The 539,047-nt window shown below is 45.9% G+C and overlaps 8 protein-coding genes, 1 non-coding gene and 1 pseudogene across 28 annotated transcripts in view; all 10 read right to left on the bottom strand.

Annotated features, from left to right (window-relative positions):
- LOC122937814 (oocyte zinc finger protein XlCOF7.1-like) overlaps positions 1–65,013 on the bottom strand; it is a 151,784-nt gene extending 86,771 nt beyond the window's left edge. The window contains exon 1 of the mRNA XM_044292912.1: positions 64,907–65,013. The gene's annotated coding sequence lies outside the window, so the exon portion shown is untranslated. The remainder of the gene's footprint in view (positions 1–64,906) is intronic.
- Positions 22,468–27,288, bottom strand: LOC122939540 (gastrula zinc finger protein XlCGF26.1-like). Its single transcript, XM_044295606.1, has 3 exons — positions 26,941–27,288; positions 24,055–24,534; positions 22,468–23,580 (listed from the first exon to the last, which is right to left on the bottom strand). The coding sequence occupies exons 1-3, from the start codon at positions 27,286–27,288 to the stop codon at positions 23,023–23,025; spliced, it is 1,386 nt and encodes a 461-aa protein (XP_044151541.1). The 3' UTR covers positions 22,468–23,022.
- LOC122939713 lies at positions 37,610–37,695 on the bottom strand. The gene has a single exon (XR_006390151.1). It is a non-coding gene; the product is annotated as a small nucleolar RNA SNORD71 (small nucleolar RNA).
- On the bottom strand, positions 38,183–46,036 carry LOC122937815 (annotated as a pseudogene).
- A 27,892-nt stretch (positions 65,014–92,905) lies between the features above and the next one.
- On the bottom strand, positions 92,906–100,124 carry LOC122939539 (zinc finger protein 345-like). The gene is made up of 4 exons (XM_044295605.1): positions 100,087–100,124; positions 99,655–99,662; positions 99,171–99,227; positions 92,906–95,357 (listed from the first exon to the last, which is right to left on the bottom strand). The coding sequence occupies exons 1-4, from the start codon at positions 100,122–100,124 to the stop codon at positions 93,340–93,342; spliced, it is 2,121 nt and encodes a 706-aa protein (XP_044151540.1). The 3' UTR covers positions 92,906–93,339.
- Positions 100,125–125,666: 25,542 nt separating this feature from the next.
- LOC122937811 (zinc finger protein 569-like) lies at positions 125,667–475,882 on the bottom strand. Of its 20 annotated transcripts, none has more exons than XM_044292901.1 (38): positions 475,780–475,882; positions 465,094–465,217; positions 464,795–464,899; positions 464,588–464,711; positions 464,444–464,508; positions 456,728–456,832; positions 453,137–453,241; positions 452,930–453,053; positions 452,789–452,853; positions 401,190–401,294; positions 400,983–401,106; positions 400,839–400,903; positions 394,613–394,717; positions 390,891–390,995; positions 390,684–390,807; positions 390,543–390,607; positions 334,083–334,187; positions 333,876–333,999; positions 333,732–333,796; positions 327,569–327,673; positions 323,847–323,951; positions 323,640–323,763; positions 323,496–323,560; positions 270,104–270,208; positions 269,897–270,020; positions 269,753–269,817; positions 263,228–263,332; positions 258,923–259,027; positions 258,716–258,839; positions 258,572–258,636; positions 206,574–206,678; positions 206,370–206,490; positions 206,226–206,290; positions 163,309–163,413; positions 133,845–133,968; positions 133,701–133,765; positions 132,996–133,386; positions 125,667–129,657 (listed from the first exon to the last, which is right to left on the bottom strand). In XM_044292901.1, the coding sequence occupies exons 4-38, from the start codon at positions 464,616–464,618 to the stop codon at positions 128,633–128,635; spliced, it is 4,575 nt and encodes a 1,524-aa protein (XP_044148836.1). In that variant the 5' UTR covers positions 464,619–464,711; positions 464,795–464,899; positions 465,094–465,217; positions 475,780–475,882; the 3' UTR covers positions 125,667–128,632. The 20 variants fall into 20 exon arrangements, with proteins under 20 accessions (XP_044148836.1, XP_044148822.1, XP_044148827.1 ...); XM_044292887.1 differs by lacking the exons at positions 125,667–129,657; positions 132,996–133,386; positions 133,701–133,765; positions 133,845–133,968 and adding exons at positions 157,299–159,752; positions 162,446–162,644; positions 162,958–163,022; positions 163,102–163,225; XM_044292892.1 differs by lacking the exons at positions 125,667–129,657; positions 132,996–133,386; positions 133,701–133,765; positions 133,845–133,968; positions 258,923–259,027 and adding exons at positions 157,299–159,752; positions 162,446–162,644; positions 162,958–163,022; positions 163,102–163,225.
- Positions 317,083–333,663, bottom strand: LOC122937816 (gastrula zinc finger protein XlCGF8.2DB-like). Its single transcript, XM_044292913.1, has 2 exons — positions 333,085–333,663; positions 317,083–318,512 (listed from the first exon to the last, which is right to left on the bottom strand). Exon 2 carries the CDS (start codon positions 318,388–318,390, stop codon positions 317,299–317,301), a length of 1,092 nt encoding a protein of 363 aa, XP_044148848.1. The 5' UTR covers positions 318,391–318,512; positions 333,085–333,663; the 3' UTR covers positions 317,083–317,298.
- Positions 383,582–400,771, bottom strand: LOC122937817 (gastrula zinc finger protein XlCGF8.2DB-like). Its single transcript, XM_044292914.1, has 2 exons — positions 400,193–400,771; positions 383,582–385,562 (listed from the first exon to the last, which is right to left on the bottom strand). Exon 2 carries the CDS (start codon positions 385,438–385,440, stop codon positions 384,349–384,351), a length of 1,092 nt encoding a protein of 363 aa, XP_044148849.1. The 5' UTR covers positions 385,441–385,562; positions 400,193–400,771; the 3' UTR covers positions 383,582–384,348.
- Positions 475,883–512,030: 36,148 nt separating the features above from the next.
- On the bottom strand, positions 512,031–518,724 carry LOC122937819 (gastrula zinc finger protein XlCGF8.2DB-like). The gene is made up of 2 exons (XM_044292915.1): positions 518,619–518,724; positions 512,031–513,956 (listed from the first exon to the last, which is right to left on the bottom strand). Exon 2 carries the CDS (start codon positions 513,832–513,834, stop codon positions 512,743–512,745), a length of 1,092 nt encoding a protein of 363 aa, XP_044148850.1. The 5' UTR covers positions 513,835–513,956; positions 518,619–518,724; the 3' UTR covers positions 512,031–512,742.
- Positions 518,725–525,144: 6,420 nt separating this feature from the next.
- Positions 525,145–536,611, bottom strand: LOC122939538 (ALS2 C-terminal-like protein; the record flags this gene model as incomplete). Its single annotated transcript, XM_044295604.1, has 6 exons — positions 525,145–526,805; positions 526,947–527,043; positions 530,482–530,631; positions 531,059–531,120; positions 531,849–531,902; positions 536,567–536,611. Coding segments are annotated over 6 exons (456 nt in total), but the record flags the coding sequence as incomplete, so codon positions are not given.
- Between the last annotated feature and the right edge of the window lie 2,436 nt (positions 536,612–539,047).

Raw genomic sequence — 539,047 nt, 5'->3', positions numbered from 1 at the left:
CCAGACACGGAGGGAGTCAGGGTCACCTGGGATCCAGCAAACAGAAAATAACAGATAAATGTTCAGCACTTAACTTTGTAGCAGACAGGAAGACAAGATCAGCATGCACACACACTCCAGGAGGTAGTATAAGCCGCCCAGTAATTCATTATGGGGCGGAATTTAAAGGGATGCAATCAGTCCAACTCCATGACAGCTGAGAGAGGCCAACGAGATGAGGAACTGAACAGCACAACAAAGAGAACTCAAGGAGGAGGTTCTGAAAGGCCTCTGTCAGAGCTTCTCAGCTGCCTGGTTGTGACAGTACCCCTCCCTCTACGAGTGGACTCCGGACACTCAGAGCCCACCTTCTCAGGATGGGACCTATGGAAAGCCCTGATGAGACGAGAGGCCTTAATGTCCGTCACTGGGACCCACATCCTCTCCTCAGGACCATAACCCTCCCAATGAACAAGGTACTGAAGAGAACCGCGGACAAGACGAGAATCCACAATGCTAGAGACCTGAAATTCAAGATTCCCATCAACCATAATCGGAGGAGGAGGCAAAGGCGAGGGTACAATGGGTTGAACACAGTGGCGTCTCTAGCTTTCAAATTTTGGGGGGCACACTGGGGGCCAGGACAAAAGTAGGGGGGGGCAGCTATAACAACGATACATTTACACAAGTATGCTTAGAAATGCTGCGATACTTTACCCAATACCTAAAACCGCAATAGGGAAGAAAAACCCCAATCACTCAGATTTCAACATGTCCTAGCTGCCTGGGCATGCTGGAATTACTCCAGATACAGCATCTACCAGCTGTGTCAAGTCCCCTTCTCTTTGTCACATGGCATGAACCGATAGTATCGCTATCGGCGAGCACCTGAAGTACTTGTAATCAGTATTATTATAGGAGCGGATCCGTCTGTGCAGACACCAGACGGATCCGCTCAGAACGCAAGTGAAAGTAGCCTTATGGAGGGGGATCTGTGGATGACCCTTATGGAGGGGGATCTGTGCATTACCCTTATGGAGGGGGATCTGTGGATGACCCTTATGGAGGGGGATCTGTGGATGACCCTTATGGAGGGGGATCTGTGGATGACCCTTATGGAGGGGGATCTGTGGATGACCCTTATGGAGGGGGATCTGTGGATGACCCTTATGGAGGGGGATCTGTGGATGACATACCGTTTATAGCATCTTATGCTATATGTGTCATCCACAGATCCACCCCATATCCGTGTCATACCGGGATCCCTCTCCCTATAAGGCCCCATTCACACATCCGAAATTTGCATAACGGAATTGCGGACCCATTCATTTCTATAGGGCAGCACGACGTGCTGGCTGATACGGAAATGCGGACCCGCACTTCCGGGTCCGCAATTCCGTTCCCGAAAAAAAAAATGCCGACCCGTACATTGCCGCTGTTATGGATGTCTGAATGGAGCCTAACAGTGTCATCCACAGAGTGGCACAGATTCCCCCCCCCCCCCCCAATAACCGTGTCATCTACAGATCCTCGTCCCTATAACAGTGTCATCTACAGATTCCCCGCCCCCCCTATAAGAGTATCATCCACAGATCCTTCCCCCCTATAACAGTGTAATGACTCATGACATCCACAGATCCCCCTCCCACCACTCACATTTGAACATGATTTCTCTAAACGGTAAAGTAGTAAACACTGTAATCATCCAGGCTGCACTGACAGTAACTTTAAAGGGGTTCTGCACTTTCATTTAACTGATGATCTATCCTCTGGATAGATCATCAGCATCTGAATGGCGGGGGTCCGACACCCAGGACCCCCGCCGATCAGCTGTTTGAGAAGGCACCAGTGCTCCAGCAGCGCCGCGGCCTTCTCACTGTTTACCGCCAGCCCAGTGACTGACATCACGACTAGTATCAACTAGCCTGAGCACGGCTAAGCTCCGTTCACTTGAATGGAGCTTAGCTGCGCCCACGCTAGTTGATACTAGTCGTAACTCGTGACATCACTGGGCTGGCGGTAAACAGTGAGAAGGCCGCGGCGCTACTGGAGAGCCGCTGCCTTCTCAAGCAGCTGATCGGCGGGGGTCCTGGGTGTCGGACCCCCACCGATCAGAAGCCGATGATCTATCCAGAGTATAGATCATCAGTTAAATGAAAGTGCAGAACCCCATTAACTTTTAAATCAGGAAGATTCAGGGGCAGCCGCCAGCCAGCTCTCCTCTCAGTCTTAGGGCTCTTTCATACTTGCGCTGTCCGGATCCGGCGTGTACTCCACTTGCCGGAATTACACGCCGGATCCGGAAAAACGCAAGTGAACTGAAAGCATTTGAAGACGGATCCGTCTTCAAAATACTTTCAGTGTTACTATGGCAGCCAGGACGCTATTAAAGTCCTGGTTGCCATAGTAGTAGTGGGGAGCGGGGGAGCAGTATACTTACCGTCCGTGCGGCTCCCGGGGCGCTCCAGAATGACGTCAGAGCGCCCCATGCGCATGGATGATGTGTCCATGCGATCATGTCATCCATGCGCTTGGGGCGCCCTGACGTCACTCTGGAGCCCCCCGGGAGCCGCACGGATGGTAAGTATACTGCTCCCCTGCTCCGCGCTACACTTTACCATGGCTGCCAGGACTTTAGCGTCCCGGCAGCCATGGTAACCATTGAGAAAAAGCTAAACGTCGGATCCGGCAATGCGCCGAAACGACGTTTAGCTTAAGGCCGGATCCGGATTAATGCCTTTCAATGGGCATTAATTTCCGGATCCGGCCTTGCGGCAAGTCTTCAGGATTTTTGGCCGGAGCAAAAAGCGCAGCATGCTGCGGTATTTTCTCCGGCCAAAAAACGTTCCAGTCCGGAACTGAAGACATCCTGATGCATCCTGAACGGATTTCTCTCCATTCAGAATGCATTAGGATAAAACTGATCAGGATTCTTCCGGCATAGAGCCCCGACGACGGAACTCTATGCCGGAAGACAAGAACGCAAGTGTGAAAAAGCCCTTAGTCACAGTCAGATCTAATCTCTCTAGTTAGGGTACTTTCACATTAGCGTTTTTCTTTTCCGGCGCTGAGTTCCGTCACAGGGGTTACCGGAAAAGAACTGATCAGTTTTATCCCCATGCATTCTGAATGGAGAGTAATCCATTCAGGATGTCTTCAGTTCAGTCGTTTTGACTGATCAGGCAAAAGATAAAACCGCAGCATGCTACGGTTTTCTCTCCGGCGAAAGAAACTGAAGACTTGCCTGAATGCCGGATCCGGCATTTTTTCCCATTCAAAATACCGGATCCGTCCTTCCGGCCTGCGAAGACCGGTAAAAATGTGAAAAAATGTACAAGACGGATCCGTCTGTCTGCGTGACAAGCGGAGAGACTGATCCGTCCTTGCAATGCATTTGTGAGACGGATCCGCATCCGGATCCGTCTCACAAAGGCTTTCAGTCAGCAGCAGATTGGCGGATCCGGCGGGCAGTTCCGACGACGGAACTGCCCGCCGGATCACACTGCCGCAAGTGTGAAAGTACCCTTAGAATAGAAAGAGCCTTAGTCAGTCCACTCACTCACTACTTGTAAGTTGTAGTACCTTATATTATTAAGTTAACCTGAGTGTCCTGCTTGCTACACACCGTCACCACTAGGTCAGTCTCAGTCCAGTCTGTCTGTCTGTCTGGTATCGGTAGGGCCACACCAGGCCAGACTACAGGCAGTGGGCGGGCTGCTCACGGTGACGTCACACGCCTAGGAGGAGGAGCAGGAGCGCCTCCCTCACTGCTGCCAGTAGTTGAATGAATTCAGATCAGCTGAGCTAGTCTCGACTAGGTGATACACAGCACTGCCACTGAGTCTGACTCAACTGGTATGGGGCTGGGGCGGGGCTTATGACGTAGCGGGGGTGCGGCTTATGACGTAGCGGGGGCGGAGCTTATGACGTAGCGGGGGCGGGGCTTATGAAGTGGCGCGGCGGCAGTGGGTGGAGAGTGAGACTAGAAGAGAGTGAGAGAGACCGCAACGGCAGTACGGCACCCGGGCACCAAGACTCAGTCAGATCATCAGACTGAGATGTGTAAACTTAGATGTCCGGTAGGAGTGCCTACACAGTGCGCAGCAGGCAGCACAGACCAACACTAGTATCAAAATGAATGGGGGACATTTTAGTTGGGGGGGCACAGCTTGATGTAGGGGGGGGGCATGGCCCCCTCTGGCCCCCCCCTGGCGACGCCACTGGTTGAACATAAGGTTTCAATAAGGACTTATGAAAAACATTATGGATCTTCCGAGTCTGAGGAAGATCAAGACGGTAGGCAACAGGATTGATGACAGACAGGATTTTGTAAGGCCCAATAAACCTAGGACCCAACTTCCAGGAGGGAACCTTCAATTTGATATTCTTGGTAGACAACCACACCAGATCACCAACATTCAGGTCCGGACCAAGAACACGTCTCTTATCTGCCACACGCTTATATCTCTCACTCATGCTCTTTAGATTATCCTGAATCTTTTGCCAAATAGATGACAAAGACAAGGAGAATCTGTCCTCATCAGGTAAACCAGAAGACCCCTCTCCCGAGAAAGTCCCAAACTGCGGATAAAACCCATATGCATAAAAAAATGGTGACTTATCAGAGGACTCCTGACGACGGTTATTTAAAGCAAACTCAGCAAGGGACAAAAAAGAACACCAATCCCCTTGATTCTCTGCCACAAAACAGCGCAGATATGTCTCCAGATTCTGATTGATGCGCTCTGTCTGGCCATTCGACTGCGGGTGGAAAGCAGAAGAGAATGACAACCGAACCCCCAGGCGAGAACAGAAAGCCTTCCAGAATCTGGAAACAAACTGCGTGCCCCTATCAGAGACTATGTCTGAAGGAATACCGTGCAATTTGACAATGTGATCAATAAATGCCAGCGTCTTAGCATTGGGCAAACCAGGAAAAGGGATGAAATGCACCATTTTGCTAAAACGGTCCACCACCACCAGAATCACAGTCTTCCCGAGGAACGAGGCAGGTCCGTAATAAAGTCCATGAACAGATGTGTCCAAGGACGGGAAGGAATGGGTAACGGAAGAAGAGGACCTGATGGCCGTGAATGAGGGACTTTGGCACGAGCGCAAGTCTCGCAGGCTGCCACAAAACCCTCAACCGACTTACGAAGCGCAGGCCACCAGAATCCAGTGTGGCTCTTGCCCCCGGGTGCCCAGCAAGGACCGTATCGTGGTGTTCCTTAAAAATCTTGCGTCTTAAAGCGAGAGGCACAAACAACCTCCCAGGAGGACAAAGATCAGGAGCCTCTGACTGGGCTGCCTGCACCTCTGCCTCCAATTCAGAAAAGAGAGCAAAGACCACCAGACCTTCAGCCAAAATGGGACCCGGGTCTTCAAAATTCCCGCCTCCCGGAAAACAACGTGACAGGGCATCTGCCTTCACATTCTTAACTCCAGGGCGGAACGTGACCACAAAATTAAACCTAGAAAAGAACAAAGACCATCTGGCCTGTCTCGGGTTCAGACGCTTGGCTGACTCCAAGTAGGCCAGATTTTTATGGTCAGTAAATACGGTAATAGGGTGTCTGGCTCCCTCTAGCCAATGGCGCCATTCCTCAAAAGCCAACTTGATGGCCAACAATTCCCTATCTCCCACATCGTAATTTCTCTCTGCGGAGGAGAGTTTTTTCGAGAAAAAGGCACACGGTCGCCATTTGGCAGGAGAGGAACCCTGAGACAAGACCGCCCCCACACCCACCTCAGAAGCATCAACCTCGACTATGAAGGGTAAAGAAATATCAGGTTGCACCAAGATGGGAGCGGAAGCAAAACTCTCCTTGATATTAGAAAAAGCCTTACGCGCCTCCACTGACCAAGAAGAAAAATCTACCCCCTTTCTTTCCCATATCAGTGAGTGGTTTAACAATAGAGGAATAATTCAAAATAAACTTCCTGTAATAATTGGCAAAGCCCAAAAACCGCATCAGCGCCTTCTGATTCTCAGGAAGCTCCCACTCAAGCACAGCGCGGACCTTCTCGGGGTCCATGCGAAAACCAGAAGCGGAGAGAAGAAACCCCGGAAATTTAATTTCCGGAACCGCAAACACACATTTTTCCAGTTTCGCATATAATTTATTCTCCCGCAGGATGAGCAAGACTTGACATAAATGTTCCTTATGAGTTTTGAAATCAGGAGAAAAAATCAAAATGTCATCCAAATACACTAATACAAATTTTCCCATCAAATGATAAAAAATGCTGTTCACGAAATGCTGAAAAACGGCTGGGGCATTCATCAAACCAAAAGGCATAACCAAATTTTCAAAATGGCCCTCAGGGGTATTGAAGGCCGTCTTCCATTCGTCTCCTTCTCTGACCCTGACCAGGTTGTATGCCCCTCTTAGATCTAATTTAGAAAATACTTTAGCCCCAACAACCTGGTTAAACAGGTCCGGGATCAGAGGAAGCGGATAAGGGTAACGAATGGTGATACTGTTCAGCTCCCTGAAATCCAGACAAGGTCTTAAAGAACCATCTTTTTTCTTAACAAAGAAAAAACCAGCGGCAACAGGTGACTTCGAGGGTCGTATGTGTCCTTTTCTCAGACTCTCAGAGATATAAGCACGCATAGCGACCCTTTCAGGTTGGGAGAGGTTGTATAAACGAGATTTGGGCAGCTTGGCGCCTGGGATGAGATTAATAGGGCAATCGTACTCCCTGTGCGGGGGCAAATCCTGAACTCCACTCTCAGAGAAGACATCCGAAAATTCAGAGAGAAAAGGTGGTACAGTCTTAGTAGCAACCTCAGAAACAGATGTCGTGAGGCAATTCTCTCTGCAAAAGTCACTCCAACCATTTATTTGCCTCGCTTGCCAATCAATGGTGGGGTTATGCTTAGTGAGCCAGGGTAGCCCCAACACAAGAGGAGTAGGTAATCCGCTACGGACGAAACACGACACATCCTCAACATGAGCATCACTCACAATTAAACGGATATTGTGAACTATGCCCTTTAATGATTTCTGAGAAAGTGGAGCGGAATCAATAGCAAAAACAGGAATATCCTTTCCCAAAGTGCATACCTGGAAATCATGAGTTATCGCAAATTGATTATCAATGAGATTGAAAGCTGCTCCACTATCTACAAAAATCTCACAAAAAATGTTCTTGCTCTCTAGCGCCACCCTGGCAGGCAGGACAAAACGGGAACTACAAGCAAACTGAAAACCTTCAATTTCCGCCTCAACCCTGCCAATAGTAACAGATGGAACATTTTTAAAAGATTTTTTCCTTTTTGTTTCTTTATTACTCCCAAAAAACTGCCTGAATCTCCTAGAGGGACAAACATTTGCCAAATGATTTATACCTCCACAACAAAAACAAACCTTCCCATGCGGGCTGAATCTTCTATTGTCAGAGGCAATCAACCCCAGCTGCATGGGCTCCTGCTCAGAAGGGGTTGACAGCGACTGAGACCCCTGCACACAGAATGAGACCGCTGCATTGTCCTGGGATTGAGTATGACAGGAAGGGGACATCTCTCCTCTCTCTCTAAGACGCCTGTCAATACGAACGGCCTGAGACATAGCAGAGTCCAAGGAGATAGGCCTCTCATGAAAGGCAAATGCATCTTTCAATCCCTCTGAAAGACCATGGCAAAATTGACTTCGGAGTGCAGCGTCATTCCAAACAGTATCAGCTGCCCATCTCCGAAATTCTGAGCAGTATATCTCTGCGGATTGTTTACCCTGGCATAACAGACGTAGCAACACGATCCGGATCATCATATATCTGACCCAGGGCTAAAAAGAATTCATCCACTGAACGGAGGGCCCGTGCCCCCACCGGCAGCGAAAAGGCCCACGACTGAGAGTTACCCCTGAGCAGCGATATAATGATCCCCACCCTCCGTTCCTCATCACCAGAAGAATGGGGAAGAAGTTGAAAATGGAGTTTGCAAGCCTCTCTGAAACGCACAAAATTCTCACTACCCCCGGAGAACGTATCTGGGAGCGAGCTCTTAGGCTCAGAACAAACTCCATGAACGCAAGCTGAACCGGTCACTAGAAACTGAGAAAGAGTCTTACGGAGATCAGCTACCTCCAATGAAAGACCCTGGAAGCGTTCAGTCAAAAGTGAAACCGGATCCATGCTTGAGACGGTTTTGGCGGTTTATAATGTCACGGAAGGTGTACAGGAAACAAGACAATACAAAATGAATATATGACTCACTGGATCCAAAACTAAGGAACAAAAAGGGAGACCCCTGCATAAGACCTGGCACTCTCCCTGACTGCTCAGCCTATGCGAACATCCCAATGGTGGATGATGGCATATCCTCGTACCTCGACTGTATAACACCTGAACACCCTACAATAGTGAGGGGACACGACCACCGGCTCCCTACACTAGACACGGAGGGAGTCAGGGTCACCTGGGATCCAGCAACCAGAAAATCACAAAAGAATGTACAACACTTATCTTGTAGAAGATTGGGAAATAGGATCAGCATGCACACACACTCCAGGAAGTTGTATAAACCGCACACTAATGCATTATGGGGAGGAATTTAAAGGGATGCAATCAGTCCAACTACATGACAGCTGAGAGAGGCTAACGAGATGAACTGAAAACCAAAACAAAGAAAGCTCGAGGAGGAGGTTCTGAAAGGCATCTGTCAGAGCTTCTCAGATGTCTGGTTGTGACAATACCAGGGAAACTGTCTGAGCCTCAAGTTATGCAGCAGTCTCTTATGCTGTTTGAAGACTCTGCTGGCAGGGTTTCCCAAGGGCATCCACCTAGCCCTTCCCCAGCGGTGGAAGACATAGAATGCACTGACGCACAACCACTTATGTTTCCTGATGATGAGGACATGGGAATACCACCTCAGCACGTCTCTGATGATGACGAAACACAGGTGCCAACTGCTGCGTCTTTCTGCAGTGTGCAGACTGAACAGGAGGTCAGGGATCAAGACCGGGCGGAAGACGATGCAGGGGACGATGAGGTCCTAGACCCCACATGGAATGAAGTTCGTGCCACTGACTTTCACAGTTCTGAGGAAGAGGCAGTGGTGAGACCGAGCCAACAGCGTAGCAAAAGACAAAGAGGGAGCAGTGGGAAAAAGCAGAACACCCGCCGCCAAGAGACTCCGCCTGCTACTGACTGCCGCCATCTGGGACCGAGCACCCCAAAGGCAGCTTCAAGGAGTTCCCTGGCATGGCACTTCTTCAAACAATGTGCTGACGACAAGACCCGAGTGGTTTGCACGCTGTGCCATCAGAGCCTGAAGTGAGGCATTAACTTTCTGAACCTTAGCACAACCTGCATGACCAGGCACCTGCATGCAAAGCATGAACTGCAGTGGAGTAAACACCTTAAAAACAAGGAAGTCACTCAGGCTCCCCCTGCTACCTCTTCTGCTGCTGCCGCCTCTGCCTCCGCCTCTGGAGGAACGTTGGCACCTGCCACCCAGCAAACAGAGGATGTACCACCAACACCACCACCTCCGTCACCAAGCATCTCAACCATGTCACACGGCAGCGTTCAGCTCTCCATCTCACAAACATTTGAGAGAAAGTGTAAATTCCCACCTAGCCACCCTCGATCCCTGGCCCTGAATGCCAGCATTTCTAAACTACTGGCCTATGAAATGCTGTCATTTAGGCTGGTGGACACAGACAGGTTCAAACAGCTCATGTCGCTTGCTGTCCCACAGTATGTTGTTCCCAGCCGGCACTACTTCTCCAAGAGAGCCGTGCCTTCCCTGCACAACCAGGTATCCGATAAAATCAAGTGTGCACTGCGCAACGCTATCTGTGGCAAGGTCCACCTAACCACAGATACGTGGACCAGTAAGCACGGCCAGGGACGCTATATCTCCCTAACTGCACACTGGGTAAATGTAGTGGCGGCTGGGCCCCAGGCGGAGAGCTGTTTGGCGCACGTCCTTCCGCCGCCAAGGATCGCAGGACAACATTCTTTGCCTCCTGTTGCCACCTCCTCCTAATCGGCTTCCTCCTCCTCTTCTTCCACCTGCTCATCCAGTCAGCCACAACTTCAGCACAGCCCGGGGTAAACGTCAGCAGGCCATTCTGAAACTCATATGTTTGGGGGACAGGCCCCACACCGCACAGGAGTTGTGGCGGGGTATAGAACAACAGACCGACGAGTGGTTGCTGCCGGTGAGCCTCAAGCCCGGCCTGGTGGTGTGCGATAATGGGCAAAATCTCGTTGCAGCTCTGGGACTAGCCGGTTTGACGCACATCCCTTACCTGGCGCATGTGCTGAATTTGGTGGTGCAGAAGTTTATTCACAACTACCCCGACATGTAAGAGCTGCTGCATAAAGTGCGGGCCGTCTGTGCGCGCTTCCGGTGTTCACATCCTGCCGCTGCTCGCCTGTCTGCGCTACAGCGTAACTTCGGCCTTCCCGCTCACCGCCTCATATGCGACGTGCCCACCAGGTGGAACTCCACCTTGCACATGCTGGACAGACTGTGCGAGCAGCAGCAGGCCATAGTGGAGTTTCAGCTGCAGCACGCGCGGGTCAGTCGCACTACTGGAACAGCACCACTTCACCACCAATGACTGGGCCTCCATGCGAGACCTGTGTGCCCTGTTGCGCTGTTTCGAGTACTCCACCAACATGGCCAGTGGCGATGACGCCGTTATCAGCATTACAATACCACTTCTATGTCTCCTTGAGAAAACACTTAGGGCGATGATGGAAGAGGAGGTGGCCCAGGAGGAGGAGGAAGAGGGGTCATTTTTAGCACTTTCAGGCCAGTCTCTTCGAAGTGACTCAGAGGGAGGTTTTTTGCAACAGCAGAGGCCAGGTACAAATGTGGCCAGCCAGGGCCCACTACTGGAGGACGAGGAGGAGGAGGTGGAGGAGGATGAGGATGAAGCATGGTCACAGCGGGGTGGCACCCAACGCAGCTCGGGCCCATCACTGGTGCGTGGCTGGGGGGAAACGCAGGACGATGACGATATGCCTCCCACAGAGGACAGCTTGTCCTTACCTCTGGGCAGCCTGGCACACATGAAGCGACTACATGCTGCAGTGCCTGCGCAACGACAGCAGAGTTGCCCACATTTTAACGTGTGTGGACTACTGGGTTGCCACCCTGCTGGATCCACGGTACAAAGACAATGTGCCCACCTTACTTCCTGCACTGGAGCGTGATAGGAAGATGCGCGAGTACAAGCGCACGTTGGTAGACGCGCTACTGAGAGCATTCCCAAATGTCACATGGGAACAAGTGGAAGCCCAAGGCAGAGGAGGAGCAAGAGGTCGCCAAGGCAGCTGTTTCACGGCCAGCTCCTCTGAGGGCAGGGTTAGCATGGCAGAGATGTGGAAAAGTTTTGTCAACACGCCACAGCTAACTGCACCACCACCTGATACGCAACGTGTTAGCAGGATGCAACATTTCACTAACATGGTGGAATAGTACGTGTGCACACCCCTCCAAGTACTGACTGATGGTTCGGCCCCATTCAACTTCTGGGTCTCTAAATTGTCCACGTGGCCAGAGCTAGCCTTTTATGCTTTGGAGGCGGCCAGCGTTTGGTCTGAACGTGTATTCAGCACGGCAGGGGGCGTCATTACAGACAAACGCAGCCGCCTGTCTACAGCCAATGTGGACAAGCTGACGTTCATAAAAATGAACCAGGCATGGATCCCACAAGACCTGTCCATCCCTTGTGCAGATTAGACATTAACTACCTCCCCTTAACCATATATTATTGTACTCCAGGGCACTTCCTCATTCAATCCTATTTTTATTTTCATTTTACCTTTATATTGCGGGGCAACCCAAAGTTGAATGAACCTCTACTCTGTCTGGGTGTCGGGGCCTAAATATATGACAACGGACTGTTCCAGTGTTGGGTGACGTGAAGCCTGATTCTCTGCCTATGACATGAAGACTGATTCTCTGCTGACATGAAGCCAGATTCTCTGTTACGGGACCTCTCTCCTCTGCCTGGGCCTAAATATCTGACAATGGACTGTTCCAGTGTTGGGTGACGTGAAGCCAGATTCTCTGCTATGGGACCTCTCTCCAATTGATATTAATTAATTTTTATTTATTTTATTTAATTTTAATTAATTTCCCTATCCACATTTGTTTGCAGGGGATTTACCTACATTGTTGCTGCCTTTTGCAGCCCTCTAGCCCTTTCCTGGGCTGTTTTACAGCCTTTTTAGTGCCGAAAAGTTCGGGTCCCCATTGACTTCAATGGGGTTCGGGTTCGGGACGAAGTTCGGGTCGGGTTCGGATCCCGAACCCGAACATTTCCGGGAAGTTCGGCCGAACTTCTCGAACCCGAACATCCAGGTGTTCGCTCAACTCTATTTATGAGGTATCACTTTCAATTTTAAAAGCAGAGAAATAGAAATTTAGAAAATTGGGAACTTTTCCAAATAGTTTTATATGTCTTAGTTATCTGCTTATTTTTTTGTTCATCTTCATTTTCTCTTATGTTGGGTGACATTTTCGGGCATCGGAACCGATTACTCAGCTTACAATGGTTGTCCTGGAACCAATTATTTTTGTAACTTGAGGGACCACTGTGTATATACAGTACAGACCAAAAGTTTGGACACACCTTCTCATTCAAAGAGTTTGAAGGCATCAAAACTATGAATTAACACATGTGGAATTATATACATAACAAACAAGTGTGAAACAACTGAAAATATGTCATATTCTAGGTTCTTCAAAGTAGCCACCTTTTGCTTTGATTACTGCTTTGCACACTCTTGGCATTCTCTTGATGAGCTTCAAGAGGTAGTCCCCTGAAATGGTCTTCCAACAGTCTTGAAGGAGTTCCCAGAGATGCTTAGCACTTATTGGCCCTTTTGCCTTCACTCTGCGGTCCAGCTCACCCCAAACCATCTCGATTGGGTTCAGGTCCGGTGACTGTGGAGGCCAGGTCATCTGGCGCAGCACCCCATCACTCTCCTTCATGGTCAAATAGCCCTTACTTTCAAAGTTTTCCCAATTTTTCGGACTGACTGACCTTCATTTCTTAAAGTAATGATGGCCACTCGTTTTTCTTTACTTAGCTGCTTTTTTCTTGCCATAATACAAATTCTAACAGTCTATTCAGTAGGACTATTAGCTGTGTATCCACCTGACTTCTCCTCAACGCAACTGATGGTCCCAACCCCATTTATAAATCCCAACCCCATTTATAGAAATCCCACTTATTACACCTGACAGGGCACACCTGTGAAGTGAAGACCATTTCAGGTGACTACCTCTTGAAGCTCATCAAGAGAATGCCAAGAGTGTGCAAAGCAAAAGGTGGCTACTTTGAAGAACCTAGAATATGATATATTTTCAGTTGTTTCAAAATTTTTTGTTATGTATATAATTCCACATGTGTTAATTCATAGTTTTGATGCCTTCAGTGTGAATCTACAATTTTCATTGTCATGAAAATAAAGAAAACTCTTTGAATGAGAAGGTGTGTCCAAACTTTTGGTCTGTTTTGTATATATGTTAGTATGGCCAGGGCATGTTTAGTGTTAAATAAAATTTTAATTCCGGAAAACCCCTTTAAGTACCTGATGCTCCTAGCATTAATTGCTACTGAGAGCAAGAGATCATTATGTATCCAGCCAGCAGTGATGAGAAGGGCTCAGGAGTCCCCCTCGGCCAGTTCGCCCCTGCTTTTACATAATTATAAAGTGGATCATATACAGTCAGGGCCATAAATATTGTGACATCAACACAATTAAAAAAAAATTTTTTTTTGGCTCTATTCACCATTTGAAATGAAACGACCACGATGTGCTTTAACTGTAGACTGTCAGCTTTAATTTGAGGGTATTTACATCCAAATCATGTGAACGGTGCAAAAATTAAACACAGTTTACATATTGTTAAGGGAGCAAAAGTAATGGGACAGAATAATAATCATAAATCAAACTTTCACTTTTTAATACTTGGTTGCAAATCCATAGCACTCAATTACAGCCTGAAGTCTGGAACGCATAGACATCTCCAGACGCTGGTCTCATCCCTGGTGATGCTCTGCCAGGCCTCTACTGCAACTGTCTTGCAGTTCCTGCTTGTTCTTGGGGCATTTTCTCTTCAGTTTTGTCTTCAGCAAGTGAAATGCATGTTTAATCGGATTCAGGTCAGGTGATTGACTTGGCCATTGCAGAACATTCCACTTCTTTCCATTAAAAAACTCTTTGGTTGCTTTTGCAGTATGCTTTGGGTCATTGTCCATCTGCACTGTGAAGCGCCGTCCAATGAGTTCTGAAGCATTTGGCTGAATAGGAGCAGATAATATTGCCCGAAACTCTTCAGGATTCATCCTGCTGCTTTTGTCAGCAGTCACATCATCAATAAATACAAGAGAAGCAGTTCCATTGGCAGCCATACATGCCCACGCCATGACACTTCCACCACCATGCTTCACTGATGAGATGGTATGCTTATGATCATGAGTAGTTCATTTCCTTCTCCATACTCTTCTCTTCCCATCACTCTGGTACAAGTTGATCTTGGTCTCATCTGTCTATAGGATGTTGTTCCAGAACTGTGAAGGCTTGTTTAGATGTCGTTGTTGCTGAGCTCACCGATGCATTCCTTCATTTTAAGAATGTTCCAAACAGTTGTTTTGGCCGCGCCTAATGTTTTTGCTATCTCTCTCTGATGGGTTTGTTGTGTTTTTTTCAGCCTAATGATGGCTTCACTGATAGTGACAGCTCTTTGGATCTCATCTTGAGAGTTGACAGCAACAGATTCCAAATGCAGATAGCAGAAATGACCTCTGGACCTTTTATCTGCTCATTGTAATTGGGATAATGAGGGAATAACACACACCCGGCCATGGAACAGCTGAGAAGCCAAGTGTCCCATTACTTTTGGTCCCTTAACAAGTGGGAGGCACATATGCAAACTGTTGTAATTCCTACACCGTTCACCTGATTTGGATGTAGATACCTTCAAAATTAAAGCTCTCAGTCTGCAGGTCAAGCACGTCTTGTTCGTTTCATTTCAAATCTATTGTGGTGGTGTATAGAGCCAAAAATGTTAGAATTGTGTCGATGTCCCAATATTTATGGACCTGACTGTAAAGTGCTCATGACACATCAGCATCGTCCCTTCTGATTGGCTGAGGCTGACTGCAAGTCATTATAGGCAAGCCAGGGCCCCGCCAGGGTCATGTGATCTTACCTGCTTCATCCTCCCCGCTGTCAGAGTAGTTCAATTTTCAGGTACAAAGTAATTAAATAATTACGTCAGACGACACAAAGACACAGTTGCTGTATCTAAGGAGATCTGAGAGACCACCCCAAAAATCTTTATTATTATACCTTTATGATAATGGGAGTAACTGGGTGTTTCAAGGCGGTTCCAATACTTAAAAATAAAACGTGGCACATTACATTATTGCATGTGACAACATATTGGCAATACCTTGTAGTTTCAAAACTAGGAAAAAGTTCAATTGGCTGATACAGGACCCAATTTGGACATGTATACCGACCATCTGGATCCATTATTCGTGAAAAAGTAACAAACATTTCCTAGAATGTCTGAGAATCTCATTGATACATATCTGCTCAAACTACATATTTCTCAAACTTCTTCATTGTATTCCAAATTTGGTGAAATACTTCCTTTATCTCACAGAGATTCATGTTACAGCATGATTACAGATGGCCTTCGGAATATGTTCTAAGGGCAAGATATTATGAAACAGTGGAATAAATGATAAACTTCACAGAGGATATAGATTATAGAAATAAGGTTAATTTCTATAAATCTATGTATGACACAATCATTCATGTTATATGTATTATACGAATATAAGGTTGACATTGACCCCATTACTCTCACATTACTCCCCTCTTTTTATCATTATTTCACAGGCTGTATGGATCACCCTACCTCCCTTCTGGAGGAAGAGAACCTTCCTACTTACACAAAGTGAAAGAATACTAATTCTTGCAAATTGTGGGATGACCAGCATCCATCCAGAAGATCCTACTTTTTAAACCATCCCCACTATCTATCTTGCCTAATTAAACCTATACAACCAGTGGAATCCATATTCGGGAAGCATACTATGAGAACGCAGGTCAACCAGTTAATCATTAGTTCTTTGGTTTTACAATGGAGTCCCGCAATAAATGCAATTAGTCAGATTCTACACCGCCTTCTGTCCGCAGCAGGTACAACGGTATTTTGGTGAAGCCAAGTCTAAAATAGGAGTCACAATTGTAGTTGTGGCAGCGGCAGACGTTGAGGTGGAGTCCTCATGACCATCACTTGCATAGGAGTGTCCTTGTTCTTAATCACAGTAGTTACTTTAGATTTTCCTGTAAAACATGCCGTCTTCCCTTACGTCCTAACCAGTGGCACAGATGGGGTATTCTGCCCCCATGGACTGGTTAGGACAGGTGGAAATTTTATTGACAAGAGAAAGTAATTAAGCAATTAACAGGACTCTCCCACCCCAATAAAGAGGGGGATCAACCCCCAGTCCTCGTGTTTTTTTCTGTCCTGCGGACAGGTCTGGATGGGTTATTATTATTTTTTTGCCGCATTAGGTGCTGCTATACGGTACCTTTCTCGGCGGATTGTCCGTTCGGGGGGCGGGGATCCCTCATGTGTATGTGCGCTGCCGGTCCTCTGGCAGTGTGCTTGTGTCGGGGTTCGGCAGCCGGAGTTGTTCCGGTGGGCGCCGCCATATTGGGAAGGGACATCAGTGGACGTCACTTCCTCCCTTTCCCTTTCTCTTCCTCCCGGCCGAGCTTGTCCTTATATTATATTACTTTATAATATAGGTTTTCCGCCTATCGCCCCCTGTGGCGAGCTACTGCCCATAAAATAATTACATTTTTAAAAGGCATTAGAAGGTTTTAGCACTAGCTCCGCCCCATGTGGGTGGAGCCTATTCTTGGCGCCAGGCAGGCTATTTAAAGCTGGTTTAAAGGGTCAGTCAGCCTCCTGGAGCGCAGTTGTATTATTAATCTGCTTATCTTGCTTAACCCCTTAAGGACTCAGCCCTATTTCACCTTAAGGACTTGGCCATTTTTTGCAAATCTGACCAGTGTCACTTTAAGTGCTGATAACTTTAAAACGCTTTGACTTACCCAGGCCGTTCTGAGATTGTTTTTTCGTCACATATTGTACTTCATGACACTGCTAAAATTGGGTCAAAAAAGTGAATTTTTTTGCATAAAAAAATACCATATTTACCAAAAATTTAGAAAAATTTGCAAATTTCAAAGTTTCAGTTTCTCTACTTCTGTAATACATAGTAATACCCCCAAAAATTGTGATGACTTTACATTCCCCATATGTCTACTTCATGTTTGTAGCATTTTGGGAATGATATTTTATTTTTTGGGGCTGTTACAAGGCTTAGAAGTTTAGAAGCAAATCTTGAAATTTTTCTGAAATTTACAAAAACCCAATTTTTAGGGACCACTACAGCTCTGAAGTCACTTTGCAAGGCTTATATAATAGAAACCGCCCAAAAATGACCCCATTCTATAAACTACACCCCTCAAGGTATTCAAAACTGATTTTACAAACTTTGTTAACCCTTTAGGTGTTGCACAAGAGTTATTGGCAAATGGGGATGAAATTTGAGAATTTCATTTTTTTGCCTAATTTTCCATTTTAACCCATTTTTTCCACTAACAAAGCAAGGGTTAACAGCCAAACAAGACTGTATCTTTATTGCCCTGACTCTGCCGTTTACAGAAACACCCCATATGTGGCCGTAAACTACTGTACGGCCACACAGCGGGGCGTAGAGTTTTTTGACCCAGACCCACTTGGTTCTTGAAGATCCAGTGGGTCTGATGTCTGTATAATACAGTACAGTACAATATATATTGTACAGTACTGTATTTTACTTACACTTTGTCTGAACAGATCTCTGCCTTCAGCACAGATCTGTTCAGCACCATGGACAGCAGGATGCCTGAGACGGCGTCCTGTTGCCATGGGAACCTTCCCCGTCTGCTCAGTAGTGGTCAGAACTGCGCAGACGGGGAAGGGGAAGGACGGGGCTCTGGGGGGGCTGTCTGGGAGCTCCCTCCCTCTCCATTCGGGGGGCTGCAAAGGCACTGCAGCCCCCCGATGGGAGAGGGAGGGAGCTACTTCTTACTGTTAACTTTTTTCATACAGCGGTGCGTACGGACCGCTGTATGGAAAGGGTTAAACGGCTGACATCGCATCACCGATGTCAGCCGTTTATACCAGGGTGCCAGCAATGTGCTGGCACCCTGGTATACCCACTCTACACCAACGAATTTTCAAGGGGAGGCGGGCGGGGGATCGCGATCCCGCCTGCCGCACCGCCCGCCTCCCGCACCGCCCCCACCGCCCACAACTCCCCCCCCCTGCACCACCCGCCGGCAAAAAATCATGCAGGGGTGCAGGGGGGATGTAAAATCTATATTTGAGGTACACTAAAGTTTCTGATCCCCGCGGTCAGGGACCGCGGGGATCAGAAACTGCAAAAAGCGCAGCAAACCGCAGGTCTGAATTGACCTGCGGTTTGCGGCGATTGCCGATAGGGGGGGGTCACATGACCCCCCCTGGCGTTGTCACAGGATGCCGGCTGAATGATTTCAGCCGGCATCCCATTACCATTAACCCCCGCGGCGCCGGAATCTGCATTTAAAGTTAGGACGTACCGGTACGCCCTGAGTCCTTAAGGACTCGGGAAATAGGGCGTACCGATACGCCCTGCGTCCTTAAGGGGTTAAGCTGTATTGGATTTCGACTTTCAGTGGGTTCCTCTGTTCAGCTTGTGCTTATAATTACCCTTGCGGGTTTCTTTTGATTCTAGCATTTCGTGTTTTTTTCTGGGTAGAAGACCTTCTTGTTTGAAATTTCCTTTCCTCCTCCTAACGCAACAATTAATTCAGTTTCTCTTTTGGCAGCCATGTCGTCTACAGGGGACGGTGATCGGGATCCTGGCAGGAAGAATCCTGGCAAGAGACGTCATCTCCAGTGCCATGACTGCCAGATTGTCCTGGAGGACAACTATGCGTATTCCCGATGTCCACCCTGTAGAGCGAAGCTTCTTCCCCAGCAGGAAACTACGGTTCATGATGTGGTAGACTGGGTGAAGGGTTATATGGAGTCTAGCATGAGTCAAGTGGGAAACTATCCAGTCAGTGACCAATCTTCTCTTGCCAGGGGATTTCCTGGCAACCTTGGACCTTAAGGATGCCTACCTCCATATTCCCATCCATCCTGGGTCCAGAAGATTCTTAAGGATCGCTGTGCAGATCAGGGGAGTCCTAAAACACTCAGTTTGTGGCCCTCCCGTTTGGAATTTCTTCGGCCCAACACACATTTACCAAGGTGGTGGTTTCCATGGTGTCAGCTCTAAGACTTCAGGGTCTGAGCAATATTCCATACTTGGATGACTGGCTCTTCAGAGCCCCTTCCCAAGTTCCAACACATTCAGTGGGCTGTAGCCTTCCTCCACCTGCTAGGATGGATAATCAACTGGGACAAGTCCCAGCTCTACCAGCTACCTCAGTGAAGTTCCTAGGATTTCTGGTGGATTCAGTGGAAATGACTATTCATCTTACTTCTGAAAGAAGGCTATCTGTTCAAAATTCAGCCCGCTCTCTCTCAGTACCTCGGAAGGTAACCATTCGTACTTTGATGAGAATGTTGGGACTAATGTCATCAACCGCAGAGGAGGTTCTTCGGGCATTATGGCACCTACGTCCGCTACAATTGGAGGTACTAGCCAAGTGGAAAACACAGTCCGTTGAGACTAAATTCCATGCACTTCCTGTCTTATTGGGCCCGGTCCTCCCTAAGATGGTGGACCCATCTCGAGGGAGGCAAGTCCCTGATCCAACCCTCTTGGATCATAATTACCACAGATGCATCCCTAGTAGGCTGGGGAGCACATCTTCTAGACAAGACAGTCCAAGGAATCTAGACACCTCAGGAGAAGTTCTTATCATCAAATCTCCTAGAAATCAGGGCGATCAAGCTAGCCCTTTTTAATTTCGCTCCCTGCATTCAAGGCAAAGCGGTGAGAGTACAGTCAGACAGCATGACCGCTGTAATGTACATCAACAAGCAGGGAGGCACGAAGTCACAAAGTCTCCTGAGAGAGATAGGTGTGATATTGGATTGGGCAGAATTGAACCTCACCCACTTATCAGCCATCCACATTCGTGGAGTTCACAATATGATAGCAGATCGCCTGAGTCGAGGTCTTCCAACCGGGGAGCGGTCTCTCCATCCAGACATCTTCAAGGAGATAACGCTAATGTGGGGAATGCCAGAGATCGATCTCATGGCAACGAGGTTCAATACCAAGGTGGAGAGGTATTGCTCCCTTTACAGGGAGGACAACCCGGTGGCAATAGATGCACTGTCAATCCCATGGAGGTTCGGGCTGGCCTACATCTTCCCTCCAATTTCCTTGATTCCGAGGGTATTGATGAAAATTAGGCAGGACCAAGCATCAGTCATCGCCATCATTCCATACTGGCCGAAAAAAGCTTGGTTTACGCAACTCATTCAAATGAGTCGGGGGCAATTTTGGAGGCTTCCCACCGAGAGAGAGTACTGGTGTCGGGGGACACTCGGACCTCCTTGAATCTTCAAATGTTCATCCTGACAGCCTGGAGGTTGATCAGTCCCTTCCAAGAATAGAAGAGCTATGGGGGTCTGTCTTGAGAACCCTAGAGCACTCCAGATCTGAGGCTACCAACAGATCTTATTCAAGAATTTGGAAGATCTTCTCAACTTGGTGTTCCAGTCGTCAAATGTCATCCACTGATGTGTCCATACCTATCATCCTACAGTTCCTGCAGGATGGTCTGGATAAAGGGTTGTCACCTTCGACCCTCAGAGTGCAAGCGTCTGCGATCTCGGCCTGTCTCAACAGGTCCATTTCTCAAGAACCCCTTATCAAGAGGTTCCTTAGGGGAGCTTCAAGGTTAAAACCTATGATAATTAAACCTATCCCGTTATGGGATTTAACGGTCATGCTCAGGGGGTTATCTCCCCCCTTTGAGCTCTTAGAGGAGGTGGTGCTCAGGTTTCTAACCTGGAAAATTACCTTTTTATTAGCCATCACTTCTGCAAAACTCCAAGCTTTTTCTGCTTTTGAGCCATACACCAAGTTCCTGCAAGACCGGGTGCTGCTCAAGTTTGTACCGACCTTTATTCCAAAGGTGCCTTCATTCAGCAACATCAACCAGGTGATTTCTCTTCCAGTTTTGGCTCCTTTCCCCTCCTCAGAGGAAAGGGGGCTCCATACCCTTGACAATTCTAGATGTCTCCGGATTTACCTGGAGTGGTCCAAGGTATTTAGGAAGGATGAAAACCTCCTTATCCTTTTTTCCGGTACCCACAAGGGTAGGAAAGCCTCTAAACCCTCCATCAGTCGATGGATCAAAGAGGCACTTCAGGAGTCTTATGTGTCTCAAAGTTCGGAGCCACCTGAGTTTGTGAAGCCCCACTCTACTCGAGCGGTGGCTACTTCCTTTGCAGAAAGAAGCTCGATTCCGCTGGATGTCATCTGTAAGTCAGCTTCTTGGAGTTCTCACTCTACTTTTATCTCACACTATAGAGTGGATTCTAGGATAGATAGCTATTCCTCATTTGGCCGTATTATCTTTCACCAGGCATGAGAGCCCTCCCATGGGGGTTTCTACTTGCTAATCCCCATCTGTGCCACTGGTTAGGACGTAAGGGAATCGTTAATTTCTCACGATAAGTTTTCCCTTAGTCCTAACAGTGGCATACAAATATCCCCCCCCCCACTTAGTTGCTTTAGTGTTGCCTTTTTTTCTGCTTGTAACTACACAAGGGGACTAGGGGTTGATCCCCCTCTTTATTAGAGTGGGAGGGTCCTGTTAATTGCTTAATTACTTTCTCTTGTCAATAAAATTTCCACCTATCCAAACCAGTTCACGGGGGCAGAATACCCGATATGTGCCACTGTTAGGAATAAGGGAAAACTAATTATCATTAGAAATTAACGATTCAGACCCTCAGATTGAGGACACCATTTTAAGAGATTTGGAAGATTAATTTCTGGAAAATGCTAAACAAATTCTCTCATCTCTAAGCAGAAAGCATCCTATAAGGGAGCTCCACACCCGCCACATTTCCTTTAATTTATAACCCCTTCCCACTGCAACCATTTTCTGTTTTTTGCACTTTTATTTTTCTTCCCCTCCATCCAAATGCCTTACCTTTTCTATTTTTCCAGTCACACAGCTGTAGCAGGGCTGTTTTTTGTGGGACAAACTTTCTATTGTTTCCATTTATTATTCCACATGGTTTATTGGGAAGCTGGAAAAAATTACTTATAGGGTAGAAATAATTAAAAATGCAGTTGCGCCATTGTTCAATGGATTCTGTTTCTACAGCGTTCACTGTGCAGTGACCTTTATTCTATGGTTTAGTAAGATTACAGCAATCACAGATTTACATTATTGTGCTAGGTTTTAATACTCCCCAAAAATTTCCACAGGGCTGGGTGAAGATTCTTTATTTGCGGTGCGAGCTTCAATTTCTATTGATAACATTTTATGGTATAGGTGACTTTTTGATGTTTTTTATTCAGTTTTCAATCACTTTATCTTTAAGGCAGAAGTCGTTAAATACCCAAAACCTGCCGTACATGTATGGCAAGTGTCATGAAGGGGTTAAAACTGCATTCTCTGACGTTTAACACAATCCGATTGGTAAGTAAAACATTTCCCACCGTCCGTACATAATTATGGCTTCTCCCCTGTATGATGACTTTAATGGTGAAGATTGGGTTTCAGAGCCCACCATTTCCCACATTCTGAACAGGAATACAGCTTCTCCCCTGTGTGTATTCTTGATCTCTCTCAAAACTTAATTTATGAGTAAAATATTTCCCTGCATGAAAGTGGCTTTTCCTGTGGGAATTTTTTAATGCCCAACAATATATTTTTGAGTTAAACATTCTTAACACGACTACAGCTTTTATTTCCCATGTGACATCTTTGATGTTGAAGATCTAATTTTCAAACGAAATATCAATCACATCCTTAACATGAATACAGCTTCTCCTTTGTGTGAAATGTCTGATGTTTCTGAAGATTTGATTTATGAGTAAAACATTTCCCACATTCTGAACATGAATATGGCTTCTCCCCTGTGTGAATTCTCTGATGTTTAATAAGATATGATTTTTGAGTAAACCATTTCCCACATTCCGAACATGAATACGGCTTCTCCCCTGTGTGACATCTTTGATGTAAAATAAGAGCGGATTTTCTAGCAAAACACTCTTCACATTCTGAACATGAATACAGCTCCCCTGTGTAAATTCTCTCATGGGTCTCAAGAGATGATTTCTGAGTAAAACATTTCTCACATTCCGAACTTGAATATGGCTTCAGCCCTGTGTGACTTCTCTGATGGCTCTCAAGGGATGATTTCCTTGTAAAACATTTACCACATTCTAAACATGAATACAGCTCCCCTGTGTGAATTCTGTGATGGGTCTCAAGAGATAATTTATGAGTAAAACATTTTCCACATTCCGAACATGAATATGGCTTCACCCCTGTGTGACTTCTCTGATGGCTCTCAAGAGATGATTTCTTAGGCTGCGTTCACACGGGCGAGATTTCCGCGCGGGTGCAATGCAGTAGGTGAACGCATTGCACCTGCACTGAATCCTGACCCATTCATTTCAATGGGGCTGTGCACATGAGCATTTTTTTCATGCATCACTTCTGCAATGCTTTAAAATCGCAGCATGTTCTATATTCTGCGTTTTTCACGCAGCCCTGGCTCCATAGAAGTGAATGGGGCTGCGTTAATAACGCATTGCATCTGCAAGCAAGTGCGGATGCAATGCGTTTTTCACTGATGGTTGCTAGGAGATGTTGTTTGTAAACCTTCAGTTTTTTATCACGCGCGTGAAAAACGCATCAAAACGCATTGCACCCGCGCGGAAAAAACTGAACAACTAAACGCAATTGCAGCCAAAACTGACTGAACTTGCTTGCAAAATGGTGCGAGTTTAACTGAACGCATCTGGACCAAATCTGTCACGCTCGTGTGAACTCAGCCTTAGTAAAACATTTTCCACATTCTGAACATGAATACAGCTTCTCATCTGTGTGAAGTCTTTGATGTGAAAGAAGAAACGATTTTCTTGTAAAACATTTCTCACATTCTGAACATGAATATGGCTTCTCTCCCGTGTGAACTCTCTGATGTCTCTCAAGTTCTGATTTCTGAGTAAAACATTTCCCAAAATCTGAGCATGAATACGGTTGATCCCCTGTGTGAATTCTCTGATGGACGACAAGAGAATATTTCTGAGTAAAACATTTCCCACATTCTGAACATGAATACGGCTTTTCTCCCGTGTGAACTATATGATGCCTCTCAAGTTCTGCTTTGTGAGTAAAACCTTTCCCACACTCTGAACAAGAATACGTCGTCTCTCCCGTGTGAACTCTCTGATGCCTTTTAAGTTCGGATTTGTGAGTAAAACAATGCCCACAGTCTGAACCTAGATACGGCTTTTTCCCTGTGTGAATTCTCTGATGGTTTATAAAACGTGAAGGGTGGATGGTACATCTGGGATAATGGCACAATCTTCATACGTATCTGATATGACACCCGGATCATCTGCATTATAATGTGTAGATATCGATTGTCCCTCCGAGCTCCCAGTACAGTAATCTGAAAAGAAACGTGCGTCTACCGTCCTCCAGCAGATAGACGGACCTCTCCTAGCAACCCAGTTTTAGGATAAGGTGAAAATAGGCGCTATGGGGGACAAATTGAATGATTTTATTGGTTTAGGAAGAATTAATATAAAATTTAAGGATAGCCACTAAGGTGATACTAATCACCTTTATCAAAATATGGAAAAAAAAAACCTTTCAAAACTGCGTTAACATTTTCCAGAATTTTTGTCTGGACAACTACTAAAAATATGAACTCCTATGTCTCCAGTTTTGTTTGTTTTTATCAGTGCTGCCTCTTCTCTTTCTTTATTTTTTGTTGAAGTTAGAATGATTTTTGACAGTGCTTGCATCACATCCAGAAAACGGAAACGTAAGGCAAGCAAGGATTCACAGCGTGAGGACCAGCGAGTAGGGCACAGCTTCTTCAATGTCACGCTGGATTCCGTTGTGAACGAGCAAAGTACATCCCACCGTTTAATACTGTCTGTAAAAAAATGTATATATGATCTGCACTACATCATAGAAATGTGCAATTTTTTTTATGTTTGCCATTGCATCTTGCAATACAAGATTGAGGTTGTGCGCTGCACAGTGCACATAAAGAGCATTTGGTTCTTTATCTAAAATTCTGGCCTGTACTCCTAAGTATATGCCACTCATTTTTGCTGCCCCATCGTACCCCTGGCCACGACACTTGTGTAATGTTAGACCTTTGCTCTCTATGCAGGCTATGATATCATTTGCTATGCCTGCGGCACTCTGATCTTTCACAGCATGAAATCCCAAAAATACTTCATGAATTTTCACACTGGTTGCTCTGGTGTTCTCATCTCTAGCAACAGAGACATACCGGAAAACCTGGCTTAGTTGATCAACTTCTGCGATGTCTTGTGTAGTGTCCACGATGAGAGTAGAATTGTGCCTGTTGAATGTCTGACACTATTTCCTTTTGTACTTGTTGAGATACAATTTGGATTATCTCATTTTGGATTATGGGGCTGAGATATTTTATTGTCCTTTGTGGCATTTGAATTAGTTCTTTTAGAATGGGATCGTACTCTGCTAAAAGTTGAACTATGCACAGAGAATTCCCATTATTAAGCTCACCTAACTGCTCTCGATGCCCACGGAACGGTAGATTGGCCATTGGCGTGGTTAATGTCACGTTTACAATTCTTTGTAGAATTTGCCTCCAAAAGTTTTTTTGCTGAATTATTTGGCGTTTGTGCTCCTCATCCGCAGTGCCCTTTTATCTCCGCTGTCATACACCATACAGGCTTCAATGTGGGAATTGGAGCTCTCATGAGTTAGAATTTTTCTAGTTAAGTTTTTCCACTTACTAATACCCTTGGCCCACGCTGGTTCAAAACCCTGCTTTTTCCAATCGCCAAACAACCAGCTTGGCTCACAATACACAGCATTGAGCTTCGGGGAATAACATAACCATGTGACAGGTAGTTTAAGTCCTGGTTGGGTAATCCGGTTATATTTGACAGAAAAACTTCTTCTGTCACTGTCGTTATCTCTAGGAAAAGGACCGGGAGGTCTGCAAGGGCCAAGTGAGATAATGAAACTCTTGACTTTAGGGTCAGAAATTTGTCACAGGATAATTAGCCCCATGAGTGACTTCTCAGAAACAGCTGCATCTAGAATGTTGCTGGCAGAAGAGCTTGCAGCGTCGCTGGTAATAACGGTATGAACTGGCTGATCTTCGGTAGGGTCTTGTACTAAGGTGATATCACTAACACATTCAATGTCTCCAGCTTCTTCTATTACATTACATTCTTCAAAAGAAGACAGGCTGGACTGGACACCCTCCTCTACCTGGGCTCCTGCAACATTCACATCAGCGGGTTCTAAAGTTGTCTTCTCTGCAGCTGGTGCTATGTCAGTATGGGCAGAAGATGTGCTGGACTGGACACCCTCCTCTACCTGGGCTCCTGCGACATTCACATCAGCGGGTTCTATAGTCGTCTTCTCTGCAGCTGGTGCTATGTCAGTATGGGCAGAAGATGTGCTGGACTGGGCAGCCTCCTCTACCTGGGCTCCTGCGACATTCACATCAGCGGGTTCTATAGTCGTCTTCTCTGCAGCTGGTGCTATGTCAGTATGGGCAGAAGATGTGCTGGACTGGACACCCTCCTCTACCTGGGCTCCTGCGACATTCACATCAGCGGGTTCTAAAGTTGTCTTCTCTGCAGCTGGTGCTATGTCAGTATGGGCAGAAGATGTGCTGGACTGGACAACCTCATCTACCTGGGCTCCTGCGACATTCACATCAGCAGGTTCTAAAGTTGTCTTCTCTGCAGCTGGTGCTATGTCAGTATGGGCAGAAGATGTGCTGGACTGGACACCTTCCTCTACCTGGGCTCCTGCGACATTCACATCAGCAGGTTCTAAAGTTGTCTTCTCTGCAGCTGGTGCTATGTCAGTATGGGCAGAAGATGTGCTGGACTGGACACCTTCCTCTACCTGGGCTCCTGCGACATTCACATCAGCGGGTTCTATAGTTGTCTTCTCTGCCGCTGGTGCTATGTCAGTAGGGGCACTAGAGCTTTCACCCATACATTTCGAAGCAGAAAAGTAGCTACTAGTTTTAGCCATATTTTTACTCTTCAGTTCCTCTTCTTACACTTCTGATCACCGCTCAGATGCTGATGGGTTGACATATCGAGGGATTTATGTGGCTTTTGTAACCTGTCTGTAAAAATCTTATGTGAGATTTGTATGCAAAATGCCACCAACACAACTTACTTTGCACTCCTAACATTCTCACATGTACATTTAAACTCTACGTTAGTAATCAGATACCGTATTTTTCGCCCTATAAGACGCACCGGCCCATAAGACGCACCTAGGTTTTTGAGGAGAAAATAAGAAAAAAAAATTTTTTGACCAAAAGGTGTGCTTTTGGTGGGTTTGAACTAATGGCGGTCTGTGCATGACACTATTATGGGGGATCTGTGGATGGCACTGTTATCGGGTGGGGGATCTGTGGATGGCACTGTTATGGGGGGAGCTGTGGATGGCACTGTTATGGCGGGAGCTGTGGATGGCATTATGATGGGGGGATCTGTGGATGGCACTGTTATGGGGGGGAGCTGTGGATGGCACTGTTATGGGGGGGAGCTGTCGTGCCTTTTCATAGGTAAATACATTGATATCCAATTCATTTTTAGTCAAGATGGATGTTCATTACCTTTAAGAGCCATGCTCCACTATAGTTACAATTTTGTAGGTCTTGAGAAGGCCAAAGTAAGGTCACACGAAGGTTTCTACTTTTTAGTGTTATTCTTCTCATGAATGTACCAGTCTGAGAAGAGGCCTTCTTATCTACTGATAAATTTATGACGGGAGGTAAAGGTAAGCTCTATGCAGCTGGTGATAATTACCTATACAATTAGGCATTTATTAATGAAGCAAAATATATAATATTCATGTATTCATTTAATGAGCCTTAGTCCTTAGCATAAGACAATCAGTAGGACATAACATATATATTATACTGTTATATGTGATGAAGACAACATGTATCCAGTATATTATATATATTTCTCATTAGGAGAATCTTTGTCTCTAAAAGAGTGTCTGTGAAGATGTGTGTTTTGTAACAATTATTCACCTCTTTGGTATGAGAGGAGGTACTGATATCCCTGAGTAGACAAAGCCAGTGAAGTTATTTACGATAAACAAATAAACAGTGTGAGAAACAGTCAGAAGAGACGCCTAGAGGTCTGTCTCTAATTGCTACAAGTGTCAAATCTAATCCCTATAGCCTTGAATTAAAGCTTTTAAGGTCAATTGTATATTATACCTTTATTCAGACTTACAGAAGTTAACCCTTTATACTAGGATGCAAATAGCTTACACAGCAGTGCCACCTAGGTATGAGTAGGTGACATTACAACAGTAGCAAAAGTGCATTCTGGGTAAGGTTATGATGTCATTTCTTATCAATAGTCACGCCCATCCGATTATGATTGGAAACTTCCAAACTAGGAAGGTGTGTCTAACTGATAAGTTTGTGTTCATAAACCATACACAGAGAGGAGAAAAAGGGGGGAACAGACAAGAAAGAGAGGAAAGAGAAGTTAAGCTCTTCAGAGGGGTCTATCGAGATGAAAGCCATGATTACATGCGCCATGATGGACCACCCAGCTTTCCTAGGAGCAGAAGTGAGATTTCTACTATGAATTGGTAAGAGACACAGAAAATGATATTTCATTTTATTAAGACTAATTTGATAGTGTGGGTGAAATTATACCATCTAGATTGGCGAATAAATAAATAATTAAATTAATTGATCATCTCCATATTGAGATGTAGTCTTAGGATATTGTGAGGCTTCATTCTACCGGCAGAAGAATCAAGACTCATAATCTAGCAAAGCATTAAATAATTGCTTAGATATATATATATATTGATAGAACATTCTTCGCCAAGCTAAGTGATGGTTTCCCACAGGAAAGACTTATTTCAAGTCCTTTCCATTTAAGATATGGTCTAGCAAAGATCCTATATCCCTGTCATTTGTCTTAATAGTCTTACCAAAGTTATATGTGTGAAAATAGTCCAGGATGGGGCGGAAGGATACAGTTATCTCTTCTAAGCTATATCCTTGAATGGATTTGCCCATGCCTGAAGTCATGTGACGTGTAGTTGGTTAGAGGGGGGTGGAATGTATTTAGCATTCCATATTGATGTCTAGGATTAGACATGCCTGTCCTGATATCATGAGACTTTCTCTGAACAGAGGTAATATATATATATAAATTATGTTCCTATTTGATATCCTAACCTAATAATAGCTTGGTTATAATGTGACAAGTTATTTCCACTCACATGTATTGTTAAGCTTGTAATGCTTTATATTAACGCTATATATATTCATTTGCATGTATCATTGTGTTTATTTACTTCTATATGTTTATAACCTTGTAACCAATAAATCTGCATATTTTTTATAACACCTGTGTATTATTGTATGATGCAGAACTACATGTTTATCATTAACGTCATCTCACGTCAAAAGGAACTTATTTATCTGAGGAAATAGTCGGCCTCAGATGTGAATTGTATCAATTAGGTTGTCTACGATTCACCAGGTCATGATTTTAAGAATTTATGACAAATTTTAAAAATTTAATTTTTTTATGATTAATAATTTTTATGACCATAATTAATAATTCTTAATTGAATTATTTCACCCGACAGAGCGGTGGATGGCATTATGATGGTGGGGGAGATCTGTGGATGGCATTATGATGGTGGGGGAATCTGTGGATGGCATTATGATGGTGGGGGGTATCTGTGGATGGCACTGTTATGGGGTAGTGGATCTGTGGATGACACTGCTATATGTGTCATCCACTGATCCCCCCATAACAGTCCCATCCACAGATACCCCCCACCATCATAATGCCATCCACAGATTCCCCCATCATAATGCCGTCCACAGATCCCCCCAACATCATAATGATATCCACAGACCTCCCCCCTACCCATCATTATCCCATCCATAGATCCCTATGGTGGGACTGTAGTAGGCGGGGAGAGCGGCGGGCAGTGCAGGCAGTGTACTGTGGCCCGCCGCTCAGTATGTACTGTATTATACCTAGTGTTAATCATAATATCTAAACTGCGCTCCCCCTCTGTACCGTACTTACCGCTACATGTCACCCTCCGTCTCCTGTAGTAAGCGCTAGCAGGCAGGCAGCCGTAACTCACTGAGGTCACGTGCCTGCTCCGCCTGCTTCATTAATAAAGTGAGTTACGGCCGCCTGCAGCCCGGCCTGCCTGCTAGCGCTTACTACAGGAGACGGAGGGTGACATGTAGCGGTAAGTACGGTACAGATGGGGAGCAGGGGGACTAACACTAGGTATAATACAGTACATACTGAGCGGCGGGCCAGAGTACACTGCCTGCACTGCCCGCCGCTCTCCCCACCTACTACAGCCCCTCCTCACTAATACATTGCAGACTGCGATGTAAATTGCCAGCATTCGCCCCATAAGACACAGGGGCACACATGTACATTTAAACTCTACGTTAGTAATCAGATAACTTTCTAGAACAAGAATCAGCAACATTCGACACCACCGCTGCTGTGAAACTACAACTCCCAGCATGCAAGCTTACTTGGCTGTTCTTGAAACTCCCACAGAAGTGAAAGGAGGATTTTGGGAGTTGTGGTTTCAGAACAGCTGGAGGGCCGAAGGTTGCTGATCCCTGTCCTAAAATATGCTATTATTTGCCATGTTTAAGACCATTGTCCTAATCATGTCCTGTATCACCAGTTATCTCTCTGCACTACACTACATCTCCCACTCTTCTCCCTGATCAAATAAGAGTAGGACTCCCGCCATCCCCTCCATAGACCTGCTATCTGTCATCTGACCTCAATGTCTATTGTGTTTACAACAGAGAGAAAAGCAGATTTCTATCATAAATCCTTTTTAGGGGAGAAGGTAACAGCAAAGTCTCTGATAACAGGAGAGCATTGTTCTCAGATAAGATATAAGGAAAAGTCACCGACCATAAAATGCTGTATTTACACAGCCCGATACAGGACGTGATTATGGAGAAATAACAATTCCAACACTGCCCGTTAATGGGGATGAAGCGCAGCCCTCACAGACAGCGATCCCCTGCACGGTATGGCGAGGAGCGATCGCCATTTCTATTGCTCCTCCTCATACAGAACCATTATGGGGAGCAGGGGCTGATAACACTGCGCAATCAGGTGACAGGAAAGGAGGATTCTGATGTCCACACGTACAAGTCTCTCTGCTGGATGACATGGTGATCTGCAGCTACTTTAGGGCTTTTTCACACGAGCGGATCCTGAGTGGGTAATCTGCTGCGTGAAAGAGTCAAGCCCCGCTCCGGACAGCGGAGACACGGAGCAGTAACATGACTGATGACGCTCCGCGCCTCTCTGTGACCTTTTTACTACAAAATCACAGTGAGATAAAGTTGTCATCGTGATTTTGTAGTAAAAAGATCACAGAGAGGCGCGGAGCGTTATCAGTCATGTTACTGCTCCGTGTCTCCGCTGTCCGGAGCGGGGCTTGACTCTTTCACGCAGCAGATTCCACACACAGGATCCACTCGTGTGACAGAGCCCTTACATGCTCAGATTATCAGTAAGAAGCATCCTCACTAGGGTTGAGCCTACTGATCTTCGAAGCCAAGATCCTTGTCAGCCCGGGCCCCGAAGCAGCCGCTTCCCCTGCTTCCCCGGTGCATCAGGGGGCTTCGAATGGGATATGGTGTCTAAAAAAAAAAAATGTGTAACAGAATCTGCGTTCCAAAAACCATATGGTGCTCCTGTAAACTGCAGAATTAGGGTAATAGATATTGAGTTTTGTTTGGTTGTTAACCCTTGTGTTATCGAAAATAATGATTAAGATGTAAAATCTGCCAAAGAGGGGCGTGGCTTAGCAGCTCATGGATAAGGAAGTGAAACGGCCGAGCTCCGCCACCAAGCCACAACATTAAGGGCCTTGAGTCCACAGCACAAACCCCCACATGGGCAAGAAGCTGCCCAAGAAGTCCCAACAGGGGGCCATACCTCCTCCGGACTCCCTCAACCAAGGCACGCTTCGGGACTTCGTCCTGTGCTCAGGACAGAGCACGCCACCATCTTTCCCGCCCGACCTGGCTGCCCCCGCAGAAGCGCTCCCTCTGTAGTGAAAGACGGGACCGCGAGACACCAGGCATTCCGGCTGCGCAGGAGCCACCGACCAACGTGGCCACAGAGACCAGCCAGCCTTTCCACCGTCACCCTGGATGTGGGTCCAGCTGGATACCCTTGATCCCAAGATAGCCCCCGCCTGTGCCAAAACACAGACAGCGGGGAAGCCCTCTCTCAGGTCAGTGCCCAGTGGCGTTCCTCAGACCCTCTTTAGCCATCCTCCCTCCCGGCTCTCTCTCCCTGCAAAAAGGGACCCCCAGATGTGCCCGATGCAGTGGCAGTGCCCTCTCCCCCATCTCCTCTCTGGAACCTGAGGATGACATCGGGGCTACCTCCTCCATGCAGCGGTACGCTGCCCCTACCCATGCACACTCCCCATACTCTGATCACGGCACCTATAGTGGTCCCCCTCCCATGGACTGGGCTTCCATACTCTCCCAGCTGCCCACTAAAGGGGACTTTCAGGCTCTGGTTACAGAGGTCACCACAACATGCCGCTCTGAAATCTCTGCGGTTAGACGCGACCTACACTCTATTGCCACCTGGGTGGAGACCCTACAGAAAGATCCCAAAGTTACGCGGTCCTGTGTCTCTCAACTCCATACCTCAGTGTCCTCACAAGTCGCGGGGCTCCGTGTGTTGCAGCGTCATATAGAGGACTTAGATAATCATGGGAGGAGGAATGATATCAGAATTCGTGGCCTCCTGGAGCCCCCAGGGAGGGAGGACATACAGTGAATCCTAAACGCCCTCTTCAACAAAATTATGGGGGACCCCCCGTCTCACACCACTAAGCTGGACAGGGCTCACAGAGCTCTCCGATACAAAGGATCCATCCCCCCCAACCCAGGGAGATTATTTGCTGCGTTCACGACTTCACCCGAAAAGAGGCGATCATGATAAAAGCCAGGGACTCCTGACTTGTGGACTTCCGGGGGGCCCGGGTCCAGCTTTTCCAGGACTTGTCGTGGATCACGCTGCAGAAACGTTGCCACCTTTGCCCTCTGCTAGACACCTTGAGGGACCATCAGATCCCATACCGCTGGGGGTTCCCCTTTTTCCTGAACGCCCGGATAAATGGCCGCACTGTGGCCTCACGCTCCTACACTGACCTCGTCCCATTCTGTTTCGCTCTGGACTTGCCAGTACCTGACCTCTCTGACTGGGAGATTGCCGCGACATCCCTGCCCACCCCACTTGCTTGGCAGACGACGGGAGGTCACAAGAGACGTCTACTGACCCTGGAGGAGCGTCCCTCTCACCTAGACTGGGTTTCCCTGCACCCGGAGGATCCACTCCCCATCGCTGATGGACCCGTCGGTGTGACCGGACGTTCTCTTTTTGGGGACTTTGCTGTTTTTTGCCCACTCAAGGCCTACGAAGATATGATGGTGGTGGTTTAGTCGCCGCCTGTTGGTTACAATTGTTTTTCCTTTTATTGTCCCTGACCTATTGGTTTTGCTCAGGTTCTCTCACCCCTCCCCCACTCAGGCGTGACTGGTTGGGTCCCCAGACAGTGGGGCTCAGTGAGTCTGCCTTGCCGACTATAGGTCCGGTGGGGTCGGTCCCCTCTCATACTTTTTTTTAGTCTGTTTATTCTACAGATATAGTTTACGGTTAGTTTTTTGTGAAGTCTTGTGGTGTTCGTGTCTTCCGCTACTCCCTATCGTTTCACATCCTCCCCCTCCTGTGTCTCTCTCTTGCTCCCATTCTCTATTACCCCACAGAGAGCAGTCTGGAAGAGGCTCCCCCCCCCCCCCCCCCGGAGTGGACACCTGTGTTTCTGCTACTACCTTCATAGCTGGTAAGACACTCTGCTACTCACTCCACCTCAATGGTTAGGTGTGTCACCTTGAACATCAAGGGGCTGGGCTCTAAACCCAAGAGGCGTTTGGTGTTCCAGGAGCTTCGCAACCTATGGGCAGATGTGGTCTTTCTTCAGGAGACCCAATTCGACCAGACAGGATCCTTTGGCTTTGCCAAGCACTACCATCTGCACGCCTTCTTAGCTAATCATAGCCGTCGAAAGGCAGATGTTGCCATACTGTTGTCAGCCTCCTGTCCCATTTCGGTATCCTCCTCCCACATAGACCCTGCTGGCCGCTACGTCATTCTAGAAGGGATTTATCAGGGTCGCCCCATCGTACTCTGTAATGTGTATGCCCCCAACACTTCCCAGCTTCCGTTTGTGCTTAGGGTCCTACGCAAACTCCAAGGTCTGCCCTGGCTGTGTGGATCCTGAGCTTTTCTCTGAGAATACGGACCGGTTGTCTCCCCCCCCCCCCCCGTTTTTAACTCATTGGTGGCCAGTGCGGCCGCCCCTCCCTCCCTCCCCTGTAGTTAACTCATTGGTGGATCCTGTCTGGCCGATCAGAGTCCCAGTGTTATCGCTGGGGCTCCGATCGGTAACCATGGCAACCGGGATGCTACTGCAGTCTGTGCGGCGCATTGCCTATAGCACAGACCTGTCACTTACCAGTAGGAGGAGCTCCCGGCCGGTCACAGACATCGTTGTTCGCAGGTAAGTATGAAGCTTCTACAAATTGCTAAGTAACCATGGCAACCGGGACTGCAGTAGCGTCCCGGTTGCCATGGTTACCGATCGGAGCCCCTGCGATTACACTGGGACTCCGATCGGTATTCTCCACTGCCACCAATGATAGGGGGGGCGATTTTAATTAGGAGGGGGAGGGAGGGGAGAGGGCTCACTGGCCACCAACGAGTTATCTACAGCAGAGGGAGGGGGGCCCACTGGACACCAATGAGTTAACTACAGGGGAGGGAGGGGGGGCCCACTGGACACCAATGAGTTAACTACAGGGGAGGGAGGGGGGCCCACTGGACACCAATGAGTTAACTACAGGGGAGGCCCACTGGACACCAATGAGTTAACTACAGGGGAGGTCCACTGGACACCAATGAGTTAACTACAGGGGAGGGAGGGGGGGGCGGCCGCACTGGCCACCAATGAGTTAAAAACAGGGGGGGGGGGGGGGTCTGCCCCCTGCTGCCTGGCAGTCATGTACACAGTTTTTCAGTATATTCTAAACTGAAGCGTCCCCATCACCATGGGAACGCCTCTGTGTTAGAATATACTGTCGGATCTGAGTTTTCACGAAGTGAAAACTCACCTCTGAAAAAGCTTTTATGCAGACGGATCTTCGGATCCGTCTGTATGAAAGTAACCTACGGACACGGATGCCGTTCTTTCACGGACCCATTGACTTGAATGGGTCCGTGAACCGTTGTCCGTCCCAAAAATAGGACAGGTCTTATTTTTTTGACGGACAGGGAAACACGGATCACGGTCTCGGCTGCAAAACGGTGCATTTTCCGATTTTTCCACGGACCCATTGAAAGTCAATGGGTCCGCGAAAAAAACCCGAAAAACGGCACAACGGCCACGGATGCACACAACGGTCGTGTGCATGAGGCCTAAATGGTATAAAAGACCTGAAACCGCGCTGGCCACAAAGGAGGAACACCACTGATTGCCCCTGTATCGTTGGAGGGAAAGGGTTAATAAGTACTACTGGGTGAATTAGCAAAGCTCTGCCCAGATAGGATTCTGTCCGTGTGTAGAAGGACCGCACTGGCTATAGAGTAACACTGGGGTGGTCTCTCTTGCGTAGGAAACCAGACGACCCGGCTGACCTTACCTAATTATAAACCTTACCACTAAAGGACCTGTATGTTAACCCTTTCAGGACCAAGGGTCATTGATGCCCCAGTGTCTAGGTCAAAATTTACAAATCTGACATGCGTCACTTTATGTGGTAATTGCTTTGGAACACTTATTTATATAAGCCATTCTGAGATTGTTTTCTCGTGACATATTGTACTTCATGATAGTCATAAATTTGAGTCAATATATTTCACCTTTATTTATGAAAAAATCGTGAATTTTTCAAAATGTTAGAAAAATTCACAATTTTCAAAATTTCAATTTCTCTGCTTCTAAAACAGAAAGTCATACCTAATATAATATTTATTACTTAACATTTCCCATATGTCTACCTTATGTTGGCATCATTTTGGAAATGTAATTTTATTTTTTTAGGACGTTAGAAGGCTTAGAAGTTTAGAAACAATTCTTAAAATTTTTAAGAAAATTTCCAAAACCCACTTTTTAAGGACCAGTTCACGTTTGAAGTCACTTTGTGGGGCCTACATAGTGGAAACCCCCCATAAATGACCCCATTGTAGAAACTACACCCCTCAAGTTACTCAAAACTGATTTTACAAACTTTGTTAACCCTTTAGGTGTTCCACAAGAATTAGAGGAAAATGGAGATGAAATTTCAAAATTCCACTTTTTGGGCAGATTTTCCATGTTATTACATTTTTTTCTTTAACACATTGAGGGTTAAAAGCCAAACAAAACAACATTTATTACCCTGATTTTGCAGTTCACAGAAACACCCCACATGTGGTCGTAAACTGCTGTACGGGCACACGGCAGGGCGCAGAAGCCTGGCTATGAGCTGTGCGCTGCGATTGGCCAGCAGTGCAGCAAGGGACACGCCTCCTACAAGAAATCAGTCAGAAGGAGCGCAGACACCGGAGCCTATACCGGGCGAACGGAGCGGCGCCCAGACTTACTAGTAAGTGCAGGGGGACCCCTGGGCGCCGCTCTGCCCACAGGTATAGTTAGTTTTTAGTTTGTAGAGTAGTGAAAGGTCCTCTTTAAATAGGGTATCTTTTTTGCGGGATGAGATGACAGTTTTATTGGTACTATTTTGGGGGTCATAAGCATTTTTGATCGCTTGCTGTTGCAGTTTTTGTGATGTAAGGTGACAAAAATGGCATTATTTTTTTTTATGGTGTTTATCGGACAGGGTCTATCATGTGATATATTTATAGAGACAGTCGTTACGGACACGGTGATACCTAATATGTGTAGTTTTTTTTATAGGAAAAGGCAATTCAAATTTTTTTATTTCAAATTTTTAATTACTTTTACTATTTTCACTTTATTTTTTATTTTTATCAAGACCCTCTTAGATCTTAAAGATCTAGTGGGGCTGATGGCTGTACTATACTTTGCAATGCTCTTGAATTGCAAAGCATAATACAATCAGATGCCCTGTAGGTGGCAACAGCGGACGCTTTTGCAAAGTGTCCGGTTGCCATGGCAACCATCAAGCGCTGCCATCGCAGCGCGGCAGCCCCGATGGTGGAGAGAGGGAGCCCCCTCCCTTTATTAACCCCATGGATGCCGCTGCATCTATGGGGTTACAGCAGAGTGTCAGCATAGAGCTGACACTCTCTGCTGATGGCGGCGGCTCCATTCCTGAGCCGCCGCCATCACACACAGCAGGGGGACTGAACAGCATGGGGGCAGCCTTGAAAAGGGGGGCGGGGGGGTTGGGGGGTGTACGGCCAGCATTGAGGGGCAGCGCAAATGGGGGCAGTTGGTGGACCGCATCAGGGCACTGGGCAGGCTGCAGGAATGTGGATGGGAGTGGGGGGACTTCATAAGGGGCAGAAGGGGACAAGGGGGGACTTGGCACACAGATCGGGGAGGGCACGAGGACACTATCTGATTTCAGGCTCTGGTCTGCAGAGCGCAGATCAGAGCCTGAAAACGGCATTTTTTCACTGCCGCAATCCGATTGGTTAGTCTGCACAGACTAACCAATCGGATCAATTGCCGGCAAGGGGCCACTCTGATTGGTCCCCTGCCGGCATTACTGAACTGTATGCTGTCCGTGACAGCACCAGGGCAGGGGCAGAAGCTTTAATCCAAGCGCTTTGCAGCACTTGGATTAAAGAGCTGCCATGACGTCTATACACGGGGTATGTGCAGCTATCACGTATATATACGGATTGTGGTCATGAAGGGGTTAAGTATATGAATCCTAGTACCTGAAACGTTTATGCCCGGAGACTGTGGCACATACGATCGTGTAACTATATAACTTACTTCAAATGTTCTGTGCCGAGAGTCTCTAGGACGCAGCAGTCAATGAAGAATCCGATAGTTCAATGAGTAGAAGAGATATTCTGTTTCCTCTACCAGCGCGTATGGTCCCGGCCGGTGACGCGCGCACGCGCGAGGGAAACTACGCTGATAGCTTTGAAAAACGAAAGTTCCGTGTGACGTCACACCTTGGACGGATGCCTGCTTGGATCACAATACCTCCGACGCATTTTGGAATTCACGAATATATAAATATATGTATGACAATCATTCATGTTATATGTCTTATATTACTATAAGGTTGACATTGACCCCATTACTCTCACATTACTCACCTCTTTTTATCATTACTTTGCAGGCTGTATAGATCACCCTACCTCCCTTCTGGAGGAAGAGAACCTTCCTACTTACACAAAGTGAAAGAATACTAATTCTTGCAAATTGTGGAATGACCAGCATCCATCCAGAAGATCCTACTTTTTAAACCATCCCCGCTATCTATCTTGCCTAATTAAACCTTTACAACCAGTGGAATCCATATTCGGGAAGCATACTATGAGAACGCAGGTCAACCAGTTAATCATTAGTCCTTTGGTTTTACAATGGAGTCCTGCAATAAATGCAATTAGTCCGATTCTACACCGCCTTCTGTCCGCAGCAGGTACAACGGTATTTTGGTGAAGCCAAGTCTAAAATAGGAGTCACAATTGTAGTTGTGGCAGCGGCAGACGTTGAGGTGGAGTCCTCATGACCATCACTTGCATAGGAGTGTCCTTGTTCTTAATCACAGTAGTTACTTTAGATTGTCCTGTAAAACATGCCGTCTTCAGACCCTCAGATTGAGGACACCATTTTAAGAGATTTGGAAGATGAATTTTTGGGAAATGCTAAACAAATTCTCTCATCTCTAAGCAGAAAGCATCCTATAAGGGAGCTCCACACCCGCCACATTTCCTTCAATTATAACCCTTTCCCACTGCAACCATTTTCAGTTTTTTGCACTTTTATTTTAATTCCCCTCCATCCAAATGCCATACCTTTCCTATTTCTCCAGTCGCACGGCTGTAGCAGGGCTGTTTTTTGTGGGACAAACTTTCTAATGTTTCCATTTATTATTCCACATGGTTTATTGGGAAAAAGGAAAAAAAATTACTGATAGGGTAGAAATAATTTAAAATGCAGTTGCGCCATTGTTCTATGGATTCTGTTTTTACAGCATTCACTGCGCAGTGACCTTTTTTCTATGGTTTAGTAAGATTACAGCAATCACAGATTTACATTATTGTGCTAGGATTTAATACTCCTCAAAGAATTTCCACAGGGCTGTGTGAAGGTTCTTTAGTTGCGGCGCGTGCTACAATTTCTATTGATAACATTTTATGGTATATGTGACTTTTTGATGTTTTTTATTCAGTTTTCAATCACTTTATCTTTAAGGCAGAAGTCGTTAAATACCCAAAACCTGCCGTACATGTATGGCAAGTGTTATGAAGGGGTTAAAACTGCTTTTCTCTGATGTTTAACACAATCCGATTGGTAAGTAAAACATTTCCCACAGGCCGTACATAATTATGGCTTCTCCCCTGTATGATGGCTTTCATGGTGAAGATTGGGTTTCAGAGCCCACCATTTCCCACATTCTGGACAGGAATACGGCTTCTCCCCTGTGTGTATTCTTGATCTCTCTCAAAACTTAATTTGTGAGTAAAATATTTCCCTGCATGAAAGTGGCTTTTCCTGTGGGAATTTTTTAATGCCCAACAATATATTTCTGAGTTAAACATTCTTAACACGACTACAGATTTTTTTCCCATGTGACATCTTTGATGTTGAAGATCTGATTTTCTAACGAAATATCAGTCACATCCTTAACATTAATACGGCTTCTTCTTTGTGCAAATTTGCTGATGTCTCTCAAGATGTGATTTCTGAGTAAAACATTTCCCACATTCTGAACATGAATACGGCTTCTCCTTTGTGTGAACTTTCTGATGTTTCGGAAGATTTGATTTATGAGTAAAACATTTCCCACATTCTAAACATGAATACGGCTTCTCTCCTGTGTGAATTCTCTGATGACTCTGAAGATATGATTTCTTAGTAAAACATTTCCCACATTCTGAACATGAATACGGCTTCTCCTTTGTGTGAACTATCCGATGTTTCTGAAGATTTGATTTATGAGTAAAACATTTCCCACATTCTGAACATGAATACGGCTTCTACTTTGTGTGAATTGTCTGATGTTTCTGAAGATTTGATTTCTTAGTAAAACATTTCCCACATTCTGAACATGAATACGGCTTCTCCTTTGTGTGAACTGTCTGATGTTTCTGAAGATTTGATTTATGAGTAAAACATTTCCCACATTTTGAACATGGATATGACTTCTTCCCTTGCTGAGCTCTTAGGGCTCCCTCACCCATTTTGTGGCTTACATTCTGGTTAATGGTCGGTGATGAATCAGAAGATCGGATTTGTTTTAAAGGGTCAGATGACAGAGTTTTGCTGTGAAGGGTGGATGGTACATCTGGGATAATGGCACAATCTTCATACGTATCTGATGTGACACCCGGATCATCTGCATTATAATTTGTAGATATCAATTGTCCCTCCAAGCTCCCAGTACAGTCATCTGACAAGAACAAAATTTAGGTAAAATTATTTTTAATAATATACATTTTTTACATAATACTTATATTTTTTAACATATAAAAATGCACTTTAGTGCAGGGCAGTGGAGAGGAACAGTGCGGTGATGTATGAGGAAGCCATGGCTATGGAGTCAGCGTAAGGCCGGATTACTATTCTCTATTAAAAGTCTTTGTATAAAATAATCTGCATTAAAGGGAACCTGTCACCTGTAGTACGTGGCCCTCACAGGGGGCAGCATAGTGTAGTCACAGGCCCGGTGATGTCAGCGGTCTGTCACATCTGTGCTGGCAGTCAGTACTGACAAGCCGAACCCCACAGTGTGCACCAGGGCTGCGAGGGAGACAAGTCTGATAAGTGACTACCTCTACCCTCCCCTGCCTCCGGACCAAGACTGACTGGTTTTCCTATGCACAACTGGAAAGAATCCTGCCAGTGAATGTCGGGAGGAGGCGGACGGTGGAGGTAGTGAGCCTCATCGGACTCATCTCCCTCCCAGAGCTGGCATGTGCTGTGGGGTTTGGACTATCTGTAATCTAAAAGTATTGACTGCCAGCACAGAAGTGATAGGTCCCCTCTAAAGAGCATCTGTCAGCAGGATCAACCCTATTAAACCAGGTTACTGCTTGTTAGAGTTAATCATACTGAGTGAAACGACCCCTCCGTTCTTTAACAAGAGCTCGAAAAACTGCATGTGAGGATCAGGGATTATAAGTAAATAATTGTGGCAGAGTCACTAATAAGAGGGCACTGGGAGATCTGTAAAGGGGCAAGCGATAGAATTGTCACCGGTGCCCTCCACAAAACAGTCCCGCTTCCCCGATGCATTCTATATGCTACATGTCAGACCCCGACTATGCCCCTGCTAATGTGCTCCCTAAGAAGTCAGCAAGGGGACCATTAGAGGATGGTTGGGGGGTGCTGGAGTCTTAAGTAGGAGCAGAATGGTAGTCGGAAATTGTGGCAGGTTGTCACGGACAGCTGGGAAGCCGAGCAGAGTGGGGGCGATTGCTTACTTATCCGGAATCTCTTAGTATATAGGACCGGCCAGAGGCAACCAGTATTTAGGGTTGGTGACCTGCTTTTATTAGACTGTGGAAATGCTGTTAGACTCTGCCCTGAAAGTCCAGTCCTGCTGAATGGGTTCACAAAGGGAAGAACAGGTGACAACTCCAGCCTTCTGATCAGCGCTGTGGGATATCAGGTGGTCAAACAACTGAAGGGGTTGTTCAGTTAGTGACCTTTTCTACAGACCCCACATCGAGGACCCCACATATAAGACGTACTTTTTCCCCCAAAAGTGTGTGTGTGTGGGGGGGGGGGGGGGGGAATGTCAGTGCATCTTATAAAGCGAATACTAGTGAGTGCTTCCATTATTCAGTTTTACCGTGTAGGGAACGCAGTAAAAATAAAACCCATTGCACTGTGGTGGAACTGCACTTTAAGTCATAATGACTCAGAGAAAGTCGGGAGTAAAAAATGGAAATGAAAGACCAAAAATTACCCAGGGCTGAAAGGGTTAAGAAAGTAGCGCTGTCCTATCTAGTTATTACTGGATCCTAAGTGACAATCACGGCCAAGTCAGTCTATAAGACGCAGTTTCTCTCCTTGTTATGTGAAGTGTTACCTGAATTCATCTCAAGGGGCTAAGGCAGATCAGGCCTTCCCACCGATGAAGAGATTGTTGGTCTCTCCCGCGTTCTGGTCTATGTTGACCACACCAAGCCTTTTACCCTGTATACTGAGGGAAGCTTGGAGAGGCTGGGGGCAATCCTGACCCATATTCAAGATAGCAGGGAGCGAGTAATGGCCTATACTAGCAGAGCACCGAGAGGTGGAGGGAAGAACCCGGAGAGAACTATTAGGCCACAGCTGCTGGGGGTAGTGCAGGATTTTACTGATAGGTTTAATGGCATCTTGTTGGCAGCAGAATTTTGTGTAGTGGACAGACAGACATCGCCTAGTGCCTTGGGACACCGCCGTCTCGGGGTGGGGGGTGCAGAGCAGCAGTAAATGGCCAGGAGGACAAAGATCAAATACAAGGTACGGTACTGACATAGCAGTGGGAATACTGCTGTTCTGTGACCCAGTAGAAACAGCCAGTGGTCCCAGTAATACAATGTTAGAAGATATAACATTCCTCTTCCATGGCTGAGATCTATGACTAAGCCCCCATACTCTTAGGGCTGTTTCACACGAGCGGATGCCGTGCGTGACATCCGCTCTGTGAATGACAGCCAAGACCCGATGCAGACAGAAGAAGCACGGAGCATTAACATGACTGATAACGCTCCGTGCCTCTCTGTGATCTCTTTACTACGAAATCACAGTGACAACTTTATCTCACTCTGATTTCGTAGTAAAGAGATCACAGAGAGGCACGGAGCAGTTATCAATCATGTTAATGCTCCGTGCTTCTTCTGTCTGCATCGGGTCTTGGCTGTCATTCACGGAGCGGATGTCACGCACGGCATCCGCTCGTGTGAAACAGCCCTTACAGCCAACTGAACAGTCCAATATAATGGTGAAGTAATCGGCTGGCGCTCTATCTGGCTCTGTATGGACCAAGCACAGAACCATGTGGGTTAACCTACTAACACGGATACTTCCATAATCAGAACATTAGGACGATTGTGGACGTCCAGATGTATACTTACCTAGAAGTGGAATGCTATGTGCGTTATTTCATTTTAGGTTTAATGTTCCTGTGCACTGACAGTATATATTGTTAGTGTGATATTTTAATAAAATGTTTTTTATATATACCACATGGTTCTGTGATTGATCCACACAGATCCAGATAGAGAGCGCCAGCCGATTCCTTTACCATTACATTTTCCTCTTTTGACAGTGGTTTGTCTTACGGTGTGTGCACCGCTCCATACTGAGGTGTAGTATAAGCCACTGGACGTTTACTCCTTTTTTGAACATTCAAATAATTGCTCCTAGAAGGAGTCATTGCACTGAGGTGTCAGGAGGAAGAGGAACCTGCAGTGGAGGTGGGAGCCGAAATCCTATGAAGTGGTATAGCAGAAGATTACGGAAGGTACCCGCGGCCTGTATGGACGACACATATGGTGACACCTTGCACATTCATAATTTGGACACCAGAATCCAGTGCAGTCCAAAGTGTGACATGAGGCCTGTGAAATGCTGCACAGAGGGACACCAGGACACGTCCAGGAGATTCATGGAAGAGACCTGTCACCCCTGATATTACTGAGCACGTCCTGGAGAGTCACAGCGCAGACCTGAGGGAGTCGTTACCACCTTGGTGTAATGGGCTAGGATCAGCGGGAACACTCCTACTGCTTCCTCTTCTCCTGTCTACTAGTATGTTGGGGCAGTTGCTATGTATTATACAGTAGCTGATCTCTTGCTCAGCCGACCTCTCTTCTGTAGCTCACCTTGTTTGGAGAGGAGCTCCTGACTGGTTAGCCTCGCTGTAAATATTCCTAGTTTCTGCAGGGGCTGCTGGTTATAGTGTAAGCTCTGTGCCTTTCAGTCCAGTAATCCTTTTATTTTCTAGTATCTCTCCTAGTTTTCTTCGTCAGTGAACCTTTGTTCTTATGGTTATGGTGGATTTACATGAGCCAATTATTGGGCACGACCGTACCTGCGAACTGCTCGTTCACGACAATCTGCCCGTGTAAATGTGCCGCCGATGACCTTATGAATGAGCGAAAAAGGCCTTAGTGTCGTCCTATTTGTTTTAGGGTCAATCTTACAGATTCGTTTTTTCCATAAGAATGTCTGTAGGGACAGTGAGGGTCAGTGATGGTATTGGGGTCAGGGTCTAAGGACAGATCTAGGGAAGGCTCCATTCAGGGTCACTTATTGTATGTTCAATCATCCACTCACCATATAACCCCCATCGTCCGTTTGTTCCACCATGTGATTACTATCCCCATCTTGGTCCAGTCATCTACTGATCAGTTCTATATCTGATATGTGATTTGTATTATTCTTCATGGGACGGTCCGGCTGTTAAACAGTTTGGTCCTACTATAAGTCCTGGGGGTATCTGAGTACTGGGGGACACTGTAAGGACCTGGGGAAGGCGCCTGCTATAGGGGAAGTCCAGTACAGGGTCATTACAGTTACAGATTCGTCTCTGCTTCATTTAGTGGTCACTACTCACCTGGGCTCTTATCTGTAGGACTGTCCTCCTCACACTGGTCATCGCCCCTCACATCTGTCTCTGTAGGGATCTCCTCCTTGTATTCCTCATCGCCCCTCACATCTGTCTCTGTAGGAACCTCCTCCTTGTATTCCTCATCGCCCCTCACATCTGTCTCTGTAGGAGTCTCCTCCTTGTATTCCTCATCGCCCCTCACATCTGTCTCTGTAGCATTAATATTGCGCAGATCTTCATCCTGATATAAAATCTGTGAAGCAAATGTTGTAAGTTACAGGTCAGTCGGACAAGTTGCAAGAAATATTTTCCATGACCACAAAAGATCGTTAAAGGGGTCATCATCCAACTTTTACCTTTTTTAACAGATCCCTTCAGAGTGACCGGACTTGTGGTGGGTTCATACTTACCTGATCCCCACCGCTGGTTGCCGGCTTCATCACTCCACGACCGCCTCCGCAGGTACTGGGACTCTGGGAATCAACATCCCATTGATGGGGGCATGTGACCACTGCAGCCAATCACTGGACGCAGCAGATGACCAGCGATAGGGAAAATCTCGGTTACCTGACCGTCCTGTGGAAGGAGAGGACGCGGACATCTCTCTGGTGTTGTCCTCTGACTGGATCTCTCTGCAGGAGACACAGAGACTGGACTCAGACTTTACAGAAAGAGAATTCCAGGACATTTGTATTTAGTCCTGTCTGTTACCTGGAGATGTGAGGGGCTGGTCCTCCTCCATCTTGACCTCCTTGTGTAGACCCTTGTGTCCTTCTAAATACTCCCACTCCTCCATGGAGAAATAGACAGCGACATCCTGACACCTTAGAGGAACCTGACAACACAATGACACCGTCATCACCCAGACCCCTCCAGTGCTGTGACTGTATAATGTCCCCGCATTCCCGGCGGTGTCACCTCTCCAGTCAGCAGCTCCATCATCTTGTGGACTGACTTCTAGGATCTTCTCATTGTTCTTCTCATGTATCAGATTACTAGACGTCTTCTTCACCGTGGAGTAATCCTGTTCATTGAAGACATAATAAATGTCAGTAGTAAAAGGGTATATGTTTCGTCAAAGTGACAGGTACCACGCCCCTTTTACACTGCCCTCTTTTATATCGCTTGATATTAATTTTATATCGCTTGATGTTAATTTTATATCGCTTGATAGTTAAGGTTTATATTAGTTATCACTTCTCAGATTCCTGTTAATATCAGTCAGTTCACAAATGCCTGTAAGGCATATTGCTGAAAATCAAGATTTTCTCAGACCTGTCACAGGCTGTATTCTTGTAATCGAGACGTTTCTAATGCATAGGTCATGACCTCTTACTACAAAAGCTTTGGTCTACAAGGTAGTGACAGCTGTTTAGAATTTCTACGGCCATGCTCATTAAAACGTCTGGACATTCCACAGGCTATATTCATGTCATTGATTTTATTCTACTTATAAAAATCTTGCAGGTCTATAATAAACATATAAATCGTACAGTAATGCCCGATGTCGTGTATTTGTATGCTTTGATAACTTATAGTCTTAGAAGTTTATATAAACTTCATAAAGTCGCCAGGAAATATTTCATTGCAGCTTTATAAATACATTTTGTAATTTTATAACATTTTGATATAAAAGCGAACCACTTTGATATGAATTTATACAGTTGATAAATTTCATTTCATAAAATCTTATTAACCCCATTTAGAACATTGATAAGCTTTTGATATAAAAGCTACCCACTATAAACATATAAATTCTTATAAAACATAATCTAACTAAGCGAGCTACATCAACTAATGAATATGCTAATCGCTACCACCTGGTATAGTTTACAACATGAACAGCCTATATAAACAGGTCCCAGTCTTTGCATTGCTAGCACCGAGATACTTAGGCTCAGAGAGGCATAGGCCCCCAGGACATAAAGACACTTAAAAAGGTAAGCACCATTTGTCTGTTATGCTTTTAAATCTTTCACCATTTTTGAATATGACTCATGAATATGACTTATGTTATCTGTATCTATGTAACGGTGCTTATTTATAGGGTGTAATGCTGTTATAACTAAATGTCTTTTACCGCCTACAAATGTTGCTATATTTTAACTAACAATATCTTTCACTATTTACTGAATATGACTTATGTTATCTGTATCTATGTAACTGTGCTTATTTATAGGGCTTAAAAGCGGTCCTACAAATGTTGCTATATTTTAACTAACAATATACATTTCGTTTAGATGGATTCTTACCAAAATTTATGGGGAGATGACATTATACCCGATGCGCAGCTGCTTATCGTGGCCGATGATTTCTATGAGTCGTACATTAGCGGCGGTGGGGCGCAATTGCTTTCAGACGAGTCGCCCAGTATGGCGCTATCTCATACTGACATTTCAAGCGAACCCGATTACAATCCAACATCTCCTTGCCTGGTCGGTAAGTATAACCATCTTATGCTTTTATTACGTATATTATTTTAGAGCTAGTTATATTTCATGCACGTTTATTACAGACGATCAAATACGAGACATTTTAAGAATTGCGAACAGAGCCGTTGATACTGAAAATACAGAACATTCAAGCATTGAAGTTACTAGCAACAGCAATTCTGACGAGCTAAAGGAGAACGATCCGTCGCGAGTAGTGTTGAGCGAACTTCTGTTTTAAGTTCGGCGTCTAAAGTTCGGCTTCCAGTTAGCGGAGAATCCCGATATGGATTCCGAATTCCGTTGTGGTCCGTGGTAGCGGAATCAATAATGGCCGATTATTGATTCCGCTACCACGGACCACAACGGTATTCGGAATCCATATCGGGATTCTCCGCTAACCGGAAGCCGAACTTTAGACGCCGAACTTAAAACAGAAGTTCGCTCAACACTAGTCGCGAGTTATCGATCTCACAACCCCAGGGCGAAATGAAATGAAACACAGAACGCGTAAGGCTCGATCAACTTCTTTGATGTTGACTGTTTTAAACATTATCTATATTTCTAATACACTTTTAAAAAGCAGCGCTGGAAAGAAAAGTGTATACAATTGATGACATCGCGACACTCTCCGATGATGCCCTACAAAAGCGTCGCAAGCGGGGCAAAGAGAGTAAGGACCAAAACGCATTGCTGCTGTAATATATTTTAAACAATGTCTATAAGTCTAATACTTTTTTTAAATGCAGCTCTGAAAATAAAAATGGCCACGACCGGGGTCTCCAAAGCAGTATCAAAGAAATCTAACACAACGGGTAAGGCTCCCTCTACAGCCGCTCAAAAACAATGTCTATAACTTTTAAGCGGGTATAAACAATGGTGTTTAATCAAACCTTGTAATTTAAAGTTTTTCAGCTGCCGGGTAGTAGCGCAAGTGTCAACAGAACAGTTTCATTCCCCGAACCATTAGAGTTGGTCACCAACGCCCGCGACAGTTGGCTGTCTGAGAATCCCGCAATGCCGATTATCCGCTGTCCTGATGCCCGTAAGTTAATATTACACGGCGCTCTGTTTTAATTAGACCCGCTTGATGTTCTTAATACTTACAGCGGGGCTGCTTGTCTTTAAATTTTTAATAAAAAAGTCATAATGACATATCTATCTATCCATTTATCTATCTATGTATCCATACAGCCAAATACCCCAACTATCTAAATGCTATCAATTTATCCATCTATATATCGATGTATCAATTACCTATCTAATTAGACAGAAAATGAAAAACAAAAAAAATTAGTGGCAATTCTGGAGGAGCTGCTCAGCCCATGACACTGTAGCGTGTCTTTAGTTAGGGGAGCAGCCCGACCGCATGTGGACCGCAGTAATCGACTAACCCCAGCAAAATATGCATACAATGGAGGATATCGACGCGGTCCACATGCACCACAAGAGCAAACTACACAGAATGTAGCAATCATAGAGAACACACAGAGAGAATGCACCAAACAGAGAATGCACCAATGTTTGGTGCATTCTCTCTGTGTGTTCTCTATGATTGCTACATTCTGTGTAGTTTGCTCTTGTGGTGCATGTGGACCGCGTCGATATCCTCCATTGTATGCATATTTTGCTGGGGTTAGTCGATTACTGCGGTCCACATGCGGTCGGGCTGCTCCCCCAATAGAAGACACGCCACAGTGTCAGGGGCTGAGCAGCTCCTCCAGAATTGCCACTAATTTTTTTTTTTTTTTTTTTTTTTTTCATTTTCTGTCTTGTTAGATTTGAGTGTGTTTGCCTTTACTTGGCACTCCAGCACTTTTTTGCACCTGGTAACCTCCCTCACATGGTCTGGTGTGGGTGTGGCTCACGGCCTGGCTTCATCCACATTGTACAACCACAGCATTTATGCTGGGCAATTGTGGGGAGCTTGGCTGTGAGCTGAATTATATCATCCCCAGACCGTGTTCACACCATAGTCAGAGCAGTGGTTAGGACCCCTTGCCATGCTGAGAGCCGTGACGTGGTGCATGATGGGCTCCGATATCTCCATGACTGGAACATATTGGCGAAAGTCTCAGCTTTTAATACCTTTACTTATGTCTTGCCAGCATAGTCAGTTATATCTGTTTGGTGCATTCTCTCTGTGTGTTACCTATCTAATTAGCGAGCTTGAAATTCTTAATACTTATATCTTAATGTTTGTCTTTAAATTTCAGCCAAAAGAAAAGAAAGCAACAAAGCCCGAATCGTTAAAGAGAGACGACGATCGACCACAAAACAGCATCAGGAACAGTTTACACCGATAGCTGGAGTTCTAACAACGCCGCGGCCGGTTCTGCAGAGTGGTGAGCCAACTAGCGTAATAAATGATATTACAGCTTTATGCGACATAACACCAATACCAATACGCAGGATGTAATACCTTGTAAAAAGCGCATCACATTTGACACATGTAGCAACGTACAACAGATAAGCGAACCCCAACTGCGATATGCGCCTCTTGTCCATTCCTGTTATTGTCGGAGTGGAGAGACGTACGACGCGCTGAGGGATATCGCGAAATGTAATGACAAAATGGCACGCGTAGCGTTGCATTTAAAATGTTACGTTAAAGACTCTACGTCTCTAGCGTTTAACAGTCCCAACAAAAATACTGAGGGACAAATACACGCTACGCGTGACAAATGCATACGACTGATTACGCATCTTGACGCTCTTGAAAAAAATCTGCTAGGCAGAGACTGACTAGTGATGACTGGTGGAGGTGGACGCCCTTTTACAAGCGCAAAAACAACTGTAAGTGCTAGGGTTAGAAAGTTAAAACAGGCTATAAAAATCTGTTTTTCAGTTAAACGTTCTAAAATAGCTAGAGAAAAAAAAGGCGTCGCCGGCGTAACAATGGGCCGCCGACGCGTCCGAACAAAATAGCTAGCAAAAAAAAAGACAGGAGTGTCGTAACAAGACTGGTGCGTCGGCTCGTCTGAATGCTGGACAAACACATCAGCAACCGCAGACCGCGCAAGCGGGGCACAGTCGTCCAAACAGCTCGCACACTAATAGACCTTCAAATACGCAATCAAAGCGTATTCAGTCAGGCGACCCACAAAATGACGACAGGCCCTATAACACGGCTATTACAGACGAACCCCCTGAACCACAAAATGTTACATCCGTTTATCTAGAACGTGTCTACCATCAACAGCGTGACTTAGCGAATTTTAATAGTACCATGTACACGGAACACCTCGAAGCCATTCGCTCATTTGTTGACGCTCTTGATGCAATACACGCTTCTATACAGACATTGTTAGATAGGGTTTTACGGGACGCCGATCCGGGTAATTTCATACGTCGGCGAAACGTTTGATTCGATTCTTTCTAATAGGTATTCTAGAGATGGATTTAGAGCCGAAACATTTTTGGACAATATCGCTAACGCTTTACAGAGTAACGCGGAGTGCATAGCCGGTAATACACTTAAACTAGTTGTCACCATTGTTAGGTGCTGCCGTGGTGGGGCCAGAAGACGTTTGGGCGGTGTCGCGTATAGTCGGATTATTGATCGTAAAAAACAACATTTATACGATTTTAATAATTACGATAATAACGTCTGTCTGGCCGCTAGTGTTTACGCTATTTTGGAGGGGGCTGCTTTGAGCGACGTCGCCTTGTTAGAGAAAGCTCGACAACTGCATAGAGACTTACAAATACCTGAGGGGTATTTGGTGTCTTTTACTGACGTTGCTGTATTTGAAAAAAAATTTAACATCACAATTAAAATTTTGTACCACAATAGGGGGCAGTGGCGTTATTATCACACAGCTAAAGAAAAGACCGTCTATATATTGCACCATGAAAAGCATTATTACTAAAAGCTTTTATCAGTTTCGATTATTTTTGCGACGTTTGTTGCACTGTATACAAACATAAATATCGACACGGGTGCATGCAGTTTTGTAAAGCGTGCCAGAGCCCGAATTGTGCGGAGCAGTCTAATGATACACGGTGCCCGATATGTAGGACGTACTGCAGTTCAGAGGCTTGTTTTGAAACACATAGAAACCTGTCACTTAGTGATAAAGCTCTTTGTAAGAAAAAAACTTTTTGCGGATTTTGTTACAAATATATAGACTGCGGCGATGAGCACAAATGTAACGGTTTAAAATGCACCATCTGCGGAGGGCAGGTTGACAAATTTGACGACCATGTTTGTTACATACAGCCAAACAACCCCAAAAAAATGACTGACAAGTACATCTTTTACGATTTTGAATGCATGCAAGAACTAGGCTTGCATATACCCAATTTCATTTACGCAAACACACTATACGGCCCCAACTCCGATTGTCCCTGCAGATAATTACCACAAGACCCAAAAACGCTTTTCAACACCCGCTATTCAGTGGCTCATGTACCTTGAACATGCTGAAGGCATTTCTATACAACACGCGTTAAAAGGGCGGTGAAAAAAAGGGTCGGTAAATATTTTTGGGACGGGTATGCTTTTGTTAACGGTAAACACACCGCTTTTGAATTTCAGGGCTGTTTTTATCACGGGTGTCCTGTGTGCTATAACGAGCAGGACCGCAACGAGCTTACTAAATCGTCCTACGGGCAGCTGTACCAATCTTTCCTAGTCAGGAAAAGCCGACTACAGAGACAAGGCTTTACGGTCCGCGTCCTGTAGGAACACGAGTGGCGGGAAATGATTGCAAACGATTTGGGGGGTCAAAGACTTTCTGATTAAAATGAAATTCCCGACTCCTTTGGATCCTCGTGACGCGCTTTACGGCGGTCGCACTAACGCCATTAAACTTTATCACAAGGTGCAGTCCGATGAAACAGTGCATTATTACCATTTCACCAGTCTGTACCCTTTTGTTAATAAAACTAAGACTTACCCTGTAGGACACCCAAAAATCATTTATGATCATTTTGGCTACATCAAAAAATACTTTGGCATTGCACGCGTTAAAGTGTACTCGCCCAGAGATTTATTTTTTCCGGTCCTGCCTATAAAGCTAAAAAAAACTAATGTTTCCGCTATGTTACACATGCGCCTTGAGCTGTCAGAAAGACATTTGCAGTCACACAGACGATGAGCGTTCCCTAACCGGTACATGGTGCACCATAGAAATAGTTTTAGCTGTTGAAAAAGGTTACAGGATTGCCGAGATCTACGAGATCTGGCATTTTCCGAACACAACAGATGATTTGTTCGCCCCGTACATCAAATTACACCTCAGAGATAAACAGGAGGCTTCCGGTTATCCCAGTTGGTGTAAAACGGATTCTGAAAAAACTGCTTACATCGCGGCATTTTTAAAAAAAGCAGATGTCTGCTTGCGCTCTGATAAGATAGCTGTAAACCCCGCAAAAAGACAAATTTCAAAACTGTTCCTAAACTCTTTGTGGGGTAAGTTTGGCCAGCGTTCTAACTTGTCACGTACCAGCATAGTCACGGACCCTGACAAACTTTTCAAATTAGCTTTTGTGCCGTACTACGACCTCTCCGAGGTTAATTTCATCGATGACGATACGGCAGTAGTCAATTGGCGCTATGTAAAAGAGCGCTACACCCACAACAAAAACACAAAAAATTTTATAGCCCGTTTTACAACCGCCTATGCCAGACTCGAATTATACAAGCTCCTAGACAGGCTACAGGAACGTTGCCTTTATCACGACACAGACTCAGTCATATTCGTGAGTAAGGGGTCTGAATGGAAGCCACCCTTGGGTGATTTTCTCGGTGAACTAACTAGTGAAATACCCGACGATGCCCACATTACCGGATTTGTATCCACTGGCCCAAAGACTTACGGCTACAAACTTAACAACGGGAAAACCGTATTGAAGGTTAAGGGTATAACACTCAATGTCGCTAACACACGGCTTGTTAATTTTGACAGTTTAAAGACCTTGTGTTGGATTACTCACACAACACAGACCCCGAGACGCAGAAAACAATAGGTATCGAGCAAGACGGCATTTACAGCAATAGGAAGCGCTTGACCATAGAGACAAGACAAAGAGACAGCTGACATTACAACGTTGCCTTTTGGCTATTAAACATGACTGCGCAATTTCAACACCCTTTTTCGTGTATTCTAGCAGGACCCTCAAATTCTGGAAAGAGTTTTTTTGTTAAAAATTTATTACTGCACAAGGATACGTTAATGTCGCACAAACCTGATAATGTCATTAGGTTTTACGCCTGTTGGCAGAAATTGTATGATGAACTAACCCGTTTGTTTACAAATATCAGGTTTATCGAGGGGGTCCCGCAAAATTTTACAGACGCTGATCTATTTCCAACGGACAAGGTAAATTTGGCGGTTGTTGATGATCTTATGGAGGCGGCTTGTGAAAATCTTGAAATACAAAACGCATTCACCAAATACGTACACCACAGATATTTGAGCATTATGTATCTCGTTCAAAACGTTTTTTGGTCAGGCCAAGAAAAGCCGAACCATAAATTTAAACACTAAATACATGGTCCTTTTTAAGAACCCTCGTGATAAATTACAGGTTATTACGTTGGCTCGGCAGATGTACCCCGGTAAAACACGTTTCTTTTTAGAAGCTTTTGAAGATGCTACACACAAGCCTTACGGCTATTTACTTGTAGATTTAATATCTGACACGCCTGAGGACCTGCGACTCAGAACCGGTCTGTTCCCACCAGATCTGCCGGTGGCTTATGTGTGCAAAAAGAAGCTCTAAAATGAGGTAGCGCACATCTTTACGGTTATTAATTATAGCGATGCTGGTGCTGTAAGGATGTCGAACAGGATCCGGCGTAATTGGGATCTTTTAAAGGCATTAGTCAAAACAAATCTGAAGGCCCGAAAATCAATATTACGTAACGCCAGTAATGATTTGATATCGGCTATTGGCGAGATTGCGCTCAATATCCTTAAAGGAAAGATCCCTCTTTAAGAGCGACAAAAAAATATTGAAAAAATGGCGTAGGGCTATAAAAGAAATTAAGCGATAAAAAGTACTCCATAAAGGCCTCATGCACACGACCGTTGTGTGCATCCGTGGCCGTTGTGCCGTTTTCCGTTTTTTTTCGCGGACCCATTGACTTTCAATGGGTCCGTGGAAAAATCGGAAAATGCACCGTTTTGCAGCCGAGGCCGTGATCCATGTATCCTGTCCGTCAAAAAAATATGACCTGTCCTATTTTTTTGACGGACAACGGTTCACGGACCCATTCAAGTCAATGGGTCCGTGAAAGAACACGGATGCACACAAGATTGGCATCCATGTCCGTGATCCGTGGCCGTAGGTTGCTTTCATACAGACGGATCCGAAGATCCGTCTGCATAAAAGCTTTTTCTGATCTAAGTTTTCACTCCGTGAAAAAACTCATTTCCGACAGTATATTCTAACACAGAAGCGTTCCCATGGTGATGGGGACGCTTCTAGTTAGAATACACTGCAAACTTGGTACAAGACTGCCCCCTGCTGCCTGGCAGCACCCGATCTCTTACAGGCGGATATGATAGCACAATTAACCCCTTCAGGTGCGGCATCATATCCCCCTGTAAGAGATCAGGGCTGCCAGGCAGCAGGGGGCAGAGCCCCCCCCCCCTCCCCAGTTTGAATATCGTTGGTGGCATAGTGTGCCCCCACCATCGCCCCCCCTCCCTCCCTCTATTGTATTAAATCGTTGGTGGCACAGTGTGCCAACCACCATCGCACCCCCCCCCCCCTCTATAGCAGTAACATTGGTGGCAGTGTGCGGTCTCAACAGTAGAAGATTCATACTTACCTGCTTCTTGCTGCTGCGATGTCTGTGTCCGGCCGGGAGCTCCTCCTACTGGTAAGTGACAGTTCTTTAGCAATGCGCCGCACAGACCTTTCACTTACCAGTAGGAGGAGCTCCCGGCCGGACACAGACGTCGCAGCAGCAAGAAGCAGGTAAGTATGAATCTTCTACTGTTGAGACTGCGCACTGCCACCAATGTTACTGCTATAGAGGGAGGGAGGGGGGGGCGATGGTGGTTGGCACACTGTGCCACCAACGATTTAATACAATAGAGGGAGGGAGGGGGGCCGATGGTGGTTGGCACACTGTGCCACCAACGATTTAATACAATAGAGGGAGGGAGGGGGGGGCACACTGTGCCACCAACGATATTCAAACTGGGGAGGGGGGGGGCGGCCCCCTGCTGCCTGGCAGCCCTTATCTCTTACAGGGGAATATGATAGTACAATTAACCCCTTTAGGTGCCGCACTTAAAGGGGTTAATTGTGCTATCATATCCCCCAGTAAGAGATCGGGTGCTGCCAGGCAGCAGGGGGCAGTCTTGTACAAAGTTTGTAGTGTATTCTAACCTGAAGCGTCCCCATCACCATGGGAACGCCTCTGTGTTAGAATATACTGTCGGATTTGAGGTTCACGAAGTAGCTCATATCCGACAGTATATTCTAACATAGAGGCGTTCCCATGGTGATGGGGACGCTTCAAGTTAAAATATACCATCGGATTGGAGAAAACTCCAATCCGATGGTATAAAAGAACTCCAGACTTTACATTGAAAGTCAATGGGGACGGATCCGTTTGAAATGGCACCATATTGTGTCAACATCAAACGGATCCGTCCCCATTGACTTGCATTGTAATTCAGGACGGATCCGTTTGGCTCCGCACGGCCAGGCGGACACCAAAACGACTTTTTTTTCATGTCCGTGGATCCTCCAAAAATCAAGGAAGACCCACGGACGAAAAAACGGTCACGGATCACGGACCCACGGACCCCGTTTTTGCGGGCCGTGAAAAAAAACTGTCGTGTGCATGAGGCCTTAAAGGAAAGAAGCGCATTGTGAACCAGAGCGGCGGTTTTATAGGAGCTTTGCAATACCTTTAATCACCAGCCTGATAGCTAATACCGCCGGTGGTTCATAATGCAGTATGCAGAGAAAATGTTCCTGGTTTCCAAAAATGAAATGGACAGGCTTAAAAAAACATCCAAGGTGCAGCAGATATACGCCAAACCGCCATACGTCGATTAGATGATGAGATTAGCGAAATACTTAAAAAAAATTAAGAGATACACAGCCGTGTTACAGAGGTACTTAATGCTCAACAAACAGTCCGGTAAAGAAATGTCGGGTATAACCGCGATTACACAGCCGCAAACCGATCAACAAAAATTGTCAAATGCAACCTCAATCAGCACAGATACTAGCGAGATACTTGACAGTATTAATACACGTTATAGAAAAAATGCTGAACTATTGTTAAGTAAACTGTACCGCTCGGGTAATAAGCCGTGCTGGAACGCTATGGGTGAGTTAATTTACAAAGAACAAACTCTAACCGGTTCCAACATTATTGACCCGATTCGAACAGCTACCCAGAGTCATGGGCTGCCTAAGATTAAACCTCACGGTTGGGACTATTTTATGGAGACTATAGCACAGCTGAACGCCCCGTCAACGGTTATCGGTAATACAAGAACAAGAGAACTTTTCGATAATTTGAAAAAGCGGGCGCTGAGTGAGCCCTTTGACGAGGCTCAAAGCCCTTTTACACCCCCGGTGTTATTAACATCGCCTACTGTGTCGCCGCGTGGCTCATTACTACCTAATAAGAGGCTCCCGCCTTTGTTGCAAGCTGCTTGGTCAACGTTGTAAATTTTCTTACTTTGGCGATTGTATATAAACTTTCTTTGTATTAAACATCTTATAATGTTTTTATTTGTTTTCCATACATTTTTACTTTGCATGTATATAAAATGTCTTTGTGTGTAATGTCTTATGTTTTATTTACTATACATAAATCGTTTTAAATAAAGTGTATTCTGTTTTTTCTTTTTACAATATAATTGCTTGATTATTTAAAATTGTATAAACAGTTAGGACGTGTTGTTGAGTAGACGCTGTTTAAAACACTGCTAAAATGCCTGCAAATAGCAAAATATTGCAAAAACAGTACTACACGCCAAAAGCTGTCGGCTCTTATGGGGGCGTTGAATTCTTATTCAGAGAAGTGCGCGACGAGACGATCAGCGAGCTTTTTGTTAAATCGGGTTATTACTCCAATATGCACGACCTCATCAAAGCCATTAATAGCAAACTTGAATCTATAAAAATAACTCCCGATCAACTGCGTCTAAGATACGACGATATTGACAGAACCGTTTATGTAATGAATTCACCAGTATACAAGTTCATGCCTTGTGTGAAGTTGGGGAATATTTTGGGGCTGCCGGGGTATTCACAAGCTCCGCCGCTCAAGAATGTAGACACCGAGCACATCACTCTCCGCTACAAAGGCCCCGGCTTACCTGTTTTATAAAGGGGCTTGCTCTAGTTTCATCAAAAGAGAAAAAAATTAAAATTAATCCCGATATTAAAGCCGTTTTTTATACAATGTTTGTTTGTACAGATATCGTCCAACATCAACTTGTTGGCGATAGTTACGTACAACTTTTAAGAACTGTCGAGTTAGGCTGTAAAAATGGTGAGATAGTCACGCAAAAGTATCACCGGCCGGACTATATACCTGTTTGTAAACATCATTTTGACACGGTTACAATATCGATACTCACGGATCAGTCTAAACCCGTTAAATTCAAATACGTCAAGACTATTACACTTTAGACCGCACGCTGTGACGACGCACTAAAATGTTGTCCCAGAGAGTGTACGGTGACCCAGACGCATATACGCATTATTACATAACGCAAGCCGGTCATGGTTTGGACGGATTTCACGGTACCGAATTCATGCATGGTTCTGGCCTCGCCGGGTTATTTCGGGGGCTGTTCCGTCGTGTCGTTCCCCTATTTAAGAAAGGTGTGGAGCTTGTAAAACCGCACGTGAAAACAGCCGCCCGTCACTACAGCTTCTACCGCCTTTATGGATCGTATAAATAGGTCGACGAAGGGCCAGGAGGGCTCTGGTGTCGTACAAATACGTAAAAAAATGCGTAAAAGAAAACGTGCACGCGCTGCCGTTGTCTTACCAACTTTTATGAATTAAGTAGCACAACCTAAGGCTACATTCACACGTCAGTATTTTTCTATATCCCGATTTTCGGTCCGTTTTTTGCGGATCCGTTGTTCCTGAAAATGTTTCCGTATGTCATCCGTTTTTTGCGGATCCGCAAAAAACGGAAACATGTATAAATTTCAATAAGCAAATAAAGTTGTTTGGATTTCTTTGAAAAAAAATGGAAAAAAAAAAAAAAAAGTTAATAAAAGTTTATAAAATAAAAATTTAATTTCCAGGAATGGAATCCTGTCACGGAAGGTGTACAGGAAACAAGACAACACAAAATGAATATATGACTCACTGGATCCAAAACTAAGGAACAAAAAGGGAGACCCCTGCATCAGACCTGGCACTCTCCCTGACTGCTCAGCCTATGCGAACATCCCAATGGTAGATGATCGCATATCCTCGTACCTTGACTGTATAACACCTGAACACCCTATAATAGTGAGGGGACACGACCACCGGCTCCCTACACTAGACACGGAGGGAGTCAGGGTCACCTGGGATCCACCAAACAGAAAATCAAATTAATGTACAACACTTATCTTGTAGAAGACTGGGAAATAGGATCAGCATGCACACACACTCTAGGAAGTAGTATAAACCGCAAACTGATGCACTATGGGGAGGAATTTAAAGGGATGCAATCAGTCCAACTACATGACAGCTGAGAGAGGCTAACGAGATGAGGAACTGAACAGCACAACAAAGGAAGCTCAAGGAGGAGCTTCTGAAAGGCATCTGTCAGAGCTTCTCAGATGTCTAGTGGTGACAAATCCGCATAAAACGGATGACATACGTAATGACATACGAATGTCTTCCGTTTTTTGCGGATCCATTGACTTTGTATTGTACCAGGATCCGATTTTTGCGGAAAAGAATAGGACAAGTTTTATATTTTTTCGGACAAGCGGAACGGAACGGAAACGGACAGCACACATTGTGCTGTCAGATTTTTTCAAGGACCCATTGAAAATGAATGGGTACAGAACTGGTCCAGATCTGTTCCGCATAAAACGGAACAGATCAGGAATGAAAAAACGGACGTGTGAATGGACCCTAAGAGACGTCGCCGCCAGAAAACAAGAAGTCGTTCACCGAGCGACATCTTCTAGTCAGACGCTATGGCTTTCGTGCATGACGCATCCGCCGAGTACGCCAAATCAGAGTTGGATATCTTTCAAATACCGCCTAAACAAACAAGCATTGAAAAATCGCTTCATGTAGAGGTGCAGCCAATCGCCGCAATCACTGACAATGCCCCTTTGGAATTCTACATCACGGGCAGCGGTGAATATTATTATGACCTTAATAACACATTGTTACACGTCATTTGCAAAATCGTTAGTCCTGAAAACACACCCATACCGGAAGGATCCCGCGTTGCCCTTATTAACTACCCTATAGCGAGTCTTTTTAATCAACTGGATATAACGCTCGGCGATACGTTGATTTCAAGAAGCGACAACCTTTATACGTATAGAGCGTATATAGAGTCCCTAATAAATTATAATTCACAAACTTTAGCGTCCCAATTTACAGCCGGTTTATTCTATAAAGACACAGCGGGACATCATGATGACCGGGTTCTCGACGGACGTAATGAAGGCTTCAGCAAGAGAGCAAAGTATTCCGCCCGATCTAGAAGTGTGGAATTAATGGGCCCCATTTACGCCGATATATTGAATCAACCGAAGTTAATACTGAACGGTTTAGATCTAAAGATAAAATTGACCAGAAACAAAGACACTTTCTGCCTTATGTCGGCCGAGGCGGCCCATTATAAAGTCCAAATACAGCACGCTGTTTGTCAAAAGAGTATCGCCCGCTGTAAGAATCGGTCACAGTCACGCTCTGTTAACAGCTAACGCAAAGTACTCGATCGATCGGGCGTCGCTTAAAGTGTATAGCGTACCAGCCGGTACGCGCATATCTAACCACGAGAATCTTTTCCTCGGAAACCTACCAAAAACAGTAATACTAGCGTTTGTGGATAACGAATCATTTTCCGGGAGTTACCAAAGAAACCCTTTGTGCTTCAACCACTATAATGTGAATTGCGCAGCCTTATATTTGGATGGTCAACAGATCCCGGCAAAACCTTTTCAACCCAACTTCCAAGACGAATCAGCTGTTCGTGAATATATGTCCCTAGTACATATTTCGGGGAAACACAAGGCCGACAACGCTTTAACCGTCGATCAGCACGAGTTTTTGAACGGTTACCACTTTGTTCGCTTTTGATTTATCGCCGGATCAAGAGCCCGGCGGTCATTTCTCGCTAGTAAAAACTGGCAATCTGCGAGCTGAAATTAGATTTGCTGAACCGATTGCGAACACAATTAACATGATTGTATATTCAGTTCATGAAAATAATATTGAAATAATCGGCGGCGGGTATTATATGATTTTCAATAAACATGAATAATTATGAAATTGCCTGTGTGCCTAAAGCTGATATTAACGCCAGGCGCATATTTAAAGGTGTATTCCCGTGCGATTTATTACCGGGGGATAAAATCATCGACAGGCCCGCGGCATACATTGTAAATACGGATAATTCGTATCAGCGGGAGAAGCATTGGATTTTAATTATATTATACCCGAATGATATATCTATTTTTTTTTATAGTTATGGTTTATCACCCGCAAATGAAATATTTCCTGGCGACTTTATGCAGTTTTTATATAAAAATTCTAAAACTATAAGGTATCAAAACAGACAAATACAAGATGCCATTAGTACAGTCTGCGGCCATTACTGTATCTATATCTTACAATGTCTCGCTAAAGGAATATCTTTTGAAAAGGTGTTAAAAATTTTCACTAACGATTTTAGAAAAAATGACCGTATTGTGCGATCATTTGTAACAAAACGCATGAAACGCTTATGTATACGATGCTGTAATTACAATCAAACGTGTCTGTCCCTACGGGACTGTTGCAAATAAGGAAAATGAATAAAGCTTTTTAAACTAATTATATTTGTCATCGTTTGATTTTTAATGCGATTATATTAAATTAATATCAGGCAATAAAATTTTTTATATCAAATAGCACGCACTATAAATTTTATATCAAGCGATATAAACCTAATATCAAGCGATATAAAAGGGGGCGTGGTACCTGTCACTTTTACAAAACATATACCCTCTTACTACTAATGTCACCATGAACATTTCAGAGTCCATCACTTCTACAGCCATATCCACCTGTAATTACCATAGATAATGGTGTAATGTGACATCATCAGAACCTCTCACCTCTCCAGTCACATCCCCTGTAATTACCATAGATAATGGTGTAATGTGACATCAGCAGAACCTCTCACCTCTCCAGTCACATCTCCTGTAATCACCATAGATAACGATGTAATGTGACATCATCAGAACCTCTCACCTCTCCAGTCACATCCCCTGTAATTACCATAGATACTGGTGTAATGTGACATCATCAGAACCTCTCACCTCTCCAGTAAGCAGGAAGAGTATCTCTAGGGTAAGATTTACTATCCTCTCCGCCATCTTGTCCACGTCTCCATCCATTATCTCGTTCTGATGATGTCATCGGACGATCCTATATCACAGGAACCTGAATGGAAGAAGAGGAGTCAATGTAGAATCCGCATGAAATCCCATAGAAATGCTTATAATGACCGGAGATGATGAGGGACATTTGGGTAAAAATCAGAGGAGATGAGGTCTTCTCTCTATTGTCTGGACTGATGACTAGAAGATCTCGTCAGGGCAGTTCCTCCATGTTTGAGGTCACAGCAGTGTAAAGTATGGTGCACCCTCACACGACCCCTACATACAATCCCTGGCTGAAGTGATGATACACCCGACCAATCAGCTGTTTGAGGAGACCGTGGCTCGCCGGTGAGCGCTGCAGTCTTCTCGCAGGTCACCAAGCGCCGTTTTTAGTAAAGTGGTTGTGCTTGATATCGCAGCTGTGACCGGTGAAGGTGACATCACATGGCCTTGGAAGAGACGTAAGAGGTCACCGAGCGCAGCAGCCTCTTCATACAGCTGATTGGTGGGGTCCGGGGAGTAGGAGCCCCCGATCTCATGACCTATTCTGAAGATCGGTCATCAATATGATAATTCCAGAAAGCCCCTTTGTCACCAGTACTTTATAAGAGGGTCTACAGGAATGTCCAGTTCACCCGGAGGAAGTCTTCTGGGCGAACCGGAGACAAGGAGGGAAGACGCCGGTGATGGCGGCCGGACCGGTCATGGAGGGACAGGAAGACGATTTCTGTTCTTCCTTCTTGATCCAATTCATCTCTAGTTCAGGTAAAATATTGACCAACGACCCGATTCTGGGGCCGGAGCCAGACTTTGTTATGTCAATTGGGGCCTTCGATAAAACAAATTGTCCCCAGCAGCTCGAGACCAGATCAGGTTCATCGTTCACATGGAGGCTGCACCGGAAGGAGCGGAACATTAGAACTGCCTGAGCTGTATCTGCAGGACTGACTGGACAGTGAGGGGAACTATAACCTGTGACCACGTAGGTGTGGACTGTGCGGAGCCCCCACGTGGCCTGCAGCATGTGGGACACGCCCTGCGCAAGTTACAAACCAGGACACGAGAAGATGGAATATGAAGAGGGGTCTAGAAAAGCAGCGCGTGGCTCTGCATCTCCAGCCTGGACGGGACCCCTAAGGGCCGGACCTGGTGAGAGATAAGGGGGGGGGGGGGTCCGGTGACGGCCATTAATCGGAGGGAAGCTGAATGGTCCACGGGTCATGGACCTCACAGCCAAACAGGACAGTTACCTAAACAGGACCTCACCCTCCCGGCTGGTACAGAGGGATCCCCAGTGTGATAGGGATGATGGGCAAGTAGTCATGGAGCGGACCATGGGGAACCTCCTCTCTGATTGGTCGTTTATAGTCACATGGTATTTAAAAAGCTGGAAGCAGCAACTGTGAACAAGTAACATTGGATTCTACGGATTTTACATTTTAACGGGAATTTTCAGACCTTTAACCCCTTCATAATCGGGACATTTTCCATTTTTTACTCCCAGCCTTCCCGGAGCCAGAACTTCTTTATTTGCCCTTAACATAGATGACGAGGACGTTAACATCGCCGGACGAGGACTTGTTATTTGTGGGACCAGTTGTACTTTGTAATGGCGCCATTTACGGTTCTACACAATGTAGTGGAAAGCGGGAAAATTCCAACTGGGGGATAAAAAACACACACAATTCCTCCAGTTTTCTGGGTTTTGCGGTCCCAGCGTTTCCTGCCGGTTCCCCTCCTCCTCCGGTCGGTGCGATTACAGCGACACCACATTTATACAGGTTTTCTGGGTTTTATTACTGATGTTTTCTCTGCATCCCCGTCTTCTGACCGCCATGACGTGTGCGGCGCTGTGTGCGCATTCCCCGTCTGGGCTTCTCACTGACGCCGGATTGTGGGCGACGGTTTTATTCTTCCCATTTGCGATAAATCCTTGTAGATCTTAATAGCGGAGGCGCCCGCGGCGCGTGTTGTGTATGTACTTATAACTTTGGGGAGGGGGGGGGGGTTAGAATTTTTTTTTTATCCTGTTTTATAGTTGCAGGTTTTTGCGGCTCCAGGTGCCGTGGTCACGAGCCCCGGTGGACGTGGCGGCTGCTGCTGGATCGGTCCCTGCCGTATAAACATGTCGCTGGTTTTATCCCGTTTTCGGCTTCTCCCTGTGACTTGTGGCTGGATCGGCGGCTCCTCCTCCAGGTCTGTCATAGGGCGTCCACTGGGAGACCCTCCCCCGCAGCAGGACCAACCCCGTCACATCCAGCAGACTGCGGGGAGGATCCTGCGGCACTCATAACAGACTGCACTACTGAAGCACCAGCTGCGACAGGCATCATACACTGCACTACTGAAGCATTAACTGCCACAGACATCATACACTGCACTACTGAAGCATCAGCTGCCACAGACATCATACACTGCACTACTGAAGCATCAGCTGCCACAGACATCATACACTGCACTACTGAAGCATCGGCTGTGACAGACATCATACACTGCACTACTGAAGCATCAACTGCCACAGACATCACACACTGCACTACTGAAGCACCAGCTGTGACAGACATAATACACTGCACTACTGAAGCATCAGCTGCGACAGACATCATACACTGCACTACTGAAGCATCAGCTGCCACAGACATAATACACTGCACTACTGAAGCATCAGCTGCCACAGACATCATACACTGCACTACTGAAGCATCAACTGCCACAGACATCACACACTGCACTACTGAAGCACCAGCTGTGACAGACATCACACACTGCACTACTGAAGCCCCAGCTGTGACAGACATCACACACTGCACTACTGCCTGCGGCCCCCGGCTCCCCGGTACCTGCTCCTCATGCCGGGGCTCTCCCTCCCGCTGTCCGGACATCAGAGCCTCTTTACAGGACGTTTCCAGCAGAACTTTCTCTTTCCCTCAGGTTCCTGGAGGTTTCCTCTCCCAGCATGCTTTGCGGTGTGACGTCACAGGGCTGGCACCGCCCAGCACACTGGTCAGTCATCACTAGACCCGCCCCCTACACCTCCGGCGGCCATGTTAGTACACCCAGACATGGCTCCTGCTCCTCTCCTCACATCACTGAGGGCCACAGGCGCTTCCCTCACCATCTCCAGAGCCCCAAACACTGGGAGCGGCCAGCACAGCCGTATCTAAGCCTCTCATGTGAGATACAGCCTGCAAAGCTGTGTATCTAATCCTATCCTGTGTGATACTGTCTGCTGAGCTGTGTATCTAATCCTATCCTGTGTGATACTGTCTGCTGAGCTGTGTATCTAATCCTATCCTGTGTGATACTGTCTGCTGAGCTGTGTATCTAATCCTCTCCTGTGTGATACTGTCTGCTGAGCTGTGTATCTAATCCTCTCCTGTGTGATACTGTCTGCTGAGCTGTGTATCTAATCCTCTCCTGTGTGATACTGTCTGCTGAGCTGTGTATCTAATCCTATCCTGTGTGATACTGTCTGCTGAGCTGTGTATCTAATCCTCTCCTGTGTGATACTGTCTGCTGAGCTGTGTATCTAATCCTATCCTGTGTGATACTGTCTGCTGAGCTGTGTATCTAATCCTATCCTGTGTGATACTGTCTGCTGAGCTGTGTATCTAATCCTATCCTGTGTGATACAGTCTGCTGAGCTGTGTATCTAATCCTATCCTGTGTGATACTGTCTGCTGAGCTGTGTATCTAATCCTCTCCTGTGTGATACTGTCTGCTGAGCTGTGTATCTAATCCTCTCCTGTGTGATACTGTCTGCTGAGCTGTGTATCTAATCCTATCCTGTGTGATACTGTCTGCTGAGCTGTGTATCTAATCCTATCCTGTGTGATACTGTCTGCTGAGCTGTGTATCTAATCCTATCCTGTGTGATACTGTCTGCTGAGCTGTGTATCTAATCCTATCCTGTGTGATACTGTCTGCTGAGCTGTGTATCTAATCCTCTCCTGTGTGATACTGTCTGCTGAGCTGTGTATCTAATCCTCTCCTGTGTGATACTGTCTGCTGAGCTGTGTATCTAATCCTATCCTGTGTGATACTGTCTGCTGAGCTGTGTATCTAATCCTATCCTGTGTGATACTGTCTGCTGAGCTGTGTATCTAATCCTCTCCTGTGTGATACTGTCTGCTGAGCTGTGTATCTAATCCTCTCCTGTGTGATACTGCCTGCTGAGCTGTGTATCTAATCCTCTCCTGTGTGATACTGCCTGCTGAGTAGGGTGACCACATTCAGGGACACTTACCCTCAGACGGACACACTCACTTCTGCCTCTGTTACAGTAATTGGCTACTTAGACATTTCTTAAGAAATAGAAAACATAACAAGTTGCATTAAAGAACAGGTCTTAATGAGAAGGAACTTTTACAAAATATGAATTCTTTACTAACCATAAATAACCGACTGCAAAACATTTCCACAGGTTTCTTAATGTATAAATAACCAATATGTTACTCTACAATATATTCCTGAAAATAAACCTAATACTAACAATATTACTGCCGATTCTAGTTCAGCTCTAACCCTAACTCTTCCACATTTGGCCTCTTTCACACTACCGGGTTTTTTTTCCGTTTTGCGGTCCGTTTTTTGCATTCCGTACACGGAACCATTCATTTCAATAGTTCTGCAAAAAAAAACGGAATGTGTTCCGCATGCATTCCGTTACCGTATTTCCGTTTTTTTCCGTTCCGTTGAAAGATAGAACATGTCCTATTATTGCCCGCAAATCATGGTCCGTGGCTCCATTCAAGTCAATGGGTCCGCAAAAAAACGGAACACATACGAAAATGCACCCGTATGTCTTCCGTATCCGTTCAGTTTTTTTCTGAACCATCTATTGAAAATGTTATGTCCAGCCCAATTTTTTCTATGTAATTACTGTATATGCAATACGGAAAAAACGGAACGGAACAACGGAACGGAAACACAATGGAAGCAAAAAAAGGAACAACGGATCCGTGAAAAACGGACCGCACAACACTGAAATCGACATACTGTAGTGTGAAAGAGGCCTCAGACTACATGGCACAAGCTCAGTGGGCCAGATTTACCATTACTCTGACCGCTCACTGCACTGCCACATATGGTTAAAGTCAGTTTTATGATCGGCCCTTTGACAGTTTGACGGTAGCAGTTTATCCGTCAGTAAGCAGCTTTACAAAAGTCGCACGTTTTTATGAAAAAGTCGCATGTTCTATTAAAAAGTCTCATAAGATAAGCATGGTACTCACTGGAGTGAAATTGCGACTTTTTTGCGACTTTTTAAATAGTCCCAATAGTAAATCTGTCTAGAGATTCATTTACATAAGAAAACACGCCTACTTTCAGAAAACTGGCGAGCATAGTGCAGAGCAGAAAAAAGTTGCAAATTTGTGCGCCGTTTTAGCGTTTGGGACTTTTTGGGGACTTTTTCACTCCATTTTTCTGACCTGAACTAATGATAAATCTGGCCCAGTATGTTTTGTTTTAAAGGGAACCTGTCACCGGGATTTTGCGCATAGAGCTGAGGACATGGGCTGCTTGATGGCCGCTAGCACATCCGCAATACCCAGTCCCCACAGCTCTGTGTGCTTTTATTGTGTAAAAAAAGTGAATTGATACATATGCAAATTAACCTGATATGAGTCCTGTCCCCGACTCCTCCCACATACAGGACTCCTCTCAGGTTAATTTGCATATGTATCAAACCGTTTTTTTACACAATAAAAGCACCCAGAGCTATGGGGACTGGGTATTGCGGATGTGCTAGCGGCCATCTAGCAACCCATGTCCTCAGCTCTATACACAAAATCCCGGTGACAGGTTCCCTTTAACAGTAATGCCCATGCACATTGCAAGAGTTTTTTTATTTTATTTTACAAAGCTGTGAAGAGACTGACCGTCCATGTCCAGAGTGATTTCCCCTGGAGTTCAGGCTTTATTAGCTCCGTTCCTTGTGTCGGACCAGCACAATCCCATCGTGCTGAAGACTCTTTCATCTGCTGCATTTGAGCATGGAAGGCGGAGGACAAAAGCAACCGCTTTCGAGAGGTTTGGCGGTTTTTCATGTCCGGCTTTCATGAATATTGTTGACCATATAACATCGGTATTGAGGTCATCATCGGCTTCAGAACCGGTGGAATTTGTTTGAAGGTGCGGACAAACACAAGTATAGTCTTCATAAAGGTCATCCATTGAAATAGAGGCTTCTAAATCCAGACTTTAACTGCTGCCACCAGGTTATCAAACGTGAGGTTCTCCTTTAAATTTAAACACTGAGTTTTCGACAAATAGTTTTTGTCTGAAAAATCAAACCACTGTTCTAAATAATGAAAAGCTTTTTCATAAAATGCTAGGAATTCGGATTCCATTTTCATTGCTTGCAGACGAGGTCGTTTCTTCAAAGCTTTCCCAACAAGGTATCCAAACAAATGGTCCGTCTGTCTTTGGATAAGTTTGCCTCTCACTGACATCATGATCTCATAGACATCAACTGCAATCAGATGGTTTCTCTCCAGTTTAGTATGGCTGTCTGAAAAATAGTCAACTCAGCTATAACTCAGGAGCTGATGGCGGCTCCAGTTCTCTGGTCTCGCCGTCTTCCTCCACAATCGCCATATCACCTCAGGTGTTTCGTCCTTACCAATGCTTTGAACGTAAGCTTCTACAGCTGGCCAATTTTTTAAAACTCGATTGCTGGATAAAGAGACAACCATCTTGTTGGTACATGTCGAAGAAGTTCTGACCATTCGAGGTCAACAAAGTCAAACATTTCTTTCAGTGTGGCAACTCTCTTGGCGGATATTGAGAAGTAATTCTATAACTTCAAAATGTGACTTTCTACGTCACAGTTTAACCACTTCAGCCCCGCTAGCTGAAACCCCCTTCATGACCAGAGCACTTTTTACACTTCTGCACTGCACTACTTTCACCGTTTATCGCTCGGTCATACAACTTACCACCCAAATGAATTTTACCTCCTTTTCTTCTCACTAATAGAGCTTTCATTTGGTGGTATTTCATTGCTGCTGACATTTTTACTTTTTTTGTTATTAATCGAAATGTAACGATTTTTTTGCAAAAAAATGACATTTTTCACTTTCAGCTGTAAAATTTTGCAAAAAAAACGACATCCATATATAAATTTTTCGCTAAATTTATAGTTCTACATGTCTTTGATAAAAAAAAATGTTTGGGCAAAAAAAAATGGTTTGGGTAAAAGTTATAGCGTTTACAAACTATGGTACAAAAATGTGAATTTCCGCTTTTTGAAGCAGCTCTGACTTTCTGAGCACCTGTCATGATTCCTGAGGTTCTACAATGCCCAGACAGTAGAAAAACCCCACAAATGACCCCATTTCGGAAAGTAGACACCCTAAGGTATTCGCTGATGGGCATAGTGAGTTCATAGAACTTTTTATTTTTTGTCACAAGTTAGCGGAAAATGATGATGATTTTTTATTTTTATTTTTTTCTTACAAAGTCTCATATTCCACTAACTTGCGACAAAAAATAAAAAATTCTAGGAACTCGCCATGCCCCTCACGGAATACCTTGGGGTGTCTTCTTTCCAAAATGGGGTCACTTGTGGCGTAGTTATACTGCCCTGGCAATTTAGGGGCCCAAATGTGTGAGAAGTACCTTGCAATCAAAATCTGTAAAAAATGCCCTGCGAAATCCGAAAGGTGCACTTTGGAATATGTGCCCCTTTGCCCACCTTGGCTGCAAAAAAGTGTCACACATCTGGTATCGCCGTACTCAGGAGAAGTTGGGGAATGTGTTTTGGGGTGTCATTTCACATATACCCATGCTGGGTGAGAGAAATATCTTGGCAAAAGATAACTTTTCCAATTTTTTTATACAAAGTTGGCATTTGACCAAGATATTTTTCTCACCCAGCATGGGTATATGTAAAATGACACCCCAAAACACATTGCCCAACTTCTCCTGAGTACGGCGATACCAGATGTGTGATACTTTTTTGCAGCCTAGATGCGCAAAGAGGCCCAAATTCCTTTTAGGAGGGCATTTTTAGACATTTGGATCCCAGACTTCTTCTCACGCTTTAGGGCCCCTAAAAAGCCAGGGCAGTATAAATACCCCACATGTGACCCCACTTTGGAAAGAAGACACCCTAAGGTATTCCGTGAGGGGCATGGCGAGTTCATAGAAATATTTATTTTTTTGCATAAGTTAGCGGAAATTGATTTTTTTTGTTTTTTTTCTCACAAAGTCTCACTTTCCGCTAACTTAGGACAAAAATTTCAATCTTTCATGGACTCAATATGCCCCTCACGGAATACCTTGGGGTGTCTTCTTTCCGAAATGGGGTCACATGTGGGGTATTTATACTGCCCTGGCTTTTTAGGGGCCCTAAAGCGTGAGAAGAAGTCTGGAATATAAATGTCTAAAAATGTTTACGCATTTGGATTCCGTGAGGGGTATGGCGAGTTCATGTGAGATTTTATTTTTTGACACAAGTTAGTTGAATATGAGACGAAAAAACTAACAAAAAAATATATATATATTTCCGCTAACTTGGGCCAAAAAAATGTCTGAATGGAGCCTTACAGGGGGGTGATCAATGACAGGGGGGTGATCACCCATATAGACTCCCTGATCACCCCCCTGTCATTGATCACCCCCCTGGTAAGGCTCCATTCAGACGTCCGTATGATTTTTACGGATCCATGGATCGGATCCGCAAAACACATGCGGACGTCTGAATGGAGCCTTACAGGGGGGTGATCAATGACAGGGGGTGATCAGGGAGTGTATATGGGTGATCACCCCTCTGTCATTGATCACCCCCTGTAAGGCTCCATTCAGACGTCCGCATGATTTTTACGGATCCATGGATACATGGATCGGATCCGCAAAACACATGCAGATGTCTGAATGGAGCCTTACAGGGGGGTGATCAATGACAGGGGGTGATCAGGGAGTGTATATGGGTGATCACCCCTCTGTCATTGATCACCCCCTGTAAGGCTCCATTCAGACGTCCGCATGATTTTTACGGATCCATGGATACATGGATCGGATCCGCAAAACGCATGCGGATGTCTGAAAGGAGCCTTACAGGGGGGTGATCAATGACAGGGGGTGATCAGGGAGTGTATATGGGTGATCACCCCCCTGACATGGAACACCCCCCTGTAAGGCTCCATTCAGACGTCCGCATGATTTTTACGGATCCATGGATACCAAAACACATGCGGACGTCTGAATGGAGCCCTACAGGGGGGTGATCAATGAAAGGGGGGTGATCAATGACAGGGGGTGATCAGGGAGTGTATATGGGTGATCACCCCTCTGTCATTGATCACCCCCTGTAAGGCTCCATTCAGACGTCCGCATGTGTTTTGCGGATCCGATCCATGTATCCGTAAAAATCATACGGACGTCTGAATGGAGCCTTACAGGGGGGTGATCAATGACAGGGGGTGATCAATGACAGGGGGTGATCAGGGAATCTATATGGGTGATCACCAGCCTGTCATTGATCACCCCCCTGTAAGGCTCCATTCAGACGTCCGCATGTGTTTTGCGGATCCGATCCGTGGATCCGTAAAAATCATACGGACGTCTGAACGGAGCCTGACGGGGGTGATCAATGACAGGGAGGTGATCAATGACAGGGGGGTGATCAGGGAGTTTATATGGGGTGATCATGGGTGATCAGGGGTTCATAAAGGGTTAATAAGTGACGGGGGGGGTGTAGTGTAGTGTAGTGTTTGGTGCGACTTTACTGACCTACCTGTGTCCTCTGGTGGTCGATCCTAACAAAAGGGACACCAGAGGACCAGGTAGGAGGTATATTAGACGCTGTTATCAAAACAGCGTCTAATATACCTGTTAGGGGTTAAAAAATTCGGATCTCCAGCCTGCCAGCGAGCGATCGCCGCTGGCATGCTGGAGATCCACTCGCTTACCTTCCGTTCCTGTGAGCGCGCGCGCCTGTGTGCGCGCGTTCACAGGAAATCTCGGCTCTCGCGGGAGGACGCGTAGATGCGTGACTCTGCCTAGGACAGCCGCCTCCGGACCGCGATCCTGCGTTAGGCGGTCCGGAGGCGGTTAAATAAAAAGTTTTAAAAAAATTAAATAAAAAAACCCCCCACTAAAATATGAAGTATAAATCACCCCCTTTTCCCAATTTAACATATAAAATATATGAATAATAAACATATTACATATCGCCACGTCAGAAAAGTCCAAACTATTCAAATATAAAAAAAAAATCTATGTGGTGAACGCCGGAACAGAAAGAATAAATAAAAACTGTGCGATTCGCCATTTTTTTAAATGTGGAATGCACGTGGCTTTTTTGGTTTATTTTTTTTGCGTGGTATCGAATGGTAAGGGGAATAGTTTGGTGTTTCCATGGTTAGATGCATCTGATCCAACACTAGAATAAGCAGAGCTGTTTTTCCAGTCATTACCTATCATTTCTGCACTGTAAGGACCACGTGACATCTTTGTAGCTTTTGCAGAATCCTTAGAGAGAACAGGGAGAAGTTTCATGGTGCAGTCCGAAGATCTGTACGAGTGACTGGCGCACGGAATGGTAAACCATTGATATTTCAGCCGCTAGTATTCCTCTTGCAGGGCCATATCCTTAGAGGGAATCTTACATTTGAAAAACATGTCACTTTGTTTTGCAGCCCGATCAGCATTTTTGTGACTTTTACTAGACATGTGAATTTTGATGTCACCTTCACCACCATGACCGATTCCAAACTCTCGCCTACGCAGAGTACAATATGCTCTATGATTGTTACCAGTCACTGCGGTTATGCAAGTGTAAGTTGTTTTCCATGAGTCTCGGAATCGGCGCATTCGCTTTATATTTTTTGATTTTGCTGCTTCTGAAGAAGTCGAAGGCCCCTGTTCATCACTGCTGCTGCCCATATTGGAATGGTTTGGCACCAGTTGCGTGATCCACGTAGCAGTTGGTGCTGAACTTCTGATCAGAAGACAAAGACAACAGAAGAGATACTTTAGGGATAGGGATGAGCGAACCCGAACTGTATAGTTCGGGTTCGTACTGAATTTTGGGGTGTTCGTGACACGGACTCGAATCCGAACATTTACGTAAAAATTCGGGTTAGTTGTTCGGCGATTTCTATGGCGCATTTTGAAAGCCTGCAAAGCAGCCAATCAACAAGCGTCATACTACTTGCCCCAAGAGGCCGTCACAGCCATGCCTACTATTGGCATGGCTGTGATTGGCCAGAGCACCATGTGACCCAGCCTCTATTTAAGCTGGAGTCACATAGCGCCGCCCGTCACTCTGCTCTGATCAGTGTAGGGAGAGGTTGCCGCTGCGATGTTAGGGCGAGATTAGGCAGTGATTAACTCCTCCAAAGGACTTGATTCAGAGATCGATCTGCAGCTATGGATCATTCAACTTCTGCTAGTTAATTGCTCACTGTTTTTAGGCTGCCCAGAGCGTTTTTATGTCACTTTTTTCTGGGGTGATCGGCGGCCATTTTGTGTCTTGTGGTGCGCCAGCACAAGCTGCCACCAAGTGCATTTAACCATCAATAGTAGTTTTTTTTTATACTATATCCTACATCAGGGGCTTGGCTGTGCTTATTGTCACCCTAGAAACTCAGGATAGAATTTTCTATATTTTATTGAGGGGTGAAATTCAATTGCCAAAATAGCAATCCCCTAAATCTGGTGTTTCAGCTGTGGCAGGACAAGCTTTATAGTGTCCGTCAAAGCACAGTTTTTGTTCTGGGTTGAAATTCAATTGCCAAAATAGCAATACCCTAAATCAGTGGTTCCTGCTGTATCAGTCCAAGTGTAAATCTGTCCGTAAAAGCAGATATTACACTCAGCGTGCATCTCCAAGTGTATTTTTTTCCGTAAAAGGGTATATTACACAAAGTGTTAAATTACAATTGCTGATAGCATAAGCCTTTAAATTTGCAAGCACTATTGTGCATCTCATAGTGTATTTCTGTCCGTAAAAGGGTATATTAAACTCAAGGTGCAAATACAAGTGCTGATAGGGTCGTCCTTAATAACTTTACACGCTACCGTGCATTTCCAAGTCTAATTCTGTGTGTAAACCTATACCTGTCACCCAGCGCCTAAATACTAGGCCTCAAATTGATATTCCCCTAAATCGGTGGTTACTGCTGTGCCTGTATTAGTGTTATACGGTACCTAGATAGCCAGATAGTGTTAGGTGCCTGTAAAAAAAAAGGCCTGAATTTGAATTCAATACATTGGGCCAAATAATATTTTTCTTATTGTGGTGAACGATAACAATGAGGAAAACATCTAGTAAAGGACGCGGACATGGTCGTGGTGGTGTTAGTGGACCCTCTGGTGCTGGGAGAGGACGTGGCCGTTCTGCCACAGCCACACGTCCTAGTGTACCAACTACCTCAGGTCCCAGTAGCCGCCATAATTTACAGCGATATTTGGTGGGGCCCAATGCCGTTCTAAGGATGGTAAGGCCTGAGCAGGTACAGGCATTAGTCAATTGGGTGGCCGACAGTGGATCCAGCACGTTCACATTATCTCCCACCCAGTCTTCTGCAGAAAGCGCACAGATGGCGCCTGAAAACCAAGCCCATCAGTCTGTCACATCACCCCCATGCATACCAGGGAAACTGTCTGAGCCTCAAGTTATGCAGCAGTCTCTTATGCTGTTTGAAGACTCCGCTGGCAGGGTTTCCCAAGGGCATCCACCTAGCCCTTCCCCAGCGGTGGAAGACATAGAATGCACTGACGCACAACCACTTATGTTTCCTGATGATGAGGACATGGGAATACCACCTCAGCACGTCTCTGATGATGACGAAACACAGGTGCCAACTGCTGCGTCTTTCTGCAGTGTGCAGACTGAACAGGAGGTCAGGGATCAAGACTGGGTGGAAGACGATGCAGGGGACGATGAGGTCCTAGACCCCACATGGAATGAAGGTCGTGCCACTGACTTTCACAGTTCGGAGGAAGAGGCAGTGGTGAGACCGAGCCAACAGCGTAGCAAAAGAGGGAGCAGGGGGCAAAAGCAGAACACCTGCCGCCAAGAGACTCCGCCTGCTACTGACCGCCGCCATCTGGGACCGAGCACCCAAAGGCAGCTTCAAGGAGTTCCCTGGCATGGCACTTCTTCAAACAATGTGCTGACGACAAGACCCGAGTGGTTTGCACGCTGTGCCATCAGAGCCTGAAGCGAGGCATTAACGTTCTGAACCTTAGCACAACCTGCATGACCAGGCACCTGCATGCAAAGCATGAACTGCAGTGGAGTAAACACCTTAAAACCAAGGAAGTCACTCAGGCTCCCCCTGCTACCTCTTCTGCTGCTGCCGCCTCGGCCTCTTCTGCTGCTGCCGCCTCGGCCTCTTCCTCCGCCTCTGGAGGAACGTTGGCACCTGCCGCCCAGCAAACAGGGGATGTACCACCAACACCACCACCACCTCCGTCACCAAGCATCTCAACCATGTCACACGGCAGCGTTCAGCTCTCCATCTCACAAACATTTGAGAGAAAGCGTAAATTCCCACCTAGCCACCCTCGATCCCTGGCCCTGAATGCCAGCATTTCTAAACTACTGGCCTATGAAATGCTGTCATTTAGGCTGGTGGACACAGACAGCTTCAAACAGCTCATGTCGCTTGCTGTCCCACAGTATGTTGTTCCCAGCCGGCACTACTTCTCCAAGAGAGCCGTGCCTTCCCTGCACAACCAAGTATCCGATAAAATCAAGTGTGCACTGCGCAACGCCATCTGTGGCAAGGTCCACCTAACCACAGATACGTGGACCAGTAAGCACGGCCAAGGACGCTATATCTCCCTAACTGCACACTGGGTAAATGTAGTGGCAGCTGGGCCCCAGGCGGAGAGCTGTTTGGCGCACGTCCTTCCGCCGCCAAGGATCGCAGGGCAACATTCTTTGCCTCCTGTTGCCACCTCCTCCTACTCGACTTCCTCCTCCTCTTCTTCCACCTGCTCATCCAGTCAGCCACACACCTTCACCACCAACTTCAGCACAGCCCGGGGTAAACGTCAGCAGGCCATTCTGAAACTCATATGTTTGGGGGACAGGCCCCACACCGCACAGGAGTTGTGGCAGGGTATAGAACTACAGAACGACGAGTGGTTGCTGCCGGTGAGCCTCAAGCCCGGCCTGGTGGTGTGCGATAATGGGCGAAATCTCGTTGCAGCTCTGGGACTAGCCGGTTTGACGCACATCCCTTGCCTGGCGCATGTGCTGAATTTGGTGGTGCAGAAGTTCATTCACAACTACCCCAACATGTCAGAGCTGCTGCATAAAGTGCGGGCCGTCTGTTCTCGCTTCCGGCGTTCACATCCTGCCGCTGCTCGCCTGTCTGCGCTACAGCGTAACTTCGGCCTTCCCGCTCACCGCCTCATATGCGACGTGCCCACCAGGTGGAACTCCACCTTGCACATGCTGGACAGACTGTGCGAGCAGCAGCAGGCCATAGTGGAGTTTCAGCTGCAGCACGCACGGGTCAGTCGCACTGCGGAACAGCACCACTTCACCACCAATGACTGGGCCTCCATGCGAGACCTGTGTGCCCTGTTGCGCTGTTTCGAGTACTCCACCAACATGGCCAGTGGCGATGGCGCCGTTATCAGCGTTACAATACCACTTCTATGTCTCCTTGAGAAAACACTTAGGGCGATGATGGAAGAGGAGGTGGCCCAGGAGGAGGGGAAGAGGGGTCATTTTTAGCACTTTCAGGCCAGTCTCTTCGAAGTGACTCAGAGGGAGGTTTTTTGCAACAGCAGAGGCCAGGTACAAATGTGGCCAGCCAGGGCCCACTACTGGAGGACGAGGATGAGGAGGAGGTGGAGGAGGATGAGGATGAAGCATGGTCACAGCGGGGTGGCTCCCAACGCAGCTTGGGCCCATCACTGGTGCGTGGCTGGGGGGAAACGGAGGACGATGACGATACGCCTCCCACAGAGGACAGCTTGTCCTTACCCCTGTGCAGCCTGGCACACATGAGCGACTACATGCTGCAGTGTCTCCGCAACGACCGCTGAGTTGCCCACATTTTAACGTGTGCGGACTACTGGGTTGCCACCCTGCTGGATCCACGTTACAAAGACAATGTGCCCACCTTACTTCCTGCACTGGAGCGTGATAGGAAGATGCGCGAGTACAAGCGCACGTTGGTAGACGCGCTACTGAGAGCATTCCCAAATGTCACAGGGGAACAAGTGGAAGCCCAAGGCCAAGGCAGAGGAGGAGCAAGAGGTCGCCAAGGCAGCTGTGTCATGGCCAGCTCCTCTGAGGGCAGGGTTAGCATGGCAGAGATGTGGAAAAGTTTTGTCAACACGCCACAGCTAACTGCACCACCACCTGATACGCAACGTGTTAGCAGGAGGCAACATTTCACTAACATGGTGGAACAGTACGTGTGCACACCCCTCCACGTACTGACTGATGGTTCGGCCCCATTCAACTTCTGGGTCTCTAAATTGTCCACGTGGCCAGAGCTAGCCTTTTATGCCTTGGAGGTGCTGGCCTGCCCGGCGGCCAGCGTTTTGTCTGAACGTGTATTCAGCACGGCAGGGGGCGTCATTACAGACAAACGCAGCCGCCTGTCTACAGCCAATGTGGACAAGCTGACGTTCATAAAAATGAACCAGGCATGGATCCCACAGGACCTGTCCATCCCTTGTGCAGATTAGACATTAACTACCTCCCCTTAACCATATATTATTGGACTCCAGGGCACTTCCTCATTCAATCCTATTTTTATTTTCATTTTACCATTATATTGCGGGGCAACCCAAAGTTGAATGAACCTCTCCTCTGTCTGGGTGCCGGGGCCTAAAAATATCTGACAGTGGCCTGTTCCAGTGGTGGCTGAGGTGAAGCCTGATTCTCTGCTATGACATGCAGACTGATTCTCTGCTGACATGAAGCCAGAGTCTCTGTTACGGGACCTCTCTCCTCTGCCTGGGTGCCTGGGCCTAAATATATGACAATGGACTGTTGCAGTGGTGGCTGACGTGAAGCCTGATTCTCTGCTATGACATGAAGACTGATTCTCTGCTGACATGAAGCCAGATTCTCTGTTACGGGACCTCTCTCCTCTGCCTGGGTGCTGGGCCTAAATATCTGAGAATGGACTGTTCCAATGTTGGGTGACGTGACGCCTGATTCCCTTACGTCTTACCAGCAGCACAGATGGGGTTAACTGCCCCTGTGGACTGGTAGGACCGGCGGAATTTTTAATGAGCCCAAGAACCAATAAACGATCTTCAGCTCCCTGAAAGGGAGGAGATCACCCCCCAGCCCACCGTGTTTTTTTCTGTCCTCTGGACAGGTGGACTGGCGTGTCGCTCCCCCTCAGGGAGCTGAAGAGTGCTTAGGGGCTCTTTTATTCCTTAATCCAGGATCACCCTTTTTTTGTTGCGCTCATTGCCTTTATTATAGGCCTTATTGCGGCTATTTTTTTCTCTAGGGTACCGTTGGGGGGGGTGTTCCCCTCCCCCTTCTTCCGCTGTAGGCCGCCCGGTTGTCCCCGCATGTGTGCGGCACCGCGGCGTCCCCCCAGCGCGGCAGCTGCGCGCCCTTCTCTGCTGTCGGGTCCCTCGCCAGCTGCCAGTGCGGTGTCCCATTCTCTCAGCTTTTCCCGCATGTGTGCGGCGCCGTGGGCGCCGCCATCTTCCGGAGGTGACGCGCACTAGGTGCGCTACGTCACTTCCGGTTTTTTCGTATCAATGCAGTGAGATTCTAAACCTCACCGCTCTATTCTATTTGTCTCCTTATGGACATCCTCGACTTCCTGGATTGCCTCTCTGGGCTGGTCTCAATTGAGGGCCCGCCCAGGGGGCGGGGCTTCCTCCTTTTAAGCGCCCAGAGCCTCTCATTCAGTGCTCTGGTTGCATCGCTTCACAAGCTAGCTCCAGAGTTCCCTGTGCCTTGATATATTCTAGTGTTATTCTAGTGATATATTGCTTGGGTTGTTCTTCTTCTTCCACAGCTCTATTTTCTTCAGTGCTGGTGGGCGCCCAGATGGTCTTGTTTCACCTCCTCCTGGCGTTTGTAGGTGGTATGACCTGTTTATTCTTTCTTTACAGAATTATGGCTTCCCCTAAGGATTCGGATCCGCGGAAGTCTGGGGCCAAGAGGAAGCATTTGGCCTGTTACGAGTGTAACACACCTCTAGACGACAGCTGCCCTTTCTCCAGGTGTGAGAGTTGTCGCACGGCATCCACGGAACCCACGATGCAAGAAATGTTCCAGTGGACTAAAACCTACGTGGATGATTCCATTAAGGGAGTGGTGCGTCTGCTTAATGAGAGACTACCAGGATCCTCTCAGACTCCCATAGATGTGGTTGCACCGGTCGAGAGACCTACCCCATGTTCCGTGGGGTCTTCTTCTGAGGAAGAAGAATTAACTTCTTGCTTTTTTCCTCCAGAGAAAACGCAGAAGTTGCTGAAGTCCATCAGGTCGGGGGACCAGGATGTTGACATGGGGGAGTCCTCCGATCCCGCTGGACAGACACAGCGTGTCTTTAGAGTGGATGAGACCCTCCTCTCTGTAATGCGTACAGAGTGGAGAAAGCCTGAAAAAGCCCCAGTCCTCACCAGGAAATTTAAGCTCATGTACCCGATGGCTAAACCCTTGGTGGAATCGTGGGATTCCGTTCCCAAGGTGGACATGGCTATAGCCAAGTTGTCCAGGCGCACTCTGGTCCCTGCAGATGATGGGTCTAGTCTGCAGGACCCTCTAGACCGGAGGGCAGAGTGCACCCTCAGAAGGGGTTACGCGGCGGCTGCTGCCTCCGCATCAACTTCAATTGCGGCCACTGAGGTAGCCTCCTTTCTACGCTCTAAGCTCAACCAGATCCAGACGGACGTGGACCAGAGCGTTTCGAGAGACGACATCTTGGCAGCCTTCAAATCAGCCAATCTGGCTATGGACTTCCTGGTCGATTCCTCTCAGATGCAGCTGAAGCTGGCCGCCAAAACTATGGCCCTAGTTTCAGCTGCCCGCAGACCACTTTGGCTGAAGCCATGGATCGCGGACAACGCGTCCAAATTTAATCTTTGTGGGCTCCCCTTCGAGCCGGATAGGCTGTTCGGGTCCGAATTAGACAGGATTATGGAGGGACTCTCCGAGAAAGGGAAGAGTCTCCCCCAGCAGCCCTTTCGGGGACGCCCTAGACAAGAGAACAGAGGCAGAGGCCGTCCAGGGCAGCAGGCTAGGCGCAAAGATTGGGGGGGGGCAGTCTCGTAAATTTTCAAGACGCTCCCGCAAACCCACCAGGGAGGCAAAACCCTCCTGACTATGGGCCTCCTCGAGGCTCTTGGATAAGCCCTGCTGCCCCTGCAGTATCTCTAAACTTTCCCGTACCCCTACCCCTGATTCCCGTGGGGGGCCGTCTCTCCCATTTCAAAGAACCTTGGGCCCAGTTGATCACAGACCCCTGGGTTCAGGACATAGTTTCGGCCGGGTACCGGGTAGATCTTATCTCCCTCCCCCCAGAAAGATTCATCGCCACGCGAAACTTCGGGTCTACCAAACAAAAGATCCTAGAATCTTATATTCAGGACTATATCTCCAAGGGAGCCCTAGAAGAGGTGCCGGCAGGGGAGAGAGGCCTAGGGATTTATTCTCCAGTGTTCCTGGTTCCCAAGAAGACGGGAGATCTCCGGATGATCATCGATTTGAGATTCCTCAATCGATTCATAAGGAAAACCAGGTTTCGCATGGAAACCATAAGGTCAGTCAGCCATGTCCTCAACCCTGGGGACGTCATGGCTACTCTGGACCTCAAGGATGCGTATCTTCACATCCCGATCCATTCCGTTTTCCGGAAATTCCTCAGGATCGCGGTCCAGATGTTAGGGGTTCGCAGGCACTTTCAGTTCACCGCGCTTCCCTTCGGAATCTCTTCCGCCCCCCTTATCTTCACCAAGGTTGTGGTGTCGGTGGTGGCAGCCTTGAGACTTCAAGGACTGACTATTATTCCTTATCTGGACGATTGGCTTTTCGTAGCCTCTTCAGTTCCGATTCTTACCCACCATCTTCAGATCGCAATCTCCTTTCTCCTCCGCCTGGGCTAGATTATCAACTGGCAGAAGTCGAATGTGAGCCCATCGACTTCAATCCATTATTTAGGATTCGTGGTCGACTCTGTGGAGATGTCCCTCCGGTTGACTCTAGAAAGGAGAGCGCGGATTCAGGACCTAGCAAGAGTCCTTTTTGTCCCTCGTCGAGTCTCTATCCGGACTCTCATGAAGATGCTGGGGCTCATGTCAGCGGCTGCGGACGCAGTCCCTTGGGCGTTATGGCACCTCGTCCTCTTCAGTCGGAGGTCTTACACTTATGGAACGGCAGCCCTGCGGGGCTAGATTCCCTGTGCTCCCTGTCCGGTCAAACCCGGAATTCCCTCAGATGGTGGTTTCAGCTACCAGCAGGGAAGTCTATGACCCAACCAGCTTGGGTCATATTGACTACAGACGCGTCCCTTGTAGGCTGGGGCGCTCACCTGGACGGATCCCCAGTACAGGGATCTTGGTCCCCTCTGGAGCGGCGTCTTTCTTCCAGTCTTCGCGAGATGCGAGCTATCCGGCTAGCCCTCCTTCACTTCGCCCCTCAGATCCGGGGCAAAGCAGTGAAAGTCCAGTCAGACAATATGACTGCTGTTCTCTATATAAACAAGCAGGGAGGCACAAGATCATTGACCCTTCTGTCAGAGATCGGGGTAATTCTTCGGTGGGCAGAGACGAACCTTTCCCATCTATCTGCCATTCATATTCGAGGCTCCCTCAATAGGATAGCGGCCCGCTTAAGTCGAGGATTACCGACCATGGAGTGGTCTCTGCATCCGGAGATCTTCAGGCAGTTAGTTCATAGATGGGGTATGCCAGAGGTAGATCTCATGGCAACCAGGTTCAACGCCAAGGTGCCGAGGTTCTGTTCCCTTTACAGGGAAGACAACCCCCTGGCGATAGATGCTCTGTCGATACCATGGAGGTTCAGGCTGGCTTACATCTTCCCTCCGTTTTCCATGATACCGAGGGTATTGATGAAAATCCGTCAGGATCAGGCCTCGGTAATAGCCATCATACCGTTCTGGCCCAGGAGATCCTGGTTTACCCAGCTCATTCAGATGAGTCGGGGACAATACTGGAGACTCCCCCCGGAGCAGACCCTGGTGTCGTGGGACACTCACCTCTGCCCAGATTTGCACAGGTTCAACCTGACAGCCTGGAGGTTGATCAGTCCCTTCCCAACATAGAAGGGCTTTCCGAGTCGGTCCTGAGAACGTTGTCGCATTCCCGAGCAGAGTCTACGAAGAAGGCCTACTCCAGGATCATGAGAATCTTCAGGTCATGGTGTGATTCCAAACAGGTGGCGTCTGCAGATCCGCCCCTTCCTGCGATATTACAATTTCTTCAAGATGGATTAGATAAAGGTCTTTCTCCAGCTACCTTGAAGGTACAGGTTTGTGCCATCTCGGCCTGTCTCAACAGGCCGCATTCTCGGGACCCACTCATTAAACGCTTCCTGAAGGGAGCTGAAAGACTAAAGCCTACTATACTGAAACCCATTCCCCAGTGGGATCTTTCGGTAGTACTCAGGGGGCTAGCATCCCCCCCCCCTTCTTGCCTTTGGAGGAGGTCGAATTCAAATTTCTAACTTTAAAGATGGTTTTTCTTCTGGCTGTAGCTTCAGCCAAATGAATTTCTGAATTGCAGGCGTTCTCTGCGATGCACCCCTATATTCCTACAGGACAGGGTACTCCTGAAGTTCTTACCCTACTTCAGGCCTAAGGTGCCTACCTTCCAAAATGTCAACCAGGTAATCTCCTTACCAGTTTTGTTTTCAGCCTCCTCCTCTGATACTCCAGCAAGAGACCCGCTGGATATTTCAAGGTGCCCCCAGGTCTATGTGGATAGATCCAGAGAATTCAGGATAGATGAAAATCTCCTTATCCTGTTTGCCGGTAAGTCTAAAGGCCATAAAGCGTCTAAAGCCACCATTAGTCGCTGGATCAAGGAGGCCATTAGGGAGGCTTTCGTCTCCCAATCCCTAGATCCTCCGGAGTTTGTGAGAGCCCATTCTACTAGGGCTGTCTCCACCTCTGTTGCGGAGAGAAGACTTCTTCCCTTAAAGTTGATCTGTAAGGCGGCCTCCTGGAGCTCTGAGTCAACCTTCATCTCCCATTATAGGATAGATGCTAGGATGGCAGAGTTTTCGGCCTTTGGGCAGACTGTTCTTAGTTCTGCCAGGCATGAGGACCCTCCCTAGGGGATTCTTCTTGCTATCTCCCCATCTGTGCTGCTGGTAGGACGTAAGGGAATCGTTAATTTCTAACGATAATTTGTTTGCCCTTAGTCCTAACAGCAGCACACAAATATCCCACCCTAAATACATTTTGCTTGTTAAAAACACGGTGGGCTGGGGGGTGATCTCCTCCCTTTCAGGGAGCTGAAGATCGTTTATTGGTTCTTGGGCTCATTAAAAATTCCGCCGGTCCTACCAGTCCACAGGGGCAGTTAACCCCATCTGTGCTGCTGTTAGGACTAAGGGAAAACAAATTATCGTTAGAAATTAACGATTCTCTGCTATGACATGAAGACTGATTCTCTGCTGACATGAAGCCAGATTCTCTGTTATGGGACCTCTCTCCTCTGCCTGGATGCCGGGGCCTAAATATCTGACAATGGACGTTGGGTGACTTGAAGCATTGTCACGGCCTAGGGTTTGTTGTGTGACACTTCCCTGCATTTGGTTGTCCGTGGCAACATGTGGTCTTTAGTGCGTGTGGTGGCAGTGTTCCAGCCCTATGGCTGATCCCCAGGACATGATTGTCACACATGCCGTTGCCCGCGGCAACAGGTGTAGTGTGTGTTTTATGTGTGTATTCCCCTTTAAGTGGCCGTCTTCCCTTACCTTGTGTTTGAGGGGTTAATTCCCTTCTGTGTCTGTGAACACTGGGTGTGTTTGTTGGGTGTGGCTACTTGGGCCTATAAAGCCTCACTGTTAGCTCCAGTCTGTGGGTTACTTCAGCCATGCTTAGCTGGAGCAGCCTCCTGTTATTTCACCTGCCAGTGGGGGCCACCCTTGTGGTCATAAGTTTATGTCAAGTTTATGCGTGATGTCTATTTGATGTTTTCCTTGTTTTTCTGTGCAGCTATGGATCTGGGTCTCTGTGTGTGGATGCGTTGGGATCTTCAGCTTGCCACCACAGGGATCTAGTCAGCAAGGCTGTGGCAGGTAGGTGGAACTGGTTCAGTTCACCTGCCATATCCATAGATCTGTTTGTGTTTCCCCTTTTCCCTGCAGCTTGGCTAGTGAGACCCCTGTTCCTCCGTGTCCAGAAGGAACAGGCCGTCTTACCCTGACTCCTAGTCCAGGGACCGGTCAGAGGGTGAGTTAGGGATCCGAGGTTCCTGAGCATGGGTCCTCCTACCTTAAAGGTCGGCCCATGCAGCTAGGAGTTAGGGTCAGATTAGGGATGCGATTAGGAGGTCACCTGCTCCCTAATTCTGTCGTCCTGGCCGAGTAGGGGTTAACATCATCTGGCATGGCACGGCTGAGGATTTTCCCCGTCCTCAGCCGTGACAGTATGATTCTCTGCTGACATGAAGCCAGATTCTCTGTTACGGGACCTCTCTCCTCTGCCTGGGTGCCGGGGCCTAAATATCTGACAATGGACTGTTCCAGTGTTGGGTGACGTGAAGCATGATTCTCTGCTATGACATGAAGACTGATTCTCTGCTGACATGAAGCCTGAATCTCTGTTATGGGACCTCTCTCCTCTGCCTGGGTGCCGGGGCCTAAATATCTGACAATGGACTGTTCCAGTGTTGGGTGACGTGAAGCCTGATTCTCTGCTATGACATGAAGACTGATTCTCTGCTGACATGAAGCCAGATTCTCTGTTATGGGACCTCTCTCCTCTGCCTGGGTGCCGGGGCCTAAATATATGACAATGGACTGTTACAGTGGTGGGTGACGTGAAGCCAGATTCTCTGCTATGGGACCTCTCTCCAATTGATATTGGTTAATTTTTATTTATTTTTAATTCATTTCCCTATCCACATTTGTTTGCAGGGGATTTACCTACACGTTGCTGCCTTTTTCAGCCCACTAGCCCTTTACTGGGCTGTTTTACAGCCTTTTTAGTGCCGAAAAGTTCGGGTCCCCATTGACTTCAATGGGGTTCGGGACGAAGTTCAGGTCGGGTTCGGATCCCGAACCCGAACATTTCCGGGAAGTTCGGCCGAACTTCTCAAACCCGAACATCCAGGTATTCGCTCAACTCTAGTCATAAGCCTTTTTGATCGCTTGCTGATGCATTTTTTGTGATGTAAGGTGACAAAAATAGCTTTTTTTACATTTTTTTTTATGGTGTTTATCGGACGGGGTCCATCATGTGATATATTTATATAGACGGTCGTTACAGACGCAGTGATACCTAATATGTGTATTTTTCTTCTTTTTTTTATAGGAAAAGGCAATTTTTTTTAATTTTACATTTTTATTTATTTTTACTTTTATTATTTTCACTTTTTTTTTTATCAAGTCCCTCTTAGATCTTGAAGATCCAGTGGGGCTGATGGCTGTACTATACTTTGCAATGCTCTTGCATTGCAAAGTATAATACAATCAAATGCCCTGTAGGTGGCAACAGCGGACGCTTTTGCAAAGTGTCTGGTTGCAATGGCAACCATCGGGCGCTTCCATCGCAGCGCGGCAGCCCCGATGGTGGAGAGAGGGAGCATAGAACTGACACTCTCTGCCGCCATCATACACAGCAGGGGGACCGCACAGCATGAGGGCAGCCTTGAAAAGAGGGGCGGGGGGTTGGGGGTGTACGGCCAGCATTGAGGGGCAGCGCAAATGGGGGCAGGAGGTGGACCGCATCAGGGCACTGGGCAGGCTGCAGGAATGTGGATGGGAGCGGGGGGGGGGGGACTTCATAAGGGGCAGAAGGGGACAAGGGGGGGCTGGGCGCACAGATCAGGCGGGGGGGCACGAGGACACTATCTGATTTCAGGCTCTGATTTGCAGAGCGCAGATCAGAGCCTGAATACGGCATTTTTTCACTGCCGCGATCCAATTGGTTAGTCTGCACAGACTAACCAATCGGATCGATTGCCGGCAAGGGGCCACTCTGATTGGTCCCCTGCCGGCATTACTGAACTGTATGCTGTCCGTGACAGCACCAGGAAGGGGCAGAAGCTTTAATCCAAGCGCTTTGCAGCACTTGGATTAAAGGGCTGCCATGACGTCTATACATGTGGTAGCTGCACGGGGTATTTGCAGCAATCACTATATATACAGATTGTGGTCGTGAAGGGGTTAAGTATATGAATCCTAGTACCTGAAAAGTTTATGCCCGGAGACTGTGGCACATACAATCGTGTAACTATTTAACTTACTTCAAATGTTCTGTGCTGAGGGTCTCTAGGACGCAGCAGTCAATGAAATCTCAGAGGAATCCGATAGTTCAATGAGTAGAAGAGATCTTCTGTTTTCCAAACACCCCCACAGCGGCACGACAGGAGGATACCCCTCCTCCCCAGGGACAGGAAACAACGTGGAGATCTTTAAGTACTCCCCTCCCCTTACCTGCTCCAGTTGTTTCCTGTCCCTCTGGGAGCAAGACGTGGAGTTTTTTCGCTGGTGGGATTTCTTTCGCCCATCAGCAGGATTGCCGGCAGGTCGTTAGGGGAGCAGGATCGCGGGACTGCGGTGCGGTTCTCCCTGTCTCCCAGGCACAAGTCATCCGGTGGAGGCAGCCCCGGGCAGCGCTTCCTCGCTGATATCGCGAGAAGGAAGCCACAGGATCGCGGGTCACGTGAGCGTGAGCTCACAGGCACCGGAGTTGGACGTCACTTCCCTGCACAAATTTCAAAAAAGCGGCGGGAATCGGCGGTGTCCTGAGAACAACCTGCAGCATGTCGGCATCAGGAGAGGACGCAATGCGCAGACCCCCGGATCCTTCCAAGACCGGCAGCCCGGTAAGCTACCCTCCTCTGGAGGGAAATGATGAATGTATATTGCCTGTGATTCACTGTGGGGCTTAGGTTTCTGACCTTCTGCACTGGATAAGGGACTGTACCTCTCCCTTTCTACAGACTAGGCAGCCCCCCTTTTTTATTAAACAAATTTTCTGACTTATATCTAATATAGGTCAGGGAAGTTCAGAAATCAGAGGCCCAGCGTGTCAAAAAGTGTTCCATTTGTAAAAGGGCCCTACCGTCAGGATATAAAAAAGCCCTTTGTACCAAGTGTTTGGAAAAGATTGTGGCAGAAGAGTCTCCTTCCTTATTGGATAATATTAGAAATATTATTAAGGACGAAGTAAGCAGCGCTGTGGATCAAAGACTAGCTGCTACGTCCCAGAAGCCTTCTACTTCTACGACTGAGATGCCCGCGACTTTAGAGGCGGAATATCAGGAAGTGGATTTTGATGAAGGGGAACTCTCAGAGTCCGAACCTCTTTCCTCTGAAGATGAGTCCGGGAAGCCTCTTTGCTCCATTGAGGAGACCGAAGTATTATTAAAGACCATTAGGGCAACTCTAAACCTAGAGGAGTCTAAACAGTCCAAAACTATACAAGATTTAATGTTTAAGGGCTTAGGAGAAAAAAGGAAGAGGGTGTTCCCCCTCCACTCTAATATTATAAAGTTAATTAATAAGGAGTGGACCGATGTGGAAAAGAGACCAAGCGTATCTAGGGTCCTAAAAAGAAAATATCCCTTTGCTGAGGAAGATACGTCCTCTTGGGACAAATGTCCTAAGGTGGATGCCCCCGTAGCAAAGATTACGAAAAAGTCAGCCTTACCCTTTGAGGATTTAGGTCTCTTAAAAGACCCAATGGATAAGAGAAGCGAGGATCCACTATAAGTCTGTTACAGAGAAACACCTTTATGGCAACCCTAGACCTTACCGACGCGTACTACAACATTCCAATCTGCAGAGAGCATCAGAAATTCCTAAGATTTTCAGTACAACGGGGTTCGGGGGTACTCCATTATCAATTCCAGGTCCTCCCTTTCGGTATTACGTCAGCACCAAGAGTCTTCTCCAAAGTGATGGCAGAGGTGATAGCAGATCTTCATCTAAGGGGCATATTAGTTGTGCCGTACTTAGACGACTTCCTTATAGCCGCTGCATCAGAAAGTCTCCTATTAGAACAGATAGAAATAGTGAAGCAGAGCCTAACAGACCTGGGGTGGCTAATAAACATAGGAAAGTCAGACCTCCAGCCCGAAAAAAGGAAGATCTTTTTGGGAATGCTGCTGGATTCAGGCCTCATGAGGACCTTCCTCCCACAGGAAAAAGTCCAGACTATCAAGCAGGAATTTACGCTGTTCCGCAGCAGATCAAGAGTGACAATCAGGTCAATAATGAGAATCTTGGGTCTAATGTCCTCAGCTATCCCAGCAGTAAAGTGGGCTCAGGCTCACTCAAGAACCCTCCAGGCTTTCATGCTCAGGGAATGGGACAAGAGCAAAGCTTCTCTAGAACGGAGAGTAAGAGTCCCTCAATATGTAAGAGACTCCATAAATTGGTGGTTGATCAACCAAAACCTAAACACAGGCGTCCCGTGGCAGCAAACAGATGTAGTCACTATCACTACAGACGCCAGCAAGAACGGTTGGGGGGCCTTTTCAGACAGGTCCGTAATACAAGGGGGCTGGCAAGAAAATCAAATCCTAGCCTCTTCCAACCTGAAGGAGTTAAGGGCAGTATGGGAGGCCTTGAAGGCCCTTCACTCAGAAGTCCACGGGAAAGAAGTGAGAATACTCTCAGACAACACCACAGCGGTGGCCTATCTGGACAGACAGGGGGGCACAAGAAGCCCATCCTTGGCGAGGGTCTCAAGAGAGATTTTCCAGTGGGCAGAAAGAAACATACTATCAATATCGGCAGTTCACATAAGGGGAGAAGACAATACAGTGGCGGATTTTCTCAGCAGAGATGTCTTGAAAGAAGGGGAATGGTCCTTAAACCCAAGGATATTCCATCAGATAGCGCAAACATGGTTCCTTCCAGAAATAGATCTGTTTGCCACGCGTCAAAACAGACAACTAGAGAAGTTCGGCTCTCTGGCTTATTCAGATCACCCTCTTATAGTGGTCTCTCTCTCCCACCCATGGCCAAGAGTAAACTTGTATGCCTTCCCTCCCTTTGCGTTAATCCCCAAGGTGCTGCAAAAGGTACTTCAGGAGAACCACAATCTGATCCTGATTGCTCCTTACTGGCCCAGGAGGTCATGGTTCCCTCTCCTAGTGAGGATGTCAGCAGGAGACGTGTGGCATCTACCAAACATCCCGGATCTCCTTCACCAGGGCCCAGTATGGCATCCCAAGACAACACAACTTCAGTTGACAGCATGGAGACTGAGCGGGAAATATTAAAAGGGAAGGGCCTCTCGGACGCGGTAATTTCCACGATTCTTTTTAGTCGCAAAAAGGTGACTTCTAAGATCTATGACAGGATCTGGTAGTCTTTCAGAAGATTTACAGGGGGGGATACCAGAGGTCCCCTTATAATCACTAAGGTCCTAGAGTTCCTCCAGTCAGGTCTTCAGAAGGGGCTAAGAGTAAGCACTATAAAGGTCCATATATCGGCCTTGAGTGCCTTACTTGATATAAAATTAGCAGACATAGACCTTGTTAAGAGATTTGTGAAAGGAGCTCGGAGAAAACAGCCAATAGTGAGGTCCACTGTCCCTCCTTGGGACTTAAATCTAGTCTTAGCAGCCTTATCAGACAGCCCTTTTGAACCCTTATCTGAAATATCTCTAAAGATGCTTACCTTTAAAACAGTTTTCTTAATAGCCATCACCTCGGCTAGGAGGGTGGGGGAGATATAGGCTTTCTCGTGCAGGCCCCCGTACCTGTCCATCAAGGATGATAGGATAGTACTGAGACATTCTCCCTCTTTTTTACCCAAGGTGGTCTCTAAGTTCCACTGTCTTCAGGAAGTGTCCCTCCCTTCCTGTGGATCCCCATCAGGCAGTCAGGAACAAAGACGCTTCCATAACCTGGATGTAAGAAGAGCCGTTCTTACCTACCTAAAGGCTACAGAAGATCTCAGGAAGACGGACAGACTATTTGTTCAGTTTGCAGGCCCAAATAAGGGAAACGCGGCAAGCAAAGCATCCGTTAGTCGATGGATTAGATCAACAATCTTGACTTGTTATGACTTAAGGGGGGTTCCTCCCCCGGCAGGCTTAAAAGCCCATTCAACCCGATCTGTAGCAGCCTCTTGGGCTGAATCAGCTGAGGTTCCGTTAGAACAAATTTGCCAGGCAGCCATCTGGTCGTCACCTTCTACTTTCTTTAGACATTATCAGTTAGATGTGTTAAAGAACAGGGAATTATCATTTGCTCGCAGAGTGTTATCTGCTGTTGTCCCCCCCCCCCCCCCTGATATGGGATTCCTATGTTATTCCTCCTGTCGTGCCGCTGGGGGGGTGTTTGGAAAGATTTCAATTACTTACCGGTAATTGGTTTTTCCTCTAGCCCCCACAGCGGCACGGGGAATTTCCCTCCCAATGATTATTCTAACTTTTATTTTAAAAAAAAGAAAAGGATGAAAGAAGGAAAAAAGTTGTTTTGTCTTTCTTGGAGAGTATCCTTGTCTAATTCTCAATAACACATAAAGATTAGTTGCATCCATTCCAGAGTTTTCTCGGTTATTTACTGGAGCAGGTAAGGGGAGAGGAGTATTTAAAGATCTCCACGTTGTTTCCTGTCCCTGGGGAGGCGGGGTATCCTCCTGTCGTGCCGCTGTGGGGGCTAGAGGAAAAACCAATTACCGGTAAGTAATTTAAATCTTCCTCTACCAGCGCGCACAGTCCCGGCCGGTGACGCGCGCACGCGCAAGGGAAACTAAGCTGATAGCTTTGAAAAACAAAAGTTCCGTCACACCTTGGACGGATGCCTGCTTGGATCACAATACCTCCGACGCGTTTCGGAATTCACGAATATATAAATATATGTATGACATAATCATTCATGTTATATGTATTATATGAATATAAGGTTGACATTGACCCCATTACTCCCCTCTTTTTATCATTATTTTGCAGGCTGTATAGATCAGTGTTTCCCAACCAGTGTGCCTCCAGCTTTTGCAAAACTACAACTCCCAGCATGCCCAGACAGCCTATGGTTGTGTGGGCATGCTGGGAGTTGTAGTTTTGCAACAGCTGGAGGCACACTGGTTGGGAAACACTGGTATAGATCACCCTACCTCCCTTCTGGAGGAAGAGAACCTTCCTACTTACACAAAGTGAAAGAATACTTAATCTTGCAAGTTGTGGAATGACCAGCATCCATCCAGAAGATCCTACTTTTTAAACCATCCCCACTATCTATCTTGCCTAATTAAACCTATAGAACCAGTGGAATCCATATTCGGGAAGCATACTATGAGAACTCAGGTCAACCAGTTAATCATTAGTCCTTTGGCTTTACAATGGAGTCCCGCAATAAATGCAATTAGTCAGATTCTACACCGCCTTCTGTCCGCAGCAGGTACAACGGTATCTTGGTGAAGCCAAGTCTAAAATAGGAGTCGCAATTGTAGTTGTGGCAGACGTCGAGGGTGGAGTCCTCATGACCATCACTTGCATAGGAGTGTCCTTGTTCTTAATCACAGTAGTTACTTTAGATTGTCCTGTAAAACATGCCGTCTTCAGACCCTCAGATTGAGGACACCATTTTAAGAGATTCAGAAGATGAATTTTTGGGAAATGCTAAACAAATTCTCTCATCTCTAAGCAGAAAGCATCCTATAAGGGAGCTCCACACCCGCCACATTTCCTTCAATTTATAACCCTTTCCCACTGCAACCATTTTCCGTTTTTTGCACTTTTATTTTTCTTCCCCTCCATCCAAATGCCATACCTTTTCTATTTCTCCAGTCACACGGCTGTAGCAGGGCTGTTTTTTGTGGGACAAACTTTCTATTGTTTCCATTTATTATTCCACATGGTTTATTGGGAAGCTGGAAAAAAATTACTGATAGGGTAGAAATAATTTAAAAGTCAGTTGCGCCATTGTTCTATGGATTCTGTTTTTACAGCGTTCACTGCGCAGTGACCTTTTTTCTATGGTTAAGTAAGATTACAGCGATCACAGATTTATATTATTGTGCTAGGTTTTAATACTCCCCCCAAAATTTCCACAGGGCTGTGTGCAGGTTCTTTATTTGCGGTGCGAGCTACAATTTCGATTGATAACATTTTATAGTACATGTGACTTTTTGATGTTTTTTATTCAGTTTTCAATCACTTTATTTTTAAGGCAAAAGTCGTTAAAGAGGACCTTTCACCTTGAAAAACATTGTGAACTAAGTATCCTGGCATATACAGCGGCGCCCAGGGATCTCACTGCACTTACTATTATCCCTGGGCGCCGCTCCGTTCTCCCGTTATGTCCTCCGGTATCTTCGCTCAGTAAGTTATAGTAGGCGGAGACTTAGGACTCTCGGTTATAGTAGGCGGAGTCTGCCCTTGTTCTGCCGGGCGTCTCCTCCCCCTAGGCTGTAGCGCTGGCCAATCGCAGCGCACAGCTCACAGCCTGGGAGGTTTTTTTCTCCCAGGCTGTGAGCTATGCGCTGCGATTGCCCAGCGCTACAGCATGGGAGGAGGAGACGCCCAGCAGAACAAGGGCAGACTCCGCCTACTAGAACCTAGAGTCCTAAGTCTCCACCTACTATAACTTACTGAGCGAAGATACCGGAGGACATAACGGGAGAACGGAGCTGCGCCCAGGGATAATAGTAAGTGCAGTGAGATCCCTGGGTGCCGCTGTATATGCCAGGATACTTAGTTCAATGTTTTTCAAGGTGAAAGGTCCTCTTTAAATACCCAAAACCTGCCGTACATGTATGGCAAGTGTTATGAAGGGGTTAAAACTGCTTCTCCCCTACGTGCATTCTCTGATGTTTAACACAATCCGATTGGCAAGTAAAACATTTCCCACAGGCCGTACATAATTATGGCCTCTTCCCTGTATGATGACTTTCATGGTGAAGATTGGATTTCAGAGCCCACCATTTTCCACATTCTGGACAGGAATACGGCTTCTCCCCTGTGTGTATTCTTGATCTCTCTCAAAACGTAATTTGCGAGTAAAATATTTCCCTGCATGAAAGTGGCTTTTCCTGTGGGAATTTTTGAATGCCCAACAATATATTTCTGAGTTAAACATTCTTAACACGACTACAGATTTTTTTTCCCATGTGACATCTTTGATGTTGAAGATCTGATTTTCTAACGAAATATCAATCACATCCTTAACATGAATACGGCTTCTTCTTTGTGCAAATTTGATGATGTTTCTCAAGATTGTATTTCCGAGTAAAACATTTCCCACATTCTGAACATGAATACGGCTTCTCCTTTGTGTGAACTTTCTGATGTTTCTGAAGATATGATTTCTGAGTAAAACATTTCCCACATTCTGAACATGAATATGCCTTCACCCCTGTGTGAATTCTCTGATGTTTAATAAGATATGATTTCTGAGTAAACCATTTCCCACATTCCGAACATGAATACAGCTTCTCCCCTTTATGATGTCTTTGATGTAAAAGAAGAGCGGATTTTCTAGAAAAACACTCTTCACATTCTGAACAAATATATTGCTTCTCACCTGTGTGAATTCTCTGATGGGTCTCAAGAGATGATTTCTGAATAAAAAATTTACCACATTCTGAACACGAATACAGCTCCCCTGTGTGAATTCTCTGATGGCTCTCAAGAGATGATTTCTTAGTAAAACATTTACCACATTCTGAACATGAATACAGCTCCCCTGTGTGAATTCTCTGATGGCTCTCAAGAGATGATTTCTTAGTAAAACATTTACCACATTCTGAACACGAATACAGCTCCCCTCTGTGAATTCCCTGATGGCTCTCAAGAGATGATTTATAAGAAAAACATTTCCCACATTCCGAACATGAATATGGCTTCACCCCTGTGTGAATTCTCTGATGGCTCTCAAGAGATAATTTCGTAGTAAAACATTTTCCACATTCCGAACATGAATACAGCTTCTCCCCTGTGTGAAGTCTTTGATGTAAAAGAAGAGACAATTTTTGGGTAAAACATTTCTCACATTCTGAACATGAATATGGCTTCTCTCCAGTGTGAACTCTCTGATGCTTCTTAACATCTGATTTGTGAGTAAAACATTTCCCACATTCTGTACATGAATACGGCTTTTCTCCCGTGTGAACTCTCTGATGCTTCTCAACATCTGATTTCTGAGTAAAACATTTCCCACATTCTGAACATGAATACGGCTTTAATCCCGTGTGAACTCTCTGATGCCTCTCAAGTTCTGCTTTGTGAGTAAAACATTTCCCACACTCTGAACAAGAATACGTCGTCTCTCCCGTGTGAACTCTCTGATGCCTCTCAAGGTGCGATTTGTAAGCAAAACATTTCCCACAGTCTGAACATGAATATGCTTTCTCCCCTGTGTGAACTTTCTGATGCCTCTCAAGTTCTGATTTGTAAGCAAAACATTTCCCACAGTCTGAACATGAATACGCTTTCTCCCTTGTGTGAATTCTTTGATGGTTAACAAGAGAAAATTTATGAGCAAAACATTTCCCACAGTCTGAACATGAATATGCTTTCTCCCCTGTGTGAACTTTCTGATGCCTCTCAAGTTCTGATTTGTAAGCAAAACATTTCCCACAGTCTGAACATGAATACGCTTTCTCCCTTGTGTGAATTCTTTGATGGTTAACAAGAGAAAATTTATGAGCAAAACATTTCCCACATTCTGAACATGAATACGGCTTCTCTCCCGTGTGAACTCTCTGATGCCTCTCAAATTCTGATTTGTGAATAAAACAATGCCCACAATCTGAACATAGATACAGCTTTTCCCCTGTGTGAATTCTCTGATGGTTTATAAAATTTGATTTCTGAGTAAAACATTTCCCACATTCTGAACATGAATACGGCTTCTCTCCAGTGTGAACTATTTGATGCCTCTCAAGTTTTGATTTGTGAGTAAAACATTTCCCACATTCTGAACATGGATATGACTTCTTCCCTTTCTGAGCTCTTTGGGCTCCCTCACCCCTTTTGTGGCCTGCATTCTGGTTAACAGTCTGTGATGAATCAGAAGACCGGATTTGTTTTAAAGGATCAGATGACTGAGTTTTGCTGTGAAGGGTGGATGGTAGATCTGGAATAATGGCACAATCTTCATACGTATCTGATGTGACACCCGGATCATCTGCATTATAAACTGTAGATATCAACTGTCCCTCCGAGCTCCCAGTACAGTCATCTGACAAGAACAAAATTTAGTAATTTTTTTTTTAATAATATACATTTTTTAAATAATACTGATATTTTTTAACATATAAAAATGCACTTTAGTGCAGGGCAGTGGAGAGGAACAGTGCGGTGATGTATGAGGAAGCCATGGCTATGGAGTCAGCGTAAGGCCGGATTACTATTCTCTATTAAAAGTCTTTGTATAAAATAATCTGCCTTAAAGGGAACCTGTCACCTGTAGGTCGTGGCCCTCACAGGGGGCAGCATAGTGTAGTCACAGGCCCGGTGATTTCAGCGGTCTGTCACATCTGTGCAGTCAGTACTGACAAGCCGAACCCCACAGTGTGCACCAGGGCTGCGAGGGAGACAAGTCCGATAAGACTGACTGCCTCTACCCTTCCCTGCCTCCGGACCAAGACTGGCTGGTTTTCCTATGCACAACTGGAAAGAAACCTGCCAGTGAATGTCGGGAGGAGGCGGACGGTGGGGGTTGTGAGCCTCATCGGACTCATCTCCCTCCCAGCGCTGACATGTGCTGTGGGGTTTGGCCTATCTGTAATCTAAAAGTACTGACTGCCAGCACAGAAGTGATAGGTTCCCTCTAAAGAGTATCTGTCAGCGGGATCAACCCTATTAAACCAGGCTTACTGCTTGTTAGAGTTAATCATACTGAGTGGAACGACCCCTCCGTTCTTTAGCAAGAGCTCCACAACTGCATGTGAGGATCAGGAATTATAAGTAAATAATTGTGGCAAAGTCACTAATAAGGGGGCACTGGGAGATCTGTAAAGGGGCAAGCAAAAGAGTTGTCACCGGTGCCCTCCACAAAACCGTCCCCGCTTCCCCGATGCATTCTATATGCCACATGTCAGACCCAGACCATGCCCCCGCTAATGTGCTCCCTGAGGAGTCAGCAAGGGGACCATTAGAGGATGGGTGGGGGGCAGTGCTAGAGTCTTAAGTAGGAGCAGAATGGTAGTCGGAAATTGTGGCAGGTTGTCACGGACAGCTGGGAAGCCGAGCAGAGTGGGGGCCATTGCTTACTTATCCGGAATCTTAGTATATAGGACTGGCCAGAGACAACCAGTATTTAGGGTTGGTGACCTGCTTTTATTAGACTGTGGAAATGCTGTTAGACTCTGCCCTGAAAGTCCAGTCCTGCTGAATGGGTTCACAAAGGGAAGAACAGGTGACAACTCCAGCCTTCTGATCAGCGCTGTGGGATATCAGGTGGTCAAACAACTAAAGGGGTTGTTCAGTTAGTGACCTTTTCTACAGACCCCACATTGAGGACCCCACATATAAGACGTACTTTTTCCCCCAAAAGTGTGTGTGTGTGGGGGGGGGGGATGTCAGTGCATCTTATAAAGCGAATACTAGTGAGTGCTTCCATTATTCCGTTTTACCGTGTAGGGAACGCAGTGAAAATAAAACCCATTGCACTGTGGTGGGACTGCACTTTATATCATAATGGCTCAGAGAAAGCCGGGAGTAAAAAATGGAAATTAAAGACAAAAAATTACCCAGGGCTGAAAGGGTTAAGAAAGTAGCGCTGTCCTATCTAGTTGTTACTGGATCCTAAGTGACAATCACGGCCAAGTCAGTCTATAAGACGCAGTTTCTCTCCTGGTTATGTGAAGTGTTACCTGAATTCATCTCAAGGGGCTAAGGCAGATCAGGCCTTCCCACCGATGAAGAGATTGTTGGTCTCTCCCGCGTTCTGGTCTATGTTGACCACACCGAGCCTTTTACCCTGTATACTGAGGGAAGCTTGGTGGGGCTGGGGGCAATCCTGACCCAAATTCAAGATGGTGGGGGGCGAGTAATGGCCTATACTAGCAGAGCACCGAGAGGTGGAGGGAAGAACCCGGAGAGAACTATTAGGCCACAGCTGCTGGGGGTAGTGCAGGATTTTACTGAGAGGTTTAATGGCATCTTGTTGGCAGCAGAATTTTGTGTAGTGGACAGACAGACATCGCCTAGTGCCTTGGGACACCGCCGTCTCGGGGTGGGGGGTGCAGAGCAGCAGTAAATGGCCAGGAGGACAAAGCTCAACTACAAGGTACGGTACTGACATAGCAGTGGGAATACTGCTGTTCTGCGACCCAGTAGAAACAGCCAGTGGTCCCAGTAATACAATGTGAGAAGAGATAACCTTCCTCTTCCATGGCCGAGATCTATGACTAAGCCCCCATACTCTTACAGCCAACTGAACATTCCAATATAATGGTGTAGTAATCGGCTGGCGCTCTCTATCTGGCTCTGTATGGACCAATCACAGAACCAAGTAGGTTAACCTACTGACACGGATACTTCCATAATCAGAACATTAGGACGATTGTGGACGTCCAGATGTATACTTACCTAGAAGTGGAATGCTATGCGCGTTATTTCATTTTAGGTTTAATGTTCCTGTGCACTGACAGTATATATTGTTGGTGCGATATTTTAATAAAATGTTTTTTATATATACCACATGGTTCTGTGATTGATCCACACAGAGCCAGATAGAGAGCGCCAGCCGATTCCTTTACCATTACATTTTCCTTTTTGACAGTGGTTTGTCTTCCGGTGTGTGCACCCGCTCCATACTGAGGTGTAGTATAAGCCACTGGACGTTTACTCCTTTTTTGAACATTCAAATAATTGCTCCTAGAAGGAGTCATTGCACTGAGGTGTCAGGAGGACCAGGAACCTGCAGTGGAGGTGGGAGCCGGAATCCTATGACGTGGTATGGCAGAAGATTACGGAAGGTACCCGCGGCCTGTATGGACGACACATATGGTGACACCTTGCACATTCATAATTTGGACACCAGAATCCAGTGCAGTCCAGAGTGTGACATGAGGCCTGTGAAATGCTGCGCAGAGGGACACCAGGACACGTCCAGGAGATTCATGGAAGAGACCTGTCACCCTGATATTACTGAGAAAGTCCTGGAGAGTCACAGCGCAGACCTGAGGGAGTCGTTACCACCTTGGTGTAATGGGCTAGGATCAGCGGGAACACTCCTACTGCTTCCTCTTCTCCTGTCTACTAGTATGTTTGGGGCAGTTGCTATGTATTATACAGTAGCTGATCTCTTGCTCAGCCGACCTCTCTTCTGTAGCTCACCTTGTTTGGAGAGGAGCTCCTGACTGGTTAGCCTCGCCGTAAATATTCCTAGTTTCTGCAGGGGCTGCTGGTTATAGTGTAAGCTCTGTGCTTTTCAGTCCAGTAATCCTTTTATTTTCTAGTATCTCTCCTAGTTTTCTTCGTCAGTGAACCTTTGTTCTTATGGTTATGGTGGATTTACATGAGCCAATTATTGGGCAGATTATCAGAAACGACCGTACCTGCGAACACAACAATCTACCCGTGTAAATGTGCTGCCGATCACCTAATGAATGAGCGAAACAGGCCTTAGTGTCCTCCTGTTTGTTTTAGGGTCAATTTTACAGATTAGTGTTTTCCATAAGAATGTCTGTAGGGTCAGTGATGGTATTGGGGTCAGCGTCTAAGGACAGATCTAGGGAAAGATTCAGGGTCACTTATTGTCTGTTCAATCATCCGCTCATCATATAACCCCCATCATCCGTTTGTTCCACCATCTGATTACTATCCCCATCTTGGTCCAGTCATCTACTGATGAGTTCTATATCTGATGTGCTTTGTATTATTCTTCATGGGATTGTCCTGCTGTTCCTACTGTAAGTCCTGGGGGTATTTGAGTACTGGAGGACACTGTTAGGACCTGGGGAAGGCGCCTGCTATAGGGGAAGTCCAGTACAGGGTCATTACAGTTACAGACTCGTCTCTGCTTCATTTAGTGGTCACTACTCACCTGGGCTCTTATCTGTAGGAATGTCCTCCTTACACTGGTCATCGTCCCTCACATCTGTCTCTGTAAGAATCTCCTCCTTGTATTCCTCATCGCCCCTCACATCTGTCTCTGTAGGAATCTCCTCCTCGTATTCCTCATCGCCCCTCACATCTGTCTCTGTAGGGATCTCCTCCTTGTATTCCTCATCACCCCTCACATCTGTCTCTGTAAGAATCTCCTCCTTGTATTCCTCATCGCCCCTCACATCTGTCTCTGTAGGAATCTCCTCCTCGTATTCCTCATCGCCCCTCACATCTGTCTCTGTAGGAATGTCCTCCTTGTATTCCTCATCGCCCCTCACATCTGTCTCTGTAGGGATCTCCTCCTTGTATTCCTCATCGCCCCTCACATCTGTCTCTGTAGGGATCTCCTCCTTGTATTCCTCATCGCCCCTCACATCTGTCTCTGTAGGGATCTCCTCCTTGTATTCCTCATCGCCCCTCACATCTGTATCTGTAGGAACCTCCTCCTTGTATTCCTCATCGCCCCTCACATCTGTCTCTGTAGGAACCTCCTCCTTGTATTCCTCATCGCCCCTCACATCTGTCTCTGTATGAACCTCCTCCTTGTATTCCTCATCACCCCTCACATCTGTCTCTGTAGGAACCTCCTCCTTGTATTCCTCATCACCCCTCACATCTGTCTCTGTAGGAATCTCCTCCTTGTATTCCTCATCACCCCTCACATCTGTCTCTGTAGGAACCTCCTCCTTGTATTCCTCATCGCCCCTCACATCTGTCTCTGTAGGAGTCTCCTCCTTGTATTCCTCTTCGCCCCTCACATCTGTCTCTGTAGGAACCTCCTCCTTGTATTCCTCATCGCCCCTCACGTCTGTCTCTGTAGGAATCTCCTCCTTGTATTCCTCATCGCCCCTCACATCTGTCTCTGTAGTAATCTCCTCCTCGTATTCCTCATCGCCCCTCACATCTGTCTCTGTAGGGATCTCCTCCTTGTATTCCTCATCGCCCCTCACATCTGTCTCTGTAGGGATCTCCTCCTTGTATTCCTCATCGCCCCTCACATCTGTCTCTGTAGGGATCTCCTCCTTGTATTCCTCATCACCCCTCACATCTGTCTCTGTAGGGATCTCCTCCTTGTATTCCTCATCACCCCTCACATCTGTCTCTGTAGGGATCTCCTCCTTGTATTCCTCATCGCCCCTCACATCTGTCTCTGTAGGGATCTCCTCCTTGTATTCCTCATCGCCCCTCACATCTGTCTCTGTAGGGATCTCCTCCTTGTATTCCTCATCGCCCCTCACAGCTGTCTCTGTAGGGATCTCCTCCTTGTATTCCTCATCGCCCCTCACATCTGTCTCTGTAGGAATCTCCTCCTTGTAGTCCTCATCGCCCCTCACATCTGTCTCTGTAGGGATCTCCTCCTTGTATTCCTCATCACCCCTCACATCTGTCTCTGTAGGAATCTCCTCCTTGTATTCCTCATCACCCCTCACATCTGTCTCTGTAGGAATCTCCTCCTTGTAGTCCTCATCGCCCCTCACATCTGTCTCTGTAGGGATCTCCTCCTTGTATTCCTCATCGTCCCTCACATCTGTCTCTGTAGGAATCTCCTCCTTGTAGTCCTCATCGCCCCTCACATCTGTCTCTGTAGGGATCTCCTCCTTGTATTCCTCATCACCCCTCACATCTGTCTCTGTAGGGATCTCCTCCTTGTATTCCTCATCGCCCCTCACATCTGTCTCTGTAGGGATCTCCTCCTTGTATTCCTCATCGCCCCTCACATCTGTCTCTGTAGGAATCTCCTCCTCGTATTCCTCATCACCCCTCACATCTGTCTCTGTAGGGTTCTCCTCCTTGTATTCCTCATCGCCCCTCACATCTGTCTCTGTAGGAATCTCCTCCTTGTATTCCTCATCACCCCTCACATCTGTCTCTTTAGGGATCTCCTCCTTGTATTCCTCATCCCCCCTCACATCTGTCTCTGTAGCATTAATATTGCGCAGGTCTTCATCCTGATATAAAATCTGTGAAGCAAATATTGTAAGTTACAGGTCAGTCGGACAAGATGCAAGAAATATTTTACATGACCACAAAAGATCGGTAAAGGGGTCATCATCCAACTTTAACCTTTTTTTAACAGATCCCTTCAGATCACTACTGAAGCATCAGCTGCCACAGACATCATACACTGCACTACTGAAGCACCAGCTGCGACAGACATTACACACTGCACTACTGAAGCATCAGCTGCCACTGACATCATACACTGCACTACTGAAGCACCAGCTGTGACAGACATCACACACTGCACTACTGAAGCATCAGCTGCGACAGACAACACACACTGCACTACTGAAGCATCAGCTGCGACAGACATCATACACTACACTACTGAAGCATCAGCTGCCACAGACATCACACACTGCACTACTGAAGCATCAGCTGCCTCAGACATCATACACTGCACTACTGAAGCACCAGCTGTGACAGACAAAACACACTGCACTACTGCCTGCGGCCCCCGGTACCTGCTCCTCATGCCGGGGCTCTCCCTCCCGCTGTCCGGACATCAGAGCCTCTTTACAGGACGTTTCCAGCAGAACTTCCTCTTTCCCTCAGATTCCTGGAGTTTTCCTCTCCCAGCATGCTTTGCGGTGTGACGTCACAGGGCTGGCCCCGCCCGGCACACAGGTCAGTCAGCACTAGCCCCGCCCCCTACACCTCCAGCGGCCATGTTAGTACACCCAGACATAGCTCCTGCTCCTCTCCTCACATCACTGAGGGCCACAGGCGCTTCCTTCACCATCTCTAGAGCCCCAAACACTGGGAGCGGCCAGCACAGCCGTATCTAAGCCTCTCATGTGAGATACAGCCTGCTGAGCCTGGATCACAGCTTCTCTTGTGTGATACTGTCTGCTGAGCTGTGTATCTAATCCTATCCTGTGTGATACTGTCTGCTGAGCTGTGTATCTAATCCTATCCCGTGTAATACTGTCTGCTGAGCTGTGTATCTAATCCTCTCCTGTGTGATACTGTCTGCTGAGCTGTGTATCTAATCCTATCCCGTGTGATACTGTCTGCTGAACTGTGTATCTAATCCTATCCGTGTGATACTGCCTGCTGAGCTGTGTATCTAATCCTACCCCGTGTGATACTGTCTGCTGAGCTGTGTATCTAATCCTATCCCGTGTGATACTGTCTGCTGAGCTGTGTATCTAATCCTATCCCGTGTGATACTGTCTGCTGAACTGTGTATCTAATCCTCTCCCGTGTGATACTGTCTGCTGAGCTGTGTATCTAATCCTCTCCTGTGTGATACTGTCTGCTGAGCTGTGTATCTAATCCTATCCTGTGTGATACTGTCTGCTGAGCTGTGTATCTAATCCTATCCTGTGTGATACCGTCTGCTGAGCTGTGTATCTAATCCTCTCCTGTGTGATACTGTCTGCTGAGCTGTGTATCTAATCCTCTCCTGTGTGATACTGTCTGCTGAGCTGTGTATCTAATCCTATCCGTGTGATACTCCCTGATACTGTCTGCTGAGCTGTGTATCTAATCCTATCCTGTGTGATACTGTCTGCTGAGCTGTGTATCTAATCCTATCCTGTGTGATACTGTCTGCTGAGCTGTGTATCTAATCCTATCCTGTGTGATACTGTCTGCTGAGCTGTGTATCTAATCCTATCCTGTGTGATACTGTCTGCTGAGCTGTGTATCTAATCCTATCCTGTGTGATACTGTCTGCTGAGCTGTGTATCTAATCCTATCCTGTGTGATACTGTCTGCTGAGCTGTGTATCTAATCCTATCCTGTGTGATACTGTCTGCTGAGCTGTGTATCTAATCCTATCCTGTGTGATACTGTCTGCTGAGCTGTGTATCTAATCCTATCCTGTGTGATACTGTCTGCTGAGCTGTGTATCTAATCCTATCCTGTGTGATACTGTCTGCTGAGCTGTGTATCTAATCCTATGTGTGATACTGTCTGCTGAGCTGTGTATCTAATCCTATCCTGTGTGATACTGCTGCTGAGCTGTGTATCTAATCCTATCCTGTGTGATACTGTCTGCTGAGCTGTGTATCTAATCCTCTCCTGTGTGATACTGTCTGCTGAGCTGTGTATCTAATCCTATCCTGTGTGATACTGTCTGCTGAGCTGTGTATCTATCCTCTCCTGTGTGATACTGTCTGCTGAGCTGTGTATCTAATCCTACTCCTGTGTGATACTGTCTGCTGAGCTGTGTATCTAATCCTATCCTGTGTGATACTGTCTGCTGAGCTGTGTATCTAATCCTATCCTGTGTGATACTGTCTGCTGAGCTGTGTATCTAATCCTCTCCTGTGTGATACTGTCTGCTGAGCTGTGTATCTAATCCTATCCTGTGTGATACTGTCTGCTGAGCTGTGTATCTAATCCTATCCTGTGTGATACTGTCTGCTGAGCTGTGTATCTAATCCTCTCCTGTGTGATACTGTCTGCTGAGCTGTGTATCTAATCCTATCCTGTGTGATACTGTCTGCTGAGCTGTGTATCTAATCCTATCCTGTGTGATACTGTCTGCTGAGCTGTGTATCTAATCCTATCCTGTGTGATACTGTCTGCTGAGCTGTGTATCTAATCCTATCCTGTGTGATACTGTCTGCTGAGCTGTGTATCTAATCCTATCCTGTGTGATACTGTCTGCTGAGCTGTGTATCTAATCCTATCCTGTGTGATACTGTCTGCTGAGCTGTGTATCTAATCCTATCCTGTGTGATACTGTCTGCTGAGCTGTGTATCTAATCCTATCCTGTGTGATACTGTCTGCTGAGCTGTGTATCTAATCCTATCCTGTGTGATACTGTCTGCTGAGCTGTGTATCTAATCCTATCCTGTGTGATACTGTCTGCTGAGCTGTGTATCTAATCCTATCCTGTGTGATACTGTCTGCTGAGCTGTGTATCTAATCCTATCCTGTGTGATACTGTCTGCTGAGCTGTGTATCTAATCCTATCCTGTGTGATACTGTCTGCTGAGCTGTGTATCTAATCCTATCCTGTGTGATACTTGTTCTGCTGAGCTGTGTATCTAATTCCATTATCACTGTGTATACTGTCTGCTGAGGGCTGTGGATCTAATCCTAGGCCGGTGTGATACTGTCTGCTGAGGCTGTGTATCTAATAGTCATCATACTTGTGATACTGTCTGCTGAGCTGTGTATCTAATCCTCTCCTGTGTGATACTGTCTGCTGAGCTGTGTATCTAATCCTATCTCCGTGTGATACTGTCTGCTGAGCTGTGTATCTAATCCTATCCTGTGTGATCTGGCCTGCTGAGCTGTGTATCTAATCCTATCCTGTGTGATACTGTCTGCTGAAGCTGTGTATCTAATCCTACTCCTGTGTGATACTGTCTGCTGAGCTGTGTATCTAATCCTAGTCCTGTTGTGATACTGTCTGCTGAGCTGTGTATCTAATCCTATCCTGTGTGATACTGTCTGCTGAGCTGTGTATCTAATCCTATCCTGTGTGATACTGTCTGCTGAGCTGTGTATCTAATCCTACCATGTGTGATACTGTCTGCCTGAGCTGTGTATCTAATCCTATCCTGTGATACTGTCTGCTGAGCTGTGTATCTAATTCCTATCCTGTGTGATACTGTCTGCTGAGCTGTGTATCTAATCCTATCCTGTGTGATACTGTCTGCTGAGCTGTGTATCTAATCCTATCCTGTGTGATACTGTCTGCTGAGCTGTGTATCTAATCCTATCCTGTGTGATACTGTCTGCTGAGCTGTGTATCTAATCCTATCCTGTGTGATACTGTCTGCTGAGCTGTGTATCTAATCCTATCCTGTGTGATACTGTCTGCTGAGCTGTGTATCTAATCCTATCCTGTGTGATACTGTCTGCTGAGCTGTGTATCTAATCCTATCCTGTGTGATACTGTCTGCTGAGCTGTGTATCTAATCCTATCCTGTGTGATACTGCTGAGCTGTGTATCTAATCCTATCCTGTGTGATACTGTCTGCTGAGCTGTGTATCTAATCCTATCCTGTGTGATACTGTCTGCTGAGCTGTGTATCTAATCCTATCCTGTGTGATACTGTCTGCTGAGCTGTGTATCTAATCCTATCCTGTGTGATACTGTCTGCTGAGCTGTGTATCTAATCCTATCCATGTGTGATACTGTCTGCTGAGCTGTGTATCTAATCCTATCCTGTGTGATACTGTCTGCTGAGCTGTGTATCTAATCCTATCCTGTGTGATACTGTCCTGCTGAGCTGTGTATCTAATCCTATCCTGTGTGATACTGTCTGCTGAGCTGTGTATCTAATCCTATCATGTGTGATACTGTCTGCTGAGCTGTGTATCTAATCCTATCCTGTGTGATACTGTCTGCTGAGCTGTGTATCTAATCCTCTCCTGTGTGATACTGTCTGCTGAGCTGTGTATCTAATCCTATCCTGTGTGATACTGTCTGCTGAGCTGTGTATCTAATCCTATCCTGTGTGATACTGTCTGCTGAGCTGTGTATCTAATCCTATCCTGTGTGATACTGTCTGCTGAGCTGTGTATCTAATCCTATCCTGTGTGATACTGTCTGCTGAGCTGTGTATCTAATCCTATCCTGTGTGATACTGTCTGCTGAGCTGTGTATCTAATCCTATCCTGTGTGATACTGTCTGCTGAGCTGTGTATCTAATCCTATCCTGTGTGATACTGTCTGCTGAGCTGTGTATCTAATCCTATCCTGTGTGATACTGTCTGCTGAGCTGTGTATCTAATCCTATCCTGTGTGATACTGTCTGCTGAGCTGTGTATCTAATCCTCTCCTGTGTGATACCTGTCTGCTGAGCTGTGTATCTAATCCTACCTGTGTGATACTGTCTGCTGAGCTGTGTATCTAATCCTATCCTGTGTGATACTAGTCTGCTGAGCTGTGTATCTAATCCTATCCTGTGTGATACTGTCTGCTGAGCTGTGTATCTAATCCTATCCTGTGTGATACTGTCTGCTGAGCTGTGTATCTAATCCTATCCTGTGTGATACTGTCTGCTGAGCTGTGTATCTAATCCTATCCTGTGTGATACTGTCTGCTGAGCTGTGTATCTAATCCTATCCTGTGTGATACTGTCTGCTGAGCTGTGTATCTAATCCTATCCTGTGTGATACTGTCTGCTGAGCTGTGTATCTAATCCTATCCTGTGTGATACTGTCTGCTGAGCTGTGTATCTAATCCTCTCCTGTGTGATACTGTCTGCTGAGCTGTGTATCTAATCCTATCCTGTGTGATACTGTCTGCTGAGCTGTGTATCTAATCCTATCCTGTGTGATACTGTCTGCTGAGCTGTGTATCTAATCCTATCCTGTGTGATACTGTCTGCTGAGCTGTGTATCTAATCCTATCCTGTGTGATACTGTCTGCTGAGCTGTGTATCTAATCCTATCCTGTGTGATACTGTCTGCTGAGCTGTGTATCTAATCCTATCCTGTGTGATACTGTCTGCTGAGCTGTGTATCTAATCCTATCCTGTGTGATACTGTCTGCTGAGCTGTGTATCTAATCCTATCCTGTGTGATACTGTCTGCTGAGCTGTGTATCTAATCCTATCCTGTGTGATACTGTCTGCTGAGCTGTGTATCTAATCCTATCCTGTGTGATACTGTCTGCTGAGCTGTGTATCTAATCCTATCCTGTGTGATACTGTCTGCTGAGCTGTGTATCTAATCCTATCCTGTGTGATACTGTCTGCTGAGCTGTGTATCTAATCCTATCCTGTGTGATACTGTCTGCTGAGCTGTGTATCTAATCCTATCCTGTGTGATACTGTCTGCTGAGCTGTGTATCTAATCCTATCCTGTGTGATACTGTCTGCTGAGCTGTGTATCTAATCCTATCCTGTGTGATACTGTCTGCTGAGCTGTGTATCTAATCCTATCCTGTGTGATACTGTCTGCTGAGCTGTGTATCTAATCCTATCCTGTGTGATACTGTCTGCTGAGCTGTGTATCTAATCCTATCCTGTGTGATACTGTCTGCTGAGCTGTGTATCTAATCCTATCCTGTGTGATACTGTCTGCTGAGCTGTGTATCTAATCCTATCCTGTGTGATACTGTCTGCTGAGCTGTGTATCTAATCCTATCCTGTGTGATACTGTCTGCTGAGCTGTGTATCTAATCCTATCCTGTGTGATACAGTCTGCTGAGCTGTGTATCTAATCCTATCCTGTGTGATACTGTCTGCTGAGCTGTGTATCTAATCCTATCCTGTGTGATACTGTCTGCTGAGCTGTGTATCTAATCCTATCCTGTGTGATACTGTCTGCTGAGCTGTGTATCTAATCCTATCCTGTGTGATACTGTCTGCTGAGCTGTGTATCTAATCCTCTCCTGTGTGATACTGTCTGCTGAGCTGTGTATCTAATCCTATCCTGTGTGATACTGCCTGCTGAGCTGTGTATCTAATCCTCCCCTGTGTGATACTGTCTGCTGAGCTGTGTATCTAATCCTATCCCGTGTGATACTGTCTGCTGAACTGTGTATCTAATCCTATCCTGTGTGATACTGTCTGCTGACCTGTGTATCTAATCCTATCCTGTGTGATACTGCCTGCTGAGCTGTGTATCTAATCCTCCCCTGTGTGATACTGTCTGCTGAGCTGTGTATCTAATCCTATCCCGTGTGATACTGTCTGCTGAACTGTGTATCTAATCCTATCCTGTGTGATACTGTCTGCTGAGCCGTGTATCTAATCCTGTCCCTTGTGATACGTATGACACGTTACATACTGGTTACATTTCTATATGTTGCTGTTTTGTTCTTGTGAATGGAGTACAGAGCTGAGGACATGAGCTGCTAGATGGCCGCTAGCACATCCGCAATACCCAGTCCCCATAGCTCTGTGTGCTTTTATTGTGTAAAAAAAAACGGTTTGATACATATGCAAATTAACCTGAGATGAGTCCTGTCCCTGACTCATCTCACATACAGGACTTATCTCAGGTTAATTTGCATATGTATCAAACCGTTTTTTTTACACAATAAAAGCACCCAGAGCTATGGGGACTGGGTATTGCGGATGTGCTAGCGGCCATCTAGCAGCCCATGTCCTCAGCTCTATACACAAAATCCCAGTGACAGGTTCCCTTTACCCTGCTTTCACACCTTTACGCGCATTTTTGTCGCGTGTTTTTATGCGCGTTTTTTGTAATAGTAAACGCGCGTTTGTGTGATTGACTGCAGTGTCCTATGGCCACAAACGAGCGTCAAAACGCCCCAAAGAAGCTCAAGAACTTGATTATGCGTCGGGCGTTTTACAGCGCGATCGTACGCGCTGTAAAACGCCCAGTTGAGAACCATTCCTATAGGGAAGCATTGGTTTTCATGTGTTGAGCGTTTTACAGTGCGTTTGAACGCGCTGTAAAACGCTCAGGTGTGAACTTAGGGTCAACCCTGTGATGGTTTCTGCTCCGTTATTTAGTAACTTTAGCTAAAAATAAATAACCTGGGGCCGGAGCGCCGGACGACCGCACAGCAGAGACGCCGCCGTACCCACTACTCTATAGAAGAGCTCTCACTGAATAATTACTGTTTACTTAACGCCTTCCCCCTGACGTACATGTGAAGCGAGCGCCATAGACACCTGGGGCTAATGTCTGTGATCGGCAATAATGCCAATTGCAGACATTTAACCCTTCAGATCCCGTAGTCAAATGTAATCATGGCATCTGGGAGTTTAAAAACTGCTCCTGAGTGATCCGAGGCTGCGGCAGCCATGATCCTGTGTAGACACTGCCGGTGACATGGCTCCATAGGAACATAGGGGGAGGTGTATCCAGGCCGGAGCTTTCTTCACCGGTCTTCATATCCCCGATGCTGCCGGAGGATGCACCTAACGTATGACAAGGCGCAGTCCTCGCCGTATATTACACGCATCCTCCAGCAGATATCTGCGACAGCTCGGAGCCGCCATAGATTTCTGGCTTCATGTGGGAGGGAGCAGTGACAAACACCAGTTGTGACCATTTTCTAAGTTGTGCTTAAAGGGCCTCCAAAAAATGTGAAGAAAAAGTGATCAAAAAGTCACACGCACCCTGTAAACAGAAATATTAATTATTATTATTTTGGCGTAATATCAATAATTAATATTCATAAATAGTCGTGAGTCGTCTACTGATGACTCTGCCTATTTATACTATAAATACTAATTACCTCGTTGCTCTTACTTTTCCTGAACTACGTGCGATGGATTATTATTGCGGCGACTACAAATAACTGGAAAACAAATACAAGTCTACAGTCTATTATTATTGCTATATCTATATATAATTATATCTAAAGGTTATATAACTATATACACATCTAGACACCGCAACACATTACCACCGCTATAAACCCTGACTACGCTAACACAATACAATAATAAGCCCATAGCAGCCCCTCCCCCCTCCCCAACCTAAGGTGCAGGGATATGACATCATCGTGTGCGTGTGACGGAATGCATGCACTCAGAGTGTAACAGATAACTGCCAACTGCCCCTGAGGCTCGGGATCTGTACAGACAAAGATACAAAGGAAATCCTGCCCAAGGTGTAAATGAGAGCATCCCCCAGATCCACCACGGCACCACACGCCACCCCTGTCATAAACAATCCCTGAACAGAAGGTGGGGGAGAGCATAATAACTAGACCTATATATATATATATACCCCCAATATATGCACTTCCCTCTTCACACCCTAATCAATAAAAAGTACAGATTGTTTCGCATAAAATGAGCCTCGCACAACTCCGCAGACATAAAACTAAGAAAGTTCTGGGGTTCAAAATACGGTGATGAAAACAGTTTGATCTCATAGGGAAAAACAAAACCTGTAAAACTGGTGGAATTGTGTTTTTTCCTGGTTCCTCCCCATTTGGAATGTTTTTCATCTTCCCACTACATTGTGTTCCGCAGTATATGGAGCCATTAGAAAGTACAACCTGTCCTGCAAACAGAAGCCCTCATACGGCCTGTGTGATTGGAAAAGTATAAATGTTATGGCTCCGGAAGCAGAAAAACTCTCAGGGGCTAAAAGAGTTAATATTATGTCTAGAAAGAAGCCAGTACCGGTATTTAGACACAGAGGATGCAATCCGTGGTGCAGAGCTCCTCTGTAGACCTGTGGGTAAGTCTGCTGCCTCCTACACAGAAGGTGTGGGGTTCAATCCCCTGGAAATACTTGTAAAATACTTTCTTTATTAAAGGGGTTCTGCAGTTATTTTACACTGATGATTTATCCTCTGGATAGTTCATCAGCATCTGATCGGCTGAAGTCTGACACCCGGGACCCCCAATGATCAGCTATTTGAGAAGGCAGCGGAGTTGGCAGTAGCGCCACGTCCTTCTCGCTGTTTACCGCCGACCCAGTGACGTCATGACTAGTATCACTGGCGTGGGCGCGGGTAAGCTCCATTCAAATGAACAGAGCTTAGCCGCGCCCAGGACAGTGATACTAGTCGTGACATCACTGGGCCAGCGGTAAACAGCGAGAAGGCTGCGGTGCTGCTGCCAACTCCGCTGCCTTCTCAAGCAGCTGATAGGAAAAATACGTACCTGGGATTTTACTTTCCTTGAGTACGGAGGCAGCACATCACGAGTTAATCCCATTCCCTTTAGTTTGTAGGACCGCCCACCTAGATAAATCAGAATAATTAATTAGTTAATTAGCTCCCAATATAAGGTAGCTACCCACATGCCTTATTGGGTTAAAAAAATAGATCCAGACACAAAATTCCATAACAAATATTTATTAGGGAGGGTATCGATGTGCTGCCTCCGTACTCAAGGAAAGTAAAATCCCAGGTACGTATTTTTCCTTTCCCTTTTCGTACTCCGGCAGCACATCACGGGATTTGCATAGATCCCAAAGGGGGGGTTTCCGCATCTAGTACTGCACTTAATACCCCAGTGCCGAAGGCTGAGCTCTTAGTATAGATGTCCAGGCGGTAGTGATTCGCAAAGGTCAGTGTTGAAGACCAAGATGCTGCGTTGCAGATGTCTTCTAGAGATACTTGCGCCTGTAGGATAATGCTGTGGCTCTTGTAGAGTGCGCCTTGACCGGAAACGGAGGAGGGATCCCCTCAAGTGCATATGCTTCTATAATTGTAGATTTAATCCACCTTGCAATGGTATCTTTGGATGGACATTGACCCCTTCTTGAGCCAGCATACAACAGGAGGAGGTTCTCTGCCTTTCTGAACTCCTTGGTTCTGAGAAGATAGATCTCAATTGCCCTCTTAACATCTAGTGTGTGTAGGGCACTTTGTTGTTCATCAGAAGGGTCAGGAAAGAACGCTGGAAGGAAAGACTCTCTGTTAATGTTAGATGAAGATGAGACCTTTGGTTGAAAGAATGGCATGGTACGAAGTAGCACTCCATCTGGAAGAATTCTTAGGTACGGATGTTTAGAGGAAAGGGCTCGTAGCTCCCCCAACCGCTTTGCAGAAGTGATTGCAATTAGAAACGACACCTTATATGTAAGCCATTTGAAATCAGCTTTGCTGGAGAGGCTCGAATGGAGAGGCTGTTAATCTTCCTAGTACCGGAGACAGGTCCCAGACTGGTATGGGTTCTTGGAAAGTAGGTCTTAACTTTTTTACTGCTTTAAAGAACCTGACAATGAGGGGGTGATGAATGAATTTGTTTTCGGTCATGGCATTGATCGCCGTCATATGTGCCCTTAATGTGTTGGGCTTGAGACCCTTTTGAAAACCGTCTTGAAGGAACTGCAGTATAGAAGAAATGTTAATGATTGAACAATTCGACTCACAGAGCCACTCTGAGAACTTATTCCAGATCTTGGCATACTTATTATTAGTTGACTCCTTACGTGAGCAGAGAAATGTAGTCTGAGAGTCCCCTTTCTTCTAGAGCAGATCTTTCAGCCTCCAGGCTGTGAGGTGTAGTCTGTCCAGATGCTAATGATACAGACCCTCTTGAAGTAACAGATCCGGAACTAGAGGGAGCTTCCAGAATTCCCCCTTGGACAGCTTGAGAAGGAGGGGAAACCACGACCTTCTCGGCCAGAATGGCGCTATTAGTATGGCCTGAGGCCTCTCCGCAAGTATCTTCCGAAGGACTCTCACAATGAGGGGGACCGGAGGAAAGATGTACACAAATAGGTGTCTCCAGCTGAAAGAAAATGCATCCACCACTGTGGGGTTCTCCTAACTGTTCAGAGAGCAGAACCATGATAGCTTCTTGTTCTTTCTGGATGCCATCAGGTACCATGCTGGAAGACCCCATTTGACCACTATCTGCTGGAATACTGCTTGATTCAGCTCCCATTCTGCCGGCTTGATCATCCTCCGACTCAGCCGATCCGCTTGAATATTGCAGCAACCTTTGATATGCATGGCTCGTAATTCTAAAAGGTGGGACTCCGCCCAGGTAAAGGTTTCCTTGCACAAGCCCAGGAGAACCGCATTCCTTGTCCCCCCTTGCTTGTTCAGATAAAAAAACGCTTGGAGATTGTCTGAACGAACAAGCACTGGCTTTCCTACTATCTGTGCTGCAAACTGGTGAAGAGCCAAGTGGACCGCTTTCAGTTCCCTGAAGTTTGAAGATTGCTTCTTCATTTGTGGGGACCATAGGCCTTGAACCCATCTGTCTTGGAGGTGTGCTCCCCAGCCTTGGCCAGATGTGTCTGTGGTGATTATGACCGGAGACATGAACTGGAAACTCTTCCCACAGGAGAGGTTCTTGGTCTGAAGCCACCACTTTAGACTTTAAATTGTTGAAGACTTCAGTTTCACTCTCGCTTTCAGATTGTGGTGGCTGTGGTGCCTGGTATGAATCATGGCCCAGGGGACGGCATCTGCTGTTGCTGTTATATGTCCCAAAGTCTTCATGACTCTGCGAACTGTAGGACGACGTAAGGATAACAGGGTTCTTATTTCATTCTTTAGCGCCCCAATCTTTGCAGGTGGGAGGAGAAGCGTCATGCGGCGTGTGTCTGTTTTGAACCCCAGGAAGCCTTGGAAGTGGTAGGAGTAATTTCTGATTTTTTCCAATTTATTAGAAATCCTAGGGACTGAAGTAGTTTCACCGCTTTCTCGAGATGAACTTGTAGAAGTTGTTCGGATTGGGCTACTAGAGGACAGTCGTCCATGTAGGGGAAGACTTGAATATCCTGGAGGTGGAGACTCACCGTTACTATGACCGCAATCTTGGTAAAAAATCTCGGTGAAAAGCAGAGGCCAAAGGGAAGAGCCTTGAACTGGAAGTGAGAAACGCTTCCCTTGTTCTGAACAGCCAGTCTTAAAAATCTTCTGGATGACAGTCTTATCGGGATGTGTAGATACGCGTCCCTTAGGTCTAAGGATACCATGTACTGATCCTTTCTGAGTACCGCTGTTATTGATCTTATAGTCTCCATCTTGAAGTGTACTTTCTTCAGGTACTGGTTTAAGTAACGCAGATCTATGATGAGACGTTTTTTTCCGTCTGACTTGGGGAGGTGGAATACTCTGGAGTATACTCCTTTTCCCCTTTGGTGGTAAGGAACAGGCTCTAGTGCACCCTTTTCTAAAAATTCCTCCAGTAGTTGAACTAGTGGAAGATCTTCTCCTTTGTTTGATAGAAATCTGTCTCTTGGGAAGTGGTCGAACTCCAGTTCGTAACCTTCCTTGATGATCTGGAGACCCCAATCGTCTGAAGTAATCCGCAGCCATTCTGCATAGTACTTTGAAAGGCGGCCTCCCACTTCCTGACCTGTGGTGTCAGAACTCCGTATTTGGTTGTTTAGAATCATCTGGTTTCTTTCCTGGCTTCTCAGAAGTTGGTCTGAATCTTCGGTCAGATCTTCCTCTGGTTGAGCGTCCCCTAAAACTTGACCTCCTATAATCCTGTCCTCTATAGGGACGAAAAAACTTTTGTTTCTCTCCACGTCTGGCTTGAGGAAAGTTTAATGTTTTCTCTTCCTTGTTAGCCTCCAGAAGCTTATCCAGATGGGAGCCGGAAAGTCTCCCAGGCTCAAATGGTAAGGAGCAGAGATTACTCTTAGATGAAGGATCTCCGGACCATAGCTTCAACCAGAAGGCTCTTCTAACTGAATTTGACAGGGCCATGTTCTTTGCCGTCAACCTTATAGTATCCACAGGAAAGTCACAAAGGAACTCCGCCGCCATCTTCAACGTTGGCAGTTGCAGCAGCAATTCCTCTCTCGACACTCCATCCTCTGTATCCCTACCGAGTTGGCTTAGCCATACCCTGAGAGCCTGAGCTACAGGGAATGTTGCCATAGCAGCCTTGCTTAGGGAGGCCAGGTAGGTATGAAGCCTCTTTAGGAGCCCATCCGCTTTCTTCTCCATAGGCTCCTTCAGCAAGGAGGAGTCGTCACTAGGAAAAAGAGACTTCTTAGCTAAACGGGTAACCGCAGGGTCTACCCTTGCTGGAGCTTCCCAGCTGGTGGATTCAGCAGGATCTGTCTTATATGCTGCCCTAAATCTGGATCCCAGATTGATCTTTCCAACTGGCTGCTCCCATTCTTTACACATAATGGAATTCAATATAGGGTGACTAGGAAACACAGAGGCTTTCTTCTTAGGGAAATAAAAAAGGTTCTCTTATTCACGCTCCGATGTCTTCTCCTTCTTAGACTCCATACTCCTTTTTACTTCCTTGATCAGCTGATTAGCATTATTTTTGTTAAAGAGAAAGTTATCTTCCAGAGTAGTGGAATCAGACTCAGACTCTGAAGAGACTTCACCTTCAGAGCATGAAGACTGCTCAGAAGACGACAGGGCTAAAAAATGCTCCCTCTTGTTACTCTTCTTTTTCGTCTTTGCAAGGAACTTTTTAAAAAGGGACATCAGCTTCCTGGTCTCTGCATCCGAGACCTCATCCGAATGAGAACAGGTTTTACATAAATTGGAGGAGCAATCATTAGGAAGCGGCTGAATGCAAGAGATGCATAAAGATTGCTTTGACTTGCGTTTCTTTGCAGATCTAGATGGAGAAACCTTAGGAGGGTTCCCACAACATTGCTCACAAAAATCCTCTGTAAACTCATCAGGCAGGGGCTGATCACATGAATGACACAACCTGTGTCTGCTCTTTCTGGACCTCTTCCCTCCTTTGCTGGAAGAGTTGGACATCTGTAATACACAAATACAGGTATACAGTTACAATAAAGAAGACTATTGCAGGACTGCCTGATAGTGATGTCCCAAACTATTCGCCGGCGAACATGGCTTGTTCGCGTTCGCCGCGGCGGGCGAACATATGCGATGTTCGGTCCGCCCCCTATAAATCATCATTGAGCAAACTTTGACCCTGTGCCTCACAGTCAGCAGACACATTCCAGCCAATCAGCAGCAGACCCTCCCACCTCCTGGACAGCATCCATTTTAGATGGATCCCATTTGTTTTCTTCCTGGAGCGTGCCCTGCGAAGAGTGCTGGATCAGGCTGTAGATGAGCGGGAAGGGGAAGAGGAAGAGTTGTGGTCACCATCACCACCAGAAACAGCCTTGTCATCATCGCTTGCCGGACCTGCGGCAACGCTGCAAGAGGAGTATGAGGAAGAGGAGTCAGAGGAGGAATGTGGCTTTGAGGAGGAGAGAGACCAACCACAGCAGGCATCCCAGGGTGCTCGTTGTTGTCACCTATCTGGGACCCGTGGTGTTGTACGTGGCTGGGGAGAAGAACAGACCGTCAATGACATCAGTGAGGACGAGGAACGGGAAAAAAGTAGCTCGGCATCCAACCTTGTGCAAATGGGGTCTTTCATGCTGTCATGTCTGTTGAGGGACCCTCGTATAAAAATGACGAAGGAGAACGACCTGTACTGGGTGGCCACGCTACTAGACCCCCGGTATAAGCAGAAAGTGGTGGAAATGTTAACAAATTACCGAAAGTCAGAAAGGATGCAGCAGTTCAAAACCAAACTAAAAAATATGCTTTACACAGCTTATAAGGGGGATGTCACAGCACAACGGGAATCTAACTGGGGAAGAGGTCAAAGTAATCCTCCTCCTACCGCGACCACAGTGGCAAGGACAGGACGCTTTATAGATGTGTTGATGATGGAGGACATACAGAGCTTTTTCAGTCCTACACATCGCCACAACCCTTCGGGATCCAGCCTTAGAGAACGACTCAACCGACAGGTGGCAGACTACCTCGCCTTAACTGCAGATATCGACACTCTGAGGAGCGATGAACCCCTTGACTACTGGGTGTGCAGGCTTGACCTGTGACCTGAACTATCCCAGTTTGCGATAGAACTTCTGGCCTGCCCCGCTTCAAGTGTCCTGTCAGAAAGAACCTTCAGTGCAGCAGGAGGCATGTCACTGACAAAATAAGTCGCCTCGGTCAAAAAAGTGTTGATTACCTCACCTTCATTAAGATGAATGAGGCATGGATCCCGAAGGGACTAACAGTGGGGGATACGTTTGACTAACAAAAGGCCTGATGACATGCCTTGGCCTCAAAATGGTCCCCACACTTTTTTGTGACAAATAGGACAGTCAAAGTTGATACACTGGGTTTCATGGGCATATTGGGCTTCCTATTCTGAGGGCAGTTACGGCTTACATGTCTTACTTGGTCGCAGGTAAAACTTTTGCGGGAATTAACTGCAGGCCTGATGGGGATAATAGGGGCTGCCCCCTCTGAGAATCGGTTGGCGAGTAGAAGGGTGCTTGCGGTCTACTTACCCCCTTTCCAGCTGGCATCAGGAGACTTTCGTGGAGTGGATTCATAGTTGGCAACATAGGTATCCTCCAATTTCGTCACCTGGGTGGCATCCTTGGGCTCCCGGTTGATAATCAATTGTCGCACTTCCAAGGGGCAAAGGTGTAAAAACTTATCTTTCACCATTAAATCCTGCAGTTTCTCAAATGTGGTGATGGATAATCCACGGACCCACTGATGAAGGTTAGTCCTCAGGCCATCTAGAAGATCCGAATAGTTATCAGGTCCGAGTTGTAGTGTCCTGAATCGTTTGCGATAAACCTCTGGGGTGAAGTTGTATTTACTGATCAGGGCTTGCTTTATGGCATTATAGTCACCATCCTGGTCATGAGGAAGAGCTGCAAACATCTCAAGGGCTTTTCACCTGTCAAGAATCGGGTCCACTGCTACCTTGGTAGCTGGTACTATTGGCAAGTCTTTTCAAATCCCAGCAGGAAAGTGTCCAAGTCGGCATCCTTGTCCATAGCAGGGAATGCTCTGGATAAGGCTTGAACACCGTGGTGCTGCTGGACTCCCTGCTCCCCGATGAAGTAGAACGAGTACTTTGGAGTCGGGCTAAGTCCAGCTGGTACTGTCTCTCGGCTTGTCTCTCTGCAGCCTCCAGCTCTGCAAGCCTATCTGCAGCTTTTTTCTCCTGATATTCTTGCATCAATTGTAACTTTGTATCAAGATCCACAGGGCCAAGACTTTTCAAAACACTTTGTAGATAAGCCTCCAAAGCAATATCCGGATGTGAACTATGAGAGTCCTCAGAAAATGTTCCACCTACTGGGGTATCTTCCACAGCCATTCCAGTTTCTGAAGCAGGGCTGCAACCTCCCTGGTTCAGAGTCCTCTCTTGGGTCTGATCCTCCCGGACGAGGGCTTCGATTAGCTGCTCTTTGTTCTTGCCGACAATGGAGATTCCTCTCTCCTCACATTGTGCAGCAAGCACATCCTTTGCATAACGTTTGTACGCTGAGGCGGCCATCTTTGTACACGTTGTGTGACAACGAAAACCCCACAGCGCCCCCCTCGCAGCCAGGCTCCCAGTGGTACAGGCCGCACTTAGATCAAATACACGCACGCATACACTTAAAAAATGGAGGTTACTGGGCTTGTTCAGGGCACAAGGCAAAAACCACTAAAGAGCTGCTTTAATGTACTAAAAAGGTACAGTACTGAGTTACAAAAAAGTTACAAGAAATAAGACCTACATAACCGTGCACAAAACAGTATAAAAATAAAAGGATAAAAAGCAGAAAGGTTCTTACTGGAGGACTGTGCGGTCAGAGGTCCTTCTGGTTTTCCGGGGACAGGAGGAAAGTGGAGCACAACCCAATGCTGATCGGATCCCCAAATTGTGTCAAAGAAATGTTCCCAATAGTTCATTTTTATCCCAATTTGGCAGAGGGTGGAGCAGAGAGGAGTCTCCCTCCGATGGTGTCCCGGCCTTCTGGGGTGGCCTCATTACCTGCGCACGCTCCACCGCTCTTACTCAGCTGGCAGACATTAAATATTATTTAAACATGGCTTCCCGTCCACACTAACGGATATTCGGGACCCGACATGTTTTAGTAATGTATATTCTATCCGGCTGATCAGTTTGATGCCACACATGGCCGGCGTGGTTGTCCCAGAAGGTGAGATACTGGTTATGTGGGCATGCTGGCTGCCAGGGATGGGGAGTCTAGACCCCGATGCCCACATCACACGGGATACAATGATCACAGCTATGAATGTGCGAGTTGTACCAGAGATGAGTTATTGCTTCTGAGACATCTTCTTCATCCTCTGGCCTGTATTGGAAAGGCTCCTGGACCCCTGCGGGGTGAGGGTCCGGGCTGTCTGCATTTCCAGGGACCACCTTCATTACCGCTGGCAAAAGGGACAGTTTTCTAACATTCAGGCGATAAACTGATTTCCTCTAAGGTTAATGCGTATTCTAACCACAGGCCCAGACGGAACGGCGCGAACAATCACAGAATGGAAAATATATAGGATCACAAGACAGAAAACATGCACAGATAATAAAACTTATGAGAATTGTTGTCTATTTCTCTCAGGTGCACTGTGGAAAACCCGCGCGAGTGCGCACGCAATTTCAGTCAGTTTTGACTGTGATTGCGTTGTTCAGTTTTTTCCACGTGAGTGCAATGCATTTTGCAGGCGTGTGATAAAAAACGGAATGTGGTACCCAGATCCGAACTTCTTCACTGAAGTTCGAGTTTGGGTTCGGTGTTGTGTAGATTTGATTATTTCCCCTTATAACATCCACTTAATCTTGCAGCCGGCATCTTCTTCTTTCTTCTTCTTTCAGGACCTGAAAAAGGACCTTTTGATGACGTAATCGCGCTCACCACGTGGTAAGCTCAGCGCAGGATGTTCTATCTTCATTCAGCACGACCTGCGCTGACATCATCAAAGGTCCTTTTGCAGGTCCTGAAAGAAGAAGACGATGCCGACTGCACGATCAAATGGATGAGGTAAGTTAATTTTATTTATTTTTTAACCCCTCACGGCACATTTTACTAAGCGTTCTGTATTAAGAATGCTATAATTTTCCCTTATAACCATGTTATAGGGAAAAATAATACAGTAAATAGACTTTAATGGGGTCCGGGGTTGCTCATCCCTATCATCTCCTAGCAACTATGTGTGAAAATCGTACCGCATCCGCACTTGCTTGCGATTTTCACGCAGCCCCATTAATTTCTATGGGGCCTGCGTTGCGTGAAAAACGCAGAATATAGAACATGCTGCGATTTTCACGCAACGCACAAGTGATGCGTGAAAATCACCGCTCATGTGCACAGCCCCATAGAAGTGAATGGGTCCGGATTCAGTGCGGGTGCAAAGCGTTCACCTCACGCATTGCACCCGCGTGGAATTCTTGCCCATGTGAAAGGGGCCATATGGTGATCGGTTAACAGAGTAAATAAACATGTTGTGTGTTTTTTCCCCATCATTTCAATAACACACTATTTACTATCATGTCTGTGAAGAAAAGCTTTTTGAACACAGAAATTCCTATGTTACTAGTGTGGCAGGTCTGTAGTGTCAAGGTAAGTTTTCTGCCTGCTGTACAGATGGCTTGGGATTCAAATCCCCACAGAGACCTGTGTTGCTCGGGTATTTATTTATTACGATTTTATATTAAATAACAGTGACTTTCACAATGGCCGTCCCTTTAACAGTGACTTTCACAGTGGTTGCCTCTTTAATGGTGACCACTCCTTTAACAATGACTTTCACAGTGACCACCCCTTTAACCCCTTAAGGCCATTTTTCACCTTAAGGACCAGTCCATTTTGTGCAAATCTGACCAGTGTCAATTTATGTGGTGATAACTTTAAAACGCTTTTACTTATCCAGGCCGTTCTGAGATTGTTTTCTCGTCACATATTGTACTTCATGACAGTGGTAAAATTGAGTCAAATTATTATTTTTTTATTTATAAAAAATTCCAAATTTACCCAAAATTTGGAAAAATAAGCAAATTTCCAAATTTCAATTTCTCTACTTTTATAATAGATAGTAATACCTCCAAAAATAGTTATTACTTTACATTCCCCAAATGTCTACTTCATGTTTGGATCATTTTGTGAATGACATTCTATTTTGTTGGGGACGTTACAAGGCTTAGAAGTTTAGAAGGAAATCTTGAAATGTTTTTGAAAATTTCTGAAACCCACTTTTTCAGGACCAGTTCAGTTATGAAGTCACTTTGAGGGGCTTACATAATAGAAACCACCCAAAAATTACCCCATTTTAGAAACTACACCCCTCAAGGTATTCAAAACTGATTTTTACAAACTTTGTTAACCCTTTAGGTGTCCCACAAATTAATGGAAAATAGAGATAAAATTTCAAAATTTCACTTTTTGGGCAGATTTTCCATTTGAATCCATTTTTTGCAGTTACAAAGCAAGGGTTAACAGCCAAACAAAACTCAAAATTTATGGCTCTGATGATTCTGTAGTTTACAGAAACACCCCATATGTGGTTGTAAACCGCTGTACGGGCACACGGCAGGGCGCAGAAGGAAAGGAACGCCGTACAGTTTTTGGAAGGCAGAGACTCTAAAAAGTGACCCCATTTGGAAACTACGGGATAAGGTGGCAGTTTTGTTGGTACTATTATGGTACAGATGATTTTTGGTTGCTCTATATAACACTTTTTGTGAGGCAAGGTAACAAGAAATAGCTGTTTTGGCCCTGTTTTTTTTTTACAACATTCATCTGATAGGTTAGATTATGTGGTATTTTTATAGAGCAGGTTGTCACGGACGCAACAATACCAAATATTTTTGGTAGTTTCAGTTTTACATAACAAAGCATTTTTGAAAAAAAAAAAATGCTTTTTTTAGTGTCTCCACATTCTGAAAGCCTTAGTTTTATTTATTTTTTGGGCGACTCTCTTGTGTAGGGGCTCATTTTTTTCGGGATGAGATGACGGTTTGATTGGTACTATAAGGGTCCATTCACACATCCGTGGTGTGTTGCGGACCCGCAAATTGCGGATCCGCAACACACCCTATAGAAATGCCTATTATTGTCCGCAGCGGACAAGAATAGGACATGTTCTGTCTTTTGCGGAGCTGCGGACCGGAAGATTGGGGCCGCGCTCTGCAATGCGGACAGCACACTGTGTGCTGTCCGCATTCATTTTGTCCCCATAGAGAATGAATGGGTCCGCACCCGTTCCGCAAAATTGCGGAACGGATGCGGACCCATTTGCAGACGTGTGAATGGAGCCTTATAGGGTGCATATGACTTTTTGATCGCTTGTGATCGCTTGTGATCGCTTTTTTGGGGGTTAGGTCCTGTGATATTTTTATTAGAGCAGGTTCTTACGGACATGGCGATACGTAATATGTCATTTTTTTTTTACACAATGATTTCATTTTTTAAACAAAAAAAATCATGTTTTAGTGTCTCCATCGTTTTTTCAATTTTTTTGCAATTATTTTATGTAGGATATGATTTTTGCGGGATGAGATGACGGTTTGATTTGCACTATTTTGGGGTGCGTATGACTTTTTGATCGCTTGCTATTACACTTTTTGCGATGTGAGGTGACAAAAAAATAGCGTTTTTTTAACGGTGTTCATCTGAGGGGTTAGGTCCTGTGATATTTTTATAGAGCAGGTTCTTACTGACGCGGCGATACCTAATATGTCTAATATTTACTTAAGTTTTATACAATACCAGCATTTTTTAAACAAAAAAAATGATGTTTTAGTGTCTCCATATTCTGAGCCATAGTTTTTTTATTTTTTGGGCGATTGTCTTAGGTGGGGGCTAATGTTTTGTGGGATGAGGTGACGATTAGATTGGTACTATTTTGGGGGGCATACACCTTTGTTATCACTTGGTGTTGCACTTTTTGTGATGTAAGGTGACAAAAATAGCTTTTTTTTTTACACCTTATATATATATATTTTTTTTTTTTATGGTATTTATCTGACAGGGTGGATTATGTGATATATTTATAGAGCCAGTCATTACGGACACGGCGATACCTAATATGTGTGTTTTTTTCTTTTCTGTTTTTTTATTATAAAATAATTTTTTATTTATTTATTCATTTTATTAATTTATACATTTTATTAAAAACCCATTTTTTTCTTTACTTTATTTCTGATGTTCACTTTTGGGGGTCTGATCCCCTCTGCAATGCATTACAACACATTTGTATTGTAATGCATTGCCTGTTCGTGTACTAGACTGAGTAGTACACTAACAGGTTGCCTAGGAGATGGACCTGAGACTGGATCTCCTCGGCTCCCGTAGAAGGCAGGTCCCGATGCCGTGCAAGACATTGGGCAGCCTCTGCACGGCATCAGGCTGCCTTCTGAGACATTGAGTCCCCGTCACAGCAGCGTGGGGACTCGATGCGCTCACTCAAACACAAACCCCTTCTGTGCCGCGGTCAGCGGCATAGAAGGGGTTAATCCGCAGCGATCGCCGATAGTGGGGGGGTCATAGGACACGCCCCCCGGCATTGACCCAGGGTGCCCGCTGATTGATTTCAGCAGGCACCCAATTCCAATCACCGCCCTTAAGTACCGGGACATCAGGGTACACCTGTACACCCTGTGTCTGCAAGACGTTAACAGTGACCGCCCCTTTAACACTGAACTCCCCAGCACCTGTCCGTTTAATAGTGGCCCCTGCCCCCCATGCATGTAGCAGTGTAGTTGTGCCGTCATATGACTGAATATTTCAGGACCTGCGAACTGCTAAAACCTGTGATCAGTTGTTTTGGCAACCTGAAGTAGGACCTGCGAGCTTCTATTGGCTGATCAGGGTCATGTGACTGTGTGTATGGCAGTTAGGATTTAAGTGAAAGGCTGGCAGGCTTGTATTGGCTAATGCAGGTCATTTTTGGGAATATCTCAGCAACAGTACGTCCTAGAGAGCTGAGACCCCGCAAGATTTCTTTCAAGGTAGCAAAGCGATGTGTATACCAAGTTTCGTTTAAAATGGATGGTTGCGTTTTTGCGGAACATACATACATACATCCTTTTTTATATATATAGATTAGTATTGAGTGAATCAATCTTTAGATCATAGAATTCGTTCAAAAACTTCTGTTTTAATGCAGTTTCCGTACAGCATTAAAATGTATTGGCCCCGTCTCTGTTGAAGTTGAGCGAGACTTCGGTGAATGATTTCGGTATTCCTATCTGAGTCTTTAAAAATATTTTAAAATATGAATCCGAAGTTAGGTTTGGTACTGGCAGGTACCTCGGTACCAAAGCCCACTTTGGATTCCTATTTTTAAGCCAAATGACGAAAAAAATTGAGAGGTGAAAAAAAAAAAGAAGGCTTTTTAGCACTGTATTTATTTTTTACGGTGTTCACATGAGAGGTTAGGTCATGTGATATTTTTATCGAGCATGTTGTTACGGACGCGGCAATATCTAGTATGTACACTTTTTTTAAATTTCACTTTAACACAATAATAGCATATTTGAAATAAAAAAATTATGTTTTAGTATTTCAATGTTCTGAGAGCTATAGTTTTTTTTATTTTTTTTAGCGATTTTCTTATGTAGGGTCTCATTTTTTGCGGGATGAGGTGACTGTTTTATTGGTACCATTTTGTGGGACATACGCTATTTTGATCGCTCGGGGTTGCACTTTTTGTGGTGTAAGGTGACAAAAAAGGCTTTTTTTGACACCGTTCTAATTTTTTATGGTGTTTATCGGACGGGGTCGATCATGTGATATATTTATAAAGACGGTCGATACGGACGCGGTGATACCTAATATGTGTATTTTTTTTTTCTTTTTAATTTTTTAGAGGAAAAGGCAATTTATTTTTTTAAATTACATTTTTATTTATTTATTTATTTTTACTTTTATTATCAAGTCCCACTTGGATCTTGAAGATCCAGTGGGGCTGATGGCTGTACTATACTTTGCAATGCTTTTGCATTGCAAAGTATAATACTATCAAATGTCCTGTAAATGGCAACACCGGACGCTTTTGCAAATGGCACCACAGCGCGACAGCCCCGATGGTTGAGAGAGGGAGCCCCTCCCTCTATTAACCCCATGGATGCCGCTGCATCTAAGGGGTTACAGCAGAGTGTCAGCATACAGCTGGCACCCGCTGCTGATGTTGGCGGCTCAGGAATGGAGCCGCTGATATCAAATAAAGCAGGGGGACCGCATCGGGGGGCACAGATGGGGCAGCGCTTTAAAGGGGGGGGGGCCCGCATCAGGGGTACGATACATGGATGGGGGGGTGGGGACCGCACCTAAGGCAGGCGGAGGCAGGGCTCACAGGAGGGGTGAGGGGGCACAGATCGGGGGGCTTCAGGACACATTACCTGATTTCAGGCTCTGATCTGCAGAGCGCAGATCAGAGCTTGGAACAGGCACTTTTTCACTGCCGCGATCCGATTGGTTAGTCTGCACAGACTAACCAATCGGATCGATTGCCAGCAAGGGACCACTCTGATTGGTCCGTTGCAGGCATTACTGAACTGTATGCTGTCCGTGATAGCAGCAGGACAGGGGCAGAAGCTTTAATCCAAGCGTAAAGAGCTGCCTGGCGTCTATACAAGTGCTAGCTGCACGGGGCATGTGTAATAAGCACGTATATAGACAGATTGCAGTCGGGAAGGGGTTAAGATGGAAAATCTGCCCAAAAAGTAAAATTTTTATATTTCATCTCCATTTTTCCTTTAATTCTTGTGGAACACCTAAAGGGTTAACATTTCTAAAATCAGTTTTGAATACCTTGTTTCTACAATGGGGTTATTTATGGGGGGTTTCTGTAACGGATCTCCTGGCACTCCGACTGGGTACCTCCGTTGATGGATGCTCCTAGTGCTTCCTGAGGACTCCGAGCACTCCACCGTAATCACTGCCGACCCCACAAACCGCCGCAACTTGGTTAAGGTCTCGCCGTCTTCCAACCACGACCAGGATCCAACTTCCAGTGGGTAGAACCGTGTTGTAATCCCAGGGGAGTATAATACAGATAGCAATCCCCAGAGTAAATATAGCTGTTCCCCCACACATGAGATGACACTATGTTGAGGGTAAAACAGGAACTCCCTTTATTAAAGATCAACTCAGTATATATACAGTTCAAGAAGTCTAACAACATAACTCAATCAACCATGAACAACATGCAAACAGACATCTTCACCCCCTCCATAATGAATGAATAGGGAGAGAAGAGACACATGTGATGGGATTATCTCCCGAGTGTATCATAGGGTGATCTACTCATCTAGGAGTCGGCTGCTCCTAAAGTCAGCCATCTTAATCCCATCACTAACACAATCAGTGGAAGTCTCAGTGCAGAGTTAACCCCAAAAGGTCTGAGGGGGTCTCCATAGTTCTGGGTCCATAGTCCGTATTAAAGAGGCTAGATAAGGGGGGGGGCGGGGGGTAACATTGTTACATGGCCTATGGCTATGTATGAGAGGGAAGCAGGAAGGCAGTTGAATGACTCCAATTACTATAGAAAATTAACCTACAATCCCACAATAAGCCTATACTAGGGAATTGGCCATGATTTTAAACCAGGTAAATGATGGAATAAACACAACACAGCAAAGTATGCACCTACTATTGGAACATCCAATAACTCCCACATTGTATTTTCTTCCAAAGGTTCATAAGAATACGAAACAACCCCTGGGGAGACCCAATGTCTCGGGTGTCAATAGCCTAAACAACTCCATCTGCAAATACGTGGAATATATCCTACACCCCCTAATGGAGAATTTACCGTCATATCTTGAAGACACCACGGATGTTTGGAAGATCTACATCTGGATTCAGATATGATTATTGCAACATGTGATGTGGACTCCCTGTACACATCAATAAGGCATCAGGATGGCATAGAAGCAGCCAGTTTCTACTTACATACCACTGACCTAGATCGCAATAAATTTAAGTTTATTCTGACATTGTTAGTATATGTGCTTGTCAACAATTTCTTCTTCTTTGGGGGTTCCCTCTTCCTGCAGCTCCAGGGTACCTTAATGGGGGCGTCTTGTGCGCCCTCATATGCTAATTTGTTCCTGGGGCTGTGGGAGAGGGAAGTTCTACAATCGGACCCCTTACAGATTACCTTTGCTTTGGGATTTGACAGTTTTTTCCCACTTTTCAACACTCCCGGCATTTTTTACTCATTGTTGTATTGGTTAGTAAAGATGCTATATTTGTATTTATCTATGGGTGGCCTTGATTATTTTTAGGTTTTCAGGTAAAGTTCAATTGGCTGATACAGGACCCAATTTGGACATGTATACCGACCATCTGGATCCATTATTCGTGAAAAAGTAACAAACATTTCCTAGAATCTCTGAGAATCTCATTGATACATATCTGCTCAAACTACATATTTCTCAAACTTCTTCATTGTATTCCAAATTTGGTGAAATACTTCCTTTTCCTCACAGAGATTCAGGTTACAACATGATTACAGATGGCCTTCGGAATATGTTCTAAGGCCAAGATATTATGAAACAGTGGAATAAATGATAAACTTTGCAGAGGATATATAGATTATAGAAATAAGGTTAATTTATATAAATCTATGTATGACACAACCATTCATGTTATATGTATTATATGAGTATAAGGTTGACATTGACCCCATTACTCTCACACTACTCCCCTCTTTTTATCATTATTTCGCGGGCTGTATGGATCACCCTACCTCCCTTCTGGAGAAAGAGAACCTTCCTACTTACACAAAGTGAAAGAATACTAATTCTTGCAAATTGTGGAATGACCAGCATCCATCCAGAAGATCCTACTTTTTAAACCATCCCCACTATCTATCTTGCCAAATTAAACCTATACAACCAGTGGAATCCATATTCGGGAAGCATACTATGAGAACGCAGGTCAACCAGTTAATCATTAGTCCTTTGGCTTTACAATGGAGTCCTGCAATAAATGCAATTAGTCAGATTCTACACCGCCTTCTGTCCGCAGCAGGTACAAAGGTATTTTGGTGAAGCCAAGTCTAAAATAGGAGTCACAATTGTAGTTGTGGCAGCGGCAGACGTTGAGGTGGAGTCCTCATGACCATCACTTGCATAGGAGTGTCCTTGTTCTTAATCACAGTAGTTACTTTAGATTGTCCTGTAAAACACGCCGTCTTCAGACCCTCAGATTGAGGACACCATTTTAAAAGATTCAGAAGAGGAATTTTTGGGAAATGCTAAACAAATTCTCTCATCTCTAAGCAGAAAGCATCCTATAAGGGAGCTCCACACCCGCCACATTTCCTTTAATTTATAACCCCTTCCCACTGCAACCATTTTCAATTTTTTTTGCACTTTTATTTTTCTTCCCCTCCATCCAAATGCCATACCTTTTCTATTTCTCCAGTCACAAAGCTGTAGCAGGGCTGTTTTTTTGTGGGACAAACTTTCTAATGTTTCCATTTATTATTCCACATGGTTTATTGGGAAGCTGGAAAAAATTACCGATAGGGTAGAAATAATTTAAAATGCAGTTGCGCCACTGATCTATGGATTCTGTTTTTACAGCGTTCACTGCGCAGTGACCTTTATTCTATGGTTTAATAAGATTACAGCGATCACAGATTTATATTATCGTGCTAGGATTTAATACTCCAAAACAAAATGTCTACAGGGCTCTGTGAAAGTTCTTTATTTGCGGTGCGAGCTCCAATTTCTATTGATAACATTTTATGGTATATGTGACTTTTTGATGTTTTTTTATTCAGTTTTCAATCACTTTATCTTTAAGGCAGATGTCGTTAAATACGCAAAACCTGCCGTACATGTATGGCAAGTGTTATGAAGGGGTTAAAACTGCTTCTCCCCTACGTGCATTCTCTGATGTTTAACACAATCTGATTGCTAAGTAAAACATTTCCCACAGTTCGTACATAATTATGGCTTCTCCCCTGATGACTTTCATGGTGAAGATTGGGTTTCAGAGCCCACCATTTCCCACATTCTGAACAGGAATACGGTTTCTCCCCAGTGTGAATTCTTGATGTCTCTCAAAACTTGATTTGTAAGTAAAATATTTCCCTGCATGAAAGTGGCTTTTCCTGTAACAATTTTTGAATACCAAACAATATATTTCTGAGTTAAACATTCTTAACACGACTACAGCTTTTTTTCCCGTGTGACATCTATGATGGTGAAGATCTGATTTTCTAACTAAATATCAGTCACATCCTTAACATGAATGCAAATTTGCTGATGTCTCTCAAGACTTGATTTCATAGTAAAACATTTCCCCTATTCTGAACACGAATACGGCTTCTCTCCTGTGTGGATTCTCTGATGACTCTGAAGATATGATTTCTTAGTAAAACATTTCCCACATTCTGAACATGAATACGGCTTCTCCTTTGTGTGAACTTTCTGATGTTTCAGAAGATTTGATTTATGAGTAAAACATTTCGCACATTCTGAACATGAATACGGCTTCTCCCCTGTGTGAATTCTCTGATGTTTAATAAGATATGATTTCTGAGTGAACCATTTCCCACATTCCGAACATGAATACGGCTTCTCCCCTGTGTGAAGTCTTTGATGTAAAAGAAGAGATGATTTCATAGTAAAATATTTCTCACATTCTGAACATGAATACGGCTTCTCTCCCGTGTGAACTGTCTGATGCTTCTCAAGTTCTGATTTGTAAGCAAAACATTTCCCACAGTCTGAACATGGATACGCTTTCTCCCCTGTGTGAATTCTTTGATGGATAACAAGAGAAAATTTCTGAGTAAAACATTTCCCACATTCCGAACATGAATACGGCTTCTCTCCCGTGTGAACTCTCTGATGCTTCTCAAGTTCTGATTTGTGATTAAAACATTTCCCACAGTCTGAACATGAATACGGTTTCTCCCCTGTGTGAATTCTTTGATGGACAACAAGAGAAAATTTCTGAGTAAAACATTTCCCACATTCTGAACATGAATACGGCTTCTCTCCCGTGTGAACTCTCTGATGCCTCTCAAGTTCTGATTTGTGAGTAAAAAATTTCCCACATTCTGAACATGGATATGACTTCTTCCCTTTCTGAGCTCTTAGGGCTCTCTCGCCCCTTTTGTGGCTTGCATTCTGGTTAACGGTCTGTGATGAATCAGAAGATTGGATTTGTTTTAAAGGATCAGATGACAGAGTTTTGCTGTGAAGGGTGGATGGTACATCTGGGATAATGTCATAATCTTCATACGTATCTGATGTGACACCCGGATCATCTGCATTATAATCTGTAGATATCACTTGTCCCTCCGAGCTCCCAGTACAGTCATCTGACAAGAATAAAATGTTGTTAAACTATTTTTAATGATAATTTTTTTTAAAATAATACTGATATTTTTTAACATAAAAATACAGTTCAGTGCAGGGCAGTGGAGAGGAACAGTGCGGTGATGTATGAGGAAAGCCATGGCTATGGAGTCAGCGTAAGGCCGGATTACTATTCTCTATTAAAATCCTTTGTATAAAATAATCTGCCTTAAAGGGAACCTGTCACCTGTAGTACGTGGCCCTCACAGGGGGCAGCATAGTGTAGTCACAGGCCCGGTGATGTCAGTGGTCTGTCACATCTGTGCAGTCAGTACTGACAAGCCGAACCCCACAGTGTGCACCAGGGCTGCGAGGGAGACAAGTCCGATAAGACTGACTGCCTCTACCCTCCCCTGCCTCCGGACCAAGACTGACTGGTTTTCCTATGCACAACTGGAAAGAAACCTGCCAGTGAACATCGGGAGAAGGTGGACGGTGGGGGTTGTGAGCCTCATCGGACTCATCTCCCTCCCAGCGCTGGCATGTGCTGTGGGGTTTGGCCTATCGGTAATCTAAAAGTACTGACTGCCAGCACAGAAGGGATAGGTTCCCATCACAGAGTATCTGTCAGCAGGATCAACCCTATTAAACCAGGTTACTGGTTGTTACAGTTAATCATACTGAGTGAAACGACCCCTCCGTTCTTTAACAAGAGCTCCAAAACTGCATGTGAGGATCAGGGATTATAAGTAATAATAATTGTGGCAGAGTCACTAATAAGGGGGCACTGGGAGATCAGTAAAAGGGGACAGCAATAGAATTGTCACCGGTGCCCTCCACAAAACCGTCCCCGCTTCCCCGATGCATTCTATATGCTACATGTCAGACCCCGACTATGCCCCCGCTAATGTGCTCCCTAAGGAGTCAGCAAGGGGGCCATTAGAGGATGGGTGGGGGGTGCTGGAGTCTTAAGTAGGAGCAGAATGGTAGTCGGAAATTGTGGCAGGTTGTCACGGACAGCTGGGAAGCTGAGCAGAGTGGGGGCGATTGCTTACTTATCCGGAATCTCTTAGTATATAGGACCGGCCAGAGGCAACCAGTATTCAGGGTTGGTGACCTGCTTTTATTAGACTGTGGAAATGCTGTTAGACTCTGCCCTGAAAGTCCAGTCCTGCTGAATGGGTTCACAAAGGGAAGAACAGGTGACAACTCCAGCCTTCTGATCAGCGCTGTGGGATATCAGGTGGTCAAACAACTAAAGGGGTTGTTCAGTTAGTGACCTTTTCTACAGACACCACATCGAGGTCAAACCCACATATAAGACGTACTTTTCCCCCCATGAGTGTGTGTGTGGGGGGGGGGGGGATGTCAGTGCATCTTATAAAGCGAATACTAGTGAGTGCTTCCATTATTCAGTTTTACCGTGTAGGGAACGCAGTAAAAATAAACCCATTGCACTGTGGTGGGACTGCACTTAAGTCATAATGACTCAGAGAGAGCTGGACGTAAAAAATGGAAATTCTAAGACAAAAAATGGCCCAGGGATGAAAGGGTTAAGAAAGTAGCGCTGTCCTATCTAGTTATTACTGGATCCTAAGTGACAATCACGGCCAAGTCAGTCTATAAGACGCAGTTTCTCTCCTTGTTATGTGAAGTGTTACCTGAATTCATCTCAAGGGGCTAAGGCAGATCAGGCCTTCCCACCGATGAAGAGATTGTTGGTCTCTCCCGTGTTCTGGTCTATGTTGACCACACCGAGCCTTTTGCCCTGTATACTGAGGGAAGCTTGGAGGGGCTGGGGGCAATCCTGACCCAAATTCAAGATGGTGGGGGGCGAGTAATGGCCTATACTAGCAGAGCACCGAGAGGTGGAGGGAAGAACCCGGAGAGAACTATTAGGCCACAGCTGCTGGGGGTAGTGCAGGATTTTACTGAGAGGTTTAATGGCATCTTGTTGGCAGCAGAATTTTGTGTAGTGGACAGACAGACATCGCCTAGAGCCTTGGGACACCGCCGTCTCTGGGTGGGGGGGTGCAGAGCAGCAGTAAATGGCCAGGAGGACAAAGCTCAACTACAAGGTACGGTACTGACATAGCAGTGGGAATACTGCTGTTCTGCGACCCAGTAGAAACAGCCAGTGGTCCCAGTAATACAATGTTAGAAGATATAACATTCCTCTTCCATGGCTGAGATCTATGACTAAGCCCCCATACTCTTACAGCCAACTGAACATTCAAATAATTGCTCCTAGAAGGAGTCATTACACTGAGGTGTCAGGAGGACCAGGAACCTGCAGTAGAGGTGGGAGCAGAAATCCTATGAAGTGGTATGGCAGCCTAATCCTCACCATTTTTTAGAAGATTACGGAAGGCACCCGCGGCCTGTATGGACGACACAAATGGCGACACCTTGCACAGTCATAATTTGGACACCAAAATCCAGTGCAGTCCAGAGGGTGACATGAGGCCTGTGAAATGCTGCACAGAGGGACACCAGGACACGTCCAGGAGATTCATGGAAGAGACCTGTCACCCTGATATTACTGAGCACGTCCTGGAGAGTCACAGCGCAGACCTGAGGGAGTCGTTGACAACTAGGATCAGCGGGAACACTCCTACTGCTTCCTCTTCTCCTGTCTACTAGTATGTTTGGGGCAGTTGCTATGTATTATACCGTAGCTGATCTCTTGCTCAGCCGACCTCTCTTCTGTAGCTCACCTTGTTTGGAGAGGAGCTCCTGACTGGTTAGCCTCGCTGTAAATAGTCCTAGTTTCTGCAGGGGCTGCTGGTTATAGTGTAAGCTCTGTGCTTTTCAGTCCAGTAATCCTCTTATTTTCTAGTATCTCTCCTAGTTTTCTTCATCAGTGAACCTTTGTTCTTATGGTTATGGTGGATTTACACAAACCAATTATGGTTTGTGAACGCTCGTTCATGACAATTTGCCCGTGTAAATGTGCTGGCGATGACCTAATGAATGAGCGAAACAGGCCTTAGTGTCCTCCTGTTTGTTTTAGGGTCAGTTTTACAGGTTACTCTTTTCATAGGAATGTCTTTAGGGTCAGTGATGGTATTGGGGTCAGCGTTTAAGGACAAATATAGGGAAAGATTCAGGGTCACTTATTGTCTGTTCAGACATCTGCTCACCATATAACCCCCATCATCCGTTAGTTCCACCATCTGATTACCCTCCCCATCTTGGTCCAGTCATCTACTGATGAGTTCTATATCTGATATGAGTTTTGTATTTTTCTTCATGGGATGGTCCTGCTGTTCCTACTATAAGTCCTGGGGGACACTGTTAGGACCTGGGAAAGGCCAGTTCAGGGTCATCACAGTTTCATCATTTAGTGGTCACTACTCACCTGGGCTCTTATCTGTAGGAATGTCCTCCTTACACTGGTCATCACCCCTCACATCTGTCTCTGTAGGGATCTCCTCCTTGTATTCCTCTTCGCCCCTCACATCTGTCTCTGTAGGGATCTCCTCCTTGTATTCCTCATCATCCCTCACATCTGGCTCTGAAGGAACCTCCTCCTTGTATTCCTCATCACCCCTCACCTCTGTCTCTGTAAGAACCTCCTCCTTGTATTCCTCATCACCCCTCACATCTGTCTCTGTAGGGATCTCCTCCTTGTATTCCTCATCACCCCTCACATCTGTCTCTGTAGGGATCTCCTCCTTGTATTCCTCATCACCCCTCACATCTGTCTCTGTAGCATTAATATTGCGCAGATCTTCATCCTGATATAAAATCTGTAAAGCAAAAATTATAAGTTACAGGACAGTTGGAGAAGTTGCAAGAAATATTTTACATGACCACAAAAGATCGGTAAAGGGGTCATCATCCAACTTTACCCTTTGTTAACGGATCCCTTCAGAGTGACCGGACTTGTGGTGGGTTCATACTTACCTGATCCGCACCGCTGGTTGCCGGCTTCATCACTCCACGACCGCCTCCGCAGGTACTGGGACTCTGGGAATCAACATCCCATTGATGGGGGCATGTGACCACTGCAGCCAAATCACTGGACGCAGCAGTGACCAGTGATAGGGAAAATTTACATTACCTGACCATCCTGTGGAAGGAGAGGACGCGGACATCTCTCTGGTGTTGTCCTCTGACTGGATCTCTCTGCAGGAGACACAGAGACTGGACTCAGACTTTACAGACAGAGAATTCCAGGACATTTGTATCTAGTCCTGTCCGTTACCTGGAGATGTGAGGGGCTGGTCCTCCTCCATCTTGACCTCCTTGTGTAGACCCTTGTGTCCTTCTAAATACTCCCACTCCTCCATGGAGAAATAGACAGCGACATCCTGACACCTTAGAGGAACCTGACAACACAATGACACCGTCATCACCCAGACCCCTCCAGTGCTGTGACTGTATAATGTCCCAGCATTCCCGGCGGTGTCACCTCTCCAGTCAGAAGCTCCATCATCTTGTGGACGACTTCTAGGATCTTCTCATTGTTCTTCTCATGTATCAGATTACTAGACGTCTTCTTCACCGTGGAGTAATCCTGTTCATTGAAGACATAATAATAAATGTCACCATGTACATTCCAGAGTCCATCACTTCTACAGCCATGTCCACCTGTAATAACCATAGATAATGGTGTAATGTGACATCATCAGAACCTCTCACCTCTCCAGTCACATCCCCTGTAATTACCATAGATAACGGTGTAATGTGACATCATCAGAACCTCTCACCTCCCCAGTCACATCCCCTGTAATTACCACAGATAATGGTGTAATGTGACATCATCAGAACCTCTCACCTCTCCAGTCACATCCCCTGTAATTACCATAGATAACGGTGTAATGTGACATCATCAGAACCTCTCACCTCTCCAGTCACATCCCCTGTAATTACCATAGATAATGGTGTAATGTGACATCATCAGAACCTCTCACCTCTCCAGTAAGCAGGAAGAGTATCTCTAGGGTAAGATTTAATATCCTCTCTGCCATCTTGTCCCCGTCTCCATCCATTATCTGGTACTGATGATGTCATCGGACAATCCTATATCACAGGAACCTAAATGGAAGAAGAGGAGTCAATGTAGAATCCGCATGAAATCCCATAGAAATGCTTATAATGACCGGAGATGATGAGGGACATTTGGGAGAAATCAGAGGAGATGAGGTCTTCTCTCTATTGTCTGGACTGATGACTAGAAGATCTCATCAGGGCAGTTCCTCCATGTTTGAGGTCACAGCAGTGTAAAGTATGGTGCCCCCTCACACGACCCCTACATACAATCCCTGGCTGAAGTGATGATACACCCGACCAATCAGCTGTTTGAGGAGACCGTGGCTCGCCGGTGAGCGCTGCAGTCTTCTCGCAGGTCACCAAGCACCGTCTTTAGTAAAGTGGTTGTGCTTGATATCGCAGCTGTGACCGGTGAAGGTGACATCACATGGCCTTGGAAGAGGCGTAAGAGGTCACCGAGCGCAGCAGCCTCTTCATACAGCTGATCGGTGGGGTCCGGGGAGTAGGAGCCCCCCGATCTCATGACCTATCCTAAAGATTTCTGTTCTTCCTTCTTGATCCAATTCATCTCTAGTTCAGGTCAAATATTGACCAACGACCCGATTCTGGGGCCGGAGCCAGACTTTGTTTTATCGAAGGCCCCAATTGACATAAATTGTCCCCCAGCAGCTCGAGACCAGATCAGGTTCATCATTCACATGGAGGCTGCACCGGAAGGAGCGGAACGTTAGAACTGCCTGAGCTGTATCTGCAGGACTGACTGGACAGTGAGGGGAACTATAACCTGTGACCACGTAGGTGTGGACTGTGCGGAGCCCCCACGTGGCCTGCAGCATGTGGGACACGCCCTGCGCAAGTTACAAACCAGGACACGAGAAGATGGAATATAAAGAGGGGTCTAGAAAAGCAGCGCGTGGCTCTGCATCTCCAGCCTGGACGGGACCCCTAAGGGCCGGACCTGGAGAGAGATAAAGGGGGGGGTCCGGTGACGGCCATTAATCGGAGGGAAGCTGAATGGTCCACGGGTCATGGACCTCACAGCCAAACAGGACAGTTACCTAAACAGGACCTCACCCTCCCGGCTGGTACAGAGGGATCCCCAGTGCGATAGGGATGATGGGCAAGTAGTCATGGAGCGGACCATGGGGAACCTCCTCTCTGATTGGTCGTTTATAGTCACATGGTATTTAAAAAGCTGGAAGCAGCAACTGTGAACAAGTAACATTGGATTCTACGGATTTTACATTTTAACAGGAATTTTCAGACATTTAACCCCTTCATAATCGGGACATTTTTCACTGTAATTTTTTACTCCCAGCCTTCCCGGAGCCAGAACTTCTTTATTTTCCCCTTAACATAGATGACGAGGACGTTAACATCGCCGGACGAGGACTTGTTATTTGTGGGACCAGTTGTACTTTGTAATGGCGCCATTTACAGTTCTACACAATGTAGTGGGAGGCGGGAAAATTCCAACTGGGGGATAAAAAAATTAAAAACAAACACACACAATTCCTCCAGTTTTCTGGGTTTTGCGGTCCCAGCGTTTCCTGCCGGTTCCCCTCATCCTCCGCTCGGTGCGATTACAGCGACACCACATTTATACAGGTTTTCTGGGTTTTATTACTGATGTTTTCTCTGCATCCCCGTCTTCTGACCGCCATGACGTGTGCGGCGCTGTGTGCGCATTCCCCGTCTGGGCTTCTCACTGACGCCGGATTGTGGGCGACGGTTTTATTCTTCCCATTTGCGATAAATCCTTGTAGATCTTAATAGCGGAGGCGCCCGCGGCGCGTGTTGTTTATGTACTTATAACTTTAGGGGGGGGGGATCTGAAATATTTTTTTTAACCCCTTTTATAGTTACAGGTTTTTGTGGCTCCAGGTGCCGCGGTCACGAGCCCCGGTGGACGTGGCGGCTGCTGCTGGATCGGTCCCTGCCGTATAAACATGTCGCTGGTTTTATCCCGTTTTCAGCTTGACCCTCCCCCGCAGCAGCAGCAACCCAGTCACATCCAGCAGACTGCGAGGAGGATCCTGCGGCACTCATCACACACTGCACCACTGAAGCACCAGCTGCCACAGACATCACACACTGCACCACTGAAGCACCAGCTGCCACAGACATCACACACTGCACCACTGAAGCACCAGCTGCCACAGACATCACACACTGCCCCACTGAAGCACCAGCTGCCACAGACATCACACACTGCACCACTGAAGCACCAGCTGCCACAGACATCACACACTGCACCACTGAAGCACCAGCTGCCACAGACATCACACACTGCACCACTGAAGCACCAGCTGCCACAGACATCACACACTGCACCACTGAAGCACCAGCTGCCACAGACATCACACACTGCACCACTGAAGCACCAGCTGCCACAGACATCACACACTGCACCACTGAAGCACCAGCTGCCAGACATCACACACTGCACCACTGAAGCACCAGCTGTGACAGACATCACACACTGCACTACTGAAGCATCAGCTGTGACAGACATCACACACTGCACTACTGAAGCACCCGCTGCCACAGACATCACACACTGCACCACTGAAGCACCCGCTGCCACAGACATCACACACTGCACCACTGAAGCACCCGCTGCCACAGACATCACACACTGCACCACTGAAGCACCCGCTGCCACAGACATCACACACTGCACCACTGAAGCACCCGCTGCCACAGACATCACACACTGCACCACTGAAGCACCCGCTGCCACAGACATCACACACTGCACCACTGAAGCACCCGCTGCCACAGACATCACACACTGCACCACTGAAGCACCCGCTGCCACAGACATCACACACTGCACCACTGAAGCACCCGCTGCCACAGACATCACACACTGCACCACTGAAGCATCCGCTGCCACAGACATCACACACTGCACCACTGAAGCATCCGCTGCCACAGACATCACACACTGCACCACTGAAGCATCCGCTGCCACAGACATCACACACTGCACCACTGAAGCATCCGCTGCGACAGACATCACACACTGCACCACTGAAGCATCCGCTGCGACAGACATCACACACTGCACTACTGAAGCACCAGCTGCCACAGACATCACACACTGCACTACTGAAGCACCAGCTGTGACAGACATCACACACTGCACCACTGAAGCATCCGCTGCGACAGACATCATACACTGCACCACTGAAGCATCCGCTGCGACAGACATCACACACTGCACTACTGAAGCATCAGCTGCGACAGGCATCATACACTGCACTACTGAAGCATCAGCTGTGACAGACATCATACACTGCACTACTGCCTGCGGCCCCCGGCTCCCCGGTACCTGCTCCTCATGCCGGGGCTCTCCCTCCCGCTGTCCGGACATCAGAGCCTCTTTACAGGACGTTTCCAGCAGAACTTCCTCTTTCCCTCAGGTTCCTGGAGTTTTCCTATCCCAGCATGCTGTGCGGTGTGACGTCACAGGGCTGGCCCCGCCCGGCACACTTGTCAGTCAGCACTAGCCCCGCCCCCTACACCTCCGGCGGCCATGTTAGTACACCCAGACATGGCTCCTGATCCTCTTCTCACATCACTGAGGGCCACAGGCGCTTCCCTCACCCTCTCCAGAGCCCCAAACACTGGGAGCGGCCAGCACAGTCGTATCTAAGCCTCTCATGTGAGATACAGCCTGCTGAGCCTGGATCACAGCTTCTCTTGTGTGATACTGTCTGCTGAGCTGTGTATCTAATCCTATCCTGTGTGATACTGCCTGCTGAGCTGTTTATCTAATGCTATCCTGTGTGATACTGTCTGCTGAGCTGTGTATCTAATCCTATCCTGTGTGATACTGCCTGCTGAGCTGTGTATCTAATGCTATCCTGTGTGATACTGTCTGCTGAGCTGTGTATCTAATCCTATAGTGTGTGATACTGTCTGCTGAGCTGTGTATCTATCCTGTGTGATACTGTCTGCTGAGCTGTGTATCTAATCCTATCCTGTGTGATACTGTCTGCTGAGCTGTGTATCTAATCCTGTCCTGTGTGATACTGTCTGCTGAGCTGTGTAGCTAATCCTGTCCTGTGTGATACTGTCTGCTGAGCTGTGTATCTAATCCTATGTGATACTGTCTGCTGAGCTGTGTATCTAATCCTATCCTGTGTGATACTGTCTGCTGAGCTGTGTATCTAATCCTATCCTGTGTGATACTGTCTGCTGAGCTGTGTATCTAATCCTATCCTGTGTGATACTGTCTGCTGAGCTGTGTATCTAATCCTGTCCTGTGTGATACGTATGACACGTTACATTTCTATATGTTGCTGTTTTGTCCCCCCCCCCCATCTCATGAGGGAAAGACAAGAAACCCCCATATCCCGTTTTATCCCGCTCCCTCCCCGCGGCGTCCATATCTGCTCTCGCTCTTTCTGTATCTTCCTCCTCTTTTCCGTCGCCTCCTTCTGTCGTTCCGGGAATTCTCCGGTATAATATCCTCAGGGCCCCGGACGGACACATCGTCTGCCCCTCCCCCCTCATTGACAGCCATAACGGATATTATTTTCCATTAAGAGTTAAATGACGGAAAAACATTTACGCCATTTGTATTCACGTCATTTACCGATCCCCATGCTCTGCACATTGTACGGTTCTTCCGAATACCGCTCTGTGACATTTAACCCTGTGATGGTTTTTGCCCCGTTATTTAGTAACCTTTGATAAAAATAAATAACCTGGGGCCGGAGCGCCGGACGACCGCACAGCAGAGACGCCGCCGTAACCACTACTCTATAGAAGAGCTCTCACTGAATAATTACTGTTTACTTAACCCCTTTCCAGGCAGTGACGTACATGTGAAGCGGGCGCCATAGACACCTGGGGCTAATGTCTGTGATCGGCAATAATGCCAATTGCAGACATTTAAACCTTTAGATCCCGTAGTCATAGTGGTGTGCCCAGGGGGGGGGGCAGTCCACTCCGGGTGCCGACTCTCACGAGGGTGCCAGCAGTCCCAGAAGCAATGAGCGCTTCCATCAATACAGATGGAAGAGCTCATTGCTGAAGCGCTGACACCCACATACTGCGGCGGGGCAGGGAGCGGAGCGCATAGTTCCCTGCCCCGTTGCCGATCACCGCCTTAGGCTTCAGGCCTAGTAGGCCTGAAGCCTATGCGGTAGCGAAATCCCGGCATCGCGCGCACCTGTGGAGAGTGATGGGGTGCAGCACCAGATGACCTGGCCTCCACAGTCACCGGACCTGAACCCAATCGAGATGGTTTGGGGTGAGCTGGACCGCAGAGTGAAGGCAAAAGGGCCAACAAGTGTGCTCCTCCAAGACTGTTGGAAGACCATTTCAGGTGACTACCTCTTGAAGCTCATTAAGAGAATGCCAAGAGTGTGCAAAGTAGTAATCAAAGCAAAAGGTGGCTACTTTGAAGAACCTAGAATATGACATATTTTCAGTTGTTTCACACTTTTTTGTTATGTGTATACACTCACCTAAAGAATTATTAGGAACACCTGTTCTATTTCTCATTAATGCGATTATCTAGTCAACCAATCACATGGCAGTTGCTTCGATGCATGTCGGGTTGTGGTCCTGGTCAAGACAATCTCCTGAACTCCAAACTGAATGTCAGAATGGGAAAGAAAGGTGACTTAAGCAATTTTGAGCGCGGCATGGTTGTTGGTGCCAGATGGGCCGGTCTGAGTATTTCACAATCTGCTCAGTTACTGGAATTTTCACGCACAACCATTTCTAGGGTTTACAAAGAATGGTGTGAAAAGGGAAAAACCTCCAGTATGCGGCCGTCCTGTGGGCGAAAATGCCTTGTTGATGCTGGAGGTCAGAGGAGAATGGGCGACTGATTCAAGCTGATAGAAGAGCAACGTTGACTGAAATAACCACTCGTTACAACCGAGGTCTGCAGCAAAGCATTTGTGAAGCCACAACACGCACAACCTTGAGGCAGATGGGCTACAACAGCAGAAGACCCCACCGGGTACCACTCATCTCCACTACAAATAGGAAAAAGAGGCTACAATTTGCACGAGCTCACCAAAATTGGACTGTTGAAGACTGGAAAAATGTTGCCTGGTCTGATGAGTCTCGATTTCTGTTGAGACATTCATATGGTAGAGTCCGAATTTGGCGTAAACAGAATGAGAACATGTATCCATCATGCCTTGTTACCACTGTGCAGGCTGGTTGTGGTTGTGTAAGGGTGTGGGGGATGTTTTCTGGGCACACTTTAGGCCCCTTAGTGCCAATTGGCCATCGTTTAAATGCCACGGGCTACCTGAGCATTGTTTCTGACAATGTCCATCCCTTCATGACCACCATGTACTCATCCTCTGATGGCTACTTCCAGCAGGATAATGCACCATGTCAAAAAGCTCGAATCATTTCAAATTGGTTTCCTGAACATGACAATGAGTTCACTGTACTAAAATGGCCACACAGTCACCAGATCTATAGCCCCCCACACTATACAGGCCCCCCCCACACTATACAGCCCCCCCCACACTATACAGCCCCCCCTCCACACTATACAGGCCTCCACACAGTATACAGCCCCCCACACAGTATACAGCCCCCACAGTATACAGGCCCCCACACAGTATACAGCCCCCCACACAGTATACAGCCCCCACTGTATACAGCCCCCCCCCACAGTATACAGCCCTTCCCCACAGTATACAGCCCTTCCCCACAGTATACAGCCCCCCCACAGTATAAAGCCCCCCCACAGTATACAGCTCCCCCCCCCCCCACAGTATACAGGCCCCCCCACAGTATACAGGCCACCACACAGTATACAGCGCCCCACTATACAGTAGTTTACAGTATATTAACATAACAGCCCCTGTCACCTTTTTCAAATGCAATCTTCACACAAAAAAGCGCCACAGTTAACTTCTGCAACACTCCTGCTAGGACCTGTAATGACCTCATAGCCATGTGACCAGTAATATTGCTAGGTTACTGGTCACATGGTGATGATGTCATTAAGGTCCTAGAGCACATTCACAGCTCTAACACAGTACGGTGCCTGGAATGCCGTCAGGCATGGCATTGCAGCACCCCCTGTGTAGCTGAAAGCCTGACACCCGGGGCAGTGGCTAGCAGGGCTCAAGAGGCAGCTGCCTTGGGCCCCTTAGGAGCAACAGGGCAGCTGCCCCTTTTACCCCTTGGTAAAGACGGCCCTGCCTCCAGCAGATATCTGCGACAGCTCGGAGCAGCCACAGCCGTATATTATATGCCTCCTCCAGCCAGGGCCATCTTTAATATTGATTGGACCCTGGGCAAAAATTTACTTGGGCCTGGATCCCGCCTTTTCACACCCTAGCATGCAATCACGCCCTCCACCACAACACACACACAAAAAATCCACACATCTGGTGGAGTCTAGTGAATTACTGTAAATACTTCCAGTTCTGAAGACTCCAGCGGCTCAGGATCAGTGCGCTGGGCTCAGGCTGGAAGTGGGCACCGCTCTGCAGGAAGGAGACCAGGGCTCGGCTCACCCTAGTGTTACAGTGCATCCCAGCACCCCACAGTATGCAGTATAGCACCCTATAGTATACAGCAGCACACAGTATGCAGTATAGCACCCCACAGTATGCAGTATAGCACCCCACAGTATATAGTAGAGCAGTATAGCAGCCCACAGTATACAGCACCCCACAGTATACAACACCTCACAGTATAGCACCTCACCGTATACAGCACCCCAAACTATACACGATACAGCCCCCCACACTATACAGTACAGCAGTATAGCACTCCACACTATACAGCACCCACAGTATACAGACCCCCACAGTATACAGTACAGCAGTATAGCCCCCACACTATACAGGCCCCCCACACTATACAGGCCCCCACACAGTATACAGCCCCCCCAAAGTATACAGGCCCCCCCACAGTATACAGGCCCCCACACAGTATACAGCCCACCACACAGTATACAGTCCCACACAGTATACAGGCCCCCACACAGTATACAGCACCCCACTATACAGTAGTTTACAGTATATTAACATAACAGCCCCTGTCACCTTTTTCAAATGCAATCTTCACACAGAAAAGCTCCACAGTTAACTTCTGCAACACTCCTGCTAGGACCTGTGATGACCTCATAGCCATGTGACCAGTAATATTGCTAGGTTACTGGTCACATGGTGATGATGTCATTAAGGTCCTAGAGCACATTCACAGCTCTAACACAGTACGGTGCCTGGAGTGCCGGCAGGCATGGCATGGCAGCACCCCCTGTGTAGCTGACAGCCTGACACCCGGGGCAGTGGCTAGCAGGGCTCAAGAGGCAGCTGCCTTGGGCCCCCCAGGAGCAACAGGGCACAGGGCAGCTGCCCCTTTTACCCCTTGGTAAAGACGGCCCTGCCTCCAGCAGATATCTGCGACAGCTCGGAGCAGCCACAGCTGTATATTATACGCATCCTCCAGAAGATATCTGTGACAGCTCGGAGCAGCCATAGATTTCTGGCTTCATGTGGGAGGGTGCAGTGAAAAACTGCTATGTGTGATTTAGTATATAGCACATGGTACACCCCAGGGTTCAGCACTAGAGCAGTCAGATATACTCAAGGATGTATGATTTGTGTCCAGAACAACGTGGGCAAGGTGTTCAAGGTTCCTCAGAAACACACGTCTTGCCCTTTGTATCTGTTTTAACGCTTGCAGACTACTTTCAACTACCCAAGGTGGGCATATATGAGTATGTATTGATGTGTAATGACTTGTTTTCAGGATAGCCAAAGGTATACCCAAAGAAGCAAAGAAGATTATGGCCAAAGTTGTGTGCAGGTATGGGGTACCTGAGACCATTGAAAGTGACACAGGTGAAGTGATGCAGGAGATAATGAAGGTTTTGGGTGTAGAACAGGCCTTACATGCTTCGTACCATCAAGAAAGCAGCGGTAGGGTAGGGAAAAGGGAACTGAACTGGACACTAAGGCCTCTTTCAGACGGGCATTGCGGGAAAATGTGCGGGTGCGTTGCGGGAACACCCTTAATTTTTCTGCGCGAGTGCAAAACATTGTAATGCGTTTTACACTCGCGTGATAAAAATTGCGCGTGTTTGGTACCCAAACCCGAACTTCTTCACAGAAGTTCAGGCTTGGGATCGGTGTTCTGTAGATTGTATTATTTTCCCTTATAACATGGTTATAAGGGAAAATAATAGCATTCTGAATACAGAATGCATAGTAAAATAGCGCTGGAGGGGTTAAAAAATAAATAAAAAATAATTTAACTCACCTTAGTCCACTTGCTCGCATAGCCTGCATCTCCTTCTGTCTTCATCTTAGCTTTGTGTAGCAACAGGACCTGTGGTGACGTCACTCCGGTCATCACATGATCCATCACCATGGTAAAAGATCATATGATGGATCATGTGATGACTGTGACGTCACCAAAGGTCCTTGTTGCTACACAGAGCTAAGATCAAGACAGAAGGAGATGCCGGGCTGCGCGGGCAAGTGGATTCAGGCGAGTTAAAAAAATTTTTTTACCCCTCCAGCGCTATTTTACTATGAATTCTGTATTCAGAATGCTATTATTTTCCCTTATAACCATGTTATAAGGAAAATAATAATGATCGGGTCTCCATCCCGATCGTCTCCTAGCAACCGTGCATGAAAATCGCATCACATTCGCACTTGCTTGCGATTTTCACGCAACCCCATTCACTTCTATGGGGCCTGCGTGAAAAACACACAAAGAGGAGCATGCTGCGATTTTCACGCAACGCACAAGTGATGCGTGAAAATCACCGCTCATGTGAACAGCCCCATAGAAATGAATGGGTCAGGATTCAGTGCGGGTGCAATGCGTTCACTTCACACATTGCACCCGCGCGGAATACTCACTCGTGTGAAAGGGGCCTAAAGTTAATGATTCAAAAAGCTATGAACAGAGTGCCTGCTGGTAGCCCCTAACCGTCTATTCCAAGTGTTGTTGACCACAAGCACAGTGAAGCTCAAAGGAAAGTGTAATTGGAGTCATTTCAAGAAAGTGTTGAGTCTGGACACTTGAAAGGATGATGTTTCTTGTTCCCCCTTGTGTGACTGCTGATCCTGACTCAAAAGAATATGGATTTTAAATGAGATAGTAAAAATAGGTTTCTGGACTCTGAAAAAGTTGTGCAAAACAAAGAACAAAGTTGTTACAGTCTGATACTTCTAGCTCGGCAATCCATTGATAGTATAGGCCAAAGATTCTGTTGCAAATTGATATCATCATCGTTGTTTTAGTTTTGTTTGTACTAATTACACGCTGTGTTATTCACTGTATAAAAAAATAAATAAATGTTCAGCAAAGCAGTTGACAAGGTCACACCAGAGATGATGATGGGAGAATTGTATGAAGACTTTGATCCAGGAAAATCAGAAGCACTGATTACCTCCAATCTTCCCCTATATGACATCAGCGCAAATTAGGGAACGATCATATGACTTCCCCATGCTCAAATCCAGTGTCATGGGAGGCTATTCATTAGGAATAAGTTGTCATGGAAGCTGGTGAAGAAGAGACAGAACATTGGGACAGATGCTTAGGGAAAGGATAAGATTCAAGGAGGGGACTGATAGAGATGTGTGAATATCATTCTATTCTGTTTCAAGGACTACATAACCAGAGATGATTTCTAGGTCTCTGCTTGAAACTGCCTCCCCTCCCCCTTTTCTAGCAGCTTGTCTGTTTATACAACACTGAAGAGAGAACAGAGGGGGATCGAAGCTGCAAGAGGCCACTTACTTCTCCCACAGATGTGTCAAGGATGATGTATGGACTGTGGAAAAATGCTTGAGCCAATTACTTAGATGATACCCATATACAGTACAGACCAAAAGTTTGGACACACCTTCTCATTCAAAGAGTTTTCTTTATTTTCATGACTATGAAAATTGTAGATTCACACTGAAGGCATCAAAACTATGAATTAATATATGTGGAATTATATACATAACAAAAAAGTGTGAAACAACTGAAAATATGTCATATTCTAGGTTCTTCAAAGTAGCCACCTTTTGCTTTGATTACTGCTTTGCACACTCTTGGCATTCTCTTGATGAGCTTCAAGAGGTAGTCACCTGAAATGGTCTTCCAACAGTCTTGAAGGAGTTCCCAGAGATGCTTAGCACTTGTTGGCCCTTAGGCTTTCACTCTGCGGTCCAGCTCACCCCAAACCATCTCGATTGGGTTCAGGTCCGGTGACTTTGGAGGCCAGGTCATCTGGCGCAGCACCCCATCACTCTCCTTCATGGTCAAATAGCCCTTACATAGCCTGGAGGTGTGTTTGGGATCATTGTCCTGTTGAAAAATAAATGATTGTCCAACCGGATGGAATAGCATGCCGCTGCAAGATGCTGTGGTAGCCATGCTGGTTCAGTATGCCTTCAATTTTGAATAAATCCCCAACAGTGTCACCAGCAAAGCACCATCACACCTCCTCCTCCATGCTTCACGGTGGGAACCAGGCATGTAGAGTCCATCCGTTCACCTTTTCTGCGTCGCACAAAGACACGGTGGTTGGAACCAAAGATCTCAAATTTGGACTCATCAGACCAAAGCACAGATTTCCACTGGTCTAATGTCCATTCCTTGTGTTCTTTAGCCCAAACAAGTCTCTTCTGCTTGTTGCCTGTCCTTAGCAGTGGTTTCCTAGCAGATATTCTACCATGAAGGCCTGATTCACAGAGTCTCCTCTTAACAGTTGTTCTAGAGATGTGTCTGCTGCTAGAACTCTGTGTGGCATTGACCTGGTCTCTAATCTGAGCTGCTGTTAACCTGCGATTTCTGAGGCTGGTGACTCGGATGAACTTATCCTCCGCAGCAGAGGCGACTCTTGGTCTTCCTTTCCTGGGGTGGTCCGCATGTGAGCCAGTTTCTTTGTAGCGCTTGATGGTTTTTGTGACTGCACTTGGGGACACTTTCAAAGTTTTCCCAATTTTTCAGACTGACTGACCTTCATTTCTTAAAGTAATGATGGCCACTCGTTTTTTTCTTTACTTAGCTGCTTTTTTCTTGCCATAATACAAATTCTAACAGTCTATTCAGCAGGACTATCAGCTGTGTATCCACCTGACTTCTCCACAACGCAACTGATGGTCCCAACCCCATTTATAAGGCAAGAAATCCCCCTTATTAAACCTGACAGGGCACACCTGTGAAGTGAAAACTATTTCAGGTGACTACCTCTTGAAGCTTATCAAGAGAATGCCAAGAGTGTGCAAAGCAGTAATCAAAGCAAAAAGTGGCTACTTTGAAGAACCTAGAATATGACATATTTTCAGATGTTTCACACTTTTTTGCTATGTATATAATTCCACATGTGTTAATTCATAGTTTTGATGCCTTCAGTGTAAATCTACAATTTTCATAGTCATGAAAATAAAGAAAACTCTTTGAATGAGAAGGTGTGTCCAAACTTTTGGTCTGTACTGTATACTTAGTGGCTATAAAAGCTCCTCCTTGAAGGTGTCACATATGATGTATGCAGTATTGTTAGTGAGAGGCCATTGCAAGATGACGCTAGCATATGCATGTTTACTAGTGTTAGGCGAGCATGCTCGGCCGAACACCATTTTGACTTGAGCGTTGCGATTCTCGGCACACCGCTGTGTTCGGCCAAACAGCGCGTGTGCTCAAGCGCCATACTCGAGTCTACTCTCCGCACGTTTGTTGGCTGCCAATAAACATGCAGGGAAGTACTGGCACTCACTGTAATGCCGTAGCCATGTAGGTTACTGGCATTACAGTGATTGGCTGGCCGAAACACGCCATCGGGTGCTATATAACACCCGATGACATGTGGTTCGGCTCAATCTTAGGGAGAGCTGCAGCAGAAGGGACAGATAGTATAGGGACAGTAATAGTTTTTTTTTAGGCAGGATTTAGTGTTGAAAGATGTTAGAGACCTAAAAGTCTTTTTAAGGACTATTGTTTTATCTGGCTGCAATATATATTATTAGCGCAAACTGCGCTAAATTGTGTGCAATTGTTTGGCCGCTGCTGACAGCGACATTACCTGCGCTACATCTCCTGTATAATGTTTGCGCATCCTAAATATGTGACATTCAGTGTCATTTTTTCCTAGCTGCTGGTGACAGCGACATTACCTGTCCTACAACTCCTGTATATCATTTGCGCATCCTAAATATCTGTGACATTCAGTCAAATTTATTTGCGCATACACTTACAAAACCTGTGCTACTGTACGTGTGACATACTTGCAAGCATATATACCATTTAACCCCTTAAGGACTCAGCCCTATTTCACCTTAAGGACTTGGCCATTTTTTGCAAATCTGACCAGTGTCACTTTAAGCGCTCATAACTTTAAAACGCTTTGACTTATCCAGGCCATTCTGAGATTGTTTTTTCGTCACATATTGTACTTCATGACACTGGTAAAATGAAGTAAAAAAAAATATTTTTTTTGCATAAAAAAATACCTAATTTACCAACAATTTGTAAAAATTTGCCAATTTCAAAGTTTCCGTTTCTCTACTTCTGTAATACATAGTAATACCCCCAAAAATTGTGATGACTTTACATTCCCCATATGTCTACTTCATGTTTGAATTATTTTGGGAATGATATTTTATTTTTTGGGGATGTTACAAGGTTTAGAACTTTAGAAGCAAATATTGAAATTTTTCTGAAATTTACAAAAACCCACTTTTTAGGGACCACTACAGCTCTGAAGTCACTTTGCGAGGCTTACATAATAGAAACCGCCCAAAAATGACCCCATTCTATAAACTACACCGCTCAAGGTATTCAAAACTGATTTTACAAACTTCGTTAACCCTTTAGGTGTTGCACAAGAGTTATTGGCAAATGGGGATGAAATTTGAGAATTTCATATTTTTGCCTAATTTTCCATTTTAACCAATTTTTTCCACTAACAAAGCAAGGGTTAACAGCCAAACAAGACTATATCTTTATTGCCCTGACTCTGCCGTTTACAGAAACACCCCATATGTGGCCGTAAACTACTGAACGGCCACACAGCGGGGCGTAGAGTGAAAGGTGCGCCGTTTGGTTTTTGGAAGGCAGATTTTGCTGGACTGGTTTATTTACACCATGTCCCATTTGAAGCCCCCTGATGCACCCCTAGAGTAGAAACTCCCTAAAAGTGACCCCATCTAAGAAACTACACCCCTCAAGGTATTCAAAACTGATTTTACAAACTTTGTTAACCCTTTAGGTGTTGCACAAGATTTAATGGAAAATAGAGATACAATTTCAAAATTTCACTTTTTTTGGCAGATTTTCCATTTTAATATTTTTTTTCAAGTAACAAAGCAAGGGTTAACAGACAAACAAAACTCATTATTTATGGCCCTAATTCTGTAGTTTACAGAAACACCCCATATGTGGTCGTAAACCGCTGTACGGGCACATAGCAGGACGCAGAAGGAAAGGAATGCCATACGGTTTTTGGAAGGCAGATTTTGCTGGACTGTTTTTTTTACACCATGTCCCATTTGAAGCCCCCTGATGCACCCCTAGAGTAGAAACTCCAAAAAAGTGACCCCATTTTAGAAACTACGGGATAAGGTGGCAGTTTTGTTGGTACTAGTTTAGGGTACATATGATTTTTGGTTGCTCTATATTACACTTTTTGTGCGACAAGGTAGCAAGAAATAGCTTTTTTGGCACCGTTTTTTTTTGTTATTTACAACATTCATCTGACAGGTTAGATCATGTGGTAATTTTATAGAGCAGGTTGTCACAGACGCGGCGATACCTAATATGTATACAATTTTTTTTATTTATGTAAGTTTTACATGATGATTTCATTTTTAAAACAAAAAAAGTTTTAGTGTCTCCATAGCCTAAGAGCAATAGATTTTTCAGTTTTTGGGCGATTATCTTAAGTAGGGTCTCATTTTTTTCGGGATGAGATGACGGTTTGATTGGCACTATTTTGGGGTGCATATGACTTTTTCATCGCTTGCTATTGCACTTTTTGTGACGCAAGATGACAAAAAATAGCTTTTTTTAAACCGTTTTTATTTAGATTTTTTTACGGTGGTCACCTGAGGGGTTAACTCATGTGATATTTTTATAGAGCCGGTCGATACGGACACTGCGATACCTAATATGTATACTTTTTTTTATTTATGTAAGTTTTACACAATGATTTCATTTTTGAAACAAAAAAATAGTGTTTCCATAGTCTAAGAGCCAGAGTTTTTTCAGTTTTTGGGCGATTATCTTGGGTAGGGTCTCTTTGCGGGATGAGATGACGGTTTGATTGGCACTATTTTGGCGTACATGCAACTTTTTTGATCACTTTTATTACCTTTTTTGGGAAGTAAGGTGGGCAAAATTTCAATTTTCTCATAGTTTTTATTTTTTTATTTTTATGGCGTTCACCGCGCGGGGAAAGTAACATGACCATTTTATAGATCAGGTCGTTACGGACGCGGCGATACCAAATATTTTTAATTAGTGATAAATGTGTTTTTTGATTTTCACATTTTTTTTCACTTTTTCTTACTTTTTTCTTACTTTTTTTTTACCCAGACCCACTTGGTTCTTGAAGATCCAGTGGGTCTGATGTCTGTATAATACAGTACAGTACAATATATATTGTACTGTACTGTATTTTACTTACACTTTGTCTGAACAGATCTATGCCTGTAGCAAAGATCTGTTCAGCACCATGGACAGCAGGACGCCTGAGAAGGCGTCCTGTTGCCATGGGAACCTTCCCCCGCTGCGAAGTTGTGGCCACAACTTCGCAGACGGGAAAGGGTAAGGACTGGGGCTCCCTCCCTCTGTCACCCCATCCTGTCGGGGGGCTGCAAAGGCACAGCAGCCCCCCGATGGGAGAGGGAGGGAGCCGCATTTTACTGTTAACTCTTTCGATACAGCGGTCCGTAGAGCAATGTGCTGACACCCTGGTATACACACTAGAAGCCAACGATTATTCGGCGGGAGGCGGGCGGGGGTTCACCCCCCCTGCACCTCCCACCAGGCTAAAATCATGCAGGGGTGGTGATACATATATATTTGTGCCACACTAAAGCTTCTGATTGCCGCGGTCGATCAGAAACAGCAGAAATCGCAACAAACCGCAGGACTGAATTGACCTGCGGTTTGCTGCGATCGCTGATACGGGGGGGTATGACCCCCCCAAGCGTTGTGACAGGATGCCGGCTGAATGATTTCAGCCGGCATCCTGTGCGGATTAACCCCTGGGGCGCCACAATCTCACTTTAAACTCATGACGTACCTCATGGGTCCTTAAGGACTCGGGATCCATGCCGTACCGGTACATCATAGGTCTCTAAGGGGTTAATATGCTCAAGGCGAGCAGTAAGGGACGGGGAAGTGGCCGTGCTGCTAATTGTACACGCAGAGGCCGTGGCCCTGGGAATGGTGAAACTGTGCCTGCAGCAAGAGCACAAGAAACACACTCATTCACGATACCTAGCTTTATGTCCCAGTTTGCAGGGCGGCGCAGAACACCACTCTCGAAGTCACACCAGTGCGACCAGGTGGTCGGTTGGATTGTAGCAGATAATGCTTCCAGTCGGTTAAGCACCACCCTGTCTTCCACAAAGTCCAGTCTCAGTAGCCAAGAGTCTGGTAAACATAATCCCCTAATACTCCTTCCTATCACCATGGAGAGTCTTGGCAAACAAGAGATCCCACACCCCGATATTCCGAGGAGCTCTTTTCAGCGCCATTCCTTCATTTGGGCCTTTCAACAAGCCCGCTTGAAGAGGGACACGAGATCCTGTGCACTGATTCCCAAACTCTTGAGCATCCACAGTCAGAAGATGACGGTGGGAAACGGCAATCAGTGTTTCACAAGGTGGATGAGGATGATGATAAGACACAGTTGCCAATAAGTCAACGGCATTTAGTGTCTCAAGAGGTTGATGATGAGGATGAGATACAGTTGTCAAAAACTGAGGATGTTGTTAGGTCAAGTCAGGAGGATAACCAGATTGAGAAAGTGGAAGAGGGGGTGGTGGACGATGAAGTCACTGACCCAACCTGGGAAGGTGGCAAGCTGAGCAAGGACAGCAGTACAGAGGAGGAGATATCCACAGCAGCGCAACAGGCTGGAAGAGGCAGTGGGGTGGCAAAAGGGAGAAGGCGGGCCACACGAAACAAGCCTGCAACTGTTCCCCGGAGCACCCCCTTGCAGCAATCTCCCTTGCCAAGGGGTAGGTGTTCCGCAGTCTGATGCTTTTTTGAGGAAAGTGCAGACGATAAAAGAATTGTCATTTGCAACCTGTGCCATACCAAAATGAGCAAGGGAGTGAATACTAGCAACCTCACCACCACCAGCATGATCTGCCACATGGCATCAAAGCACCCTAATAGGTGGGCGGAACGCCTGGGTCCACAATCAGTGTCTGCGGGTCACACCACTGCCTCCTCTTCCCCTGTGTTATGTGCTGGCCAATCCTCTGTCTAAGACGCAGGCCCGGATGCCTCCTGCCCTGTACCATCAGCTAGCACATCCACTTCTGTGTCCCAGCACAGTGTACAGATGTCCATAACCCAGGCCTTTGAACGAAAGCGCAAATACCCAGCCACCCACAGGGCATAGCACTAAATGCGCACCTTTTCAAATTGCTGGCCCTGGAAATGTTTCCATTTAGGCTTGTGGACACTGAGGCTTTCCGCAGCCTGATGGAGGTGGCCGTCCCTCGTTACTCAGTCCCCAGCCACCACTATTTGTCCCGATGTACCGTGCCTGCCTTACACCAGCATGTGTCCCGTAACATCACCTGTGCCCTGACCAACGGAGTTATTAGGAAGCTCCACTTAACGACTGACACATGGACAAGTGCTTTTGGCCAGGGATGCTACATTTCTCTGACGGCACACTAGATGAACGTTGTGGAGGCCAGGAGTGAGTTGTACCCTGGGATGGCACAGGTGCTACCGACGCCAAGGATTGCGGGCCCTACTTCCATCAGGATTTCCGCCACCACCTACATTAGTGGCTGCAACCCCCCCCCCCCCCCTTTCTCCTCCTCCACTTCCACCTCTGAATTCTCAATTTGCAGCACCAGTCAGCCATCAGTAAGTAGCTGGAAGCAGTGTAGCACTGCAGTAGGGAAGCGGATGAAACTTGCTTAGGTGACAAACAGCACACCGCCGCAGAGCTATGGCAGGGTATGAGGCAGCAGATTGAGCAGTGGCTATTGCAACTCAACCTACAGCCAGGCATGGTTGTGTCTGATAATGGCCGTAACTTGGTGGCTGCTTTGGAGCTCGGCAAGCTCATACACATACCATGCCTACCCCACGTGTTCAACTTAGTTTAGCGGTTTCTCAAAATCTCCCCCCATTTGCCTGAGCTACTGGTTAAGGTGTGCCGCGTGTGTGCTCATTTCCGAAAGTCATCTACAGCTGCCGCCGGTCTGGCAACGCTGCAGCAGCACTTGCAATTGCCTGCTCACCGACTGTTGTGCGACGTGAGCACGCACTGGAACTCCACATTCCACATGTTGGCCATGCTTTGTGAGCAGCAGAGGGCAATAGTGGAATACCAGCTGCAACATGGTCGTCTCCTTTCCAGTCAGCTTCCGCTCTTCACAAGCGCCGAGTGGGCATGAATGTCTGACCTCTGTGAGGTTTTACGCAACTTTGAGGAATCAACACAGATGGTGAGCGGTGATAACGCTATCAGCGCAACCATCCCACTTCTGTGTCTACTAAAACGCTCACAATAAAAGCGGACGCTTTGCATGTGGAAATGGGGGAAGACATTACACAGGGTGATAGCCACACCACCCTCATTTCGACTTCTCAGCGCGAATTGGATGATGATGAGGAGAAGCAGGAGACGGTTGCCTCCGCTACAGAGGGTAGAACCCATAGCAGATTTATTCCATCTGTTCAGCGTGGATGGGCTGAAGAGGATGAGGAGATTGAGAGTCATCCTCCTGATGAGGACAGTGAAGTCTTGTCTGTTGGGAATCTGGCACACATGGCTCACTTTATGTTATGCTGCCTTTCCCGTGACACTCGCATTATACGCATTTTGGTCAACAATTACTGGTTGTTTACCCTTTTCGACCCCCACTACAAAGAGAACTTCTCATCTCTCATTTCTGTGGTGGAGAGGACTAGCAAAATGGTGCAATACCAGAAAAATTGCTCCAAAAATTTTCAGCTGACAATACTGGTGGCAGAGTCCGTAGTTCCTTGGCCAACCGTGGAGGGCAGACAAGGGGAACACTCAGCAGTTCCAACAGAGGCAGGGCAACACTCCCCCTAATGTTTTAGATGGTCAGCTCAGCAGCAGACCTTCTCCCCTAATGTTTTAGATGGTCACCAGCAGGCCCTCGCCCATAATGTTTTAGATGGTCAGATCAGCAACAAGCCCTCACCAGTTTTAGATGCTCAGATCAGCAGCAGGCAGTCACCCCTAATGTTTTAGAGGGTCAGCTCAGCAGTAGACCTTCACCCCTAATGTTTTAGATGGTCAGCTCAGCAGCAGACCCTCGCCCCTAATGTTTTAGATGGTCAGATCAGCAGCAGGCCCTCGCCCCTAATGTTTTAGAGGGTCACCAGCAGGCCATTAATCATAATTTTTCAAGGGTGTGTATGATGTCCTCCTTCATGTGTAATAAAGGTTGTATTGGAGTGCCAGTTCCTTGTAATTTTTGGCAGCCCTTTCATTTAGTGCATAGGCTTTGAGTGTAGAAGTAACTTTGAGCAACTGTACCACAATGTGAATGCGGCCCTCCTTTATGTGATATACAGGTTGTATTGGAGCCCCTTTTCGTTGTAATTTTTGGCAGCACTTGCACTTTATATACAAGTAAATATATAGGAAAGAATGCTTTCTATAAATTTTTCCTCTAAAATCAATTTTATCTTCGGTTTTGTACATATTATTGTCAGTCTGCAAAAGTGGCGTACTGCTCGGACAGCATCGTTCCCAGCAGCGACCTAGTAGTCCAAGATACATCCAGACATCCCCCCATGCTGTTCCTGAACCATTTCAGCGGTGTTTCCATTAATTTCTGACCTTTTCCTGTGAACCAGACACCCTCCCCTCTTCAGAGTAGGAAGTGCCTGGTTTAAGGCTCTGGTTCTCCCTATGACTTCCATGGTGCTCAGTAGAGCACCCAAGTATCCCATATCCCGAAGTGTTCTACTCGAGCACCAGAGTACCCGAGCGCTTTGCTGCTCGATCAACACTAATGTTTACATAAGTTAACATACCAAAGTTTGTAAGACTGTTTGTAATGGCATGAGCCTCAGAGGGGGTGAAGATGTATAAACTACTTTAGTCATTGTAATAAACAGAGAGACTGTCTTTGACCTGCCTTTGTGTCAGCGTATGTCTCGGCCACGCATGGATATTAACCCCTTGGGGTACCATGATGTGGAGCACCAGAGTGTATCTTAAATGCTTTAATTAAAAGCAGCTTCCACACTAAAATAGGATTATTTGTGGCTCTAACTAATCCCCTGAGATTTTTGCCGGAAGTCATGAACCTCCTGCCACAATTTGACGACATATTATACAAACTTAATGCCAACAAATCCCTTATTTTAAACATGGGTCTTTCACCTCTAGATGTTTCCCGGCTGACTTCCCGATACCCTTTTAAATGGACGTCAGGTTTGCCTTATTTGGGTATAACACTTACCTTGCCCTCCAGGGAACTCTTTGCACGTAACTATGTCCCCTTACTCAAAACGATTAAAGAAGATATAGCCACCTACTCCAAAGTGGATATGTCATGGGTGGGTAGGATTGTGACAGCTAAAATGATGCTCTTGCCTAAGATACTATATCTCTTTAGGAATCTCCCTATAATGCTTGCTAAAATATACATTTCAGAACTGCAAGCGGCAATAAATACCTTTATATGGAACCACAAAAAACCTGTCTGCCTCTACTTATAAAAACCAGTTGCACAAGCATTGGGCATTCCCAACCTGTTTCTTTATTATCAGGCAGCATTACTAGATTAAACGAGATGCTGGCTTTTGGGAGAGGATGCCCCTCAATGGGCCCAATCCCCTTAAAGGACAACATGAAAGCAAATCTTGTAAGGGACACTCTTTCCGATTCTTCTTTGCCACCAATGAAAGCTTGCTTCAATTCGTGGATAAAAATGGTTAGGAATAAGGATTTAGTCTCATGGAGCATATCTAATATGACTTTACAAATGGTGGAATTGTTGATTTCCAATATTTCCTTCTCAGACTGGACAGCTACAGGGATTAATGAAATCAAAGAAATCTGGGATACTAGCCATTTGATCTCCTTCTCCACCCTAGACAACTCTTTTCAGATATCAAATAGGGGGTTTTACAAATATCTACAAATACTACCACAGCTTTTGAGTTGTACTTTTTTGGCAAATCTGGTCGCCCTAAAGGATTGTCTAGAATTTACAAACTATTACTAGAATATAATTCGAAAGACAATATTTCTGGGATAGTGAGGTGGGTATCAGATCTGGATTTACCTGAGGATGAACAAATCTGGTTCAGGGTTTTTGCCATGGTGGGACATCTTTCGAGTTGTGCATCCCACTTAGAATCTTCACGTAAAATGCTATACAGATGGAACATGACCCTGCAACGCCTATCTCAGATATATCCAGAGGTGACTGCATCTTGTTGGAGATGCGATAAAGCCTTAGGAGACATTAAGCACATATTTTGGGACTGCTCAGCTCTCACAGAATTATGGGATGAAACATTGGCACTATTGAGCAAAATGAGATTTTCCGTACCTAGTAATCCAGCTTTTTGCTTACTACATATAGGGCTTAATAATCTACCCAAACTAGACAGGGATAAGCTCACAGCAGTTAAAACGCTTATTGCTAAACATTGGCACTCCACTCAGGTTCCCACTATTGATGACATTGTGCGTAGGGTGGGGTACAATTGTGCAATGGAAAGTACCATGGCCTCCTGCAAAGAAGTCTATGACGGCTATTTAAAAAGTTGAGGTAAGTGGCTTGAGACATACCCAACTTTGAGTACACTTTAATTCTGGAACTAGCTCCATCCTACTTCTCTAATTATACGAACCTCTCTGGCACAATATAAATGTGTTGTCCCTGTTTTGTTCCTCTTCTCCTACCTTTCCATAACCAGATCCCCTCCCCCCACCCTATTATTCTTTGGGCAATCAAACTTGAGAGTTATATGACACTTATCTTATGCAATTATACTGTTACAGCTAATAATTGGAATACTGGACAAATATGTAAGTACTGTCAAATATTGCCTTTCTTTATTATCAATAAAAACTTTGTGTAATAAAAGCAGCTTCAACACTGTAAACTTAAGAATCAGGGTAATAGATATTGAGTTTTGTTTGGTTGTTAACCCTTGGTGTGTTACAGAAAAAAATGATTAAGTTGGAAAATCTGCCCAAAAAGTGAAATTTTGATATTTCATCTCCATTTTTCCTTTAATTCTTGTGGAACACCTAAAGGGTTAACAACATTTGTAAAAATCAGTTTTGAATACCGTGAGGGATGTGGTTTCTACAATGGGGTCATTTATCAGGAGTTTATATTATGTAAGCCCCTCAAAGTGACTTCATAACTGAACTGATCCTTAAAAAGTGGGTTTTGGAAATTTTCTATTTAAAAGTTGCTTCTAAAATTTTAAGCCTTCTAACGTCCTAAAAAATAAAATGACAATAACCAAATGATGCCAACATAAAGTAGGAATGTGGGGAATGTAAAGTCATAAATATTTTATGAGGTAAGAAGCAAAGAAATAGAAATTTAGAAAATTGTGAATTTTTCCAAATTGTTTTATATGTCTTCGATATCTGCCTATTGTTCTTAAATCTTCATTTTCTCTTATGTTCGGTGACATTTTGGGGCTTCAGAACCGATTACTCAACTTACAATGGTTTCAACATACAATTGGTTGTTGGTTCTGGAACCAATTATTATTGTAACTTAAGGGACCACATATATTAGTATGGCCAGGGCATGTTTAATGTTAAATAACTGTTTAATCCCGGAAACCCCTTTAAGTACCTGATGCTCCTAGCATTAATTGCTACTGAGAGCAAGAGATCATTATGCATACAGCCAGCAGTGCTGAGAAGGGCTCATGAGTCCCCCTCGGCATCGTCCCATCGGCCAGTTCGCCCCTGCTTTAACATCAATATAAAGTGGATCATATATAGTGCTCATGACACGTCAGCATCATTCCTCCTGATTGGCTGAGGCTGGCTGCAAGTTATTATGGGCAAGCCCTGCAGCCAGGGCCCCGGCAGGGTCATGTGCTCTACCTTCTTAATCCTCCCCGTCATGCTGTCTTCAGATCCTCATATTGAGGACACCATTTTAAAAGATTCGGAAGATGAATTTTTAGTAAATGCTAAACAAATTCTCTCATCTTTAAGCAGAAAGCATCCTATATGGGAGCTCCACACCCACCACATTTCCTTTAATTTATTACCCCTTCCCACTGCAACCATTTTTCGTTTTTAGCACTTTTATTTCTCTTCCCCACCATCCAAATTCCTAACATGAATACGGCTTCTCCTTTGTGCAAATTTGCTGATGTCTCTCAAAACTTGATTTCTTAGTAAAACATTTCTCACATTCTGAACATGAATATGGCTTCTCTCCTGTATGAATTCTTTGATGGCTCTCAAGATGTGATTTCTGAGTAAAACATTTCCCACATTTGGAACATGAATACGGCTTCTCCCCTGTGTGAATTCTCTGATGCCTCTCAAAAACGGATTTGTAAGTAAAACATTTTTGACATTCTGGGCAGGAAAACGGCTTATCCCCATTGTGAGATTTAAAATGTTCAGAAACCTGTGGTTTCTGGGTAAAACAGTTTCCAAATTCTTGGCATGAAAATGGCTTCCCCCTTTTGTGGCGTCTTTGATGTAGAAGAAGAACGGATTTTCTAGTAAAACATTTCTCACATTCTGAACATGGATATGGCTTCTCACCTGTGTGAATTCTCTGATGTTTAATAAGATTTGATTTCTGAGTGAACCATTTCCCACATTCCAAACATGAATACGGCTTCTCCCCTGTGTGACGTCTTTGATGTAAAAGAAGAGTTGATTTTCTAGCAAAACATTCTTCACATTCTGAACAAAAATATCGCTTCTCACCTGTGTGAATTCTCTGATGTATAGCAAGACTTGATTTCTGAGTAAAACATTTACCACATTCTGAACATGAAAAGGACTTCTCTCCTGTATGACTTCTGTGATGTTTGATAAGATTTGATTTCTGAGTAAAACATTTGCTACATTCTGAACATGAATACGGCTTCTCCCCTGTGTGAAGTCTTTGATGTAAAAGATGAGACGATTTTGTAGTAAAATATTTCTCACATTCTGAACATGAATACAGCTTCTCCCTTGTGTGAATTCTCTGATGTTTGACAAGTTTTGATTTATGGCTAAAGTATTTCCCACACTCAAAACATGGAAATGGCTTCTCCTCTGTGTGAATTCTCTGATGTTTAACACAATCTGATTGAGAAGTAAAACATTTCCCACAGTCCGTACATGAATACGGTTTCTCCCCTGTGTGAATTCTCTGATGGACAACAAGAGTAGATTTCTGAGTAAAACATTTCCCACAATCTGAACAGGAATACGGCTTCTCTCCCGTGTGAACTCTCTGATGCCTCTCAAGTTCTGATTTGTGAGTAAAACATTTCCCACAGTCTGAACATGGATACAGAGTCTTCCTTGCATGATGTTTTTCATGTTGAAAAAGAACTGATTTCAAACCAAAACGTTTCCCACATTCTGAACATGGATATGGCTTTTCCACTGTGTGAATAATTTGATGGCTCATAAAATCTGATTTCTGAGTAAAACATTTCCCACATTCTGAACATGGATATGACTTCTTCCGTTTCTGAGCTCTTTGGGCTCCCACACCCCTTTTGTGGCTTACATTCTGGTTAACGGTCTGTGATGAATCAGAAGATCGGATTTGTTTTAAAGTATCAGATGAAACCGTTTTGCCATGAAGGGTGGATGGTACATCTGAGATAATGGCACAATCTTCATACATATCTGATGTGACACCCGGATCATCTGCATTATAATCTGTAGATATTAATTGTCCCTCCGAGCTCCCAGTACAGTCATCTGACAAGAACAAAATTTTGTAAAATAATTTTTTATAATATAATTTTTTTTAAATAATACTGATATATTTTATAACATATAAAAATGCACTTTAGTGCAGGGCAGTGGAGAGGAACAGTGCGGTGATGTATGAGGAAGCCATGGCTATGGAGTCAGCGTAAGGCCGGAATACTATTCTCTATTAAAATCCTTTGTATAAAATAATCTGCCTTGAAGGGAACCTGTCACCTGTAGTACGTGGCCCTCACTGGGGGCAGCATAGTGTAGTCACAGGTCCGGTGATGTCAGCGGTCTGTCACATCTGTGCAGTCAGTACTGACAAGCCGAACCCCACAGTGTGCACCAGGCCTGCGAGGGAGACAAGGCCGATAAGTGACTACCTCTACCCTCCCCTGCCTCCGGACCAAGACTGACTGGTTTTCCTATGCACAACTGGAAAGAAACCTGTCAGTGAATGTCGGGAGGAGGCGGACGGTGGGGGTAGTGAGCCTCATCGGACTCAACTCCCTCCCAGAGCTGGCATGTGCTGTGGGGTTTGGCCTATCAGTAATCTAAAAGTACTGACTGCCAGCACAGAAGTGATAGGTTCCCTCTAAAGAGCATCTGTCAGCGGGATCAACCCTATTAAACCAGGCTTACTGCTTGTTACAGTTAATCATACTGAGTGAAACGACCCCTCCGTTCTTTAACAAGAGCTCGAAAACTGCATGTGAGGATCAGGAATTATAAGTAAATAATTGTGGCAGAGTCACTAATAAGGGGGCACTGGGAGATCTGTAAAACCAGTCACCAGTGCCCTCCACAAGACCGTCCCTGCTTCCCTGGTGCATTCTCTATACAGACTATGACCCCGCTAATGTGCTCCCTAAGGAGTCAGCAAGGGGACCATTAGAGGATGGGTGGGGGGCAGTGCTGGAGTCTTAAGTAGGAGCAGAATGGTAGTCGGAAATTGTGGCAGGTTGTCACGGACAGCTGGGAAGCTGAGCAGAGTGGGAGCGATTGCTTACTTATCCGGAATTTCTTCGTATATAGGACCGGCCATACTCTTACAGCCAACTGAACATTCAAATATAATGGTGAAGTAATCGGCTGGCGCTCTCTATCTGGCTCTGTATGGACCAATCACAGAACCATGTGGGTTAACCTACTAACACGGATACTTCCATAATCAGAACATTAGGACGATTGTGGACGTCCAGATGTATACTTACCTAGAAGTGGAATGCTATGTGCTTTATTTTAGGTTTAATGTCCATGTGCACTGACAGTATATATTGTTAGTGCGATATTTTAATAAAATGTTTTTTATATATACCACATGGTTCTGCGATTGATCCACACAGAGCCAGATAGAGAGCGCCAGCCGATTCCTTTACCATTACATTTTCCTTTTTTGACAGTGGTTTGTCTTGCGGTGTGTGCACCCGCTCCATACTGAGGTGTAGTATAAGCCACTGGACGTTTACTCCTTTTTTGAACATTCAAATAATTGCTTCTAGAAGGAGTCATTGCACTGAGGTGTCAGGAGGAAGAGGAACCTGCAGTGGAGGTGGGAGCCGAAATCCTATGACGTGGTATGGCAGAAGATTACGGAAGGTACCCGCGGCCTGTATGGACGACACATATGGTGACACCTTGCACATTCATAATTTGGACACCAGAATCCAGTGCAGTCCAGAGTGTGACATGAGGCCTGTGAAATGCTGCACAGAGGGACACCAGGACACGTCCAGGAGATTCATGGAAGAGACCTGTCACCATGATATTACTGAGCACGTCCTGGAGAGTCACAGCGCAGACCTGAGGGAGTCGTTACCACCTTAGTGTAATGGGCTAGGATCAGCGGGAACATTCCTACTGCTTCCTCTTCTCCTGTCTACTAGTATGTTTGGGGCAGTTTCTATGTATTATACAGTAGCTGATCTCTTGCTCAGCCGACCTCTCTGCTGTAGCTCACCTTGTTTGGAGAGGAGCTCCTGACTGGTTAGCCTCGCTGTAAATATTCCTAGTTTCTGCAGGGGCTGCTGGTTATAGTGTAAGCTCTGTGCTTTTCAGTCCAGTAATCCTATTTATTTCTTTTATTATATCTCTCCTAGTTTTCTTCATCGGTGTACCTTTGTTCTTATGGTTATGGTGGATTTACATGAGCCAATTATTTGGCAGGTTATCGGGAACGACCGTACCTGCGAACGCTCGTTCACGACAATCTGCCCATGTAAATGTGCTGCCGATCACCTAATGAATGAACGAAACAGGCCTTAGTGTCCTCCTGTTTTTTTTAGGGTCAGTTTGACAGATTAGTGTTTTCCATAAGAATGTCTGTAGGGACAGTGATGGTATTGGGGAAGGCGTCTAAGGACAGATCTAAGGAAAGATTCAGGGAAAGCTCCAGTCAGGGTCACTTATTGTCTGTTCAATCATCCGCTCACCATATAACCCCCATCATCCATTTGTTCAACCATCTGATTACCATCCCCATCTTGGTCCAGTCATCTACTGATGAGTTCTATATCCGATATGTGCTTTGTATTATTCTTCATGGGACGGTCCGGCTGTTACACAGTTTAGTCCTACTGTAAGTCCTGGGGGGACACTGTAAGGACCTGGGGAAGGCGCCTGCTATAAAGGAAGTCCAGCTCAGGGTCATTACAATAACAGACTCGTCTCTGTTTCATTTAGTGGTCACTACTCACCTAGGCTCTTATCTGTAGGAATCTCCTCCTCACACTGGTCATCACCCCTCACATCTGTCTCTGTAGGGATCTCCTCCTTGTATTCCTCATCGCCCCTCACATCTGTCTCTTTAGGGATCTCCTCCTTGTATTCCTCATCGCCCCTCACACCTGTCTCTGTAGCATTAATATTGCTCAGATCTTCATCCTGATATAAAATCTGTGAAGGAAATATTGTAAGTTACAGGACGGTCGGACAAGTTGCGAGAAATATTTTACATGACTGAAAAAGATCGTTAAAGGGGTCATCATCCAACTTTAACCTTTTTTAACAGATCCCTTCAGAGTGACCGGACTTGTGGTGGGTTCATACTTACCTGATCCCCATCACTGGTTGCCGGTTTCATCACTCCACGACCGCCTCCGCAGGTACTGGGACTCTGGGAATCAACATCCCATTGATGGGGGCATGTGACCACTGCAGGTAACCAATGGCCGCAGCAGTGACCAGCGATAGGGAAAATTTACATTACCTGACCATCCTGTGGAAGGAGAGGATGCGGACATCTCTCTGGGTTTGTCCTCTGACTGGATCTCTCTGCAGGAGACACAGAGACTGGACTCAGACTTTACAGACAGAGAATTCCAGGACAATTGTATTTAGTCCTGTCCGTTACCTGGAGATGTGAGGGGCTGGTCCTCCTCCATCATCACCTCCTTGTACAGACCCTTGTGTCCTTCTAAATACTCCCACTCCTCCATGGAGAAATAGACAGCGACATCCTGACACCTTAGAGGAACCTGACAACACAATGACACCGTCATCACCCAGACCCCTCCAGTGCTGTGACTGTATACTGTCCCAGCATTCCCGGCGGTGTCACCTCTCCAGTCAGCAGCTCCATCATCTTGTGGACGACTTCTAGGATCTTCTCATTGTTCTTCTCATGTATCAGATTACTAGACGTCTTCTTCACCGTGGAGTAATCCTGTTCATTGAAGACATAATAATAAATGTCACCATGTACATTCCAGAGTCCATCACTTCTACAGCCATGTCCACCTGTAATTACCATAGATGATGGTGTAATGTGACATCATCAGAACCTCTCACCTCTCCAGTCACATCCCCTGTAATTACCATAGATAATGGTGTAATGTGACATCATCAGAACCTCTCACCTCTGCAGTCACATCCCCTGTAATTACCATAGATAATGGTGTCATGTGACATCATCAGAACCTCTCACCTCTCCAGTCACATCACCTGTAATTACCATAGATAACGATGTAATGTGACATCATCAGAACCTCTCACCTCTCCAGTCACATCCCCTGTAATTACCATAGATAACGATGTAATGTGACATCATCAGAACCTCTCACCTCTCCAGTCACATCCGCTGTAATTACCATAGATAACGATGTAATGTGACATCATCAGAACCTCTCACCTCTCCAGTCACATCCCCTGTAATTACCATAGATAATGGTGTCATGTGACATCATCAGAACCTCTCACCTCTCCAGTCACATCACCTGTAATTACCATAGATAACGATGTAATGTGACATCATCAGAACCTCTCACCTCTCCAGTCACATCCCCTGTAATTACCATAGATAACGATGTAATGTGACATCATCAGAACCTCTCACCTCTCCAGTCACATCCGCTGTAATTACCATAGATAACGATGTAATGTGACATCATCAGAACCTCTCACCTCTCCAGTCACATCCGCTGTAATTACCATAGATAACGATGTAATGTGACATCATCAGAACCTCTCACCTCTCCAGTCACATCCCCTGTAATTACCATAGATAATGGTGCAATGTGACATCATCAGAACCTCTCACCTCTCCAGTCACATCCCCTGTAATTACCATAGATAACGATGTAATGTGACATCATCAGAACCTCTCACCTCTCCAGTCACATCCCCTGTAATTACCATAGATAACGATGTAATGTGACATCATCAGAACCTCTCACCTCTCCAGTCACATCCCCTGTAATTACCATAGATAACGATGTAATGTGACATCATCAGAACCTCTCACCTCTCCAGTCACATCCCCTGTAATTACCATAGATAACGATGTAATGTGACATCATCAGAACCTCTCACCTCTCCAGTAAGCAGGAAGAGTATCTCTAGGGTAAGATTTAATATCCTCTCCGCCATCTTGTCCTTGTCTCCATCCATTATCTGGTACTGATGATGTCATCAGACAATCCTATATCACAGGAACCTGAATGGAAGAAGAGGAGTCAATGTAGAATCCGCATGAAATCCCATAAAAAAGCTTATAATGACCGGAGATGATGAGGGACATTTGGGGAGAAATCAGAGGAGATGAGGTCTTCTCTCTATTGTCTGGATTGATGAGTAGAAGATCTCGTCAGGGCAGTTCCTCCATGTTTGAGGTCACAGCAGTGTAAAGTATGGTGCACCCTCACACGACCCCTACATACAATCCCTGGCTGAAGTGATGATACACCCGACCAATCAGCTGTTTGAGGAGACCGTGGCTCGCCGGTGAGCGCTGCAGTCTTCTCGCAGGTCACCAAGCGCTGTCTTTAGTAAAGTGGTTGTGCTTGATATCGCAGCTGTGACCGGTGAAGGTGACATCACATGGCCTTGGAAGAGACGTAAGAGGTCACCGAGCGCAGCAGCCTCTTCATACAGCTGATCGGTGGGGTCCGGGGAGTAGGAGCCCCCCGATCTCATGACCTATCCTGAAGATCGGTCATCAATATGATAATTCCAGAAAACCCCTTTGACACCACTTCTTGATCCAATTCATCTCTAGTTCAGGTCAAATGTTGACGAACGACCCGATTCTGGGGCTGGAGCCAGAATTTGTTTTTCAAAGGCCACAATTGACATAATAAATTGTCCCCCAGCAGCTCGAGACCAGATCAGGTTCATCGTTCACATGGAGGCTGCACCGGAAGGAGCGGAACGTTAGAACTGCCTGAGCTGTATCTGCAGGACTGACTGGACAGTGAGGGGAAGTATAACCTGTGACCACGTAGGTGTGGACTGTGCGGAGCCCCCACGTGGCCTGCAGCATGTGGGACACGCCCTGCGCAAGTTACAAACCAGGACACGAGAAGATGGAATATAAAGAGGGGTCTAGAAAAGCAGCGCGTGGCTCTGCATCTCCAGCCTGGACGGGACCCCTAAGGGCCGGACCTGGTGAGAGATAAGGCGAGGGGGGGGGGGTCCGGTGACGGCCATTAATCGGAGGGAAGCTGAATGGTCCACGGGTCATGGACCTCACAGCCAAACAGGACAGTTACCTAAACAGGACCTCACCCTCCCGGCTGGTACAGAGGGATCCCCAGTGTGATAGGGATGATGGGCAAGTAGTCATGGAGCGGACCATGGGGAACCTCCTCTCTGATTGGTCGTTTATAGTCACATGGTATTTAAAAAGCTGGAAGCGGCAACTGTGAACAAGTAACATTGGATTCTATGGATTTTACATTTTAACAGGAATTTTCAGACTTTTAACCCCTTCATAATAGGGACATTTTCCATTTTCATTTTTTACTCCCAGCCTTCCCGGAGCCAGAACTTCTTTATTTCCCCTTAACATAGATGACGAGGACGTTAACATCGCCGGACGAGGACTTGTTATTTGTGGGACCAGTTGTACTTTGTAATGGCGCCATTTACGGTTCTACACAATGTAGTGGGAAGCGGGAAAAATCCAACTGGGGGGATAAAAAAAACAACACACAATTTCGCCAGTTTTCGGGGTTTTGCGGTCCCAGCGTTTCCTGGCCGGTTCCCCTCATCCTCCGGTCGGTGCGATTACAGCGACACCACATTTATACAGGTTTTCTGTGTTTTATTACTGATGTTTTCTCTGCATCCCCGTCTTCTGACTGCCATGACGTGTGCGGCGCTGTGTGCGCATTCCCCGTCTGGGCTTCTCACTGACGCCGAATTGGGGTGTGGATGAAGTTTTTTTTATTTTGCCGTTTGCGCTAAATATTTGTATATTTTAATAGCGGTGGCGTTTCCTCAGACGGAGGCGCCCGCGACGTGTGTTGTTTATGTAATTTAAATTTTTGGGAAAGGAGGGGGGTGTGATTTGAATTTTTTTTTTTTACCCCGTTTTATAGTTCTAGTTTTTTTTGCCTCCAGGTGCCGTGATCATGAGCCCCGGTGGATGTGGCGGCTGCTGCTGGATCGGGCGCCATATTTAACCCCTTCACGCCCCATGATGTACATCTACGTTATCGGTCGTATGTTTAAAGATGGCGCCCACTCCTACCCGCCATAGCCACGGGTGGCCACCTTCTTTCTTTAGCAGACACCTGCAACTAATGTCCGCAATCAGCAGTAATGCCGATCGTGGAAATTTAACCCCTCAGATGCAGTGCTCAATCCTGACCACGGCATCTGAGCGCGCTCCCCCGTGTTGCAATCAGAGTAGCTGGAGCGTGTATGCAGCAGCCCCAGTCTTTATAAATGACAGGAGGCTGCAGCATAGTATTTCCTATGGAGCCCTTGCCAGTAACAGGGCTCTATAGGAAAGTAGTGAAATCATCATAGACTCCAATGCAAGTGCATTGGAGTCTATGATATTAGCAATCAGATGATTGCATGTTATAGTTCCCATAGGGAACTATAAAAAAAAAAAAGTGGAAAAAAATAAATAAATTAAATCACCTCCCTTTTCCCAAAATAAAAATAAAAGAACTAAAAAATGTTTTAAAAAAATACACATCATGGGTGTCGCGATGTGCAAAAACGCCCATAGTATAATAATAAAAAATATATATTTCCCATTCGGCAAACAGCAAAACTGAAAAAAAAAAAGTGTCCAAATGGCTGATTCGCCATTTTTGGTCGCTTCATTTTCTACAATTTTTTTAAATAAAAAGTGAACAAAAAGTAATACGCACCCAATGGTATCAATGAAAAGTTCAGATCGTCCCGCAAAAAATGAGCCCCCACACAGCTCCGTAAAAACATAATTACAAAAAAGTTATAGGGGTCAAAATATGGCGACAAAGAAATAAAACAGATTTTTTTTCCCACTTTTTTTTTTTTTTTTATCACTTTTAAAACGCAATAAACACTATACATATAAGGTATCGCCGGATTCGTACTGACCTGCAGAATAAAAGTAACTGGTCAGTTTCATCGTAAATCGAACATCGTAAATAAAAAACCCATTAAAACTGTGGTGGAATTTTTTTCTTGCAATTTCACCCCATTTGGAATTTTTTTCCCGCTTCCCACTACATCATATGCAATATTAGGCCGTGTTCCGCGGCCGAGAGCGGTCCGTGGTATACCGGGCTGGATTCCTGTTCAGAGCAGGAGCGCACGGGTCATTGGTTGCTATGACCCCATGACAGCACCTTAGAGAGATGGCTCCGCCTCCAGGACAGGAAACCTGCAGCATAAAAAGGTGGAGCCGCTCTCCCACCTCAGTGAGTTTCCAGAGTATGAGAGGGACTCCCCCTTGCGTTAGTTTAAATTTCATACATATATACACTTTTTTTTTTTCGACACCCGTGAACACACAGCCATACACCAAAGGGAGGGAATAAAGAGGTGCTGTGGTGGGGTCAGGAAAATCCGATTACCGGTAAGTGTAATCATCATTTTTGCCCTCGCCCACGACAGCACCTTAGATAGAGATTTCAGAGATCATCCTCAGGGTGGGTGACAGTGCCCAAGACCTTTGTGCCAAAGATTAGGTCAGAAATAGAATCGAGCTGAAGCCTATAGTGCTTATAGAAAGTGGACGGAGAAGACCAGGTAGCTGCCCGACAAATCTGTTCTATGGATACACTGGCCCTTTCTGCCCAGGAAGTAGACACCGCCCTCGTGGAGTGCGCTCTCACAGAAACACCAGATACTGAATATGCCAAGGATATGGCTTCTCTAATCCAGCGGGCAATAGATGCCTTAGAGGCCATATTACCTTTCCTAACCCCACCAAATAGTACAAATAAGGCAGAAGATTTTCTCCAATCTTTAGCTACTTCCAGATACTGCAAAATACACCTCCTGACATCAAGGGAATGCAGCTCCTTTTCTCTGTCATTCTTCGGTTCTGAAAAGAAAGCTGGAAGAACTACCTCCTGAGCCCTATTTGACCTAGAAGGGACTTTCGGCAGAAAACCGGGATCTGGTCTCAGCACTACTCTATCCTCTCGGACAGTCATAAAAGGGGGGTTAATGGAGAGGGCTTGAATCTCACCAACCCTCCTGGCTGACGTTAAAGCTACTAACAAAACCAGCTTAAGAGTAAGCAATTTAGTTGAGCAAGAATCTAGTGGCTCAAAAGGATGCTTGGCTAAGGCATTCAATACTAGGTTAAGATCCCAGAGAGGAAATCTGGTGCCCTTCACCCGGCATCACCCTGTCAACTGCCTTAAAAAACCTAACCACCCATGGGTCCATGGCTAAACTCCTTCTCCCTAAGACTGACAATGCTGACACCTGCACCTTCAGTGTACTCTTTGCCAACCCAAGGGACAACCCTCTCTGGAGGAATTCTAACACCTGTACGACTGAGAATTCTAACGGCCAAGAAACTCTATCTACACCTAGAAAGGATAAGAACCTTCTCCAGACTCGCACATGGATAACGTTAGTCACCTCTTTCCTACTTTTCATCAGTGTGGAAACAACTTCTTTAGAAAATCCCTGACTGGCTAAAAATTACATTTCAAATTCCACGCCAAAAAGGTGTAGAGACTCTACCTCCAGGTGGAATACTGGACCCTGCGACAACAGGTTTGGGATCTCTGGCAGAATCCATGGGTCCGAAACTGACATGGCTCTCAAAAGGGAAAACCATGCCCTCTTTGGCCAGAAGGGCGCTATTAGAATCACTCTCGCTTCCTCGTACCTGATCTTCCTTATCACTAGTGGAATGACCCCATAAATCCACTATCTGGGAAAACACTTCTGGATTCAGAGACCATTCCCCCCTGACGTAACCTGTGACGACTCAAGAAATCTGTATTCTCGACTCCTCTTATGTGTATGGCTGAAAGATGTAGAACTCTCCCTTCTATTTCTTTGAAAATCCACTCCGTCTCTCTCAGTAAGGAATCTGACCTGGTTCCCCCTTGATGATTGAGGTACGAGACGACCGACCAATTGTCGGACATCACTCTCACATGCCTGTTCTGGATTTTTGGTAGAGCTGCTGTCAAAACTAGTAAGACCGTCCGTATCTCTTTTCGATTTGAAGAAAAATAGCTCTGACCCCGGGACCATTCTCCCTGAAAAATCTGATCCTCCACATGAGTCCCAGGGGCTGGTGTCGGTAGTTACTACTACTGGTTCTGGAAAGGACCAGAGAACTCCCTGAGTCAAATTCTCTGCTTCCTTCCACCAGTTCAGGGATAAAAGCGTTGGATCTGATAGCTTTATAATCGACTCCAGGGAAGTCCCTGCCCGTCTCGTGGCAGCCAGGATCTCTACTTGTAGTTGCCGAGAGTGCCCACTGGTATACAGGACGTCAGAACTCCCAACAGGGACATAGCTTTCCTTATGGACAAGGCCTCTCCTGACTGAACCCTCTGAACTGCCTCTTGAACCCTGGCAAGTTTTCTCCTGTCTGGAATCTAGAACCAGACCCAAGAAAACATGACTTGTCGATGGCTGCATCCTGGACTTCTGGAAGTTCAATAACAAACCTAGGGACTGCAGGACATCCATCACCCGATTCAGCGCCCTGACACATGCCTCCCGAGACTGGGCCACCACCAGGAAATCATCTAGGTAAGGCATGAACGTAATATTCTCCTTTCTGATGAAAGAGGCCATCTGCGCCACTACCTTGGTAAAAATCTGAGGCGCCAGAGAGGCCGAAGGGTAGCGCCTGGAACTGAAGGTGAAGAACACCGAAATCGGATTTTACAGCCACCCTGAGGAATTTCTGGTGGTCTGGATGTATCGGGATATGATGGTAGGCATCCTTTAGATCCAGAACTTCCATATGGCATCCTGGAGATAAAAGATAGATCACTGACCTGATAGTCTCCATCTTGAATTTCCTGGTCTTCAGAAAATTTGTTGAGGTGCTTTATATGTATAATCGTCCGGTATGACCCATCTGTTTTTTTCACTAGGAACAGAGTAGAATAGAATCCTCTCCCTTCCTCTAACTCTGGGATTGGAATAAACACATTTTTGTTTGTTAATTTTTTTATTTCTTGCATTAGTGTGAGAGACGATCTTGAGATCAAAAATCTTTCTATGGGATATTTTATGAATTCCAACCTTAGCCCTTCCTGTAGAAGTCCCACCAGCCATTTTCCTGCAATCTTTTCCCAGGCAGGTAGGAAGAATCTTAATCTTCCCCCTACTGGGATCATGGCGTCATTATTTTCCCTGTTTCTCCGCACGAGCAGAGGGTGATCTGAACAAAAAACCCTTATTCCCAGATCTAGGCCTTGCTCCCTGCTCTCCGTCTGCTTTTTATTCTGGAATCTGGACTGGTTCCGAAAGGGCGGTTTATATTACTTAAACTGGGTAAGAATTCCTGAGGAAATGTTTTCTTTCTGTCAAGCAAAGAGTCTAGTTCTGACCTGAAAAGAAATTGGTCGTCGCAGGAAATGCCACATAGCCTCAGTTTCAAAGGCATATCTCCTCCTTTCCAACTTTTAAGCCACAAGGCCCGGCGTGCAGAATTAGAAAGGAATGCGGCTCTGGCCTCCAGTCTCACCGCATCCACTGAGGCATCCGCAATAAAATCTGCAGCCTTTTGCAAAGTAGGTATGGATGCTAACAACTGCTCCCTAGGACATCTGTCCCTGATCTGCCCCTCCAGTCTATCTAGCCACAGAGACATTGACCTGGCGGCTACTGTGGCGGCTATACTAGGCCTGAACGCAACCGCAGAAGACTCCCAAGTACTTTTAAGTGAAGAATCTATTCTTTTGTCCAAAGGGTCTCTTAAGAAACCCATATCCTCAAAAGGCAAGGAGGATCTCTTAGAAATTTTTGAAATAGCTACATCTAGTGTTGGGGCTTTATCCCAGGAGGTAGATGCTTCTTCCTCAGAGAGGTATTTCCATTTAAAGGTCTTTGATATAAATGGCTTCTTATCCCTCAGACCCTCAAATACGGAATCCTCCACTGATCTATCCTCCCTGGTCTCCTCTAACTCCAGGGTAGATCAAATAACTTTTAGTAATTTGTCCGTATCTTCAGCCGGGAATAGGAACTTCCTTTCTCTTGCTTCATCCTGTGAAGAGGAGGAATCATCAGAGTCCCCATCCGCAGAATGAGACTCGCTGTCTTCGGACTCCACATCCGACTCCTGCCTCACCGCTCTTCTCCTCTTTCTACCGGCTTTCAGGGACACTTTAACCTCGGACATAAGAGACGTCAAATCCCTCAGAATACCCGGAGTCTCTTCCGCCACATCCGAAGATGTCAGCGAACACTTGCAGATAGGGCATTCCTTATTCTATTTCTTGGCCACCACTTTTTTAGGCACCGTCTACGGAAAGGAAACAGCCTTAACCCTTTAAGGACCAAACATTAGAACTCACAATACCGGTGGCAGGATCTCAATGTCTGCGCCTTCAGACCTCCTTTCCTCTTCCATTATGGTAGGTAACCCTGCATACAATCAACCCTGCAAACAGTTACCATGTGCCACCAGAGTGCCCCTCTCACCTGAGAGATCCACTGAACCTGCAGACCACCACGCCACGGACACCACCGAGACAGGAATTCTGCTGTCTATCACCGGACTCCACTCCGACCCCTCCGGATCGCTGCCATACCTTGCTGGCGTTCTTGAAGACGCCGAAAGCCGAACTTCCGGTCACCTGACCGAAAGCGGACGGCCGTGGAACGCATCGACTTCCTGTATGATGTCATCATTCTGCGCCCGCGTCCCTCCTGGCTTGGTCTGCGCTTAGCTGGGGCCCTCTGGCCACACCTGCTACGATGGTGTGGTCCTCCTCACCTGAGGGACCGACACCTTCTGCCTGCTGCGGACTCCGGACCGCCGCCGCCGCTCTCGCCTATTCCTTCAGCCCCAAACCTATGGGAGAGGAATCTGTGGCAGGTAAGAATTTGCTGTCCCTGACCCTCCAAAATCTACTGGGGCTTCCAGGTCATGACAACCCGAACTGCAGGCTTCCTGTCCTGGAGGCGGAGCCATCTCTCTAAGGTCCTGCCGTGGGGGAGGGGAAGAAAAACCTCCGGGCTTGAAAGGGTTAAAGTCCCTGCCGTATAAACATGTTGCTGGTTTTAGCCCGTTTTCGGCTTCTCCCTGTGACTTGTGGCTGGATCGGCGGCGCTCCTCCTCCAGGTCTGTCATAGGGCGTCCACTGGGAGACCCTCCCCCGCAGCAGCACCAACCCCATCACATCCTGCAGCACTCATTACAGACTGCACTACTGAAGCATCAGCTGCGACAGACATATAACACTGCACTACTGAAGCATCAGCTGCGACAGACATCATGCACTGCACTACTGAAGCATCAGCTGTGACAGACATCATACACCGCACTACTGAAGCATCAGCTGTCAGAGACATCATACACTGCACTACTGAAGCATCAGCTGTCAGAGACATCATACACTGCACTACTGAAGCATCAGCTGCGACAGACATCACACACTGCACTACTGAAGCATCAACTGTCAGAGACATCATACACTGCACTACTGAAGCATCAACTGCCACAGACATCACACACTGCACTACTGAAGCACCAGCTGTGACAGACATCATACACTGCACTACTGAAGCACCAGCTGTGACAGGCATCACACACTGCACTACTGAAGCATCAGCTGTGACAGACATCACACACTGCACTACTGAAGCATCAGCTGTGACAGACATCATACACTGCACTACTGAAGCACCAGCTGCGACAGACATCATACACTGCACTACTGAAGCACCATCTGCGACAGACATCATACACTGCACTACTGAAGCATCAGCTGTGACAGACATTACACACTGCACTACTGAAGCACCAGCTGTGACAGACATCATACACTGCACTACTGAAGCACCAGCTGTGACAGACATCACACACTGCACTACTGAAGCACCAGCTGTGACAGACATCACACACTGCACTACTGAAGCACCAGCTGTGACAGACATCATACACTGCACTACTGAAGCACCAGCTGTGACAGACATCATACACTGCACTACTGAAGCACCAGCTGTGACAGACACCACACACTGCACTACTGAAGCACCAGCTGTGACAGACATCATACACTGCACTACTGCCTGCGGCTCCCGGCTCCCCGGTACCTGCTCCTCATGCCGGGGCTCTCCCTCCCGCTGTCCGGACATCAGAGCCTCTTTACAGGACGTTTCCAGCAGAACTTCCTCTTTCCCTCAGGTTCCTGGAGTTTTCCTCTCCCAGCATGCTTTGCTGTGTGACGTCACAAGGCTGGCCCCGCCCGGCACACTGGTCAGTCAGCACTAGCCCCGCCCCCTACACCTCCGGCGGCCATGTTAGTACACCCAGACATGGCTCCTGCTCCTCTCCTCACATCACCGAGGACAACAGGCGCTTCCCTCACCATCTCCAGAGCCCCAAACACTGGGAGCGGCCAGCACAGCCGTATCTAAGCCTCTCATGTGAGATACAGCCTGCTGAGCCTGGATCACAGCTTCTCTTGTGTGATACTGTCTGCTGAGCTGTGTATCTAATCCTGTCCTGTGTGATACTGACTGCTAAGCTGTGTAGCTAATCCTATCCTGTGTGATACTGCCTGCTGAGCTGTGTATCTAATCCTATCCTGTGTGATACTGTCTGCTGCGCTGTGTATCTAATCCTATCCTGTGTGATACTGTCTGCTGCGCTGTGTATCTAATCCTATCCTGTGTGATACAGCCTGCTGAGCTGTGTATCTAATCCTATCCTGTGTGATACAGCCTGCTGAGCTGTGTATCTAATCCTATCCTGTGTGATACTGTCTGCTGAGCTGTGTATCTAATCCTATCCTGTGTGATACTGTCTGCTGAGCTGTGTATCTAATCCTGTCCTGTGTGATACTGACTGCTGAGCTGTGTATCTAATCCTGTCCTGTGTGATACTGCCTGCTGAGCTGTGTATCTAATCCTGTCCTGTGTGATACTGTCTGCTGAGCTGTGTATCTAATCCTCTCCTGTGTGATACTGTCTGCTGAGCTGTGTATCTAATCCTCTCCCGTGTGATACTGTCTGCTGAGCTGTGTATCTAATCCTCTCCTGTGTGATACTGTCTGCTGAGCTGTGTATCTAATCCTCTCCCGTGTGATACTGTCTGCTGAGCTGTGTATCTAATCCTATCCCGTGTGATGCTGTGTATCTAATCCTATCCCGTGTGATACTGTCTGCTGAGCTGTGTATCTAATCCTCTCCCGTGTGATACTGTCTGCTGAGCTGTGTATCTAATCCTCTCCTGTGTGATACTGTCTGCTGAGCTGTGTATCTAATCCTCTCCCGTGTGATACTGTCTGCTGAGCTGTGTATCTAATCCTATCCCGTGTGATGCTGTGTATCTAATCCTATCCCGTGTGATACTGTCTGCTGAGCTGTGTATCTAATCCTGTCCTGTGTGATACTGTCTGCTGAGCTGTGTATCTAATCCTATCCTGTGTGATACTGTCTGCTGAGCTGTGTATCTAATCCTGTCCTGTGTGATACTGTCTGCTGAGCTGTGTATCTAATCCTATCCTGTGTGATACTGTCTGCTGAGCTGTGTATCTAATCCTGTCCTGTGTGATACTGTCTGCTGAGCTGTGTATCTAATCCTATCCTGTGTGATACGTATGACACGTTACATACTAGTTACATTTCTATATGTTGCTGTTTAGTCCCCCCCCCCCATATCCCGCCTCTCCTCCCCCCCCCATATCCCGCCTCTCCTCCCCCCCCCATATCCCGCCTCTCCTCCCCCCCCCATATCCCGCCTCTCCTCCCCCCCCATATCCCGCCTCTCCTCCTCCCCCATATCCCGCCTCTCCTACCCCCCCATATCCCGCCTCTCCTACCCCCCCATATCCCGCCTCTCCTCCTCCCCCATATCCCGCCTCTCCTCCCCCCCATATCCCGCCTTTCCTCCCCCCCAATATCCCGCCTTTCCTCCCCCCCATATCCCGCCTTTCCTCCCCCCCATATCCCGCCTCTCCTCCCCCCCATATCCCGCCTCTCCTCCCCCCCAATATCCCGCCTCTCCCCCGCCCAATATCCCGCCTCTCCTCCACCCCCCCATATCCCGCCTCTCCTCCACCCCCCCCCATATCCCGCCTCTCCTCCACCCCCCCCCATATCCCACCTCTCCTCCCCCCCCCGTATCCCGCCTCTCCTCCTCCCCCCCGTATCCCGCCTCTCCTCCCCCCCGTATCCCGCCTCGCCTCTCCTCCCCCCCCGTATCCCGCCTCTCCTCCCCCCCCGTATCCCGCCTCTCCTCCCCCCCCGTATCCCGCCTCTCCTCCCCCCCCGTATCCCGCCTCTCCTCCCCCCCGTATCCCGCCTCTCCTCCCCCCCATATCCCGCCTCTCCTCCCCCCCCATATCCCGCCTCTCCTCCTCCCCCCCCATATCCCGCCTCTCCTCCTCCCCCCCCATATCCCGCCTCTCCTCCCCCCCCCCCCCCCCCCATATCCCGCCTCTCCTCCTCCCCCCCCCATATCCCGCCTCTCCTCCTCCCCCCCCCCATATCCCGCCTCCCCCCCCCATATCCCGCCTCTCCACCCCCCATATCCCGCCTCTCCTCCCCCCCCATATCCCACCTCTCCACCCCCCATATCCCGCCTCTCCTCTCCCCTCCCCCCCGTCTCATGAGGGAAAGACAAGAAACCCCCATATCCCGTTTTATCCCGCTCCCTCCCCGCGGCGTCCGTATCTGCTCTCGCTCTTTCTGTATCTTCCTCCTCTTTTCCGTCGCCTCCTTCTTTCGTTCCGGGAATGCTCCGGTATAATATCCTCAGGGCCCCGGACGAACACATCGTCTGCCCCTCCCCCCTCATTGACAGCCATAACAGATTTTATTCTCCATTAAGGGTTAAATGAAGGAAAAACATTTACACCATTTGTATTCGAATCATTTTACCGATCCCCATGGTCTCCGTATTGTACGTTTTTTCCGAGCTCTCACTAATTACTATTTACTTAACCCCTTCCAAGGCAGTGACGTACATGTGAAGCGGGCACCATAGACATAGACACCTGGGGCTAATGTCTGTGATCGGAAATAATGCCAATTGCAGACATTTAACCCTTTAGATCCCGTAGTCACAGTGGCGTGCCCGGGGGAAGACAGTCCGTCCCAGGTGCCGGCTCTCACGAGGGTGCCAGCAGTCCCAGAAGCAATGAGCGCTTTCATCAATACAGAGGGAAGCGCTCATTGCTGAAGCGCTGACACCCACATACTGCGGCAGGGCAGGGAGCGGAGCGCATAGTTCCCTGCCTCGCCGCCAATCACGGCCATAGGCTTCAGTCCTAGTAGGCCTAAAGCCTATGCTGTAGTGAAATCCCAGCGCAGGCATGCGTGATGATGTTATCACACGCGCCTGTGCCGGGACTCAGCAGCACAGTGCCGGGACTCAGCAGCACAGTGCCGGGACTCAGCAGCACAGTGCCGGGACTCAGCAGCACAGTGCCGGGACTCTGCGAGGAAGCGCAGGTAAGTATTTAACTTTTAGCGTTTTTTTTCCCTTTTTTTTTTTTTTATGTGCCAACTTTGGGAAACATGAGGGGGCCGGGGTGCATACAGGACAGAGGACGTGTGGGGTGGGGGGGGGAATATGGTGGGATACTGTGTGGGGCAAATTTTTTTATTTTATGTGCCTAATTTGGGGGACTTGAGGGGGGTACACACAGGAGGACGGGGGGGATATGGTGGGATATTGTGTGGGGGAAATTACTGTGTGGGGGGGAGCATGGGGGCCTTTCTATTGGGGCGGCACTGTAGGGGCCATTCTATTATTTCTGGGGCGTAGTACAAGGGGGGTTGGGGGATGATCTGTGGGATTGCCCAGACGGCTAGGAATAGCCTCATTAAAAAATACATTTAAAAAAATCCCACCAGCATAGGCGTGTGCAGCCTAAAGCACAAACACACACACGGCGCGTGTGTATGTATGTATATATTATATATATATATATATATATATATACATACACACACACAAATACACTGTGCATAATACATACAGACCCGCACTATCAATATAATGAAGGGAGAAGAAATCATTTTTAAACTTACCCGTATTTTTTGCCCTATAAGACGCTCCGGCCCATAAGACGCACCTAGGTTTTAGAGGGGGACAATAAGAAAAAAATATTTTTCATTACACCTGAGGTCAGACCTCAGATCAGACCCCAATGTGAATGACCCCCAATCCGACCTCAGATAAGAGTGTCTCATATCAGCCCCCCAGTGCCCTTCTTCAGACCCCAGCAGCCTCATATCATCAGCCCCCAAATCATAAAAAAAACTTACTGCTTCAGGTGCTGCTGCTCTTCACCACCCCCACTCGGTAATCCTCCTGTGAAGGCTGTGAGCAGCCTTCACAGTGGATCGCCGAGGACCAGGAAGGAAGAGGTAAATATAGCGCTTTCAGCCCTGACAGAACCTCAAGTCGCCAATGCCCACCAGCATAAACATTCGGGGCACTGAACAAAACATCCGGGGCTCCAGCCCCAAATGTTTTGACCTAACGACGCCCCTGATTAGGGTCACTATTTTTTCAGCAGTATAGTACCTGGGACATTGGGGAGCACAATGGGCACAGTATTGGGGGTGGCAGCAGGATGACACTGTGGGGACACCAGGATTGGGGGGTTGATGGAAAAATTTAGAAATCTAACGTGTCTGTGTTACAAACTCTATAGAGACGAGATGCGGCTGAAAGAATTTGTAATTTCTGTCTAACGGAGGAGAAGAGGAAAGAGAAGGTCTACATGACAGGAGATGTCCCTGGATGTAAGAGGTCAAGTATTGGGGTGGGGTGCCAGCGAAATGACCCGCCCCGGGTGCCAAACACCCTGGGCACGCCACTGCGTAATCAAATGTAATCATGGCATCTGGGAGATTAAAAACTGCTCCTGAGTGATCCGAGGCTGCCACAGCCATGTTCCTGTGTAGACACTGCCGGTGACATGGCTCCATAGGAACATAGGGGGATGTGTATCCAGGCCGGAGCTTTCTTCACCGGTCTTCATATCCCCGATGCTGCCGGAGGATGCACCTAACGTATGACAAAGCGCATTCCTCGCCGTATATTAGACACATCCTCCAGCAGAAATCTGCGACAGCTCGGAGCCGCCATAGATTTCTGGCTTCATGTAAGAGGGTGTAGTGAAAAACTGCCATATGTGATTTAGTACATAGCGCATGGTACACCCCAGGGTTCAGCACTAGAGCAGTCAGATATACACAAGGATGTATGATTTGTGTCCAGAACAACGTGGGCAAGGTGAAACACGTCTTGCCCTTTTTGTATCTGTTTTAACACTTGCAGACTACCTTCAACTACCCAAGGTGGGCATATATGAGAATGTATTGATGTGTAATGACTTGTTTTCAGGATAGCCAAAGGCATACCCAAAAAAGCTAAGAAGATTATGGCCAAAGTTGTATGCAGGTATGGGGTACCTGAGACCATTGAAAGGTGAAGTGATGCAGGAGATAATGAAGGTTTTGGGTGTAGAACAGGCCTTACATGCTTCGTACCATCCACAAAGCAGCGGTAGGGTAGGGAAAAAGGAACTGAACTGGACACTAAAGTTAAAGATTCAAAAAGCTATGAACAGAGTGCCTGCTGGTAGCCTTCTTTTCAGTAAGGTATACCCCTAACCGTAAGACAGGCCTTAGTCCCTATAAGGTCCTTTTTGGGTGAGGCCCTAGGACAGGATTGTATTTCCCACAGCAGCTCCAGATGCAACATGGTTGTCTGACAGATGATGTGATCAGTTTGCACAAGCATTTGATTAAAATATATTCTTGAGTTTTTGCTTCTTTTCCAGATTTTTTTTTAAAGTGCCAGGAACCCACCCACTTGTGTCTGGAGATTGGGAGGTAGTAAAAAAACATGTTAGAAAAACCCTTAAACCCTGTTTTTGTGGTCTATTTCAAGTGTTGTTGACCACAAGCACAGAGAAGCTCAAAGGAAAGCCTAATTGGAGTCATTTCAAGAAAGTGTTGAGAATGATGTTTCTTGATTCCCCTTGTGTGACTGCTGATCCTGACTCAAAAGAATATGGATTTTAAATGAGATAGTAAAAATAGGTTTCTGGACTCTGAAAAAGTTGTGCAAAACAAATAACAAAAGTTGTTACAGTCCGATACTTCTAGCTCAGTGATCCATTGATAGTATTGCCCAAAGATTCTGTTGCAAATTGATATCATCATCGTTGTTTTAGTTTTGCTTGTACTAATTACATGCTGTGTTATTCCCTGTATTAAAAAAATAGAAATAAATGTTCAGCAAAGCCACACCAGAGATGATGATGGGAGAATTGTATGAAGACTTTGATCCAGGAAAATCAGAAGCACTGATTACCTCCAATCTTCCCCTATATGATATCAGCACAAATTAGGGAAAGATCATATGAATTCCCCATGCTCAAATCCAGTGTCATGGGAGGCTATTCATTAGGAATAAGTTGTCATGGAAGCTGGTGAAGAAGAGACAGAACATTGGGACAGATGTTTAGGTTTAGGGAAAGAATGAGATTCAAGGGGGGACTGATAGAGATGTGTGAATATCATTCTATTTTGTTCCAAAGGACTACATAACCAGAGATGATTTCTATGTCTCTGCTTGAAACTGCCTCCCCTCCCCCTTTTGCTAGCAGCTTGTCTGTTTATACAACACTGAAGAGAGAACGGAGGGGGATCGAAGCTGCAAGAGGCCACTTACTTCTCCCACAGATGTGTCAAGGATGATGTATGGACTGTGGAAAAATGCTTGAGCCAATTACTTAGATGATACCCATGTATACTTAGGGCCTATAAAAGCTCCTCCTTGAAGGTGTCACATATGATGTATGCAGTATTAAATGTTAGTGAGATACCATTGCAAGATGGCGCTAGCATATGGATGTTTACTAGAGTTGGGCAAGCATGCTCGGCCGAACACCATTTTGACTCGAGCATCGTGATTCTCGGCACATCGGTGTGTTCGGCCGATGAGGGCGATGCTCGAGTCTCCTCCCCGCACATTTGTCAGCCAATAAACGTGCAGGGAAGTACTGGCACTCACTGTAATGCCGTCGTCATGTTGGTTACTGCCATTACAATGATTGGCTGGCAAGAACGCGTCATCGGGTGCTATATAGCACCCGACGACACGTGCTTCGGCTCAGTCTTAGGGAGAGCTGCAGCAGAAGGGACAGATAGTATAGGGACAGAAATGTTTATTTTATTTTTTTTAGGCAGGATTTAGTGTTGAAAGGTGTTAGAGACCCAAAAGTCCTTTTAAGGACTATTGTTTTTTCTGGCTTCAATATATATTAGTGCAACCTACTTCTGTTGTGTTACATTTGCGCATCCTAAATATCTGACATTCAGCGCAATTGTTTGGCCGCTACTGACAGCGACATTATCTGCGCTACATCTCCTGTATAACGTTTGCGCATCCTAAATATCTGTGACATTCAGTGTAATTTATTTGCTCATACACTTACAAAACCAGTGCTACTGTACGTGTGACATACTTGCAAGCATATATACCATTTAATATGCTCAAGGCGAGCAGTAAGGGGCGGGGAAGTGGCCGTGCTGCTGATGGTACACGAAGAGGCTGTGGCCCTGGGAGTGGTGAAACTGTGCCTGCTGCCAGAGCACAAGAAACACACTCATCCACGATACTTAGCTTCATGTCCCAGTTTGCAGGGCGGCGCAGGACACAACTCTCAATGTCACACCAGTGCGACCAGGTGGTCGGTTGGATTGCAGCAGATAATGCTTCCAGTCGGTTAAGCACCACCCTGTCTTCCACAAAGTCCAGTCTCAGTAGCCAAGAGTCTGGTAAACAGAATCCCCTGATACTCCTTCCTCCCACCATGGAGAGTCTTGGCAAACAAGTGATCCCACACCCGGATTTTCCAAGGAGCTCTTTTCAGCGCCATTTCTTCATTTGGGCTTCTCGACAAGCTCGCTTGAAGAGAGACATGAGGAGATCTTGTGCACTGATTCCCAAACTCTTGAGCATCCACAGTCAGAAGAAGATAGTGGGGAATGGCAATTAGTGTTTCACAAGGTGGATGATGATGATGATAAGACAGTTGCCAATAAGTCAATGGCAATTAGTGTCTCAAGAGGTTGAGGATGAGACACAGTTGTCAAAAACTGAGGTTGTTAGGTCAACAAGTCAGGAGGATAACCAGAGTGAGGAAGTGGAAGAGGAGGTGGTGGACGATTAAGTCACTGACCAAACCTGGGAAGGTGGTAAGCTGAGCAAGGACAGCAGTACAGAGGGGAAGATATCCACAGCACCGCAACAGGCTTGAAGAGACAGTGGGGTGGCAAAAGGGAGAAGGCGGGCCACACCAAACAAGCCCGCAACTGTTCCCCGGAGCACCCTCTTGCCGCAATCTCCCTTGCCAAGTAGGTGTTCCGCAGTCTGGCGCTTTTTTGAGGAAAGTGCAGACGATAAAAGAATTGTCATTTGCAACCTGTGCCATACCAAAATGAGCAGGGGAGTGAACACTAGCAAACTCACCACCTCCAGCATGATCTGCCACATGGCATCAAAGCACCCTAACAGGTGGGCGGAACGCCTGGGTCCACAATCAGTGTCTGCGGGTCATACCATTGCCTCCTCTTTCCGTGTTACGTGCTGGCCAATCCCCTATCCAAGACGCAGGATGCCTCCCGCCCTGCACCTTCGCAAGCACCATCAGCTAGCACATTCACTTCTGTGTCCCAGCACAGCGTACAGATGTCCTTACCCCGAAAGTCATCTACAGCTGCAGCCGGTCTGGCAACGCTGCAGCAGCGCTTGCAATTGCCTGCTCACCGACTGTTGTGGTCGTCGCCTTTCCAGTCAGCTTCCACTCTTCACAAGTGGGCATGGATGTCTGACCTCTGTGAGGTTTTACGCAACTTTGAGGAATCAACACAGATGGTGAGTGGCGATGCCGCTATTATTGGCGTAACCATCCAACTTCTGTGTCTACTAAAATGCTCACTGCTCACAATGAAGGCGGACGCTTTGCATGTGGAAATGGGGGAAGACAGTACACAGGGTGATAGCCACACCACCCTCAGTTCGACTTCTCAGCGTGAATTGGATGATGATGAGGAGGAGGAGAAGCAGGAGACTGTTGCCTCCGCTACAGAAGGCAGAATCAATAGCAGGTTTATTCCATCTGTTCAGCGTGGATGGGCTGAAGAGGATAAGGAGATTGAGAGTCATCCTCCTGAGGAGGACAGTGAAGTCTTGTCTGTTGGGACTCTGGCACACATGGCTGACTTTATGTTATGCTGCCTTTCCCGTGACCCTCGCGTTATACTCATTTTGGTCAACACCGATTACTGGTTGTTTACCCTTCTCAGATATAGCCACCTACTCCAAAGTGGATATGTCATGGGTGGGTAGGATTGCGACAGCTAAAATGATGCTCTTGCCTAATATACTATATCTCTTTAGGAATCTCCCTATAATGCTTCTTAAAAGATAGATTTCAGGACTGCAAGTGGCATTAAATACCTTTATATGGAACCACAAAAAACCTAGAGTGGCTGCCTCTACTTATAAAAACCATATATCACCTAAAAATGCTCAAAAAAGCATCCACACAAAGAATTATTATAATCAATAAATTCCTTTATTAGACATCCATCAACGGTATATCATTAAAAGCATACACAAAAACAGCAATCATGGGAACACGACGGTGTTACAAACAAATATATAAAAACAGAGAGAGCTCCAGACCAAAAAGGGACTAGTATCCCCCCATACACACTTGGGGCAGTGTCAGCCCCAAGTTAGGCACATATAGCAAGGTGCACCCAGAGCATAAATGGCAAAACACTACGACCAATTAAGGAAGTATGAGCCTGGGTGCAGCCCCACAAAGCAGAGACTGCAGGGGGAGAAAAAAATTATTAAAGTGCACAAGTGCAACAAATCAGCTTCCTTACTGACCCTGGTCTGAAGCAACCACCCGACGGTCGTTTCGCTTCACGCCCCAGCTTTTGGTAGAGGATGCCCCACAATGGGTCCAAATGGAAGGGGAGGAAATGGGCCCAATCCCCTTAAAGGACTACATGAAATCTTATAAGGGACACTCTTTCCGATTCTTCTTTGCCACCAATGAAAGCTTGCTTCAATTCGTGGATAAAAATGGTTAGGAATAAGGATTTAGTCTCATGGAGCATATCTAATATCACTTTACAAATGGTGGAATTGTTGATTCCCGATATTTCCTTGTATTTACTTGTTTGGCAAATCTAGTCACACTAAAGGATTGTCTAGAATTTACAAACTAATACTAGAATATAATTCTAAAGACAATATTTCTGGGATAGTGAGGTGGGTATCAGATCTGGATTTACCTGAGGATGAACAAATCTGGTTCAGGGTTTTTGCCATGGCGGCACATCTTTCGTGCATCCCACTTAGAATCTTAACGTAAGATGCTATACAGATGGAACATGACCCTGCAACGCCTATCTCAGATATATCCAGAGGTGACTGCATCTTGTTAGAGATGTGATAAAGCCTTAGGAGACATTAAGCACATATTTTGGGACTGCTCAGCTCTCACAGAATTATGGTATGAAACATTGGCACTATTGAGCAAAATGAGATTTTCCGTACCTAGTAATCCAGCTTTTTGCTTACTACATATAGGGCTTTATGATCTACCCAAACTAGACAGGGATAAGCTCACATCAGTTAAAACGCTTATTGCTAAACATTGGCGCTCCACTCAGGTTCCCACTATTGATGACATTGTGCGTATGGTGGGGTACAATTGTGCAATGGAAAATACCATGGCCTCCTGCAAAGGAGTCTATGACTTCTAGTTAAAAATTTGGGGTAAGTGGCTTGAGACATACCCAACTTTGAGTACACTTTAATTCTGGACCTAGCTCCATCCTACTTCTCTAATTATACGAACCTTTCTGGCACAAATTAAGTTGGTTGTCCCTGTTTTGATCCTCTTCTCCTACCTTTCCATAACCAGACCCCCTCCCCCCACCCTATTCTTTGGGCAATCAAACTTGAGAGTTATAGGACACTTATCTTATGTAATAGGGAAGAATTTTCCAGGACCTCTGCTTTCTTGAGCGAAAATTTTCTTTATTTTCAGTAACAAGGAGACAGCAATAAAACGTATTCACAGGTCCTGTTGGCAATCTACGCGTTTCAAACAGGTGGGTTCTTATTCATGACTAGCATGAAGGCCTTACCTTCACTTTCGTGCACCCGAGGTGGAACATCTACATCACAAAATAAGGGTGAGCTGGATATTTCCATTACTTATCTTATGCAATTATACTGTTACAGCTAATAATTGCAATACTGGACAAATATGTAAGTACTGTCAAATATTGCCTTTTTTATCAATAAAAACTGTGTAATAAAAGCAGCTTCAACACTGTAAACTTAATAACCAGGGTAATAGATATTGAGTTTTGTTTGGTTGTTAACCCTTGGTGTGTTACAGAAAAAAAATGATTAAGATGGAAAATCTGCCAAAAAAGTGAAATTTTGATATTTCATCTCCATTTTTCCTTTACTTCTTGTGGAACACCTAAAGGGTCAACAACATTTGTAAAATCAGTTTTGAATACCGTGAGGGATGTGGTTTCTACAATGGGGTCATTTATCGGGGGGTTTCTATTATGTAAGCCCCTCAAAGTGACTTCATAACTGAACTGATCCTTAAAAAGTAGGTTTTGGAAATTTTCAATTTTAAGAGTTGCTTCTAAAATTCTAAACCTTCTAACGTCCTAAAAAATAAAATGATAATCACAAAATGATGAGCAAATTGTAAAAGGAACTGGACACTCAAGATATCTGAACCATACAGAAATGTATTAACATGTTAAAATTTACAACAATAAAATAGTGCGTAATGCAAAAACAACACGTAATATAGTGGCTGTTACGATTGCCTCAGGCTGGCTGAGGGTTGGACCGCTTAGATGTCCTTGTCCCCGAATTCTAGAGAGCGCTGTTAGGTTCCTTTTAGCAGTCATCCATGCTCCTGTAGGTGTAGATGAAATCCAGAGAGCTCTTACAAGGGCAAGTGATTAGTGATGCTCTACAAAACGAGTCAAAGCACGAATTGAGGGTAAGAAGAAGAATCTCTTTACTGAGGGCTACCCGCCTGTATTTATGCAGGTTCCCATCTGGTGAACATTCCCCTAGGGGACCAGATGGAAGACTGTGATGTTCTGGTTCTGACAAAGCTGCCGGTTCAGTTGATGTACTGCTCCAAATTAATTAAGATACGTGCACGGAGAGATCAGACAGACAACTCACTACATGGAGTTAATCAGTATCTCTGGTTTATTTCTGAAAACAACATGGGTTTCACAAGAGGAAGGAGTGGGAGGGGGGTGAAAGATAAAGTATATATTTTCTATTGGCTATGAACTCTCTACTTTTCTGCAACCTTGACGGCCAGAGGAAATTCCTCCTCCCTCCCCCCTTGCTCCTGGGTGAAACCTACTTCTTTCTTTGTAACTGCTTGCTTGAGCTGAATGGAAACCACAAAGAAACACATGATAAAAACACAAAGTAAGATTCTAGTTTATAGGTGTAGGCTGAATGCCTGGCCGCCATCTTAGCTCAACAAGCAAGTATCCATTTTGTATCAATAGTCCATAACAGTCCCCCCTTGGAGACTTGATTGTAGACTTTCCCTTCGCCTAGCGAATCCCCTGGGCATACCATTCGTATCCTCTTCACCCGCAGTGGCGACAACCTACCCCTTATAGGTAGGCTCCCGGTTGCTCGGACTTGTGGTAATACCCTGGGATTCATCTCAACCTATCTCAGCCAGGCATCATTGTGAGGAGGGGGAGCTGTGTTGAACGATGTTTCCTTCTGTCCTTCCTCATCGTAGAGGAGCATAATAGGTCGTTCATCAGTTTTCTTCATTCTTTTTGAAAAGCGGGTCACACAAATAAGAACGAGCTTAATCACTACATATATCACCAATATTATTAGGGCTACCTGCAATATTACTTGGACAATTCCCATGAGCCAACCCCCAATACCTTTGAACCAGTTATTGGGGTTAAGGGAAGAGAAGGTATCAGACCTGCAGCTTTATGTGCGTCCAGCCATTTATCCCTTAAATCCGCCATCTTCTCTATACCCACCTTAACTTGCAAATTACCCTGCGGGTCTATGTAATGGCAACAAGAGGGTCCCACAACCTGGCACATACCTCCATCTTTAGCTGTAACATAATCTAGAACTAATGTGTGTTGGTTGGTGACAATGATTAACTGGTTTTGCACAATGTTTGAGGTATTCATAAGTCTCATCACTTCCCATATTTGGTCATCCAGGTAGTCTGTTGCTACTACCAGATGATCCCACATCTGCGCTATCATGGGATTATATGAAGATGGAACTAACAATTTTGTTGGTAATGCTCATCTCTACTACATGTGGCTTGCCATTTGGTCTGGGTGTGTTATCTTTGGCCCTACGATACAAGGTGTGTTTAGGTACTGCATTTATGCCAATTTCAGAGTGTGGTACTATAAAGGTGGCAGGAGTAAGCCTGGCGATGGTGCACAGTCCTGTGACATTCTCGGATAACCATTTGTATGCTTTGTGTCCACAAACTAAGTATATGTCGTCTGGAACTGCTACTGCTGTGCCATTGAATAATCGGGTAATTAGTTTGGCTAATTGTGTCCCTTTCGCCAACTCATATCCTTTTGACTGACTTTCGGTGTCGTTAGCTAATATACCTGTCAGGAGATCCTGTACAGTACGGTTGTTGCAGGGCAGATCCTTTCCGTTCTCAGCATCTACACCAATGCACTGCACGTGGCTGTCTGTTTTTGAATCATTGCAACCTGAGTGTGTGTGTGGACTAAATGTCATACCTTTGGTTTGTACTTGGAGACAATAACAGTGTGTCCAGCTAGGAAAACGTGTGACATTAGCCCAGTGTCCCTCTTGCCAAGGAGTAGAGCTATAATCTACAGAGGGTCCTGATCTGTTTATCATGAGCCATGGGGCATCTGCCCACCCTGCAACAGGTAAGGCTACTTCCCTGTCCTTGTTTGTACTGGATTTAACTTGGTGTATGCTAGTGAGAAAGATGGTAGAATTAGACAGGTCAATCAGTTCAGAAAGTTCCAAGGGAATTGCAACATAAGGCATACTGGTTGAACTCACGGGACTGTGGGTACAGATCCAACAATCTCTGAGTGTCCCAACCCCTGGACTAGAATTTGATGGTGCCGTGTCAGTGAATTGTCCCATTCATCACCCAGTGGTGTGAACACTGCTGATATGCCTACAGTCAAAGTCATGATCAGTATGTGAATCCTCATGGCTTATTGTTCCAGGGTCGTCGGGACAGCCTTTTTACTCTTTTACAATGTGAGGCGTGGATCCAGGTAAGCCTCCATCGAGTTTCACAGAGGTCGGGGTAGTCAGCAACACCTGGTACGGCCCCTCGTATCGTGGTTCGAGGGTGTTTCTGACGTGTTTCTTTACCACCACCCACTCTCCAGGTTTGAGATTGTGTATTCCCTCTAGGGAGTCAGGATCTGGAATGGAAGAGAAAACTTGTGCACATATGTTAGACAATTGTTTACTCAGGGCAATCACATATTTAGCAACAGATTCATAATGCATTTGCAATTGCTGTGGGAAGTACTGTCCCATCCTAGGCCGTGTCCTAAACAAAATTTGGTGTGGAGGCCTAGGGGTGTGTCTAACTGAAAATAGTGCTATTGGCAGGCATTGTACCCAACTGAGCCCTGTCTCCCCAGTCATTTTCAGCATCTTGGACTTCAGTACCCCGTTCAGTCATTTGACTTTGTCGCTGCTTTGGGGTCTGTAGGGTGTGTGATAGGCTAAGTGTGACCCTACCATCTTCCAGACTTCTTGGGTTAATCTAGCAGTGAATGCTGGGCCCTGATCACTCTCAATGACCTCAGGTACTCCGAACCTACAGTTTCCTGCATCAGTTTTTTTGCAGTAGTGGTTGCTGTCTGGTTTCGGACGGGGTAGGCTTCTGGCCACCCCGAGAACAAGTCTATCACTACTAGCACATATTGAAACCCTTGGCACATTGGCATCTGGATGTGGTCAATTTGAATCCGTTGGAACGGGTACTAGGCTTTGGGGAGACGTTTGGTTGGTGTAGGCTCAGGTCTTCCCGGGTTGCACTGCGCACAGATGAGGCAAGACTGAGTATGCCTCACCAGGACAGGGGTTATCCCTGGGGCCATTGTCTATTAGTTCTTTCATGATGGTCTTAGATTGGTGGGTGGGCCCATGAGCTATTGAAGCTATCAGAGGATAGAGAGCTTTGGGCAGAGATACTCTCTTTCCTTGGGTCCACAGTCCAGATTCTTTCTCTTCTTGGGCTGACTCTTTTAGCCAATCCAATTTTTCTTGTGGCGTGGTCTGTTTCTGTAACTGGACTAGCAGGTCCCAGGAGACCTCTTTTGATTTCTGTGTTAGGTCTGTTGTGGACTCCGTTGCTATCAAGACTTGTGAGGGCTGTTCTTCTTCCTCTTTCACTGCTACTTGCTTTGCTGCTTGATCAGCTAGGGCTTTTCCTCTGGCTTCAGAGGTGTCAGCTCGAGTGTGCCTGTAGATCAATAAAATCTTCAGATTCTCCAGTATACTCCCCCCTTGGAAGAGGAAGGAGTGCAGCAGGATGGAGGATGTGGCACCTCTGAATGGTGACATTTTCCGGCAGAAGCAAACTACACGGAAGCCGGAGGTGGCGCTGTGCAGTGAGGTAATTAGGTTGAGTCTGCTGAAGGATGTCAGAAATGTCATGGGGAGCCAGAATAGTGAGGGGATGACCTAGTACCATATCAAAAGTGGTGGCCAGCAGGGCACTGGCTGCATGTACAGCTCTGACACAGGAAGGGGCTTCTCTGGCTACTGGGTCCAGTCTCTTTGTATGGTAGGACTTTGGGGTCCTTCAGGGTCACAGTGACTGGTGGGACATTGAGGTATCCAATATCCTGGGGTCCTCTGGCCCAGAGAGTATTGGGGATGAGGTGCAAAATGGTTTGCAGCGAATCCCCTTGCTCATATGAATCAGTGCAGAATTTGATTGTCAGACATCCGGCAGCCGTGGGTGTCACATAATTTGAGTGAAAACCACAAAGACCAAGAAGCGAGACAGTTTCTTATCAGAAAGAGGAGCTTAAACTAACACAGCAGAAACTAACATTTCTGTGAAAAGAAAAAAGGTGGGGGTCAACTGATCCCCCGCAGCTGTCCTGCAATGTGGTGAAATGGTCTGCTATTTTAGCTTTTGTCCATTTCTGTAGTTGTTCTATAAAGAATTTTCCAGACTCATGATCCCGGGGGTCAAAGTTAGCACCTTTAAGTTCAGGGATGTGGATTTGATCCATTATCAGTGTGGAGTATTCATCTATCTTGTTTTCCACTATACTTTGCAGGTCCGACCATACGCACCCATAGGTTTGATGCACTTGGGACAGTTTCCTGAAAAAGGGCATGGGATGGGTCTCAGGGTCAGGCAGTAAATTCACTATGGTGAATAACTGTTGTGGGGTGAAAGACACATATTTTGGTGGTCCCTGTGGCCGGTTAAGTGCTAGGGCTTCTTTCAGTGTCTCAAGGTTTCCCTGCTCAATTTTCTGTAAGTTCTTTTGTAACTCTGTAATCTGACCCTGCAGTATTTGATCTTGTGAACGTCGTGATGGGCGCACGGTCATGGGTACAGTCCACTGTGGTGCCAGGGATAAAGTTGGCGGATCACCGTAGTCTGTTGGGGTACCCCGTGAAGGAGTCTGCATATTACCCGGTGCATTTTGTATGCCCATTGTGGATTCTGCAGCACCGTCTGCATCCCCCTGTTCTGCTTCATCAGGTTGTCCCCCTACCATTATAGGAGTAAGGGTGGCAGGTGAGTGGGGTAGCATGAATGTACCGTCTGGGTTAACCATGGGGTACAAGGTAGTAGGAAGGGGCAAGGGTGACATAGGAGTGACGGGGGGGTCCGGACCGAATGATATTAAAGGTCCGTTCATGGGCGTTGCCTGGGGACAAGATGGCGCTGTAGCTAACACGGGAAGTGATGGGACGTGCCGGGGAGTAGTTACCAAGGTGTGGTTTTGTGGGTGGGGAACCCCACAGGGAAGGCACGTATCACGGGAGGAGGGATTCTGTTGACCACATGTTTTGCAGGTCCACCCACCTGATTTCTTCCCGGCGCCATTATAGGGTGGTGGCAATTCATGTATCAATGCAACACCAGGCTTACAGAAATATCTCTGTCTTTTCTCATCAAAATTTAGTTCCCCCCGGTCTGTTCAAATTCTTTACTACAGTCCAACCACACACGGACCATGTCTGTCAATTTATCATCTTCTAACTTCCCTCTCTTCTCGTTTAACAACACTTGCCAGGTAGCACTACATAGGATGCCTCCTTTACAGACACCTTTAACTCTTCTCCAACTTACTTAATCCTTTTATGAAACGTTTGCCTCTCCTGTCCGCCACGTACTGTTCAGGTGAACAGTAACCCTTCGGGACACTTTCCTCATTTCCCATTATCTCTCGTACCTACTGAAGCCGCCTAAAGACCTCTGCATAGAGTAATCACTGGACGTGAAGACCTTTGAGTCCCGGTCAGCACACTCTGGGCTACCGCGAACCGCTCTCCACCCATCTGTGATCGTCCCCTTTATGGAGATTTGAGTCAGACACCGGGCTGAACTCCGATACAGGCACACAGGAGAACTCCGTGTCTCAGTCAATGATACTTGTCAACAGGGTCTTCACAACTTATAGGCACAACACAGTACATCAAGACTTTAAAAAAACATATGGGGTTCTTACTTTCATGCCCTCGAGGACGTCCCAGACTGCTTCCGCACCCCTCCCTCAGACGAACACCAAGAGGCTACACCAGGGGACACTTTATAGGCAAGATGACTCAATTTTCCTACCTCATATCACGGGTTGCGATCCCGGTGTCCGTTAGTGCGCCTCTCCTCGTCTGGTCTCTGGGGGTACGGGAACAGAGGGTCCAATCCTCGAGCCCCACGATTGGCGCCAAAATTGTTCTGGTTCTGACAAAGCTGCCAGTTCAGTTGATGTACTGCTCCAAATTAATTAAGATACGTGCACGGAGAGATCAGACAGACAACTCACTAAGAAACACATGATAAAAACACAAAGTAAAATTCTAGTTTATAGGTGTAGGCTGAATGCCTGGCCGCCATCTTAGCTCAACAAGCAAGTATCCATTTTGTATCAATAGTCCATAACAGTGACAAGACAGATAAACAACAGTTGAGGACACACAGAAACAATACATCCCCACAATGCATCCTGGTTTTCTCCTCTCTGCCCCGGAGACAACCGAGGAGTAATTCAATTGTCTCTCAGGACAAAAGGGAGATCGCCACCATACACGTGGAGACAATAGGACAGAAATCACTACTCCAAAATACAATGTCACAACCATTGCAGTAAACATAGACATGTAACACATCCCCAGATAGCTCCGGTCTGAGTGCATATTATTAGGTAAATGGCACTCAAAATACACGAATACAGTAGAATCGCCATTAAGCCAAAGTCTTTTCTTTCACATAGTCTTTCGTTATCCGAATGGGCTCCATGGCATAGCAATTGGGGGTATCACTGTTCAAATCGGGCAAGTACCAAATGACCCAGCTTTCATGTATTAAATAACCGAAATACATGGTTGCAACAAAGTATCAGCCAGAGTGTAACTGTAACAGTGGCTATTCAATAATATATCTATCTAATGAAAATAGGTTGATCTAAAAGCAAATGGCGTCAGAGATAAATACTAAAACTATACAAAGACTCTAAATTGATGGATATATGGTAGCAGCAATGTTCGCATGAATAGCAGCAGTATTCAAATGCGAAAAAATCTTCAACAATGTAGTGGCAGCAGTTGGCGTATAGCACGAAATAGTCCCAAAGATAAATATATAACAGCAATGTCCTGAAATAAGTCCAGTGCCGGTTATTTTGTATCCCACATTGGGAGATTGCCTTTTCACAAAGTGTAGCGGCGTCCCGCTATATGCACAAACCAGCGGCGTCCCACTGTAATATTCCCACTGCGAGTTTCTGGTAAATGTTCTGCTGGAAAAATTTGAACAGTCTTACCGCATTAGTTTTCACACTACGGAGTCACTCTACTAGATGGTTCTGTGTATGTAGAGGCCAATGTTCTCCAAGCGGTAGTAGTCCTCACTTCCCGCGCTGGTAAATGTTTGGCACGTGCAAACAGACCTCTGCTATACACTAAGGTCTTGTGTAATATCTTTCTCATTTACCCTTTACGCGGTGATGGACAGTGTGTTTTTCTGTGAGAGTTCGGCAGAATATTCCAGTTTCCAGTAGTCAAAGGTTTGGGGTCCTGTCTTTAGCTAGATGCGTTTCGGGGTAGATGATCGCCCCTTCCTCAGTAGCTACCAGTCCCCCATAAACTCCTTCCTTTTATAGTGAGAAAGTATATTCCAAAACCTGACATGGATCTTTTTGAGATGGATCTTTTTTGGGACATACAATCAGTCTTGTAGATCATTATTCTTTTTCAATTATAACTATAAATTTCCAATATCTTATCTTTGTAAAAGCCATTATTCAATGCCTTATGTCTGCAATATATACAAATAGCTAAAAGATAAAAAATAAAAATGTGTGTTTAAAACATATAAAGCAATTTAATATTTAAAAAACCTCCAATACATTTGTATATTTTTCTCTGCTGGTTCTTCCACACTTAAAAACGCATCGGAACCCATGCGGTATTGATGCGGTTCCCATGCGTTTTTTTCAAAAATGCCGCATATCCATTGTGTTAGCTGCTCTATATCTGTTCGGTTGTGGACTAAGCTTTAATTCTAAAAGATGAGACATTCGCCCTTAATTAAAAAGGAGCCATGTGCACCTGGTTGAAAATCAAGGTTAAAAACTGAGACAATTCGCACTTAGCTGAAATTTGCGTATAAAAACTTTTGTACATGGTTAAGATTCACGCATAATATCAATCTTCCATACTGAACCAAGGTGTAATGGGCTTCCACCATTCCCCCACCCTTACACCTTGGTTCAGCATGGAAGATTGATATTATGCGTGAATCTTAACCAGGTACAAAAGTTTTTATACGCAAATTTCAGCTAAGTGCGAATTGTCTCAGTTTTTAACCTTGATTTTCAACCAGGTGCACATGGCTCCTTTTTAATTAAGGGCGAATGTTTCTTCTTATAGAATTAAAGCTTAGTCCACAACCGAACAGATATAGAGCAGCTAACACAATGGATATGCGGCATTTTTGAAAAACAACACATGGGAACCGCATCAATACCGCATGGGTTCCGATGCGTTTTTTTGTGTGGAAGAACCAGCAGAGAAAAATATACAAACGTATTGGAGGTTTTTTAAATATTAAATTGCTTTATATGTTTTAAACACACATTTTTATTTTTTGTCTTTATTAATCTATTTGTATATATCGCAGACATAAGGCATTGAATAATGGCTTTCACAAAGATAAGATATTGGAAATTTATAGTTATAATTGAAAAAGAATAATGATCTACAAGACGGATTGTATGTCCCAAAAAAGATCCATCTCAAAAAGATCCATGTCAGGTTTTGGAATATACTTTCTCACTATTAAAGGAAGGAGTTTATGGGGGACTAGTAGCTACTGAGGAAGAAGTGATCATCTACCCCGAAATGCGTCTAGCTAAAGACAGGACCCCAAACCTTTGACTACTCGAAATTGGAATATTCTGCCGAACTCTCACAGAAAGACACACTGTCCATCACCGCGTAAAGGGTAAATGAGAAAGATATTACACAAGACCTTAGTGTATAGCAGAGGTCTGTTTGCACGTGCCAAACATTTACCAGCGTGGGAAGTGAGGACTACTACCGCTTGGAGAACATTGGCCTCTACATACACAGAACCATCTAGTAGAGTGACTCCGTGGTGTGAAAAGTAATGCGGTAAGACTGTTCAAATTTTTCCAGCAGAACATTTACCAGAAACTCGCAGTGGGAATATTACAGTGGGACGCCGCTGGTTTGTGCATATAGCGGGACGCCGCTACACTTTGCCTTTTCACAATCCTCCAATGTGGGATACCAAATAACCAGCACTGCCCCCAACTATATATTGCACTGGACTTATTTCAGGACATTGCTGTTATATATTTATCTTTGCGACTATTTCGCGTTATTAGTAGTGTGAGCTATACGCCAACTGCTGCCACTACATTCTTGAAGATTTTTTCGCATTTGAATACTGCTGCTATTCATGCGAACATTGCTGTTACTATATATCCATCAATTTAGAGTCTTTGTATAGTTTTATTATTTATCTCTGATGCCATTTGCTTTTAGATCAACCTATTTTCCATTAGATATATAATTGAATAGCCAATATATTACGTGTTGTTTTTGCATTACGCACTATTTTATTGTTGTACATTTTAACATGTTAAAGAGGACCTTTCACTAGTTTAAAAACTAACTATATCAGTGGGCAGAGCGGCGCCCAGGGGTCCCCCTGCACTTACTAGTCTGTCTGGGCGCCGCTCCGTTCGCCCGGTATAGGCTCCGGTGTCTGCAGCTCCCTCTGTTGTACTGGGCGGAGTTTTTGTATTAGGCGTGTCCCGTGCTGCAGCGCTGGCCAATCGCAGCGCACGGCTCATAGTACAACAGATGGAGCTGAGACACCGGAGCTTATACCGGGCGAACAGAGCAGCGCCCAGACAGGGCAGGGGGACCCCTGGGCGCCGCTCTGCCCACTGATATAGTTAGTTTTTAAACTAGTGAAAGGTCCTCTTTAATAAATTTCTGTATGGTTCAGATATCTTGAGAGTGCCCAGTTCCTTATACAATTTGCTCAGGATCTATTTTTGGAGTAGACAGGGTGAGTCCACTTTACGGAGAGCATCTCTATAGTGGCTATTGGTAAATCCTGTGCGCCACATTTACGCTTTACAATCACAAAATGATGCCAACATAACGTAGGAATGTAAAGTACTAAATATTTTATGAGGTAAGAAGCAAAGAAATAGAAATTTAGAATATTGTGAATTTTTCCAAATTGTTTTATATGTCTTCGATATCTGCCTATTGTTCTTAAATCTTCATTTTCTCTTATGTTCGGTGACATTTTGGGGCTTCGGAACAGATTAGTCAACTTACAATGGTTTCAACATAAAATTGGTTGTTGGTTCTGGAACCAATTAATATTGTAACTTGAGGGACCACATATATTAGTATAGCGGGGCGGGCTGGAGGGACGCGATGGGCAGCTGAAATGGTTAGTGGACGGAGCCCTCTAGGTGCTAATGACGCCCACATAGCACCTAGGGGCTCATTAGCATATCTATAAAAGTACGTTTTTAAGGTGAACGGCAGCAGACAGATGATAAGTAAGAACACTGTTATGGACTGCTGACACTAGCACATCGCTAGTGTCAGTCAGCTAAAATAGGACCAAATCTGGTGGTAGAAGCCCTTTAAGTACCTGATGCTTCTAGCTCTAATTGGTACTGAGAGCAAGAGATCATTATGTATCCAGCTAGCAGTGATGAGAAGGGCTCGAGAGTCCCCCTCGGCATCGTCCCATCGGCCAGTTCGCCCCTGCTTTTACATCAATATAAAGTGGATCATATATAGTGCTCATGACACGTCAGCATCGTTCCTCCTGATTGGCTGAGGCTGACTGCAAGTCATTATTGGCAAACCCTGCAGCCAGGGCCCCGCCAGGGTCATGTGATCTACCTTCTTCATCCTCCCCGCCATGCTGTCTTCAGATCCTCAGATTGAGGACACCATTTTAAGAGATTCAGTAGATACATTTTTGGGAAATGCTAAACAAATTCTCTCATCTCTAAGCAGAAAGCATCCTATAGGGGAGCTCCACACCCGCCACATTTCCTTTAATTTATAACCCCTTCCCACTGCAACCATTTCCCATTTTTTGCACTTTTATTTGTCTTCCCCACCATCCAAATTCTTAACATGAATACGGCTTCTCCTTTGTGCAAATTTGCTGATGTTTCTCAAAACTTGATTTCTTAGTATAACATTTCTCACATTCTGAACATGAATATGGCTTCTCTCCTGTATGAATTCTTTGATGGCTCTCGAGATGTGATTTCTGAGTAAAACATTTTCCACATTCTGAACACGAATACGGCTTCTCCCCTGTGTGAATTCTCTGATGCCTCTCCAAAACTGATTTATAAGTAAAACATTTTTGACATCCTGGGCATGAAAATAGCTTATCCCCATTGTGAGATTTCAAATGTTCAAAAATCTATGGTTTCTGGGTAAAACAGTTTCCAAATTCTTGGCATGAAAATGGCTTCTCCCTTATGTGGAGTCTTTGATGTAGAAGAAGAACGGATTTTGCAGTAAAACTAGTGTGAATTCTCTGATGTCTAATAAGAGTTGATTTCTGAGTGAACCATTTCCCACATTCTGAACATGAATATGGCTTCTCACCTGTGTGAATTCTCTGATGTTTATTAAGATTTGATTTGTGAGTGAACCATTTCCCACATTCCGAACATGAATACGGCTTCTCCCCAGTGTGACGTCTTTGATGTAAAAGAAGATTTGATTTTTTAGCAAAACATTCTTCACATTCTGAACAAAAATATTGCTTCTCACCTGTGTGAATTCTCTGATGTTTGACAAGTTTTGATTTATGGCTAAAGTATTTCCCACACTCAAGACATGGAAATGACTTCTCCTCTGTGTGACTTCTCCGATGTTTAACACAATCTGATTGAGAAGTAAAACATTTCCCACAGTCCGTACATGAATACGGTTTCTCCCCTGTGTGAATTCTCTGATGGACAACAAGAGTAGATTTCTGAGTAAAACATTTCCCACATTCCGAACATGAATATGGCTTCACCCCAGTGTGACGTCTTTGATGTAATAGAAGATTTGATTTTCTAGCAAAACATTCTTCACATTCTGAACAAAAATATTGCTTCTCACCTGTGTGAATTCTCTGATGTATAGCGAGACTTGATTTCTGAGTAAAACATTTGCCACATTCTGAACATGAAAATGACTTCTCTCCTGTATGACTTCTGTGGTGTTTGATAAGATTTGATTTCAGAGTAAAACATTTCCCACATTCTGAGCATGAATACGGCTTCTCTCCCGTGTGAACTCTCTGATGCCTCTCAAGTTCTGATTTCTGAGTAAAACATTTGCCACATTCTGAACATGAAAATGACTTCTGTCCTGTATGACTTCTGTGATGTTTGATAAGATTTGATTTCAGAGTAAAACATTTCCCACATTCTGAGCATGAATACGGCTTCTCTCCCGTGTGAACTCTCTGATGCCTCTCAAGTTCTGATTTGTGAGTAAAACATTTCCCACAGTCTGAACATGGATATGACTTCTTCCCTTTCTGAGCTCTTTGGGCTCTAACACCCCTTTTGTGGCTTGCATTCTGGTTAACAGTCTGTGATGAATCAGAAGATCGGATTTGTTTTAAAGGATCAGATGACACAGTTTTGCTGTGAAGGGTGGATGGTACATCTGGCATAATGGCACAATCTTCATACGTATCTGATGTGACACCCGGATCATCTGCATTATAATCTGTAGATATAAATTGTCCCTCTGAGCTCCCAGTACAGTCATCTGCCAAGAACAAAACTTTGTAAAATTATTTTAAAATAATATAAATTTTTTAAATAATCTAATATATAAAGTTGAGTGTGTGTATGTATGTATGTATGTATGTATGTATGTGTGTGTATGTCCACTAAAGGAATCTGCACAGTCACATTTATAATCACGAAATTTGGCACACAGGTCCATCAGGTGTCCAGGAAGGTTTTGGAGCAGGTCTCAGCTCTCTAGGACGTACCATTCCCGAGATATTCCAAAAAAATGTATTAGCCAATAGAAGCTCGGTCACATAACCCCTATCAGCGAATAGAAGCTTGCAGGTCCTTCAGCTTCCATATACAGTTTTACTTCAGGTTTCCATAACAACCCAGCCATTTATCTTCACTGCTGTAGGAGAGCTTTAAAAGGAAATCTGTCACCAGGATAATCGCTATTGAAGCAAAGCCATGGCCTAATAGCACTTAGTATTTCAAGATGTGCCTTTGTTCCAGCAATAGATGTTTGTATCCTCTGAAAATCCAGTTTATTTGGTATGAAAATGAGCAGAAGGGGGCGCAGACACGCCCCCTGCCACAATGTGTCCACCCTCAAAATACTTAAAACCCAGCCCCCTAGGCCCTAAGCCACACCCCTGATCCGGTTAGGCCACGACCCTCCCACGCCTGAGCCGACGGGGATTGAAAAAAATCTGCAATACACCCAGCTGACACCCCCATAGAAATGCCTATTCTTGTCCGCAATTGCGAACAAGAATAGGACATGCTCTATTTGTTTCCGGAGCTGAAGACCGGAAGATCGGGGCAGCACTCCGGAAATGCGGATGCGGACAGCACACTGTGTGCTGTCCGCATCTCTTCCGGCCCCGTAGAGAATGAATGGGTCCGCACCTGTTCGGCATAATTGCGGAACGGATACGGACCCATTCTACGGACGTGTGAATAGACCCTTAGAGTGAGCTGTTCAAAAGGACACGCCCCCAATCCGGTTAGGCCACGCCCCCTCAGCCGACTGAGATTGAAAAATGAAGTTAAAGAAATCAACTTCTAGGTCCGCTAAGCTACACCCATATCTGGTTAGGCCACGTTCCCTCCCACTCCTCAGCAGACAGGGATTTAAAAAATGAAGGTAAAAATCAACTTCTGTCAGCTGCAGAGGTGGGAGGGACGGTGACTTTCTCCCTGCAGCTCACACTCAGACAGTACAGTGCTGCTGTCTGAGAGTGAGCTGTTCATAAGGACACACCTCCGATCCAGTAAAGGCCACTGTTAAGGGGGCGGGCCCCTGTGGAGGTCACTGTCAAGGGGGTGGTATGCTGAGAAAGTCACTGTTAAAAGGGCAGGCTGCTGTAAAGGTCAAAGTTAGGGTGGTGGGCTGCTGTGGAGGTCCCATTTTAAGGGACGGGGCACTGTGGGGGGGTGTGGAGGTCATTGTTTTGGGGGCGGGGTGCTGTAGAGGTCACTGTTATAGTGGATAGTGTTGATATCTTTTAACGACACGCACAAACATTAAATGAAATAGATTAAATATACCCGAGCGAAGCCGCGTCCTTCAGCTAGTACGGATAAAATTTTAACATAAAAAAAGCACTTTAGTGCAGGGCAGTGGAGAGGAACAGTGCGGTGATGTATGAGGAAGCCATGGCTATGGAGTCAGCGTAAGGCCGGATTACTATTCCCTATTAAAATCCTTTGTATAAAATAATCTGCATATAAGAAAGCTCCATAGTTCAGGAGTTAGAGTGCTGGTCTTGTAAACCAGGGGTCGAGAGTTCAAATCTCGCTGGCACAATTTTTTATTCAGTATATTGGGCAGACGAGATGGGCCAAATGGTTCTTATCTGCCGACACATTCTGTATTTTCTAAGGGAACCTGTCACCTGTAGTACGTGGCCCTCACAGGGGGCAGCATAGTGTAGTCACAGGCCCGGTGATGTCAGCGGTCTGTCACATCTGTGCAGTCAGTACTGACAAGTTGAACCCCACAGTGTGCACCAGGGCTGCGAGGGAGACAAGTCTGATAAGACTGACTGCCTCTACCCTCCCCTGCCTCCGGACCAAGACTGACTGGTTTTCCTATGTACAACTGGAAAGAAACCTGCCAGTGAACGTCGGGAGGAAGCGGACGGTGGGGGTTGTGAGCCTCAACAGACTCATCTCCCTCCTAGCGCTGGCATGTGCTGTGGGGTTTGGCCTATCGGTAATCTAAAAGTACTGACTGCCAGCACAGAAGTAATAGGTTCCCTCTACAGAGCATCTGTCAGCAGGATCAACCCTATTAAACCAGGCTTACTGCTTGTTACAGTTAATCATACCGAGTGAAACGACCCCTCCGTTCTTTAGCAAGAGCTCGAAAACTGCATGTGAGGATCAGGAATTATAAGTAAATAATTGTGGCAGAGTCACTAATAAGGGGGCACTGGGAGATCTGTAAAACCAGTCACCAGTGCCCTCCACAAGACTGTCCCTGCTTCCCTGGTGCATTCTCTATACAGACTATGCCCCCGCTAATGTGCTCCCTAAGGAGTCAGCAAGGGGACCATTAGAGGATGGGTGGGGGGTGCTGGAGTCTTAAAGGGCTTCTACCACCAGACTCACTGTTATGTAGCTGACTGATATAGCGATGCGCACTACATAACAGTATGTTTTTGACATTTCTCCCTGCAGCCGTTTTGGTAAAATAAGCCCTTTTGTAATATGCTAATGAGCCTCTAGGTGCTATGTGGGCGTAGATTCAGCACCTAGAGGCTCCGTCCACTCGCCCTTTATCCTGTCCAGGTCCTCCGCTCTGCCCGCCCCGATCCTCTTGATTGATGTGACGGATCGCAGCATCGCTGATGAAATCCCGCGCCTGTGCTGTTCACTTCTGTATTCAGCGCAGTGAGTGAATGATGCGCTCCTGGTGCCGAATTCCTAATTGCGCCTGTGCCGACTACGTCACAGTGAGGAAGCCGGCACCAGGAGCGCGGCTTTCACTCCCTGCGCCAAATACAGAAGTGAATGGCGCAGGCGCGGGATTTCATCAACGGTACATTGAACTCTGACATCAATCAAGAGGATAGGGGCGGGCAGAGCGGAGGATCTGGACAGGATAAGGGGTGAGTGGACGGAGCCTCTAGGTGCTGAATCTACGCCCACATAGCACCTAGAGGCTCATCAGCATATTACAAAAGTGTGTATTTTAGCTGCAGGGAGAAATGTAAAAAGCATACTGTTATGTAGTGCGCATCGCTATATCAGTCAGCTACATAACAGTGATTCTGATGGTAGAAACCCTTTATGTAGGAGCAGAATGGTAGTCGGAAATTGTGGCAGGTTGTCACGGACAGCTGGGAAGCCGAGCAGAGTGGGGGCGATTGCTTACTTATCCGGAATCTCTTAGTATATAGGACCGGCCAGAGGCAACCAGTATTTAGGGTTGGTGACCTGCTTTTATTAGACTGTGGAAATGCTGTTAGACTCTGCCCTGAAAGTCCAGTCCTGCTGAATGGGTTCACAAAGGGAAGAACAGGTGACAACTCCAGCCTTCTGATCAGCGCTGTGGGATATCAGGTGGTCAAACAACTAAAGGGGTTGTTCAGTTAGTGACCTTTTCTACAGACCCCACATCGAGGACCCCACATATAAGATGTACTTTTTCCCCCAAAAGTGTGTGTGTGTGTGTGTGTGGGGGCGAAATGTCAGTGCATCTTATAAAGCGAATACTAGTGAGTGCTTCCATTATTCAGTTTTACCGTGTAGGGAACGCAGTAAAAATAAAACCCATTGCACTGTGGTGGGACTGCACTTTTTAAAAAACATATTCCAATTCTAAGTCATAATGACTCAGAGAAAGCTGGGAGTAGCGCTGTCCTATCTAGTGGTTACTGGATCCTAAGTGACAATCACGGCCAAGTCAGTCTATAAGACGCAGTTTCTCTCCTTGTTATGTGAAGTGTTACCTGAATTCATCTCAAGGGGCTAAGGCAGATCAGGCCTTCCCACCGATGAAGAGATTGTTGGTCTCTCCCGTGTTCTGGTCTATGTTGACCACACCAAGCCTTTTACCCTGTATACTGAGGGAAGCTTGGAGAGGCTGGGGGCAATCCTGACCCAAATTCAAGATGGCAGGGAGCGAGTAATGGCCTATACTAGCAGAGCACCGAGAGGTGGAGGGAAGAACCCGGAGAGAACTATTAGGCCACAGCTGCTGGGGGTAGTGCAGGATTTTACTGAGAGGTTTAATGGCATCTTGTTGGCAGCAGAATTGTGTGTAGTGGACAGACAGACATCGCCTAGTGCCTTGGGACACCGCCGTCTCGGGGTGGGGGGTGCAGAGCAGCAGTAAATGGCCAGGAGGACAAAGCTCAACTACAAGGTACGGTACTGACATAGCAGTGGGAATACTGCTGTTCTGCGACCCAGTAGAAACAGCCAGTGGTCTCAGTAATACAATGTTAGAAGATATAACATTCCTCTTCCATGGCTGAGATCTATGACTAAGCCCCCATACTCTTACAGCCAACTGAACATTCAAATAATTGTCTCTTAGTCGTTGCACTGAGGTGTCAGGAGGACCAGGAACCTGCAGTGGAGGTGGGAGACGAAATCCTATGAAGTGGCATGGCAGCCCAAACCTCATAATATTTTTAGACGATTACGGAAGGTACCCGGGGCCTGTATGGACAACACATACAGTCAGGTCCATAAATATTGGGACATGGACACAATTCTAACATTTTTGGCTCTATACACCACCACAATGGATTTGAAATGAAACAAACATGATGTGCTTTACCTGCAGACTGTCAACTTTAATTTGAGAGTATTTACATCCAAATCGGGTGAACGGTGCAGGAATTACAGCAGTTACATCTGTGCCTCCCACTTGTTAAGGGACTAAAAGTAATGGGACAGAATAATAATCATAAATCAAACTTTCACTTTTTAATACTTGGTTGCAAATCCTTTGCCATCAATTACAGCCTGAAGTCTGGAACGCATAGACATCACCAGACGCTGGTCTCATCCCTGGTGATGCTCTGCCCGGCCTCTACTGCAACTGTCTTCAGTTCCTGCTTGTTCTTGGGGCATTTTCCCTTCAGTTTTGTCTTCAGCAAGTGAAATGCTCAATCGGATTCAGGTCAGGTGATTGACTTGGCCATTGCAGAACATTCCGCTTCTTTTCCTTAAAAAACTCTTTGGTTGCTTTTGCAGGATGCTTTGGGTCATTGTCCATCTGCACTGTGAAGCGAAGTCCAATGAGTTCTGAAGCATTGGGCTGAATATGAGCAGATAATATTGCCCGAAACACTTCAGAATTCATCCTGCTGCTTTTGTCAGCAGTCACATCGTCAATAAATACAAGAGAAGCAGTTCCATTGGCAGCCATACATGCCCACGCCATGACACTACCACCACCATGCTTCACTGATGAGGTGGTATGCTTAGGATCATGAGCAGTTCCTTTCCTTCTCCATACTCTTCTCTTCCCATCACTCTGGTACAAGTTGATCTTGGTCTCATCTGTCCATAGGATGTTGTTCCAGAACTGTGAAGGATTTTTTAGATGTCGTTTGCAAAACTCTAATCTGGCCTTCCTGTTTTTGAGGCTCAGCAATGGTTTCCATCTTGTGGTGAACCCTCTGTATTCACTCTGGTGAAGTCTTCTCTTGATTGTTGACTTTGACACACATACACCTACCTCCTGGAGAGTGTTCTTGATCTGGCCAACTGTTGTGAAGGGTGTTTTCTTCACCAGGGAAATAATTCTTCGCTCATCCACCACAGTTGTTTTCCGTGGTCTTCCAGCTCTTTTGATGTTGCTGAGCTCACCGGTGCGTTCCTTCTCTTTAAGAATGATCCAAACAGTTGTTTTGGCCGCGCCTGATGTTTTTGCTATCTCTCTGATGGGTTTGTTGTGTTTTTCAGCCTAATGATGGCTTCACTGATAGTGGCCGCTCTTTGGATCTCATCTTGAGAGTTGACAGCAACAGATTCCAAATGCAAATAGCAGACTGGAAATGACCTCTGGACCTTTTATCTGCTCATTGTAATTGGGATAATGAGGGAATAACACACACCGGCCATGGGACAGCCGAGAAGACAATTGTCCCATTACTTTTGGTCCCTTAACAAGTAGGAGGCACAGATGCAAACTGTTGTAATTCCTGCACCGTTCACCTGATTTGGATGTAAATGCCCTCAAATTACAGCTGACAGTCTGTAGTTATAGCACATTTTGTCCGTTTCATTTCAAATCCATTGTGGTGGTGCATAGAGCAAAAAATGTTAGAATTGTGTCGATGTCCCAATATTTATAGACCTGACTGTATATTGACACCTTGCACATTCATAATTTCGACATCAGAAACCAGTGCAGTCCAAAGTGTGAAATGAGGCCTGTGAAATGCTGCACAGAGGGACACCAGGACACGTCCAGGAGATTCATGGAAGAGACCTGTCACCCTGATATTACTGAGCACGTCCTGGAGAGTCACAGCGCAGACCTGAGGGAGTCGTTACCACCTTAGTGTAATGGGCTAGGATCAGCAGGAACACTCCTATAGTTTCCTCTTCTCCTGTCTACTAGTATGTTTGGGGCAGTTGCTATGTATTATACCGTAGCTGATCTCTTGCTCAGCCGACCTCTCTTCTGTAGCTCACCTTGTTTGGAGAGGAGCTCCTGACTGGTTAGCCTTGCTGTAAATATTCCTAGTTTCTGCAGGGGCTGCTGGTTATAGTGTAAGCTCTGTGCTTTTCAGTCCAGTAATCCTTTTATTTTCTAGTATCTCTTCTAGTTTTCTTCATCAGTGAACCTTTGTTCTTATGGTTATGGTGGATTGACACAACCAATTATTGGACAGATTATCGGGAACGCCCGTACCTGCGAACGCCCATTCCCGACAATCTGCCCGTGTAAATGTGCTGCCGATGACCTAATGAATGAGCGAAACAGGCCTTAGTGTCCTCCTGTTTGTTTTAGGGTCAGTTTTACATATTAGTGTTTTTCATAGGAATATCTTCGGGGACAGTGAGGGTCAGTGATGGTATTGGGGTCAACGTCTAAGGACAGATCTAGGGAAAGATTCAGGGAAAGCTCCAGTCAGGGTCACTTATTGTCTGTTCAATCATCCGTTCACCATATAACCCCCATCATCCGTTTGTTCCACCATCTGATTACCATCCCCATCTTGGTCCAGTCATCTACTGATGAGTTCTATATCTGATATGTGCTTTGTATTATTCTTCATGGGACGGTCCGGCTGTTGCACAATTTGGTCCTACTGTAAGTCCTGGGGTTATCTGAGTACTGGGGACACTGTAAGAACCTGGGGAAGGCGCCTGCTACAGGGGAAGTCCAGTAACAGACTCGTCTCTGCTTCATTTAGTGGTCACTACTCACCTGGGCTCTTATCTGTAGGAATGTCCTCCTCACACTGGTCATCACCCCTCACATCTGTCTCTGTAGGAATGTCCTCCTTGTATTCCTCATCGCTCCTCACATCTGTCTCTGTAGGAGTCTCCTCCTTGTATTCCTCATCGCCCCTCACATCTGTCTCTGTAGGAATCTCCTCCTTGTATTCCTCATCGCCCCTCACATCTGTCTCTGTAGCATTAATATTGCGCAGATCTTCATCCTGATATAAAATCTGTGAAGCAAATATTGTAAGTTACAGGACAGTCGGACAAGATGCAAGAAATATTTTCCATGCCCACAAAAGATCGTTAAAGGGGTCATCATCCAAGTTTAACCTTTTTTAACAGATCCCTTCAGAGTGACCAGACTTGTGGTGGGTTCATACTTACCTGATCCCCACCGCTGGTTGCCGGCTTCATCACTCCACGACCGCCTCCGCAGGTACTGGGACTCTGGGAATCAACATCCCATTGATGGGGGCATGTGACCACTGCAGGTAACCAATGGCCGCAGCAGTGACCAGTGATAGGGAAAATTTACATTACCTGACCATCCTGTGGAAGGAGAGGACGCGGACATCTCTCTGGTGTTGTCCTCTGACTGGATCTCTCTGCAGGAGACACAGAGACTGGACTCAGACTTTACAGACAGAGAATTCCAGGACATATGTATTTAGTCCAGTCTGTTACCTGGAGATGTGAGGGGCTGGTCCTCCTCCATCATCACCTCCTTGTGTAGACGCTTGTGTCCTAAATACTCCCACTCCTCCATGGAGAAATAGACAGCGAAATCCTGACACCTTATAGGAACCTGACAACACAATGACACCGTCATCTCCCAGACCCCTCCAGTGCTGTGACTGTATAATGTCCCAGCATTCCCGGCGGTGTCACCTCTCCAGTCAGCAGCTCCATCATCCTGTGGACGACTTCTAGGATCTTCTCATTGTTCTTCTCATGTATCAGATTACTAGACGTCTTCTTCACCGTGGAGTAATCCTGGTCATTGAAGACATAATAATAAATGTCACCATGTACATTCCAGAGTCCATCACTTCTACAGCCATGTCCACCTGTAATTACCATAGATAATGGTGTAATGTGACATCATCAGAACCTCTCACCTCTCCAGTCACATCCCTGTAATTACCATAGATAATGATGTAATGTGACATCATCAGAACCTCTCCAGTCACATCCCCTGTAATTACCATAGATAATGATGTAATGTGACATCATCAGAACCTCTCACCTCTCCAGTCACATCCCTGTAATTACCATAGATAATGATGTAATGTGACATCATCAGAACCTCTCCAGTCACATCCCTGTAATTACCATAGATAATGATGTAATGTGACATCATCAGAACCTCTCACCTCTCCAGTCACATCCCTGTAATTACCATAGATAATGATGTAATGTGACATCATCAGAACCTCTCCAGTCACATCCCTGTAATTACCATAGATAATGATGTAATGTGACATCATCAGAACCTCTCACCTCTCCAGTCACATCCCTGTAATTACCATAGATAATGATGTAATGTGACATCATCAGAACCTCTCACCTCTCCAGTCACATCCCCTGTAATTACCATAGATAATGGTGTAATGTGACATCATCAGAACCTCTCACCTCTCCAGTCACATCCCCTGTAATTACCATAGATAATGGTGTAATGTGACATCATCAGAACCTCTCAGCTCTCCAGTCACATCCCCTGTAATTACCATAGATAATGGTGTAATGTGACATCATCAGAACCTCTCACCTCTCCAGTCACATCCCCTGTAATTACCATAGATAATGGTGTAATGTGACATCATCAGAACCTCTCAGCTCTCCAGTCACATCCCCTGTAATTACCATAGATAATGGTGTAATGTGACATCATCAGAACTTCTCACCTCTCCGGTCACATCACCTGTAATTACCATAGATAATGGTGTAATGTGACATCATCAGAACCTCTCACCTCTCCAGTCACATCCCCTGTAATTACCATAGATAACGGTGTAATGTGACATAATCAGAACCTCTCACCTCTCCAGTCACATCCCCTGTAATTACCATAGATAATGGTGTAATGTGACATCATCAGAACCTCTCACCTCTCCAGTCACATCCCCTGTAATTACCATAGATAATGGTGTAATGTGACATCATCAGAACCTCTCACCTCTCCGGTCACATCCCCTGTAATTACCATAGATAATGGTGTAATGTGACATCATCAGAACCTCTCACCTCTCCAGTAAGCAGGAAGAGTATCTCCAGGGTAAGATCTAATATCCTCTCCGCCATCTTGTCCCCATCTCCATCCATTATCTGGTACTGATGATGTCATCGGACAATCCTATATCACAGGAACCTGAATGGAAGAAGAGGAGTCAATGTAGAATCCGCATGAAATCCCATAGAAATGCTTATAATGACCGGAGATGATGAGGGACATTTGGGAGAAATCAGAGGAGATGAGGTCTTCTCTCTATTGTCTGGACTGATGACTAGAAGATCTCCTAAGGGCAGTTCCTCCATGTTTGAGGTCACAGCAGTGTAAAGTATGGTGCACCCTCACACGACCCCTACATACAATCCCTGGCTGAAGTGGTGATACACCCGACCAATCAGCTGTTTGAGGAGACCGTGGCTCGCCGGTGAGCGCTGCAGTCTTCTCGCAGGTCACCAAGCGCCGTCTTTAGTAAAGTGGTTGTGCTTGATATCGCAGCTGTGACCGGTGAAGGTGACATCACATGGCCTTGGAAGAGACGTAAGAGGTCACCGAGCGCAGCAGCCTCTTCATACAGCTGATCGGTGGGGTCCGGGGAGTAGGAGCCCCCGATCTCATGACCTATCCTGAAGATCGGTCATCAATATGATAATTCCAGAAAACCCCTTTGTCACCAGTACTTTATAAGAGGGTCTACAGGAATGTCCAGTTCACCCGGAGGAAGTCTTCTGGGCGAACCGGAGACAAGGAGGGAAGACGCCGGTGATGGCGGCCGGACCGGTCATGGAGGGACAGGAAGAAGATTTCTGTTCTTCCTTCTTGATCCAATTCATCTCTAGTTCAGGTCAAATGTTGACCAACGACCCGATTCTGGGGCCGGAGCCAGACTTTGTTTTATCGAAGGCCCCAGTTGACATAATAAATTGTCCCCAGCAGCTCGAGACCAGATCAGGTTCATCATTCACATGGAGGCTGCACCGGAAGGAGCGGAACGTTAGAACTGCCTGAGCTGTATCTGCAGGACTGACTGGACAGTGAGGGGACTATAACGGTGCACTACTGAAGCACCAGCTGTGACAGACATCACACACTGCACTACTGAAGCATCAGCTGTTACAGACATCATACACTGCACTACTGAAGCATCAGCTGTGACAGACATCACACACTGCACTACTGAAGCATCAGCTGTGACAGACATCATACACTGCACTACTGAAGCATCAGCTGTGACAGACATCATACACTGCACTACTGAAGCATCAGCTGTGACAGACATCATACACTGCACTACTGAAGCATCCGCTGTGACAGACATCATACACTGCACTACTGAAGCATCCGCTGTGACAGACATCATACACTGCACTACTGAAGCATCCGCTGTGACAGACATCATACACTGCACTACTGAAGCATCAGCTGTGACAGACAGAATACACTGCACTACTGAAGCACCAGCTGCGACAGGCAGAATACACTGCACTACTGAAGCACCAGCTGCGACAGGCAGAATACACTGCACTACTGAAGCATCAGCTGTGACAGACATCATACACTGCACTACTGAAGCACCAGCTGCGACAGGCAGAATACACTGCACTACTGAAGCACCAGCTGCGACAGGCAGAATACACTGCACTACTGAAGCACCAGCTGCGACAGGCAGAATACACTGCACTACTGAAGCACCAGCTGCGACAGGCAGAATACACTGCACTACTGAAGCACCAGCTGCGACAGGCAGAATACACTGCACTACTGAAGCACCAGCTGCGACAGGCAAAATACACTGCACTACTGAAGCACCAGCTGCGACAGGCAGAATACACTGCACTACTGAAGCACCAGCTGCGACAGGCAGAATACACTGCACTACTGAAGCACCAGCTGCGACAGGCAGAATACACTGCACTACTGAAGCACCAGCTGCGACAGGCAGAATACACTGCACTACTGAAGCACCAGCTGTGACAGACATCATACACTGCACTACTGAAGCACCAGCTGTGACAGACATCATACACGGCACTACTGAAGCACCAGCTGTGACAGACATCATACACTGCACTACTGAAGCACCAACTGCGACAGACATCATACACTGCACTACAGAAGCACCAGCTGCGACAGACATCATGCACTGCACTACTGAAGCACCAGCTGCGACAGACATCATACACTGCACTACAGAAGCACCAGCTGTGACAGACATCATGCACTGCACTACTGAAGCACCAGCTGTGACAGGCATCATGCACTGCACTACTGAAGCATCCGCTGCCACAGACATAATACACTGCACTACTGAAGCATCAGCTGCCACAGACATAATACACTGCACTACTGAAGCATCAGCTGTGACAGAGATCATGCACTGCACTACTGAAGCATCAGCTATGACAGAGATCATGCACTGCACTACTGAAGCATCACCTGTGACAGACATCATGCACTGCACTACTGAAGCATCACCTGTGACAGAGATCATGCACTGCACTACTGAAGCATCACCTGTGACAGACATCATGCACTGCACTACTGAAGCACCAGCTGTGACAGACATAACAGACTGCACTACTAAAGCATCAGCTGCGACAGACATAACAGACTGCACTACTGAAGCATCAGCTGCGATAGGCAGAATACACTGCACTACTGAAGCACCAGCTGCGACAGGCAGAATACACTGCACTACTGAAGCACCAGCTACGACAGGCAGAATACACTGCACTACTGAAGCATCAGCTGCGACAGACATCACACACTGCACTACTGAAGCATCAGCTGCGACAGACATCACACACTGCACTACTGAAGCATCAGCTGCGACAGACATCACACACTGCACTACTGAAGCATCAGCTGTGACAGACATCACACACTGCACTACTGAAGCACCAGCTGTGACAGACATCATACACTGCACTACTGAAGCATCCGCTGCCACATACATCATACACTGCACTACTGAAGCATCAGCTGTGACAGACATCATACGCTGCACTACTGAAGCACCAGCTGTGACAGACATCACACACTGCACTACTGCCTGCGGCTCCCGGCTCCCCGGTACCTGCTCCTCATGCCGGGGCTCTCCCTCCCGCTGTCCGGACATCAGAGCCTCTTTACAGGACGTTTCCAGAAGAACTTCCTCTTTCCTCAGGTTCCTGGAGTTTTCCTCTCCCAGCATGCTTTGCGGTGTGACGTCACAGGGCTGGCCCCGCCCAGCACACTGGTCAGTCAGCGCTAGCCCCGCCCCCTACACCTCCGGCGGCCATGTTAGTACACCCAGACATGGCTCCTGCTCCTCTCCTCACATCACTGAGGGCCACAGGCGCTTCCCTCACCATCTCCAGAGCCCCAAACACTGGGAGCGGCCAGCACAGCCGTATCTAAGCCTCTCATGTGAGATACAGCCTGCTGAGCCTGGATCACAGATTCTCTTGTGTGATACTGTCTGCTGAGCTGTGTATCTAATCCTGTCCTGTGTGATACTGTCTGCTGAGCTGTGTATCTAATCCTATCCTGTGTGATACTGTCTGCTGAGCTGTGTATCTAATCCTATCCTGTGTGATACTGTCTGCTGAGCTGTGTATCTAATCCTATCCTGTGTGATACTGTCTGCTGAGCTGTGTATCTAATCCTATCCTGTGTGATACAGTCTGCTGAGCTGTGTATCTAATCCTGTCCTGTGTGATACTGTCTGCTGAGCTGTGTATCTAATCCTGTCCTGTGTGATACTGTCTGCTGAGCTGTGTATCTAATCCTATCCCGTGTGATACTGTCTGCTGAGCTGTGTATCTAATCCTGTCCCGTGTGATACTGTCTGCTGAGCTGTGTATCTAATCCTATCCCGTGTGATACTGTCTGCTGAGCTGTGTATCTAATCCTATCCCGTGTGATACTGTCTGCTGAGCTGTGTATCTAATCCTATCCCGTGTGATACTGTCTGCTGAGCAAGTGTATCTAATCCTATCCCATGTGATACTGTCTGCTGAGCTGTGTATCTAATCCTATCCCGTGTGATACTGTCTGCTGACCTGTGTATCTAATCCTATCCCGTTTGATACTGTCTGCTGAGCTGTGTATCTAATCCTACAGGGTGTGATACGTATGACAGTTCCATACTGGTTACATTTCTATATGTTGCTGGCAGAGGCAGGCCACCCGCAGGGGCCGTCGTGTTCGTGGTGCTGTGATTTCCACTGACCCTGGAATAATGCCCAGTGTTCAGAGGCCACGTACCCTGAACCCAAAAAATTCGGAGAAAATAGTTGACTGGCTTACACAGGACACCCAATCTTCAACAGTTTCTGCTAAGAACCTTGACGCACCATCCTCCTCCAGCTCAGCTTTGGTCACCTGTTATCAAGTTACCACTCTCCCGCCCACCGACACCACCACCACCACAGCCACCACAGCCGCTTCACTTGATGCCTCAGAGGAGTTATTTACACATCAGTTGGATGAAATTAGTGATGTGCAACCATTATTGGCAGGGGATGTAGATAACAGGGATATGTCTCAGTCAGGCAGCATTACACACATGGACGTACAGTGTGATGATGATGATGATGTTGTACCCGCTGCTGCTTCCTTTGCTGAGGTGTCAGATACAAGTGAAGTGGTTGATGATGACGATGTGTCCCTGGATGCCACGTGGGTGCCTGCTCGAAGAGAAGAAGAGGGGGAAAGTTCAGAAGGGGAGACAGAGAGAAGGAGGAGACGAGTTGGAAGCAGGGGGAGGTCGTCGCAAGGAGCTAGTGGCACAGTCAGACAGCATGTATCGGCACCCGGGGTCAGCCAGACAGCACGCCAATCAACGCATGCTGTTGCCACCACCAGAATGCCGTCATTGCAGAGCTCAGCAGTGTGGCATTTTTTTTGTGTGTCTGCCTCTGACAACAGCGATGCCATTTGCAACCTGTGCCAAAAGAAACTGAGTCGTGGGAAGTCCAACACCCACCTCGGTACAACTGCTTTGCGAAGGCACATGATCTCACATCACAAACGCCAATGAGATCAACACATGATGACGAGTAGAAGCAGCACACAAGCTCAAAGCCACCATCCTCCTCCTGGTCCAGCATCTTCAGCCACGTCACCCCCTTGCCCGGCGTCTGACAGCTGGCTTGACGGAACTCTTAGCCCGCCAGCTTTTACCATACCAGCTGGTGGATTCTGAGGCCTTCAAAAAATTTGTTGCTATTGGGACACCACAGTGGAAGGTACCCGGCCGAATTTTTTTTTTTAAAAGGCAATCCCAAACCTCTACTCAGTGATTGAAAAGGAAGTCATGGCATCTCTGGCATACAGTGTTGGGGCAAGGGTCCATCTGACCACTGATACCTGGTCTGCAAAGCACAGTAAGGGCAGGTATATCACCTACACTGCGCATTGGGTCAACCTGCTGACGGCTGCCAAGCATGGAATGCGTGGCTCTGCTGCGGAGTTGGTGACACCGCCACGACTTGCAGGCAGGCCTACTGCCACCTCCTCCTACTCCATCCTCTTCCATAACCTCCTCGGCTGAGTCCTCTTCTGCTGCGGCGTCTGGCTGCACATCAACTGAATCCCCCCAGCTCCCCAGGGGCTATTCCACATCCCGGATATGACAGTGTCACGCTGTCTTGGGGTTGACTTGCCTGAAAGCAGAGAGCCACACCGGACCAGCACTCCTGAACGCACAGGTGGATCAGTGGCTGACTCCGCACCAACTAGAGATCGGCAAAGTGGTGTGTGACAATGGAAGCAATTTGTTGGCGGCATTGAATTTGGGCAAGTTGTCACATGTGCCGTGCATGGCACATGTGTTGAATCTCATCGTACAACGCTTTGTGTCTAAGTACCCAGGCTTACAGGACGTCCTCAAGCAGGCCAGGAAGGTGTGTGGCCATTTCAGGCGTTCCTACACGGCCATGGTGCACTTTTCAGACATTCAGCGCCGAAACAACATGCCAGTGAGGCGCTTGATTTGCGACAGCCTGACACGTTGGAATTCAACACTCCTAATGTTCGACCGCCTGCTCCAACAAGAAAAAGCCGTCAACGAGTATTTGTATGACTGGGGTGCTAGGACAGCCTCTGCAGAGCTGGGTATTTTTTTGCCACGTTACTGGACGCTCATGCGCAATGCCTGTAGGCTCATACGTTGTTTTGCGGAGGTGACAAACCTAGTCAGTCGCACCGAAGGCACCATCAGCGACCTCATTCCATTTGTTTTTTTCCTGGAGCATGCCCTGCGAAGAGTGCTGGATCAGGCTGTAGATGAGCATGAAGAGGAAGAGTGGTGGTCACCATCACCACCAGAAACAGCCTTGTCATCATCGCTTGCCGGACCTGCGGCAACGCTGCAAGAGGAGTATGAGAAAGAGGAGGCAGAGGAGGAATGTGGGTAGCTCGGCATCCAACCTTGTGCAAATGAGGTCTTTAATGCTGTCATGTCTGTTGAGGGACCCTCGTATAAAAAGGATGAAGGAGAACGACCTGTACTGGGTGGCCACGCTACTAGACCCCCGGTATAAGCAGAAAGTGGCGGAAATGTTACCAAATTACCGGAAGTTAGAAAGGATGCAGCAGTTCAAAACCAAACTAAAAAATATGCTTTACACAGCTTATAAGGGGGATGTCACAGCACAACGGGAATCTAACAGGGGAAGAGGGGAAAGTAATCCTCCTCCTACCATGACCACGGCGGCATGGACAGGACGCTTTACAGATGTGTTGTTGATGAGGATATGCATAGCTTTTTCAGTCCTACACATCGCCACAGCCCTTCGGGATCCAGCCTTAGAGAACGACTCGACCGACAGGTGGCAGACTACCTCGCCTTAACTGCAGATATCGACACTCTGAGGAGCGATGAACCCCTTGACTACTGGGTGTGCAGGCTTGACCTGTGGCCTGAACTATCCCAGTTTGCGATAGAACTTCTGGCCTGCCCCGCTTCAAGTGTCCTGTCAGAAAGGACCTTCAGTGCAGCAGGAGGCATTGTCACCGACAAAAGAAGTCGCCTTGATTACATCACCTTCATTAAGATGAATGAGGCATGGATCCCGAAGGGACTGACAGTGGGGGATATGTTTGACTAACAAAAGGCCTGATGACATGCCTTGGCCTCAAAATGGTCCCCAAGCTGCTGTATTTAATGTCTGCATACCAGATGACTTTCGTGAATTCTCCGCCACCAACTAGGGTTCAAGCCACAATGTTTTAGTCACCTTTCTGCCTGGAAAACATACATTTTTCTGGCCGCTGCTACAATACCTAATTTTTACACACATGCCTAATTTTTCTGGCCACTAGTGCTGCACTATGGCTGCAAAAACAAAAAAAAGGCACATACATGTGTCAATTACCCTTCGTGATCGGTACCTTGTTGTGGTGAAGGGGCTTGCGTATCACAATGAAGTGATCATCACCTCTATAAGTGTGTTGGCAATGTTGCCACATCCCAGATAAGGTCGTTGCTTCATTATGATCAGACTAAAAGCGATCGGCTGGATAATTTTTCATAGAAAAAACTATATATTTTTTTTTAAGTTGTATGGGTTTTTAATACATAAAATAAAAAATTCATAATAAAGTCTCTTAATAGTTTATTAGAAATAATGCAGACAATTTTAAAAATCCAATACAAATCAATTCCAATACAAAGCAAGTACAGAGCTCAGAACGAAATTATTTCAGGATGTCGTTAATTCGACAATGATTAATCAATTCAACACGTTCCCGGATAGGGGACGTAACGGGGATTAAACTGATGAGAATAGTACTACAGAAAATACCACTCATATCGGGTGTGACAGTAAATTGCACGGCGCAGACGCAGTGACCGTGGTGTGGATTCAAACAAAGGGGAGGGACCCAGCGTTTTTTTTAACCATCTCCCCGTTCTAAAAATCAATTCAATTCACCTTTTGGGGACCCTTGGTGTTGTACGTGGCTGGGTGGAGGAAGAAACCTTCAATGACATCAACGGGACATGGCTAGCTTGGTATCCAACCTTGTGCAAATGGGAAGTTTGCTGTTAGGCAAATGGACTGTTTGCAGTGCATTAAAAGGGGAGTTTGGTCTGTCAATGTCTGTAAAGCGGGCGTAACCTTTACACTACCTGATCGATACAACATCATACCTGATCGTATACACACACTGGATGTTTTAAACCACGTTGTTCCAAAAAATTTTGGATTGTTAGGTGATTTATGCCCTTTAAGGATTAAAATCCAAATCTGCGTCAACTATGTAATTTTCCATGGGAGTTTTGCCATGGATCCCCCTCCGGCATGCCACAGTCCAGGTGTTAGTCCCTTTGAAACTACTTTTCCATCACTACTGTGGCTAGAAAGAGTCCCTGTGGGTTTTAAAATTCGCCTGCCTATTGAAGTTATTGGCGGTTCGCCCGTTCGCGAACATTTGCAGAAATTCGCGTTCTCTGTTCGCTAACTGAAAATTTAACTTTCGCGACATCTCTACTCATCGGCTCCCACTTGTAGCCTTATAGTGCAAACTGTGGCTTAAGGTTTGGGCAGCGGATTCATAGTCAAAGCGTTCCCTGGCAGGTCTCCCTTTTTCCGGCTCCCAATTATTCGGGGCCCCATTGGATGAAATTATTTCCGAGGCCACGGGTGGTAAAAGTACCCACCTCCAGCAGGGCAGATCCAAGCGCACGTTTCGCGCTAAGCCCTCATATGCCAGGGATCACTCCTTTTGCTGCTTTTCGGGTAAACGACCAGCAGCAAGAGCCCCTCCCAAGTCCTCCACGCAAGACCAGCAGAAGAAGCCATTCTTTCGGCCTCAACCAGCCTGGCACCCGCAAGCTCAGCCCGCTCGTCCCTCGGCCAACAAGCAGTCCTCCGCATAAAGGAGCGCCCCCACCCTCATGGGTGGGGAGGGTCGGCTCCTCCTGTTTCAGGACATTTGGCGGGCCCACATTTCAGACGCTTGGACCCTCGAAATTGTAACCTCGGGTTACAAGATCGAGTTTGCTTCTCCTCCTTCATTCTGTCCCAGCCACCCAGAGATTTGGATCGGGCCCTCGCCTTTTTTCAGGCAATTTGGTCCCTCCTCGCTCACGACGTGAACTCCCCGGTTCCCCTGGAAAAACACTTCACAGGGTTTTATTCAAGCCTATTTGTTGTCCCCAAGAAAGAAGGATCCGTTCGACCGATTCTTGGCAATGGCACTGAGAGTCTTCACGAAAGTGCTCACTCCTCTCCTGGCCCTTCTTCGTACCAGGGGTATCACCCTGATTCCCTATCTGGACGACATCCTGGTCAAAGCGGTGACCTTCTGTCAGAACGAGGACAGTCTACGTATCACTCTCGATGCCCTGACACGCTTTGGCTGGTTGGTAAACTTCCAGAAGTCTTCCCTACATCCCACCAGGTGGGATCACCTTCCTTGGTATGGTCCTTGACACAGACATGGCATTAGTTTGCCTCCCTCTGGACAAGCGGCTAGCCCTTCTGCGGTTGGTCCGTCTTCTCCTCTTCTCCTCCGGCGCAGGTTCCCATCAATCCAATTTTGAAAGCAGTTCCATTTGCACAATTTTTACACCCGTTCCCTTCAACGAGCAATTTTATTTACTTGGGACAAGTCACCGAAGTCCTTGGACCGTCACATCCTTTTTTCCTCAAGGGTGCGTTCGGCACTCAGGTAGTGGCTCTTAGCCACAACCTTGGAGGCGGGGAAGTCCTTTCTCCCGGTCTCTTGGACGGTCATTACCACCGATGCCAGTCTTCAGGGTTGGGGCGGAGTCTTCCCGCCCCGGACAGTCCAAGGCGTATGGTCTCAGTCGGAGTCCAAACTGCCCATCAACATCCTTGAGCTCCGGGCCATTCATCTATCGCTTCTCCATTGGACCCCTATCCTGAGGGGGCGGCCAATTTGGATCCAGTCAGACAACACCACGGTGGTGGCTTACATCAACCACCAAGGGGGAACCCGCAGTCAAGCAGTGATGGAGGAGTCGGCCAAAATCCTGCAGTGGGCGAAGAATCATGTACCAGCTCAATTGGCGGTCTACATTCCCGGAGTGGAGAATTGGACAGCAGATTTCCTCAGTCGGACGACCGTGGACCCGGGAGAGTGGTCTCTGCACCCGGAGGTGTTCGACTCCATTTGGACTTGATGGCATCCAGACTCAACAAACTTTGGGTCTCGCTCTTAGTTCCTTAAAGGGACAAGTGTCGGCGCTGTAAATTTTTTTCCAGCGTCCGTTAGCAGAAAAGGCCCCGGTTAAGATCTTTCTACAAGGGGTGGCTCACACTGTCCCTTCATTTTGCCCTCCTTTGCCCTCTTGGGACTTGAACTGTGTCCTCAGTTCCCTCCAATCTGCTCCTTTTGAGCCTCTAGACGCTGTTCCCCTCCGTATTCTTTCCCGGAAGGTTGCATTCCTGGTGGCAATCACATCCATCAGGTGCATTTTGGAATTGGCAGCGCTTTCTTATAAGGAGCCGTTTCTTGTTTTCCACCAAGATAAGGCAGTGCTCCGTCCGGTACCTTCTTTTCAGCCGAAGGTAGTATCTGCCTTCCACGTCAACGAAGACATTGTTCTCCCTTCATTCTGCCTCTCTCCCTCACATCCTAAGAAGCAAGCTCTCCATAAGCTGGACGTGGTCCGGGCTCAGAAGATTTATTTGTAAATTTCTAGGTCGTTCCGCCATACGGACTCCCTATTCGTAAGGGCTTGCTAGCTTGTAAGGTGATAATTGCCAGGTGGATTCGCTTGGAGATTGCTGAGGCATACCGCTCCCGGGGCAAGGCACCGCCCCTCGGTTTCTCAGCTCACTCGACCAGGGCGTTTCCACCATGCTTCCACCTCACAGCTGTGTAAGGCAGCGACTTGGTCTTCCTTGCACACGTTCACCAAGTTCTACCAGGTGCATACCTTTGTATCAGCGGACGCTGCTCTGGACCACAAGGTCTTGCAGGCAGCGGTGTCTAGAGCTTGCGCGAGGACGTTGTCCATGGGTGTGTGGTTCTTCCCCCCCCCCCCCCCCTGGACTGCTTTGGAACGTCCCACAGTCCTGTGTCCCCCAATGATACGAGCGAGTAAACGATTTTTGTGGACTCACCTGTAAAATCTCTTTCTCGCTTAGTTCATTGGGGGACACAGCTCCCACCCATAATTATTCTTTTTTTGCCGCAGGTGATGGTGGTTGGTTTGACGGTAGGGTCCTCAGTTCTGGTTCGGTCCTACTGGCATTAGTTGGGTTATGGTTCCTTTCATGTATGTTTTTTTTTCCTTCTCCTACTGCTTGGGCACAAACTGATATTCTCTCTAAACATATCTGGTGGGATTGCCACTTAATAAAACCCTTCTGGAAGGAGATATGTGAGTTTCTTTCCAAACTGCAGGATAAGCCTTTCCCTTTGTCACCAAAACACTGCTTAATAGGCCTTAAGCCGTCTAACTGTAGTCCAATGCAGACTAATTGCCTTTAGCAACAACTTCTGGCAGTGGCCAGACTCCTTATTGCTTCAAATTGGAAGTCGAGAAATGTACCTGCTGTCCAACACTGGATGGCTCGCTGTGACCAAGTTTACAGGCTTGAGCAAATAGCCCAGTAATAATACTCCTAAGTTTGAGAAAGTCTGGGGGGCGTGGAAGAAGCTAAGAGGTTTTCTTTGATTGAGACCTATCTTGTTATGTCTATGCTCATAGGTCCTCCGTACTGAGGGATACTTATGCGATATTGATAACTGTACCCTGGGAACTATACTAGGAGGGTGTGAGATGCAGCTAATGTGACATCAATCTCTGTCTATTGTTCAAGTTCTTGTTCTCATGTAGCTATACAAAATAGTTGATTTGATGTATATGTATATGTCAATACTACTGTGCGTTATGCTGGGCATAATGTGATGCCATTGATGTACCTAAAGTATGACATTCCTTTGATTTGTACAATAAAATATTTTACAAACTAAACTGATATTCTCTCTCCAGGCTGGAGGGGTTATAGCTGGCAGAGGAGGAGCTAATACTTTTCAGCCTAGTGTCGTCCCCTAGTGGCAGCAGCAGTTATACCCACGGTCCTGTGTCCCCCAATGAACTAAACGAGAAAGAGAGTCCACTTTTATAATGGATAGTAATACCTACAAAAATAGTTATTACTTTACATTTCCCATATGTCTACTTCATGTTTAGATCATTCTCTAAATGGCATTATATTTTTTGGGGACGTTAGAAGGCTTAGAAGCAAATCTTGAAATCTCAGAAAATTTCAAAAACCCACATTTTAAGGACCAGTTCAGGTCTGAAGTCACTAAAAAAGCAAGGGTTAACAGCTAATAAAACTCAATATTTATTGCCCTGATTCTGTAGTTTACAGAAACACCCTATATGTGGTCTGAAACTGCTGTACAGGCACACGGCATTGCACAGAATGGAAGGAACGCCATGTGGGTTTTGGAAAGCAGATTTTACTGGAATAATTTTAAGCTGCCATGTCACATTTAAAGACCCTCTGATGCACCCCTAGAGTAGAAACTCCAAAAAAGTGACCCCATTGTAGAAATTACACCCCTCAAGGTATACAAAACAGATTTTACAAACTTTGTTAAGCCACTTTTTAAGGACCAGTTCAGGTCTGAAGTCACTTTGTGAGGCTTACATAATAGAAACCACCCAAAAATGATCCCATTTTAGAAACTACACCCTCAAGGTATTTAAAACTGATTTTTACAAACTTTGTTAACCCTTTAGGTGTTCCACAAGAATTAATGGAAAATAGAGATGAAATTTCTGAATTTCACTTTTTTGGCGGATTTTAAAAAAAAAAAAATTTTACAGAAACACCCCATATGTGGTCGTCAACTGCTGTACGGTCACACGGCATTGCGCAAAAGGAAAGGAACACCATATGTTTTTTGGAGGGCAGATTTTGCTGGACTTGTTTTTTGACACCATGTCCCATTTGAAGCCCCCCTGATGCACCCCGAGAGTAGAAACTCCATTTTGGAAACTACAGTGACCCCATTTTGGAAACTACAGGATAAGATGGCAGTTTTGTTGGTACTATTTTAGGGTATATAAGATTTTTGTTGCTCTATATTACACTTTTTATGAGGCAAGGTAACAAGAAATAGCTGTTTTGGCACAGTTTTTATTTTTTGTTATTTACAACATTCATCTAACAGGTTAGATCATGTTATTTTTATAGAGCAGGTTGTTACAGACGCGACAATATCAAATATGACCTTTTTTTGTTTTTTGTTTCAGTTTTACATAACAGTATTTTTGAAAAAAAAAGATTTTTTTAGTGTCTCCACATTTTGACACCGTTTTAGGGTTAGGGGTTAGGTCATGTGATATTTTTATAGAACAGGTTATTACGGACACGGTGATACCTAATATGTCAACTTTTTTTTATTTATGTAAGTTTTACACAATGATATCATTTTTTAAACAAAAAATCATGTTTTAGTGTCTCCATAGTCTGAGAGCCATAGTTTTTTCAGTTTTTGGGCGATTGTCTTAGGTAGGGTATGATTTTTGTGGGATGAGATGACGGTTTGATTGGCACTAAATAAAAAATTTCCCTTTATTTTGGCAAAAGGATATATATATTTTTTTACTTGACATTTTTTATTTAGTTTTTGGTAAAAAAAAAAATTTAACTTTTTATTTCACTTAATTTTTTGGCCCACTCTGGTACTTCAACTTTTGGGGGTCTGATCCCCTGTACAATGCATTACAATACTTCTGTATTGTCATGCATTGGCTGTAAGTGTATTGCACACTGTAATACACTTACAGCCTTCCTGCCTGTGAGGCTGTGGGCTGGATCTTACAGGCTCTCACAGAAGGCAGCCACGATGCCTACGGAAGGCATCATGCTGCCTTCTATGCCATCGAGTCCCCGTCACAGCAGCACGGGGACCCGATGGCTTCTTTCTCTCTGCACGTATATCGCACGTGCCGTGGTCAGCACTGACCGCGGCTGTGCAGGGGTTAATGCGCCGACATCGGTGATTGCCGATCCCCCGCCACTGCTCGGGCGGGCGCAGCTCCTGCATTCGCCCGATCACCATGACGTACATGTACAGTACAGACCAAAAGTTTGGACACACCTTCTCATTCAAAGAGTTTTCTTTATTTTCATGACTATGAAAATTGTAGATTCACACTGAAGGCATCAAAACTATGAATTAACACATGTGGAATTATATACATAACAAAAAAGTGTGAAACAACTGAAAATATGTCATATTCTAGGTTCTTCAAAGTAGCCACCTTTTGCTTTGATTACTGCTTTGCACACTCTTGGCATTCTCTTGATGAGCTTCAAGAGGTAGTCACCTGAAATGGTTTTCACTTCACAGGTGTGCCCTGTCAGGTTTAATAAGTGGGATTTATTGTCTTATAAATGGGGTTGGGACCATCAGTTGCGTTGTGGAGAAGTCAGGTGGATACACAGCTGATAGTCCTACTGAATAGACTGTTAGAATTTGTATTATGGCAAGAAAAAAGCAGCTAAGTAAAGAAAAACGAGTGGCCATCATTACTTTAAGAAATTAAGGTCAGTCAGTCCGAAAAATTGGGAAAACTTTGAAAGTGTCCCCAAGTGCCGTCACAAAAACCATCAAGCGCTACAAAGAAACTGGCTCACATGTGGACCGCCCCAGGAAAGAAATACCAAGAGTCACCTCTGCTGCGGAGGATAAGTTCATCCGAGTCACCAGCCTCAGAAATCGCAGGTTAACAGCAGCTCAGATTAGAGACCAGATCAATGCCACACAGAGTTCTAGCAGCAGACACATCTCTAGAACAACTGTTAAGAGGAGACTGTGTGAATCAGGCCTTCATGGTAGAAGATCTGCTAGGAAACCACTGCTAAGGACAGGCAACAAGCAGAAGAGACTTATTTGGGCTAAAGAACACAAGGAATGGACATTAGACCCGTGGAAATCTGTGCTTTGGTCTGATGAGTCCAAATTTGAGATCTTTGGTTCCAACCACCGTGTGTTTGTGCGACGCAGAAAAGGTGAACGGATGGACTCTACATGCCTGGTTCCCACCGTGAGCCATGGAGGAGGAGGTGTGATGGTGTGGGGGTGCTTTGCTGGTGACACTGTTGGGGATTTATTCAAAATTGAAGGCATACTGAACCAGCATGGCTACCACAGCATCTTGCAGCGGCATGCTATTCCATCTGGTTTGCGTTTAGTTGGACCATCATTTAGTTTTCAACAGGACAATGACCCCAAACACACCTCCAGGCTGTGTAAGGGCTATTTGACCATGAAGGAGAATGATGGGGTGCTGCGCCAGATGACCTGGCCTCCACAGTCACCGGACCTGAAATCAATCGAGATGGTTTGGGGTGAGCTGGACCGCAGAGTGAAGGCAAAAGGGCCAACAAGTGCTAAGCATCTCTGGGAACTCCTTCAAGAGTGTTGGAAGACCATTTCAGGTGACTACCTCTTGAAGCTCATCAAGAGTGTGCAAAGCAGTAATCAAAGCAAAAGGTGGCTACTTTGAAGAACCTAGAATATGACATATTTTCAGTTGTTTCACACTTTTTTGTTATGTATATAATTCCACATGTGTTAATTCATAGTTTTGATGCCTTCAGTGTGAATCTACAATTTTGATAGTCATGAAAATAAAGAAAACTCTTTGAATGAGAAGGTGTGTCCAAACTTTTGGTCTGTACTGTATTTCTCTGGTCTTTAAGTCACGGCTAGAAATGACGTACATGTACGTCATGGGTCCTTAAGGGCTTAAGAAAACAGCTTTTTAAACACAGAAAATCCTATGTCACTAGTGTGGCAGGTCTGTAGTGTCATGGTAAGTTTTCTGCCTACTGAACAGATGGCTTGGGGTTCACATCCCCACAGATACCTGTAAGTTTATTTCTTTAGTAAAAATTAGTCATTTTAGTTTTATTATGCGGTTTCCGTACAGCATTAAAATGTATTGGCTCCGTCTCTGTTGAAGTTGAGCGAGATTTTGGTGAATGATTTCGTTATTCCTATCTGCGTCTTTAAAAACATTTTAAAATAGGAATCCGAAGTCAGGTTTAGTACTGGCAGGTACCTCGGTACCAAAGCCCACTTCGGATTCCTATTTTTAAGACAATCGCCCATAAAAAAAAAAAAATATGGCTTTCAGAAAACGGAGACAGTAAAACATAATTTTATTGTTTTATAAATGCTTTTAATGTGTAAAACGGAAATAAATGCAGGTATCGCTGCATCCGTAACAATCTGCTCTATAAAAATATCACATGATCTACCCCCTAAGATCAATGAAAAAATAAAAAATAAACTGTGCCAAAACAACCAATTTTTTGGTCACCTTGCCCCATAAAGTGTAATATTGAATAATCAAACAATCATATCTACCCAAAAATGATACCAATAAAAAAAGTCTTCCTGCAAAAAACAAGCCCCTACACAAGATAATCGGTAGAAAAATAAAAAACAAATGGCTTTGAGAAAATGGAGACACAAAAGCATGATTTTTTTTCAGAAATGCTTTATTATGTAAAACTGACATATTTAATATTGTCGCATGCGTAACAACCTGCTGTATAAAAGTAGCACATGATCTATCCTGTCAGATGAACATTGTAACAAAAAATAAAAACTGTGCCAGGCATGCATTTTTTGGTTACCTTGCCTCACTAAAAGCCTAATATAATGTGATAAAAAATCCTATGTACCGCAAAATAATAGCAATAAAACTGTCACCTTATCCCATAGGGGTGCATCAGGGGGTCTTCAAATGGGATACGGTGTATAAAACAAAAAAAGTGTAGCAAAATCTGCCTTCCAAAATCCCTATGGCGCTCCTTCCCTTCTGCACCCTGCCATGTGCCCATACATCAGTTTACCACCACATGTGGTGTGTTTCTGTAAACTTCAGAATCAGGGTAATAGATATTGAGTTTTGTTTGGTTGTTAACCCTTGATGTGTTACAGAAAAGAAATGATTAAGGGTACTTTTACACTTGCGGCAGAGGTTTCCAGCAGACAGTTCCGTATGCAAACTGATAGCATTTGTCAGACAGATCTGGATATGGATCCGTCTGACAAATGCATTAAAATGCCAGATCCGGAAAAACAGATCCAGATTAAATTTTTTTTTTGCATTTTTTACTTTTTTTTTTAGCCAGAACACTTATTGAAGGATCCCTTCACTAATACACTTCAATGTAAATTAATGCCAGATCCGGCATTCTGGCAAGTGTTCAGTCTTTTTGGCCGGAGAGAAAACTGCAGCATGCTGCGGTATTTTCTCCGTCCTGAAATGGCAAAAAGACTGAACTGAAGACATCCTGATGCATACTGAACGGATTGCTATCCATTTAGAATGCATTAGGATAAAATTGATCAGTTCGTTTCCGGTATTGAGCCCCTAGAACGGAACTCAATGCCGGAAAAGAATAACGCTAGTGTGAAAGTACCCTTAGATGGAAAATCTGCAAAAAAAGTGAAATTTAGAAATTTCATCTCCATTTTTCCTTTGATTCTTGTGAAACACCTAAAGGGTTAACAACATTTGTAAAATCAGCTTTGAATACCTTGAGGTCTGTAGTTTCTACAATGGGGTCATTTATGGGTGGTTTCTATTATGTAAGCCCCTCAAAGTGACGTCATAACTGAACTGGTCCTTAAAAAGTGGGTTTTGGAAATTTTCTATTTTAAGAATTGCTTCTAAAATTCTAAGCCTTCCAACATCCTAAAAAAAATTTAATGACAATCACAAAATGATGCCAACATAAAGTAGGCATATGGGGAATGTAAAGTAATAAAATATAAATTTTTAATAATAAGTAGAAATTTAGAATTTTTCCAATTTTTTTTATATGTCTCAGTTATCTGCTTATTTTTTTTTAAACCTTAATTTTCTCTTATCTTGGGTGACATTTTGGGGCTTCAGAACCGATTACTCAACTTACAAAGGTTGTCCTGGAACCAATTAATATTGTAACTTGAGGACCACTAGAACTGAAATCAGTTCTTCGGAGATGATACAGTGATATGTAAATATATATCAACAGTATATATCTATCTCCCTAGACTAAAGATGGTATCATTGATACTGCAGGTACAATCATCTCAATTCAGTGTAGATCCTACACACAGGATATGATCGATATAATATGTATGGATATAATGAACTAATTTCTTAAAATACAAATAGAACTTTATACTATACCAAAGAATCAGCCTGGAAGAAATCAGGGTCAAGGTTCAGGAATGTAGTATAGTCAGGTCCTATTCCCTCCTCTCTTATTCTCCTGGCTGTGGTGAGTTGCTCCTTGGATGGATTGATGAATTGATGATTATGAGGATCCCTTCTATCAGCTCATGCTGCCTTTTTATCCCACTTGAAAATGGGATTAGTCAGGTTAATCAATAACTAGTGACATCACTTGTGTTACTCCCCCACCTATTTCGCACTGGAGTTCTATGTTAAAGTTTGTGTTTTTCTTTTAATTTCTCCAACAAGATAATTTTTAACCAAAACTTTTAATAACAATTCTTAACAATGGAACGCAAACATCTGTGTGTATCAATGACTAGACTCCTAATCCTAAAGGACATTTATGTATACACACCACCAGACATTCAGTCTGTCTCTAAACACAAACCTAACCTATTTAATCAAGACACACACCATAAAACTCCTACTCTATTCATAGGGATAAAACATTATTTCTGTGACACTTTACTCATTGTCTCTGTGAAGATACCTTATTGGTTTATAACACCTATGTTCACAATCCCACTTCAAGAGATCCTCTAAGAATATGTACCTAATTAACTCTACACCATTCTGTGACACACTGCAACTACAGTGGAAATTCACCTGATTCTAACACTTAACGAATATAATTACCACACTTCTATTTATTTAAAACATGCAATTTTAGGAACTATCATAAAAAAAACTAAATCCATTCACATGATGATTAATATGAACATTACAAAGAATAGTAAAATTAGATCCTCTTTCTATTTACTGAGAATAAACTAAAACTCAGCACCTTTCTACTTGGTTACCTATCTACAGACAGCATTTTATGATACGTCTCTATAAAGGCATGAAGACTTTTATGAGACGTGTTAAACCCCCTTCTCCCAAGAAAATACTTATGCAAACAGAATATGTGCAAAAAATTTCTAAGTGACAAAAAGACATATAGACAATTAACGTCTGATCCCACACCGATCTTAGAGAATTTTCAGCTATCCTGTCAAGAGCCCTCAAGATGAAACTTATTAACCACCTCAGGACTGCCGAACGCAGGATTGCGTCCTCCTGGACGCATCGGCGCGTCCTCTCGCGAGACGCGATATTTCCTGTGAACGCTCTCTCATACAGGATCCGGAGGTAAACGAGTTGATCTACAGCCTGCCAGCGGCGATCATTCGCTGGCAGGCTGTAGATGCGATTTTTTTAACCCTAAAAAGGTATTTTAGACGCTGTTTTGTTAACAGCGTTTAATATACATGCTACCTGGTCCTCTGGTGTCCCTTTTGCTTGGATCGACCACCAGAGGACACAGGCAGCTCTGTAAGTAGCACCAATCACCACACTACACTACACCCCCCGTCACTTATTAACCCCTGATCACCCCATATAGACTCCCTGATCACCCCCCTGTCATTGATCACCCCCCTGTAAGGCTCCATTCAGACGTCCGTGTGTGTTTTGCGGATTCGCGGATCCACAAAACACGGACACCGGCAATGTGCTTTCCACATTTTGTGGATCCGCACATTGCCAGAACTATATAGAAAATGCCTTTTCTTGTTCTTTAGGCTCTACAAAAAACGCAGTGTTCGCCCGATCAGGCCTGATCTTGTGCGCACACTTGCGTTCCGTCCGCCCCACCGCAGTGACAGAATATTTTTTTCCTGATCACTGCAAAACCCCCGTAAAATCGCTGCGGCGCTATAAAGATCACTTTTATGGGGCATGGCGAGTTCATAGAAGTTCATAGAAGACAGCAACCCTGTAAAGCCTAAAGGTACTCATTGGAATTTGGGCCTCTTTGCGCACCTAGACTGCAAAAAAGTGTCACATATCTGGTATCGCCGTACTCTACGTATATCTCTGTAAAAGACAACTTTTCCCATTTTTTTATACAAAGTTGTCATTTGACAGAGATATTCTCTCACCCAGCATGGGTATATGTAAAAATACACCCCAAACCACATTGCCCTACTTCTCCTGAGTATGGCGATACCAGATGTGTGACACTTTTTTGCAGCCTAGGTGCACAAAGGGGCCCAAATTCCAATGAGTACCTTTAGGCTTTACAGGGTTGCTTCTGGGCAAAAAAACATTTGTCCTATACTAAATCGAGTGTGCAGATTAAAAATCCGAAGTCAGAATTGTTGTAACACGTCACGAAATTTTGCTATGCATAAGTATGCCTAAATGAATTAAGCACTTGGAAAGCATTTAATAATTTTGAACAGAACGAGTTTTTCTCCAACAATTAACTTATCTATTACAAGTAGTAAATGTGGCGCACAGGAGTAACTAATGACCAAAAGAGGTGCACTCAATAAAGCGGACTCACACTGTTCACTCCGAAATAGAAACTGAGTATGTAGAAAAAGGAACTGGGCACTCTCAGGATATCCAAACCATACGGAACTTTATTAATACATATTAAAATATACACTACGTGCAGAATTATTAGGCAAATGAGTATTTTGACCACATCATCCTCTTTCTGCATGTTGTCTTACTCCAAGCTGTATAGGCTCGAAAGCCTACTACCAATTAAGCATATTAGGTGATGTGCATCTCTGTAATGAGAAGGGGTGTGGTCTAATGACATCAACACCCTATATCAGGTGTGCATAATTATTAGGCAACTTCCTTTCCTTTGGCAAAATGGGTCAACAGAAGGACTTGACAGGCTCAGAAAAGTAACAAATAGTGAGATATCTTGCAGAGGGATGCAGCATTCTTAAAATTGCAAAGCTTCTGAAGCGTGATCATCGAACAATCAAGCGTTTCATTCAAAATAGTCAACAGGGTCGCAAGAAGCGTGTGGAAAAACCAAGGCGCAAAATAACTGCCCATGAACTGAGAAAAGTCAAGCGTGCAGCTGCCAAGATGCCACTTGCCACCAGTTTGGCCATATTTCAGAGCTGCAACATCACTGGAGTGCCCAAAAGCACAAGGTGTGCAATACTCAGAGACATGGCCAAGGTAAGAAAGGCTGAAAGACGACCACCACTGAACAAGACACACAAGCTGAAACGTCAAGACTGGGCCAAGAAATATCTCAAGACTGATTTTTCTAAGGTTTTATGGACTGATGAAATGAGAGTGAGTCTTGATGGGCCAGATGGCTGGATTGGTAAAGGGCAGAGAGCTCCAGTCCGACTCAGACGCCAGCAAGGTGGAGGTGGAGTACTGGTTTGGGCTGGTATCATCAAAGATGAGCTTGTGGGGCCTTTTTGGGTTGAGGATGGAGTCAAGCTCAACTCCCAGTCCTACTGCCAGTTTCTGGAAGACACCTTCTTCAAGCAGTGGTACAGGAAGAAGTCTGCAAGGTAAGAAAAACATGATTTTCATGCAGGACAATGCTCCATCACACGCGTCCAAGTACTCCACAGCGTGGCTGGCAAGAAAGGGTATAAAAGAAGAAAATCTAATGACATGGCCTCCTTGTTCACCTGATCTGAACCCCATTGAGAACCTGTGGTCCATCATCAAATGTGAGATTTACAAGGAGGGAAAACAGTCCACCTCTCTGAACAGTGTCTGGGAGGCTGTGGTTGCTGCTGCACGCAATGTTGATGGTGAACAGATCAAAACACTGACAGAATCCATGGATGGCAGGCTTTTGAGTGTCCTTGCAAAGAAAGGTGGCCTTATTGGTCACTAATTTGTTTTTGTTTTGTTTTTGAATGTCAGAAATGTATATTTGTGAATGTTGAGATGTTATATTGGTTTCACTGGTAAAAATAAATAATTGAAATGGGTATATATTTGTTTTTTGTTAAGTTGCCTAATAATTATGTACAGTAATAGTCACCTGCACACACAGATATCCCCCTAAAATAGCTAAAACTAAAAACAAACTAAAAAGTACTTCCAAAAATATTCAGCTTTGATATTAATGAGTTTTTTGGGTTCATTGAGAACATGGTTGTTGTTCAATAATAAAATTAATCCTCAAAAATACAACTTGCCTAATAATTCTGCACTCCCTGTAGTATAAAAAATATGAATCAATAACAATTATTCGGAATTAATAGAATAATAGCATACATACAACCCAAGACATGAAACGGTGCACCTAATACATAGACTGGTGGTTGCACCATGAAGCAGTAATCGATCAAATAAATAATCAGCATAAAAAGAACTAATGCAGGTACACTGTAAAATGGAAGGTCGATATCACAGTCTATTTGAATGGCATCGATTTAAAATGGATCGTGTTCATACATTCCAATGCAAAATGGTTCCAAAGATAAACAGTAGCAGCAATTTTGTCAATGTCTTAAAATATGCCCAATACGATAAATTGGTAAATGAAAATCAAATGTTCCTATGTCCCACAATAGTAAGCGAAGAGGTAGCGGCATCCCGCTATAGACAAATACCAGCGGCGTCCCACTGGAATATTTTCACTCCGAGTTTTATGAAAATTCTGCCAGAATAAATTCGAACGGTCTTACCGCATCACTTTTTCGCTTCACAAAGTCGCTCTGCAAGGATGTCCTGTGTTTGTAGAGACCAATATTCTACGAGCGGAGGTTTGTCCTTATTTCGCACGCGGCCAAATGTTTGGCACGTGCAGCCAGACCTTCACTATGATTTCAGGTCTTGCGCAGTATATTTCAAAACTACCATTCGCATGGTGGGCGGTATCTCTGTGCGAATCTGGCAAAGTATTCAAGCTTCTCAAGTAGTCACAGACTTGGGGGTTCTGTCCTATCTAGACACGTTTCGGGATATCTGATCATGCCTTCCTCAGTAGCTATCAGTCCCCCATAGACTTCTTTCTTATATAGTGAGTAAGGTATTCCAAAAAACCTGAAGTGGATCTTTTTGGGCAAGTTCTTTATCCTGCCGTTTTTTATTTCCAAAGTCTCACGATCAAGTCTTCGTACTACAACACCTTATCTATTTCTAAAAGCTATGTATGTTGTTGTGCCCACGTATGCACAACACCATAATGTGAGCACAACCATTGATGTCTAACTTCCATAATTTTTTTTTATCAAACTTACTACCCTATGAGCGCCTTCCCATCTTTTTTCGCCATATTTGCTGTATATTCCTGAATCTCTCAGGACTAAGGCCAACATTGTTGGCCTGGGAATACGGCAGCTCTAGGTTCCGTTTATCCAATTATGGATTACTGCCTCCAAAGGATTCAACAGCGGACTAAACTAGTGTCGACCTGGACCAGCACACAGGACAGGAACGACAGAAATGAACTACTACAACCACCGGAAGGTCAATCCAAAGATCGTATCCAAAGATCTACTCCACTTGTTCTTTGGCCTGGAAAGATTACTGAAAGAAGAGATCCAACATCACATGGATTGGCTACTTTTAGAAATATACCTTAAAGAGGACCTTGTACCTAGAGGCCTAAGACTACGGTTTGAAAGTACTTTAAAAAATGACCCTATTTTTTCAAAAGAATGGGACGAGTACATGTTAACATGTGCCCAGGATATGTTAAACAGACTTTACACTAAATGTAAACAATTTTGTGAGACGCTAAAAACACAGATCGATGAACATGTGGCTAACTTAGCTCAGTATTTAACACACTATGACTTTATTAAGTATGATCGGCTCATCACTACTAGAGTCCTTCAATATAAAAAAGTAACTATTGAAACCATTTCTTCCAAACTAAATAGGGATAGGACAGTTTTTCGCACCAACAATATAAAATTCTGGTCAAACAGACACAATAACCAGCAATTGCCTGACCCTAACTTACCCACGGTACCATCCCATAACTTTGTTCGGTCTATGTTTAATTCAGTACAAATGGTTACTCAATCCCCTAGACTCCGACATTGGGATATCTACCCACCTAATACACCACTGAGATTCTCACGTCCACCTGACCAAAAAACTAACGTCAGAACACATCACCAAAGGAATACATTTATCAACAGCAATAGAAAGAAACCTCCGAACGAACCTGCTCTTCATCAAAACGGGGATCATAGCCCCGTCCTTGGAGCACATGCCCTAGTTTAACACGTTCCTATTCCCCCTCTACCTCCCTCCACTCATCACTCCAAATTTGTTAAGGATTCACCTCCTAAAACTTCCAAAAGACCACCAACCCAGAGGCCTGCCTCAAACCGTCACACTATGCCATCTGATATGGTGGCCAGTAATCCTGCTACTGATCATTTGAGTTTTCCTCCCACCACTTTTGGCCCTTCCACGATACTCGGCCATTATTTCTCAATCCGCCAACAACTTCCACTTTGCCCAATTTTTCTTTGCCCTCTACCCTAGGAACTATACCTTACTCAGCAGATGACCACAATCACTCTGCTTTGTTTGAAGACTCACTTATCACCATTCACAACACCAGCATTCAGGATAATCCGGACTCCACCGATCACCAGTCTTTTTTACCCCTACCCGGGGCCCTGACCCCGGAAGCAATATATGTTCTCTGAAAACCTACAGGGACCACAATGATCATGGACTTCTTCTGACCAGCCCCAAGCAGAGGACTGAAAAGAAGAATAAGTTTAGAAGAGAACGGCGAGGAGGGAAAGCGAGATCCAACGGGGCCACAAACTACCATCAAAGAAACAGTGACCAACTTCATAAGTCCCAAGAGAAACAAGAAGAGTCACTAGTCCGTATTATTAATCTATCTTCACATCCACTGAATGACGCTGAAACAAGCCTGTTACAAAAAGGCCTATCCTTTTGCCCTACGGGCAAATTTAATGAATTTGAACTATTCGTAGATTTAAACACCTTCATCCTGAAACTAACGCTACTTCGGCATTTTAAGATCCAAGCACTAAAACCCAAAACATTAATGTTGGAAAATACCACAATAGACCCCGACGTAACACTGAAAGCTGTCAACACAGGGCTAAAACCAAAATCAACATTTAACCCTATATACCATAGGGGTAGTCATATAGAAACATTCTCTGCCCTTGTGACTAAAGATCTTAGGACCAATAACAAAGGTTTGAATATTCCTGATAACCTTAATAAGAGAGAAAAGATCGCTTTAACGGGTCTCATGAACGAGTCCATTGTGATCAGAAGCGCTGACAAAGGAGGCGGTATCGTGATTCAGGATAAAAGTGATTATTTGACTGAAGCATACAAAATTTGGGGAGATGAAGATTATCAAGTCTTGGCTGTGAATCCGCTAAAAGACACTAAACAACCAATACATCTACTGGAAACCGCTGAAAAACAACAAGTCATATCAAATAAAGAAAGAGTACATCCAAGTGGACCATCCGAATTTGGCCCTATTTTATCATCTACCCAAGGTGCATAAATCAATAATCCGCCGGGGAGACCAATTATCTCCGGCATCTCCTCCTTAACCTGTAACTTGTCACACTATATTGACATTTTATTACATAAATACGTAATTAAATTACCCTTGTACCTAAAGGATTCAGCAAGCTTAATCTCTCTCCTTAAGGAAATCGAATGGAAAGAGTCTTATATGTGGGCAACACTCGACGTTTCAGCTTTATACTCCAACATTCCACATACAGCGGGCATAAGTGCAATACAGTGTTTTCTCCAGGATGAAACCTTATCCGATTTACAGAGCCAGTGTATTTTGGATGCGATAGATTTCATTCTTAACCATAATATTTTTACCTTTGAAAATAAAATATTCAAACAAACAAAAGGGACCGCGATGGGTATGCAATTTGCGCTAAGTTTAGCAAATTTATATATGGGTCTATTTGAAACCCAATATATTTATAATAAGCACCATTGGCACAATCAATTGATATTCTACAGGAGGTACATTGATGATTTGTTACTAATTTGGGATGGAAATATGGAAGATGCTGTCAACTTCACATTCCACCTGAACAACAATACCTTTAATCTTACTTTTACTGCAAACTACTCAAAGGTGGCCATAGAATACCTGGATCTGGTCCTATCCTCAAAAGGAAGGACTATAGAGACCAAAACATTATTTAAGATAGTTGACGGTAATAGCTGGATTACCAATGTTCCCATCACAGAAAATGAAAAAATAATATTCCATTTAGCCAACTCAAGCGTATACACAGAAATTGCACTAATGATAAAGACTTTAGGAACCAAAGCCAAATCAAAAGAAAATTCCAAAATAAAGGGTATCCTAGGGAGATCATAGAAGCAGCCCTTCAGCGAGCCCGGGAGCACACTCAAATAGAGTGCCTTACATCACGTACAACTAAACCAGAGGACCTAAAGGCTACCGAAAATTTTAAATCCACTTTCATCACTACATACAATATCAATCACAATATCCTATGGAATACCCTTAGTAAATATTGGCACATTCTACAAGCCTCTTTTTAAAAAAACTAATCCGGCCAAAACCTCAAATAACTTTCAGGAGAGCTCAAACTCTCAAAAATATTATCGCTCCAAGTCTGCTACGGAACTGTAAAAAGAATACAACAAACCTTACCACTTTTTTTCTCCAATTACTTGGAAGTTATAAATGTGGGCATTGCCGTTGCAAATGTCTGAATATTTAATCTCGGATCAGCAAATTCACAAGTAATGCTACAGGAGAGCAATTTGAGATAAAATCTTTTCTAAATTGCTCCTCGAGTTACGTTATTTGTTAATTAGAATGTACATGCGGACTACAGTACATAGGCGGCACCACCCAAACTTTGAGGGAGAGGATCAACAAACACCGCTGGAATATAATAAATGGTTTTACCAAACATGGTGTATCTAGACATTTCCTCCAATTTCATAATAAAGACCTTGCAAACCTTTCCATACCAATTGAACAAATTCCAGCCACCCATTCAAATTGTTTTCAGAAATTGAGACGGAAAGAAATGTTTTGGATTTTTAAGATACAAACCATAGAACCGTACGGCCTAAATGAATCACTGGAGAGCAATTGCTTCTGACCAGTCCTTTCTCAATTACTGGTCCTTGGTTTTTATCAGTTCTCTTTCTCATTTGCCATCACTTCATTGCATTGTATTCTGCCCACAGCCTTCGCCGTCATTACATTATGTCTCTACCCTTATCGGTTCACTCCCCCATTTGCCATCCCCCTATTGCATTGTATTTTGCACATGGCCTTCGCCGTCATTTTACACCGCACAGGTCCCCCCCCCCCCGTTCCATCATACCATATTTCCCCTCCCCCCCACATCTCCCCTATTGGCCCCATCACATTTTTCCTTCTGCTCCACTTTCAGTGGCTCATCTTATGGTCTGTTTCTTTTCCCACTCCTCTTCCCTCTGCATATCATCATTTGACCCATCCATCATCTATCTTTCATTTGCCACCTATCCAATCTCCTTTCCCTAGCCCCCCCTCCCCTACATTACTATGTCTCTATTTCATTCTGTGGGTTCCATAATTTCATTCAATTACTCATTTCCTCTAGTATCACATGTATTTATTCCCAAACGTTCCTGTCAGAAACTCAAGCTGCCCCCCTTTCCCACCCATTAATTTCTACATACAGTACAGACCAACAGTTTGGACACACCTTCTCATTCAAAGAGTTTTCTTTATTTTCATGACTATGAAAATTGTAGATTCACACTGAAGGCATCAAAACTATGAATTAACACATGTGGAATTATATACATAACAAAAAAGTGTGAAACATCTGAAAATGTCATATTCTAGGTTCTTCAAAGTAGCCACCTTTTGCTTTGATTACTGCTTTGCACACTCTTGGCATTCTCTTGATGAGCTTCAAGAGGTAGTCACCTGAAATGGTCTTCACTTCACAGGTGTACCCTGTCAGGTTTAATAAGTGGGATTTCTTGCCTTATAAATGGGGTTGGGACCATCAGTTGCGTTGTGGAGAAGTCAGGTGGATACACAGCTGATAGTCCTACTGAATAGACTGTTAGAATTTGTATTATGGCAAGAAAAAAGCAGCTAAGTAAAGAAAAACGAGTGGCCATCATTACTTTAAGAAATGAAGGTCAGTCAGTCCGAAAAATTGGGAAAACTTTGAAAGTGTCCCCAAGTGCAGTCACAAAAACCATCAAGCGCTACAAAGAAACTGGCTCACATGCGGACCGCCCCAGGAAAGGAAGAGCAAGAGTCACCTCTGCTGCGGAGGATAAGTTCATCCGAGTCACCAGCCTCAGAAATCGCAGGTTAACAGCAGCTCAGATTAGAGACCAGGTCAATGCCACACAGAGTTCTAGCAGCAGACACATCTCTAGAACAACTGTGAAGAGGAGACTGTGTGAATCAGGCCTTCATGGTAGAATATCTGCTAGGAAACCACTGCTAAGGACAGGCAACAAGCAGAAGAGACTTGTTTGGGCTAAAGAACCCAAGGAATGGACATTAGACCAGTGGAAATCTGTGCTTTGGTCTGAGGAGTCCAAATTTGAGATCTTTGGTTCCAACCACCGTGTCTTTGTGCGACGCAGAAAAGATGAACGGATGGACTCTACATGCCTGGTTCCCACCGTGAAGCATGGAGGAGGAGGTGTGATGGTGTGGGGGTGCTTTGCTGGTGACACTGTTGGGGATTTATTCAAAATTGAAGGCATACTGAACCAGCATGGCTACCACAGCATCTTGCAGCGGCATGCTATTCCATCCGGTTTGCGTTTAGTTGGACCGTCATTTATTTTTCAACAGGACAATGACCCCAAACACACCTCCAGGCTGTGTAAGGGCTATTTGACCATGAAGGAGAATGATGGGGTGCTGCGCCAGATGACCTGGCCTCCACAGTCACCGGACCTGAACCCAATCGAGATGGTTTGGGGTGAGCTGGACCGCAGAGTGAAGGCAAAAGGGCCAACAAGTGCTAAGCATCTCTGGGAACTCCTTCAAGACTGTTGGAAGACCATTTCAGGCGACTACCTCTTGAAGCTCATCAAGAGAATGCCAAAAGTGTGCAAAGCAGTAATCAAAGCAAAAGGTGGCTACTTTGAAGAACCTAGAATATGACATTTTCAGTTGTTTCACACTTTTTTGTTATGTATATAATTCCACATGTGATAATTCATAGTTTTGATGCCTTCAGTGTGAATCTACAATTTTTATAGTCATTAAAATAAAGAAAACTCTTTGAATGAGAAGGTGTGTCCAAACTTTTGGTCTGTACTGTATGTCCTATTCATTCCGCTATGTTGCCCAGCGAATACAGCGCCCGGCATCCTCCCTGTGTGCGCACGCTGTCCAGGCAGTTTTCTATTGAACACAGCGCTCGGCACACACCTGTGCGCATGCGCTGTGTAGACAATGACAACTCCGGTCCGACGGACCGAGCAGCTGTCAACCTCCAACTCCGCCCCTTCCCTTCTGCTCTTCTAGGCGCGCTTTTTCACAGGCGTGCAAGGCCGCGCTACAAGCCCCAGCACGGACCCCACAGCTAATATCAGCAGATATTTTTATTTTCCCCCTGTTGACTCTGTATCTCAAGCTCCATGTTACTTCATTATCTCCCAATTAGCACATTCTCTGGAGCTACCTCCTCGCTATATATCCTTCTCATATTCCCCAATTACTATGTTGTATAAGGATCAGTCCATTTAAATCATTTACAATATATATAAATTTATTCACACATATACGTTTCCCAATCATACAATTATTTTACTTGTTCGCCATCTTATGTACACCATGAGAATCATGTGCAATTTATATATATATATGTCTATCCTTTATTTGTGAATTTGTGAGAATCCGGATTTTTTTATTCAATTATATATTTTGCCATTTAGGTTTGTATATTGAGCCAATGAGAATCCCCATTAATTACAGTTCATCTTGTTAGCCGCCCTGTGCCCCCTCCTAACATCATGTAGTGGATGTGGACTTGTGAATGGATTATGCCGTTTTACACTACTATTGACCATTCTGTGGCTTTTTATCTGATAGTATCTAATGTGGATCTGTGAATGCATGACATTATTATTATAATATATTTTTTATCATATTTGACCATATCATAGTATTTTATTTTACTGATAGTAATTTTTACTGTATACGTGTATATGTGTGTATATGTACATATATATATATATATACACTTTTTATCATTTAATTTCCCCTTTCATATTACGATATGTATCTATATATACGTGTACATTTTTAACCTCTTCTAACCATGTATTTATTTATTTGTGTGTATACATATTTATATGTGTATATATATATATAAAACTTATTTTTGCACAACTTTCTTTCATTTTATTAACCTTGTGATTTTTTTTTTACTTATCAACCACGTATTTTCCAGGTTTGGTCTTCCCTAAGGCATTAAGTCAGATCGTGGTAATCATTTCACTAGTGAGGTGATGAAGATGTGGGAGATATTGGGGGTAAAAAGAAAGCTACATATACAGTCAGGTCCATAAATATTGGGACATCGACACAATTCTAACATTTTTGGCTCTATACACCACAATAGATTTAAAATGAAACGGACAAGATGTGCTTTAACTGCAGACTGTCAGCTTTACCTGCAGACTGTCAGCTTTACCTGCAGACTGTCAGCTTTAATTTTAGGGTATTTACATCCAAATCAGGTGAACGGTGCAGGAATTACAACAGTTAACAAGTGGGAGGCACAGATGCAAAGGAACCAAAAGTAATGGGACAGAATAATAATCATAAATCAAACTTTCACTTTTTAATACTTGGTTGCAAATCCTTTGCCGTCAATTACAGCCTGAAGTCTGGAACGCATAGACATCACCAGACGCTGGTCTCATCCCTGGTGATGCTCTGCCCGGCCTCTACTGCCACTGTCTTCAGTTCCTGCTTGTTCTTGGGGCATTTTCCCTTCAGTTTTGTCTTCAGCAAGTGAAATGCAGCTCAATCGGATTCAGGTCCGGTGATTGACTCGGCCATTGCATAACATTGCATTTCTTTTCCTTAAAAAACTCTTTGGTTGCTTTTGCAGTATGCTTTGGGTCATTGTCCATCTGCACTGCGAAGCGCCGTCCAATGAGTTCTGAAGCATTTGGCTGAATATGAGCAGATAATATTGCCCAAAACACCTCAGAATTCATCCTGCTGCTTTTGTCAGCAGTCACATCATCAATATATACAAGAGGACTAGTTCCATTGGCCGCCATACATGCCCACGCCATGACACTACCACCACCATGCTTCACTGATGAGGTGGTATGCTTAGGATCATGAGCAGTTCCTTTCCTTCTCCATACTCTTCTCTTCCCATCATTCTGGTACAAGTTGATCTTGGTCTCATCTGTCCATTGGATGTGGTTCCAGAACTGTGAAGGCTTTTTTAGATGTCGTTTGGCAAACTCTAATCTGGCCTTCCTGTTTTTGAGGCTCACCAATGGTTTACATCTTGTGGTGAACCCTCTGTATTCACTCTGGTGAAGTCTTCTCTTGATTGTTGACTTTGACACACATACACCTACCTCCTGGAGAGTGTTTTTGATCTGGCCAACTGTTGTGAAGGGTGTTTTCTTCACCAGGGAAAGAATTCTCCGGGTCTTTTTGTGTTACTGAGCTCACCGGTGCGTTCCTTCTTTTTAAGAATGTTCCAAACAGTTGTTTTGGCCGCGCCTAATGTTTCTGCTATCTCTCTGATGGGTTTGTTTTGTTTTTTTCAGCCTAATGATGGCTTCACTGATAGTGACAGCTCTTTGGATCTCATCTTGAGAGTTGACAGCAACAGATTCTAAATGCAAATAGTACACTTGAAATGAACTCTGCACCTTTTATCTGCTCATTGTAATTGGGATAATGAGGGAATAACACACCTGGCCATGGAACAGCTGAGAAGCCAATTGTCCCATTACTTTTGGTTCCTTAACAAGTGGGAGGCACATATGCAAACTGTTATAATTCCTACACCATTCACCTGAATTGGATGTACCCTCAAATTAAAGGTGACAGTCTGCAGTTAAAGCACATCTTGTTCGTTTCATTTCAAATCCATTGTGGTGGTGTATAGAGCCAAACATGTTAGAATTGTGTCGATGTCCCAATATTTATGGACCTGACTGTAGCTTATCGGCCAGCCTCTAGTGGTGGAGTAGAACGCTACAACAAAACAATTATCAACATTCTAAAGAAGTTTGTCAATGAATCCGGTAAGGACTGGAATATGAAGTTGCCTTTGGTTCTCATCGCCATCAGAGCCATCCCAAGCGCGGCAACCAAACTTTCTCCCTTTGAAATGATCACAGGCAGGAAGATGGTATTACCCCAGCATTTGCTCTACCGGACAACAGACCACAATTTGATAAATGCTTCAACATAGGGATTTCCCGATACCATTTTTTTTAAGACTTTTATTTAAAACTACTTTTATTTAAGTACTCACCTATACCAATTATAACAATGAAATAAATAACACATTCATTTTGTGACCACTGACCAACCAAAAGTCCAAAAAACAGAACTATAACATTGTTTAAGTACAAGAGGCAGTGTATCAACTATTTGTGCAATATAAGTGGAAGTTTTTTTTTTTTTTTAAGGAACAGAAGCATTTCTGCATGGTCAGCTAGAAGTCTGTTTCTGCCTTCGGTCAGAACGTGAGACACTGAGCTGAACTGTCTTTCACTTTCCACACTACTGTATGGGGCTGAAAGATACCTTTATGCCATTACAGCCAAAGCTGGAGAACGTATTTTATTTAATGCCCAGTATTTAAGTGGACTATCTGAGCCTGGCACAGTGTTCTCCTCTAGGTATTGTAGCAGCTGAACAGTAGCAGCTTTTGGAGTGATGCTCTCAGATGTAGAGGGATGCTCATCTGCTTGTCATGGTATGTTTTTTTGACTGGTTCTTCCTCAAGCATGGCTGTGTCTTCCGAAAGCTTTTGAAGTTCAACAACAAACATTTCTTTGACCTACCTGGCACTGTCCGCATTGGAAAAGAATCGATCTTTATACCTAGAATAAAAAAATAGATACATGAAATACATAAATCCCCCCCCCCCAACATTTATGAGCAAATTAAAGCTTTATTTTTTCAAATAATTATTTAAACAAAAATTTACTGCATTACCTTGGATCAGTTATTGTTGCTATGTAGTAGAGTGGATTGCGCTCTGTATCAGAAAAGCGTTTCTGCAAAGCAGCAAGCAAAGTGTTCTTCATTGTTTTAATACCATGGTCATCATCCACTTTTGATAGCAGTCACAGCAGGAATAACATCTGACGCAAAAGCATCCGCAGAACTCATTTGGCGTGTCAGCTCTTCAAAGGGAGCCAAGATATGTAACACTTTCTCCATTAGATTCCAGTGGTTTGCAGTGAAAGTGGCAGGAATCTCATGCTCAGACATATATACTCTCTGCTCATTCAATGACTGCAGCATGTAAATGTCCTGTTCCAACGAGTCTGCACATCTTGTTGAAGTCGTTTAATTGGTTGATCAAGCTGCTTTTGAATATCTTGTATGCAAGAGTATGACAGGTTTAAATGTTTGAAGTGGCCGACTATTTTGCGCCCAATCCTGCTGTGCTAACAGACCCTCTGAGACAGCCAGCTGCAGTGTATGTGCCACATAGGAAAGACTGCAAAGTCCAGCTTCATCCATGCCTTTTAACATATTTTTGGCACTGTCACGGACCACAACATGAACAGAACTTTTAGGAATTGCCCGAGTCTCAAGCATTTCCTGAAGCATGTTTGCTATTGTTTGACCAGTGTAAGAGCCTTGAAATGCCTTCACATGGAGCATAACTTGCTTTAGAGAAAAATCATCTATCCACTGCGCTGTTAAGCTAAAGACAATGGACTCACACTGCATCTCCATATGTCAGTAGTGAAGATGATGGCATTCTTGTTCACCTGCAACATGCTGGTGACATGCTTTTTAACGGTGTCATGTATTTGTGGTAACATTACATCAGTGACATAGTGGCGACTGGGAATCTCATACTTCGGCTCTAAAACATTAACAAATGTTCGAAAACCCATGTTATCCACTATTGACAGTGGTTGATCATCAAGAGTAATAAACTGAGTAAACACCTCTGTTATTTTTTTAGCTCTTGGGTTATCTCTTGAAAAATTTTCTCTTGCTAGGGTTTCCTCCAGTGCTGGCTGCCGAACACTGCTGGTAGAAACAGTAGCAAATTCTCCATACTCATTTTTATATTTTATTTTTAATAATAATAAATAAAAATATTTATATAGCGCCACAATATTCTGCAGCGCTTTACAACTTCATGGGGTTCATATACAAAACTAAAATAACTGGATAATGTGCAATTGAAATACTAGGAGTCAGGGCCCTGCTCGCAAGAGCTTACAATCTATGAGGATATGGGGGTGACATATAAGGTAGTTGATTGTGATAAGTAGAATTTGAGCCATTATTGAACTAACAGGACTGGTGCCGGACGATCTGCTTCGGGTTTGGGACTACTAGAGGATCGAGTTTAGGCCAGAGGAGTTGGTGGGAGAGGTTTAGTCGGGGAATAGTCAGTTTAGGTAGCTTGATAAGCCTGCCTGAAAAGATGTGTTTTTAAGGCACGTTTGAAGGTGGAGAAGTTGTGGATTGACCTAGTATTCCGGGGCAGAGTATTCCAGAGAGTAGGTGCAGCTCGAGAAAAGTCTTGAAGACGGGAGTGAGAGGTACGAATTATGGAGGTTATTAATCTTAGGTCGCTAACAGAACGGAGAGCACGTGGAGGGTGGTAGATGGAGATGAGGGAGGAGATATATGGAGGTGCAGCACTGTGGAGAGCTTTGTGGGTCAGGGTGAGAAGTTTAAACTGTATTCTGTGGTGGATGTGCAACCAGTGAAGTGACTGGCACAGGCTAGTAGCATCAGTGTAGCGGTTGGATGGATAGATGAGCCTGGCTGAAGAATTGAGAACAGACTGAAGGGGGGAGAGTTTAGTGATAGGGAGACTGATTAGAAATGTGTTGCAGTAGTCAAGACGAGAATGAATCAAGGCAACAAGAGTTTTTGCCGTTTCCACCATAAGAAAAGGGCGGATTCTGGCGATATTCTTAAGGTGCAGACAACAAGAGCGTGTAAGTGATTGAATATGGGGAACAAAGGAGAGATCGGAGTCAAATGTGGCCCCAAGACAGCGGGCATGTTGCACAGGAGTTATGATAGTGCTGCAGACCGAAATTGAAATATCAAGTTTAGGTGAGTTAGTAGATGGAGCAAAGACAAAAAGTTCAGTTTTTGAGAGGTTCAGTTTTAGATACAGAGAGGACATGATGTTAGAGACAGCTGCCAGACAATTACTGGTGTTTTGGAGTAAAGCAGGGGTGATGTCAAGGGACGAGGTGTATAGTTGGGTGTCGTCCGCATAGAGATGGTATCGAAAGCCAAATCTACTGATAGTCTGTCCGATGGGGGCTGTATAGAGGGAGAAGAGTAAAGGACCTAGTACTGAGCCCTGAAGAACTCCAACATCAAGAGGAAGAGGAGAAGAAGAAGAGCTAGCAAATGATACACTAAAAGAGCGGCCACAGAGATAGGAAGAGAACCAAGAGAGAGCAGTGTCCTTAAGGCCAATTGAGTGGAGTATGGAGAGGAGTTTATGGTCAACGGTATCAAATGCTGCAGAGAGATCCAACAGAATCAGTAGAGAATAGTCAACATTTATTTTTGCTGTTAGGAGATAGTTAGACACTTTAGTAAGTGCAGTTTCTGTAGAGTGAAGAGGACAGAAGGCAGATTGTAAGGGGTCAAGAAGAGAGTTTGCAGAGAGATAGCTTATTAAGCGAGAGTAGACAAGACGTTCAAGGAGTTTAGAGAGGAAGGGGAGGTTAGAAACAGGTCAGTAGTCAGCAGCACAGGTCGGGTCAAGAGATGGTTTCTTTAGTAGTGGGGTTATAATAGAGTGTTTGAAAGAGGAGGGAAAGATACCAGAAGAGAGAGAGAGAGCTTAAAATTGTAGTTAGGTGAGTGATGACAGCCGGGGAGAGGGACTGGAGGTGGTGTAATGGAATAGGATCACTGCTACAGGTCGTGGGCCGAGAAGAAGAGAGAAGCCTGGAAACCTCTTTCTGTTATAGGGTCAAAAAGAGAGAGAGAGCATGTGGAGGAATTGGAGGGAGGAGGATTGAAATTATTTGTGGACTGGGAGATTATTTCCTGCCAGATACTGCCAATCTTGTGTCTGAAGTAAGTGGCCATGCCATCAGCGCAGAGATCAGTGACAGGTTCTGGGACTTTAGAGCTTAGAAGGGAGTGAAAAGTGTCAAAAAGTCATTTTGGGTTATTTGAGAGTGAGGAGATGAGAGAGGTGAAGTACTTTTGTTTGGCAATGTTGAGAGCCGAATTATATGTTTTGAGCATATATTTACAATGGAGGAAGTCTGCTGATATTCGCGATTTTCTCCATAAGCGTTCTGCACATTTAGAACAGCGCTGGAGAAAACGGTTTTAGGTGTGTGCCAGGGTTGCCGTGTTCTGTGTCAGAGGGTCGCATTGATATTGGAGCAACTTCATCTAGGGTGGTTTTGAGGGTCTGGTTGTAATGATTGGTAGCCAAGTCTGGACAGGGGAGGGAAGTGATTGGCGTAAGAGCTAGTTGTAGGGTGTTAATAAGTTGCTGGCAGTTAATGGTGTGAAGGTTTCTGTAAGTGCTAAAAGTAAGATTGTCATGAGAAAAGTGAGAGGTCTTTATGGTAAATGAAAGATTATGGTCAGAAAGTGGGAAGGATAAGTTACTAAAGTTTGAGACTGAGCAGTGACGGAAGAAGACTAGGTGTTTTAGAAGATTGCTAGTATTATATGAGCTAACTTTTGCACCTCCTCTCGATATCTTTGCAGAACAAAGATTGCATTCTGCCATGCGTGGGTTGTCTTCACAAATTTTAAAATGCTTCCACACTGCTGACATTTTGTTGGCGGCTCTGTGCACTGAAAGGATGCAATAAATAACTTTCTTCACCTTTATAGTGGTAATGTTTTTACAGCAAATTTCTATTTAATTTAGACATAGGGGAGATTTATCAAACCTTGTACAAAGAAACAGCGGCGCAGTTGCTGATAGCAATGAAAAAAATTTAAAACTGGAATTTGGTTGCTATGGACAACTGCTTTACTTTTCCTTTGTACAAGGGTCAATAAATGGGCATATAACAGTGTTTCCCAACAGCTGGAGGCACACTGGTATGTAAGGAGGGGAATGGGTATATGAAGGGGGGGGAATGGACATATAACAGTGTATCCCAACCAGCGTGCCTCCAGCTGTTGCAAAACTACAGCCTTTGGCTGTGCAGGCATGCTGTGAGTTGTAGTTTTTCAACAGCTGGAGGCATACTGGTTGGGAAACACTGGCATATAAAGAGGGGAATGGGCATATGAAGGGAGAGAATGGGCATATAACAGTGTTTCCCAACCAGCATGCCTCCAGCTGTTGCAAAACTACAACTCCTAGCATGCCCGGACAGTCTTTGGATGTCCGGGCATGCTGGGAGGTGTAGTTTTGCAACAGCTAAAGACACACTGGTTGGAAATCACTATTATATGCCCATTCCCCCCCACCTTTTTTTATATTCACTGTTTCAACATGAAATAGAGAGAAATTAACTTAATTTCTCCTCTATTTCATGCACCATACCCAGCTGTAATCCACCCCATGCAGATGTACCAAAGTACTTGGAAGACGCTAATTGCTGGGAGCGCCGCTGCCACACGGAAGCTGACATGGGACCCGCCGCCACCCTCCCTCCCCGCTGATCATCTGGGACACGGGACCCGCCGCTGCACGGCCATCAGGTATCGGTCCAGATACTGGTATCGGGACATCCCTACTTGTAGGATTGATAAAAAGTGAAAGATGTATGTGCTTATATTTGTCATGCAATGTATTATAGGTGCAAGATGGCATCAAGGATTGTTGCCGTTATCTACGTCATCCTAATCTTGTGGAAGGAGTTTCACGCTGAGCCGATCACTGTGCCAGGCCCTTCATCTGGGATCATACTGCAGAATACCACGGGATTCATCTTGACTAATAAGAGGATTCTATCCCAGAAGATCTATGTCAGCTTGGATCCACGCATCTCCATTGAATGACAGTTCAGCGTTTCCAGGATTCAGTCTCCAGCAATAAAGATGTGGTATCAAATGCACGTCGGCTATTCCCAAGAACTGATTACACAGATCCTGGAACAGACAAGACAGACCCTGACCAGGGATCAGATTTCCACAAGTCAATGACCAAAGCGATTCATTTCTGATTGCAGCAGCCATAATGTTTGCATAATAAGCACTGTCGTTGCCACCGGAAGTGTCAGCTACTGATTCCATCTGTATTAAGACATTGAAACTTCAGATAGGTGTCACGGCTGAGGATGGGGAAAACCCTCAGCCGTGTGATGCCATGAGATGTTAGTGGCTGCTTGGCCAGGACGACAGAATTAGGGAGCAGGTCACCTCCTAACGCATCCCTAATCCGACCCTAACTCCTAGCTGCATGAGCCGACCTTGAAGGTAGGAGGGCCCATGCTCAGGAACCTCGGATCCCTACTCACCCTCCGCCGATCCCTGAACTAGGAGCTGGGTAGACCACCTGTTCCTCCTGGATGCGGAGAAACAGGAGTCTAAAACTGGCCGAGCTGCAATGGGATGTAACCATAAACAGACTATGGATATGGCAGGAGAGTGAAAGACTTCCACCTCTACCTGCCACAGACACACTGACTGGATCCCTGGACACAAGTGCCGGCTGTCCACACACAAACATAAAAGGACACAGCACACAAACACACAGGGACCCAGAATCATAGCTGCAATAATAACAGAAACCACATAGACATAAACTTAACATCACATAAACATATAGTATCACAATTTATGACCACAAGGGTGGCCCTCACTGGCAGATGGTATATCGGACCAGGAGAGTGCCTCCAGCTTACTACAAGGCTGGAGTACCCCTCAGACATAGGGTCTTAACTGAGGCTTTATAGCCCCTGTAGCCACATCCACACACACCCCGTGTTCACACAAAGAGGGAGTTAACCCTTCCTACACCAGGCAAGGGATGGAAGCCACTTAAAGGGGAAGTGTCCAAATGAACATCACACTGCAGCTGTTACCGCAGGCAACGACATGCGTGGCAACCATGTCCTGGGAGTCAGCCAGAAGGCCGAGACACTGCCACCACATGTACACAATACCAAACGTTGCCACGGGCAGCCACAGTGAAGGGAAGTGTCACAGTGCACACCTACATAAACCTTGTGCACACCAGACATACAAAGTGCATACATACACACACACCCAACCAGGTGTAACCGCATGCACTTGACAGCAAGCTGCCTAGCAACAGCTCAGGCTGCTATACTGCCAAGTACAATCATGTTACCAGCGGCAACCACACGTGAGGCAACATACCAGCAGCCCTCACCATGTGGTTGACAATAAAACCAAACCGCAGGCAACTGCATGCGGATCCTGAGTCACGACCATGACCATGGTCGTGACAATAGGTTCGCTAATAGTGATGAGTGGGAGGTGTCATATTCGATTTCGCGATATTTCGATTGAATATTCGTCTTATATTAGTTGAAATCAAATATTCGTCATTATTCTATTTATCGCGATTAATATGCGATTTAACTATTCGCGTATTGCGATTATAATTTTTTAAACTGTATAAGGCAACTTTCCTATTGGTTTGCTAATGGTATGTGTATTTTACGAATATTCGCTATATTGCTATATATTCTTGTTTTAGAATATGACAAATATTCTAAAAAACTTTTTAAAAGTTAGAGCAAATATTCATAAAATACACATATAGACTCTTTTTTTTCTCTTCTGAAATGTACACTTAAAAAAAAAAAAAAATACTATAGCACTATATTAGCTAAATTGCAGTCTATATGTGTATTTTATGAATATTCGCTATTTAGAATTTTCATTTTTTTTAATCTGTACTGTTATTCCACTTTGGCATACTGCTCCCAGAAAAGCGTCCCTGTCACCATGGGAACGCCCGTGGGTTATTCTAACTAGCTCTTAATCATTGTTACAGCTAGAAGATACACAACGCTTGTGGTAGTATAGGCCTCAATTGTATTTCCTATCTATAGCGATAAATTTATAGGTTGGGAAACTCTTGCTGGTTCCTCCAAGTCTGGATTATATTTGCTACATGTGTCGAACTAAATAATCCCTCATCGCTGATTTAATGTACCGAGGTCAAATGTATAGAATGCAGGATGATGTCAGGCATGTATAAGTTAACCAAGTTAAGTTGTAGTATGATGCTCTTTGTTGGGAATCTTTATATTCCCTAGTCTGATATCAAGCCGATAATTTATAAATCATTGCAATACTACCAGACACCCCAGAGACTTGTTCATAGTTTGGCAGAGCAAGGGAATATATCCGTCATTTTCTTTATCGAATTTCTGCATATAAATCAGTGGATATATAGCTTTCATATTTAAGCAGAATTGTCATATTTCTCATTGGTTTATTAGAGAACGTTGGTAAATTTGTGGTGTCAGCACAATCTAGTGGCGTATTTTGGGTACTACATTTCATTGTATTGTCTTTGCATTATTATTGGTCATATACTAATTTTATATAAATTACTATATAATAAATTATTCATATTTTTGCATAGACGCTGGTACAGTATTTTTACTAATTACACAAAATAATTAGGTTCTCAATCAAACTCTTTTTTCAAAATTTTTATATGTCCATTTCTTGGATCAATATCATTTGCATAATGTTTCTTTTGATCCATTAGGGGCTTTACTGGGTTGCATAGATTTTAGTGCTTCAGTTAATTCCTCATCCAATATTGGTCTGTCCAAGTCCATGATCGCCTCCCGTGGAATTTTCGGGAGGCCCGAGTCAGATAAGTATTTGCTCATGGCTAATGTTAGGGATGAGCTATTAGGGTTTGAGCAGGGCAAGTTATCTAAAGCACTTGCTTTATATACCCAACACTGTGGACAAAAGACAAAGAGGAGCGCTGTAATTTAGCATGGTGAATCAGGTTCAGCACTTTATTGGTATTATCGTGAGCCTCGCTAGATGGAATGAAGCCCACTTGGTCAGTATGGATAAGACCTGATAAGAGAGGAAGGAGGCACGTGACTAATTTTTGCAGCTTGAGGTCTACATTTAGCAGTGAAATAGGGCAGTAACTTGCATAGGCAGCTGTATCCTTTCCCTCTTTGTGTACAACTGTGATATGTGCGTGTGTCATGTCTCTAGGGAGTGGACTTCCTGTTGCTACCAAGTTCAATACCCTAGTAAGCAGGGCCTTTAGAAGGGGTAGGCAGTTTTTTATAGTAGTAGGCTAATAGTCCATCTGGACCAGGGGCTTTACTGGGTTGCATAGATTTTAGTGCTTCAGTTAATTCCTCCTCCGATATTGGTCTGTCCAAGTCCATGATCGCCTCCCGTGGAATTTTCGGGAGGCCCGAGTCAGATAAGTATTTGCTCATGGCTAATGTTAGGGATGAGCTATTAGGGTTTGAGCAGGGCAAGTTATCTAAAGACTGATAGTATTGAGAAAAGAACTTTGCTATCCTACCTGGGTCATTTAGTTTGGGGCCCTATGGAGTTGCAATCACTGGTACATAGTTTCTCGCTCTCTGTTCCCTTAACGACCTGGCTAGCGTCCTGCTACATTTATTTTGGTATCTACAGTATATCGAGTTTTTACTTCAGTTTCTTCAGGCCATTAGCAACGCAGAACGAGAAGCTAGAGCATGAGATTTTTTATGCGAATGTTCCAGGGGAGAGACCTCATCCAGAAGCTAGGAGATTTCTGCTGCTCTTTCTTTCTTACATCTGGCTCCATGTTTAGTGAGTAGCCCCCCTTACCACACACTTGTGAGCAGCCCAAACTGTAAGGGGAGAGGTATCCTCCACTCGGTTTTCTTCAAAATAATGTGAGAGAACCATATGGATATCCTGAGCGATTTCTAGATCCTGTATCAGGGACTCGTTCAGTCACCACTGCCAGGACTTAGGAGCAGGAAGGGGGGGGGGGGGATCTCAGAGAAACATGGAGCATAGCATGATCTGAAAAAGTCATAGAATTAATAGTGGAAGGGATAAGGAGGGTGTTGGAACTGATAAAATTGACATCTATGATACAGCTTTGATGCAAAGATGTTCCTTGATATCTTGAACTGAATCAGCCCGGGTCTGCTTGATATGCAAATGAGGACCATCAAAAGGTTCTTGGGGCAGGACATTGATGAAAGGAAGATCTGCCAGGACTGTCATGTCCTGGGGAAAGCCCGACTCCTGCTGGTATTTACTGCCCACACCTATGTCAGCAAGGACTTATATGCTGGGATGGGGGCAGGGGTATATGATAGAACTTTCTTCCTGTGTAATCATCTGCACTAACCAAGCTCACAAGCAGCAGCAATGGTGACCTTTGGGACAAGACAAGTGTTTCTGGACTCTACAATCAAGAATGTGATTCACTGAGACCTGCTGGAGAGGAGTGTTCTGAGTATAGAGAAAAACCCATGGCATGTGTGACAGAGAGAATGGTGTAGCTAGCTCAAGGATCCTGACCCCCTCCAATCCCCTTAATTGTATTTAGAATGTAGGTATATCCCTATTTGTAAATAAATCCAACACAGAGTTAAGATACAGTTGTTCTTCAGTAATTGAAGGCACCCGCAAAGCAGAGCAAATTCTACAGAGGGGTACCGCAGAGTGCCATATAAAGAAATAATCTAGCCTAGAGTGCACAGCTCTTGCTGAAAAATAATTGATATAATCTCTAACATTTGGATTAACCGCTCTCCATACATCAACCAACTGGTGGGAGTGAAGGAGACATTTGATGCGATAGAGATAGGAGTAAGCCAAATAAGAGGCTCCTCTGGAGACATCAACCAAAAGGGTCTATGGCAAAATTTATATCCCCACTGACCAGTAGTTTGCCCTCTGCAAAACCATCAAGTCTCGACAGTATTCCCGCTAAGGTCGTAAGTTGATTGGTATTGGGTAGATATACATTGGCAAGGGTATAAAGATGTCCGGCTAATGACCCTTTACAAATAGGAACCTGCCATTATCATCTGTCTGGACATCTACCAATTCACATGGGGCGGTTTTAGAGACTAGTATGCTTACCCACCTTAATATAGAAACTGAATAACAACTGTGGTAAGTGTCCGGGTACCTGGGTGATCTAAAAAGGGGTAGAGCGCCCTTGCAGAAGTGGATCTCCTATATGAATGCAACTTGTACCTTCTTGCTCCATAGGAACCAGAGAATGGAAGATCTTTTCTCAGGTGTGTTCAACCCGTTGGCGTTCATGGAAGCAAAGTTAATGGATGACATATTCCTGGCCTACAAGAGAAGGAAAGTAGAGCAAAAAGAAAGAAGAAGGGGGGGGGGGCGGAGGCCAAGTACAAAAGGTAAGGGGGGACAACACACAAAAGTTGACCTAATAGGAGAGGTATACAGTAGGTTAGCTTTATAAGCCAAATAGCCGGTCCAGCTAATCCAGAGCGGGTAGAGTGAGAGAAAAGAAGTAGCTAAAAGAATAAAAACTAATAAAAACGATAAATATATAACCAAAACAGTGGGAAAAGAAAAAACACTTGGCGAACCTCCAGGTGCCCACAGTTGAGCAGACTGAGAGTCGCGTTTCTACGTGGGGAGAGGAAAAGCAAATATAGTTGCTTCCCTTCCCCTGGGCCAGATGTAACAAAGCACAAGAAGACCTCAGGAGGAGGTCAGGTCATATCTTAAAGCAAAAACAGCTACCATCGGGGGCAGATAGTCTGCCAACCGGCAAATGAGTAGTGGTAGCCTAAGCTGAGTAGATATCACTATCAGGTTAGTCCCTGCAGCATAGGACTACAGGAATCAACCACAGTCTTCAATCGCCATAGTAGTTTCCATGCGGGTCTCCTGTTCAGATGTCGGTATCCCTGGAGAGAGTCTGCGTGGGGACCTGCCGCGGGTACGCAGAGGAAGCAGAGCTGCCTGAGGAGTAACAATGGGGACATCCAGCTTGTCCGGGAGAGAGAGATAGTAGGGACTTCCAAAAACTGGGCCAGATCCCCAGCTTAGTCTGGGGAATGCATAGAGAAGGAAAGTCCACTTTTGTGAATAATGAGATGAAACAGGTGTCCCCAACGGTAAGTAGCCCCAGCCTCAGTGATAGATTGTAGAAGAGGCTTGGGAATACGTCTCATTGTCAGGGTTCGCCTCGAGTCGTCTGGCAAAAGTTGAATCTGTGCGCCCACAAACATCATAGGACCCTGCCTCCAGGCCCGTTGCAGAATCTCCTCTTTCTCCCTAAAGAAATGAACCCTACATAAAACATCCCGGGATGCTGGGTTATCCAGGCGCCTTGGTTCCAGAACTTTATGTACTCTGTCCAGCTCTATCGCAACGGAGAGAAGGGTATTGAAAATGGACACAACCTTGAGCAGGTCAGTCGCAGGCACCTCCTCCGGGACTCTGCGCAGTTTAATGTTATTGCGCCGACCTCTATTTTCCTTATCATCTAGTTGTAATAGCACGTGTCTGTTGATGGACTGCTGCGAAGCCAGAGTGTCTTCAACTTTAGTGAGGCGGGAGTCTAGGGTAAAAGAAACCTGTTCCTGGGTGGTCAATTGAGTAGAGATATTAATCAGGTCTGTCTTGACGGCCGCGATGGCCTGTTCTTGTTTAGACTCGACCCGTTGTGTAATAGCTTCCAGATAATTTTTAGTGGGTAGGTTACTTAGGAGGGACCAGATATCCTTTAGTTTTGGGCACTTAGAGTGTCTACTGCCTGAAGATGAGACAGAAGATGGGGTCTCCGATGTGTCAAAGAAGGCAGGGGTTTGGAAAATGGCAGGTGCAGGTGGAAGGTCTGGATTAAAGGCCAGCATGGAGAGGGGCTCGCTGCCACTATCTGGCACAAATTTTCTTGCAGTAGGGGAGAGAAAGCGTGGCTGTGCTACATGTAGGGGCGATAGGTCACCATACTGTGGGGCCACAGCCTCGGGTACGTATATATAGTTCGACAGGACAGGATATCTGGGCGCGGGAGGGCCTAGGGTGGTTTCAGACGAAGTAGCACTCACCGGGCCAGATGTCTGAGTGGGGTTCTCCAATGTTGCAGATCCGTCATGGGGCATCAAAGACAGGAGCATCGGGGTATGTATAGCTTATGCAGGAAGCAGAGAGGTCTGCTGGTCTGCAGTCCACAATCCATTTGGGTAGGTGAGGCCTTGCTGCCCTGGAGTTATTGCCACCGAATCTCCTGCAGGCGCCATTTTGGATTCCGAAGCACTGTGCGTCGGGGGTCGAGACTTGGCTAAAATATCGCACAATGTGCGGTTCTGGAGCCAGGTAAGAAGATCCATGACAACTTGAACGCCTGACCATCCTTACTCATAGAAATAAATCAAGCTGGGTATGGTAAAACAATGGGTAAGAGGGCCCAGGGTCCGGGAGCTCTGTAAGGTGCGTGTTCAGTGGCATGCTCAGGCCCCGCCCCCCTTCTATTGATAAAAAAAATTGGTGTATCACGTACATGTATGTAAGTGTTATGAAGGGGTTAAAACTGCTTCTCCCCTAAGTGCATTCTTTGATGTTTAACACAATCTGATTGGTAAGTAAAACATTTCCCACAGTCCGCAAATAAATATGGCTTCTACCCTGTATGATGGCTTTCTGCACAGGAATAGGGCTTCTCCCCTGTGTGAATTCCTGATGTCTCTCAAAACTTGATTTGTGAGTAAAATATTTCCCTGCATGAAAGTGGCTTTTCCTGTGGGAATTTTTGAATGCCCAACATTATATTTCTGAATTAAACATTCTTAACACTACTACAGCTTTTTTTTTCCATGTGATGTCTTTGATGTTGAAGATCTGATTTTCTAACGAAATATCAGTCACATCCTTAACATGAATACGGCTTCTTCTTTGTGCAAATTTGCTGATGTTTCTCAAGACTTGATTTCTTACTAAAACATTTCCCACATTCTGAACATGAATATGGCTTCTCTCCTGTGTGAATTCTCAGATGGCACTCAAGATGTGAATTCTGAGTAAAACATTTCCCACATTCTGAACATGAATATGGCTTCTCCCCTGTGTGAATTCTCTGATGTTTAATGAGATATGTTTTCAGAGTAAACCATTTCCCACATTCCGAACATAAATACGGCTTCTCTCCTGTGTGACGTCTTTGATGAAAAAGAAGAGTTGATTTTCTAGCAAAACATTCTTCACATTCTGAACAAAAATATTGCTTCTCACCTGTGTGAATTCTTTGATGTATAGCAAGACTTGATTTCTGAGTAAAACATTTTCCACAGTCTGAACATGAATACGGCTTCTCTCCCGTGTGAACTCTCTGATGCCTCTCAAGATCTGATTTGTAAGTAAAACATTTCCGACAGTCTGAACATGGATACGGCATCTTCTTTGCGTTATGTTTTTCATGTTGAAGTACTGATTTCAAACCAAAACGTTTCCCGCGTTCTGAACATGAATATGGCTTTTCCCCTGTGTGAATTCTCTGATGGCTCATAAAATGTGATTTCTGAGTAAAACATTTCCCACATTCTGAACATGGATATGACTTCTTCCCTTTCTGAGCTCTTTGGGCTCCCACGCCCCTTTTGTGGCTTGCATTCTGGTTAACAGTCTGTGATGAATCAGAAGATCGGATTTGTTTTAAAGGATCAGATGACACAGTTTTGCTGTGAAGGGTGGATGGTACATCTGGGATAATGGCACAATCTTCATACGTATCTGATGTGACACCTGGATCATCTGCATTATAATCTGTAGATATCAATTGTCTCTCCGAGCTCCCAGTACAGTCACCTGTCAGGAACAAAACTTTGTAAAATAATTTTTAAATGATATACATTTTTTTTTTATAATATTGATATTTTTTAACATAAAAATGCACTTTAGTGCAGGGCAGTGGAGAGGAACAGTGCAGTGATGTATGAGGAAGCCATGTCTATGGAGTCAGCGTAAGGCCGGAATACTATTCTCTATAAAAATTCTTTGTATAGAATAATCTGCATTAAAGGGAACCTGTCACCTGTAGTACGTGGCCCTCACAGGGGGCAGCATGGTGTAGTCACAGGCCCGGTGATTTCAGCGGTCTGTCACATCTGTGCTGGCAGTCAGTACTGACAAGCCGAACCCCACAGTGTGCACCAGAGAGGCTGCGAGAGAGACGAGTCCGATAGGTGACTACCTCTACCCTCCCCTGCCTCCGGACCAAGACTGACTGGTTTTCCTATGCACAACTGGAAAGAAACCTGCCAGTGAATATCGGGAGGAGGCGGACGGTGGGGGTTGTGAGCCTCATCGGACTCATCTCCCTCCCAGCACTGGGGTTTGGACTGTGGGGTTTGGACTATCGGTAATCTACAAATACTGACTGCCAGCACAGAAGTGATAGGTTCCCTCTAAAGAACATCTGTCAGCAGGATCAACCCTGTTAAACCAGGTTTACTGCTTGTTAGAATTAATCAAACTGGGTGAAAGGACCCCTCCGTTCTTTAACAAGAGCTCCACAACTGCATGTGAGGATCAGGAATTATAAGTAAATAATTGTGGGGGTGGGCTGGTGTAGAGCAGCAGTAAATGGCCAGGAAGTACAGTACTGACATAGCAGTGGGAATACTGCTGTTCTGCGACCCAGTAGAAACAGCCAGTGGTCCCAGTAATACAATGTTAGAAGAAATAACATTCCTCTTCCATGGCTGAGATCTATGACTAAGCCCCCATACTCTTACAGCCAACTGAACATTCAAATAATTGCCACTAGAATTGGAAGAGTCATTGTACTGAGGTGTCAGGAGGACCAGGAACCTGCAGTGGAGGTGGGAGCCGAAATTCTATGAATGGTATGGCAGCCCAATCCTCATTATTTTTTAGAAGATTATAGAAGGTACTAGGGCTGAAACGATTATTCGAATAACTCGATTAAATCGAGTCAAAAAATTCATCGATGCAGTTTCCCTGCATCGAGGAATCGTTTAGATCACGTGATCACGGAGCGGGAGTGAAATTAAGCGTCTCACTCACCGCTTCCGTGTCCTCCGGAGGCCAGAGAGGCAGGACTGAGCCGGCCGGCACAGCGGAGGGAGGAGGAGGAGGGAGTCTCTCCCTCCCCACTGTGCGCGGCTGCCGCTGAAGACCAAGTAGGAGGAGGAGGGGAGGGGAGGGACTGTGGCCACTGCGCCACCAATGAATGTGCCGGCCATATCCCGGTCCCCCTCCTCCCCCCCATCATTGGTGGCAGTGTCAGCTCCGATCGGAGCCCCAGCAGTGTAATGCTGGGGCTCCGATCGGTTACCATGGCAGCCAGGACGCTACTGAAGTCCTGGCTGCCATGGTATGTTAGTGAGCAGAGAGCAGCGCATTATACTCACGTGCGCTGTGGCCGGCGGTCGCTCCTTCTCATAGGTCTGTGCGGCGCATTGCTGGGGGGAGGGGGGGGGAGGCAGATCAGAGGCTGGGGGGAGGGAGGCAGATCAGAGGCTGGGGGGAGGGGGGGGAAGGCAGATCAGAGGCTGGGGGGAGGGGGGGGAAGGCAGATCAGAGGCTGGGGGGAGGGGGGGGAGGCAGATCAGAGGCTGGGGGGAGGCAGATCAGAGGCTGGGGGGAGGGGGGGAGGCAGATCAGAGGCTGGGGGGAGGGGGGGAGGCAGATCAGAGGCTGGGGGGGAGGCAGATCAGAGGCTGGGGGGGAGGCAGATCAGAGGCTGGGGGGAGGGGGGAGGCAGATCAGAGGCTGGGGGGAGGCAGATCAGAGGCTGGGGGGGGAGGCAGATCAGAGGCTGGGGGGGGGGCAGATCAGAGGCTGGGGGGGGAGGCAGATCAGAGGCTGGGGGGGAGGCAGATCAGAAGCTGGGGGGGAGGCAGATCAGAGGCTGGGGGGGAGGCAGATCAGAGGCTGGGGGGGGAGGCAGATCAGAGGCTGGGGGGGGAGGCAGATCAGAGGCTGGGGGGGAGGCAGATCAGAGGCTGGGGGCAAGCAGATCAGAGGCTGGGGGGAGGCAGATGGAGAGAGAGTGGTTAATGGAGGCTGCAAGCACCACCTTGGCATGTATAAAGTTATTGGTTTAGAGAGGGGTTAATGAAGGCACCTCCAAGGTGCTTTCATTAACCTCTTCAAACCAATAACTTTATACATGCCTAATGCCAAGGTGCTTCCATTAACCCCTCCAAACCCAATGGGCATGTATAAAGTTATTGGTTTGGAGGGGTTAATGGAAGCACCTTGGCATTAGGCATGTATAAAGTTATTGGTTTGAAGAGGTTAATGAAAGCACCTTGGAGGTGCCTTCATTAACCCCTTCAAACCAATAACTTTATACATACCTAATTACGTACGTTATTTTAAGTAGCTTTTTCTTATTAGATTACTCGATGAATCGAGAAATATAAGCGATAGAATACTCGATTACAAAAATATTCGTTTACTGCAGCCCTAGAAGGTACCCGCGGCCTGTATGGACAACACATATGGTGACACCTTGCACATTCATAATTTGGACACCAGAATCCAGTGCAGTCCAGAGTGTGACATGAGGCCTGTGAAATGCTGCGCAGAGGGACATCAGGACACGTCCAGTTGATTTATGGAAGAGACCTGTCACCCCGATATTACTGAGCACGTCCTGGAGAGTCATAGCGCAGACCTGAGGGAATCGTTACTACCTTGGTGTAATGGGCTAGGATCAGTGGGAACATTCCTACTGCTTCCTCTTCTCCTGTCTACTAGTATGTTGGGGCAGTTGCTATGTATTATACCATAGCTGATCTCTTGCTCAGCCGACCTCTCTTCTGTAGCTCACCTTCACCACCCCCATCTTGGTCCAGTCATCTACTGATGAGTTCTATATCTGATATGTGATTTGTATTATTCTTCATGAGACGGTCTGGCTGTTACACAGTTTGGTCCTACTGTAAGTCCTGGGGGTATCTGAGTACTGGGGCACACTGTAAGTACCTGGGGAAGGCACCTGCTATAGGTGAAGTCCAGTTCAGGGTCATTACAGTTACAGACTCGTCTCTGCTTCATTTAGTGGTCACTACTCACCTGGGCTCTTATCTGTAGGAATGTCCTCCTCACACTGGTCATCGCCCCTCACATCTGTCTCTGTAGGAATGTCCTCCTTGTATTCCTCATCACCCCTCACATCTGTCTCTGTAGCATTAATATTGCTCAGATCTTCATCCTGATATAAAATCTGTGAAGCAAATATTGTAAGTTACAGGACAGTCGGACAAGTTGTAAGAAATATTTTACATGACCACAAAAGATCGGTAAAGGGGTCATCATCCAACTTTAACCTTTTTTAACAGATCCCTTCAGAGTGACCGGACTTGTGGTGGGTTCATACTTACCTGATCCCCACCGCTGGTTGCCGGCTTCATCACTCCACGACCGCCTCCGCAGGTACTGGGACTCTGGGAATCAACATCCCATTGATGGGGGCATGTGACCACTGCAGCCAATCACTGGCCGCAGCAGAGACCAGTGATAGGGAAAATTTACATTACCTGACCATCCTGTGGAAGGAGAGGACGCGGACATCTCTCTGGTGTTGTCCTCTGACTGGATCTCTCTGCAGGAGACACAGAGACTGGACTCAGACTTTACAGACAGAGAATTCCAGGACATTTCTATTTAGTCCTGTCTGTTACCTGGAGATGTGAGGGGCTGGTCCTCCTCCATCTTGACCTCCTTGTACAGACCCTTGTGTCCTTCTAAATACTCCCACTCCTCCATGGAGAAATAGACAGCGACATCCTGACACCTTATAGGAACCTGACAACACAATGACATCGTCATCACCCAGACCCCTCTAGTGCTGTGACTGTATAATGTCCCCGCATTCCCGGCGGTGTCACCTCTCCAGTCAGCAGCTCCATCATCCTGTGGACGACTTCTAGGATCTTCTCATTGTTCTTCTCAGGTATCAGATTACTAGACGTCTTCTTCACCGTGGAGTAATCCTGTTCATTGAAGACATAATAATAAATGTCACCATGTACATTCCAGAGTCCATCACTTCTACAGCCATGTCCACCTGTAATTACCATAGATAATGGTGTAATGTGACATCATCAGAACCTCTCCAGTCACATCCCCTGTAATTACCATAGATAATGATGTAATGTGACATCATCAGAACCTCTCACCTCTCCAGTCACATCCCCTGTAATTACTATAGATAATGATGTAATGTGACATCATCAGAACCTCTCACCTCTCCAGTCACATCCCCTGTAATTACCATAGATAATGGTGTAATGTGACATCATCAGAACCTCTCACCTCTCCAGTCACATCCCCTGTAATTACCATAGATAATGATGTAATGTGACATCATCAGAACCTCTCACCTCTCCAGTCACATCCCCTGTAATTACCATAGATAATGGTGTAATGTGACATCATCAGAACCTCTCACCTCTCCAGTCACATCCCCTGTAATTACCATAGATAACGATGTAATGTGACATCATCAGAACCTCTCCAGTCACATCCCCTGTAATTACCATAGATAACGATGTAATGTGACATCATCAGAACCTCTCCAGTCACATCCCCTGTAATTACCATAGATAATGATGTAATGTGACATCATCAGAACCTCTCACCTCTCCAGTCACATCCCCTGTAATTACTATAGATAATGATGTAATGTGACATCATCAGAACCTCTCACCTCTCCAGTCACATCCCCTGTAATTACCATAGATAACGATGTAATGTGACATCATCAGAACCTCTCACCTCTCCGGTCACATCCCCTGTAATTACCATAGATAATGATGTAATGTGACATCATCAGAACCTCTCACCTCTCCAGTCACATCCCCTGTAATTACCATAGATAACGATGTAATGTGACATCATCAGAACCTCTCCAGTCACATCCCCTGTAATTACCATAGATAACGATGTAATGTGACATCATCAGAACCTCTCCAGTCACATCCCCTGTAATTACCATAGATAATGATGTAATGTGACATCATCAGAACCTCTCACCTCTCCAGTCACATCCCCTGTAATTACTATAGATAATGATGTAATGTGACATCATCAGAACCTCTCACCTCTCCAGTCACATCCCCTGTAATTACCATAGATAACGATGTAATGTGACATCATCAGAACCTCTCACCTCTCCGGTCACATCCCCTGTAATTACCATAGATAATGGTGTAATGTGACATCATCAGAACCTCTCACCTCTCCAGTCACATCCCCTGTAATTACCATAGATAACGATGTAATGTGACATCATCAGAACCTCTCCAGTCACATCCCCTGTAATTACCATAGATAATGATGTAATGTGACATCATCAGAACCTCTCACCTCTCCAGTCACATCCCCTGTAATTACTATAGATAATGATGTAATGTGACATCATCAGAACCTCTCACCTCTCCAGTCACATCCCCTGTAATTACCATAGATAATGGTGTAATGTGACATCATCAGAACCTCTCACCTCTCCAGTCACATCCCCTGTAATTACCATAGATAATGATGTAATGTGACATCATCAGAACCTCTCACCTCTCCAGTCACATCCCCTGTAATTACCATAGATAATGGTGTAATGTGACATCATCAGAACCTCTCACCTCTCCAGTCACATCCCCTGTAATTACCATAGATAACGATGTAATGTGACATCATCAGAACCTCTCCAGTCACATCCCCTGTAATTACCATAGATAACGATGTAATGTGACATCATCAGAACCTCTCACCTCTCCAGTCACATCCCCTGTAATTACCATAGATAATGATGTAATGTGACATCATCAGAACCTCTCACCTCTCCAGTCACATCCCCTGTAATTACCATAGATAATGGTGTAATGTGACATCATCAGAACCTCTCACCTCTCCAGTACACTGCACTACTGAAGCATCAACTGCCACAGACATAATACACTGCACTACTGACACATCAGCTTTGACAGATATAATAGTCTGCACTACTGAAGCATCAGCTGTGTCCAGGCTCGAACTGGCCCACCAGGGAGTCGGCGAAATCCCCGGTGGGCCCCTTGCCTGCACGCTAATATTTATAATCAGGCAGCCTGGCTAGTAGTGAGGGGGTGCAGACAAAGATGTGTCCTGAGGAGGTGCCAACGCGGGTGACAGTCCTCCCTCTGCATGGACTCCAGACTCGCAGGGCAGATAAGGGCACAGACGGTGATCAGCTGATCTGAACTACAGGACAGCTCAGTGCTTGCTGGATAGACGGTGGGCAGCACTGCCGCCAGCCCTGCGGTCCCGCACACAGCAGCCTAGAAGAAAGCTCCTCTTCCCAGCCTGTTCCCGGCCAGAGGAGCAGACACTGCTGTAAGAATTACTACTGGTTAGAGCCTCCCTTCCCCCTCCCATCTCTTACTCCTTGGCTAGCTGTGGTGCCGGTTAACCCTTACCCTCTTATCCAGCAGCCAGACATTCCCAGGGCTGGTGTATATGATGCAGCTGTGTAGTCAGGGCTGAGGTCGGAGAGGGAGGATTGTCAGGCCATGCAGTGCTTACAGCTACAGTACAGGGGGCTCAGTCCTGCCTGGTGCCCACCCCTCTAGCTGCAGGACTCCCCTTCCACTGCATGATGGGGCCGAAGGAATCGTGCATCAAACTAAGTGCATATGTGTAGTATATTCACAAACGCCACTGCCTGTGGCTGTAATAAGCAGTGCAGCGCTCACTACAGGGCCAGCAATGGGCATTAATGGGCAGCAAGTGGAGAGATGATTTCTGAGATAATCTCACCGCTTGTCATCTTGTATGGCTGGGGCAGCACTGTGGGGCCCCATCTCCTGACCTGTAAGTGTGTGCATCATCATACTGATGACGCTGTGCACACACAGAGCGGGAGCAGCCCTGCCGCCCACCCATATTCCGAGTGATTGCAGAGCGCAGCGGCGGGATCGTGATGACCAGGTGGACATAGGGGGGTGCCAGAACAGAAGCAATAAACGCTTCCATCAATACAGATGGAAGCGCTCATTGCTTTTCCCTTTATAGGATGCAGTAAAGGGAATACTAGAGAGCGCTTCCATAATGGATGAGCTCACTAGTCTGGAGGTGGAGGTGGAGGAGGAGGAGGGAAGCGCTGTACAGTACTTACCCCTCCTCCTGCTCGCTCTTCTCAGGGTCCGCGCTGCTGTGTCCTGGCCACCTGCAGCATCAAGACATATAGAGCGCACTCTGACCTGACGCTGCAGGAGGTCAGGTGACTGCAGCGCGGGCCCTGAGAAGAGAAGACAGCAGGACAGGGAGAGGGGCGGCAGGAGAGGTAAGTGACTATTATTTTACAGTCTGATCTGAGGTCTGATATGGAGGTCTAATGGGGGGGGGGTCCTGGAGAGGTCCAATAGGGGTCTGGAGTGGTTTATGGGGGGTCCGGAGGTCTGAGTGGGGGGGTCCGGAGGTCTGACGGGGATGTCTGGAGGTGTAATGGGGGTCAGATATCAGGGTCTGGTCTGAGGTCTGATATGTGGGTCTGGAGGTCTATTGGGGGTCTTATCTGAGGTATGATATTGGGTCGGGGTCTTACATGGAGGTCTGATCTGAGGTTTAAAACTGGGGTGTTATATGGGGTCTCACAGAGGTCTAAAGGGGGTTTGGTCTGAGATGGGGGGGGTCTCATTTAGGGTTTTATATAGGGGGCTGATCTTAAAGGAAGGTGTTTTTGGTCTAAGAGAGTGGTTGTGCTGTGGGCAGGGAAGGTGGCGGGGCGGCAGGCCTGTCTCATTCATTATTTTCTACACCTGTTTCAGGCGTAGAAAATAGTCTAAATTAGGGATGAACGCATAAAACCTAGTTCTAATACTGTACGGAGCAGGAGCAGGAACTCCGTACAGTATTAGAATGTATTGGCTCCAATGAGTCGAAGTTATTGCTTCACGAAGTATCGCGAGACAGCGCTAGCCCCGCCCCCTACACCTCTGGCAGCCATGTTAGTACACCCAGACATGGCTCCTGCTCCTCTCCTCACATCACTGAGGGCCACAGGCGCTTCCCTCACCATCTCCAGAGCCCCAAACACTGGGAGCAGCCAGTGACATCCTGACACCTTAGAGGAACCTGACAACACAATGACACCGTCATCACCCAGACCCCTCCAGTGCTGTGACTGTATAATGTCCCAGCATTCCCGGCGGTGTCACCTCTCCAGTCAGCAGCTCCATCATCTTGTGGATGACTTCTAGGATCTTCTCATTGTTCTTCTCATGTATCAGATTACTAGACGTCTTCTTCACCGTGGAGTAATCCTGTTCATTGAAGACATAATAATAAATGTCACCATGTACATTCCAGAGTCCATCACTTCTACAGCCATGTCCACCTGTAATTACCATAGATAATGGTGTAATGTGACATCATCAGAACCTCTCCAGTCACATCCCCTGTAATCACCATAGATAATGGTGTAATGTGACATCATCAGAACCTCTCACCTCTCCAGTCACATCCCCTGTAATCACCATAAATAATGATGTAATGTGACATCATCAGAACCTCTCACCTCTCCAGTCACATCCCCTGTAATTACCATAGATAACGGTGTAATGTGACATCATCAGAACCTCTCACCTCTCCAGTCACATCCTCTGTAATTACCATAGATAACGATGTAATGTGACATCATCAGAACCTCTCACCTCTCCAGTCACATCCCCTGTAATTACCATAGATAATGGTGTAATGTGACATCATCAGAACCTCTCACCTCTCCAGTCACATCCTCTGTAATTACCATAGATAATGGTGTAATGTGACATCATCAGAACCTCTCACCTCTCCAGTCACATCCCCTGTAATTACCATAGATAATGATGTAATGTGACATCATCAGAACCTCTCACCTCTCCAGTCACATCCCCTGTAATTACCATAGATAATGGTGTAATGTGACATCATCAGAACCTCTCACCTCTCCGGTCACATCCCCTGTAATTACCATAGATAATGGTGTAATGTGACATCATCAGAACCTCTCACCTCTCCAGCCACATCCCCTGTAATTACCATAGATAACGGTGTAATGTGACATCATCAGAACCTCTCACCTCTCCAGTCACATCCCCTGTAATTACCATAGATAATGGTGTAATGTGACATCATCAGAACCTCTCACCTCTCCAGTCACATCCCCTGTAATTACCATAGATAATGGTGTAATGTGACATCATCAGAACCTCTCACCTCTCCAGTCACATCCCCTGTAATTACCATAGATAATGGTGTAATGTGACATCATCAGAACCTCTCACCTCTCCAGTCACATCTCCTGTAATTACCATAGATAATGGTGTAATGTGACATCATCAGAACCTCTCACCTCTCCAGTCACATCCCCTGTAATTACCATAGATAACAGGGCTCCAGATGGCGACCAAAATGGTCGCCAATGCGACTTAGAATTCACAAATGGCGACAAGACTTTTTAGTCTTGTCGCCATTTGCGACTAGACCCTCCGCGGCAGCTCTGCAGCTGAACAGCGGCGGGCACAGGAGCTGACAGTTCTCTGCCCCGCCGCCGCCGATGTTCTTCTCAGTCTGAGTCAGCTCGTCACAGCACACAACAGCAGAGCCGCTGGCAGCAGGGAGGGGAGGGGCTGGGAGGAGTGTAATCTGATCCTAGAGTGGAAGCTGCTCCTGCCAGCCCCGCCCACCCTGGCCTGCAACCAATCAGAGCTGAGGCAAGGCAAGCACTAGCAGCTCTGAGTCACTGACAAGTACAGGGAGAAAGAATCGAATGAGTCACAGGTGAAAAGAACTAAAGATCCGACTTGTGACTCATTCGATTCTTTCTTAGACTCCCTGTACAGTGTGCCCCCCCCCCCAGTATAGGAAACATTGGTGGCACAGTGTGCCCCCCCCCAGTATAAGAAACATTGGTGGCACAGTGGGAAGTGCCAATGAGGGTTAAAAAATCATTTAAAAAAATTAACTCACCTCCTCCAGTTGATCGCGTAGCTGCCGGTCTCCTGTTTCTTCAGGACCTGTGGTGATGTCACTGAGCTCATCACATGGTCCATTACCATGGTGATGAATCATGTGATGTATCATGTGATGAGCACAGTGATGTCACCACAGGTCCTTTGACAGGTCCTGAAGAAAGAACAGGAGACGATCAATTGGAGGAGGCGAGTTAATTTTTATTTTTTAACCCTCATTGGCACTGCCCACTGCGCCACCAATGTTTATTATATTGAGGGGGGGGGGCACACTGCACCACCAATGTTTATTATACTGGGGTGTTGGGGGTGCACACTGCGCCACCAATGTTTATTATATTGAGGGGGGCACACTGCGCCCCCCCCAATGTTTATTATACTGGGGTGTTGGGGGGTGCTCACTGCGCCACCAATGTTTCTTATATTGGGGGGGCGCACTGCGCCACCAATGTTTATCAAACTGGGGTGTTGGGGGGGGGGGGGGGCGCACTACGCCACCAATGTTTATTATATTGGGGGAGCACACTGCGCCACCAATGTTAATTATATTGACCTTCTACTATGCGTTCTGTATTAAGAATGCTATTATTTTCCCTTAGAACCATGTTATAAGGGAAAATAATACAGGGAATAGACTTTCATCCTAGCAACCATGAGTGAAAATCGCACCGCATCCGCACTTGCTTGCGGATGCATGCGATTTTCACGCAGCCCCATTAGCTTCTATGGGGCCTGCGTTGCGTGAAAAACACACAACATAGAGCATGCTGCGATTTTCACGGCCCCATAGAAGTGAATGGGTCCGGATTTAGTGCGGGTGCATTCCGGTATTTTGAATGCCAGATCTGGCACTAATACATTCCTATGGGAAAAAATGCTGGATCCGGCATTCAGGCAAATCTTAATTTTTTTTTCGCTGGAGATAAAACCGTAGCATGCTGCAGTTTTATCTTTTGCCTGATCAGTCAAAATGACTGAACTGAAGACATCCTGATGCATCCTGAACGGATCGCTCTCCATTCAGAATGCAGGGGGCTATGCCTGATCAGTTCTTTTCCGATATTGAGCCCCTAGGACGGAACTCAGTGCCGGAAAAGAAAAACACTAGTGTGAAAGTACCCTAAAATATTAAATTTAAATCCCCCCATTCCTAATTTTACATATAAAATATATAAAGAATAAATAAACATATTACATAGCGCTGTCCAAACTATTAAATTATTAAATAATACCTCCTATGCGGTGAGCATTCGCCATTTTTTAGTCACCTTGTCACCCCAAAAAATAGGATAGGACTGTTCTATTATGGGCCGAACATTTCATAAAATGCGAAATGCACGCGGCTTTTTTTGGTGGTTTTTTTGCGTGGTATTGAGTATCGCAATACTTTTTTATGGTGAAGAAAGCGAATCAAAATTTTGGTATCAAAACAACCCTATGCCGATCTGGTCGGAATAGCGTTGTCACGATACCAAAATTTTGATTCGGTTTCGATTTGGCGACTACAAATTTGATTTGGCTCCTAAATTTTTCAGTTCAGGAGCCAATGGCTGCCAGCTATTTTTTTTAGTCTGGAGCACTGGATAATGGTGTAATGTGACATCATCAGATCCTCTCACCTCTCCAGTCACATCCCCTGTAATTACCATAGATAATGGTGTAATGTGACATCATCAGAACCTCTCACCTCTCCAGTCACATCCCCTGTAATCACCATAGATAACGGTGTAATGTGACATCATCAGAACCTCTCACCTCTCCAGTCACATCCCCTGTAATTACCATAGATAATGGTGTAATGTGACATCATCAGAACCTCTCACCTCTCCAGTCACATCCCCTGTAATTACCATAGATAATAGTGTAATGTGACATCATCAGAACCTCTCACCTCTCCAGTCACATCCCCTGTAATTACCATAGATAACGGTGTAATGTGACATCATCAGAACCTCTCACCTCTCCAGTCACATCCCCTGTAATTACCATAGATAATGGTGTAATGTGACATCATCAGAACCTCTCACCTCTCCAGTCACATCCCCTGTAATTACCATAGATAATGGTGTAATGTGACATCATCAGAACCTCTCACCTCTCCAGTCACATCCCCTGTAATTACCATAGATAATGGTGTAATGTGACATCATCAGAACCTCTCACCTCTCCAGTCACATCCCCTGTAATTACCATAGATAATGGTGTAATGTGACATCATCAGAACCTCTCACCTCTCCAGTCACATCCCCTGTAATTACCATAGATAATGATGTAATGTGACATCATCAGAACCTCTCACCTCTCCAGTACATGCACTACTGAAGCACCAGCTGTGACAGACATCATACACTGCACTACTGAAGCACTAGCTGTGACAGACATCACACACTGCACTACTGACTGCGGCCCCTGGCTCCCCCGGCAGGGGCGTAGATAAGGGGGGGGATAGGGGGGTTCAAACTTTCCCCCCCCCCCACCCCCGAGTGTCCCCCTCAGCTGGAGGCCCAACGCTGACCCGAACGCCCACATACTGCGGCGGGCCACGGGAGCGCATAGCTCCCTGTCCCGTCGCCGATCACCGCCATAGGCTTCAGCCTTGTAGGCCTGAGGCCTATGCGGTAGTGAAATTCCGGCGCAGACTCGCGTGATGACGTCATCGCGCGCCTGTGTCGGGACACAGCACTGACGCGCCTGACTCATCCCACCTTCCTCTGTGAGCAAGCGCCTGGCCCTGGACATAGGTGAGTATTTCGCTTTTAATTTTTTTATTCATTTTTTATTTTATTTTTTCATGTGCCTACTTTGGGGGACATGTGGGGGGGTACACACAGGAGGACATATTAGGGAAGATAAATCGAGTACATGGGGGGGGGGAATGTGGGGGCTGTATGGGGCCAAATTATTATGGGAAGGAATACTATGTGGGGACAAATTACTATGTGGGGGCAAACTACTAGATGGGGCAGTGTGGGGGCAAATTGCTATGTGGGGACAGTGTGGGGAAATTGCTATGTGGGGGCAAATTACTATGTGGGGGCAGTGTGGGGGCAAATTACTATGTGGGGGCAAATTACTATGTGGGGGCAGTGTGGGGGCAAACTACTATATGGAGCAGTTTGGGGGAAATTACTGTGTGGGGGCAAATTACTATGGGGGATTACCATGTGGGGGCAGTGTGGTGGAAATTACTATATGGGGGTGTTGCTATTGGGGAGGCATTGTAGGGGGAATTCTATTATTTCTGGGGACACTAAACAGGGATTATTGCCTGGAGCACAGTATAGGGTGTTATTATTACTGGGGGTCTCTAGGGGACATTATAGCTGCTGTGAAAACTATAGGAACATTTGGGGTAATTTATCAAACTGGTGTAACGCAGAACTGGCTTAGTCGCCCATAGCAGCCAATCAGATTCCACCTTTCATATTTGACAGCTCTTTTGGAAATCCAGTTCTACTTTACACCAGTTTGATAAATTACCCCAATTATATCTATTAGGGTCACTATTTTTTCAGCAGTATAGTTCCTGGGGCATTGGGGGGCACAACGGGCACAGTATTGGGGGTGGCAGCAGGATGACACTGTGGGGACACCAGGATGGGGGGGTTGATGGAAAAATTGAGAAATCTAACGGTGTCTGTGTTACAAACTAGAGACGAGATGCGGCTGAAGGAATTTGTCATGGCGGTCTGGGTCAAATGGAGGAGAAGAGGAAAGAGAAGGTCTACATGACAGGAGATGTCACTGGATGTAACAGGTATGTGGTGCTGTATTCTCCTCCATGTCTTTTTTATTGCAATTATATGTATTTTAAATTTGGCGACCAAATTTTTCAGTTTAGGACCCAATTTGGGGTATTTTAAGTTAGTGATAAATTATTAGATAGTAGTAGTACATATACTTTGCACAAGTAGCTCACTTAGTCACTTACATAAGGAACGGCGGGTCCGTCTTACAATAGGGACACTGTCAGGGACACTGTTATGGGGGGGGGGGGGAGATATCTGTGGATGATGACTCTTATAATTTGAGAAAGCTGAACCCCCCCAGGAAAAAAAATTATCTACGGCCCTGTCCCCCGGGACCTGCTCCTCATGCCTGGGCTCTCCCTCCCGCTGTCCGGACATCAGAGCCTCTTTACAGGACGTTTCCAGCAGAACTTCCTCTTTCCCTCAGGTTCCTGGAGTTTTCCTCTCCCAGCATGCTTTGCGGTGTGACGTCACAGGGCTGGCCCCGCCCAGCACACTGGTCAGTCAGCACTAGCCCCGCCCCTACACCTCCAGTGGCCATGTTAGTACACCCAGATATGGCTCCTGCTCCTCTCCTTACATCACTGAGGGCCACAGGTGCTTCCCTCACCATCTCCAGAGCCCCAAACACTGGGAACGACCAGCACAGCCGTATCTAAGCCTCTCATGTGAGATACAGCCTGCTGAGCCTGGATCACAGCTTCTCTTGTGTGATACTGTCTGCTGAGCTGTGTATCTAATCCTGTCCTGTGTGATACTGTATTCTGAGCTGTGTATCTAATCCTATCCTGTGCGATACTGTCTGCTGAGCTGTGCATCTAATCCTATCCTGTGTGATACTGTCTGCTGAGCTGTGTATCTAATCCTAGGGTGTGTGATACACATGACAGTTACATTTCTTTATGTTGCTGTTTAGTCCTCGTGCCCCCCCCCCCAATATCTGGACGCAGCAGTGATCAGCGATAGGGAAAATCTCTGTTACCTGACCATCCTGTGGAAGGAGAGGACGCGGACATCTCTCTGGTGTTGTCCTCTGACTGGATCTCTCTGCAGGAGACACAGAGACTGGACTCAGACTTTACAGACAGAGAATTCCAGGACATTGGTATTTAGTCCTGTCTGTTACCTGGAGATGTGAGCGGCTGGTCCTCCTCCATCTTGACCTCCTTGTACAGACCCTTGTGTCCTTCTAAATACTCCCACTCCTCCATGGAGAAATAGACAGCGACATCCTGACACCTTATAGGAACCTGACAACACAATGACACCGTCATCACCCAGACCCCTCCAGTGCTGTGACTGTATAATGTCCCCGCATTCCCGGCGGTGTCACCTCTCCAGTCAGCAGCTCCATCATCTTGTGGACGACTTCTAGGATCTTCTCATTGTTCTTCTCAGGTATCAGATTACTAGACGTCTTCTTCACCGTGGAGTAATCCTGTTCATTGAAGACATAATAATAAAATGTCACCATGTACATTCCAGAGTCCATCACTTCTACAGCCATGTCCACCTGTAATTACCATAGATAATGGTGTAATGTGACATCATCAGAACCTCTCACCTCTCCAGTCACATCCCCTGTAATTACCATAGATAATGGTGTAATGTGACATCATCAGAACCTCTCACCTCTCCAGTAAGCAGGAAGAGTATCTCTAGGGTAAGATTTAATATCCTCTCCGCCATCTTGTCCCCGTCCCCATCCATTATCTGGTACTGATGATGTCATCGGACAATCCTATATCACAGGAACCTGAATGGAAGAAGAGGAGTCAATGTAGAATCCACATGAAATCCCATAGAAATGCTTATAATGACCGGAGATGATGAGGGACATTTGGGAGAAATCAGAGGAGATGAGGTCTTCTCTCTATTGTCTGGACTGATGACTAAAAGATCTCGTCGGGGCAGTTCCCCCAATGTTTGAGGTCACAGCAGTGTAAAGTATGGTGTACCCCCACACAACCCCTACATACAATCCCTGGCTGAAGTGGTGATACACCCGACCAATCAGCTGTTTGAGGAGACCGTGGCTCGCCGGTGAGCGCTGCAGTCTTCTCGCAGGTCACCAAGCACAGTCTTTAGTAAAGTGGTTGTGCTTGATATCGCAGCTGTGACCGGTGAAGGTGACATCACATGGCCTTGGAAGAGGCGTAAGAGGTCACCGAGCGCAGCAGCCTCTTCATACAGCTGATCGGTGGGGTCCCGGGAGTAGGAGCCCCCCGATCTCATGACCTATCCTGATAATTCCAGAAAACCCCTTTGACACCACTACTTTATAAGAGGGTCTACAGGAATGTCCAGTTCACCCGTAGGAAGTCTTATGGGTGAACCGGAGACAAGGAGGGAAGACGCCGGTGATGGCGGCCGGACCGGTCATGGAGGGACAGGAAGAAGATTTATGTTCTTCCTTCCTGATCCAATTCATCTCTAGTTCAGGTCAAATATTGACGAACGACCCGATTCTGGGGCCGGAGCCAGACTGTTTTTTCGAAGGCCCCAATTTCCATAATAAATTGTTCCCAGCAGCTCGAGACCAGATCAGGTTCATCATTCACATGGAGGCTGCACCGGAAGGAGCGGAACGTTAGAACTGCCTGAGCTGTATCTGCAGGACTGACTGGACAGTGAGGGGAACTATAACCTGTGACCACGTAGGTGTGTACTGTGCGGAGTCCCACGTGGTCTGCAGCATTTGGGACACGCCCTGCGCAAGTTACAAACCAGGACACGAGAAGATGGAATATGAAGAGGGGTCTAGAAAAGCAGCGCGTGGCTCTGCATCTCCAGCCTGGGCGGGATCCCTAAGGCCTCTTTCACACAGGCGTTTCGGATTTGCTCCAGATGCGTTGCGTGTGCATTGCAGGAAAACTGTGCGACACGCAACTGCAGTCATTTTTGACTGCGATTGTGTTGATGTTCAGTTTTTATCGCACCGGTGCAAGGCGTTTTGCACACGCGTGATAAAAAACTGACTGTGGTACTGCCTGATGTGACCACAATATCTGCTGGTTCCGCCGTTGATGATCCGGCCTCAAACGACCGCTCGTGTCGTTTTAATTCTCACAGAACTAACACCAGTCAGGCTGTATGTGAGTTCAAACTGACAATTCTTTATTGAATGCATCACATATATTTATATTGACAGTTGGAACACCTCTTTCAATTGGTAAATTGTAAAACCCCCTCTGATTGGCTATGCAAATGAGGTAAGCAGAGATTAGTTCAAGAGCTTGGCTGGGAGGCAGATGGGTGTGGCCATTGTCACAGAGATTCAAACCATGACATTACCCCCCCTCCTGGGAAACAGTCCAACAGCCACAGTGGGACCCTCACCGGGTCAACTCGAAGATGTTGGAAAAGTAGTCTTAAGATTCCAGGTATAGGATAATCCATCCGCATTCCCGTTTTGAGGCCCTGGCCGATATTATATGGTGAAATTGTAGGGTTGCAAAGCCAGGCTCCACCTTAGTAATCGGCCATTCTCTCCCTCCACCCGGTTTAGTCATATCAAGGGATTGTGGTCCGTCATGACGGTAAAAGAGCGTCCATAGACGTAGGGCTGCAATTTCTTTAACCACTTCAGCCCCGCTAGGTGAAACCCCCTTCATGACCAGAGCACTTTTTACACTTCGGCACTACACTCCTTTCACCGTTTATCGCTCGGTCATGCAACTTACCACCCAAATGAATTTTACCTCCTTTTCTTCTCACTAATGGAGCTTTCATTTGGTGGTATTTTATTGCTGCTGTCATTTTTACTTTTTTTGTTATTAATCAAAATGTAACGATTTTTTTGCAAAAAAATGACATTTTTCACTTTCAGCTGTAAAATTTTGCAAAAAAAACAACATCCATATATAAATTTTTCGCCAAATTTATTGTTCTACATGTCTTTGATAAAAAAAAAATGTTTGGGCAAAAAAAAAATGGTTTGGGTAAAAGTTATAGCATTTACAAACTATGGTACAAAAATGTGAATTTCCGCTTTTTGAAGCAGCTCTGACTTTCTGAGCACCTGTCATGTTTCCTGAGGTTCTACAATGCCCAAACAGTAGAAAACCCCCACAAATGACCCCATTTCGGAAAGTAGACACCCTAAGGTATTCGCTGATGGGCATAGTGAGTTCATAGAACTTTTTATTTTTTGTCACAAGTTAGCGGAAAATGATGATGATTTTTATTTTTATTTTTTTTCTTACAAAGTCTCATATTCCACTAACTTGCGACAAAAAATAAAATATTCTAGGAACTCGCCGTGCCCCTCACGGAATACCTTGGGGTGTCTTCTTTCCAAAATGGGGTCACTTGTGGCGTAGTTATACTGCCTGGCAATTTAGGGGCCCAAATGTGAGAGAAGAACTTTGCAATCAAAATGTGTAAAAAATGACCGGTGAAATCCAAAAGGTACACTTTGGAATATGTGCCCCTTTGCCCACCTTGGCAGCAAAAAAGTGTCACACATCTGGTATCGCCGTACTCAGGAGAAGTTGGGGAATGTGTTTTGGGGTGTCATTTTACATATACCCATGCTGGGTGAGAAAAATATCTTGGCAAAAGACAACTTTTCCCATTTTTTTATACAAAGTTGGCATTTGACCAAGATATTTCTCTCACCCAGCATGGGTATATGTAAAATGACACCCAAAACACATTCCCCAACTTCTCCTGAGTACGGCGATACCAGATGTGTCACACTTTTTTGCTGCCAAGGTGGGCAAAGGGGCACATATTCCAAAGTGCACCTTTCGGGTTTCGCAGGCCATTTTTTACACATTTTGATTGCAAGGTACTTCTCACACATTTGGGCCCCTAAATTGCCAGGGCAGTATAACTACGCCACAAGTGACCCCATTTTGGAAAGAAGACACCCCAAGGTATTCCGTGAGGGGCACTGCGAGTTCCTAGAATTTTTTTTTTTTTGTCACAAGTTAGCGGAAAATGATGATTTTCTTTTTTTTCTCTTTTTTCCTTACAAAGTCTCATATTCCACTAACTTGCGACAAAAAATAAAAAATTCTAGGAACTCGCCATGCCCCTCACGGAATACCTTGGGGTGTCTTCTTTCCAAAATGGGGTCACTTGTGGCGTAGTTATACTGCCCTGGCAATTTAGGGGCCCAAATGTGTGAGAAGTACCTTGCAATCAAAATGTGTAAAAAATGGCCTGCAAAATCCGAAAGGTGCACTTTGGAATATGTGCCCCTTTGCCCACCTTGGCAGCAAAAAAGTGTCACACATCTGGTATCGCCGTACTCAGGAGAAGTTGGGGAATGTGTTTTGGGGTGCTATTTTACATATACCCATGCTGGGTGAGAGAAATATCTTGGCAAAAGACAACTTTTCCCATTTTTTTATACAAAGTTGGCATTTGACCAAGATATTTCTATCACCCAGCATGGGTATATGTAAAATGACACCCCAAAACACATTCCCCAACTTCTCCTGAGTACGGCGATACCAGATGTGTCACACTTTTTTGCAACCTAGATGCGCAAAGGTGCCCAAATTCCTTTTAGGAGGGCATTTTTAGACATTTGGATCCCAGACTTCTTCTCACGCTTTAGGGCCCCTAAAAAGCCAGGGCAGTATAAATACCCCACATGTGACCCCACTTTGGAAAGAAGACACCCCAAGGTATCCAATGAGGGGCCTGGCAAGTTCATAGAAAAAATATTTTTTTCGCAAAAGTTAGCGGAAATTGATTTTTTTTTTGTTTTTTCTCACAAAGTCTCACTTTCCGCTAACTTAGGACAAAAATTTCAATCTTTCATGGACTCAATATGCCCCTCACGGAATACCTTGGGGTGTCTTCTTTCCAAAATGGGGTCAGTTGTGGGGTGTTTGTACTGCCCTGGCATTTGAGGGTCTCCGCAATCATTACATGTATGGCCAGCATTAGGAGTTTCTGCTATTCTCCTTATATTGAGCATACGGGTAATGAGATTTTTTTTTCCGTTCAGCCTCTGGGCTGAAAGAAAAAAATGAACGGCACAGATTTCTTCATTCGCATTGATCAATGTGGATGAAAAAATCTCTGCCAAAAAAAAAAAAATGGAGGGGAAAGGCGTCTGCCAGGACATAGGAGCTCCGCCCTACATCCATACCCACTTAGCTCGTATGCCCTGGCAAACCAGATTTCTCCATTCGCATCAATCGATGTGGATGAATAAATCATTGCCGGGATTTTTTTTTGGATTTTTTTTTATATATATATATACAAAGTGTTTGCCAAAGCATAGGAACGCCGCCTCCTCCTCAGCTCGTATGCCTCGGCAAACGTATCTGTCACTGCAGAGGAGAAAATCCCGTCTTGCAGCGCTGCATACACCGACTTGCGTGTAATCTGACAGCAGCGCAATGCTTCTGTCAGAATGCACATCGGTGCTGCAGCTAGTCAATCGGTTGGTCCATCTGGAAGGTAAAAAGACAAAAAAAAAAAAAAAAAAAAACAGGCCGCAACGCAATAATTTTATTAACTTTGCAACAGAACATGTAACTTGAACTTTTTGAACTGAACATTAACGTGTTTGCTTACTGGTGTGTTTTTTTTTTTTTTTGTTTTTTTACCTTTATAGAACAAACCTCTCCTTCCCCATGGGTCAATGTGCAAAGCGCAAATCGCCCAAAGATGTGGCGAAGTGCGTTATGCACTTTGTCCCATGTGAAAGGAGACGTTTGCAGCAGCAGCAGTGAGTGAATGGGCCCTAATAGCCCTGTGTGCCTATCCTGGTGAGATGATCCCTATGCTAATAGTGTACCTGTGAGTGGTACTTCCGGAAACACTCTCCAAAGCATAGGGCAGGGTGGTCAGGACAGTCAGGACAGAAATAGCGGGTGTCACGCCTTATTCCACTCCTGCTACAGACACGACATCTTTTTCGGGGTGACGGTTGGGTTGAGGTACCAGGAACGACATTGGGGAAATGTCGCTCGTGTAGACGGCTAACTACACTGGTGGATGGGGCCACGGAACCTCCTGGGTACAGGAGGTTCTCGATGATCTCTTCCTGAAATTTGAGGAAGGATCCAGTTCTCCCAGCCTTACTGTAGAGAACAAAACTATTGTACAGAGCCAATTGAATTAAATATACAGACACCTTCTTATACCAGCGTCTGGTTCTGCGGGACACTAAATACGGAGCCAACATCTGGTCATTGAAGTCCACCCCTCCCATGTGGAGGTTATAGTCGTGGACTGAGAGGGGCTTTTCAATGACACGGGTTGCTCGCTCAATTTGTATTGTCGTGTCTGCGTGAATGGAGGAGAGCATGTAAACGTCACGCTTGTCTCTCCATTTCACCGCGAGCAGTTCTTCGTTACACAGTGCGGCCCTCTGCCCCCTTGCAAGACTGGTGCTAACGAGCCGTTGGGGGAAGCCCGCGCGACTAGTTCGCGCGGTACCACAGGCGCCAATCCGTTCTAGAAACAAATGCCTAAAGAGGGCCACACTTGTGTAAAAATTGTCCACATAAAGATGGTACCCCTTGCCGAATAAGGGTGACACCAAGTCCCAAACTGTCTTCCCACTGCTCCCCAGGTAGTCAGGGCAACCGACCGGCTCCAGGGTCTGATCTTTTCCCTCATAGATCCGAAATTTGTGGGTATAGCCTGTGGCCCTTTCACAGAGCTTATACAATTTGACCCCATACCGGGCACGCTTGCTTGGGATGTATTGTTTGAAGCCAAAGCGCCCGGTAAAATGTATTAGGGACTCGTCTACGCAGATGTTTTGCTCTGGGGTATAAATATCTGCAAATTTCAGGTTGAAATGGTCTATGAGGGGCCGAATTTTGTGGAGCCGGTCAAAAGCAGGGTGGCCCCTGGGACGGGAGGCGGTGTTGTCACTAAAGTGCAGGAAACGCAGGATGACCTCAAATCGTGTCCTGGACATAGCAGCAGAGAACATGGGCATGTGATGAATCGGGTTCGTGGACCAATATGACCGCAATTCATGCTTTTTTGTCAGGCCCATGTTGAGGAGGAGGCCCAGAAAAGTTTTAATTTCGGAAACTTGGACTGGTTTCCACCGGAAAGGCTGGGCATAATAGCTTCCCGGGTTAGCGGTTATAAATTGTGTGGCATACCGATTTGTTTCTGCCACAACTAAGTCTAAAAGCTCCGCAGTCAAGAACAGCTCAAAAAATCCCAGGGCCGAACCGATCTGAGCTGTCTCAACCCGAACTCCAGACTGGGCGGTGAAAGGGAAAACTACAGGTGCGGCTGAAGTTGGGGACTGCCAATCAGGGTTTGCCAGCACCTCTGGGATTCTAGGGGCTCTACGGGCACGTCTTTGCGGTGGCTGCGACGGGGTCACTACTGCACGTGCCACCGTACCAGCTTCAACTGCCCTTCTGGTGCTCGCTACTTCACCAGGTTGTACGGCAGTGCTGGTACTAGGTCCAGGAAGGGCTGGGCTGTTGGTGTATGCCTCACCACGTAATCCGACAGCACCAGCCCCACTCTGCTGCTCTTGAAGCGGATCCTGCGCAACCTGCGGTCTAGCGACACGGGGCCGGGTACGCCTGGTTCTATCAGGGACCTCAGCCTCCTCGTCCGAACTTTGGGTCAGAGAGCCACTGCTTTCTACAGGTTCGTATTCTGACCCGCTGGATTCATCAGATGAGGGTTCCCACTCCTCATCCGACTGGGTCAGAAGCCTGTAGGCCTCTTCAGAGGAATACCCCCTGTTAGACATGTGGGCAACTAAATTTAGGGGTATTCCCTGAGACTACCCAAGAAAAAAAAAGCAAGCCTGTCTTACAAAGGGGAGCCTAGCGAAGTACCGGAGGCCGCTGCGGTTGATAAAAAATATCAAAACTGATTTTTTTATCGCCGCAGTGCGTGTAAATAGAATGTGCAGCGATCAAAAAAAAATTTTTTTTTTGTCACTGCGGTGGGGCGGGTGTGGGCGAACGCACGTGTGGGCGAGCGATCAGGCCTGATCGGGCAAACACTGCGTTTTGGGTGGAGGGCGAACTAAAGTGACACTAGTACTATTATAGATCTGACCGTGATCAGTTTTGATCACTTCCAGATACTATAAAAGTACAAATGCTGATTAGCGATACGCTAAGTTTGCACTGATCACTTTTTTCTTTTCACTTGTGATTGACAGGGGTGATCAAAGGGGTGATCAAAGGGTTAATTGGGGTTCAGGGGGGTGATCTGGGGCTAAGTGTGATGTTTGGTGTACTCACTGTGTAGCCTGCTCCTCTGCTGGATCCAACCGACGAAAAGAACCAGCAGAGGAGCAGGCAGCCATATAACAGATCATATTTACAAATATGATCTGCTATCTGGCCCTTTGATTGGATTTTTTAAAAATCAGCAACCTGCCAGCCACGATCATTGGCTGGCAGGTTGCTGACGAAATGGTCCTGGACGAAATGGTCCTGAACGAAATGCCGGCGCGAACTGCGCACGCGCGGGCGCATACTCGCGTCATCTCGCGTCTCGCGAGATGACGCGTATATGCGTGACTCTGCGCAGCGCTGCCACCTCCGGACCGCACATCTGCGTTAGGCGGTCCGGAGGTGGTTAAAGCCCAGACTAAAGCCAAACATTCTTTTTCCATGGCAGCATATCCAACTTCACGGGGTAACAACTTGTGGCTGAGATACGTCACCGGGTGCTCCTTCCCATCGTCGCCAACTTGACTTAGTACGGCTCCCAGTCCGAACATGGCGGCGTCTGTATGTACGACAAAGTGTTTGTTAGGATCGGGTGCCGCCAGTATGGGAGCTTGTGTTAGGGTGGTTTTCAACTGTTGAAATGCCGTTTCGCACTCCGGGGACCACAGGACCTGTCTAGGGAGATTCTTTTTGGTCAGGTCCGTCAGTGGTTTGGCTATGTCACTATAGTGAGGTACAAACTTTCTGTAGTACCCGGCTGTCCCTAAAAATGCAAGTACTTGGGCCTTGGTTCTGGGAACCGGCCAGTTTAGGATGGCCTCGATTTTTGCAGGCTCCGGCCTCTGCTTCCCACATCCCACTTTATGTCCCAAATATTGTACCTCAGACATCCCGATATTACACTTGTCTGGCTTCAGGGTCAGGCCTGCAACTCTGATTCTGTCTAGCACTATGCCCAGGTGTCTGAGATGCTCCTCCCATGTCTGGCTATAGATTGCGATGTCATCAAGATATGCGCATGCAAAATCCTGAAGACCACTAAGGAGTTGATCTATCATTCGTTGGAAGGTAGCCGGAGCATTTTCATCCCGAATGGCATTACCCGGAACTGGTAAAAGGCCAAACGGGGTGATGAAGGCTGACTTTGGAATGGCGTCCGCCTCCAGGGGAATCTGCCAGTAACCCTTACACAGGTCAATAGTCGTCAGATAATGTCCCTGAGCTATTTTGTCCAACAATTTGTCCATTTGGGGCATGGGGTAGGCATCTGTCACAGTACAGTCATTCAGTCGCCTATAGTCCACACAAAATCGGGGTCGTGCCATCCTGTTTTGGGACTAATACTACAGGGGAAGCCCAGGGGCTTGCTGATGGTTCGATCACCCCTAACTCAAGCATCTCCCTAATCTCTGCTCTCATCCCTTCTTGCACAGCTCCGGGAATCCTATAGGCTGATTGTCTCAGGGGCTTCTGCCCGAGGGTCTCCACCTTGTGCACTGCCAAGTGAGTGTATACAGGGAGTGTTGAGAACATCTCTTTCCGGTCCTGGAGTAATTCCCTGACCTGTTCTTGTTCCTGGGGTCCTAACCCATCTCCTAACTGAACATCTTCCACCCCCCCAGAACGGTTACTGATTGCAGGAAGCTCCAGCATCGGCAGGTATTCAGAGTCCCCGGTGGCAGGAGCGCATATGGCGGCTACTGCCTCAGCCCTCTCGTAATAGGCCTTCATCATATTGATGTGGAATGTCCTCTTAATTCTTGTGTCTGCACAGCTGGCGACCACGTAGGTGGTGTCGCACAGCTGTTTTACCATCTGATAGGGGCCCTGCCAGGAGGCCTGTAATTTATTTTGCTTCAAGGGTTTTAGTACTAGGACCTTCTGTCCGACACAAAAAGTGCGATTCCGAGCAGATCGATCATACCAAACCTTCTGCTGACTCTAGGCTGATTGCATATTCTCATGGACTAGCTCGGTAAGTTCCCGCAGTCGATCTCTGAGTTCCAAGACGTAACTAAGGATGGGGAGGCCTTCAGGATCCTCTCCCCCTTCCCACTGGGCCCTCACTAAGTCTAAGGGTCCCCTAACCCTTCGCCCATACAACAGCTCAAATGGTGAAAACCCTGTGGACTCTTGAGGTACCTCCCTGTATGCGAACAGTAGGTGGGGAAAATATATTTTTTCCAATCCTTCCTACTCTGGGTCAGCTCGGCGGTGAACCTATTTCCTTGATCAGACAATATCTCCTGGGGAAATCCTACCCTAGTAAACACCCGCAGTAAGGCATCAGCTACCGTGTCAGCCTGGATATTGGATAGGGGAATAGCTTCCGGGTAGCGGGTGGCGTAATCCACCACTGTAAGAATATACTTCTTCCCAGTGGCACTGGGGCGGGCCAGTGGGCCAATAATGTCTACTGCTAACCGGCTAAAGGGTTCCCTAATTATCGGCATGGGGTGCAGAGAGGCTTTTGGATGATCCCCCGCCTTTCCTACTCTCTGGCAAGTCTCACAGGTCCGGCAGTATTCTTGTACCTCTGCATGTAACCTAGGCCAGGAGAAAGCACGAGACAACTGACTCCGGGTCTTAGCTATCCCTAAATGTCCGGCCAAGGGGATGTCGTGAGCCAGCCTCAATAGCTCCCGTCTGTACTTCTGGGGTACGACTAGCTGTTTGTAGGGGCCCTCGCGCTTCCCGTTGCCCACCCCTTCAGTGTAACGATAAAGAAGCCCTCCCTCCCACTCTATTCTGTCTTCCCCTAACCCCCCTGGATCCTTGCCCGCCCTGTCGCGATAGCACGCTAAAGTAGGGTCTCTCCGGCTTTCTTGCCTAACGTCGGAAGGAGAATCCCAGGACATGGGGTTGTCAAGTCGGGGTAACGTAGGAGGATTTGGTCTTACCTGGGTCCCCATAGGAGTGGAGTTGCCTTGTAGGTGGCTTTGTTGTCGGGTGGTCACGGCCATGGCGGTCTCTAGTGCAAATGAAGAAGTCAAATGCCCCAAGTCGTTCCCCAAAAGTACTTCTGCGGGTAACTCACGGAGTATCCCTACTCTCACTTGTCGCTTCCCTGAGCCCCAATCCAGGTGAACTCTGTTGGTGTATAAGCGCAGCACCTTGCCCCCTACTACCCTGACTGCCACAGTCTGGCCGGTTCGGGCCGACTGAGGAACTATGTGAGGCTGAATAAGGGTAATCGTAGCCCCGGAATCACGAAGTCCCTGGGCCGGCTGCCCATTAACCCATACCGCCTGACAATGGTGCTGCTGATTATCTTCAGCTGTGGCCTGGACGGTATCGGCCTTGAACAGCTCACCAAACTCTTCCTGAACATCTAGAGGGTTGGCCTCGTTCTGGAGGCAACAAGTCGCCGACCTGGATAACTGGGCAGTCTCTTGGTACCTCGGGATCGGTTAGGGCAATAACGCTCCAGATGACCCATCTGATTACATGTATAGCACTTAGGCCCGGTAGAAGGTTTTGATTGGGCTAAGGGTCTAGAGGCAGCCCACTGAGATACTGGAGTTGGGCTCGAGGTCGGTACACTGGGCCGCGGTAGTGGATAGCGCTGGCCTCCAATGGATCTCCGAGAGTCCAGATATTCATCGGCCAAAGTAGCTGCTTGCTGTACCGTCTGTGGCCGCCTATCTCGCACCCAATCCCATATTTTGGAGGGGTGTGGTCAAAGAACTGTTCTAAGAGAACTAGCTGGGGTATGTCCTCTATGGTATGAGCATGGCTTCCCTGGAACCAGCCCTTGAGGTTCCGCTGCAGACAATGTGCCCACTCCACGTAGGTTAGGTTGCCTTGTTTCCGGGATTCTCAAAACTTAATCCAGCTGGCTTCAGGGGGTAATGGCAAATCGGGCTAGCAGGGCTTCTTTTACCAGGTCATAATCCATGGCGTCCTCATCCTCCATGGCCCGATACGCTTTCACAGCTTTGCCAGTTAGGTTACTCGCCAGTAAGGCGACCCGATCTTGGGACGGCACTTTATGTATCTGGCACAGTCTCTCAAAGTCCTGGAGGAACTCTTCTATTTCCTCCTATCCTTCCTTAAATAATTTGAATGTGCGAAAGGGCAACTTACGGACAGGTGCTGTATCTCTAGGTGCTGTCTCTGTTTGCCGTATTTCCGCCATTTCCACTCATGTTGTCGCTCACATTCTCTCTCTTGTCGGTCTAGTTCTCTCTCTTGCCGCTCATCCTGCAGCTGGATGTCTCTGATGGCATTCTGTATGGCGGTCTCGGATGGGTTGGCACCATATAATGCCAACCGAATTCTAACTCGTTGCTGAAACAGGGCTTCCACGGACCGAGGTCCAGCATCACCATCGCTCTGATCCATCTCAGCTAACTCACTGATCAAGGTGGCCTTGTTCTTTGTCCCAGCGGTCCCTCCTCGGCTCTCAAGTAAATCTTTCAGCGTGTCTCTCCTGCAGGCTGGGTAGCTGGTCATTCCTAGTTGTGATTTGGAGCGTCCCAGTAACTGGAGAGCCAATCCCACCGCTGCCACCAATGTAACGAGCCCCTGCTGGCTCTATTCTGCTCTCACGGCACTCCCTGATGTGACCACAATATCTGCTGGTTCCACCGTTGATGATCCGGCCTCAAACGACCGCTCGTGTCGTTTTAATTCTCACAGAACAAACACCAGTCAGGCTGTATGTGAGTTCAAACTGACAATTCTTTATTGAATGCATCACATATATTTATATTGACAGTTGGAACACCTCTTTCAATTGGTAAATTGTAAAACCCCCTCTGATTGGCTATGCAAATGAGGTAAGCAGAGATTAGTTCAAAAGCTTGGCTGGGAGGCAGATGGGCGTGGCCATAGTCACAGAGATTCAAACCATGACACAGAATGCTTAGTAAACTGTAGATTGAAGCGTCCTCTTCTTGCTTCTTCTTTCAGGACCTGCAAAAGGACCTTAGGTGTTGTCACCGAAGGTCCTTTTCCAGCCAGGCCCTGTAAGAAGAAGAAGAAAGAAGACGAGCCCGGCTGTGCGATCAAGTGGATGAGGTAAGTTAAATTATATATTTTTTTAACCCCACAATGGACCTTTTCCTGAGAATTCTGTATTCAGAATACTATTATTTTTCATTATAACCATGTTATAAGAGAAAATAATAAAGTAAATGGGGTCCCAGGTAACTCATCCCGATCGTCTCCTTAGCAACCATGCGTGAAATTCGCACTGTATCCGCACTTGCTTGCAATTTTCACGCAGCCCCATTCACTTCTATGAGGCCTGCGTTGCTTGAAAAACGCACAAAGAGGAGCATGCTGCGATTTCCACACAACGCACAAGTGATGCGTGAAAATCACCGCTCATGTGCACAGCCCTATTGAAGTGAACGGGTCCGGATTCAGTTCACCTCATGCATTGCACCCGCACGGAAATCTCGCCCGTGTGAAAGTCGCCTAAGGGCCGGACCTGGTGAGAGATAAGGAAGAGGGGGGGTCCGGTGAAGGCCGTTAATCGGAGGGACATGGTAGAGTTGTTGCGATACCAACATTTTTTTTTCGATTTCGATACCATAAAAAAGTATTGCGATACTCGATACCACGTTAAAAAAAAACAAAAAAACAACAACACTCAAAAAGCCATGTGGATTCCGCATTTTAAAAAATGGCAAATCGCGCAGTTTTAATTTTGTTTCTTTTCTGGCGTTCACCGCATAGATTTTTAAAAATATTTTAATAATTTGGACTTTTTGGACGTGGCGATATGTGATATATTTATTGATTACATATTTTATATGCAAAATTGGGAAAGGGGGTGATTTATACTTGGTGTGTTTTTTTTTTTTTTTTACACTTTTTATTTAATAACCATTTCCCCCCATAGGGGCCAGAACCTGGGATCTTTTCATCCCTTGTCCTATTCACCCTCATAGATCTCTATCAGGGTGAATAGGACCTCACACTCTCCCTGTGCACACAGCAGCAGGGACGTTACCATGGCAGCCAGGGCTTCAGTAGCGTCCTGGCTGCCATGGTAACCGATCGGAGCCCCAGGATTACACTGCTGGGGCTCCGATCAGAAGCTGCCACTGGACCACCAATGAGGGGGAGAGGACCCTGTGGCCACTGCCACCAATGATTTTAATACTGGGGGGGTTGAGGGGGGTGGGCGCACGTCACCACAAATGATAATCAATCTTTAATTACAGGATGCGGGTACTGACAGCAGATCAGCGGCAGTTAACCCCTCAGGTGCCGCACTGAGGGGTTAACTGCCGCTGATCGCAGCTCCCTGTCACAGGTCGGATGCCGGCACGCGCCTCCTGAATTAAAAGTTAAAGACAACCTTCTATGGGTTCGGACTTTGTTAAGCAGCCGGCTACACAGAGCGGCGCCCAGGAATGTCCCAGCACTTACTATTATTCCTGGGCGCCGCTCCGTTCGCCCGAGCGATGGGGCAGAGACATCAGCTTCTGTCCTGGGCGTTCCTTCTGGGTGCTAACTTAAAGTCCTCCTGTCATTGGTGGCAGCGGCGGCACACGGGGAGGGAGACGCTGCTTCCAGAGGGATCCCCAGTGTGATAGGGATGATGGGCAAGTAGTCATGGAGCGGACCATGGGGAACCTCCTCTCTGATTGGTCGTTTATAGTCACATGGTATTTAAAAAGCTGGAAGCAGCAACTGTGAACAAGTAACATTGGATTCTACGGATTTTACATTTTAAGGGTCCATTCACACATCCGCAACCGTTCCGCAAATTGCATCCACATTTCCGGAGCGCACCCCCGATCTTCCGGTCCGCAGCTCTGGAAAAATATAGAACATATCCTATTCTTGTCCGCAATTGTGGACAAGAATAGGCAGTTCTATGGGGGTGCTGGCCGGGTGTACTGCGGATCCGCAATACACTACGGACGTGTGAATGGACCCCAACAGGAATTTTCTGACTTTTAACCCCTCCATAAAAGGGAAATTTTCCATTTTTATTTTTTACTCCCAGCCTTCCCGGAGCCAGAACTTCTTTATTTTCCATTAACATAGATGACGAGGACGTTAACATCGCCGGACGAGGACTTGTTATTTGTGGGACCAGTTGTACTTTGTAATGGCGCCATTTACGGTTCTATACAATGTAGTGGGAAGCGGGAAAATTCCAACTGGGGGGATAAAAAAAACAAAAACCCCACACAATTCGGCCAGTTTTCTGGGTTTTGCGGTCCAGCGTTTCCTGCCGGTTCCCCTCCTCCTCCGGTCGGTGCGATTACAGCGACACCACATTTATACAGGTTTTCTGTGTTTTATTACTGATGTTTTCTCTGCATCCCCGTCTTCTGACCGCCATGACGTGTGCGGCGCTGTGTGCGCATTCTTAGGGCTCATGCACTGAACAGTCTGCCCTCCGAGACATAGAATCCGTTAGCGGGCCATAATTCCCAGAGCGGCATACATCAGGTACACGGGAGCGCACATAGGTTACAATGATGCTCTGCGCACCGGGCCGCCCGCGGAGCTTATTGTCCTGCACTCATATGATAGTAGCCTGTGCGCTCCCATGTGCCCGATGTATGCCGCTCCGGGACATATGGCCTGGTCACGGACTCTATGTCTCGGAGGGCAGACTGTCCAGTGCATGAGCCCTTAGGCTACTTTCACGCTTGCGGCAGGATGGATCCGACAGGCTGTTCACCCTGTCGGATCCGTCCTTCCGCTATTTCACAGTGCCGCCGGACCGCCGCTCCATCCCCATTGACTATTGACGCAGTCATACACTGCACTACTGAAGCATCAGCCGTGACAGACATCATACACTGCACTACTGAAGCAGCCGCCGTGACAGACATCATACACTGCACTACTGAAGCAGCCGCCGCCACAGACATCATACACTGCACTACTGAAGCAGCCGCCGCCACAGACATCATACACTGCACTACAGAAGCATCCGCCGCCACAGACATCATACACTGCACTACAGAAGCATCCGCCGCCACAGACATCATACACTGCACTACTGAAGCATCCGCCGCCACAGACATCATACACTGCACTACTGAAGCATCCGCCGCCACAGACATCATACACTGCACTACTGAAGCATCCGCCGCCACAGGCATCATACACTGCACTACTGAAGCATCCGCCGCCACAGGCATCATACACTGCACTACTGAAGCATCAGCCGCGACAGGCATCATACACTGCACTACTGAAGCATCAGCCGCGACAGGCATCATACACTGCACTACTGAAGCATCAGCTGCGACAGGCATCATACACTGCACTACTGAAGCATCAGCTGCGACAGGCATCATACACTGCACTACTGAAGCATCAGCTGCGACAGGCATCACACACTGCACTACTGAAGCATCCGCTGCGACAGGCATCACACACTGCACTACTGAAGCATCCGCTGCCACAGGCATCACACACTGCACTACTGAAGCATCAGCTGCGACAGGCATCACACACTGCACTACTGAAGCATCAGCTGCCACAGGCATCACACACTGCACTACTGAAGCATCAGCTGCCACAGGCATCATACACTGCACTACTGAAGCATCAGCTGCCACAGGCATCATACACTGCACTACTGAAGCATCAGCTGCCACAGGCATCATACACTGCACTACTGAAGCATCAGCTGCGACAGGCATCATACACTGCACTACTGAAGCATCAGCTGCGACAGGCATCATACACTGCACTACTGAAGCATCAGCTGCGACAGGCATCATACACTGCACTACTGAAGCATCAGCTGCGACAGACATCATACACTGCACTACTGAAGCATCAGCTGTGACAGACATCATACAATGCACTACTGAAGCATCAGCTGCCACAGACATCACACACTGCACTACTGAAGCCTCAGCTGTGACAGACATCATACACTGCACTACTGAAGCTTCAGCTGTGACAGATATCATACACTGCACTACTGAAGCATCAACTGCCACAGACATCATACACTGCACTACTGAAGCATCAGCTGCGACAGGCATCATACACTCCACTACTGAAGCATCAGCTGCCACAGACATCACACACTCCACTACTGAAGCATCAGCTGCCACTGACATCATACACTGCACTACTGAAGCATCAGCTGCCACAGACATCATACACTGCACTACTGAAGCACCAGCTGTGACAGACATCATACACTCCACTACTGAAGCATCAGCTGCCACAGACATCACACACTGCACTACTGAAGCACCAGCTGTGACAGACATCACGCACTGCACTACTGCCTGCGGCTCCCGGCTCCCCGGTACCTGCTCCTCATGCCGGGGCTCTCCCTCCCGCTGTCCGGACATCAGAGCCTCTTTACAGGACGTTTCCAGCAGAACTTCCTCTTTCCCTCAGGTTCCTGGAGTTTTACTCTCCCAGCATGCTTTGCGGTGTGACGTCACAGGGATGGCCCCGCCCAGCACACTGGTCAGTCAGCGCTAGCCCCGCCCCCTACACCTCCGGCGGCCATGTTAGTACACCCAGACATGGCTCCTGCTCCTCTCCTCACATCACTGAGGGCCACAGGCGCTTCCCTCACCATCTCCAGAGCCCCAAACACTGGGAGCGGCCAGCACAGCCGTATCTAAGCCTCTCATGTGAGATACAGCCTGCTGAGCTGTGTATCTAATCCTATCCTGTGTGATACTCCCTGCTGAGCTGTGTATCTAATCCTATCCTGTGTGATACTGTCTGCTGAGCTGTGTATCTAATCCTATCCTGTGTGATACTGTCTGCTGAGCTGTGTATCTAATCCTATCCTGTGTGATACTGTCTGCTGAGCTGTGTATCTAATCCTATCCTGTGTGATACTACCTGCTGAGCTGTGTATCTAATCCTATCCTGTGTGATACTGTCTGCTGAGCTGTGTATCTAATCCTATCCTGTGTGATACTGTCTGCTGAGCTGTGTATCTAATCCTATCCTGTGTGATACTGTCTGCTGAGCTGTGTATCTAATCCTCTCCTGTGTGATACTGTCTGCTGAGCTGTGTATCTAATCCTCTCCTGTGTGATACTGTCTGCTGAGCTGTGTATCTAATCCTCTCCCGTGTGATACTGTCTGCTGAGCTGTGTATCTAATCCTGTCCTGTGTGATATTGTCTGCTGAGCTGTGTATCTAATCCTGTCCTGTGTGATACTGTCTGCTGAGCCGTGTATCTAATCCTATCCTGTGTGATACGCATGACAGTTACATTTCTTTATATTGCTGTTTTGTCCTAGTGCCCCCCATATCTCTCCTCTATACTCCTCCCCCCCCCCCCCCCCCATATCTCGCCTCGCCTCGCCTCGCCTCGCCTCCCCCCCTAGTGGCATAACTACCGGGGAAGTGGCTGACAAGGGGCCCGGCCGCCAGGTTCCCTCTAAGATACGCGGCCGCGCCGCAATTATTGAGTCCCCGCTCACAAGTTTAGTAAGTCCGCTGACCCTACTTGCAAAAAATGCCCACACTTGGCCACACTCCTGATGAGTCTGACTTCTTTAAAACTCCCTGCTGTGCGGCGCTGCCTACCACATATTCCGGCGATACTGCTGCCTCCTCCTTCTTCTGACGGAAGAGGAGCAGCAGTGCACGTGGAGGCGGCGGCGGCGCCATCTTAGGATCTAGACTCCGTCCTGAGACTGAGAGCTGCCTGCTACATCTGTATGCTGGGGACAGACCCGGAGGGCATGCTGCTGCAGAACACAGCGTGAAACCACTGCCAGGAACACACATACCATCCCAGTGATAGTCTATACTGGGACGGTGTGTTCCTGCCAGTGGGTTCACCGCTTGTTCTGCAGCAGCATGCCCTACACCTATATACAGCCTACAGGGTGTAGAATGTATATAGGTATAGGCTGTGTGTATATATATATATATATATATATACACACACTCACCTAAAGAATTATTAGGAACACCTGTTCTAATTCTCATTAATGCGATTATACAATCTAAACAAGTAAGATTTGTTTGTTTAAAATCTTTCCCCTCTTTACAATGGCAGACCTGGTTCTGTGCAGGAATTGTTATGCTTTTATTTCAGGTTCCACTCTTCAGAGGTTTGGATACTGTCTGATCTGTAGACAGCTCTCCATAATGCAGCAGGAAATTACCTTTTTGAAATATGAGATTTTTAAATTAACCACTAAACAAACTCAGGCTGAGAACATTGCAATGCCACTGCCACAGAGGCCCCCTAAAAATGGAAGATGGGTTACTGTAGGTTCTGGTAGACTGAGATTTGTGGATAGAAGGCATGTCCCACAGTCTGTGGCTCTCTATAATTCATTTGCAGCACTTTCAGAGTGCAAGAGCAACATGGAGGATGGCTCAAGCACAGTGGGTGAGAAACAATCATCTCCCATGCCTAAAGTATGCAAGACTGCAGCCAAAGACAAAAAGGAGAAGGTGAGGATTGATAGTAAGCAGCTGTTGGTGGGCGATTCCATCATAAGAGGTGTGAAGTTTGAGGAGAATGGCGTTGTGAGATGTCTCCCTGGTGCTACCGCTAGCAGGGATAGACAACGGATCCTAAATATTGCAAAGCAGGAAAGGGAAGTGGATGTTATTCTCCATCTTGGGACAAACGATCTGGCTTGCAATGAGGTTTCAAAGGTGAAGGAAGCTTTTCACACACTTGGAAAGGATATACGGGAGGTTGCATCAACTGTTTCATTCTCTGCAGTTTTGCCTGTGCATAACCTTCAGCATGACAGGAAGATGTGCATTAAGGAATTCAATGTATGGCTTGGTGAATGGTGTCTGAACCAAGGGTTTGGCTTTGTGTCTCATGTTAGCTCTTTTGGAATGGAAAAGAACTGTACAAGAAAGATGGTTTGCATCTTTCTCTCAAGGGAACGAATGTCCTCGGTGAACAGTTCCAAGTATTTGCTAAGAAGCATTTAAACTAGGAAAGGGGGGGGGGGGGGAAAGAGTGATAATCCAGCAGTCCAACCGCCCCCCGGAACAATGCCAGAAGATGCCAGTAGCACAAAGGTTAAGAAATGACAAGCTCAGATTCTTATCTACAAATGCTCGCAGTCTAGGGAATAAGATCAATGAACTTGAGGCTATAATGGCATCTGAGAATATAGATGTAGTGGCTGTTACTGAGACGTGGTTCAAGGGGAGTAATGACTGGGATACATCAATACCAGGGTTCTCTCTATACAGGAAAGACAGAGAAGGCAAGAAGGGGGAGGGGTGGCCCTGTATGTGAAAGATAGCATAAAATATAATTTGATACAAGTTAGTGAGAACAATTTGGAGTCAGTTTGGGTTACCTTGCAGCTTGATAATCATAAGGTAACTCGTGTAGGTGTGATATATAGACCACCTGGCCAAGTCAAACAATTAGATGATCTACTAGTTGAGGAAATAGCTAAAATGACATTGAAGGGGGAAGTTATCATCATGGGAGACTTCAATCTTCCTGATGTAAACTGGAAAACCAAAATAGCTAGTTCTGCCAGGAGTACAGATATTCTAAATTCCCTTCTGGGATTATCTCTACAGCAAGTAGTGGAGGAGCCAACCCGGAAGGAGGCCATTTTAGATTTAGTATTCACAAATGGGAATTTGGTATCTGATATTACTGTAGGGGAAAGCTTGGGATCTAGTGATCACCAGTCAGTGTGGTTTACTATAAGTACAGTGACTGAGTCACACCACACAAAAACAAAAGTTTTAGATTTTAGAAAAACTGACTTTTCTAAAATTAGATTAGTGGTATACAAGTCCCTATCAGATTGGAACAGTTTCATTGGAGTCCAGGATAAATGGGACTACTTAAAAGAGGCACTATTGAAGGCAACAGAAAATTGCATTAGGCTTGTCAGTAAAAGCAAAAAAAGGAAGAGACCACTGTGGTACTCAGCAGAAGTGGCCAAAATCATTAAAAACAAAAAGATAGCATTTAGGAATTATAAAAAAAAAACAAAATGAGGATGACCGGCAAACCTATAAGATTAGGCAGAGAGAGGCCAAACAAGTTATAAGAGCTTCTAAAGCACAGGCAGAAGAAAAATTTGCTCAGTCAGGGAAAAAAGGCGATAAGGCATTCTTCAGATACATAAATAAAAAAAAGGAAACTAAAACAAGGAATTACCAAATTAAAAACTGAAGGAAGGTATATGGAAGAAGATAAAGAACTAGCTGACTGCCTCAATGAATACTTCTGTTCAGTTTTTACAAAGGAAAATGAAGGAGAAGGACCTCAGTTAGGAAAGAAAAAGTGTCTTTACAGAGGAAGAGGTTCTAAGTCAGCTGTCTAAAATTACTACAAATAAGTCCCAGGGGCCTGATGGGATACACCCAAAGCTATTAAAAGAGCTCAGCTGTGAACTAGCAACCATTAACAGATTTATTTAACCAATCACTGGTAACAGGAGTCGTCCCAGAAGATTGTAAATTAGCAAATGTTGTGCCCATTCACAAGAAAGGTAAGGAGGAATCGGGCAACTATAGGCTAGTAAGCCTGACATCAATAGTGGGGAAATTAATGGAAACCATACTTAAGGAGAGGATTGTGGACCATCTAAAATCCCATGGATTAAAAGATGAAAAACAGCATGGGTTTACTTCAGGGAGATCATGTCAAACTAATCTTATTGATTTTTTTGATTGGGTGACTAAAACAATAGATGGCGGAGGTGCAGTAGACATCGCTTATCTAGACTTTAGTAAGGCTTTTGATACTGTCCCACATAGAAGGCTTATCAATAAAGTGCAGTCATTGGGCTTGGACTCCCATATTGTTGAATGGATTAGGCAGTGGCTGAGGGACAGACAACAGAGGGTTGTAGTCAATGGAGTATATTCAGACCAAGGTCTTGTTACCAGTGGGGGACCTCAGGGATCTGTTATGGGACCCATATTGTTTAATATCTTTATCAGCGAAATTGCAGAAGGCCTCGATGGTAAGGTGTGTCTTTTTGCTGATGATACAAAGATTTGTAACAGGGTTGATGTTCCTGGATGGATACACCAAATGGAAAAGGACTTAGAAAAACCTAGAGGAATGGTCAAAAATCTGGCAACTAAAATTTAATGTTGATAAGTGCAAGATAATGCACCTGGGGCGTAAAAACCAAGAGCAGAATATACAATCAGTGATACAGTCCTAACCTCAGTATCTGAGGAAAGGGATTTAGGGGTCATTATTTCAGAAGACTTAAAGGTAGGCAGACAGTGTCACAGAGCAGCAGGAAATGCTAGCAGAATGCTTGGGTGTATAGCAAGAGGAATTACCAGTAGAAAGAGGGAGGTGCTCATGCCGCTCTACAGAGCACTAGTGAGACCTCATCTGGAGTATTGTGCGCAGTACTGGAGACCATATCTCCAGAAGGATATTGATACTTTGGAGAGAGTTCAGAGAAGAGCTACTAAACTGGTACATGGATTGCAGGATAAAACTTACCAGGAAAGATTAAAAGGAACTTAACATATAGAGCTTGGAAGAAAGACGAGACAGAGGGGATATGATAGAAACTGCTAAATACATAAAGGGAATCAACAAGGTAAAAGAGGAGAGAAGATTTACAAGAAGATAAACTGCTACAAGAGGACATAGTTTTAAATTAGAGGGGCAAAGGTTTAAAAGTAATATCAGGAAGTATTACTTTACTGAAAGAGTAGTGGATGCATGGAATAGCCTGCAGAAGTGGTAGCTGCAAATACAGTGACGGAGTTTAAGCATGCATAGGAAAGGCATAAAGCCATCCTTCATATAAGATAGGGCCAGGGGCTATCCATAGTATTTAGTATATTGGGCTGACTAGATGGGCCAAATGGTTCTTATCTGCCGACACATTCTATGTTTCTATCTAGTCAACCAATCACATGGCAGTTGCTTCAATGCATGTAGGGTTGTGGTCCTGGTCAAGACAATCTCCTGAACTTCAAACTGAATGTCAGAATGGGAAAGAAAGGTGGGCTACAACAGCAGAAGACCCCACCGGGTACCACTCATCTCCACTACAAATAGGAAAAAGAGGCTATAATTTGCACGAGCTCACCAAAATTGGGCTGTTGAAGACTGGAAAAATGTTGCCTGGTCTGATGAGTCTCTATTTCTGTTGAGACATTCAAATGGTAGAGTCCGAATTTGGCGTAAACAGAATGAGAACATGTGTCCATCATGCCTTGTTACCACTGTGCAGGCTGGTGGTGGTGGTGTAATGGTGTGGGGGATGTTTTCTGGGCACACTTTAGGCTCCTTAGTGCCAATTGGCCATCGTTTAAATGCCACGGGCTACCTGAGCATTGTTTCTGACCATGTCCATCCCTTCATGACCACCATGTACCCCTCCTCTGATGGCTACTTCCAGCAGGATAATGCACCATGTCACAAAGCTCCAATCATTTCAAATTGATTTCTTGAACATGACAATGAGTTCACTGTACTAAAATGGCCCCACAGTCACCAGATATCAACCCAATAGAGCATCTTTGGGATGTGCTGGAACGGGAGCTTTGTGCCCTGGATGTGCATCCCTCAAATATCCATCAACTGCAAGATGCTATCCTATCAATATGGGCCAACATTTCTAAAGAATGCTATCAGCACCTTGTGGAATCAATGCCACGTAGAATTACGGCAGTTCTGAAGGCAAAAGGGGGTCCAACACCGTATTAGTATGGTGTTCCTAATAATTCTTTAGGCGAGTGTATATGTATATATATGAGATATAGGGATTAGCTCTCTTTCGGGGGTCAATTCTCACAATTAGCTTCACCACAGCCGGATTGCAGGTCCAAACGTGAGATTTATTTTCACAGCAACAACAAAACAGTACAAAATAAAAGCCTGCCCGTCTGGGCTCTACCTAAACTTAACAAAACATAGTCCCTGACTTAACTACACAGTTCATACCTGGCATCAGGTCCGGCTTTCCCAGCCTAACAGTTCCCCAGGCTGTACAAGTACGAGTCCCTTTGGGGAATTGGGATCCAGCAGTCCTCCTGACCCTGACCTAGTGACCCTAGTACCAAAGGCGTCACTGTGTCCCCTAAAGTCCAGGCTATCACCTAGCCTCGTGGTCCCTCCAGCAGGACTCTGTTCCACAAATAATCTCCCCCTGACTGCCAGTCTGGCCTCCTATCCCAGACTGATTGTGGCACCTGGTGCTGGCTCAGACCTTTTGATCGACGGGGAAGACAGGGAAACTCCTGCCATAAATCTCCCCTGACTGCTATGAAGCCTGTCACTGCCTCACAATATATACACACACACACACACACACACACACGTGAACGCTGTCAAAATAAAAACTATGCCAAAACAGTCTTTTTATTACCTTGCCTTACAAAATGCATAATATTGAGTGATCAAAAAGTCATATATACCCTGCAAAAAATGAACCCCTACATAAGACAATCACTCAAAAAAAAAAAAAAAAAACAATGGCACCCGTAAACCAATCCATCAAAATCTGAGCTGCAAAAGCCATATGGCGCTCCTTCCTTTCCGAGTCCTGCCATGTGCCCCAACAGCGGTTTGCCACCACATATGGAGTGTTGCCATATTCAGGAGAAAATGGGTAACAAATGATGTGGTGCTTTTTCTCCTGTTACCCCTTGCGAAAATGAAAAATTTGGGGCTAAAGCAACATTTTATTGGAAGAAATTAAACTTTTCATTTTCACAGCAAAGTGTTTATAAAATTCCGTAAAACGCTTATGGGGTCAAAGTGCTCAGTAGGGGTGTAGTTTTAAAAATGGGTCACTTTTTGAGGGTTTCCACTGTAGGGGTACATCAGGGTCTCTTCAAATACAAAATGGTGTCCAAAAACCAGTGCTGCACAGTCTGAAAATGGTAGCACTGATTGGACGGAGCCCCAACTGGTTACCCCCCTCTGTACCCTTACTGCAGACTGCTGGCAATTCATTCATAAATTCCAGTACAAATAATAAGGGAATGGCACAACACAGAGCGATAAGGATAGATGCTCCAGAATAGTTATTACATGGGGGATGCAAGTAACTATTAAAACAGGCCTGTAAGGAGTAGTGAAAGGTCCTCTAACACTTAAACAACACAATGTAACTCCAAGTCAATCACATTTCTGTGAAATCAATCTATCCAGTTATAAAGCAACACTGGTTGTGAATCAATGTCTCCTGCTCTTGTGCAAATTAAACAGACAACAGGTAAAATGATAGGCAATTAGCAAGACAACCCCTAAGAAAGAGCAGTTCGGCAGGTGGTGACCACAGACCATTTCTCTGTTCCCATCCTTTTTGTCCTTTTGCATTTTGTCATTGCTCTCACCCCTAGAGGTAGCATAAGATGGTGTCTACAACTCACAGAAGATGCTCAGGTAGTGCAGCTCATCCAGGATGGCACATCAATGCGAGCTATGGCAGGAAGGTTAGCTGTGTCTGTCAGCATAGTGGCCAGAGCATGAAGCAGATACCAGGAGGTGCCGTAGGAGGGCAACAACCCAGCAGTAGGACCGCTACCTCCTGCTTTGTGCAAAGAGCAGTACAGAGCCCTGCAAAATGACCGCCAGCAGGCCACTAATAATAATGTGTCTGCTCAACCTGTCAGAAACAGACTCAATGACGGTGGTATGAGGGCCCGACGTCCACAAGTCAGTGTTTTGCTTACCAACACCTTGCAGGGCAATTGGCATTTGCCAGAGAACTCCAAGATGGGCAGATTCAAAATTGGCGCTCTGTGCTCTTCCCGGATGAGAGCAGGTTTGCACTGAGCACATGTGACAGACATGACAGCGTATGGAGACGCTGTGGAGAACGTTCTGCTGCCTACAACATCCTCCAGCATGGCCGGTTTGGTAGTGGGTCAGTAATGGTGTGGGAAAGCATTTCTTTGGAGGCCCGCACAGCCCTCCATGTGCTAGCCAGAGGTACCCTGACTGCCATTAGGTAATGGAATGAGATCCTTAGACCCATTGTGAGACCACATGCAGGTGCAGTGGGCCCTGGGTTCCTTCTGATGCATGACAATGCTAGGCCTCATGTGGCTGAAGTGTGTCAGCAGTTCATGCATGATGAAGGCATTGAGCACATCTGGGAAATCATGTCTCGTTCCATTCTCCAATGCCATGTTGCACCACAGATTGTCCAGGATTTGACTGATGCTTTAATCCAGGTTTGAGAGGAGATCCCTCAGAAGAACATCTGCCACCTCATCAAGAGCATGCCCAGGTGTTGTAGGGAGGCCTTACAGGCACACGGAGGCCACACACACTACTTAGCCTCATTTGCTTGTCTTGAGGCATTTCCACTGAAGTTGTATTAGCCTGATATTTGAGTTTCCACTTTGATTTTAAATATCATTCCAAATCCAGACCTCTATGGGATATAAATTTTTATTTACATTGATCATATTTATGTTTTATTGTTCTCAACACATTCCACTATGTAATGAATAAAGATCTGCAACTGGTATATATGTCACGTTCCAGCGGGTGTGAACCCACTGTGCCACGTGTCCTACCTAAGGGCGTTGTCTACGTGAACCCCTCGATCTCCACAGTACCCATGATGGTGGGGATAGACTTTCCTGAGGGGAACACCAGGTCGCTACCTCTTGAGGATAGGCACACGAGGCAGCTGGTCCAGGCAGACCAGGAGGTACCAGAGGTACAGACGTAATCAGCAGGCCAAGTCGTAACCAGGAGCAACAGTGCAGGACCGAAGGATAAGGTAGAGGTGAAGTCAAACAAGCAATTGGTCAGGGCAGGCAGCACAGGTACAAGACAGGCAATCCTGGCCGGCAACAGAAGAGTCAAGGCAAGCAGGCAGGTATCAAACAGGTAGCGGAGTCCAGAAACACAGGCACGAGTCAGGAACACAAGCAGAGATAACAGCAACCTAGCAGGACACAAGGACCTTGACGCTGAGGCATCTGGGAAGGGGGCTGAGCCACTTATATACATGCAGGAGGGCTAGGATTGGTTAGCGAGGTCACATAAAGCAAAGGAAGTAATGAGCGCCGGCCCTTAAGGAAGTGCTGCAGGGAACAAGCAGCAAGCATGCTGTGGCTAGGGCTGAATGGAAACTGTGGAGCAGATCCCAGAACAGTACCTACATGGACAGAGCCCTGCAGCAGTGAATGGGGAAGCACTAGTAACAGATCACTGCTGAACACAGCGCCAGGGACCACGGCGCTAAGCAGGGGAACAGTGGCGCACAGCAGTCGCTGTTACAGTATATTTGATTTATTGAGATCAAGGATGTGGTATTTTAGTGTTCCCTTTATTTTTTGGGAGCAGTGTATATCTGCAACCATGTCCTTAGTTGGGCAGTATTGCAAGTTCAGAAGTTCTTGTTCTTAAAGATCCCACAGAAAAATGAAACTTCACATCATTATGCTTGGTTCTGGGATTCACCCTTTCCATATGTGCGAGTGCAATGCATCCTTGGTTGTCTTCAAAGACCTTTGTCGATTCTGACTGTTGTTGACCTAAATCTGCCATACGTCTTAACCATAGGACTTCCTGACTTGCTTGTGTTGCTGTAACATACTCTGCTTCTGTTGAAGAAAGTGATAGAGGTGTTTTCTGTTAGTCTAGCTGATGGTACTTCCTGAAAGAAGAAACGGACATCCACCGGTGGATTTTCTGTCACAGGTGTCTCCAGCCCAGTCAGCATCCACATATCCTGAAAGGTTACATTTGTCACTTGCTGGTAACTGTAGTTTGAAATCCAGGGTTTTCCTAGAGATAACGAATGACCCTTTTTACAGCACTCCAGTCCATGTGACTTGGCACCGAGACTTTTCCACATCAGATTCCTACTGCTCTACAATGGCAGATCTCTTAACAGTGGCAATGTATAGCAATTGTCCTACTACCTTCCTGTTCTGATTATCATTTGGTAACAACGCACCTTGGCTGTTCATCTCCAAGTACCGTATTTTTCACCCCCTAAAGACGCATTTTTTTTCCATTAATTTGATTTAATCAAATCTACTCTTATACTTAATGCCTGAATATAAATATAGGGTCTTGACCTACAGAATCCAAATCCTCAAGAAGACCTTGCCAATACAGACTAAAACATAACTTTTACTTGATGTCCTTAAAATTCAAGTAAACAAATATGGTGCGTAAATAACGCAGTGCAATGCAATAATATCAAAAAATTATTTTGCATACTAGGTCAAGACATTTGCGGGTATGTAATGGAATGGTCTTACCAGATCCTGAAGTGCATATACCAATTTGTCTGCCCAATGTTCGTCTCTTACTGTCAAAACGAACCATATAGAAAACAGCAGGGTCTGTATCACTGAGGTGTATCTTCTGGGGACATAATCCTAGATAGCCCTACCATGTAAACCCTAACATTGGTTGGGATGAGGGCTATTAGTCCCTGCCTAACAGTAATACAGAGCACCTGCCTCGATAAGGACAACCATGTCAGGAAACTGTCCCTTTGAGGGGCCCTATTCCCTTAAAATGTCCCTCTCTCATGTCCCGACATGACATGTTTTATCCCATTTTGGGACTGATCAGGGGATATACAGTACAGACCAAAAGTTTGGACACACCTTCTCATTCAAAGAGTTTTCTTTATTTTAAAGGGTTTCTACCACATCGTTTTCACATAATTAGGTGTCAGACACTAGCGATCCGCTAGTGTCTGCTCTGCCAAACAATCCTAATATAATAGCTTTTGGGGCAGCCGTTTCGCAAAAAAAAGAACTTATATTGATATGCTAATGACCCTCTAGGTGCTTTGGGGGCGTCATTAGCACCTAGAGGATCGGTCTACCTTCACAAAATGCCGCCGCCGCCCAGCGCGTCCCTCCAGCCCGCCCATCTCCTCCGGAATGCGATCAAGCGGACGAATTCTCGCGCATGCGCCGTGCGCGTCTGTATTTGGCGCATGCGCAGTGAATGTCCGACCGCGTCCCTGCTCAGACATCTCCACTGCGCCTGCGCCGATTACGTCATAGTGCTCCGAGGAACAGGCGCAGTGGAGATGTCTGAGAAGGGAAGCGGTCGGACATTCACTGCGCATGCGCCGAATACAGATGCGCACGGCGCATGCGCGAGAATTCGTCCGCTTGATCGCATTCCGGAGGAGATGGGCGGGCTGGAGGGACGCGCTGGGCGGCGGCGGCATTTTGTGAAGGTAGACCGATCCTCTAGGTGCTAATGACGCCCCCAAAGCACCTAGAGGGTCATTAGCATATCAATATAAGTTCTTTTTTTTAGCGAAACGGCTGCCCCAAAAGCTATTATATTAGGATTGTTTGGTAGAGCAGACACTAGCGGATCGCTAGTGTCTGACACCTAATTATGTGAAATCAAAGTGGTAGAAACCCTTTAATGACTATGAAAATTGTAGATTCACACTGAAGGCATCAAAACTATGAATTAACACATGTGGAATTATATACATAACAAAAAAGTGTGAAACAACTGAAAATATGTCATATTCTAGGTTCTTCAAAGTAGCCACCTTTTGCTTTGATTACTGCTTTGCACACTCTTGGCATTCTCTTGATGAGCTTCAAGAGGTAGTCACCTGAAATGGTCTTCACTTCACAGGTGTGCCCTGTCAGGTTTAATAAGTGGGATTTCTTGCCTTATAAATGGGGTTGGGACCATCAGTTGCGTTGTGGAGAAGTCAGGTGGATACACAGCTAATAGTCCTACTGAATAGACTGTTAGAATTTGTATTATGGCAAGAAAAAAGCAGCTAAGAAAAACGAGTGGCCATCATTACTTCTGAATGTGTCCCCAAGTGCAGTCACAAAAACCATCAAGCGCTACAAAGAAACTGTCTCACATGCGGACCGCCCCAGGAAAGGAAGACCAAGAGTCACCTTTGCTGCGGAGGATAAGTTCATCCGAGTCACCAGCTTCAGAAATCGCAGGTTAACAGCAGCTCAGATTAGAGACCAGGTCAATGCCACCCAGAGTTCTAGCAGCAGACACATCTCTAGAACAACTGTTTAGAGGAGACTGTGCGATTCAGGCCTTCATGGTAGAATATCTGCTAGGAAACCACTGCTAAGGACAGGCAACAAGCAGAAGAGACTTGTTTGGGCTAAAGAACACAAGGAATGGACATTAGACAGGACAATGACCCCAAACGCACCTCCAGGCTGTGTAAGGGCTATTTGACCATGAAGGAGAGTGATGGGGTGCTGCGCCAGATGACCTGGCCTCCACAGTCACCGGACCTGAACCCAATCGAGATGGTTTGGGGTGAGCTGGACCGCAGAGTGAAGGCAAAAGGGCCAACAAGTGCTAAGCAACTCTGGGAACTCCTTCAAGACTGTTGGAAGACCATTTCAGGTGACTACCTCTTGAAGCTCATCAAGAGAATGCCAAGAGTGTGCAAAGCAGTAATCAAAGCAAAAGGTGGCTACTTTGAAGAACCTAGAATATGACATTTTCATTTGTTTCACACTTTTTTGTTATGTATATAATTCCACATGAATTAATTCATAGTTTTGATGCCTTCATAGTCATGAAAATAAAGAAAACTCTTTTAATGAGAAGGTGTGTCCAAACTTTTGGTCTGTACTGTATGTAGAGAGTCAACTACAACAAAAATAGAGAAAATAAATAAATGTAATACATAAATACCAGTATTTGGTTAGACACCAATAGTATCCATTAGATATTTAAATAGGGATCAACTAACCGCTCAGAAGTGTAATGGAGATGTCAGGTAAATAGGCAACTCCTATAGTGGTCTCCAGAGAACAACAGTGGTCAATATCTGGGCAGGTTGGAGAAGTGTCCCCACAGAAACCCACGTCTCACCGCCTGTAAAGTCACACGGAGGGGGTGTGATGTACTGCGCTACCCCCCCCCCTTTTTTTTTTTTTTAACTCTCCCGGTCACAGAAGCCCAGACTTGGCTCCTCCTCTCCTCAGCGTGCTGGAACGCTCATGGAGCCCACGCCGAACGTGCGCGCATTCAGGAGAACCAGAAGGAGCCGTCATGTGACAATGGGGCAACCGGAAGTACCGTCACGCGAGGGGGCAGTGCTGATCACTGCTTAGCAACCAGACAACACATAACTTCACTCGCCTGACTGCCATGACAATGTAGCATAGCTGATCTTCATTATGAGTAATGTTGCTCTAACCGGATTTATAGGTCGGTAACTTAGGAGGATACAGTCAGAAACTTAATAAAGCATGGAATAGAGATGAACATGGAACCTCATGCTAGATCCATGTTAGATCACTGATGAGATGTCCGAAGCCCAGTAAAAGGGGGAGTTATAATTATCAACCTCACATAATGGGCATATGGTAAATATGGAAATCAAATAAAACAACTAAAATTAAGTTGTTCATTGAGGCCGGTTGGATACATCGTTTTAAAAAAATCCATTTAGCCTCACGTTGCAGAACCAATTTATCCCAGTCTCCTCTTCTACCTGTTTGTTTGACCATGAAATCAAGGTAGTCAAATCTACCATCATGTTAATTTCTAACATGGTGAGAAACCGGTCTCTCTCTGGTTTGTTATGTCCCCAATATGTTCTCCAACTCTGCGTCTTAACTCTCTTATCGTCTTACCAATGTACTCTTTGCCGCACTTGCAAAGTCTTTAATCTTAGACCTTGCCCGTGACATTGCTTACAGAAGTTTTACTGCAGCGTACAAATTTACAGGAGGCACAGCCGCCACATCTATAGCAACCCTCAACCGGTTTATTCAACCATGTTCTCTGTGCCGGGGGGGCTACATAGTGGCTTTTTACCCCCATGTCACAAATGCTAGTGCCCCTCCTATATGTGATGCTTGGGTTATCCCTCACTGCAGTACAGATGTCTGGGTCCATACACAAGATGTGCCAGTATTTGGAAATGATATATTTCACACAGGGAGCAGCCTCATCAAACGTGCTTATAAGACGGATCTTCCTATTAGTCAACTCCTTAGCTCCCGCCTCAGATGCCCTTTCCTTCTTAGTATTCAAAAGAGAGGCACGATCCTGCGAACATGCCAATTGAAAGGCTGGCTTCAGAGTATGGAGAGAGTAACCCCGATCTAGGAATCTGTCTCTCAAATCCGCTGCTTGTTTTAAAAATGTAGTCTGCTGTGAACAGTTCCTCCTGATACGGAGATATTGTCCACGAGGGATTCCCTTCTTGAGTGGGAAAGGATGACTACTTTCCCACCTCAGAAGGGAATTTGTGGAAGTAGGTTTTCTGAAGATAGATGTGTCCAGAGAGCCATTTGGATTCTTGGTGATGGAGATGTCAAGGAAGGGCAACCTGGACATATGACACTCGGATGTAATTCGTAGGCCTATATCATTATTGTTTAGGCCTTTGGTTCAGGTGTTGAATGCCTTCATGCTCCCCCTCCATATTACAAGTGTGCCCTGAAGGTATGTGGGCTTATGGATCTGATACCTATGATTGATGTAGATTGAGACACCTAGTAGGAGCACCAGAGGACGCATCCTTGATGACATCAGCACCTTATTCACTATGTTATTGGCCACTCCTGTGGGAGTGGGTGTGTTTTAATGTATTTAAACAGGTACTTTTAGATTTCACATTGTGTTTGATAAAGGCTGTAAAGCAGCCGAAACGTCACAACTGTTGCACGTTTGTTCACTTGGCGGTTCCCATTAAAAGGGATTTTTTACCGGTCATGCTGCCTCCATCTTCTTTTCTTGGACTTATCATGTAGGAGCCCTGATGAATCTTGGACTCCAGGTAGGCTGTTGCATACCGGATGACCTCAAGTTCTGGTGAGTGCGATTCCATCATTATTTTTTGTTATTCCATATTACAAAGACATCGTCAATGAATCTGGCCCACATTTGGATGTTCTCACCTCCCACCAATACCTCATCACCAAAAACGCAAGTGCCCTCCCACCAGCCCAGGAACAAATTTGCAAACGACGGGGAACAAGAGCTCCCCATCGCGGTGCCTCTGAGCTGGTGGTAGCACCTGCCGTTGAAGAGGAAAAAATTCTTGATGAGAGAGAATTCCAAGAGTTGGAGAACAAACTGGTTTTGCAAGGTATATTGGCAGCCACGTGTAGATAGGAAGTATGCAACAGCAAGTAAGCCGAATTCATGGGGAATAGACAAATTCAACGCTTAGACATCTATACTGCCCAGAATAGAGCCCTCCTCCAGGTGGATGCCCTCTAATTGCTTAAGGAGGTCTCCTGTATCTCGCACATGTAAAGGAAGGGATGTCACAAAGGGGGACAGCATTTTATCTATATAAATGCCTAAATTCTGGGTTAGACTATCCACTCCCGAAACAATAGGTCGCCCCTTCAAGGGATTACAACTCTTATGAACTTTTGGGAGGCAGTAAAACATGGCCGTTCGGGGATGCTGGGGAAGTAGAAAGTCATACTCATTCTGGTCAATAAGTTTGTTTCCTCGGGCATTGTCCAGAATGAGCTTGAGTTCCCACTTATAGTGTTCAGTTGGATCAGTTCCCAGAATTTCATAACACTCTTTCAATGCTAATAGAGTTTCACACATGGACCTCTACATGGTCGTATCCAAGATAACCGTATTGCCCCCCTTATCTGATGGTTTAATAGTTATATTTTTTGTCAAGCTCTAAATTCTTTAAGGCTGATATTTCTTCCTTCGAAGAGGTGAAGTATAGAGGTGTGCTTTCTAAGCACAAACTTGTTCACAAAATTCAAAAACATGCAAAAGGACCCTCTCCCTCCAGGGGGCCTCCCTGTGAGGAAATCTGTGGAGAAGTGAGGAACCGCACTCTCGAATGTTGATACTGGTGCCAATCAAGGGCTTGTTAGGCCGTATCCAGATAATTAAATATTGAGGCACTCAGTCTGGAACTTATGCAAATGAAGTAAATTTTATTCTTTCATTTTTTTCTTTCATTTTTTCATTTTTTCTATGCCATCCATAGGCCCGTTATATGTTAAAGGGTAACAGATTAATTTCTGACCAGACGTTTCGGTCCTGGTAGACCTTCATCAGTGGTCATGTTATCTGGAACATTAGCAAATACATATATATATAAGGTACTTTCGCACGGATGGCAGAGTATGAAATTGCATAGATATAAACATAATGAAAAATAGGACAATGAACAATATACAAGTAATATGTGATATTTGATAGCGTTATAGCAGCAGAGTAAATAGGGGTCCAGAGATTGCCTATATATATAAAAAAATATATAAAAATATATATATATATACATGTATAAATTCATATTCATAAACATTAATATATGTAAGGAAAACATGATTCTATGTCGACGTAAAGAATGGCAAAATTTGTACTTATTGTCAACACATGATACCTACATAGAATATGGAAAATTACGTAAAAAAATCACATAACAAAATTAATAGACATGATTGTATAAGTATATGCAAGGCAAAACATGATTCTATTGGGATTCCCTGAAGATATAGTTTAGAATGTGGTTACGTCGTCTATGTCCACCACACTTGGTATTAGCATAAAATGTGGCAATGTTTGTGGAGGTTTACTAGTTACAATTGTATATATTGGACTCCATGATCGTTTGTGTGGTTGGCATAGACGATTAACCACATGCTAATGACATTAAAGCTGATAGGGGAGGAGCAGAAAGGTTACTACATAAATCGGTTGTCATATGTATATAAAGGAATACTGTAGACAATAGCTCATATGGTATGATCTGCATATAGGAGTTGGCAGGCATGGAGATATCCCATGATGTTACTGTGGCCGCATAGTTGATCAACATAGTCAGGAGAAATGACATCATAGTGGCAACCTGTGAGAGAAGGAGTAGGGGTGGTTAGTTACCTGTGAAGAGTATGGGTTCTGCCTGGGCGCTGGATGCAACGATGTGTTAGTTCTGGGACGCTATTTAAATACCATGCTGGCCGGTGTAAGTGGTCACATGACGGGAAATTGTGCGCTGTGTGGAACGCACGTATGCGTTTCACAGGGCGGAAGTATGGCGCTTGGTGATTCCGGTAACCTGGCCGGAAGTGGTGCATGTTGTGTGGAGCGCACATATGCGTTTCACCGCACGGAGATGCTGGCTGATGTGGTGGGACCCTGCTGGCAGCATCTCAGCCAGCATCTCCGTGCGGTGAAACGCATATGTGGTGGCACCCACCACATCAGCCAGCATCTCCGTGCGGTGAAACGCATATGTGCGCTCCACACAACATGCACCACTTCCGGCCAGGTTACCGGAATCACCAAGCGCCATACTTCCGCCCTGTGAAACGCATACGTGCGTTCCACACAGCGCACAATTTCCCGTCATGTGACCACTTACACCGGCCAGCATGGTATTTAAATAGCGTCCCAGAACTAACACATCGTTGCATCCAGCGCCCAGGCAGAACCCATACTCTTCACAGGTAACTAACCACCCCTACTCCTTCTCTCACAGGTTGCCACTATGATGTCATTTCTCCTGACTATGTTGATCAACTATGCGGCCACAGTAACATCATGGGATATCTCCATGCCTGCCAACTCCTATATGCAGATCATACCATATGAGCTATTGTCTACAGTATTCCTTTATATACATATGACAACCGATTTATGTAGTAACCTTTCTGCTCCTCCCCTATCAGCTTTAATGTCATTAGCATGTGGTTAATCGTCTATGCCAACCACACAAACGATCATGGAGTCCAATATATACAATTGTAACTAGTAAACCTCCACAAACATTGCCACATTTTATGCTAATACCAAGTGTGGTGGACATAGACGACGTAACCACATTCTAAACTATATCTTCAGGGAATCCCAATAGAATCATGTTTTGCCTTGCATATACTTATACAATCATGTCTATTAATTTTGTTATGTGATTTTTTTACGTAATTTTCCATATTCTATGTAGGTATCATGTGTTGACAATAAGTACAAATTTTGCCATTCTTTACGTCGACATAGAATCATGTTTTCCTTACATATATTAATGTTTATGAATATGAATTTATACATGTATATATATATATTTTTATATATTTTTTTATATATATAGGCAATCTCTGGACCCCTATTTACTCTGCTGCTATAACGCTATCAAATATCACATATTACTTGTATATTGTTCATTGTCCTATTTTTCATTATGTTTATATCTATGCAATTTCATACTCTGCCATCCGTGCGAAAGTACCTTATATATATATGTATTTGCTAATGTTCCAGATAACATGACCACTGATGAAGGTCTACCAGGACCGAAACGTCTGGTCAGAAATTAATCTGTTACCCTTTAACATATAACGGGCCTATGGATGGCATAGAAAAAATGAAAAAATGAAAGAAAAAAATGAAAGAATAAAATTTACTTCATTTGCATAAGTTCCAGACTGAGTGCCTCAATATTTAATTATCCCTGTGAGGAAAGGCTCTGAAGCATCCCAACGTCCTCCGGCATTTCCATAGGGACACCTAACTCAAAACTTTGTTTCCTGTCTATATTGCAGAAATGTTTAAACCACCTTAGTTTACGTGCAAATAAATTGATGCCCACTATGGTTTTGAACAAATTGAATCTAGCTGTTGGGATGAAGGAGAGACCTTTTTCAAGGATGCCAATTTCAGAAGGTGTAAGTGAGCGGGTGGACAGGTTGATTACTTTTGGGCTGGAGTTGTTCCTGGATGTTGTGGGTGATTCCGTAAGGGATATGTTGGAGCCTGGTATTAAAAAAAAAAACTGAATTGCCCCTGCCCTGTGTGTTGCCCATAAAGTTTCTTTTTCCTCTACTACGGACTATGTTCTTGCTAATACTTTGTTCCCTTTCTGAGTCTGAGTGCTCAGTTTCCGTAGAAGACAGATCAGTGTCCTGAGCGGGAACTTTGTGTCTCTCACTGATTAGGGTATACACTTTATTTTCCCTTAAGTCAGCAAGATCACGTACAAATTGCTTATGCTTCCTAACTTTAAGGTGGTATTGAAAGCGCTCTAATGTGGCCTGTGGTTGTTTTTCTTTGTTATTAAACTCGGGTTCTGAGGTGAAGGATATTTATTTGTTCCTTCAGCTTAGTATTAAGGTCCTCAAGCGTCATGCGCTCTTGTTCCAATAGAATGCACATTAACCACTCCAGGACCGCCGTACGCAGGATTGCGTCCTGCCGGCGGCCCTGCTCTTCTGGGTGGACGCATATACGCGTCCTCCCGCGAGAGCCGAGATTTCCTGTGAACGCGCGCACACAGGCGCGCGCGCTCACAGGAACGGAAGGTAAGCGAGTGGATCTCCAGCATGCCAGCGGCGATCGCTCGCTGGCAGGCTGGAGATCCGAATCTTTTAACCCCTAACAGGTATATTAGACGCTGTTTTGATAACAGCATCTAATATACCTCCTACCTGGTCCTCTGGTGTCCCTTTTGTTAGGATCGACCACCAGAGGACACAGGTAGGTCAGTAAAGTCGCACCAAACACTACACTACACTACACCCCCCCGTCACTTATTAACCCTTTATGAACCCCTGATCACCCCCTATCCACTCCCTGATCACCCCCTGTCATTGATCACCCCCATGTCATTGATCACCCCCCTGTAAGGCTCCATTCAGACGTCCGCATGATTTTTACGGATCCATGGATCGGATCCGCAAAACACATGCGGACGTCTGAATGGAGCCTTACAGGGGGTGATCACCCATATACACTCCCTGATCACCCCCCTGTCATTGATCACCCCCCTGTAAGGCTCCATTCAGACGTCCGCATGTGTTTTGTGGATCCGATCCATGTATCCATGGATCCGTAAAAATCATGCGGACGTCTGAATGGAGCCTTACAGGGGGGGTGATCAGTGACAGGGGGGTGATCACCCTGATCACCCCCTGTCATTGATCACCCCCCTGTAAGGCTCCATTCAGACGTCCGCATGTGTTTTGCGGATCCGATCCATGTATCCGTAAAAATCATACGGACGTCTGAATGGAGCCTTACCAGGGGGGTGATCAATGACAGGGGGGTGATCAGGGAGTCTATATGGGTGATCACCCCCCTGTCATTGATCACCCCCCTGTAAGGCTCCATTCAGACTTTTTTTTTGGCACAAGTTAGCGGAAATTTTTTGTTTGTTTTTTTCTTACTAAGTCTCATATTCCTCTTGGTCAAATGCCAACTTTGTATAAAAAAATTGGAAAAGTTGTCTTTTGCCAAGATATTTCTCTCACCCAGCATGGGTATATGTAAAATGACACCCCAAAACACATTCCCCAACTTCTCTTGAGTACGGCGATACCAGATGTGTGACACTTTTTTGCTGCCAAGGTGGGAAAAGGGGCACATATTCCAAAGTGCACCTTTCGGATTTCACCGGTCATTTTTTACACATTTCGATTGCAAAGTTCTTCTCACACATTTGGGCCCCTAAATTGCCAGGGCAGTATAACTACCCCACAAGTGACCCCATTTTGGAAAGAAGACACCCCAAGGTATTCCGTGAGGGGCATGGCGAGTTCCTAGAATTTTTTATTTTTTGTCGCAAGTTAGTGGAATATGAGACTTTGTAAGAAAAAAATAAAAATTAAAAATCATCATCATTTTCCGCTAACTTGTGACAAAAAATAAAAAGTTCTATGAACTCACTATGCCCATCAGCGAATACCTTAGGGTGTCTACTTTCCGAAATGGGGTCATTTGTGGGGGGTTTCTACTGTCTGGGCATTGTAGAACCTCAGGAAACATGACAGGTGCTCAGAAAGTCAGAGCTGCTTCAAAAAGCGGAAATTCACATTTTTGTACCATAGTTTGTAAACGCTATAACTTTTACCCAAACCATTTTTTTTTTTGCCCAAACATTTTTTTTTTATCAAAGACATGTAGAACTATAAATTTAGCGAAAAATTTATATATGGATGTCGTTTTTTTTGCAAAATTTTACAGCTGAAAGTGAAAAATGTCATTTTTTTGCAAAAAAATCGTTACATTTCGATTAATAAAAAAAAAAGTAAAAATGTCAGCAGCAATAAAATACCACCAAATGAAAGCTCCATTAGTGAGAAGAAAAGGAGGTAAAATTCATTTGGGTGGTAAGTTGCATGACCGAGCGATAAACGGTGAAAGGAGTGTAGTGCCGAAGTGTAAAAAGTGCTCTGGTCATGAAGGGGGTTTCAGCTAGCGGGGCTGAAGTGGTTAAAGATGCATTCTTGCATCTAAATGTTGGTGTCAAGGTGATTCTTAGCCCTCTCGGGACTATATTGTGCTTGAGATAATTCTCAAGACTTTGCACCTCCCACCAGGATACGATTTGCTCTTTATAGATTTTTGTCAGTTCTTTAAATGCCGTCTTAAAGGAGGGTGTATATCTTTTCTGAGAAAAAACATCCTTCACTTCAAACAGCCAGTTATCAGAGTTAAAATCTGTACTAAGAAAACAAGCCATATCGGGGATGACAATCAATTAGATCAAATCTACTCTTATATTCAATACCTGAATATAAATATAGGGTCTTGACCTATAGATTCCAAATCCTCAAGACCTCGGCATTACATACTAAAAACTTTTACTTGATGTCCTTAAAATTCAAGTAAACAAATATGGGGCTTAAATAATGTGGTGAAATGCGATAAAATATCAAAACATTCTTTTGCATACTAGGTCAAGACATGGAATGGTCTTACCAGATCCTGAAGTGCATAAACCAATTCTTGTCTGCCCAGTGTTCGTCCTTACTGTCAAGACGAACAAGGTGTATCTTCTGGGGACATAATCCTAGATAGCCCTACCATGTAAACCCAAACATTGGTTGGGATGAGGGCTATTAGTCCCTGCCTAACAGTAATACAGAGCAATCGCCCCAATAAGGTCAACCCTGTCATGTGACAATGGTGCAGCCGGAAGTAACTTTAAGGACATCAAGTAAAAGTTATGTTTTAGTATGTAATGCCGAGGTCTTCTTGAGGATTTGGACTAATTTGATTTTCCATGTTCTCGGAGCCTATTTTAGATCATAGAGACTTATCTGAAGTTTTCATACCAGTTTGGTCTTTGTTTATTCCATGTAAATGTCCTCTATTAGTTCACTATGCAAAAATGCTGATTTCCTTGAGACTGCCACAGTAAGCAAGGTTCTTTTACCTTTAAAACTCCATTCACAGCCTATGGCCTTTCTTCCAGATGGCAATTCTGTCAACGCCCTTGTTTTGTGTCGTGTATGGATCTAATTACTTCTGTTTGATTGGGGCACAGTAATATCCCATGTCCAGTTCCTTCTGCATTTATCTGCTAGATCGTTTTCTTGTTATTTGTCATGTTCTATGAAGCAGTTTCTATCACTTGTCCTGTGACTGGTAGCTCCAGGGTCAGTGCACCAACCCTACAGCATCTCACTGTCACTTTAAATGTGCCATTCCAATTATCTGCACATGATCAGAGATACTGCTTTTGTCCTTTTGCTTGGTCCCTTAAGGATGTACATAGCTTCTGCTACTCTGCTCTCCATATTGTCGTATTTCTTTAGGTGTCCCGGTATGTTGCATCTGAAACATGCTCTTGGTTCCTTTTTGTGATATCTGTAGCTTTAAAGAGGACCTTTCACTACTCTACAAACGAAAAACTAACTATACCTGTGGGCAGAGCGGCGCCCAGGGGTCCCCCTGCACTTACTAGTAAGTCTGGGCGCCGCTCCGTTCGCCCGGTATAGGCTCCGGTGTCTGCGCTCCCTCTGACTGATTTCTTGTAGGAGGCGTGTCCCATGCTGCACTGCTGGCCAATCGCAGCGCACAGCTCATAGCCTGGCTATGAGCTGTGCGCTGCGATTGGCCAGCAGTGCAGCAAGGGACACGCCTCCTACAAGAAATCAGTCAGAGGGAGCGCAGACACCGGAGCCTATACCGGGCGAACGGAGCGGCGCCCAGACTTACTAGTAAGTGCAGGGGGACCCCTGGGCGCCGCTCTGCCCACAGGTATAGTTAGTTTTTCGTTTGTAGAGTAGTGAAAGGTCCTCTTTAAGAGCGATTCCACTGTCACCTTGTGTGGAGTCCTGCATGACTTCCTTTCTTCGTGGATATCCATCTAGGAGCCTGGTTTTCACAAATTCTAGTGTCAGATCCGTCCCAGCGCATTGATCAGTGATCACTATATGAATCAGGCAAAGTGCACAGCAATATTCTCACTCACTGACCTTAGTTGTATAACAACCTCCAGCGTTGCTTTTATATGCTCCTTTGTGCCTTTTTCTTTCTTATACAGTTTCCTTGCCTTCTGTTTGATCAGGATCAGTTGGTCGTCCTCCACTAATAAGCTTATTGTGGCCCTTGCCTGTCTGTTTTTCATGTCCCATTCATAATAACTGATCTCTGGTATCTTATGTAGTAATAACCTCCCACAAGTCATCTCTGGACAATAACAATTCCACTAAAACACCAACCATTAAACTGTAAAATCATCAGGACAGAGTAGAAAGAACATCTACATCAACACCAGACAGTGCATACACTGGAACAACTGCACTTGAATAAACAGTAATGCTTAAAATAGTGCCATCTACTGTTGGCTTAACATAGTTCCTCCAGCATTGGACTACAGCTGTTCCTGTAGTCCAACACTATGATCACTTGAACACCATGCTTATCACTGTATATAGTATAAGGACAGGAGAGAACACAGGGGAGGTGAGAACTGATTATCATCACTAGAACACCCTGCTTATCACTGTATATAGTATAAAGGACAGGAGAGAACACAGAGGAGGTGAGAACTGATTATCATCACTAGAACACCCTGCTTATCACTGTATATAATATAAGGACAGGAGAGAACACAGGAAAGGGGAGAACTGATTATCTATCATCACTAGAACACCCTGCTTATCACTGTTTATAGTGTAAGGACAGGTGAGGACTGATTATCTATCATCACTAGAACACCCTGCTTATCACTGTATATAATATAAGGACAGGAGAGAACACAGGAAAGGGGAGAACCGATTATCTATCATCACTAGAACACTCTGCTTATCACCGTTTACAGTATAAGGACAGGAGAGAACACAGGGAAGGTGAGAACTGATTATCAACACCCTGCTTATCACTGTATATAATATAAGGACAGGAGAGAACACAGGGAAGGTGAGAACTGATTATCTATCATCACTAGAACACGCTGCTTATCACCGTTTACAGTATAAGGACAGGAGAGAACACAGGGGAGGTGAGAACTGATTATCTATCATCACTAGAACACCCTGCTTATTACTGTATATAGTATAAGGACAGGAGAGAACACAGGAGAGGTGAGAACTGATTATCTATCACTTTTTATAGTATAAGGACAGGGGAGGTGGAGGAAGTATCCTTGCTGATATGTTAAAGCACTAAGGAATATAGCTAACCTGCCTGTGATAAGACCTACATACATTACTTTCAACATACTCTGCACGCGAAGTATCGGAGCAGTGGCACGACAGAGCCCAGCTGGCTAATGGTCAACAGAGCGCATGCGCGCAGTTTCATTGATGGACAAGCGTTTCCACTTCATTGTAAGTTCAAATGCCACACCTGGAGCGTTAAGTTAAAGTTACATTATATACTATTGTGCATATTTTATAGATGAGCACAAACACTACGGCCCAGGTGGTGAGTGAACAGTATACTATATTGTTACCAACTTACTGAGGCTCAATGCAGCCTATGTGATTCTCCTGTAGCGACTGATATAAATACTGACAACAGCATTGTTTTAAGAAGCATATAGTCATTACCATATCATTATCCAAAAGGACTCTTGCTATTTTTTTATCAAAATTTTTAATTATTATTAATACTTACTTACTTAAAGGGGTTGTCCGGGACCAAATGTTTTTTTAAAAAAACACGTTTACTCACAATGTACAGCTAAGTAAAGACCTCCATACATTTTCAGCTATTTTTGCCACTTCTATGTGGCTCCCCACTCATTGTTTATATATCTGTTTATCTTTACCTGACTTCCGGCTGCACTGCCCTGTGGGTCCTGGGGCAGCGCAGCATCAGGTAGTTACAGCTGTCTCTCTGCTCCGCTGTAACTCCGCCCCCTCATCAATATTTACCTCAATTCATTCTGCAGCTCACCGCACTGGAGGGGCGGAGCTGAGCTGGTTAAGGGGCGGGGCTTAGCGGGATGTCGGCCAGCCGCTGTAACTCCGCCCCCTCATCAATATTCGCCTCAATTCATTCTGAAGCTCACCACTGGAGGGGCAGGGCTGAGTGGGTTGTCAAGGGGCGGGGCTGAGCTGGTGGTTAAGGGGCGGGGCTTAGCGGGATGTCGGCCAGCCGCTGTAACTCCGCCCCCTCATCCATATTCACCTCGATTCATTTGCTGCCAGTGACGTCACCGGGCTCCCTGAGCAGCGGAAGAGGAAGCTTTGCTTGCCTGCAAGGGACCCGGTACGTCACTGAGGAGAAGAAAACAGTAACTTCCGGCCAGGAATTTCAAAGATGAAAACGGGGCTGCAGAAATCTGTGCCAAAGGTACTACCTGCTTGTATGTAATGTGTATGCCACACTTGTACTATTAGAGTAATGTCCCCAATCCCGGACAACCCCTTTAATATCCATTAATATGTTTGCTGCTGGGCCCGCAGCTTATTGTTCTGGAATGGTAATGTATTTATAATTTATGGTTTACTTGAATATTTAGCTTTGATTTATTTTATATTTTCCCGATTGACACCTATAAGTCTAATACATAACAAACAATATATGCCTAGAGGAGCTCACATTTGTTTTATTCATTGATGACATTGCCACTCAGGGCGGGGCTCTGCTTATTCTCCTGGACCCTGCCCTGTAGATGTGACATCAGCAACGATGCCATGCCTTAGGACAGAGTTTTTCCAGCAGTGCTTGGATCCAGGACTGCCATCAGGGATTTCAGGGCTCTATTCAGACAAACGGTATGACCCCCCACCCCCCACTGTTATTTACATTGTTTACTAATCACCAAAAATAATATGTTCACAGCAGAACTTTTCTATAGAGGAGCTTGTAAAGCAGCTGTTTAGTGTACAGGAGGTCAGGGGTTCAAATTTCACAGAGTCCCATAAAATGATCCTTATAGTAAAAGTTATGGCGAAAAAATTAGAAATGTTATTTTCTAGCTATTGTTCTTTTATGGTAAAAGTTGCAATTTTCTGCAAATTGGTACAAAAAAAAAAAATGCAAAAACCATTAACTTTTTGTACAATACTCATGAAGTATCACAAAAAAGTATTTGATATTCCAATACTAATAACACTGTATAGTACAGTGAATACATTATTTATGGTGATTGGCACAATTTTTCCCCTTCGTTTCAGTAATATACTATTTAGTTTTAAGCCTGTGAAGAAAATAGCTTTTTAAGAACAAAGAATTCAGCCCTTCTAACAGAGAAGGTCTAGGGTTCAAATCCTGATGAAGAACCATTATATAAATTTCTTTAGTAAAAGTCTACAGGTTCATCTCAATCCTATTATATTCCCAATAGCCGTTGACAGTACGGACGAAACAGAGACGCAAGTCCCGTCCCAACTCCCCGCGATAATTCGGGGAAGCCGGCTAGAGGAGTACGGAGCGTGACGCCGGCATTATCCCGCGCCGCCCGACCCTCGCCTGAATTACCTCAACATCGAGGAAGGTAAGAGGAACTTTGTTTAGAAACATATTGATCATCAATGAGGGCCTAAGTACTGTCAACGCCTATTGGGAATATAATAGTACCAGAGAGTCATACTTTGAAATAACCAATGAAACATCAAAGAACCTGAATACCGATAGTTACAGTCCGGATATTGATTTGTATCTATATGTGGACTTATTTGTATGGGACTGCAATTTATACCACTAGGAAATCTGGCACCATTAGCCAGTTGATTATGGCGTGAAATAGCAACCATTCAGGCAGTGTCCACTAAATTGTGTGGACCTTGATTTATATAAGAAGTGCTGCTAGGAATATATTGCATTTTCTATCTGATTTTAGAGCGTTTTTTCAGTGTTTTATACAATTTTATTATGATATGTTACACACCTGTGAATTATACAACTGCTTGATTTAATTAAATGTTATTGTTAAGCCCAAATGAAGTGTGCTCACCCATTATTCTAGTATCCATTGTATAAACCTGACCAGAGGGTGGATGGTCCTCTAATTTGGGTTAGCAGCACCTGTTCCTACAATTCGTTTGGAGTGAGCCACCATCTTGAAATCCACAACGTCAGAAGTGTTTCACCTGGGTAAGAAGAAAAAGGACTGGTGCTTATTGTTTCAAAGTCCTGTTTTCATATGAAAGTAAATTTTGAATTTCATTTGGAAATCAAGGTTTAGAGTCTGGAGGTAGAGTGGAGAGGCACAATCCAATCTGCTTAAGGTCCAGTGTGAGGCTTCCATAGTCAATGGCGGCTGGAGGAGCCATGTCCGCTACTAGCGTTGTTCTACTGTTCTACTATCAAGCCTGAAGCCAGCGTAGTGTCTACCAGTAAATTTAGAGCACTACAAGCTTCCTGCTGCCGACAACCTTTATGGAGAAGCTGATTTCATTTTCTAGCAGGACTTGGCACCTGCCCACACTGTCAAAAGTACCAGTACCTGGTGTAATAATCATAGTATCAGTGGGCTTGATTGGCCAGCAAACTTCCCTAACCTAAACCCCACAGAGAATCTATGTGGAATTGTCAAGAGGAAGATGAGAGACACCAGAGCCAACAATGCTGACAAACTGAAGGCCGCTCTCAAAGAAAACTGGGCTTCCATACCACCTCAGCAGTGCCACAGGGTGATCACCTCAATACTACGCCTCATTGATACAGGAATTCATGCAGAATAATTGCCGACCAAGTATTGAGGGCATATACTGGACAGACTTTTCAATAGGCCAATATTTCTGTATAAAAATAATTTTTTAATTGGTCTTATATATTCTACTTTTCTAAGATCCTGATATTTGGGTTTTCGTTAGCTTTAAGCCAAAATCAAAAGAAATAAACACTTGAAATACACTCACCTAAAGAATTATTAGGAACACCTGTTCTATTTCTCATTAATGCGATTATCTAGTCAACCAATCACATGGCAGTTGCTTCAATGCATGTAGGGTTGTGGTCCTGGTCAAGACAATCTCCTGAACTCCAAACTGAATGTCAGAATGGGAAAGAAAGGTGGGCTACAACAGAAGAAGACCCCACCGGGTACCACTCATCTCCACTACAAATAGGAAAAAGAGGCTACAATTTGCACAAGCTCACCAAAATTGGACTGTTGAAGACTGGAAAAATGTTGCCTGGTCTGATGAGACATTCAAATGGTAGACTCCGAATTTGGCGTAAACAGAATGAGAACATGTATCCATCATGCCTTGTTACCACTGTGCAGGCTGGTGGTGGTGGTGTAATGGTGTGGGGGATGGCCACCGCTTAAATGCCACGGGCTACCTGAGCATTGTTTCTGACCATGTCCATCCCTTCATGACCACCATGTACCCATCCTCTGATGGCTACTTCCAGCAGGATAATGCATCATGTCACAAAGCTCGAATCATTTCAAATTGGTTTCTTGAACATGACAATGAGTTCACTGTACTAAAATGGCCCCCACAGTCACCAGATCTCAACCCAATAGAGCATCTTTGGGATGTGGTGGAACGGGAGCTTCGTGCCCTGGATGTGCATCCCTCAAATCTCCCTCAACTGCAAGATGCTATCCTATCAATATGGGCCAACATTTCTAAAGAATGCTATCAGCACCTTGTTGAATCAATGCCACGTAGAATTAAGGCAGTTCTGAAGGCAAAAGGGGGTCCAACACCGTATTAGTATGGTGTTCCTAATAATTCTTTAGGTGAGTGTAGATCACTGTGTGTAATGAACATATGAGCTTCACTTTTTGAAATTAATTACTTAAACTAACTTTAAGATTATAATCTAATTTATTGAGATGTACCTATATGTTCTGGAAGAAGGCCCCACCCCAACCCATATCCGACACAGCTTCATTATTATTCACTGCACTGAAGTGAATATTAATGAGGCTGCTAACCCTGCTTAGATCTGTAATGTTCCAGTCGGGAGGGGAAGGAAAGGGAGACCTGATGCTACAGACACTCCCAGTGAGTATTATGCTGGGGTGTAAACACAGGGTGCGAGTCACAGATCGCAATTATACTGGAGGAGTCAAAAGGCACTCAGAACTTCATCTGGCTTATATAATAGAGTAAGGTTCAATAATGGCGTTTTTAATGTATTTTTTGTAATCAGAAAACCCTTTTAAATATTTGGCAACTTCTCTGCTGTACATGTATGGCAGATATGGGGAAGAAGTTAAAATTGCTTCACCCGTGTGTGAAGTCTTTGATGTTGATGAAGACCTGATTATTATTATTTTTTTTTTAGCAAAATATTTTCCACATTCTGAACATAAATATGGTTTCTCCCCTGTGTGAATTTTCTTATGGATTTCAAAATTATATTCCTAATTAAAACATCCTTACATTCTGAACATGAATATCGCTTCTACCCTGTGTGAATTATCTGATGCCGCTCAAGACTTGATTTCTGAGTAAAACATTTCCCACATTCTGAACATGAATACGGCTTCTCCCCTGTGTGAATTCTCTGGTGGCTCTGAAGATGTAATTTTTGAGTAAAAGACTTTCCACATTCTGAACATGAATACGGCTTCTCTCCTGTGTGAATTATCTGATGTCTCTGAAGGTGTAATTTCTGAGTAAAACATTTCCCACATTCTGAACATGAATACGGCTTCTCCTTTGTGTGAACTTTCTGATGACTCTGAAGATTTGATTTCTGAGTAAAACATTTCCCACATTCTGAACATGAATACGGCTTCTCTCCTGTGTGAATTCTTTCATGTAGAAGGAGACCTAATTTTCTAGTAAAACATTTTCCACATTCTGAACATACAAATGGCTTCTCCCCTGTGTGATGCTTCTCATGTTGAAGAAGAACTGATTTCACAGCAAAACATTTTCCACATTCTGCACATGAATATGGCTTCTCCCCTGTGTGTTGTTTTTCATGTTGAATAAGAATTGATTTCTGAGCAAAACATTTCCCACATTCTGAACATGAATATGGCTTTTCTTCTGTGTGAATTCTCTGATGTTGAAAAAGAGCTGTTTTATGAGCAAAACATTTCCCACATTCTGGACATGAAAATGGTTTCTCCCCTGTGTGAGATTTCAGATGTTCAACAACATATGCTTTCTGGGTAAAACATTTCCCACATTCTTGGCATGAAAATGGCTTCTCCCCTGTGTGAGTTTTTAAGTGCTCAACAAGATGATGCTCCTGATTAAAACATTTCTCACATTCCGAACATGAATATGGTTTCTCCCCTGTGTGAATCCTCTGATGTCTCTCAAGATTTGATTTCTGAGCAAAACATTTACCACATTCTGAACATGAATATGGCTTCTCCCCTGTGTGAATAATCTGATATTTTTCCGGATTAGATTTTTTTGTAAAAAATTTGCCACTTTTAGAACAGGAAAACAGTGTCTTCCCTTTTAGAGCTCTTTGGGCTCCCCCACTCCTTCGGTGACTTTGCTTCTGCATTATAGTCTGTGATGAATCAGATGACATTTTGCTGTGAAGGCCTGAGGATACATGTGGGATAATGTCACGGTCTTCGTATGTATCTGAAGTAACACCTGGATTATAATCTGAAGATATCAGATGTCCCTCCAATTTCCTGGTACAGTCACCTGCCAAGAACAAAAATGTTTAAGTAGTATAATTTTTTACCTCCTAACAGTCACATTAAAATTAGAAGAAAGGGGAGCAAATGAGCTCTGCCTCTGATGCCACCAGATGTAAGGCAGCTATCCTATCAGTCAATGTTAAACCCTTTAAAAGGCTATATGGCGAATGGCGTAACAGAAAGAAGGCTAAAAATGGCCAATTTGCCATTTTTTTTATTGCTTCTCTTACCCAATTTTTTTTTTATAAAATGTGATCAAAAGGTCACACACACTCCAAAATGGTATCAATAAAAACTACAGATTGTCCTGCAAAAAATGACCCACCCCCCTTCACAGCTCAGAAGATATAACTATAAAATAAAAAAATAAAAAAAGTTATGGAGGTCATAATTTTTATTTTTTATTTTATTTATTTTTACACCAGACATAAAAAAACCTTTACATATGGAGCATCATTGTAATCGTACTGACCTAGAGAATGAAGGGCATGGGTCAGTTTTGCCGCAAACGGAACACCGTGCAAACAAAACCCGTAAAACGGTGGAGAAATTGTGGGGTTTTTTTCCAGTTCCACCCAATTTTTTTTTTTTTTTTTTTTTTATGGCTTCACACTACATTGTGTGCCATAATTAATGGTGGCATTAGAAAGTACAACTTCAGCTATGTGAATGGAAAAATAAAAAAGTTATGGCTCGAGGAAGATAGGAAAGAAAAATGAAAATGCAAAAAGGAAAAAACCTCTGGTATCCTAATGGTTAAAGTATCATGCACACGATCGTGATTGGCCTGGGGAAACCAGGTCCGTGTATCTGATGGTGGAGCTATTGCAGTGTAATAGTGTGATGATGCATGTACACTGGAATAGGCCTGTGAACACATATGAAATTACTGCATCATAAATCACTATGATAGTTCGGGTCAGGGGAGCCACAGCCGGCCCAGGAGATGCAGCTGTCACATGGACCGTGTTCCCTATGCTGACTACACCAAGCCTTTTTCCATGCATACTGATGGAAGCAATCTTGAATAAAAGGAGTTGTCCCACGAAAAATATTCAACATTTTTCAAACCAGCACCTTCATCTGAATACTTTTGTAATTGCATGTAATTTAATATTTTGCATAACCACCGAGTTATTCAGTAAAATGTATCTGTATAGCGCCACCTGCTGTTTGTTGTTTTTTCCTATTTCTTTGTCCTGCTCACCGAGATGGCCGCACATGCTCAGTTTCATCCTTCAGCTGCCTCCTGCGCTGTGATTGGAAGAGCTGGGACACGCCCCCCTTAGCTGCAGCAGAAAAGACACTCCCCTTGAGCTGTCAGCTTGATATAAATTCAGCAGAGAAATGAATGGGGAGATCTCTGGATCCATGTGAGGTACAGGGCTGGTTTTAGCGTTGTCAGAAATAGATTGTCATGTAGTTTATGATATCCGATTTTATTTTATATTACATTAGTCATGGGATAACGTCTCTTTATAGCCTACCTAACCTTTCAACAAACTTTGCGTTAATCAATAGCACCATTTCTGGTCATTAGATGACTTCTATACTTCTATTTGGATTTCTCTTTGCTGTTTTCTTAGAGCTGGAAGCTGGAGAGTACCTATCATTGACTGCACCCAGAAAGTGGAAGAGAATCTGCTTCCTAACCTTTTATTATTCACTGAGAAGCAGCCCCAGGATCCTGGAGGACATTACAGAAAAGTACTGACATGTATAATTAATAATAAATTGATTACGTTGAAAGGTATAAACTTCCTATTTAGGTGCAGCAGTCTCATGGTCTCTCTGATAACACATATTACAAAGTTCCTTATGGTCGCTCGTACTACTGATTTATGCAAAGCTGTGTGAAAAGTTAGAGATCATTTAAAAATAATCTGCCACCAGTTTTATACTGCCGGGCTCTAACAGCTCCAGTGCATGCCAATGAGTGCTGATATTCATGAGCTTGATTGACAGAATTAGCAGTAGAGTGGCAGAGAAAGTCCAAAGCTCATAAATATTCAGGACTCATCGGCATGCGCTGGAGCTGTTCAATACAAGATTTTAGCAAACGCCTGGGTCAATTAAAGAAAGCACCTAGCATTTTGCTAAGGGAACTTGTCACTAGTTTATTTGCCCATCAGTTAGGACACCATAAAACTGGTGAAAAATTCCCTTTAAATTCAAGATGGCAGGGTGCAGAGCACAAAAGTGGAGAGAAGAACCCTGAGAACTTTGCTGAAGCTAGAGCTGGTAGCATTCACCATGTACATTCTCTGGAATCTTGTTGGGGACAGAATTTGTATTGTGGACCGAGAACAATCAGCTAGTGCATTTGGAAACCGGCAGGGTGGGCGCCTTAGAGCAGTAGTGATTGGCCAGGAGGACAAAGTCGAAACACAGGGTATGATACTGACAGGCCACAGCAATGGGAATGCTGATGCTCTATTCCACAACTCAGTAGAAACAGACAGTGGCCCCACTAATAAAAGGTTAGAGAAGATAGAATTGCCGACTGCTGTCATGGCCTACCATGGCTTGGGGAATGTCCCAATCCTCAGTGCAGAGCCTCAAATAGCTCCAGGGGACAAGTGGATCACCAAAGACTGAAAAAGCAAGAAGTGGTGGGACAACCATGAGATACGTGAGACAATGGCTCATGGAGGAACATCCACCCAGCTGTGAAGAAAGAGAGAAACTGACATCTCAGGAAATCAACTACTCCAGCAGCGGGTCTGGCTGGCCCTCCATGCAGGGGTGCTATACCAAAGGGCAATACTAACGACTAGGGTACATCTTATCTGACAGATTGTGTGCGACGCAAGAGGACTGGTCAATTGGATCCATTAAAAACATTCCTGGCCACATTAGTTTTAGTACCACCCCAACTACAGAGGGGTCATTAGAGGTCTCCAGAAGCTGCCAAAGATGTAAACTAGCCAGAACAGGACAACTACATGCCACAATAGGAAACGTCCAGACCTTTTATCCTCTGAAGTTGGTGTTGATTAATTATATGACGGTAAAATAATCCCTACAAGGTTAAAAGTATTTGCTAGACACTATGGACCATCATACTAAGGGTCCATTCACACGTCCGTTGTTTCTTTCCTGATCTGTTCAGTTTTTTGCGGAACAGATCTGGACCAGTTCTGTACCCATTAATTTTCAATGGGTCCTGAAAAAAAAATCAGACATTGAGCTGTCCGATTTTTTTCAGGACCCATTGAAAACAATGGGTACAGAACTGGTGCAGATCTGTTCCGCAAAAAACTGAACAGATCAGGAAAGAAACAACGGACGTGTGAATGGACCCTAAGAGTAAGCAGCACAGACTCTGCGGAAGAATGTTATCTAGCCATTTCTGTGGATGACTGGTGGCCATCAGCACGAGAGGACCACAGCCATTACAGAGGGGAGGACTTTCAAGTGTCACCTGGAAGAGAGATGATCCTGAAGAGCTGTGTTTTGGCACCAAGGTGCGAGAGTGTGGATGGTCCACATGTGGCACCAAAAGGACAAGTGTCTGGTCTGTGAGATTGTGTGGGTCTAGGGCCTGTCAGCTGGAGAAGATGCTGAGCTGGAGGCCAGAGAGTATGTGACATGAGGCCTGTTGGATGCTGCACAGTGGGTCACCAATACACGTTCAGGAGATTTATGGCAGAGCCCTGTCACCCTGACATTAATAAGCGGGGGCTGGGGAGTCATGATGCAGACCTCTTTAGAGTAGTGGGCTAGGATATGATCAGCAGGAACACTCCCATTGCTTCATCTTCTCCTGTCTATTAGTTTGGGGCAGTTGCTATGCTATCACACCTGATCTGTTTCTTGCTCAGAACTCTTGCTGTAGCTCACAGCTTGTTTGGAGAGGAGTTCCTTATAGGTAACTTTCTCTCTAAATATTCATGGTTTCTGCAGGGGGTTGTGGGTTATAGCATAAGCTCTGTGTAGCTGAATCCAGTAATCCTTGTATATTCTATTATCTCGCCTAGTTTGCTTCATCAGTGTAGATGTTCTTGTGGTTATTTCAGTCCAGTCTAACTGTTTGTGTTTGTTATATTTGGGTCCTAGAGTCAGCATTACAAATTAGGGTTTTCCATAGAGATATCTTTTGGGACGCTGAGGGTTACTGATGTCTGGTATTAAGGTCAGTGTCTAAGGAAAGATCTAGGGAAAGATTCATAGAGAGTAAGGGTCACTTACTGTCTGTTCAATCATCCATTCACCATATAACCCCCATCATCTGTTTGTTCCACCATTTGGTTACCATCCCCATCCTGGTCCAGTCATCTACTGATGGGTTCCTATCTCATGGCTTTCCTCTTACCTGCTAGTGCTGCGATATGTGCTTTGTATTATTCTTTATTGGACGGTCCGGCTGTTACACAGTTTGGTCCTACTGTAAGTCCTGGGGGTATACGAGTACTGGGGCACACTGTAAGTACCTGGGGAAGGCACCTGCTATAGGTGAAGTCCAGTTCAGGGTCATTACAGTTACAGACTCGTCTCTGCTTCATTTAGTGGTCACTACTCACCTGGGCTCTTATCTGTAGGAATGTCCTCCTCACACTGGTCATCGCCCCTCACATCTGTCTCTGTAGGAATGTCCTCCTTGTATTCCTCATCACCCCTCACATCTGTCTCTGTAGCATTAATATTGCTCAGATCTTCATCCTGATATAAAATCTGTGAAGCAAATATTGTAAGTTACAGGACAGTCGGACAAGTTGTAAGAAATATTTTACATGACCACAAAAGATCGGTAAAGGGGTCATCATCCAACTTTAACCTTTTTTAACAGATCCCTTCAGAGTGACCGGACTTGTGGTGGGTTCATACTTACCTGATCCCCACCGCTGGTTGCCGGCTTCATCACTCCACGACCGCCTCCGCAGGTACTGGGACTCTGGGAATCAACATCCCATTGATGGGGGCATGTGACCACTGCAGCCAATCACTGGCCGCAGCAGAGACCAGTGATAGGGAAAATTTACATTACCTGACCATCCTGTGGAAGGAGAGGACGCGGACATCTCTCTGGTGTTGTCCTCTGACTGGATCTCTCTGCAGGAGACACAGAGACTGGACTCAGACTTTACAGACAGAGAATTCCAGGACATTTCTATTTAGTCCTGTCTGTTACCTGGAGATGTGAGGGGCTGGTCCTCCTCCATCTTGACCTCCTTGTACAGACCCTTGTGTCCTTCTAAATACTCCCACTCCTCCATGGAGAAATAGACAGCGACATCCTGACACCTTATAGGAACCTGACAACACAATGACATCGTCATCACCCAGACCCCTCTAGTGCTGTGACTGTATAATGTCCCCGCATTCCCGGCGGTGTCACCTCTCCAGTCAGCAGCTCCATCATCCTGTGGACGACTTCTAGGATCTTCTCATTGTTCTTCTCAGGTATCAGATTACTAGACGTCTTCTTCACCGTGGAGTAATCCTGGTCATTAAAGACATAATAATAAATGTCACCATGTACATTCCAGAGTCCATCACTTCTACAGCCATGTCCACCTGTAATTACCATAGATAATGGTGTAATGTGACATCATCAGAACCTCTCACCTCTCCAGTCACATCCCCTGTAATTACCATAGATAATGGTGTAATGTGACATCATCAGAACCTCTCCAGTCACATCCCCTGTAATTACCATAGATAATGATGTAATGTGACATCATCAGAACCTCTCACCTCTCCAGTCACATCCCCTGTAATTACTATAGATAATGATGTAATGTGACATCATCAGAACCTCTCACCTCTCCAGTCACATCCCCTGTAATTACCATAGATAATGGTGTAATGTGACATCATCAGAACCTCTCACCTCTCCAGTCACATCCCCTGTAATTACCATAGATAATGATGTAATGTGACATCATCAGAACCTCTCACCTCTCCAGTCACATCCCCTGTAATTACCATAGATAATGGTGTAATGTGACATCATCAGAACCTCTCACCTCTCCAGTCACATCCCCTGTAATTACCATAGATAACGATGTAATGTGACATCATCAGAACCTCTCCAGTCACATCCCCTGTAATTACCATAGATAACGATGTAATGTGACATCATCAGAACCTCTCCAGTCACATCCCCTGTAATTACCATAGATAATGATGTAATGTGACATCATCAGAACCTCTCACCTCTCCAGTCACATCCCCTGTAATTACTATAGATAATGATGTAATGTGACATCATCAGAACCTCTCACCTCTCCAGTCACATCCCCTGTAATTACCATAGATAACGATGTAATGTGACATCATCAGAACCTCTCACCTCTCCGGTCACATCCCCTGTAATTACCATAGATAATGGTGTAATGTGACATCATCAGAACCTCTCACCTCTCCAGTCACATCCCCTGTAATTACCATAGATAACGATGTAATGTGACATCATCAGAACCTCTCCAGTCACATCCCCTGTAATTACCATAGATAATGATGTAATGTGACATCATCAGAACCTCTCACCTCTCCAGTCACATCCCCTGTAATTACTATAGATAATGATGTAATGTGACATCATCAGAACCTCTCACCTCTCCAGTCACATCCCCTGTAATTACCATAGATAATGGTGTAATGTGACATCATCAGAACCTCTCACCTCTCCAGTCACATCCCCTGTAATTACCATAGATAATGATGTAATGTGACATCATCAGAACCTCTCACCTCTCCAGTCACATCCCCTGTAATTACCATAGATAATGGTGTAATGTGACATCATCAGAACCTCTCACCTCTCCAGTACACTGCACTACTGAAGCATCAACTGCCACAGACATAATACACTGCACTACTGACACATCAGCTTTGACAGATATAATAGTCTGCACTACTGAAGCATCAGCTGTGTCCAGGCTCGAACTGGCCCACCAGGGAGTCGGCGAAATCCCCGGTGGGCCCCTTGCCTGCACGCTAATATTTATAATCAGGCAGCCTGGCTAGTAGTGAGGGGGTGCAGACAAAGATGTGTCCTGAGGAGGTGCCAACGCGGGTGACAGTCCTCCCTCTGCATGGACTCCAGACTCGCAGGGCAGATAAGGGCACAGACGGTGATCAGCTGATCTGAACTACAGGACAGCTCAGTGCTTGCTGGATAGACGGTGGGCAGCACTGCCGCCAGCCCTGCAGTCCTGCACACAGCAGCCTAGAAGAAAGCTCCTCTTCCCAGCCTGTTCCCGGCCAGAGGAGCAGACACTGCTGTAAGAATTACTACTGGTTAGAGCCTCCCTTCCCCCTCCCATCTCTTACTCCTTGGCTAGCTGTGGTGCCGGTTAACCCTTACCCTCTTATCCAGCAGCCAGACATTCCCAGGGCTGGTGTATATGATGCAGCTGTGTAGTCAGGGCTGAGGTCGGAGAGGGAGGATTGTCAGGCCATGCAGTGCTTACAGCTACAGTACAGGGGGCTCAGTCCTGCCTGGTGCCCACCCCTCTAGCTGCAGGACTCCCCTTCCACTGCATGATGGGGCCGAAGGAATCGTGCATCAAACTAAGTGCATATGTGTAGTATATTCACAAACGCCACTGCCTGTGGCTGTAATAAGCAGTGCAGCGCTCACTACAGGGCCAGCAATGGGCATTAATGGGCAGCAAGTGGAGAGATGATTTCTGAGATAATCTCACCGCTTGTCATCTTGTATGGCTGGGGCAGCACTGTGGGGCCCATCTCCTGACCTGTAAGTGTGTGCATCATCATACTGATGACGCTGTGCACACACAGAGCGGGAGCAGCCCTGCCGCCCACCCATATTCCGAGTGATTGCAGAGCGCAGCGGCGGGATCGTGATGACCAGGTGGACATAGGGGGGTGCCAGAACAGAAGCAATAAACGCTTCCATCAATACAGATGGAAGCGCTCATTGCTTTTCCCTTTATAGGATGCAGTAAAGGGAATACTAGAGAGCGCTTCCATAATGGATGAGCTCACTAGTCTGGAGGTGGAGGTGGAGGAGGAGGAGGAGGAGGGAAGCGCTGTACAGTACTTACCCCTCCTCCTGCTCGCTCTTCTCAGGGTCCGCGCTGCTGTGTCCTGGCCACCTGCAGCATCAAGACATATAGAGCGCACTCTGACCTGACGCTGCAGGAGGTCAGGTGACTGCAGCGCGGGCCCTGAGAAGAGAAGACAGCAGGACAGGGAGAGGGGCGGCAGGAGAGGTAAGTGACTATTATTTTACAGTCTGATCTGAGGTCTGATATGGAGGTCTAATGGGGGGGGGGGGTCCTGGAGAGGTCCAATAGGGGTCTGGAGTGGTTTATGGGGGGTCCGGAGGTCTGAGTGGGGGGGTCCGGAGGTCTGACGGGGATGTCTGGAGGTGTAATGGGGGTCAGATATCAGGGTCTGGTCTGAGGTCTGATATGTGGGTCTGGAGGTCTATTGGGGGTCTTATCTGAGGTATGATATTGGGTCGGGGTCTTACATGGAGGTCTGATCTGAGGTTTAAAACTGGGGTGTTATATGGGGTCTCACAGAGGTCTAAAGGGGGTTTGGTCTGAGATGGGGGGGGGTCTCATTTAGGGTTTTATATAGGGGGCTGATCTTAAAGGAAGGTGTTTTTGGTCTAAGAGAGTGGTTGTGCTGTGGGCAGGGAAGGTGGCGGGGCGGCAGGCCTGTCTCATTCATTATTTTCTACACCTGTTTCAGGCGTAGAAAATAGTCTAAATTAGGGATGAGCGCATAAAACCTAGTTCTAATACTGTACGGAGCAGGAGCAGGAACTCCGTACAGTATTAGAATGTATTGGCTCCAATGAGTCGAAGTTATTGCTTCACGAAGTATCGCGAGACAGCGCTAGCCCCGCCCCCTACACCTCTGGCAGCCATGTTAGTACACCCAGACATGGCTCCTGCTCCTCTCCTCACATCACTGAGGGCCACAGGCGCTTCCCTCACCATCTCCAGAGCCCCAAACACTGGGAGCAGCCAGTGACATCCTGACACCTTAGAGGAACCTGACAACACAATGACACCGTCATCACCCAGACCCCTCCAGTGCTGTGACTGTATAATGTCCCAGCATTCCCGGCGGTGTCACCTCTCCAGTCAGCAGCTCCATCATCTTGTGGATGACTTCTAGGATCTTCTCATTGTTCTTCTCATGTATCAGATTACTAGACGTCTTCTTCACCGTGGAGTAATCCTGTTCATTGAAGACATAATAATAAATGTCACCATGTACATTCCAGAGTCCATCACTTCTACAGCCATGTCCACCTGTAATTACCATAGATAACGGTGTAATGTGACATCATCAGAACCTCTCACCTCTCCAGTCACATCCCCTGTAATCACCATAGATAATGGTGTAATGTGACATCATCAGAACCTCTCACCTCTCCAGTCACATCCCCTGTAATCACCATAAATAATGATGTAATGTGACATCATCAGAACCTCTCACCTCTCCAGTCACATCCCCTGTAATTACCATAGATAATGGTGTAATGTGACATCATCAGAACCTCTCACCTCTCCAGTCACATCCCCTGTAATTACCATAGATAATGGTGTAATGTGACATCATCAGAACCTCTCACCTCTCCAGTCACATCCTCTGTAATTACCATAGATAACGATGTAATGTGACATCATCAGAACCTCTCACCTCTCCGGTCACATCCCCTGTAATTACCATAGATAATGGTGTAATGTGACATCATCAGAACCTCTCACCTCTCCAGTCACATCCTCTGTAATTACCATAGATAATGGTGTAATGTGACATCATCAGAACCTCTCACCTCTCCAGTCACATCCCCTGTAATTACCATAGATAATGATGTAATGTGACATCATCAGAACCTCTCACCTCTCCAGTCACATCCCCTGTAATTACCATAGATAATGGTGTAATGTGACATCATCAGAACCTCTCACCTCTCCGGTCACATCCCCTGTAATTACCATAGATAATGGTGTAATGTGACATCATCAGAACCTCTCACCTCTCCAGCCACATCCCCTGTAATTACCATAGATAACGGTGTAATGTGACATCATCAGAACCTCTCACCTCTCCAGTCACATCCCCTGTAATTACCATAGATAATGGTGTAATGTGACATCATCAGAACCTCTCACCTCTCCGGTCACATCACCTGTAATTACCATAGATAATGGTGTAATGTGACATCATCAGAACCTCTCACCTCTCCAGTCACATCTCCTGTAATTACCATAGATAATGGTGTAATGTGACATCATCAGAACCTCTCACCTCTCCAGTCACATCCCCTGTAATTACCATAGATAACAGGGCTCCAGATGGCGACCAAAATGGTCGCCAATGCGACTTAGAATTCACAAATGGCGACAAGACTTTTTAGTCTTGTCGCCATTTGCGACTAGACCCTCCGCGGCAGCTCTGCAGCTGAACAGCGGCGGGCACAGGAGCTGACAGTTCTCTGCCCCGCCGCCGCCGATGTTCTTCTCAGTCTGAGTCAGCTCGTCACAGCACACAACAGCAGAGCCGCTGGCAGCAGGGAGGGGAGGGGCTGGGAGGAGTGTAATCTGATCCTAGAGTGGAAGCTGCTCCTGCCAGCCCCGCCCACCCTGGCCTGCAACCAATCAGAGCTGAGGCAAGGCAAGCACTAGCAGCTCTGAGTCACTGACAAGTACAGGGAGAAAGAATCGAATGAGTCACAGGTGAAAAGAACTAAAGATCCGACTTGTGACTCATTCGATTCTTTCTTAGACTCCCTGTACAGTGTGCCCACCCCCCAGTATAGGAAACATTGGTGGCACAGTGTGCCCCCCCCCAGTATAAGAAACATTGGTGGCACAGTGGGAAGTGCCAATGAGGGTTAAAAAATCATTTAAAAAAATTAACTCACCTCCTCCAGTTGATCGCGTAGCTGCCGGTCTCCTGTTTCTTCAGGACCTGTGGTGATGTCACTGAGCTCATCACATGGTCCATTACAATGGTGATGAATCATGTGATGTATCATGTGATGAGCACAGTGATGTCACCACAGGTCCTTTGACAGGTCCTGAAGAAAGAACAGGAGACGATCAATTGGAGGAGGCGAGTTAATTTTTATTTTTTAACCCTCATTGGCACTGCCCACTGCGCCACCAATGTTTATTATATTGAGGGGGGGGGGCACACTGCACCACCAATGTTTATTATACTGGGGTGTTGGGGGTGCACACTGCGCCACCAATGTTTATTATATTGAGGGGGGCACACTGCGCCCCCCCAATGTTTATTATACTGGGGTGTTGGGGGGTGCGCACTGCGCCACCAATGTTTCTTATATTGGGGGGGCGCACTGCGCCACCAATGTTTATCAAACTGGGGTGTTGGGGGGGGGGGGGGCGCACTACGCCACCAATGTTTATTATATTGGGGGAGCACACTGCGCCACCAATGTTTATCATACTGGGGGGGCGCACAGCGCCACCAATGTTAATTATATTGACCTTCTACTATGCATTCTGTATTAAGAATGCTATTATTTTCCCTTAGAACCATGTTATAAGGGAAAATAATACAGGGAATAGACTTTCATCCTAGCAACCATGAGTGAAAATCGCACCGCATCCGCACTTGCTTGCGGATGCATGCGATTTTCACGCAGCCCCATTAGCTTCTATGGGGCCTGCGTTGCGTGAAAAACACACAACATAGAGCATGCTGCGATTTTCACGGCCCCATAGAAGTGAATGGGTCCGGATTTAGTGCGGGTGCATTCCGGTATTTTGAATGCCAGATCTGGCACTAATACATTCCTATGGGAAAAAATGCTGGATCCGGCATTCAGGCAAATCTTAATTTTTTTTTCGCCGGAGATAAAACTGTAGCATGCTGCAGTTTTATCTTTTGCCTGATCAGTCAAAATGACTGAACTGAAGACATCCTGATGCATCCTGAACGGATTGCTCTCCATTCAGAATGCAGGGGATATGCCTGATCAGTTCTTTTCCGATATTGAGCCCCTAGGACGGAACTCAGTGCCGGAAAAGAAAAACACTAGTGTGAAAGTACCCTAAAATATTAAGTTTAAATCCCCCCATTCCTAATTTTACATATAAAATATATAAAGAATAAATAAACATATTACATAGCGCTGTCCAAACTATTAAATTATTAAATAATACCTCCTATGCGGTGAGCATTCGCCATTTTTTAGTCACCTTGTCACCCCAAAAAATAGGATAGGACTGTTCTATTATGGGCCGAACATTTCATAAAATGCGAAATGCACGCGGCTTTTTTTGGTGGTTTTTTTGCGTGGTATTGAGTATCGCAATACTTTTTTATGGTGAAGAAAGCGAATCAAAATTTTGGTATCAAAACAACCCTATGCCGATCTGGTCGGAATAGCGTTGTCACGATACCAAAATTTTGATTCGGTTTCGATTTGGCGACTAAAAATTTGATTTGGCTCCTAAATTTTTCAGTTCAGGAGCCAATGGCTGCCAGCTATTTTTTTTAGTCTGGAGCACTGGATAATGGTGTAATGTGACATCATCAGAACCTCTCACCTCTCCAGTCACATCCCCTGTAATTACCATAGATAATAGTGTAATGTGACATCATCAGAACCTCTCACCTCTCCAGTCACATCCCCTGTAATTACCATAGATAATGGTGTAATGTGACATCATCAGAACCTCTCACCTCTCCAGTCACATCCCCTGTAATTACCATAGATAATGATGTAATGTGACATCATCAGAACCTCTCACCTCTCCAGTCACATCCCCTGTAATTACCATAGATAATGGTGTAATGTGACATCATCAGAACCTCTCACCTCTCCAGTACATGCACTACTGAAGCACCAGCTGTGACAGACATCATACACTGCACTACTGAAGCACTAGCTGTGACAGACATCACACACTGCACTACTGACTGCGGCTCCTGGCTCCCCCGGCAGGGGCGTAGATAAGGGGGGGGATAGGGGGGTTCAAACTTTGGGGCCCCCCCCCCCACCCCCGAGTGTCCCCCTCAGCTGGAGGCCCAACGCTGACCCGAACGCCCACATACTGCGGCGGGCCACGGGAGCGCATAGCTCCCTGTCCCGTCGCCGATCACCGCCATAGGCTTCAGCCTTGTAGGCCTGAGGCCTATGCGGTAGTGAAATTCCGGCGCAGACTCGCGTGATGACGTCATCGCGCGCCTGTGTCGGGACACAGCACTGACGCGCCTGACTCATCCCACCTTCCTCTGTGAGCAAGCGCCTGGCCCTGGACATAGGTGAGTATTTCGCTTTTAATTTTTTTATTCATTTTTTATTTTATTTTTTCATGTGCCTACTTTGGGGGACATGTGGGGGGGTACACACAGGAGGACATATTAGGGAAGATAAATCGAGTACATGGGGGGGGGGAATGTGGGGGCTGTATGGGGCCAAATTATTATGGGAAGGAATACTATGTGGGGACAAATTACTATGTGGGGGCAAACTACTAGATGGGGCAGTGTGGGGGCAAATTGCTATGTGGGGACAGTGTGGGGAAATTGCTATGTGGGGGCAAATTACTATGTGGGGGCAGTGTGGGGGCAAATTACTATGTGGGGGCAAATTACTATGTGGGGGCAGTGTGGGGGCAAACTACTATATGGAGCAGTTTGGGGGAAATTACTGTGTGGGGGCAAATTACTATGGGGGATTACCATGTGGGGGCAGTGTGGTGGAAATTACTATATGGGGGTGTTGCTATTGGGGAGGCATTGTAGGGGGAATTCTATTATTTCTGGGGACACTAAACAGGGATTATTGCCTGGAGCACAGTATAGGGTGTTATTATTACTGGGGGTCTCTAGGGGACATTATAGCTGCTGTGAAAACTATAGGAACATTTGGGGTAATTTATCAAACTGGTGTAACGCAGAACTGGCTTAGTCGCCCATAGCAGCCAATCAGATTCCACCTTTCATATTTGACAGCTCTTTTGGAAATCCAGTTCTACTTTACACCAGTTTGATAAATTACCCCAATTATATCTATTAGGGTCACTATTTTTCAGCAGTATAGTTCCTGGGGCATTGGGGGGCACAACGGGCACAGTATTGGGGGTGGCAGCAGGATGACACTGTGGGGACACCAGGATGGGGGGGTTGATGGAAAAATTGAGAAATCTAACGGTGTCTGTGTTACAAACTAGAGACGAGATGCGGCTGAAGGAATTTGTCATGGCGGTCTGGGTCAAATGGAGGAGAAGAGGAAAGAGAAGGTCTACATGACAGGAGATGTCACTGGATGTAACAGGTATGTGGTGCTGTATTCTCCTCCATGTCTTTTTTATTGCAATTATATGTATTTTAAATTTGGCGACCAAATTTTTCAGTTTAGGACCCAATTTGGGGTATTTTAAGTTAGTGATAAATTATTAGATAGTAGTAGTACATATACTTTGCACAAGTAGCTCACTTAGTCACTTACATAAGGAACGGCGGGTCCGTCTTACAATAGGGACACTGTCAGGGACACTGTTATGGGGGGGGGGGGGGGAGATATCTGTGGATGATGACTCTTATAATTTGAGAAAGCTGAACCCCCCCAGGAAAAAAAAATTATCTACGGCCCTGTCCCCCGGGACCTGCTCCTCATGCCTGGGCTCTCCCTCCCGCTGTCCGGACATCAGAGCCTCTTTACAGGACGTTTCCAGCAGAACTTCCTCTTTCCCTCAGGTTCCTGGAGTTTTCCTCTCCCAGCATGCTTTGCGGTGTGACGTCACAGGGCTGGCCCCGCCCAGCACACTGGTCAGTCAGCACTAGCCCCGCCCCTACACCTCCAGTGGCCATGTTAGTACACCCAGATATGGCTCCTGCTCCTCTCCTTACATCACTGAGGGCCACAGGTGCTTCCCTCACCATCTCCAGAGCCCCAAACACTGGGAACGACCAGCACAGCCGTATCTAAGCCTCTCATGTGAGATACAGCCTGCTGAGCCTGGATCACAGCTTCTCTTGTGTGATACTGTCTGCTGAGCTGTGTATCTAATCCTGTCCTGTGTGATACTGTATTCTGAGCTGTGTATCTAATCCTATCCTGTGCGATACTGTCTGCTGAGCTGTGCATCTAATCCTATCCTGTGTGATACTGTCTGCTGAGCTGTGTATCTAATCCTAGGGTGTGTGATACACATGACAGTTACATTTCTTTATGTTGCTGTTTAGTCCTCGTGCCCCCCCCCCCCAATATCTGGACGCAGCAGTGATCAGCGATAGGGAAAATCTCTGTTACCTGACCATCCTGTGGAAGGAGAGGACGCGGACATCTCTCTGGTGTTGTCCTCTGACTGGATCTCTCTGCAGGAGACACAGAGACTGGACTCAGACTTTACAGACAGAGAATTCCAGGACATTGGTATTTAGTCCTGTCTGTTACCTGGAGATGTGAGCGGCTGGTCCTCCTCCATCTTGACCTCCTTGTACAGACCCTTGTGTCCTTCTAAATACTCCCACTCCTCCATGGAGAAATAGACAGCGACATCCTGACACCTTATAGGAACCTGACAACACAATGACACCGTCATCACCCAGACCCCTCCAGTGCTGTGACTGTATAATGTCCCCGCATTCCCGGCGGTGTCACCTCTCCAGTCAGCAGCTCCATCATCTTGTGGACGACTTCTAGGATCTTCTCATTGTTCTTCTCAGGTATCAGATTACTAGACGTCTTCTTCACCGTGGAGTAATCCTGTTCATTGAAGACATAATAATAAATGTCACCATGTACATTCCAGAGTCCATCACTTCTACAGCCATGTCCACCTGTAATTACCATAGATAATGGTGTAATGTGACATCATCAGAACCTCTCACCTCTCCAGTCACATCCCCTGTAATTACCATAGATAATGGTGTAATGTGACATCATCAGAACCTCTCACCTCTCCAGTAAGCAGGAAGAGTATCTCTAGGGTAAGATTTAATATCCTCTCCGCCATCTTGTCCCCGTCCCCATCCATTATCTGGTACTGATGATGTCATCGGACAATCCTATATCACAGGAACCTGAATGGAAGAAGAGGAGTCAATGTAGAATCCACATGAAATCCCATAGAAATGCTTATAATGACCGGAGATGATGAGGGACATTTGGGAGAAATCAGAGGAGATGAGGTCTTCTCTCTATTGTCTGGACTGATGACTAAAAGATCTCGTCGGGGCAGTTCCCCCAATGTTTGAGGTCACAGCAGTGTAAAGTATGGTGTACCCCCACACAACCCCTACATACAATCCCTGGCTGAAGTGGTGATACACCCGACCAATCAGCTGTTTGAGGAGACCGTGGCTCGCCGGTGAGCGCTGCAGTCTTCTCGCAGGTCACCAAGCACAGTCTTTAGTAAAGTGGTTGTGCTTGATATCGCAGCTGTGACCGGTGAAGGTGACATCACATGGCCTTGGAAGAGGCGTAAGAGGTCACCGAGCGCAGCAGCCTCTTCATACAGCTGATCGGTGGGGTCCCGGGAGTAGGAGCCCCCCGATCTCATGACCTATCCTGATAATTCCAGAAAACCCCTTTGACACCACTACTTTATAAGAGGGTCTACAGGAATGTCCAGTTCACCCGTAGGAAGTCTTATGGGTGAACCGGAGACAAGGAGGGAAGACGCCGGTGATGGCGGCCGGACCGGTCATGGAGGGACAGGAAGAAGATTTATGTTCTTCCTTCCTGATCCAATTCATCTCTAGTTCAGGTCAAATATTGACGAACGACCCGATTCTGGGGCCGGAGCCAGACTGTTTTTTCGAAGGCCCCAATTTCCATAATAAATTGTTCCCAGCAGCTCGAGACCAGATCAGGTTCATCATTCACATGGAGGCTGCACCGGAAGGAGCGGAACGTTAGAACTGCCTGAGCTGTATCTGCAGGACTGACTGGACAGTGAGGGGAACTATAACCTGTGACCACGTAGGTGTGTACTGTGCGGAGTCCCACGTGGTCTGCAGCATTTGGGACACGCCCTGCGCAAGTTACAAACCAGGACACGAGAAGATGGAATATGAAGAGGGGTCTAGAAAAGCAGCGCGTGGCTCTGCATCTCCAGCCTGGGCGGGATCCCTAAGGCCTCTTTCACACAGGCGTTTCGGATTTGCTCCAGATGCGTTGCGTGTGCATTGCAGGAAAACTGTGCGACACGCAACTGCAGTCATTTTTGACTGCGATTGTGTTGATGTTCAGTTTTTATCGCACCGGTGCAAGGCGTTTTGCACACGCGTGATAAAAAACTGACTGTGGTACTGCCTGATGTGACCACAATATCTGCTGGTTCCGCCGTTGATGATCCGGCCTCAAACGACCGCTCGTGTCGTTTTAATTCTCACAGAACTAACACCAGTCAGGCCGTATGTGAGTTCAAACTGACAATTCTTTATTGAATGCATCACATATATTTATATTGACAGTTGGAACACCTCTTTCAATTGGTAAATTGTAAAACCCCCTCTGATTGGCTATGCAAATGAGGTAAGCAGAGATTAGTTCAAGAGCTTGGCTGGGAGGCAGATGGGTGTGGCCATTGTCACAGAGATTCAAACCATGACATTACCCCCCCTCCTGGGAAACAGTCCAACAGCCACAGTGGGACCCTCACCGGGTCAACTCGAAGATGTTGGAAAAGTAGTCTTAAGATTCCAGGTATAGGATAATCCATCCGCATTCCCGTTTTGAGGCCCTGGCCGATATTATATGGTGAAATTGTAGGGTTGCAAAGCCAGGCTCCACCTTAGTAATCGGCCATTCTCTCCCTCCACCCGGTTTAGTCATATCAAGGGATTGTGGTCCGTCATGACGGTAAAAGAGCGTCCATAGACGTAGGGCTGCAATTTCTTTAACCCCCTCAGCCCCGCTAGGTGAAACCCCCTTCATGACCAGAGCACTTTTTACACTTCGGCACTACACTCCTTTCACCGTTTATCGCTCGGTCATGCAACTTACCACCCAAATGAATTTTACCTCCTTTTCTTCTCACTAATGGAGCTTTCATTTGGTGGTATTTTATTGCTGCTGACATTTTTACTTTTTTTGTTATTAATCAAAATGTAACGATTTTTTTGCAAAAAAATGACATTTTTCACTTTCAGCTGTAAAATTTTGCAAAAAAAACAACATCCATATATAAATTTTTCGCCAAATTTATTGTTCTACATGTCTTTGATAAAAAAAAAATGTTTGGGCAAAAAAAAAATGGTTTGGGTAAAAGTTATAGCATTTACAAACTATGGTACAAAAATGTGAATTTCCGCTTTTTGAAGCAGCTCTGACTTTCTGAGCACCTGTCATGTTTCCTGAGGTTCTACAATGCCCAGACAGTAGAAAACCCCCACAAATGACCCCATTTCGGAAAGTAGACACCCTAAGGTATTCGCTGATGGGCATAGTGAGTTCATAGAACTTTTTATTTTTTGTCACAAGTTAGCGGAAAATGATGATGATTTTTATTTTATTTTTTTTCTTACAAAGTCTCATATTCCACTAACTTGCGACAAAAAATAAAATATTCTAGGAACTCGCCGTGCCCCTCACGGAATACCTTGGGGTGTCTTCTTTCCAAAATGGGGTCACTTGTGGCGTAGTTATACTGCCTGGCAATTTAGGGGCCCAAATGTGAGAGAAGAACTTTGCAATCAAAATGTGTAAAAAATGACCGGTGAAATCCGAAAGGTGCACTTTGGAATATGTGCCCCTTTGCCCACCTAGGCTGCAAAAAAGTGTGACACATCTGGTATCGCCGTACTCAGGAGAAGTTGGGGAATGTGTTTTGGGGTGTCATTTTACATATACCCATGCTGGGTGAGAAAAATATCTTGGCAAAAGACAACTTTTCCCATTTTTTTATACAAAGTTGGCATTTGACCAAGATATTTTTCTCACCCAGCATGGGTATATGTAAAATGACACCCAAAACACATTCCCCAACTTCTCCTGAGTACGGCGATACCAGATGTGTCACACTTTTTTGCTGCCAAGGTGGGCAAAGGGGCACATATTCCAAAGTGCACCTTTCGGGTTTCGCAGGCCATTTTTTACACATTTTGATTGCAAGGTACTTCTCACACATTTGGGCCCCTAAATTGCCAGGGCAGTATAACTACGCCACAAGTGACCCCATTTTGGAAAGAAGACACCCCAAGGTATTCCGTGAGGGGCACTGCGAGTTCCTAGAATTTTTTTTTTTTTTGTCACAAGTTAGCGGAAAATGATGATTTTCTTTTTTTTCTCTTTTTTCCTTACAAAGTCTCATATTCCACTAACTTGCGACAAAAAATAAAAAATTCTAGGAACTCGCAGTGCCCCTCACGGAATACCTTGGGGTGTCTTCTTTCCAAAATGGGGTCACTTGTGGCGTAGTTATACTGCCCTGGCAATTTAGGGGCCCAAATGTGTGAGAAGTACCTTGCAATCAAAATGTGTAAAAAATGGACCGGTGCAAATCCGAAAGGTGCACTTTGGAATATGTGCCCCTTTGCCCACCTTGGCAGCAAAAAAGTGTCACACATCTGGTATCGCCGTACTCAGGAGAAGTTGGGGAATGTGTTTTGGGGTGCTATTTTACATATACCCATGCTGGGTGAGAGAAATATCTTGGCAAAAGACAACTTTTCCCATTTTTTTATACAAAGTTGGCATTTGACCAAGATATTTATCTCACCCAGCATGGGTATATGTAAAATGACACCCCAAAACACATTCCCCAACTTCTCCTGAGTACGGCGATACCAGATGTGTCACACTTTTTTGCAACCTAGATGCGCAAAGGTGCCCAAATTCCTTTTAGGAGGGCATTTTTAGACATTTGGATCCCAGACTTCTTCTCACGCTTTAGGGCCCCTAAAAAGCCAGGGCAGTATAAATACCCCACATGTGACCCCACTTTGGAAAGAAGACACCCCAAGGTATCCAATGAGGGGCCTGGCAAGTTCATAGAAAAAATATTTTTTTTCGCAAAAGTTAGCGGAAATTGATTTTTTTTTTTGTTTTTTCTCACAAAGTCTCACTTTCCGCTAACTTAGGACAAAAATTTCAATCTTTCATGGACTCAATATGCCCCTCACGGAATACCTTGGGGTGTCTTCTTTCCAAAATGGGGTCAGTTGTGGGGTGTTTGTACTGCCCTGGCATTTGAGGGTCTCCGCAATCATTACATGTATGGCCAGCATTAGGAGTTTCTGCTATTCTCCTTATATTGAGCATACAGGGTAATGAGATTTTTTTTTTCCGTTCAGCCTCTGGGCTGAAAGAAAAAAATGAACGGCACAGATTTCTTCATTCGCATTGATCAATGTGGATGAAAAAATCTCTGCCAAAAAAAAAAAAATGGAGGGGAAAGGCGTCTGCCAGGACATAGGAGCTCCGCCCTACATCCATACCCACTTAGCTCGTATGCCCTGGCAAACCAGATTTCTCCATTCGCATCAATCGATGTGGATGAATAAATCATTGCCGGGATTTTTTTTTTTTATATATATATACAAAGTGTTTGCCAAAGCATAGGAACGCCGCCTCCTCCTCAGCTCGTATGCCTCGGCAAACGTATCTGTCACTGCAGAGGAGAAAATCCCGTCTTGCAGCGCTGCATACACCGACTTGCGTGTAATCTGACAGCAGCGCAATGCTTCTGTCAGAATGCACATCGGTGCTGCAGCTAGTCAATCGGTTGGTCCACCTGGAAGGTAAAAAGACAAAAAAAAAAAAAAAAAAAACAGGCCGCAACGCAATAATTTTATTAACTTTGCAACAGAACATGTAACTTTAACTTTTTGAACTGAACATTAACGTGTTTGCTTACTGGTGTGTTTTTTTTTGTTTTTTTACCTTTATAGAACAAACCTCTCCTTCCCCATGGGTCAATGTGCAAAGCGCAAATCGCCCAAAGATGTGGCGAAGTGCGTTATGCACTTTGTCCCATGTGAAAGGAGACGTTTGCAGCAGCAGTGAGTGAATGGGCCCTAATAGCCCTGTGTGCCTATCCTGGTGAGATGATCCCTATGCTAATAGTGTACCTGTGAGTGGTACTTCCGGAAACACTCTCCAAAGCATAGGGCAGGGTGGTCAGGACAGTCAGGACAGAAATAGCGGGTGTCACGCCTTATTCCACTCCTGCTACAGACACGACATCTTTTTCGGGGTGACGGTTGGGTTGAGGTACCAGGAACGACATTGGGGAAATGTCGCTCGTGTAGACGGCTAACTACACTGGTGGATGGGGCCACGGAACCTCCTGGGTACAGGAGGTTCTCGATGATCTCTTCCTGAAATTTGAGGAAGGATCCAGTTCTCCCAGCCTTACTGTAGAGAACAAAACTATTGTACAGAGCCAATTGAATTAAATATACAGACACCTTCTTATACCAGCGTCTGGTTCTGCGGGACACTAAATACGGAGCCAACATCTGGTCATTGAAGTCCACCCCTCCCATGTGGAGGTTATAGTCGTGGACTGAGAGGGGCTTTTCAATGACACGGGTTGCTCGCTCAATTTGTATTGTCGTGTCTGCGTGAATGGAGGAGAGCATGTAAACGTCACGCTTGTCTCTCCATTTCACCGCGAGCAGTTCTTCGTTACACAGTGCGGCCCTCTGCCCCCTTGCAAGACGGGTGCTAACGAGCCGTTGGGGGAAGCCCGCGCGACTAGTTCGCGCGGTACCACAGGCGCCAATCCGTTCTAGAAACAAATGCCTAAAGAGGGCCACACTTGTGTAAAAATTGTCCACATAAAGATGGTACCCCTTGCCGAATAAGGGTGACACCAAGTCCCAAACTGTCTTCCCACTGCTCCCCAGGTAGTCAGGGCAACCGACCGGCTCCAGGGTCTGATCTTTTCCCTCATAGATCCGAAATTTGTGGGTATAGCCTGTGGCCCTTTCACAGAGCTTATACAATTTGACCCCATACCGGGCGCGCTTGCTTGGGATGTATTGTTTGAAGCCAAAGCGCCCGGTAAAATGTATTAGGGACTCGTCTACGCAGATGTTTTGCTCTGGGGTATAAATATCTGCAAATTTCAGGTTGAAATGGTCTATGAGGGGCCGAATTTTGTGGAGCCGGTCAAAAGCAGGGTGGCCCCTGGGACGGGAGGCGGTGTTGTCACTAAAGTGCAGGAAACGCAGGATGACCTCAAATCGTGTCCTGGACATAGCAGCAGAGAACATGGGCATGTGATGAATCGGGTTCGTGGACCAATATGACCGCAATTCATGCTTTTTTGTCAGGCCCATGTTGAGGAGGAGGCCCAGAAAAGTTTTAATTTCGGAAACTTGGACTGGTTTCCACCGGAAAGGCTGGGCATAATAGCTTCCCGGGTTAGCGGTTATAAATTGTGTGGCATACCGATTTGTTTCTGCCACAACTAAGTCTAAAAGCTCCGCAGTCAAGAACAGCTCAAAAAATCCCAGGGCCGAACCGATCTGAGCTGTCTCAACCCGAACTCCAGACTGGGCGGTGAAAGGGAAAACTACAGGTGCGGCTGAAGTTGGGGACTGCCAATCAGGGTTTGCCAGCACCTCTGGGATTCTAGGGGCTCTACGGGCACGTCTTTGCGGTGGCTGCGACGGGGTCACTACTGCACGTGCCACCGTACCAGCTTCAACTGCCCTTCTGGTGCTCGCTACTTCACCAGGTTGTACGGCAGTGCTGGTACTAGGTCCAGGAAGGGCTGGGCTGCTGGTGTATGCCTCACCACGTAATCCGACAGCACCAGCCCCACTCTGCTGCTCTTGAAGCGGATCCTGCGCAACCTGCGGTCTAGCGACACGGGGCCGGGTACGCCTGGTTCTATCAGGGACCTCAGCCTCCTCGTCCGAACTTTGGGTCAGAGAGCCACTGCTTTCTACAGGTTCGTATTCTGACCCGCTGGATTCATCAGATGAGGGTTCCCACTCCTCATCCGACTGGGTCAGAAGCCTGTAGGCCTCTTCAGAGGAATACCCCCTGTTAGACATGTGGGCAACTAAATTTAGGGGTATTCCCTGAGACTACCCAAGAAAAAAAAAGCAAGCCTGTCTTACAAAGGGGAGCCTAGCGAAGTACCGGAGGCCGCTGCGGTTGATAAAAAATATCAAAACTGATTTTTTTATCGCCGCAGTGCGTGTAAATAGAATGTGCAGCGATCAAAAAAAAATTTTTTTTTTGTCACTGCGGTGGGGCGGGTGTGGGCGAACGCACGTGTGGGCGAGCGATCAGGCCTGATCGGGCAAACACTGCGTTTTGGGTGGAGGGCGAACTAAAGTGACACTAGTACTATTATAGATCTGACCGTGATCAGTTTTGATCACTTCCAGATACTATAAAAGTACAAATGCTGATTAGCGATACGCTAAGTTTGCACTGATCACTTTTTTCTTTTCACTTGTGATTGACAGGGGTGATCAAAGGGGTGATCAAAGGGTTAATTGGGGTTCAGGGGGGTGATCTGGGGCTAAGTGTGATGTTTGGTGTACTCACTGTGTAGCCTGCTCCTCTGCTGGATCCAACCGACGAAAAGAACCAGCAGAGGAGCAGGCAGCCATATAACAGATCATATTTACAAATATGATCTGCTATCTGGCCCTTTGATTGGATTTTTTAAAAATCAGCAACCTGCCAGCCACGATCATTGGCTGGCAGGTTGCTGACGAAATGGTCCTGGACGAAATGGTCCTGAACGAAATGCCGGCGCGAACTGCGCACGCGCGGGCGCATACTCGCGTCATCTCGCGTCTCGCGAGATGACGCGTATATGCGTGACTCTGCGCAGCGCTGCCACCTCCGGACCGCACATCTGCGTTAGGCGGTCCGGAGGTGGTTAAAGCCCAGACTAAAGCCAAACATTCTTTTTCCATGGCAGCATATCCAACTTCACGGGGTAACAACTTGTGGCTGAGATACGTCACCGGGTGCTCCTTCCCATCGTCGCCAACTTGACTTAGTACGGCTCCCAGTCCGAACATGGCGGCGTCTGTATGTACGACAAAGTGTTTGTTAGGATCGGGTGCCGCCAGTATGGGAGCTTGTGTTAGGGTGGTTTTCAACTGTTGAAATGCCGTTTCGCACTCCGGGGACCACAGGACCTGTCTAGGGAGATTCTTTTTGGTCAGGTCCGTCAGTGGTTTGGCTATGTCACTATAGTGAGGTACAAACTTTCTGTAGTACCCGGCTGTCCCTAAAAATGCAAGTACTTGGGCCTTGGTTCTGGGAACCGGCCAGTTTAGGATGGCCTCGATTTTTGCAGGCTCCGGCCTCTGCTTCCCACATCCCACTTTATGTCCCAAATATTGTACCTCAGACATCCCGATATTACACTTGTCTGGCTTCAGGGTCAGGCCTGCAACTCTGATTCTGTCTAGCACTATGCCCAGGTGTCTGAGATGCTCCTCCCATGTCTGGCTATAGATTGCGATGTCATCAAGATATGCGCATGCAAAATCCTGAAGACCACTAAGGAGTTGATCTATCATTCGTTGGAAGGTAGCCGGAGCATTTTCATCCCGAATGGCATTACCCGGAACTGGTAAAAGGCCAAACGGGGTGATGAAGGCTGACTTTGGAATGGCGTCCGCCTCCAGGGGAATCTGCCAGTAACCCTTACACAGGTCAATAGTCGTCAGATAATGTCCCTGAGCTATTTTGTCCAACAATTTGTCCATTTGGGGCATGGGGTAGGCATCTGTCACAGTACAGTCATTCAGTCGCCTATAGTCCACACAAAATCGGGGTCGTGCCATCCTGTTTTGGGACTAATACTACAGGGGAAGCCCAGGGGCTTGCTGATGGTTCGATCACCCCTAACTCAAGCATCTCCCTAATCTCTGCTCTCATCCCTTCTTGCACAGCTCCGGGAATCCTATAGGCTGATTGTCTCAGGGGCTTCTGCCCGAGGGTCTCCACCTTGTGCACTGCCAAGTGAGTGTATACAGGGAGTGTTGAGAACATCTCTTTCCGGTCCTGGAGTAATTCCCTGACCTGTTCTTGTTCCTGGGGTCCTAACCCATCTCCTAACTGAACATCTTCCACCCCCCCAGAACGGTTACTGATTGCAGGAAGCTCCAGCATCGGCAGGTATTCAGAGTCCCCGGTGGCAGGAGCGCATATGGCGGCTACTGCCTCAGCCCTCTCGTAATAGGCCTTCATCATATTGATGTGGAATGTCCTCTTAATTCTTGTGTCTGCACAGCTGGCGACCACGTAGGTGGTGTCGCACAGCTGTTTTACCATCTGATAGGGGCCCTGCCAGGAGGCCTGTAATTTATTTTGCTTCAAGGGTTTTAGTACTAGGACCTTCTGTCCGACACAAAAAGTGCGATTCCGAGCAGATCGATCATACCAAACCTTCTGCTGACTCTAGGCTGATTGCATATTCTCATGGACTAGCTCGGTAAGTTCCCGCAGTCGATCTCTGAGTTCCAAGACGTAACTAAGGATGGGGAGGCCTTCAGGATCCTCTCCCCCTTCCCACTGGGCCCTCACTAAGTCTAAGGGTCCCCTAACCCTTCGCCCATACAACAGCTCAAATGGTGAAAACCCTGTGGACTCTTGAGGTACCTCCCTGTATGCGAACAGTAGGTGGGGAAAATATATTTTTTCCAATCCTTCCTACTCTGGGTCAGCTCGGCGGTGAACCTATTTCCTTGATCAGACAATATCTCCTGGGGAAATCCTACCCTAGTAAACACCCGCAGTAAGGCATCAGCTACCGTGTCAGCCTGGATATTGGATAGGGGAATAGCTTCCGGGTAGCGGGTGGCGTAATCCACCACTGTAAGAATATACTTCTTCCCAGTGGCACTGGGGCGGGCCAGTGGGCCAATAATGTCTACTGCTAACCGGCTAAAGGGTTCCCTAATTATCGGCATGGGGTGCAGAGAGGCTTTTGGATGATCCCCCGCCTTTCCTACTCTCTGGCAAGTCTCACAGGTCCGGCAGTATTCTTGTACCTCTGCATGTAACCTAGGCCAGGAGAAAGCACGAGACAACTGACTCCGGGTCTTAGCTATCCCTAAATGTCCGGCCAAGGGGATGTCGTGAGCCAGCCTCAATAGCTCCCGTCTGTACTTCTGGGGTACGACTAGCTGTTTGTAGGGGCCCTCGCGCTTCCCGTTGCCCACCCCTTCAGTGTAACGATAAAGAAGCCCTCCCTCCCACTCTATTCTGTCTTCCCCTAACCCCCCTGGATCCTTGCCCGCCCTGTCGCGATAGCACGCTAAAGTAGGGTCTCTCCGGCTTTCTTGCCTAACGTCGGAAGGAGAATCCCAGGACATGGGGTTGTCAAGTCGGGGTAACGTAGGAGGATTTGGTCTTACCTGGGTCCCCATAGGAGTGGAGTTGCCTTGTAGGTGGCTTTGTTGTCGGGTGGTCACGGCCATGGCGGTCTCTAGTGCAAATGAAGAAGTCAAATGCCCCAAGTCGTTCCCCAAAAGTACTTCTGCGGGTAACTCACGGAGTATCCCTACTCTCACTTGTCGCTTCCCTGAGCCCCAATCCAGGTGAACTCTGTTGGTGTATAAGCGCAGCACCTTGCCCCCTACTACCCTGACTGCCACAGTCTGGCCGGTTCGGGCCGACTGAGGAACTATGTGAGGCTGAATAAGGGTAATCGTAGCCCCGGAATCACGAAGTCCCTGGGCCGGCTGCCCATTAACCCATACCGCCTGACAATGGTGCTGCTGATTATCTTCAGCTGTGGCCTGGACGGTATCGGCCTTGAACAGCTCACCAAACTCTTCCTGAACATCTAGAGGGTTGGCCTCGTTCTGGAGGCAACAAGTCGCCGACCTGGATAACTGGGCAGTCTCTTGGTACCTCGGGATCGGTTAGGGCAATAACGCTCCAGATGACCCATCTGATTACATGTATAGCACTTAGGCCCGGTAGAAGGTTTTGATTGGGCTAAGGGTCTAGAGGCAGCCCACTGAGATACTGGAGTTGGGCTCGAGGTCGGTACACTGGGCCGCGGTAGTGGATAGCGCTGGCCTCCAATGGATCTCCGAGAGTCCAGATATTCATCGGCCAAAGTAGCTGCTTGCTGTACCGTCTGTGGCCGCCTATCTCGCACCCAATCCCATATTTTGGAGGGGTGTGGTCAAAGAACTGTTCTAAGAGAACTAGCTGGGGTATGTCCTCTATGGTATGAGCATGGCTTCCCTGGAACCAGCCCTTGAGGTTCCGCTGCAGACAATGTGCCCACTCCACGTAGGTTAGGTTGCCTTGTTTCCGGGATTCTCAAAACTTAATCCAGCTGGCTTCAGGGGGTAATGGCAAATCGGGCTAGCAGGGCTTCTTTTACCAGGTCATAATCCATGGCGTCCTCATCCTCCATGGCCCGATACGCTTTCACAGCTTTGCCAGTTAGGTTACTCGCCAGTAAGGCGACCCGATCTTGGGACGGCACTTTATGTATCTGGCACAGTCTCTCAAAGTCCTGGAGGAACTCTTCTATTTCCTCCTATCCTTCCTTAAATAATTTGAATGTGCGAAAGGGCAACTTACGGACAGGTGCTGTATCTCTAGGTGCTGTCTCTGTTTGCCGTATTTCCGCCATTTCCACTCATGTTGTCGCTCACATTCTCTCTCTTGTCGGTCTAGTTCTCTCTCTTGCCGCTCATCCTGCAGCTGGATGTCTCTGATGGCATTCTGTATGGCGGTCTCGGATGGGTTGGCACCATATAATGCCAACCGAATTCTAACTCGTTGCTGAAACAGGGCTTCCACGGACCGAGGTCCAGCATCACCATCGCTCTGATCCATCTCAGCTAACTCACTGATCAAGGTGGCCTTGTTCTTTGTCCCAGCGGTCCCTCCTCGGCTCTCAAGTAAATCTTTCAGCGTGTCTCTCCTGCAGGCTGGGTAGCTGGTCATTCCTAGTTGTGATTTGGAGCGTCCCAGTAACTGGAGAGCCAATCCCACCGCTGCCACCAATGTAACGAGCCCCTGCTGGCTCTATTCTGCTCTCACGGCACTCCCTGATGTGACCACAATATCTGCTGGTTCCACCGTTGATGATCCGGCCTCAAACGACCGCTCGTGTCGTTTTAATTCTCACAGAACTAACACCAGTCAGGCTGTATGTGAGTTCAAACTGACAATTCTTTATTGAATGCATCACATATATTTATATTGACAGTTGGAACACCTCTTTCAATTGGTAAATTGTAAAACCCCCTCTGATTGGCTATGCAAATGAGGTAAGCAGAGATTAGTTCAAAAGCTTGGCTGGGAGGCAGATGGGCGTGGCCATAGTCACAGAGATTCAAACCATGACACAGAATGCTTAGTAAACTGTAGATTGAAGCGTCCTCTTCTTGCTTCTTCTTTCAGGACCTGCAAAAGGACCTTAGGTGTTGTCACCGAAGGTCCTTTTCCAGCCAGGCCCTGTAAGAAGAAGAAGAAAGAAGACGAGCCCGGCTGTGCGATCAAGTGGATGAGGTAAGTTAAATTATATATTTTTTTAACCCCACAATGGACCTTTTCCTGAGAATTCTGTATTCAGAATACTATTATTTTTCATTATAACCATGTTATAAGAGAAAATAATAAAGTAAATGGGGTCCCAGGTAACTCATCCCGATCGTCTCCTTAGCAACCATGCGTGAAATTCGCACTGTATCCGCACTTGCTTGCAATTTTCACGCAGCCCCATTCACTTCTATGGGGCCTGCGTTGCTTGAAAAACGCACAAAGAGGAGCATGCTGCGATTTCCACACAACGCACAAGTGATGCGTGAAAATCACCGCTCATGTGCACAGCCCTATTGAAGTGAACGGGTCCGGATTCAGTTCACCTCATGCATTGCACCCGCACGGAAATCTCGCCCGTGTGAAAGTCGCCTAAGGGCCGGACCTGGTGAGAGATAAGGAAGAGGGGGGGTCCGGTGAAGGCCGTTAATCGGAGGGACATGGTAGAGTTGTTGCGATACCAACATTTTTTTTTCGATTTCGATACCATAAAAAAGTATTGCGATACTCGATACCACGTTAAAAAAAAACAAAAAAACAACAACACTCAAAAAGCCATGTGGATTCCGCATTTTAAAAAATGGCAAATCGCGCAGTTTTAATTTTGTTTCTTTTCTGGCGTTCACCGCATAGATTTTTAAAAATATTTTAATAATTTGGACTTTTTGGACGTGGCGATATGTGATATATTTATTGATTACATATTTTATATGCAAAATTGGGAAAGGGGGTGATTTATACTTGGTGTGTTTTTTTTTTTTTTTTACACTTTTTATTTAATAACCATTTCCCCCCATAGGGGCCAGAACCTGGGATCTTTTCATCCCTTGTCCTATTCACCCTCATAGATCTCTATCAGGGTGAATAGGACCTCACACTCTCCCTGTGCACACAGCAGCAGGGACGTTACCATGGCAGCCAGGGCTTCAGTAGCGTCCTGGCTGCCATGGTAACCGATCGGAGCCCCAGGATTACACTGCTGGGGCTCCGATCAGAAGCTGCCACTGGACCACCAATGAGGGGGAGAGGACCCTGTGGCCACTGCCACCAATGATTTTAATACTGGGGGGGTTGAGGGGGGTGGGCGCACGTCACCACAAATGATAATCAATCTTTAATTACAGGATGCGGGTACTGACAGCAGATCAGCGGCAGTTAACCCCTCAGGTGCCGCACTGAGGGGTTAACTGCCGCTGATCGCAGCTCCCTGTCACAGGTCGGATGCCGGCACGCGCCTCCTGAATTAAAAGTTAAAGACAACCTTCTATGAGTTCGGACTTTGTTAAGCAGCCGGCTACACAGAGCGGCGCCCAGGAATGTCCCAGCACTTACTATTATTCCTGGGCGCCGCTCCGTTCGCCCGAGCGATGGGGCAGAGACATCAGCTTCTGTCCTGGGCGTTCCTTCTGGGTGCTAACTTAAAGTCCTCCTGTCATTGGTGGCAGCGGCGGCACACGGGGAGGGAGACGCTGCTTCCAGAGGGATCCCCAGTGTGATAGGGATGATGGGCAAGTAGTCATGGAGCGGACCATGGGGAACCTCCTCTCTGATTGGTCGTTTATAGTCACATGGTATTTAAAAAGCTGGAAGCAGCAACTGTGAACAAGTAACATTGGATTCTACGGATTTTACATTTTAAGGGTCCATTCACACATCCGCAACCGTTCCGCAAATTGCATCCACATTTCCGGAGCGCACCCCCGATCTTCCGGTCCGCAGCTCTGGAAAAATATAGAACATATCCTATTCTTGTCCGCAATTGTGGACAAGAATAGGCAGTTCTATGGGGGTGCTGGCCGGGTGTACTGCGGATCCGCAATACACTACGGACGTGTGAATGGACCCCAACAGGAATTTTCTGACTTTTAACCCCTCCATAAAAGGGAAATTTTCCATTTTTATTTTTTACTCCCAGCCTTCCCGGAGCCAGAACTTCTTTATTTTCCATTAACATAGATGACGAGGACGTTAACATCGCCGGACGAGGACTTGTTATTTGTGGGACCAGTTGTACTTTGTAATGGCGCCATTTACGGTTCTATACAATGTAGTGGGAAGCGGGAAAATTCCAACTGGGGGGATAAAAAAACAAAAACCCCACACAATTCGGCCAGTTTTCTGGGTTTTGCGGTCCAGCGTTTCCTGCAGGTTCCCCTCCTCCTCCGGTCGGTGCGATTACAGCGACACCACATTTATACAGGTTTTCTGTGTTTTATTACTGATGTTTTCTCTGCATCCCCGTCTTCTGACCGCCATGACGTGTGCGGCGCTGTGTGCGCATTCTTAGGGCTCATGCACTGAACAGTCTGCCCTCCGAGACATAGAATCCGTTAGCGGGCCATATGTCCCAGAGCGGCATACATCAGGTACACGGGAGCGCACATAGGTTACAATGATGCTCTGCGCACCGGGCCGCCCGCGGAGCTTATTGTCCTGCACTCATATGATAGTAGCCTGTGCGCTCCCATGTGCCCGATGTATGCCGCTCCGGGACATATGGCCTGGTCACGGACTCTATGTCTCGGAGGGCAGACTGTCCAGTGCATGAGCCCTTAGGCTACTTTCACGCTTGCGGCAGGATGGATCCGACAGGCTGTTCACCCTGTCGGATCCGTCCTTCCGCTATTTCACAGTGCCGCCGGACCGCCGCTCCATCCCCATTGACTATTGACGCAGTCATACACTGCACTACTGAAGCATCAGCCGTGACAGACATCATACACTGCACTACTGAAGCAGCCGCCGCGACAGACATCATACACTGCACTACTGAAGCAGCCGCCGCCACAGACATCATACACTGCACTACTGAAGCAGCCGCCGCCACAGACATCATACACTGCACTACTGAAGCAGCCGCCGCCACAGACATCATACACTGCACTACAGAAGCATCCGCCGCCACAGACATCATACACTGCACTACAGAAGCATCCGCCGCCACAGACATCATACACTGCACTACTGAAGCATCCGCCGCCACAGACATCATACACTGCACTACTGAAGCATCCGCCGCCACAGACATCATACACTGCACTACTGAAGCATCCGCCGCCACAGGCATCATACACTGCACTACTGAAGCATCCGCCGCCACAGGCATCATACACTGCACTACTGAAGCATCAGCCGCGACAGGCATCATACACTGCACTACTGAAGCATCAGCCGCGACAGGCATCATACACTGCACTACTGAAGCATCAGCCGCGACAGGCATCATACACTGCACTACTGAAGCATCAGCTGCGACAGGCATCACACACTGCACTACTGAAGCATCAGCTGCGACAGGCATCACACACTGCACTACTGAAGCATCAGCTGCCACAGGCATCACACACTGCACTACTGAAGCATCCGCTGCCACAGGCATCACACACTGCACTACTGAAGCATCAGCTGCCACAGGCATCACACACTGCACTACTGAAGCATCAGCTGCCACAGGCATCACACACTGCACTACTGAAGCATCAGCTGCCACAGGCATCACACACTGCACTACTGAAGCATCAGCTGCCACAGGCATCACACACTGCACTACTGAAGCATCAGCTGCGACAGGCATCATACACTGCACTACTGAAGCATCAGCTGCGACAGGCATCATACACTGCACTACTGAAGCATCAGCTGCGACAGGCATCATACACTGCACTACTGAAGCATCAGCTGCGACAGGCATCATACACTGCACTACTGAAGCATCAGCTGCGACAGGCATCATACACTGCACTACTGAAGCATCAGCTGCGACAGGCATCATACACTGCACTACTGAAGCATCAGCTGCGACAGGCATCATACACTGCACTACTGAAGCATCAGCTGCGACAGGCATCATACACTGCACTACTGAAGCATCAGCTGCGACAGGCATCATACACTGCACTACTGAAGCATCAGCTGCGACAGGCATCATACACTGCACTACTGAAGCATCAGCTGCGACAGGCATCATACACTGCACTACTGAAGCATCAGCTGCGACAGGCATCATACACTGCACTACTGAAGCATCAGCTGCGACAGGCATCATACACTGCACTACTGAAGCATCAGCTGCGACAGGCATCATACACTGCACTACTGAAGCATCAGCTGCGACAGGCATCATACACTGCACTACTGAAGCATCAGCTGCGACAGGCATCATACACTGCACTACTGAAGCATCAGCTGCGACAGGCATCATACACTGCACTACTGAAGCATCAGCTGCGACAGGCATCATACACTGCACTACTGAAGCATCAGCTGCGACAGGCATCATACACTGCACTACTGAAGCATCAGCTGCGACAGGCATCATACACTGCACTACTGAAGCATCAGCTGCGACAGGCATCATACACTGCACTACTGAAGCATCAGCTGCGACAGGCATCATACACTGCACTACTGAAGCATCAGCTGCGACAGGCATCATACACTGCACTACTGAAGCATCCGCTGCGACAGGCATCATACACTGCACTACTGAAGCATCCGCTGCGACAGACATCATACACTGCACTACTGAAGCATCAGCTGCGACAGACATCATACACTGCACTACTGAAGCATCAGCTGCCACAGACATCATACAATGCACTACTGAAGCATCAGCTGCCACAGACATCACACACTGCACTACTGAAGCATCAGCTGCGACAGACATCATACACTGCACTACTGAAGCATCAGCTGTGACAGACATCATACAATGCACTACTGAAGCATCAGCTGCCACAGACATCACACACTGCACTACTGAAGCCTCAGCTGTGACAGACATCATACACTGCACTACTGAAGCTTCAGCTGTGACAGATATCATACACTGCACTACTGAAGCATCAACTGCCACAGACATCATACACTGCACTACTGAAGCATCAGCTGCGACAGGCATCATACACTCCACTACTGAAGCATCAGCTGCCACAGACATCATACACTGCACTACTGAAGCACCAGCTGTGACAGACATCATACACTCCACTACTGAAGCATCAGCTGCCACAGACATCACACACTGCACTACTGAAGCACCAGCTGTGACAGACATCACGCACTGCACTACTGCCTGCGGCTCCCGGCTCCCCGGTACCTGCTCCTCATGCCGGGGCTCTCCCTCCCGCTGTCCGGACATCAGAGCCTCTTTACAGGACGTTTCCAGCAGAACTTCCTCTTTCCCTCAGGTTCCTGGAGTTTTACTCTCCCAGCATGCTTTGCGGTGTGACGTCACAGGGATGGCCCCGCCCAGCACACTGGTCAGTCAGCGCTAGCCCCGCCCCCTACACCTCCGGCGGCCATGTTAGTACACCCAGACATGGCTCCTGCTCCTCTCCTCACATCACTGAGGGCCACAGGCGCTTCCCTCACCATCTCCAGAGCCCCAAACACTGGGAGCGGCCAGCACAGCCGTATCTAAGCCTCTCATGTGAGATACAGCCTGCTGAGCTGTGTATCTAATCCTATCCTGTGTGATACTCCCTGCTGAGCTGTGTATCTAATCCTATCCTGTGTGATACTGTCTGCTGAGCTGTGTATCTAATCCTATCCTGTGTGATACTGTCTGCTGAGCTGTGTATCTAATCCTATCCTGTGTGATACTGCCTGCTGAGCTGTGTATCTAATCCTATCCTGTGTGATACTGTCTGCTGAGCTGTGTATCTAATCCTATCCTGTGTGATACTGTCTGCTGAGCTGTGTATCTAATCCTATCCTGTGTGATACTGTCTGCTGAGCTGTGTATCTAATCCTATCCTGTGTGATACTGTCTGCTGAGCTGTGTATCTAATCCTCTCCTGTGTGATACTGTCTGCTGAGCTGTGTATCTAATCCTCTCCTGTGTGATACTGTCTGCTGAGCTGTGTATCTAATCCTCTCCCGTGTGATACTGTCTGCTGAGCTGTGTATCTAATCCTGTCCTGTGTGATATTGTCTGCTGAGCTGTGTATCTAATCCTGTCCTGTGTGATACTGTCTGCTGAGCCGTGTATCTAATCCTATCCTGTGTGATACGCATGACAGTTACATTTCTTTATATTGCTGTTTTGTCCTAGTGCCCCCCATATCTCTCCTCTATACTCCTCCCCCCCCCCCCCATATCTCGCCTCGCCTCGCCTCGCCTCCCCCCCTAGTGGCATAACTACCGGGGAAGTGGCTGACAAGGGGCCCGGCCGCCAGGTTCCCTCTAAGATACGCGGCCGCGCCGCAATTATTGAGTCCCCGCTCACAAGTTTAGTAAGTCCGCTGACCCTACTTGCAAAAAATGCCCACACTTGGCCACACTCCTGATGAGTCTGACTTCTTTAAAACTCCCTGCTGTGCGGCGCTGCCTACCACATATTCCGGCGATACTGCTGCCTCCTCCTTCTTCTGACGGAAGAGGAGCAGCAGCAGTGCACGTGGAGGCGGCGGCGGCGCCATCTTAGGATCTAGACTCCGTCCTGAGACTGAGAGCTGCCTGCTACATCTGTATGCTGGGGACAGACCCGGAGGGCATGCTGCTGCAGAACACAGCGTGAAACCACTGCCAGGAACACACATACCATCCCAGTGATAGTCTATACTGGGACGGTGTGTTCCTGCCAGTGGGTTCACCGCTTGTTCTGCAGCAGCATGCCCTACACCTATATACAGCCTACAGGGTGTAGAATGTATATAGGTATAGGCTGTGTGTATGTATGTATATATATACACACACACTCACCTAAAGAATTATTAGGAACACCTGTTCTAATTCTCATTAATGCGATTATACAATCTAAACAAGTAAGATTTGTTTGTTTAAAATCTTTCCCCTCTTTACAATGGCAGACCTAGTTCTGTGCAAGAATTGTTATGCTTTTATTTCAGGTTCCACTCTTCAGAGGTTTGGATACTGTCTGATCTGTAGACAGCTCTCCATAATGCAGCAGGAAATTACCTTTTTGAAATATGAGATTTTTAAATTAACCACTAAACAAACTCAGGCTGAGAACATTGCAATGCCACTGCCACAGAGGCCCCCTAAAAATGGAAGATGGGTTACTGTAGGTTCTGGTAGACTGAGAGTTGTGGATAGAAGGCATGTCCCACAGTCTGTGGCTCTCTATAATTCATTTGCAGCACTTTCAGAGTGCAAGAGCAACATGGAGGATGGCTCAAGCACAGTGGGTGAGAAACAATCATCTCCCATGCCTAAAGTATGCAAGACTGCAGCCAAAGACAAAAAGGAGAAGGTGAGGATTGATAGTAAGCAGCTGTTGGTGGGCGATTCCATCATAAGAGGTGTGAAGTTTGAGGAGAATGGTGTTGTGAGATGTCTCCCTGGTGCTACCGCTAGCAGGGATAGACAACGGATCCTAAATATTGTTAGGCAAGCAAAGCAGGAAAGGGAAGTGGATGTTATTCTCCATCTTGGGACAAACGATCTGGCTTGCAATGAGGTTTCAAAGGTGAAGGAAGCTTTTCACACACTTGGAAAGGATATACGGGAGGTTGCATCAACTGTTTCATTCTCTGCAGTTTTGCCTGTGCATAACCTTCAGCATGACAGGAAGATGTGCATTAAGGAATTCAATGTATGGCTTGGTGAATGGTGTCTGAACCAAGGGTTTGGCTTTGTGTCTCATGTTAGCTCTTTTGGAATGGAAAAGAACTGTACAAGAAAGATGGTTTGGAACGAATGTCCTCGGTGAACAGTTCCAAGTATTTGCTAAGAAGCATTTAAACTAGGAAAGGGGGGGGGGGGAAGAGTGATAATCCAGCAGTCCAACTGCCCCCCAGAACAATGCCAGAAGAGGCCAGTAGCACAAAGGTTAAGAAATGACAAGCTCAGAGTCTTGTCTACAAATGCTCGCATCTTAGGGGAAAAGATCAATGAACTTGAGTCTATAATGGCATCTGAGAATATAGATGTAGTGGCTGTTACTGAGACGTGGTTCAAGGGGAGTAATGACTGGGATACATCAATACCAGGGTTCTCTCTATACAGGAAAGACAGAGAAGGCAAGAAGGGGGAGGGGTGGCCCTGTATGTGAAAGATAGCATAAAATCTAATTTGATACAAGTTAGTGAGAACAATTTAGAGTGAGTTTGGGTTACCTTGCAGCTTGATAATCATAAGGTAACTCGTGTAGGTGTGATATATAGACCACCTGGCCAAGTCAAACAATTAGATGATCTACTAGTTGAGGAAATAGCTAAAATGACATTGAAGGGGGAAGTTATCATCATGGGAGACTTCAATCTTCCTGATGTAAACTGGAAAACCAAAATAGCTAGTTCTGCCAGGAGTACAGATATTCTAAATTCCCTTCTGGGATTATCTCTACAGCAAGTAGTGGAGGAGCCAACCCCGAAGGAGGCCATTTTAGATTTAGTATTCACAAATGGGAATTTGGTATCTGATATTACTGTAGGGAAAAGCTTGGGATCTAGTGATCACCAGTCAGTGTGGTTTACTATAAGTACAGTGACTGAGTCACACCACACAAAAACAAAAGTTTTAGATTTTCGAAAAACTGACTTTTCTAAAATTAGATTAGTGGTATACAAGTCCCTATCAGATTGGAACAGTTTCATTGGAGTCCAGGATAAATGGGACTACTTAAAAGAGGCACTATTGAAGGCAACAGAAAATTGCATTAGGCTTGTCAGTAAAAGCAAAAAAAGGAAGAGACCACTGTGGTACTCAGCAGAAGTGGCCAAAATTATTAAAAACAAAAAGATAGCATTTAGGAATTATTAAAAAAAAACAAAATGAGGATGACAGGCAAATTTATAAGATTAGGCAGAGAGAGGCCAAACAAGTTATAAGAGCTTCTAAAGCACAGGCAGAAGAGAAATTAGCTCAGTCAGGGAAAAAAGGCGATAAGGCATTCTTCAGATACATAAATAAAAAAAAAGGAAACTAAAACAAGGAATTACCAAATTAAAAACTGAAGGAAGGTATATGGAAGAAGATAAAGAACTCGCTGACTGCCTCAATGAATACTTCTGTTCAGTTTTTACAAAGGAAAATGAAGGAGAAGGACCTCAGTTAGGAAAGACTAATGAATCTTTTGATGCATGTGTCTTTACAGAGGAAGAGGTTCTAAGTCAGCTGTCTAAAATTAATACAAATAAGTCCCAGGGGCCTGATGGGATACACCCAAAGCTATTAAAAGAGCTCAGCTGTGAACTAGCAACCATTAACAGATTTATTTAACCAATCACTGGCAACAGGAGTCGTCCCAGAAGATTGGAAATTAGCAAATGTTGTGCCCATTCACAAGAAAGGTAAGGAGGAATCGGGCAACTATAGGCTAGTAAGCCTGACATCAATAGTGGGGAAATTAATGGAAACCATACTTAAGGAGAGGATTGTGGACCATCTAAAATCCCATGGATTAAAAGATGAAAACCAGCATGGGTTTACTTCAGGGAGATCATGTCAAACTAATCTTATTGATTTTTTTGATTGGGTGACTAAAATAATAGATGGAGGAGGTGCAGTAGACATCGCTTATCTAGACTTTAGTAAGGTTTTTGATACTGTCCCACATAGAAGGCTTATCAATAAAGTGCAGTCATTGGGCTTGGACTCCCATATTGTTGAATGGATTAGGCAGTGGCTGAGGGACAGGCAACAGAGGGTTGTAGTCAATGGAGTATATTCAGACCAAGGTCTTGTTACCAGTGGGGGACCTCAGGGATCTGTTCTGGGACCCATATTGTTTAATATCTTTATCAGCGAAATTGCAGAAGGCCTCGATGGTAAGGTGTGTCTTTTTGCTGATGATACAAAGATTTGTAACAGGGTTAATGTTCCTGGAGGGATACACCAAATGGAAAAGGACTTAGAAAAACTAGAGGAATGGTCAAAAATCTGGCAACTAAAATTTAATGTTGATAAGTGCAAGATAATGCACCAGGGGCGTAAAAACCCAAGAGCAGAATATAAAATCAGTGATACAGTCCTAACCTCAGTATCTGATGAAAGGGATTTAGGGATCATTATTTCAGAAGACTTAAAGGTAGGCAGACAGTGTCACAGAGCAGCAGGAAATGCTAGCAGAATGCTTGGGTGTATAGCAAGAGGAATTACCAGTAGAAAGAGGGAGGTGCTCATGCCGCTCTACAGAGCACTAGTGAGACCTCATTTGAAGTATTGTGCTCAGTACTGGAGACCATATCTCCAGAAGGATACTGATACTTTGGAGAGAGTTCAGAGAAGAGCTTCTAAACTGGTACATGGATTGCAGGATAAAACTTACCAGGAAAGATTAAAGGAACTTAACATATAGAGCTTGGAAGAAAGACGAGACAGAGGGGAGATGAGAGAAACTGCTAAATACATAAAGGGAATCAACAAGGTAAAAGAGGAGAGAAGATTTACAAGAAGATAAACTGCTACAAGAGGACATAGTTTTAAATTAGAGGGGCAAAGGTTTAAAAGTAATATCAGGAAGTATTACTTTACTGAAAGAGTAGTGGATGCATGGAATAGCCTTCCTGCAGAAGTGGTAGCTGCAAATACAGTGACGGAGTTTAAGCATGCATAGGAAAGGCATAAAGCCATCCTTCATATAAGATAGGGCCAGGGGCTATCCATAGTATTTAGTATATTGGGCAGACTAGATGGGCCAAATGGTTCTTATCTGCCGACACATTCTATGTTTCTATCTAGTCAACCAATCACATGGCAGTTGCTTCAATGCATGTAGGGTTGTGGTCCTGGTCAAGACAATCTCCTGAACTCCAAACTGAATGTCAGAATGGGAAAGAAAGGTGGGCTACAACAGCAGAAGACCCCACCGGGTACCACTCATCTCCACTACAAATAGGAAAAAGAGGCTATAATTTGCACGAGCTCACCAAAATTGGACTGTTGAAGACTGGAAAAATGTTGCCTGGTCTGATGAGTCTCTATTTCTGTTGAGACATTCAAATGGTAGAGTCCGAATTTGGCGTAAACAGAATGAGAACATGTATCCATCATGCCTTGTTACCACTGTGCCGGCTGGTGGTGGTGGTGTAAGGGTGTGGGGGATGTTTTCTGGGCACACTTTAGGCTCCTTAGTGCCAATTGGCCATCGTTTAAATGCCACGGGCTACCTGAGCATTGTTTCTAACTATGTCCATCCCTTCATGACCACCATGTACTCATCCTCTGATGGCTACTTCCAGCAGAATAATGCACCATGTCACAAAGCTCGAATCATTTCAAATTGATTTCTTGAACATGACAGTGAGTTCACTGCACTAAAATGGCCCCACAGTCACCAGATATCAACCCAATAGAGCATCTTTGGGATGTGGTGGAACGGGAGCTTCATGCCCTGGATGTGCATCCCTCAAATACAGGTCCTTCTCAAAAGATTAGCATATTGTGATAAAGTTCATTATTTTCTGTAATGTACTGATAAACATTAGACTTTCATATATTGTAGATTCATTACACACCAACTGAAGTAGTTCAAGCTTTTTATTGTTTTAATATTGATGATTTTGGCCACAGCTCATGAAAACCCAAATTTCCTATCTCAACAAATTAGCATATTTCATCCGACCAATAAAAGAAAAGTGTTTTTAATACAAAAAAAGTCAACCTTCAAATAATTATGTTCAGTTATGCACTCAATACTTGGTCGGGAATCCTTTTGCAGAAATGACTGCTTCAATGCGGCGTGGCATGGAGGCAATCAGCCTGTGGCACTGCTGAGGTGTTATGGAGGCCCAGGATGCTTCAATGCGGCGTGGCATGGAGGCAATCAGCCTGTGGCACTGCTGAGGTGTTATGGAGGCCCAGGAGGCTTCAATGCGGCGTGGCATGGAGGCAATCAGCCTGTGGCACTATTGATGTGCTATGGAGGCCCAGGATGCTTCGATAGCGGCCTTAAGCTCATCCAGAGTGTTGGGTCTTGCGTCTCTCAACTTTCTCTTCCCAATATCCCACAGATTCTCTATGGGGTTCAGGTCAGGAGAGTTGGCAGCCAATTGAGCACAGTAATACCATGGTCAGTAAACCATTTACCAGTGGTGTTGGCGCTGTGAGCAGGTGCCAGGTCGTGCTGAAAAATGAAATCTTCATCTCCATAAAGCTTTTCAGCACATGGAAGCATGAAGTGCTCCAAAATCTCCTGATAGCTAGCTGCATTGACCCTGCCCTTGATAAAACACAGTGGACCAACACCAGCAGCTGACATGGCCCCCAGACCATCACTGACTGTGGGTACTTGGCACTGGACTTCAGGCATTTTGGCATTTCCCTCTCCCCAGTCTTCCTCCAGATTCTGGCACCTTGATTTCCGAATGACATGCAACAGTCCAGTGCTGCTTCTCTGTAGCCCAGGTCAGGCGCTTCTGCCGCTGTTTCTGGGGAATGCGGCACCTGTAGCCCATTTCCTGCACACGCCTGTACACGGTGGCTCTGGATGTTTCTACTCCAGACTCAGTCCACTGCTTCCGCAGGTCCCCCAAGGTCTGGAATCGGTCCTTCTCCACAATCTTCCTCAGGGTCCGGTCACCTCTTCTAGTTGTGCAGCGTTTTCTGCCACACTTTTTCCTTCTCACAGACTTCCCATTGAGGTGCCTTGATACAGCACTCTGGGAACAGCCTATTCATTCAGAAATTTCTTTCTGTGTCTTACCCTCTTGCTTGAGGTGTCAATGATGGCCTTCTGGACAGCAGTCAGGTCGGCAGTCTTACCCATGATTGCGGTTTTGAGTAATGAACCAGGCTGGGAGTTTTTAAAAGCCTCTGGAATCTTTTGCAGGTGTTTAGAGTTAATTAGTTGATTCAGATGATTAGGTTAATAGCTCGTTTAGAGAACCTTTTCATGATATGCTAATTTTTTGAGATAGGAATTTTGGGTTTTTATGAGCTGTATGCCAAAATCATCAATATTAAAACAATAAAAGGCTTGAACTACTTCAGTTGTGTGTAATGAATCTAAAATATATGAAAGTCTAATGTTTATCAGTACATTACAGAAAATAATAAACTTTATCACAATATGCTAATTTTTTGAGAAGGACCTGTATCCATCAACTGCAAGATGCTATCCTATCAATATGGGCCAACATTTCTAAAGAATGCTATCAGCACCTTGTTGAATCAATGCCATGTAGAATTACAGCAGTTCTGAAGGCAAAAGGGGGTCCAACACCGTATTAGTATGGTGTTCCTAATAATTCTTTAGGCGAGTGTATATGTATATATATGAGATATAGGGATTAGCTCTCTTTCGGGGGTCAATTCTCACAATTAGCTTCACCACAGCCGGATTGCAGGTCCAAACGTGAGATTTATTTTCACAGCAACAACAAAACAGTACAAAATAAAAGCCTGCCCGTCTGGGCTCTACCTAAACTTAACAAAACATAGTCCCTGACTTAACTACACAGTTCATACCTGACATCAGGTCCGGCTTTCCCAGCCTAACAGTTCCCCAGGCTGTACAAGTACGAGTCCCTTTGGGGAATTGGGATCCAGCAGTCCTCCTGACCTAGTGACCCTAGTACCAAAGGCGTCACTGTGTCCCCTAAAGTCCAGGCTATCACCTAGCCTCGTGGTCCCTCCAGCAGGACTCTGTTCCACAAATAATCTCCCCCTGACTGCCAGTCTGGCCTCCTATCCCAGACTGATTGTGGCACCTGGTGCTGGCTCAGACCTTTTGATCGACGGGGAAGACAGGGAAACTCCTGCCATAAATCTCCCCTGACTGCTATGAAGCCTGTCACTGCCTCACAATATATACACACACACATATACACACACACACGTGAACGCTGTCAAAATAAAAACTATGCCAAAACAGTCTTTTTATTACCTTGCCTTACAAAATGCATAATATTGAGTGATCAAAAAGTCATATATACCCTGCAAAAAATGAACCCCTACATAAGACAATCACTCAAAAAAAAACAAAAAAACAATGGCACCCGTAAACCAATCCATCAAAATCTGAGCTGCAAAAGCCATATGGCGCTCCTTCCTTTCAGAGTCTTGCCATGTGCCCCAACAGCGGTTTGCCACCACATATGGAGTGTTGCCATATTCAGGAGAAAATGGGTAACAAATGATGTGGTGCTTTTTCTCCTGTTACCCCTTGCGAAAATGAAAAATTTGGGGCTAAAGCAACATTTTATTGGAAGAAATTAAACTTTTCATTTTCACAGCAAAGTGTTTATAAAATTCCGTAAAACGCTTATGGGGTCAAAGTGCTCAGTAGGGGTGTAGTTTTAAAAATGGGTCACTTTTTGAGGGTTTCCACTGTAGGGGTACATCAGGGTCTCTTCAAATACAAAATGGTGTCCAAAAACCAGTGCTGCACAGTCTGAAAATGGTAGCACTGATTGGATAGAGCCCCGACTGGTTACCCCCCTCTGTACCCTTACTGCAGACTGCTGGCAATTCATTCATAAATTCCAGTACAAATAATAAGGGAATGGCACAACACAGAGCGATAAGGATAGATGCTCCAGAATAGTTATTACATGGGGGATGCAAGTAACTATTAAAACAGGCCTGTAAGGAGTAGTGAAAGGTCCTCTAACACTTAAACAACACAATGTAACTCCAAGTCAATCACATTTCTGTGAAATCAATCTATCCAGTTATAAAGCAACACTGGTTGTGAATCAATGTCTCCTGCTCTTGTGCAAATTAAACAGACAACAGGTAAAATGATAGGCAATTAGCAAGACAACCCCTAAGAAAGAGCAGTTCGGCAGGTGGTGACCACAGACCATTTCTCTGGTCCCATCCTTTTTGTCCTTTTGCATTTTGTCATTGCTCTCACCCCTAGAGGTAGCATAAGATGGTGTCTACAACTCACAGAAGATGCTCAGGTAGTGCAGCTCATCCAGGATGGCACATCAATGCGAGCTATGGCAGGAAGGTTAGCTGTGTCTGTCAGCATAGTGGCCAGAGCATGAAGCAGATACCAGGAGGCGTGGAGGTGCCGTAGGAGGGCAACAACCCAGCAGTAGGACCGCTACCTCCTGCTTTGTGCAAAGAGCAGTACAGAGCCCTGCAAAATGACCGCCAGCAGGCCACTAATAATAATGTGTCTGCTCAACCTGTCAGAAACAGACTCAATGACGGTGGTATGAGGGCCCGACGTCCACAAGTCAGTGTTTTGCTTACCAACACCTTGCAGGGCAATTGGCATTTGCCAGAGAACTCCAAGATGGGCAGATTCAAAATTGGCGCTCTGTGCTCTTCCCGGATGAGAGCAGGTTTGCACTGAGCACATGTGACAGACATGACAGCGTATGGAGACGCTGTGGAGAACGTTCTGCTGCCTACAACATCCTCCAGCATGGCCGGTTTGGTAGTGGGTCAGTAATGGTGTGGGAAAGCATTTCTTTGGAGGCCCGCACAGCCCTCCATGTGCTAGCCAGAGGTACCCTGACTGCCATTAGGTAATGGAATGAGATCCTTAGACCCATTGTGAGACCACATGCAGGTGCAGTGGGCCCTGGGTTCCTTCTGATGCATGACAATGCTAGGCCTCATGTGGCTGAAGTGTGTCAGCAGTTCATGCATGATGAAGGCATTGAGCACATCTGGGAAATCATGTCTCGTTCCATTCTCCATTGCCATGTTGCACCACAGATTGTCCAGGATTTGACTGATGCTTTAATCCAGGTTTGAGAGGAGATCCCTCAGAAGAACATCTGCCACCTCATCAAGAGCATGCCCAGGTGTTGTAGGGAGGCCTTACAGGCACACGGAGGCCACACACACTACTTAGCCTCATTTGCTTGTCTTGAGGCATTTCCACTGAAGTTGTATTAGCCCGATATTTGAGTTTCCACTTTGATTTTAAATATCATTCCAAATCCAGACCTCTATGGGATATTAATTTTTATTTACATTGATCATATTTATGTTTTATTGTTCTCAACACATTCCACTATGTAATGAATAAAGATCTGCAACTGGTATGTATGTCACGTTCCAGCGGGTGTGAACCCACTGTGCCACGTGTCCTACCTAAGGGCGTTGTCTACGTGAACCCCTCGATCTCCACAGTACCCCTGATGGTGGGGATAGACTTTCCTGAGGGGAACACCAGGTCGCTACCTCTTGAGGATAGGCACACGAGGCAGCTGGTCCAGGAGGTACCAGAGGTACAGACGTAATCAGCAGGCCAAGTCGTAACCAGGAGCAACAGTGCAGGACCGAAGGATAAGGTAGAGGTGAAGTCAAACAAGCAATTGGTCAGGGCAGGCAGCACAGGTACAAGACAGGCAATCCTGGCCGGCAACAGAAGAGTCAAGGCAAGCAGGCAGGTATCAAGCAGGTAGCGGAGTCCAGAAACACAAGCAGAGATAACAGCAACCTAGCAGGACACAAGGACCTTGACACTGAGGCATCTGGGAAGGGGGCTGAGCCACTTATATACATGCAGGAGGGCTAGGATTGGTCAGCGAGGTCACATAAAGCAAAGGAAGTAATGAGCGCCGGCCCTTAACCACCTCCCGACCGCTGTACGCAGATATGCGTCCGGGAGGTGGTTGCTTTACTCCTCCTGGACGCATATACGCGTCATCTCGCGAGACGCGAGATTTCCTGTGAACGCGCGCACACAGGCGCGCGCGCTCACAGGAACGGAAGGTAAGCGAGTGGATCTCCAGCCTGCCAGCGGCGATCGCTCGTTGGCAGGCTGGAGATCCGAATTTTTTAACCCCTAACAGGTATATTAGACGCTGTTTTGATAACAGCGTCTAATATACCTCCTACCTGGTCCTCTGGTGGTCCCTTTTGTTAGGATCGACCACCAGAGGACACAGGTAGGTCAGTAAAGTCGCACCAAACACTACACTACACACCCCCCCCTCGTCACTTATTAACCCTTTATGAACCCCTGATCACCCATGATCACCCCATATAAACTCCCTGATCACCCCCCTGTCATTGATCACCCCCTGTCAGGCTCCGTTCAGACGTCCGCATGATTTTTACGGATCCATGGATACATGAATCGGATCCACAAAACACATGCGGACGTCTGAATGGAGCCTTACAGGGGGGTGATCAATGACAGGCGGGTGATCACCCATATACACTCCCTGATCACCCCCCTGTCATTGATCACCCCCCTGTAAGGCTCCATTCAGACGTCCGCATGTGTTTTGTGGATCCGATTCATGTATCCATGGATCCGTAAAAATCATGCGGACATCTGAATGGAGCCTTACAGGGGGGGTGATCAGTGACAGGGGGGTGATCACCCTGATCACCCCCTGTCATTGATCACCCCCCTGTATTGCTCCATTCAGACGTCCGCATGTGTTTTGTGGATCCGATCCATGTATCCATGGATCCGTAAAAATCATGCGGACGTCTGAATGGAGCCTTACAGGGGGGGTGATCAGTGACAGGGGGGTGATCACCCTGATAACCCCCTGTCATTGATAACCCCCCTGTAAGGCTCCATTCAGACGTCCGCATGTGTTTTGTGGATCCGATCCATGTATCCATGGATCCGTAAAAATCATGCGGACGTCTGAATGGAGCCTTACAGGGGGGGTGATCAGTGACAGGGGGGTGATCACCCTGATAACCCCCTGTCATTGATCACCCCCCTGTAAGGCTCCATTCAGACGTCCGCATGTGTTTTGCGGATCCGATCCATGTATCCGTAAAAATTATACGGACGTCTGAATGGAGCCTTACAGGGGGGTGATCAATGACAGGGGGGTGATCAGGGAGTCTATATGGGTGATCACCCCCCTGTTATTGATCACCCCCCTGTCATTGATCACCCCCCTGTAAGGCTCCATTCAGACATTTTTTTGGCCCAAGTTAGCGGAAATTTTTTGTTTTTGTTTTTGTTTTTTCTTACAAAGTCTCATATTCCACTAACTTGTGTCAAAAAATTAAATCTCACATGAACTCACCATACCCCTCACGGAATCCAAATGCGTAAACATTTTTAGACATTTATATTCCAGACTTCTTCTCACGCTTTAGGGCCCCTAAAAAGCCAGGGCAGTGTAAATACCCCACATGTGACCCCATTTCGGAAAGAAGACACCCCAAGGTATTCCGTGAGGGGCATATTGAGTCCATGAAAGATTGAAATTTTTATCCTAAGTTAGCGGAAAGTGAGACTTTGTGAGAAAAAAACAAAATAAATCAATATCCGCTAACTTATGCAAAAAAAAAAAAAACTTTCTAGGAACTCGCCAGGCCCCTCATTGAATACCTTGGGGTGTCTTCTTTCCAAAGTGGGGTCACATGTGGGGTATTTATACTGCCCTGGCTTTTTAGGGGCCCGAAAGTGTGAGAAGAAGTCTGGGATCCAAATGTCTAAAAATGCCCTCGTAAAAGGAATTTGGGCCCCTTTGCGCATCTAGGCTGCAAAAAAGTGTCACACATCTGGTATCGCCGTACTCAGGAGAAGTTGGGGAATGTGTTTTGGGGTGTATTTTACATATACCCATGCTGGGTGAGAGAAATATCTTGGTCAAATGCCAACTTTGTATAAAAAAAAAATGGGAAAAGTTATCTTTTGCCAAGATATTTCTCTCACCCAGCATGGTTATATGTAAAATGGCACCCCAAAACACATTCCCCAACTTCTCCTGAGTACGGCGATACCACATGTGTGACACTTTTTTGCAGCCAAGGTGGGCAAAGGGGCACATATTCCAAAGAGCACCTTTCGGATTTCACAGGCCATTTTTTACACATTTCGATTGCAAAGTTCTTCTCACACATTTGGGCCCCTAAATTGCCAGGGCAGTATAACTACCCCACAAGTGACCCCAAGGTATTCCGTGAGGGGCACAGCGAGTTCCTAGAATTTTTTATTTTTTGTCGCAAGTTAGTGGAATATGAGACTTTGTAAGGAAAAAATAGAAATAAAAAATCATCATCATTTTCCGCTAACTTGTGACAAACAATAAAAAGTTCTATGAACTCACTATGCCCATCAGCGAATACCTTAGGGTGTCTACTTTCCGAAATGGGGTCATTTGTGGGGTTTTTCTACTGTCTGGGCATTGTAGAACCTCAGGAATAATGACAGGTGCTCAGAAAGTCAGAGCTGCTTCAAAAAGCGGAAATTCACATTTTTGTACCATAGTTTGTAAACGCTATAACTTTTACCCAAACCATTTTTTTTTGCCCAAACATTTTTTTTTTAATCAAAGACATGTAGAAATATAAATTTAGCGAAAAATTTATATATGGATGTCGTTTTTTTTGCAAAATTTTACAGCTGAAAGTGAAAAATTTCATTTTTTTGCAAAAAAATCGTTACATTTCGATTAATAACAAAAAAAGTAAAAATGTCAGCAGCAATAAAATACCACCAAATGAAAGCTCTATTAGTGAGAAGAAAAGGAGGTAAAATTCATTTGGGTGGTAAGTTGCATGACCGAGCGATAAACGGTGAAAGTAGTGCAGTGCAGAAGTGTAAAAAGTGCTCTGGTCATGAAGGGGGTTTCAGCTAGCGGGGCTGAGGGGGTTAAGGAAGTGCTGCAGGGAACAAGCAGCAAGCATGCTGTGGCTAGGGCTGAATGGAAACTGTGGAGCAGATCCCAGAACAGTACCTACATGGACAGAGCCCTGCAGCAATGAATGGGGAAGCACTGGTAACAGATCACTGCTGAACACAGCGCCAGGGACCACGGCGCTAAGCAGGGGAACAGCAGCCGCTGTTACAGTATATTTGATTTATTGAGATCAAGGATGTGGTATTTTAGTGTTCCCTTTATTTTTGGGGAGCAGTGTATATCTGCAACCATGTCCTTAGTTGGGCAGTATTGCAAGTTCAGAAGTTCTTGTTCTTAAAGATCCCACAGAAAAATGAAACTTCACATCATTATGCTTGGTTCTGGGATTCACCCTTTCCATATGTGCGAGTGCAATGCATCCTTGGTTGTCTTCAAAGACCTTTGTCGATTCCGACTGTTGTTGACCTAAATCTGCCATACGTCTTAACCATAGGACTTCCTGACTTGCTTGTGTTGCTGTAACATACTCTGCTTCTGTTGAAGAAAGTGATAGAGGTGTTTTCTGTTAGTCTAGCTGATGGTACTTCCTGAAAGAAGAAACGGACATCCACCGGTGGATTTTCTGTCACAGGTGTCTCCAGCCCAGTCAGCATCCACATATCCTGAAAGGTTACATTTGTCACTTGCTGGAAACTGTAGTTTGAAATCCAGGGTTTTCCTAGAGATAACGAATGACCCTTTTTACAGCACTCCAGTCCATGTGACTTGGCACCGAGACTTTTCCACATCAGATTCCTACTGCTCTACAATGGCAGATCTCTTAACAGTGGCGATGTATAGCAATTGTCCTACTACCTTCCTGTTCTGATTATCATTTGGTAACAACGCACCTTGGCTGTTCATCTCCAAGTACCGTATTTTTCACCCCCTAAAGACGCATTTTTTTTCCATTAATTTGATTTAATCAAATCTACTCTTATACTTAATGCCTGAATATAAATATAGGGTCTTGACCTACAGAATCCAAATCCTCAAGAAGACCTTGCCAATACAGACTAAAACATAACTTTTACTTGATGTCCTTAAAATTCAAGTAAACAAATATGGTGCGTAAATAACGCAGTGCAATGCAATAATATCAAAAAATTATTTTGCATACTAGGTCAAGACATTTGCGGGTATGTAATGGAATGGTCTTACCAGATCCTGAAGTGCATATACCAATTTGTCTGCCCAATGTTCGTCTCTTACTGTCAAAACGAACCATATAGAAAACAGCAGGGTCTGTATCACTGAGGTGTATCTTCTGGGGACATAATCCTAGATAGCTCTACCATGTAAACCCTAACATTGGTTGGGATGAGGGCTATTAGTCCCTGCCTAACAGTAATACAGAGCACCTGCCTCGATAAGGGCAACAGTGTCAGGAAACTGTCCCTTTGAGGGGCCCTATTCCCTTAAAATGTCCCTCTCTCATGTCCCGACATGACATGTTTTATCCCATTTTGGGACTGATCAGGGGATATACAGTACAGACCAAAAGTTTGGACACACCTTCTCATTCAAAGAGTTTTCTTTATTTTAAAGGGTTTCTACCACATCGTTTTCACATAATTAGGTGTCAGACACTAGCGATCCGCTAGTGTCTGCTCTGCCAAACAATCCTAATATAATAGCTTTTGGGGCAGCCGTTTCGCAAAAAAAAGAACTTATATTGATATGCTAATGACCCTCTAGGTGCTATGGGGGCGTCATTAGCACCTAGAGGATCGGTCTACCTTCACAAAATGCCGCCGCCGCCCAGCGCGTCCCTCCAGTCCTCCGGAATGCGATCAAGCGGACGAATTCTCGCGCATGCGCCGTGCGCGTCTGTATTTGGCGCATGCGCAGTGAATGTCCGACCGCGTCCCTGCTCAGACATCTCCACTGCGCCTGCGCCGATTACGTCATAGTGCTCCGAGGAACAGGCGCAGTGGAGATGTCTGAGAAGGGAAGCGGTCGGACATTCACTGCGCATGCGCCGAATACAGATGCGCACGGCGCATGCGCGAGAATTCGTCCGCTTGATCGCATTCCGGAGGAGATGGGCGGGCTGGAGGGACGCGCTGGGCGGCGGCGGCATTTTGTGAAGGTAGACCGATCCTCTAGGTGCTAATGACGCCCCCAAAGCACCTAGAGGGTCATTAGCATATCAATATAAGTTCTTTTTTTAGCGAAACGGCTGCCCCAAAAGCTATTATATTAGGATTGTTTGGTAGAGCAGACACTAGCGGATCGCTAGTGTCTGACACCTAATTATGTGAAATCAAAGTGGTAGAAACCCTTTAATGACTATGAAAATTGTAGATTCACACTGAAGGCATCAAAACTATGAATTAACACATGTGGAATTATATACATAACAAAAAAGTGTGAAACAACTGAAAATATGTCATATTCTAGGTTCTTCAAAGTAGCCACCTTTTGCTTTGATTACTGCTTTGCACACTCTTGGCATTCTCTTGATGAGCTTCAAGAGGTAGTCACCTGAAATGGTCTTCACAGGTGTGCCCTGTCAGGTGTAATAAGTGGGATTTCTTGCCTTATAAATGGGGTTGGGACCATCAGTTGCGTTGTGGAGAAGTCAGGTGGATACACAGCTAATAGTCCTACTGAATAGACTGTTAGAATTTGTATTATGGCAAGAAAAAAGCAGCTAAGAAAAACGAGTGGCCATCATTACTTCTGAATGTGTCCCCAAGTGCAGTCACAAAAACCATCAAGCGCTACAAAGAAACTGTCTCACATGCGGACCGCCCCAGGAAAGGAAGACCAAGAGTCACCTTTGCTGCGGAGGATAAGTTCATCCGAGTCACCAGCTTCAGAAATCGCAGGTTAACAGCAGCTCAGATTAGAGACCAGGTCAATGCCACACAGAGTTCTAGCAGCAGACACATCTCTAGAACAACTGTTTAGAGGAGACTGTGCGATTCAGGCCTTCATGGTAGAATATCTGCTAGGAAACCACTGCTAAGGACAGGCAACAAGCAGAAGAGACTTGTTTGGGCTAAAGAACACAAGGAATGGACATTAGACAGGACAATGACCCCAAACACACCTCCAGGCTGTGTAAGGGCTATTTGACCATGAAGGAGAGTGATGGGGTGCTGCGCCAGATGACCTGGCCTCCACAGTCACCGGACCTGAACCCAATCGAGATGGTTTGGGGTGAGCTGGACCGCAGAGTGAAGGCAAAAGGGCCAACAAGTGCTAAGCAACTCTGGGAACTCCTTCAAGACTGTTGGAAGACCATTTCAGGTGACTACCTCTTGAAGCTCATCAAGAGAATGCCAAGAGTGTGCAAAGCAGTAATCAAAGCAAAAGGTGGCTACTTTGAAGAACCTAGAATATGACATTTTCATTTGTTTCACACTTTTTTGTTATGTATATAATTCCACATGAATTAATTCATAGTTTTGATGCCTTCATAGTCATGAAAATAAAGAAAACTCTTTTAATGAGAAGGTGTGTCCAAACTTTTGGTCTGTACTGTATGTAGAGAGTCAACTACAACAAAAATAGAGAAAATAAATAAATGTAATACATAAATACCAGTATTTGGTTAGACACCAATAGTATCCATTAGATATTTAAATAGGGATCAACTAACCGCTCAGAAGTGTAATGGAGATGTCAGGTAAATAGGCAACTCCTATAGTGGTCTCCAGAGAACAACAGTGGTCAATATCTGGGCAGGTTGGAGAAGTGTCCCCACAGAAACCCACGTCTCACCGCCTGTAAAGTCACACGGAGGGGGTGTGATGTACTGCGCTACCCCCCCCCCCCCCTTTTTTTTTTTTTAACTCTCCCGGTCACAGAAGCCCAGACTTAGCTCCTCCGCGTGCTGGAACGCTCATGGAGCCCACGCTGAACGTGCGCGCATTCAGGAGAACCAGAAGGAGCCGTCATGTGACAATGGGGCAACCGGAAGTACCGTCATGCGAGGGGGCAGTGCTGATCACTGCTTAGCATAACTTCACTCGCCTGACTGCCATGACAATGTAGCATAGCTGATCTTCATTATGAGTAATGTTGCTCTAACCGGATTTATAGGTAGGTAACTTAGGAGGATACAGTCAGAAACTTAATAAAGCATGGAATAGAGATGAACATGGAACCTTATGCTAGATCCATGTTAGATCACTGATGAGATGTCCGAAGCCCAGTAAAAGGGGGAGTTATAATTATCAACCTCACATAATGGGCATATGGTAAATATGGAAATCAAATAAAACAACTAAAATTAAGTTGTTCATTGAGGCCGGTTGGATACATCGTTTTAAAAAAATCCATTTAGCCTCACGTTGCAGAACCAATTTATCCCAGTCTCCTCTTCTACCTGTTTGTTTGACCATGAAATCAAGGTAGTCAAATCTACCATCATGTTAATTTCTAACATGGTGAGAAACCGGTCTCTCTCTGGTTTGTTATGTCCCCAATATGTTCTCCAACTCTGCGTCTTAACTCTCTTATCGTCTTACCAATGTACTCTTTGCCGCACTTGCAAAGTCTTTAATCTTAGACCTTGCCCGTGACATTGCTTACAGAAGTTTTACTGCAGCGTACAAATTTACAGGAGGCACAGCCGCCACATCTATAGCAACCCTCAACCGGTTTATTCAACCATGTTCTCTGTGCCGGGGGGCTACATAGTGGCTTTTTACCCCCATGTCACAAATGCTAGTGCCCCTCCTATATGTGATGCTTGGGTTATCCCTCACTGCAGTACAGATGTCTGGGTCCATACACAAGATGTGCCAGTATTTGGAAATGATATATTTCACACAGGGAGCAGCCTCATCAAACGTGCTTATAAGACGGATCTTCCTATTAGTCAACTCCTTAGCTCCCGCCTCAGATGCCCTTTCCTTCTTAGTATTCAAAAGAGAGGCACGATCATGCGAACATGCCAATTGAAAGGCTGGCTTCAGAGTATGGAGAGAGTAACCCCGATCTAGGAATCTGTCTCTCAAATCCGCTGCTTGTTTTAAAAATTTAGTCTGCTGTGAACAGTTCCTCCTGATACGGAGATATTGTCCACGAGGGATTCCCTTCTTGAGTGGGAAAGGATGACTACTTTCCCACCTCAGAAGGGAATTTGTGGAAGTAGGTTTTCTGAAGATAGATGTGTCCAGAGAGCCATTTGGATTCTTGGTGATGGAGATGTCAAGGAAGGGCAACCTGGACATATGACACTCGGATGTAATTCGTAGGCCTATATCATTATTGTTTAGGCCTTTGGTTCAGGTGTTGAATGCCTTCATGCTCCCCCTCCATATTACAAGTGTGCCCTGAAGGTATGTGGGCTTATGGATCTGATACCTATGATTGATGTAGATTGAGACACCTAGTAGGAGCACCAGAGGACGCATCCTTGATGACATCAGCACCTTATTCACTATGTTATTGGCCACTCCTGTGGGAGTGGGTGTGTTTTAATGTATTTAAACAGGTACTTTTAGATTTCACATTGTGTTTGATAAAGGCTGTAAAGCAGCCGAAACGTCACAACTGTTGCACGTTTGTTCACTTGGCGGTTCCCATTAAAAGGGATTTTTTACCGGTCATGCTGCCTCCATCTTCTTTTCTTGGACTTATCATGTAGGAGCCCTGATGAATCTTGGACTCCAGGTAGGCTGTTGCATACCGGATGACCTCAAGTTCTGGTGAGTGCGATTCCATCATTATTTTTTGTTATTCCATATTACAAAGACATCGTCAATGAATCTGGCCCACATTTGGATGTTCTCACCTCCCACCAATACCTCATCACCAAAAACGCAAGTGCCCTCCCACCAGCCCAGGAACAAATTTGCAAACGACGGGGAACAAGAGCTCCCCATCGCGGTGCCTCTGAGCTGGTGGTAGCACCTGCCGTTGAAGAGGAAAAAATTCTTGATGAGAGAGAATTCCAAGAGTTGGAGAACAAACTGGTTTTGCAAGGTATATTGGCAGCCACGTGTAGATAGGAAGTATGCAACAGCAAGTAAGCCGAATTCATGGGGAATAGACAAATTCAACGCTTAGACATCTATACTGCCCAGAATAGAGCCCTCCTCCAGGTGGATGCCCTCTAATTGCTTAAGGAGGTCTCCTGTATCTCGCACATGTAAAGGAAGGGATGTCACAAAGGGGGACAGCATTTTATCTATATAAATGCCTAAATTCTGGGTTAGACTATCCACTCCCGAAACAATAGGTCGCCCCTTCAAGGGATTACAACTCTTATGAACTTTTGGGAGGCAGTAAAACATGGCCGTTCGGGGATGCTGGGGAAGTAGAAAGTCATACTCATTCTGGTCAATAAGTTTGTTTCTTCGGGCATTGTCCAGAATGAGCTTGAGTTCCCACTTATAGTGTTCAGTTGGATCAGTTCCCAGAATTTCATAACACTCTTTCAATGCTAATAGAGTTTCACACATGGACCTCTACATGGTCGTATCCAAGATAACCGTATTGCCCCCCTTATCTGATGGTTTAATAGTTATATTTTTTGTCAAGCTCTAAATTCTTTAAGGCTGATATTTCTTCCTTCGAAGAGGTGAAGTATAGAGGTGTGCTTTCTAAGCACAAACTTGTTCACAAAATTCAAAAACATGCAAAAGGACCCTCTCCCTCCAGGGGGCCTCCCTGTGAGGAAAGGCTCTGAAGCATCCCAACGTCCTCCGGCATTTCCATAGGGACATCTAACTCAAAACTTTGTTTCCTGTCTATATTGCAGAAATGTTTAAACCACCTTAGTTTACGTGCAAATAAATTGATGCCCACTATGGTTTTGAACAAATTGAATCTAGCTGTTGGGATGAAGGAGAGACCTTTTTCAAGGATGCCAATTTCAGAAGGTGTAAGTGAGCGGGTGGACAGGTTGATTACTTTTGGGCTGGAGTTGTTCCTGGATGTTGTGGGTGATTCCGTAAGGGATATGTTGGAGCCTGGTATTAAAAAAAAAAACGGAATTGCCCCTGCCCTGTGTGTTGCCCATAAAGTTTCTTTTTCCTCTACTACGGACTATGTTCTTGCTAATACTTTGTTCCCTTTCTGAGTCTGAGTGCTCAGTTTCCGTAGAAGACAGATCAGTGTCCTGAGCGGGAACTTTGTGTCTCTCACTGATTAGGGTATACACTTTATTTTCCCTTAAGTCAGCAAGATCACGTACAAATTGCTTATGCTTCCTAACTTTAAGGTGGTATTGAAAGCGCTCTAATGTGGCCTGTGGTTGTTTTTCTTTGTTATTAAACTCGGGTTCTGAGGTGAAGGATATTTATTTGTTCCTTCAGCTTAGTATTAAGGTCCTCAAGCGTCATGCGCTCTTGTTCCAATAGAATGCACATTAACCACTCCAGGACCGCCGTACGCAGGATTGCGTCCTGCCGGCGGCCCTGCTCTTCTGGGTGGACGCATATACGCGTCCTCCCGCGAGAGCCGAGATTTCCTGTGAACGCGCGCACACAGGCGCGCGCGCTCACAGGAACGGAAGGTAAGCGAGTGGATCTCCAGCATGCCAGCGGCGATCGCTCGCTGGCAGGCTGGAGATCCGAATCTTTTAACCCCTAACAGGTATATTAGACGCTGTTTTGATAACAGCGTCTAATATACCTCCTACCTGGTCCTCTGGTGGTCCCTTTTGTTAGGATCGACCACCAGAGGACACAGGTAGGTCAGTAAAGTCGCACCAAACACTACACTACACTACACTACACCCCCCCGTCACTTATTAACCCTTTATGAACCCCTGATCACCCCATATACACTCCCTGATCACCCCCTGTCATTGATCACCCCCATGTCATTGATCACCCCCCTGTAAGGCTCCATTCAGACGTCCGCATGATTTTTACGGATCCATGGATCGGATCCGCAAAACACATGCGGACGTCTGAATGGAGCCTTACAGGGGGTGATCACCCATATACACTCCCTGATCACCCCCCTGTAAGGCTCCATTCAGACGTCCGCATGTGTTTTGTGGATCCGATCCATGTATCCATGGATCCGTAAAAATCATGCGGACGTCTGAATGGAGCCTTACAGGGGGGGTGATCAGTGACAGGGGGGGTGATCACCCTGATCACCCCCTGTCATTGATCACCCCCCTGTAAGGCTCCATTCAGACGTCCGCATGTGTTTTGCGGATCCGATCCATGTATCCATGGATCCGTAAAAATCATGCAGACGTCTGAATGGAGCCTTACAGGGGGGGGTGATCAGTGACAGGGGGGTGATCACCCTGATCACCCCCTGTCATTGATCACCCCCCTGTAAGGCTCCATTCAGACGTCCGCATGTGTTTTGCGGATCCGATCCATGTATCCGTAAAAATCATACGGACGTCTGAATGGAGCCTTACCAGGGGGGTGATCAATGACAGGGGGGTGATCAGGGAGTCTATATGGGTGATCACCCCCCTGTCATTGATCACCCCCCTGTCATTGATCACCCCCCTGTAAGGCTCCATTCAGACTTTTTTTTTGGCACAAGTTAGCGGAAATTTTTTGTTTGTTTTTTTCTTACTAAGTCTCATATTCCTCTTGGTCAAATGCCAACTTTGTATAAAAAAATTGGAAAAGTTGTCTTTTGCCAAGATATTTCTCTCACCCAGCATGGGTATATGTAAAATGACACCCCAAAACACATTCCCCAACTTCTCCTGAGTACGGCGATACCAGATGTGTGACACTTTTTTGCTGCCAAGGTGGGCAAAGGGGCACACATTCCAAAGTGCACCTTTCGGATTTCACCGGTCATTTTTTACACATTTCGATTGCAAAGTTCTTCTCACACATTTGGGCCCCTAAATTGCCAGGGCAGTATAACTACCCCACAAGTGACCCCATTTTGGAAAGAAGACACCCCAAGGTATTCCGTGAGGGGCATGGCGAGTTCCTAGAATTTTTTATTTTTTGTCGCAAGTTAGTGGAATATGAGACTTTGTAAGAAAAAAATAAAAATTAAAAATCATCATCATTTTCCGCTAACTTGTGACAAAAAATAAAAAGTTCTATGAACTCACTATGCCCATCAGCGAATACCTTAGGGTGTCTACTTTCCGAAATGGGGTCACTTGTGGGGTGTTTGTACTGTCTGGGCATTGTAGAACCTCAGGAAACATGACAGGTGCTCAGAAAGTCAGAGCTGCTTCAAAAAGCGGAAATTCACATTTTTGTACCATAGTTTGTAAACGCTATAACTTTTACCCAAACCATTTTTTTTTGCCCAAACATTTTTTTTTTTATCAAAGACATGTAGAACTATAAATTTAGCGAAAAATTTATATATGGATGTCGTTTTTTTTGCAAAATTTTACAGCTGAAAGTGAAAAATGTCATTTTTTTGCAAAAAAAATCGTTACATTTCGATTAATAAAAAAAAAAGTAAAAATGTCAGCAGCAATAAAATACCACCAAATGAAAGCTCCATTAGTGAGAAGAAAAGGAGGTAAAATTCATTTGGGTGGTAAGTTGCATGACCGAGCGATAAACGGTGAAAGGAGTGTAGTGCTGAAGTGTAAAAAGTGCTCTGGTCATGAAGGGGGTTTCAGCTAGCGGGGCTGAAGTGGTTAAAGATGCATTCTTGCATCTAAATGTTGGTGTCAAGGTGATTCTTAGCCCTCTCGGGACTATATTGTGCTTGAGATAATTCTCAAGACTTTGCACCTCCCACCAGGATACGATTTGCTCTTTATAGATTTTTGTCAGTTCTTTAAATGCCGTCTTAAAGGAGGGTGTATATCTTTTCTGAGAAAAAACATCCTTCACTTCAAACAGCCAGTTATCAGAGTTAAAATCTGTACTAAGAAAACAAGCCATATCGGGGATGACAATCAATTAGATCAAATCTACTCTTATATTCAATACCTGAATATAAATATAGGGTCTTGACCTATAGATTCCAAATCCTCAAGACCTCGGCATTACATACTAAAAACTTTTACTTGATGTCCTTAAAATTCAAGTAAACAAATATGGGGCTTAAATAATGTGGTGAAATGCGATAAAATATCAAAACATTCTTTTGCATACTAGGTCAAGACATGGAATGGTCTTACCAGATCCTGAAGTGCATAAACCAATTATTGTCTGCCCAGTGTTCGTCCTTACTGTCAAGACGAACGAGGTGTATCTTCTGGGGACATAATCCTAGATAGCCCTACCATGTAAACCCAAACATTGGTTGGGATGAGGGCTATTAGTCCCTGCCTAACAGTAATACAGAGCAATCGCCCCAATAAGGTCAACCCTGTCATGTGACAATGGTGCAGCCGGAAGTAATTTTAAGGACATCAAGTAAAAGTTATGTTTAAGTATGTAATGCCGAGGTCTTCTTGAGGATTTGGACTAATTTGATTTTCCATGTTCTCGGAGCCTATTTTAGATCATAGAGACTTCTCTGAAGTTTTCATACCAGTTTGGTCTTTGTTTATTCCATGTAAATGTCCTCTATTAGTTCACTATGCAAAAGTGCTGTTTTTCTTTGTGGCTGCCACAGTAAGCAAGGTTCTTTTACCTTTAAAACTCCATTCACAGCCTATGGCCTTTCTTCCAGATGGCAATTCTGTCAACGCCCTTGTTTTGTGTCGTGTATGGATCTAATTACTTCTGTTTGATTGGGGCACAGTAATATCCCATGTCTAGTTCCTTCTGCATTTATCTGCTAGATCGTTTTCTTGTTATTTGTCATGTTCTATGAAGCAGTTTCTATCACTTGTCCTGTGACTGGTAGCTCCAGAGTCAGTGCACCAACCCTACAGCATCTCACTGTCACTTTAAATGTGCCATTCCAATTATCTGCACATGATCAGAGATACTGCTTTTGTCCTTTTGCTTGGTCCCTTAAGGATGTACATAGCTTCTGCTACTCTGCGCTCCATATTGTCGTCCTTCTTTAGGTGTCCCGGTATGTTGCATCTGAAACATGCTCTTGGTTCCTTTTTATGATATCTGTAGCTTTAAAGAGGACCTTTCACTACTCTACAAACGAAAAACTAACTATACCTGTGGGCAGAGCGGCGCCCAGGGGTCCCCCTGCACTTACTAGTAAGTCTGGGCGCCGCTCCGTTCGCCCGGTATAGGCTCCGGTGTCTGCGCTCCCTCTGACTGATTTCTTGTAGGAGGCGTGTCCCTTGCTGCACTGCTGGCCAATCGCAGCGCACAGCTCATAGCCAGGCTATGAGCTGTGCGCTGCGATTGGCCAGCAGTGCAGCAAGGGACACGCCTCCTACAAGAAATCAGTCAGAGGGAGCGCAGACACCGGAGCCTATACCGGGCGAACGGAGTGGCGCCCAGACTTACTAGTAAGTGCAGGGGGACCCCTGGGCGCCGCTCTGCCAACAGGTATAGTTAGTTTTTCGTTTGTAGAGTAGTGAAAGGTCCTCTTTAAGAGCGATTCCACTGTCACCTTGTGTGGAGTCCTGCATGACTTCCTTTCTTCGTGGATATCCATCTAGGAGCCTGGTTTTCACAAATTCTAGTGTCAGATCCGTCCCAGCGCATTGATCAGTGATCACTATATGAATCAGGCAAAGTGCACAGCAATATTCTCACTCACTGACCTTAGTTGTATAACAACCTCCAGCGTTGCTTTTATATGCTCCTTTGTGCCTTTTTCTTTCTTATACAGTTTCCTTGCCTTTTGTTTGATCAGGATCAGTTGGTCGTCCTCCACTAATAAGCTTATTGTGGCCCTTGCCTGTCTGTTTTTCATGTCCCATTCATAATAACTGATCTCTGGTATCTTATGTAGTAATAACCTCCCACAAGTCATCTCTGGACAATAACAATTCCACTAAAACACCAACCATTAAACTGTAAAATCATCAGGACAGAGTAGAAAGAACATCTACATCAACACCAGACAGTGCATACACTGGAACAACTGCACTTGAATAAACAGTAATGCTTAAAATAGTGCCATCTACTGTTGGCTTAACATAGTTCCTCCAGCATTGGACTACAGCTGTTCCTGTAGTCCAACACTATGATCACTTGAACACCATGCTTATCACTGTATATAGTATAAGGACAGGAGAGAACACAGGGGAGGTGAGAACTGATTATCATCACTAGAACACCCTGCTTATCACTGTATATAGTATAAAGGACAGGAGAGAACACAGAGGAGGTGAGAACTGATTATCATCACTAGAACACCCTGCTTATCACTGTATATAATATAAGGACAGGAGAGAACACAGGAAAGGGGAGAACTGATTATCTATCATCACTAGAACACCCTGCTTATCACTGTTTATAGTGTAAGGACAGGTGAGGACTGATTATCTATCATCACTAGAACACCCTGCTTATCACTGTATATAATATAAGGACAGGAGAGAACACAGGAAAGGGGAGAACTGATTATCTATCATCACTAGAACACCCTGCTTATCACTGTTTATAGTGTAAGGACAGGTGAGGACTGATTATCTATCATCACTAGAACACTCTGCTTATCACCGTTTACAGTATAAGGACAGGAGAGAACACAGGGAAGGTGAGAACTGATTATCAACACCCTGCTTATCACTGTATATAATATAAGGACAGGAGAGAACACAGGGAAGGTGAGAACTGATTATCTATCATCACTAGAACACGCTGCTTATCACCGTTTACAGTATAAGGACAGGAGAGAACACAGGGGAGGTGAGAACTGATTATCTATCATCACTAGAACACCCTGCTTATTACTGTATATAGTATAAGGACAGGAGAGAACACAGGAGAGGTGAGAACTGATTATCTATCACTTTTTATAGTATAAGGACAGGGGAGGTGGAGGAAGTATCCTTGCTGATATGTTAAAGCACTAAGGAATATAGCTAACCTGCCTGTGATAAGACCTACATACATTACTTTCAACATACTCTGCACGCGAAGTATCGGAGCAGTGGCACGACAGAGCCCAGCTGGCTAATGGTCAACAGAGCGCATGCGCGCAGTTTCATTGATGGACAAGCGTTTCCACTTCAATGTAAGTTCAAATGCCACACCTGGAGCGTTAAGTTAAAGTTACATTATATACTATTGTGCATATTTTATAGATGAGCACAAACACTACGGCCCAGGTGGTGAGTGAACAGTATACTATATTGTTACCAACTTACTGAGGCTCAATGCAGCCTATGTGATTCTCCTGTAGCGACTGATATAAATACTGACAACAGCATTGTTTTAAGAAGCATATAGTCATTACCATATCATTATCCAAAAGGACTCTTGCTATTTTTTTATCAAAATTTTTAATTATTATTAATACTTACTTACTTAAAGGGGTTGTCCGGGACCAAATGTTTTTTTTAAAAAACACGTTTACTCACAATGTACAGCTAAGTAAAGACCTCCATACATTTTCAGCTATTTTTGCCACTTCTATGTGGCTCCCCACTCATTGTTTATATATCTGTTTATCTTTACCTGACTTCCGGCTGCACTGCCCTGTGGGTCCTGGGGCAGCGCAGCATCAGGTAGTTACAGCTGTCTCTCTGCTCCGCTGTAACTCCGCCCCCTCATCAATATTTACCTCAATTCATTCTGCAGCTCACCGCACTGGAGGGGCGGAGCTGAGCTGGTTAAGGGGCGGGGCTTAGCGGGATGTCGGCCAGCCGCTGTAACTCCGCCCCCTCATCAATATTCGCCTCAATTCATTCTGAAGCTCACCACTGGAGGGGCAGGGCTGAGTGGGTTGTCAAGGGGTGGGGCTGAGCTGGTGGTTAAGGGGCGGGGCTTAGCGGGATGTCGGCCAGCCGCTGTAACTCCGCCCCCTCATCCATATTCACCTCGATTCATTTGCTGCCAGTGACGTCACCGGGCTCCCTGAGCAGCGGAAGAGGAAGCTTTGCTTGCCTGCAAGGGACCCGGTACGTCACTGAGGAGAAGAAAACAGTAACTTCCGGCCAGGAATTTCAAAGATGAAAACGGGGCTGCAGAAATCTGTGCCAAAGGTACTACCTGCTTGTATGTAATGTGTATGCCACACTTGTACTATTAGAGTAATGTCCCCAATCCCGGACAACCCCTTTAATATCCATTAATATGTTTGCTGCTGGGCCCGCAGCTTATTGTTCTGGAATGGTAATGTATTTATAATTTATGGTTTACTTGAATATTTAGCTTTGATTTATTTTATATTTTCCCGATTGACACCTATAAGTCTAATACATAACAAACAATATATGCCTAGAGGAGCTCACATTTGTTTTATTCATTGATGACATTGCCACTCAGGGCGGGGCTCTGCTTATTCTCCTGGACCCTGCCCTGTAGATGTGACATCAGCAACGATGCCATGCCTTAGGACAGAGTTTTTCCAGCAGTGCTTGGATCCAGGACTGCCATCAGGGATTTCAGGGCTCTATTCAGACAAACGGTATGACCCCCCACCCCCACTGTTATTTACATTGTTTACTAATCACCAAAAATAATATGGTCACAGCAGAACTTTTCTATAGAGGAGCTTGTAAAGCAGCTGTTTAGTGTACAGGAGGTCAGGGGTTCAAATTTCACAGAGTCCCATAAAATGATCCTTATAGTAAAAGTTATGGCGAAAAAATTAGAAATGTTATTTTCTAGCTATTGTTCTTTTATGGTAAAAGTTGCAATTTTCTGCAAATTGGTACAAAAAAAAAAATGCAAAAACCATTAACTTTTTGTACAATACTCATGAAGTATCACAAAAAAGTATTTGATATTCCAATACTAATAACACTGTATAGTACAGTGAATACATTATTTATGGTGATTGGCACAATTTTTTCCCTTCGTTTCAGTAATATACTATTTAGTTTTAAGCCTGTGAAGAAAATAGCTTTTTAAGAACAAAGAATTCAGCCCTTCTAACAGAGAAGGTCTAGGGTTCAAATCCTGATGAAGAACCATTATATAAATTTCTTTAGTAAAAGTCTACAGGTTCATCTCAATCCTATTATATTCCCAATAGCCGTTGACAGTACGGACGAAACAGAGACGCAAGTCCCGTCCCAACTCCCCGCGATAATTCGGGGAAGCCGGCTAGAGGAGTACGGAGCGTGACGCCGGCATTATCCCGCGCCGCCCGACCCTCGCCTGAATTACCTCAACATCGAGGAAGGTAAGAGGAACTTTGTTTAGAAACATATTGATCATCAATGAGGGCCTAAGTACTGTCAACGCCTATTGGGAATATAATAGTACCAGAGAGTCATACTTTGAAATAACCAATGAAACATCAAAGAACCTGAATACCGATAGTTACAGTCCGGATATTGATTTGTATCTATATGTGGACTTATTTGTATGGGACTGCAATTTATACCACTAGGAAATCTGGCACCATTAGCCAGTTGATTATGGCGTGAAATAGCAACCATTCAGGCAGTGTCCACTAAATTGTGTGGACCTTGATTTATATAAGTGCTGCTAGGAATATATTGCATTTTCTATCTGATTTTAGAGCGTTTTTTCAGTGTTTTATACAATTTTATTATGATATGTTACACACCTGTGAATTATACAACTGCTTGATTTAATTAAATGTTATTGTTAAGCCCAAATGAAGTGTGCTCACCCATTATTCTAGTATCCATTGTATAAACCTGACCAGAGGGTGGATGGTCCTCTAATTTGGGTTAGCAGCACCTGTTCCTACAATTCGTTTGGAGTGAGCCACCATCTTGAAATCCACAACGTCAGAAGTGTTTCACCTGGGTAAGAAGAAAAAGGACTGGTGCTTATTGTTTCAAAGTCCTGTTTTCATATGAAAGTAAATTTTGAATTTCATTTGGAAATCAAGGTTTAGAGTCTGGAGGTAGAGTGGAGAGGCACAATCCAATCTGCTTAAGGTCCAGTGTGAGGCTTCCATAGTCAATGGCGGCTGGAGGAGCCATGTCCGCTACTAGCGTTGTTCTACTGTTCTACTATCAAGCCTGAAGCCAGCGTAGTGTCTACCAGTAAATTTAGAGCACTACAAGCTTCCTGCTGCCGACAACCTTTATGGAGAAGCTGATTTCATTTTCTAGCAGGACTTGGCACCTGCCCACACTGTCAAAAGTACCAGTACCTGGTGTAATAATCATAGTATCAGTGGGCTTGATTGGCCAGCAAACTTCCCTAACCTAAACCCCACAGAGAATCTATGTGGAATTGTCAAGAGGAAGATGAGAGACACCAGAGCCAACAATGCTGACAAACTGAAGGCCGCTCTCAAAGAAAACTGGGCTTCCATACCACCTCAGCAGTGCCACAGGGTGATCACCTCAATACTACGCCTCATTGATACAGGAATTCATGCAGAATAATTGCCGACCAAGTATTGAGGGCATATACTGGACAGACTTTTCAATAGGCCAATATTTCTGTATAAAAATAATTTTTTAATTGGTCTTATATATTCTACTTTTCTAAGATCCTGATATTTGGGTTTTCGTTAGCTTTAAGCCAAAATCAAAAGAAATAAACACTTGAAATACACTCACCTAAAGAATTATTAGGAACACCTGTTCTATTTCTCATTAATGCGATTATCTAGTCAACCAATCACATGGCAGTTGCTTCAATGCATGTAGGGTTGTGGTCCTGGTCAAGACAATCTCCTGAACTCCAAACTGAATGTCAGAATGGGAAAGAAAGGTGGGCTACAACAGAAGAAGACCCCACCGGGTACCACTCATCTCCACTACAAATAGGAAAAAGAGGCTACAATTTGCACAAGCTCACCAAAATTGGACTGTTGAAGACTGGAAAAATGTTGCCTGGTCTGATGAGACATTCAAATGGTAGACTCCGAATTTGGCGTAAACAGAATGAGAACATGTATCCATCATGCCTTGTTACCACTGTGCAGGCTGGTGGTGGTGGTGTAATGGTGTGGGGGATGGCCACCGCTTAAATGCCACGGGCTACCTGAGCATTGTTTCTGACCATGTCCATCCCTTCATGACCACCATGTACCCATCCTCTGATGGCTACTTCCAGCAGGATAATGCATCATGTCACAAAGCTCGAATCATTTCAAATTGGTTTCTTGAACATGACAATGAGTTCACTGTACTAAAATGGCCCCCACAGTCACCAGATCTCAACCCAATAGAGCATCTTTGGGATGTGGTGGAACGGGAGCTTCGTGCCCTGGATGTGCATCCCTCAAATCTCCCTCAACTGCAAGATGCTATCCTATCAATATGGGCCAACATTTCTAAAGAATGCTATCAGCACCTTGTTGAATCAATGCCACGTAGAATTAAGGCAGTTCTGAAGGCAAAAGGGGGTCCAACACCGTATTAGTATGGTGTTCCTAATAATTCTTTAGGTGAGTGTAGATCACTGTGTGTAATGAACATATGAGCTTCACTTTTTGAAATTAATTACTTAAACTAACTTTAAGATTATAATCTAATTTATTGAGATGTACCTATATGTTCTGGAAGAAGGCCCCACCCCAACCCATATCCGACACAGCTTCATTATTATTCACTGCACTGAAGTGAATATTAATGAGGCTGCTAACCCTGCTTAGATCTGTAATGTTCCAGTCGGGAGGGGAAGGAAAGGGAGACCTGATGCTACAGACACTCCCAGTGAGTATTATGCTGGGGTGTAAACACAGGGTGCGAGTCACAGATCGCAATTATACTGGAGGAGTCAAAAGGCACTCAGAACTTCATCTGGCTTATATAATAGAGTAAGGTTCAATAATGGCGTTTTTAATGTATTTTTTGTAATCAGAAAACCCTTTTAAATATTTGGCAACTTCTCTGCTGTACATGTATGGCAGATATGGGGAAGAAGTTAAAATTGCTTCACCCGTGTGTGAAGTCTTTGATGTTGATGAAGACCTGATTATTATTATTATTTTTTTAGCAAAATATTTTCCACATTCTGAACATAAATATGGTTTCTCCCCTGTGTGAATTTTCTTATGGATTTCAAAATTATATTCCTAATTAAAACATCCTTACATTCTGAACATGAATATCGCTTCTACCCTGTGTGAATTATCTGATGCCGCTCAAGACTTGATTTCTGAGTAAAACATTTCCCACATTCTGAACATGAATACGGCTTCTCCCCTGTGTGAATTCTCTGGTGGCTCTGAAGATGTAATTTTTGAGTAAAAGACTTTCCACATTCTGAACATGAATACGGCTTCTCTCCTGTGTGAATTATCTGATGTCTCTGAAGGTGTAATTTCTGAGTAAAACATTTCTCACATTCTGAACATGAATACGGCTTCTCCTTTGTGTGAACTTTCTGATGACTCTGAAGATTTGATTTCTGAGTAAAACATTTCCCACATTCTGAACATGAATACGGCTTCTCTCCTGTGTGAATTCTTTCATGTAGAAGGAGACCTAATTTTCTAGTAAAACATTTTCCACATTCTGAACATACAAATGGCTTCTCCCCTGTGTGATGCTTCTCATGTTGAAGAAGAACTGATTTCACAGCAAAACATTTTCCACATTCTGCACATGAATATGGCTTCTCCCCTGTGTGTTGTTTTTCATGTTGAATAAGAATTGATTTCTGAGCAAAACATTTCCCACATTCTGAACATGAATATGGCTTTTCTTCTGTGTGAATTCTCTGATGTTGAAAAAGAGCTGTTTTATGAGCAAAACATTTCCCACATTCTGGACATGAAAATGGTTTCTCCCCTGTGTGAGATTTCAGATGTTCAACAACATATGCTTTCTGGGTAAAACATTTCCCACATTCTTGGCATGAAAATGGCTTCTCCCCTGTGTGAGTTTTTAAGTGCTCAACAAGATGATGCTCCTGATTAAAACATTTCTCACATTCCGAACATGAATATGGTTTCTCCCCTGTGTGAATCCTCTGATGTCTCTCAAGATTTGATTTCTGAGCAAAACATTTACCACATTCTGAACATGAATATGGCTTCTCCCCTGTGTGAATAATCTGATATTTTTCCGGATTAGATTTTTTTGTAAAAAATTTGCCACTTTTAGAACAGGAAAACAGTGTCTTCCCTTTTAGAGCTCTTTGGGCTCCCCCACTCCTTCGGTGACTTTGCTTCTGCATTATAGTCTGTGATGAATCAGATGACATTTTGCTGTGAAGGCCTGAGGATACATGTGGGATAATGTCACGGTCTTCGTATGTATCTGAAGTAACACCTGGATTATAATCTGAAGATATCAGATGTCCCTCCAATTTCCTGGTACAGTCACCTGCCAAGAACAAAAATGTTTAAGTAGTATAATTTTTTACCTCCTAACAGTCACATTAAAATTAGAAGAAAGGGGAGCAAATGAGCTCTGCCTCTGATGCCACCAGATGTAAGGCAGCTATCCTATCAGTCAATGTTAAACCCTTTAAAAGGCTATATGGCGAATGGCGTAACAGAAAGAAGGCTAAAAATGGCCAATTTGCCATTTTTTTTATTGCTTCTCTTACCCAATTTTTTTTTATAAAATGTGATCAAAAGGTCACACACACTCCAAAATGGTATCAATAAAAACTACAGATTGTCCTGCAAAAAATGACCCACCCCCCTTGACAGCTCAGAAGATATAACTATAAAATAAAAAAATAAAAAAAGTTATGGAGGTCATAATTTTTATTTTTTATTTTATTTATTTTTACACCAGACATAAAAAAACCTTTACATATGGAGCATCATTGTAATCGTACTGACCTAGAGAATGAAGGGCATGGGTCAGTTTTGCCGCAAACGGAACACCGTGCAAACAAAACCCGTAAAACGGTGGAGAAATTGTGGGGTTTTTTTCCAGTTCCACCCAATTTTTTTTTTTTTTTTTTTTATGGCTTCACACTACATTGTGTGCCATAATTAATGGTGGCATTAGAAAGTACAACTTCAGCTATGTGAATGGAAAAATAAAAAAGTTATGGCTCGAGGAAGATAGGAAAGAAAAATGAAAATGCAAAAAGGAAAAAACCTCTGGTATCCTAATGGTTAAAGTATCATGCACACGATCGTGATTGGCCTGGGGAAACCAGGTCCGTGTATCTGATGGTGGAGCTATTGCAGTGTAATAGTGTGATGATGCATGTACACTGGAATAGGCCTGTGAACACATATGAAATTACTGCATCATAAATCACTATGATAGTTCGGGTCAGGGGAGCCACAGCCGGCCCAGGAGATGCAGCTGTCACATGGACCGTGTTCCCTATGCTGACTACACCAAGCCTTTTTCCATGCATACTGATGGAAGCAATCTTGAATAAAAGGAGTTGTCCCACGAAAAATATTCAACATTTTTCAAACCAGCACCTTCATCTGAATACTTTTGTAATTGCATGTAATTTAATATTTTGCATAACCACCGAGTTATTCAGTAAAATGTATCTGTATAGCGCCACCTGCTGTTTGTTGTTTTTTCCTATTTCTTTGTCCTGCTCACCGAGATGGCCGCACATGCTCAGTTTCATCCTTCAGCTGCCTCCTGCGCTGTGATTGGAAGAGCTGGGACACGCCCCCCTTAGCTGCAGCAGAAAAGACACTCCCCTTGAGCTGTCAGCTTGATATAAATTCAGCAGAGAAATGAATGGGGAGATCTCTGGATCCATGTGAGGTACAGGGCTGGTTTTAGCGTTGTCAGAAATAGATTGTCATGTAGTTTATGATATCCGATTTTATTTTATATTACATTAGTCATGGGATAACGTCTCTTTATAGCCTACCTAACCTTTCAACAAACTTTGCGTTAATCAATAGCACCATTTCTGGTCATTAGATGACTTCTATACTTCTATTTGGATTTCTCTTTGCTGTTTTCTTAGAGCTGGAAGCTGGAGAGTACCTATCATTGACTGCACCCAGAAAGTGGAAGAGAATCTGCTTCCTAACCTTTTATTATTCACTGAGAAGCAGCCCCAGGATCCTGGAGGACATTACAGAAAAGTACTGACATGTATAATTAATAATAAATTGATTACGTTGAAAGGTATAAACTTCCTATTTAGGTGCAGCAGTCTCATGGTCTCTCTGATAACACATATTACAAAGTTCCTTATGGTCGCTCGTACTACTGATTTATGCAAAGCTGTGTGAAAAGTTAGAGATCATTTAAAAATAATCTGCCACCAGTTTTATACTGCCGGGCTCTAACAGCTCCAGTGCATGCCAATGAGTGCTGATATTCATGAGCTTGATTGACAGAATTAGCAGTAGAGTGGCAGAGAAAGTCCAAAGCTCATAAATATTCAGGACTCATCGGCATGCGCTGGAGCTGTTCAATACAAGATTTTAGCAAACGCCTGGGTCAATTAAAGAAAGCACCTAGCATTTTGCTAAGGGAACTTGTCACTAGTTTATTTGCCCATCAGTTAGGACACCATAAAACTGGTGAAAAATTCCCTTTAAATTCAAGATGGCAGGGTGCAGAGCACAAAAGTGGAGAGAAGAACCCTGAGAACTTTGCTGAAGCTAGAGCTGGTAGCATTCACCATGTACATTCTCTGGAATCTTGTTGGGGACAGAATTTGTATTGTGGACCGAGAACAATCAGCTAGTGCATTTGGAAACCGGCAGGGTGGGCGCCTTAGAGCAGTAGTGATTGGCCAGGAGGACAAAGTCGAAACACAGGGTATGATACTGACAGGCCACAGCAATGGGAATGCTGATGCTCTATTCCACAACTCAGTAGAAACAGACAGTGGCCCCACTAATAAAAGGTTAGAGAAGATAGAATTGCCGACTGCTGTCATGGCCTACCATGGCTTGGGGAATGTCCCAATCCTCAGTGCAGAGCCTCAAATAGCTCCAGGGGACAAGTGGATCACCAAAGACTGAAAAAGCAAGAAGTGGTGGGACAACCATGAGATACGTGAGACAATGGCTCATGGAGGAACATCCACCCAGCTGTGAAGAAAGAGAGAAACTGACATCTCAGGAAATCAACTACTCCAGCAGCGGGTCTGGCTGGCCCTCCATGCAGGGGTGCTATACCAAAGGGCAATACTAACGACTAGGGTACATCTTATCTGACAGATTGTGTGCGACGCAAGAGGACTGGTCAATTGGATCCATTAAAAACATTCCTGGCCACATTAGTTTTAGTACCACCCCAACTACAGAGGGGTCATTAGAGGTCTCCAGAAGCTGCCAAAGATGTAAACTAGCCAGAACAGGACAACTACATGCCACAATAGGAAACGTCCAGACCTTTTATCCTCTGAAGTTGGTGTTGATTAATTATATGACGGTAAAATAATCCCTACAAGGTTAAAAGTATTTGCTAGACACTATGGACCATCATACTAAGGGTCCATTCACACGTCCGTTGTTTCTTTCCTGATCTGTTCAGTTTTTTGCGGAACAGATCTGGACCAGTTCTGTACCCATTAATTTTCAATGGGTCCTGAAAAAAAAATCAGACATTGAGCTGTCCGATTTTTTTCAGGACCCATTGAAAACAATGGGTACAGAACTGGTGCAGATCTGTTCCGCAAAAAACTGAACAGATCAGGAAAGAAGCAACGGACGTGTGAATGGACCCTAAGAGTAAGCAGCACAGACTATGCGGAAGAATGTTATCTAGCCATTTCTGTGGATGACTGGTGGCCATCAGCACGAGAGGACCACAGCCATTACAGAGGGGAGGACTTTCAAGTGTCACCTGGAAGAGAGATGATCCTGAAGAGCTGTGTTTTGGCACCAAGGTGCGAGAGTGTGGATGGTCCACATGTGGCACCAAAAGGACAAGTGTCTGGTCTGTGAGATTGTGTGGGTCTAGGGCCTGTCAGCTGGAGAAGATGCTGAGCTGGAGGCCAGAGAGTATGTGACATGAGGCCTGTTGGATGCTGCACAGTGGGTCACCAATACACGTTCAGGAGATTTATGGCAGAGCCCTGTCACCCTGACATTAATAAGCGGGGGCTGGGGAGTCATGATGCAGACCTCTTTAGAGTAGTGGGCTAGGATATGATCAGCAGGAACACTCCCATTGCTTCATCTTCTCCTGTCTATTAGTTTGGGGCAGTTGCTATGCTATCACACCTGATCTGTTTCTTGCTCAGAACTCTTGCTGTAGCTCACAGCTTGTTTGGAGAGGAGTTCCTTATAGGTAACTTTCTCTCTAAATATTCATGGTTTCTGCAGGGGGTTGTGGGTTATAGCATAAGCTCTGTGTAGCTGAATCCAGTAATCCTTGTATATTCTATTATCTCGCCTAGTTTGCTTCATCAGTGTAGATGTTCTTGTGGTTATTTCAGTCCAGTCTAACTGTTTGTGTTTGTTATATTTGGGTCCTAGAGTCAGCATTACAAATTAGGGTTTTCCATAGAGATATCTTTTGGGACGCTGAGGGTTACTGATGTCTGGTATTAAGGTCAGTGTCTAAGGAAAGATCTAGGGAAAGATTCATAGAGAGTAAGGGTCACTTACTGTCTGTTCAATCATCCATTCACCATATAACCCCCATCATCTGTTTGTTCCACCATTTGGTTACCATCCCCATCCTGGTCCAGTCATCTACTGATGGGTTCCTATCTCATGGCTTTCCTCTTACCTGCTAGTGCTGCGATATGTGCTTTGTATTATTCTTTATAGGACGGTCCGGCTGTTACACAGTTTGGTCCTACTGTAAGTCCTGGGGGTATACGAGTACTGGGGCACACTGTAAGTACCTGGGGAAGGCACCTGCTATAGGTGAAGTCCAGTTCAGGGTCATTACAGTTACAGACTCGTCTCTGCTTCATTTAGTGGTCACTACTCACCTGGGCTCTTATCTGTAGGAATGTCCTCCTCACACTGGTCATCGCCCCTCACATCTGTCTCTGTAGGAATGTCCTCCTTGTATTCCTCATCACCCCTCACATCTGTCTCTGTAGCATTAATATTGCTCAGATCTTCATCCTGATATAAAATCTGTGAAGCAAATATTGTAAGTTACAGGACAGTCGGACAAGTTGTAAGAAATATTTTACATGACCACAAAAGATCGGTAAAGGGGTCATCATCCAACTTTAACCTTTTTTAACAGATCCCTTCAGAGTGACCGGACTTGTGGTGGGTTCATACTTACCTGATCCCCACCGCTGGTTGCCGGCTTCATCACTCCACGACCGCCTCCGCAGGTACTGGGACTCTGGGAATCAACATCCCATTGATGGGGGCATGTGACCACTGCAGCCAATCACTGGCCGCAGCAGAGACCAGTGATAGGGAAAATTTACATTACCTGACCATCCTGTGGAAGGAGAGGACGCGGACATCTCTCTGGTGTTGTCCTCTGACTGGATCTCTCTGCAGGAGACACAGAGAGACTCAGACTTTACAGACAGAGAATTCCAGGACATTTGTATTTAGTCCTGTCCGTTACCTGGAGATGTGAGGGGCTGGTCCTCCTCCATCTTGACCTCCTTGTACAGACCCTTGTGTCCTTCTAAATACTCCCACTCCTCCATGGAGAAATAGACAGCGACATCCTGACACCTTATAGGAACCTGACAACACAATGACATCGTCATCACCCAGACCCCTCTAGTGCTGTGACTGTATAATGTCCCCGCATTCCCGGCGGTGTCACCTCTCCAGTCAGCAGCTCCATCATCCTGTGGACGACTTCTAGGATCTTCTCATTGTTCTTCTCAGGTATCAGATTACTAGACGTCTTCTTCACCGTGGAGTAATCCTGGTCATTAAAGACATAATAATAAATGTCACCATGTACATTCCAGAGTCCATCACTTCTACAGCCATGTCCACCTGTAATTACCATAGATAATGGTGTAATGTGACATCATCAGAACCTCTCACCTCTCCAGTCACATCCCCTGTAATTACCATAGATAATGGTGTAATGTGACATCATCAGAACCTCTCCAGTCACATCCCCTGTAATTACCATAGATAATGATGTAATGTGACATCATCAGAACCTCTCACCTCTCCAGTCACATCCCCTGTAATTACTATAGATAATGATGTAATGTGACATCATCAGAACCTCTCACCTCTCCAGTCACATCCCCTGTAATTACCATAGATAATGGTGTAATGTGACATCATCAGAACCTCTCACCTCTCCAGTCACATCCCCTGTAATTACCATAGATAATGATGTAATGTGACATCATCAGAACCTCTCACCTCTCCAGTCACATCCCCTGTAATTACCATAGATAATGGTGTAATGTGACATCATCAGAACCTCTCACCTCTCCAGTCACATCCCCTGTAATTACCATAGATAACGATGTAATGTGACATCAGAACCTCTCCAGTCACATCCCCTGTAATTACCATAGATAACGATGTAATGTGACATCATCAGAACCTCTCCAGTCACATCCCCTGTAATTACCATAGATAATGATGTAATGTGACATCATCAGAACCTCTCACCTCTCCAGTCACATCCCCTGTAATTACTATAGATAATGATGTAATGTGACATCATCAGAACCTCTCACCTCTCCAGTCACATCCCCTGTAATTACCATAGATAACGATGTAATGTGACATCATCAGAACGTCTCACCTCTCCGGTCACATCCCCTGTAATTACCATAGATAATGGTGTAATGTGACATCATCAGAACCTCTCACCTCTCCAGTCACATCCCCTGTAATTACCATAGATAACGATGTAATGTGACATCATCAGAACCTCTCCAGTCACATCCCCTGTAATTACCATAGATAATGATGTAATGTGACATCATCAGAACCTCTCACCTCTCCAGTCACATCCCCTGTAATTACTATAGATAATGATGTAATGTGACATCATCAGAACCTCTCACCTCTCCAGTCACATCCCCTGTAATTACCATAGATAATGGTGTAATGTGACATCATCAGAACCTCTCACCTCTCCAGTCACATCCCCTGTAATTACCATAGATAATGATGTAATGTGACATCATCAGAACCTCTCACCTCTCCAGTCACATCCCCTGTAATTACCATAGATAATGGTGTAATGTGACATCATCAGAACCTCTCACCTCTCCAGTACACTGCACTACTGAAGCATCAACTGCCACAGACATAATACACTGCACTACTGACACATCAGCTTTGACAGATATAATAGTCTGCACTACTGAAGCATCAGCTGTGTCCAGGCTCGAACTGGCCCACCAGGGAGTCGGCGAAATCCCCGGTGGGCCCCTTGCCTGCACGCTAATATTTATAATCAGGCAGCCTGGCTAGTAGTGAGGGGGTGCAGACAAAGATGTGTCCTGAGGAGGTGCCAACGCGGGTGACAGTCCTCCCTCTGCATGGACTCCAGACTCGCAGGGCAGATAAGGGCACAGACGGTGATCAGCTGATCTGAACTACAGGACAGCTCAGTGCTTGCTGGATAGACGGTGGGCAGCACTGCCGCCAGCCCTGCAGTCCTGCACACAGCAGCCTAGAAGAAAGCTCCTCTTCCCAGCCTGTTCCCGGCCAGAGGAGCAGACACTGCTGTAAGAATTACTACTGGTTAGAGCCTCCCTTCCCCCTCCCATCTCTTACTCCTTGGCTAGCTGTGGTGCCGGTTAACCCTTACCCTCTTATCCAGCAGCCAGACATTCCCAGGGCTGGTGTATATGATGCAGCTGTGTAGTCAGGGCTGAGGTCGGAGAGGGAGGATTGTCAGGCCATGCAGTGCTTACAGCTACAGTACAGGGGGCTCAGTCCTGCCTGGTGCCCACCCCTCTAGCTGCAGGACTCCCCTTCCACTGCATGATGGGGCCGAAGGAATCGTGCATCAAACTAAGTGCATATGTGTAGTATATTCACAAACGCCACTGCCTGTGGCTGTAATAAGCAGTGCAGCGCTCACTACAGGGCCAGCAATGGGCATTAATGGGCAGCAAGTGGAGAGATGATTTCTGAGATAATCTCACCGCTTGTCATCTTGTATGGCTGGGGCAGCACTGTGGGGCCCATCTCCTGACCTGTAAGTGTGTGCATCATCATACTGATGACGCTGTGCACACACAGAGCGGGAGCAGCCCTGCCGCCCACCCATATTCCGAGTGATTGCAGAGCGCAGCGGCGGGATCGTGATGACCAGGTGGACATAGGGGGGTGCCAGAACAGAAGCAATAAACGCTTCCATCAATACAGATGGAAGCGCTCATTGCTTTTCCCTTTATAGGATGCAGTAAAGGGAATACTAGAGAGCGCTTCCATAATGGATGAGCTCACTAGTCTGGAGGTGGAGGTGGAGGAGGAGGAGGAGGAGGAGGGAAGCGCTGTACAGTACTTACCCCTCCTCCTGCTCGCTCTTCTCAGGGTCCGCGCTGCTGTGTCCTGGCCACCTGCAGCATCAAGACATATAGAGCGCACTCTGACCTGACGCTGCAGGAGGTCAGGTGACTGCAGCGCGGGCCCTGAGAAGAGAAGACAGCAGGACAGGGAGAGGGGCGGCAGGAGAGGTAAGTGACTATTATTTTACAGTCTGATCTGAGGTCTGATATGGAGGTCTAATGGGGGGGGGGGGTCCTGGAGAGGTCCAATAGGGGTCTGGAGTGGTTTATGGGGGGTCCGGAGGTCTGAGTGGGGGGGTCCGGAGGTCTGACGGGGATGTCTGGAGGTGTAATGGGGGTCAGATATCAGGGTCTGGTCTGAGGTCTGATATGTGGGTCTGGAGGTCTATTGGGGGTCTTATCTGAGGTATGATATTGGGTCGGGGTCTTACATGGAGGTCTGATCTGAGGTTTAAAACTGGGGTGTTATATGGGGTCTCACAGAGGTCTAAAGGGGGTTTGGTCTGAGATGGGGGGGGGTCTCATTTAGGGTTTTATATAGGGGGCTGATCTTAAAGGAAGGTGTTTTTGGTCTAAGAGAGTGGTTGTGCTGTGGGCAGGGAAGGTGGCGGGGCGGCAGGCCTGTCTCATTCATTATTTTCTACACCTGTTTCAGGCGTAGAAAATAGTCTAAATTAGGGATGAGCGCATAAAACCTAGTTCTAATACTGTACGGAGCAGGAGCAGGAACTCCGTACAGTATTAGAATGTATTGGCTCCAATGAGTCGAAGTTATTGCTTCACGAAGTATCGCGAGACAGCGCTAGCCCCGCCCCCTACACCTCTGGCAGCCATGTTAGTACACCCAGACATGGCTCCTGCTCCTCTCCTCACATCACTGAGGGCCACAGGCGCTTCCCTCACCATCTCCAGAGCCCCAAACACTGGGAGCAGCCAGTGACATCCTGACACCTTAGAGGAACCTGACAACACAATGACACCGTCATCACCCAGACCCCTCCAGTGCTGTGACTGTATAATGTCCCAGCATTCCCGGCGGTGTCACCTCTCCAGTCAGCAGCTCCATCATCTTGTGGATGACTTCTAGGATCTTCTCATTGTTCTTCTCATGTATCAGATTACTAGACGTCTTCTTCACCGTGGAGTAATCCTGTTCATTGAAGACATAATAATAAATGTCACCATGTACATTCCAGAGTCCATCACTTCTACAGCCATGTCCACCTGTAATTACCATAGATAACGGTGTAATGTGACATCATCAGAACCTCTCACCTCTCCAGTCACATCCCCTGTAATCACCATAGATAATGGTGTAATGTGACATCATCAGAACCTCTCACCTCTCCAGTCACATCCCCTGTAATCACCATAAATAATGATGTAATGTGACATCATCAGAACCTCTCACCTCTCCAGTCACATCCCCTGTAATTACCATAGATAATGGTGTAATGTGACATCATCAGAACCTCTCACCTCTCCAGTCACATCCCCTGTAATTACCATAGATAATGGTGTAATGTGACATCATCAGAACCTCTCACCTCTCCAGTCACATCCTCTGTAATTACCATAGATAACGATGTAATGTGACATCATCAGAACCTCTCACCTCTCCGGTCACATCCCCTGTAATTACCATAGATAATGGTGTAATGTGACATCATCAGAACCTCTCACCTCTCCAGTCACATCCTCTGTAATTACCATAGATAATGGTGTAATGTGACATCATCAGAACCTCTCACCTCTCCAGTCACATCCCCTGTAATTACCATAGATAATGATGTAATGTGACATCATCAGAACCTCTCACCTCTCCAGACACATCCCCTGTAATTACCATAGATAATGGTGTAATGTGACATCATCAGAACCTCTCACCTCTCCAGTCACATCCCCTGTAATTACCATAGATAATGGTGTAATGTGACATCATCAGAACCTCTCACCTCTCCAGTCACATCCCCTGTAATTACCATAGATAACGGTGTAATGTGACATCATCAGAACCTCTCACCTCTCCAGCCACATCCCCTGTAATTACCATAGATAACGGTGTAATGTGACATCATCAGAACCTCTCACCTCTCCAGTCACATCCCCTGTAATTACCATAGATAATGGTGTAATGTGACATCATCAGAACCTCTCACCTCTCCGGTCACATCACCTGTAATTACCATAGATAATGGTGTAATGTGACATCATCAGAACCTCTCACCTCTCCAGTCACATCTCCTGTAATTACCATAGATAATGGTGTAATGTGACATCATCAGAACCTCTCACCTCTCCAGTCACATCCCCTGTAATTACCATAGATAACAGGGCTCCAGATGGCGACCAAAATGGTCGCCAATGCGACTTAGAATTCACAAATGGCGACAAGACTTTTTAGTCTTGTCGCCATTTGCGACTAGACCCTCCGCGGCAGCTCTGCAGCTGAACAGCGGCGGGCACAGGAGCTGACAGTTCTCTGCCCCGCCGCCGCCGATGTTCTTCTCAGTCTGAGTCAGCTCGTCACAGCACACAACAGCAGAGCCGCTGGCAGCAGGGAGGGGAGGGGCTGGGAGGAGTGTAATCTGATCCTAGAGTGGAAGCTGCTCCTGCCAGCCCCGCCCACCCTGGCCTGCAACCAATCAGAGCTGAGGCAAGGCAAGCACTAGCAGCTCTGAGTCACTGACAAGTACAGGGAGAAAGAATCGAATGAGTCACAGGTGAAAAGAACTAAAGATCCGACTTGTGACTCATTCGATTCTTTCTTAGACTCCCTGTACAGTGTGCCCCCCCCCCAGTATAGGAAACATTGGTGGCACAGTGTGCCCCCCCCCAGTATAAGAAACATTGGTGGCACAGTGGGAAGTGCCAATGAGGGTTAAAAAATCATTTAAAAAAATTAACTCACCTCCTCCAGTTGATCGCGTAGCTGCCGGTCTCCTGTTTCTTCAGGACCTGTGGTGATGTCACTGAGCTCATCACATGGTCCATTACCATGGTGATGAATCATGTGATGTATCATGTGATGAGCACAGTGATGTCACCACAGGTCCTTTGACAGGTCCTGAAGAAAGAACAGGAGACGATCAATTGGAGGAGGCGAGTTAATTTTTATTTTTTAACCCTCATTGGCACTGCCCACTGCGCCACCAATGTTTATTATATTGAGGGGGGGGGGCACACTGCACCACCAATGTTTATTATACTGGGGTGTTGGGGGTGCACACTGCGCCACCAATGTTTATTATATTGAGGGGGGCACACTGCGCCCCCCCAATGTTTATTATACTGGGGTGTTGGGGGGTGCGCACTGCGCCACCAATGTTTCTTATATTGGGGGGGCGCACTGCGCCACCAATGTTTATCAAACTGGGGTGTTGGGGGGGGGGGGGCGCACTACGCCACCAATGTTTATTATATTGGGGGAGCACACTGCGCCACCAATGTTTATCATACTGGGGGGGCGCACTGCGCCACCAATGTTAATTATATTGACCTTCTACTATGCATTCTGTATTAAGAATGCTATTATTTTCCCTTAGAACCATGTTATAAGGGAAAATAATACAGGGAATAGACTTTCATCCTAGCAACCATGAGTGAAAATCGCACCGCATCCGCACTTGCTTGCGGATGCATGCGATTTTCACGCAGCCCCATTAGCTTCTATGGGGCCTGCGTTGCGTGAAAAACACACAACATAGAGCATGCTGCGATTTTCACGGCCCCATAGAAGTGAATGGGTCCGGATTTAGTGCGGGTGCATTCCGGTATTTTGAATGCCAGATCCGGCACTAATACATTCCTATGGGAAAAAATGCTGGATCCGGCATTCAGGCAAATCTTAATTTTTTTTTCGCCGGAGATAAAACTGTAGCATGCTGCAGTTTTATCTTTTGCCTGATCAGTCAAAATGACTGAACTGAAGACATCCTGATGCATCCTGAACGGATTGCTCTCCATTCAGAATGCAGGGGGCTATGCCTGATCAGTTCTTTTCCGATATTGAGCCCCTAGGACGGAACTCAGTGCCGGAAAAGAAAAACACTAGTGTGAAAGTACCCTAAAATATTAAGTTTAAATCCCCCCATTCCTAATTTTACATATAAAATATATAAAGAATAAATAAACATATTACATAGCCTGTCCAAACTATTAAATTATTAAATAATACCTCCTATGCGGTGAGCATTCGCCATTTTTTAGTCACCTTGTCACCCCAAAAAATAGGATAGGACTGTTCTATTATGGGCCGAACATTTCATAAAATGCGAAATGCACGCGGCTTTTTTTGGTGGTTTTTTTGCGTGGTATTGAGTATCGCAATACTTTTTTATGGTGAAGAAAGCGAATCAAAATTTTGGTATCAAAACAACCCTATGCCGATCTGGTCGGAATAGCGTTGTCACGATACCAAAATTTTGATTCGGTTTCGATTTGGCGACTAAAAATTTGATTTGGCTCCTAAATTTTTCAGTTCAGGAGCCAATGGCTGCCAGCTATTTTTTTTAGTCTGGAGCACTGGATAATGGTGTAATGTGACATCATCAGAACCTCTCACCTCTCCAGTCACATCCCCTGTAATTACCATAGATAATAGTGTAATGTGACATCATCAGAACCTCTCACCTCTCCAGTCACATCCCCTGTAATTACCATAGATAATGGTGTAATGTGACATCATCAGAACCTCTCACCTCTCCAGTCACATCCCCTGTAATTACCATAGATAATGATGTAATGTGACATCATCAGAACCTCTCACCTCTCCAGTCACATCCCCTGTAATTACCATAGATAATGGTGTAATGTGACATCATCAGAACCTCTCACCTCTCCAGTACATGCACTACTGAAGCACCAGCTGTGACAGACATCATACACTGCACTACTGAAGCACTAGCTGTGACAGACATCACACACTGCACTACTGACTGCGGCTCCTGGCTCCCCCGGCAGGGGCGTAGATAAGGGGGGGGATAGGGGGGTTCAAACTTTCCCCCCCCCCCACCCCCGAGTGTCCCCCTCAGCTGGAGGCCCAACGCTGACCCGAACGCCCACATACTGCGGCGGGCCACGGGAGCGCATAGCTCCCTGTCCCGTCGCCGATCACCGCCATAGGCTTCAGCCTTGTAGGCCTGAGGCCTATGCGGTAGTGAAATTCCGGCGCAGACTCGCGTGATGACGTCATCGCGCGCCTGTGTCGGGACACAGCACTGACGCGCCTGACTCATCCCACCTTCCTCTGCGAGCAAGCGCCTGGCCCTGGACATAGGTGAGTATTTAGCTTTTAATTTTTTTATTCATTTTTTATTTTATTTTTTCATGTGCCTACTTTGGGGGACATGTGGGGGGGTACACACAGGAGGACATATTAGGGAAGATAAATCGAGTACATGGGGGGGGGGGAATGTGGGGGCTGTATGGGGCCAAATTATTATGGGAAGGAATACTATGTGGGGACAAATTACTATGTGGGGGCAAACTACTAGATGGGGCAGTGTGGGGGCAAATTGCTATGTGGGGACAGTGTGGGGAAATTGCTATGTGGGGGCAAATTACTATGTGGGGGCAGTGTGGGGGCAAATTACTATGTGGGGGCAAATTACTATGTGGGGGCAGTGTGGGGGCAAACTACTATATGGAGCAGTTTGGGGGAAATTACTGTGTGGGGGCAAATTACTATGGGGGATTACCATGTGGGGGCAGTGTGGTGGAAATTACTATATGGGGGTGTTGCTATTGGGGAGGCATTGTAGGGGGAATTCTATTATTTCTGGGGACACTAAACAGGGATTATTGCCTGGAGCACAGTATAGGGTGTTATTATTACTGGGGGTCTCTAGGGGACATTATAGCTGCTGTGAAAACTATAGGAACATTTGGGGTAATTTATCAAACTGGTGTAACGCAGAACTGGCTTAGTCGCCCATAGCAGCCAATCAGATTCCACCTTTCATATTTGACAGCTCTTTTGGAAATCCAGTTCTACTTTACACCAGTTTGATAAATTACCCCAATTATATCTATTAGGGTCACTATTTTTTCAGCAGTATAGTTCCTGGGGCATTGGGGGGCACAACGGGCACAGTATTGGGGGTGGCAGCAGGATGACACTGTGGGGACACCAGGATGGGGGGGTTGATGGAAAAATTGAGAAATCTAACGGTGTCTGTGTTACAAACTAGAGACGAGATGCGGCTGAAGGAATTTGTCATGGCGGTCTGGGTCAAATGGAGGAGAAGAGGAAAGAGAAGGTCTACATGACAGGAGATGTCACTGGATGTAACAGGTATGTGGTGCTGTATTCTCCTCCATGTCTTTTTTATTGCAATTATATGTATTTTAAATTTGGCGACCAAATTTTTCAGTTTAGGACCCAATTTGGGGTATTTTAAGTTAGTGATAAATTATTAGATAGTAGTAGTACATATACTTTGCACAAGTAGCTCACTTAGTCACTTACATAAGGAACGGCGGGTCCGTCTTACAATAGGGACACTGTCAGGGACACTGTTATGGGGGGGGGGGGGGGAGATATCTGTGGATGATGACTCTTATAATTTGAGAAAGCTGAACCCCCCCAGGAAAAAAAATTATCTACGGCCCTGTCCCCCGGGACCTGCTCCTCATGCCTGGGCTCTCCCTCCCGCTGTCCGGACATCAGAGCCTCTTTACAGGACGTTTCCAGCAGAACTTCCTCTTTCCCTCAGGTTCCTGGAGTTTTCCTCTCCCAGCATGCTTTGCGGTGTGACGTCACAGGGCTGGCCCCGCCCAGCACACTGGTCAGTCAGCACTAGCCCCGCCCCTACACCTCCAGTGGCCATGTTAGTACACCCAGATATGGCTCCTGCTCCTCTCCTTACATCACTGAGGGCCACAGGTGCTTCCCTCACCATCTCCAGAGCCCCAAACACTGGGAACGACCAGCACAGCCGTATCTAAGCCTCTCATGTGAGATACAGCCTGCTGAGCCTGGATCACAGCTTCTCTTGTGTGATACTGTCTGCTGAGCTGTGTATCTAATCCTGTCCTGTGTGATACTGTATTCTGAGCTGTGTATCTAATCCTATCCTGTGCGATACTGTCTGCTGAGCTGTGCATCTAATCCTATCCTGTGTGATACTGTCTGCTGAGCTGTGTATCTAATCCTAGGGTGTGTGATACACATGACAGTTACATTTCTTTATGTTGCTGTTTAGTCCTCGTGCCCCCCCCCCCAATATCTGGACGCAGCAGTGATCAGCGATAGGGAAAATCTCTGTTACCTGACCATCCTGTGGAAGGAGAGGACGCGGACATCTCTCTGGTGTTGTCCTCTGACTGGATCTCTCTGCAGGAGACACAGAGACTGGACTCAGACTTTACAGACAGAGAATTCCAGGACATTGGTATTTAGTCCTGTCTGTTACCTGGAGATGTGAGCGGCTGGTCCTCCTCCATCTTGACCTCCTTGTACAGACCCTTGTGTCCTTCTAAATACTCCCACTCCTCCATGGAGAAATAGACAGCGACATCCTGACACCTTATAGGAACCTGACAACACAATGACACCGTCATCACCCAGACCCCTCCAGTGCTGTGACTGTATAATGTCCCCGCATTCCCGGCGGTGTCACCTCTCCAGTCAGCAGCTCCATCATCTTGTGGACGACTTCTAGGATCTTCTCATTGTTCTTCTCAGGTATCAGATTACTAGACGTCTTCTTCACCGTGGAGTAATCCTGTTCATTGAAGACATAATAATAAAATGTCACCATGTACATTCCAGAGTCCATCACTTCTACAGCCATGTCCACCTGTAATTACCATAGATAATGGTGTAATGTGACATCATCAGAACCTCTCACCTCTCCAGTCACATCCCCTGTAATTACCATAGATAATGGTGTAATGTGACATCATCAGAACCTCTCACCTCTCCAGTAAGCAGGAAGAGTATCTCTAGGGTAAGATTTAATATCCTCTCCGCCATCTTGTCCCCGTCCCCATCCATTATCTGGTACTGATGATGTCATCGGACAATCCTATATCACAGGAACCTGAATGGAAGAAGAGGAGTCAATGTAGAATCCACATGAAATCCCATAGAAATGCTTATAATGACCGAAGATGATGAGGGACATTTGGGAGAAATCAGAGGAGATGAGGTCTTCTCTCTATTGTCTGGACTGATGACTAAAAGATCTCGTCGGGGCAGTTCCCCCAATGTTTGAGGTCACAGCAGTGTAAAGTATGGTGTACCCCCACACAACCCCTACATACAATCCCTGGCTGAAGTGGTGATACACCCGACCAATCAGCTGTTTGAGGAGACCGTGGCTCGCCGGTGAGCGCTGCAGTCTTCTCGCAGGTCACCAAGCACAGTCTTTAGTAAAGTGGTTGTGCTTGATATCGCAGCTGTGACCGGTGAAGGTGACATCACATGGCCTTGGAAGAGGCGTAAGAGGTCACCGAGCGCAGCAGCCTCTTCATACAGCTGATCGGTGGGGTCCCGGGAGTAGGAGCCCCCCGATCTCATGACCTATCCTGATAATTCCAGAAAACCCCTTTGACACCACTACTTTATAAGAGGGTCTACAGGAATGTCCAGTTCACCCGTAGGAAGTCTTATGGGTGAACCGGAGACAAGGAGGGAAGACGCCGGTGATGGCGGCCGGACCGGTCATGGAGGGACAGGAAGAAGATTTATGTTCTTCCTTCCTGATCCAATTCATCTCTAGTTCAGGTCAAATATTGACGAACGACCCGATTCTGGGGCCGGAGCCAGACTGTTTTTTCGAAGGCCCCAATTTCCATAATAAATTGTTCCCAGCAGCTCGAGACCAGATCAGGTTCATCATTCACATGGAGGCTGCACCGGAAGGAGCGGAACGTTAGAACTGCCTGAGCTGTATCTGCAGGACTGACTGGACAGTGAGGGGAACTATAACCTGTGACCACGTAGGTGTGTACTGTGCGGAGTCCCACGTGGTCTGCAGCATTTGGGACACGCCCTGCGCAAGTTACAAACCAGGACACGAGAAGATGGAATATGAAGAGGGGTCTAGAAAAGCAGCGCGTGGCTCTGCATCTCCAGCCTGGGCGGGATCCCTAAGGCCTCTTTCACACAGGCGTTTCGGATTTGCTCCAGATGCGTTGCGTGTGCATTGCAGGAAAACTGTGCGACACGCAACTGCAGTCATTTTTGACTGCGATTGTGTTGATGTTCAGTTTTTATCGCACCGGTGCAAGGCGTTTTGCACACGCGTGATAAAAAACTGACTGTGGTACTGCCTGATGTGACCACAATATCTGCTGGTTCCGCCGTTGATGATCCGGCCTCAAACGACCGCTCGTGTCGTTTTAATTCTCACAGAACTAACACCAGTCAGGCTGTATGTGAGTTCAAACTGACAATTCTTTATTGAATGCATCACATATATTTATATTGACAGTTGGAACACCTCTTTCAATTGGTAAATTGTAAAACCCCCTCTGATTGGCTATGCAAATGAGGTAAGCAGAGATTAGTTCAAGAGCTTGGCTGGGAGGCAGATGGGCGTGGCCATTGTCACAGAGATTCAAACCATGACATTACCCCCCCTCCTGGGAAACAGTCCAACAGCCACAGTGGGACCCTCACCGGGTCAACTCGAAGATGTTGGAAAAGTAGTCTTAAGATTCCAGGTATAGGATAATCCATCCGCATTCCCGTTTTGAGGCCCTGGCCGATATTATATGGTGAAATTGTAGGGTTGCAAAGCCAGGCTCCACCTTAGTAATCGGCCATTCTCTCCCTCCACCCGGTTTAGTCATATCAAGGGATTGTGGTCCGTCATGACGGTAAAAGAGCGTCCATACACGTAGGGCTGCAATTTCTTTAACCACTTCAGCCCCGCTAGGTGAAACCCCCTTCATGACCAGAGCACTTTTTACACTTCGGCACTACACTCCTTTCACCGTTTATCGCTCGGTCATGCAACTTACCACCCAAATGAATTTTACCTCCTTTTCTTCTCACTAATGGAGCTTTCATTTGGTGGTATTTTATTGCTGCTGTCATTTTTACTTTTTTTGTTATTAATCAAAATGTAACGATTTTTTTGCAAAAAAATGACATTTTTCACTTTCAGCTGTAAAATTTAGCAAAAAAAACAACATCCATATATAAATTTTTCGCCAAATTTATTGTTCTACATGTCTTTGATAAAAAAAAAATGTTTGGGCAAAAAAAAAATGGTTTGGGTAAAAGTTATAGCATTTACAAACTATGGTACAAAAATGTGAATTTCCGCTTTTTGAAGCAGCTCTGACTTTCTGAGCACCTGTCATGTTTCCTGAGGTTCTACAATGCCCAAACAGTAGAAAACCCCCACAAATGACCCCATTTCGGAAAGTAGACACCCTAAGGTATTCGCTGATGGGCATAGTGAGTTCATAGAACTTTTTATTTTTTGTCACAAGTTAGCGGAAAATGATGATGATTTTTATTTTTTTTCTTACAAAGTCTCATATTCCACTAACTTGCGACAAAAAATAAAATATTCTAGGAACTCGCCGTGCCCCTCACGGAATACCTTGGGGTGTCTTCTTTCCAAAATGGGGTCACTTGTGGCGTAGTTATACTGCCTGGCAATTTAGGGGCCCAAATGTGAGAGAAGAACTTTGCAATCAAAATGTGTAAAAAATGACCGGTGAAATCCAAAAGGTGCACTTTGGAATATGTGCCCCTTTGCCCACCTTGGCAGCAAAAAAGTGTGACACATCTGGTATCGCCGTACTCAGGAGAAGTTGGGGAATGTGTTTTGGGGTGTCATTTTACATATACCCATGCTGGGTGAGAAAAATATCTTGGCAAAAGACAACTTTTCCCATTTTTTTATACAAAGTTGGCATTTGACCAAGATATTTTTCTCACCCAGCATGGGTATATGTAAAATGACACCCAAAACACATTCCCCAACTTCTCCTGAGTACGGCGATACCAGATGTGTCACACTTTTTTGCTGCCAAGGTGGGCAAAGGGGCACATATTCCAAAGTGCACCTTTCGGGTTTCGCAGGCCATTTTTTACACATTTTGATTGCAAGGTACTTCTCACACATTTGGGCCCCTAAATTGCCAGGGCAGTATAACTACGCCACAAGTGACCCCATTTTGGAAAGAAGACACCCCAAGGTATTCCGTGAGGGGCACTGCGAGTTCCTAGAATTTTTTTTTTTTTGTCACAAGTTAGCGGAAAATGATGATTTTCTTTTTTTTCTCTTTTTTCCTTACAAAGTCTCATATTCCACTAACTTGCGACAAAAAATAAAAAATTCTAGGAACTCGCCATGCCCCTCACGGAATACCTTGGGGTGTCTTCTTTCCAAAATGGGGTCACTTGTGGCGTAGTTATACTGCCCTGGCAATTTAGGGGCCCAAATGTGTGAGAAGTACCTTGCAATCAAAATGTGTAAAAAATGGCCTGCAAAATCCGAAAGGTGCACTTTGGAATATGTGCCCCTTTGCCCACCTTGGCAGCAAAAAAGTGTCACACATCTGGTATCGCCGTACTCAGGAGAAGTTGGGGAATGTGTTTTGGGGTGCTATTTTACATATACCCATGCTGGGTGAGAGAAATATCTTGGCAAAAGACAACTTTTCCCATTTTTTTATACAAAGTTGGCATTTGACCAAGATATTTATCTCACCCAGCATTGGTATATGTAAAATGACACCCCAAAACACATTCCCCAACTTCTCCTGAGTACGGCGATACCAGATGTGTCACACTTTTTTGCAACCTAGATGCGCAAAGGTGCCCAAATTCCTTTTAGGAGGGCATTTTTAGACATTTGGATCCCAGACTTCTTCTCACGCTTTAGGGCCCCTAAAAAGCCAGGGCAGTATAAATACCCCACATGTGACCCCACTTTGGAAAGAAGACACCCCAAGGTATCCAATGAGGGGCCTGGCAAGTTCATAGAAAAATATTTTTTTTCGCAAAAGTTAGCGGAAATTGATTTTTTTTTTGTTTTTTCTCACAAAGTCTCACTTTCCGCTAACTTAGGACAAAAATTTCAATCTTTCATGGACTCAATATGCCCCTCACGGAATACCTTGGGGTGTCTTCTTTCCAAAATGGGGTCAGTTGTGGGGTGTTTGTACTGCCCTGGCATTTGAGGGTCTCCGCAATCATTACATGTATGGCCAGCATTAGGAGTTTCTGCTATTCTCCTTATATTGAGCATACGGGTAATGAGATTTTTTTTTCCGTTCAGCCTCTGGGCTGAAAGAAAAAAATGAACGGCACAGATTTCTTCATTCGCATTGATCAATGTGGATGAAAAAATCTCTGCCAAAAAAAAAAAAATGGAGGGGAAAGGCGTCTGCCAGGACATAGGAGCTCCGCCCTACATCCATACCCACTTAGCTCGTATGCCCTGGCAAACCAGATTTCTCCATTCGCATCAATCGATGTGGATGAATAAATCATTGCCGGGATTTTTTTTTGGATTTTTTTTTATATATATATACAAAGTGTTTGCCAAAGCATAGGAACGCCGCCTCCTCCTCAGCTCGTATGCCTCGGCAAACGTATCTGTCACTGCAGAGGAGAAAATCCCGTCTTGCAGCGCTGCATACACCGACTTGCGTGTAATCTGACAGCAGCGCAATGCTTCTGTCAGAATGCACATCGGTGCTGCAGCTAGTCAATCGGTTGGTCCACCTGGAAGGTAAAAAGACAAAAAAAAAAAAAAAAAAAAACAGGCCGCAACGCAATAATTTTATTAACTTTGCAACAGAACATGTAACTTTAACTTTTTGAACTGAACATTAACGTGTTTGCTTACTGGTGTGTTTTTTTTTTTTTTTGTTTTTTTACCTTTATAGAACAAACCTCTCCTTCCCCATGGGTCAATGTGCAAAGCGCAAATCGCCCAAAGATGTGGCGAAGTGCGTTATGCACTTTGTCCCATGTGAAAGGAGACGTTTGCAGCAGCAGCAGTGAGTGAATGGGCCCTAATAGCCCTGTGTGCCTATCCTGGTGAGATGATCCCTATGCTAATAGTGTACCTGTGAGTGGTACTTCCGGAAACACTCTCCAAAGCATAGGGCAGGGTGGTCAGGACAGTCAGGACAGAAATAGCGGGTGTCACGCCTTATTCCACTCCTGCTACAGACACGACATCTTTTTCGGGGTGACGGTTGGGTTGAGGTACCAGGAACGACATTGGGGAAATGTCGCTCGTGTAGACGGCTAACTACACTGGTGGATGGGGCCACGGAACCTCCTGGGTACAGGAGGTTCTCGATGATCTCTTCCTGAAATTTGAGGAAGGATCCAGTTCTCCCAGCCTTACTGTAGAGAACAAAACTATTGTACAGAGCCAATTGAATTAAATATACAGACACCTTCTTATACCAGCGTCTGGTTCTGCGGGACACTAAATACGGAGCCAACATCTGGTCATTGAAGTCCACCCCTCCCATGTGGAGGTTATAGTCGTGGACTGAGAGGGGCTTTTCAATGACACGGGTTGCTCGCTCAATTTGTATTGTCGTGTCTGCGTGAATGGAGGAGAGCATGTAAACGTCACGCTTGTCTCTCCATTTCACCGCGAGCAGTTCTTCGTTACACAGTGCGGCCCTCTGCCCCCTTGCAAGACGGGTGCTAACGAGCCGTTGGGGGAAGCCCGCGCGACTAGTTCGCGCGGTACCACAGGCGCCAATCCGTTCTAGAAACAAATGCCTAAAGAGGGCCACACTTGTGTAAAAATTGTCCACATAAAGATGGTACCCCTTGCCGAATAAGGGTGACACCAAGTCCCAAACTGTCTTCCCACTGCTCCCCAGGTAGTCAGGGCAACCGACCGGCTCCAGGGTCTGATCTTTTCCCTCATAGATCCGAAATTTGTGGGTATAGCCTGTGGCCCTTTCACAGAGCTTATACAATTTGACCCCATACCGGGCGCGCTTGCTTGGGATGTATTGTTTGAAGCCAAAGCGCCCGGTAAAATGTATTAGGGACTCGTCTACGCAGATGTTTTGCTCTGGGGTATAAATATCTGCAAATTTCAGGTTGAAATGGTCTATGAGGGGCCGAATTTTGTGGAGCCGGTCAAAAGCAGGGTGGCCCCTGGGACGGGAGGCGGTGTTGTCACTAAAGTGCAGGAAACGCAGGATGACCTCAAATCGTGTCCTGGACATAGCAGCAGAGAACATGGGCATGTGATGAATCGGGTTCGTGGACCAATATGACCGCAATTCATGCTTTTTTGTCAGGCCCATGTTGAGGAGGAGGCCCAGAAAAGTTTTAATTTCGGAAACTTGGACTGGTTTCCACCGGAAAGGCTGGGCATAATAGCTTCCCGGGTTAGCGGTTATAAATTGTGTGGCATACCGATTTGTTTCTGCCACAACTAAGTCTAAAAGCTCCGCAGTCAAGAACAGCTCAAAAAATCCCAGGGCCGAACCGATCTGAGCTGTCTCAACCCGAACTCCAGACTGGGCGGTGAAAGGGAAAACTACAGGTGCGGCTGAAGTTGGGGACTGCCAATCAGGGTTTGCCAGCACCTCTGGGATTCTAGGGGCTCTACGGGCACGTCTTTGCGGTGGCTGCGACGGGGTCACTACTGCACGTGCCACCGTACCAGCTTCAACTGCCCTTCTGGTGCTCGCTACTTCACCAGGTTGTACGGCAGTGCTGGTACTAGGTCCAGGAAGGGCTGGGCTGCTGGTGTATGCCTCACCACGTAATCCGACAGCACCAGCCCCACTCTGCTGCTCTTGAAGCGGATCCTGCGCAACCTGCGGTCTAGCGACACGGGGCCGGGTACGCCTGGTTCTATCAGGGACCTCAGCCTCCTCGTCCGAACTTTGGGTCAGAGAGCCACTGCTTTCTACAGGTTCGTATTCTGACCCGCTGGATTCATCAGATGAGGGTTCCCACTCCTCATCCGACTGGGTCAGAAGCCTGTAGGCCTCTTCAGAGGAATACCCCCTGTTAGACATGTGGGCAACTAAATTTAGGGGTATTCCCTGAGACTACCCAAGAAAAAAAAAGCAAGCCTGTCTTACAAAGGGGAGCCTAGCGAAGTACCGGAGGCCGCTGCGGTTGATAAAAAATATCAAAACTGATTTTTTTATCGCCGCAGTGCGTGTAAATAGAATGTGCAGCGATCAAAAAAAAAAATTTTTTTTGTCACTGCGGTGGGGCGGGTGTGGGCGAACGCACGTGTGGGCGAGCGATCAGGCCTGATCGGGCAAACACTGCGTTTTGGGTGGAGGGCGAACTAAAGTGACACTAGTACTATTATAGATCTGACCGTGATCAGTTTTGATCACTTCCAGATACTATAAAAGTACAAATGCTGATTAGCGATACGCTAAGTTTGCACTGATCACTTTTTTCTTTTCACTTGTGATTGACAGGGGTGATCAAAGGGGTGATCAAAGGGTTAATTGGGGTTCAGGGGGGTGATCTGGGGCTAAGTGTGATGTTTGGTGTACTCACTGTGTAGCCTGCTCCTCTGCTGGATCCAACCGACGAAAAGAACCAGCAGAGGAGCAGGCAGCCATATAACAGATCATATTTACAAATATGATCTGCTATCTGGCCCTTTGATTGGATTTTTTAAAAATCAGCAACCTGCCAGCCACGATCATTGGCTGGCAGGTTGCTGACGAAATGGTCCTGGACGAAATGGTCCTGAACGAAATGCCGGCGCGAACTGCGCACGCGCGGGCGCATACTCGCGTCATCTCGCGTCTCGCGAGATGACGCGTATATGCGTGACTCTGCGCAGCGCTGCCACCTCCGGACCGCACATCTGCGTTAGGCGGTCCGGAGGTGGTTAAAGCCCAGACTTAAGCCAAACATTCTTTTTCCATGGCAGCATATCCAACTTCACGGGGTAACAACTTGTGGCTGAGATACGTCACCGGGTGCTCCTTCCCATCGTCGCCAACTTGACTTAGTACGGCTCCCAGTCCGAACATGGCGGCGTCTGTATGTACGACAAAGTGTTTGTTAGGATCGGGTGCCGCCAGTATGGGAGCTTGTGTTAGGGTGGTTTTCAACTGTTGAAATGCCGTTTCGCACTCCGGGGACCACAGGACCTGTCTAGGGAGATTCTTTTTGGTCAGGTCCGTCAGTGGTTTGGCTATGTCACTATAGTGAGGTACAAACTTTCTGTAGTACCCGGCTGTCCCTAAAAATGCAAGTACTTGGGCCTTGGTTCTGGGAACCGGCCAGTTTAGGATGGCCTCGATTTTTGCAGGCTCCGGCCTCTGCTTCCCACATCCCACTTTATGTCCCAAATATTGTACCTCAGACATCCCGATATTACACTTGTCTGGCTTCAGGGTCAGGCCTGCAACTCTGATTCTGTCTAGCACTATGCCCAGGTGTCTGAGATGCTCCTCCCATGTCTGGCTATAGATTGCGATGTCATCAAGATATGCGCATGCAAAATCCTGAAGACCACTAAGGAGTTGATCTATCATTCGTTGGAAGGTAGCCGGAGCATTTTCATCCCGAATGGCATTACCCGGAACTGGTAAAAGGCCAAACGGGGTGATGAAGGCTGACTTTGGAATGGCGTCCGCCTCCAGGGGAATCTGCCAGTAACCCTTACACAGGTCAATAGTCGTCAGATAATGTCCCTGAGCTATTTTGTCCAACAATTTGTCCATTTGGGGCATGGGGTAGGCATCTGTCACAGTACAGTCATTCAGTCGCCTATAGTCCACACAAAATCGGGGTCGTGCCATCCTGTTTTGGGACTAATACTACAGGGGAAGCCCAGGGGCTTGCTGATGGTTCGATCACCCCTAACTCAAGCATCTCCCTAATCTCTGCTCTCATCCCTTCTTGCACAGCTCCGGGAATCCTATAGGCTGATTGTCTCAGGGGCTTCTGCCCGAGGGTCTCCACCTTGTGCACTGCCAAGTGAGTGTATACAGGGAGTGTTGAGAACATCTCTTTCCGGTCCTGGAGTAATTCCCTGACCTGTTCTTGTTCCTGGGGTCCTAACCCATCTCCTAACTGAACATCTTCCACCCCCCCAGAACGGTTACTGATTGCAGGAAGCTCCAGCATCGGCAGGTATTCAGAGTCCCCGGTGGCAGGAGCGCATATGGCGGCTACTGCCTCAGCCCTCTCGTAATAGGCCTTCATCATATTGATGTGGAATGTCCTCTTAATTCTTGTGTCTGCACAGCTGGCGACCACGTAGGTGGTGTCGCACAGCTGTTTTACCATCTGATAGGGGCCCTGCCAGGAGGCCTGTAATTTATTTTGCTTCAAGGGTTTTAGTACTAGGACCTTCTGTCCGACACAAAAAGTGCGATTCCGAGCAGATCGATCATACCAAACCTTCTGCTGACTCTAGGCTGATTGCATATTCTCATGGACTAGCTCGGTAAGTTCCCGCAGTCGATCTCTGAGTTCCAAGACGTAACTAAGGATGGGGAGGCCTTCAGGATCCTCTCCCCCTTCCCACTGGGCCCTCACTAAGTCTAAGGGTCCCCTAACCCTTCGCCCATACAACAGCTCAAATGGTGAAAACCCTGTGGACTCTTGAGGTACCTCCCTGTATGCGAACAGTAGGTGGGGAAAATATATTTTTTCCAATCCTTCCTACTCTGGGTCAGCTCGGCGGTGAACCTATTTCCTTGATCAGACAATATCTCCTGGGGAAATCCTACCCTAGTAAACACCCGCAGTAAGGCATCAGCTACCGTGTCAGCCTGGATATTGGATAGGGGAATAGCTTCCGGGTAGCGGGTGGCGTAATCCACCACTGTAAGAATATACTTCTTCCCAGTGGCACTGGGGCGGGCCAGTGGGCCAATAATGTCTACTGCTAACCGGCTAAAGGGTTCCCTAATTATCGGCATGGGGTGCAGAGAGGCTTTTGGATGATCCCCCGCCTTTCCTACTCTCTGGCAAGTCTCACAGGTCCGGCAGTATTCTTGTACCTCTGCATGTAACCTAGGCCAGGAGAAAGCACGAGACAACTGACTCCGGGTCTTAGCTATCCCTAAATGTCCGGCCAAGGGGATGTCGTGAGCCAGCCTCAATAGCTCCCGTCTGTACTTCTGGGGTACGACTAGCTGTTTGTAGGGGCCCTCGCGCTTCCCGTTGCCCACCCCTTCAGTGTAACGATAAAGAAGCCCTCCCTCCCACTCTATTCTGTCTTCCCCTAACCCCCCTGGATCCTTGCCCGCCCTGTCGCGATAGCACGCTAAAGTAGGGTCTCTCCGGCTTTCTTGCCTAACGTCGGAAGGAGAATCCCAGGACATGGGGTTGTCAAGTCGGGGTAACGTAGGAGGATTTGGTCTTACCTGGGTCCCCATAGGAGTGGAGTTGCCTTGTAGGTGGCTTTGTTGTCGGGTGGTCACGGCCATGGCGGTCTCTAGTGCAAATGAAGAAGTCAAATGCCCCAAGTCGTTCCCCAAAAGTACTTCTGCGGGTAACTCACGGAGTATCCCTACTCTCACTTGTCGCTTCCCTGAGCCCCAATCCAGGTGAACTCTGTTGGTGTATAAGCGCAGCACCTTGCCCCCTACTACCCTGACTGCCACAGTCTGGCCGGTTCGGGCCGACTGAGGAACTATGTGAGGCTGAATAAGGGTAATCGTAGCCCCGGAATCACGAAGTCCCTGGGCCGGCTGCCCATTAACCCATACCGCCTGACAATGGTGCTGCTGATTATCTTCAGCTGTGGCCTGGACGGTATCGGCCTTGAACAGCTCACCAAACTCTTCCTGAACATCTAGAGGGTTGGCCTCGTTCTGGAGGCAACAAGTCGCCGACCTGGATAACTGGGCAGTCTCTTGGTACCTCGGGATCGGTTAGGGCAATAACGCTCCAGATGACCCATCTGATTACATGTATAGCACTTAGGCCCGGTAGAAGGTTTTGATTGGGCTAAGGGTCTAGAGGCAGCCCACTGAGATACTGGAGTTGGGCTCGAGGTTGGTACACTGGGCCGCGGTAGTGGATAGCGCTGGCCTCCAATGGATCTCCGAGAGTCCAGATATTCATCGGCCAAAGTAGCTGCTTGCTGTACCGTCTGTGGCCGCCTATCTCGCACCCAATCCCATATTTTGGAGGGGTGTGGTCAAAGAACTGTTCTAAGAGAACTAGCTGGGGTATGTCCTCTATGGTATGAGCATGGCTTCCCTGGAACCAGCCCTTGAGGTTCCGCTGCAGACAATGTGCCCACTCCACGTAGGTTAGGTTGCCTTGTTTCCGGGATTCTCAAAACTTAATCCAGCTGGCTTCAGGGGGTAATGGCAAATCGGGCTAGCAGGGCTTCTTTTACCAGGTCATAATCCATGGCGTCCTCATCCTCCATGGCCCGATACGCTTTCACAGCTTTGCCAGTTAGGTTACTCGCCAGTAAGGCGACCCGATCTTGGGACGGCACTTTATGTATCTGGCACAGTCTCTCAAAGTCCTGGAGGAACTCTTCTATTTCCTCCTATCCTTCCTTAAATAATTTGAATGTGCGAAAGGGCAACTTACGGACAGGTGCTGTATCTCTAGGTGCTGTCTCTGTTTGCCGTATTTCCGCCATTTCCACTCATGTTGTCGCTCACATTCTCTCTCTTGTCGGTCTAGTTCTCTCTCTTGCCGCTCATCCTGCAGCTGGATGTCTCTGATGGCATTCTGTATGGCGGTCTCGGATGGGTTGGCACCATATAATGCCAACCGAATTCTAACTCGTTGCTGAAACAGGGCTTCCACGGACCGAGGTCCAGCATCACCATCGCTCTGATCCATCTCAGCTAACTCACTGATCAAGGTGGCCTTGTTCTTTGTCCCAGCGGATCCCTCCTCGGCTCTCAAGTAAATCTTTCAGCGTGTCTCTCCTGCAGGCTGGGTAGCTGGTCATTCCTAGTTGTGATTTGGAGCGTCCCAGTAACTGGAGAGCCAATCCCACCGCTGCCACCAATGTAACGAGCCCCTGCTGGCTCTATTCTGCTCTCACGGCACTCCCTGATGTGACCACAATATCTGCTGATTCCGCCGTTGATGATCCGGCCTCAAACGACCGCTCGTGTCGTTTTAATTCTCACAGAACTAACACCAGTCAGGCTGTATGTGAGTTCAAACTGACAATTCTTTATTGAATGCATCACATATATTTATATTGACAGTTGGAACACCTCTTTCAATTGGTAAATTGTAAAACCCCCTCTGATTGGCTATGCAAATGAGGTAAGCAGAGATTAGTTCAAAAGCTTGGCTGGGAGGCAGATGGGCGTGGCCATAGTCACAGAGATTCAAACCATGACACAGAATGCTTAGTAAACTGTAGATTGAAGCGTCCTCTTCTTGCTTCTTCTTTCAGGACCTGCAAAAGGACCTTAGGTGACGTCACCGAAGGTCCTTTTCCAGCCAGGCCCTGTAAGAAGAAGAAGAAGAAAGAAGACGAGCCCGGCTGTGCGATCAAGTGGATGAGGTAAGTTAAATTATATATTTTTTTAACCCCACAATGGACCTTTTCCTGAGAATTCTGTATTCAGAATACTATTATTTTTCATTATAACCATGTTATAAGAGAAAATAATAAAGTAAATGGGGTCCCAGGTAACTCATCCCGATCGTCTCCTTAGCAACCATGCGTGAAATTCGCACTGTATCCGCACTTGCTTGCAATTTTCACGCAGCCCCATTCACTTCTATGGGGCCTGCGTTGCTTGAAAAACGCACAAAGAGGAGCATGCTGCGATTTCCACACAACGCACAAGTGATGCGTGAAAATCACCGCTCATGTGCACAGCCCTATTGAAGTGAACGGGTCCGGATTCAGTTCACCTCATGCATTGCACCCGCACGGAAATCTCGCCCGTGTGAAAGTCGCCTAAGGGCCGGACCTGGTGAGAGATAAGGAAGAGGGGGGGTCCGGTGAAGGCCGTTAATCGGAGGGACATGGTAGAGTTGTTGCGATACCAACATTTTTTTTTCGATTTCGATACCATAAAAAAGTATTGCGATACTCGATACCACGTTAAAAAAAAACAAAAAAACAACAACACTCAAAAAGCCATGTGGATTCCGCATTTTAAAAAATGGCAAATCGCGCAGTTTTAATTTTGTTTCTTTTCTGGCGTTCACCGCATAGATTTTTAAAAATATTTTAATAATTTGGACTTTTTGGACGTGGCGATATGTGATATATTTATTGATTACATATTTTATATGCAAAATTGGGAAAGGGGGTGATTTATACTTGGTGTGTTTTTTTTTTTTTTTTACACTTTTTATTTAATAACCATTTCCCCCCATAGGGGCCAGAACCTGGGATCTTTTCATCCCTTGTCCTATTCACCCCAATAGATCTCTATCAGGGTGAATAGGACCTCACACTCTCCCTGTGCACACAGCAGCAGGGACGTTACCATGGCAGCCAGGGCTTCAGTAGCGTCCTGGCTGCCATGGTAACCGATCGGAGCCCCAGGATTACACTGCTGGGGCTCCGATCAGAAGCTGCCACTGGACCACCAATGAGGGGGAGAGGACCCTGTGGCCACTGCCACCAATGATTTTAATACTGGGGGGGTTGAGGGGGGTGGGCGCACGTCACCACAAATGATAATCAATCTTTAATTACAGGATGCGGGTACTGACAGCAGATCAGCGGCAGTTAACCCCTCAGGTGCCGCACTGAGGGGTTAACTGCCGCTGATCGCAGCTCCCTGTCACAGGTCGGATGCCGGCACGCGCCTCCTGAATTAAAAGTTAAAGACAACCTTCTATGGGTTCGGACTTTGTTAAGCAGCCGGCTACACAGAGCGGCGCCCAGGAATGTCCCAGCACTTACTATTATTCCTGGGCGCCGCTCCGTTCGCCCGAGCGATGGGGCAGAGACATCAGCTTCTGTCCTGGGCGTTCCTTCTGGGTGCTAACTTAAAGTCCTCCTGTCATTGGTGGCAGCGGCGGCACACGGGGAGGGAGACGCTGCTTCCAGAGGGATCCCCAGTGTGATAGGGATGATGGGCAAGTAGTCATGGAGCGGACCATGGGGAACCTCCTCTCTGATTGGTCGTTTATAGTCACATGGTATTTAAAAAGCTGGAAGCAGCAACTGTGAACAAGTAACATTGGATTCTACGGATTTTACATTTTAAGGGTCCATTCACACATCCGCAACCGTTCCGCAAATTGCATCCACATTTCCGGAGCGCACCCCCGATCTTCCGGTCCGCAGCTCCAGAAAAATATAGAACATATCCTATTCTTGTCCGCAATTGTGGACAAGAATAGGCAGTTCTATGGGGGTGCTGGCCGGGTGTACTGCGGATCCGCAATACACTACGGACGTGTGAATGGACCCCAACAGGAATTTTCTGACTTTTAACCCCTCCATAAAAGGGAAATTTTCCATTTTTATTTTTTACTCCCAGCCTTCCCGGAGCCAGAACTTCTTTATTTTCCATTAACATAGATGACGAGGACGTTAACATCGCCGGACGAGGACTTGTTATTTGTGGGACCAGTTGTACTTTGTAATGGCGCCATTTACGGTTCTATACAATGTAGTGGGAAGCGGGAAAATTCCAACTGGGGGGATAAAAAAAACAAAAACCCCACACAATTCGGCCAGTTTTCTGGGTTTTGCGGTCCAGCGTTTCCTGCCGGTTCCCCTCCTCCTCCGGTCGGTGCGATTACAGCGACACCACATTTATACAGGTTTTCTGTGTTTTATTACTGATGTTTTCTCTGCATCCCCGTCTTCTGACCGCCATGACGTGTGCGGCGCTGTGTGCGCATTCTTAGGGCTCATGCACTGAACAGTCTGCCCTCCGAGACATAGAATCCGTTAGCGGGCCATAATTCCCAGAGCGGCATACATCAGGTACACGGGAGCGCACATAGGTTACAATGATGCTCTGCGCACCGGGCCGCCCGCGGAGCTTATTGTCCTGCACTCATATGATAGTAGCCTGTGCGCTCCCATGTGCCCGATGTATGCCGCTCCGGGACATATGGCCTGGTCACGGACTCTATGTCTCGGAGGGCAGACTGTCCAGTGCATGAGCCCTTAGGCTACTTTCACGCTTGCGGCAGGATGGATCCGACAGGCTGTTCACCCTGTCGGATCCGTCCTTCCGCTATTTCACAGTGCCGCCGGACCGCCGCTCCATCCCCATTGACTATTGACGCAGTCATACACTGCACTACTGAAGCATCAGCCGTGACAGACATCATACACTGCACTACTGAAGCAGCCGCCGTGACAGACATCATACACTGCACTACTGAAGCAGCCGCCGCCACAGACATCATACACTGCACTACTGAAGCAGCCGCCGCCACAGACATCATACACTGCACTACAGAAGCATCCGCCGCCACAGACATCATACACTGCACTACAGAAGCATCCGCCGCCACAGACATCATACACTGCACTACTGAAGCATCCGCCGCCACAGACATCATACACTGCACTACTGAAGCATCCGCCGCCACAGGCATCATACACTGCACTACTGAAGCATCCGCCGCCACAGGCATCATACACTGCACTACTGAAGCATCCGCCGCCACAGACATCATACACTGCACTACTGAAGCATCCGCCGCCACAGACATCATACACTGCACTACTGAAGCATCCGCCGCCACAGACATCATACACTGCACTACTGAAGCATCCGCCGCCACAGGCATCATACACTGCACTACTGAAGCATCCGCCGCCACAGGCATCATACACTGCACTACTGAAGCATCCGCCGCCACAGGCATCATACACTGCACTACTGAAGCATCAGCCGCGACAGGCATCATACACTGCACTACTGAAGCATCAGCCGCGACAGGCATCATACACTGCACTACTGAAGCATCAGCTGCGACAGGCATCATACACTGCACTACTGAAGCATCAGCTGCGACAGGCATCACACACTGCACTACTGAAGCATCCGCTGCGACAGGCATCACACACTGCACTACTGAAGCATCCGCTGCCACAGGCATCACACACTGCACTACTGAAGCATCAGCTGCGACAGGCATCACACACTGCACTACTGAAGCATCAGCTGCCACAGGCATCACACACTGCACTACTGAAGCATCAGCTGCCACAGGCATCACACACTGCACTACTGAAGCATCAGCTGCCACAGGCATCATACACTGCACTACTGAAGCATCAGCTGCCACAGGCATCATACACTGCACTACTGAAGCATCAGCTGCGACAGGCATCATACACTGCACTACTGAAGCATCAGCTGCGACAGGCATCATACACTGCACTACTGAAGCATCAGCTGCGACAGACATCATACACTGCACTACTGAAGCATCAGCTGCGACAGGCATCATACACTGCACTACTGAAGCATCAGCTGCGACAGGCATCATACACTGCACTACTGAAGCATCAGCTGCGACAGGCATCATACACTGCACTACTGAAGCATCAGCTGCGACAGGCATCATACACTGCACTACTGAAGCATCAGCTGCGACAGGCATCATACACTGCACTACTGAAGCATCAGCTGCGACAGGCATCATACACTGCACTACTGAAGCATCAGCTGCGACAGGCATCATACACTGCACTACTGAAGCATCAGCTGCGACAGACATCATACACTGCACTACTGAAGCATCAGCTGCGACAGGCATCATACACTGCACTACTGAAGCATCAGCTGCGACAGGCATCATACACTGCACTACTGAAGCATCAGCTGCGACAGGCATCATACACTGCACTACTGAAGCATCAGCTGCGACAGGCATCATACACTGCACTACTGAAGCATCAGCTGCGACAGGCATCATACACTGCACTACTGAAGCATCAGCTGCGACAGGCATCATACACTGCACTACTGAAGCATCAGCTGCGACAGGCATCATACACTGCACTACTGAAGCATAAGCTGCGACAGGCATCATACACTGCACTACTGAAGCATCAGCTGCGACAGGCATCATACACTGCACTACTGAAGCATCAGCTGCGACAGGCATCATACACTGCACTACTGAAGCATCAGCTGCGACAGGCATCATACACTGCACTACTGAAGCATCAGCTGCGACAGGCATCATACACTGCACTACTGAAGCATCCGCTGCGACAGGCATCATACACTGCACTACTGAAGCATCCGCTGCGACAGACATCATACACTGCACTACTGAAGCATCAGCTGCGACAGACATCATACACTGCACTACTGAAGCATCAGCTGCCACAGACATCATACAATGCACTACTGAAGCATCAGCTGCCACAGACATCACACACTGCACTACTGAAGCATCAGCTGCGACAGACATCATACACTGCACTACTGAAGCATCAGCTGTGACAGACATCATACAATGCACTACTGAAGCATCAGCTGCCACAGACATCACACACTGCACTACTGAAGCCTCAGCTGTGACAGACATCATACACTGCACTACTGAAGCTTCAGCTGTGACAGATATCATACACTGCACTACTGAAGCATCAACTGCCACAGACATCATACACTGCACTACTGAAGCATCAGCTGCGACAGGCATCATACACTCCACTACTGAAGCATCAGCTGCCACAGACATCACACACTCCACTACTGAAGCATCAGCTGCCACTGACATCATACACTGCACTACTGAAGCATCAGCTGCCACAGACATCATACACTGCACTACTGAAGCACCAGCTGTGACAGACATCATACACTCCACTACTGAAGCATCAGCTGCCACAGACATCACACACTGCACTACTGAAGCACCAGCTGTGACAGACATCACGCACTGCACTACTGCCTGCGGCCCCCGGCTCCCCGGTACCTGCTCCTCATGCTGGGGCTCTCCCTCCCGCTGTCCGGACATCAGAGCCTCTTTACAGGACGTTTCCAGCAGAACTTCCTCTTTCCCTCAGGTTCCTGGAGTTTTACTCTCCCAGCATGCTTTGCGGTGTGACGTCACAGGGATGGCCCCGCCCAGCACACTGGTCAGTCAGCGCTAGCCCCGCCCCCTACACCTCCGGCGGCCATGTTAGTACACCCAGACATGGCTCCTGCTCCTCTCCTCACATCACTGAGGGCCACAGGCGCTTCCCTCACCATCTCCAGAGCCCCAAACACTGGGAGCGGCCAGCACAGCCGTATCTAAGCCTCTCATGTGAGATACAGCCTGCTGAGCTGTGTATCTAATCCTATCCTGTGTGATACTCCCTGCTGAGCTGTGTATCTAATCCTATCCTGTGTGATACTGTCTGCTGAGCTGTGTATCTAATCCTATCCTGTGTGATACTGTCTGCTGAGCTGTGTATCTAATCCTATCCTGTGTGATACTGTCTGCTGAGCTGTGTATCTAATCCTATCCTGTGTGATACTACCTGCTGAGCTGTGTATCTAATCCTATCCTGTGTGATACTGTCTGCTGAGCTGTGTATCTAATCCTATCCTGTGTGATACTGTCTGCTGAGCTGTGTATCTAATCCTATCCTGTGTGATACTGTCTGCTGAGCTGTGTATCTAATCCTCTCCTGTGTGATACTGTCTGCTGAGCTGTGTATCTAATCCTCTCCTGTGTGATACTGTCTGCTGAGCTGTGTATCTAATCCTCTCCCGTGTGATACTGTCTGCTGAGCTGTGTATCTAATCCTGTCCTGTGTGATATTGTCTGCTGAGCTGTGTATCTAATCCTGTCCTGTGTGATACTGTCTGCTGAGCCGTGTATCTAATCCTATCCTGTGTGATACGCATGACAGTTACATTTCTTTATATTGCTGTTTTGTCCTAGTGCCCCCCATATCTCTCCTCTATACTCCCCCCCCCCCCCCCCCCCCATATCTCGCCTCGCCTCGCCTCCCCCCCTAGTGGCATAACTACCGGGGAAGTGGCTGACAAGGGGCCCGGCCGCCAGGTTCCCTCTAAGATACGCGGCCGCGCCGCAATTATTGAGTCCCCGCTCACAAGTTTAGTAAGTCCGCTGACCCTACTTGCAAAAAATGCCCACACTTGGCCACACTCCTGATGAGTCTGACTTCTTTAAAACTCCCTGCTGTGCGGCGCTGCCTACCACATATTCCGGCGATACTGCTGCCTCCTCCTTCTTCTGACGGAAGAGGAGCAGCAGTGCACGTGGAGGCGGCGGCGGCGCCATCTTAGGATCTAGACTCCGTCCTGAGACTGAGAGCTGCCTGCTACATCTGTATGCTGGGGACAGACCCGGAGGGCATGCTGCTGCAGAACACAGCGTGAAACCACTGCCAGGAACACACATACCATCCCAGTGATAGTCTATACTGGGACGGTGTGTTCCTGCCAGTGGGTTCACCGCTTGTTCTGCAGCAGCATGCCCTACACCTATATACAGCCTACAGGGTGTAGAATGTATATAGGTATAGGCTGTGTGTATATATATATATATATATATATATATATATATATATATACACACACTCACCTAAAGAATTATTAGGAACACCTGTTCTAATTCTCATTAATGCGATTATACAATCTAAACAAGTAAGATTTGTTTGTTTAAAATCTTTCCCCTCTTTACAATGGCAGACCTGGTTCTGTGCAGGAATTGTTATGCTTTTATTTCAGGTTCCACTCTTCAGAGGTTTGGATACTGTCTGATCTGTAGACAGCTCTCCATAATGCAGCAGGAAATTACCTTTTTGAAATATGAGATTTTTAAATTAACCACTAAACAAACTCAGGCTGAGAACATTGCAATGCCACTGCCACAGAGGCCCCCTAAAAATGGAAGATGGGTTACTGTAGGTTCTGGTAGACTGAGATTTGTGGATAGAAGGCATGTCCCACAGTCTGTGGCTCTCTATAATTCATTTGCAGCACTTTCAGAGTGCAAGAGCAACATGGAGGATGGCTCAAGCACAGTGGGTGAGAAACAATCATCTCCCATGCCTAAAGTATGCAAGACTGCAGCCAAAGACAAAAAGGAGAAGGTGAGGATTGATAGTAAGCAGCTGTTGGTGGGCGATTCCATCATAAGAGGTGTGAAGTTTGAGGAGAATGGTGTTGTGAGATGTCTCCCTGGTGCTACCGCTAGCAGGGATAGACAACGGATCCTAAATATTGCAAAGCAGGAAAGGGAAGTGGATGTTATTCTCCATCTTGGGACAAACGATCTGGCTTGCAATGAGGTTTCAAAGGTGAAGGAAGCTTTTCACACACTTGGAAAGGATATACGGGAGGTTGCATCAACTGTTTCATTCTCTGCAGTTTTGCCTGTGCATAACCTTCAGCATGACAGGAAGATGTGCATTAAGGAATTCAATGTATGGCTTGGTGAATGGTGTCTGAACCAAGGGTTTGGCTTTGTGTCTCATGTTAGCTCTTTTGGAATGGAAAAGAACTGTACAAGAAAGATGGTTTGCATCTTTCTCTCAAGGGAACGAATGTCCTCGGTGAACAGTTCCAAGTATTTGCTAAGAAGCATTTAAACTAGGAAAGGGGGGGGGGGGGGGAAAGAGTGATAATCCAGCAGTCCAACCGCCCCCCGGAACAATGCCAGAAGATGCCAGTAGCACAAAGGTTAAGAAATGACAAGCTCAGATTCTTATCTACAAATGCTCGCAGTCTAGGGAATAAGATCAATGAACTTGAGGCTATAATGGCATCTGAGAATATAGATGTAGTGGCTGTTACTGAGACGTGGTTCAAGGGGAGTAATGACTGGGATACATCAATACCAGGGTTCTCTCTATACAGGAAAGACAGAGAAGGCAAGAAGGGGGAGGGGTGGCCCTGTATGTGAAAGATAGCATAAAATATAATTTGATACAAGTTAGTGAGAACAATTTGGAGTCAGTTTGGGTTACCTTGCAGCTTGATAATCATAAGGTAACTCGTGTAGGTGTGATATATAGACCACCTGGCCAAGTCAAACAATTAGATGATCTACTAGTTGAGGAAATAGCTAAAATGACATTGAAGGGGGAAGTTATCATCATGGGAGACTTCAATCTTCCTGATGTAAACTGGAAAACCAAAATAGCTAGTTCTGCCAGGAGTACAGATATTCTAAATTCCCTTCTGGGATTATCTCTACAGCAAGTAGTGGAGGAGCCAACCCGGAAGGAGGCCATTTTAGATTTAGTATTCACAAATGGGAATTTGGTATCTGATATTACTGTAGGGGAAAGCTTGGGATCTAGTGATCACCAGTCAGTGTGGTTTACTATAAGTACAGTGACTGAGTCACACCACACAAAAACAAAAGTTTTAGATTTTAGAAAAACTGACTTTTCTAAAATTAGATTAGTGGTATACAAGTCCCTATCAGATTGGAACAGTTTCATTGGAGTCCAGGATAAATGGGACTACTTAAAAGAGGCACTATTGAAGGCAACAGAAAATTGCATTAGGCTTGTCAGTAAAAGCAAAAAAAGGAAGAGACCACTGTGGTACTCAGCAGAAGTGGCCAAAATCATTAAAAACAAAAAGATAGCATTTAGGAATTATAAAAAAAAAACAAAATGAGGATGACCGGCAAACCTATAAGATTAGGCAGAGAGAGGCCAAACAAGTTATAAGAGCTTCTAAAGCACAGGCAGAAGAAAAATTAGCTCAGTCAGGGAAAAAAGGCGATAAGGCATTCTTCAGATACATAAATAAAAAAAAGGAAACTAAAACAAGGAATTACCAAATTAAAAACTGAAGGAAGGTATATGGAAGAAGATAAAGAACTAGCTGACTGCCTCAATGAATACTTCTGTTCAGTTTTTACAAAGGAAAATGAAGGAGAAGGACCTCAGTTAGGAAAGAAAAAGTGTCTTTACAGAGGAAGAGGTTCTAAGTCAGCTGTCTAAAATTACTACAAATAAGTCCCAGGGGCCTGATGGGATACACCCAAAGCTATTAAAAGAGCTCAGCTGTGAACTAGCAACCATTAACAGATTTATTTAACCAATCACTGGTAACAGGAGTCGTCCCAGAAGATTGTAAATTAGCAAATGTTGTGCCCATTCACAAGAAAGGTAAGGAGGAATCGGGCAACTATAGGCTAGTAAGCCTGACATCAATAGTGGGGAAATTAATGGAAACCATACTTAAGGAGAGGATTGTGGACCATCTAAAATCCCATGGATTAAAAGATGAAAAACAGCATGGGTTTACTTCAGGGAGATCATGTCAAACTAATCTTATTGATTTTTTTGATTGGGTGACTAAAATAATAGATGGCGGAGGTGCAGTAGACATCGCTTATCTAGACTTTAGTAAGGCTTTTGATACTGTCCCACATAGAAGGCTTATCAATAAAGTGCAGTCATTGGGCTTGGACTCCCATATTGTTGAATGGATTAGGCAGTGGCTGAGGGACAGACAACAGAGGGTTGTAGTCAATGGAGTATATTCAGACCAAGGTCTTGTTACCAGTGGGGGACCTCAGGGATCTGTTATGGGACCCATATTGTTTAATATCTTTATCAGCGAAATTGCAGAAGGCCTCGATGGTAAGGTGTGTCTTTTTGCTGATGATACAAAGATTTGTAACAGGGTTGATGTTCCTGGATGGATACACCAAATGGAAAAGGACTTAGAAAAACCTAGAGGAATGGTCAAAAATCTGGCAACTAAAATTTAATGTTGATAAGTGCAAGATAATGCACCTGGGGCGTAAAACCCAAGAGCAGAATATACAATCAGTGATACAGTCCTAACCTCAGTATCTGAGGAAAGGGATTTAGGGGTCATTATTTCAGAAGACTTAAAGGTAGGCAGACAGTGTCACAGAGCAGCAGGAAATGCTAGCAGAATGCTTGGGTGTATAGCAAGAGGAATTACCAGTAGAAAGAGGGAGGTGCTCATGCCGCTCTACAGAGCACTAGTGAGACCTCATCTGGAGTATTGTGCGCAGTACTGGAGACCATATCTCCAGAAGGATATTGATACTTTGGAGAGAGTTCAGAGAAGAGCTACTAAACTGGTACATGGATTGCAGGATAAAACTTACCAGGAAAGATTAAAAGGAACTTAACATATAGAGCTTGGAAGAAAGACGAGACAGAGGGGATATGAGAGAAACTGCTAAATACATAAAGGGAATCAACAAGGTAAAAGAGGAGAGAAGATTTACAAGAAGATAAACTGCTACAAGAGGACATAGTTTTAAATTAGAGGGGCAAAGGTTTAAAAGTAATATCAGGAAGTATTACTTTACTGAAAGAGTAGTGGATGCATGGAATAGCCTGCAGAAGTGGTAGCTGCAAATACAGTGACGGAGTTTAAGCATGCATAGGAAAGGCATAAAGCCATCCTTCATATAAGATAGGGCCAGGGGCTATCCATAGTATTTAGTATATTGGGCTGACTAGATGGGCCAAATGGTTCTTATCTGCCGACACATTCTATGTTTCTATCTAGTCAACCAATCACATGGCAGTTGCTTCAATGCATGTAGGGTTGTGGTCCTGGTCAAGACAATCTCCTGAACTTCAAACTGAATGTCAGAATGGGAAAGAAAGGTGGGCTACAACAGCAGAAGACCCCACCGGGTACCACTCATCTCCACTACAAATAGGAAAAAGAGGCTATAATTTGCACGAGCTCACCAAAATTGGGCTGTTGAAGACTGGAAAAATGTTGCCTGGTCTGATGAGTCTCTATTTCTGTTGAGACATTCAAATGGTAGAGTCCGAATTTGGCGTAAACAGAATGAGAACATGTGTCCATCATGCCTTGTTACCACTGTGCAGGCTGGTGGTGGTGGTGTAATGGTGTGGGGGATGTTTTCTGGGCACACTTTAGGCTCCTTAGTGCCAATTGGCCATCGTTTAAATGCCACGGGCTACCTGAGCATTGTTTCTGACCATGTCCATCCCTTCATGACCACCATGTACTCATCCTCTGATGGCTACTTCCAGCAGGATAATGCACCATGTCACAAAGCTCCAATCATTTCAAATTGATTTCTTGAACATGACAATGAGTTCACTGTACTAAAATGGCCCCACAGTCACCAGATATCAACCCAATAGAGCATCTTTGGGATGTGCTGGAACGGGAGCTTTGTGCCCTGGATGTGCATCCCTCAAATATCCATCAACTGCAAGATGCTATCCTATCAATATGGGCCAACATTTCTAAAGAATGCTATCAGCACCTTGTGGAATCAATGCCACGTAGAATTACGGCAGTTCTGAAGGCAAAAGGGGGTCCAACACCGTATTAGTATGGTGTTCCTAATAATTCTTTAGGCGAGTGTATATGTATATATATGAGATATAGGGATTAGCTCTCTTTCGGGGGTCAATTCTCACAATTAGCTTCACCACAGCCGGATTGCAGGTCCAAACGTGAGATTTATTTTCACAGCAAAACAGTACAAAATAAAAGCCTGCCCGTCTGGGCTCTACCTAAACTTAACAAAACATAGTCCCTGACTTAACTACACAGTTCATACCTGGCATCAGGTCCGGCTTTCCCAGCCTAACAGTTCCCCAGGCTGTACAAGTACGAGTCCCTTTGGGGAATTGGGATCCAGCAGTCCTCCTGACCCTGACCTAGTGACCCTAGTACCAAAGGCGTCACTGTGTCCCCTAAAGTCCAGGCTATCACCTAGCCTCGTGGTCCCTCCAGCAGGACTCTGTTCCACAAATAATCTCCCCCTGACTGCCAGTCTGGCCTCCTATCCCAGACTGATTGTGGCACCTGGTGCTGGCTCAGACCTTTTGATCGACGGGGAAGACAGGGAAACTCCTGCCATAAATCTCCCCTGACTGCTATGAAGCCTGTCACTGCCTCACAATATATATATATACACACACACACGTGAACGCTGTCAAAATAAAAACTATGCCAAAACAGTCTTTTTATTACCTTGCCTTACAAAATGCATAATATTGAGTGATCAAAAAGTCATATATACCCTGCAAAAAATGAACCCCTACATAAGACAATCACTCAAAAAAAAAAAAAAAAAAACAATGGCACCCGTAAACCAATCCATCAAAATCTGAGCTGCAAAAGCCATATGGCGCTCCTTCCTTTCCGAGTCCTGCCATGTGCCCCAACAGCGGTTTGCCACCACATATGGAGTGTTGCCATATTCAGGAGAAAATGGGTAACAAATGATGTGGTGCTTTTTCTCCTGTTACCCCTTGCGAAAATGAAAAATTTGGGGCTAAAGCAACATTTTATTGGAAGAAATTAAACTTTTCATTTTCACAGCAAAGTGTTTATAAAATTCCGTAAAACGCTTATGGGGTCAAAGTGCTCAGTAGGGGTGTAGTTTTAAAAATGGGTCACTTTTTGAGGGTTTCCACTGTAGGGGTACATCAGGGTCTCTTCAAATACAAAATGGTGTCCAAAAACCAGTGCTGCACAGTCTGAAAATGGTAGCACTGATTGGACGGAGCCCCAACTGGTTACCCCCCTCTGTACCCTTACTGCAGACTGCTGGCAATTCATTCATAAATTCCAGTACAAATAATAAGGGAATGGCACAACACAGAGCGATAAGGATAGATGCTCCAGAATAGTTATTACATGGGGGATGCAAGTAACTATTAAAACAGGCCTGTAAGGAGTAGTGAAAGGTCCTCTAACACTTAAACAACACAATGTAACTCCAAGTCAATCACATTTCTGTGAAATCAATCTATCCAGTTATAAAGCAACACTGGTTGTGAATCAATGTCTCCTGCTCTTGTGCAAATTAAACAGACAACAGGTAAAATGATAGGCAATTAGCAAGACAACCCCTAAGAAAGAGCGGTTCGGCAGGTGGTGACCACAGACCATTTCTCTGTTCCCATCCTTTTTGTCCTTTTGCATTTTGTCATGGCTCTCACCCCTAGAGGTAGCATAAGATGGTGTCTACAACTCACAGAAGTTGCTCAGGTAGTGCAGCTCATCCAGGATGGCACATCAATGCGAGCTATGGCAGGAAGGTTAGCTGTGTCAGTCAGCGTAGTGGCCAGAGCATGAAGCAGATACCAGGAGGTGCCGTAGGAGGGCAACAACCCAGCAGTAGGACCGCTACCTCCTGCTTTGTGCAAAGAGCAGCAGTTCAGAGCCCTGCAAAATGACTGCCAGCAGGCCACTAATAATAATGTGACTGCTCAACCTGTCAGAAACAGACTGAATGAGGGTGGTATGAGGGCCCGACGTCCACAAGTCAGTGTTTTGCTTACCAACACCTTGCAGGGCAATTGGCATTTGCTAGAGAACTCCAAGATGGGCAGATTCAACATTGGCGCTCTGTGCTCTTCCCGGATGAGAGCAGGTTTGCACTGACCACATGTGACAGACATGACAGCGTATGGAGACGCTGTGGAGAACGTTCTGCTGCCTACAACATCCTCCAGCATGGCCGGTTTGGTAGTGGGTCAGTAATGGTGTGGGAAAGCATTTCTTTGGAGGCCCGCACAGCCCTCCATGTGCTAGCCAGAGGTACCCTGACTGCCATTAGGTAATGGAATGAGATCCTTAGACCCATCGTGAGACCACATGCAGGTGCAGTGGGCCCTGGGTTCCTTCTGATGCATGACAATGCTAGGCCTCATGTGGCTGAAGTGTGTCAGCAGTTCATGCATGATGAAGGCATTGAGCACATCTGGGAAATCATGTCTCGTTCCATTCTCCATTGCCATGTTGCACCACAGATTGTCCAGGATTTGACTGATGCTTTAATCCAGGTTTGAGAGGAGATCCCTCAGAAGAACATCTGCCACCTCATCAAGAGCATGCCCAGGTGTTGTAGGGAGGCCTTACAGGCACACGGAGGCCACACACACTACTTAGCCTCATTTCCTTGTCTTGAGGCATTTCCACTGAAGTTGTATTAGCCTGATATTGAGTTTCCACTTTGATTTTAAATATCATTCCAAATCCAGACCTCTATGGGATATTAATTTTTATTTACATTGATCATATTTATGTTTTATTGTTCTCAACACATTCCACTATGTAATGAATAAAGATCTGCAACTGGTATATATGTCACGTTCCAGCGGGTGTGAACCCACTGTGCCACGTGTCCTACCTAAGGGCGTTGTCTACGTGAACCCCTCGATCTCCACAGTACCCCTGATGGTGGGGATAGACTTTCCTGAGGGGAACACCAGGTCGCTACCTCTTGAGGAGGATAGGCACACGAGGCAGCTGGTCCAGGCAGACCAGGAGGTACCAGAGGTACAGACGTAATCAGCAGGCCAAGTCGTAACCAGGAGCAACAGTGCAGGACCGAAGGATAAGGTAGAGGTGAAGTCAAACAAGCAATTGGTCAGGGCAGGCAGCACAGGTACAAGACAGGCAATCCTGGCCGGCAACAGAAGAGTCAAGGCAAGCAGGCAGGTATCAAACAGGTAGCGGAGTCCAGAAACACAGGCACGAGTCAGGAACACAAGCAGAGATAACAGCAACCTAGCAGGACACAAGGACCTTGACACTGAGGCATCTGGGAAGGGGGCTGAGCCACTTATATACATGCAGGAGGGCTAGGATTGGTTAGCGAGGTCACATAAAGCAAAGGAAGTAATGAGCGCCGGCCCTTAAGGAAGTGCTGCAGGGAACAAGCAGCAAGCATGCTGTGGCTAGGGCTGAATGGAAACTGTGGAGCAGATCCCAGAACAGTACCTACATGGACAGAGCCCTGCAGCAGTGAATGGGGAAGCACTAGTAACAGATCACTGCTGAACACAGCGCCAGGGACCACGGCGCTAAGCAGGGGAACAGTGGCGCACAGCAGTCGCTGTTACAGTATATTTGATTTATTGAGATCAAGGATGTGGTATTTTAGTGTTCCCTTTATTTTTTGGGAGCAGTGTATATCTGCAACCATGTCCTTAGTTGGGCAGTATTGCAAGTTCAGAAGTTCTTGTTCTTAAAGATCCCACAGAAAAATGAAACTTCACATCATTATGCTTGGTTCTGGGATTCACCCTTTCCATATGTGCGAGTGCAATGCATCCTTGGTTGTCTTCAAAGACCTTTGTCGATTCTGACTGTTGTTGACCTAAATCTGCCATACGTCTTAACCATAGGACTTCCTGACTTGCTTGTGTTGCTGTAACATACTCTGCTTCTGTTGAAGAAAGTGATAGAGGTGTTTTCTGTTAGTCTAGCTGATGGTACTTCCTGAAAGAAGAAACGGACATCCACCGGTGGATTTTCTGTCACAGGTGTCTCCAGCCCAGTCAGCATCCACATATCCTGAAAGGTTACATTTGTCACTTGCTGGTAACTGTAGTTTGAAATCCAGGGTTTTCCTAGAGATAACGAATGACCCTTTTTACAGCACTCCAGTCCATGTGACTTGGCACCGAGACTTTTCCACATCAGATTCCTACTGCTCTACAATGGCAGATCTCTTAACAGTGGCAATGTATAGCAATTGTCCTACTACCTTCCTGTTCTGATTATCATTTGGTAACAACGCACCTTGGCTGTTCATCTCCAAGTACCGTATTTTTCACCCCCTAAAGACGCATTTTTTTTCCATTAATTTGATTTAATCAAATCTACTCTTATACTTAATGCCTGAATATAAATATAGGGTCTTGACCTACAGAATCCAAATCCTCAAGAAGACCTTGCCAATACAGACTAAAACATAACTTTTACTTGATGTCCTTAAAATTCAAGTAAACAAATATGGTGCGTAAATAACGCAGTGCAATGCAATAATATCAAAAAATTATTTTGCATACTAGGTCAAGACATTTGCGGGTATGTAATGGAATGGTCTTACCAGATCCTGAAGTGCATATACCAATTTGTCTGCCCAATGTTCGTCTCTTACTGTCAAAACGAACCATATAGAAAACAGCAGGGTCTGTATCACTGAGGTGTATCTTCTGGGGACATAATCCTAGATAGCTCTACCATGTAAACCCTAACATTGGTTGGGATGAGGGCTATTAGTCCCTGCCTAACAGTAATACAGAGCACCCGCCTCGATAAGGGCAACCGTGTCAGGAAACTGTCCCTTTGAGGGGGCCTATTCCCTTAAAATGTCCCTCTCTCATGTCCCGACATGACATGTTTTATCCCATTTTGGGACTGATCAGGGGATATACAGTACAGACCAAAAGTTTGGACACACCTTCTCATTCAAAGAGTTTTCTTTATTTTAAAGGGTTTCTACCACATCGTTTTCACATAATTAGGTGTCAGACACTAGCGATCCGCTAGTGTCTGCTCTGCCAAACAATCCTAATATAATAGCTTTTGGGGCAGCCGTTTCGCAAAAAAAAGAACTTATATTGATATGCTAATGACCCACTAGGTGCTATGGGGGCGTCATTAGCACCTAGAGGATCGGTCTACCTTCACAAAATGCCGCCGCCGCCCAGCGCGTCCCTCCAGCCCGCCCATCTCCTCCGGAATGCGATCAAGCGGACGAATTCTCGCGCATGCGCCGTGCGCGTCTGTATTTGGCGCATGCGCAGTGAATGTCCGACCGCGTCCCTGCTCAGACATCTCCACTGCGCCTGCGCCGATGACGTCATAGTGCTCCGAGGAACAGACGCAGTGGAGATGTCTGAGAAGGGAAGCGGTCGGACATTCACTGCGCATGCGCCGAATACAGATGCGCACGGCGCATGCGCGAGAATTCGTCCGCTTGATCGCATTCCGGAGGAGATGGGCGGGCTGGAGGGACGCGCTGGGCGGCGGCGGCATTTTGTGAAGGTAGACCGATCCTCTAGGTGCTAATGACGCCCCCAAAGCACCTAGAGGGTCATTAGCATATCAATATAAGTTCTTTTTTTTAGCGAAACGGCTGCCCCAAAAGCTATTATATTAGGATTGTTTGGTAGAGCAGACACTAGCGGATCGCTAGTGTCTGACACCTAATTATGTGAAATCAAAGTGGTAGAAACCCTTTAATGACTATGAAAATTGTAGATTCACACTGAAGGCATCAAAACTATGAATTAACACATGTGGAATTATATACATAACAAAAAAGTGTGAAACAACTGAAAATATGTCATATTCTAGGTTCTTCAAAGTAGCCACCTTTTGCTTTGATTACTGCTTTGCACACTCTTGGCATTCTCTTGATGAGCTTCAAGAGGTAGTCACCTGAAATGGTCTTCACTTCACAGGTGTGCCCTGTCAGGTTTAATAAGTGGGATTTCTTGCCTTATAAATGGGGTTGGGACCATCAGTTGCGTTGTGGAGAAGTCAGGTGGATACACAGCTAATAGTCCTACTGAATAGACTGTTAGAATTTGTATTATGGCAAGAAAAAAGCAGCTAAGAAAAACGAGTGGCCATCATTACTTCTGAATGTGTCCCCAAGTGCAGTCACAAAAACCATCAAGCGCTACAAAGAAACTGTCTCACATGCGGACCGCCCCAGGAAAGGAAGACCAAGAGTCACCTTTGCTGCGGAGGATAAGTTCATCCGAGTCACCAGCTTCAGAAATCGCAGGTTAACAGCAGCTCAGATTAGAGACCAGGTCAATGCCACCCAGAGTTCTAGCAGCAGACACATCTCTAGAACAACTGTTTAGAGGAGACTGTGCGATTCAGGCCTTCATGGTAGAATATCTGCTAGGAAACCACTGCTAAGGACAGGCAACAAGCAGAAGAGACTTGTTTGGGCTAAAGAACACAAGGAATGGACATTAGACAGGACAATGACCCCAAACGCACCTCCAGGCTGTGTAAGGGCTATTTGACCATGAAGGAGAGTGATGGGGTGCTGCGCCAGATGACCTGGCCTCCACAGTCACCGGACCTGAACCCAATCGAGATGGTTTGGGGTGAGCTGGACCGCAGAGTGAAGGCAAAAGGGCCAACAAGTGCTAAGCAACTCTGGGAACTCCTTCAAGACTGTTGGAAGACCATTTCAGGTGACTACCTCTTGAAGCTCATCAAGAGAATGCCAAGAGTGTGCAAAGCAGTAATCAAAGCAAAAGGTGGCTACTTTGAAGAACCTAGAATATGACATTTTCATTTGTTTCACACTTTTTTGTTATGTATATAATTCCACATGAATTAATTCATAGTTTTGATGCCTTCATAGTCATGAAAATAAAGAAAACTCTTTTAATGAGAAGGTGTGTCCAAACTTTTGGTCTGTACTGTATGTAGAGAGTCAACTACAACAAAAATAGAGAAAATAAATAAATGTAATACATAAATACCAGTATTTGGTTAGACACCAATAGTATCCATTAGATATTTAAATAGGGATCAACTAACCGCTCAGAAGTGTAATGGAGATGTCAGGTAAATAGGCAACTCCTATAGTGGTCTCCAGAGAACAACAGTGGTCAATATCTGGGCAGGTTGGAGAAGTGTCCCCACAGAAACCCACGTCTCACCGCCTGTAAAGTCACACGGAGGGGGTGTGATGTACTGCGCTACCCCCCCCCCCCTTTTTTTTTTTTTTAACTCTCCCGGTCACAGAAGCCCAGACTTGGCTCCTCCTCTCCTCAGCGTGCTGGAACGCTCATGGAGCCCACGCTGAACGTGCGCGCATTCAGGAGAACCAGAAGGAGCCGTCATGTGACAATGGGGCAACCGGAAGTACCGTCACGCGAGGGGGCAGTGCTGATCACTGCTTAGCAACTAGACAACACATAACTTCACTCGCCTGACTGCCATGACAATGTAGCATAGCTGATCTTCATTATGAGTAATGTTGCTCTAACCGGATTTATAGGTAGGTAACTTAGGAGGATACAGTCAGAAACTTAATAAAGCATGGAATAGAGATGAACATGGAACCTTATGCTAGATCCATGTTAGATCACTGATGAGATGTCCGAAGCCCAGTAAAAGGGGGAGTTATAATTATCAACCTCACATAATGGGCATATGGTAAATATGGAAATCAAATAAAACAACTAAAATTAAGTTGTTCATTGAGGCCGGTTGGATACATCGTTTTAAAAAAATCCATTTAGCCTCACGTTGCAGAACCAATTTATCCCAGTCTCCTCTTCTACCTGTTTGTTTGACCATGAAATCAAGGTAGTCAAATCTACCATCATGTTAATTTCTAACATGGTGAGAAACCGGTCTCTCTCTGGTTTGTTATGTCCCCAATATGTTCTCCAACTCTGCGTCTTAACTCTCTTATCGTCTTACCAATGTACTCTTTGCCGCACTTGCAAAGTCTTTAATCTTAGACCTTGCCCGTGACATTGCTTACAGAAGTTTTACTGCAGCGTACAAATTTACAGGAGGCACAGCCGCCACATCTATAGCAACCCTCAACCGGTTTATTCAACCATGTTCTCTGTGCCGGGGGGGCTACATAGTGGCTTTTTACCCCCATGTCACAAATGCTAGTGCCCCTCCTATATGTGATGCTTGGGTTATCCCTCACTGCAGTACAGATGTCTGGGTCCATACACAAGATGTGCCAGTATTTGGAAATGATATATTTCACACAGGGAGCAGCCTCATCAAACGTGCTTATAAGACGGATCTTCCTATTAGTCAACTCCTTAGCTCCCGCCTCAGATGCCCTTTCCTTCTTAGTATTCAAAAGAGAGGCACGATCCTGCGAACATGCCAATTGAAAGGCTGGCTTCAGAGTATGGAGAGAGTAACCCCGATCTAGGAATCTGTCTCTCAAATCCGCTGCTTGTTTTAAAAATTTAGTCTGCTGTGAACAGTTCCTCCTGATACGGAGATATTGTCCACGAGGGATTCCCTTCTTGAGTGGGAAAGGATGACTACTTTCCCACCTCAGAAGGGAATTTGTGGAAGTAGGTTTTCTGAAGATAGATGTGTCCAGAGAGCCATTTGGATTCTTGGTGATGGAGATGTCAAGGAAGGGCAACCTGGACATATGACACTCGGATGTAATTCGTAGGCCTATATCATTATTGTTTAGGCCTTTGGTTCAGGTGTTGAATGCCTTCATGCTCCCCCTCCATATTACAAGTGTGCCCTGAAGGTATGTGGGCTTATGGATCTGATACCTATGATTGATGTAGATTGAGACACCTAGTAGGAGCACCAGAGGACGCATCCTTGATGACATCAGCACCTTATTCACTATGTTATTGGCCACTCCTGTGGGAGTGGGTGTGTTTTAATGTATTTAAACAGGTACTTTTAGATTTCACATTGTGTTTGATAAAGGCTGTAAAGCAGCCGAAACGTCACAACTGTTGCACGTTTGTTCACTTGGCGGTTCCCATTAAAAGGGATTTTTTACCGGTCATGCTGCCTCCATCTTCTTTTCTTGGACTTATCATGTAGGAGCCCTGATGAATCTTGGACTCCAGGTAGGCTGTTGCATACCGGATGACCTCAAGTTCTGGTGAGTGCGATTCCATCATTATTTTTTGTTATTCCATATTACAAAGACATCGTCAATGAATCTGGCCCACATTTGGATGTTCTCACCTCCCACCAATACCTCATCACCAAAAACGCAAGTGCCCTCCCACCAGCCCAGGAACAAATTTGCAAACGACGGGGAACAAGAGCTCCCCATCGCGGTGCCTCTGAGCTGGTGGTAGCACCTGCCGTTGAAGAGGAAAAAATTCTTGATGAGAGAGAATTCCAAGAGTTGGAGAACAAACTGGTTTTGCAAGGTATATTGGCAGCCACGTGTAGATAGGAAGTATGCAACAGCAAGTAAGCCGAATTCATGGGGAATAGACAAATTCAACGCTTAGACATCTATACTGCCCAGAATAGAGCCCTCCTCCAGGTGGATGCCCTCTAATTGCTTAAGGAGGTCTCCTGTATCTCGCACATGTAAAGGAAGGGATGTCACAAAGGGGGACAGCATTTTATCTATATAAATGCCTAAATTCTGGGTTAGACTATCCACTCCCGAAACAATAGGTCGCCCCTTCAAGGGATTACAACTCTTATGAACTTTTGGGAGGCAGTAAAACATGGCCGTTCGGGGATGCTGGGGAAGTAGAAAGTCATACTCATTCTGGTCAATAAGTTCGTTTCTTCGGGCATTGTCCAGAATGAGCTTGAGTTCCCACTTATAGTGTTCAGTTGGATCAGTTCCCAGAATTTCATAACACTCTTTCAATGCTAATAGAGTTTCACACATGGACCTCTACATGGTCGTATCCAAGATAACCGTATTGCCCCCCTTATCTGATGGTTTAATAGTTATATTTTTTGTCAAGCTCTAAATTCTTTAAGGCTGATATTTCTTCCTTCGAAGAGGTGAAGTATAGAGGTGTGCTTTCTAAGCACAAACTTGTTCACAAAATTCAAAAACATGCAAAAGGACCCTCTCCCTCCAGGGGGCCTCCCTGTGAGGAAAGGCTCTGAAGCATCCCAACGTCCTCCGGCATTTCCATAGGGACATCTAACTCAAAACTTTGTTTCCTGTCTATATTGCAGAAATGTTTAAACCACCTTAGTTTACGTGCAAATAAATTGATGCCCACTATGGTTTTGAACAAATTGAATCTAGCTGTTGGGATGAAGGAGAGACCTTTTTCAAGGATGCCAATTTCAGAAGGTGTAAGTGAGCGGGTGGACAGGTTGATTACTTTTGGGCTGGAGTTGTTCCTGGATGTTGTGGGTGATTCCGTAAGGGATATGTTGGAGCCTGGTATTAAAAAAAAAAAACTGAATTGCCCCTGCCCTGTGTGTTGCCCATAAAGTTTCTTTTTCCTCTACTACGGACTATGTTCTTGCTAATACTTTGTTCCCTTTCTGAGTCTGAGTGCTCAGTTTCCGTAGAAGACAGATCAGTGTCCTGAGCGGGAACTTTGTGTCTCTCACTGATTAGGGTATACACTTTATTTTCCCTTAAGTCAGCAAGATCACGTACAAATTGCTTATGCTTCCTAACTTTAAGGTGGTATTGAAAGCGCTCTAATGTGGCCTGTGGTTGTTTTTCTTTGTTATTAAACTCGGGTTCTGAGGTGAAGGATATTTATTTGTTCCTTCAGCTTAGTATTAAGGTCCTCAAGCGTCATGCGCTCTTGTTCCAATAGAATGCACATTAACCACTCCAGGACCGCCGTACGCAGGATTGCGTCCTGCCGGCGGCCCTGCTCTTCTGGGTGGACGCATATACGCGTCCTCCCGCGAGAGCCGAGATTTCCTGTGAACGCGCGCACACAGGCGCGCGCGCTCACAGGAACGGAAGGTAAGCGAGTGGATCTCCAGCATGCCAGCGGCGATCGCTCGCTGGCAGGCTGGAGATCCGAATCTTTTAACCCCTAACAGGTATATTAGACGCTGTTTTGATAACAGCGTCTAATATACCTCCTACCTGGTCCTCTGGTGTCCCTTTTGTTAGGATCGACCACCAGAGGACACAGGTAGGTCAGTAAAGTCGCACCAAACACTACACTACACTACACCCCCCCGTCACTTATTAACCCTTTATGAACCCCTGATCACCCCATATACACTCCCTGATCACCCCCTGTCATTGATCACCCCCATGTCATTGATCACCCCCCTGTAAGGCTCCATTCAGACGTCCGCATGATTTTTACGGATCCATGGATCGGATCCGCAAAACACATGCGGACGTCTGAATGGAGCCTTACAGGGGGTGATCACCCATATACACTCCCTGATCACCCCCCTGTCATTGATCACCCCCCTGTAAGGCTCCATTCAGACGTCCGCATGTGTTTTGTGGATCCGATCCATGTATCCATGGATCCGTAAAAATCATGCGGACGTCTGAATGGAGCCTTACAGGGGGGGGTGATCAGTGACAGGGGGGTGATCACCCTGATCACCCCCTGTCATTGATCACCCCCCTGTAAGGCTCCATTCAGACGTCCGCATGTGTTTTGCGGATCCGATCCATGTATCCGTAAAAATCATACGGACGTCTGAATGGAGCCTTACCAGGGGGGTGATCAGTGACAGGGGGGTGATCAGGGAGTCTATATGGGTGATCACCCCCCTGTCATTGATCACCCCCCTGTAAGGCTCCATTCAGACTTTTTTTTTGGCACAAGTTAGCGGAAATTTTTTGTTTGTTTTTTTCTTACTAAGTCTCATATTCCTCTTGGTCAAATGCCAACTTTGTATAAAAAAATTGGAAAAGTTGTCTTTTGCCAAGATATTTCTCTCACCCAGCATGGGTATATGTAAAATGACACCCCAAAACACATTCCCCAACTTCTCCTGAGTACGGCGATACCAGATGTGTGACACTTTTTTGCTGCCAAGGTGGGCAAAGGGGCACACATTCCAAAGTGCACCTTTCGGATTTCACCGGTCATTTTTTACACATTTCGATTGCAAAGTTCTTCTCACACATTTGGGCCCCTAAATTGCCAGGGCAGTATAACTACCCCACAAGTGACCCCATTTTGGAAAGAAGACACCCCAAGGTATTCCGTGAGGGGCATGGCGAGTTCCTAGAATTTTTTATTTTTTGTCGCAAGTTAGTGGAATATGAGACTTTGTAAGAAAAAAATAAAAATTAAAAATCATCATCATTTTCCGCTAACTTGTGACAAAAAATAAAAAGTTCTATGAACTCACTATGCCCATCAGCGAATACCTTAGGGTGTCTACTTTCCGAAATGGGGTCATTTGTGGGGGGTTTCTACTGTCTGGGCATTGTAGAACCTCAGGAAACATGACGGGTGCTCAGAAAGTCAGAGCTGCTTCAAAAAGCGGAAATTCACATTTTTGTACCATAGTTTGTAAACGCTATAACTTTTACCCAAACCATTTTTTTTTTGCCCAAACATTTTTTTTTTATCAAAGACATGTAGAACTATAAATTTAGCGAAAAATTTATATATGGATGTCGTTTTTTTTGCAAAATTTTACAGCTGAAAGTGAAAAATGTCATTTTTTTGCAAAAAAATCGTTACATTTCGATTAATAAAAAAAAAAGTAAAAATGTCAGCAGCAATAAAATACCACCAAATGAAAGCTCCATTAGTGAGAAGAAAAGGAGGTAAAATTCATTTGGGTGGTAAGTTGCATGACCGAGCGATAAACGGTGAAAGGAGTGTAGTGCCGAAGTGTAAAAAGTGCTCTGGTCATGAAGGGGGTTTCAGCTAGCGGGGCTGAGGTGGTTAAAGATGCATTCTTGCATCTAAATGTTGGTGTCAAGGTGATTCTTAGCCCTCTCGGGACTATATTGTGCTTGAGATAATTCTCAAGACTTTGCACCTCCCACCAGGATACGATTTGCTCTTTATAGATTTTTGTCAGTTCTTTAAATGCCGTCTTAAAGGAGGGTGTATATCTTTTCTGAGAAAAAACATCCTTCACTTCAAACAGCCAGTTATCAGAGTTAAAATCTGTACTAAGAAAACAAGCCATATCGGGGATGACAATCAATTAGATCAAATCTACTCTTATATTCAATACCTGAATATAAATATAGGGTCTTGACCTATAGATTCCAAATCCTCAAGACCTCGGCATTACATACTAAAAACTTTTACTTGATGTCCTTAAAATTCAAGTAAACAAATATGGGGCTTAAATAATGTGGTGAAATGCGATAAAATATCAAAACATTCTTTTGCATACTAGGTCAAGACATGGAATGGTCTTACCAGATCCTGAAGTGCATAAACCAATTCTTGTCTGCCCATTGTTCGTCCTTACTGTCAAGACGAACGAGGTGTATCTTCTGGGGACATAATCCTAGATAGCTCTACCATGTAAACCCCAACACTGGTTGGGATGAGGGCTATTAGTCCCTGCCTAACAGTAATACAGAGCAATCGCCCCAATAAGGTCAACCCTGTCATGTGACAATGGTGCAGCCGGAAGTAACTTTAAGGACATCAAGTAAAAGTTATGTTTTAGTATGTAATGCCGAGGTCTTCTTGAGGATTTGGACTAATTTGATTTTCCATGTTCTCGGAGCCTATTTTAGATCATAGAGACTTATCTGAAGTTTTCATACCAGTTTGGTCTTTGTTTATTCCATGTAAATGTCCTCTATTAGTTCACTATGCAAAAATGCTGATTTCCTTGAGACTGCCACAGTAAGCAAGGTTCTTTTACCTTTAAAACTCCATTCACAGCCTATGGCCTTTCTTCCAGATGGCAATTCTGTCAACGCCCTTGTTTTGTGTCGTGTATGGATCTAATTACTTCTGTTTGATTGGGGCACAGTAATATCCCATGTCCAGTTCCTTCTGCATTTATCTGCTAGATCGTTTTCTTGTTATTTGTCATGTTCTATGAAGCAGTTTCTATCACTTGTCCTGTGACTGGTAGCTCCAGGGTCAGTGCACCAACCCTACAGCATCTCACTGTCACTTTAAATGTGCCATTCCAATTATCTGCACATGATCAGAGATACTGCTTTTGTCCTTTTGCTTGGTCCCTTAAGGATGTACATAGCTTCTGCTACTCTGCTCTCCATATTGTCGTATTTCTTTAGGTGTCCCGGTATGTTGCATCTGAAACATGCTCTTGGTTCCTTTTTGTGATATCTGTAGCTTTAAAGAGGACCTTTCACTACTCTACAAACGAAAAACTAACTATACCTGTGGGCAGAGCGGCGCCCAGGGGTCCCCCTGCACTTACTAGTAAGTCTGGGCGCCGCTCCGTTCGCCCGGTATAGGCTCCGGTGTCTGCGCTCCCTCTGACTGATTTCTTGTAGGAGGCGTGTCCCATGCTGCACTGCTGGCCAATCGCAGCGCACAGCTCATAGCCAGTTAGTTTTTCGTTTGTAGAGTAGTGAAAGGTCCTCTTTAAGAGCGATTCCACTGTCACCTTGTGTGGAGTCCTGCATGACTTCCTTTCTTCGTGGATATCCATCTAGGAGCCTGGTTTTCACAAATTCTAGTGTCAGATCCGTCCCAGCGCATTGATCAGTGATCACTATATGAATCAGGCAAAGTGCACAGCAATATTCTCACTCACTGACCTTAGTTGTATAACAACCTCCAGCGTTGCTTTTATATGCTCCTTTGTGCCTTTTTCTTTCTTATACAGTTTCCTTGCCTTTTGTTTGATCAGGATCAGTTGGTCGTCCTCCACTAATAAGCTTATTGTGGCCCTTGCCTGTCTGTTTTTCATGTCCCATTCATAATAACTGATCTCTGGTATCTTATGTAGTAATAACCTCCCACAAGTCATCTCTGGACAATAACAATTCCACTAAAACACCAACCATTAAACTGTAAAATCATCAGGACAGAGTAGAAAGAACATCTACATCAACACCAGACAGTGCATACACTGGAACAACTGCACTTGAATAAACAGTAATGCTTAAAATAGTGCCATCTACTGTTGGCTTAACATAGTTCCTCCAGCATTGGACTACAGCTGTTCCTGTAGTCCAACACTATGATCACTTGAACACCATGCTTATCACTGTATATAGTATAAGGACAGGAGAGAACACAGGGGAGGTGAGAACTGATTATCATCACTAGAACACCCTGCTTATCACTGTATATAGTATAAAGGACAGGAGAGAACACAGAGGAGGTGAGAACTGATTATCATCACTAGAACACCCTGCTTATCACTGTATATAATATAAGGACAGGAGAGAACACAGGGGAGGTGAGAACTGATTATCATCACTAGAACACCCTGCTTATCACTGTTTATAGTGTAAGGACAGGTGAGGACTGATTATCTATCATCACTAGAACACCCTGCTTATCACTGTATATAATATAAGGACAGGAGAGAACACAGGAAAGGGGAGAACCGATTATCTATCATCACTAGAACACTCTGCTTATCACCGTTTACAGTATAAGGACAGGAGAGAACACAGGGAAGGTGAGAACTGATTATCAACACCCTGCTTATCACTGTATATAATATAAGGACAGGAGAGAACACAGGGAAGGTGAGAACTGATTATCTATCATCACTAGAACACCCTGCTTATTACTGTATATAGTATAAGGACAGGAGAGAACACAGGAGAGGTGAGAACTGATTATCTATCACTTTTTATAGTATAAGGACAGGGGAGGTGGAGGAAGTATCCTTGCTGATATGTTAAAGCACTAAGGAATATAGCTAAAATGCCTGTGATAAGACCTACATACATTACTTTCAACATACTCTGCACGCGAAGTATCGGAGCAGTGGCACGACAGAGCCCAGCTGGCTAATGGTCAACAGAGCGCATGCGCGCAGTTTCATTGATGGACAAGCGTTTCCACTTCATTGTAAGTTCAAATGCCACACCTGGAGCGTTAAGTTAAAGTTACATTATATACTATTGTGCATATTTTATAGATGAGCACAAACACTACGGCCCAGGTGGTGAGTGAACAGTATACTATATTGTTACCAACTTACTGAGGCTCAATGCAGCCTATGTGATTCTCCTGTAGCGACTGATATAAATACTGACAACAGCATTGTTTTAAGAAGCATATAGTCATTACCATATCATTATCCAAAAGGACTCTTGCTATTTTTTTATCAAAATTTTTAATTATTATTAATACTTACTTACTTAAAGGGGTTGTCCGGGACCAAATGTTTTTAAAAAAAACACGTTTACTCACAATGTACAGCTAAGTAAAGACCTCCATACATTTTCAGCTATTTTTGCCACTTCTATGTGGCTCCCCACTCATTGTTTATATATCTGTTTATCTTTACCTGACTTCCGGCTGCACTGCCCTGTGGGTCCTGGGGCAGCGCAGCATCAGGTAGTTACAGCTGTCTCTCTGCTCCGCTGTAACTCCGCCCCCTCATCAATATTTACCTCAATTCATTCTGCAGCTCACCGCACTGGAGGGGCGGAGCTGAGCTGGTTAAGGGGCGGGGCTTAGCGGGATGTCGGCCAGCCGCTGTAACTCCGCCCCCTCATCAATATTCGCCTCAATTCATTCTGAAGCTCACCACTGGAGGGGCAGGGCTGAGTGGGTTGTCAAGGGGCGGGGCTGAGCTGGTGGTTAAGGGGCGGGGCTTAGCGGGATGTCGGCCAGCCGCTGTAACTCCGCCCCCTCATCCATATTCACCTCGATTCATTTGCTGCCAGTGACGTCACCGGGCTCCCTGAGCAGCGGAAGAGGAAGCTTTGCTTGCCTGCAAGGGACCCGGTACGTCACTGAGGAGAAGAAAACAGTAACTTCCGGCCAGGAATTTCAAAGATGAAAACGGGGCTGCAGAAATCTGTGCCAAAGGTACTACCTGCTTGTATGTAATGTGTATGCCACACTTGTACTATTAGAGTAATGTCCCCAATCCCGGACAACCCCTTTAATATCCATTAATATGTTTGCTGCTGGGCCCGCAGCTTATTGTTCTGGAATGGTAATGTATTTATAATTTATGGTTTACTTGAATATTTAGCTTTGATTTATTTTATATTTTCCCGATTGACACCTATAAGTCTAATACATAACAAACAATATATGCCTAGAGGAGCTCACATTTGTTTTATTCATTGATGACATTGCCACTCAGGGCGGGGCTCTGCTTATTCTCCTGGACCCTGCCCTGTAGATGTGACATCAGCAACGATGCCATGCCTTAGGACAGAGTTTTTCCAGCAGTGCTTGGATCCAGGACTGCCATCAGGGATTTCAGGGCTCTATTCAGACAAACGGTATGACCCCCCACCCCCACTGTTATTTACATTGTTTACTAATCACCAAAAATAATATGTTCACAGCAGAACTTTTCTATAGAGGAGCTTGTAAAGCAGCTGTTTAGTGTACAGGAGGTCAGGGGTTCAAATTTCACAGAGTCCCATAAAATGATCCTTATAGTAAAAGTTATGGCGAAAAAATTAGAAATGTTATTTTCTAGCTATTGTTCTTTTATGGTAAAAGTTGCAATTTTCTGCAAATTGGTACAAAAAAAAAAATGCAAAAACCATTAACTTTTTGTACAATACTCATGAAGTATCACAAAAAAGTATTTGATATTCCAATACTAATAACACTGTATAGTACAGTGAATACATTATTTATGGTGATTGGCACAATTTTTTCCCTTCGTTTCAGTAATATACTATTTAGTTTTAAGCCTGTGAAGAAAATAGCTTTTTAAGAACAAAGAATTCAGCCCTTCTAACAGAGAAGGTCTAGGGTTCAAATCCTGATGAAGAACCATTATATAAATTTCTTTAGTAAAAGTCTACAGGTTCATCTCAATCCTATTATATTCCCAATAGCCGTTGACAGTACGGACGAAACAGAGACGCAAGTCCCGTCCCAACTCCCCGCGATAATTCGGGGAAGCCGGCTAGAGGAGTACGGAGCGTGACGCCGGCATTATCCCGCGCCGCCCGACCCTCGCCTGAATTACCTCAACATCGAGGAAGGTAAGAGGAACTTTGTTTAGAAACATATTGATCATCAATGAGGGCCTAAGTACTGTCAACGCCTATTGGGAATATAATAGTACCAGAGAGTCATACTTTGAAATAACCAATGAAACATCAAAGAACCTGAATACCGATAGTTACAGTCCGGATATTGATTTGTATCTATATGTGGACTTATTTGTATGGGACTGCAATTTATACCACTAGGAAATCTGGCACCATTAGCCAGTTGATTATGGCGTGAAATAGCAACCATTCAGGCAGTGTCCACTAAATTGTGTGGACCTTGATTTATATAAGAAGTGCTGCTAGGAATATATTGCATTTTCTATCTGATTTTAGAGCGTTTTTTCAGTGTTTTATACAATTTTATTATGATATGTTACACACCTGTGAATTATACAACTGCTTGATTTAATTAAATGTTATTGTTAAGCCCAAATGAAGTGTGCTCACCCATTATTCTAGTATCCATTGTATAAACCTGACCAGAGGGTGGATGGTCCTCTAATTTGGGTTAGCAGCACCTGTTCCTACAATTCGTTTGGAGTGAGCCACCATCTTGAAATCCACAACGTCAGAAGTGTTTCACCTGGGTAAGAAGAAAAAGGACTGGTGCTTATTGTTTCAAAGTCCTGTTTTCATATGAAAGTAAATTTTGAATTTCATTTGGAAATCAAGGTTTAGAGTCTGGAGGTAGAGTGGAGAGGCACAATCCAATCTGCTTAAGGTCCAGTGTGAGGCTTCCATAGTCAATGGCGGCTGGAGGAGCCATGTCCGCTACTAGCGTTGTTCTACTGTTCTACTATCAAGCCTGAAGCCAGCGTAGTGTCTACCAGTAAATTTAGAGCACTACAAGCTTCCTGCTGCCGACAACCTTTATGGAGAAGCTGATTTCATTTTCTAGCAGGACTTGGCACCTGCCCACACTGTCAAAAGTACCAGTACCTGGTGTAATAATCATAGTATCAGTGGGCTTGATTGGCCAGCAAACTTCCCTAACCTAAACCCCACAGAGAATCTATGTGGAATTGTCAAGAGGAAGATGAGAGACACCAGAGCCAACAATGCTGACAAACTGAAGGCCGCTCTCAAAGAAAACTGGGCTTCCATACCACCTCAGCAGTGCCACAGGGTGATCACCTCAATACTACGCCTCATTGATACAGGAATTCATGCAGAATAATTGCCGACCAAGTATTGAGGGCATATACTGGACAGACTTTTCAATAGGCCAATATTTCTGTATAAAAATAATTTTTTAATTGGTCTTATATATTCTACTTTTCTAAGATCCTGATATTTGGGTTTTCGTTAGCTTTAAGCCAAAATCAAAAGAAATAAACACTTGAAATACACTCACCTAAAGAATTATTAGGAACACCTGTTCTATTTCTCATTAATGCGATTATCTAGTCAACCAATCACATGGCAGTTGCTTCAATGCATGTAGGGTTGTGGTCCTGGTCAAGACAATCTCCTGAACTCCAAACTGAATGTCAGAATGGGAAAGAAAGGTGGGCTACAACAGAAGAAGACCCCACCGGGTACCACTCATCTCCACTACAAATAGGAAAAAGAGGCTACAATTTGCACAAGCTCACCAAAATTGGACTGTTGAAGACTGGAAAAATGTTGCCTGGTCTGATGAGACATTCAAATGGTAGACTCCGAATTTGGCGTAAACAGAATGAGAACATGTATCCATCATGCCTTGTTACCACTGTGCAGGCTGGTGGTGGTGGTGTAATGGTGTGGGGGATGGCCACCGCTTAAATGCCACGGGCTACCTGAGCATTGTTTCTGACCATGTCCATCCCTTCATGACCACCATGTACCCATCCTCTGATGGCTACTTCCAGCAGGATAATGCATCATGTCACAAAGCTCGAATCATTTCAAATTGGTTTCTTGAACATGACAATGAGTTCACTGTACTAAAATGGCCCCCACAGTCACCAGATCTCAACCCAATAGAGCATCTTTGGGATGTGGTGGAACGGGAGCTTCGTGCCCTGGATGTGCATCCCTCAAATCTCCCTCAACTGCAAGATGCTATCCTATCAATATGGGCCAACATTTCTAAAGAATGCTATCAGCACCTTGTTGAATCAATGCCACGTAGAATTAAGGCAGTTCTGAAGGCAAAAGGGGGTCCAACACCGTATTAGTATGGTGTTCCTAATAATTCTTTAGGTGAGTGTAGATCACTGTGTGTAATGAACATATGAGCTTCACTTTTTGAAATTAATTACTTAAACTAACTTTAAGATTATAATCTAATTTATTGAGATGTACCTATATGTTCTGGAAGAAGGCCCCACCCCAACCCATATCCGACACAGCTTCATTATTATTCACTGCACTGAAGTGAATATTAATGAGGCTGCTAACCCTGCTTAGATCTGTAATGTTCCAGTCGGGAGGGGAAGGAAAGGGAGACCTGATGCTACAGACACTCCCAGTGAGTATTATGCTGGGGTGTAAACACAGGGTGCGAGTCACAGATCGCAATTATACTGGAGGAGTCAAAAGGCACTCAGAACTTCATCTGGCTTATATAATAGAGTAAGGTTCAATAATGGCGTTTTTAATGTATTTTTTGTAATCAGAAAACCCTTTTAAATATTTGGCAACTTCTCTGCTGTACATGTATGGCAGATATGGGGAAGAAGTTAAAATTGCTTCACCCGTGTGTGAAGTCTTTGATGTTGATGAAGACCTGATTATTATTATTTTTTTTTTAGCAAAATATTTTCCACATTCTGAACATAAATATGGTTTCTCCCCTGTGTGAATTTTCTTATGGATTTCAAAATTATATTCCTAATTAAAACATCCTTACATTCTGAACATGAATATCGCTTCTACCCTGTGTGAATTATCTGATGCCGCTCAAGACTTGATTTCTGAGTAAAACATTTCCCACATTCTGAACATGAATACGGCTTCTCCCCTGTGTGAATTCTCTGGTGGCTCTGAAGATGTAATTTTTGAGTAAAAGACTTTCCACATTCTGAACATGAATACGGCTTCTCTCCTGTGTGAATTATCTGATGTCTCTGAAGGTGTAATTTCTGAGTAAAACATTTCCCACATTCTGAACATGAATACGGCTTCTCCTTTGTGTGAACTTTCTGATGACTCTGAAGATTTGATTTCTGAGTAAAACATTTCCCACATTCTGAACATGAATACGGCTTCTCTCCTGTGTGAATTCTTTCATGTAGAAGGAGACCTAATTTTCTAGTAAAACATTTTCCACATTCTGAACATACAAATGGCTTCTCCCCTGTGTGATGCTTCTCATGTTGAAGAAGAACTGATTTCACAGCAAAACATTTTCCACATTCTGCACATGAATATGGCTTCTCCCCTGTGTGTTGTTTTTCATGTTGAATAAGAATTGATTTCTGAGCAAAACATTTCCCACATTCTGAACATGAATATGGCTTTTCTTCTGTGTGAATTCTCTGATGTTGAAAAAGAGCTGTTTTATGAGCAAAACATTTCCCACATTCTGGACATGAAAATGGTTTCTCCCCTGTGTGAGATTTCAGATGTTCAACAACATATGCTTTCTGGGTAAAACATTTCCCACATTCTTGGCATGAAAATGGCTTCTCCCCTGTGTGAGTTTTTAAGTGCTCAACAAGATGATGCTCCTGATTAAAACATTTCTCACATTCCGAACATGAATATGGTTTCTCCCCTGTGTGAATCCTCTGATGTCTCTCAAGATTTGATTTCTGAGCAAAACATTTACCACATTCTGAACATGAATATGGCTTCTCCCCTGTGTGAATAATCTGATATTTTTCCGGATTAGATTTTTTTGTAAAAAATTTGCCACTTTTAGAACAGGAAAACAGTGTCTTCCCTTTTAGAGCTCTTTGGGCTCCCCCACTCCTTCGGTGACTTTGCTTCTGCATTATAGTCTGTGATGAATCAGATGACATTTTGCTGTGAAGGCCTGAGGATACATGTGGGATAATGTCACGGTCTTCGTATGTATCTGAAGTAACACCTGGATTATAATCTGAAGATATCAGATGTCCCTCCAATTTCCTGGTACAGTCACCTGCCAAGAACAAAAATGTTTAAGTAGTATAATTTTTTACCTCCTAACAGTCACATTAAAATTAGAAGAAAGGGGAGCAAATGAGCTCTGCCTCTGATGCCACCAGATGTAAGGCAGCTATCCTATCAGTCAATGTTAAACCCTTTAAAAGGCTATATGGCGAATGGCGTAACAGAAAGAAGGCTAAAAATGGCCAATTTGCCATTTTTTTTATTGCTTCTCTTACCCAATTTTTTTTTTATAAAATGTGATCAAAAGGTCACACACACTCCAAAATGGTATCAATAAAAACTACAGATTGTCCTGCAAAAAATGACCCACCCCCCTTGACAGCTCAGAAGATATAACTATAAAATAAAAAAATAAAAAAAGTTATGGAGGTCATAATTTTTATTTTTTATTTTATTTATTTTTACACCAGACATAAAAAAACCTTTACATATGGAGCATCATTGTAATCGTACTGACCTAGAGAATGAAGGGCATGGGTCAGTTTTGCCGCAAACGGAACACCGTGCAAACAAAACCCGTAAAACGGTGGAGAAATTGTGGGGTTTTTTTCCAGTTCCACCCAATTTTTTTTTTTTTTTTTTTTTATGGCTTCACACTACATTGTGTGCCATAATTAATGGTGGCATTAGAAAGTACAACTTCAGCTATGTGAATGGAAAAATAAAAAAGTTATGGCTCGAGGAAGATAGGAAAGAAAAATGAAAATGCAAAAAGGAAAAAACCTCTGGTATCCTAATGGTTAAAGTATCATGCACACGATCGTGATTGGCCTGGGGAAACCAGGTCCGTGTATCTGATGGTGGAGCTATTGCAGTGTAATAGTGTGATGATGCATGTACACTGGAATAGGCCTGTGAACACATATGAAATTACTGCATCATAAATCACTATGATAGTTCGGGTCAGGGGAGCCACAGCCGGCCCAGGAGATGCAGCTGTCACATGGACCGTGTTCCCTATGCTGACTACACCAAGCCTTTTTCCATGCATACTGATGGAAGCAATCTTGAATAAAAGGAGTTGTCCCACGAAAAATATTCAACATTTTTCAAACCAGCACCTTCATCTGAATACTTTTGTAATTGCATGTAATTTAATATTTTGCATAACCACCGAGTTATTCAGTAAAATGTATCTGTATAGCGCCACCTGCTGTTTGTTGTTTTTTCCTATTTCTTTGTCCTGCTCACCGAGATGGCCGCACATGCTCAGTTTCATCCTTCAGCTGCCTCCTGCGCTGTGATTGGAAGAGCTGGGACACGCCCCCCTTAGCTGCAGCAGAAAAGACACTCCCCTTGAGCTGTCAGCTTGATATAAATTCAGCAGAGAAATGAATGGGGAGATCTCTGGATCCATGTGAGGTACAGGGCTGGTTTTAGCGTTGTCAGAAATAGATTGTCATGTAGTTTATGATATCCGATTTTATTTTATATTACATTAGTCATGGGATAACGTCTCTTTATAGCCTACCTAACCTTTCAACAAACTTTGCGTTAATCAATAGCACCATTTCTGGTCATTAGATGACTTCTATACTTCTATTTGGATTTCTCTTTGCTGTTTTCTTAGAGCTGGAAGCTGGAGAGTACCTATCATTGACTGCACCCAGAAAGTGGAAGAGAATCTGCTTCCTAACCTTTTATTATTCACTGAGAAGCAGCCCCAGGATCCTGGAGGACATTACAGAAAAGTACTGACATGTATAATTAATAATAAATTGATTACGTTGAAAGGTATAAACTTCCTATTTAGGTGCAGCAGTCTCATGGTCTCTCTGATAACACATATTACAAAGTTCCTTATGGTCGCTCGTACTACTGATTTATGCAAAGCTGTGTGAAAAGTTAGAGATCATTTAAAAATAATCTGCCACCAGTTTTATACTGCCGGGCTCTAACAGCTCCAGTGCATGCCAATGAGTGCTGATATTCATGAGCTTGATTGACAGAATTAGCAGTAGAGTGGCAGAGAAAGTCCAAAGCTCATAAATATTCAGGACTCATCGGCATGCGCTGGAGCTGTTCAATACAAGATTTTAGCAAACGCCTGGGTCAATTAAAGAAAGCACCTAGCATTTTGCTAAGGGAACTTGTCACTAGTTTATTTGCCCATCAGTTAGGACACCATAAAACTGGTGAAAAATTCCCTTTAAATTCAAGATGGCAGGGTGCAGAGCACAAAAGTGGAGAGAAGAACCCTGAGAACTTTGCTGAAGCTAGAGCTGGTAGCATTCACCATGTACATTCTCTGGAATCTTGTTGGGGACAGAATTTGTATTGTGGACCGAGAACAATCAGCTAGTGCATTTGGAAACCGGCAGGGTGGGCGCCTTAGAGCAGTAGTGATTGGCCAGGAGGACAAAGTCGAAACACAGGGTATGATACTGACAGGCCACAGCAATGGGAATGCTGATGCTCTATTCCACAACTCAGTAGAAACAGACAGTGGCCCCACTAATAAAAGGTTAGAGAAGATAGAATTGCCGACTGCTGTCATGGCCTACCATGGCTTGGGGAATGTCCCAATCCTCAGTGCAGAGCCTCAAATAGCTCCAGGGGACAAGTGGATCACCAAAGACTGAAAAAGCAAGAAGTGGTGGGACAACCATGAGATACGTGAGACAATGGCTCATGGAGGAACATCCACCCAGCTGTGAAGAAAGAGAGAAACTGACATCTCAGGAAATCAACTACTCCAGCAGCGGGTCTGGCTGGCCCTCCATGCAGGGGTGCTATACCAAAGGGCAATACTAACGACTAGGGTACATCTTATCTGACAAATTGTGTGCGACGCAAGAGGACTGGTCAATTGGATCCATTAAAAACATTCCTGGCCACATTAGTTTTAGTACCACCCCAACTACAGAGGGGTCATTAGAGGTCTCCAGAAGCTGCCAAAGATGTAAACTAGCCAGAACAGGACAACTACATGCCACAATAGGAAACGTCCAGACCTTTTATCCTCTGAAGTTGGTGTTGATTAATTATATGACGGTAAAATAATCCCTACAAGGTTAAAAGTATTTGCTAGACACTATGGACCATCATACTAAGGGTCCATTCACACGTCCGTTGTTTCTTTCCTGATCTGTTCAGTTTTTTGCGGAACAGATCTGGACCAGTTCTGTACCCATTAATTTTCAATGGGTCCTGAAAAAAAAATCAGACATTGAGCTGTCCGATTTTTTTCAGGACCCATTGAAAACAATGGGTACAGAACTGGTGCAGATCTGTTCCGCAAAAAACTGAACAGATCAGGAAAGAAACAACGGACGTGTGAATGGACCCTAAGAGTAAGCAGCACAGACTCTGCGGAAGAATGTTATCTAGCCATTTCTGTGGATGACTGGTGGCCATCAGCACGAGAGGACCACAGCCATTACAGAGGGGAGGACTTTCAAGTGTCACCTGGAAGAGAGATGATCCTGAAGAGCTGTGTTTTGGCACCAAGGTGCGAGAGTGTGGATGGTCCACATGTGGCACCAAAAGGACAAGTGTCTGGTCTGTGAGATTGTGTGGGTCTAGGGCCTGTCAGCTGGAGAAGATGCTGAGCTGGAGGCCAGAGAGTATGTGACATGAGGCCTGTTGGATGCTGCACAGTGGGTCACCAATACACGTTCAGGAGATTTATGGCAGAGCCCTGTCACCCTGACATTAATAAGCGGGGGCTGGGGAGTCATGATGCAGACCTCTTTAGAGTAGTGGGCTAGGATATGATCAGCAGGAACACTCCCATTGCTTCATCTTCTCCTGTCTATTAGTTTGGGGCAGTTGCTATGCTATCACACCTGATCTGTTTCTTGCTCAGAACTCTTGCTGTAGCTCACAGCTTGTTTGGAGAGGAGTTCCTTATAGGTAACTTTCTCTCTAAATATTCATGGTTTCTGCAGGGGGTTGTGGGTTATAGCATAAGCTCTGTGTAGCTGAATCCAGTAATCCTTGTATATTCTATTATCTCGCCTAGTTTGCTTCATCAGTGTAGATGTTCTTGTGGTTATTTCAGTCCAGTCTAACTGTTTGTGTTTGTTATATTTGGGTCCTAGAGTCAGCATTACAAATTAGGGTTTTCCATAGAGATATCTTTTGGGACGCTGAGGGTTACTGATGTCTGGTATTAAGGTCAGTGTCTAAGGAAAGATCTAGGGAAAGATTCATAGAGAGTAAGGGTCACTTACTGTCTGTTCAATCATCCATTCACCATATAACCCCCATCATCTGTTTGTTCCACCATTTGGTTACCATCCCCATCCTGGTCCAGTCATCTACTGATGGGTTCCTATCTCATGGCTTTCCTCTTACCTGCTAGTGCTGCGATATGTGCTTTGTATTATTCTTTATTGGACGGTCCGGCTGTTACACAGTTTGGTCCTACTGTAAGTCCTGGGGGTATACGAGTACTGGGGCACACTGTAAGTACCTGGGGAAGGCACCTGCTATAGGTGAAGTCCAGTTCAGGGTCATTACAGTTACAGACTCGTCTCTGCTTCATTTAGTGGTCACTACTCACCTGGGCTCTTATCTGTAGGAATGTCCTCCTCACACTGGTCATCGCCCCTCACATCTGTCTCTGTAGGAATGTCCTCCTTGTATTCCTCATCACCCCTCACATCTGTCTCTGTAGCATTAATATTGCTCAGATCTTCATCCTGATATAAAATCTGTGAAGCAAATATTGTAAGTTACAGGACAGTCGGACAAGTTGTAAGAAATATTTTACATGACCACAAAAGATCGGTAAAGGGGTCATCATCCAACTTTAACCTTTTTTAACAGATCCCTTCAGAGTGACCGGACTTGTGGTGGGTTCATACTTACCTGATCCCCACCGCTGGTTGCCGGCTTCATCACTCCACGACCGCCTCCGCAGGTACTGGGACTCTGGGAATCAACATCCCATTGATGGGGGCATGTGACCACTGCAGCCAATCACTGGCCGCAGCAGAGACCAGTGATAGGGAAAATTTACATTACCTGACCATCCTGTGGAAGGAGAGGACGCGGACATCTCTCTGGTGTTGTCCTCTGACTGGATCTCTCTGCAGGAGACACAGAGAGACTCAGACTTTACAGACAGAGAATTCCAGGACATTTGTATTTAGTCCTGTCCGTTACCTGGAGATGTGAGGGGCTGGTCCTCCTCCATCTTGACCTCCTTGTACAGACCCTTGTGTCCTTCTAAATACTCCCACTCCTCCATGGAGAAATAGACAGCGACATCCTGACACCTTATAGGAACCTGACAACACAATGACATCGTCATCACCCAGACCCCTCTAGTGCTGTGACTGTATAATGTCCCCGCATTCCCGGCGGTGTCACCTCTCCAGTCAGCAGCTCCATCATCCTGTGGACGACTTCTAGGATCTTCTCATTGTTCTTCTCAGGTATCAGATTACTAGACGTCTTCTTCACCGTGGAGTAATCCTGGTCATTAAAGACATAATAATAAATGTCACCATGTACATTCCAGAGTCCATCACTTCTACAGCCATGTCCACCTGTAATTACCATAGATAATGGTGTAATGTGACATCATCAGAACCTCTCACCTCTCCAGTCACATCCCCTGTAATTACCATAGATAATGGTGTAATGTGACATCATCAGAACCTCTCCAGTCACATCCCCTGTAATTACCATAGATAATGATGTAATGTGACATCATCAGAACCTCTCACCTCTCCAGTCACATCCCCTGTAATTACTATAGATAATGATGTAATGTGACATCATCAGAACCTCTCACCTCTCCAGTCACATCCCCTGTAATTACCATAGATAATGGTGTAATGTGACATCATCAGAACCTCTCACCTCTCCAGTCACATCCCCTGTAATTACCATAGATAACGATGTAATGTGACATCATCAGAACCTCTCCAGTCACATCCCCTGTAATTACCATAGATAACGATGTAATGTGACATCATCAGAACCTCTCCAGTCACATCCCCTGTAATTACCATAGATAATGATGTAATGTGACATCATCAGAACCTCTCACCTCTCCAGTCACATCCCCTGTAATTACTATAGATAATGATGTAATGTGACATCATCAGAACCTCTCACCTCTCCAGTCACATCCCCTGTAATTACCATAGATAACGATGTAATGTGACATCATCAGAACCTCTCACCTCTCCGGTCACATCCCCTGTAATTACCATAGATAATGGTGTAATGTGACATCATCAGAACCTCTCACCTCTCCAGTCACATCCCCTGTAATTACCATAGATAACGATGTAATGTGACATCATCAGAACCTCTCCAGTCACATCCCCTGTAATTACCATAGATAATGATGTAATGTGACATCATCAGAACCTCTCACCTCTCCAGTCACATCCCCTGTAATTACTATAGATAATGATGTAATGTGACATCATCAGAACCTCTCACCTCTCCAGTCACATCCCCTGTAATTACCATAGATAATGGTGTAATGTGACATCATCAGAACCTCTCACCTCTCCAGTCACATCCCCTGTAATTACCATAGATAATGATGTAATGTGACATCATCAGAACCTCTCACCTCTCCAGTCACATCCCCTGTAATTACCATAGATAATGGTGTAATGTGACATCATCAGAACCTCTCACCTCTCCAGTACACTGCACTACTGAAGCATCAACTGCCACAGACATAATACACTGCACTACTGACACATCAGCTTTGACAGATATAATAGTCTGCACTACTGAAGCATCAGCTGTGTCCAGGCTCGAACTGGCCCACCAGGGAGTCGGCGAAATCCCCGGTGGGCCCCTTGCCTGCACGCTAATATTTATAATCAGGCAGCCTGGCTAGTAGTGAGGGGGTGCAGACAAAGATGTGTCCTGAGGAGGTGCCAACGCGGGTGACAGTCCTCCCTCTGCATGGACTCCAGACTCGCAGGGCAGATAAGGGCACAGACGGTGATCAGCTGATCTGAACTACAGGACAGCTCAGTGCTTGCTGGATAGACGGTGGGCAGCACTGCCGCCAGCCCTGCAGTCCTGCACACAGCAGCCTAGAAGAAAGCTCCTCTTCCCAGCCTGTTCCCGGCCAGAGGAGCAGACACTGCTGTAAGAATTACTACTGGTTAGAGCCTCCCTTCCCCCTCCCATCTCTTACTCCTTGGCTAGCTGTGGTGCCGGTTAACCCTTACCCTCTTATCCAGCAGCCAGACATTCCCAGGGCTGGTGTATATGATGCAGCTGTGTAGTCAGGGCTGAGGTCGGAGAGGGAGGATTGTCAGGCCATGCAGTGCTTACAGCTACAGTACAGGGGGCTCAGTCCTGCCTGGTGCCCACCCCTCTAGCTGCAGGACTCCCCTTCCACTGCATGATGGGGCCGAAGGAATCGTGCATCAAACTAAGTGCATATGTGTAGTATATTCACAAACGCCACTGCCTGTGGCTGTAATAAGCAGTGCAGCGCTCACTACAGGGCCAGCAATGGGCATTAATGGGCAGCAAGTGGAGAGATGATTTCTGAGATAATCTCACCGCTTGTCATCTTGTATGGCTGGGGCAGCACTGTGGGGCCCATCTCCTGACCTGTAAGTGTGTGCATCATCATACTGATGACGCTGTGCACACACAGAGCGGGAGCAGCCCTGCCGCCCACCCATATTCCGAGTGATTGCAGAGCGCAGCGGCGGGATCGTGATGACCAGGTGGACATAGGGGGGTGCCAGAACAGAAGCAATAAACGCTTCCATCAATACAGATGGAAGCGCTCATTGCTTTTCCCTTTATAGGATGCAGTAAAGGGAATACTAGAGAGCGCTTCCATAATGGATGAGCTCACTAGTCTGGAGGTGGAGGTGGAGGAGGAGGAGGAGGAGGAGGAGGGAAGCGCTGTACAGTACTTACCCCTCCTCCTGCTCGCTCTTCTCAGGGTCCGCGCTGCTGTGTCCTGGCCACCTGCAGCATCAAGACATATAGAGCGCACTCTGACCTGACGCTGCAGGAGGTCAGGTGACTGCAGCGCGGGCCCTGAGAAGAGAAGACAGCAGGACAGGGAGAGGGGCGGCAGGAGAGGTAAGTGACTATTATTTTACAGTCTGATCTGAGGTCTGATATGGAGGTCTAATGGGGGGGGGGGTCCTGGAGAGGTCCAATAGGGGTCTGGAGTGGTTTATGGGGGGTCCGGAGGTCTGAGTGGGGGGGTCCGGAGGTCTGACGGGGATGTCTGGAGGTGTAATGGGGGTCAGATATCAGGGTCTGGTCTGAGGTCTGATATGTGGGTCTGGAGGTCTATTGGGGGTCTTATCTGAGGTATGATATTGGGTCGGGGTCTTACATGGAGGTCTGATCTGAGGTTTAAAACTGGGGTGTTATATGGGGTCTCACAGAGGTCTAAAGGGGGTTTGGTCTGAGATGGGGGGGGGTCTCATTTAGGGTTTTATATAGGGGGCTGATCTTAAAGGAAGGTGTTTTTGGTCTAAGAGAGTGGTTGTGCTGTGGGCAGGGAAGGTGGCGGGGCGGCAGGCCTGTCTCATTCATTATTTTCTACACCTGTTTCAGGCGTAGAAAATAGTCTAAATTAGGGATGAGCGCATAAAACCTAGTTCTAATACTGTACGGAGCAGGAGCAGGAACTCCGTACAGTATTAGAATGTATTGGCTCCAATGAGTCGAAGTTATTGCTTCACGAAGTATCGCGAGACAGCGCTAGCCCCGCCCCCTACACCTCTGGCAGCCATGTTAGTACACCCAGACATGGCTCCTGCTCCTCTCCTCACATCACTGAGGGCCACAGGCGCTTCCCTCACCATCTCCAGAGCCCCAAACACTGGGAGCAGCCAGTGACATCCTGACACCTTAGAGGAACCTGACAACACAATGACACCGTCATCACCCAGACCCCTCCAGTGCTGTGACTGTATAATGTCCCAGCATTCCCGGCGGTGTCACCTCTCCAGTCAGCAGCTCCATCATCTTGTGGATGACTTCTAGGATCTTCTCATTGTTCTTCTCATGTATCAGATTACTAGACGTCTTCTTCACCGTGGAGTAATCCTGTTCATTGAAGACATAATAATAAATGTCACCATGTACATTCCAGAGTCCATCACTTCTACAGCCATGTCCAGCTGTAATTACCATAGATAACGATGTAATGTGACATCATCAGAACCTCTCACCTCTCCAGTCACATCCCCTGTAATCACCATAGATAATGGTGTAATGTGACATCATCAGAACCTCTCACCTCTCCAGTCACATCCCCTGTAATCACCATAAATAATGATGTAATGTGACATCATCAGAACCTCTCACCTCTCCAGTCACATCCCCTGTAATTACCATAGATAATGGTGTAATGTGACATCATCAGAACCTCTCACCTCTCCAGTCACATCCCCTGTAATTACCATAGATAATGGTGTAATGTGACATCATCAGAACCTCTCACCTCTCCAGTCACATCCTCTGTAATTACCATAGATAACGATGTAATGTGACATCATCAGAACCTCTCACCTCTCCAGTCACATCCCCTGTAATTACCATAGATAATGGTGTAATGTGACATCATCAGAACCTCTCACCTCTCCAGTCACATCCCCTGTAATTACCATAGATAATGGTGTAATGTGACATCATCAGAACCTCTCACCTCTCCAGTCACATCCCCTGTAATTACCATAGATAATGGTGTAATGTGACATCATCAGAACCTCTCACCTCTCCAGTCACATCCCCTGTAATTACCATAGATAATGGTGTAATGTGACATCATCAGAACCTCTCACCTCTCCAGCCACATCCCCTGTAATTACCATAGATAATGGTGTAATGTGACATCATCAGAACCTCTCACCTCTCTAGCCACATCCCCTGTAATTACCATAGATAACGGTGTAATGTGACATCATCAGAACCTCTCACCTCTCCAGTCACATCCCCTGTAATTACCATAGATAATGGTGTAATGTGACATCATCAGAACCTCTCACCTCTCCAGTCACATCCCCTGTAATTACCATAGATAATGGTGTAATGTGACATCATCAGAACCTCTCACCTCTCCAGTCACATCCCCTGTAATTACCATAGATAATGGTGTAATGTGACATCATCAGAACCTCTCACCTCTCCAGTCACATCCCCTGTAATTACCATAGATAATGGTGTAATGTGACATCATCAGAACCTCTCACCTCTCCGGTCACATCACCTGTAATTACCATAGATAATGGTGTAATGTGACATCATCAGAACCTCTCACCTCTCCAGTCACATCTCCTGTAATTACCATAGATAATGGTGTAATGTGACATCATCAGAACCTCTCACCTCTCCAGTCACATCCCCTGTAATTACCATAGATAACAGGGCTCCAGATGGCGACCAAAATGGTCGCCAATGCGACTTAGAATTCACAAATGGCGACAAGACTTTTTAGTCTTGTCGCCATTTGCGACTAGACCCTCCGCGGCAGCTCTGCAGCTGAACAGCGGCGGGCACAGGAGCTGACAGTTCTCTGCCCCGCCGCCGCCGATGTTCTTCTCAGTCTGAGTCAGCTCGTCACAGCACACAACAGCAGAGCCGCTGGCAGCAGGGAGGGGAGGGGCTGGGAGGAGTGTAATCTGATCCTAGAGTGGAAGCTGCTCCTGCCAGCCCCGCCCACCCTGGCCTGCAACCAATCAGAGCTGAGGCAAGGCAAGCACTAGCAGCTCTGAGTCACTGACAAGTACAGGGAGAAAGAATCGAATGAGTCACAGGTGAAAAGAACTAAAGATCCGACTTGTGACTCATTCGATTCTTTCTTAGACTCCCTGTACAGTGTGCCCCCCCCCCAGTATAGGAAACATTGGTGGCACAGTGTGCCCCCCCCCCAGTATAGGAAACATTGGTGGCACAGTGTGCCCCCCCCCCAGTATAGGAAACATTGGTGGCACAGTGTGCCCCCCCCCCCAGTATAAGAAACATTGGTGGCACAGTGGGAAGTGCCAATGAGGGTTAAAAAATCATTTAAAAAATTAACTCACCTCCTCCAGTTGATCGCGTAGCTGCCGGTCTCCTGTTTCTTCAGGACCTGTGGTGATGTCACTGAGCTCATCACATGGTCCATTACCATGGTGATGAATCATGTGATGTATCATGTGATGAGCACAGTGATGTCACCACAGGTCCTTTGACAGGTCCTGAAGAAAGAACAGGAGACGATCAATTGGAGGAGGCGAGTTAATTTTTATTTTTTAACCCTCATTGGCACTGCCCACTGCGCCACCAATGTTTATTATATTGAGGGGGGGGGGCACACTGCACCACCAATGTTTATTATACTGGGGTGTTGGGGGTGCACACTGCGCCACCAATGTTTATTATATTGAGGGGGGCACACTGCGCCCCCCCAATGTTTATTATACTGGGGTGTTGGGGGGTGCGCACTGCGCCACCAATGTTTCTTATATTGGGGGGGCGCACTGCGCCACCAATGTTTATCAAACTGGGGTGTTGGGGGGGGGGGGGGGCGCACTACGCCACCAATGTTTATTATATTGGGGGAGCACACTGCGCCACCAATGTTTATCATACTGGGGTGATGGGGGGGCGCACTGCGCCACCAATGTTAATTATATTGACCTTCTACTATGCATTCTGTATTAAGAATGCTATTATTTTCCCTTAGAACCATGTTATAAGGGAAAATAATACAGGGAATAGACTTTCATCCTAGCAACCATGAGTGAAAATCGCACCGCATCCGCACTTGCTTGCGGATGCTTGCGATTTTCACGCAGCCCCATTAGCTTCTATGGGGCCTGCGTTGCGTGAAAAACACACAACATAGAGCATGCTGCGATTTTCACGCAACGCACAAGTGATGCATGAAAATCACTGCTCATGTGCACAGCCCCATAGAAGTGAATGGGTCCGGATTTAGTGCGGGTGCATTCCGGTATTTTGAATGCCAGATCCGGCACTAATACATTCCTATGGGAAAAAATGCTGGATCCGGCATTCAGGCAAATCTTAATTTTTTTTTCGCCGGAGATAAAACTGTAGCATGCTGCGGTTTTATCTTTTGCCTGATCAGTCAAAATGACTGAACTGATGCATCCTGAACGGATCGCTCTCCATTCAGAATGCAGGGGGCTATGCCTGATCAGTTCTTTTCCGATATTGAGCCCCTAGGACGGAACTCAGTGCCGGAAAAGAAAAACACTAGTGTGAAAGTACCCTAAAATATTAAGTTTAAATCCCCCCATTCCTAATTTTACATATAAAATATATAAAGAATAAATAAACATATTACATAGCGCTGTCCAAACTATTAAATTATTAAATAATACCTCCTATGCGGTGAGCATTCGCCATTTTTTAGTCACCTTGTCACCCCAAAAAATAGGATAGGACTGTTCTATTATGGGCCGAACATTTCATAAAATGCGAAATGCACGCGGCTTTTTTTGGTGTTTTTTTTGCGTGGTATTGAGTATCGCAATACTTTTTTATGGTGAAGAAAGCGAATCCAAATTTTGGTATCAAAACAACCCTATGCCGATCTGGTCGGAATAGCGTTGTCACGATACCAAAATTTTGATTCGGTTTCGATTTGGCGACTAAAAATTTGATTTGGCTCCTAAATTTTTCAGTTCAGGAGCCAATGGCTGCCAGCTATTTTTTTTAGTCTGGAGCACTGGATAATGGTGTAATGTGACATCATCAGAACCTCTCACCTCTCCGGTCACATCCCCTGTAATTACCATAGATAATGGTGTAACGTGACATCATCAGAACCTCTCACCTCTCCGGTCACATCCCCTGTAATTACCATAGATAATGGTGTAATGTGACATCATCAGAACCTCTCACCTCTCCAGTCACATCCCCTGTAATTACCATAGATAATGGTGTAACGTGACATCATCAGAACCTCTCACCTCTCCGGTCACATCCCCTGTAATTACCATAGATAATGGTGTAATGTGACATCATCAGAACCTCTCACCTCTCCAGTCACATCTCCTGTAATTACCATAAATAATGATGTAATGTGACATCATCAGAACCTCTCACCTCTCCAGTCACATCCCCTGTAATTACCATAGATAACGGTGTAATGTGACATCATCAGAACCTCTCACCTCTCCAGTCACATCCCCTGTAATTACCATAGATAATGGTGTAATGTGACATCATCAGAACCTCTCACCTCTCCGGTCACATCCCCTGTAATTACCATAGATAATGGTGTAATGTGACATCATCAGAACCTCTCACCTCTCCAGTCACATCCCCTGTAATTACCATAGATAATGGTGTAATGTGACATCATCAGAACCTCTCACCTCGCCAGTCACATCCCCTGTAATTACCATAGATAACGGTGTAATGTGACATCATCAGAACCTCTCACCTCTCCAGTCACATCCCCTGTAATTACCATAGATACTGATGTAATGTGACATCATCAGAACCTCTCACCTCTCCAGTCACATCCCCTGTAATTACCATAGATAATGGTGTAATGTGACATCATCAGAACCTCTCACCTCTCCGGTCACATCCCCTGTAATTACCATAGATAATGGTGTAATGTGACATCATCAGAACCTCTCACCTCTCCAGTCACATCCCCTGTAATTACCATAGATAATGGTGTAATGTGACATCATCAGAACCTCTCACCTCTCCAGTCACATCCCCTGTAATTACCATAGATAACGATGTAATGTGACATCATCAGAACCTCTCACCTCTCCAGTCACATCCCCTGTAATTACCATAGATAATGGTGTAATGTGACATCATCAGAACCTCTCACCTCTCCGGTCACATCCCCTGTAATTACCATAGATAATGGTGTAATGTGACATCATCAGAACCTCTCTCCTCTCCAGTCACATCCCCTGTAATTACCATAGATAATGGTGTAATGTGACATCATCAGAACCTCTCACCTCTCCGGTCACATCCCCTGTAATTACCATAGATAATGGTGTAATGTGACATCATCAGAACCTCTCTCCTCTCCAGTCACATCCCCTGTAATTACCATAGATAATGGTGTAATGTGACATCATCAGAACCTCTCACCTCTCCAGTCACCTCCCCTGTAATTACCATAGATAATGGTGTAATGTGACATCATCAGCACCTCTCACCTCTCCAGTCACATCCCCTGTAATTACCATAGATAATGGTGTAATGTGACATCATCAGAACCTCTCACCTCTCCAGTCACATCCCCTGTAATTACCATAGATAATGGTGTAATGTGACATCATCAGAACCTCTCACCTCTCCAGTCACATCCCCTGTAATTACCATAGATAATGGTGTAATGTGACATCATCAGAACCTCTCACCTCTCCAGTACATGCACTACTGAAGCACCAGCTGTGACAGACATCATACACTGCACTACTGAAGCACTAGCTGTGACAGACATCACACACTGCACTACTGACTGCGGCTCCTGGCTCCCCCGGCAGGGGCGTAGATAAGGGGGGGGATAGGGGGGTTCAAACTTTCCCCCCCCCCACCCCCGAGTGTCCCCCTCAGCTGGAGGCCCAACGCTGACCCGAACGCCCACATACTGCGGCGGGCCACGGGAGCGCATAGCTCCCTGTCCCGTCGCCGATCACCACCATAGGCTTCAGCCTTGTAGGCCTGAGGCCTATGCGGTAGTGAAATTCCGGCGCAGACTCGCGTGATGAAGTCATCGCGCGCCTGTGTCGGGACACAGCACTGACGCGCCTGACTCATCCCACCTTCCTCTGTGAGCAAGCGCCTGGCCCTGGACATAGGTGAGTATTTCGCTTTTAATTTTTTTATTCATTTTTTATTTTATTTTTTCATGTGCCTACTTTGGGGGACATGTGGGGGGGTACACACAGGAGGACATATTAGGGAAGATAAATCGAGTACATGGGGGGGGGAATGTGGGGGCTGTATGGGGCCAAATTATTATGGGAAGGAATACTATGTGGGGGCAAATTACTATGTGGGGGCAAACTACTAGATGGGGCAGTGTGGGGGCAAATTGCTATGTGGGGACAGTGTGGGGAAATTGCTATGTGGGGGCAAATTACTATGTGGGGGCAGTGTGGGGGCAAATTACTATGTGGGGGCAAATTACTATGTGGGGGCAAACTACTATATGGGGCAGTTTGGGGGAAATTACTGTGTGGGGGCAAATTACTATGGGGGATTACCATGTGGGGGCAGTGTGGTGGAAATTACTATATGGGGGTGTTGCTATTGGGGAGGCATTGTAGGGGGAATTCTATTATTTCTGGGGACACTAAACAGGGATTATTGCCTGGAGCACAATATAGGGTGTTATTATTACTGGGGGTCTCTAGGGGACATTATAGCTGCTGTGAAAACTATAGGAACATTTGGGGTAATTTATCAAACTGGTGTAACGCAGAACTGGCTTAGTCGCCCATAGCAGCCAATCAGATTCCACCTTTCATATTTGACAGCTCTTTTGGAAATCCAGTTCTACTTTACACCAGTTTGATAAATTACCCCAATTATATCTATTAGGGTCACTATTTTTTCAGCAGTATAGTTCCTGGGGCATTGGGGGGCACAACGGGCAAAGTATTGGGGGTGGCAGCAGGATGACACTGTGGGGACACCAGGATGGGGGGGTTGATGGAAAAATTGAGAAATCTAACGGTGTCTGTGTTACAAACTAGAGACGAGATGCGGCTGAAGGAATTTGCCATGGCGGTCTGGGTCAAATGGAGGAGAAGAGGAAAGAGAAGGTCTACATGACAGGAGATGTCACTGGATGTAACAGGTATGTGGTGCTGTATTCTCCTCCATGTCTTTTTTATTGCAATTATATGTATTTTAAATTTGGCGACCAAATTTTTCAGTTTAGGACCCAATTTGGGGTATTTTAAGTTAGTGATAAATTATTAGATAGTAGTAGTACATATACTTTGCACAAGTAGCTCACTTAGTCACTTACATAAGGAACGGCGGGTCCGTCTTACAATAGGGACACTGTCAGGGACACTGTTATGGGGGGGGGGGGAGATATCTGTGGATGTGGATGATGACTCTTATAATTTGAGAAAGCTGAACCCCCCCAGCCCTGCTCCTCATGCCTGGGCTCTCCCTCCCGCTGTCCGGACATCAGAGCCTCTTTACAGGACGTTTCCAGCAGAACTTCCTCTTTCCCTCAGGTTCCTGGAGTTTTCCTCTCCCAGCATGCTTTGCGGTGTGACGTCACAGGGCTGGCCCCGCCCAGCACACTGGTCAGTCAGCACTAGCCCCGCCCCTACACCTCCGGTGGCCATGTTAGTACACCCAGATATGGCTCCTGCTCCTCTCCTTACATCACTGAGGGCCACAGGTGCTTCCCTCACCATCTCCAGAGCCCCAAACACTGGGAACGACCAGCACAGCCGTATCTAAGCCTCTCATGTGAGATACAGCCTGCTGAGCCTGGATCACAGCTTCTCTTGTGTGATACTGTCTGCTGAGCTGTGTATCTAATCCTATCCTGTGTGATACTGTCTGCTGAGCTGTGTATCTAATCCTAGGGTGTGTGATACACATGACAGTTACATTTCTTTATGTTGCTGTTTAGTCCTCGTGCCCCCCCCCCAATATCTGGACGCAGCAGTGATCAGCGATAGGGAAAATCTCTGTTACCTGACCATCCTGTGGAAGGAGAGGACGCGGACATCTCTCTGGTGTTGTCCTCTGACTGGATCTCTCTGCAGGAGACACAGAGACTGGACTCAGACTTTACAGACAGAGAATTCCAGGACATTGGTATTTAGTCCTGTCTGTTACCTGGAGATGTGAGCGGCTGGTCCTCCTCCATCTTGACCTCCTTGTACAGACCCTTGTGTCCTTCTAAATACTCCCACTACTCAATGGAGAAATAGACAGCGACATCCTGACACCTTATAGGAACCTGACAACACAATGACACCGTCATCACCCAGACCCCTCTAGTGCTGTGACTGTATAATGTCCCCGCATTCCCGGCGGTGTCACCTCTCCAGTCAGCAGCTCCATCATCTTGTGGACGACTTCTAGGATCTTCTCATTGTTCTTCTCATGTATCAGATTACTAGAGGTCTTCTTCACCGTGGAGTAATCCTGTTCATTGAAGACATAATAATAAAATGTCACCATGTACATTCCAGAGTCCATCACTTCTACAGCCATGTCCACCTGTAATTACCATAGATAATGGTGTAATGTGACATCATCAGAACCTCTCACCTCTCCAGTCACATCCCCTGTAATTACCATAGATAATGGTGTAATGTGACATCATCAGAACCTCTCACCTCTCCAGTAAGCAGGAAGAGTATCTCTAGGGTAAGATTTAATATCCTCTCCGCCATCTTGTCCCCGTCCCCATCCATTATCTGGTACTGATGATGTCATCGGACAATCCTATATCACAGGAACCTGAATGGAAGAAGAGGAGTCAATGTAGAATCCACATGAAATCCCATAGAAATGCTTATAATGACCGGAGATGATGAGGGACATTTGGGAGAAATCAGAGGAGATGAGGTCTTCTCTCTATTGTCTGGACTGATGACTAAAAGATCTCGTCGGGGCAGTTCCCCCAATGTTTGAGGTCACAGCAGTGTAAAGTATGGTGCACCCTCACACGACCCCTACATACAATCCCTGGCTGAAGTGGTGATACACCCGACCAATCAGCTGTTTGAGGAGACCGTGGCTCGCCGGTGAGCGCTGCAGTCTTCTCGCAGGTCACCAAGCACCGTCTTTAGTAAAGTGGTTGTGCTTGATATCGCAGCTGTGACCGGTGAAGGTGACATCACATGGCCTTGGAAGAGGCGTAAGAGGTCACCGAGCGCAGCAGCCTCTTCATACAGCTGATCGGTGGGGTCCCGGGAGTAGGAGCCCCCCGATCTCATGACCTATCCTGATAATTCCAGAAAACCCCTTTGACACCACTACTTTATAAGAGGGTCTACAGGAATGTCCAGTTCACCCGGAGGAAGTCTTATGGGTGAACCGGAGACAAGGAGGGAAGACGCCGGTGATGGCGGCCGGACCGGTCATGGAGGGACAGGAAGAAGATTTATGTTCTTCCTTCCTGATCCAATTCATCTCTAGTTCAGGTCAAATATTGACGAACGACCCGATTCTGGGGCCGGAGCCAGACTGTTTTTTCGAAGGCCCCAATTTCCATAATAAATTGTTCCCAGCAGCTCGAGACCAGATCAGGTTCATCATTCACATGGAGGCTGCACCGGAAGGAGCGGAACGTTAGAACTGCCTGAGCTGTATCTGCAGGACTGACTGGACAGTGAGGGGAACTATAACCTGTGACCACGTAGGTGTGTACTGTGCGGAGTCCCACGTGGTCTGCAGCATTTGGGACACGCCCTGCGCAAGTTACAAACCAGGACACGAGAAGATGGAATATGAAGAGGGGTCTAGAAAAGCAGCGCGTGGCTCTGCATCTCCAGCCTGGGCGGGATCCCTAAGGCCTCTTTCACACAGGCGTTTCGGATTTGCTCCAGATGCGTTGCGTGTGCATTGCAGGAAAACTGTGCGACACGCAACTGCAGTCATTTTTGACTGCGATTGTGTTGATGTTCAGTTTTTATCGCACCGGTGCAAGGCGTTTTGCACACGCGTGATAAAAAACTGACTGTGGTACTGCCTGATGTGACCACAATATCTGCTGGTTCCGCCGTTGATGATCCGGCCTCAAACGACCGCTCGTGTCATTTTAATTCTCACAGAACTAACACCAGTCAGGCCGTATGTGAGTTCAAACTGACAATTCTTTATTGAATGCATCACATATATTTATATTGACAGTTGGAACACCTCTTTCAATTGGTAAATTGTAAAACCCCCTCTGATTGGCTATGCAAATGAGGCAAGCAGAGATTAGTTCAAGAGCTTGGCTGGGAGGCAGATGGGTGTGGCCATTGTCACAGAGATTCAAACCATGACATTACCCCCCCTCCTGGGAAACAGTCCAACAGCCACAGTGGGACCCTCACCGGGTCAACTCGAAGATGTTGGAAAAGTAGTCTTAAGATTCCAGGTATAGGATAATCCATCCGCATTCCCGTTTTGAGGCCCTGGCCGATATTATATGGTGAAATTGTAGGGTTGCAAAGCCAGGCTCCACCTTAGTAATCGGCCATTCTCTCCCTCCACCCGGTTTAGTCATATCAAGGGATTGTGGTCCGTCATGACGGTAAAAGAGCGTCCATACACGTAGGGCTGCAATTTCTTTAAAGCCCAGACTAAAGCCAAACATTCTTTTTCCATGGCAGCATATCCAACTTCACGGGGTAACAACTTGTGGCTGAGATACGTCACCGGGTGCTCCTTCCCATCGTCGCCAACTTGACTTAGTACGGCTCCCAGTCCGAACATGGCGGCGTCTGTATGTACGACAAAGTGTTTGTTAGGATCGGGTGCCGCCAGTATGGGAGCTTGTGTTAGGGTGGTTTTCAACTGTTGAAATGCCGTTTCGCACTCCGGGGACCACAGGACCTGTCTAGGGAGATTCTTTTTGGTCAGGTCCGTCAGTGGTTTGGCTATGTCACTATAGTGAGGTACAAACTTTCTGTAGTACCCGGCTGTCCCTAAAAATGCAAGTACTTGGGCCTTGGTTCTGGGAACCGGCCAGTTTAGGATGGCCTCGATTTTTGCAGGCTCCGGCCTCTGCTTCCCACATCCCACTTTATGTCCCAAATATTGTACCTCAGACATCCCGATATTACACTTGTCTGGCTTCAGGGTCCGGCCTGCAACTCTGATTCTGTCTAGCACTATGCCCAGGTGTCTGAGATGCTCCTCCCATGTCTGGCTATAGATTGCGATGTCATCAAGATATGCGCATGCAAAATCCTGAAGACCACTAAGGAGTTGATCTATCATTCGTTGGAAGGTAGCCGGAGCATTTTCATCCCGAATGGCATTACCCGGAACTGGTAAAAGGCCAAACGGGGTGATGAAGGCTGACTTTGGAATGGCGTCCGCCTCCAGGGGAATCTGCCAGTAACCCTTACACAGGTCAATAGTCGTCAGATAATGTCCCTGAGCTATTTTGTCCAACAATTTGTCCATTTGGGGCATGGGGTAGGCATCTGTCACAGTACAGTCATTAAGTCGCCTATAGTCCACACAAAATCGGGGTCGTGCCATCCTGTTTTGGGACTAATACTACAGGGGAAGCCCAGGGGCTTGCTGATGGTTCGATCACCCCTAACTCAAGCATCTCCCTAATCTCTGCTCTCATCCCTTCTTGCACAGCTCCGGGAATCCTATAGGCTGATTGTCTCAGGGGCTTCTGCCCGAGGGTCTCCACCTTGTGCACTGCCAAGTGAGTGTATACAGGGAGTGTTGAGAACATCTCTTTCCGGTCCTGGAGTAATTCCCTGACCTGTTCTTGTTCCTGGGGTCCTAACCCATCTCCTAACTGAACATCTACCACCCCCCCAGAACGGTTACTGATTGCAAGAAGCTCCAGCATCGGCAGGTATTCAGAGTCCCCGGTGGCAGGAGCGCATATGGCGGCTACTGCCTCAGCCCTCTCGTAATAGGCCTTCATCATATTGATGTGGAATGTCCTCTTAATTCTTGTGTCTGCACAGCTGGCGACCACGTAGGTGGTGTCGCACAGCTGTTTTACCATCTGATAGGGGCCCTGCCAGGAGGCCTGTAATTTATTTTGCTTCAAGGGTTTTAGTACTAGGACCTTCTGTCCGACACAAAAAGTGCGATTCCGAGCAGATCGATCATACCAAACCTTCTGCTGACTCTAGGCTGATTGCATATTCTCATGGACTAGCTCGGTAAGTTCCCGCAGTCGATCTCTGAGTTCCAAGACGTAACTAAGGATGGGGAGGCCTTCAGGATCCTCTCCCCCTTCCCACTGGGCCCTCACTAAGTCTAAGGGTCCCCTAACCCTTCGCCCATACAACAGCTCAAATGGTGAAAACCCTGTGGACTCTTGAGGTACCTCCCTGTATGCGAACAGTAGGTGGGGAAAATATATTTTTCCCAATCCTTCCTACTCTGGGTCAGCTCAGCGGTGAACCTATTTCCTTGATCAGACAATATCTCCTGGGGAAATCCTACCCTAGTAAACACCCGCAGTAAGGCATCAGCTACCGCGTCAGCCTGGATATTAGATAGGGGAATAGCTTCCGGGTAGCGGGTGGCGTAATCCACCACTGTAAGAATATACTTCTTCCCAGTGGCACTGGGGCGGGCCAGTGGGCCAATAATGTCTACTGCTAACCGGCTAAAGGGTTCCCTAATTATCGGCATGGGGTGCAGAGAGGCTTTTGGATGATCCCCCGCCTTTCCTACTCTCTGGCAAGTCTCACAGGTCCGGCAGTATTCTTGTACCTCTGCATGTAACCTAGGCCAGGAGAAAGCACGAGACAACTGACTCCGGGTCTTAGCTATCCCTAAATGTCCGGCCAAGGGGATGTCGTGAGCCAGCCTCAATAGCTCCCGTCTGTACTTCTGGGGGTACGACTAGCTGTTTGTAGGGGCCCTCGCGCTTCCCGTTGCCCACCCCTTCAGTGTAACGATAAAGAAGCCCTCCCTCCCACTCTATTCTGTCTTCCCCTAACCCCCCTGGATCCTTGCCCGCCCTGTCGCGATAGCACGCTAAAGTAGGGTCTCTCCGGCTTTCTTGCCTAACGTCGGAAGGAGAATCCCAGGACATGGGGTTGTCAAGTCGGGGTAACGTAGGAGGATTTGGTCTTACCTGGGTCCCCATAGGAGTGGAGTTGCCTTGTAGGTGGCTTTGTTGTCGGGTGGTCACGGCCATGGCGGTCTCTAGTGCAAATGAAGAAGTCAAATGCCCCAAGTCGTTCCCCAAAAGTACTTCTGCGGGTAACTCACGGAGTATCCCTACTCTCACTTGTCGCTTCCCTGAGCCCCAATCCAGGTGAACTCTGTTGCCCCCTACTACCCTGACTGCCACAGTCTGGCCGGTTCGGGCCGACTGAGGAACTATGTGAGGCTGAATAAGGGTAATCGTAGCCCCGGAATCACGAAGTCCCTGGGCCGGCTGCCCATTAACCCATACCGCCTGACAATGGTGCTGCTGATTATCTTCAGCTGTGGCCTGGACGGTATCGGCCTTGAACAGCTCACCAAACTCTTCCTGAACATCTAGAGGGTTGGCCTCGTTCTGGAGGCAACAAGTCGCCGACCTGGATAACTGGGCAGTCTCTTGGTACCTCGGGATCGGTTAGGGCAATAATGCTCCAGATGACCCATCTGATTACATGTATAGCACTTAGGCCCGGTAGAAGGTTTTGATTGGGCTAAGGGTCTAGAGGCAGCCCACTGAGATACTGGAGTTGGGCTCGAGGTCGGTACACTGGGCCGCGGTAGTGGATAGCGCTGGCCTCCAATGGATCTCCGAGAGTCCAGATATTCATCGGCCAAAGTAGCTGCTTGCTGTACCATCTGTGGCCGCCTATCTCGCACCCAATCCCATATTTTGGAGGGGTGTGGTCAAAGAACTGTTCTAAGAGAACTAGCTGGGGTATGTCCTCTATGGTATGAGCATGGCTTCCCTGGAACCAGCCCTTGAGGTTCCGCTGCAGACAATGTGCCCACTCCACGTAGGTTAGGTTGCCTTGTTTCCGGGATTCTCAAAACTTAATCCAGCTGGCTTCAGGGGGTAATGGCAAATCGGGCTAGCAGGGCTTCTTTTACCAGGTCATAATCCATGGCGTCCTCATCCTCCATGGCCCGATACGCTTTCACAGCTTTGCCAGTTAGGTTACTCGCCAGTAAGGCGACCCGATCTTGGGACGGCACTTTATGTATCTGGCACAGTCTCTCAAAGTCCTGGAGGAACTCTTCTATTTCCTCCTATCCTTCCTTAAATAATTTGAATGTGCGAAAGGGCAACTTACGGACAGGTGCTGTATCTCTAGGTGCTGTCTCTGTTTGCCGTATTTCCGCCATTTCCACTCATGTTGTCGCTCACATTCTCTCTCTTGTCGGTCTAGTTCTCTCTCTTGCCGCTCATCCTGCAGCTGGATGTCTCTGATGGCATTCTGTATGGCGGTCTCGGATGGGTTGGCACCATATAATGCCAACCGAATTCTAACTCGTTGCTGAAACAGGGCTTCCACGGACCGAGGTCCAGCATCACCATCGCTCTGATCCATCTCAGCTAACTCACTGATCAAGGTGGCCTTGTTCTTTGTCCCAGCGGTCCCTCCTCGGCTCTCAAGTAAATCTTTCAGCGTGTCTCTCCTGCAGGCTGGGTAGCTGGTCATTCCTAGTTGTGATTTGGAGCGTCCCAGTAACTGGAGAGCCAATCCCACCGCTGCCACCAATGTAACGAGCCCCTGCTGGCTCTAGTCTGCTCTCACGGCACTCCCTGATGTGACCACAATATCTGCTGGTTCCACCGTTGATGATCCGGCCTCAAACGACCGCTCGTGTCGTTTTAATTCTCACAGAACTAACACCAGTCAGGCCGTATGTGAGTTCAAACTGACAATTCTTTATTGAATGCATCACATATATTTATATTGACAGTTGGAACACCTCTTTCAATTGGTAAATTGTAAAACCCCCTCTGATTGGCTATGCAAATGAGGTAAGCAGAGATTAGTTCAAAAGCTTGGCTGGGAGGCAGATGGGCGTGGCCATAGTCACAGAGATTCAAACCATGACACAGAATGCTTAGTAAACTGTAGATTGAAGCGTCCTCTTCTTGCTTCTTCTTTCAGGACCTGCAAAAGGACCTTAGGTGTTGTCACCGAAGGTCCTTTTCCAGCCAGGCCCTGTAAGAAGAAGAAGAAGAAGAAAGAAGACGAGCCCGGCTGTGCGATCAAGTGGATGAGGTAAGTTAAATTATATTTTTTTTTAACCCCACAATGGACCTTTTCCTGAGAATTCTGTATTCAGAATACTATTATTTTTCATTATAACCATGTTATAAGAGAAAATAATAAAGTAAATGGGGTCCCAGGTAACTCATCCCGATCGTCTCCTTAGCAACCATGCGTGAAATTCGCACTGTATCCGCACTTGCTTGCAATTTTCACGCAGCCCCATTCACTTCTATGAGGCCTGCGTTGCTTGAAAAACGCACAAAGAGGAGCATGCTGCGATTTCCACACAACGCACAAGTGATGTGTGAAAATCACCGCTCATGTGCACAGCCCTATTGAAGTGAACGGGTCCGGATTCAGTTCACCTCATGCATTGCACCCGCACGGAAATCTCGCCCGTGTGAAAGTCGCCTAAGGGCCGGACCTGGTGAGAGATAAGGAAGAGGGGGGGTCCGGTGAAGGCCGTTAATCGGAGGGACATGGTAGAGTTGTTGCGATACCAACATTTTTTTTTCGATTTCGATACCATAAAAAAGTATTGCGATACTCGATACCACGTTAAAAAAAAACAACAACACTCAAAAAGCCATGTGGATTCCGCATTTTAAAAAATGGCGAATCGCGCAGTTTTAATTTTGTTTCTTTTCTGGCGTTCACCGCATAGATTTTTAAAAATATTTTAATAGTTTGGACTTTTTGGACGTGGCGATATGTGATATATTTATTGATTACATATTTTATATGCAAAATTGGGAAAGGGGGTGATTTATACTTGGTGTGTTTTATTTATTTTTTTACACTTTTTATTTAATAACCATTTCCCCCCATAGGGGCCAGAACCTGGGATCTTTTCATCCCTTGTCCTATTCACCCCAATAGATCTCTATCAGGGTGAATAGGACCTCACACTCTCCCTGTGCACACAGCAGCAGGGACGTTACCATGGCAGCCAGGGCTTCAGTAGCATCCTGGCTGCCATGGTAACCGATCGGAGCCCCAGGATTACACTGCTGGGGCTCCGATCAGAAGCTGCCACTGGACCACCAATGAGGGGGAGAGGACCCTGTGGCCACTGCCACCAATGATTTTAATACTGGGGGGGTTGAGGGGGGTGGGCGCACGTCACCACAAATGATAATCAATCTTTAATTACAGGATGCGGGTACTGACAGCAGATCAGCGGCAGTTAACCCCTCAGGTGCCGCACTGAGGGGTTAACTGCCGCTGATCGCAGCTCCCTGTCACAGGTCGGATGCCGGCACGCGCCTCCTGAATTAAAAGTTAAAGACAACCTTCTATGGGTTCGGACTTTGTTAATCAGCAGGCTACACAGAGCGGCGCCCAGGGATGTCCCAGCACTTACTATTATTCCTGGGCGCCGCTCCGTTCGGCCGAGCGATGGGGCAGAGACATCAGCTTCTGTCCTGGGCGTTCCTTCTGGGTGCTAACTTAAAGTCCTCCTGTCATTGGTGGCGCAGTGCGCCCGCCCCTCTCTCTCCTCATTGGTGGCAGCGGCGGCACACGGGGAGGGAGACGCTGCTTCCAGAGGGATCCCCAGTGTGATAGGGATGATGGGCAAGTAGTCATGGAGCGGACCATGGGGAACCTCCTCTCTGATTGGTCGTTTATAGTCACATGGTATTTAAAAAGCTGGAAGCAGCAACTGTGAACAAGTAACATTGGATTCTACGGATTTTACATTTTAAGGGTCCATTCACACATCCGCAACCGTTCCGCAAATTGCATCCACATTTCCGGAGCGCACCCCCGATCTTCCGGTCCGCAGCTCCAGAAAAAATATAGAACATATCCTATTCTTGTCCGCAATTGTGGACAAGAATAGGCAGTTCTATGGGGGTGCTGGCCGGGTGTACTGCGGATCCGCAATACACTACGGACGTGTGAATGGACCCCAACAGGAATTTTCTGACTTTTAACCCCTCCATAAAAGGGAAATTTTCCATTTTTATTTTTTACTCCCAGCCTTCCCGGAGCCAGAACTTCTTTATTTTCCATTAACATAGATGACGAGGACGTTAACATCGCCGGACGAGGACTTGTTATTTGTGGGACCAGTTGTACTTTGTAATGGCGCCATTTACGGTTCTATACAATGTAGTGGGAAGCGGGAAAATTCCAACTGGGGGGATAAAAAAAACAAAAACCCCACACAATTCGGCCAGTTTTCTGGGTTTTGCGGTCCAGCGTTTCCTGCCGGTTCCCCTCCTCCTCCGGTCGGTGCGATTACAGCGACACCACATTTATACAGGTTTTCTGTGTTTTATTACTGATGTTTTCTCTGCATCCCCGTCTTCTGACCGCCATGACGTGTGCGGCGCTGTGTGCGCATTCTTAGGGCTCATGCACTGAACAGTCTGCCCTCCGAGACATAGAATCCGTTAGTGGGCCATATGTCCCGGAGCGGCATACATCAGGTACACGGGAGCGCACATAGGTTACAATGATGCTCTGCGCACCGGGCCGCCCGCGGAGCTTATTGTCCTGCACTCATATGATAGTAGCCTGTGCGCTCCCATGTGCCCGATGTATGCCGCTCCGGGACATATGGCCTGGTCACGGACTCTATGTCTCGGAGGGCAGACTGTCCAGTGCATGAGCCCTTAGGCTACTTTCACGCTTGCGGCAGGATGGATCCGACAGGCTGTTCACCCTGTCGGATCCGTCCTTCCGCTATTTCGCAGTGCCGCCGGACCGCCGCTCCATCCCCATTGACTATTGACGCAGTCATACACTGCACTACTGAAGCATCAGCCGTGACAGACATCATACACTGCACTACTGAAGCAGCCGCCGCCACAGACATCATACACTGCACTACTGAAGCATCCGCCGCCACAGACATCATACACTGCACTACTGAAGCACCAGCTGTGACAGACATCACACACTGCACTACTGAAGCAGCCGCCGCCACAGACATCACACACTGCACTACTGAAGCATCCGCCGCCACAGACATCATACACTGCACTACTGAAGCATCCGCCGCCACAGACATCATACACTGCACTACTGAAGCATCCGCCGCCACAGACATCATACACTGCACTACTGAAGCATCCGCCGCCACAGACATCATACACTGCACTACTGAAGCATCCGCCGCCACAGACATCATACACTGCACTACTGAAGCATCCGCCGCCACAGACATCATACACTGCACTACTGAAGCATCCGCCGCCACAGACATCATACACTGCACTACTGAAGCATCCGCCGCCACAGACATCATACACTGCACTACTGAAGCATCCGCCGCCACAGACATCATACACTGCACTACTGAAGCATCCGCCGCCACAGACATCATACACTGCACTACTGAAGCATCCGCCGCCACAGACATCATACACTGCACTACTGAAGCATCCGCCGCCACAGGCATCATACACTGCACTACTGAAGCATCCGCCGCCACAGGCATCATACACTGCACTACTGAAGCATCCGCCGCCACAGGCATCATACACTGCACTACTGAAGCATCAGCCGCGACAGGCATCATACACTGCACTACTGAAGCATCAGCTGCGACAGACATCACACACTGCACTACTGAAGCATCAGCTGCGACAGACATCACACACTGCACTACTGAAGCATCAGCTGCGACAGACATCACACACTGCACTACTGAAGCACCAGCTGTGACAGACATCATACACTGCACTACTGAAGCATCAGCTGTGACAGACATCATACAATGCACTACTGAAGCATCAGCTGCGACAGACATCACACACTGCACTACTGAAGCATCAGCTGCCACAGACATCACACACTGCACTACTGAAGCCTCAGCTGTGACAGACATCATACACTGCACTACTGAAGCTTCAGCTGTGACAGACATCATACACTGCACTACTGAAGCATCAACTGCCACAGGCATCACACACTGCACTACTGAAGCACCAGCTGCCAGATATCACACACTCCACTACTGAAGCATCAGCTGCCACAGACATCATACACTGCACTACTGAAACATTAACAACCAAACATTATAGACTGCACTACTGAAGCATCAGCTGTGACAGACATCATACACTGCACTACTGAAGCCCCAGCTGTGACAGACATCATACACTGCACTACTGCCTGCGGCCCCCGGCTCCCCGGTACCTGCTCCTCATGCCGGGGCTCTCCCTCCCGCTGTCCGGACATCAAAGCCTCTTTACAGGACGTTTCCAGCAGAACTTCCTCTTTGGTAGATGCTAGAGTGGAGTTGTTAGAACGAGGTCTGTGACGTCACTGGTCACATGCTCCTTCATGGTCACATGGTCAAGTGTGGGAAGTGCTTATAAACCCAGACTGCAGGAGCTTGTGAAGGAGGAGGAGCTGTGTGCGCCTGGATGTGCTGCAGAGCTAGAGTCCATAGGAGCGCATACATGAGGAGGCAGGTTACAGATCTGTGAAGGGAGGGGGCATGTGGTGTATTCTGGGGACATGGGGGGGGTTAATCTGTGAGGGGGGCATGTGGTGTATTCTGGGGACATGGGGGGGTTAATCTGTGAGGGGGGCATGTGGTGTATTCTGGGGGGGTTAATCTGTGAGGGGGGCATGTGGTGTATTCTGGGGGGTTAATCTGTGAGGGGGGCATGTGGTGTATTCTGGGGGGTTAATCTGTGAGGGGGGCATGTGGTGTATTATGGGGGGTTAATCTGTGAGGGGCTGGGGGCATGTGGTGTATTCTGGGGACATGGTGGGGGAGGGGGGTTAATCTGTGAGGGGGGCATGTGGTGTATTCTGGGGCCCATGAGGGTGCAGATCTATGGGGGGGGCATGTGGTATATTCTGGGGCCATGAGGGTGCAGATCTATGGGGGGGGGGGCATGTGGTGTATTCTGGGGTCATTAGGGTGAAGATTTACGGGGGGGGGGTTATGGGGAGGTCAATCTGTGAGGGGGGGTGGGTGTGGTGTATTTTGGGGACATGAGGATGCAGATCTGTGGGAGGGGGGCTTTATGGGGTGTATTGGAGAGGGGGCAGATCAATAAGGGGGGGTGTAAGCCTCTGTGTATGGGGCTGGGTGTATCTTGTAGCTGCTGTGTGGTAACATTGATGTGTATTCACCCAATAGATTTTGGTGTTGAGAGCAGACTGGCCGAGCAGAGGGGTTGCCATCCAGCAGAGCCGGAGGAGACGAGCAGAGGGGTTGCCATCCAGCAGAGCCGGAGGAGACGAGCGCACAGTGCCCACCGCTGTACTGTCTGATAGCAGGGAGTAAGCTGTATGCACCACTACACACTATATATAAGGGGTTGTTGTCGCTGCTTGTCATGTCTCGGGGGCAGTCAGTAAACAGAATCTGTCCTAAAGACACCGCAGGATTGTGTCAGAAGAAATGAAGTCCCGTCTAGGGCTGCAACCATTAATCCATGTAATCGATTATAACGACGAATCCAGTTATCGAATAATCGTCCGGTTCGTTGCTATGCGGGCGGTTTACTTTAAGTCACTGCATCTTTATTTTACCTTACAATGACGCTCCAGTAATGGGCAGAGCGGACGGCGGCGTAACGTCACTTACTCATGTGACGCGCCTGCTCCGCCTCCTTCATTCATAAAGTGGGCGGAGCAGGTGCGTCTCGTGAGTGACGTTACGCCGCCGTCAGCTCTGCCTGTTACTGGAGCGTCATTGTAAGGTAGAATAAAGATGCAGTGAGCAGCGGGGCCGGGGCTGTTATGGGGAGGGGGGGATCGGTCTATGGCACTGCTATGGGGGGGGGGGGATCGGTCTATGGCACTGCTATAGGGAGGGGGGATCGGTCTATGGCACTGCTATTGGGAGGGGGGGATCGGTCTATGGCACTGTTATGGGGAGGGGGATCTGTGCACTGTTATGGGGAGGGGGATCTGGGCACAGGACCCCCTCTCCATAACAGCGCCGCCCACAGGACCCCTTCTCCATAACAGTGTCATCCACAATTTGTTTTAATATGGCCTTTGAACATAATTTTTCAAGTAAAATCATATAAACCTCTCTGTTTTGTAATTTATTTATTTTTTTTCGATCAATTAAATTATCGACAACTAATCGATTATTCAAATAATCGTTAGCTGCAGCCCTAGTCCTGTGTAAGCACCCTTAGCTGGTATTCAAACTGGTGATGTCAGCTTAACAGCATAGCAGAGTTTCTATGGCGGTGTGGGTGCATTCCAGTGTGCCATTGGCACTTTACTTGTGTAATTACACTGGATTCAGATGGCATAATGGCAGTGTGCTCATGTGCCCATACACCACATTGTCTAAACTCCGGCCTTACAGCAGACTCAGGCTAGCCCTAGTTTGGAAGCAGTGTCCTAAATATGCTGTCTTAATCCAGCCTTGCTTCTCTACCTTAGGGGGCCCATACTCTAGGCTTAGGGTGCCTGACCCCACTAGGCCACACCTGACCATGTTAGGCAATACTCCCTCCGATTCCGCAGCCAATACAAAATAAACTTCATGTTGTCTGCTGTGGAGAGATGGTGACTCTCCCTGCACCGTGCTGCTGTATGAGAGGGAGCTGAGTCCATCCAGGCCCTGCGTCAGACGGAGGACAGGGAGCCTAAAACTGGACCTCTGGCCGCCCTACTTTACCTGCTGAAGTAGCAAACAGCCTGAAAGTTTATTACAGACCAGATAAGCGCACTGTGAATACAGCGACTGAACTTGGCCTACATGCACTTGGTTTAAAAACGACATCCCTCATATTTCAGTCACTTCAGCTGTCTTACGTATGGAGGCCGGGTCACCAGGAACAAGAGGCAAATAGCCAATTTTATACACTTAAAGTTTCATTAACTTTATTTTTTATTTCTTGTAGGTAAACAAACTGATCAAATTGGTGAAAGTGGCGTCACTGCTTTCATATGCAAGTCTGTATTTAATGTATAAAACTGTAAATGGTTCTGAAATGTTGGTAACAAACACTTTAATAACGGTTTCTCACTTTTTTTCTCTTTGGTGCTGTAAATCGACAACTAAATGTTGTTGTTGGTCTCTCAGAACATGTCAACTATTTACATTAAGGTGCAGAGTTCTCAGATATACAGACACCCTGCAGTTATATCTGTGCACACACAGGACAAATGGTATTTATTGAAAAGTTTTTAAATAAAGCATATATTTAATAAATCAAGTATGTGACTTTAATTTTTGTGTGTGTGTGTGTTTGGTTCCAACCACCGTGTCTTTGTGCGACGCAGTAAAGGTGAACGGATGGACTCTACATGCCTGGTTCCCACCGTGAAGCATGGAGGAGGAGATGTGATGGTGCTTTGCTGGTGACACTGTTGGGGATTTATTCAAAATTGAAGGCATACTGAACCAGCATGGCTACCACAGCATCTTGCAGCGGCATGCTATTCCATCCGGTTTGCGTTTAGTTGGACCATCATTTATTTTTCAACAGGACAATGACCCCAAACACACCTCCAGGCTGTGTAAGGGCTATTTGACCATGAAGGAGAGTGATGGGGTGCTGCACCAGATGACCTGGCCTCCACAGTCACTGGACCTGAACCCAATCAAGATGGTTTGGGGTGAGCTGGACCGCAGAGTGAAGGCAAAAGGGTCAACAAGTGCTAAGCATCTCTGGGAACTCCTTCAAGACTGTTGGAAGACCATTTCAGGTGACTACCTCTTGAAGCTCATCAAGAGAACGCCAAGAGTGTGCAAAGCAGTAATCAAAGCAAAAGGTGGCTACTTTGAAGAACCTAGAATATGACATATTTTCAGTTGTCTCACGCTACCAACCTAACTCCCAGTCCAAAGAAATCCAGCCCATACAACTTTAACCAATCTCCAGCAAGCTATGCCTTACTGATGCAGTACTTTTCTGCATTTCAGCTACCTCACCCAGTGAGACTGAACCACCAGGTGAGATACACACCCCCCAAGTTCACATCACCAAAATATATATATATCAAATTGCAATAGGGCCCATACAGAACACCTACATATTCTTCTGCCCACTACATGGTAACCAGAGCTCTGAAAATTGGCAGGAATGGAGGGTGAGGTGGTAGATGAGGCCAACTGCACACCCGCCTCACACTACATTCGTATAACATTTTATGTGAAATCAAAGAAAATGGTGGGGGATAAGGCTCTTTTCTATGGAAAGGTTTTTAATCAGTTTTTGATATCTGCAGCATGAAGACAAGCTTCGGATATATCAAACACTCAGTGGCATCAGATTGCATAGAAAAAATATACAAGAAAATAATAAAGGTAAATTCTTAATAGTAAAACTATTTACTTAATTGAGAATGTAAGGTATTTAATAACATCAAGAACAGGAGAACCTCTTCCTAACAACTCCTCCTTTCTAGCCTGCTTTATAGTTATTGAGAAGGCTAGATTTATGACCTTGGGGGGGGAGAAGGGTTACGGGACCTCCTGCTAACAACTCCTTTCTAGCATGCTCCACGCTGAACAGGCTAGAATACTGAGACTAGGATGGAGTTGTTAGGAGGTCCCGTAAACCCCCCCCCCGGAGTCAGAAATCTAGTCTGCTCACTAACTATGAAGCAGGCTAGAATGGAGTTGTTAGGAGGCGGTTCTCCTGTTCTTGATATTAAATTCTTTACATTCTCAAGGAAACTTTTTTAGAACAATGATTCCAAGAGGAGGAACTCCTTCTAAAAACGCTACAGCTTATACTACTGGCTTCTGACCTCTACAGCTTATATTACTGATAATAGAGGAGGACCTCCTAACACAGGCATCCTCCAACTGCGGCCCTCCAGCTGTTGCAAAACTACAACTCCCAGCATGCCCGAACAGCCTACAGGTATCAGCCTATAGCAGGGCATTATGGGAGGTGTAGTTTTACAACAGCTGGAGGGCCGCAGTTGGAGGATGCCTGTTCTAACACCTCTACAGCTTATATTACTGATAATAGAGGAGCACCTCCTTCTAACACCTCTGCAGCTTCTAGCAATGATAATAGAGGAGCACCTCCTTCTAACAACTCCATTCTAGCTGATTCTATAGTGAATGGGCTAGATTACTGACTCCAGGAGGAGGACCTCCTACTTACAACTCTACAGCTTATATTACTGATAATAGAGGAGGACGTCCTTCTAACACCTCTCCAGCTTACAGTCATGTGAAAAAATTAGGACACCCTTTGAAAGCATGTGGTTTTTTGTAACATTTTTAATAAAAGGTTATTTCATCTCCGTTTCAACAATACAGAGAGATTAAAGTAATCCGACTAAACAAAGAAAACTGAAGAAAAGTCTTTTCAAGATCTTCTGTAAATGTCATTCTACAAAAATGCCTATTCTAACTGAGGAAAAAGATAGGACACCCTTGCCCCTAATAGCGAGTGTTACCTCCTTTGGCTGAAATAACTGCAGTGAGACGGTTCTTGTAGCCATCTACCAGTCTTCGACATCGGTCTGAGGAAATTTTACCCCACTCCTCAATGCAGAACTTTTTCAGCTGTGAGATGTTTGAGGGGTTTCTTGCACGTACAGCCCTTTTCAAGTCACCCCACAGCATCTCAATGGGATTCAAATCTGGACTTTGACTTGGCCATTCCAGGACTCTCCATTTCTTCTTTTTCAGCCAATCTTTGGTTGATTTACTAGTATGTTTTGGGTCATTGTCATGTTGCATGGTCCAGTTCCGCTTCAGCTTTAATTTTCTAACTGATGGTCTCACATGTTCTTCAAGCACCTTCTGATACACAGTAGAATTCATCGTGGATTCTATGATGGTGAGCTGACCAGGTCCTGCTGCAGCAAAGCAGCCCCAAACCATGACACTTCCACCTCCATGCTTCACAGTTGGTATGAGGTTCTTTTCTTGGAATGCTGTGTTTGGTTTACGCCAAACATGTCCTCTGCTGTTGTGTCCAAATAATTCAATTTTGGACTCATCTGTCCAAAGAACATTATTCCAGAAGTCCTGGTCTTTGTCAACTTTATCTCTGGCAAATGTCAGTCTGGCCTCGATGTTTCTCTTGGAAAGCAAAGGTTTCCTCCTTGCACACCTCCCATGCAAGTTAAACTTGTACAGTCTCTTTCTGATTGTAGAGGCATGTACTTCTACATCAACAGTAGCCAGAGCCTGCTGTAGTTCTCGAGATGACACTTTAGGGTTTTTGGAGACCTCTTTTAGCATCTTGCGGTCTGCTCTTGGGGTGAACTTGCTGGGGCGACCAGTCCTGGGCATGTTGGCAGTTGTTTTGAAAGCCCTCCACTTGTAGACTATCTTCCGGACAGTGGAATGGCTGATTTCAAAATCTTTTGAGATCTTTTTAAATCCCTTCCCAGACTCATAGGCTGCTACAATCTTTTTTCTGAAGTCCTCTGACAGCTCTTTTGCTCTCACCATGGTGCTCACTCTCACTTCAACAGTCAGGAGCACACCAAACTAAATGTCTGAGGTTTAAATAGGGCAAGCCTCATTCAACATGCAGAGTAACGATCTACTAATTATGTGCACCTGGTGTGATATACCTGTGTGAGATCTGAGCCAATTTAAGAGGGAATACATGTGAGGGTGTCCTATCTTTTTCCTCAGTTAGAATAGGCATTTTTGTAGAATGACATTTACAGAAGATCTTGAAAAGACTTTTCTTCAGTTTTCTTTGTTTAGTTGGATTACTTTAATCTCTCTGTATTGTTGAAACGGAGATGAAATAACCTTTTATTAAAAATGTTACAAAAAACCACATGCTTTCAAAGGGTGTCCTAATTTTTTCACATGACTGTATATTAATGATAGTAGATGAGGACCTCCTTCTAACACCTCTGCAGCTTCTAGCAATGATAATAGAGGGGGACCTCCTTCTAACAACTCCATTCTAGCTGATTCTATAATGAACAGGTTAGATTACTGACTCCAGGAGGAGGACCTCCTACTAACCACTCTACAGCTTATATTACTGATAATAGAGAAGGACCTCCTGCTAACAACTCTATTCTAATATATTACTGACTACAAAGTGTGGACCTCCTCCTAACAACTGCATGTTAGGGCCCATGCACACAGACGTGTGCCTTCCGAGACATAGCGTTCATGAGCAGGCCATATGTCCCAGAGCGGCATCAATCATGTCCCATGATAATACGAGTCTGGGACGGTAGTCCCGCGGGTCGCTCGATGTGCACTGCATTATAGTAAACTATGAAGCTATGCGCTCTGGGACATATGCCCTGCTCACGGACTGTATATCTCAGATGGCATATGTTTATGTGCATGGACCCTTATTAGAATAGTGGGAGAAATAAGGTCCTCCTTCTGGAGCCAGTAATATGGTAGAATAGGAATGTTAGGAGGAGGGCCTCCTGGAGCCAGTAGGATATGCTTTAGAGGTGTTAGAAGGAGGTCCTCCTCCTGGAGTCAGTAATCTAGCCCGTTCACTATAGAATCAGCTAGAATGGAGTTGTTAGAAGGAGGTGCTCCTCTATTATCATTGCTAGAAGCTGCAGAGGTGTTAGAAGGAGGTCCTCCTCTATTATCAGTAATATAAGCTGCAGAGTTGTTAGGAGGTCCTCTATTATCAGTAATATAAGCTGTAGAGGTGTTAGAAGGAGGTCCTCCTCTATTATCATTGCTAGAAGCTGCAGAGGTGTTAGAAGGAGGTCCTCCTCTATTATCAGTAATATAAGCTGCAGAGGTGTTAGTAGGAGGTCCTCCTCCTGGAGTCAGTAATCTAGCCTGTTCACTATAGAATCAGCTAGAATGGAGTTGTTAGAAGGAGGTGCTCCTCTATTATCATTGCTAGAAGCTGCAGAGGTGTTAGAAGGAGGTCCTTCTCTACTATCAGTAATATAAGCTGTAGAGATATTAGAAGGAGGTCCTCCTCTATTATCAGTAATATAAGCTGTAGAGATATTAGAAGAAGGTCCTCCTCCTGGAGTCAGTAACCTAGTCTTTTCTATACAGAGCAGGCTAGAATGGAGTGGGCAGAAGGAGGTCCTCCTGTATTTGCTGTGGCTTATTGAGTTAATATTGGTCCTCTCTGAGAAGTCCTTAATCTAGTCGGCTGTGGCAGATAAAACTGTGAAATTAAAATACATGAAGGGTGTGCTCATGCGGTCGGCGTGGTTTTAGAAGTGGTATTTTGATTGACACTTGTGTTTTATTGGCAAAACCACACAGCCATTAATGAGAGTTTTAACAAAAAATGGCCGCGCTGTGTGAACACAACTGTAAAACTCTGAATTTGATCATGTCGGCTTAGAATTACATCATTGGTGTAGGAAATGATAAATGAGCCGGGCCACCCCTTCATCGCCATTCCTCCTTATTTAGAACTGGTGTAAGTGACTTGGAAGGGGAAGAAGTCTTAGATTTTGCCGCAAATCACCTTTGCGAAAAAATCTGCACCAAATATACACCAAAAGGTTGTATATATTTGAAAATAAATGACCCCTTAGTTCTATTTTTATGTATTTGTGAAAACAAGCAGAATGGAATTTTTTCTATTGCATCGATAAAAATATATATATGAAAAAATGATGTAGGAAATTCATAAATCTAGTAAAACAGTTTCCAGAATTAAGAATGCAAAGAATTTAATAAGTAACATGAAGAACAGGAGGACCTCCTCCTAGCAACTCCATTCTAGCCTGCTTTATAGGGAACAGACTAGATTTCTGACTCAAGGGGGAGGACCTCATTGTAACAACTCCATTCTAGCCTGCTTTACACTGAACAGGCTAGATTACTGACTCCAGGGGGAGGACCTCATTGTAACAACTCCATTCTAGTCTCAACCCTTCCTCTTTCCCTCAGGTTCCTGGAGGTTTCCTCTCCCAGCATGCTTTGCGGTGTGACGTCACAGGGCTGGCCCCGCCCAGCACACCGGTCAGTCAGCGCTAGCCCCGCCCCCTACACCTCCGGCGGCCATGTTAGTACACCCAGACATGGCTCCTGCTCCTCTCCTCACATCACTGAGGGCCACAGGCGCTTCCCTCACCATCTCCAGAGCCCCAAACACTGGGAGCGGCCAGCACAGCCGTATCTAAGCCTCTCATGTGAGATACAGCCTGCTGAGCTGTGTATCTAATCCTATCCCGTGTGAGATACAGCCTGCTGAGCTGTGTATCTAATCCTATCCCGTGTGATACTGCCTGCTGAGCTGTGTATCTAATCCTATCCTGTGTGATACTGTCTGCTTAGCTGTGTATCTAATCCCGTCCTGTGTGATACTGTCTGCTGAGCTGTGTATCTAATCCCATCCTTTGTGATACTGCCTGCTGAGCTGTGTATCTAATCCCATCCTGTGTGATACTGCCTGCTGAGCCGTGTATCTAATCCCATCCTGTGTGATATAGTCTGCTGAGCCGTGTATCTAATCCCATCCTGTGTGATACTGATTGCTGAGCTGTGTATCTAATCCTATCCTGTGTGATACTGTCTGCTGAGCTGTGTATCTAATCCTATCCTGTGTGATACTGTCTGCTGAGCTGCGTATCTAATCCTATCCTGTGTGATACTGTCTGCTGAGCTGCGTATCTAATCCTATCCTGTGTGATACTGTCTGCTGAGCTGCGTATCTAATCCTATCCTGTGTGATACTGTCTGCTGAGCTGTGTATCTAATCCTATCCTGTGTGATACTGTCTGCTGAGCTGTGTATCTAATCCTATCCTGTGTGATACTGTCTGCTGAGCTGTGTATCTAATCCTCTCCTGTGTGATACTGTCTGCTGAGCTGTGTATCTAATCCTATCCTGTGTGATACTACCTGCTGAGCTGTGTATCTAATCCTATCCTGTGTGATACTACCTGCTGAGCTGTGTATCTAATCCTCTCCTGTGTGATACTGTATGCTGAGCTGTGTATCTAATCCCATCCTGTGTGATACTGTCTGCTGAGCTGTGTATCTAATCCCATCCTGTGTGATACTGTCTGCTGAGCTGTGTATCTAATCCTGTCCTGTGTGATACAGTCTGCTGAGCTGTGTATCTAATCCTATCCTGTGTGATATTGTCTGCTGAGCTGTGTATCTAATCCTGTCCTGTGTGATACTGTCTGCTGAGCTGTGTATCTAATCCTATCCTGTGTGATACTGTCTGCTGAGCCGTGTATCTAATCCCATCCTGTGCGATACGCATGACAGTTACATTTCTTTATATTGCTGTTTTGTCCTAGTGCCCCCCATATCTCTACTCTATACTCCCCCCCCCCCCCCCATATCTCGCCTCGCCTCCCCCCCTAGTGGCATAACTACCGGGGAAGTGGCTGACAAGGGGCCCGGCCGCCAGTGTTCCCTCTAAGATACGCGGCCGCGCCGCAATTATTGAGTCCCCGCTCACAAGTTTAGTAAGTCCGCTGACCCTACTTGCAAAAAATGCCCACACTTGGCCATACTCCTGATGAGTCTGACTTCTTTAAAACTCCCTGCTGTGCGCTGCCTACCACATATTCCGGCGATACTGCTGCCTCCTCCTTCTTCTGACGGAAGAGGAGCAGCAGCAGTGCACGTGGAGGCGGCGGCGCCATCTTAGGATCTAGACTCCGTCCTGAGACTGACAGCTGCCTGCTACATCTGTATGCTGGGGACAGACCCGGAGGGCATGCTGCTGCAGAACACAGCGTGAAACCACTGCCAGGAACACACATACCATCCCAGTGATAGTCTATACTGGGACGGTGTGTTCCTGCCAGTGGGTTCACCGCTTGTTCTGCAGCAGCATGCCCTACACCTATATACAGCCTACAGGGTGTAGAATGTATATAGGTATAGGCTGTGTGTATATATATATATATATATATATATATATATATATACACACACTCACCTAAAGAATTATTAGGAACACCTGTTCTAATTCTCATTAATGCGATTATACAATCTAAACAAGTAAGATTTGTTTGTTTAAAATCTTTCCCCTCTTTACAATGGCAGACCTGGTTCTGTGCAGGAATTGTTATGCTTTTATTTCAGGTTCCACTCTTCAGAGGTTTGGATACTGTCTGATCTGTAGACAGCTCTCCATAATGCAGCAGGAAATTACCTTTTTGAAATATGAGATTTTTAAATTAACCACTAAACAAACTCAGGCTGAGAACATTGCAATGCCACTGCCACAGAGGCCCCCTAGAAATGGAAGATGGGTTACTGTAGGTTCTGGTAGACTGAGATTTGTGGATAGAAGGCATGTCCCACAGTCTGTGGCTCTCTATAATTCATTTGCAGCACTTTCAGAGTGCAAGAGCAACATGGAGGATGGCTCAAGCACAGTGGGTGAGAAACAATCATCTCCCATGCCTAAAGTATGCAAGACTGCAGCCAAAGACAAAAAGGAGAAGGTGAGGATTGATAGTAAGCAGCTGTTGGTGGGCGATTCCATCATAAGAGGTGTGAAGTTTGAGGAGAATGGTGTTGAGATGTCTCCCTGGTGCTACCGCTAGCAGGGATAGACAACGGATCCTAAATATTGCAAAGCAGGAAAGGGAAGTGGATGTTATTCTCCATCTTGGGACAAACGATCTGGCTTGCAATGAGGTTTCAAAGGTGAAGGAAGCTTTTCACACACTTGGAAAGGATATACGGGAGGTTGCATCAACTGTTTCATTCTCTGCAGTTTTGCCTGTGCATAACCTTCAGCATGACAGGAAGATGTGCATTAAGGAATTCAATGTATGGCTTGGTGAATGGTGTCTGAACCAAGGGTTTGGCTTTGTGTCTCATGTTAGCTCTTTTGGAATGGAAAAGAACTGTACAAGAAAGATGGTTTGCATCTTTCTCTCAAGGGAACGAATGTCCTCGGTGAACAGTTCCAAGTATTTGCTAAGAAGCATTTAAACTAGGAAAGGGGGGGGGGGAAAGAGTGATAATCCAGCAGTCCAACCGCCCCCCGGAACAATGCCAGAAGATGCCAGTAGCACAAAGGTTAAGAAATGACAAGCTCAGATTCTTATCTACAAATGCTCGCAGTCTAGGGAATAAGATCAATGAACTTGAGGCTATAATGGCATCTGAGAATATAGATGTAGTGGCTGTTACTGAGACGTGGTTCAAGGGGAGTAATGACTGGGATACATCAATACCAGGGTTCTCTCTATACAGGAAAGACAGAGAAGGCAAGAAGGGGGAGGGGTGGCCCTGTATGTGAAAGATAGCATAAAATATAATTTGATACAAGTTAGTGAGAACAATTTGGAGTCAGTTTGGGTTACCTTGCAGCTTGATAATCATAAGGTAACTCGTGTAGGTGTGATATATAGACCACCTAGCCAAGTCAAACAATTAGATGATCTACTAGTTGAGGAAATAGCTAAAATGACATTGAAGGGGGAAGTTATCATCATGGGAGACTTCAATCTTCCTGATGTAAACTGGAAAACCAAAATAGCTAGTTCTGCCAGGAGTACAGATATTCTAAATTCCCTACTGGGATTATCTCTACAGCAAGTAGTGGAGGAGCCAACCCGGAAGGAGGCCATTTTAGATTTAGTATTCACAAATGGGAATTTGGTATCTGATATTACTGTAGGGGAAAGCTTGGGATCTAGTGATCACCAGTCAGTGTGGTTTACTATAAGTACAGTGACTGAGTCACACCACACAAAAACAAAAGTTTTAGATTTTAGAAAAACTGACTTTTCTAAAATTAGATTAGTGGTATACAAGTCCCTATCAGATTGGAACAGTTTCATTGGAGTCCAGGATAAATGGGACTACTTAAAAGAGGCACTATTGAAGGCAACAGAAAATTGCATTAGGCTTGTCAGTAAAAGCAAAAAAAGGAAGAGACCACTGTGGTACTCAGCAGAAGTGGCCAAAATCATTAAAAACAAAAAGATAGCATTTAGGAATTATAAAAAAAATGAGGATGACCGGCAAACCTATAAGATTAGGCAGAGAGAGGCCAAACAAGTTATAAGAGCTTCTAAAGCACAGGCAGAAGAGAAATTAGCTCAGTCAGGGAAAAAAGGCGATAAGGCATTCTTCAGATACATAAATAAAAAAAAGGAAACTAAAACAAGGAATTACCAAATTAAAAACTGAAGGAAGGTATATGGAAGAAGATAAAGAACTAGCTGACTGCCTCAATGAATACTTCTGTTCAGTTTTTACAAAGGAAAATGAAGGAGAAGGACCTCAGTTAGGAAAGAAAAAGTGTCTTTACAGAGGAAGAGGTTCTAAGTCAGCTGTCTAAAATTACTACAAATAAGTCCCAGGGGCCTGATGGGATACACCCAAAGCTATTAAAAGAGCTCAGCTGTGAACTAGCAACCATTAACAGATTTATTTAACCAATCACTGGTAACAGGAGTCGTCCCAGAAGATTGTAAATTAGCAAATGTTGTGCCCATTCACAAGAAAGGTAAGGAGGAATCGGGCAACTATAGGCTAGTAAGCCTGACATCAATAGTGGGGAAATTAATGGAAACCATACTTAAGGAGAGGATTGTGGACCATCTAAAATCCCATGGATTAAAAGATGAAAAACAGCATGGGTTTACTTCAGGGAGATCATGTCAAACTAATCTTATTGATTTTTTTGATTGGGTGACTAAAATAATAGATGGCGGAGGTGCAGTAGACATCGCTTATCTAGACTTTAGTAAGGCTTTTGATACTGTCCCACATAGAAGGCTTATCAATAAAGTGCAGTCATTGGGCTTGGACTCCCATATTGTTGAATGGATTAGGCAGTGGCTGAGGGACAGACAACAGAGGGTTGTAGTCAATGGAGTATATTCAGACCAAGGTCTTGTTACCAGTGGGGTACCTCAGGGATCTGTTCTGGGACCCATATTGTTTAATATCTTTATCAGCGAAATTGCAGAAGGCCTCGATGGTAAGGTGTGTCTTTTTGCTGATGATACAAAGATTTGTAACAGGGTTGATGTTCCTGGAGGGATACACCAAATGGAAAAGGACTTAGGAAAACTAGAGGAATGGTCAAAAATCTGGCAACTAAAATTTAATGTTGATAAGTGCAAGATAATGCACCTGGGGCGTAAAAACCCAAGAGCAGAATATAAAATCAGTGATACAGTCCTAACCTCAGTATCTGAGGAAAGGGATTTAGGGGTCATTATTTCAGAAGACTTAAAGGTAGGCAGACAGTGTCACAGAGCAGCAGGAAATGCTAGCAGAATGCTTGGGTGTATAGGGAGAGGCATTACCAGTAGACAGAGGGAGGCGCTTATGCCGCTCTACAGAGCACTAGTGAGACCTCATTTGAAGTATTGTGCTCAGTACTGGAGACCATATCTCCAGAAGGATACTGATACTTTGGAGAGAGTTCAGAGAAGAGCTACTAAACTGGTACATGGATCGCAGGATAAAACTTACCAGGAAAGATTAAAGGAACTTAACATATAGAGCTTGGAAGAAAGACGAGACAGAGGGGATATGATAGAAACTGCTAAATACATAAAGGGAATCAACAAGGTAAAAGAGGAGAGAAGATTTACAAGAAGATAAACTGCTACAAGAGGACATAGTTTTAAATTAGAGGGGCAAAGGTTTAAAAGTAATATCAGGAAGTATTACTTTACTGAAAGAGTAGTGGATGCATGGAATAGCCTTCCTGCAGAAGTGGTAGCTGCAAATACAGTGACGGAGTTTAAGCATGCATGGGATAGGCATAAGGCCATCCTTCATATAAGATAGGGCCAGGGGCTATCCATAGTATTCAGATATATTGGGCAGACTAGATGGGCCAAATGGTTCTTATCTGCCGACACATTCTATGTTTCTATCTAGTCAACCAATCACATGGCAGTTGCTTCAATGCATGTAGGGTTGTGGTCCTGGTCAAGACAATCTCCTGAACTCCAAACTGAATGTCAGAATGGGAAAGAAAGGTGGGCTACAACAGCAGAAGACCCCACCGGGTACCACTCATCTCCACTACAAATAGGAAAAAGAGGCTATAATTTGCACGAGCTCACCAAAATTGGGCTGTTGAAGACTGGAAAAATGTTGCCTGGTCTGATGAGTCTCTATTTCTGTTGAGACATTCAAATGGTAGAGTCCGAATTTGGCGTAAACAGAATGAGAACATGTGTCCATCATGCCTTGTTACCACTGTGCAGGCTGGTGGTGGTGGTGTAATGGTGTGGGGGATGTTTTCTGGACACACTTTAGGCTCCTTAGTGCCAATTGGCCATCGTTTAAATGCCACGGGCTACCTGAGCATTGTTTCTGACCATGTCCATCCCTTCATGACCACCATGTACTCATCCTCTGATGGCTACTTCCAGCAGGATAATGCACCATGTCACAAAGCTCCAATCATTTCAAATTGGTTTATTGAACATGACAATGAGTTCACTGCACTAAAATGCCCCCACAGTCACCAGATCTCAACCCAATAGAGCATCTTTGGGATGTGGTGGAACGGGAGCTTTGTGCCCTGGATGTGCATCCCTCAAATATCCATCAACTGCAAGATGCTATCCTATCAATATGGGCCAACATTTCTAAAGAATGCTATCAGCACCTTGTTGAATCAATGCCACGTAGAATTACGGCAGTTCTGAAGGCAAAAGGGGGTCCAACACCGTATTAGTATGGTGTTCCTAATAATTCTTTAGGCGAGTGTATATGTATATATATGAGATATAGGGATTAGCTCTCTTTCGGGGGTCAATTCTCACAATTAGCTTCACCACAGCCGGATTGCAGGTCCAAACGTGAGATTTATTTTCACAGCAACAACAAAACAGTACAAAATAAAAGCCTGCCCGTCTGGGCTCTACCTAAACTTAACAAAACATAGTCCCTGACTTAACTACACAGTTCATACCTGGCATCAGGTCCGGCTTTCCCAGCCTAACAGTTCCCCAGGCTGTACAAGTACGAGTCCCTTTGGGGAATTGGGATCCAGCAGTCCTCCTGACCCTGACCTAGTGACCCTAGTACCAAAGGCGTCACTGTGTCCCCTAAAGTCCAGGCTATCACCTAGCCTCGTGGTCCCTCCAGCAGGACTCTGTTCCACAAATAATCTCCCCCTGACTGCCAGTCTGGCCTCCTATCCCAGACTGATTGTGGCACCTGGTGCTGGCTCAGACCTTTTGATCGACGGGGAAGACAGGGAAACTCCTGCCATAAATCTCCCCTGACTGCTATGAAGCCTGTCACTGCCTCACAATATATATATACACACACACACGTGAACGCTGTCAAAATAAAAACTATGCCAAAACAGTCTTTTTATTAGGCTACTTTCACACTAGCGTTCGGGCGGATCCGTTCTGAACGGATCCGCCCATAATAATGCAGACGGAGGCTCCGTTCAGTACGGATCCGTCTGCATTATTTTTAGCATAGAACAGCTAAGTGTGAAAATAGCCTAGTACGGATCCGTCCAGACTTTCAATGTAAAGTCAATGGGGGACGGATCCGCTTGAAGATTGAGCCACATTGTGGCATCTTCAAACGGATCCGTCCCCATTGACTTACATTGAAAGTCTGGACGGATCCGCACGGATCCGCACGCCTCCGCACGGCCAGGCGGACACCCGAACGCTGCAAGCAGCGTTCAGCTGTCCGCCTGTCCGTGCGGAGGCGAGCGGAGCGGAGGCTGAACGCCGCCAGACTGATGCAGTCTGAGCGGATCCGCCTCCATTCAGACTGCATCAGGGCTGGACGGCTGCGTTCGGGTCCGCTCGTGAGCTCCTTCAAACGGAGCTCACGAACGGAAACCCGAACGCTAGTGTGAAAGTAGCCTTACCTTGCCTTACAAAATGCATAATATTGAGTGATCAAAAAGTCATATATACCCTGCAAAAAATGAACCCCTACATAAGACAATCACTCAAAAAAAAACAAAAAAACAATGGCACCCGTAAACCAATCCATCAAAATCTGAGCTGCAAAAGCCATATGGCGCTCCTTCCTTTCCGAGTCCTGCCATGTGCCCCAACAGCGGTTTGCCACCACATATGGAGTGTTGCCATATTCAGGAGAAAATGGGTAACAAATGATGTGGTGCTTTTTCTCCTGTTACCCCTTGCGAAAATGAAAAATTTGGGGCTAAAGCAACATTTTATTGGAAGAAATTTAACTTTTCATTTTCACAGCAAAGTGTTTATAAAATTCCGTAAAACGCTTATGGGGTCAAAGTGCTCAGTAGGGGTGTAGTTTTAAAAATGGGTCACTTTTTGAGGGTTTCCACTGTAGGGGTACATCAGGGTCTCTTCAAATACAAAATGGTGTCCAAAAACCAGTGCTGCACAGTCTGAAAATGGTAGCACTGATTGGACGGAGCCCCAACTGGTTACCCCCCTCTGTACCCTTACTGCAGACTGCTGGCAATTCATTCATAAATTCCAGTACAAATAATAAGGGAATGGCACAACACAGAGCGATAAGGATAGATGCTCCAGAATAGTTATTACATGGGGGATGCAAGTAACTATTAAAACAGGCCTGTAAGGAGTAGTGAAAGGTCCTCTAACACTTAAACAACACAATGTAACTCCAAGTCAATCACATTTCTGTGAAATCAATCTATCCAGTTATAAAGCAACACTGGTTGTGAATCAATGTCTCCTGCTCTTGTGCAAATTAAACAGACAACAGGTAAAATGATAGGCAATTAGCAAGACAACCCCTAAGAAAGAGCGGTTCGGCAGGTGGTGACCACAGACCATTTCTCTGTTCCCATCCTTTTTGTCCTTTTGCATTTTGTCATGGCTCTCACCCCTAGAGGTAGCATAAGATGGTGTCTACAACTCACAGAAGTTGCTCAGGTAGTGCAGCTCATCCAGGATGGCACATCAATGCGAGCTATGGCAGGAAGGTTAGCTGTGTCAGTCAGCGTAGTGGCCAGAGCATGAAGCAGATACCAGGAGGCGTGGAGGTGCCGTAGGAGGGCAACAACCCAGCAGTAGGACCGCTACCTCCTGCTTTGTGCAAAGAGCAGCAGTTCAGAGCCCTGCAAAATGACCGCCAGGAGGCCACTAATAATAATGTGTCTGCTCAACCTGTCAGAAACAGACTGAATGAGGGTGGTATGAGGGCCCGACGTCCACAAGTCAGTGTTTTGCTTACCAACACCTTGCAGGGCAATTGGCATTTGCCAGAGAACTCCAAGATGGGCAGATTCAACATTGGCGCTCTGTGCTCTTCCCGGATGAGAGCAGGTTTGCACTGAGCACATGTGACAGACATGACAGCGTATGGAGACGCTGTGGAGAACGTTCTGCTGCCTACAACATCCTCCAGCATGGCCGGTTTGGTAGTGGGTCAGTAATGGTGTGGGAAAGCATTTCTTTGGAGGCCCGCACAGCCCTCCATGTGCTAGCCAGAGGTACCCTGACTGCCATTAGGTAATGGAATGAGATCCTTAGACCCATTGTGAGACCACATGCAGGTGCAGTGGGCCCTGGGTTCCTTCTGATGCATGACAATGCTAGGCCTCATGTGGCTGAAGTGTGTCAGCAGTTCATGCATGATGAAGGCATTGAGCACATCTGCTAAATCATGTCTCGTTCCATTCTCCATTGCCATGTTGCACCACAGATTGTCCAGGATTTGACTGATGCTTTAATCCAGGTTTGAGAGGAGATCCCTCAGAAGAACATCTGCCACCTCATCAAGAGCATGCCCAGTTGTTGTAGGGAGGCCTTACAGGCACACGGAGGCCACACACACTACTTAGCCTCATTTCCTTGTCTTCAGGCATTTCCACTGAAGTTGTATTAGCCTGATATTTGAGTTTCCACTTTGATTTTAAATATCATTCCAAATCCAGACCTCTATGGGATATTAATTTTTATTTACATTGATCATATTTATGTTTTATTGTTCTCAACACATTCCACTATGTAATGAATAAAGATCTGCAACTGGTATATATGTCACGTTCCAGCGGGTGTGTACCCACTGTGCCACGTGTCCTACCTAAGGGCGTTGTCTACGTGAACCCCTCGATCTTCACAGTACCCCTGATGGTGGGGATAGACTTTCCTGAGGGGAACACCAGGTCGCTACCTCTTGAGGATAGGCACACGAGGCAGCTGGTCCAGGCAGACCAGGAGGTACCAGAGGTACAGACGTAATCAGCAGGCCAAGTCGTAACCAGGAGCAACAGTGCAGGACCGAAGGATAAGGTAGAGGTGAAGTCAAACAAGCAATTGGTCAGGGCAGGCAGCACAGGTACAAGACAGGCAATCCTGGCCGGCAACAGAAGAGTCAAGGCAAGCAGGCAGGGATCAAACAGGTAGCGGAGTCCAGAAACACAGGCACGAGTCAGGTACACAGGAACACAAGCAGAGATAACAGCAACCTAGCAGGACACAAGGACCTTGACGCTGAGGCATCTGGGAAGGGGGCTGAGCCACTTATATACATGCAGGAGGGCTAGGATTGGTCAGCGAGGTCACATAAAGCAAAGGAAGTAATGAGCGCCGGCCCTTAAGGAAGTGCTGCAGGGAACAAGCAGCAAGCATGCTGTGGCTAGGGCTGAATGGAAACTGTGGAGCAGATCCCAGAACAACAGTACCTACACAGACAGAGCCCTGCAGCAGTGAATGGGGAAGCACTGGTAACAGATCACTGCTGAACACAGCGCCAGGGACCACGGTGCTAAGCAGGGGAACAGTGGCGCACAGCAGTCGCTGTTACAGTGTATTTGATTTATTGAGATCAAGGATGTGGTATTTTAGTGTTCCCTTTATTTTTGGGGAGCAGTGTATATCTGCAACCATGTCCTTAATTGGGCAGTATTGCAAGTTCAGAAGTTCTTGTTCTTAAAGATCCCACAGAAAAATGAAACTTCACATCATTATGCTTGGTTCTGGGATTCACCCTTTCCATATGTGCGAGTGCAATGCATCCTTGGTTGTCTTCAAAGACCTTTATCGATTCCGACTGTTGTTGACCTAAATCTGCCATACGTCTTAACCATAGGACTTCCTGACTTGCTTGTGTTGCTGTAACATACTCTGCTTCTGTTGAAGAAAGTGATAGAGGTGTTTTCTGTTAGTCTAGCTGATGGTACTTCCTGAAAGAAGAAACGGACATCCACCGGTGGATTTTCTGTCACAGGTGTCTCCAGCCCAGTCAGCATCCACATATCCTGAAAGGTTACATTTGTCACTTGCTGGAAACTGTAGTTTGAAATCTAGGGTTTTCCTAGAGATAACAAATTACCCTTTTTACAGCATTCCAGTCCATGTGACTTGGCACCGAGACTTTTCCACATCAGATTCCTACTGCTCTACAATGGCAGATCTCTTAACAGTGGCAATGTATAGCAATTGTCGTACTACCTTCCTGTTCTGATTATCATTTGGTAACACAACGCACCTTGGCTGTTCATCTCCAAGTACCGTATTTTTCACCCCCTAAAGACGCATTTTTTTTCATTAATTTGATTTTTATCAAATCTACTCTTATACTTAATGCCTGAATATAAATATAGGGTCTTGACCTACAGAATCCAAATCCTCAAGAAGACCTTGCCAATACAGACTAAAATATAACGTTTACTTGATGTCCTTAAAATTCAAGTAAACAAATATGGTGCGTAAATAATGCGGTGAAATGCAATAAAATATCAAAAAGACATTTGCGGGTATGTAATGGAATGGTCTTACCAGATCCTGAAGTGCATATACCAATTTGTCTGCCCAATATTCGTCTCTTACTGTCAAAACGAACCACATAGAAAACAGCAGGGTCTGTATCACTGAGGTGTATCTTCTGGGGACATAATCCTAGATAGCCCTACCATGTAAACCCTAACATTGGTTGGGATGAGGGCTATTAGTCCCTGCCTAACAGTAATACAGAGCACCCGCCTCGATAAGGGCAACCGTGTCAGGAAACTGTCCCTTTGAGGGGGCCTATTCCCTTAAAATGTCCCTCTCTCATGTCCCGACATGACATGTTTTATCCCATTTTGGGACTGATAAGGGGATATATATAGAGAGTCAACTACAACAAAAATAGAGAAATAAATAAATAAATAAATGTAATACATAAATACCAGTATCTGGTTAGACACCAATAGTATCCATTAGATATTTAAATAGGGATCAACTAACCGCTCAGAAGTGTAATGGAGATGTCAGGTAAATAGGCAACTCCTATAGTGGTCTCCAGAGAACAACAGTGGTCAATATTTGGGCAGGTTGGAGAAGATCCCCACAGAAACCCACGTCTCACCGCCTGTAAAGTCACACGGAGGGGGTGTGATGTACTGCGTTAAACCCCTTTATTATTTTTTTAACTCTCCCGGTCACAGAAGCCCAGACTTAGCTCCTCCGCGTGCTGGAACGCTCATGGAGCCCACGCTGAACGTGCGCGCATTCAGGAGAACCAGAAGGAGCTGTCATGTGACAATGGGGCAACCGGAAGTACCGTCACGCGAGGGGGCAGTGCTGATCACTGCTTAGCAACCAGACAACGCATAACTTCACTCGCCTGACTGCCATGACAATGTAGCATAGCTGATCTTCATTATGAGTAATGTTGCTCTAACCGGATTTATAGGTCGGTAACTTAGGAGGATACAGTCAGAAACTTAATAAAGCATGGAATAGAGATGAACATGGAACCTCATGCTAGATCCATGTTAGATCACTGATGAGATGTCCGAAGCCCAGTAAAAGGGGGAGTTATAATTATCAACCTCACATAATGGGCATATGGTAAATATGGAAATCAAATAAAACAACTAAAATTAAGTTGTTCATTGAGGCCGGTTGGATACATAGTTTTCAAAAAATCCATTTAGCCTCACGTTGCAGAACCAATTTATCCCAGTCTCCTCTTCTACCTGTTTGTTTGACCATGAAATCAAGGTAGTCAAATCTACCATCATGTTAATTTCTAACATGGTGAGAAACCGGTCTCTCTCTGGTTTGTTATGTCCCCAATATGTTCTCCAACTCTGCGTCTTAACTCTCTTATCGTCTTACCAATGTACTCTTTGCCGCACTTGCACGTTATTTTATAAATGACACCTTTAGACTTGCGAATAATCAAGTCTTTAATCTTAGACCTTGCCCGTGACATTGCTTACAGAAGTTTTACTGCAGCGTACAAATTTACAGGAGGCACAGCCGCCACATCTATAGCAACCCTCAACCGGTTTACTCAACCATGTTCTCTGTGCCGGGGGTGCTACAGGGTGCAAGATGTGCCAGTATTTGGAAATGATATATTTCACACAGGGAGCAGCCTCAAACGTGCTTATAAGACGGATCTTCCTATTATTCAACTCCTTAGCTCCCGCCTCAGATACCCTTTCCTTCTTAGTATTCAAAAGAGAGGCACGATCCTGCGAACATGCCAATTGAAAGGCTGGCTTCAGAGTATGGAGAGAGTAACCCCGATCTAGGAATCTGTCTCTCAAATCCACTGCTTGTTTTAAAAATTTTGTCTGCTGTGAACAGTTCCTCCTGATACGGAGATATTGTCCACGAGGGATTCCCTTCTTGAGTGGGAAAGGATGACTACTTTCCCACTCAAGAAGGGAATTTGTGGTTTTCTGAAGATAGATGTGTCCAGAGAGCCATTTGGATTCTTGGTGATGGAGATGTCAAGGAAGGGCAACCTGGACATATGACACTCGGATGTAATTCGTAGGCCTATATCATTATTGTTTAGGCCTTTGGTTCAGGTGTTGAATGCCTTCATGCTCCCCCTCCATATTACAAAGACATCGTCAATGAATCTGGCCCACATTTGGATGTTCTCACCTCCCACCAATACCTCATCACCAAAAACGCAAGTGCCCTCCCACCAGCCCAGGAACAAATTTGCAAACGACGGGGCACAAGAGCTCCCCATCGCGGTGCCTCTGAGCTGGTGGTAGCACCTGCCGTTGAAGAGGAAAAAATTCTTGATGAGAGAGAATTCCAAGAGTTGGAGAACAAACTGGTTTTGCAAAGTATATTGGCAGCCACGTGTAGATAGGAAGTATGCAACAGCAAGTAAGCCAAATTCATGGGGAATAGACAAATTCAACGCTTAGACATCTATACTGCCCAGAATAGAGCCCTCCTCCAGGTGGATGCCCTCTAATTGCTTAAGGAGGTCTCCTGTATCTCGCACATGTAAAGGGAGGGCTGTCACAAAGGGGGACAGCATTTTATCTATATAAATGCCTAAATTCTGGGTTAGACTATCCACTCCCGAAACAATAGGTCGCCCCTTCAAGGGATTACAACTCTTATGAACTTTTGGGAGGCAGTAAAACATGGCCGTTCGGGGATGCTGGGGAAGTAGAAAGTCATACTCATTCTGGTCAATAAGTTTGTTTCTTCGGGCATTGTCCAGAATGAGCTTGAGTTCCCACTTATAGTGTTCAGTTGGATCAGTTCCCAGAATTTCATAACACTCTTTCAATGCTAATAGAGTTTCACACATGGACCTCTACATGGTCGTATCCAAGATAACCGTATTGCCCCCCTTATCTTAGTGCAGTTCGAAGAGGTGAAGTATAGAGGTGTGCTTTCTAAGCACAAACTTGTTCACAAAATTTAAAAACATGTCAATGCAGTTTGTGTCGCCACCGGGTGGATTTTTTGTGCTTTTATTTTTGAGGAATGTAAAAGAACCCTCTCCCTCCAGGGGGCCTCCCTGTGAGGAAAGGCTCTGAAGCATCCCAACGTCCTCCGGCATTTCCATAGGGACACCTAACTCTGTTAACTTTGTTTCCTGTCTATATTGCAGAAATGTTTAAACCACCTTAGTTTATGTGCAAATAAATTGATGCCCACTATGGTTTTGAACAAATTAAATCTAGCTGTTGGGTTGAAGGAGAGACCTTTTTCAAGGATGCCAATTTCAGAAGGTGTAAGTGAGCGGGTGGACAGGTTGATTACTTTTGGGCCGGAGTTGTTCCTGGATGTTGTGGGTGATTCTGTAAGGGATATGTTGGAGCCTGGTATTAAAAAAAAAAAAAAAACGGAATTGCCCCTGCCCTGTGTGTTGCCCATAAAGTTTCTTTTTCCTCTACTACGGACTATGTTCTTGTTAATACTTTGTTCCCTTACTGAGTCTGAGTGCTCAGTTTCCGTAGAAGACAGATCAGTGTCCTGAGCGGGAACTTTGTGTCTCTCACTGATTAGGGTATACACTTTATTTTCCCTTAAGTCAGCAAGATCACGTACAAATTGCTTATGCTTCCTAACTTTAAGGTGGTATTGAAAGCGCTCTAATGTGGCCTGTGGTTGTTTTTCTTTGTTATTAAACTCGGGTTCTGAGGTGAAGGATATTTATTTGTTCCTTCAGCTTAGTATTAAGGTCCTCAAGCGTCATGCGCTCTTGTTCCAATAGAATGCACATTAAAGATGAATTCTTGCATCTAAATGCTGGTGTCAAGGTGATTCTTAGCCCTCTCGGGACTATATTGTGCTTGAGATAATTCTCAAGACTTTGCACCTCCCACCAGGATACGATTTGCTCTTTATAGATTTTTGTCAGTTCTTTAAATGCCGTCTTAAAAGGAGGGTGTATACCTTTTCTGAGAAAAACCATCCTTCACTTCAAACAGCCAGTTATCCGAGTTAAAATCTGTACTAAGAAAACCATCCATATCGGGGATGACAATCAATTAGATCAAATCTACTCTTATATTCAATACCTGAATATAAATATAGGGTCTTGACCTATAGAATCCAAATCCTCAAGACCTCGGCATTACATACTAAAAACTTTTACTTGATGTCCTTAAAATTCAAGTAAACAAATATGGTGCTTAAATAATGTGGTGAAATGCGATAAAATATCAAAACATTCTTTTGCATACTAGGTCAAAACATGGAATAGTATTACCAGATCCTGAAGTGCATAAACCAATTTTTGTCTGCCCAGTGTTCGTCCTTACTGTCAAGACGAACAAGGTGTATCTTCTGGGGACATAATCCTAGATAGCCCTACCATGTAAACCCAAACATTGGTTGGGATGAGGGCTATTAGTCCCTGCCTAAGAGTAATACAAAGCAATCGCCCCAATAAGGTCAACCCTGTCATGTGACAATGGTGCAGCCGGAAGTAATTTTAAGGACATCAAGTAAAAGTTATGTTTTAGTATGTAATGCCGAGGTCTTCTTGAGGATTTGGACTAATTTGATTTTCCATGTTCTTGGAGCCTATTTTAGATCATAGAGACTTCTCTGAAGTTTTCATACCAGTTTGGTCTTTGTTTATTCCATGTAAATGTCCTCTATTAGTTCACTATGCAAAAGTGCTGTTTTTCTTTGTGGCTGCCACAGTAAGCAAGGTTCTTTTACCTTTAAAACTCCATTCACAGCCTATGGCCTTTCTTCCAGATGGCAATTCTGTCAACGCCCTTGTTTTGTGTTGTGTATGGATCTAATTTCTTCTGTTTTGATTGGGGCACAGTAATATCCCATGTCCAGTTCCTTCTGCATTTATCTGCTAGATCGTTTTCTTGTTATTTGTCATGTTCTATGAAGCAGTTTCTATCACTTGTCCTGTGACTGGTAGCTCCAGAGTCAGTGCACCAACCCTACAGCATCTCACTGTCACTTTAAATGTGCCATTCCAATTATCTGCACATGATCAGAGATACTGCTTTTGTCCTTTTGCTTGGTCCCTTAAGGATGTACATAGCTTCTGCTACTCTGCTCTCCATATTGTCGTCCTTCTTTAGGTGTCCCGGTATGTTGCATCTGAAACATGCTCTTGGTTCCTTTTTATGATATCTGTAGCTTTAAGAGCGATTCCACTGTCACCTTGTGTGGAGTCCTGCATGACTTCCTTTCTTCGTGGATATCCATCTAGGAGCCTTGTTTTCACAAATTCTAGTGTCAGATCTGTCCCAGCGCATTGATCAGTGATCACTATATGAATCAGGCAAAGAGCACAGCAATATTCTCACTCACTGACCTTAGTTGTATAACAACCTCCAGCGTTGCTTTTATATGCTCCTTTGTGCCTTTTTCTTTCTTATACAGTTTCCTTAGCAGAAATAACTACTATTCAGACCGGATCTTTCATGAAATATCTATAGTGATTTCCACGTGCCTTTTGTTTGATCAGGATCAGTTGGTCGTCCTCCATTTAGTCATAAATGAGTCCTTATCAGACTGGAACGGATTACATGGAGTCCAGGAGAAATGGGACTACTTAAAAGGTGCATTATTGAAGGCAACAGAAAATTGCATTAGACTTGTCAGTAAAAGCAAAGGAAGAGACCACTGTGGTACTCAGCAGAAGTGGCCCAAATCATTAAAAATAAAAAGCTAGCATTTTGTAATTATAAAAAACCCCAGAGCAATGAAGATAAGGAAATCTACAAGATTAGGCAGAAAGAGGCCAAGCAAGTTATAAGAACTTCTAAAGCACAGGCAGAAGAGGAATTAGCTCAGTCTATGAAAAAAGGGGATAAGACATTCTTCAGATATATAAATGAAAAAAGGAAATTAAAACAAGGAATAACTAAATTAAAAACAAAGGACGGAAGGTATGTAGAAGAGAATAAAGGGCTAGCCCACTGCCTTAATGAATACTTCTGTTCAGTTTTTACAAAAGAAAAAGAAGGAGAAGGACCTCCACTAGAAAGTATGACTATTAAATCGTTTGATGCATGTGTCTTTACAGAGGAAGATGTTCTAAGTTTGCTGTCTAAAGTGAAGACAAATAAGTCACAGGGGCCTGATGAGATACACCCAAAATTATTAAAAGAGCTTAGTGGTGAGCTGGCAAAACCGTTAACAGATTTATTTAACCAATCATTAGTAACAGGAGTCGTCCCGGAAGATTGGAAATTGGCAAATGTCGTGCCCATTCACAAGAAAGGTAGTAGGGAGGAATCGAGCAACTATAGACCAGTGAGTCTGACATAAATAGTAGGCAAATTAATGGAAACCCTACTAAAGGATAGGATTGTGGTACATCTAAAATCCCATGGATTGCAAGATGAAAAACAACATGGGTTTACTTGAGGGAGATCATGTCAAACAAATCTTATAGATTTTTTTGACTGGGTGACTAAAATAATAGACGGTGGAGGTGCAGTAGACATCGCATATCTAGATTTTAGTAAGGCTTTTGACACTGTCCCACATAGAAGACTTATCAATAAAGTGCAGTCATTGAGCATGGACTCCCATATTTTTGAGTGGATTAGGCAGTGGCTGAGTGACAGACAACAGAGGGTTGTAGTCAATGGAGAACATTCAAAACAAGGTCATGTTACCAGTGGGGTTCCACAGGGATCTGTACTGGGACCAATTTTGTTTAATATCTTCATAAGTGATATTGGAAAAGGCCTCGATGGTAAGGTTTGTCTTTTTGCTGATGACACAAAGATATGTAACAGGGTTGATGTTCCTGGAGGGAAACGCCAAATGGAAAAGGATTTAGGAAAACTAGAAGAATGGTCAGAACTCTGGCAACTGAAATTTAATGTGGATAAGTGCAAGATAATGCACCTGGGGCGTAAAAACCCAAAGGGCAGAATATAGAATATTTGACACAGTCCTGACCTCAGTATCTGAGGAAAGGGATTTAGGAGTAATTATTTCAGAAGACTTAAAGGTGGGAAGACAATGTAATAGAGCAGCACGAAATGCCAGCAGAATGCTTGGATGTATAGGGAGAGGTATAAGCAGTAGACAGAGTGAAGTGCTTATGCCGCTGTACAGATCACTGGTGAGACCTCACTTGGAGTATTGTGTGCAGTACTGGAGGCCATATCTCCAGAAGGATATAGATACTCTAGAGAGAGTTCAGAGAAGAGCTACTAAACTAGTACATGGATTGCAGGATAAAACTCACCAGGAAAGGTTAAAGGACCTTAACATGTATAGCTTGGAAGAAAGAAGAGACAGAGGGGATATGATAGAAACTTTTAAATACATAAAGGGAATCAACTCGGTAAAGGAGGAGAGAATATTTAAAAGAAGAAAAACTACCACAAGAGGACACAGTTTTAAATTAGAGGGGCAAAGGTTTAAAAGTAATATAAGGAAGTATTACTTTACTGAGAGAGTAGTGGATGCATGGAATAGCCTTCCTGCAGAAGTGGTAGCTGCAAATACAGTGAAGGCGTTTAAGCATGCATGGGATAGGCATAAGGCTATCCTTCATATAAGATAGGGCCAGGGACTATTCATAGGATTCAGATATATTGGGCAGACTAGATGGGCCAAATGGTTCTTATCTGCCGACGCATTCTATGTTTCTATGTTTCTCCACTAATAAGCTTATTGTGGCCCTTGCCTGTCTGTTTTTCGTGTCCCATTCATAATAACTGATCTCTGGTATCTTATGTAGTAATAACCTCCCACAAGTCATCTCTGGACAATAACAATTCCACTAAAACACCAACCATTAAACTGTAAAATCATCAAGATAGAGACCACCAGAAAGAACATCTACATCGTCACCAGACAGTGCATACACTGAAACAACTGCACTTGAATAAACAGTAATGCTTAAAATAGTGCCATCTACTGTTGGCTTAACATAGTTCCTCCAGCATTGGACTACAGCTGTTCCTGTAATCCAACACTATGATCACTTGAACACCATGCTTATCACTGTATATAGTATAAGGACAGGAGAGAACACAGGGGAGGCGAGAACTGATTATCCATCATCACTAGAACACTCTGCTTATCACTGTATATAAGGACAGGAGAGAACACAGGGGAGGCGAGAACTGATTATCAACACCCTGCTCATCACTGTATAAAATATAAGGACAGGAGAGAACACAGGAGAGGTGAGAACTGATTATCTATCACTAGAACACCCTGCTTATCACTGTAAATAGTATAAGGACAGGAGAGAACACAGGGGAGGTGAGAACTGATTATCTATCATCACTAGAACACACTGCTTATCACCGTTTACAGTATAAGGTCAGGAGAGAAAACAGGGAAGGTGAGAACTGATTATCTATCATCTCTAGAACACCCTGCTTATCATTGTATATAATATAAGGACAGGAGAGAACACAGGGAAGGTGAGAACTGATTATCTATCATCACTAGTACACCCTGCTTATTACTCTATATAGTATAAGGACAGGAGAGAACACAGGAGAGGTGAGAACTGATTATCTATCACTTTTTATAGTATAAGGACAGGGGAGGTGGAGGAAGTATCCTTGCTGATATGTTAAAGCACTAAGGAATATAGCTAACCTGCCTGTGATAAGACCTACATACATTACTTTCAACATACTCTGCACGCGAAGTATCGGAGCAGTGGCACGACAGAGCCCAGCTGGCTAATGGTCAACAGAGCGCATGCGTGCAGTTTCATTAATGGACGAGCGTTTCCACTTCATTGTAAGTTCAGATGCCACACCTGGAGCGTTAAAGTTAAATTATATACTACTGTGCATATTTTTATAGAGGAGCAGAAACACTACGGCCCAGGTGGTGAGTGAACAGTATACTATATGGTTACCAACTTACTGAGGCTCAATGCAGCCTATGTGATTCTCCTGTAGCGACTGATATAAATACTGACAACAGCATTGTTTTAAGAAGCATATAGTCATTACCATATCATTATCCAAAAGGACTCTTGCTATTTTTTATCAAAATTTTTTATTATTATTAATACTTACTTACTTAATATGGATCCATTAATATGTTTTCTGCTGGGCCCGCAGCTTATTGTTCTGGAATGGTAATGTATTTATAATTTATGGTTTACTTGAATATTTAGTTTTGATTTAACATAGTAACATAGTACATAAGGCCGAAAAAAGACATTCGTCCATCCAGTTCGGCCTGTCATCCTGCAAGTTGATCCAGAGGAAGGCAAAAAACCCTGTGAGGTAGAAGCCAATTTTCCTCACTTTAGCGGAATAAAAATTCCTTCCCGACTCCAATCAGGCATCAGAATAACTCCCTGGATCAGCGACCCCTCTCTGGTTGCTATAGCCTGTAATATTATTACGCTCCAGAAATACATCCAGGCCCCTCCTGAATTCCTTTATTGTACTTACCATCACCACCTCCTCAGGCAGAGAGCTCCATAGTCTCACTGCTCTTACCGTAAAGAGTCCATAGTCTCACTGCTCTTACAGTATAGAGTCCATAGTCTCACTGCTCTTACAGTAAAGAGTCCATAGTCTCACTGCTCTTACCGTAAAGAGTCCATAGTCTCACCGCTCTTACAGTAAATAGTCCATAGTCTCACCGCTCTTACCGTAAAGAGTCCATAGTCTCACTGCTCTTACAGTACAGAGTCCATAGTCTCACTGCTCTTACAGTACAGAGTCCATAGTCTCACTGCTCTTACCGTAAAGAATCCTCTTCTATGTCTGTGTACAAACCTTCTTTCCTCCAGATGCAGAGGATGTCCCCTCATCACAGTCACAGGAATGAATAGATGATGGGAGTGATCTCTGTACTGACCCCTGATATATTTATACATGGTTATTAGATCTCCCCTCAGTCGTCTTTTTTCTAAAGTGAATAACCCTAATGCTGATAATCTTTCAGGGTACTGTAGTCCCCCCATTCCAGTTATTACTTTAGTTGCCCTCCTCTGGACCCTCTCCAGCTCTGCTATGTCTGCCTTGTTCACAGGAGCCCAGAACTGTACACAGTCCTCCATGTGTGGTCTGACCAGTGATGTGTAAAGTGGTAGGACTATGTTCTCATCACCGGCATCTATGCCCCTTCTGATGCAACCCATTATCTTATTGGCCTTGGCAGCAGCTGCCTGACACTGGTTTTTGCAGCTTAGTTTGCTGTTTATTAAAATTCCTAGATCCTTTTCCATGTCAATGTTACTCAGTGTTTTACCATTTAGTAAGTACAGGTGACTTGCATTATTCCTTCCCATGTGCATAACTTTACATTTGTCAGTGTTAAACCTCATCTGCCACTTATCTGCCCAAGACTGCAATCTATCCAGATCCCTCAGTAGCAGTATACTGTCCTCTGTAGTATATATATATATATATATATATAGTGTATATACAGTATACTGTCCTCTGGAGTGTATATACAGTATACTGTCCTCTGTAGTATATATACAGTATACTGTCCTCTGTAGTATATATACAGTATACTGTCCTCTGGAGTGTATATACAGTATACTGTCCTCTGGAGTGTATATACAGTATACTGTCCTCTGGAGTGTATATACAGTATACTGTCCTCTGGAGTGTTAATTACTTTACACAGTTTAGTGTCATCTGCGAAAATTGATATTTTACTATGCAAGCCTTCTACAAGATCATTAATAAATATATTGAAGAGAATAGGGCCCAATACTGACCCCTGGGGTACCCCACTAGTGACAGTGACTCCTCCAGTACTGACCCCTGAGGTACCCCACTAGTGACAGTGACCCCTCCAGTACTGACCCCTGAGGTACCCCACTAGTGACAGTGACTCCTCCAGTACTGACCCCTGAGGTACCCCACTAGTGACAGTGACCCAACCTGAGTGTGTACCATTAATAACCACCCTCTGTTTTCTATCATTGAGCCAGTTACTTACCCACTTACAGACGTTTTCTCCCAGTCCGAGCATTCTCATTTTATATACTAACCTTTTATGTGGTACAGTGTCAAATGCTTTGGAGAAGTCCAGATACACGACATCCATTGATTCGCCGCTGTCAAGTCTAGAACTTACCTCCTCGTAGAAACTGATTGAATTAGTTTGACATGACCGATCCCTTACGAAGCCATGCTGATATGCCGTTATTTTCTTATTTCCGTTAAGATGCTCTAACATAGCATCTCTCAGAAAACCTTCAAACAGTTTACCCACAACAGATGTTAAACTTACTGGCCTATAGTTTCCAGGCTCTGTTTTTGGACCCTTTTTGAATATTGGCACCACATTTGCCATGCGCCAATCCTGTGGGACATTCCCTGTCAGTATAGAGTCCGCAAATATCAGAAATAAGGGTCTGGCTATGACATTACTTAATTCCCTTAGGATACGGGGGTGTATGCCATCTGGTCCTGGCAATTTGTCTAGTTTAATCTTTTTAAGACGCCGCTGTACTTCTTCCTGGGTCAGACAGGACACTTTTAATGGGGAATTTATTTTTACATTCATGTCATCCGACAGTTTATTTTCCTCAGTAAATACATTGGAGAAAAAAAAAAATTTAACAGCTTTGCTTTCTCCTCGTCGCTCTCTGCGACTCCCCCCTCGTTACTCTATAAAGGGCCGACACCTTCAGATTTATACTTTTTAACATTTATATAATTGAAGAACATTTTAGGGTTAGTTTTACTCTCTTTGACAATTAATCTCTCAGTCTCTAGTTTGGCCGCTTTTATTTGTTTTTTACATGTTCTATTTTTTTCCTTATAGTTTTTCAGTGCTTCCGTGCTACCTTCCTGTTTTAGTGTTTTATATGATTTATTTTATATTTTCCCGATTGACACCTATAAGTCTAATATATAACAAACAATATATGCCTAGAGGAGCTCACATTTGTTTTATTCATTGATGACATTGCCACTCAGGGCGGGGCTCTGCTTATTCTCCTGGACCCTGCCCTGTAGATGTGACATCAGCAACGATGCCATGCCTTAGGACAGAGTTTTTTCAGCAGTGCTTGGATCCAGGACTGCCATCAGGGATTTCAGGGCTCTATTCAGACAAACGGTATGACCCCCCACCCCCACTGTTATTTACATTGTTTACTAATCACCATAAATAATATGTTCACAGCAGAACTTTTCTATAGAGGAGTTTGTAAGGCCTCTTTCACACTTGCGTTGTCCGGATCCGGCGTGTACTCCATTTGCCGGAATTACACGCCGGATCTGGAAAAACGCAAGTGAACTGAAAGCATTTGAAGACGGATCCGTGTTACTATGGCAGCCACGACGCTATTAAAGTCCTGGTTGCCATAGTAGTAGTGGGGGGCGGGGGAGCAGTATACTTACCGTCCGTGCGGCTCCCGGGGCGCTCCAGAATGACGTCAGAGCGCCCCATGCGCATGGATGACGTGCCATGCGATCACGTCATCCATGAGCGTGGGGTGCCCTGACGTCACTCTGGAGCGCCCCGGGAGCCGCACAGATGCTAAGTATACTGCTCCCCCGCTACACTTTACCATGGCTGCCAGGACTTTAGCGTCCCAGCAGCCATGGTAACCATTCAGATAAAGCTAAACGTCGGATCCGATAATGCGCTGAAACGACGTTTAGCTTAAGGCCGGATCCGGATCAAAGCCTTTCAATGGGAATTAATTCCGGATCCGGCCTTGTGGCAAGAGTTCAGGATTTTTGGCCGGAGCAAAAAGCGCAGCATGCTGCGGTATTTTCTACGGCCCAAAAACGTTCCGGTCCGGAACTGAAGACATCCTGATGCATCCTGAACGGATTTCTCTCCATTCAGAATGCATTAGGATAAAACTGATCATGATTCTTCCGGCATAGAGCCCCGACGACGGAACTCTATGCCGGAAGACAAGAACGCAGGTGTGAAAGAGCCCTAAAGCAGCTGTTTAGTGTACAGGAGGTCAGGGGTTCAAATCTCACAGAGTTCCATAAAATGATCCTTATAGTAAAAGTTATGGCGAAAAAATTAGAAATGTTATTTTCTAGCTATTGTTCTTTTATGGTAAAAGTTGCAATTTTCAGCAAATTGTTACAAAAAAAAAAAGCAAAAACCATTAACTTTTTGTACAATACTCATGAAGTATCACAAAAAAGTATTTGATATTCCAATAATAATATTAACAACACTGTATAGTACAGTAAATACATTATTTATGGTGATTGGCACAATTTTTTCCCTTCGTTTCAGTAATATACTATTTAGTTTTAAGCCTGTGAAGAAAATAGCTTTTTAAGAACAAAAAATTCAGCCCTTCTAACAGAGAAGGTCTAGGGTTCAAATCCTGATGAAGAACCATTATATAATTTCTTTAGTAAAAGTCTACAGGTTCATCTCAGATTAGAATATCAACGAAAAGTTAATTTATGTAATTCAATTCAAAAAGTGAAACTTATACAGATTCATTACACACAGTGATCCATTTCAAACATTTATTTGTTTTAATGTTGATGATTACGGCTAATGTTGAGCGAGTAGAGCTTTGGATCATAGATTCAAAGTCAATTCGCTCGAAACTTTGTTTTCATGCTATACAGAGACCCCTCTGCGTACAGCATTAAAATGTATGGGCTCCGTTGAGTTGAAATTAGTTATGACCAAAGTCATAGTTTGATTTTTAAACTTGAAAACCATTGTAAAACAGGAATCCGGCTGATACCTTGGTACCAAAGCCAACTTCGGAACCAAGTTTTAAAATGGTTTTCAAGTTCAAAAATTAAATCACCAAAGTTATTCACCGAAGTCCCGTCAATGAAATTCCCTTACCAAAGCCCATACATTTTAATGCTGTATGAAGACAAGTCTGTATGGCTTACGGCCAATAAAAAAAATCTCAAAAAATTACAATATTGTGAAAAAGTTCAACACAAAACACCTGCAAAGGTTTCCTAAACCCTGTTGTCTCAGTCTGGTTCATTAGCTACACAAACATGGGAAAGACAGCTGATAGTTGTCCAGAAGACAGACATTGACACCTTCCACAAGGAAAGGAAGCCACAAAAGGTTATTGCTAAAGAAGCTGGCTTTTCACAGAGTGCGGTATACAGGCATATTAAAGAAAAGTGGAGAGGAAGAAAAAAAGGATGGTAGAAAAAGGTGCACAAGCAACAGGGATAACTGTAGCCTTCAAAAGATTGTTAAAAAAAGGCAATTCAAGAATTTGGGCAGGATCCACGAGGAATGGCGTCACTGTTTCAAGAGCCCACCACACAAAGACGTATCCAGAACATGGGCTACAACTGCCACATTCCTTGCGTCAAGCCACTTATGACCCAGACACAACGTCAGAAGTGTTTCACCTGGGTAAGGAGAAAAAGGATTGGTGCTTATTGTTTCAAAGTCCTGTTTTCATATGAAAGTAAATTTTGAATTTCATTTGGAAATCAAGGTTTAGAGTCTGGAGGAAAAGTGGAGAGGCACAATCCAATCTGCTTAAGGTCCAGTGTGAGGCTTCCATAGTCAATGGCGGCTGGAGGAGCCATGTCCGCTACTAGCGTTGTTCTACTGTGTTATATCAAGCCTAAAGCCAGCGTAGTGTCTACCAGGAAATTTAGAGCACTACAAGCTTCCTGCTGCCAACAACCTTTATGGAGAAGCCGATTTCATTTTCTAGCAGGACTTGGCACCTGCCCACACTGTCAAAAGTACCAGTACCTGGTGTAATAACCATAGTATCAGTGGGCTTGATTGGCCAGCAAACTTCCCTAACCTAAACCCCACAGAGAATCTATGTGGAATTGTCATAAGGAAGATGAGAGACACCAGAGCAAACAATGCCGACAAACTGAAAGCCGCTCTCAAAGCAACCTGGGCTTCCATACCACCTCAGCAGTGCCACAGGGTGATCACCTCAATACTACGCCTCATTGATACAGGAATTCATGCAGAATAATTGCCAACCAAGTATTGAGGGCATATACTGGACAGACTTTTCAATAGGCCAATATTTCTGTATAAATTTTTTTTTTTTAATTGGTCTTATATATTCTAATTTTCTAAGATCCTGATATTTGGGTTTTCGTTAGCTTTAAGCCAAAATCAAAAGAAATAAACACTTAAAATACACTCACCTAAAGAATTACCGTATTAGGAACACCTGCTCTATTTCTCATTAATGCGATTATCTAGTCAACCAATCACATGGCAGTTGCTTCAATGCATGTAGGGTTGTGGTCCTGGTCAAGACAATCTCCTGAACTCCAAACTGAATGTCAGAATGGGAAAGAAAGGTGGGCTACAACAGCAGAAGACCCCACCAGGTACCACTCATCTCCACTACAAATAGGAAAAAGAGGCTACAATTTGCACGAGCTCACCAAAATTGGACTGTTGAAGACTGGAAAAATTTTTCCTGGTCTGATGAGACATTCAAATGGTAGACTCCAAATTTGGCGTAAACAGAATGAGAACATGTATCCATCATGCCTTGTTACCACTGTGCAGGCTGGTGGTGGTGGTGTAACGGTGTGGGGGATGTTTTCTGGGCACTCTTTAGGCCCCTTAGTGCCAATTGGCCATCGTTTAAATGCCACGGGCTCCTGAGCATTGTTTCTGACCATTTTCATCCCTTCATGACCACCATGTACCCATCCTCTGATGGCTACTTCCAGCAGGATAATGCACCATGTCACAAAGCTCGAATCATTTCAAATGGGTTCCTTGAACATGAGAATGAGTTCACTGTACTAAAATGGCCCCCACAGTCACCAGATCTCAACCCAAAAGAGCATCTTTGGGATGTGGTGGAACGGGAGCTTCGTGCCCTGGATGTGCATCCCTCAAATCTCCATCAACTGCAAGATGCTATCCTATCAATATGGGCCAACATTTCTAAAGAATGCTATCAGCACCTTGTTGAATCAATGCCACGTAGAATTAAGGCAGTTCTGAAGGCAAAAGGGGGTCCAACACCGTATTAGTATGGTGTTCCTAATAATTCTCTAGGTGAGTGTAGATCACTGTGTGTAATGAATCTATGAACATATGAGCTTCACTTTTTGAAATTAATTACTTAAACTAACTTTAAGATTATAATCTAATTTATTGAGATGTACCTATATGTTCTGGAAGAAGGCCCCACCCCAACCCATATCAGACACAGCTTAATTATTATTCACTGCACTGAAGTGAATATTAATGAGGCTGCTAACCCTGCTTAGATCTGTAATGTTCCAGTCGGGAGGGGAAGGAGAGGGAGACCTGATGCTACAGACACTCCCAGTGAGTATTATGCTGGGGTGTAAACACAGGGTGCGGGTCACAGATCGCAATTATACTGGAGGAGTCAAAAGGCACTCAGAACTTCATCATCTGGCTTATATAATACAGTAAGGTTCAATAATGGCGTTTTTAATATATTTTTTGTGTAATCAGAAAACCCTTTTAAATATTTGGCAACTTCTCTGCTGTACATGTATGGCAGATATGGGGAAGAAGTTAAAATTGCTTCACCCGTGTGTGAAGTCTTTGATGTTGATGAAGACCTGATTATTATTAATTTTTTTAGCAAAATATTTTCCACATTCTGAACATAAATATGGTTTCTCCCCTGTGTGAATTTTTTTATGGATTTCAAAATTATATTCCTAATTAAAACATCCTTACATTCTGAACATGAATATCGCTTCTACTCTGTGTGAATCATCTGATGGCGCTCAAGACTTGATTTCTGAGTAAAACATTTCCCACATTCTGAACATGAATACGGCTTCTCCCCTGTGTGAATTCTCTGGTGGCTCTGAAGATGTAATTTCTGAGTAAAAGACTTTCCACATTCTGAACATGAATACGGCTTCTCTCCTGTGTGAATTATCTGATGTCTCTGAAGGTGTAATTTCTGAGTAAAACATTTCTCACATTCTGAACATGAATACGGCTTCTCCTTTGTGTGAACTTTCTGATGACTCTGAAGATTTGATTTCTGAGTAAAACATTTCCCACATTCTGAACATGAATACGGCTTCTCTCCTGTGTGAATTCTTTCATGTAGAAGGAGACCTAATTTTCTAGTAAAACATTTTCCACATTCTGAACATACAAATGGCTTCTCCCCTGTGTGATGCTTCTCATGTTGAAGAAGAACTGATTTCACAGCAAAACATTTTCCACATTCTGCACATGAATAAGGCTTCTCCCCTGTGTGTTGTTTTTCATGTTGAATAAGAATTGATTTCTGAGCAAAACATTTCCCACATTCTGAACATGAATATGGCTTTTCTTCTGTGTGAATTCTCTGATGTTGAAAAAGAGCTGTTTTATGAGCAAAACATTTCCCACATTCTGGACATGAAAATGGTTTCTCCCCTGTGTGAGATTTCAGATGTTCAACAACATGTGCTTTCTGGGTAAAACATTTCCCACATTCTTGGCATGAAAATGGCTTCTCCCCTGTGTGAGTTTTTAAGTGCTCAACAAGATGATGCTCCTGATTAAAACATTTCTCACATTCCGAACATGAATATGGTTTCTCCCCTGTGTGAATCCTCTGATGTCTCTCAAGATTTGATTTCTGAGCAAAACATTTACCACATTCTGAACATGAATATGGCTTCTCCCCTGTGTGAATAATCTGATATTTTTCCGGATTTGATTTTTTTGTAAAACATTTGCCACTTTTAGAACAGGAAAACAGTGTCTTCCCTTTTAGAGCTCTTTGGACTCCCCCACTCCTTCGGTGACTTTGCTTCTGCATTCTAGTCTGTGATGAATCAGATGACATTTTGCTGTGAAGCCCTGAGGGTACATCTGGGATAATGTCAAGGTCTTTGTATGTATCTGATGTGACACCTGGATTATAATCTGAAGATATCAGATGTCTCTCCAAGTTCCTGGTACAGTCACCTGCCAAGAACAAAAATGTTTAAGTAATATAATTTTTTACCTCCTAACAGTCACATTAAAATTGGAAGAAAGGGAAGCAAATGAGCTCTGCCTCTGATGCCACCAGATATAATTATCCAATTTTTTTTTTTTATATGGGTCAGTTTTGCCGCAAACAGAACATTCTCTGTAGGAATCTCCTCCTTACACTGGTCATCACCCCTCACATCTGTCTCTGTAGGAATGTCCTCCATACACTGGTCATCACCCCTCACATCTGTCTCTGTAGGAATCTCCTCTTTGTATTCCTCATCGCTCCTCACATCAGTCTCTGTAGGAATGTCCTCCTTACACTGGTCATCACCCCTCACATCTGTCTCTGTAGGAATCTCCTCCTTGTATTCCTCATCGCTCCTCACATCTGTCTCTGTAGGAATGTCCTCCTTACACTGGTCATCACCCCTCACATCTGTCTCTGTAGGAATGTCCTCCTTACACTGGTCATCACCCCTCACATCTGTCTCTGTAGGAATGTCCTCCTTACACTGGTGATCACCCCTCACATCTGTCTATGTAGAAATGTCCTCCTTACACTGGTCATCACCCCTCACATCTGTCTCTGTAGGAATGTCCTCCTTACACTGGTCATCACCCCTCACATCTGTCTCTGTAGGAATGTCCTCCTTACACTGGTCATCACCCTTCACATCTGTCTCTGTAGGAATCTCTTCCTTGTATTCCTCATCAACCCTCACATCTGTCTCTGTAGGAATGTCCTCCTTACACTGGTGATCACCCCTCACATCTGTCTATGTAGAAATGTCCTCCTTACACTGGTCATCACCCCTCACATCTGTCTCTGTAGGAATCTCCTCCTTACACTGGTCATCACCCCTCACATCTGTCTCTGTAGGAATCTCCTCCTTACACTGGTCATCACCCCTCACATCTGTCTCTGTAGGAATGTCCTCCTTACACTGGTCATCACCCCTCACATACATCTCTGTGGCATTAAAATTGCTCAGCTCTTCATCCTGTGAAACATAAATTATTAAAGTCACTGCACAGTTGGAGATGTTGCATGGAATCTTTTCACCGACCTCAAAAGATCATTTACCTTTTCAGGACCCTGAGATTTTCAGTTTTTTACTCTCTTCACTCCCTGCCTTCCTGGAGCCATATTTATTTTTTCTTTTTGTTCTGTTCACATAGCCGTATGAGGGCTTGTTTTTTTGCGGGACAAGTTTCTAAAGTCACCATTTACTATTGCATGCAATGTAGTGAGAAGCAGGAAAATAATTCCAAATGGGGTGGAATTGGGAAAAAATGAAATTCCAATGAGGTAAAACTGAGCTGTTCCCTTCACTCTCTGGGTCATTACAATTACAGTGATTCCACATTTATGTAGTTTTTCTTGTGCGAATAGTGAAAAACATAAAAACTGTGGGAAATTATTTTTTTTCTTTTCATCACCCTATTCAGACCTGCGTAACGTTTACGGAGCGGTGTGAGGGATCATTTTTTGTGGGATGATCTGTAGTTTTTAGTGTATGACTTTTTGATCACTTTTTATTGTTTTTCTTTTTTTGTGAGGTGAAGTGACAAAAAAATGGCTAATCGGCCTTTTTGATTTTTTTCTATTATGTTGTATGGAATAAGTATTTTAATATTATAATAGTACGGGTGTTTTAGGACACGTGAAGTCCGTAATGTTTAACATTTTCAATTTTATTCCAAGGAAAGGGAGTGATTTGAATTATATATATTTATATACTTTATTTTTTTAAGTTTCTAAAACTTTTTATTCTCCCCAAGTCACCGTAGCGGACTATAACAAACAATCTTTGTAACTTGTATTCTGTAACCCATTACTGCGGGGACGGGCAACCTCTGGCTCTCAGCTGTTCTGAAACTACAACCCCCACAATCCTCCTTTTTATTTATATGGGAGGTACCAGAATAGCCAAGCAAGTGTCCATGCTGGGAGTTGTAGTTTCACAGCAGCTGCATTACATTATACAGGACTCAGATTCCAGTGCTGTGCTGCCCCCTTCAGGCCAGCATTGGAATATACTAGTAATCGGCCCTCGTACAGTCTCAGTCCTGTTACTAGTACGGCCTCGGCTGGAAAGTGCACATGATGTGGTCACATTTCATGGCATCTGAGGGGTAAATGGCTGCGATCAGCACTCCCGCCGATCGTGGGCATTACCCCCAGACCTCCACTGTTGAAAACAGCAGAAACCCGGCAGTTATGGAGTCCGCTGTGCTCTCGAGCGGACGCCACCTTTAAAGATCAAATTAAATGTACACTACTGAAGCATCAGCTGTCAGAGACATCATACACTGCACTACTGAAGCATCAGCTGTCAGAGACATAATACACTGCACTACTGAAGCATCAGCTGCCACAGACATCATACACTGCACTACTGAAGCATCAGCTGTGACAGACATCACACACTGCACTACTGAAGCACCAGCTGTGACAGACATCACACACTGCACTACTGAAGCATCAGCTGTCAGAGACATAATACACTGCACTACTGAAGCATCAGCTGCCACAGACATCATACACTGCACTACTGAAGCATCAGCTGTCAGAGACATCATACACTGCACTACTGAAGCATCAACTGTGACAGGCAGAATACACTGCATTACTGAAGCATCAGCTGCCACAGACATCATACACTGCACTACTGAAGCATCAACTGCGACAGGCAGAATACACTGCACTACTGAAGCACCAGCTGTGACAGACATCATACACTGCACTACTGAAGCACCAGCTGCGACAGACATCATACACTGCACTACTGAAGCACCAGCTGCGACAGACATCATACACTGCACTACTGAAGCACCAGCTGCGACAGACATCATACACTGCACTACTGAAGCATCAGCTGCCACAGACATCATACACTGCACTACTGAAGCATCAGCTGTCAGAGACATCATACACTGCACTACTGAAGCATCAACTGTGACAGGCAGAATACACTGCACTACTGAAGCATCAGATGCCACAGACATCATACACTGCACTACTGAAGCATCAACTGCGACAGGCAGAATACACTGCACTACTGAAGCACCAGCTGTGACAGACATCATACACTGCACTACTGAAGCACCAGCTGCGACAGACATCATACACTGCACTACTGAAGCACCAGCTGCGACAGACATCATACACTGCACTACTGAAGCACCAGCTGCGACAGACATCATACACTGCACTACTGAAGCATCAGCTGCCACAGACATCATACACTGCACTACTGAAGCATCAGCTGTCAGAGACATCATACACTGCACTACTGAAGCATCAACTGTGACAGGCAGAATACACTGCACTACTGAAGCATCAGATGCCACAGACATCATACACTGCACTACTGAAGCATCAACTGCGACAGGCAGAATACACTGCACTACTGAAGCACCAGCTGCGACAGACATCATACACTGCACTACTGAAGCACCAGCTGCGACAGACATCATACACTGCACTACTGAAGCACCAGCTGCGACAGACATCATACACTGCACTACTGAAGCACCAGCTGCGACAGACATCATACACTGCACTACTGAAGCCCCAGCTGTGACAGACATCATACACTGCACTACTGAAGCCCCAGCTGTGACATACATCACACACTGCACTACTGAAGCACCAGCTGTGACAGACATCATACACTGCACTACTGAAGCACCAGCTGTGACAGACATCATACACTGCACTACTGAAGCACCAGCTGTGACAGACATCATACACTGCACTACTGAAGCACCAGCTGTGACAGACATCACACACTGCACTACTGAAGCACCAGCTGTGACAGACATCATACAATGCACTACTGAAGCATCAGCTGTGACAGACATCATACACTGCACTACTGAAGCCCCAGCTGTGACAGACATCATACACTGCACTACTGAAGCCCCAGCTGTGACAGACATCATACACTGCACTACTGAAGCACCAGCTGTGACAGACATCATACACTGCACTACTGAAGCATCAGCTGTGACAGACATCACACACTGCACTGCTGAAGCCCCAGCTGTGACAGACATCATACACTGCACTACTGAAGCACCAGCTGTGACAGACATCATACACTGCACTACTGAAGCCCCAGCTGTGACAGACATCATACACTGCACTACTGAAGCCCCAGCTGTGACAGACATCATACACTGCACTACTGAAGCACCAGCTGTGACAGACATCATACACTGCACTACTGAAGCACCAGCTGTGACAGACATCATACACTGCACTACTGAAGCCCCAGCTGTGACAGACATCATACACTGCACTACTGAAGCACCAGCTGTGACAGACATCATACACTGCACTACTGAAGCACCAGCTGTGACAGACATCATACACTGCACTACTGAAGCCCCAGCTGTGACAGACATCATACACTGCACTACTGAAGCACCAGCTGTGACATACATCACACACTGCACTACTGAAGCACCAGCTGTGACAGACATCATACACTGCACTACTGAAGCACCAGCTGTGACAGACATCATACACTGCACTACTGAAGCACCAGCTGTGACAGACATCATACACTGCACTACTGAAGCACCAGCTGTGACAGACATCACACACTGCACTACTGCCTGCGGCCCCCGGCTCCCCGGTACCTGCTCCTCATGCCGGGGCTCTCCCTCCCGCTGTCCGGACATCAGAGCCTCTTTACAGGACGTTTCCAGCAGAACTTCCTCTTTCCCTCAGGTTCCTGGAATTTTCCTCTCCCAGCATGCTTTGCGGTGTGACGTCACAGGGCTGGCCCCGCCCAGCACACTGGTCAGTCAGCACTAGCCCCGCCCCCTGCACCTCCGGCGGCCATGTTAGTACACCCAGAGATGGCTCCTGCTCCTCTCCTCACATCACTGAGGGCCACAGGCGCTTCCCTCACCATCTCCAGAGCCCCAAACACTGGGAGCGGCCAGCACAGCCGTATCTAAGCCTCTCATGTGAGATACAGCCTGCTGAGCCTGGATCACAGCTTCTCTTGTGTGATACTGTCTGCTGAGCTGTGTATCTAATCCTATCCTGTGTGATACTGTCTGCTGAGCTGTGTATCTAATCCTATCCCGTGTGATACTGTCTGCTGAGCTGTGTATCTAATCCTATCCTGTGTGATACTGTCTGCTGAGCTGTGTATCTAATCCTCTCCCGTGTGATACTGTCTGCTGAGCCGTGTATCTAATCCTATCCTGTGTGATACTGTCTGCTGAGCTGTGCATCTAATCCTATCCCGTGTGATACTGTCTGCTGAGCTGTGTATCTAATCCTATCCTGTGTGATACTGCTGCTGAGCTGTGTATCTAATCCTATCCCGTGTGATACTGTCTGCTGAGCTGTGTATCTAATCCTATCCCGTGTGATACTGTCTGCTGAGCTGTGTATCTAATCCTATCCCGTGTGATACAGTCTGCTGAGCCGTGTATCTAATCCTATCCCGTGTGATACAGTCTGCTGAGCCGTGTATCTAATCCTATCCTGTGTGATACTGTCTGCTGAGCCGTGTATCTAATCCTATCCTGTGTGATACTGTCTGCTGAGCTGTGTATCTAATCCTATCCTGTGTGATACTGTCTGCTGAGCTGTGTATCTAATCCTATCCCGTGTGATACTGTCTGCTGAGCTGTGTATCTAATCCTATCCCGTGTGATACTGTCTGCTGAGCTGTGTATCTAATCCTCTCCCGTGTGATACTGCCTGCTGAGCCGTGTATCTAATCCTATCCTGTGTGATACTGTCTGCTGAGCTGTGTATCTAATCCTGTCCTGTGTGATACTGTTTGCTGAGCTGTGTATCTAATCCTATCCTGTGTGATACTGTCTGCTGAGCTGTGTATCTAATCCTATCCTGTGTGATACTGCCTGCTGAGCTGTGTATCTAATCCTATCCTGTGTGATACTGTCTGCTGAGCTGTGTATCTAATCCTATCCTGTGTGATACTGTCTGCTGAGCTGTGTATCTAATCCTATCCTGTGTGATACTGACTGCTGAGCTGTGTATCTAATCCTATCCTGTGTGATACTGACTGCTGAGCTGTGTATCTAATCCTATCCTGTGTGATACTGCCTGCTGAGCTGTGTATCTAATCCTATCCTGTGTGATACTGCCTGCTGAGCTGTGTATCTAATCCTCTCCTGTGTGATACTGTCTGCTGAGCTGTGTATCTAATCCTATCCTGTGTGATACTGTCTGCTGAGCTGTGTATCTAATCCTATCCTGTGTGATACTGCCTGCTGAGCTGTGTATCTAATCCTATCCTGTGTGATACCGCCTGCTGAGCTGTGTATCTAATCCTCTCCTGTGTGATACCGTCTGCTGAGCTGTGTATCTAATCCTATCCTGTGTAATACTGTCTGCTGAGCTGTGTATCTAATCCTATCATGTGTGATACTGTCTGCTGAGCTGTGTATCTAATCCTATCCTGTGTGATACTGTCTGCTGAGCTGTGTATCTAATCCTGTCCTGTGTGATACAGTCTCCTGAGCTGTGTATCTAATCCTATCCTGTGTGATACTGTCTGCTGAGCTGTGTATCTAATCCTATCCTGTGTGATACAGTCTGCTGAGCTGTGTATCTAATCCTATCCTGTGTGATACAGTCTGCTGAGCTGTGTATCTAATCCTATCCCGTGTGATACCGCCTGCTGAGCTGTGTATCTAATCCTATCCTGTGTGATACTGTCTGCTGAGCTGTGTATCTAATCCTGTCCTGTGTGATACTGTCTGCTGAGCTGTGTATCTAATCCTATCCTGTGTGATACTGTCTGCTGAGCTGTGTATCTAATCCTATCCTGTGTGATACTGTCCTGCTGAGCTGTGTATCTAATCCTATCCTGTGTGATACTTGACTGCTGAGCTGTGTATCTAATCCTGTCCTGTGTGATACTGTCTGCTGAGCTGTGTATCTAATCCTATCCTGTGTGATACTGTCTGCTGAGCTGTGTATCTAATCCTATCCTGTGTGATACTGTCTGCTGAGCTGTGTATCTAATCCTATCCTGTGTGATACTGTCTGCTGAGCTGTGTATCTAATCCTATCCTGTGTGATACTGACTGCTGAGCTGTGTATCTATCCTGTCCTGCGTGATACTGTCTGCTGAGCTGTGTATCTAATCCTCTCCTGTGTGATACTGACTGCTGAGCTGTGTATCTAATCCTATCCTGTGTGATACTGTCTGCTGAGCTGTGTATCTAATCCTATCCTGTGTGATACTGTCTGCTGAGCTGTGTATCTAATCCTATAGGGTGTGATACTGTCTGCTGAGCTGTGTATCTAATCCTACCCTGTGTGATACTGTCTGCTGAGCTGTGTATCTAATTCAGCGTGTGTATCTAATCCTATAGGGTGTGATACTGTCTGCTGAGCTGTGTATCTAATCCTATAGGGTGTGATACTGTCTGCTGAGCTGTGTATCTAATCCTATAGGGTGTGATACTGTCTGCTGAGCTGTGTATCTAATCCTATAGGGTGTGATACTGTCTGCTGAGCTGTGTATCTAATCCTATAGGGTGTGATACTGTCTGCTGAGCTGTGTATCTAATCCTATAGGGTGTGATACTGTCTGCTGAGCTGTGTATCTAATCCTATAGGGTGTGATACAGCTCTGGGGCGTAAGACTCCATATTGTGTTGAGAGAAGCCACATTAACGCTGTAAACGGCAGTTGTCGGAGACCACCCAGCTTTCTGCGGCCCCTGAGTTGTCGGTCCACGTCCGGCGCCGAGTTCCGTCCTGGGGTCTCTACCGGAAAAGAACTGATCAGTTTTATCCTAATGCACACTGAATGAAGAGCTTTGACTGATCAGGACGGGGATGATACCGCAGCGTGCTAGGGTTTTATCTCTGTCCAAAAAAACAGAACACTTGCCGGATCCGTCCTGACTCGCACAGACCGAAAAAGGTGAAAAACAAATGACGGATCCATTTTGCCGGATGACACCGGAAAGACAGACCCCGCGTTTCGATGCTTTTTTCTGATTGATCAGTCCTACAAATGCCAGCAGTTTGCGTACATTTTGCCGGAATCCTTTGCCGCAAGTGGGAAAGTAGCCTCAACCTCTTAGGCCTCATGCACACGACCGGATGTATTTTGCGGAACGGAAATAAAGAAACGGAATGCACATGGAGTACCTTCCGTTTTTTTTTTGCAGACCCATTAAAATGAATGGTCCCTTATATGGTCCGCAAAAAAACCAGAACAGACACGGAAAGAAAATACGTTCATATGCATGAGCCCTTAGACACAGCAATCTAAGGGGTTAATCCAGCAGCATCGGAGTGTTCTGTGGCGGATACAGCAGCGGCCCGACTGCTCCGTGCGGACCAAGGAGCTCCTGTACCCGCTCCATCAGATCACGTATGTACGGCATGCTACCTGCCCCCTACATGTATGTACTCTGTGCTCCCTGCCCCCTACATGTATGTACTCTGTGCTCCCTGCCCCCTACATGTATGTACTCCGTGCCCCCTACATGTATGTACTCCGTGCCCCCTACATGTATGTACTCCGTGCCCCCTACATGTATGTACTCCGTGCCCCCTACATGTATGTACTCCGTGCCCCCTACATGTATGTACTCCGTGCCCCCTACATGTATGTACTCCGTGCCCCCTACATGTATGTACTCTGTGTTCTCTGACCCCTACATGTATGTACTTCATGCTCCCTACATGTATGTACTCCGTGCCCCCTACATGTCTGTACTCCGTGCCCCCTACATGTATGTACTCCGTGCCCCCTACATGTATGTACTCTGTGTTCTCTGACCCCTACATGTATGTACTCCGTGCCCCCTACATGTATGTACTGTGTTCTCTGCCCTCTACATGTATGTACTCCGTGTTCTCTGCCCCTACATGTCTGTACTCCGTGTTCTCTGCCCCTACATGTCTGTACTCCGTGTTCTCTGCCCTCTACATGTATGTACTCCGTGCTCCCTGCCCCTACATGTCTGTACTCCGTGCCCCCTACATGTCTGTACTCCGTGCCCCCTACATGTCTGTACTCCGTGCCCCCTACATGTATGTACTCCGTGCCCCCTACATGTATGTACTCTGTGTTCTCTGACCCCTACATGTATGTACTCCGTGCCCCCTACATGTATGTACTGTGTTCTCTGCCCTCTACATGTATGTACTCCGTGTTCTCTGCCCCTACATGTCTGTACTCCGTGTTCTCTGCCCCTACATGTCTGTACTCCGTGTTCTCTGCCCCTACATGTCTGTACTCCGTGTTCTCTGCCCTCTACATGTCTGTACTCCGTGCTCCCTACATGTCTGTGCTCCCTACATGTCTGTGCTCCCTACATGTATGTACTCCGTGTTCTCTGCCCTGTACATGTATGTACTCCGTGTTCTCTGCCCTCTACATGTATGTACTCTGTGTTCTCTGCCCTCTACATGTATGTACTCCGTGTGCTCTGCCCTCTACATGTATGTACTCCGTGTGCTCTGCCCTCTACATGTATGTACTCCGTGTGCTCTGCCCTCTACATGTATGTACTCCGTGTGCTCTGCCCTCTACATGTATGTACTCCGTGTTCTCTGCCCCTACATGTCTGTACTCCGTGTTCTCTGCCCCTACATGTCTGTACTCCGTGCTCCCTGCCCCTACATGTCTGTACTCCGTGCTCCCTACATGTCTGTGCTCCCTACATGTATGTACTCCGTGTTCTCTGCCCTGTACATGTATGTACTCCGTGTGCTCTGCCCTCTACATGTATGTACTCCGTGTGCTCTGCCCTCTACATGTATGTACTCCGTGTGCTCTGCCCTCTACATGTATGTACTCCGTGTGCTCTGCCCTCTACATGTATGTACTCCGTGTGCTCTGCCCTCTACATGTATGTACTCCGTGTGCTCTGCCCTCTACATGTATGTACTCCGTGTGCTCTGCCCTCTACATGTATGTACTCCGTGTTCTCTGCCCTCTACATGTATGTACTCCGTGTTCTCTGCCCTGTACATGTATGTACTCCGTGTTCTCTGCCCTCTACATGTATGTACTCCGTGTTCTCTGCCCTGTACATGTCTGTACTCCGTGTTCTCTGCCCCTACATGTCTGTACTCCGTGCTCCCTGCCCCTACATGTCTGTACTCCCTACATGTCTGTGCTCCCTACATGTATGTACTCCGTGTTCTCTGCCCTGTACATGTATGTACTCCGTGTTCTCTGCCCTGTACATGTATGTACTCCGTGTTCTCTGCCCTCTACATGTATGTACTCAGTGTTCTCTGCCCTGTACATGTATGTACTCCGTGTTCTCTGCCCTGTACATGTCTGTACTCCGTGTTCTCTGCCCTGTACATGTCTGTACTCCATGTTCTCTGCCCTGTACATGTATGTACTCCGTGTTCTCTGCCCTGTACATGTATGTACTCCATGTTCTCTGCCCTGTACATGTATGTACTCCATGTTCTCTGCCCTGTACATGTATGTACTCCATGTTCTCTGCCCTGTACATGTATGTACTCCATGTTCTCTGCCCTGTACATGTATGTACTCCATGTTCTCTGCCCTGTACATGTATGACACACGTCTTTTGGGTGAAGAGGGAAGCCTCCTGGAGACGTTCTCATGGAGATGGCGTCATCCTGATCCTCAGTCAGTTATACCGCGTCTTATACTCCAGTCACATCCAGATCTGTAGTCACAGCACTGTACACATCCTGAGCTGTATTACATTGTGTAATGATCTGTGCAGACTCTGAACCAGCAGGGGGCAGCAGAGAGGTCCGTAACCTGAGTGCTAGCAGGAAGGCAGCAGAACTGTGAGTGCAGCTCTGGATGTGACTGGAGGATGATGACTGCACCCCGCCCCCTTCGTCTGAATCACTTTTGTTGTGTTCTGTGCCCATGTGACTCTGCCTGTGTCGGCAGCAGAACGCGGACTATTAGATACGCCGTATACAGCAGCCGCCACCTGTGTGAATCCGCTGCTCAAACGATCTGGTGCTGATCTTCAATGACATCTTGTCTTATATACTCCACTCACATCCAAAGCTGCATTCACACTTCTGACTTACCACAGAGAGGTGCATTGTGGGAGATCACATGAGCGCTGCGCATATCTTCTAATGTGACGGAGGTGCGCCGCGGCGACCGGCAGGATTCTGAAAGACGGACACCCCATGACCCGCCGAGAACCAGTGAGGAGCTTTAATGTAAAAATTGCCATTTTTACAATTTAACCCTTTGCATGCTGCCCTAAAGCATTAAATGCTATTCTATATTGGATGAAAGGTTCCCCGTAGGGATGAGCGAATTTAATGTTATGAAGTTCGTTCACGCTTCGTTTGGTGGTAAAAGCAGAATTGCGTTATGGATTCCGTTACCGCGGACCAGGACGCAGTTCTATGACGGAATGTATAACGGAATGCATTAGAGGCAGGAGAGGACTTAGAAGTCTATGGGCTGGCAGGGGAGTCCTCTAAAGCCATTCCGTCATAGAATTGCGTTATGTTCCGCGGTAACGGAATCCATTGCGCAATTCTGCTTTTACCACCAAACGAAGCATAAACGAATTTCAAAATATGAAGTTCGCTCATCTCTAGTTCCCTGTAGTGTGAACATCCCCCGATCCGACTTACACACTATGCGGTATAAATATAATAATCTACTGAATAAATTATTTCTCTCGATCCTCTATGCGCCTCTTAAAGGGGCCCTCACACCATCTGCGCTCCACAATGTTCCCGTGACCGGACCTGCACAGAACAGATGACGTCACCAGGAAAAAAAAAAGTGGATTTGGCTGCAAGGGCTGCGCTGCCCCTTTAAATGAGGCCGATTGCAGCAAAAGTGTTTGAATCTTGTTTTTTTTTTGTTTTTTTGCAATAATCGTGAATGCATAATAAATCGTCCAACACAGTGACACGATATATCAGCAGCTGTAGTGACGTCGTAGGGTTAATATCTTGTCTGTCCTTGTGTTTCTATGCGCTTTCTTCTTCAATTACAGTTCTGCTCCTGACCAGCAGGTGGTGATATCAGTCCGTCCTGTTGATTTCATTGAATATATATATATAATTTTTCTAATCTGTCATTGGGTTAACATTATTTTCATTTTAAATAGATAGAAAAGTCCAATTTTTAAAAAAATAATTTAGCTCCAGTCCCTCTCCTGGCCAGCAGGTGGTGCTGCAGATCTCCGATTTAGCTCCAGTTCTGTTTCCGGCCAGCAGGTGGTGCTGCAGATCTCTGATTTAGCTCCAGTTCTGTTTCCGGACAGCAGGTGGTACTGCAGATTTCTGATTTTGCTCCAGTTCTGTTTCCGGCCAGCAGGTGGTGCTGCAGATCTCTGATTTAGCTCCAGTTCTGTTTCCGGCCAGCAGGTGGTGCTGCAGATCTCTGATTTTGCTCCAGTGCTGTTGCCGGCCAGCAGGTGGTGCTGCAGATCTCTGATTTTGCTCCAGTTCTGTTTCCGGCCAGCAGGTGGCGCTGCAGATCTCTGATTTAGCTCCAGTTCTGTTGCCGGCCAGCAGGTGGCGCTGCTGATCCCTTCCTTTCCGTCCTCTCGGGGACTATTTCTGGGCAGGACTGGTATGTACACTGTTCGGTTTCCTTATGTGCAAGCGTTTTATCTATGAAAGGAATATATGAACTGATTTATCTGTGTGTCAGATGAAGAAGGAATATCCAGATAAGGCGTGTCCTCCTGGAGCGGTGGGAGGAGTCCATTAATAGTGTGGGCGGAGAAAGCTTCTGCTCCGCCTTTTCCATAGACTCGTCCGGTTTTAGGTCGTGAATCTTGTGCATCATTTGAAAAGCCGAACCTCGTCTTTCTGAATGTGCTCGTAACAAGACTGCGGAGGGAAACAAAGTGCAAATGATGCGTCTGCTTCTAAGTTGTCACAGCCCCGCCCCCTGCTAATGACGTCACTGATACCGCTACGCTGCCCCTCTGGGGTCTCTTGTGGCAGTGCTCAGGGAGCTTCATTACTTACCTCCACAGCGGTCAGCAGGAAGTCATTTATTCCTCCCCGGTTACTGGGATCCATCAGATCTTGTATAAAGTGGATCTCTGCTCCCAAGTGCTGAATCCTGGAGAAGGGAAAGTCACAGAAATCAGGGCGTGGACTTCTGTCATGTGACCATTCTAAGCCAATCACAACTACTTGGTCTCCCCTCTATGTGGTGCACCTCTGTGGCACGCCCTGCGGATATCTGATAAACAGGCGTAACTACTCCAGCGGCCGACCATGCGACTGCTGTGGGGCCCAGTCTCAGTTGGGATCATCTCCTCTTCTCCTGGAGGTGAAAACTTGGTCTAAAGGAACATCTTTTAGCAAATGAGGCAGTGGAAAAACGGCCCAAGGGTCATTGAAAAGGGTCTAGGCGGTAACCCTTCTGTCTTGTGTGGGGGGCCCGGTTTGATCCTTGCTAATAAATGTCAGTGTAATGTGGAGCCGGGGCCCCGGACGCTGCGTCTTCTGAGTGCACAGTATGTACGGCTCTTACTCTGCCCGGGACGCCACTTGTCTCCTCTCTATGTGGCGCCTCTAGCTGCAGACCTCTGTGTAATGTGGAGCCGGGGCCCCGGAGTGGACAGTATGTACGGCTCTTACTCTGCCCGGGACGCCACTTGTCTCCTCTCTATGTGGCGCCTCTAGCTGCAGACCTCTGTGTAATGTGGAGCCGGGGCCCCGGAGTGGACAGTATGTACGGCTCTTACTCTGCCCGGGACGCCACTTGTCTCCTCTCTATGTGGCGCCTCTAGCTGCAGACCTCTGTGTAATGTGGAGCCGGGGCCCCGGAGTGGACAGTATGTACGGCTCTTACTCTGCCCGGGACGCCACGTGTCTCCCCTCTATGTGGGGCCTCTAGCTGCAGACCTCAGTGTAACGTGGAGCCGGGGCCCCGGAGTGGACAGTATGTACGGCTCTTACTCTGCCCGGGACGCCACGTGTCTCCCCTCTATGTGGGGCCTCTAACTGCAGACCTCAGTGTAATGTGGAGCCGGGGCCCCGGAGTGGACAGTATGTACGGCCCTTACTCTGCCCGGGACGCCACTTGTCTCCCCTCTATGTGGCGCCTCTAGCTGCAGACCTCTGTGTAATGTGGAGCCGGGGCCCCGGAGTGGACAGTATGCACGGCTCGTACCCCGCCCGAGACGCCATGTGTCTCCCCTCTATGTGGCGTCTCTAGCTGCAGACCTCTGTGTAACGTGGAGCCGGGGCCCCGGAGTGGACAGTATGTACGGCTCTTACTCTGCCCGGGACGCCACGTGTCTCCCCTCTATGTGGCGCCTCTAGCTGCAGACCTCTGTGTAACGTGGAGCCGGGGCCCCGGAGTGGACAGTATGTACGGCTCTTACTCTGCCCGGGACGCCACGTGTCTCCCCTCTATGTGGCGCCTCTAGCTGCAGACCTCAGTGTAACGTGGAGCCGGGGCCCCGGAGTGGACAGTATGTACGGCTCTTACTCTGCCCGGGACGCCACGTGTCTCCCCTCTATGTGGCGCCTCTAGCTGCAGACCTCAGTGTAACGTGGAGCCGGGGCCCCGGAGTGGTCAGTATGCACGGCTCTTACTCTGCCCGGGACGCCACGTGTCTCCCCTCTATGTGGCGCCTCTAGCTGCAGACCTCTGTGTAACGTGGAGCCGGGGCCCCAGAGTGGACAGTATGTACGGCTCTTACTCTGCCCGGGACGCCATGTGTCTCCCCTCTATGTGGGGCCTCTAGCTGCAGACCTCTGTGTAACGTGGAGCCGGGGCCCCGGAGTGGACAGTATGTACGGCTCTTACTCTGCCCGGGACGCCACGTGTCTCCCCTCTATGTGGCGCCTCTAGCTGCAGACCTCTGTGTAACGTGGAGCCGGGGCCCCAGAGTGGACAGTATGTACGGCTCTTACTCTGCCCGGGACGCCATGTGTCTCCCCTCTATGTGGGGCCTCTAGCTGCAGACCTCTGTGTAACGTGGAGCCGGGGCTCCGGAGTGGACAGTATGTACGGCTTTTACTCTGCCCGGGACGCAACGTGTCTCCCCTCTATGTGGCGCCTCTAGCTGCAGACCTCAGTGTAACGTGGAGCCGGGGCCCCGGAGTGGACAGTATGCACGGCTCATACCCCGCCTGGGACGCCACGTGTCTCCCCTCTATGTGGGGCCTCTAACTGCAGACCTCTGTGTAATGTGGAGCCGGGGCCCCGGAGTGGACAGTATGTACGGCTCTTACTCTGCCTGGGATGCCACGTGTCTCCCCTCTATGTGGGGCCTCTAGCTGCAGACCTCTGTGTAACGTGGAGCCGGGGCCCCGGAGTGGACAGTATGCACGGCTCGTACCCCGCCCGAGACACCACGTGTCTCCCCTCTATGTGGCGCCTCTAGCTGCAGACCTCAGTGTAACGCGGAGCCGAGGCCCCGGAGTGGACAGTATGCACGGCTCTTACTCTGCCTGGGACGCCACGTGTCTCCCCTCTATGTGGGGCCTCTAGCTGCAGACCTCAGTGTAACGTGGAGCCGGGGCCCCGGAGTGGACAATATGTACGGCCTCTAGCTGCAGACCTCTGTGTAACGTGGAGCCGGGGCCCCGGAGTGGACAGTATGTACGGCTCTTACTCTGCCCGGGACGCCACGTGTCTCCCCTCTATGTGGGGCCTCTAGCTGCAGACCTCAGTGTAACATGGAGCCGGGGCCCCGGAGTGGACAGTATGCATGGCTCTTACTCTGCCCGGGACGCCACGTGTCTCCCCTCTATGTGGGGCCTCTAACTGCAGACCTCTGTGTAACGTGGAGCCGGGGCCCCGGAGTGGACAGTATGCACGGCTCTTACTCTGCCCGGGACGCCACGTGTCTCCCCTCTATGTGGCGCCTCTAGCTGCAGACCTCAGTGTAACGTGGAGCCGGGGCCCCGGAGTGGACAGTATGCACGGCTCTTACTCTGCCCGGGACGCCACGTGTCTCCCCTCTATGTGGGGCCTCTAGCTGCAGACATCAGTGTAACGTGGAGCCGGGGCCCCGGAGTGGACAGTATGCACGGCTCTTACTCTGCCCGGGACGCCACGTGTCTCCCCTCTATGTGGCGCCTCTAGCTGCAGACCTCTGTGTAACGTGGAGCCGGGGCCCCGGAGTGGACAGTATGTACGGCTCTTACTCTGCCCGGGACGCCACGTCAGACCTCTGTGTAACGTGGAGCCGGGGCCCCGGAGTGGACAGTATGTACGGCTCTTACTCTGCCCGGGACGCCACGTGTCTCCCCTCTATGTGGCGCCTCTAGCTGCAGACCTCTGTGTAACGTGGAGCCGGGGCCCCGGAGTGGACAGTATGCACGGCTCGTACCCCGCCCGAGACGCCACGTGTCTCCCCTCTATGTGGCGCCTCTAGCTGCAGACCCCTGTGTAACGTGGAGCCGGGGCCCCGGAGTGGACAGTATGCACGGCTCGTACCCCGCCCGAGACGCCACGTGTCTCCCCTCTATGTGGCGCCTCTAGCTGCAGACCTCTGTGTAACGTAGCCCCGGAGTGGACAGTATGCACGGCTCGTACCCCGCCCGAGACACCACGTATATCAGCAGCGGCAGCAGGTCGTCCATGGGCAGCTTGTAGTCTTTCCTCAGCACCTGGGACACCGTCTTCTCGATCTCCTGATACGTCTTCAGGATGATCCCCAGCTTCTCCTTCGGGTCAACCGTCGAGCTGAGAGACAGGAAGAGAGCGTTAGAGTCGCATCTAAAGGAAGGGATCGGGTCCTCTACATCGGGCTCCGTGGTCGGGGTGGCGGCTGTTCGTGCGGCGACACCGGGTGGTCCGGCCGAGAGTCGTTTGTATCTGACCATCAGAATCTGCCCCTTTTATCATCTACTGCACGAAGCTAATTCAAGGGGGAAATACTATATTAAAGGGGCGTGCCACAAAAGTGATCCTGGAGGTTACACCCCCGCACCGGCCGGGGCGCAGATACTCGATGTCACAGCAAGGTGACACAGACAGAGTTGGGGGAGTTGTCAGGAGGCGGCCCCTGTCAGTCCATACTGCTTCCCCTCCTCCACACAGGATCTGCAGCCTACCCGCAGCGTCTACTGCTTGGATGAACCCCAAGTTTGCTGTGGCCCCCGGGACTTACATGATTTTCTGCAGACACTCGATTGCAGACTGGAAACACTTGTGTCTCACGATGGAATATCTCTAGAAACAGAAGAGGAGAACTTTACCTTCAGCACAGCAGAACCGCTTTATAAGCCTGCCTTACATCATGTGCTATACTCCTGTCACATCCAGAGCTGCAATCACTTCTTATGTGCTTTACTCCAGTCACATCCAGAGCTGCAATCACAGTTCTGCTTTTACATAATCTCTTATACTCCAGTCACATCCAGAGCTGCATTCACTATTCTCTTATGTGCTATACTCCAGCCACATCCAGAGCTGCAATCACAATTCTGCTTTTACATAATCTCATACTCCAGTCACATCCAGAGCTGCATTCACTATTCTCTTATGTGCTATACTCCAGTCACGTCCAAAGCTGTATTCACAATTCTGCCTTATATTCCAGTCATATCCACAGCTGTATTCCCTATTATGCTGTAACATCACGTCTTATACTTCAGTCACATCCAAAGCTGCAGTCCATTTTGAAATATATATATATTCTCTTGTTGAATCTTATATAACAAAAAAAATAACGCTTTAGAAGTGACTGGAGGATCGCATGGTGACGCAGATGAGTGAAACAGGTTTGCAGCTTTGGATGTAACTGGAGCATGAGATGAAGCTCGGTCAGCGCCTTCATACTGGGGAGACCACAGGGAGCAGGAGATGGGGAGAAGCCATTACATCAGGTGAATTCGCGGGTCATATAAAAGTAAGTGCCCCCTCGTCAGGTGACCCGGGGTCGGTACACTACGTCTCACCTTTCTCCTCGGGTAGGGTGTGGGGTGTGCTGGACTCCTGGTCAGCGGCAGAGCCTGGGGTGGGGAGAACCAGGAGGGGGCAATTGTTTTTTCCAATAACTTTATGAGGCAAATGGCAACGTGCTGGAATCCAAGCGGGGGGCTCATGCTGTGATGTCGGGGGCACTCCCATAAACAAGGGGGTGAGTACCAGGGATGCAGCACATGCAGGAGCCTCTGGGGATGGAGGAGCCACCAGTGAGTGATGGGCACCTGCTCTGGGGTCCCTTCTATCGGGCACCACAGAGCTAGAGACCGTGGCCGGAGGCGAATGGGACAAAGAGGAGCCCAATGGGGCCACTATCCTCATGTGGTCTCTGCAGTCCCTGTACCATACACTGGCACTGTCTACTCCTATGCATTTAGTGGGATTGGTCTGGGGTCTGATTGGGTTTAGGTATCTGGTCTGCGGGTCTGATTGAGCTTAGGTGTCGGGTCTGGGGGTCTGATTGAGCTTAGGTGTCTGGTCTGGGGTCTGATTGAGCTTAGGTGTCTGGTCTGGGGGTCTGATTGAGCTTAGGTGTCTGGTCTGGGGGTCTGATTGAGCTTAGGGGTCTGATTGGGTTTAGGTGTCTGGTCTGGGGTCTGAGCTTAGGGGTCTGATTGGGTTTAGGCGTCTGGTCTGGGGCTCTGATTGAGCGTAGGCGTCTAGTCTGGGGGTCTGATTGAGAGTAGGCGTCTGGTCTGGGGGTCTGATTGAGAGTAGGCGTCTGGTCTGGGGGTCTGATTGAGCGTAGGCGTCTGGTCTGGGGGTCTGATTGAGCGTAGGCGTCTGGTCTGGGGGTCTGATTGAGCGTAGGCGTCTGGTCTGGGGGTCTGATTGAGCGTAGGCGTCTGGTCTGGGGGTCTGATTGAGCGTAGGCGTCTGGTCTGGGGGTCTGATTGAGCGTAGGCGTCTGGTCTGGGGGTCTGATTGAGCGTAGGCGTCTGGTCTGGGGGTCTGATTGAGCGTAGGCGTCTGGTCTGGGGGTCTGATTGAGCGTAGGCGTCTGGTCTGGGGGTCTGATTGAGCGTAGGCGTCTGGTCTGGGGGTCTGATTGAGCGTAGGCGTCTGGTCTGGGGGTCTGATTGAGCGTAGGCGTCTGGTCTGGGGGTCTGATTGAGCGTAGGCGTCTGGTCTGGGGGTCTGATTGAGCGTAGGCGTCTGGTCTGGGGGTCTGATTGAGCGTAGGCGTCTGGTCTGGGGGTCTGATTGAGCGTAGGCGTCTGGTCTGGGGGTCTGATTGAGCGTAGGCGTCTGGTCTGGGGGTCTGATTGAGCGTAGGCGTCTGGTCTGGGGGTCTGATTGAGCGTAGGCGTCTGGTCTGGGGGTCTGATTGAGCGTAGGCGTCTGGTCTGGGGGTCTGATTGAGGGTAGGCGTCTGGTCTGGGGGTCTGATTGAGGGTAGGCGTCTGGTCTGGGGGTCTGATTGAGCGTAGGCGTCTGGTCTGGGGGTCTGATTGAGCGTAGGCGTCTGGTCTGGGGGTCTGATTGAGGGTAGGCGTCTGGTCTGGGGGTCTGATTGAGGGTAGGCGTCTGGTCTGGGGGTCTGATTGAGGGTAGGCGTCTGGTCTGGGGGACTGATTGAGCGTAGGCGTCTGGTCTGGGGGTCTGAGCGTAGGCGTCTGGTCTGGGGGTCTGATTGGGCGTAGGCGTCTGGTCTGGGGTCTGATTGAGCGTAGGTGTCTGGTCTGGGGGTCTGATTGAGCGTAGGTGTCTGGTCTGGGGTTCTGATTGAGCGTAGGCGTCTGGTCTGGGGGTCTGATTGAGCGTAGGCGTCTGGTCTGGGGGACTGATTGAGCGTAGGCGTCTGGTCTGGGGGACCGATTGAGCGTAGGCGTCTGGTCTGGGGGACCGATTGAGCGTAGGCGTCTGGTCTGGGGGACCGATTGAGCGTAGGCGTCTGGTCTGGGGGACCGATTGAGCGTAGGCGTCTGGTCTGGGGGACCGATTGAGCGTAGGCGTCTGGTCTGGGGGACCGATTGAGCGTAGGCGTCTGGTCTGGGGGACCGATTGAGCGTAGGCGTCTGGTCTGGGGGACCGATTGAGCGTAGGCGTCTGGTCTGGGGGACCGATTGAGCGTAGGCGTCTGGTCTGGGGGACCGATTGAGCGTAGGCGTCTGGTCTGGGGGACCGATTGAGCGTAGGCGTCTGGTCTGGGGGACCGATTGAGCGTAGGCGTCTGGTCTGGGGGACCGATTGAGCGTAGGCGTCTGGTCTGGGGGACCGATTGAGCGTAGGCGTCTGGTCTGGGGGACCGATTGAGCGTAGGCGTCTGGTCTGGGGGACCGATTGAGCGTAGGCGTCTGGTCTGGGGGACCGATTGAGCGTAGGCGTCTGGTCTGGGGGACCGATTGAGCGTAGGCGTCTGGTCTGGGGGTCCGATTGAGCGTAGGCGTCTGGTCTGGGGGTCCGATTGAGCGTAGGCGTCTGGTCTGGGGGTCTGATTGAGGGTAGGCGTCTGGTCTGGGGGTCTGATAGAGCGTAGGCGTCTGGTCTGGGGGTCTGATTGAGCGTAGGCGTCTGGTCTGGGGGTCTGATTGAGGGTAGGCGTCTGGTCTGGGGGTCTGATTGAGGGTAGGCGTCTGGTCTGGGGGTCTGATTGAGCGTAGGCGTCTGGTCTGCGGGTCTGATTGAGCGTAGGCGTCTGGTCTGGGGGTCTGATTGAGCTTAGGCGTCTGGTCTGGGGGTCTGATTGAGCGTAGGCGTCTGGTCTGGGGGTCTGATTGAGCTTAGGCGTCTGGTCTGGGGGTCTGATTGAGCTTAGGTGTCTGGTCTGGGGGTCTGATTGAGCTTAGGTGTCTGGTCTGGGGGTCTGATTGAGCTTAGGTGTCTGGTCTGGGGGTCTGATTGAGCTTAGGTGTCTGGTCTGGGGGTCTGATTGAGCGTAGGTGTCTGGTCTGGGGGTCTGATTGAGGGTAGGTGTCTGGTCTGGGGGTCTGATAATTTAGGGGTCCGGTGGCTGATAATTTTAGGAGTGTGGTCAGGTGTCTGATTCATTGCAGTGGTCTGGCATCTGATTATTTTAGGAATATGGTTTGGGGTCTAAATAAGATTAGGGTTAGGCCTCGTTCACATCACCGCTAGGCTTTCCGTTATATTTGTAATCCGTTCAAAATAACGGAAAGTAAATAAATAACGGAAAGCATATTTTCTTTTTAACGGACTGATGAAACAAATCCATTAAAAAACGGACACAATGCATCCGTTCGCTTTCCGGTTATGTTCCGTTATTCATTGTTTTTAAATTGATCCTTTTTTTTTAATTTCATTTGAGCATGCTCAGAAAACAAAAAATGGAACAGAAAAACGGATCCCATACAAAGCAATCAGTCACTAATTGACTTTACAGCAAAACAAAACGTATCCGTCACTAATCCGTTATTTTAGACGGGAGCAGAAGTCCTGCATGTAGGATTTTTTTTTTCGTCTAAAATAACGTGACGCTGACGGAAAGGAGCCAAACGGAGTGTAACTGACACTTTATCACCTCCATAGAGGATCCATTTATTTGCGTTTTATTGATCCTCTGAACGGATGAATAGAGCGGAAATCCAGACGGTGATGTGAACGAGCCCTAAGGCGTTTTAGGTTTCCTTCAGGAATTGTCCATATCTCCATTTGTGGATCTGGTAGGCTGTTCCGGCACAGCACTGCCGGACCCTCTACTTCACCGCCGCTGGGGTCCACCAGTGCTTAGGCTGATTTGACCAGAAGAAAACGTTTTATGTCCAGCTGAAACCCGGCATTTTTTATGGAAATCGGCCCAATCAGTGCTGGACCCCACTGCAGTCAATGGGGATCCAGCGGTGAAGGAGGATCCGACAGACCGCTCTGTGCCGGTGTTCTGCCAAATCTCTATACCTTGCCAAAAGTCTATACCGGAAGCGACGCGGCCGCACCGGAAGTGACGAGATCGCCAAGGAATCAGCAGGAGGAGGGTGTGCGCTGCGCAAGCGCACATCCACCGGCTTAGCAAAGAATGATTGCAGCGCCGCGATAGAAGTACTTCGTACACAGCGCGTGCACACTTTGCAGTGCAAAATGTTATATCAGATCTCCCTACCCCTGAGTGCGCAGGCGCCCACAAATCATCCGTTCCATTTCATCTTTACCGCAGAGCTGAGTGCTGGATACCGAGCTCACTGATGATTTGTGGGCGCCTGCGCACTCAGGGGTAGCGAGATCTGATATAACATCTCTATACCCCTAAGTGCGCACGCGCTGTGTACGAAGTACTTCTATCGCGGCGCTGCAATAATTCTTTGCTAAGCCGGTGGATGTGCGCTTGCGCAGGGCCGCGCACACCCTCCTCCAGCTGATTCCTTGGCGTACTCGTCACTGCCGGTATAGAGATTTGGCAGAACACCGGAACCACATACAGAGATGTGAACGAGGCCTCAGCAAGTCACTGAGGCTGGAGAAGTCTATCTCTGCATCCAGTACTGGGGGGCACAACCTTACATCCTTGCTGCAGTTTACAGGGGAAGGTGGAGCCCAAGACTTGTGCAGAGCATCTCAGTAAGTGCGACAAACTGCAGAGAGGCTGCCGTACACCAGAAACCTGCACACAACCGTCCCATGAACCCCAAAAATCCACACCGTTTGTATCATGCGGCTCAAGCTAAAAGTCAAGAGAACATGCAGGGCGTTCCATCACTGTCCACAAGTAGGAGGAGCCTGTGACGCCTTCTCATACCTGATTGGCTGTCAGCTTAATATCCTTCAGGGGCCACAGCTGCCTAAAGGGAAGAACAAACCGAAATGTATAATAGTAACTGAATACAGTCTATTGCCCCCTGTTATCAGCCATTTCAGGGGAGAGGATGACTGTAGGACAGGAGAATACAGTCTATTGCCCCCTGTTATCAGCCATTTCAGGGCAGAGGATGACTGTAGGACAGGAGAATACAGTCTATTGCCCCCTGTTATCAGCCATTTCAGGGGGGAGGATGACTGTAGGACAGGAGAATACAGTCTATTGCCCCCTGTTATCAGCCATTTCAGGGGAGAGGATGACTGTAGGACAGGAGAATACAGTCTATTGCTCCCTGTTATCAGCCATTTCAGGGGAGAGGATGACTGTAGGACAGGAGAATACAGTCTATTGCCCCCTGTTATCAGCCATTTCAGGGCAGAGGATGACTGTAGGACAGGAGAATACAGTCTATTGCCCCCTGTTATCAGCCATTTCAGGGGGAGGATGACTGTAGGACAGGAGAATACAGTCTATTGCCCCCTGTTATCAGCCATTTCAGGGGAGAGGATGACTGTAGGACAGGAGAATACAGTCTATTGCTCCCTGTTATCAGCCATTTCAGGGGAGAGGATGACTGTAGGACAGGAGAATACAGTCTATTGCTCCCTGTTATCAGCATTTCAGGGGTGAGGATGACTGTAGGACAGGAGAATACAGTCTATTGCCCCTGTTATCAGCCATTTCAGGGGAGAGGATGACTGTAGGACAGGAGAATACAGTCTATTGCCCCCTGTTATCAGCCATTTCAGGGAGAGGATGACTGTAGGACAGGAGGAATACAGTCTATTGCTCCCTGTTATCAGCCATTTCAGGGCAGAGGATGACTGTAGGACAGGAGAATACAGTCTATTGCCCCCTGTTATCAGCCATTTCAGGGGAGAGGATGACTGTAGGACAGGAGAATACAGTCTATTGCTCCCTGTTATCAGCCATTTCAGGGGAGAGGATGACTGTAGGACAGGAGAATACAGTCTATTGCTCCCTGTTATCAGCCATTTCAGGGGGAGGATGACTGTAGGACAGGAGAATACAGTCTATTGCTCCCTGTTATCAGCCATTTCAGGGGGAGAGGATGACTGTAGGACAGGAGAATACAGTCTATTGCTCCCTGTTATCAGCCATTTCAGGGGAGAGGATGACTGTAGGACAGGAGAATACAGTCTATTGCTCCCTGTTATCAGCCATTTCAGGGGAGAGGATGACTGTAGGACAGGAGAATACAGTCTATTGCCCCCTGTTATCAGCCATTTCAGGGGAGAGGATGACTGTAGGACAGGAGAATACAGTCTATTGCCCCTGTTATCAGCCATTTCAGGGGAGAGGATGACTGTAGGACAGGAGAATACAGTCTATTGCCCCTGTTATCAGCCATTTCAGGGGAGAGGATGACTGTAGGACAGGAGAATACAGTCTATTGCCCCTGTTATCAGCCATTTCAGGGGAGAGGATGACTGTAGGACAGGAGAATACAGTCTATTGCCCCCTGTTATCAGCCATTTCAGGGGAGAGGATGACTGTAGGACAGGAGAATACAGTCTATTGCCCCCTGTTATCAGCCATTTCAGGGGAGAGGATGACTGTAGGACAGGAGAATACAGTCTATTGCCCCCTGTTATCAGCCATTTCAGGGGAGAGGATGACTGTAGGACAGGAGAATACAGTCTATTGCCCCTGTTATCAGCCATTTCAGGGGAGAGGATGACTGTAGGACAGGAGAATACAGTCTATTGCCCCTGTTATCAGCCATTTCAGGGGAGAGGATGACTGTAGGACAGGAGAATACAGTCTATTGCCCCCTGTTATCAGCCATTTCAGGGGAGAGGATGACTGTAGGACAGGAGAATACAGTCTATTGCCCCCTGTTATCAGCCATTTCAGGGGAGAGGATGACTGTAGGACAGGAGAATACAGTCTATTGCCCCCTGTTATCAGCCATTTCAGGGGAGAGGATGACTGTAGGACAGGAGAATACAGTCTATTGCCCCCTGTTATCAGCCATTTCAGGGGAGAGGATGACTGTAGGACAGGAGAATACAGTCTATTGCCCCTGTTATCAGCCATTTCAGGGGAGAGGATGACTGTAGGACAGGAGAATACAGTCTATTGCCCCCTGTTATCAGCCATTTCAGGGGAGAGGATGACTGTAGGACAGGAGAATACAGTCTATTGCCCCTGTTATCAGCCATTTCAGGGGAGAGGATGACTGTAGGACAGGAGAATACAGTCTATTGCCCCCTGTTATCAGCCATTTCAGGGGAGAGGATGACTGTAGGACAGGAGAATACAGTCTATTGCTCCCTGTTATCAGCCATTTCAGGGGAGAGGATGACTGTAGGACAGGAGAATACAGTCTATTGCCCCCTGTTATCAGCCATTTCAGGGGAGAGGATGACTGTAGGACAGGAGAATACAGTCTATTGC

Source organism: Bufo gargarizans, chromosome 5 (genome assembly GCF_014858855.1).
Source record: "Bufo gargarizans isolate SCDJY-AF-19 chromosome 5, ASM1485885v1, whole genome shotgun sequence".
Classification (NCBI taxonomy): domain Eukaryota; kingdom Metazoa; phylum Chordata; class Amphibia; order Anura; family Bufonidae; genus Bufo; species Bufo gargarizans.
This window is presented reverse-complemented; position numbering and strand designations above follow the sequence as displayed.

Excerpts from the sequence above, each read along its gene's own strand:
- LOC122939540 (XM_044295606.1), bottom strand. The coding sequence starts at position 27,288 with ATGGCTAAAACTAGTAGCTACTTTTCTGCTTCGAAATGTATGGGTGAA. Across the intron at positions 24,535-26,940 it reads TGAATGTCGCAGGAGCCCAG|AGAATTCACACAGGGAAAAA; the intron begins GTAGATGAGGTT and ends ATAAACCATCAG. Across the intron at positions 23,581-24,054 it reads GTGGAAAATGTTTTACTAAG|AAATCATCTCTTGAGAGCCA; the intron begins GCTGAGTTCACA and ends ACGCAGCCTAAG.
- LOC122939539 (XM_044295605.1), bottom strand. The coding sequence starts at position 100,124 with ATGAGGAATACGAGGAGGAGATTACTACAGAGACAGAT. Across the intron at positions 95,358-99,170 it reads TCCTACAGATAAGAGCCCAG|ATGACTGTACTGGGAGCTCG; the intron begins GTGAGTAGTGAC and ends TGTTCTTGTCAG.
- LOC122937816 (XM_044292913.1), bottom strand. The coding sequence starts at position 318,390 with ATGTCATCTGATTCATCACAGACTATAATGCAGAAGCAAAGTCACCGA.
- LOC122937817 (XM_044292914.1), bottom strand. The coding sequence starts at position 385,440 with ATGTCATCTGATTCATCACAGACTATAATGCAGAAGCAAAGTCACCGA.
- LOC122937811 (XM_044292887.1), bottom strand. The coding sequence starts at position 464,618 with ATGGAGGAGGACCAGCCGCTCACATCTCCAG. Across the intron at positions 401,295-452,788 it reads TCCTTCCACAGGATGGTCAG|GATTACTCCACGGTGAAGAA; the intron begins GTAATGTAAATT and ends TTCAATGAACAG. Across the intron at positions 259,028-263,227 it reads TGGAGCTGCTGACTGGAGAG|GATTACTCCACGGTGAAGAA; the intron begins GTGACACCGCCG and ends TTCAATGAACAG.
- LOC122937819 (XM_044292915.1), bottom strand. The coding sequence starts at position 513,834 with ATGTCATCTGATTCATCACAGACTAGAATGCAGAAGCAAAGTCACCGA.